The sequence below is a fragment of the Atractosteus spatula genome, chromosome 20, assembly GCF_055471065.1.
Source record: "Atractosteus spatula isolate fAtrSpa1 chromosome 20, fAtrSpa1.hap1, whole genome shotgun sequence".
Classification (NCBI taxonomy): domain Eukaryota; kingdom Metazoa; phylum Chordata; class Actinopteri; order Semionotiformes; family Lepisosteidae; genus Atractosteus; species Atractosteus spatula.
This window is the reverse complement of record NC_142725.1, coordinates 4,419,009-4,984,213: the sequence shown is the minus strand read 5'-3', so window position 1 is coordinate 4,984,213 and position 565,205 is coordinate 4,419,009. Positions and strand designations below refer to the sequence as shown.

The following is a 565,205-nucleotide window of genomic DNA, read 5'->3' as shown; positions in this document are numbered from 1 at the left end:
AATAATTTGAGGTCCTCCAGTTTTTTAAAATCATTTTAATAAAGCAACAGTGCACACATGAATTTTGATTATTAGATATATTTAAATAAATATGCATAAATACACATACAGTGCTGAAAAAAATCTTGCAAACCCCAAAGATAATGGAAATTTCAGTTTTTACCAGAATAGCCTTCTTGAAATAAAACCGTCTTAAAAAATATTGGATGTTAAAAAGTGAATCCATAGTTTCATCAGCTCAATTATGAGAATAATTAGAATCACCTGTTTAAAAAATGAGGTATACCATGGAGGCTATGGTGGGAAGACTCATCCTATATAAAGATCAGAGCCATTGTGAGTTTGGTCTTCATCAGATAGGGGTGTGGACGAAAGGGACAAACCTGTCCCATCCCTACTCCAGGACCCCTGGCACATTCAGGTGGGCTTACCCTTCCGCAGCCTGTTTTCCCTTCACTGGAAGATATGTGTTCCATGACTTTTGAGACTTACTGACATGCCTTACCCTTTAGCACCCAGTTTACAACTACTAGTACTAGTCTACTACTCCTAAGAGATTCCGGAGAATTGCAATAAATCCAGGAAAAGAGTACACACTAGAGAAACAAATGCTATTCTCTCTGTGCATCTCTTTTTTTACTAAATCCTGTGCCTAACAAAATCATTCCAAGCCTTCATTGTCTCAAGCCTAAAATCAGCTGGCTGCTGATGTTAAAGCACAGGAGTTGAATAAACACTCCTATGTCCTATCTAGACTTTAAATAATTCAAGAATCTATTAAAACGCACACCCTCGCTGAACAATAGGAGCTTAACTGCAGCTGCACTTGACTGCTGTTATACTGACTGCTGCTACTGCTGAGCAATGTCCAGTTAAAACACAGGGCCAATCAGCTGATCACTTTCCTGCCTGTGGAATTCCATTTCACAGGAGTTCAATCAGTCAATCAAGGCAGGTGTGCACTTTACTGCAGTGAAGGAAGAGGCTTTAACTAAGCCTTAACTTGCTCCATCACTTTACCGCCCTAACACCACATTTAATAATAATATTAATAATAATTGCTTACACTTATGTAGCGGTTTTCTGGACACTCCACTCAAAGCGCTTTACAGGTTATGGGGGCTCCCCTCCACCACCACCAATGTGCACATTTGAATAAAAGGGGAATGTAAATTGGACAGCAGGCTTGATATACCACCAGGGTATGAAAATATTTTTTGTATGAACCCATTAGTTTAAAAAAACACGTAGTTAACAAGATTAAACATTTTCGATTATTGTAACATTTTTGATTATTGTAAAACAAATATAGAGAGAGCAGGAACTGATACATCTATGCAATGCAAAATACATCAAAGTTGATTTTCTAAATAGACCTACATGGATCAGTAAAGAATAGATTCTATCTCTATTTCCTAAATGCAATAGGACTGTGGTCGAAGTGGGATCACACTACACTGTAGGGGTGTTGTAACATTCACATAGTATCACTGAAGATCAGCAACTGTAGCTTCTCTTTTCGATGAACACAAGCTTGGCGCTTCCTCATAAGCAAGATCTTTTGCAACAAACTATTCTGGTTGCAGAGTGGGTTAGGGTTAGGGTTAAGATTAGCTCACACCTGAAGAAGGCTCCACGGCCAAAACGTTGTGTTTTCTTTCTTCTTTTTTTCAGCATGGAATAAACCTATTACTTGTTCCTTTGCATACTGTTATATAATAAGTCAAATCAAGTTTGATGCCTTGGTTTAAATAGACTTATCATGTTCATCTATGTTTGTCTTGTGAATATTTAATGTTTTAAATGTATTCGTATAGATGTTAGCTGCAATTATCTGATTGGTGATGTCATTAGACGTTTGATGTTTTGAAATAGCAAAGGTTTTCTTAACTTTTTTTAATGGTAATTTATTTAACATTTTTAACAGCATCTAATGAAGACCTTAGGTTTACATGTTGTCATTGCCTCTTCATAAAATGCACATCTAAGGACATTCTTGAGTGCAGTTTTCTTTTTTCTGAAACATTTGAGTGAACCCATTTATAACACCTTATCATTTCAACACTAGACATTTCACAATTGTCATCCATATATATATATTACACTGTTAGAGTTTCCATAGCATTTTCTTCTTCATCTTCATCTCTCCTCTGTGAAACACAATTAAGCCTTTTACCAACAAACAAGAACAATTAAAATCAATGAGATGTACATTAAGAGCCACTCTATACCAACCCAACAAGTCCAAGCTGCAGCTGCTGTACTGTTGTGTAGACTGAGCGCTGTTCTTGGTGGAAGTCTGGTCTTTGTGATCCAATTCGGCCAACAAAGACGTCTTTCCCTTCAAAAAACAGAACTTCAAGAAATTAGGACTGAGCTGTTTTATAATGTCGCCACCTTTCTGATTTCAGAGCTGACCCAGTAAGCAGAAAGACTGTGGTCCTTTATTTAACAATAGACATCTTAATTTCTGCATCAAGCTCCGTTCTGTATCTCCCTGGCACTAATGCAGTACAGCTTGTTCCTCCTATTTATGTCTTCTGGTGACAAGCAGAGCAGGATCTTGCTCTTGTAGCACTTGATTTGGTTTCCTAAATAAGGCAGAGCTTCTTCTCGGTTTTTTAAGTGTGCTATATTTTTCAAAACATATATCTTCACTGTGGCTGAGGCAGTTCATTTTTCTTTCACTGAATTTCATCATATTGGCTGCACAGGATAAAAGGAGTAATTGTCTGGAAGTGGAAATGTTGTCTTGCACTGTGTCAATAATTACTGTTGATACATTTTAAGGTTACTTGATCCAAGTATTCAAAGTCCTCAAAATGCACTGACATAGTTTCCCAAATATAAGATAAGATCACTTTATTGGCCATATACAATGTTTTGTATTAGGAATTTGTCTTTTTACATGCCCCAGCTTGCTCTTCATGAGACACACAGATGGGGAAAGAGAAGCTTGGGGTCAGAGCACAGGGTCAGCCATTTATACAGCACCCCTGGAGCAGTTGGGGTTAAGGGCCTTGCTCAGGGGCCCAACAGAGTAGGATTCCTCTGCCAGCCACGGGATACAAACCAGCAACCTTCCAGCCCAGGCCCAGACCTTAGCCACCGAGCCACCACACCACTCCAATATATTAAAGTGCATTTAGAACTGAGATCAGGAAGCGTGTCTTTACACAGGGGTTATGGGAGTGTGGAAGAAGCTATGTTCTTGATACTGTAACTTTTTCAAGAAATGGTTGGATGAGATCCTTGGATCAATTAGTTACTAGCTAATAAATAGGCTAGATGGGCCAACTTGCCCTCTTTTGTTTGTAACTTTTTTATTTTCTTATTTATCAGATGTTATAATCCAAAGATAGTTATGTTTGTACTCATTTATAGAGTGTTTTACTGAAGCATCTGAATGAAGCACCTTGCTCAGACACGCAACATCGGTCTCTTTAAACACACAGCCTTGCACAAGACAGCACACTGTAGCGGCCTCTCCCCCTGCATGCATGCTATCACACACCAAGCAAACAAGCAGAACAAATACACCACACAGCAACATGCAAGCTATGTGCTGTATATGTACTGTACTGTGTAAGTGCTCTATATACAGTACTGTATATATGACAAGTTAATATGCATAGCCTGAAGCATATTGTGATTGCACTTTGACCACAGTCCTACTACATTTAGAACACTTCAACATAGATACAGGCCCAGTGTGACAGCACTATATTCTGAATAGTTTCTAAAATAAATCACATGTTTTTGTGGGTATAGAAGCTCTACTTGTGACTTGTGGCCATGCATATCATTAACTGATCAATTATATGTAGCTCTATTTAGAAAATCAACTCTGTTGTTGTTATGCTCTGTTGAACACGTGTGTAATTATATTTCAATCAATCAAAGTTTATCAAATGCATGACAACAAAGCGTGCAGCAGTAGTTGCTAGCAATGAAATGTGTTTTCTATGAGCTCACCGGGAGGGATAAAAATCACAAAATTAAAGTTACAAAATGAGGTTAGATAATAATAGATAATAGTGCAATAGAAATTGAATAAAATAAACTCAGACAAAACTCAATATAAATAGAGCTGCTATGTGTTTAGGGTGTATGCAATACGTTATGTAAATGTAGTGCAGTATGCCGAATACAATGAAAACTATGTCCATATAGCCATTACAGATGATTTGCTAAAGGAGCTGTAGGTTGGCTGTTTAGCAGTCTTATTGCCTGGAGGTAGAAGCTGTTCCGTTATCTATTGGACTTTGACCGAATGTTTTGGTACTGTTTACTGGATGGTAGGAGAGAAAACAGTTTGTGACTGGGATGACTGGGGTCCTTGAGAATGGACCTGGCCTTCTTAAGACATCTAGCTGAGTAGATATCCTGGATGTTTGGTAGCTCACAGCCGGTAATGAGCTGCACTGACTTTACCACCTTCTGCAGTACTTTGCGATCCCGGGAGGAGCAGTTCCCATACCAGGCAGGGATGTAACCAGTCAGAATACTCTCAATAGTGCACCTGTAGAACCTGGCCTGGATATGTGACAGCGCTGCTGTACTGTTTTGACCACAATGTTGGTATGGTGGGTCCAGGCTAATTCCTCTTTGATGTTAATTCCCAGGAACTTAAAACTGCTGACCCTCTCCACTGCAGTCCCATTGATATAAATATGTGATCTCCTCCCTGTTGTTTCCTATAATCCACAATTATCTCCTTAGTCTTACTGATGCTCAGAGAGAGGTTGTTCTCCTGGCACCATGCTGCCAGGGTTTCAACCTCCTGCCTGTATGCAGACTCTTCACCATCTGTGATCAGGCCGATGACTGTTGTATCATCCACAAACTTAATGATGGAGTTTGAGTTATGCCTGGCGACACAATCATGGGTAAATAAGGAGTAGAGGAAAGGGCTAAGCACACAGCCTTGGGGGGCTCCAGTGTTTAGAGTCAGGGTAGAGGATATGCCCACCCTTACCACCTGCAGATGTTCTGTCAAGAAGTCCAGGATCCAATTACAAAGGAAGGTGTTCAGTCCCAGGTGCTGGAGCTTGATGAAGAGCTTTGAGGGCTCTATGGTATTGAATGCTGAGCTGAGGGCAGTGGCATTAGCATCCTCTGTTGACCTGTTCTGGCAATAAGCAGATTGTAGTGGGTCTAGGATGTCAGGCAGTGAGGAGGTGATGTATGCTTTGACCAACCACTCAAAGCACTTCATGATAACTGATGTGAGTGCAACGGAGCGGTAGTCATTCAGGCAGCTGACTCTGGGTTTCTTAGGAACAGGGACAATGGTGTTTTTTTTTTTATGAATCAGTGGTGGCGGCGGCCATCTTCTACGCTGTGGTGTGCTGGGGCAGCAGCATCATGACAAAAGATGCAAATAGGCTCAATAAACTCATCAAGAAGGCTGGCACTGTGCTGGGGATGAGCCTTGACCCCATGGAGGTGGTGGCTGAGAGGAGAATGCTGACCAAGCTCACAGCCATCATGAACAACACCTCTCATCCGCTTCATGGGACTGTTACTGGGCAGCGGAGCACATTTAGCAATAGACTGCTCCAGCTACGGTGTTCAAGGGAAAGTTTCCGCAGGTCTTTCCTCCCAGCGGCTGTCAAGGTGTATAACGCTGCCCTAGGCTAGGACTTTTAGCCCTTCATTTGCTCCTCTATGGACAGCATGTTTACTCCATTGTACTTTTTGGACAATCAGTCTGTATAAACCTATGCACATTTTGCACATATTTTATTGTTTTTACAGTGACTATGATCAGCACATTTTGCACACACCTATGTATTTATTTATTTTTATTTATCTTGTTTGTCTTTTGTTTTATAACTATTCTGATGTCTGTTTTGCTTGTCTTGGGCTGGACTGCTGTAACACATCAATTTCCCTACGGGATTAATAAAGTATTATCTATCTATCTTTTCTTAAAGCAGGAAGGAACTATAGACTGAGCTAGAGAAAGATTGAATATGTCTGAGAAGACATCTGCCAGCTGGTCTGCACATGCCTTCAGAACACAGCCAGGGATAGCATCAGGACCAGGTGTGGATTAGTCTTTTTAAAAACTTTACATACATTCGCTCTGGATATGATCAGTGGGTATCCGTCTGGGATTTCTGGAATCCTCCTAGCTGGATCTGCGTTACCGACCTCAAACCAAGTATAGAATGAATTTAGCTCATCAGGAAGAGAGGGAGACTGTTGTGTGATATAGCTGGGTTGCATTTTGTAGTGTGTAATGGTGTGTATACCATTCCACATGTTCCGTGTGTTGGAGCCATGATAATATGACTATAATTTAACTCTATAGTTGTATTTAGCTATTTGGTGGCTTTCCTGAGGTCATATTTGGATTTTTGTATCTATCCATATCGTCAGAATTGAAAGCAGCTGTCCTAACTTTGGCACGTATCTTGCCATTTACCCATGGTTTTTGATTTGGGTATGTGCTGACAGTAATCCTAGGAACCACATCTTCAATGCAATTGTTGATGTAACCAGTAACATAGTCCGCATACAGATTGATATTATTTCTGGCAGCTTCGTGGAAGATTTGCCAGTCAGTGGTAGCAAAACAGTGACTTTATATAAAATCCAGCCAACGTTGAATGGTTCTTAACACTGGCCTGTTAATTATCGTGTTTGTTAAGGTAACCGTGTAATTCATCCAGTGCCCTTGTGAAATTTACCTGTGGGAAACACACCACTGTGAGAACTACCGATTTGAACTCCTTTGGCAGATAGAAAGGGCGACATTTTATTGTCAGATGTTTAAGATGTGTAGAGCATGATGTTGAAATAATCTCCACATCTGTGCACCAGGAATTGTTTACTATGAAGCATACCCTGCCGCCTTTGCTCTTACCCGAATCCATTGTTCTGTCCTGACGGTGAATCTAAAATCCTCCCGGGAGGATAGCAGAGTCCAGAACAGACAGGTCAAGCCAGGTTTCAGTAAGCGCCAGCACGTTGCAGTTCTTGATGTCCCATTGGAAAGCAAGCCTTGCTCTCATCTCATCCAGTTTATTGTCCAGTGACTGAACATTAGCAAGAAGTATACTCGGGAGTGAGGCACGATTGCTGCGCTGATTGCGGTGAACAAACCAATGGCACAATTGCAGCTGGTGGGGTCCAACTGAACAAAGTGACCCAGTTCAAGTACCTAGGCTCATGTGTCAACTCCGACTGCACTACCCTCCAAGACGCCAAGACGCGAGTCAGCGCTGCTTGGATGAAATGGCGGCAGGTCACTGGAGTACTGTGCGACAAGAAGATCCCATTGCTCCTAAAATCCAAAGTCTACCGCTCAGTGGTCAGACCAGTGGCCCTATACGGAACTGAAGGCTGGCCAACAACAAAGAAACATGAACAGGCACTCCATACATTGGAAATGAAGCAATGCAGGTACATAACTGGGAGAATATGAGCGGGATGCGAAGCCAGAGTCAACACAAAACATGGTTGAGAGCCCCCAAAAAAACACGGACTAAATTTGGGAACAAAGCAGTGGCTCAGAGCCGATCTCTACAATGGAGCATCTGCATATAGGCTGCTTCACTAGGAGACTGGGGATGATGTGATCACAGATGAAGGTGAAGCGAGCTTCCTGATAGCATTTCCATGACAAGGAGAAAGGGTGGGACTGGCTCCTGCAGCAGAAGTAGTCTATGAGCCAAGTGAGGGTAGGATGACAGTTATGTGTTACCACCAAGTGTAACTTGGCATACAGAGCTCTGAGCCAGGAATACAGCATGCAAATAGTTTGGAGATGCTAAATTAGGCTAGCCATCAGACAGAGCTAGAGAAAAATTCTGGATGCTTCCCTGTTATGGCACCTCAAGTTCTGTTTCTGCAGTAGCTTCTCTTTCAGATCAACATGTGTTTCCTCAATTTCCTCAATTCTGGTTGGAGACCTCTGAGGTGGCATGATGAAACTGAAGTAGTACAGTATTACTTGACACCGCTCTCAGACATGTTGCAGTGATCTGTGCTGACATAACAGAGACTGATTAAAAATCATGTACAGTAATATGCGCATCTCCATATATAATACAAAACAAATATTCGACCACTTAATTGGGTCACTCTCACACTTACTGTATTGATTGCTTATTATGCTTTTGGGATAAAAAGAGATCAGACTTCAACTAGATTATTCGAGTGTGAATCTCTCGTCTTAGACTCTGGTCTTAACTCCTTCCCATTCTAGAATTTTGGCTTTATTTGTAACTTATAATTAGAGGCAGCAGCACTGTCAAGATGTCAAGACTCTGTCAAGGTTCTGATGTTCATCTAATTGTTCTACTGTAAAGGTTCATCAGAAACCCTCAAATTCGTGGTAAGGGTTGTGACATTTCAGATCCTATCCTGGAAGCACCATGTGTAAGGCGGGACTAGACCCTGGATGGGACATCAGTCCGTGACAGAGCACACACTCAATTGAGAACCTGCCGTTAACTTCGTCAGCATGTCTGTAGGAAGTGGGAAACAGTAGTACCCAGAGAAAATCCATGTGTAAACTAGGAAATCATGTAACCCCGAGTCAGCACTTCATCAGATTAAGAGTGCACGATTCGGTGATCTGTTGCTGTTGGCTAGCTGAACCCCTCTGGGCTTCTAATTGGTCCCCTTTCTGAGAAGCCTTCTTAATCCCAAAAACCAGTCTTTCACAGAGGTATTAGTCCCTAAAAAGATCTCCAGTTCCTCTTTTCATGTGGAAGAACTCGCCAGCCCTCTATTCTACTGAGAGAGCTGGAACAGACAAACTCCAGAATTTTTCATTTCTCTTCCTTGCAGCTATTTTGCATATGTTTAGATAAACATTACTTTCCCTGCAACCCTTGGCACACTCAACCAGACTCTCCCATTCATAGACTGTCTTCCTTTCACTGGAAAGTACACGTTCGCCATCTCTCCTGAGACTCACTGGCACCCAATTTCAAACTATGAGCCTTAGTCTCCTACTCCTTAGAGATTCTGGAGAATTCCAATAAATCCAGGAATCAAGTACAAACTAGAGAAACAAATGCTACGCTCTCTGTTGACCTCTTTCTACGCCTAATCCTACGCCTAACAAAATCCTTGCAAGCCTTCATTTCTCTACCTTTTCAAGCCTAAAACTGGTTAGGACAGTCAGCTGGGGCTGCTGATGTTAAAGCACAGAAGTTGAATAAACACTGTTATACTAACTGCTGCTACAGCTGAGCAATGTCCAGTTAAAGCACAAGGCCAAACAGCTGATCACTTTCCTGCCGAGTTCAATCACTCAGTCAAGGCAGCTGTGTCCACTTTACTGCAGTGAAGGAAGAGGCCCTAACTAAGCCTCAGCTTGCTCCATCACATTATCCTCCCTTCTTAGTTTGCTCAAGCACCAACTTTGAGAGAAAGGGAAGTGTAAATTGGACAGCAGGCTTGACAGACCACTAGGGTACAAACAAGTTTTTTTTGTGTCAACCCATTAATTAAAAAAAACTGGCAATTAACAAGACTTAACATTTTTGATTATTGCAGAACAAATACATTGGAGAACAGAATACTAATGCAACTACTGTATGTAATTCATACATTTTCTAAATAGACACACATGGATCAGTTAAGGGTAGCTTCTATACGCTCAAAAACAAGTGGTTTATTTTGTAAGTTAATTAGAATATAATGTTATCACATTGGTTATGTTTGCAGTGTTGAGTTTCCTAAAAGCATTAGGAATATGGTCAAAGTGGGATCACACTACAGTGTAGGGCGGTTGTAACATTCAAGTACTATTAGCTGTAGCTTCTCTATCAGATGAATTGGTTTGGTTCTTCCTCATAAGCAAGATCTTTTGTAACAAACAACTTTGGTTGCAGACCTGTGAGTGGGCCTGATGAAACTGGAGTCATACAATATTATTTCACATTGGTCTCAGATGTGTTTCTATGATCTGTGCTGGTGTAACAGAAGCTACTAAAAATAATGCATTTTTAACATAACCAAACAAATATGAAACAAAAATGTGACATATTGGGTAAATCCCACACTTGTGTTGGATGCTTTTGGGATACAAATGATCAGACTACAACTGAAATAACTGAGTGTGACAAGTCTCCAAGTTTATAGGTGGATCGTGAGGGCTGAGCACATGAATGTCATGATGATTAATAAAATGTAGTGTACAAGCAGTCCTTTTTTGCCACATTTTCCTCATAGACCAACAAGACTTGTTCTAAAACACCCCAACACACAACTCCCTCTCATGGCTCCCCTTATGTTTTTGTCTCTAGTCCTCATGTGAAACTGTCACTTACCCTCCAATTAACCAATTAACTAATTATAGAAAGTCGATAAATACACAATGCACCTTATGTGATCCTATACATAGATACCCTCTAGTGGCAGGTCAGCTGTAATGGGATAAAAATGGTATTGTTGCCTTTATAGTGATTCTGTTTCTTCTTTAGTCATTTCATGAGCAACTGATTGTGATTTCTGTGTAGTAAAAGTAGGACATTCATGTATGCTGTGTTTTCAAAATGGTTGTGATCTTTAGAGGCATACATGGAGAAAAACTGCATTAACTGGATATTTTTTCATCCATCCGTCTTTCCATTGAGACATTCTGAAAATAAAAAATACAATAAAATATCCTGACAATAAAAATACAACAGAAACGACATCAACAAGTAACAGTACGGATTGATTATTATTACAGTCTGACATACTTTGCATTTCTTTTGGCAGAGAGTATAAAGTGTCCCTAGATGGGACAGGTAACCTGCCTATAGGAAGTGGGACAGTAGTATCCAGAGAAAATCCATGTGAACACTGAACTTGAATTTGAATTTTATTGCCATTATTGACAGCCTTTATTGACTGTTCTCTGTGATGGCCAGAGGGGTCCCTATAGAGCTGTTTAATCTCTGTGAGACCACAGCTCATGATCTTCTGGGCCACATTCACCATTCTCTGCAGTGCCTTTCTCTCTCTTTCGAGAAGAGGTGTTGCTGTACCACACAGCGATCTCGTTGGTGAGGACACTCTCAATGGTCCAGCGGTAGAAGTTCACCAACACAGGTACTGGCATCCCCCATCGCTTGAGGCACCTCAGGAAATAGAGGCGCTGCTGAGCCTTCTTCAAGATAATGTCCATGTTCACAGTCCAGGTTAGGTCATTAGAAATGTGAATTCCCAAAAACCTAAAGTTGATGACTGTTTCAGCTTCCGTTCCATCAATACTGAGTGGGCGGTGAGTGTGGCCTGTGTCTCCAAAAGTTCACTATTAGTTCTTTTTTTTTACTCACATTCAAATCACACATTCACATCACTGACTTGCCAAAACTTGGTTTGGGAAGCCCTTTGTATACCCCTTTTATTGTTGTGTAGCAGGGGTCCAAAATATTGACTCTTGTTGGTACAGTGACATGCAGAATATATTTTGCAGTACTTTCCTCAGAGTGCAGTGGTTGAAGTCCCCACTACAATTGAGATGGCTTCCGGGTGGTAGTTTTCGTGCTTGCTGAAAATGTCGTGGAGTTTGCTGTGTGCTGCTTCCATGCAGGCTTGAGGTTGAATGTAAACGGTATGAATGTAAATGTAATAATGGCGGCGGAAAACTCTCTCGGCAAATAAAAGGGTTGACATTTTATGGACAGGTGTTTTAGATTCGGTGAGCGGGATTTAGAGATGACCTTCACGTCGGTGCACCATTTGCTGTTGACCAGAAAGTAAACGCCTCCTCCTTTGAGTTTGCCGGTTACTTGGTGGTTTCTGTCCATGCGGTAAACGGTGAACCCCTTTGGCTGGATGGCGGTGTCCGGGACGCATGCATTCAGCCAGGTTTCAGTGGTTTCAGCTCTGCCTCGTCTCCCCTGGCATCTGTACACCTGTTGTTGATGTTCGCTGCATCTCTGTCCGGTCCGGCAGATGGGGTCTGGTATGTGAAAAAAGTTGTTTGATGACCCTAAGGCAGGGGTGCCCAACCTTTTTTGAACCCCTCTGGGCTCCTCAGTGGTCCCCTTTCTGAGGAGCCTTCTCAATCCCAAAAACCAGTCTTTCACAGAGGTGTTAGTCCCTGAAAGATCTACAGGTCCTTTTCTCATGTGGAAACAACTCCACTAGACAAGACAACTCTTAGAAAAGCAATTTCTTTTTTGTAGGTATGTATTTTGGAATGAAGCATGAAGGGAATGAGGAAATAATGTTTTTTTCTCAAGATAACACCAGTCATACAAGTCATACAAGAGAGAGACTGCACCTGCACACTCACCTGAGCAGAAGGATTCAGGAAGTGTCCACATTCCCTCTGGAACCCCTGGCACATTCAGCTGGGCTCACCCTTCCACAGCCAGTCTTCCCTTCACTGGGAAGATACATACAAGATACATGTTCCATGACTCTATTGAGACCTACTGGCGCACCTTACCCTCTGGTACCCAGTTTCCAGATATTAGCGCCAGTCTACTATCTAGAGACCTTGGAGAATTCCAATAAATCCAGTGTGGCACAGCAGAGGGTCTTTTTCTGTTGAACCAAATCTCCTCTGATCACCACTAGAGGCCATAATAGGACAACAAATTTGGCTCGGGTAGGGGTGCCCAACCTTTTTTAAAGTAAGATCTACTTTTTCATTTGCCAGTCCAGCGTGATCTTCCAGTGAGAATTTGAAGCTCTGATATAGGAAAAACTGACTGTGGGCATCACTGCTGACCACTGCTGATCATGTCGATGACATTTTTATTTTGTCCCTGCAGCTCGACATTCAGCTTATTCAGCAGTTCAGTCAAGTGTGTGAGGAATGCTAAATCCAGAAGCCACTGGTCATCCTCTAATTGGGCATATTCACCATGTTTAGATTACTTGAGAAACTCTTTGATTTCAGGCAACAGCTGTCTGAACCTCGCCAAAAATATTTGTTTTTGAAATCTCCAAACAGCAAGTCAGCAGCCTCAACAAATGCTTTTTTATTACTTCTTGATCCCTGAATGACTTTTTGTGTTTAGCCAGGACGTTGCTCACACAGAACAATGCGATGATTGCCTCTTTCCCTCTTGTGTTAGGCCTCGTGAAAACTGACTGCTGCTAGTTGAGACTTTTAGTTTTCCACTTTTGTTTTCCGTAAATCACTTTTAGCAGGAGAGTCCACATCATACGTTTTGTGTGAAGTTTTGAAATGTTCTATACTGTATTTCCCTTTTTCGCATAGATGATAGCATTGCACATTTGAATGTGAAAGGACAAAAAAATAATCATGCTCCCATTCCTTGTGGTAGCGGTAAGTTTTTGGTCTCTTTGCATTTTCGCTCAAACACTACAACTAACAAATAGGTAATCCAACTTATCAAACTGTTGTACTGTAAATTTGTCACGGCCAGTCAGTTTCGCTCCACTATGCGCTGTAGCGAATTTGGGGTTCATGTGGCAATAACCAAGAGAACATTCTTGGGTAGCACACACAACTCTATTTATTTACGGAGCTCCTGTAGCCTTTTTTTAGTGTCAGCCAGCACTCAGGGAAGAGACTTTTACAATCCATTCGACAAGAGTTAAACACACACAAGGGCAGTAAAATGTATGGCATTACATGCACAGATCTGAATGAATTTTTAGGCTATTGAAAAAAAGTGAATAGTCAAAAAGCCCATTAATTTTTACCCAAACATTCTTGCAATCGATCGACTGGCATGATCGCGATCGACTGGTTGGGCACCCCTGCCCTAAGGAGTTTGTTGTCTGGTTTAAAAGTGTTTGTCATAAGTAATGACAGCCATTGAGCATCCAACACAAAACAAGAACATTAACGTATAAATAATCATTAAAACAGTCACATAACGAGAGAGCTTTAAACCATCGCCATCTTGCCGGCTCTGGAAGCATCTGATGATGTGATCATGTAAACCAGAGTCAGCACTTCATCAGGTTATGAGTGTTATGGCACCCACTTCCCAACAACAGAGGATCTCTGGTTCTGTCAGCAGGGGAAGGCGTAGACCACCGGATTAGTCTACCTACCAGATCACTTAATCTCCATCACATCTCCACCTCCCAGCATCCTCGCTCAGTATTGTTTTTTCCTAAGTGAGCTACTCTTCCAGTCTGCACCTTATTCGTTTCACACACCTTTTTGGCTTTTGACTAGTTTCGCCTTTATACTATGGCTTTTGGATTACGGCTTGGTTTGCAAGTACTCTCCTTGGTTTTGGACGTCTGGCTTTCACTTTCGACTACATGCTCGGATTGCGATTTGAGGAACAAACTCAAATTATATTTTCCAGCTCCCGCATAGGGTCTATTTTTCTCTCTCTCTCGGCTTTAATAGCCGGATTCGTAACAAGGAGTGCGTGATTCAGTATCTGTCACTGTTTGCTAGTTGAACCCCTCTGGGCTCCTCAGTGGTCCCCTTTCTGAGGAGCCTTCTCAATCCCAAAAACCAGTCTTTCACAGAGGTGTTAGTCCCTGAAAGATCTACAGGTCCTCTTCTCATGTGGAAACAACTCTTCACTGAGGGAGCTGGAACAGATGAATTCCTGACAAAGTCTTTTCTTAGAAAAGCAATTTCTTTTTTGTAGGTATGTATTTTGGAATGAAACATGAAGGGAATGAGGAAATAATGTTTTTTCTCAAGATAACACCAGTCATACAAGTCATACAAGAGAGAGACTACGCCTGCACACTCACCTGAGCAGAAGGATTCAGGAAGTGTCCACATTCCTCTGGAACCCCTGGCACATTCTGCTGGGCTCACCCTTCCACAGCCAGTCTTCCCTTCACTGGGAAGATACATACAAGATACATGTTCCATGACTCTATTGAGACCTACTGGCACACCTTACCCTCCGGTACCCAGTTTCCAGGTATTAGCGCCAGTCTACTATCTAGAGACCCTGGAGAATTCCAATAAACCCAGTGTGGCACAGTAGAGGGTCTTTTTCTGTTGAACCAAAACTCCTCTGATCACCACTAGAGGCCATAATAGGACAACAAATTTGGCTCGTTTCTCAACTGACAGCCACGTGGAAATGCAATTACAAGATTGTGACTAACAGCTGCTCCCAGTGAAACAGGGCTGCTATATAAGATGCTCACACAGATGTCTAGGTAATCGCTTACAGAACCTTGCCTGTGGCTCCCAAGCCAAGATCTCACCTCTCCCTCCTATAGAGAAAACCCTAGTGTATCCTGGATGAATCTGAGTGATCACAGGCAAACTAGTGAGTACGACAAACTGTAAGAGGACAAAGTCAGCTGCTGGTTGCACTTGATCAAATAGCAACTCTCAAGTTTCCCCTGCACCTGATCCCAAAGCATCACTTCTTTGCTGAATTGCACTTCACATCACAGAAACCTCCTCCCAGAGATTTTAACAAAAACATCAGTTTAAAATGCAGCTGGAAAATCAGAGTTGATCACACCAGGAATACAGTACACACGGAAGAAGCAAATGCTACACTTTAGATATCTTCCTTTACTGCTGCAAGAATTGGGTAGAAATTAGATAAACAATCTTTGCAAAAAAATCTAATCCCAGAAGGATAGTAGCTTCCAGTCCTGGTGCAGCCTAGTACAGTATGTGACCTTTATTGTTCTGGCTACACTTTGGTTCATTTGTCATGCAAATAAAGCTTGTTGATTTTGAATTTATATACAGCATCTGCCTGGAGCCCTAATGGGGGTGGTGTGGTGCAGTGTGGTGCGGTGCAGTGGCTCTGTGGCTAAGGATCTGCACCTGTGGCTGGAAGGTTGCTGGTTCATATACTGTGGCTGGCAGTGGAATCGTCCTCCATGTTGCCCCTGAGCAAGGCCCTTAACCCCACCTGCTCCATGGGTGCTGTATAAATGGCTGACCCTGTGCTCTGACCCCAAGCTTCTCTCCCTGTCTGTGTGTCTCATGGAGAGCAAGCTGGGGTATAGAAAAGATTAATCCCTAATACAAGAATTGTATATGGCCAATAAAGTGATCTTATGATATACTGGGGTTCTCAGAAACAATAACAAGCATGAATTAACACAATCAAGTTTTATAAGATCATGATTGCAAAACTGCAACTTATCTGTGTGCTTGTCCCTCTACAAAAATATACTCCATTGGCAAATAGACTCCATGGGGTATGTGACAACTATGAATGGCTTTGCATCAGAAAAAATATAATTTCTTCTGTGGATAGTACTGTGAATTAATGGGATTCAATTCCAAGTTGTTTTTGGAAATGTGAACTTGTAATAATGTTTAAAGAAAATCTGGATATTTTCACAAAGATGAAAAATGGATCTCAGTTTATCAAGTCTTATCAACTCTTATCTTCAGTCTTAAGGAAATTCTAATCAGTCAGTCTGAAAGGGAGCTGTTTACTGGAATACCAAAGCAATCAATTAGTCCCACACATGACAACATCATGACCTGGGAACACCTGAATCATTTTAACTTTCCTACTTTTAAGATATATAAACTTCTACTACCTTTCATGTGATGAAAGATATAAGAGGTGAAGAAAGGGTTAACTGATTCCTTTCTGCACAAGGACTGGACTTCTTGTGACACAAGGCATTCCAGGAAAAGGGGATAACTGATATGGATTCCAGATGCCAGCTAGACCCCCCCCCCCCCAAGGAAGGAAACCTAAAACTGAGCATTAAGAGTGGTCAAAGCCTGGGGGACTGTCCGAACACCGTGACTTCTCCCCATTACCATGGTAACGAGCTACATCAGAAGTGGCTGAAAAGTGCTATATAAACAGGAAGTTTTGTACCGGTACTTTGAACAATACTTCGGTTTTATTGTTACTTGCTATAATTAGACTGCCCTGACCCCACCACTGTAGTGTGAGGATTGAGCCAGGGTTGTAGAGGGTTGGTGGGAGAACTACGAGAGAGATTAACAGTGGAAAATCCTGTGTATGAGACTTGTGTGTTCAGGGAAGGGAAAGTGTACGAGATTAGGATCTACTTTATTATAATCCCATACAATCTGAGTTTAACTGATAAACACCCTTCTTAGAAAAGCAATTTCTTTTCTGTAGGTGTGTATTTTGGAATTGGTAATCATGAATAATCATGAAAGGAATGAGGAAATAATGTTTTTTTCTCTCAAGATAACACCACAGTAAATAATCATTCAAGAGAGAGACTGCACCTGCACACTCACATGAGCAGAAGCATTCAGGGAGTGTCCACATTCAAGGATAATGCTGAGAATTCACATATTAAAGGTAAGCTTTTTAGTCAACTTTAAAAGAAAACATTACTATTAAGAAATCCTGTGTAATATAATGATTCAGTTTGAGGTAGGACTAGGGTCTTGGTTAGGGCTCTGCAATTGCAACTGTAGAGTTGTGAATTCGAATCCCATGTGAAACACAGCTATTTTAATTCACTGTTTTAATTGAACTAGGTAATTCACCTGAATTGTTCCAGTAAAATTCCCAGCTCTACAAATAGGAGCAAAGGAAGTTGCTTCGAATAAGAACATCAGCTGAGTAAATATAAAACTAAATATATGAAATACTTTCAACAGAAAATGAACCTAACATGGAATGAATTCAGAATGTTTGCTTTCACCTTTCCAAGACAGACATCTTGGAAGCTATAGATTATTGGATTATTAAACACCTGGACCTCAACAGAAGAGAAATATAAAGAAACATGCTACAAATTTTCTACATATATCCTCACGTAATAGCATTTATATATAACAATTTACACTTATTTCCAATCAGAACCTGAGGCAAAGGTAAACTTCTGCAAATTACATTTGGGAGAGAAGTTAAGGGCTACTCACACTTTAATATGAACACAAGTACAGTTGCAACTGAAGGGAGGATTTTTGTCCCATTTTGCTCATTTGGTAATTCGGCATTTTAAATTAATTTAAATTTTATATCTTCTTAAAGGATGTCAGAGTTTGGGCTTTAAACACTGAGACATTAAGAAACCTGTACCCTCATCTCTTTATGTGAAGGAGAGTTTTTTTTTCAGTACTAACTGAACCTCCTTTGATTTTCTTGTTGTGCCCACTCACTACAGAGCTTGAAATAGTTACTGCTGTCTGTACCCCTTGATATGTCACGTACGCTTTATTTGGATTTAATCTCTGCTTGATCTCATTTGTTTTAAAATGATTTAGCTGCTTTAACATACAGTATGTGTGATAATCTCTGCTCTTTTCTGTCAATTCCTGCTGGTGGTATTCAGGGGTGGGATATAAAGGCAGCAAAGAGGTGGAGAGCATCTCATTTTGAAAGACTGGATGGAGATGATTTTGGACAATCTGATGCTTATGTGAACGGGTCAGTGCAGAGCGTATCCATGCTGGTGTGATCTGAAGCCATGTAATGCAGTGGAAAAATACAGCACTTATTCCCCATCTAATACTTCCCCATTCCTAAGGACAAGAAGGATTACAACATAAAGACAAAAGAGGAAGCGCCAGTACGTATTTTCCAAAGCTTAGCAGTTGCATTCAGCTAATTTGATAATCTAGACAGTACATCCTGTTGTGAGAAACAACTGTCTTATGACAATCTGCACGTAGCACAGCAGTTACACCCTGGTTATATATTTTCAAAGACTCCTAACATTTTAAGAATCAATTTACCTATTATATTCCCATTTCAATTCCCTCCTTTTTATTCTTAAAATGTTTAAAAGTTAGATCCTTCATATGGATCCCCAGGAGGTTCCCATTCTTCGGATTCTTGTGTTCTTAACAGAATATACTGATGCGTAAACATATTACCATATTGCGAAGCATTGAAATAATACATGTCATACAGCAACATAATAACAGGAATACAAGTATCACAGCCACTATAACCGGTGTCAGCAACTTAAAGAAAAACATTCCCCATGGCCCAAACAGTGACTCTAACCAGGAGAAGAAAGCAGGGGTATCTTTAATTCCTCTTTCTCTGTTTACCTTGTCTTTAAGTGCTTTCAGGTGGTGGATAGCAAGAGTAAGGTTCCCATGATCATCATCATTAGCAGGAACATATGTACAACAGGAGTCTCCTATTTGCGCACAGACTTCTCCAGAGGCTGCATTTTGGAGGTCTAACACGAATCTATTCTGAAGCTCCATTAGTCGGACTCCCCTTAATTCTTGTTTGATTGCGTCTAAGCCTTCCAGCGTGATATTAATAAAAGAGTACATTTCATAGCGAGTGATTTGTAACCAGCGGGTATTAGCTATAGACTGAATACTAAGTCCTGAAGAAACTAAGTATTTCATTTCAGCTGCAGTAAATAGTCTATAGTCATTTGGTATATCAGACATATCTGGGCCATATCTGTCAGCCCAACTGAGAGCGCGTTTGACCCTTGGATTCCTCTAAAGGGGCTTCTCTGAATTTAGTAAGTGAGAGTTTACTGGGACCACGAGAATGGGGTGATGGAGAGTGACTAGAGCACACACTCCTCTCCACTGGGGAGGAAGGCTTTCATAAACGTTCGCACCACATTGCCAATACCAATCCATTAAAACCATAGTGCCGTCAGATAAAGTATGGTTCGTAACTGTGGTGTTACAGCCTCCTGTTCTTCCTAATGAGGGGCCACGGCCTTTGTTTTTGTAGCAATAAGGGTGAGAAATCATTGAGGGCAGGTGGACTACTATTTCAACGGGAGAATCAGTCCAGGTAATATGATTTTTTAGGTAATCCCATAAGGGAGGACATTCTAGTCAGTCGCCAGCAACATTGGAGTGAATAGCAAAATTCCCTGCTGAATCGCTGGGTGAGACGAATTCTAATGCTACTGTAGTAGACCTCTTTATCTTCTGGCCGTTTAAATAAGAACGCCCCTTGGAGTAATTTAAAGACATTATGGTGAAGGTGGGAAAATGTTTAGGGTTCGGCTTTGGAAATCCTGCCACTAGACTTATACATTCAGAGATGAGACTAACAACCGTTCGGGGAACAAGTCGCATGGGTAAGGCTGTAGAATGAGGCATTATGGTGCATATGTAACAAGATACATTCAATTTCTTTGACTTAACAGTATGATTCATATATTTATACCACAAATTATTCATATCCCCATCACTATCAGTCTCATTCAGCCAGTCTGCACTTGAAGGGACTTTACGTTTAGATTTTTCTTCTTTCGGAGTGGTGACAGGCTTCCACATAAAAAGAGCTGTGCACAGCAGTCCCAAACAGGTGAGTCCCATCCATCCTCGTGGAGACATCACTTCTGTGTTCCTCCTAGTTTGCTCGTGACCTTTTTACAGTGGGATGCGTGGATCCAAGGCACCCTCTCAGTGACCTTCACGGCGGTAGCAGTAGTTAGCAACACTTGATAAGGTCCCCTCCACCTGGGTGAACACCACTTCTTCCTTTTGTCTTTCACCAGAATCCAGTCTCCTGGCTGGAGGGGATGGCAGCAATCCTGGCCAGGTGCAGGCAGCGCAGCTTTAACCTGTTTATGAATATCACTTACAAGTTTAGACATTTTCCGGCAATATGCTACGAAACATTTGTCTAACTGGATGATGTCCGTGGCCTCTCCCTTCATTCCTGGGAGCCCTATTCTCATGTAACGTCCAGTAAGAACCTCATGTGGTGAGAGCCCCGTAGTGGAATGTGGCCTGGCCCTTAAATACATTAGCACCAATGGGAGGCACATCACCCAGTTCATTCCTGTTTTGGACATCATTTTGGTTAGTTTATTCTTTATGGTCCCATTTACTCGTTCCACCACTCCACCGCTTTGGGGGTGGTACGAGCAATGCTGTTTTAAATCAATGCCCAGGCCCAGGTAGCTTTCAACACACCGTTGGACAAAGACGCCTACGTCTTGCCAGAGAAATCCTGATGCTTTAGCAAGGGAAACATGAGGGTGCATTCCTGCTCAATAAACTGTTTTCTGCTTTTCTGTGAAGGCAATAGCTAGGGCTGCAAAGTCTGCCGAGATTAAATACCCATTGCCCGTTAACCTATCACTACACTGTCCGTCAGGGAACCACGCCGTCTCAAATTCTTCAGCTGGACCTCCAAAGCTAACCTCTGCAGTACAATGTAAATTACTCACATCCTGAAAATCACCAAGGCCTGACCACAGTATTTTAATATCCTGTAAAAGGAGTTGTGGTGTTTGTTCATCATCCTGCACTAGGTCCCAACTGTAGTAGTAGTCAGGGACTGTGGGTGAGTGTTGTACTAACATGGTGCTTCATTGTGGGTTAGCTCAAGCCCCTGTTCTGAACAGACGATGCTGAGGCCCATTTTGCAGAGTAAATCTCTGCCACACAAATTAACAGGGCACTCTTTAGCAAGGAGGAATGGGTGGTTACCAGGCCCAAACCCATGCTGCTGGCATTCCACTGTTAGGGGTGTAGTAAAATAAGACTTTGTGGGATGTCCCGTTACTCCTACTGTTAAAATGGACTTTGAGGAAGGTTTGAACCTCTGGATATTGTCCCTGAGTAACGAGTGTGTGGCTCCGGTATCTACTAAAAATTCATAAGGGTCTCTGGGACGGAGGGGAGAGGGCACGTAAGATAAAAGTCTCTGTGCCCTTAGGGCCTACCTCAGCTTGCGATGAAAGTCAGTCCTTTTGCTCCCTCTGCCAGGGTGAGCTCACGGTTACCCCGGCTGGAGGGGGTGGATCCCAGTTGTCGCCGTCGTTTCTTCCTTCTGCTGCATCTTGTTCGGGGCAGTCATGAGCCCAATGTCCCACTCGCCCACACTTGAAGCAAGCCTGGGAGTCCCCTCTCGGGCCTCTGCCTCTTCCTCTTCATCCTTCACGGCCGCGCAGCCCTCGCCCTTGGCCTCTACTGTGGTTACCCTGGTAAAACTGCAGCTGATCCATTTGCAGTTGGTAAAGTTGGTGACTGTCCTTTCGGGCTTTTCGCTCTCTTTTGTCTGTGAGCTGTTGTTCAGTGTGATAAGCATGACGACATACTTCTGTTAATCGGGCGGTGTCCCAGCCGATACAGGTAGTTTTTACCATGCCGCCTATTTCGGGAAGCAGTCTCTCTACAAAAAGGTTAGTGAGTTGGGTTTCATAAACTGACCCTTCCCCTCCTGCTAGGGGTTCAGGCAGGCCACTAAGATTACTGAAAAGAGGAGTCAGTCTCTCCAAAAAGTCATTGCAGGTTTCCCCAGGTTTCTGCTTAATTTACCTCAGCACCGCCCAATCCACTTTCCCCGGATATCTTGCCTCTATTCTGCGACATATGTCATTGAGCTGGGTCTGGTAGCCACTGTCAGCATCACCGCTGTATGGGTGATCGGGGCTAAAGGCATCTCGCACATCGCCTTAATCAAGCTTTAAAGTCTTTTGAAAAATAGTCTCTAGCTCTTCGCTCGTGGGTCTACACTGTGCTACCAGGGCTGTCGTATACTTGCGCCAATTGGTTTTGGGGTTTAGTAGTTCCCTAATGACTGCCGCCATCTAAGTCAGTTTCCATGGGCAGAAAATGAGGACGGTAAGTTCCTCATCATCACCAGTGCGGGGATTAGGACATTCAATCACTGGCATGTGAGGCACCCTCTCATCCTCATCCGAAGACGAGTGGGGAAGTGGAACGGTGGAGGGGTTGGTGGAGCGACCCCCACCATACTGTACCCCTCCTCTGGTGTGGGGTGGCGAGAGCACCCTGCCAGGATCACCCTTTCCCCCATTACGTTGCCTATTATCTCCCCCGTATGGTGGAGGTGGCGGGGGGTCAATCACAGGAGCAGTAGCTACTGCAGTACAATCCAATTCGGGGTATACTTTAGTAGTACTCAACATAATCTGTTCAGGCTTCTCACCCCATGGTGGTCTATGTCGTCTAGCACAGTCATCCCACACACTTACACATTTTCGCATATACTCATAATTCCACCCTGGATCTCCCTCTGGGTTAGGTGGATCTGTCATTTCGTGTATTAATTGTATGGCCCATGGCTGAAAACTACCATCACGGGGCCATCTTTCACTTGTCCATCCTGACATATCATCAGTAAAAGGTTGACAATATACTAACCCATATTCTCTCCCCACTATGTTCATAGGTGTTTCTGTCTTTTTTCCACTGTTGCCTAGTTTACTTTGTCTCTCTCTAACCTGCGCCTCAGTTTTCCACAGCTCAAAACCCTTCCAGTCAACTTTCTTGTTTCCCTTTTTCTCCTTTTCTTTTAACTGTTTTTCTAGTTGTTGTATCTGTCTGGTGCTAAAACTACCATTTTCTGGAAAACCTAACTTACTCCATAATGGAAGACACTTTATTCCTACTTCCCCAAACTTATTGTACATGTATTTCGCTGGACCACTCGGTCCCATTTTGTCTTTGCATTTTAATTTTCCATCTTCCCAATCGGTGCCTTACTTAAAACCTTATCACATTAACTACCCTGCAGGGCACTAACCACACGTCTGCGTTAAGATAAGTTCTTTTCATGAGTCCCGGATTCATCAAACTCGCATGAGAACACCTTTGTCTGCCTCCTATCCCTCTGCAACAAAACCGCAGGAAACACTCTCAACCATCTTTTTACTTTTTAACCACCCATTTACTCAAGCCCCAGGCTTACAATGAGATCACCTCTACGGTTTGGAAAAAAAGATTCGTTAAAAGGATCACTTACTGACCTCAGACAGCCGTGAATTCTCCAGACGCTTCTCTGGAAGGATAAGCAGTTTATCCCCCGAGATTCGTCCAATTTGCTAAAATTGTCCGGGTTCGGATGGAGTTTCAGCAGCCGTCCGCACTCAGGTTTGTGATCCCATCCTCATCGCCAAAATTGTCATGGAAAATATACCTATCAAGGAAGCCACGAGAGAGCTCTCACCTGAGTAAGGTCTTTATTTCAATATCGCAATATTGAAAGAAAGACCTTACTCAGGTGAAAGCTCTCCCGTGGCTTCCTTGATAGGTATATTTTCAATGACACTACAGTACTACAGGTGCTGCATTGGTCCACTGTTGTAAAGTGACAATTGAGATCTTGAGCAAATCCTTTAGTTTACATGGCAACCAGAATGAAGTTTCTCTTGTCACACTGTTGGGTTCATTCTGTGTGAAAGCAGTCAAACCTCATAAAAACAGTAAACCAGTCTGTGCAAGTGACATATGCTACAAATACTTCAGTAGGCTCTAATGAAAAGTCTTGCCATTTTTACTTTACATGTCTGCTTAAGCTTCATAAAAGCCTTACAATTTACCATTCTCTAGAAGTGATTGTTTTGGTAAATCAGAGGTTTCATGTCTGATTTAGGCTCCTTAGATTCTGATCTAAGCCTGATGTAGGTGCTGACATATTATAGGTAGAAAACCATTTAAATTAGCAGAGGAAAAACATAGGGGGAGTGTCAAGCACAGAATAGGTGGCAGGAAAATCATCGACCCACATGCTAAATGACCTTTAACATTAATAAGATAAATTCATACTGGTAGTGGAAACATACAATATAAATATTATAATGTCCACTGCTAAAGGTGGAACTCTGCTGGCGTCTGTGGGTCATAAGATGAACCTATTGTAAGAGCAGGCAATGGTAATCAGATAAAACACCATCCAGGTCATGGTCTAGCAAAGAGAACAGATCCAGGAAGACATGGTAGTGAAGCACAAGAAAAGTCCAAATCCAAGGTTGGCAGGATTGAAACTGTATAAACACAGAAGACTGTATCATGTGATTGGGAAACAAGGCCAAAACCATTAACAGAGTGATATGCACTGCCAGGTCAGACCCTAAATAGAATAGCCAGCATCACCAGGAGATGAGGATGATTACCCACAGGTGAAGCAAGCTCCCTGTCTAAGTGCATATCCACAGCAACTGGCCCTGAGTGACAGATGGAAGAGGTGTGGCCAGCAGTACTCCACAGCACTCCAGTGAGGGTGGAGGATGGGCATGACACATATCTCATGGGGATTGAGCTGGAAGCTACCAACAAAAGAGACTGGATTAACTACTGTATGTGGATTTTTCTATTTCCATTTCTATTTGTCAAGACAAAGTGTGGAAGTACTGGTAAGACCTCATCTAGAATATTGTGTTCAGTTTTGGTCATCACACTACAAGAAGGATGTTAGATTTCAAAGAACAAATATAATGATGGTTAAGGTCACTATATCTTTTATCGACAATCTTGATGTCTTTGCAGAGACTGATCATCGACAACATTAAGCTACTAGTGACTAAATGAGAAAGATAAGTTAAAAATGAGAAGAGATTATTTGACTTATGTTTTTCAGATAGACTTTTTCTCAGACTAAGACACTGAAGAAAGCACCAAAGTCACTGTTGCCAGCTGACGCCAAGGATTCTTCCAAATCTCTTCATCATGGCAGCTGCACACACCAAAGGTGAGAATTCTTGGAAATGAAGGTTTTGCTGTTGAAAGGTTGTCAGGTTATTCTTCCCATACACAACAGAAAAAAAACTTTGTAGACTCATCCATCCCTCTATCCATTTAATAACTGCTTTATCAGTACAGGGACACCAGAGTCTAGCCCAGAGGTTATGTGATAGATTTATGACCCTGTTGCAGCACACACACAGATAAACACACACTCATACCAGCCAATTAATGTATGCCTTTGACAGTGGGAGGAAACTGGAGCACTGGATGAAACCCACACAATCTTTGGAAGAACATAAAACTCCAAACAGATAGCACCCCAGGAATCGAATCATGCCAGCATGCTGAGCTGCCCACATTGTAGAGTGCCTTGCAAAAGAATTTACCCCCTTCCAAAGATGTCCCTTTGTCTTGAATGATAAAGGATGTATATACAATCTCTTTAAATTAATATTTGATTAAATCTCAAATAAATATGTTTGATCAAAATGTTAGCAAAAGCTGCAAAACACAAAAACTAATGTTTTTGATAAAAACTTAAATGAATATATTTGATCAAAATGTTATGCATACTTATGCAAATAACATTGAAGTTCTTTTATTTTTAACGCTGTTAATTTAAAATCTAATATTTAACATCTCACTCATAAAAGTGTTCAGTTTTAACTTCCAGGTTCCAATTAAAATATTCACTTAAACGCATCTAAGCATTATTCATAATTTATCAAAGAAGGGGTTGAGTAGGGGTTGAATACTTTTACAAGACTTTATATACAAAGACCTTTATTTAGGAATTTAGGAACAAGTAAAGGTTTATTTCATGCTGAAAAAAGAAGAAAGGAAACACAACGTTTCCAAGTGTGACACTTCTTCTGACACCTGAAGAAGGCTCCACAGCCAAAACGTTGTGTTTCCTTTCTTCTCTTTACAGAATGAAATAAACTTTTACTTGTTCCTTCGTAGCCTATGCATGCTGACACAGCTACCTACGACTATAAAATTTGTTGAGAAAGAGGTATTGAAATGTCTAAAATAACAGTTTTAAAAACAGTATAAACATATTTTCATATATGTTTTGGACACACACTAATGTGTTCACATATTTGAAACAGTTTCGCAAACTGTACATTTTTCTGCATTGAATGTTACTGTGGAAAATGATTACAAAAATATTTTTTCTATAGTATACTTTGCATCAAAAGAAATATATCACTCTATTGATGAAAGTATGCTTTATAAAAAATATATCATTATCATTTCATCAATATATCATTAGTCTGTTTTGTGATTGTTTTCACACTGCCAGTTCCACTCCATCAGAAACACAAGGTCCTGTAGTTCCTACATGACAACATCTGCAACCTGATGCAGAGAATGCACTGCAGCTTGTAACACTCCCATCAGGAACCACACATCCTGCTAGCGTGTGACTTTCACAGTAGAAGTCTTCTGATGAACTCTGTTGATGTCAAATAATAATCAGTATAATGCCTTCACTTAGGTCAAGTCTAAATAAAATAGAAATTATCATTCTAAAAGATTGTCATCCCCCTGATAACCATGAATTTGTAAGTGTTCTAAGTGATATGTGTGCTCTGTATCAGCTTCTTCTGTGGCTTCAGACTGAATTTAGTGACAGAGCAGTACTTTAGTACTGACATCTAATTTGTGAGGCATCTAATTTCTGAGGAACAAATATAAAATTTAGGCTAAAAAAGGTGCCTTAAAGGGGATCTTTAAAATAGGCATGGCCAGGAATACAAACAAACACATCTGTAAGGTAATAACAAACTTTGCTTTTTTATTTACACTGAAGGAATCATAATATAAAATAGAAACCAAAAGCCAAAATTAATTTTTTGAGGTACTGACCGACTTCCTCATTACCTCCCAAAAAACAACCAGGCAGCTAAGCTGTGTACTGGCTTCTTAAACTATTCTTAAACACAAGACTCTCTCTAGGACTATCATAAAACTCTTCCAAAGTTCCCACAACTTACAGACTCCAAAGTTTCAAGGTTTGTCACTTAATACACCCTCTCATGAATTTGCAAGCAGACAATCTACCCTTGGTACCCAGGCAGCAGATAGACCAACTCTGGAAGTATCTCCTTCCTGCTCTTTAAACTAAATCCTCACCAGCTGTCTTCCAGTAACGGATCAGGTGACTGCAGCTAATTCCTCTCAGTACTCCGGGAAATGTAGTTCAGACAAGGAAATCCATCTTGAACCTTACTGAGAGCTGAAAGACACATCTATAGTTTGTAGATAAGATAAGATCACTTTATTGGCCATATACAATTTCTTGTATTAGGCATTTTTGCATATTATTATATATTACTCTCCATGAGACACACAGACAGGGAGAGAAGCTTGGGGTCAGAGTGCAGGGTCAGCCATTTATATGGCACACCTGGAGCAGTTGGGGTTAAGGGTCTTGCTCAGGGGCTCAACAGAGTATGATTCCTCTGCCAGCTGCTGGACTTGAACCAGCAACCTTCCAGCCACAGAGCCACCGCACCACCGGTTAGTATACAGCTTAGCTGCCTGGTTGTTTTTTGGGAGGTAATGAGGAAGTTGGTCAGTAGCTCAAAAAAGTAAATTTCACTTTTCTTTTGGTTTCTATTTTATATTATGATTCCTGCAGTGTTAATAAAAAAAGCAAAGTTTGTTTTTACCTTACAGCTGGCCAGTATTCCTGGCCAAGCCTATTTTAAAGATCCCCTTTAAGGCACCCCACCCTCAAGTACTGTATACCTTGTACAGGTATATTAGTGTGTAGAGGAAACCCCGACCCAGGCAAATGTGGAAGAGGCCACAATAAAACTGGGTGAGTAAGAAAAGTAGGAATAATCGACCACAGCAGGTAATGGAACTAAACATAAAGACTTTTTAAGCCTAAATTTTAAATTTGTTCCTCAGAAATTAATTAAGGTTAATTCTACACTGAACAGTGGAAAGAAAGGACACAATGTGATCTTCTGCGCGTGTGCTGCACTGACACAGTTCCTCACTTGAACCTTTAGTAACATGTACGACTGTTTGGATGTATGATGACACAATAAAAGCATATAATATATATAGCATTTTTAGACAGCACACTTGATAAGCTCTGAGAATGTAAAAAAGCTTTTAAATGGCAAGCTGAAATTTAGAGAAATACAGTACAAATACTGTATAAAAGTCCCTTGCTGGAAAAGATGTGCAGTTAAAAAAACATTCCGTCCATCTGTTTAGAGTTTGCACTGGGTAACTTCAAATGGTATTTATAGTGTGAGACTTGGTGAATATGAATGTGGATTTATTATTCTCTTCTTCAAATTGTAGTGGATTGTCTGGAGGAACTGTTGTGCAAGTTGGGACTGGAACAACTCTATCCAGGCAAGCTGACTCTCAGTTCTATGTTGGAGATCAGTCAAGAAAGCATAACTGATGAACAAATGCCTTCACTCAGGACTCTGCCATGGCTCTTTCTGAAGAGGTTAATGATGATCAACGCAGATGCAAGATGTATTTCATTCAACAATGAGGAAGCAGACATACAGAAGATAGTGGAGAATTTGGAGAGCATGAAGAGCATTGTCAACCTCTACATTGAAGAGAGTGCTGATGAAAATCTTGTGAATCCTCTGGACGTCATCACAGCTGTATTCCTCTGTGCAGACAGCTTCCTCCGTCAGGAGATGATGCTGAAGATGTCCATGTGTCAGTTTGCTTTGCCTCTCCTGTTGCCTAAAGGTCATGGTAACCAGTGTACCTTAATGCTGTGGGCCCTACAGGATATCCTGAAGGAGTGGAGACCCCATTATTTGGCTGAAACTAGGGGGTTTGAAGAAGACAACATTGTCCATGCTGAGATGCCTCTCATCTCTTTCGTCAGGCTGAGAGACTGCAGTTTCTCCAAGTCGCAGGTTCTCAATCAAGTGTTCAGCAATCCTCAGCAGTTCCACAACTTCTTCATGCACAGGGGCATGGAGTGTGGGGACATTTCCAGGACAGTCTCCAGTGGCTTGGTGGAGATCTTCTGGTACCTCCCCTGTGGGAACAAAAACCTTGACATCTTCCCAGGTCCTGTGGCCATCACCAACTTGCGAGGTGATATCTGTAGCTTTCAAACACAGTTCACCTTTCTTATGCAAACATCATCAGCTGTTTTTGTTTTTTTGGACAGGATGCAGGAGGTGGAGTACAATTTCTTGGCATCTTTAAATAATATCTCATCTGAGCTGTTTCTGGTGATTAATTCTGAAGGAGTGAAGAAGAAGATGGATTCTGATGCAATAACAAATATAGTGAAAGCACTTAAATTAGAACCAAAAAATATGTTAATTAAAACACAAAGAGTGAATGAAGCCAAGTTTGCTAATATGCTAAGTGCAGCCATTAAAAGAGTCATGCAAAGTAACTGCAAAACATTTAATTTGCAAAGCATATCAGCTAAAGCACAGGACTTGGGCATCTCACTTGATGAAGTTCATGATAGTGTATCATGCAGCATTGCAAAAACAAGAGCTGAAGAAATCATCAAAGGGATTGGGGTGCGTGTTATAACAGAGTACAAGGCAAGATATTTGCCTCTTCAAGGTGAGCTATGGAGGAGACTGGCAAAACTGGAGAAAGAGGAGTGCAGGCTCAAGAACTCGGGAGACCAGAGATTGGAGGAGTATAAATCTCAGTTAAAGGATGAGAAACAGCGCATTAGAGAAGACCAGAGCAAGTACAAAGTGACAAGACCAATGTGGAGCTTCATTGATGCTGTGTCAGCCCCAGACAGAACAGAGAGAATCTTCTTTCTGAAGTGGCTGAGGATTAAGCTGGATATGACTTCGCGCAAACGCATTTCTCTCCTGCGCCACAGATACAATGAGCAGTGCAACAGTGCAGCCCAAGACAGGAAAGCCATTGCAGAGTTGGACCAACAACTCCTTGACAGCTCTCTGGGGATCGAGCATTACATGAGGGAGATGGGCCAGATCTATGAGGCTTCCCTTTGTGGCTCAGAAACTAAATCTCCACAAGTACTCCATCTCCCTAGTCTGGCTGCTGACCTCCTTCTAGATGGCTTCCCACTGGAGCTTGTGGATGGAGATGCATCCAACATCCCAGTGAGGTGGGTGAGTGATGTTCTGATGCAGCTCCACAAGAAGGTTGGTGAATGTAGCCGGCTTTTAGTGGTAGCTGTGCTTGGGGTCCAGAGTACGGGCAAATCCACGTTATTGAACACCATGTTTGGGGCCAACTTCTCTGTCAGCAGTGGCAGGTGCACCAGGGGTGCCTTTATGCTGTTCCTTAGAGTAAAAGAGGAGCTAAAAGAGGAGCTGGGTTGTGATTTCGTACTGTTGATCGACACCGAGGGCCTGAAGTCCCCAGAGCTGGCTCAGCTGGAAGATAGCCATGAGCACGACAATGAACTGGCCACACTGGTGACAGGCCTCAGTGATGTCACCATTATTAACATTGCCATGGAGAACTCTACTGAAATGAAGGACATCCTGCAGATTGTGGTACATGCCTTCCTCAGGATGTCAGAGGTAGGCAAAAAGCCCAAGTGCCAATTCGTGCACCAGAATGTGCCTGGAGTGTCAGCACACAAGAAGAACATCACAGAAAGGAAGCAACTCCTTGAACTGCTGAATGAGATGACACAGATAGCAGCTGTTATGGAGAAGCAGCCTACAGTAAAAAAATTCACTGATGTGTTGGATTATGATGCTGATAAGAATAACTGGTACATCCCAGGGCTCTGGCATGGCACCCCCCCAATGGCACCAGTCAACACAGGGTACAGTGAAGCTGTGTATGAGTTCAAACAGAACCTGTTTGGAGTTCTAAAAAGCTGCAAAGATGAGAAACCTCCCTCCCAGATACCAGAGTTCCTGCTGTGGATGAGTAGTTTGTGGAAAGCTGTGAAATTTGAGAATTTCATTTTCAGCTTCAGAAACACACTGGTGGCAGATGCTTATAACAACCTGTGTATTGAATTTTCAAACTGGGAATGGTCTTTTCGAAAGCATATGTACTCTTGGCTGGCCAATGCAGAGGATCACATTTCTAACTTTCAGATGGATGGAAGTTCTGATGAGACTAGCAGTTTAGAAGTATTGCTGAGACGTTTGAAAATGGAGGCATCTTCAGAACTGACATCTGAAGAAAAGATGATGATGGAGAAACTAAAGAAATATTACGGAAGAAAAGAAAGACACATCCCTCTGGTAGAGAAGTACAAGGCTGACTTTATAAACAGCATCAAATGTCTTCGAAAAGAAGTAGAGCATTCTTTGAATAACAAGTTGGAAGATGCTGTTGAGCTTTCAAAAGGAATGACAAAGGTGAAAGAGATTCATCATGAGCACACAGCCCTGGTTGAACAGAAGGTGCTACAGTTGTTGGAGCGTTGCAAGAACAGAAATATACCTCTGAGCAACCAGCAACTCAAAGAAGAGTTTGAAAAGATGTGGAATGACACAGTATCTAAGCTGAATTTTCGAGGTCTGGAACGAAAAGATATTCATTCAATTGTGCTTCACCAGCTGAGACACAATTTAGACAGACGTGGAAGTTCAGTTAATGAGGAACTGAACAAGATTGAAAATTTAGCAGAATATGGACACAAAAATTTTAAAGCTTGTAGCAGACATTTAAAAAAGAGGGAACAAATTCGGAAAGTGTTTCTTAAAAATGATAAAAAAGCACAAGTACAAAAAGTTGCAGACGCTATCTTTAAGGACTGCAAGCAATTTGTTTTAGAAAAAACACACAAACTGATGGATTTCAATGAGATATACATCCAAGAATTGTTACAAAATATTGATGAATTCTTTAAAAAAAACACACATCTTCCAACGAACTCCAAGTTTGAGGTAGACCTAAAACTCTGCATTTGTGGCTTTGCTGCCCAGGCCTTCCATCAGATGCACGAGAACTTCCTCAGAGAAAAAGATCCTCGCAGACACCTTGAGAAGTTCAAAGCTCAGTACTGTTCAGATTTCCAGGACATGTACAACAAGAAGGATCAGGATCAAAAGACAGCTCAAGACTTCACTGATCTGTGCCTCAGACCTGCGGTGGTAGAGTCCATCAGGAAGGCTCTGGGGATTGAACTTGTGGATGAGATCTTGGCCAGCAGCCAGTCTGTGCAGTACAGTTCACGGTACTTCTTTCAGTTCACCATTCTGAAAGAGCTGTTGGAGAAGAATAACTTTCATGATTATGTTTCTTATATTCTAACATATGAGACTTATGTCAAGGACTGGATATTTAATCACATCATGGAACATTTTTCAAAAGAAGCTGCTATTGTTGGTTTGAAAGTAAAATGCCTTGAGAACATAATGGCAAAGGTTGAAAGGGCTATAGAAATGGCAAGAAACCATCTTCCATCAAACTACAGTGAAAACCCTGCAGAATTCCTTCAGCGTGTGTGCAGGGCCCTGGGCACAGACATAGTAATTCCACTGGATGCCATAAGAAGATTACAGCTTCGCACCCCAACCAAGTGCGATCTCTTTGCACAGTGTCTCTTAGCTTCCATGAAGGAATTGAAGGCAAGGCTACGAGCAGAATTCTCTGAAATATCAGATATTGAAGAGACCCTGGTGAACCTCCCTGTGAGACCCCAGGATGAGCTGTTTAAAAGGGTGTTTGGCTGCGGGGAACAGTGCCCCTTCTGTAAGGTTCCCTGTGAGGCTGGGGGAAGAGATCACAGAGAACACTATGCCTTGGTACATCGACCTCAAGGCCTTGGCTACACTAATTATGTCTTTAATAACAAACTGGTGGAGACAATTTGCACATCTGAGGTATGCAGTGAACACACATTTGAGAACATTGACACACAAGAGAAACCTCACCCATTTAAAGATTACAAGGCTGTTTACCCAGACTGGAATATTCCCCCAGATATCAGCATAGAAGCCTCAGACTACTGGAAGTATGTGTTGGTGCAATACAATGAGTTATTTGCAGAGTGGTATAATGTGGTTCCAGCTGATTTCCCACAAGACTGGAGAAGTATAACCCAGCAAAAAGCCCTGGATAGTTTAAAGACATCTTTTAACATCAGATAACTGGACTAAAGTTCTTGTTCTGTGTGCCTTCTGTGAGCCACTGACGATCATCACTCTGCATCTACAGTATATAGGATTTCTGTTTTCAATTTCTTCTGGTAATGTCAATTTTTAAAATTCCACTTCTTCTCATGATGTTTAACAATTTTCATTTGCCATTAATGATAAGTAAATAAATATATAAGAATATCATTTCAGGGTTTTGGACACATCATTGGAAAGTCATAGTTTCACATCTTGGGTGGGTCTGATAATGGACCCTTGAAGTGCGGCGAGGAAGCAGGTTGCAACAACATCATGCCAGACTTTACAGGACACCTGGGGCCCCGAGCTTGTGTCTGGTTGACCCAGTTCTACACACCGGTGATGAACTAAAGCACCATCCCAAAGATATGACGGAGAGCTAGGGTCATTGCCACACCTAAACCTGTAAAAGACCCCAAATTTCCATTCAGCTACCACCTGATTTCCCTCATCTCAGTGCCCTCCTTAAGAGCCTCATCCTCCATCGCACAACACTAGAAGAAGTTCTCAGTGTGGACCATGCTGGTCCATGCTCTCACCACCTTCACTGAAAATGATGTTCAGAAAAACCTGAAGACAGGTGCTGTGTTCAATAACCTCCTGGCAGCCTATGACACACTCTGGAACTCTGTTAATTAATTCCTTATACTTATATAGCGCTTTTCTGGACACTCCATTCAAAGCGCTTTACAGGTAATGGGGATCCCCTCCACCACCACCAATGTGCAGCCCCAACTGGATGATGCAAAGGCAGCTGTAGTGCAACAGTAAGCTCACCACACATCAGCTACTGTATCAGTGGGGAGGAGAACAAAGTGATGAAGCCAGTTCATAAATTGGGATTATTAGGAGGCCATGATTGGTAAGGGCCAATGGGAAATTTGGCCAGGATGCTGGGGTTACACCCCTACTCTTTTCGAGAAACACCCTGGGATTTTTAATGACCACGGAGTGTCAGGATCTTGGTTTTACGTCTCATCCGAAGGACGGCACCTTTTTACAGTACAGTGTCCCCGTCACTATACTGGGACATTAGAACCCACACAGACTGCAGGGTGAGCGCCCCCTGCTGGCCCCACTAACACCTCTTTCAGCAGCAACCTTAGTTTCCTCTCCAGGTACTGGCCAGATGCACACCTGCAGAGCTTCAGTGGACTGCCAATGGTGTACTGCAGGGTGATACGGCTGCTGTTCTTCTACTGAAGCTGTTTTGGGAGCTTTCATCCGGGGCAACCCAATAAATTTAACACTGCTGAGCAACATGCAATTCAGGGTTCACCTGGGACAGGGAACAAATTCATGGAAGCAACAGACACACGGACTCCCCCAAGGATTGGTATCGGTTCCTACCCTGTTCAATCTGCACATAATTGACCTCCCAAAAACTAAATCCTGAAGCCCCCAGTTTTGATGCCTCGGACCAGATCCTAAATGAGGGCCTAACACAACTTGAACAGTACTGCAACACATGGCGACTCAAACCAAGCCCCACAAAAACAGAATCCAGTCTATTCCACCTCTGCAGTACACAAACTACAACAAAGCTTAACATTCAGATGAGCAATCTGAAACAGCAGCACCAGCCAAGGTGAAAACAAGGAACAATCTGATCTCTGAACTTGGTGCAATATGGGGCGCTGCCACTGCCACCCTCCAGACCTCCAGATATCCTGGGCACTGTCTTTCTTAGCAGCAGAACACTGCCCTCACTGTCTGGTCAAGATCATCAATAGGCATCCAGCTGAGTTCTATCATGAGCAATGTCACTGGAGCCCTACACTCCACCCCACTCCCCTGACTCCCACCACACATCTGATGACTTGCAATCACCCATGAAATGCTCAAAAAGTTCCAAAATGCTGCTCACTTGCCCCTACATGGGAACATATTTAATACAAAGTCCACCTGGGCTCAAGAATGGGAATCCCTGGACCTAACAGTCACAGGCCCTACCCAACATCCCCCTGACCTTCTCTTCCCAGGTCACTCTGAGTTGCTTCAGGACTGGCCAGGGTCTGTGTCCTGCCAGTCTCTACAGATGGGGAAAAGATGTCTGTCTTCTTGTGGGATTTAGCAAACTATGCAGCTCATCCTAGAAACCTGCCCACTCCACAGACTCAGTGGAGGTCTACTCACCCTCAACAGAGTGACCAGAATCTATCGCTGGGCTCAGGGACTTTGCATTCACTAAATAAATATAAAATGGTTCTGAATTTACAGTGACAGCTTTACTGACCACATTTAATACTGAATTAATACAAGTTTTAACTTATTTACAAAAAAAATGGTTGTTAATTGGAGCTGCTGATGGTGTATATATATATTCATCAATGTTTTTTTCAGAGCTGTACTTCACCTTGAATAACATCACACATTATTAGAATGATATAATGCACAAATCTAAGCTCACAAAGAATTCCAAGAATTTTATTTTTATCATTCATTGGGCAATTTTTGATGCAATTAATAACGATTAATGCTGATTTTTGTGTTGTTTCTAATCGTCAGTTCTAAGCCTTTTCAACCTATAGCTTGCCAAAATATGAATATAAGTATGTAGTAATAATTGTATAATTGAACTATATAAAAATCTTTAAATATTTAAAGATTGGCATGAATTAACTAATCATTATGCATATATTTTATTTTTTCTATAGATGCACTCAAGGTGAAAACAGCTGTGGTTAAATTAGTCTTATTCCTAAAACAGTGGTTTGTCTGCCAGTTCCAAATGGATTACTGCCCATGATTTGGATTGACTTGAGCCAATAAATGATTAAACACAACCATATTTGCACAAGCTGATCTTTATTTCTTTCTGTTCTTCCACATTTTATTTTATTGGAAATAACAAGAAGCAAGAAGAAAATGCATTTAGGAATTTTAATTGAGCCGTTTGGCATAGAAATCCACTTGATTGAGGACAGACAAATTGAGGAATTTGTAACTTTTTGGGAAGTGATGTCATGGATTATGAGCTAGAGTAGCAGGGGAGAAGGAGAACCCATTATCCGTTATCCCCTTCCTAACCTTTGTTTCAGACTCTGTTCAAAAAATTTGGCAGATATTATGAGGAAATCCCTGATGACAAAGATTGGATTATGAGATTATCTTTTTTGGGGGTAAAAAGTAGTCACTGATAAAAACATTTTCCCCAATAAACTAAAACTAAACTAAAACGGATAGACATAATTTCCTTTCAATTTAGAATTGCTTTTCAGAATTTTCTAGAATTGATTTTGTCCTGTTCATATTGGGGAAGTTTTTTTTCATCATAATGCACACAACAGCAGTGTATTGATCATCCCTTATAACACAGTATATTGTGAAAACATTCAACTTGTGGTCCTGACACCAGGGTGCCTAACACCTCCCTTTACGAGATGAAAACCCTTCTTCCTTTAGTCAGGAATGATCCTCAGTGTGGCCACATGCTTTTGTTTTGTTTCTGGCACATGTATCAAATACAGTTGAGATGAAACTGTCTGCCTTGGCATCATCAGCTGGGTCTGTCCTTCACAAGAAGTTTCGTCCCTGAACCCAGTACCCAGGATAGTGGGACAGCAGTGATGACTACATCAGGTCGCAAGTTTCTCTGGACTATGTCTGGAAACACAAGTCGACCTCCATTGACCAGTCTCTGCTGAAGTGTCTTCGAAGGATACCGGCAGGTCTAGCCCCAGCTAGTGCTGTGCACTTTTCTCCAGCCCTGATAAAGTTAGATCATGCTCTTTGAGGTTTTATACCTTTTCTAAATTTATCCAGGTTCATGGCTAGTGCCCTGAGTACCTTTTCATGATGCCACCGATACCTGTCTTGCCCTAGTGCCACACTGCAGGCTGATAACACATGTTCAAGGTTGCCTATTCTTCCACACAATGTGCAGCAGGGGCTTTCATATAGCCCCCATCTATGGAGATTACTTGAAGTGGGTAAGACATCATAGACTGAGTGTAATAGAAACTGAATCCGCAAAGGCTCAAGTTTCCAAATGTCACTCCATGCTAGCTTTGTATCTGTTGTTTCCCATCTAGTCCAAGCTCCCTGTTTTCCCAACTGTATAACTGTAGCTTTCGAACTACGAACCTCTACTTCCTTCTTTCTTATCACTTCTTGAATCAAGCTGCTCTCCTTGACTTTCTTTTTATACTTGTAAATCCTAGACCTTGACAACCGACAGTTGGCTCACCAATAATTTTTTTGTACTTCAGTTGGCTTTCTGCAGATTCCACTGCACTTGCTGCATTCCATTTCCTGCCTGACCTAGTCTGTATTCTTGCTTTTCTCATCCTTTCATCTTTCGAGTCACGTAAAGCTACTGCAAGTCTGACTTTTTGACTTTTGAACTCCTCGACCAAGGCCAAAACTGTAACTTTAAGGATCTGCTGTAAAAGCCAAGGCTAGCAAAGCTAGGTGGAACCCCTAGCCAGCAGTGGAGAAAGCTGTTTACCTTCTTCTCCAAAAATTCATAGTGGTGGTTGCAATTTCATAGAGCATTAATGGTCACAGAAGCCTTGGCAATAATTCATATTGATAAAGCCAAACCTTTAACTTGCTTAGTAAAACAGTCCTGTCGATCAACCTCAATCCCTCTTGTGTCTGTTTACATTTTAAAAGTAGTCTAATAAACAAGAGTCCAACTTAAAATATGTTTTTTTACAATTATAATAGCTAATTAAACACAACACACAAACTATAATCTACAAATTACTTATATAGACTGCAAGTTCAAGCCTTCTATAGTCCCCTGTTTGCCTGTCCAATTGTCTACTCAAACATGTATTTAGAACCAACCTTAATTAAAACTAATCAAGAACCAGCTGTTTAGTGAGATGATTCTATTTTCTAATAAAAATTATGTTTGGGAGAATTTTTTTCTAAACCAGATAAGGAATCCCAGGGAATAGATCATTCTGTCATATAAAAGTTACAGTCCTTTTCCCTACATTTACCAGCGGTCTCCTCAGTGCTCTAAATACCTGTTAGATTTCAGTTCTCTGTTCTCAAAGAGTAGCTCCAGATTGCTTGACTGCTTCATCTAGCAGGTAGTGGAGCTCATTCACATTATGGTTAAACTTTGATTAACTGAGCAAGACTTCTGGAGTGGCCAGTCTGTGATACCATTGCTATATTTGGGCATCTTATACACAGGGCTCAGCTTATGTGCTCTTCACACTTAAAGGGACAAAATTGTGACTAAACTGGATGATTATTTCCTATTTTCATCTCCAAGGCCCAGTGAAAGCTATCTTCTAATTGAACTGAATGCTGAACAGAAGATTCAGATTGATTTTATATTAATCAAGTTCTTCCTGAAACTGGACTTGTAGATTTCAGTACTATAAAGAAGATGTTACTGGTCTACCCCAAAACCAGAACAGAGAACCTCTATTGTCTGTTAAACTGTTTTACAGAAAGCAATCAGCACGCGGACAATTGAAGGTGAGTTTTCTAATAACATTGTGCAAAATGCCATACCTTATTTAGTTCTGTTTGTCTCAGGAGTGTCCCCAAGCCACCCCCTAGTGACCTAAACCAGTATTAACCCAAATCCAGCTTCTCTTTTACAATGAGAAGCACAATATTATGTAAAAATGCTTAAATCAGCCCTTTAAACCATGCTCCTAGGCTTGACCATAACATCCCACTTATCCCGTGTTGTTTTAATACAAAACTCGCCTCTCACAAAAATACAATTAAAGATTGAAAACCCCGTACAAATAAAATCACAATACTGAGAGTTAATAAATACATTCCCTGAAGGGTAACAAAGGGGACACAATAATCAATGTGATGATTACTTGTTCCAATCAGGAAAAGATAATAAATAAAGGATATAAATAGGAAAATATTGAGTGTCTTCCTTCTCTAATATAAAAGTCAATGTTCAGAATAGACTTTGAAGCTGTACAGATGATTGCATTGAAAGCAATGCAATTTAAAACCTTAATGAACTCTCTCCAATGAGATGTCATAAAATATTCTCCTGGAACTAATAACCTCAGTACTGTAGGTGTATTTATGATTAGGTATTATATGGCATTTTCAATATTTTGAACATTAATGTTAATGTAAAATGAGGAGATAACACTTACTGTAATATGTGCAGTATTAACGATTTCTCTATATTTCAGTCATTTGGCCTGGTTTCTTTCTTAAAAGAGATAATTCACAGTATATAAATAATTATAATCATTTGCCACCAGCAGTAAAATCTACAGTACTGCATTTGTTAGCAGTTATAACACCTAGAGTCTTATCACACTCTCATGGTATTGATAAGTGACAAAGAAGTGAATTAAGAGCATGATTCTTCACTATGTTCTCCCTATGTTATAGCTGTACTTTAACTTTTAAAGGAGCCTGTAACATTTCATATTCAGAAATTTCCTTGTGTTGTGTTGCATTGGCACACTTTCAGGGATAGTAGTTCAGTACTCTTCTCAGTATAGGAGCCTCACAAGATAGTCAAGTAAGAGACAGGACAGAGGGCTTGTAAGATTCTGTTGCAGTGAGTCAATGGGATGATTTGAGTTTATTGGGAGTAGTTAATACATAGGTGCATGATTCCAGATTCCTGAAGGTTTTCATTGAATGTGTCTCTAAATCATCTACAGTAAAGACTTATGGAAAATGTTAAACTGGTCCAAATAATTTATTAATTAGTTCAATAATGACATTAGAAGCAGATGTGGAATGGAAAACTGCAGACATGGTGGCCTTCCAGGATAAGAGTTGTGCATTATGGATCAATTCTTCATAATTTGCCGGGTAAAATATGATCTCGTGGAAATTCTCTGAAAAAAACAGGATAGGAACATGAATAACTGAAAAGGTATAAATTACTTTCTCCTGGATGTATGTAAAAGCAACTATTACATGTATGGGGAAAACAGATTGATTTTTGCAAAGGCATTCTATACTTTGTGATGTCGAAATACAAAAGTTATTAACTAATTAATAAGAATGGCTATAAACAAAATAAGGAAAATTGTACTATCTAGCTCATTTGATTGATAGCAGCTAATTGACCTGATAATCTCACCAGTCATAGCTGGAAAGAAACCTGAGTGCTAGATTTGACAACAACCTTATATGGGAAAGACAATGTCTGTATACTACAATGTTTGTCATTTCCAAACAGATGTGACTGGAAAGCCTTTCCTAAATTAACTAAATTCTTTCTATCTTGTATCTTCTGTTCTTCTAAAAAGAATCATCATACATGTCACAGGAGAATTGTCCAGTTATTCACAGTGTAAAAACAAGGCCACAATGAAAAATTAAATATCAAGCAAAGCTTTACAATCTGGTTTGTTTATGATTATGTATTGTCAACAATGCTTTGATTGTGCTGTGAGCAGAGTACAACCTGTATTCCTAATTGCTAATGGGTTATGAGTTTAAAAGAGGCTTTTATAAGACATCATTTTAAATAAAAACTTTTTAAAATAAAAAACAAACCAAAAAGCAGTCTAAATAGTTCACTTTTAACAGCCAAAACATTCATTCACAGTTTATCCCACATGGTGGCAGTGTAGATTTATCATACTCTTATTATTAGTACCCTCATTCTGTGCAAAGTCAGAACAAAAGACTACATACAGCAGATGTAGAAATACTCTCTAGATTATTTCTGTTGTTCTGTTTCTGTTATTTCTGTTGTCTTACATGCAGGTGGGCCATGGCAGTGAATAAATACACTGTACCTTGTGTTCTTTGTTTAATTGTTTGGTAATGAAAAGGACAAAGTTCATTGCTCATCTGAAGGTATAGATAGGTGAAAAGGTCAAAATAAAAATGAGTGTAGTACCTGCCTCAACAAAAGAGAGGATAATTGTGATGAGGAAGAACATAAAAATGGTCACAAACTGAGAGAAGGCCATTCATTCCATCCAGCCTGTTTACTAGTTCATATATCTGAGGATCTCATCAAACTGTTTTTTATAAATAAAAAGCCAAGTTTCTGGCTTTGGTAACATGTCTGGGTAACCACATTCACACTCCCACAAACCTTTATGTTAAAGAAGTGCTTCCTTTTGTCAGATTTAAATGCTCATCCATGTAGAGAACTCATGCAAACACAGAAAGAAACTCCACACAGACATCACTTCAGGAATTGAACCCAGGTCCCCACTGCTGTGAGGCAGGAATGCCAACCACTGTGCTGCTATTCAACCTGGTGTGTGGTTATTATTTAATTCTGTTTTTTCTACGTAGTGGGTGGAATATCCTCATAAAAAACGCCCCCAGTGTAGCTTGATTTGATTTGCCCTGCTGGGTATATTCATCCTACTTACTGCCCCCACAAGGAGAGATATTCATGCAACAGGCAAATTAGAAATGTAAATAATTTAGATAAACTATTTCAGTGATTTTGAATTGCAGAATAAAGTGATTGTTCATAGATACAGTCTTTGCATAATCTGGGAGTTTAAAGCATATATAAGTATATATTTGCATAAAATCTGTGTAATTTATATGAACATCATGTACATTGAAATGTAATGAAGTGGTTTAATTGATCTAAGTGATCCAGGAGGAACCAGCAACATTAGATATGAGCTTTTTTTAAAATAAGTTTTTCACAGGCTCCCAAGTGGCAAAGCTGCTTTGCTCACAAAGACAGTGGACAGTTGCCAGTTCTGGCAAAGTGTTGGCTGGTTTGCTATCTGACTGTGACAAAGATTTCAAGTCAGGTTGAGGTGAAGTTTACAACACTGAATGTTGGTTATGTAACGGGAACAAACAAATCCAAAAACAGTCCAATGGAGGAAATCCAGGGTGCAGTCCAAAATCCAAAACCAGGCAATCAATCGAACACAAGACGATTAAAAACAGGAACAGGGACAAGGAACTTAGAAAATAAAAACAGAGTGACGAGGCCAGGAGCTAGGTCAGGACGCCGTTAGGAAGCCCATGCCTTCAAGCCACAGACGTAGGGTGACGATGCTAGGCAGGCCTTCAGGCCTCAATCTTCCAATGCAGAGCCCCGAGCTTCCGGAGCACCGGTTTTAAATAATACCGTGAATCCAGGGACAGTTGTACGTGATAATGAAACAAACACAAAAGGGTCCGAGCACCCTCTAGAGGAGGGATGACGATCGTGGCAGGTTAGCCTTGACTGTGCAAGGCTGTGATTGGCATGCAGTGCAGGAACAACCTGTGAGCCTTCATGTGTGCCTGCAAGCTGGCACTGTTGCGACAATGCTTTGCACCTCCAGTGAATGCTAACCTTCCGGCAAGGCATGGTGTAAAGTATAGTGTATAAAACAACAAGTGTTTTGGAGGGGAGTGTGCATGGCCCTTATACCAGTACAAGGGCCAGGGACGTGATAAGAGTTTATTAAATTGGATGTTAATAGCCAAGAATAAATGTTTGAGAAAGAAACTTGTAGAACTGTTCATCCAGCAGTGGACTGATAAAAGGCCGTATATATACAGTAAATGGTAATCATGACTTTGGCTTTATCAAAGCATTGTGCTAGATGGCTTTACATATATTTAAAAATATTGTTCAAATAATAACAATACAATTGGTAAATTTTATTGCAAAATTGTAATTGCAAATCACAACACTCTCATTAAAGCTACTGTAAGTTTGGCTAAAGTGCTGGGAAATAATTATGTTTTTCTAGACTAAACATTGTTCTCGGTGTGTTACAATAGCCATTGAACATTCCGAAGAGATTTCAGTTTGTTCAAACACATTTGTGATTATGCAGTACTTGTAATTGTTGTTTCAAGTTTCAATTAAATTCTATGTAAATTTTTTTTCAAGGAATAGTGTTCCTTGTGTTTCTAAGAAAAAGAAGCTTCCTTTGTTTGTACTCCTACAGTTGCTGCTTAGAGTGGGAGTAATCAGCAATGACCAGAATGTCAAGACTAGCTGGAACAATGCTTAAATATTATAACGAGTGCAATGATAGTTGCTCTAATAACAAACACAAATGCTTCAGGCTTCAAGCTTTAAAAATTTAAAACTTTATCATTTTTAACTGTGATCAAAGATGTCATGTTTTCTGTTGGACCAAGAAACAAAGAAAAACCTATAATCATACAACAGTGGGAGAGTTCGGGTACATGTAAAAGGAGTTTAGTTTTAAAAGGTCATTGGGAAGTCTTACGTGTTCAAAGAATTACACAATAGAACATTACTAATGGACAAAAAAGATAAGTTTAACATTTCTGTTCTCTAGGGTTTACGTAAGGAATTTATAACCTGCATAAGTCCCATTAACTTTGAAATATTTACTGTGGTGTATTCAGCATTCTGTTCAAAAGGCATGGGTCACAAATCTCGAAAAGCTTTCTCAGTTAAAGCTTCTGACAACAGAGCCTGTGGAGAGCTATAGCCAAGGGACTGCAAACAGCTACATCTCCTGTAAATCTCTTGGAAGCCATGAATAGGACATCTGTTTTATCTGGCCTGCAGCCACATTTAATGACACCTTAAAGGAGTAACTCAGGGCATCTCCGTCTCCCTGTTATTACACTTTCTACATGTCACCTATCCAAGTGTTTGTTCAGCCTGATTCTCGGTTTTATTCTTTCTGGACTGTTATTACAGATCCTAACAAAATGTGTTGGACAAAAATCTGAAAACAGTTTTCTAAGCTCATTGGGGGATGAGTCGAGAGCAGCTGTAGAAAATACTTTCAACAGCACAAGCTATTTTCCTTATTAATGCTGCTGTGCTGCTCCACATCTTTTCCTCCCAGTTCAGCCAGGAAGTCTTTACCGATGCTATTTTTGCTGGACTATTTCTGTAACAGGTGACCCATAAAGTGGTCACAAATGTCACTCTGAATCTTTGACTAGAGATTGTTTTACGTTATGAATCTGGGGCTTATAAAATAGAGAGGTTTGTTAATCCATATAAAAATCAGGTCTTGACCAAATAAGAGTAAGAGAAAGTTCTCAAAGGCAAATAATAAAGACAAATAATTTCACCCCCTGAAGCCAGGACTTACTGAGTGTTACCTGGTGAGCTTGCTCTTTCTCACATAGCATGGTAACAGAATAATAATCAGACCCAAACTTGAACAGATAAAAAAAAAATTCTAAATAAACAACACAATATATGGAATGTCCTCAGAATCAGAATTCCCTCTCCATAATCTAAAAGCACAAAACATGTTAACAGGCCAAAGAGAGACAGCAGGTGTCCTAATAACTGCAAGAGATCCTCACCACTAAATCTCCCTCTCTACAAATGAACATAGATCATATTTTCCTATTTTACATAAAGACATCACGAAATAAAATAGATATTTAGCCTGCCGGTTGTATAAATAATAGTTTTCAATTCAGTAAGACAGCTAGCTATTTTTCATAATAAAGCTCAGAATCAGGTTCTCTCCCATTGTGCAGGTTAATCATTTAGAAAAATGGTTTAAAGAAACTGGTTTAAAGTCTGATTAGAAAGAGGCACTCTCTCATGACATAATGACTTTTGGAATCAGTTTATGATTATGATCTGATTATAACTGGCCTCATTTCTCCCTTTTCTTGCCTCTTCTGGTCTTTCATTTTGCTATTTTGTTGTGGTTCATTCCAATGGAGCCTAACTTAATGATCTCCCTAGGAATGGCACAGTCACTGTTCAATATCTACTGTATTCCCAAATATTGCAGTCTTAATGTTTAACAGTGAAGTTACTTACCTGAGCAAATTATTAGGACTGCTTTTGATTATCAGTGTCTCTTTACTTGTTAATTTTCCGCTGAGTAAGGCAATCAGACCGGGAAGTGTGGACAAGCCAATCACAGCAGAAACTCAGCTGTCTCCCCCTTCCATAACAAAATCAATTTTTTCAGATAGATCTTGGGCATGCAAAGAAATGGCTGAACTTTATTTCTTCACAGCTAAGAAATCTGGCAAATCACTCATTCGTCACCCAAAGAAGACACCACAGCCAAAATGTTGTGTTTCCTTTTTTTTTTTTAGCCCACAATAAACCTTACTACGTTCCTTTGCAGCCTATGTATCCTGACGGAGCTCCCTACTTGAACTAAATCACTCATTCCTCATGACAAAAGTGATCTTTAAGTTTAAGGCAAAATACTTGTATACAGTATGCTGTTATACTACATCTTATAAACAGTTAAAATCATTACTTACAGTGGGATTTTGCTGGGTTACCAATATGTTTTTTACATGATGTGCATGAGAGCAAAGAAGATGTTTAACACCACAGTTAATCTCGTATCCCCCCAAGTACTGTTCTTGTAGTGGGTGTATCTTTACAAAGAACAGCTAATTTTGGTAGATTTAAATGAAGATTTAACTCATTTCACTCCAGTTGGAATACCAGATGACCCTCTGGTCCTGGAGAACTGGTTTTGAAGAACACAATACCATAGATAAGAATGAATCTGGAGAATATCACTTTGTAAATTAATCATTTAGATAACATAAAACACTGGACTATTATAAGGCACTCAGCATAATCCACTGTCAAATAAACTACTTCTATTTGTCACTGTTTCACATCCCCTGCCAACCTGAGATTTTTGTAAAGCTCAGGAATCATTGATGAATATTGATGAATGTTTGTCAGCTAATGCAGGCCTTACAGTATAATTTAACCATCTAATAATGCAAAGGTACTTGAAAAAATAATGAATACGGGATAGGTTTAAGTCATAGCTGAACATAAAGAGAATGATACTGAATTAAATACACTGTGCGTGAATTTATAGTACACTGAGGGTATTGACCCTTATAACGTTTTTAACACCACTCAGAATATACTGTATATATGATAAAAATAGCACATTAAAGGGATACTAAATGTCAAAGTACACTTCAGATTCATTGTCAGTATAAATTATCCTCTGACAGGCAGCTTGTGTGTTGTCAAGTTAGGCCATCACTGCTTCTCCCAGTCTTCAGCAGTTTCATGAAACAGTGAAACTTACAGTACACCAGTTGTTTCAGTGCATTCTTTCTCAGGCCAGCTCTGAAGTTAATGCTCCCTTTAATGAGATACTAAAATAAAGCAGGTTCTGTAGGTACATGTTCCTGTTTAAATGCTAATTGCCCTTAAAAGCACACTCTTACAAGAGTGACAAAGTTCCTTTTTTTAATGATTCGGCACTGTTGATCATCAGTTTCTTTGTCCCGGACAATCCTTTGGGAGAAAAGCTCAACGCAAGCAGTGTGAATATTATTAATGCATGCACACTGTTAGGCCCCACACATGTGACCAAAACAAATGCTGTCTTGGTTAAAGCAAAGGACTCAAAACAGCAGACCATGTTGGCGCAAAGCCAGTTTTTATCATGTGCCTTTGAGGTACCAATGTCTCTTTTTGACTGGACAAAAAGTTAAAGTTTAATGTCGAAGTGCAATGAACGGGAACTATAAAAAGACCAAATACATGGTTTTGTCATGTTTTAAAACATGGGCTCTCTGTCAGCATTTCCCTAATGACACAGGAAAGAAAAAAGAAAATTTTAAGCTACCCCTTATCCCAGTTTTGAAAAAATGGTAAATCTCACAGCACTGAGCCTAAAAATGGTTTGGTCATTCTATTGCTTTTTTAAAGACCAGAACCAAAAACACGACTGCAAACTTGTTTGGGAGCTCAGTGAAAGAAAAAGACAGGGGAGTTGAAAATACTGCCAAATTAAACTACTGTTAAGCATTGCCTCATAGCTTGTGGGTTCTATTATTTAATTCCACTCTTAAGAATCCAATTTCTTATTACTGATTAATAATAATAACATCACTTTATTAACCCTTTACAATTTCTTGCATTAGGAATTATCTTTTCACATACCCCAGCTTGCTCTCCATGAGACACACAGGCACACAGATGGGGAGAGAGAAGCTTGGGGTCAGAGTGCAGGGTCTGCCATTGTACGGCACCCCTGGAGCAGTTGGGGTTAAGGGCCTTGCTCAGGGGCCAAATGGAGTAGGATTCCTCTGCCAGCTGCAGGATTTGAATCAGCTTCCTTCCAGCCACTGGTGCAGATCCTTAGCCACAGAGCCACCGCTCCACTCCAAAGTAAGCTGGTTGATGCGTTTATCCAAAACATCTTACATTTGCACTCATTTGTGCAGCTGGACATTTTATTAGAATTATTCTGGTGAAGTACCTTGCTCTAGAGTGTGATAGTGTGTCTCACAAGGATTTTAAGCCCCTAACCTTCCAGTTTCAGGTGCAAAAACCTGATCACTGTTCCACATTGCTGCAACTCCTTTGTCTGGGGAATACATATTGTTTCTTTTCATGGCTTTTCTCTGGGTGAAATGGCCTGCCTGCTTCCAAAGGCACGCTGGCTAGGTTTGATGGGCTGCTCTAAATTGACACAACACAATAAATCCATCCAGTCTGAGAGAGCTACCTATTCCTGGTAAGAGTCACAGCAAGTTCGTACCTATCCTGGTAGGACAGGGCACAAGGCAGGACTACTGCCTGGACAGGACACCAGTACATGGCAGGACACACTCACACAAGAACAATTTAGAGACACAAGTTAAACTAGCCAGCATGTCTTTGGAAGATGGGAAGGAACTAGAACACCGAAGAAAAGCTCATGCAGACATGGGAATATCATACAAACTCCCCTCAAACAGTGCCTCGGCAGAGCAACAGCAACACCATGTCACCATACAACCAACTGAAAAAGATTCTGACATGGAATTCACCTTTATTTGGTACATCCATCCATTCTCTAACTGCTTTATCCAATTCAGGGTCTCAGGGGAGCTAGAGTATCTCGACAAGCAATGGTCATAAGGCACTAGATGGAAAACCAGCCCATTGCTGGGCACACACAGACACACGCACACTCACACCAGGCCAGTTTTTCCAGGAGCCAATTAACCTACCAGCATGTCTTTGGACTGTAGGAGGAAACTGGAGCACCTGGAGGAAGCCCACACAAAAACGAGGAGAACATACAAACCACACACAGATAGAACCCCAGGAAGGGTCCCAGGGCTGTAAGACAGCACTGCTAAGTATGGCTTCAACACGCCGCCCTCTTTATTTTTTGTTATTTAATAATTTAATAATAATGAAAAAGTGATTCCTGTATAGACTCTGATTGCCTGCTTTGTGTTTCTGATTTCTGACCTTTATCATCACAATGAGAGAAAGTATTGTGGCTTTTGACACAAATGTAAACAGAACTCTATACAATAGCCCCTGTCCTGGACATCCTGTGGTTGACACAGGCGTTCATTGTTTTCTTGGTATCTTCTGAAAATCTTCTAGGGCTTGTTAACATATCGTCACTTCTTTTGACACTAAAGACCAGCACAACATAGAACCACAACATTTATGTCACCAGACATCTGCAGATGATTCTTCAATTTCTCAATGGCTCTCTGTTTTAGACCAACACTTCAAAAACAGTATTCTATATAATCTTAAAAAACATTCAAGGAAGCATTTGTATACCTCAAACCCATGTGCAGCGGATTGAAACATTTATTTATTTTTGTAATCTGTGGAGAATCCTACAGATCTCTTCAATTTTTTTTATTTACAATGTAAATTCTGAGAATGTCTACATGCTACCAAAATTGTCAAAATTGCTCCAGTAAAAGCCCTGCTGTATCAAAGGGGCTCTTGGTCATATTTTAAAAGTGAATTTATTCTTCATTGATTTGGTAAAAAAGGAATAAAAAGCTTGATTACTTACACAGTAGGTTTTTAAAAGCTTGTAATTAAAGTAGAAACAATTAGAAGAAGAAATTAGGATTTTTGACATTGCACTGCCAAATCTTCTCATTCAATTTATTGCTATTGTAGAACGTCTTTGTGCCCCATACTTGATACTAATCGTTAGGAAAATATTATGTATTGGCTGGAGACTGGTAACAACTAAGGACACTTCTTTGAAACCTTTTATGTTTAAAACTAACAGGCCACGACTCTATTAAATCTCACCTCTGAGGGCAGATTATGCTCATTTTCTTCACTCTGAGGAACTTTATGGATGAAAGCAACCATTACCAGTTACCAGGGTAACAGACCCAGCATGCACCTTCCCTGGCAGGATTAGGCCAGGCACAGCAGGCCCCAGCCTAGCTAGATTAGTTCCAACTCTTTCAGCGGGGAAGATGGTTGGAAAACTGAAACAACACATGGTAAAGACCTGAGATGTGAACCTTGGAAGGGCACCCTTGTATTAAATACAAATACAATATGTTTTTCAGTCTCACTCCTGTGTTGTTAAGCTGAAGTCCAAGATCTTTTTCACTTCCCAAAGAGACATTTCATAACACAGAGCTACTGTTGAACTTTTGGCAGACTGGGAGGCACATGCACAATTAGTTTCACATTGAGAGTGTTGTCAGATTATCAAGAGTTTAAGACTTGTCTCTCTGAAAACAAATTCTAAAAGACCAAAGGTTACTGACAGACAACAGTCTTCTGTCTACTTATTTTTCAAACTTCATAATTCACAAATATATGTCTACTTATTAAGTGCATAATAATAATGAAATCTTGTTAGATATACTGTATCTGTATTGTTATTATGTGTTGGATATCCATGTTTACATCCATTCATTAATATATAATATATTAAATTGCTGTAGGAAAAAACAGTGTTTAACTTGAAATCACAGTCAGATGCCTTGATAGACACCCACATGTATTTGATTAGAAAAGAACAGTGAGAGGAGTGTGCGATGTTCTCATAATTCACAAATATATTTTCCCTAAAATACTGTGTATAGGACATTTTTCACTAAAAACATTCTTCACACACAAATCTTGCTTTCCTTTCTTTATGTATTCTTTTACAAGATAATATTTTGGAACTGGCAATGATCTATAACCATTTTTTACTGCTTAGACCCTCGAACTAGCATGGAAGAAATGATGGACAGGAACTTGTTTTCCAAGGACCTCGTTGCGACCTGCTGTTGTTAAAATTGAAAGTACAACACAGCCTATGGAAGAGTAAGCATTTTATCAGGGACTGGATCAGCTCTCACCAACGCTACTGCCAGTTTGGAAATCCACTGGTGCTACTGTTAGGGGTAAATCCAGGATTTCCTGGCTGCCTTCTGCCTATGCAGCTTTGTGTCCTCTGGCCAATTGTGTGAACCAGGTCACAGTCAACTAATAACCTAATAACCCAATCAAGAATCATGCTGTCCAGACTAGAAAGTACTACAAAATTCTGACAAAGTTATTTCAAGTGCTAACATTATTATTATTATTATTATTATTATTATTTTTATTATAGAAATCTAAACCAATTTTACTCGAAGAAATGCCTTGCTTTCATATAATTCACTGAATGTTACAATTTATTTATTTATATCTATATGATAGGATTGTGAACTTTGAAAATGCCCCTGCGTTATAGTTCATTTGTGGTGGCGCTAGCTTGTGCTCTGTGCTTTACTTAGATTGTCTGGCTTACAAAGGTAAAGTCAAATCATTTTTCATGAAAACCGGGTGACTTTCCTTTTAAAAGGATGAATGTGCGGATGCTGACTCCAGCAGGCACTGGAATGAACTGTCTTGTTATTCTAGCGATGTACATAATTTTAGTGCCTGGCTGGGACAGGCTCCAGATGTCCAGTCACTGCGGTAGACTGTCTGATATCTCTGGGCGAGTCTCATTGGAGCAGGCAGTGCAAGGGGTACCAGGGTATGTGAAGGGAGCTGTTCACAGAGCTGCGTTCGGCAAAGGGATTAGAGATAAGTGGCTTTCCAAAGGATTCTTTATAACAGGAGAGTCCTTTCTACAGTGTACAGACCTGAATGGGATTAAAATGTAAAGAACTAATATTTGGAAAGCAATGGGGAGCACAAAACCATAAAGACTGGAGAATAGTGTAAAGCTACTTCAGTGCTACAGTTTCATGTGCATTTGACAGGTTATTTTAACTTAGCCTCACTAATGGCACCGATGCCTTAGCATTCTTAGCATATGAGATTTACAACTGTATCTATGCCTTTTGTGAATTTTGTTTCTGCAGACTTTTGTCGATGACCTTATTGTTGACTTACTTATGGAATTCTGTCAGTCAGTGTGAAGTTTGAAATTCCCCACTGGTGCTCAGCGAAACACTCATGTGAAGCCCTGCATTGTCCTGGGAGGGGCAGAGGAACAAAGCCCACATGCAGGCATCCTCTCACGGTCACATGCCCTCAAGCTGGGAGCTTCGTTTCAGCAGACACTATCACGCAAAAGAGTACTGCTGATTACCGGAGGAGCAAACAAAGTGGCAGTCCAGCAGTCACATAGCCAGTTGGCTGCTGTTGTGTGGTAATACTGTGGGGCTCTCATGCTTTTGTATCATCACAGTCAACTAGATTTACACAAGTTTTAGAACTAGTGAACCCAAAGCTCTAGTAAATATTGTACGTAGCAGCATTTTTTTGTAGTCCTTCCTTCACAAGACCTTGCTGAGTTTCAGAGAGTTTGGGCTGCTAGTCTGCATTACTGGATTGTGGCACTTGTTGATTGGAATCAGCCTATTCGAATTGTTTGACTCTGACATCAAACCCTTATTGTATTATGATTTGTCTGATCTCATGACAAAGTTGTGGTTTGATTAATTACTTAACTTGCCATAACTGTTCAGTTGAATCACCCAAAATCATATGATTTTATGTTTATTGAGTTTAAATGTTTTAGTACGTTTTTCAACAGGCCTTATGCAGACCAATACAAATTTCCTTTGGGGTAGGAACCCGATTAAATATGGACACTTTTAAAGGTCTACATCCTGCAGACCTTGGTGAGTGTTTGCCTGTCAGATAAAGATGTCATTATATGTTGTCATAGAGATGTCAGACAAAAACTTCAACAACAGATGGAAAGACAAGAGCACGCAAGGCTTTGTTGCTGAGCACATTGAAAAGTAAAAGAACGTGGTAACAGTTTAGAATAGGCTATAAACATGATTTATGAGTAGAATCATAAGCTCTCAGAGACGAACCTACTGTATATCATTGAGTGCATATTATTATTATTATTAGCATCATCATCATCTGCATATTTGTGTGTCTGGACTGGTGTCCTGTCCAGGCTGTACCCTGCCTTGTGTCTGTTTCTTGTCATGATAGGTTCCTGACCTTGAATTCGATGAAGCAATGTGAAATGGATTTATTATTATTAAATGTTAGAAATAATTGCATATTACGGGTGGAGGGAGTTGTAAAAGGTGAAAAAAATTGCAATTAATTTACAGTGAGATTAAACCAAATGAAAAACAAAATATAGGCTCTTTTGCAAGATATTACTGCACTACTTCTCCAATTGTCTATCTGTAGGTAGCTGGGAAGCTGATGTGAGTACGTGTTTCAAAACACAAGTCTTTGTCTGACACTGAAGCTTCTCTCTAAAACTCTTTTTCCAGAAATAGTCTTTCTGGTAAAACTGCAAAGTTGAAGTCTTTCCCTTCTGTTCCCTTCTTTCTGTGGGGCATAACACAGGCTCCCTGTCTCCTCAGAAGCATCTGCTTCCTGGTTTTAATCTTCCCCTGACTAATTGATGTTTTCCAATTAGTAAGGTCAATGGTGGTGTCAGACCCTCTGCTATTTGGAATCCTCCACACAGACGGTTTTGCCCCAACCAAGCACCAGCTGGAGGCAATCATTGCGAACGCTGCAGATCAGACCTGTTAACCAATCAGAACAGCTCACTGGTAACCCACCCTCCACTTCCAAACATATTTAAACCCTCTCCTATTCTCATCTTATCACTCGGTATTGGTAGCTCCTTAGGAACACCTTGCCTTGCATTTATTGATCTCTTATATTACTAGTGGCCTTGAATTCGGAACTTGTTCTTGACTTCGTTTCTCATCTAGCGATTTGGCTTTGGTAACACTGATAACTTTCACAGTTCACATCTTTTCTGACCAGCACCCAAAACTCCGCATAGGGTCCATTATACTGCATCAGCACTGCACGCCCTGACAGATGGTGGCTGGGCATTCCCAACATCTTCAGAAATGTGCATTTCAGAAATGTGTTTCCATCGAATTACAATGTTTTTAATGTGTGTAATTTACTTATTACACATTTATAAGGTGTAAAGTGCAACTTACTGAAGTGTTGAAGTGCAAATCTCTGATTGAAACAGGTTAAATAATCATAGAAAAATCATTTATTTACCACTTGGCAGTGTGTGTGATAGTGTTTTAGTGAAACTCTTAAGATTACAGCAGTGAGGGGATAGTCTTTCATTCATAAAATGCATTCACAAGCTGACTCTTCTTCCTAGAACTGACAGAACGCTTGTGTATTCTAGTACACAATGATCTGATTTTGCCCTGAAAATAAGACTCACAGACTGCATATTTATATAGATTATGTCCACACACATTATTATGATTCAATACTTGGTTTTGTACGGTATTGAACATTTATTGACCATGTGTTTGCATGTGAAGGGCTTTTTTAACTATCATATCCACATTTTTGCACTATAAGGTGTCTCCACAGTCAGTACCACAGAGGTACCATTGACTAATGTGATATTAATGTTAAATACACACTTAAGAAAGACTATGAAGAGATAAGCGTTTGATTACAGAATGTATAAATATAATCCAATAAACATTTATCTTTGTACATTTTACAGATTCACAAAATTTTTTCTATACATTTATTGCAGTAAATGTGTTTTAATTACAACATGCTTTAACTGTTATGCCATATCTCAACCACAAATGAGTAAATGTTAGGCTTTACTGGAATTTATTCTGATAATAAACACAACGTTTCGGCTGTGGAGCCATCTTCAGGTGTCACCTGAAGAAGGCTCCACGGCCGAAACGTTGTGTTCTCTTTCTTCTTTTTTTCAGCATGGAATAAACCTATTACTTGTTCCTTTGCAGCCTACGCATGCTGACGCAGCTACCCACCTGAACTACTATATTCTGATAATACCAGGAAAGGATTTTGTAAATATATTAAAAAGAAAAAACGCAGACAACCTGCCCTACTTCTCCGTGAGCTGTAAACAGTTTTAGAAACTCTTCAAAGGAAATTCCTTCATGTCCAGACGTTCATTAAGGAGACAGAAAAATACATCGTAGGAGTTTACATTTTTTTTTCAGCAAAAGCAAAACGAGCCAAGTGTGCAATGAATTTGAAACGGTACATTAGGCATTGTTTGCTGACTGACTTCAAGTGAGGGTTTTGTGTTTTCAATGACAGCCCTTTTCCCCCCTTCGTCCCTGAAGCTGAAAGACTTCAGCATAATGGAGGATTAGCCTGGCACATTCCATCTCTAATCTGCCCTTTTCCAGCTCCATTGCCCAGCTCAACTGCTCTCCCCTGGGGGATTGTCTTATGGTATGCAGTTGTTGCTCAAGCCCTTGTCCGTTATTTGCTGTAATTCCCTCGGACAGCCCAGTACCAGGTGGGGATACCTCTAAGAAATGGCCTCCAGGGATTTTTTGCTTTTCTTTGTGGCAGGTGCTTTCGAGGAATAGCACAAGTTCCACAATAGACCTGTCAGGGCTTGACATACTATACTTACACACTTAAGAGGGGTCTATTGTCTGATCTGAAGCCCTGAAATTATCAAGTGTACAGTAATGGCTTGGAATTGGACAAGACACTTGATACTCAGATTAGGCCAGGTGAAGGTCCCACCGCTGAGAAATGACTTGGTACAGTATGTCTTGGCCCTTACTGGTTTGTTGCAAGGGAAGGGTGAGTGAAAAAGAAGAGTAATTACAGAACTTTAATTGGATCCTACAATCACTTGTAATGAAAGCCCTTTCTTTCCCATGTCAAGGCAAGTAAAGGTTAGTCTAGGTCTATGGGAGGTCCTGGCCATCCAGTGGGAAATCTACAGTCTCATTAGCAGTAAATATGAGTTTTGTTCTTTGATCACGTCGTATGAGTTTTGAACTGAGCTTAGTGATGGGAGGGACCAGAAGGGCTTGAGAGATGGTCTATCAAAGGCTTTGAGAGTTTAATCAGAACACTTACATTTTTCTCCTTCTTGTTGTTCAGTGGCAGCAGGGAAAATGTGCAAAGCAAATTAGAAAAATGGGATAGGAACCATCTGTACCTGTACAGCAGCAATGAAGTGATGAGAAGTCAGGACAGTTCTGCCATAGCATCTGAAGTCTGCTATGCAATTATTTACAACCTGATTATTTCTAATCCTGAAATACAATGACACTGGTTTTTCAGTTGTCTGAATTAACTTGCTGTGTCTTTACGGAAGTGCAATTTATTTGTATTTTATGAGATAAGAGTGAATGTTAAATAATCAGTGAAGAATAATAGCAAAAATAATGTGTCTCAAAGTATATTTACTTTGTACAATAGGTATATTCATATTTTAATTTGTTTGCAATGGCTTAATTAGACTCATTTAAATTGTGACACAAATCTACAGTATGTGTGAGAATGATCAAAATACAGCGCATGTAAATGAATAGAGTAAGATGAAGAAGGTCATATAAAAATAAAAAACCTAAAAGAAATAACAAAAAATGTGACATATTGGTCAATGAACTAAAATCTCTTTATTCACTGGTTTCACCATCTTTACTAAGGTAACTCACCTGACCGAGGAGAGTCTGTAAAGGTGATCCAGAGACCTATTGCAAGGATGAAGATGGGGAAGAGTGACAGAAACCTATTAGTGCTTCACAAAGTTAGCAACCTATTCTTACTGGCCTGAGTATTCAGAGTCAGAGGCTGGCAATGAGTAGTTGACTTCAGGGACACAAGACTGACGTCTATAGCTGGTGAGGAATGGAAAAAAAACAGCTCTGTCGAATACATGGTGTGTATTGCCAATATTTTAGCAAACAGAAGAACAAAGTGACATAAGATACGTACTGTATTTCATCAATAATCCTTTATAAATATGTCTTGAAAAAAATGAAGTTGTAGGTCATTTAACTTCGTTGTTGTTGCTGCAACTCTGTGTTTATGTTTTGGTGTTTCCTTCCTCTTTGTATCAGAGCATACATGCAAATAAGCATTTCATTGCACTTGTGCATATGCCAAATAAACTGAACTGAACGAAATATGTACTATATGGCTTGCAGAGTACCTCTTTTATCTATGATGAGCACATGACTGACTTCATATCAGATAAAACCTCTTCAGTTTCTAGTAACTAACCTCTAACCTTCCAGAATTCACTAGGAATGACAACACCCAAGACAAAAGTGTCATGGAGCGAAATTGTGGCTTAACCCGCTTGGCTGAGGGCTTATCATTATGCTAAATGTTGCATTTTTCAAACGAACCAGTGGAGAGGTGAAAGTATGAGAACATGGGAAAAAATGTAGACTGAGGAGATCTTCCACAATACATTGAAGTTGTGCTTGGGCCAACAGTTTTTTGGTTCTCAAACAGCCTTGAACGGATGTAAATTTTCTATGAGAAAATACACAACCACAGTGGTTTGTGTAGTCAATTTGTTCTTCCCACTTGAATCTGATAGAACATCTGTGGGCCCAACTTGCTAATGCAACATACTGGAAACAAACTATAACCAACAAACCTGTGATAGCTTGTCCAAAGTATGATTAGGTTTATGCATCAGTACTGCCTGATGGGATAGGATTGAGGCATAACTAATTCTAGCTTGTAGTGCATTCATTGTTGATAGTGTGTCAAGTTTGATAATGAAAACTGTGATTCTTCCTTCTGCTTTCTTTGGTCTGTGTTCATGTTTTCTTTGAAATATGTGGAAGACTGCTGGGTTAAGCTCTGGTCCTCTCTAGACGGTAATTACAGAAAATAGATACACTTCACTCACTACAGCTGTGCTACACCCTGCTTAATCAACTCTCCATTCCATTTTCAGGAAACCATGACTCTTCAAATAGTCCCTGCCAGTCCTCCAGTGCCAGAAATCCTAGGAGCTCTGGAGTCTGAGCCTCTGTTTATTCATTTTTACAATTTGTTGTTTTACAATTAGTTTTTTTTCCTAAAGATTTTGGTCTATTAGGCAAAGCTGGAGGTTCTCTATTATTTTAAAATAATTTTCCTTTTCTTTTCCTTGTTTTCACATTGGTGGTACTGTATCATCCTTAAAAAAATATTTTGTTGATGTAACATCTTAAGTCTATTTTGTTTAGAAAACCCTTCTCAGCAGTTTTGTCTTTTAATTTGGCTCGGCAGGCTGTTATGCTTTTTTAAAATCCACTTGACCTGAGTACTGTTGCTTTTGTGGACCAGTATGCTTTAGTTAAGTGTCTCCATTAAAAGAAGAATTGTCCTTAATTTAGAAATAATCACCTGTATCTAAACAAAACTGCAGTGAAATAATTTAATCTTAGAAATAATGAAATTGTTGGTTCCAAACATTTGTCTACAAAATCCATTCAGTCATAATTTTTATTGACATGGCTTTAATTGTTTGGAAGTGTAAGTTCTTAATTGTAAGATAAAAAATTGTACCACTGAACTGATGGATTCGTTTTCTTCAACGATCACTCCCTGTTTTGTTTTAAAATTCAAAATCCTCCTTGGTCTAATCCTTACTTTACTTTTCTTTCATTTCTGAACCTAACCCTAGAATGATTAAAAGCTGATTAGTTTATAGTGAACTCTACTGTGAGTTCAAAGCACTTTTACAGGAACTGTGTTGGTCTGGGGCCCTACAATGCAAGATTGTAATCCACATAAATTACAGACTATCCCTGTGGCTCTTATCAACACATCGGATTCATATTAAAGAATCATTGAAGAATTACCGAACACTATAATTCAATAAAATAACATCCAATTGTTTCTTATTCTTAAAATATGTATTATTTTATGGACACTAAGAACAGGTATTTAAAACTGGAGTCCCTGAAGCAGTCCCTGAAGCACATGGCAATGTCACTCTCCTGCAGTTACTCTGAACCTGGGAAACAGTCCTTTGGGAGAAAATGTGGAACATTTATTGACGGGCTGCGTCTGATGTTTGTTTTAGAAGCTTGTATGTTATGATGTGCGTGAAAGTTCTATATGAATCTGGAGGGATAATTTGAAGTAGTTCTATTTTAATGTTTGCTAACCTGAAAAGAGTGCAAAATAAAATGAGAATGTATGCAATGTCAATGACTACTTTTGTTATACATAACCTGAAGGGCCATGTTTATTCATATAAATTCTATAATAAACTACCAGTCATTATATTTAATTTGTATTATGGAGTCAAATTTTGGCAGGCATGGGAGAGAAAAGTGTCCACAGACATGTTTTTCCCTTGATGTTTTAGACATACCCTAAGTGCTAATCTGTGGCCTTTTCTAATTACAGGATATATTAAACTGCTGGTTTGGGTGCATTTTTTTCCAAAGGAGAGAGTGAGGGAGATACAGACAATAGCAGATACAGATTGTTCTGACTAGCAAATTATGTCAAAAAGGAATAACCTTGATAGTAAATCTACAACAAATTTGAAAATATATGACATGAAAATGTACTGATGGTTACCTATTGCCTTTGCCAGTAAATTAAAATAACAATTTTATTCATTTTGGGGGCAATATATGTAATTGCACTCCAATCAGTAAAATAATGTATATCTAATAAAACTTTAACCTTGACTAAGGTGTTAATGGCTAATAGAACTGTGAGAATAATGCTATTAATTTAGAAACCTTGTTGTAGATTATAGCCTCCAGGTAAAGCTAAATAGTTTTTTCCCTACTATGTTAGTTAATGAACAAGCTGAATCTTTCCTTCTGAAGCCCTGTAAATCTCTTTGTTGTGATGAGAAACCCCATAACGTGTTTCCACAATTAGAAATAAGGATTCTATTTGCATTTAGTTTTCTATGCTCATTCAGGAATGACTCACTTGCTTATTCATTCCCTGAAGCCTGAATGGACCTGTAGATTATTCACAGAAGAACCTGTGTAGTTCAACATGCTCTCTTGTGATGTTTACAGTAGATATATACTGTATATTAGTTTCAGAGACTTTTCATTTTGCTTAGTTTTCTCAGCAACCCTTCCCAGTGCAGTTGTTTAAGCTTTAAAGTGTGCTAAACATCCCCATAACCTCTGGTTTAAACAACTTATGTTTTATACTGTATATAGTAGAAAAGTATATGTGTTTCTCAGGGAGGTGACACTCTGAATTAGGGATAACTAATACCGTTCATAAAAGTTTAATAAAAGAAGTATTCAAATACTGATAATAACCAGCTTCCACTGTAGATTGCTTTTATTTCAGTGACAAACCCTCTGCCCTGGGTAGAGGGTTTATGTAGATAATTTACTGTGGTAAGCTGCATTTTATAATAAATGTCACAACTGTGAATTTTAAGCCTTTGTACTTGTAAATACAAATGAAGCCTGTTCACTCAGAGTTGACTGTAGCAGATTCAAAAATCTCACTTCTGCTGAATTCAGAGATTCTAGAGAATCTGGAACCAACCTCCTGATGGAGGAATGAAAAGTTGTTTGTAACAAAGCCTTGATATGATAATTTCATTTTAAAGTCTAATGAGCAGCTGTTACCTTCTCAGCCACTTTTGTTCTACAAGAACAACCCAGTTAGAATACACTTGCATTTGCATAGAACTTCAATTTTCATTAGAAATACTAATCATAAAGTGGTATAACATGGCAATTGTCAATCAGGTAATCTTATGTTAATTCAAAAGGTTGTATTTGTACTGTAGGCACCTCACCTCACAAAATACAAATTTCTGTTTGATTGTTGTTTCTTTACTCAGACCTTGAGGGTTTTCCATCTTCTTTTTCTTCAGCTTCAGTGATTTCCAGTACACTGGGTATAAAATACTTTTTAGTACCATGGACCATTTCATAACTATAATTGGATCTTTGAAAACAGGAGAAGAATCACACTAGGAGCTTACATTTTTTATGTTTTTTAAGGGGAAAATCTTTTTTTTATCTCCAGACATTTATTCCAAAAATATTCTGTTTAACAGTGTCATCATGGTAAACTTTCATGCTCTTCTAAGAAGTTCAAAAGCAGGACATTAGCCCATTTCTACTCTCAGATCATATGTGTTGGAGGATTTGCTGTAGGTTCTAAGCTTATTGGATTTGCTATCTTTGTAGTAATGCTCAACTTACTACTTATAATGTTTTTTTCTATGTAGCCTTACATGCATTTGTAAATATTTTCATGGAAAATAAACTTTTGTACAGCGTTTTGTTTTCCAGTAGGGATCAATAGCTATTCAGCCGTTGATTTCATGTCAGTTCTGACTGCATGCAGTTCTTTGTGCTGGGGCACACAAGCATGGCCACATGGTGTTTTAATCCCTCCAAGAGTGAGTGGTGTTTGTGAGGGTTCATTGAAGGCACGTAGTCCACTGTACTGCAGCCCAGTGTAAATACTGGGAAGAGGCTCCGCTGGAGAGGTCATGGTTATCTAAATAATTAACCCCAGCAATGACTGCAAATCTAAAAGGCACTCTTAGCAGAGTTCCTTCCCTTTCAGTTTCACATGAAAAGGATTTAATCCTTTTCCGACATGGATCATGGAGACTGCGTCCTTTATAAAAACCCTGGAAACTTGGTTAAATCAGTGATCTCCACTTCCTCCTCCTCAGTAGAGAAAAGTACAAGGATTCATGGTTTATTACTGTCGAAGTGAACAAGTTGTGTTGAATCTCTGACAGAAACCTGTCAGCAGGAGCTAAACCCATGGTAGACGGCAAGTTTCAGAGTTCCAGTAAAAAAAATATTTAAAAGGTACCAGAGAAAAAATATCCTACACATTCATATACCTGTGATGAGCCTTTTAACTCTTATAGGACCTCCATGAAATTTAGGAGAAAGGTTGCTGTAAATCAGTACCTTCACATGCAGTGTGCTGGTGTCATACAGCTCAGGGGAAGAATATGTACTGAATAAAGCCTAAGGCTGTATCAACAATCCTACAGTCAGTAGTGCCTGCTACTGAAAAGTATGATAACATGACATTATTTATAAGGGATATTACAGTATATAGCTTTTAGTTATTACTTCAGAGATCTGTGAAATTGTATTAAGCAAACATAAGTCTAAAAGTTACAAAGGTCAGTAATACAGGAATTCCCCTATGGTTCTATTTTCAAATAATGTGGTACATATAGTATAATGTATTAACCAGAATAGATATTCTTTGCTTGCATGTAGTTAATACACTTAAAATAATTGCATAAGGTATCCCACTGTACTCTCCATTCTGAAGGAAAACATTTGTGGATCAAAGCACTTTCAATGTATGTGACATACTGTATACAAATCTGGAGTATTTTTAGTTTGCAAAAAAAGAAAAAAATGTTGTGAAAGTTTTGTGTGTTTTATTAATATGAGGGAGAGGTTAATGAGAATGAAAACATTGTGTATTAATATGTGTTAAGTGTGTTTTTAAAACAAAAAACAAGCCTGTTGTTTCCTTCTACCATTCACCTTATAAAAATCTTCAGCATTCATGGACTGACCTTTTCCACTCCTGACTTTAACTTTTCAATAAAAAAATGAAATACTGACACTTAAACTACAATTTTATTTTTTCCCATTCTACAAAAATAATGCAGTATGCATTCAATCAATCAATACAGTTCACACATGATTGTGACAGTTAAGTATGTCTCCATCGTTTCCTGTGTGGCTTTGGGCTCCTTGTGGATATCTCTGTACAGCAAAAAACTGTCAGAAAATGTATCACAATTTGATGCATTTTGTCAGGTTTGCATTGGGGAGGCCAGAAGGACTTAATCTCAAAGCAAGTTCATTGCAGGGATCTTTACAAAGCTTTTCTTCAACTATCATAATAATAATACAAATATTCATCATCATCATCAACTTCCTAGTACAACACCTCACTGTGTGACACAAGATCTTAAAATGGATTATCTCCTTATTTTAAAGTGGGCTACTAATTCTACTTTTAATACTCAGCATCTGGTCTCTTAATAATGCACTTAGTTGCTTGCTTGCTCTTGAATGCCTGATTCTCACAAAACATCATTTTCAAGGTTTCCATGATGATGTCAAGATTGTTGCTATCCAGAGCTGGCGTTCCACTTTAATTTGCACATGTTAAGCTGTGGGGTGGTTTCAGATGGTTTTATTTTAGTTATGTGCAGCTTTAAACTTTAATGAAAAAGGGAAAGAAACAAACTAGGAATTGCAAAAATACATATTCTTGTATCTTTTGATATTCTGCCAATAAGTTCTTAAGATTAAAACACACAGGTAGAAATATTTCAGTCACATCATAACTATCCTCCATGCCACCACAGCAAGTTAAAAGGGCAGTGTCTCATTGATTGCCAACATTTAAAGGAATAAAATAAAGAAACAAAGAAAATAAAGACATTTTTCATTAGAGTTAGTACTTTCATTTTACACCAAGGCCAGGTCAACAAAGATTTGCTGAACATGATTTTAAAAAACATCATGTGTTTAGTGTTATTTTTTATCATTGAACTCTTGAGGTGTCTGTTTTTCTGGTGATGATGTTCATGAATTAACTGTAAATGTGGATGAATTTGATTTGGACGCCTTATTAAGATCCATCCTTCACCACAAAAAGACAACAGTTAAAGGGATGTTTCATGATTGGTAGCAGATGCCAGGTGGCTAATATTAAATTAGCTAAATTAACATCAATAAGTGATATCATTATTATCTGCTAACAAACAAACAAGACAGATAGATAATACTTTATTAATCCCGTAGGGAAATTGATGTGTTACAGCAGTCCAGCCCAAGACAAGCAAAACAGACATCAGAATAGTTATAAAACAAAAGACAACAAAATAAATAAAAATAAATAAATACATAGGTGTGTGCAAAATGTGCTGATCATAGTCACTGTAAAGTGTATTTAGTTGAAACTCAATTGCCTGGCCCGTTAATAATCTACCTAATGTGAACAGATTGCAAAGTAAATGTACAATAACATGTGCTCTGCATAAACTGTAGGTACTTCCTAGCCTTTTCCAAAAAGTATTTGAATCTACCATACAGTTTCAGGGAGTTCAGAACTGAAACAGATTGTGTGTCAGTGGACTCCTCTGCTCTTGTCAAGGTTTTTCTTTGGTTGCAGTCTGCTTGTGGACTTCATGCAGATGGCTAGCATGGTATGTTTAGTAATTGCATTGCCGGGAATTTCTTATTCTTCCAGTGGGCGTCACTTAGCAGCTCTGCAGGCCAATCACCAGCCTCTCTGTCACCCCCCTATCCTTTTGCATTCTAAAGCTGTGCAGCCCATCAAGATCTTTCTTGCTCCCAGTTAAGTTTTTATTACTGTTCAGTCCCTCCAGCGCTTTCCAGACCCACTGGAGTGTGACAGGAAAACTATGCAGGCTCTAAACAGCCTTCTTTCCTGATCCTTTGGGCTGCTGCACACACTGAGAAAACCTACAGACTAGTCCACCAGCCGGCAAGCAGGGGGCTTCTTAAAGGGACACTGTCACCATCACCTCGAAGCTGGCTCCGGTCTGAATGCAGGGCAGCCCTCCCGTTCGCAGGCTTTTCGACCGCAGGGGAAGAAGAGGAACCTCCAAATGACAGAGTGTGCTGTGGCCACGAGTGGCACAAAGAGGGACTGGCAATTGACTAGAGAGGCAACAAAAAAAGATACTGCAGATTGATTCAGATCTGTTTTGTTGGCTGTGTGGTTTCAAATCCAAAAGTGACTGTAGTTTGGATTAGTGGGAGAAGAGCACAAACTGTGCCTGGTGCCACACTAGCTCAGTCTTCACAGAGAGGGGGGACATCTGTTCAAATCTTTTCTTTATGAAGGGCTGGCTCTGGGGAACAGTGCTGAGCTATCTTGAGGACTTTCAAGATTAAAACGTCACAGAAGAAGCAACAGAACCAGAAGAAAAAGAAAGGTTGCTTAACTCAAGAGCAAAATGGCTAATTCAGGTTTCCAGCTTCTTGGGTACTTCTTGGCACTGGGTGGGTGGATTGGCATCATCTCGACCACAGCGCTGCCCCAGTGGAAACAGTCTTCCTATGCTGGTGATGCCATCATCACTGCGGTGGGGCTTTATGAGGGGCTCTGGATGTCCTGTGCCTCACAAAGCACTGGGCAGGTGCAGTGCAAGGTCTTCGATTCTCTGCTGTCTTTGGATGGTAAGTATTGGTGAGAACTGTATTGCACTGGGTTGTTCATTAATCTTGTTTAAGCAGCACACACACAATCACATTAGTAAATATATGGGAACCTGTGATCAGACACATTCTTAAAACCCTTATCTCTGTTCTTTGAGTCACTGTACCATATTGGTGGAAGTAACAACATATCTTTTTAAAGGAGTTTCACTATTAAACTGCTAATAGTTTGCACACTAATGCACAGTTGTATATGACAGTTCTGAAGGCCAGCTCAAGTACCATGATGGAATTACAAGTGATATCAATATATAATATTAATAGTTATTAAAAACAATAATGATCTATAACCTTGATGGTGACTTCAGATCTTACTTACTGTATCTTGTAGAAAATATGTAGAAATTTAATCTAAGGTAGAAAATGTGGCAGATTTGGATGGACATCCTGGTTTCTTGTTTTGGAAGAGTACTCTGCTCTCATACATTTGCAGGAGAATTTACCAGATCCTTGGAATAATTGTGGCGAGGAGAGAGCTAAAGTTTGTTTTTGCAAATTAGTTGAATTAAATGAGGCCAAAAAACCCCAGAAATGCTTATTTTAACCCATTTTCGGGGTAAGTGTTTTTGGCTGCTAAGAAAAAAAATGTTGTTGGATGACATTCCCATTTAACTAAACTATTGAGAATTAAAATAAAATACATTTAAAAATTCTAAACGTTCAGCGTCATTTCTGGATATTAAAGTTGTAAAAGGAAACATGCTCACCATCTACATTAGCTAACATTCAATAAATGAAAATATTATTATTAGCTGATCATTTTTATTCAAAGCAGCTTACAGAGATTTCTACCACCTGTTGTTCACATAGCAATTTTGGGAACCAATGTATACAGCTGGGTTTGCTGGAATATGAGGTTTGACAATGGATTCGTGCATATTTTATGATTAACACTTGGCCCTCTTGCTAAATGTGTGATTTTATACAAGCAATTTGTAATCAGTCTTTTTTAGAAATCAGTCTTTTTTCAGTTATCAATGTATTAAATACTTCTTAAGTATGGCTGGTGAAGCTGGTGATTTCATCATTAAATACATAATAAATAATGCAAACTACAGTCATAAAACAGCAGCAAGGTATATTATGTACTGTACGACTTAACATATACACACAACATAAAGGGTGGCAAATAAATGAAACACAAAATTCTTATGTTAGCAAAATACTGTAGTTTAACTGTTTACATCAGCGAGGCACCTGTATTATACATCAAGGAAATTATGGTACTTTTTTAAAATTATTTTTCAGAAAACAGTTTTTACTTGTTCTTTCTGAATCTGCACTTTATGAGTGCTTTCTGTAAAAGGTTGCACATCTTTTGTTATTTGTCTGTTGTTGAGGAGTTTGGCAAAAATATTCTTGTAAAATTACCCATTGAATGTGTGGCCAATAATTAGAATCAGTGTGATAGCGGATGAATTTGCAATGGTTAGAATTTCCTGTGTATATTGTATAAATTGTCCTTAATTAAAGGAAAATAGCATCTGACTTATTTTGTTGGAGTTGCAGCTGTCAGAAACACTTTTCTTGCTAAATTCTTTATTACAAGGCTGAAACTTCATAATTTTCCCCCAAGAATATTATAGTTTCTAAAAATGAAACAACGCCATGATTTGATGACTTGAAAAACCTTGTTTGACTGTTCTCTTTCCAAGGAGCCAAAGGCTTCCACTCTGCCTTTGCCTGTCACTTTCATAAACACAGTTCTTTGTTTCTGGTGGTTAAAACAGTTGTTTTGAGAAGAAAAGCTCACTGTTAGGTGAAGAACTGCCACAGCTATTTTCAGAATGTAAATCCTATTTTCTCTGTCCAAACATTGTTTGCTATTTCTGTGACTACACTCTTCAGTCTACTGTAACTACTGGGAAGCAAACACCAAACAGTAATTAACTGTAGGTAAGCATTCCAGCCTAAATCAAGCCACTAAACCTTTAGCTTGCATTATTTGGAGTATTGTTCCATGGTATTTCAAATACACCAGGCAATACTGTGATAGGTTTCAGTTAAATGTTGAATTAATTGCTAAATCTCTAACTTTAAATCTTTAAAAGACTTCTCTGTTTGATAACTTCCAGACTAGCTTCCTTCCAACAATACACTGTTCCGAATTGCGTCAATTAATCACCTTTGCATACAGTATGAAAAATATAACTATGTTTCAGTATAAAGACACCTGCTTAACTATTCCCTTTAATATCTGCTACAGAAACAAATAAGGCAAGTCAATAGTCAAAATTAATACGTTAAAACTCAACCTCAGTGATCAAAAGATCATGAATAAGTGCTCCAGATATGCACACTGTTGATTATAGTCACACATCATGACAACGTGATCAGTGAAAAAAGTTTACAACCTTTGCAGAGCTCACACTCATGACAAACACTGTTTCCATTCACAGAAATTATCAATGAAGACATGAAATAAAAGTCAACAGAAACCTAGACCTACTGAAATAAAGTTTGGGGGCAACATTTTGTAACTTTGGAAAAGCTGCCAGACTTTTGGTGTAAAATGTTGTGATTAGTAGAAAGAATAATTAAACGATATGATGAAAATAGAAGTAAAATGAAATTGAACATAATTCCTGTAAGAATAGAACAGGAAGATTTACGTATAAATAATTACGTATATCAGTTAATATGTGTGTTAATGACACTCTTTTCCATTCATTGTATAGTATGGTTTATTCACAATACATTAAATATTCAGGAATCAAAAGGAAAGGTATTTATGTAATAACAGCACAGAGTAATTCTGTACAAGTCAAAGATTGTGGTTTGCATCTTCAAGTTACTGCATTAATTCACAATGATAACAGTGAAACTAAAGACAGAAGAGGTATACAATTAACAAAACACTGATTTACTTTTGTTAATTTGTTTTGTTAATTGCTTTCTCAATTCAGATAATTTAAGGTAAGGATTTAAGGTAAGTCAATGCTATCTCTTTCTAGGTTATAGGATCAGAATTTCTGTCACGTTAGTGAAGTTTAATTACACAATTGTTATGTTGATGTTTTGCTTGTAATCAACTAAAATATTTTTTTTTCATACACAAAATTGGAACTAAGTATGCCTTTGAAACTGGATCAATCAGTTAGGTATCAATTTAAATCAGCATGATCTCTGTTAAAGTGTTTGACAGCATACTGTATACTGGTTTTATTTAAATCAAAACATACTGTAGGTTCAATTCAATTTTAGCTTAATTTCTTTTTTTCTCTAAAAATGGTAGAGTATTCCTTAGTCAAAATGAAACAGAAAGAATAAAAATACTCTGGTAGTGAAAATAGTGACTTCATAGTCAAATCTCAAAGCTGTAAAATAACACAAGGAGCCAAAAGCAAATTTGACAAACCCTGAACAAGGCAACGCCATATACAGATACCACATTGGACTAATATATTTAAAATGTAATGATAGCTTGTGTTAATGTTCTAATTGGCAACACAATGTGCTTTTCTAATATGACTTTAAATGCATTCTTTGAAAAATCCATACAAGGTTGATGATTGTAACACTATATGAGGTCATTGGGATTGTATTTATGCTTGAGGTCCTGTTAATGGAATAGGTGCCTGTATAACCTCATTATTGATGGCTTCCTTCAGTTTTTCTCCAACCTGCAATGCAGTAGCCACACCATGTGTATTGTGACCTTTTTCATTGGAACTTTCTGAGCAACTGTGTAATCGTTCTCATACTGTTGTTGTAACGATGTGGGGAGGACAGTGATGGTTACTGCTGCCACCGTAGTGCTCCAAAGGTTCTGGGCTTGAATCCAGCCTTGGATATTTTCTGAGGAGCTAGAATGAAGTTCTTGGTGCACTGATTTCCTCCTGTTGGGTGTGTGGCTCTGTGGCTCTTGCTGGTTAGGTTTGTAAACTGTCGAATCCTGTCCAGGGGTAGAGAAGCTGTGTGCTCACAGCTCCCCTGTGCGTGTGCTCCTACTGTAAACTCTGGTTGCTTTTGGCTCTCCCCAGGATAAGCGGCTTACTGATAATGGAAGGAAGAAAAGATGTTGCACCTGCAGAATTATCGATTCTGTGGTGCTGAAAGAACAGTTCTCTTTGTAGAACCGAACTGTCCTTCATTGATGATTGCAACGGATGTTTTTGCAATCGACCCTTCTAAGCGCTATAAAAACTATGAGGATAGGAAATGTTTCTTCTGCTCTGATAGTTCCAGGTTCTCCTGCTTGATCTGCTTATGGCTCAGTTGTGCTGCCTCTGAAGCACATCTAATGCAGTTATTGCTGAATAAGGCTTATATAAGGGAAAGAGGACCTTTTGGAAAACTTTCAGTCCATATGTGTGTTTTGGTATGCAATAAATTATTTCTAAGAATATAAGTACATAAAAGCAGTTACAAATGAGAGGAGTCTTGCTCGTTTGGTCATTAGTAGTTTGTGGAACCAAGAATGTCATCCATCCATTTCTTGTAATGATGCCAGCATATCAGCTTTAACAACATAGCTGGGTAGCTTGATCCAGATTTCTGTAACACTTTGCATAGAGAATTGTCTCCTGTTATCAATTTTAACTCCAGTTCCAAGCAGTGTCCACTTTTGTCCTCTGGTTCACTTTTCACTGTTTATTTCAAAGACGTCCATTGGATATAGTACCCAATAATGCCCCTGGATATTCGTCGATGAACTGATTTCAGATATATATTATATATATTGGTAATATATTTTCTATAATGTGGTAAAATAGTACACAATATACAAACTATTGACTGTACATTATCTAATATTTGTATTTTCCTATCCATTACTTGGCTTCATTGTCTAGAAGATGTAAATGTCAACATAAACACCTACAGAAAGTGTTTTAGAAGCAGTGTGTTATAAGTACCCTCTTCCAGGTTAATGTTTCCCTTTCAGTATTTATGGTCTGTTTGCTGCATGCAAAACCTTGATAAGAATCTTGAGTGCTTCAAGTACCAAAAACATTTCTGCCTCTTTTATGTTGATACTGTACTATTTAATAAAGATCTTTGTACTTTTGCTGCCTGGGGCTTCTTCCTTAGTGAACACCTGAGTGAAATACTCATTTAGAACAGCAATTGTTTCCCTTTGATTGTCTGACAGCTTCCCATTGCTCTTCTGAACACATTCATGTTAGTGTTCAAAGAACACACCTCTGTCAAAAACTTGTTGATTGTTAAAACAGCTACGAAATGACAACAGTAAAATTGCTTTGAGCAATTTTTGTTGCTTTTTGCATTGCCTGAGGGAATCATCCTACATATGCGATGCATACAACAGCAATTTGGCATTCCTACACCAACATTCCAATAATATAGGAGTGATGCGTAATTCAGCTTCTCTGACTTTACTGTACTGACTTCCAAGTCAATGGAAAAAAGATTTTGGGATTTAGTTAAGATAAGAACACGACTGCTAACGGTGCTGGCAGCACAACACTATTCTATATGAAGTATGTATTAAGTTCTCAAAAAGACACAAAGAAGGTGTCATACTGTAACAGTTTGGTAAAAAAAAACTCCAATATTTTTACAATATTAATATACAGTATACGTATGATACTGCATTATATACTGTATAATATTTGATACAATATATACATGTGATATTTATGTTCACAGAAAATGTTCCGCCAAGGTGGATCAAAACAAGTCACTAAAGTTAGTCTTCTAACATTTTCTGAATTAAATAAATAGCTTCTGTACATCTTTATGCTGTCTAGCTGTTTGTGCCTGTTTCACTGAGGACTATACATAAAAAGATGTTGTGTGCTTTGATAAAGGCTCAAGAAATCTACTTTTTTATATTTTTATTTTGCTTTATTCTTTTATTAAGTTAATAATATCTCATTGGTTTTAGTATTGCTTCTTATTGTTGTTATTTTATTCTTATTTTGCACTGGAAGAGAGCTATTTAAATAAATAGCACTTTTGGAATGGGGAGCTATTTAAATAAAAATGTAACTTCAATGTCTGGACACAATTGAAAAAAAAATTAGGAGGTGCTATAAATCTTTCCAGTAACACTAAAATTGCACTCATGCCCATTATACTCCTGAATGAAACGTCTCCTACATAAGCTTTGGTACCGTCCCATAATGAAAGCTATCAAATTACACAGCACCATGTTTGACAGATAAATGATATTCACTGGGTGCTATTCCAAGTGGGAGTCTAATCCCATTCCCATCCCACAGTGGTAGAGGCAGAGAGGAGTTGTCTGTTGGACTGTTTGTAGAACAGTATCCTCCATGTTCTTCTTCATGTTACATACTAAGTGCTAAAATCCTGCAGTGTGTTCATTTCAAATAAATCTCTGATGTCTTTTTTTGAGTGATATATTGTTACAGTATGTGCATCACCAGCTAAAATCATCTGAAATATCTGTGATAAGCTAAGATCTTTGGTCTTTCATAGACCATAGCATAGCCAACTGTGCTCAAAGGAGAGTCTGTTTTGCAGTGCTGAACAATACTACACAGTTACAATGCACACTGCTCTGTGAAACTATAAAAGCAATTTGCTGTATTTTTCAGACCATTAACTACAGTAAACACATACAGTATGTAATTTTATGATTTTGAACATTTACTTAAATCATTTTTAAGGTCTTTTGGCTCCTTATCATCTTTTATTATTAATATCATCTTTTATTGATTAATATTAAAATTTAAACCTTGTCAGAAATAGTCAAATAGTCAATAAAAAAATGTAAGTGACTTAAATGGTTTGTGTAGAAACTGTTGATCTCTAGAAACTGTAGTAGTTTTTTTTCCTCAGTATTTCTTAGAGCATGCACTAACCACAATCAATTCTAAAAAAATCAATATACTGTATACTTTTATACTTTTAAATACAGTAGTGAGTATTTTCTATGTGCAGGGGACTATGACATAAAAACAGAGAAAACGTCACAGTGCCTTCTTAAAGCTTTTTTTTTTGTTTGAGAGGTTAATGAATTCACAGATATTTTTTTCCATTTTGAAAAGAATGCAATGGTTTTGCAGATATCAACTTCATGATTTGAACAGAAAAAAGTTGATAATTGTATGGTGTATACATCCTGCTGCATAATCTCAAAATCTAAGGCTGAAGATGAACTGGCTGTTTGACACTGGGACACTGGATCATAGCCATTGCAACATGGCTACAATAGTGGCATGATATCACAATAAACAATGTCAGCTGGAAAAAAAGAAAGTACAATGAACACCTTATTGGAACATGTTACTGACTGCATTAGCAAATGCTGTTGGGTCTCCTCTTGACTAGAGCCAGGCACTGCCAGGCTTGGCATTTTGTTTGAAGATGGTGGGAGGCTTGGCACTCAAGCTGCCTGTTTTGAGGAATGTGATTAATTGTTTTATATAATTAAAATATTTTAGTTCAGGGACTCCCATGAGACTCAATGTCAAATGGTTTGATACTGGTTTCACTTGCATCAGATAACATATTGTACAACAACAATAACAGTCTGTGCTTTGTAGTCAGCACTTTATGTTTCTATTTATGGTACTTGTTGTATCGAGGAAGTGAAACTTATTCATAGAGAGTGTGTAAACCTAAAAGTTACTTGTAAAATTCACTTTTAGTTCAATTAAAGTTTTCCTGGGACAGCATTCTCAAACAAACCCATTATGCCAAATGGCTAGCCACTAACATGCAGGAGTCCTGGGTAGTGATGGTGCTAAAAAAGAAAATTCAAAATTCAGAAATACTCAGTGGTTTTTTGAAACATAAATAGACAGTTTCATAACAAAACATGCACCTTCTGTCAGTCAGTTGAACATAAGACTGAAGAGTTTATGTTTTGTATGATTTCACTTATAAATGGAGTGTAGTCTGTGCATCTTTTATTATGGTGTTATTAATATGCCACCAGTCATACCAATAAAACTCTTTGCATTTGAATTTGAGTGGTAATGCATCAGTGTCCCATTAGAGTCCCATGATAATGTGATGTTTAGTGTTGCCACTTCTGAGTTTCAGGACTCTGTGTTCTGATTGTGGCCTCTGGAGTCTGTCTATAGGTATGTGGACTTTCCTCTCCTTATGATTGTGTGGGTTTTTGCTGTGGACTCTGATTCCTTTAACCTCCAAAAGACATGTTGGTGAGATTTCATTAACTATTCTACATTGTCCAATTCTTCATGACCCCTTGAATTATTGGCATCCTGTTCCAGTTGAGAACAGCTGTGTTTTCAGCCCTGCCTTGTGCCTCTCAGCTCTGCCATAGGCTCCAGCTTGCCTAATCCCTCATCAGAGTAAATGGAGTTTTGACAAAGAAGGCAAGAAAAGCATATTGCACATTGAAAATGATGTGGTCTGCACCCCTTGAAAAAAGAAAGCTGGGATAATTGGCACAAAGTGTGTTTTTCAAATGCACTGCAATTTGAATTTTGAACCATATGACACCAGTTTTAGCGATGAGTGCTTATGTGGATGTATAAGACATGTTCTAAGACACAAACATATTCACAGAAATAGCCATAAAGTTGATAGCAGACTCATAAATTCTGAGTTAAAGAGAAATGATGATTTTCCAGTATATGTTATTCACTGGTTGAACATTCTAAATGATCAGCAAAATGTAAAAACTGAAAATGCTTATTTTTCCAAAGAAACAATATTCTATGAAACAAGTTTAACTTTAATAATTGATTTGCATTTTACAGACAATGATTTACTGTAAAGTGGTGGGGATGAAATCCATCTGCATCAGAAGGCCTCTAATTCCTTATAAAGGTTGTGGCACACTGGAGCCCACACCAGAAACACAGTGTGCAGGCTGGCATCACACCATGAGCACTCACAGTAAATACACAAGCACACAGGGACAGTTTAAAAACACTAACTAACCAGGCCAGCATGTCTCTGGAAGGCAGAAGGCTGATCTAGAAACCAGGAGAACCTAGTGCTTTGGAGAACACTGTGGTTTTGCTTCTTCTCTAAGTGGATTATTTCAGCCATTTTGGTTTCACTTTAAAACCTCAGCTTGTGCTACAGTATGTATTGAACAGAAATGTTCCATAGTTGCTTTTTAGTGTTATTGTTGCTTCTTTGTAGCAGATTGCATACAGGAGAATGAATATTATCTTTTGTCCAGGAGCAGTTCATAAAAACTACATAACACTTTTAAGCGTTGGTGTTCTCATTTATTTAAAACCAATGGATTTTGTCATTCTGTTGCTCTTCTAATAATGTTTTTGTCCTCATCCCTATTTTAGCTGTTATTATCTTCAACTGCTTTGCTTGATATTAGATCACCACTGTCTCTCACAAAACCCTTCAGTTGACTGAAGGCACAAACATATTAAAATAATTATGTCTCACACGCAGGACAACAAAAATTATTTATATATCCTTCCAAACCAAATAACAACCTTGAATACTACCCTATTTCAAAATCCTAATCATACTGTATATCTTGATGAAAAATAGAGACTTTTTAAAGACTTCAATGTGGGAGGTATAAACTAGAATTGAAGCTTAAAACATTTTTTTCTTCAAATATTGAGCTATGAACCTTAAACAAAGGCTGTGGCACAAGCAAGAACAAATCCCCCTTTGTGAAAACTAATCCCGTCTGTATGAGACATGTAAATACATCACTCCTACGGAATTAGTGGACCTCTGAATTCTATGTGGGTTATTCATGGAATTCAAAGAAGCAGGGACAACATAACTATACAGTGACATAGAGAGCAGTGCCAAAAAATGGGATTTCCAGAAAATCTAACTAAACTTCTGCTCCCAATTTTCAAATTAAATTGACCCAGGAAAAAACAGGAAAAGTTCAATAGATGCATACGCAAAAGTTAGGGAACGACTTGTGATATATGTATATGTTATTTGAGTGGTACGTATATCTTTAAGAATCAAAGTTGTCTAACAGTTACTGTATACTAGTCTACATCCTGAAATGAAACCAGGGTGTCAGGACTTTGGGGCATGTGAACTATGGCAAGTACATCCAGCCATGCTGGGGTATAAGAAGTACTGTAAGTGGCAATGATCACAAGGAATAAGGCTTCACATGACAAGGGAGTCTGGTGCAGGAAGAAACGTAGAAGTAGGTCTACTCTCTGCTCTTCAAACAGATCTCACACTGCTCGTACTGCTCTTGGTGTACTGTATGTACAGTATAGACAGTGCCTTCAGAAAGTATTCAATACCCTTGGATTTATTCATAATTTGTTATGCTGCAAAAAAAACAAATTATGAATAAATAATTATATTTATATTATATAATTTATATTATATAATAATTTCATTTGGGATTTTTCTTTTACTGATCTACACAAATTACTCTATAATGTTAAGGAAGAACAAAGGTTCTGTTAAGGTTTTACATTTAATTTAAAAGAGAATACTGAAATGGTTAACTCAATTTGTTGACATGATCTCAGAAGAATACACTAAGGGCCCTCTGCTGAAAATGCTTGCTATCACAGTGTACATCACTGTGGGGACACAACACAGTATGTGGGGAGTATAAAAACATATCTAAGGTGTTGACAGATATTAGGTTCGGAATTAGGAAATGGAAAGAGAAAAACACCCAGACTCTGAGAGCAGGCCATCCTCCCAAACTGAGCAACTGAGTCAATCAGAGAAGTGACCAAAAACCCAATGACCACCCTTACACAACTACAGGGTTCCACAGCTAAGTTCATACAGTAGAAGCTATCCAAGGACAGCAGGCTCTGCGGTACAACACAGATCAATGCATCCTCTATGGGGGATAGGCTGGGTGGAAGGTAATACCACACAATGAAGTTTGTAAGAAGGCACATGGCAGACCCTGAGACTACTGGTCTGATGAAAGAAAGACTGAACTCTCTGGCTTGAACGCCTGGCACTAACCAAACAAAGCTCATCACCTGTGTATTATATCTGGATATAATAAAAGTAACGAGTGATATTCCATGAATACCTCGAGTGTAAACCTTGCAATATAAAAGCAAAAGATGGCACTTCACGAATTCCTAAATCCACTTAATCTAGCTAATAGATTAGCTATTATACAGTACTTGCTCATTCACTGTCTACAACTTTAATTTAATAGTGCTGTCTGTATTTTTTGGTTTATCTCCTAGAGCATATTCACGAAAGGTGCACTTTTTACTGTGCTGTGTAGTTCAGTCTGTAATTCGCTAATTTGCATGGTTTTCTCATTTGTGTTCCAGTTCATATCCAGACATGTCGGGCTCTGATGGTAGTGTCTGTGCTGATGGGATTCATTGCGATCATTGTCAGTGTGGTGGGGATGAAATGCACAAAAGTGGGAGATAACAATCCCATCACAAAGGGCCGAATCGCAGTCTCGGGAGGAGTCCTATTCCTCCTCGCAGGTGAGGTTCAGACATTTTTTGCCTCAAATCTCAACATTTAGAAATTGTAAAAACAGTGGAAAAGAAAAATCGAACATGTGCACTTTGACAATATAGTGCATGTTCGTCTTAGCCCATTTAGTTTGAGGACCTGTGGATCCTGGTTTATTAAATAGGCAGGAATCCTCTCCAACTGCATAAAGTGATTTTTTCTTCATTGTAATCTTATTTATTGCAGTCATTGATTACATGTCTGCATTTTTTACATTCAAACTGTTTACTTGTTTACTTGTACATTGTCTACAGTTTGTATATTGTCATGATGCACTGTCTGAACTTTGTGTTTTACACTTTTTTTAACAATCGAGAGACTTTCTATAAGTAAGAATTCCATTATACCAGTACCTGTACTGGTTACATATGGCAATAAAGTTCAAGTTCAAGTTTTAAAGTAATATGGTAAAGGATGGAGCAGGTGGAGGAATTCACAACATACTGTATAATGTGAAAGACATTGAGCTAAGCAGTGATTCCCTTTTCAAGAGTTTTGATTGACAAGCTGAGTGAACGGGTCGAAGGTCCTCTTGGATTTAGGTAAGATCAGAGGGGATTTCCACATTGAGCCCACAACAGTTATGATTTGCTACACCAGAAAACATCTGTTAATCTTACTGTAGTGAAATAGTGCACTCTGATTTTTCTCGTTATTATTGTGATGAGACATAATGGGCTTCAAATGTTGCCCTGGACATCTCCAGAAAGTATGAAACATTTTGATTTAGTTTAGGGCTAGAAACTGTTGTGTGAAATATTCCAGAATGTATGAAATTGCCTTGTCATTCTTACTTAAAAGCATACAGTTCTTCAATTGAAACAATTACACAACAGAATGCTATTCCATAACTGGGACAATTCCACAATTACTTTCAGTACTTCCTTTATTGTCCCAGATGGGAAATTTGCTAAAGACATAACACAATACAATAGGGTTATACATTTAACACAGCATGAACCTATTAAAAATAAGAAACATACATGTATAGCATACTGTACATGTTTAAGTAATCTTCACAATCAAAAAGACAAATAAAGAAATTGGGTCATCAGTGTGAGAGATACATGCATGGTGAAAAACTAAAGTAAATTGAACGCTATCCCACAACTGGAAGAATTCCACAGTTCCACACTTCATTGACCCAGATGTACCTGGACAAAGATCATGGAAAAGATTTACTGTTAATTGATAGGTTTATTGGTTTATTGTGACTGAGTACATGTACTGTACCTACATCTTTTAACAGAAAATATCAGGAAACTGAGAATGGGAGAGAAAACATTTACATTTTAATTAGTGAACTGGACTAGTGGTGATAAAAATAACCATTTTCTCATACTTTGTAAACATATGAGCACACTCTTATGATGTATTTCCTGTACATGTTTATGTTTTTTTTCCTGCAGGGCTGTGCACACTGGTGTCTGTGTCATGGTATGCCACACAAGTCTCCCATCAGTTCTTTAATCCAAACACACCTGTAAATGCCAGGTAAATCACAATTTATTCTGTTCCCAGGATGATTTGAGTGTTAATGTTACCTACTGCTCTACCCAGTGTTTATTTTACAGCTCTGTAATCCATTTGCCAAAGAAAAAATCAAACTACACAATTCTCTATACTGTATGTATTCTAGAATGTTTCGATTTAATCTTAATTTCCCCCTATTTTGATTTTAATTGATCTGAATGCCATGCCAGCAATAGAAAATTATTTGAAAAGTTCAAGACCACCAATGCTGTCCCTTCTAAACCAAATGTTGCAAGCGTAAAATCACATACTAATGAATGGCACGTACCTAACAAAATCTATATGCCTGATTGCAGATGTGGACTCTTTATCAATCTTGTTAGGAAAAATAAGGGTTAACAAATGTTTTAATTTTTATTATTTGGTCCAGGACTTGTAAATTCATTTTAGATTTGTATTTCATTAAAGAGCTGTATGACTACACATTGAATCCGATTACAGATAACTCTAAACTCCATGCATTTAAATGTTAGGCTCTCTTTTTTGTATACTAAACTCATCTACATAAGAACAAATATTTCTGTCACTATCTGTTAGAGAAAGCGATTGCTATCAGGGGTCATTTAGTCTGTCCAGCTAGTTTGTTCCCTAATAACTGGTCCCAGATCCTAAACTGAGAGTGATATGGGTGACACCCAGAAGCAAGTGAGTCTGAACAAAGTAATTCAAGAGCGGTTTTTCCTCCTGTCTCTCTGCTCCAGGTACGAGTTTGGCTCAGCTCTGTTTGTTGGCTGGGCTGCCGCCAGCTTGACTATGCTGGGGGGGTCCTTTCTCTGCTGCTCCTGCCCCAACGAGGAGAGGAGAGGGCAGCAGTACTACAGGCAATCGCAGCCTTCCACAGCCAGGGAGTACGTGTAAATAAATACTAGCACATACCCCAGAGAAACCACCACCCTGCAGAGAATAGAGACTGTAAAACAGTTGAGGCCGGAGTTCCTTAATCCCACCATGATTACACCCCTGTTTCCTGCTTCCATGCTGGACAAAAATTTGGAAGAAAAAAAACCATCAGGCCATAGGGTAAATTGTTTGGGTTCAGATCTAGAGGATTAAGTGGGAAGAATGCATTCATTTTTCTGTGTATTACTAGTGCAAAATGGGTTTTGCATATGAATGCAAAGCAAAATGAGCACTTAAAATGTGTGAAAATGACTTTCCTCTGCCATTAGGTGAATTACAATCTTTTATTTCTTGCACGTCGCTCTCACTTTTACTGTAAGTGATAATTACCTCAGTCAGACTCCCTCTAGTCTCCTCCCAGAAAACAGAACCCAAAGAGTGGGAATAATTTTATAATCTGTTAGAAGGTTCATTAAAACAGCAAAATGCCAAAAAGATTTCCATCGAGGTGCTTTATGAAAAGTAGTACCCTTTTTCACTTTAACAAAACACATCTTCTAGCTTACAACCAAATGTATAGTGGTAAACAATTCAACTGATGTAAAGTATAACAATTTTCACATGCTCACCGAACAAGCTTTATATTTTGGTGACAAAAGCTGCTTGTCATGTCATGAAGTAAAAATCATCCTCAGGAAAATGGGAAGACGGAGTTCTGTTAAGATATTCATGAATCTTCTTAAATTAAAATGGATCATTTTTTGACTGAACCAAGGACTAATTTTAGTGCAACAATTTTTACACTACTTACTCATTTAAAATGCTGTTCCTCACCACAGAAACATTGTTGGGATTAAAAGCCTACATCTCTGGGCTCCAGTATTCAATATTTCTGAATGAGACCCACCTCTACAATGAAACCCATTAGAGGACAAGAGGGTCATACCCAGTCCTCTGAGGACCACAGCATTATTTCAGGCTTTTGATCAAACCCAGCACTCAGTTAATGGCCTGAACTATTTAATACTGGAAAAACCTACTGCTTCTACTCAGGCTTGATCGTGTTTCTCACCCTTGATTTCAGATGTAGTACTTCAGTGGTGTGTTTCCTCCTAAAGTATATCTAAGGCACTTTGGCATCCTTCAATATTGTGTTGAGCCAATAATTACTGTAGGTTATCTGAGCTAAGAGACAAATTTGAAAGTAACCCCCCCCCCTTCTCACCAGGAACTAGGTTTGAAGCCCTGAGTGAGGATATTACCCTGTTTAATTCATAATTCTGCAAACAGTTTTTTGCCCAACTTTGTCCAGATATGGACCTCACAATTTCACTCATCATTAGACTGGATATAAATGGCCAACAGGGCCTGGCAAATTTAATTTCTTAATTGGTGCAGTTTAAAAGAACTTTTATAGTTATAAAAATCAGATCTTGTTTTATTAAGTTAATACATCTTAAAAATTAATGCATCAGACAAGAAGTCAATTACCAGCACTTTTTTAATGTTTGTTTATTTACATGAATGTTAAGATCTTTTTATCTTCAGTGCAGAATTAGGCAATAGAAGATTCTTAATCATATTAAAGAATTGAATATCAGGTGCTGTTAACACAAGGGAAAATATACTCTGCTCTGGGGCTATTGAGGAATGAAACTGGTATCACATTTGGCCTATCATTAATATTCTAACGTTGCAATGAATTAAAACAATGTCAGTCAAGTTTTATTTAATAACTGAGAGGAAAACACAACAGCTATGAACCTTCTTTCCCTAGGGAAAAAAAGGAACAAATATGGTTAATAATGGATTAATGTGTTGATTAATGTCACTTTTCAGCAAAATCAGCAAAATCAAATGATCGCATTGGTTTATTCCATCTACAGTGATTGATTTATGGGGCTGGGTTTGGAAAAAGATGTGTACAATTTACATAGAAACTCAAGGGGTGTTTGAGTGGGCACCCCAGAGGTTACTGTATAAAGAAACACTAAAGAAAATTAAGAGCAGAAGTCCCCAACAGGGAAGTAAACAGCGGTGTAATCACCATGGAGAAAAGCCGACAGCAGTCAGAGCTGCAGTTGAAAAACAAGAACAAAACAGGATGAAAAGCAATAGCCATCCCTTTCAGATGTTACTTTTATTGCCTGGCTTGCATTCAGCTTTGGAACTCTGGTTGACTGTTCCACATGACTTAACAGGAGAGCCAGGCTGCCTCTGCATTGAAGGTCTTGGAAATTAGGAGCTTTTTGCTCTCTGTGATGCAACTGAATTCTGTGGGACCATTCTCCGAAGGTAAAAGGAAACATAAATTATCACACTTCCTCAATGGGGGCTTTTTCACATGTTGATTAAGGTACACCGACCTTAATTAGGAATATCTATATTAGGTATGATGAAAACTTACAAAAAGGATAATAAAATAACAAAAGTTTGCGAATAAAAAGCTCCAGCAAAGTTGACACATTTTGTAATTCTTTGATTTTTGATAAAGAGGAACCAATTCTAGATCAATTTTTTGAGTCATGCTCAAACCTTTTTTCCTAACTTTATATGAAACATTTTTAATGAATCAGGAACAACTACAGTAATTTAAATTAATTTAAACATTTTCTTTTGCTGATATAATCCTATACACAGTCCCCATTTTATTTTTTTTGCCATAATGTACCATTTTCAAAATTTGGGTCAGAATACCTACCGTACACAGATACTGCTGTCAATGAATCAAATGTAAGGCTCCATTTCTCTCATCTCCCCAAACATCAGCTAGAGGAAGGCACAGATGCATGTGTATGGAGGTATGATTAAGTCTTGCACAAAACTAAAATTCTGATTTTAATTGTGAAGAGGTACAGTGCTTAATCAGAAATCAATTGCATCAGTGGAAAAGTGAAATCTCCTAAATGCAGTATTAATCTGATCCCATTTGTTTGTATATCTTAAAAAACAGTCACTATAAACTTGCTTTAATACCCATCACAAGCTGTGTCTTAATGATCTGTTAACTCCGGAGTTTAACATTGAGAGACAAACAAAGCATTCTGGAATACTTGCCATACTGCAAACCATGTATTGTAGAGATCTCACACTTCTGAGCTATTTCAGAATCTACTTTGGAAACAAAATGTCAAAATCTTGCAATATGATTTTCCAATTGTATAGCAAATAATGGGTACGGCAATCACAAATTGAGTTGAATGGCCCGAAGATGGGTTTCCCTTGGTCAAGATGTTATCTGTCTGTACTCTGACATGAGATAATGGTGTTAACACAGCTAAAGCTTATTCTCATTTTAGAACAAAAGGCACATTGTACTTTGCAAACTGAAACAAAAAACAGTAAACAAGCACCACAATTGTCAACAGTAGATGTACCGCAATCACAGCCCAATATTAGCAATACAGCAAGATAACATAATTTTTCCAGCCTTAAAGACCAATTAAGAAGGATTAAAAACTGTATACTATAATTACAGTATATGATAACTATAACATATGAATATTTTTACCTATATTCATCCCTACTCAAACGTCTTTGCTGAATATTAATCACCTACAGTACACTGCCAGGGCAGGACATCTTTTACAGCCTTTTCATCTATTGCAAGATTTGTTAAATTCAATTCCCTATATCGAATTTAAAGTCTTGATGCTTTGTTAAAAACTTGCTCATTTCTGTAATTGGAGCAAGTTTTATGAAGCTCGAAACAGTGCAAATGCAGTGTAGTTACAATGTAGTATATTTACAAGTATTTTCAGGTCTTTCTATATTTTTATAATTTTGGGCTGAAATCTTAAGAGGAAGTAGAAAAAAGAGGGAGAATGAACAAAATTCATCGTGCACTGTTATATGAATATGAAATGATTAACAATACATATGTAGTTATATTTAAAAATGTCTATAAATTTTTGTCACATTCTATAGGAAAACAATGCTGTAAGCCTCATGCAGCTCAGATGTTTATTTAATACGTTAATATATATTTTAAAAAAATATAACTGTGCCTCAAAGGTGATACATTTCCTTTTTATATAGTTTTTTGAAAATCATAATTGAAAATGCTGTATTATCCTTATGCTTCAGGTACAGATATGAAATTAGTAAATGGCAAGACAGTCACAATCCTCACTGAAATGGATTGCTCTCATGAATGAATTCATAGCTTGGACTAACTTGTTAAGTCTACGTTTTGTACCTCAGAATGTCTGGGGCTGTAATTATAAGTAGAAGCAACTACTGTACATGACTTTCAGGAAGTGAAAAATAGACCTTCTGTCTCAGCCAGTACAGTATTAAGATTTTAAAGTTCAAAGAACTGGAGATGCACATGTTATTTCCCAGGCACAGAATTTCCCATGTCTATCAGCTTTTCACATTTCAAAACAAAAACCCCCATCATTACACAATATGTTGGTTGAAATCAGATATTGGATATATTGTTTATCCTGAACTGAGGGAAAAACAAGCAAATGGTTTGTAGGTACAGCAGTAAATTTCAACCAGAACAAGAGTTTCCAGCCCTTGTAGTCTGTACCCTTGTGTCTTATGGATTTGAAACCCTTCATTTTCATTGAGGTCTTAATAAATGTGGAAGTTTGAGCCCTGGAACCTAACAATTTGTCACAATTCATCTTTCATAACGTTTTTTGGCTCTTACAATTAACAGCACTAGCTCTACTCAGAGCACACAGGTAGTAAGTCATAAAGTTATACAGTAGATTGACTGAATGACCTCAACACGTTTGTAACCTTTCCTATGCTCTTATTGTTGTGGGCCCCCACACATTTAAGTCTAATGCTTTCAGTGAAAGTGAATATGACTTTATTACAGTAGTGATAGAGTGTATTTCCCACCTATTCACAATTAGAGACAATTAAAGCCCGGGAGGGGAAATGTTTGTGAAAGACGTGGGGGACAGATTGACCCAAAGTTGTTTGTTAAATTCATTGGGGTCAAACAGGACATGGTATTTTAAAAACTGAGGGTTGAAGGCTAGGAGCTGTCGCATATGTTTGTTGAAAAAATAGTTGTAAATGCCAAACAAGGAGGTCAGTGGGACACTGACTGTAAGACCCAAGGGTACTAGAATCAGGGTTCAAGCCTTAGCTAACTGGCACACATGCAACCTACAAGAGATGTGCCAGTCAGCCTAACTGGAGGTTACAGTGGAACAGTGGTTAAAATTCAGCCATAGGACAGACAAATCACCCAATAAATACAGCCCTGTCATGCCTAAACAGAAGGCCTCCTCTTCTAGCTCTGGACTAGAAAGGTTTTTCCCCAAATAAACTGTGAAATCTGGACCTGAAGCACATCCTCAATATTCTGTATTTGACTTGTGCTTGAACATTCACGGCAGTAGATTGCTTTGTCGCTTGACTTTTTCACTAAAAGGATTTAATCAATGCAGCAGTGTTTCAGTTTTGTAAAACGTGGCATACGCAGAGACATGAAAGGAGAATGCTTTGTTTGTTGGTTTCATCTGTGGCTCATCCATCTTCCAGAACATTCTAAACTTCCCCCAGAGATTAACAGAAATTATTCAGAACCACCAGCTTTTAGGAGTTCCCTTCACCAACTTTCAGTACAAACAGTCTGAATCATTAAAACCATTTGTGTCTTTGGTTTTTTAACCTTTCACACAACACAACTTTGGCTTCTGCACAGCAGACAAAATATGTAGTCTTCTTCATCTGCTTTTACTAAACATTGAACAAATCAAAATGTGTCTTCCCTTCTCTTTTAATTCTGTTCTTTGACTTTCTCTTCTCTTTCTAATTCAGGGCTGAATTGTTGAGCGAAAGTAGTTTTCCTGACTGATCAACCCCCTGCCTTTTTTCTCGAAGATTGTCCAAGTTCCACTTACCTTTTCCGTTTCCTTGTTCCTTCCTAGATTCAAAATTTGGACCCTTATCTCCTCGCTATAGTATAAATTGTACTCTCTAAATAGATGTGTCTTTCAGCATCTGCTATTAAAAACTATCACCAAGGTTCCCTCTGTCTGCTCGTGATTGCCCTCACCTCCCAGTGAATGAGGACTGGTTTTGTAGGACTTGTGGGCAAAGACACTCTCAATGAAAATGTGGGTTTGATGCTGCATCCTGTGCACATGTGGCTAGTAACATGTTTGTACTGTATGTTGCTACTTTGATTATCTATGCTTTAATGCATACGTCATGATGTCTATAATTTTTAAAAGTCTGAATCTGTTTATTGTTTCTGTTGCTATTGGTTTTGTTTTCTTGCAAATACACCTGTATATTGACTTAAACATGTTTTTTTTTCTTTTCTCTTAAATTGCAGACCAAATGTAAAAAGTTCTCCACCCGACAAAGGGGAGCAGTACTTGTAGTTTGGGACAGTGAGCTACGCCCCCGTTGGTCACATGCTGTTTAGATTTTGCAAAAGACATGGCACTCCTTTCAGGCAAAATGTAAAGCCACATATGTTCTATATAAATGATAGAAATAAAAAAATAAAGACAATAAAAGTGCCTCCAGATGTGAACCACACCCAAATGGATCTAGTTCTTGAAATGAAGCTTGCTTACGGACAGCCATTTTAAAAACAATATATGTATGGAAATTAATAGAAAATTATAGCCCAGCTGGTGTGGTTGTATGCCAAAGTTAAGTGGCAGGTCAGGAGCCACTTACTCTCATCTGTTTTCTTTTAAAAGTCTTATGGCTACATTCTGAAGAGCAATACATGTTACCGGGACTTCTAGATATTGACATTTATTCCTGCCACAGCTGCTTCCCTGCATAGTACAGTACATGTCTGCTGTGCTGATGAAACACATCAATTAGTGGTGAAACTGACTTTAATACACCTCTTTTCATTCCGAAAGCAAAATTCAGTGCTGTTGGACTGTTTCAGTGACCCAGCAGGTACATTGCTGTGTAGAAGTTGCCCACAACTGGAATAGCATCCTAATGTTAATTTTAATGAGAATGTAATGAATCCTCCAGCCTCTTAGTGATTTTAATCTCTGTGTTATTGAATATAAGAATACTGTATATTTTATAAAACAAGTGGAATTAGCTCTGCCTTCCTTATGTGAATAAGAAACATAGCTTAATTGGTTATTACTAGCATATAAATGTGCTTCAATTGAAGAAATTTACTTTTAACATTTCCACTTAAAAAACATGCTAGAGACAAACATAGATCTCAAATGCCAGCAGTGATCATTATTACACATAGTATAATATCTACAGATTTTCATGCCCTTTTACAAAAATTCTGTGCCCTGGGACATACAGTACTAATTATAAATTCTTAAATATGCAAATTTATCCATCAAACTAAAAGTGATCAGTGATCATTAGGCAATGGGTACAAATTCCTGAGTTCATTCTGCTGTGGCCTATGAAGTACCCTGTAAGTTTCATTCTAGAGATGAGGCTAAGTCAGAAGCACAGGCACAATATTTTCCAAAAGCAAAGCAGACTATAATTTCCCTCACGCTGTCTAAGCACTAATATGGTTCCATAGGGTAGCCATAAGACCTTTAAAGTGAGCTGATTATACATTGAAGTTCATCAGCAAAAATTGTATTAATTTCTGTAATCTAAAGCAATGTGTCCTAAGTTAGTTGGTAGGGCTGCTCTGACACAAATTCTTAACGGTAATCATGACAATATCCTCACAAAATACAGAACAGATGTACTGCAAACATATGAACCTCCCACTTAAAGAATTCTTCCTATATATGATAACATGGTACTGTATGTATTGTGTGTTTTGAAGGGTATCTTGTTAGTAGACCAAGAATTGTAATGGAGACAATACACACAAAATGTAGTATAACTGGCTTTGAGGAGATTTAGGGGTTAGTTAGTGGTAGACAGTTGAACATACTGTATTCAGAGCATTCACTCTATTTTTCATTAAATGAAACCTAGTTGTATATACTGGGCACAGGAAATAGTAGGTACAGTTGGTTACAAAAAGCCAGACAAACACAAAAATGTCTGACAACAGCTCTAAAGAAAAAAATAACATAAAGGGCCATATATGCACCTGACATTTTGCCAGAAGGAATTGTTTTTCCCTCAGAACAAAAACAAATCCTTTATAAACTGTTAGACAAATCAAACAGGATGCTGAGATAACAATTTCAGTTTTTCATTTTAAGGATTTCAGCATCAGAATTGTATTTTTCCTTTATAAAAAAAGAAAATATAGATGGGAATAGTCCAAAATGAGACAAAAAGATACTGTATATTTCATCAAACAGCATGAAAACTAATTGAAGCACAATATTTTATCCCTAGTATTATCCTAGAGAAACAGACCCTCTCTCTTGCCTGTGTTTTCTGGATCACCTGTGGCAGATAAAAGTTTCCTGTGTAATTTCAGAAAACACGAAGAGTGGTTTATGATATCTGTTCCATTATTTCATTAAATTTCTTATGGCATTGGATAAAGAGTCCTCTGTGTGATATACAGTGATACACTGTGGCTGTTTTGTGCTGACACCCAAGAAAACAAACTGCATTAAAAGTTTAAAAGTATAGTTCCTATACTGTTAGCTGAAAAGGTAATATTGTTCAAAATTATGTTAAATACCTTCATTATTGCTGCTTTTGTCCATTATACATTGTTGTAATTAATCAAGATGAAATATATTAAAACTAGTAAACTTTATTTTTGTTGTATGATATCTTATATACTGTATGAGTATGAAAGGAAACGAAAGTACAGTGAACTCTCCAGTAAAAAGTATTACCTGCAACCTATCCTAAAACTGCAACTACAGCTGACTGTAAACGTATGCACTTCGTATACATTATTGTGTCTAGTGTGTTGTTAAGATAATCCCTCAAAAACTACAGCTTCTGTGAACTCACTGTGTTTTTTTACTGGCACAAGCTGTCATTTACGAAAACCTCTGTCTTCAAAACATACTTTTGAAAGTGCAAATGAAAGATTTTTTCATTTATGTAAAGTGCTCTATTCTTCAGAATAAGCTGCTTGAGATATAACATGGTATTTTTCACAGGATCTGGCGGTAACTGGAAGGACACAAGCAGTTATTTCACAAACCACCAGCCATTCATATTCCACACAGTCTGTAATTATCTGTGATCTGGCAAACCTTAACAATCACACAGTGGTTCAGAACTACAGGCTATCTCTCCAAATTCATTATATGCACCTTAAAAGAAATTCTATTTCTCTTCTTTTGATAAGTAAACATATTGGAGTATTGGACATCATGCTAAACTATGTTCCAACTCAAACCTCTGACATTATCCTCCAACACATTGCAGTGGCAATCTGTTATACTTCAGAACAACATTGTCATACCGAAAATCTAGGAGAAAGGGTGAAGGAGATTGTGAGTAGTTAAGATGGTCTCTTCATTTGATTTTTTATCACAGTCACTCAGACAGCCTCCTGGGTCTAATCTCTGATCAGACAATAAGGTGAGAGCAATCCAAAGAGAACACAGACACCTTGGCCCACCAAGACCTGCTGCTTCTTGTAATGTTATTAACAAAAATTCACTGGATGAACTTACAGGCCATTCAAAATCCCCAGTGTGCTCGACATTTCCCCCTATTCAAAACAAGTTGTTTTCTTCACAGGCAAATAGTTGCAAAAATCCATTTGCTGAATAGCTGAAAAATATAACGTAAAATGGACCATTCAAAAAATACATTTTTTAGTAAATTTACCTTAAATGACTTAACTAATTTCAGTTAATGTAGTCTTAATTTGCTCAAACCTGGGAGCTTTAATAATATTTCTTACAATCTAGGAATACTGAGTTTTTTAGTTGAAAAATATTTGAAACCTTAATTGACCTAAATGTCCTCTTTAATTATATTAATATTACAGTGAAGTGTCCAACAGTAGGCTTTTAAAATGATCATATTGCAGTAATAATTATATTTCTTGTTTATGCTGAACAAAATCAGCTTTATTATACTGTTCATTAGTTTTTCTATGCAGCAATTATGCAGCTGATTTAGTATAATTTCCCAAGTGGTTAAAACATGCCCAAATGTGCCTAGCTAGATAATCAAATCACTAACCAACAGGAACTCGATATCCATATACAGTATACAGTACTACAGTATATACTGTATGAATATCCAATTCACATATAAAACTAGAACTAAACCACTTCACTTGAATACCATGTTCTCATCCATTTTACTTAATTTAAATATGTTCCAGAATAATAAAGTTTTTTATCTTTGTAGTTAATAAAAAACTATATTACTATTGTTCTCTGAATGTCAATGAAGGTAATTTATTTATCCATTAAAATATATTACCCAGGGCAAACATCATTGTTCATCAGTTGTGTGCTTCTTCAGCACTTCTGTGCAGCCAATAGTGAATAATCAAAGACAGGCAGATGATACCTTACTAAGTGTCAGATTTCAAATTATACCTTATTTAGGATGATCCCAATTACAGTTGCAGTATTTTACAGAATCTGTCTCTTCATTTCTTATTGGTAAGAACGAGATGTTGAGCCAAAACGTATGTATATGAGTAAAAATTATTTTGATTGTTTACTGCCCCACTGGAAAACATTTCCTGATCTCAGGTTAATTTCCTGGTATAACATTGTTTAACCTCAATCTACCTTTTATTGAAAACAAAACTGATAATTGTTGTTGTGTTCTTGTTTGTTAAAACTTCAATAAAGCATCTCAAATAAAAATAAGTCCTTGCTGGCTAATCCACTTTAATGAAACTCCCATAGCAGTTGAGTGGAACAGAACGTTAATCTACAGTGGCTGCATGATATTGTGTTATAAGATGAGGTGGGATATTTTAAAGCATCAACTCTTGCTGCTGACGATAAAAATGGTGATTAATCATTCCTAGGAATAAGGTTCTGTGATGTCGCAGAGGAATTTGGAATGAATTCCTTTCATTTTCTGGACACTCCACTCAAAGCGCTTTACAGGTAATGGGGACTCCCCTCCACCACCACCAGTATGCAGCCCCGCCTGGATGATCCGACAACAGCCAGAGTGCACCAGTACACTCCCCACACACCAGCTCTCAGTGGGGAGGAGAACAGAGTGATGAAGCCAATTCAGAGATGGGGATTATTAGGAGGTCATGATTGGTAAAGGCCTAAGGGAAATTTATCCATAATGCTTGGCTTAACACTCCTACTCTTTTCAAGAAATGCCCTGGGATTTTTCAGGATCTCAGTTATACATCTCATCCTTAGGACAGTGCCTTTTTACAGTATAGAGTCCCCGTCACTATACTGGGGCATTAGGACCCACATAGCCTGCAGGGTGGGCACCCTCTGCTGGCCCCACTAACACCTCTTCCAGCAGCAACCTTAGTTTTAGTCTCTCATCCAGGTACTGACAAGGCTGGCACCTGCTTAGCTTCAGTGAGTTGTCAGTTTTGAGTTGCAGGGTAATATGGCTGCTGGCTGTCCAATTTACTTTAAACACCGGAGTCAACCACTACTCTTTCAAAACTGGGGATCTTTAAAGACCATGTGGAGAGGACATCTGTTTACTTTTTCATCCGAAGGACATCACCTCCTACAATCTATTTTTCCCTATTACCATATGGAGCATTTATTTTTAAATTCCGGCTCAGAAGGAATTTAGGTGGAGCTTATTTAGATTTTGAAAAAGGAGCAAAGATTTAATTGGATCAAATGTTACTTAAAAAGCAGTGGATCCAGTGTTTTTAGTCAAAATAACTTTATCAATACTAGGTTGTCATTTTATGAAGTAGAAGAAGTTTTAAATAAAAACTTGACAACAATTCGCAGTACTGTTAAGTAGATCAAATAAATAATGTGTCACCCTTTATTTATCTGTTTTTATCTTTATTTATTTGTGTCTGAGATACAAATAAACCAGTATACACACAAAGACAGAAAAGACATGGTTAGGGTTCTGGAAATTTATATTCTGACTGCTGTTGAATTCTTGAGCAAGGTACTTAGCCAGAGCTCCCTGGTCTACTGAGCAGGTGGAGATGGTGGAGTGTTTGGTTTTCCTCAAGCAGGTGGAAGAAAGATGGAGAGCAGGAAACAGCAAATGAAAACAAACGAAGCGCACAAGTGAGTCAGCAAGAAGTGGGATTCTTATCCCACATAGGTGGGCAGAATTTAGCAAGACTTGAGCTTGATCTCCCCCAGAACTTTAGTTCTAAACTTCATTTTGTGAGACTTTCAGAAAAACAATCTTTGAGTTAACCGAGTAAAACTTAAGACAACTTGAACATCTGTAATGAAATGATAAAATGTGTTTTAAAGGGCGTGTCAAAAATAATGCAACTCAGAGAAACATTCTGCTCATTCCTTTCCTGCATATTGTGATATGGCAGATAATATTCATCACAGTTGGAAAGAAATCGAATGGCTTCCTTCAGAATATTTTTCCATTTTCTATGCTGAGTAAAATCTGACGTTGGACTTGTTCTAAAGATTCTAATGTTCCAACCTTCCAACAGAAATATGGAGCATATTATAATACTCTTCAGGCTCAGTAAGGGTCAGATTAATCTGTTTTTTCGGCATTAGACAAACAAGCTTCTTGCTTCCCCTCAGTGTATTACAAATACATGTTTAAACCCCCACAAACAACACCTGTGTGTAAGACCAGTGCTCAAGCAATTGTATAGTCTAATGTTACTCTTATTAAATTCAAATCTGAGGTAGCATTAATGAAAAAATAAACGCTTTTTTTACTCTGAATCCTTAAAGGCTTCATAGCTGTTCAGTTATAAGGCAGTCAGGCATAACCTTTCAATATCAAGCACATCTCAATTAAGTGAGTTGCATAGACATCTTCATTTTCATTTTCCCTTTACTGTTTTGCACTTCACTGCTCCTAAAAGAGCACCTGCTTAATGGCATTTTAGAATTAGCAAATTTAGCAAACACACTGTACATTTTTTCTTTGTAGCTCACAGTAGCAAATAATGAAGTGGAACTTGTGCAAACATCTTGGTATACTGTACTTCATTGGCACAAGACTGGTCAAGACGTGCTGTAAGTCTCTCAGTATGGGTAAAGAAATCAGAGCTTGTTTCTAGTGACATGGAAAGTCAAATCCCATTTATTAGATGCTTAAAAACATTTTAATCTAAACATACAATGGTAGTTTATATGAAAATGAAAATGGACAATTAGCACATCTGACAGGGCCCCTCTTAAATGTTTGGGCCCTAGGAATATGCCTAGTTTGCTTTTGCCTTAATATGGCCTATGCCCCTTCTTATCCTTTTATTGCAATAATTTGTGTCACCAGCTTAGTTTGGTTCCACTTTGGACAATTACATGCAATTGAAGAATTTGGACTATTTTTAAAGACTGAATTCAATGGAGTTCTATAAACAGAGTTCAGTAATCTCTTTCAGTATTTTAAAAGGAAATATGATACTGCAATCCAACAGAAAAGTGGACCATACTTACTGTAGACACCATTCAGGGTCAGTTTAAAACATCTCTGGGCTCTGGACAAACCACCTTGTCCCTCACCCCCATGTAATAAAAAAATGCATTTTTATTACATCCCCACAAACATGTGAAACCAGAATTATTGAAGAGTTAATTCAATGGCCCTTGGTTCAATTCCTGGTCTGTTATCTGTGTGCAAGTGTTTATGTTTTCATGTTCTCCCTGTGCTTCCATGGGTTTCCTCTAGGTGCTTCAGTTTCTTCCCACAGTCCACAGTCACACTGGTTGGTTAATTGGGTTCTGGAAAAATTGGCAATGCTGTAAATGTGTATGTGTCTGTGTTAGTGTCTGCCCTCTAACGGACAGGTGTCCCATCTAGACTGAGATATTGCCTTGTGCCAATTGTTTACTCCCTTGCCAGCCTGAATTGGATAATGTGGTTAGGAAATTGGTGAATGAATGGATTAATTCAATTGGAGTTCTACTAATCGAGTTATAAATGAAAGCTTGGCAGGAAAATCAAACCCTGCCCTTGCCCCTTTCCGCTTACCTCAGTACCACCATTCTACAGCATCACTTCTCTTCCCTCCCTACACCCCATCATGGCCCTGCGGTACATGCCTGACTATGAAAAAACGGAAGGGGGTAGCGAGAGCCCCATGCCCATGGACTGGCTGTCATTCCCTCAGCCATGGGACTTCAACCAATAAATCATTCATAATCATTTTTTTTGTCTTAATTATTGTTTGGCTGAACTGCTGTAACTGTGATAGTGATTTTACAAAGGCCATTTTTGGACAACAAAATGAATGTGCTGTTTTATGTTTGGAATCATGTTTCTCCATTTAAACTATCAGTATATTTTGTGTTATTTTAAAAAAATATTTTTAGACATTTTAATTAAAATTCTTTTAAACAAAGACATGTGTTTTTACTTACACTTGATTTTGTGGGTGTTGTAGATCTTTTAGATTTTTTCAGATACAAAGAATATGAATGTTTCCAGAAGTGTCACTTAACAACAGTCACCTGATCCTTGACAAAAAATTATGTTTTTAAACAGAAAATGTAGGAGGAGGCCGAATTTCTGATCATGCCCAATTCTGCTCACCTGTGTCTAAATATTTAGATTTTCATAGCCACCCTGGAGCTCTGCAATAATCACAGACACTTCCTTTCCTACTCTCTTCAGTTTTGTTCTGCTTTTCACAATCTCTGCTCTCCCTCTTCTCTCTTTTTTCTGAGGTCTCCTGCCAACTTTACCATTGCCTCCAGCTTATCCTTGTTGTTTTGCCTTCTCTTTCCAATCCTCCTGCTGCCCTTGTAGGAGCCTTCCCAGTCATTGATGTTCACTCCACTCCGAAGGGCATCAGTTTGCATTGGGTCCAGGACTCATAACTCGTGTTGCTCCTGGTGTCAATGGCCAGGTGAGATAGCAATGGGTTCCCTCCCCTATTACCCCTCTCCTGCAGGCATTCATCCAAAGTGGTATCAGCTTCCCCTCTCTCCCCTTCAGGTTTCCACATGCAGGCCACATGGTCATCCCAGCTCTGGACCCATTTTTATGCCACTGACACCATCTCCACCCCATTAATGCAAGCATACAGCATCAGTCTACACTGGACCTAGAAACTTCACTCACAGCTCTAACCACGTTTCAGATGGTTTTAACATGTTCCCAACACCCCAAATTTGAAAACCCCCTTGAAACATACCAGACCTTCTGGAAACCCTTTGAAACATAATGGACTACTGTTTCCACTCAAGATTCATCATTTTAATTACTATTATTTTGGCTTCCTCCAGAATTCTCACCTATATAGTGCCAGCTCAATTCCGCCGCCATCCCTATGCATCTCAATTTTTATAAATTTCCACATCTCTTTCATTCTTCCTACCTACAGGCAAGCATCAGCAAATGGTTACTCCCTGCACCACTTCCTACACCACAGACACATACATGCACTAATGAGCAATCTTGAGTGCAGGTAGCCTTGTGTTACTTGTCGTGGGCCAGTGCAGTATCTTACTCTTGGTTTCCTCTTGCTGACCTGCCTCCCTGTTACAGCCAAACCTTTTGGCTTGCAACTATCCCAGCAGATGAATCTCCGTGAGCAGCTTTTTCCAAGCCACCCATATTGATACAACCTCATGTGCAAAACAGCCCATCTAGACGAAGGCAGTCTGCCAGAATGACACTAATACTGTAGCTGATGTATTGTACAATATGGATAACTTTGGATATTCATGGAATTCTTTAACATTTGTGGAACTTTGATTTGGACTTTAATGTGTGTGTGATTTTTTTGTTTAATCAATAATAACAAATTAAAATTTGTGTTTGTGTGCTATTTGTTGCTTGAGGTTACATTTACCTTCTATAGGACTTGGTGAGGACTAGGTGAAAGTCAGATATGTCTTAATATGTAAAACCATAGAATCTTAAAAGGGTGTACTTTCTTTTTCACATCACTGTATAATTAGATTGGAGTGATTGAAAGGCACATTAGTACATCTGTGTGAACCACTAGATAATAACCTCTGAAATTCAGGAAAATTAATTGTCACTTGTTGCTTTCCACTAGCTAATACCAAAGACCAAACGAGATACATCACAATTGATTAGTGGCTGCCCAGCTCACAGAAGCATTTCATACTTATTGTGGATCACCATTTGTATTGGGGACGTATAAGATATTAAACTGAGAAGATTATATTACATATCAGAATGTCCTGACATATGGTACAGCTCCAATATATATTTATTATACATTATGGCTTTAAAAACTTATTGTATTTAAAAGCTCTCATACCGAGGAGCCAGGAAGTGTCTCCTGATTATTTACAATACTTTTGGATTTTGTTGGTAGCATGTATTAATTTTACATTTCTAAAATTAAATTTATTTTTTTAGGGTCTATTTAAAATGAAACAAGAACTGCTTTTCCAGCATGTAGTTTTCAATTTAGTGCATGAGCCGAATACATGGACAAAAAACTACATTTCACGATATGCCACACATGTTAAAGAATTCTGTGAAGTAATATCCACAGATATCCATTCTGTACATCAACTATACTGCTGTATTAGCATCATTCTTACAGACTGTCTTAATCTAGATGTACAGTAGATGACTTTATTTACACCCGTTTTGCAAGCGATCATTAAAATTCTATTAACATATTTTGATCAGTGCATACTGTATCTCAGCAATATAACAGCAATTTGCAACATTAACACTTTTAGTTGTTTTGATTAGTTTATAGTCACTCCATGAAATTGATTGTTTTCTGAGAATTTCTCTGAAATCAGTTACTGTACATTAAATGAATGTGATCTAATCTACGGTAGGTTCCATTCATGGCGTGCAATCCTCTTTTCAGAAAAAAAAAGTATAGCCACTTTACATTTTAAAAGTTAGACTATGTACTTTAGATACTTACAGTATATAATATTATGTTAGCATGCCCAAAGGGGTTGGGCAACCAGTTGACCTTGGACCCCTAGAAGTTTTTTCTCTCCTTACTAAGGAGTTTTTGGTTCCTCTCCTCCATTGTCTTCTGGTCTTCTGTTCTGTATTGACAAAATGTATCATCAATTACATTGTTAAGCACCTTGGGGCAACCGTGCTGTGAGAGGTGCTATATAAAAATAAATTGAATTGAATTGAATATATAACACATACAATATGTTATATTTTCAAGAAAGCTGATTATTAAACTACGAAAAACATTAAATGAAGCTACCGTTTCAGTAATGCAATACGAGTGACACCTACAGTATGAATCTCGAGTTTGAGCAGTGAAGGGATGAATTTGGTAGGCTGAGTAGAACCATAGTTTACCACAGTGCACTTTCTGTTAAGGCGAATTTTGATGTACATTGTAGATGTGAGGAATTCCCAATGAAGAGATACTGTATGTGGATCCTGTGCAGACGCGGGAGTAGGTAGGTGTCGTGGCAGGTGAACAATCGGTTCGTCAGAAGAGTTCGTGGTCAAAAGAAGAAAGGTGGTTCGAAATCCAGGAAGTACAAATAGTTGCAAACAATCCAAAACGAGAGGCAAGGTCCAAAGTTGAAAGGCAAAAGGGAAGTCCAGAATCCAGAAGAGTGCGAGGTACAGAATAAACACCAGGTAGAGCTCTGAAAGAGTAGACTCAATACCGAGCAGCAAGAAGCGGGTTTGAATGGCTTAAATACTGCAGCCTGCCACACGGTAGGGCATCTGGTGCTGAGTTAACACGTGCGGCGGCGCTTGTAATTATCGCCCCGCTGCTGGCACTGGTTAGCTCTCTTGGGGGCTGGTCTGGGCAGGTTGGCGGTCGTGACAGTAGATGGCTGTGTCATTTCATGCCTCATCATAGATCTCTCTTCCTTGCATGATTTCCTAGTTCCCAGGATTAAAATTTATTCTCTAGTTCTACCTTTCCTCTGTGCAAAATAATATTCAATCTCTCTATACATGTTCAGAAAAAGAAAGACAAAATGCTTAGCTTCTGGCAATAATCATCACTGAACCCCTTAAATATATGCCTCTTATCAATGGAATTTCATATTACAACTGTTGAAAGAGCTTAGTGCTTTTGACACTTGCAGAATTTAATTCTAAGTTGGTGGTTTGTAGCTGTACTTGGTTCTTTTTGGGGATTCTTCATCTCATGGCAAGGAGGCTGTCTGTCACCCATATGGATTAAGCCAGATTTATTGTGACTAAAAAACTCAATAGACCTTTCAATGTGCTAAAATCTCGGGTGTTGTTCTTCATAGTGAACTTTAATTATTTTCCAGTTTCCAGTTAAATTATATCTACTGGTCTACATTCCAAACTTCTACAAGGTTCAAGAAATATACATCATCGGGAAATACAGTAAATAAGTGAGGTTATGATGACGCAAGAGAGGGAAGAGAAACACCAGACTGATCCTAACAACAGTTCCTTGTGCAGGTCCTTCCAGTCACTCAGCCCCATGGAAGGACCTGTTACAACAGGTAAGACTGTGGTCGTGAAGAAGTACACTGATATAATCACTCTGGATGATGTCATTACTTGGCAGAAAAGACACTGTATTGTTCAGTTTTAAAGGACGTCGTGAAGGAATAGGATGATGATGGGATATGAAATGGATAGACATGGAGGATGGATATTGCGTTACTCCCAGATCCAGAAAGGCATCCAGATAATGGGGATTTTTGGTATCTCCCCTTGAAGATAATTCTGGGATAAAATAGAGGATTGATATTCTTTCAAAATCAGGTGAAGTGGTGTAAGAGCTATGGTGCATTGGGGCATCTGGTAGCAGCAGTGTATGAAACAGGTACTGTATGTATGAAATGTCTGGAACTGGTTCATGACATGGAGAATAGCCTGAACAACAAAATGTGCAATCTATGTGGGGAAACAACTCATGTCATTAGTGGTTCCACTGACACCGCATATTGGAATTATGACTGAGGAACTTTCATCCTTGCTCAGTTCTCTAGATCTACTTGCCCTGATCATCTCAAACCCACTCTGGGATTTGAAACCACAACATTTGCTTAATCAAACTGCACAAGCTATTTAAATAAATCCTTGGTTTGTAACTGTCACGATTGTAATCCCTCCTCTTAAGGGCGCTTCCGGCTCTTTCACATTTTAGTTCATTTTGTCCACCTGCTTCCTATCCAGCCCCTGCTTATATAAACCAGATGCTCACACTATTCTGGGCTCTGCATTGGAAGACGGACACCCGGAGGCCCACCTACCACCAAGTCGCCCTACGGCCGCGGCTTGAGGGCATAGGCATCCTATCGGCATCCTGAACCTGCTGAGTCTGGGGTCCTGTTTTATTTCCCGTCCCTACACCGGATCCCGTTCCTGTTTTTAACCCTTGTCTCGTTTGGATAACCCGGCTCTGGAGTTTTGGACTTCACCCTGGATTTCCCTTTGGACTCCCTTGGACTTTTACACCTGGACCACGCCCCCCCCCCCCCAGCACCAGTGCACAGTCCCCCTGTTTGCCAACCTGCCCAGTTCCTCGTCGTCTCCTCCCCGTGTCCTTTTCACATGCTTCCGGATTATATTGTCTGCATAGGGTCCTGACCAACGCATCGTAAGAGTAACCAATGAACTTCTGGTTATAACTGATCCCCTGTCAGGACTGATAATGCTAATCTATAACATTAACCTGTTGCTTTGCCCTTGACCTGACTTTCCTCTTGTTTGCTGTTGCAACATATCTGTGAGCCCTTTGGTTTCCCTGAGAGCTGCTTCTTCTTTAGCCCATCAGACAGACTGGAACTCCTGCCCGTCAGAACCAGCTTATAGGGAGACCTAACCCTTGATCAGCCCCTTTCTTTCCCTTTACTCAGAGACTAATCTCTGAGTGATTGCTTAGTCCAGTCTTTCAGACCTTGCAACCAAGACAGCTTTTAACCTAACCATATAATGTGTAATGAGGCTCAATAAGCCTAGTTTCCACGACTTCTGGTATTGAAGTTCTGTGAGATCTCAAACTCCCTCCCTTGATTTGTAACAATAACCAAGGTCCACTTCCACAACCCTTTGCATAAAAAGGACTTCTTGTTCTCAGATTAAAATATATTTGAACTTTCCACGTGTGTTCTCTGGTCTGTGTAATGAAATTTGGTTGAAATGTGCTGTGTCACATCAACAGTCTTTTGCTTCAAATAGGTTAGGATACTGGGAGTATGCCTGAGAAATGTTAGTTTGATCGCAGCCTTGGACCAGTCACACACACCATATTAGTGCCATGATTCAGATCAATCAAAGGAATGTGGAGGAGGAATGCAGATTGGGAAATGAAAAGCATGAGCATGTTATAGTGACATACGCCTTTGGAGCTTGAAAGGTGTTGCAAACCTATTGGATCACACGGCCAGTCTTATAGCTGACTGGATTTGATCTCCATGGTTGCTTGTGTGCCATATTTCAGGGTGGTGGCAGATGCCAGAGAAGTGCCAGTTCAAGAACTGCAACATGTAAGAGACATTTAATTGTCAAAAGAAAACATTTCTTCCTCACAATGTGTAGCAACAGAGGTTCAAATTACTTTTCCATATTTAATTTTTGCAGTTTGATTTAACTCAGTTTTTCCTAACCTTTTTTTTAGGATTTCTTTCTTTTCTTATAAGTTTTTATAATGAAGAAGTTTGAGATGCCTTTAACATTGCCAAAATTAAAGTGTCTTTTTCTAATCTGTGAATATTTAAATGTCCCAGAGTTTCAGATTTCTTGATTTTCCAGACCCTGATTTCCTGCTAGAGAAATTATTCAGGATGAAAACAATAGTTGCTGAACTGTACATTGAGATCACTCTGTTCTAAACAAAAAGCTGTCTAGAGCTACTTCTTTTTTGTAAAACTCTTAGTGACCCTGCCATGGGATCTTTAATGACCTTGGATTGCCATCTCATCTGAATCATGGCACCTCCAATAGTACAGCATGTCCCTTCTTTGATAATTCAGATCTGGAAAGCAGAGCGCAACCTGCTTGTTCTCCAATCCCACTTACAGCACTATTTAGGATTTCCATTTACATTGCATAGACAAATATTGTCTTTTTTAAATATTTCTATCAGTCCTCTACCTCCTATTTCTGTTTCTTGTAGACCCTCTCATCTACTCAAGACAATTTAGCCCCTGCCTATAGTTTGTACTTTTGTTTCAGTTGCTGGATGGAGTACTATTTCTAGAGCCTGCAATTTATTCCAGTATTGCAATAACCTATACCTTGTTTTTTCTGTTTGTACCACGTGAAATGGTTAGATGTTAATGATTGTGTTAACAGATTTATTTTTGTTATACCACTTGACATTATGTTTTATGGGTCATAATTTTTTTTTTACAGGTGATTGATTGTTTTGAATCAAAATTGCCTTGGCTAAATTAATAGCAGAAATCTGGGAGGCTAATTAAAAATTTGCAAACAGCTGAAATGCACGTCATTCGAAAACGCAGGCAGTGCACCTGACATCTCTCTCCTCACTTCGCAAACTCTGAAATGTCAGAGAGAGGAAAATTATCATCAAACAGCAGTTGAGAGAACATGGATAATGCCTGCAGCCCTGGTAGCACACCTTCAGGATCGTGCTATCCAACTCTTTAACAATGTTCTTGCACATAAAAGGACCCCTTTGATAAAAATTCAAAGCACACCCAACATACATTGAACAACCTAAAAATAGCCACGGAAAACCAATGTTATTTATTTTTGGCTTTTGGAAGGAAGGTTTAATTAGTGCTTTGCATTATTCAGATCAGGCTCTCTGTCCATGTAGGCCCTTCTGGAAAAATCCAGTTTGGTCTCACTGGCATTCCAAATTTTTTCTCACCTAAAAAATTCCAGTATCACAACTCCCTTGCTACACGGAGGTCAAGATAGTTAGTTTTTCTACTGGCAAAGCTTCATGTAGAACCTTAACATGAGTCCTGCCTGCTCAAAGTGGAGGTAATCTGATTTTTTTTAACTATATACTTCTAATTCTTAAGAATAAATGAATATTTGAATCTAAGCTGAAGACGAATCTGAGATAGGTAATCTGTACAACAAATAGACACAATTAGAGTCTACTGGAAGGGTTAACAGAGTTTGTTTTGTAATGTTTACCTGTCTCATTTAACATTAATTTTAGCTTTGGGTGTGTTAAAGGATTTGATCTTTGTTTGGAAAACCTGAACAATATGATGTAGGTTTTGAGCATGTATGTTTAAGTTATTCGCAAGAAGAAGCTACAAATAACTTTTTTTTGCATACAGAAGTTTTGCTTGTGTTGTAGTAAAAGGGATAGCTCAATGGGACTGAAAACTTGACTGTTCATTGTTCAATTTGTTTGCCTGATTTTCTTGAATGTTAATGTGTATATGTTTGTTAAAATGGATCATAGTGTGATTGTCACATTTCATAGACCTCTTCTTTCTCTGCATTAAATATTAATTGCTGTCACACTAGTTTGTTTAAAATTTCAAATATTCCTACAGACTAAGGATTCATACATAAAAAACAAAACTCTGTGGTTAAAGATTATTTCATAACATGGTGTGCCTAGAAGAAAACTAAATACACTTTTAAAAAATAATTTGTGACTACCTTAAACATAAAGAAAACAGTACTTAGTTGTTCTTATTATAACGAAATGTTTATCTTTCAAAGATAATGATTTTTCCTTATATTAGCATTCAAAAAAATGCAAATATAATGAAAATAAATAATTGTTTTCCTAAAAATCCCTGTGTTTACTTGATTTATAGACATTTAGTGTAAATTAAAACACTTGTTTTTTTCTGTTTGAAGTAAAATAAATTTAAAACTCAGATTAAAATTCAGCACTACAATGCATCCAGTATATTTAAAAAACAAGGAGTTGAGTGACATGGATCCAACTATATACACATAAAGGTTATATATTTATATGAGGTTCTATATGTATGTTAATCGATTTTTGTCACTGTGTTTTATAACTCCATCCAGTTATAAAAACAGAGATAATAGCTTATACAGACTATCATCTTTATCTAGTGAGGGCAGGAGTCTAGACAGTTATGTTACAGGCCCAAAAGTTGCATTTAAGTATTTTTAGTATTTTTTTAGGAACATTAAAGTAAAGTTTTACTTCACTGTAATAGTAAATTGAATTTTCTTGTTATATTCACTTACATTAAAATACTTTTGCAACATTAAAATAAAAACTTATGGATTCATGCACAAACGGCAAACATAAGAAGTACAAATCATTTTCTTACTCCAAAATATGAATCTTAGCTTGGTGTACTCATAGAGGATATGTACTGTAGTACTGTATTTTATGGTTTCTAATTTATATATTAGAAATGTTTACATATTTAAATTATACATTAAATTATAAATAACCAGATGTTGAAAGTGGAAAACTATGTGGAAGTGATTTGAAACTGAGAACAGGAGACACATCTTTACTCCAAGGGTTGTACTTTACTCCAAGGGAGAGTCTGGAACAAGCTACCCAGCCTTGATGATAAAGCTGATACTCTGTTTGTTTGAGAAATGGCTGGATAAGATTGGCTACAATTACCTAATGTGTTAGGTGGGCTGAAAGGCCTGTTGCTTGTAACATTTCTTATTACGGATATTTTGATAGTTTTGACTTGCTTCCATTTTTCAGCACAGATTCCTGTAACCTGCTTCACAAGACTCATTAAAAACATTGTAGTTCTTTAAAATGTCCTCATGACTGTGTAATGAAAAGCTTTACTGTTGAGTAATTGAAATTGAGAGCTTTCAAAAAGGCTTCATCGTGACATTTAGGTTGGAGCTCAGTAAATTATATTTCTTATAGAATAAAACATATTTAGATAATAATATAATTAATATTCTTCAATATGAAAATGAAACAAATGCATGTTGAACTTCCTCAAACTGATTTAAAGAAGAACTAATTTCTTTTTGAATGCTTTTAAATACTAATATTGTAATGTTACTTTTATTTTATATATATCTAAAATGATCTTCTTTTTTTATAATGTTGGACTAATACAAAGAAAAACTAAGTAATTTATAAGAACGTAATTAATAAGGATTAAAAACATAAAAGCACTACTATTTCAAATTTGCAAATAACAAAAATGTTATTTGTAATTTGTATTTTTCACCTTGTTTACGTCAAATGGTGCAGTATTTCAGATAAGAAATCTAAGTCTAAAGCAAAAATGTGTATTTCATTGCTAATTTCCACAATGAATAAATATCTCAGTCACATTACAAAGTATCTCAATGTCTCCATCATAAAACTTAGCGTGCATCACACCTTTTGGCAGTGTTCATAACGATGACTGACAAAATTTGTTTATTTTAAGACTTGCAAGGCTTTATAAAGAGAATAGAAGGACCTAAAGGGGCAAGGAGTGATCTTGGTGTAATGTGTTTGGTAAAAAGTGTTTTATTTTTGGAGTCCTCCAGAGTTGAGAATGATCGTGGTGCTCCAGTTCATGGCATTTTGCCTGGCCCTGGTGTCCACTGTCTTCCTCATCGTAGCAACCTGGACCGACTGCTGGATGGTCAACGCTGATGACGACTTGGAGGTAAAATTAAAGGTTGCCAAGGATTAGGAATTAGACATGTATAAAAGAGAAAAAAAAAGATCAGAAGAGATCGTCCTACCAACAGCGATTAATATGAAAATGAAAACTTATTTAGTGCTGTTATGGCATTCAAATCTGTTATCATGTGCATGTGCTGTATATGTTTCGTAATCCTTTTCTGATTCTTGTGATGGAAAATACACTTATCACAAATGTTTCCATAAAGAAGTAACTCAGAGTCCCCCCACAAAACAAAAATAAAACAATAACCAAAACAAGAAAGTTAAAAGTTCCGAATAATTTTATGATGTTTTTTCTCTTCCTGATAAAATAATCTAAAGGAATCTATGAGCAGCTGTTTTCTATCAAAAGGAATGCACAGTATCTTGTGAAAGGCCACATCCTGTACTGTACAAGGATTTCACAAAAAAAGGGATATTGTCTGTAGAATCATTGCTTTATTATTGATAATAGGAAGGAAACAGACTAGGGGAAATACAGATTGTCTCTGTAAACAACACTAGCTTTTGTGAGGCCTCCCTCTGTAATATCTTTTTTTTCTTTGACTTTGTTGAGACAGGATCTTATTGAAATTCAGAGCCTGTTAACAGTCATTCTGTGTTTACCGGAATGCTGAAAAGAAAGAAAGGTTGCAAAAAGAACCATTTACATTAAATCGTTTTCTGTATAGCTAAATCCAGCATGAATATAATTTTCTCGATATGGGCATGTCCTGAAGAAGGACAACAAATCATGAATCTGAAGGAAACTGAAATGTAATAATTTCTGGAAACAGATGTAAGATGTCTAAAACTTTGGTCTTGGTGTTATATAATCATATGAAATAATAAAGAGAAAGAAATGGTTGAAATTATTAAATTTTCATGTAAACATGAAATAACATCATCCCTTTGATATGTTTTCAAACAAAGAAAAGGTACAGTAAATCTTCTGAATCAAGTAAACAATATCCTACAGAATTCTGATGACTTGCATGGATAGTTTGTTTCAATAATCCATTTCAAATCTTTGTATGAATAGGCATCATACATACTGTACATCCCTCTGTACATTGTTTTTTATTATTAAAAAGTGCTTAAAAGTGCTAATGTAAGAAAGGATAGTACACTACTATGACTGGTTACAGAACCAGGTCTCACAGTGTCGGGTAAATTGTTAAGGTGATGTCACCTTCGTGACTTTCGAACTCCCGTCCCTGGTAGGGGGTCAGACTTTTGGAAGCATGCGTCTCCCTGTGTGTCGTAGCACTCCGGTGTCTTGGACAGCAGCTTGAGTGTGGGTTTCAGCCACAGACCCTGTGCTCTTCTCTGTCAGTGGGTCCATTTCTTTCCACAGGTCAGCCAGAAGTGCAGAGGCCTGTGGTGGGAGTGTGTCACCAACACACAGGATGGCATTCGAACCTGCGACCAGTACGAGACTATCCTCGCTGAGCATCCGTGTAAGTCTGCCTCTCTGTCTCAGTGCACTACTGAATCGGTCATTTCAGGATCTAACATTGTGGGGTCTGGAACCTGCAGTATGGCGTTTGAAGCTGATCCTCTGGCTTCACTCATAAAAGAGCTGGTTGAGATCCTTGGATTAATTAGCTTCCAGTCAGCCGAGATAGTCCGATCTGTCTGTATTAGCTTGTAACCATTCTTATGTTCTTATGAACACTGTGGCCAGGAGTCAAAGTGCCTAAAATCCAAGCTTCTTGATGTGGGGTGCTTGTAAAAAAATGTGTACTGCTGTAAAATCAAGTATTTGTTTTGTTATTTTCCCAAATGTTATTGAAATGTAATAAATGGGTTTTCACTGGCTGGTCAGGTTTCCTCTCACATCACAGAAAGCATAAGCATGACTGGCTCTTCAGTATTGCCCAGTATTGCCCCTTCCTCCATGGTTTACAATGAGCTCCAGACCAATGCAAGGGCAGGGAAGCGGGACTCTGCCTGCTGCATCTCTCCTCAGGACACGCGTTTCTCTGATAATGGATGCAATTTTCATGTGTGCCACTGACTTTCAAGTTAAATCTTGATCACATAATTTATACATTTTTTCTAACTGGGACCTTGCCTTGTTAATGATAGCTTAGAACACAAACTGTTGCAGTAAAACAGGTCGAGGTTGATGAGTTTTAAACACCACTATCTGGCAGTGGCATAACTAGATTAAAAGGTTTAGTTTAACTGGAGACTCTGAGAAAGAGTCGTAGAGGCATGTCCCTCAGAGAACACACACAAGAAGATCTTGTCGGTCCCCATCAAAATTGAAGTGTTCATAGTAATTTGTAATTATAATGATTTGTAATGCATTAAAAGCAAGTTTAGACCAGGGTAGACATAATTAATCTCTGTCAGTTGTTAGCGCACAGGAAATGAGCTATACAATTGGCAGCATCTAGTTGTAGCGGCTTGTAGCACTTATCTAGAAAACAGTGTGTTTCTCCCCTGTTTTATTTTTTTATATTTATATCTGATGAACACGGTGAACCTTGATACAAAGTCATGAAATTGTCTTTCAGTGATAGTACATGTAGGATTTTACAAATGAATGGCTTGTGTGATGCACTGGTGAGTTTAGTTTCATTAGTAAAAGAAGCACTTGAAAAAAATGTTGTAGGTCATCCTTCCATCCATTGATAATAATTGATAGAACATTATATTTTCTATATCTGTGTACTGAACGTTTAGTAACACTAACTGCATTAAACTGTAGGAATTCTGTTCTTTGGTAGCATCCTCGCTTTCCTGAGCATATGATAATATTGAATTAAGAACACAAAAATGGTTACAAACAAGACAAGACCATTTGGCCCATCTAAGGTTGTCATCTAGTCTTTTCTTGAAAGAAGCCAAGGTATCAGCTCGAACAGAAGGGGTGTGCAGCTTGTTCCAGACTCCTACGAACCTTTGTGTAAAGGTTCCTCTGGTTCCAGTCTCATTCATGTGTGTAAACTGTCTATCTGTGATGCTTTACAGGTAAACACTGGAGAGGAGGTGCATCCTGCAGAATAAAAAAGACAAAAAATAATTGATATTAAATTAATGTTTTTATTTAGGTTTATTTTTCATTGTATTGCACTTCTTGTTTGCTGTGACCTTCACCAGGACAAATGGATAGAAAATGGATGGATGTATTTCCAATACAAAAAAGCACTGAAACACAGAGAAACAAACAGAAAACCGAGGAGAAAGAGTTAAATGCAGTCATTGCCAACTAGTCATTAGCTCTAAGGTTTTTGTGGAGAGGAAAGAAGATAAAGGTTACTGAAATGAATACTAAGCTTCAAACATCCCCCAGTCTTTAACAGGAAATTTCTGACATAAACATCCACTTATTACCACAGTGAAAATCTGTTAAAGAACTAGAGCACAAGACCTCATTTTTTTCATCCGATCAACCAAATTCTGATAATCTGACGTGTATTTGTTTTCTCAGACTTGCAGGAATTTCTTAAGTGTTTTCTTTTTCTTCTGAATGAATGACATGTAGGGCGAAGGTCTGTCAAATTAGTTGCTTGCTACCTGCAGTTCAGTAATTTATATTAAAAAATTAATAAAGCTGCCTGACCAAAGCAAATATGCAGATCTTAACAGTAACTAGGGCTCAACTCGTATAGGTCTTTCCATAATAATACAAAACAGCTCAGTTCTGGAGTAGAAATATAAACTTTTAAACTGGCTACAGGGAATTTTACATTGATACCTGAAGAGGTCTTTCTCTGATACATTATAAAGCTATTTGGTTGTTTCCCTGTTTATGAAAGAGGTATAAGTTAATTTGAGGACAAATCTTTTATGATGTGGCTTCTAGTGTTTATAGGGTCATCACCACACAAACACATGCTCAGCCGTGAGCTTTCTCTGCTACCTGTCCTGATTCCACTCCTCTTATCACTCAGCTTTCAGCTTCATTGCCTGACCTCTCAGTCTTTGATTTGAACTAAAAATGGTGAGACATTTAGCACGTGTAGATAGATATTAGTTCTTTTCCAGTTTCATACTTGCACAATATCACACATGCCATCTCATAGAATTGTTGAGCGAAACACACAGGATGAATAATTAGAAAAGATTATCCTCTGTTTTGTATTATTACTTCCTGAAGGTTAATGACCTCTCCCTGATGGGACATTGTGGTGCCAGTGTCCCGAGGGAATTAACCTGGGATGAGATTGAAAGGCCTCATTTTCTTTTTGCCAAAACAAGTATAAATAAGTAAAAATATAACTATCAACAGCTGCCAATTATGATGCTATTACATTGTAGAACACTTACTACAGATTGTACAGTACAAAAATACAAATGCTTGCAAAACTTAATAATTTAGACTTAATAATATGTTGCTGTCAGAAATAGGAATTTCTTTTCTTGATCCTAGGCTAAACTAGTATACATTGTTATTCTTTCTGCCTTATCACACTCCAGCTATTTCTGGCTATTTATTTGCTTATTTTCCCACATTCCGTTCATGCGGCACTGTCTGATAACACTATGGAGAAGAGCACTGCATCCTAGCCAAGCTAGACATGAAAAATACAGTACAAAAGCAATAAAAAATAATGGCAGTCAGAAATCTGAAGTCATCTCTAAATAAATGATGCTCAGATGCTGACAGCAGATATTGAAAGCACCCGGGTTTCTATTTTTTGTAGCAAAAAGAAATCAGGCTCTTGTTCAGATCATGTTTTTACTCAACATCTGCTGGAAGCAGTTAACATTATTCCAGCTAGCAAAAGAAATCATCCAGTTTATTAGACCCACTTATTGTTCCATCCTCCTGTTTCAGTCAGAGCAAAGACCAGCAGAGAACAGAAATTATGGAAGTGAATATATCTGTACACATTTTGTACTGATTAAGGGACCTGTTTAGTTCTGATCTTTTGAAGCAGAGATTTCAATTTTTAATGGCAAGAAATTGATTAGTACTGTATTAATTGTCCTAAAGTCACAGACATTTGATCACCTGTGCAATTTTCACTATCATCTCATGCAATATGAAAAAGTGTATTGGAGTTATAAAAATATATTTTGGTTACTAGATTGAGCTAAGCACAATATTTATCAAAAAGTGATACACATAGCTTTCCTTGTTTTTAAGTCAGTTGTAACAATTTGCTTCTGAAATAATTATATGGTCAGTTGCCAGGGTTACTAACAGTACTGACTGCTAAGCATTTAAAGAAAGCTTTTCGCACTGTAAAGAGAACTTGCAAATTTCTCAGAGGGATGAAAGGACTATCACAACACAGTAAGGTTATACACTGGCTCCCTCTGCTGGCCAGACTGTTGTATTTCATGCATGGCGTGCCTGACTGACATTTGGTTTCTATGTGTGGAAGCTTCTATTAGGTTTTAATGAATTCAAGATAGAAGCACTATTTCTCAGAAGGTGCAGAGCTACTGCTTGTGGTGTCTCTCTCTGGACCAGATTTTCCAAGACCATGATTTGTCCAGAGCCCAGGGGACTCTCTGCTGTAGGTGGTGATGTCTTTCAGGTGACATGCTAAACTACAGTTCTGGCTACACTCCACTCAAACCTTGTACAATCTGGCCTCCCGAAATTACCCCAGTCAATTCAAGTGAAGCAATTACTTACTGTACATCTCCACATGAGCTGAAGTGTAGAGAAGCTGCTCATGCATGAGATTGTAACTGCCCAATAGCTTCGGATCAGCTGAGGTTAGTGGCAGGAGTCTGAACTACAGATTTGGCTTCATCTCACTTGGCTGAGGAAATATGCATAGGGTAGCACTGTTGGAAACTCCACTCTAGGAGGTTTGAACCTACAGTACGTTCATTGCCATGTTCATGAGGGACATAGATGAATACCATCTACATTGTAGTAAATAAGGTAAAATCAGTAACATTCAATGTATTCTATATTCTATTTTGATTATACTGAATGAAAGACATTTTTTGCCTCAATATCGAAAGTGAATTGCAGAATGTATTTGCAGTTTTCTTCTTACTTATACCAGTGTTGATCTTCCCCATCTGTAGCAAATTGTGGACAGCTCCTTCACTCTGCTTGCTTCTCTTTGCAGTGAAAATTGTGCTAACACGTGCTCTGATGATTACGGCGGACATCCTAGCCAGCTTCGCACTCATCATCCTGGTGCTGGGACTGGACTTCATCAAGCTGTTCAAGGAAGAGCCCCACATAAAACTGAGGATATGTTACTTTGCAGGATACATATTTGGGTTAGGAGGTGCGATGGCTGTGTATTTTGTGGTTGATTTGGGAAGGGGTTTGTTTTAAAGATACTGCTCAGACATTAGAAAAGATGAGCTCTATTTTTCTCTCTACATCTAGTCTGATCATTGCAATCGTTCATAAAGAGTCACTGATACTCTTTACTTCTCTCTTATTTTATGTGTATCTGCTAAGTATTAAGAACAAGATAATTCTGCTGGGTGCATTTAAATTTGTCAGAGAAAAATAAAGTAACAGTATAATAAAAGAAAAAAAATATTAACATATATAATAGACTCATCAGAGTTTTGGTTTAACAAAGTATCAGTTCCTGCCACTGTAACCTTGCAGGGTTTCAAAGTAATTGAGTTCTAAAGAATTCAGGCTGCTTCCGGCAAAAAGCAGAACTGCAAAGCAGGAGAAAGAAACGTTTTTGGAACACCTGTAGCAACACTTTCACACCTAAGCAAGCTGCAGCATTGTTTAGAAAATGTTTCCATTTAAGTCAGATTGCATGTTTCCATTTAAGTCAGAAGACCTAATGGGAAACAGCTATTGTCTTCCCTAGTTACAACATGGAAATCACTAGACCTAATACATTAGAGCAATATCTGAAATCCTTGATGGGTTTGGGTTTCTTATAGAACTGAAGTAGCAGTGGAGTGGTGCAGTTAGGAGCCCTGGGCTCATAACTCTTTGTAATGAAGTGAGATGTGCTTTGGTTAAACATATCTGCCTAAATAATACTACTATCATAATCATGAGAAAAAAAAAGGATGCCATTTACAGTACGTAGCTTGTGTTTTTAGTAGCTAATTGATCCAAAGGTCTCAGCTGATTCTTGAAGTATACCATGGTGTTGGCAAGTTGGTTGTTTCAGAATCCCATAACAATCTACAAAGAAGTGCATCCTGTTCCCAATTATAAATGAGCTTGTATGTAGTTTCCATTTGTGTTCTCTTCCTGTGTTTCTGTCGAGTCTGAAGATGCCAATTGGGTGGTCTGTGGCTTTGAGGATTCTGAACTTGAATCAAGTCCCCTTGTTCAAGACTAAAAATGTACAATTATATTAATCTGGTAGGCACCTTTAAAAAAAAGCACTTTACAGTAGGTGTAAAAAAATATAACATCCCTAGATATAAATGATAAACCTTTAACAATATATCTATTTTAAGTATGATTCATATTGTTTGCCTTTCTTATTGCTTCCTCACATTGCCTGAAAAAGTAGAAACTTTTTCATGAGTTACCATTTGAGGTTTCGAATTAGATTTCCTATTTTTGAACCGTATTTTTGCGATGTGATGCATCTGGCAGTTTTGTCTCTGTTTCCTTTCCTGAATTTAGTTGAAATCAGCTTGAATTTGTTTAGCAACTTCTGCAATGTTTTCAGACCCTCATCACTTGAGATGATTTGTAAATTTGATTAATCTGGTGGCTACTTATATACTTGAAAGTTGAATAACTTTGAAATCAGTAAGAACAGCGGTCCTCATACAGATTCCTCTGGTAAGCCATTGTTCATCCAGAAGCCCTTATCTGCTATCCAGCCACTTATTCTAAAAGGTCCCTAAATGCAGCTTTGTAGGTTATTACCAAAAAGGGGAATGGGGCTAAAATGTTCAGCTGATGATATACTCTCCATAAGCGGAGTGCCACTTCAGGTTTCATTAGAGATGTTGAAATTCCTGAATATTTAAAAATCTTTTATTCTGTACACTACATCACCCGGGGATAGAGTGGCATCAAGTGCTGTATAGAAGAATAAAGGTGGAGCTGGATTATATTGTGTGATTGCAGGAATCCCAGGGATGATTGGCTCTGTGTGGTACGCAGTGGATGTCTATGTGGAGAGAGCCACTCTTGTGCTGAAGAATGTCTACCTTGGGATGCACTACGAATTCGGATGGTCTTGTTGGCTGGGCATGGCTGGGTCGACTGGATGCTTTCTAACCTCTATTGTACTAACCTGTTGTCTGTATATTTTTAGAGGTAAGTGCTGGATACTCCACTATGAAACACAGGATTTATATGAGCTTCAGACAATCTTAAGGTATTGTGATAAGAAGTACAACTGTATAGCCACACAGAGAGTTTTTTTTATCTTTTTAAAATATTCAGATGTTTAATTTGATCCTAGAACTATGACTGCAAGTATTTTGTTGCTCCTTAAATGGAATAATCTTCGAATGGATCTTTTTCTTTTAGTGTTTTTTTCTTTAATTCCTACATTTGTCCTTACTTTCTACCAGAAAGTTTAGATTTAGTCCCTGACAATGACTTGGAGATTAAGTGATTTCAGAGAGGTGTAAATTGGACAATGTTTTTTTTTAAACCTTTCATGTTTGTGAAGCTTCTTTGAGACACAATCGTCTACAGCAATTGAACATAATGATAATGCCTGTGCAAACAGTTCATTTTCTTTGAGCATTTATCAAGAACTTCAAAGTGCTGCTCCATATTACACAAACACTGCACAAGAGGTGCAAAAAGACAATGAAAAAAGTATAGCAAATGGACTAAATGACAAAAAATACAGCAGTAAAAACAGTTGAGAATTATAATACAGATAATATAAATATAATTCAAAAAAGAATGTACGTACATAAGCATGGAAAACGGTTAATGTTCTTACCTGCTTCCTGTCTGTCTGTCCAGATGCCAGATCTTCACAATATAACAGATCCATATACCAGTATGGAAGGACAGCAGCAGGAAAGAAATATGCTATGGACTCCAGAGTGTAACAGGAAGGACTGCAAACCTGTAACCCAGGCGACAACAGGGAGGCAGTGGAGGAGCATCGGTATTGTAAATGGGGATTCAGTGGTAAAGGAAGTGACTGCAAGTGTGAAAGAGGCAGCCAACCTGCCTCAGAGAGACCATTCCACCAGCGGCTTGGGCCTGTGAGCATCATTGTGTCATTGCATTTTATATCTGGGCATTCGAAACACACACCACTCTACTCACAGTTAAAGGTACCTTAGGACATGGGCTGTTGGCTCAGTAATTCTCTGGTAAATCTATGGATTCGTCTGCAGTAATGGATTTATGTTTTAGAAATGACAAATTTCAGACAACAAACATTTCCATTTGCATAAAAAAGCCAATACATATTCATATACCAGGTTATTATGAAGTCAGTTGTCATTCTACAATGACTAAAAACATACTATGAGTCTGTTTTTTTTACTGAAATTAGTGCCACCCTTCCTTGTTTTAACTTACTCAAGAGGAAATTCTGTGGGTACTTAGGTTAAGTTTGCAAAGCACCAAGAACCACTATAAGTAAGAAACATTGCTCAGTTGTAAATGTTCTTAAATACATATTAAATATAATTTAATACATGGAAAAACAATAAATCCCAGCTTCATAATCACCTGGTATATACTTCTGATTTTCAGCCACAATGTGAACATTTTAACTCCGGTTTCCTGCCATTTTATTAAGGGAAGAGATTCTATTCAGTCTATGAGATGACTATTCCATGATCAAGGCTTTATTGTGATGTTTCTTGTTAAAGTTTCCCATACTTTTTTTTCGTAACAGGACAATGCATCTCACACAGCAAAATTATATTTATTTAGGAGTTCTGAAACAGTACTTAACCTTTGCTTGAGGGAAGTAGTTGTTGTTAGTGCAAGGGCTCTTTTTTTGGATGTAACAAAGTGATTAACAATAGTTTAATGTCTGATTCTGAGTACAAAGACTGGTGACTTGTGTGAAAGCCGTCATTAAATTCAGCTATTGTACTTGTAGGCATCTTCTTTCCACATTAGTTTAATCATAAAAAGAGGACTGAGTGAACATGTCACTATCAGTGATTTTCAAAGCATTCATTTGTCTGTTGTACACAGAAGAAACAAGCCTGCAATACACAATGTCATCTACTGGTCAGTGTACCAGTCAGCAGCTCAAACCTGAGGTGGATCAGATAGGAGCTTTATCAGTTTCTTAGAGTTACTACAGTAGATTGTGGGCAATGGGGTTGGGAGTTGTTGACCATGAATCGTGTGCATAAGAAGCATAACATTTGCGAAACCAGGTTAAAGCAGTGAAAGTATAGAATACCGGGATTGAAGCTTCGCTATCTGGGAAACATTTTCTGATGACTATGAAAAGGCACTGTGAGTCATCAATGGAGAGATGTGGGGTAACAGTAACTTAGAATTGCATATGCCTTTCTAAACTAATAAAAAATAATTTACTTTGTCCTCCCAAGTGTGGCTGTGGTACAATAAAGCTTTGTAAGTCTTAAAAAAATAACTTTTAAAGGTGCTTTTTGAAATGGTGATGGGGTCACAATGTCCAGTTTAAAAGGTATAGTGAACTACATATCCTCCAATTTGCCAATTATTTACTAATTTGTCTGTTTTATCCCATTGTACTCCATCTTTACTATAATCTGAATTGAATGCTATAGTATATGTCTATGCAATATGCAATATAAGTAGAATTGAACAATATTTCATGTATAAGGTCATTTTTCTTTCACAACAAAACTTTATTGTCTTTAAAAAAGCTAGTAAAGATGTTTAAATCTTAATATTTAGCCTTTAATATTTCTTACATATTTAATTCCTAATGAAACAGCATGGAGAGGAAAATTTAACACTGCTAATAAACTCAGAGAAATAGATCAGTTGTCAAACATGATTTAAAGGATGTCTGCTGAACAACTCAGTGATATCGTAGTGTTTCTGAAAATACAATTGCTCTGATCAACCTTACAAATATATAACATAACATAAAAAAGTTACAAGAGGAAACCATTCGGCACATTTACTGTAGCTGTCTGGACTGCTGGGAGCCAATGTTATCCAGGAATGTTTTTGAAGTTTTCCCGCGTTCCCAGAATCAGTTTCACTTTGGGGTTGGTGTTTCCAGATATACACAAACCTTCGTGTGAAGAACAGCTTTTTTCATCTGAGCTTATTTTGCTTATCCTCTGGTTTGTATTTTGCTATTGAGAATTGGAGCAAATATTGCGTTTTTGTGTTACAATGACACATTTGACATAATTATCCCATGTAATCTGTTAAAAACAAGTAAAAATCATGCTGGGAATTATCACTGGCTGTGGAAACTTTGAAACATTTTTAGCTATAGCTGAAATTCCACCCTAATGGGTTTGGCTGCCCTATGTTTTGCAGGCCAGTTAAATTTGATTATATAATTCACGTAGCTTACTCTAAGTCATAATACTAAACACAACTGACCCACATTAAACCCACAACTGGGTTAATTTATAATCTATTCATTTTTAGACAGCCATCCTCATCTGTTTTTTGGGATCCTTTAAAAAAGGTCATCAGATGGATTAACTATTAGCTGCCAAACAATTCAGATAAAAAAAATCAATTTCCTTAGGCTATACTCAGACATACACATTATAAACATATTAGTTCCACTAATAACTTAATTCATTAACAGTGGATAAAATGGATAAAATAATTCAGACTTGAGTACAAAATTTGACTCCTGTGCCTTGTCAGCTTCCCTGGAAAGAGCAATGGTTTCTGAAATAAAGCATTCTAGATATAGAGATCTGTTTCTGTGTAATTTTGTAATATCAGAATTGAATATCTATCCACATCTGAAGCATAATGTAACATAACAACAATTGGCCTCTGGTGAGAAGTTAAGATTCTGTAAAAGGGGCTAAAATTAGCAATCTAACCTGGTGTTTTCTTACTTTTTTTACTTTACTTGAGTTTTTGGGAATGTCTAGAATTGTGGCCTCATCATCTGAGATTACTGGTTTTATCACCTCAGTTTTTGCTTTTTTTTTTACTCCTGGGTCCTTTCTGCTGAAAGCCTTATGCTTTTATGCTGTGCTCAGCAGTTCTTTTCATTGTTGTTTCATTTACAGGTGACTTTGTTAATTTGGCTTCAGAAGAAAATATATTTCTTAATAATGTTGATTTAGGGTTCATCCAAACCTAATACATTTTAGATAGGGACCATACCAAGTCATCACAATAAGTATCATACAGTGTCACTGGTTTTATATGTTACTAAATGGGGCTTTATGACAGGGCTGTGGCCTGCAATCAGCAAATGATAACAGCAGAGAAATCCAGGATTAGATACAGTATAGCACATCCTTGAAGTCATTCAATAAGAATGTTCTGTATACTAGTGACACAGGTTTAAAGTGTCAATGCCAGTCTGGAAAGGGGATTCTGGACCTGTGTCTCTCTTGTTTTCTGTACTATTACAAGGTATGTGCCTTTTGAAAAAAAAATGCTTCCTTTAAGAAATGCAGCACCAGTTGCAGTAAAATAGACAAAATGGCATTTTGGCAATAATTTCAATAAATTATTCTGCAGAAAAAGGCCTGAAATGAGCACCACAGAACCCTGTAGAAAAAATATAGAGTATAATATATTGGGTTTACTGGGCAAAAATTGCATACAATGTAGAAGCGCTGAAGTGTTATTGTTTTTCATTGTAAGAAATGTAGTATTTACCATAGTTAAAAATACAGAGAACTACTGTACAATAAGTACCATTGTAAATGATAATTACCATGGTTTACACCACAAAAGTCCTGTGATATTTGTTACATTTCTATTCTTGTTTTCCTATGGTAAATTTTCACCTTGGTAATTCCAGAATAATGTAATGTACCCGAAGTATCTCCACCATCTATACTGTTACATATTGCACGTCACTGCATCTCCGTTGTTTTCTTCTGTCCTGCAGAAGTATATATTGCTAGCTGTGATAGCACATTTAGGAGTTTATGGGGGCTACAGATAGGACAATAGATTTGGAAAATCTAGGCTTAATGAAAAAAAAGATCAAAATGTATAATGTTGTGACTTTAAATTAAAAGGGTCTGAATTCTTTTTAAACTGTGTAATTAAAGGAATTAAGTTGTTCCAAGTGTTTAGTTTCATGAGGGACAAAAACAGTGATTTAACTACAATAATATTGTACCTTGTTATTTAAGTGTATTTAAACTCAAAAGAAAGAGGTATTTTGCTTTAAATTATTTAACATTTTCACAATCATCCCACCATTAATTCCTTAATCTTATAAACTGGAGAAATATAAAATATGCAAATTTACTTATAGCCATAGAATCAGTTTAATTCATATACTTTCAGCTTTAATTTTATTTTTATTATTATCATTATTTATGTCTATCTCCACCCTCAACTAACACTCTTGAAAGAATGTGCTTATGTGCATTCTAAGGAATGAAGGAAAATTATTCTGCAATTACTCTTGAGAACAGGAAGTCTTCAATCAGCCAACATTGGAGGCACGGTTGTTAGCACTGCTGCCTCACAGCTTTTAGGCCCAGAACATGAATACTGCTTGGAGCACCTTTTGTCTGTAGTTTGCATGGTCTCTCTGGATCCACATGGGTTTTCTGCATGGACCCCTGTTTCCTCCACCCCCTAAAGACATACATGGTGGCTAGGTTAATTGGTGAATTGAAAGTGTACAGTATGCGAGTATGCACCCTACAATGGCCTGGCATACTGCTTTGCACCCTGGGCTTCTAGGATAGATTCTTGGGTGCTACAACCCTTATCAAGAATAAGTAGTTTTGTGATAACGAATGAATTCACTTTTTACAAAATAAAGAATATCTGTTCATAAACATAAGGAATAATCTTGTCTTTTTACCTGCGACACTGCATTGGTTAGAAAATGGATGGATGGATTTTCTTTTTATTTCCCACAAAGAGACTTAAACAATTGTTTGTTACTGTATCTAATGCTTTATATCTGAAAACTGCAAATTGTAAGACTGCATGTGTGTTCGATTGTATTGATGGCAGATTTTAGGTATTTATTTTCATGCTTTGTAAGATGCACTTTTTTTCTTCGCATTCTAGAGTCCTGGTGTGTGATAAATGTGGATCAAGCACTTTGTCCTGCTTGGCAGCAGTATGGAGTAGTGGTTAGGGCTCTGTGCTCCCAGTTGGAAGGGAGTGGATTAAATTCCTGGTGGAATACTGCAGTTGTGCTATTGAGCACTCTACTTCACTCAGATTGCGCCGATTGTATCTGGTTAAATAAAAGATAAAATAATAAAAAGAATTCCCGGCTCATATTGTGTAGCTCTCTGTCATTAAGATTTTGGAGCAGTATAAAGGCAAAATAAAGATGAAAATTGTGTGAGATGTTACCTTGTAATAATACAGCAAAATGTACTGGGCATTTCCATTTACAAATGAAATTCCGTACCAAAAAATGTTTAACTGCCATAAGTTAGACTGACCATTAATGTTAGGCTCTTGTTACATGAGTGGGTTCTGCATTGAAATGCTGTTGTGTTTTATAGATCACAGGAAGAGGTTATCCCATTCCAGAGGTTATAGCTTGCAAGTTCTATCCACTTACAGGAGTTTCTGTATATGCGACATGATGTACCAACAGAAATGAGGGTAGTAAATTCTGCCACTAAAGCTAAATAAGGGCTCTTTTTGTAAATAGGTTCACATGTGGTGCATTAATTGATTAATTAGGCAACTGGTGATGGTTTGAGAGACTCTTTCTCACATGGTGTTAATTTAGGCTAGTTAGATATATAAGGGAACCCATAGCTAAGAATACAGCGTTTATGGTTTTTGATCCCTTTGCTTGCAGTGAGTGTTTGGTAGAATTTAAACCATTAACTGACATTTCCTTGAAAATAACAGCCTAGTAGCTGTAGTGTTATGGCAGGATACTCATTGATGCTATCCAAAGCAGTAACTCATGTAACAAGGGCTTTCAGAAACAGGGATAGAGAAATGTAGTATTATCAACAGGATCCATAATATTAATAAGGGAGTGGTTTTACTATTAAAATTCTTCTTTCAGCTACAAGAGCTACTGTATGCTAATCTGTTGTAGATGTTTACAATAATTCAGTCTGTCATGTGGAGAAATTAACATGCTTTCTCACATTTACTTCCCCCCCCCCCCCAACACATCCAGTGCAGTAAAAAGGAAAACTGGTTTCAAGTTCCCCTTGTGTTTTAGCATCACAGCAAAAGAGGGAACATGACAGAAAAGCTAGCGGAGTACTGAGTGAGCATAGCTCCCATGTTAGTACTGTAACTGATTATTTCTATATTAACCAGACAGACTGATTTCCACATGACTTCCCCAAGGATTCAGAAACAAAATGAGAAGATGCTGAGTTCTCTAAAAACAAAAAGGTAAAGCTGACAAACCTGTACCTTTAGAATCTTCTCTTGTTTAGTTTTTCCATTATTTCTGGGGGAAACAATTCTTATGACACTGTTATTGTATTTTAATAATGACCAGCTTAAGACAGTGGGCAGTTTGGTACACTTTGATAGCATATATTTCAAGTTTCTTCTCATATGGTACTTATTCCATTGCCTACTGTAAAAAAATATGCATGCCAACTCCCTATATGTGGGTACCTACTGTAGCTCTCTATATGCAGTAACTTCCTTTTATCGCAAAGACTAGACTTGTTGATCTGACTGAGGGCTGGATGTTGCAGAGGTGATGTAAGAACAGAACTACATTTTCTGTCTGAAATCCAGCTGATATGGCTGATCCTGTTTGGCCTCGGATGGGTCTCTGTAACAGACACTGCCATGCCTGAGACCTCAGACAATTGCTTTTTCCCCACTGTCTTCATGTCTGCCTGGTTATCTGCATGTTGTGTATACTTAGAATTTTACAGATACACAGAAGTAGAAATAATTATAGAAGCACAGGACATGCATAATGTGTAGCTGCACAGACAACCTTTTTTTTACTTTAAAAGGATTTTCTCTAAGCTATGGCAGTACTACTACTACTACTAATAATAATTACTTACATTTATATAGCGCTTTTCTGGACACTCCACTCAAAGCGCTTTACAGGTAATGGGGACTCCCCTCCACCACCACCAATGTGCAGCATCCACCTGGATGGTGCGACGGCACCATAGTGCGCCAGAACGCATCACACATCAGCTATCAGTGGGGAGGAGAGCAGAGTAATGAAGCCAAGTCATAGATGGGGCTAATTAGGAGGCTATGATTGATAAGGGCCATTGGGAAATTTGGTCAGGACGCCGGGGTTACACCCCTACTAAGAATATAAACTCCAAATGGGAATTTTTTTAAAAAAGACAAAAAAACAAACAAAAGCATATTCCAAAAGCAGTATGCAGACATTACTTACAAGCAACCCACCTTGTAATTCACTTTACTCCCATGTCACTTACTAGAATTGACAGTGTCTTCAGAATGAAGAGTAGCCCACCAATGTCCCCTGTTATATGTATGTTTGACCATTTGCAGTTCTGTGTCCTGGGTATTTCAAATGACTCCAATGGCTTAGCGGCAGTTCCGTGGGTCCAGACCTGGAGTCTGCCTTCCTCTGAGCCATGCAGTGCTGTGTCAGAAGTGTTACTGCAGTAGTCACTATACAGGCCACTGCTCCTGCTGCCAGCCAGTAGGAAAAGCCCAGCTCATAAGTCACCCCAGGAATTCCAAATTTAACCTGTTAGACAAAGTCACTTTCAGGCAAAGCATTGACAAATAAAAAATAAATAATTCAGGGTTCTCTAACTTAGGACAGTTAAAGTGTATTCTGGTCTTGATTATAATTGATATTTTTTTCTGGTTATGCTGATAACCATTGATGGCCATTAAACATTAAGTACTGACCATTTTATAAATTAAAAAAGCATGCATTTCTTGTTCTAAAAGTTCAAATTTTAAAAGCTTATTGCATTTTCTGTTGTAGCCAGATATTATCACTTATTTTTAAAACACCATATTAAGAAAAATTCCCACAATCACCCTAATCTCTAGCTAACATTAAAGGCTCATTTTATATGTGAGTACACTAAAATCCAAAATAGTAACTGTTTTTGGTATTACACATCAAAATGCATATTTTGCATATTGAAAGGTCTGTAAATATGGTCTGTAATGCAAATTTATCTTGTACAACTGCTTACTTAGCACTGAATGTCATTCATCAGGCCTACCCATGATGATCATTGAAGTAAACTAGACTGATGATATACAGTACATACCTCTTGTCTGTATTTGATCAAGGTGTCAGCACCATACCAGAGAAGTCCAACGGCACCAGATACACCTACAACAAATTGTACGGTTTAGTGTTGTAAATGCACTCTTTTTGCATAGACTCTAAAGATTGTTCAGGGGATAGAGGCACTTAAATCTCTCCATTCTCTGTCAGGCCATGAAATGAACAGACCAGTGTTTTTTCATCCACAGCTGAAGTATCCCATGAACACAAGGAAGTAGATATAAACTCCATGCAGGTTCCCACTGTCTGTATTGACCCCAGGATTGTAGGCTGTGAGGTAGCGGTGCTAACCTAATTGCTGTCCTATTAATCAATTAAAGGGCCCTAAAGGAACAGAAAGCACTATGTCCTGCAAATCATTTCTCTACCTAAGATTTCTAATCTTGTATTTAATGGGGTTTTGCTGTCATATTTTTTAGACCTTTAATTTCCCTGCCAAATATACCAATGTTTCTACATGGAGCATCAATCATTACAAAACACAAAACTTCTTGTTCAAACATTTTGTCCTAGAAGTGGATTGAATAGAAGCCTGAAAACCACTGTTTTAAATAAATGCAAATGTGAATGGATGTTTGTATGATGTATGTTTGTATTATGTTGATAACATACTGTATGATCTCACACATCTTTTTTCTATAAGTGCCATTTGTGCAAAGATTAGTAGATATACACTGCTGAGAAAGTGTTAAACATCTAAGCCACAATTGGAAGTTAGTGAATGTGTGGTCTGAGCACTAACAATTTCTACAAAATGTCTGCTAGTGTTTGTTTATTGCAACTGTATTTAAACAGCTTAGTTCGAGTGAGATGAAACCAAGCTTGGTATTTAGCAGTCTTTGATTCATGTTTATCAGAATCTTCAAAACCTTGATTGCAACAAATCAAAGAACACATTAACTGCTCATGTATGGTTAAGATTAATGGTAGCTTATAAATTACATCTAGTGTACCACTCACATCTAATTGTCTCATTGTCAGGTGTGTTCCATCATTAACATAAATTGTTCCTCTCTGAGAAGGTAAACAATACTTTTTTATTGTCCCAAAATAAATATGTATTGAGATAAACTATTTACTTGAAATAAATAATTACATTCAGATGATAGCCCTGTAGTGTCTGCATAAAGAAGCATAATGCCGTAGGAGTTTGTACATCAGTGTAAATTTAGAGTAGAAGCAGTGCACTACAATATAATATTTTTTTAATAATACCCCCAGATATTCTTAAATTACATTTCAGATGATTACATTTTTGCCCCAAGGCTTATTTTTTGTTAGAAATGATATGTTATTAATTAAACCGTGCATTTACCTGTGTCCTAAAACAAATCGCGAAGGGCACAAATCCCAATGTGTTCTGAGCACAATGAGAATATTCTATTGTCAGTGCAATGCTACAATACTCACCTCCAAAGAGGAAGAGAATGCCGGAGCTCAGGATTAGTTTGACTTTCTGATTTTGGATGTCACTGATGAGCTTTGTACATTTCATTCCACAAATGAGTCCCGGGATAGCCAAGATACAGAGTGTACAGGTTATTACAACCACAGCCCTTGTTACAACCATTTCCACTGCAGAGAGAGGGAAATGATGTTCAAACAGACTGTCAGGACATTGAGGAAATAAAACTTCTTCAGTATGGGAGACTGGAGCACGGGCTGAGCTCTATAAGCCATACACTGTTAATGTGTCCTTAGGTGACTGTGGCCAGACGTCTCTGGGGTTTGGTGATGGGTAAGTAGCACATTGGTTGCATGGGCAGGAGCCAGCCAGATTTTCATTTCATGATGGAGATACTTTTGACTGGAGTCTGCAGGTTCTTGCCTGTGAGATCATATTTCTACCTACTCCCAGACAATTTAGGCTAGGATAATTGGCCTTTCTACATTGACCCTGTGTGCTCTGCTACACCCTCTGTGGGAATTCACAGTCCTCAACCTTCCATGCTGGTGATAAAGCTGTCTTGGTAAATCTGAGTTTATTTAACAATTCCAATTTAGAGCTACAATGCAAGAAAAAAGTGATTAAAAGTGGTTTAATTAAATATTCTCCAGATGTTGGTAATATCATATTATGATTATGTACAGAAAAAAATAACTTACAGCAATATCTATAGGGTGCCACCAGGTTGTAATGAGCATTATTAAAATACATGGACTGTTCAATTTTCATACACTGTGCTTAATTACCATCCTCCCATATGAGAAACCTGGGACAGGGCTCGGATGACTCCCAAGACAGGATATGCCCATAGTAAAACTGAATGTACTCTAAATCCATCTTCTAATCCAGCTCACTATGTACTGCATTTCACCTTAAGAAAATTAAAGTCATGGTCAAGTGAACAAAGTTTTTTATTAGCGATTAATGTAGATGCACAAACCTCTTGCAAAGATACGTTCATGGGGATCTGTACATATCTTATTCAGGAGATAAGGAACTACTGTATTTCAACTTCGGTGGATTCTGGCACTATTCACCTATTGAAAGTGTTGAAAGTCAGCAGTGCTGCTTTTGTAACTTTCTAAGCACCCAGATTCAGAATTGTCAGTTTCATATTTAGCTTCATGCCCTACCACCACTACTGTAAACATGGAGAATGGACCAGCATGCAGATATGCCTTTCTGACATGCCATTCTGTCAGGGCCATTCTTCATCTGAAGCAGCACAGTGGTTTAGAGGACACTAGGTCGTGCCCATTGTGAGACTGGCATGTCTCTCTTCATCACTACACACCTGCGGGCACCCAGCGGATTCCAGGAGCGACTTACTTCAAATGCTAAGGAAACCTTGGCCAACTAATCCCATCTAACTGGTCCAAATGTGTGCCATCACTTGGGGGATCCTGGTTACAATCAGATAATGTGGTTCACTTTCAAACCACCAATATTATGACAACAGGATTCAGCCTGTGCTGTTACACATCAGACCTTTTACAGCATATTGCATATTTACTTCTGCCACATTCAAAATGTAACCCATAACAAATCATATACTGTCAATCTTCTTTACTGTCTTATATTGCACCTAACTATAAACATCCTCCTTTTAGTAATACAACTGCCTTGCCTTCAAGCTGCCAGCTCATCTCTGGAGCTGACTCTGGGAATAATCCCAGGGTTAGCTCCAGACAAACAGCTCACCAGGCAGGTCTCCCAGGAACGAGAGGGGAGTGTCACAGGTCCACATGTTTGCTGTGTTATCGAAGACGCATTCACTCCACAGGCCCCGACACCTGACACTGAGGCCCACTGATGAGAACTGGTCCTTCGCGTCGTGCTGGAAACAAAAGAAGGACCAGACAGCAAGGAAAAGAATAATTCCTTACACTTATATAGCACTTTTCTGGACACTCCACTCCAAGCGCTGGAAATAAGCTGTTCTGCTCAGGTAGTGTTGTGTGGAGAACGCATATGATGATACCTTGTTTTTGAAGAATGTTTTACACTACAATATGCCCTGAAGTGTTTAAGCAATAAGAGGGGGACTTGCCTTACTGACTACTACATTTCAGCTCCTTCAGTAGTAGCAGACTACAGTGCTCACTGGCCAGCAGCTCAGTGAGGAAGCAGTGTGTTGCTTGAGAGCACGATGAATTTGAAAGGTCAGACTGAACTGGAATTGTACCAAGACACTGGGTTAGTATCCCCACTCTTTCAAATATGAGGGAACCTCAGAGATAACACCCTGCTAAAAACTGAATACTGAAGGGTGGATGTTAACAACTTGCATAACAAGTGAACAATGGAAAGAAAAAGTATGTAAATGGTACCAGAATAAGCCATTCAGTTAATTTACTAATTTATTATAACAACCTGATTAAATCAGTATTCAATGACACAGTATCTGGGAAGCTTGTGCAGACACACACCACCCTCTGTGTAAAGAATTGGTTTGTATTGTACTGTAGATCCTTGACTCTTAATTTACATGTGCTCTTGGATCTTTCTTTTCTTGTGGATCCTGAACTAATGTATAGAATCATTAATGTTTTTTTCAACACCTTTCAAGAGTTGAAAGTATCGGGTGTTTTCTTAGCCTCGTCTGCTCAAGACTGAAAAAGGTTAAGCTTTTTTAACCTGTGTTCAACTTTCCTGTTAGACCATGAATAAAGCTAGTCTCTTTTCTTTGGACTGTTTCCAGAGCACTGATGGAATTTTCATAATATGCTGACCAGAGTTGTACACAGTATTTAAAAGAGGTCTGCAAGGTACACTAATAAATGTATTGTAACGCTTACGGCCGACAGGTACTGTGTAAGAGCCGGCTTACCAGAGCAGGTGACGTCACCGCCCTTCCCTGTGATAGCAGGACTACAGCTACTGGGCTTTAGAGAGATCTCTCTTTGGCTCACCGGGCTGGGTCCCTGCTGAGTGACATGGGAGTCCCGGGTTCGAGCCCCTGATGGTGGGGGGCCGACCTAATGCGGCAAGGGCGCCTGCCTGAGCCCCTGTTGCGTTACAGTATCATTACTTCCCTTGATTTGAAATGCTGCTTGTTAAATAATATCCTAGTTTTTCATTGATTTCCTACATTGTGCAGAAGGAGAGAAATGATTAGTGAGAATAAATATCTGAATGCAATTCATAGGGACTAAAAAGTAAGACAAAAAAATGAAAGAAAAAAGAAAGAACCCTGGTACAAATAATACGGGAGATCTGCTGTTACAGCACTATTTTCAGAAACAAAACATTGAAGCAGTCAAAGAAAGTGACAGAAAAATCTCAAACTTACCAACCCAGGTCAGAAATCATAAAGTATTTTAATAGTCATGCTCTATTGTCACTGATCTCAGAAACTACCTGTAACAGTGTAGGAGTGGGCAGAGCCACGCCGAGCACCGGTAAAAAGTCAACATCCCTAACTGAGGGACGGTATCACCGGTGTGAGATTAGCAGGGACTGAAAATAACACACGAAGGGGTGAAAATTAAACAAAAAGCCAAAAAGAAAGGTGTACAGCTGTGCATCGCGACCTCCAGGCTGGGTTTACCCTATTTAACGGGTTCCAGCATGGGAAAAAAATATAACTGCTAGCACAACGACCAGACTGGACTTACCCTATTTAGCGGGGTCCAGTCTGGTACAGCAGGGTGCGCAAGGCAAAAACAAAACAAGAAAAAGGAGTGCCTGCCCCGGTGAGGATACGTTTCGGCAAAACGAAAAAGAAAAGAAAAAGAACGCGTTGCGCATGTGACTGTTGCGGTTCTGTGCGGACTCGTGCCCTCGGAGCTCCACCTGGCCGGTTTGTCCCGCAACACTTGGGCACAAACCCGAGTCTCCGGTGTAACGCAACAGGAAACATGCCGAATGAGCAAAAGGAGTCCTCCCTCAACCCACGTGGTTGAGGTCCCTGCTATGCGACGGTAGGGCGATGACGTCACCGTGCGCAAACTAACTCCTCTACATGCAGCTACAATCCCCTCCGGAACCGCCGGTGAAAAGATACTCCCCTTCCGGAGCTATCCAGTATACCTTTGTAGAACCTGCACAGCTGTGCTTAATCTTCTAGGAACCGGGACAGCTGTTACTACAAAGGCCAGGCATCACCCTTCCTCCAGGGCACCGACTCCACACTGGCCACAGCCCCACATAAGGTCACATACTATATCCCAGAACATCATGTGCGGTACCCCAGGAAAGAAATTGGCAGCTCGCCATAGTAGTTTTGCTGATGATTTTGCAAGTGCCTTCACCCAGCAAGGCAGGACACAACTTTTGTCAAGGCAGGGGAGGGGCAGAACAGCATCAGCGTCAGTACAGGACTCCTGGCCGCAGCGTGAGACAGGCAGTTGATGGTTGACATTTCCAGTCACCATCACAGAGACATCCCTGTGGTCTGAAACATCCGAACAAACCATCCTGCTGGAGCTTCCAGTTGCACGGGACGAGCGCTTGGAGGTGGCTAAAGAGCAGTGCCAATCAAGGGGCTGGAGGGCAAGGTGCATATCTATTGAACTGGGCTGCAGGGGCTTTGCAGTGAAATCCCTGAAGAGGGCGACAGTGTGCTGGGCGTCACAGATGGTCAGAGGAGGAAGGCAACTAGAGCTGCCACTGAGGCAGCAGAAAGAGCTCCGAGATGGCTTTGTATCAGGATATGTGATCCATGGGCTCAGGGTAGTGCAACTCAGACACCGGCTGGGGTCCAATCAACCTCGACTGGGTTGCTTGGCAAGGGTGTTTGATGTTGAAAGACCCAAAACACCCCATGACCTCAGGATACATCACTGATGATGCATCTAAGTGCATCACAGTACACATGAAAGTGCATACAACTGTTCTGTTATAGGTTAAAAAGGTTTACTTTAGATATCTGTAGTTACTGTATGGACAACATGACTGAAATGTACATTTTTTGCTATAGTTCTTACTATTGTTTGCTGTACAGATAACATAATTTAAAGAGTTTACAGGTTAGTATTTTTTTTTGCAATAATTTGGATCAATACAAAACATCAAATAGCAGGTTAATATACATTTTTAAGCCTAATGCCTTAATATATATTTTTGTGGAAATACAGTATATTTTTCCTGGGAAAATAATTCCCAGAGGAGCAAATGAGGTATTGTATTTTCTGGAAACAATCTCCCATCTTACAAATCACTAATTTGTAGATTATTTGGCAAGGAAGAAGTTCTCTTTGGCCATAAACAATCCCTTGATCTGCCCAGGGCTCATGAACTTACAGGATCTGCCCTTTCCGTGTGTAAAGAGAGTGCTAGCCAGCCCTACTCTTTAGAGTACGGAGAGCTCTAATGCAGCTAGACAGCTCAGAGAGGTACGGGCTTGACATTTTGGTGCTTAGCTTTGATCTTTTACTTAATGTGCGTGCAGGACCACAGGAGCCTGCCTGCTGTGTCAGAACAGCAGCTCTGTTTCACATCCTTAGGCAAAGGAAACATGACAGTGCTGTTTTTTTTTTCAGAATCATTTGTGTTCCCTTCCTTGAGAAAGATGACATACAGTACTCAATTATTGAAAATATCCACTTAGGAAACAAAAGAACTGTACTAGTTATTAAAACACCCATTTATGAATCAACCGTCCTCCCAGCTAACAATAACTTTGTTGTGTAATAATTCAACAGCCACATGCACAATATATCACACATAAATAAAGGCCACCAGTTCAGAGGCTGAAACAAGCTGTCCTACAAGAGTGCACAACACAGCACTGTCTACCAGTGTACTCTTCATCAAAAACTATCATCATTCTGGGAGGTTTATTAGAGGATTTAACATGCTTCCTATAAAAGAGGATCTTGTAACAAACTGTCCATTGAGACTATGTGAGTGAAGCTTTACTGAACCTGTGTTCCATGTGAAAGTTGAACCTGCAACCTTCCTGCTACAGTTTGTAATTTTTCTTGTTTCTTGTTCTATAGACACAGATGCTCTCCTGGGACTGAATCATCAAAATATGTCAAGACAAACACAAACCCTTCAATCTTTTTAAATATTATGATTTTAAAATTAAATAAAAAGTGTGTCTCTACCTTTACATATAGGGTCTGGTGAAGAAAATGGTTGTCTCTCAGATAATCCGTGATGTGTCTCAGGGTTCTCCATGCAGGTAGTAAAAATAAACACTACACATACAAATTGGGAAATGCTGAGCTAGAAGCGGCTGCTTGTTAAAAAAGACCTAGGTATTTATGTTGACTCATCTCTTGCATTTCCCAATGTGGGCAAGCAATAAAAAAGGCAAACAAAATGTTAGACTATATTGCTAAAAGCATAGAATTCAATTGAAATCAATGGGTGTATAATGTATTAGTAAGGCCTCATTTAGAATACTGTGTATAATTTTGGTCATCATGTTACAAAAAATATATTTCTGCTCTGGAATCAGTCCAGACAGTCATAAAAAAGAACCTTCTTAGCACCAGAAAGAGAAGACTACCAGGGCACCTGATTCAAGTATTTACAATTCTCAGTCATTGACAAAGGCAGTCTGTCAGATTTCATCTGAATGAACAGTAGAACAAACATCAGAAGACAAAAGGGGAAACTATGTGGAAGTCCATTTCAAAGTGAAAACAGGAGGCTCTGCTTTATCCAAAGGCTTGTGAGAGTGTGGAACAAGCTGCCTACCCATGTGGTAGAAGCTGACACTTAAGCTTCATTCACTAAATGGTTTAGATGGGCTGAGTCTCCTCTACTTTACAACCTTTCTTACTGTATGTTCTTAAATACCAAATTCAAAGTTATTACAAAAACATTGTTGATTTATGTACTTTTATATTAAAAAAAATAGATAGAAATAGATCTTTTTCAAGGCCAGTTTCGAAATATTTTACAGTAATGTAAACACAACTTGTGAGATGGTATTGTAGAAGACATGCAATACAGTGAAGTAAGAGGCCTGTTTGTGCTGATGTACTCAAACATAAAGCAGAGCTCGGAAGGATGTCTGGTTTGACCTAGAAACTGGGTCTCTTACCCTCCAGCAGTCTATTTCATTCGCCAGGATTAAAAGAAAGATGCCAGCCAGCCCTAAAACAAGAGCCAGAATTTCCACTGCAGCATTGTCCATTGTCTGTCAGTCTTCAGCTTGGTCTGTTTTCAGCTCCTTAAAGCAGAAACTCCTTTTCAATATTTGACAGAGAGCAGCCTCCTAGGTGGCATCATTCTAAATGACATGAATGAAAAAATGTCTGTTGCTCAGGAACAAAGTACATTTTTGAGTGTTTCAAGATTCAAGTACCATAAAATGGAAATAAAACCATAGAGGATATCCACAGAGGAAGGCAGTTTGTCATTGCTTTTAATTGCTAATTGTTCTTGAGCTAATTGAGTTAATTGTGAATTGCAATTGACCCTCAAGCCATTAGGAATTCAGCTAATACCTTCATTCAAATTCATTGTCATTCAGAACAATTACTAAACTGTACAAAGACACAATAGTGTATAAAGTACATGATATAAAGTCAAAAGACTTTCACATCCATGAACTCCATCCCTGAATCAATACAAGGATGAAAGACAAGACAAGGATGAATTGTACCATCCAAAGCCCGAACAATGAGGGCTCTGAAGGTGCCCCAGAAGCTGCCTCAAAGTTAAAGAGAATTATTCAGTTGTAGAATTCAGTCAGACATAATACCTCCATGTTTCAAAGCCTGCCACTCTGTCTGACACAGGAGGCTGCTGGCTGTGTACAAGGTGTAAAACCTCTCAGACTCGCCTGGGTTTTCGAGCCGAGAGAACGACAGCCTTTCAGTGACTCTGTGCTGTCTGGACACTACACTGAACTGTGCTGTGACTTCTTGCATCCCTACGAAGTGAAGTTGGAAGTAGTTAAAGAAATAGTTTAGAAGGTTAGGACATTAAGAATTGACACCTGGTAATAGAAAAAATGTTGTTCATTAATTTATTACAAATAGCATGTTTTTATAGCGGACGGCACAGTAGGGTAGTGGTTAGCATTGTTGCTTCACATTGCTGGGACCCATGGGTCAATTCCCAGAGTGCTGTCTGTGTGGAGTATGTATGTTCTCCCTGTTTGCACATGGGTTTTCTCCAGGTGCTTTGGTTTGCTCCCCCAGTCCAAAGACATACTGGTAGGTTAATTAATTGGCTTCTGGGAAAGTTGGCTCTGGTGTGAGAGTGTGTCTGTTTATGTCCTGTGATGGACTGGAGTTGTATCAGTAGGCTTCCTGGAAAAGGCTCTGGCGATGTCCCCCATGACAAAGTATCCAATATTAGATACTTTTATTCAGTATTTGATAAAGGGGTTAGAAAATGAATGGATGGTCAGTGTTTACTTAATTGTCAATAGCACATTTTCTGTGCTGTGTAACCGAACAATCATTTAAGCAGATGGTGGTGAACATTTTTCAGAGAATTATCTGATTTAAGGTATAGGATGCCAATCCACATGTCAGCTAAACTAAAGAAAAATATCAGTGGTACATGTTCCCATTAATGACAAAACAGTCATCACTTCAGATCTTTAAAGAAATTACATGATTAAACATTTTTGGTCATGCAGAAGTCAGTCTGAAGGACAATTGCTTTCCAGTTAAATACACATGATTTAGAATGGCAGGTGGTCATCTGGCACATCTAGAATCAGTTGTGGAGTCTTCCAGTTCTCATCAGAAAGGAATCACTTTGTATTTTGAATAAATTGAATATCCTACAATAAACCTGGATCCTATTACATTTTTGTAAGACAGAAAAGAATAATTAAGAATTTTATCTCTGCTTATCTTTTTGTATAACCTCTGCTGTAAATATTTTTTTTCACATGCTTTCTTTAAGCTTGCCAGTCATTGAAAATAGGCATTTGTATATTTGTAAAAATCAGCAATGCCAATTAAAAATTATTACAGATAAGGAAGCAGGTAAACACATATGATGATGTAAAATGTTTACCATGATATAGTATCTGAACCGGGTACTGTACATTGCATTGGAGAAATTGATATAAGATAAAGAAGCACATTGTGTACATTAAATAGTTGTTTTGTTAAATGCTTTAGCAATTTTATCCTATTTGTAATAGGATAACATACTTAGGTAAACTACTGTGCATAAGTCTTAGAACTCTTAGACAAACAGAATTTAAAATATATGGATCAACATCAACAATCCTCTCAAACTAATACCACTAGTGCTACAGTATCTAGTACTTAATGAGCTTTGACTGTTACTAATACAACTTAATGTGGGTAAAGTCTCAGGAGAAGACCACCCAGCTTTATGTTTTGGGATAAAGATGGAAAGACATCTGAGTGACAAAAATAGAATAAGGCAAAGACTGTGTCAAAAATGTATCAAAGACTTGCACAGCAGTGATCTGCTGTTATTAAAATCAGAAAACAATGAAACTTTAACTACAGTTCTGCAGACCCGAGAAAACATGTTAAGGCTTACCTTGTCATGTGTAAATGCAGTACCTTAAATCTTAATTTAAGAACCTTCCGCCCCAAACCAATAGACTGTCTGCAAGGGACATCTGGGATATTTTGCCGTCTTCTGTTTGCTTTACACCTGGCAAGCAAATACAAGCAGAAAATAAATTATTTTTGAGAAGCGTATACCAGTTGAGCAATTTGCAGTGGAACTGGAAAATGGAGGAGGAGTCTGACACTCTGCCAGCAGTTCGGTGGGGTGCAGGAGTTTTAAAGAGTAAATTGCAGATCCAAAGACATTGACCTTCCACATATTTTCCAGTTCTCTGATTAGAAGTGTTGTTTGCAAACCAGGTCCCTGGAATAATCTGCCAGGCATTCTGAATTCACAAAGATATTTCATCTAATGTTCTATAAGTAAACTGTGGATGCAGTTTTGATTGCATTTTTGTTACTTTGTTCACCCATCTAATTTTCAGACTCCATTGATTCCATTTTGGACTGTTAATCCAATGATTCTAGACCTTGAAAAAGACAGATAGCTGTCTGGATGTAAGATACAGCAGTAGAGACAAGAGAGGAACAGGGAGAATGAGTGATGCCTTGTACACGAACCAGGAACCTTTCAGGTTTTGAACACTAAATCCATGTTGGTTACCTCTTTAATGCCATTGATAGAATGGATAGCCAACCTGCAGCTCATTTAGCAAATCATCTGTAATGGCTACATGGACACACAATTTTCACTGTATTCAGCATTACTGCACTACATGTATATATTGCATACACCATGGACACATAACAGTTCTACTCACAGTGAGTTTTATTCAATTTAAAAAAATGTAACCTCAATTTTGTGATTTTTGTGTTTTTGTGAATTTTGTGATTCTTGTGATTTTTGTGAGCTCGCAAAAAAAGACATTTCATTGCCAGCAACTACTGCTGCACGCCATATTGTTGTGCATTTGATAAATACACTTTGATTTGATTTGATAGAGAGACCACTTTATTGGCCATATACAATTTCTTGTATTAGGAATTTGTCTTTTTGCATACCCCAACATCCAGGAGACACACAGACAGGTAGAGAAGCTTGGGGTCAGAGCACAGGGTCAGCCATTTATACGGTGCCCCTTGAGCAGGTGGGGTTAAGGGCCTTGCTCAGGGGCCCGACAGAGCAGAATTCTGCTGCTGGCCACAGGATATGAACCGGCAACCTTCTGGCCACAGGTGCAGATCCTTAGCCACAGAGCCACTACACCACCCTGGTCAATTAATACTGATTGATTTTCAGTATTCAGTATTTTACAGTATATCTAACAATCACTTACCAGTCCCAGATGCAAGACTGATTTTTCTATAGTTATTCGGTTCCATTTCTTGAACTGGTATTGAATTTGCAAATTTCCAGTCTTAAGGTAGGGGTGTTCTCCTCAGTGAGAGTTGAAATATCCTCGCTGAAGGACTTTGAATAACATGTTCAAGTGGGTAGCTGTGTCAGCATGTGTAGGCTGCAAAGGAACTTCTTTACACCTGAAGAAGGCTCCACAGCCAAAATGTTGTGTTTCTTTTCTTCTCTTTTCAGCAGGAATAAACCTTTACTTGTTCTTTTGAATAACATATCTTATTTCATTAGGTTTTGACAGAGAAATCCAATCAGACACTGGTGACTTATTAGCTTTAAGCCACACTAATGTAGCTCCAGTACAACCTTGGTGTAGTAATACTAAATTTACCAAATAGTGATAATAGTGATAGACCTCCTTCTATAACATTGTCCAAGTATTTGACGTCTTCTGATGTACAGTAATACACATTACATTTTCATTTAGCAAGATCACTATATCTTATGTACAGTATTATTATTTCTATTATCCTATTTTGAAAACTACTTACTTCTAATTTTATATTTACATTTTTTCCTGTTATAACACTGAAATAAATATTTTGCCTTATGTTTTTGCACCTCTATCGCAATGGGTTTTTTCCAGTCTCTATCTAATTCTCCAGTTCTAAAGGATTTTTTCAGCTGTACCTATAACTCAGAACATTCTTTTTCTGTTCTCTTTTCTGCTTTCTTGAAAACTTTCTGTAAGCACAGGTCATCTTTTTTTTTGTCAATACAAATAAAAAAAACAGTAATACACTTCATCTTCCCATGCAATACTATAGGGTGAACACTAGGGGCCTCCAAAGACTTACTAAGAAAGACGTGGACAATAGTTTTCTTGTCTTCTATAACTGAATGTAAATGAAAAAAAAATGTATTTTGGGTTTTGGGTTCTCTTTTGTCATTTGGGTTAGAAAACAGACAACTACTGTATATAAGTTATGCCTGCCTCTCCCTATATGTCAGCATTGTCTGTAAATTGTCTGAGTGTAGGTGGTATTAAGTGGCAGTCACCTCCATACGTATTAAGTCAGAGTAGTATTTTTTTACTAGACTGTTTCTATGAGTACTTTAAGCACTCAGTGAGCTGGGGCTTAATTTGCGTTTGGTCAGTTTGCATTTGAACCCAGACGTATTGTCGAAGAAGTGACTAGGGTTCTGTACTTATACATTAAACTGAATGGTTGAAAGTTCGAATCCTGGGTGGGCACCACTGCTGCACCCATGATCAAGGCACTTTACTTGGGTTTCTGCAGTAAAATACCCTGGTTTATAAATTAGCACAACTGTGCATTGCTTTAGATAAAAGCATCATCTATATACAGTATACTGTAAGTAAAGAATGAATTCAGGAATTTTCCAGAATCCTGTGTGATATTGAATTGTTCAATACTGACCATTTATATAAAAAGGAGATAGTCAATAATAATCACTTACTGTATATGATTGTCACAAAACATTTATTAATTTTTATATATATTGTATTGACTTTTTTCAAAAATTTCCGATGTATCATTCTTACAAATGTGTATTTCAGTAAGTTGGTCAATGTATATATTGTATAGAAAAAAGAGCAGTTACCATGTTTACAAGGTCTTGACATGGTAAAAGATCATATCAAGAACATATCAAATTTAAATATGAATGCACTTAGATAAACTTTCCAACATCATTTAATAATAAGTAGTTATGTAACATCATCAATACATTCAAACATTAAATATAATAATACAGCATTTTAAAATATATACAGGGTTTAAAAACATAAAGTAATTAAGTAAGTAAGATAAACTATGTGAATTGAATTAATTAATTGTCTTATTTTCAATCATATTGATGTTATGATTGGTTAGTTACCATTATTTAGTTACCATTGCCCCCCATATTTTTTTTTATTTGATAAGTTGTCCCTTTACTTTATGCATAACTTCTTCCAGTGGCAAATATGACAGAAGCTCATTACAGAATTGTCTTACAGAGGGCCAAGCATGCACTTCCCAGTATTTCAATATACGTATCTAGCTGCAGTCAGTGCTAAAAGCATAATCGTTTAAATTTAATTTTCAAAATTCTACAATATAAATATATTACCAGAAACTGATAAACATGAAACAACTATTCCATTTTTCAGTACTATTGATAATAATTCAAAGATACATTTTCTATTTTTTTTTATTTTTCACATTTCTAAAACATACTATATTCATCATATCAGCCTTTTAAGCCACATTGCAATGTGGACACTCAGATGATAAAAACTGTAGTGCATTAAATTGCATCAATCTATGTTTAGTGCAATTTGTTTAGTAAATCCCATAAACATTTCTGCCACTCTTTCACTGAATACTCACATTGCAACATTTGTCATTTTATTTTTTTGTATAAAATCATTTTTCAACTCAGAACATGATATAACTTAGAAACATAATTAAAAATAAAAACAAAATGTTAATTATTACTAGAAATCCAGAGCCATCATGTTTAATATTATTGCTTTTTTACTTTTAATGTTTGCACTATTCCTTTAAGAATAATGATTTACTGTCAATGGCAGCAGATTGCTGAAGTGGAGCACGGTAGGAACAGTAAATATTAATATAGACGGGATACAGTTGCCATTTTTTCAGACTTTTGCTGTCTAAATGGAACTATTTGTGTCTTAATGTAGTCTTAATAGAATTTTACAGTGTTTTAAATTTTTTAAACCCCCAAGAAACATCTTGAAGAATTTTAAATAAAGGTAACACTTCATTTAATGTAATTAATGGTAAAGGTAAATATAAATAGTTCATTTTAACCAAGCACAATTACTTCTTTGGGTGGAAAATACGAAGGTCTTATGGTTGCCTAGGAACAAAATATTAAATACTAGAGCCTAAATATCAGACTCTTATTTTTATGTATTTTCTAGCTTTGCTCTCTGTAACAACTTTCAAGGCCTTTTTTTTTCCCCACCAAAAGGCATCATCAATGCGAAGCCATTGCAGAAACGAAACAGAATTTTATCAGCAGAAAACACAAAGGAAATGAATCATCATAAGCTGAGGAGATAACAAGAGGGCTTGATAGAAGAAGTAAAATACAGAAAGTTATTTAGTGAAGTGAATAGTTAATCAAATAGTTTACATCATGATCAGCATTTTAACATGAAATAGAGGACACCACTGGAGCTTAAGAGTGCATTTAAGACATAAGAACACAAGGTATTTCTTTAAACAGATTCAATCATGGGTACTCTGATTCGGCACAAACTTGTGGTCCATAATAAAATGGAATACGCTTCTTCTTGACTGCACACTAGAATTTCCAACTCTATGCTTTGAGATTATTTGGGGTGAAAAGTTCAGAGACTTTCATTTAAATGCATGTATAAGTGCTTGGATTTACTGTTTTTATTATTAGAAATCCATTTTCTTTAAGTGATTCCTCATTGATACTACTGTATGCAAAGCTTGTCCATTCTTGTATGTACACTCTGTGCATCAGGCTCTATAGAAAGTTTTTGGATGTTTTTGGTGTATCAGGATGTGGCATATTTTCTTCTTTTACTTTTCACTATTGAAGACAGTTTCTTCCTCACACTGTGAGGTCACAGGGCTGACCATCACATTAAGAGTGTGATCCAAGTGGCTTCATGATGACCGACATGCCAGTCACAGACTGTTGGGAAAACTTCTCTGAGAGTGGTGCTCTGAAATGCCTCCCCGTTGGAGTAACTAGGACACAAGGTATACTTTACTGCTTTCTCACACTTACTCCATCCAAGCTTGTCCATTCTTAAAGGATCTCTGAACCCTGGGCTCACAGACTCTCAGGCTCAGACTCCCACAGCAATGACACATCATCCTCAGTATCATCAATATCTCACTCTCACCTTGGTTCTTGGTTCACACCTCTAATTCTATCTTTTTATTTTGCTAATTTCTTTTGGAGAGTTGCAAGCCTTTGTCATCCCCATTTGGTCCAGAACCACTCTACCTCTTTCTTTACCATACCGGCAAGCCAACACAGCAACGACCAAGGCTGCTAGGCATCATGAGTGTTCCCTGCAACTTGATGAGTCTTTGCCTCTAGGAGCCTTTCTGCTCCTAGACACCTGTCACGTAGTCCAGTCCTTCTGTTCTGGAGCCTCCACCATACAGCTGATCTCTCTACTGCCCAGACCCAGACTTCAGGCTTCAGACTTCAGACATCCCTGCTCTCTTTCCATCCTGAGCAGGGTTTCTCTTTATTTAATAAAAATCAAATCCCCCATCTGTTCCCGAATGGCTTTTGTTAAATGGTCCATTCCCAGGGTACACATACACTATGAATACAAGTGGTCAACTTAAGAGTCACATTATTTCCCAATTCTCTCTGGAATTATTGTTGTTAGTTGGCACCTTTCCAGGGTATACACAAAGACACAAACAATTAGCCTCAAGAAGTAATTCCTAATAGTTTGTCATAACACACACTAAAGTAAAGATGAATCTGGCTGGCTGGCCTCACTGTGTCTAGAATGCTGCTGACACTTCAGTGGGAATCTCCACATTCCCCTTCCTCTCTCTTGGCATCAGTAGATCCTGGTTCATACCGTATGGAACTTTCTACTGCTCAGCCCATGCTGCCGGAAGAAAGCATGGATTGCAGCTTCTACTGACATGGTCAGTCATGCACTGCTGCTAAAGCTAATTGAGGGTGAGTCAATTTTTGGAATCCTTAGATGCCTAGCGGTTTTGTTTTTGAACTGTTACACTTTGGGAAATTTAAAATTGCTCCATCCCAAAGAAGAGTTATGAGAGTCTGGATCACACTTCCCGAATATGATATTGAAGATTTTCTGGGATCACTGATGGAAAAGCTGAATGATGACCTTGGTAAGCTACTAATGTAAATGCTAGTGAGTGGAATGACGTCCTGCTTACTGACCTGCTAAAGACTAATACTTTGTTGAGAAAATATATGAATCATTTACCTCAATCAGCCTTTTTTGGAAAGCAATTTTGATTACTGATGACACAATTCATACAAATTCAGAACAGCTCGTGGAAAAACAGAAAACCAAAGGCCATTTCCTACTTATATATAATGTCAAATTAAACTGTTTTTACAATGCCTCAAGGAAATTCTCAGTAGTCTCTGGGACACCTCTGGCTTGAGTTAATTGATTTTCACCACAGGTGGCAGCTGCATGATTCTAAAGAGACAGGAAATGAAACACATTTTTACTTGAATCCTCATGTCTTTAACCTCTCATGAAATTAACTCTAAAAATGTCATTCTTACCCCCTACCCAGACACACACACAAATTGTTTTCCATTGCTGTTGTATGTATGAATTCCTCACATGGGATAATTAAAATGTATTTTTTGAGTCAGTAAATTGTTTCCTTGTTTGGAAGCTCTAGCCAGTGGTTCTATTTGATTAACCCTTTAGATAAGATGAGATGTATTGAGGAGATTTCATTAAGGTTCTAAGAATTTTATTGCGAAGAAAGAAATTTGATCACAGTAAAGATCTCAAGTCCAGACAACAGAACACGAGACATAACTAGAAATGTGTTAAAAGATTTAACACCAATATTAAAAGAACTTTCCTTTTCTATTTTTTATAGAGAGATACCAGTAGAGAAGGTGGCATAGTGGTCAGTTTTGCTGTCTTGCAGCGCTGCAGCCCTGGGTTCAATTCCTGAGGTGCTGTCTGTGCAGAGTTCGTATGTTCTCCCTGTGTTTCCTCCTACAGTCCAAAGACTAACTGGTAGGTTAACTGGCTAGAAAGACTGGCCCTGGTGTGAGTGTGTTTGTGTCTGTATGTGCTCGCAATGGACGTGAATCCCATCGAGGGTGTATTCCGCCTTGTGCCTGTTGCTTACTGGAATGGGCTCTGACTGCCCCACACCACTGAACTGGGTAAAATGGCTAAAACATGGAGAAATGGATGTCAGTACATGGAGTGGTGGAGTAGAAGACACTGGAGACTGTCAGGTGATGGATTGATGCTCCTCTAGAATCCCAGGATAGTATCACAGGATAAACATTGGAAGGTTAAATGGCCTTTGATTTTGCTAGCTTTTTTTTCTATTATGAAAATAGAGCATTGTTCAGAAAATGGGCTTTCCCACTTGTTGCTTTGTGCTTTGAATATGTTAATAAATCTGCCTTTATTTTTCTTTCCAGAGTTATTGACCTGACAATATTTTATATGGTCAAAGAATGTAGTTATTTCCCTTTTCCTTCATGTTCTGTCTTGGAGCTGTTTTTCATATTTGAGAAAATGTGCACTTATTGAGCCTTCCCCCCAAAAAAGTCTTTTAGTTTCCTTGAAAATCACGATCTGCACTTACTCTGTCAGCACACAAGGGTGATGAGTCATAATAATTAACCAAAGCTCTTAGAGTGTTTAATTGTCCTTCTGGGACAGGGGTCAAAATGCACAACATCACAAGAGGAGTACATTTTTTAGACACATTATTCATGAATAACACTTTTAAAGCAAGGCAATAGACTTTAAAGTTACTTTAAAGCAAGCCAGGATGTTTACAGCAGGAAGAGAAAGAGTGTTATTAAAACAGTCCTTTCTCTCTCCTCGTCCTGTTGCCTTCTCTCCCACCTGAGAATTCAATTAATAATGGAACACTTAACAGACCTTAAAATACAGTATGTATTGTAACGCATAAGGCCGACAGGCACTTTGTTACCAGAGCGGTGACGTCACCGCCCTTCCCTGTAATAGCAGGACCACTGCCGCCGGGCTGTGGAGGGATCTCTCCTTAGCTCAACAAGCTGGGTCCCTGTTGAGTGATGCCGGAGGCCTGGGTTTGTGTGGGGCCGACCCGTGTAGACAGAAGGCAAGGGTGCCCACCTGAACCCTGTTGTGTTACAGTATGAACTATTATATTGTTTTCAGTTCATCAATATACGTACTGTAACTGTAGTGTTTCACAGATAAAATAAGATCTCCAGTCTTAAGTTACATCTCCAGTTTCAACCAAGCAATTTGCTGGTTCAATTAAAGATTAATTTATGTGAAGAGCTCAGCTGCAGTGCAAACCCGCAGGTGAGTGAGTCTTCAGGACCAGAACTGGGAACCCCTGACTTAAGCAGCTATGGGAGTAATATACAATACCAGATTTGCAATTCTACAGTGTAAAGAGCACTAATCACATTCCACAGGGAAATTCTCTCTGAAAGAATATTTCCTCTATGACCAATATTTTTATTTAATTCAAAATCATTTATTTTATTCAGCACTCACATGCAACAAAATGGATTAAGAGACTCGTGATCTGTAATATACACATTTTTAAGCTGCTTTTTAGGTTGACATACTGATAAACAGCTGAAACCTTCAGCAATAGAGTGATAAAACATCACCAGCCCTGGAGTTAATTTCCCTGGGTAAATTATAATATTATATATTATAGAAGTTCTTTTATACACTATACACACTGTCAGAGACAAAAGAATTTTCATCACACATCTTAGCAAGTGGACTACTAACTGGTTGTTTCTCAGATGAACATACCTTGCATGTTAGAGCCATGCCACACTGTAGAGAAATTGCAAAATCTGTGTAATTTTAATAAAATATCTAGTAGCCTTGTAAAGAAATAAGTATTGGTTATTGAGGATACCTACAGTATACTTACAGTACAACTGAAACTGTGTGCACATACTGCATAAAACTGTTTAAAACATTGGTAACAGTCTGTACAGTTTGTGCCCAATTTTGACTTAGAAGGCTACTCACAACACACAAACACTCTCAAGCTCTGCAGCTTTCCTGGTAACTGTCAAACATACTCAACTGCCAGCACACTCAGACAAAGTCTGTAGTATGTTATAAAACAGGGAAGGGGTAACTGGTTTAGGATGAAAGGACTTTGCTTTTCTTTCAGCTTCATGACCTGGCCTTCCCATTCCAGTCTTGACCATGCCTGCCATGGAGCCATTCTGCAGGCAGACTGCACCACACCACAGCTGGAGGCAGAGTCCTTCTGGAGTAGCTGCTGGGCACTGGCCATACAACAAAACACCTGGTGTTACTGATGTACGCTGTGAGAACAAAACTCCGGAAAAGTCCAGAACATCTGCCGCCTTGCATCCCCAGCGGGATTCATTTGCTCCACACCTTTCCTCAAGACACCTGGGATAGCTTGGCCACTGTCAGGCGTAAAACAAAGACGGTACCGAGAGCCTGTTCTGGGCCACCATCCATTACAGTTCAACAGGACAGGAAGACTTCCATTCCTCCACGCAGTGGAATCATCTTCCTGTGGGTCATCAGGACCACACGACCTGGATGGGCTACCTGTGGAACTTTTTACTAAAAAAATGGTAGATTTGTTTAAAAATGTAAGAAGAAAGGTATTTTGCCAGAAGTTTGGGGTAGTACTCTTTCATCCTCAGCCAGCTAGGCTGCCATTCACTCAGATAGATGAGTCTGGTCAGATACTATCTACACATTTCATCCCTCTCTTTCCATAGGAACTAACTACTGAATCCCAACAAAGCTTCCATACACAAACTACAAAACCTCAACTGAACACAAGCCACTTAAAAATAAACCAATTTACACCACTGTACCTGTTTTGAAAAGGCTGAATTCAGATTTACTCAGAAACTGTCACCAACGTTTTTTCCCCTCCAACTCAAAACCCTGAAGGCAAAGTGAAACAGATTTAAAAGATGTTCAGAGCTCCACTCTGAGTGCCTAATTACACAACAACAAGCCCCTAACAACAGAAGACACCTGTCAGGCATTTATTCAAATATTTTCACACCTTCAAAATTAAGAGATTCATCATTATCCATCCATTTTATAACAGCTTCATACAATTCAGGATCTCAGGGGACCCAGAGTCTATCTCGGCATGTAATGGATACAAGGCTGAATGCACCCTGGACGGGACACCTGTCCATCGCAGGACACACATAGACACAAACACACACCCAGAGCAGGGACAGTATCCCCAGAAGCCAATTAACCTACCAGTATGTCTCTGGACTGTGGGAGGCTATCAGAGCACCCAGAGGAAATCCATGCCAATAGGGGGAGAACATACAGACTCCACACAGAGAGCACTTTAGATCCAGAATTTAATCCATGGCCCCAGCGCTATGAGGTAGCAGTGCCAACCACTGTGTCACTGTGATGCCCACTAATCATTATCCTATTTTTTTTAATTATGCAACAGAGTGCACCTGAATTTTCTTTATTAAAAACAAAATACTTAATAGTTGTACTTATCAGTCATGTATTTTAGGTAATTGTTTTATTATTGTTAGCTCATTGTGAACATCCCAGTTTAAACTCCATTGTCCTAATATTTTTGGAGGACACTGTAAAAGTCTGTGTCAGACTGAATTGAAGTAGAAGGGAGTAAAAATACTTTTTGTATTTGCCATGTACTGTAGATTTAATTTCTTTTGCCAGTGAAAAGGTATGTGATTTCTAGACAATACTCTTTAAGGGATATAAGCTTTCTCTTCGGACCTCAGGGAACTTTTACCACTTACAACAGTAATAAAAAATTAAAAAAAAACAACCCATACTCGCAAATTTTGTCTCATTGTCCTGAGAAAACCACACAAGCAGGGTGAAAGTAAACACATCAATTTTTTGTGCAGTGCACCACCAACTGCAGAAAATCAACATCAACTTCCAGCTTAATGGAAGCTTTACAGACCTCCCTGCTGAGTTCAACAATGACTTTGCTCCAAAGAGAAATAATACAGCCATGACCCTGGCATACAGCAGAATACAGGAACAGTTAACTATGACAGCTGTTGTGGAGATTCCAGTCTTAGCTCATTAGACATGTCCTTAGAATGCCATGACTTTTTTTTTCTTAATAATGTTTCCCACATGATCCTTGTTTTTGCTTTTTTGCTCATGTGGCTGTACCCTTTACTTTTAAAATAGTGAACTTCAACATATATTGTGAAATATCAATCAGAAATCACAAGTGGAAACTATATGTATTTAAATCTCTGGCATTTAAAACAGGAGGCACTTTTGGTACCCAAAGAGTTGCAGGAATATTAGGAATACTACCCAGGCGTGTTGCTGGAGTCAGGACTCTTTTGTTTATTTCAAGAAGTGGATCAATTGGTCCGATTCTCATTTTAATCTACAGTACTAACTACCAAACTATCTAGATGTGTCAAGTGGCCTCCTCTCCTATAACCTTATGTTCTTGCTTTTAAGGCATGCAATCCTGAGTAATATACTGTCACGGGAGCCGGTACTGACTCCCGCGTAGTGAGTAATTAGGACCCTATGCAGACGGTAAAATCCGGAAGAGACTGGAGAGGACATAGGGAAAACACGGAGTGAAATGGATGGGAGGACTGACAGGGGGTGATCCAGGTGCGAGGGGGAGCGCAGGCGAACAAGTCCAGTGGGAGTCCAAAAGGGAAAAACAGAGTGCAATCCAAAGTCCAGGTAGCCGGGAGCTCAATCCAAGACGAACAGTTAAAAACAGGAACCAGGTCGGAACCGGAACTGGAACTGGGAAGCTAAAAACACGAAGACGAGGCCAGGAGCTCCAAGCCCCGGACCCAGATGGTCAGGACGCCGGGGAATAGGCAAGCCTTGTGGTGTCCATCTTCCAATACTGAGCGCAGAGGAGGCACATAACTTATATAGTGACGGGTTTAAAAGGAGGCAGGTGCATGTTATAATGAAACTAATAATGAAAGGTCTGAGTTCCCTCTAGAGGAGGGTTGACGATTGTGATATATACATGTGGAAGTGAAAGGGAGTTTTGATTTCCATAGTGTGAAACATGGATTATACAGTTATTTTCCTATGCTTCTCTTTCTGATTTCCTGCTTGGAGACGGTGTGCATTTGCTGTTTTTTAATAACAATGTTAAATACTGTATTGTAGACTGTAGTTTAAGTGTCAGCATCCTGCACCTTCCATGCATTTCCAGATTTCAGCTTTTCACTCCTGGGGCTCATATCTAAGATTTCCATTTGTCTTTCCATCTCTTTTTCAGTATGGAATTATTAAGCTCTACTTGTTCCCTGACCAAGGTTGGATACTCTCCAAGATATAGTGATAGATATAGCGAAGATATAGTACAGTATATACTCAGAGGAAGCTTTTAATAGATATTGAACAGTACAGTATATCGTCTCAATAAGATATTATTTTAAGAAAATAACAAAACCACTAAATAACATTTGAAAATATCAGCAAGTATGGCAAAAGTGTATGGTTTTTTAATACGTCTGGAACTACACCTGAGGAATTCCATTAATGCCAGCTGGCCCCTTCTTTAATCTTGTCTGTCAGATATCATTGCACGTAGTTACCAGCAGATGGCTTCTAAGCCCTGTTTTTACCATAAAGCCTTCAGTCTTCAACCTACTTGTCCTTGATTTCCATTTAAATTTGAGATTTGGGGCAGCATATAATGTGTGTACCATCTCTGCAAAATGGGTCCTTTATGAGGACATCAAAAGAACTGAAATGAGACCCTTATTCCTGTCCCATTTTTTAAAGAAATGTTCAGAAGCAGGGAGGATTTAAGGTAATGTTTCTGTTTAAACTTGCTTTGGTGAAAGGCACAACCTTTAATGAACTATTGACAGTACTGTTTACAATTAGGAGTGCCTAGAACTATAGTACATGTATGAATGACATCAGGGGATGATTTCCTATTCATGGGCAATTTCCAAAACAGATCACAGACATGGGCTCTTTGAGTGTGTGAAAATATGCTTAAGAATCTATAGAGGGCAAAAGAATCATACTACCTGTATCCTCAAGGATGTGTCCCAGTTTTTTGTATTCAAACCTTGCCCTGGTCTCTGACCCTAACAGATGCAGTGGGCTCCCAGGAAAATAAAAATCTAGTGAGTTACCATGGTATTGTTCACAAGTTTAGTATACACAGTCCTTAGACCTTTGGTAATATCACAATAAAAAATGAAGTATAAATGTTAGTGGTAACTGTGGTTTATCAGGGCTAAGGTGAACAGTTTAGTCAAGCACCGAAAGTTGATCTTGCTTCTGTTTTTACTGTAGGTGCTGCAATATAAATATATGTATGTATATATGTATACCTAGAAATACACAGTTTACTACTTAAGATGAAGCTCCTGTATTTATAGGTAACACTTTACTGAGTCATTTCAGTGTGATAAAGTTGTTTTGTGAAAATTTCTTTCATATACTGTGTACTCTATAGTGGCATATTATGCTCTCAAATTTATGGTAATTTCAGTAACATAACTAGGAAAAAGAAATATGGTCATAGTTGTAATGGAGCTTTGTTAGTATTTATAGCCTAATTAATAATTAATAATAAGTCAATTACAATTATTTTTATTGTATAAAGTACTAACAATAATTCATCTAAAACATCTCTTTAGAATACTGTGCCATTTCACTGCTGTTCTCTGTGTTAGATGTTCACCTGATTAGCTTCCTTGATAGCGCTTTGAGCTACTAACTCAGGATTATAGGCTGCACTCCCTGCTGACTCCTGATCCTCACCCTTTCTGACCAACATAGTGAGCCATCTTCTCCCTGAGGAGACACTCATCCTCCAGTGGGACTATCTCTGGGTGGCCCCTTCATTTATTTTATTTACTGTCGTACCTCAGTGCATGAAATCTAATGTCCTGTATGGCATTGTTTTCCGGGCCTGCATAAAGAATAGAGTTCAGCCATCTGTTCTTAAGGTGTTGAGGGTACAAACAGATGCAGGTGCTGTCATTTTACTTGCAATGAGATGACAGTTGTGTCTGACGGCCAAGTTTTCCTTCTAATCCCCAAAATCCACCTCCTCCCATAACGCCTGTGGCCATTTCCATCTCTCGCTGTGACACCTTCTCTTCACTCTCGGTCACCACATCACAGCAGCTTTATTCTCTCCCTTTCTGTTGTTCAGACACACCTCGCCTTCCACACCCACTCTGTGCCTTCTGCTGTACTTTGTGTCAATCCTGTAACATTTATTTTTGTTCTAACACTCTAGTTTGTGTTGTACTGTGTATCTTAATGACATTATGTTTTTAGCTGTGCATTTGTAATGATCCATTATTTATAATGCAATTATATTTTTATAATTGAGAAATATACAGTATTTATTTGATCTGACAGCCAGATTAATAAATGAATATTAGCTTCAGGTCAATAATGTTCTGGTGGTTGTGCTGAGACTGTAGGCACATTATGTAAGTTATTATTGAGATGTTTCATTTATAACATAAGAAAGTAAGCCAATTTACAAACCCATTCAAAGTAATATAATGTATTATACAGTATTACGATTTGAAATCAGAAGGAACAAGTGTGGTAAGTAAAGTTGAGTAATTCCCATGCAGTACTGGATAATCTGTCAGGAGTGTAGCAGTTACATTATAGGTTTAAAAGGGAAAAATAGGGAAATAAATTCCAATTATTCTTTGTTCTAGAATCTTGGGGTTTCCAAACTACCGTGTTCTTTAATCGGTGAACGACCAATGTGTATTCGACAGAAAATACACAGCAAATAAACAAAGGTTTATGTTTAGTGGTCATATGAGTATCTTTCAACTAATATCAATATACCTTACAAGGATTTCAAGTAGGTAGTTGGGTCAGCATGTGTAGGCTGCAAAGAAACAGGTAAAGATTTATTCCATGCTGAAAGGAAAAGAAAAGAGATGCGTTTTTGCTGTTTAGCCTTCTTCAGGTGTGAGGGAGAGAGGGAAACCAGCAACTCATAAGGCTGCTGGCAGTAAGTTCGCCCTGGGAATGAAAACACAACTTAGAAATGTGTCTGCTTGCATGTCTGCAATAGCTCTTCCTGAAAATGGCTACTCTGTGTCTTCTGTGTTCTTGTTTCTCTCATTTACGAGCTCCCATCTTCTCAATTCCCCTAGCCCAGCAGTAGCCATTGGCACAGATTGGTTGTCTATGTGCTTGTCCATTTCCACACACCCAGGGCAGATGTGTTGGGTATGAAGACGGAAATGTGATTAGTACAGAAACCGAAGTCTTTGAGCATTGTTTGTCTGGGTGCCCATCAGTTTACATAGTCAGGACTTGACAAGTCTGGGATGTGGTCCAGACCTGGAAGACAAAAAGCCCAGCACAAATACTGGTCAATCATCATACAATACTAGCCCCTTGAGTTACATTATGATCTGCATACAGTCATAGCCATAGGTCTATCAGGAATACAGGGCCAAAAAGGAAAGGAAGACAAACAGCACATCCTGACACTCATCAGTTATCGTACAATGTTGGCCTTAGAGCTGATATCTATTACAGGAGGTTACACAGTGTAGAAAATAATATACTGAGTGCAGTGAAATGAGTCAGCAGCAGTACAATAGTCAGAAAGTAATTCCCTGTAGCAAATTAAATTCATAAACAGACAAGCAAAAGAGAATCAATTTAATCTTTTTAGTCATGAGCAGAGGAGACTGCAAGGCAATTTTATAGAAATATTTAAAATATTGGCAAAATGAGCCCAGTGGCCTATTTTGGTTTCAAAAAATTTTAAAAAGACCATACTGTAGAAAGAACCACAAGGAGTTAAAAACAAGTGCTCTTAGCACTGAAATTCAGAGTTATAGTATAGTATTATGCAAGGCCATGGATATCTGTAAGATTAGCTTCTACCAACCACATACATAAAAGGATGAATGGTCTCCTCTCATTCTTAACCTTTCTCATGTTCTCAACAACATAAACAGTGGGTTGACATCTACTCATCCCACATTTTTCTTGCTCTTAATTACCAGGCAAATCTATCAATATTTTTCTTCTCATGCTAATGAGCAATAGCCTTTTGGCCTTTGGGAGCATGGGAAAAGCAAGTTACGTTTTAAAAGAAAAACAAATATCCTGATGGACATTAAAAAGGATACAAAGTGCAGACAAAAAAGAGAGAAGTTAGATACTGTACCTATTTCCAAGATATATATGATTTTTTTCTTTATCTTGGTTTTACAACTGCACCTCAAAAACACAAAAAAATCCTTTTACACAAAAACATCCTAGCATATAGCCTGTTGTTCCTGAGATTTAACCAAAGAACAATACAGGAAATGTAAAAAAACAATAGACGAAAGTAGTTACAAGCTAATTATGCCTCAAATATCTCAGTTTGTACATATTAACAGGTAGACAAGACATCATACTGTGAAAACAAGGCTCAATAACAGTAAAATGCTGCCATGAGCTTTCTATGTTAAGACATTTGGAGCTGCACTGGGGCAATTTGTCTGAATGCAGCTATTTTAACGAACTTTAGCAATAACACAGGCTATTATTGTGAAACAATGTCTTAACTTAAGGCATCACTTGTGTTTCAGTATCCTAAAAAACAGCTTGGATATTGAGCCTTTCCTAAGTTGCTTTTTGGAGTAGCTTCAGAAATGCTTCCTTTTAAATCTCTCTTAGAATTTATACTCTGACAAGGGACACCTTCCCCGAAACAATTTCCAACTGAACTGTGAACAGCTTCTAAATATAAGAACAAATGTTCTGTTTCTATCCAGTCTTGCTGAAAGCTGCTGTTTTTTTTTAAACATTTTGTTCACCTTCAAACTAGCAAATCATTCTCCCATGTGCAACACAAACTGTTATACTGTATTTTCCTTTGCTGTTATTTGCTGGAATTCACACAAAAGGCTATATCCAAAGGATTCATTTTTTGGCATGGTTATCTGTAGACCACTTCTTTATAAATGGGAAAAATATGTATTATAAAAAACAGTTGAAATTCAATAACGACCCTGCAACACCTTCAAACTGGTTAAGCAATTTCACAAACATCTGGATTATGGTTCCTGTGGTCATACTAGGGAAATGTGTATGTTATTTTAAGATGACCTCCTTTTCCCTCAGATGTTACCTGAGACCACATCTCTTTTAATCTGATATCTCCTTCTATACTATTGCCTTTTTCTCAGTGGTAGAGACAGAGCTTTTTCTCCATCTGGTGGTAGTTTCTAGCAATTTTGACAGGGGTGAGGGGTTCGAATATTACCCAACCACTGTTGCTTTCCAAGTAAAGATATACAGTACATGGTAAAAAGTTGACTGTACTGTATCTGGAGGCAAATATTCACATCACAGACAAGAAGGACAATTGAAGAAGAGATGCCGTGGTAGTCAGTACACTATGCATGAGTGCACTGAAAACTTCAGGGATACACAAAGAGTTCTTGATAGTTGCTCAAATTTATTGTTAAATCCCCAAATGTTATTTTTGATCAATGTTTTGGCAAATTACATCTATCAATCTATCAATTTATATCAATCATAAACTGATTTTCATATTATCAAAATATAGAAGCTTTTTAAAATAAAGATTTGTTGAGGTACAGTACATTACCTATTAAAACAATTTCTGTGCTGCAGAACATTCACTGGTGTTTTCTTCTTTTTCTAGCATCACACATACATCACACATAAATCATCTTTAAAACATTTTCTGTATGGAAAAAAGACATTGTCACACTGATAATTAGTAACAGTGGAGGGCACAAGTTTTGCAAGTGGTAATATGAGATTAACAATAGGGAGTAGGTTCCAATACACAACATTCCCAGAGGACATCACCACTGAGCTCCGACTATATTTAGGGTGGCATGGGCTTGATCTGATCTTGATTGTACGTTGAGTCTGAAGCATTGTACTAAATGAATAACTACTCACTGAGCTGTTTTAGTTAGTGGATATACACTCCCCCTTTTCCAAGGAGTTACCTGAGCCTAGTACCTGCTGTAGCAGAAATAAGGTTTGGCCTTTCCAGAAAGGAAAAAAATATTTACAATGAAGCCATTACCCATTAGCCAACCCAACAAGAATTATAAACATATAAAAAACTTAGAAGCCTGAGTCTAGACAGAGATCATCTGCCTTTTAGTTTGGATTAAAAAAAAAGTATAACCTCTTCTCAAAACAAATACTTCATACAACTGTATTAGTATGTTAGATTTTCTTTCAAATAATTTTGTAAAAACATTGCAATTTATGAACAAATAGGTATGGGCAAATTCATGGACAATTTCCTCCAGTTCACAAGAGGGCGATGTGGCTACTTTCTGTCCAGTTTATGTTTGGCCCTGGCTCTGAATGTGGTTTGGCCTTGAATACAGGTGAGTGAGACTTGCTGCACTTAACAAAAAACTAACAAACACAAATTTCCCTTTTTCTTTGCTTTCCCTTCTTGGCCAGTTGCTACCACGGACAACACAGACCTTCTAACTGGTCAGTGCACAGTGTCTTTATTCAATAGCCCTGCAACAAATATCAGCAGGCTATGGGAAGACACTCCCTCACAAGCTCAGTAGTAGGTTTCTGGACTCATAACCGTTCGAGGCAGAAGTCTGTGCTGCAGATGTTGCTGTTGTACCTTGAGTAATGGGCATTGCTGGGGGTAATTGCTTTGATACACTGGTGTCCTGTCCAAGGGGGGAGTCTTGTCCTCTCTCTTCCAATGAACCATTGTGAGTGGCTGAAATGGAAATACCTTCTGAAATGGAAATACCCCTGGAGCGGTGGCTCTGTGGGTAAGAATCTGTGCCTGTGACTGGGAGGTTGCTGGTTCAAATCCTGTGCCTGGCAGAGGAATCCTACTCTGTTGGGCCCCTGAACAAGGCCCTTAACCCCAACTGCTCCAGGGGTGTTGTACAATGGCTGACCCTGTGCTCTGACCCCAAGCTTCTCTCCCTGTCTGTGTCTCATGGAGAAAAAGCTGAGGTATGCAAAAAGATGAATTCCTAATGCAAGAAATTGTATAGGGCTAATAAAGAAACATTATCAAACATTACATTATTTCAAGGCTACAGCAAAATTAACTTAAGTTCATTAATTTAAAATTTAGTCTTCTGATTGAACTGCACCTCTTACCTCAGCAATGTGAGGAACACACATTGCAGGCAGGCAGTTGAGGCCCAAATCCTAGACTCTTTAAAGATAGAGGTGAATAGATTATATATTCAGTCATTTATAAAACTACCAAATGAACAAGTTGGACTGTACAGTACATACTGTAGGTATTTATGAAGGCTCACAATTTAATATATGGATGGCAGTTCACTGTTCACATTAACCTGTTTTAGGACACAAAAGACTAGTTTTTCACATACTCAAACCTTTGCACAGAAACATACAGGTTTAAATATAGAAGTGATTCTGTTTGATGGTAATGGTAATCACCAAATAAAGTGCAATTTCTGTTGTTCTTGTCAACATCTTGATAGGCTTAGGTTATTAATTACATTGTTAGTAAAAGACAGCAATCAAACTTGATTCATCTGGTGCCCATAATGTGTATGCTGTTACTGAAAATTTCACCCGTCATTTAAATTATTAAAATACATTGTGCCGGGAAGTTTGTGTTTTTATGGGATGTTCAGATGGCACTATTAACAGGAAAAAATGTTTTCTCATAAGAAAGTGAGACAGATGGTGCGTCATGTTTCTTTTATTGATTCAGCAGTTACAGTATTTTCCTACAGTATGTGAATTGCTGCAAGCCTAGAATGGCTTTCATGTCTGTCAGCCATCACTGTTGTCTGCTTGTCTACACAATTATACTAATTCCAAAATCTCATAAAAGAGAGGAGGCTCATTTACACCCCCTAATCCACTCTTCCTTCCCCAAAATCTTATATAAAGCAAAGTAGTACACTGAAATACTATATATCAAGTGCCTTGAGCACTTTTTTGTGGCTCATTTTTAAACAATTTACAAATGTTTCCCTATGCTCAGTTGAAAGGCTTAAGTTAGTCACGATTCAGGAAGTCTGTTATCTTTACGTGCATTGCTCAAGTTTTGTTCCAAAATCTATTTTTATCAGAAATTATACTTTAGAGTCAAACACACATAGAAGCCAGAGGATAAAAGTAATTGATACAATATCACAAAACACCAAAGCATAAAATGATTGCACATGCTTCAATGTAAATTTATCTCAAAACACCCACAAAATAATGGTTGATATCAATATTTATTTGAAGGATTACATACAGCATTGAGAATATCTAACTAATCAGTGAATGCATGAGATGTAGAAAATTTATGAGTATTTCCCATTCTGTTTGTCTCTGAGTGCACAGAGAGTGTCCCTCACTTTACATTCTCATCTAATGAAAACATCAACTACATTTGTCATCCCACAAAAAGCTCAAAAGATAAATAAGAGCAATAAAAACAGATTCTTTCAAACTGATTGTTAAATACGATATCCATTGAAACTGGGTCTTTTTGCAGTCAAGTACATTTTAAGAAGTTTCTAAAAAAAGTTCAGTTCACAATCTTTAAATCACTTTGAGATTCTTTTAACCTGATACAGCATTATGACGGAAACCTGTTGGAAACCTGGATCCTTTAAGCACGACATAAAAGACAGCTGAAATGAAGAATCATACCAAGGGGTAGAAAACACTTTTTGACATAAATAACAGTAGCGGGTTTTAACCCAGGGGAGTGTGGGTTAGGATATGGTCATGGTCTTGTGAGAAAAGACATGTTCTATAGGATTCACCAGCTTAAGATCTTGCCTGACAAACAACATCTCTTGCAGCACAGTGATACAACATTGTCACTGGTTGTTTGCAACAGTACCACCTTTCAAGTGACCAATAGAATTTGCAGGGTTCTCCTTTATTAGACAGGTAAGGGTTATTACAATTTAACATCAACAATAGATGACAGTCTGCTCCTATTAATACATAACTAGAATTTCACACTTGCTGCAGTACTGTATGTGACAAAACCTCAGCTTTCAATGAAAAATAGTTTCCTGTTTAAAACCATGCTGTATATTTTCTTATCAGCATGTTGTTATTTAACAGAAGTTCGAGAGGAGGTGAAATTCTCATCTGGTACGTCCACCCTCCATACTGTACATCTGAATGCTCGCTGGCAGCCCACAAATCTGTGTGGATCTTTTCTAGCACATTTCGTGTTCACGTCTTACAAGCCAGGATAGGAGTTGCTTTCTCAGTCAACTCTTTTCCCTCCCAAAATATTGCAACTCTCTCCCTCCCACTAAATACTGTGAAGAAATATTCCCACAGCTGTTATTTCTTCTTTTGGAGGTTCTGCTTGGAATCTGTCAGTTCTAGTAAATTTCAGCAACCTTCTCTTTCTTCTTGTTCTTTCCTACGTCTGCTGCTCTGCTACATTTTCTCCTTGGATCTTGGATTCCATCACCTGCATCTCCTAGGCTTTTCATTTACTTTATTGTCTAACAGTAGTGTTTCTCCAAAACATTGCATATCCAAATCTACTTAAACAAAGCTCAAAGCTACATTATTCATGCTTCCTTCCACTTATTCCACGCTATGTGACCATTCTCCTCAATTTCTGTGAAACCTTGAAGCCAAACCAACTTGCTCTGAGTTCTGAGTTTAATCAATTTCTGATAGTAGAAATGTTTAGCATCTTTTAATGGTATAAAAATAATTGTTGTTCTTCTTCTTCTTCTTACACCCAAAGAAGGCTCCATAGCCGAAACTTTGTGTTTCCTTTCTTCTCTTTTCGACATGGAATAAACCTTTACTTGTTCCTAAAAAATAATTGTGGTGTTCCTTAGAAATACCCATTACCAAGCATACTGAAAGGCAACATATCAAAGAGCATCAATGAAAAAAATTATTAGGAGGTCAAGGTTTAAAATTAAAAGAATAAAATGTATGTGCTTAGTGCTGCTTCAGCTGTTTAACGTCACAGGCAGAAGAGGAAGTTTTTATTTTCCCCAGAATTTCAGTTTATATTTATACTTTGGAGTCACTGACTTGTACCTCACTCTACCCAAATTTTGAAATACCTGTACCTTATTATTATTGTCCAGGTTAGTGGTATAACGCTAACAGTGAACATTGCCAGTCCCAGAGTGCCCATCATTGATTTAAGGAGCAGTGCAACCTTCACTTAGAGCACAAATACCTCACAGATATTTGGCAAGGCTGAAGATGACTAGCTGACTGAACCCACTCATTCCCATTTAAATTTAGCTGATGCCTGACAGAATGAAACTTGAAAACTGGAAATGAAAATGCATTTAAAATGCCATCTTTTCAACTCCACCAGCAGTTGTTGACAAGAACTGAATGTACAGCAAAAGTGGAATTTTTAAAAGGCAAAATTAAGCAAGATAGGAAAAATACTACTGGTGGACTTCAACCACATAACAGTCTGATGCATTTCAGAATTTACAAGCTGCAGCCTTGTATTCAGCACCTGGTGCTGGCTTCTTTTGAATAAATTTACATAGCAGTTATATGGAGTTAAAAATCATTCTAATTAAATTGTTTTTCTTCCTCATCAGTACGGTTTATACAAGAACCAGCCACTTGTCAAACCCCAATTGGTCAAACTTCCACCTACTGGGATTCTCATTTTTTGCCTGAATCAAGAAATGAAAGAAGATAATTCAAAGCATTTTGTTTCAAAAGCTGTTAAAACATTCATTTTTGTTCCTCATATTACTCATTTTATATTGGAAATACATACATGTTCACATAAATGAAAACTGCGTGGAGAATACTTTTCCAATATACGGCATACAAATCCACTGTTAAAGCAATTGATACAGCGGTCAGAATGCTAATGCACTGTAGGTCAGTCATTCACTTACTAAAATCTTTTGCACCAATGTAGTTCTTTTGAGAGCTTTTAGATTTAAACCAAACTACCTAGCATGCTCATTTTACAGAATCTAACTGTGTTATGTCTAATTTCTAGACTAAATTAAAATTGAAATTGTACCTTTTGTCTTTTCACAAATTTCAAATTGTATTATTCTGTGGGAGGAGAAGGGACCTTAGCACAGATGAGATTATGCTGAAGGCTGCCTAATAGGAAATATGATGAAGGCATTATTGCGCATTGCACCACTAAGGTGTTTATGATGTAACTGGATGTAACATTTGCAACAGATATACAGGAGCTTATTCAGCACATCAGTCAACTAATTAAATTGCTACCACAAATGCAGGCAGCTCCTTCAGACTAGTTCCCAGTTTGATTTTCTGCAGCTGGAGCCAAGGCTTACAGCTGACAGGTGGACTGTTAAGGACAACAGCCAGGCAAGTACCGTGCAGCTTGCCTGAGCTCCATCTAATTCTGTTGTGTAACTCGTAACAGGCTCCACTGACTGTGGAACACTCACCACATGATCAATAGAGAACAGCTCCCACTTGCATTGCATAGAGAGATTAGTACGACAAATATGAATCAATACTTAATATGATCTGAAGGGGAGGTGTATGGTAAGCTTCTATAATTGGTTTTGCAACAGTCATCCCACCACATGTTTCCATAGATGCATTGTAAATACCACAATGATGTCTTTTCAGGTCACCCCCAACAAACAAAATTGTAATTAGAAGAGGACTTTGGAGAAGCATGTTGTCCTTTCCTTCAATCATCTCTGATGGTATTTATATACTAAGTATTGTCACATATTTTCCTATTCTGGTAACTGATCTATATGCTTCATATAGATACATGTGCCAGAAGTAATTGAGTTCTTTCCAGCAGCACACACATTTTTTGTTAATAACCTTCAAACTGGGCTTGACACTATTGGAGCTCATTACTGGCAAAGCATCAGTAACATTCCCCATTTAATTTAATCAGCTTTTTCTATTATAATAATACAGAGCTTTAATTGGCTCTGTCAGCCTCACAAACCTGTTCCCAAATAGCTTTCCCAGCACCACCTTTACATTTCTAATTAAGTCCAATCAGTGAGAGTGATATTTATCGATTCAGCTATCTGCCTTTGAAGGAGACCGCATTCTTCTGTATAAGCCAGGAATAACATTTGCCTGGTGTCCACCTCTAATTTTAGAATCTGTAAAATAATTATGATTGATGTGGGTGTCTCTTTGTTCTTCCCAAGCATTAAATTGATAAAACAAAAAGAGGCTGAGAAACTAATTAATCTGCTCGAATATGGAGGGAAGGAACTTATCAAGCTTAAATCAGCTTGTGTCTGAGTATTGCATATGTGCCTAATTTGCCAACTTTAGGCTTAAATATTACATTACTTTTATTAAAAGTTAATTTTGGTAGACACTGCAGGGATAAACGTCCCCTGTTTTCAACAGGAACTGGCTACAGGACAAAAACTTTCCTCTCTTTCTGTGTTAATTCTACCATTCTTCTCTTACTCTTTGTGAGATATTTTGGAGCCCTGCACAAATCTTTTTTGGACTGTTTAGCTGTCCCAGAAGGGGACCCCTGTTTATCTGGATGTTTCTTGTTGACTATCTGGACCCCCACAAGAACCAGAACGTCAACCCAAATAATCAGAAATTCTGGACCCAGTACTATGTGCGTTGTTTGTAGAGTGGAGAAGCCACTAACCTACTATATGTGATTTACAAATATTGTGTGGGCCATTATGAGTATATAGTTTAATTTATATACGTATATTATAATTTATATTAATTTTTAATAGATCAAAAGTTGTTGAAGACTGCTGCAGCTATAAGTGGAATAAAATATAGCTCTCATGCTATGTACTTCATTGTTCTTCCATATTGACATTATTGTTCAGAGCACTCCTTGTCAGGAGTAACAATTAATTCATTCGCAATTAAAGTACCAAAGATTTGTAAACAAAACAAATCGATAAAAAAGTTCTTCCAATGCTGTAAAAAAATAAAATGTATGTTATTTTAATAGTATTTAAAAGGATAAATATTTCTATGCTTTTTCAAAACACAATAAAAAAACACAGATGGACCTAAATTTATACCAGGCTGATTTATCATGTGCAAAATAAAATAATAAACTATTTATACACACACCAGTAATTAAAATAAATTGATTAAATCATGTAGACAGGTTACAATTCTAGGCAATCCTAGTACAATAAAAATGATTTTTTTTCTGTTTAAACACATAAACAACTCATATACTAAACATTGATTGGTGCTGATACTGTACATGGTGTTATTTCAACTGTATAGAACTTTTAATCTGGTCTTTCATCAGTAGACAATTTAAAGTAAGTGGTTTTATCAGTCTGATTTTCCAGGGATCTGCAATATTCCATTGAAGGAATAGAGCATTTTCTCCCTGAGACTGATATTCTCCATGTTCTCTATATAGTCCATCCAAAAAAAAAACAAATATCAAATATATCCTCTAGAAAAGTGCAATTCGAACATGTAGAGTGAAATTAGCAAATTAGCATCTCACACCATGCCCTGCAGGAATACGTTATGCAAACGGGTGTTGCAAGTGTGGTTGTTTAAACAGCCTTCAAAATAGTTTTTTAATGGGAAGGAAAATTGGGTGAAAAAAGGAGACTTATCACTGGCAGTAAAGCAAGAATTAAGATGTGGCACGTAGCGTTGTCTTCACGTTTCAGGCGCTGGCAGAGCGGTTGTGAGGAGGAAGCAGGACATTAACTCAGACATCACAGGGTTTCGGAAGCCAGACCTGAGGGCCAGGATGCAGAGGTCCTGACTGTGGCTGTGCACTGGTGCAAGCAGGCGTGCTCAAAAAGGGAGAGTCAACATATCCAGTGACCTCAGACTGATCCAGATGTAAGGAGACTAAAAGAATTCCTGATCCCGAGGACACTAAATATTGAGCCATAAATTCTGCTAGGAATGGGATAGGGGATAGGTTTGCTGTTCATTCAGCTACATCCCCCTTTATGAAAATTGGCATATGCTGTCAATGTCATGTAGTCATAGGCAGATAATTGGCTCAGATTTTGAAGGTTAAAGAAAACACTTTAGTCTTAGATGATATTCCGATTCACACAAGGTATAGTCTTTGTTGCATTCTAAAATGCAATCTGGTTTTAGTAGCTAATTGAATATCCAGATGATTCATTAATAAAATGTGTTGACCTCTCCTACAACCTCTTTGTACTGTATGAGAACATTTGTTTATAATTCTGTGAAAAAACATTGACTTCCATACAGGACTCTTCTGGTGTATTTTTCAGATTCCAAATAAAACATTCTAAAAATGTAGATCATGTAAGTAATGTATGAAATCTCTGGAAGATACCTGATATTCATTTTCTATGGCCAGTAGCCATATTACTCTGCAACTCACAACTGACAACCCCCTCAAGCTAAGCAGGTGTGAGCCTGGTCTGGAGGATGGATGGGAGACCTCCTGGGAAAAACAAAGGTTGCTGCTGGAAGAGGTGTTAGTGGGGCCAGCAGGGGGTGCTCACCCTGCAGTCCATGTGGGTCTTAATGCCCCAGTATAGTGACGGGGACACTATAGTGTAAACAGGCACAGTCCTTTGGATGAGACGTAAAACAGAGGTCCTGACTCTGTGGTCAATAAAAGTCCCAGTGAAGTGTAGGGGTGTAACCCTGGTGTCCTGGCCAAGTATCCCATTGGCCCTTACCAATCATGGCCTCCTAATAATCCCTATCGATGAATTGGCTTCATTACTCTGTTCTCCTCCCCACTGAGAGTGGGTGTGTGGTGAAAGTTCTGGTGCACTATGGCTGCCGTCGCATCATCCAGATGGATGCTGCACATTGGTGGTGGTGGAGGGGATCCCCATTACCTGTAAAGCACTTTGAGTGGAGTGTCCAGAAAAGTGCTATATAAGTATAAGCAATTATTATTATTATTACTGTAAGACTAAGAACCTTAGAGAAAAACGAAACACAATCTAAACGGACACACTGGTAAAACCAAACCAAAGGGTTTAAAAACTGCCAGTTAATTTTAAGGTATTCATTATTTTTGTGCTTCTAAGCCCATTTTTGTTTATTTAAAGTAAAAAAAGTTTTTCGTTTACATTGTGTCCTATTAACTCTCAGTACCTCACTCCAGTCCTGATTGAGCCTGAAAACGCCTTTGCAGCAATATCATGCTATTTCCACAAATTCTAGTAACTCAAGTCTGCAAGTGTAGTTTAACAATTCATATGAGTGCAATGACATATTTTATTTTGGTATACATTTTGTTCTACAGTATTTACCAGATAACCCAAACTTTTGAAGCATTTCCAGAAACAGACTGACAGAAGCAGCTGTACTAGGGACTATGATTCTGTGCCAAAGTGGGTTTCTTTTTTCACTCATATGGTTGAGTGTGGCATTAAAGTATAATGCAGGTAATCCAGTGTTTATTTAAATAATTAGAAAATGTGATACAGGAGGTTTCAGGTCTGTACTGCATACTGACCCTATCCACACTTTCTGAGTGCCTGTGGGAGGTACAGTAGGTGCCCTTAAGATAAGTTGTAGTGCTGCTCTCTTCCTCTCTTCTTAATGGAAAATGACTTTGCTTTTCCAGCATCCTCCTGCTTTACTGGCAGAAACCTATACGGAGCCTGGCACTCTGCTGCTGTCAGACCTCCCACAGAGATGATTACTGTTTGGATTGCTACTTCAGCTGTCTGAAATTGCCTGGGCAGGTTGTGCACTTTTCAGACCAGCAGACAGATCTTGAGTGCCCTGTCAAAGAGAGAAAAAAGGCCTTTCAGCCTATTAGTGTAACATTAAATAGCAACATGCTCATGTGGAGATATCAGGGTAATTACACACAAGCTTTTTCTCTGCTCTTGCTGGAAGAATAGTGCTGCTTGCTTGCCTCTTGTTTATCAAGTGAAGCACTAGTTGAACAGTGGTTCAGGTCAGTGTATTACCATGTCCTGGGTGGCATTTTATTATGTAGTAGATGAGATTGATCATGTCAATTTACTTAAATTAGATGGTGTAGTTTTTTTACATACACAGTACAATTTGTTTTTCCTCTCAGTGCTTTCAGTTGGCAGACTGAATAGTTTCTATTTATCATCGCCTGTGCCTCTTATCAACAGGCAAATGCTGTCAAATAGGTGTTCACATTATTGAATGCATTTGTTTTCTGTTGGTAGTGTCCTAGATGTTTACTGCATTTCACAAACAGGGAAGTACATCAACCATCTATTTTCTAACTGTTTTATCCAATTTAGGGTCACAGGAGAACCCAAAGACTATTCTGGCAAGCAACGGGTGCAAGGCAGAATACATCCTGGATGGGACACCAGCAAACACACAGACTCTCACATATATGACCAATTTTCCCAGAAGCCAATTAACCCACTGGTATGTCTTTTAACTGTGGGAGGAAACAGGAGCACCTAGTGAAAAATCCCAGAAGGCTACAGGCACAAAATGGGATGCCAGACCATCACAGGGCACACACAGACAGACTCACTCGCATCATAGCCAATCTTCCCAGAAACCAATTAAGCTACCAGTATGTCTTTGGACTGTGGAAGGAAACAGAAACACCCAGAGGAGACCTAAATATGTACAGTATGGGAGGAACATTCAAACTCCACACATATAGACCCTTAGACCCTTAGAACCCATGGCACTGTGCCACCATATTAGAACTGGCATGTCCAGTGAAAATTAAATACATTTTACAATGATAAAGAATCATACTTATATGTTTATGTCCTTCACAAAGTACATAAATGTATAACACAGAATATTTTTTGTTGTCTTACAGATTGTGTTTGAGGGACCATGGAGTTTTAGTAATCCACTCGCTTTAAAAATTATTATTATTATCTTTATACAAAAAAGTGTAAAGAAGGGATATTTTATAATGCTTCTCTCAAGACTGTACAGGATACTGTATGTCTTACAGCCTAGAGCCTACTAATTCAAATCTGGATAATACCACTTTCCCAGGAGCTCACACCAAAGGCCTTGTATGATTGGGGTGAGGTGTTGTTTCCTGGAATATCTTGGTTGCACCTATAATTTCTGTCACTGATGGGACTAATTGTTCTTAGTAATTTTTGCTTATGGTTTTCATGCCATCTCCTATTCTTCAAAAGGGTAACTTAATACCCTCTCTAATTTTCATCTGGGATGTGTTTTATGTTAATTATGTGTACTATCAGCAGTTTTGCTACACTGTTTCTGCTTAGGTCATCAGCAGTCATTAGCAATTCTTAACATCTAGTACAGCAAAAGGATCATATACTATAAAAGTAAGCTATCTCAGGACTGAAGTAAGGAAGGTGAAAAAAAGAAAATAAAAAGGGTATGTGACAATAACGTGTTGGTGTACAAAGCAACCAGTCACAAAGAGCAACTGGGAAGTCTTAAAAAAACTATTTTCTTGAATTAGCAAAGCTATGACTTTGGTAGTTGCCCACTTTTTTATCCATTGATTGAGTTATAATACTGCATGAAACAAGATTTTAATAAGTCTGTTATGAAGCTGAGTCTGAGCAGTGCAAGGGTCACAATAACTTCAGTTTAGGGAGCATGGTGGTCTATTCAATTTTTAGGGTTTATTCCAGGCTGAAAAGAAAAGAGACACAATGTTTTTGCTTTGGAGCCTCCTTTGCAGCCTACTTGAACTTGTTCAGTTTTAAGTGAAGGCAAGAACACTTTCAACAGGTACACTGCCAGAAAGACAGTAGGGGCATGAACCTTGGCACAGAGTCCATTAGAATAAATGATCCGGACAAAGTAAGTACAGATGTCAGTCTTTCATGGACTGAAATGAGGCTCACAGTTTCTCTTTGGTTTTTTTAAAGGGCTTGCTCCTCTCACACAGTGCACACCACTTCCTTAAAGCCACCAACTGAGTAATCATTTCTACACAGCATGTACATCTTCAATAAGCATATTGAATATACATAACTGACATAACCATCATGCCTCATAGAGGCATTAGTAGATGAGAAATGAGAACATTTCTCAAATGCATGTAAGCAGACGTTCATGCTCCTGCTGTTCCTCTGGCAGTGTACCTGGTGTGCCTGCCTTAACAAGGTCTTTGCCTTGACCCACACCAGCAGTTCCCTATACCCCCTGTGAGACAACAGAGTCGTGGACAGATTTACATCGCAAATAAGACAGTCACACGGAAACATATTCACCTGAATTCGCTGCCATGTGACTCATTACCGCTGTGTGTGAGCAAAAATGACACGCACACATTTCAAATGATTGAATTGTGAACATTATAATTAGATCTGTTATGTAAGCAGTGCAGCTGGGGCCCTGGGTTGAATTTCTGGGGTGCTGTCTGTGTGGAGTTTGTATGTTCTTCCCTTGATCGTGTGGGTTTTCTCAAGGTGTTCCAGTTTCATCTCACAGTCCAGAGACATACTGGTAGGTAGTTTCTGGGAGAATCGGCCTTGGTGTGAGTGTCCAGAAATGGACTTAGATTTATTCTGCCTTGCTTGGAGCATCTCCAATCACTCTATACTGGAGAAGGCAATTAGAAAGTAGATGGATACATGAAATCACAGCCCATGAAGAGACGGTACAGGACTCTTTATTAAATAAAGGGAACTGACAGGTACTGTATCCCTTTAGCCTTCCTAAACAATTTATACTAGAACACAATAAATGTTATAACATTTTCGGAGTTGGAAAGCATTTTAGAAATGGAATATAAACTAATTTAAATATAAATATTTAATAAACCATTAATAGAGTAAGTATTTTGTACATTAATTGCTTGCTAAATACAAAACCAATAGCCTGAGTCACCCCTTAACCTTTTACAGTGGTCATTAAAGATCTCCGGGCATTTCTCGATAAGAGTAGGGAGTTATCCCGGTGTTCGGGCCCAATTCCCCACCTCGGCCTTTACCATGGCCTCCAAATTGTCCCCATTTATGATTGGCTTGTACTTGCCCTGCGATGGTCTGGTGCCCCGTCCAGGGTGTACCCTGCCTTGCATTTGTTGCTTGCCGGGTAGGCTCCGGCTTCCCGCGACACCATATGGTATAAAGCAGTTTGATACAGTAAATGACATGACATGACCCCTTAACCCTAAGCACAGGATTATCTGGGTGTTTTATCCATCTATAATTTTTCATCCATAAAACTAATCATATTAATATTTGTAAAATGTAATTTTTCAACGTAAAATATTTATTCTGTGTTAGGTGTTTACTATAAAATATATTTGTCAGCTTTATTGCTATTTTAGGCATCTTTATTACAGCTTTACACTGTAACCTTTGTTACCACCTTTCCTCCTGGCGCTCATGCAAAAGCTTAAAAGCTTTTAAAGGCTTTTATCAAGAACTAGTATCACAATTTTAATCCTTTGTGTAATATATAAAAATAAGGTTCTTGCATAATACAGAATGTTTAAAAGGCACATCTTTTTTTTAAAATGTAATTTAAAGATATGGTGCACTGCTTTGTTCTCAGTGGAAAGTAATCATATGTTTCCAACACCAATAATTTATTGAGATTTTGTTGTAATTGTTTTCTTGGCCTTCCACCAGTAATTTTGAGCATAAGAATGTAACAATGCATGTATCATAAGTAATCGGCATTAGTTCTTGAATTTTTAGAACTAAGCAGATCATTTTTTAATGATTCATCAGAAATCTCTTGCCATTTCACGTATAACCAAAGCAGGCACAGGAAACATCTTGAAAGCAATCAGAGTGCAGTAATTATGGTTTGTGGGAGCTGTGCTACAGCAATCGGGAATTGTTTTACTATAAAAACTGTACATTTATGTAGTTAAACAAATAGGAAATTTAATTTGCCAAGTGTATAATCGGGGTATATGGAGCAGTAGAGTACAGTATGACAGTTATTTAGTTGTGACAAAACCTATAGTTTATTACAGAATGCACTGTTTAGATGTGCCACCATACTTGAAATAAATTGCATTGATAAAAAGTATGGTCATTCTAAGTTTAGTGCACTTGTCTGTATGTAAAGGAATGGTTTAAGTGTTTAATAAAACTGCAATTTCTATAATTTTAGCATTGGAGTTAACTATGCTATGTTATCATGCTATCAATATGGAATCTGTTTTGAAACCAAATATCGTTAGTACCTGATCTTAAGCTAATTATTTGCACCTGTATCACTGTTGTGTCAGTTCAAAATACACAAGCAACCACTTAACCATCCGTCCCTACTGTAACCACTTTATCCAATACAGTATCTCAGGGAAGCCAAAGTCTATCCTGGCAAATACTGGGCACAAAGCAGGGTACACCCTCGACGGGACTTTAATCCACAGCAGGACACACACACACACACACACACCAATATCCCCAGAAGCCAATTAACCTGCTTTGGATAAGTCTTCGGATTGTGGTAGGAAAAAGCACCTGGAAAAAATGCCACACAAACACAGGGATGAGATACAAACTCCGCGCAGACAGCACCCTAGGAACTGAACCCAGGGCCCCAGCAATGCCACCGCTGCAACACCAACGCTGCCCCCAGCAGCTTAATCCATTAACAAAAGCTGCTAATACTGTATTTACATTTTTTACAATAGGTTTTCGAGATACAAAATGGAAAACAAAATTTTAAAAATCGCTATCACACATAGAGTAGATTCTGGAGGATGTGTTAGGTCTTCTGGCTTGTTGACTGATACCCTCATTTTCTGCCTTTTTTTATCAATTAACATGGAATCCTCCTTGGTACCACTGGTTTCACATCCGTAATTGTGAAGTTAAAATGACAGTCTTTGTTTATATTGCACCAATAATAATATACCTTTTTCTTCCCCGATATTTACTGGTTAATTCAAAAGTAAACTGGGACAATTTATGTTGCACTAGGACTCTGACTTTGAAAACATTAAATTGGTACGTCTGTACAAAACTAATTTTGTCTTGTGCAAATAAGACTCTGTACAGAGTTTGTGGAGTTATTTATCATAGTATTAAAAAAAAGTGATTCTCTTTAAATGTACTTTGGTGTTGTCTCAGGCACGTTGCAAAAAAAGGATTGCCTTTTCATTGAAGTCTTATCCCTCACTTTTGAGAAAATTTGCCATGTGTCTGTGTGACCAGTAGGGGTTGTCCTTTCCATATGATTCAGTTTCTAAAAGATGCAGCATCTGTTTTAGCAATCGTTAAAATACAGCAAATTAAGATTAGTTCTGAAGCTATCAAATATGAAACAAATACCTTTCTTACTACGTTCTTACTACAACTCCACTTATACAGGAAGGGCAAATGTGCGATTCAAGAAAAGAATTTTAACACAAGGTGTCCAGATTTAAGATATGCTTTTGAAAGAGAAACAAGATGTTCATCTACTCTACAGAAAGAGTCTCAATCCATGGTGAAGCCATAGTGCTCATCGGGTCAGTGTTTAACCTACTTTCTGTAGCGTTAAGTGGACTACTGAGCACATGTCCCCTGCCTGGATAGGACACCAGGTTACTGTAAATGTGATCCATTATTTCATAAATCTGTTTTCAAATATTTAAAACATAATTATAAAATAATTTATCACACACTGTATTAAAAACATCACCACACAGCTTTAGTAATACATTAATGGAGTTTATAAGAGTTTATGGAGCTTGAGCGGCACATTGGTACAGTGGGTTTGGTGGAATTGGCCTTTACCAGTCGTGGCCTCCTAATGATCCCCATCTATGAACTGGCTTCATCAGTCCGTTCTCCTCCCCACTGATAGCTGGTGTGTGGGAAGCTTAGTCCCATCATCCAGGTGGGGCAACACAGTGGTGGTGGTGGAGAATCCCCATTACCTGTAAAGTGCTTTGAGTGGAGTGTCCAGAAAAGTGCTTTATAAGTGTAAGGAATTATTATTATTGTTATTATTATTATAAGAGAAGTCTAGGAAGAAGGTTCAATCCTAATCTTCACATGCTTCCCCTTGCCTATGTATATAAATCTCATACCCAGGTCTTGTCTTTGTGTACAGTATCTCTCTCGCATTCCTCCCGTCACCCCATTGACACCCTTGCAGCAGTTCCCTAGCTCATTCCTCACAATAGTAGGGGCAAAGAATCCCTCGATAGACTGCCATTCCCTCAGCTAGACAAGTCCTGCCAAAAACTTTTTAGATACTGTATTCATCTCTCTATCGCACTCACTTGGATCTAACCAAATGTCTGAACTGTTCACTTGGGTCTTCGAACCTAATCTTTTCACAGAGTGTATATGTGTATTTTTTCATTTCAAAAGCTTGTTTTTTAATTCCTGAATAGCCAATGAATCTTTTTTTCTACCCACCTTGTCGGTTGTTTTTAAGCCTCATCTCACACCTACAAACTCCATGACCTCACAGAGTGGAAAATGAGAACTTGCCCAACCTGTCCCTCTTCAAGAGGCTTCTAGGCCTCACAGCTCCATGTCCCTCATCCACAGCACTGAATGCCTGCGAGTGCCCAGGGGCCATTGTGTCCTGAGAGTACAGACAGCCCTGACCAGCTAACCCCTTCCTCCCCTCAACAGTGCTCGGCTATTGGGAATCCCTTTTACAGTTGTCCAGTGATTCAGGCCTGAACTCATGACACCTGGATCACAGAGCTCCAACAGCGCCCTGCTGAGCTTCTTTATTGGTTTGAGCAATCAGGATTCCTTGCTCCCTAGTACTTTAAAGGCATCCAATCAGTGAAGTGGAAACCAGTGAATTAATGTTAAAACCCATTGTGCTTTCTTTTAAATCAGGTTTAGTGTGTCTATATGTACTGTACTGTAGAGTGTAATTATCATGCTGGAAAACAAATCTTTAACCTAGTCTGAAATGATTTGAATAAAGGACTGATATTGTCCTTTTACTTTTACTGGATCAATAACACACCATCAATAACACACCATCAACCATACAATTGGTGTGGGCAGAGTAGAGTCCTCTTCTTATATTCTTCTGTTTTTTTTCAATTAGGTGTTTTGGCATTATTTTATACCTCTTAAAAGCATTGCCCTCAATAACTTTATTTTAATTAAATACAGTTATTGTAAACAATTGATGCTTCACTATCTCATGCTGCAAAAAAAATTAAAATTAGACTCATGTTTTCTATATGTTTATGATACAAATAAGCATAATGGATGGACAGAGATTTTTGGAAGGGGGTGTTGCTGCAATGTGCCAAAGAAATGATAATGCATTTGCTGGGCTTTGTTTGTGATCTCTGAATTCCTGCTCACATGAGGCTTGGATACCAGATGGGATGGAGTTAATTGTTTCTTTGTCAAGAACTGGCAGCTGTATAATAATTTACTTTGAATCTGTTATATTTCAATCAATATTAATCAGTTTCCCTGCACTCCCCTATATGTGTTGTTTTAATGGAACAGATTACTTCTAATTGTTAGCATACTGCCATGGTCAGCTGCAAGTTGCATAAAAAAATAATGTTTGACGTTAAAGGTTGGGAACAGGGCATGCCTGCTCTAATGATAAGCCAGCACAAGGGAATGAAGTTACCCAGTTCTTTCTTTCTGAGGTTTAACTCAAATTTATTTTCTTACTCTCCTAGGAAATGACCTTTCTTTACATTTTTATAGAAACTGTGTGGGTTTTCTCTGGGTAGTTGAAGCATTCACTTATTGTAGGCTTGAATCAAAAACTTCAAAAAATTTTGGATGATTTTTATTAGTTTTAATTTGACAGTACTGTATATGGAAATTATATTTCCATTTAATCAGACCAAACCATGGCAGTTTTAGACTACATTGTTGCTGCAAAGGCATTTCATTTCAAAGGAAACTCATTCACAAGTCCAGAACTAAAATCTATACTTGGAAACCACAGACCGTTTTACCCCATGGGATCCTTTTAGACTACAATATTTCCTGTTTGCATGTCAGTACTCAATGCTATCTCTAAAGTACAGCTGGCCGTATAGCAGCCCAGAAACATATATATCTCCATAACACAAATGTACCTCATCAAAGTTCAATAGATGCAGTGATGCTCTTTATAATGGAATTAACCCCTACTTGTTCCATCTATTATGATGTTTTATAAAGTCAAATAAATAATTTTGTCATTTAAAAAAAAACTCAGTCATGTAGAATTCCACTCAGTCATGTTACATTATAATATCTATAATTGTTCTGATTTTTTAATTCTGCTCTTTCTTTAAACAAATATCTAAGACTAATGCATAAGAACATAAAAGTTCTAAATAGGTAGCTAGCTTTGTTGAGTTTCATTCCATCAGTGTGTATTTAGTACTGAGACATGTCTTTGCTAGCATTGCCTCTCCGATATCACTCAAAGAAATCCTTTCTGTGGGCCTTGTGTGATGTAAACTTTGGTGTTTCTTGAGCTGGGAAGAGACAGACCTACAGCACCCCTGTACCAAATGCAATTAGACATTTTAAAAATGGTGGACTAAAACTGTCTAAAAACCTTTCAGAATGCATACAATTAAAAAAAATAAAGACAGAGATGTTAATTTAAACAGCTTTACAAACATAACCACGCACCATACTATCAGAACAAAACATTTGGAAACATCTAATGCTGATAAAGAGGCTGATAAAGAAAAAAACAAAACAAACGAAAAAGAGCCGTGTCAGTAACCAAGGATCTGCCAATTAGAGAAATTCTGTGTCAATTCTTAGTTAATAAAATTTAATTAAGGTAACAAACTAACTTCATGAATCTTCATGAATGAAAACTTGACAGTTTCAAGTCAGCACTGAAGAAGAGATCAGGTAAGTCCAAAGAACATAATTCCACTTTACAATCTTTAGAATTTCACAAAGTCTTAGTGGCACTTGTCAATTCTCAGAAAGATTAATTGGTTTTGCTTTTATAAATCACAAATAAAAGCCTGTGAAGAAATCCTTCTCCACGAGTAAGGAGTCATGCCTGCCAATCTTATGTTCTTTGGTTCTGTTCATTGCAGTGGCTGCAGCTCTTGTCCTTTATCAGCTCACTGCATTCAGAGAGTCAGACCATCCTTCTCTCCTGTCATTCAGCATTGTGGTGCTTTGAGTGTTAAGACATACAAAATATTAAAACTTAATGACACAAAATTATTAGATTCCCTTTAAGCTTTTAAGTCACAAATTCTAAAGATTAGCAGTTCCATTTTGTCAGCCAGATTTTTCCATTTTTAATACAAAACATGGAGGATCATGAGGTAAATGGTGGGGTGATTTGGTTTTGATAATTTGACAATTGAGAGTACTCTCCTGCATGCTGTACTTTGTGGTGATCAAACACTTTTTGTAAATTTCAAAGTAAATACTGTACCTTTGTCATTTTATTTGTTTCAACCTCCCTGAAGGCATGTTTACAGTACATGTAATCTGGTGAATGCAGTGTGACATGTAGTGAAGGACAGTACATTTATGACAGAACATGATAAGGTGAGATGAAAATCATGGTAAACACAACAAATGAACAAACTGCCAGTTACTATGGAAAGTTACATTTTTAAAACATTACCATAAAGGACATACTGTATGTTTAAGTCCCAGTACTTATCAGTATTATCAGGTACTGAACATCTGTAGGTTCTTAATACAAAACGAGTTATTTTCCATAATTCTGGTTCTTTCATCTTTAGAACAGTCAATGTTACCAAATTGCAAACCATATCCTAATTAAAAAGGAAAATAACTGTTTCTGAATTTAAAATGTAATGTATAGATTTGTAAAGGTTTTTTTAGGGAAGGTATTGTATAGTGTTGTGCTTTCTGTATGCATTTGATGAGAACTCAATCTCTTCTGTTTGCTGGTGGTTCTTTGATAATGTTACTGTGTGTGAGCTTCTATTTCCATAAGCTTTAAAAACTGTCAATGTGTAATTCATTCATTTGCATGCTTTATGTATTCATGGCAAAACTTCAAAGGAGCACAGCTAGTCCAGACAGGGATTGTGCTATGCACGTTAATTTTTATCATTTCAATTATTATTCCCGTAGAAATTCCATCTGCCTTTATGCATATTTTAGTCTTCTGGGGAATCTTTTCTTCAATATTTTTTTTCTTGTTCAACTGAGAAAAAAAGAAGTGTTAAGTTAAAGTTTTAAGATGCATTTTTGGTATTTTAAATGTAGCATAAAATTTCACAAACCGTAAATAAACCTTCATAATCCACATTGTTCTAATAATCAATTAATTGAATTATGTTTTTATGATGCAGAAGGATGCTACTACTGTCTCTGTATTTTGAGTTTTTTATGTTCTTTAATTGTTAAGACAGAAATTGAAAATGAAAACAAAAAACAGGCTTTTACCTTTTCTCACATGACTGCTGTACATACACTAGTATATAGAGTTTGCAGTTGACATGAAGCATGGAACACATTCCTAAATCAATGGTTTAAGTCTAAGTGTACCTTTAACATGATACAAATTTACAACATCCACTGATCAACATCCATTTTAAACATTTAAACTGTCTCCAATGACTCTTAAATCAGCAACCTAAAACAATTTTGTTACTTTTCTAATGAAGTCTAGCAGAAAAGTGTTTTCATGGATTTTATTCATTGAAAGACTTCTTAGATACAAAGTCTCTTGAAGTAAGCTATTGTCTCTCCACAGTTCAATCATGGTTGTGCTATTTCTGTCTGAAGTGTTTGTACAACAGTCTGATGTAGTAGTCCTATGCCCAAAAAAAAAACAATTAACACTTTATCCTGAGTGTTATCTCCATACTAATCAACTACTGTTTTATGATAGATCTTTAATTGTAACAGTAATAATGAAAAAGAATTATCACTAATTATACAGTACATTTGGAAATCACGAGGAATGGTAAATAATAATGACTAATACTGACAATCAAAGTTATGTTGTACCAGAAAAAAATCATATAAGAGCTATATTTTAATAACCTACTGTAGTTGTATATGCTTTAAGAGCGTTTGCTTGATTATAATGTAGTCATGTTTCACAAGATAGGGCTCCCTCTGAAATCCTGTACGTGTTAACCTGCATAACTGCGGTACATTGTTAGAAACAGTGATTTGGTCTGTGCCAGCTGTGGCCTCCACGAGAGATGAGCAAATATTATAACTTGAGATGGACACCAGGAGTGACATTAATAACAACTTAGGATCCTGTACTATTTCTGCGGAGCTCATGCAAGGGCGAGCAGCAGGAAGGTTAGCCTACTTACACATCCTTAGCCCATGGTTGCCATGGCGCCTGCGTTGCTCCCATCTGGCATGTTCTGGCTTGGATTTTAAGGTAACAGGAAGGATAGAACAAAAAGTGCATTTTTCAATCTCTTCTTGACCACGCTGACAGGTCCGTCAAATTTCACTTAAACACAGCCAAGCAAAGCTTTGAGGTGGGTTGTGTCGGGAATAGCTCCCATAGTCCGGCTGACCACATCGGTCCTACAGTACCTGCCAAATGTAAAAGCCAAAATGCAGAAATTGTTTATGTTCAGGTATAGAAACAGAATCCTAGAAAGGCAGAAATGCTGAACAAAAAAATACCAAAATAAAAACAAAAATCCTTTTAGGCAACTTTCTGCCTCTTCTGTATCTAGAAGTTTTAAAAAAAAAATCAATAGAAAAAGTTTTCAAACTGGGTTACAAACAAGAGGAGGCTATTTATGCAGTTTATGTTGTTTGGTTGCTAGTAGTTAATACATCTAAGGATCTTGGCCAGACATTTGTTGAAAGAGGCTGAAACTGCCCAGAGATATTGTGTCTCTATATGGTGTTATATAACAAAAGTTCAGGAGGAGGTCAAAATCTAATCTCACTTCCATTTTTCTATGTACAGTAATTGCTTGCTGCGCACAGCTCTGTGTGCTTATCTTCTAGCATGCTGCATTTTGGTGTTGTTGGAGAATGTCTCTTACACTGTGTGTTACTGTATAAAGACATTATCTTTAGTATGTCTCTTATAAGCCTTGATCAGAGCCAGTTTCTCACCTGTTTCAATCAAATAGTTATTCAACCTCAAATTCTCCATGGACAGCAACTGGCTCTGCTCCTGCCGGCAGTCTGCTCTTTTCTTTTAGCTCTCCTGATGTCGCCAACCCTCCCTGGAACTGTGACCCATGATGGCCGATTCCTCTTTCCAAGCCCCCTTCTCCTCCCCTCTCTCCATAAGAAAGGTAAGGAAGTTTTTATCTTCAAATAAGATTTTAAAAATTAAAGACTTCTTGAAAGAATAAGGGAGCCCTTTATCCGGGCTGTAGTCCCCTTTGGTTTTCTAAAGGCCCCCTTGTTTGGTTTAATGAAGTAATTTCTCTACCTGAACTGTTATATATCAATTTTGTTTTCTAAGTAAGTAACTTAAAATCTTAAGAGTTTGAAAGCAATAAAAAAACTGGAAAAACACTGGTTTCATCCATTCATGTTCTAACCACTTTATCCAATACAGGGTAGCAAGAGGCGTAAGGCTGGACACTAGTCCATCACAGGCAAAAGTTTCAATCAAGAAAATTGTTGATTCGATTCAGGATTCAACTGAGTAAAATCATGGCTGGAAATGACTACCTCCAGGTACTGTCTGTGGGTTCAAAAGAGCAGCTTTGAGCACTCCTGTGTTCTGGATTGCCCCTGCTGGAGTGGATCCAGAAATGCTACAGTACCAATGACAATTAAAAACCTGTAGTTCACTTCATGTACAATAAGGAGCATATTGACAATATAGTTGTTAATTGTGTGAAATGCAGGATTTTCACGTGGGGTTAGTTAGTTGCTGCAGCAGTGCTGAGGTCCTAGGTTCAATTCCTAGGGTATTTTCTACAGCACATGGGGTTTCATCCTCTGTTCACAGGATTTCCTCTCGCAGTCAGATGTGTCAGATTCCAGAGTGTACCTTGCCTAGTGCCCAGTGCTTCCCAGGATAGGCACCAGGCCACTGTGACCGTGAATTGCATTAGCAGTTATTGAATGTAATGCAATGGCTGAAAGCATTTATATAGATTAGTACCACCGCAAAGTTACAAGTATACAATATGTACTTTGATAGGAAAAAGCTTGAAAAGCCTTACTTGGAGCCTTGCCACATTAAAATATCAGAGACAAAACCTGACTTTAGTGAGAGCACTTTCTGGCCTGATCTTGTTAGACGTTACTTTTAACTCATTGATTTTTTATATGTATGGCATCAACTTTAATTTCTATTTGTTTTCATAAACCTGACTTTAATTAAGTACTGTCTTTTCAATCTGCTTAGGTAAAATTTTAAAATGTACAGAACCTTTTATATCTGAATAATGACAAGACTGAAGGTGGATTGTTACTCCTAGCACTGCTAACACTGTTAACAGATGCTTGTTCTTCCATTGCTCCAAGAAGGATCTTCAAGCATGTTCATATCTTGTTACAGCTCACATTTACACAGTGCATTCATTTTTAACTCTGTTGAAGTGACTGTATTAATTTGTGTACACCTGTCTCATGTTTGCTTTATTGTGCAGCACCTCATGACCATGCAAAATAAAATAAACATCATTATTAAAAAGAGGTGGTTCATACCAGGGAAGAGGTAAGAATGTGGTAAGAGATATAAGACAGAGCTCAATCACTTCCTGTACCCTTGTGAGGAAATGAAGCAGGAAATGTAGGAGGTATACCGAGGCTCTGTTCCCTCAGGTGGAGGAAGAGAGTTAGAGTGTCACACTCCTGACTGGCCTGCTGATGTTAATTTAATAAATGTTCTGGCTTAGGTGTGGCATTAGAAAAAAAGGGAGCAATTGTACTGGCAGATTTGGTGCTTTGGTATTTATATAAACTGATGAGACAGTTTCAAATAGATATAACTACATTTAGTAATCCATGTCCTTGCAAGCACCTGGCTACAGAATTTAATGGTCCAACAGCATAAAATTAGATTACAACCACAGTGCACTGCAGAAACAGAGTATAGTCCAGTATAGTGGCAAAAAGCTCAAAATAAATTAAGGAAAGAATCTTGAATTAACACAGCAGTGTTGAGTTGCAGCATATACAGTAGTAATTATTTTTCTTGGTTTCGAGAAACTGGTAGAGTAAGTGGGATAGGAGACATTGTGTCTTTCTCCTCGTGTTCCATTAAAACATTTCTAAACTGTACAGTACATTATGATATATTGTCTACTCCTATGTTACTTCAAATCTCAAAGTTTTTAATGCCCTTAAAATGATAATAGCCACAAAGTCTGAATTATTTGTTAACCTTTAGGAGAGAAAGTTAGATAACGTTTCTTCTAATGATAATTAGAGTTGGAACAGTTGAAAAGAAAGCACTTCTGAGAGTAATATGATATAGGAGGTTGTCTTTGTACTTTGCTCTTGAAATAGAGAGTTTATCTAAAAATGTCTGGGTATTAGAAATGGGGTGGGGATACAGTAGGTGTCTTCTGTTTTGTAAATGTATAAATAAACTCCCACTTACAAGGCCAGCTCATTATAAATCTGACCAATGCAAATCTGAGCTGTGGGATCAGATCGGGCCAGTCTCTATTGATCCCTGTCAGCACTGATTGCTATTAAATTACCTTCATTACATCGTGGACCTTGTTATTCCCAGGAAACTACAGGGGCCCTTAGGAGCAGAGCCGTAATGAAGACAGGATGCAGTGTGTCTTGAAAGATAAGGGGCAGCCGTGTGAAATAATAAAGCAAGCAATTAAATCCGAAAGAAGATGTCTCTTGCAGGTTGTTTTTCCAGCAACAGTTTTGAGTTGGTGCCAAGGCATTTGAGGAAGCAGTCTTATTAATTTTTGCTTCGTTACCTCTAGCACATTAGTTGTGTCCAGTGAACAAGAAAGAGGACAGCTCTTATTACAGGCAACAATTATTAAAACCACACACGCATAAAGAGAGAGGAGGCAGAGAATCTCAGTAACACGTACAGACTTTTATACAGTACGTGTACAATTAGAGAGAAGAAATAATGGCAAGTCTATCAAACATTAACATTATGCAAAAATAAATATAATTAGAGAAATGTATTTTTTATTCATAGGGGAAGACTTTATTAAGATATTTTCCACAAAAATAAAAATGACACATCAGAAAATACATGCAGGTGTTGAAAACATAGTAGGTGAGAAAAATATACTGTAGCTTGCATGGAAATATTTGCATGTATGTTTCAGAGTGAGTTTGGCTGTTGCAAGCATTAAAACCCCTCACTAGAGAAAATATTGTTGGGGTGATGAGGTGATTTATCATGTTGAATATCAAGTCTAGTGGACATTTTAAAAAGAGAAACCACAAAAAGAAACCAATACGCCCTGCCTTTGTGAGAAGATACTTTTTTGCCCCTGGCATGTTAAAGTAGCACTTTAGGTGTTTATTTTAGTGATGGAACTTTTGTTTTGACCATCATGACTGATGCAAGTGTGATGGTCTGGTCAGGTGAACCCTGGACCTTGAGTGCCTGGCTGCTTTTGGAGGTACCGTTCAATTAGTACCTGATTAAGACCAGGAACACAACTGATTTGAATTCCTATTCACTTCATTGCTTCAATCAACACATTAAAGGCAGAGCAAGAATGATGCTCCAGGATCAGGATTTCCTACTCCTGGTCTAGCAGTTATAGAACACCACTTGTAGGGAAACTGATTGCATGAAGCTGCATTGATCAGGCTCTGGGACCTCCTTTGCTACCCTTCCTCCAGGATCATCCTAACCTTTTTACATTCCTACATTCCAGAATGACAATCCGTAATATTATCAGGGCTCCAACACACGGACCACATGGAGTGGTATACGCACCATTACAGACTACAAAACGCAACTCAGCTATGTCGCACAACAGTCTGCCTCTCTTCCTGATGAGATAAATTCATTCTATGCTCGGTTTGAGGTCAGTAACGCAGATACAGTCAGGAAGATTTCAGAAATCCAAGACGGAAACCCACTGATCATATCCAGAGCGGATGTGTGTAAAGTTTTTAAAAAGACCAATCCACACAGGGCTCCTGGCCCTGATGCCATCCCTGGCCGCGTTCTGAAGGCATGTGCAGACCAGCTGGCAAATGTCTTCTTGGACATATTCAATCTCTCTCTAGCTCAGTGTATAGTTCCTTCCTGCTTTAAGAAAACCACCATTGTCCCTGTTCCTAAGAAACCCAGAGTCAGCTGCCTAAATGACTACTGCCCTTTTGCACTCACATCAGTTATCATGAAGTGCTTTGAGCGGTTGGTGAAAGCATACATCACCTCCTCACTGCCTGACACCCTAGACCCACTGCAATTTGCGTATCGCCAGAACAGGTCAACAGAAGATGCTATTGCCACTGCCGTCCATACTGCCCTCTCACACCTGGATAAGAAAGGAACATATGTGAGAATGCTGTTTATTGATTACAGTTCAGCATTCAATACCATAGTGCCCTCAAAGCTTGTCATCAAGCTCCAGGACCTGGGACTGAACACCTCCCTCTGTAACTGGATCCTGGGCTTCATGACAGAACGTCCGCAGGTGGTGAGGGTGGGCACCAACATGTCCTCTACCCTGACTCTAAATACTGGAGCCCCCCAAGGCTGTGTGTTTAGCCCTGTTCTCTACTCCTTATTTACTCAAACTCCATCATTAAGTTTGCGGACAATACAACAGTCATCGGCCTGATCACAGATGGTGAAGAGTCTGCGTACAGGGAGGAGGTTGAAACCCTGGCAGCATGGTGCTAGGAGAACAACCTCTCTCTGAACATCAGTAAGACTAAGGAGATGATTGTGGACTATAGAAAACACCAGGGAGGAGGTCACACACCTATCTACATCAATGGGACTGCAGTGGAGAGGGTCAGCAGTTTTAAGTTCCTGGGAGTTAATGTCTCAGAGGACTTAACCTGCACCCACCACACCAACACCGTGGTCAAAACAGCACTATTCTTTCTCCGTAGGCTAAAGAGGTTTGGCATGCCATCACATATCCAGGCCAACATTTACAGGCTCACTATTGAGAGCATCCTGACTGGTTGCATCACTGCCTGGTATGGGAACTGCTCCGCCCGGGATCGCAGAGTACTACAGGGTGGTGAAGTCAGCGCAGCTCATTACCGGCTGTGAGCTACCAAACATCCAGGATATCTACTCAGTTAGACGTCTGAAGAAGGCTAGGTCCAATCTCAAGGACCCCAGTCATCCCAGTCACAAACTGTTTTCCCTCCTACTGTCTGGCAAATGGTACCGAAGCATTCGGTCCAAGTCCAACAGACTACGGAACAGCTTCTACCTCCAGGCAATAAGCCTGCTAAATAGCCAACCTGCAGCTCCTTTAGCAAATCACCTGTAATGGCTACATGGACACATAGTCTTCACTGTATTCAGCATAACTGCACTACTTGTATATATTGCATACACCATGGACACATAGCAGCTCTACTCATATTGAGTTTAATTCAATTTCTATTACATCTATTATTAGGTAACCTTATTTTCATAACCTCAATTTTGTGATTCTTGTGATTTTTGTGAGCTTGCGGAATAAACATTTCATTGCCAGCAACTACTGCTGCACACTGTATTGTTGTGCATTTGATAAATAAACTTTGATTTGATTTTATTTTTGATTTTGACAATGCATGTCCTTGTGCTACTTTTGTAACAACAGCTTTCATGAGGGATGAAAGCTGCATATGCTATATGTACAGTATATGGTACAGTATAATGTGAGTTATGTCTTGGATGCAAGTAGCACATCCTTCTAACTTGATAGTGTGCATGTAAATAAACCCCTAATTCTATATGGGAAAGTGAGTTTATCAGCTGAGGCTGAACCAACCCTGATGTTTCAAGCCTTCCCTTCTTGGTTTGATCCCAACCTATTAGTCATTCCACTTCCCTTTCTCTGTTGGCCTTAGCTAGCTGGATGATTCTATTTGGACAGGGATATATGTCCAGCATGAGATATTTCTGTCCCTGACATAGCAACAGCCAGTAAGAAGAATTCCTCTTCTAAACTTCAACATAATATTTAGTTGCACTTTAGAAGCGAATGGTTTAGAACATGGTTCGACACTTTCCCGGTCTTGTCCTGTTCTCAGATTTGGCAATCTTCCCTGTCAGCTAACCTCTTCTTAATGCAAAATCAGCTCACTGAGAGCTGTCTGGTATCCTGAAAAGACTAGATATGAATTCTAGTCTTTTCCTCTCTCTCAGACTTTGTAGTGTTTCTATGCCATTAAATTGTCAAAACCCAAATTTACACACCAGATCGTTCTGCTCTGTTACAATGTCCCTACTAACCAGAGAACTAATGTCAGAGAAAGAAAATAACATGGAAATATATGTACTGTATATATCAAAGGAGATAAGAATGACTTGATTGTTTTTTATAATGTTGCACTTTAAACCAATAAGAAAGTATAGCTATCGTACTCATCAGATTTGCATGTAATGGTTTCATAATTCCACTTTGATATAATCAGAGTATCGCTAATAGACATTCAATGCCAGCATTCTGCATACCTCCATTAAAGTATAGATTATTTTTGCCAAATATTGCCTCTAAGAGAAATGCAACCAAACAATAACTTTTACATTCTGAAATTTACTTGAAGTGAATATGTCCCAATATTCAGTCACTAGAAATCAATAGTTTGACTCCAAGGTGTGTTTTGTTCTAAATCAGCAAATGTAAATGTGCAATTATACATGTACTGAAATACAATTTATGATATAGTCGATTTCACTTTCATATTCATCACATGATCACAAATACAATTTGCTTGATCTTGAAGCAAACATATAATTTTTTACTTGCTATTCTGATACTTTTGAAGGGAACAGTATTTAATTTCACATATCCTTTTATTCTTAACTTTAGATCATGTGCCTCTCTGGCTATTAAAAAACATTAACTAGTAGATTGAGAGACAATAGTCAGTAATGCAGCCAGAAGATTAATGTTTTCTTCTGTAAATTTTTGACTCACACTGCAGCTGCTGATGGGGTGCACACACTACTTTGCACAATACAATTACATTTAAACCAGCTGTAAAAAGAAGTATTTTTAGTTTTTAACAACTTCAACAAATAGTCTATTTTGTTGTTGCATGCATACTCACATTATGTATTCCATTTTGTCAGAAAAATTGTTGTTTAAACAAACTTTTGGGTTAAAAGTATGTATTACTATTCTGAGGCAAAGAAAGTGTTCTTTTATCCTTATTTAAAGGTAAAGTGCACAACTATTATTTCTTACTTACTGTGCATACTCTTCTTCTTTCAGCTCCTTATCGCCATATCTTCTTCCTCTCTTTACGATTTCCTTATTCAATTGTTTATACAAAATGATGAGCTCATGCAATAACCTGAAGTTATGAAAAATGAGAGCCATATAAGTCCTGTTTGTGTTATTCTGCCGTACAGCTGTAGTGATAGACTAACACAACATTACACGATAACACATACAGTAGGTGCTTACTTCCTACAGATCTAGAAAATCCATAATTCTAGTCTGTCACTTACACCTTAACAGGCCAGAAAGTTATGAACCTGTGCCCTAATAAATTAATTGTAAACTAAATCTCCCTTCTGGCAACATGGATGCCAAAAAGCGAATGAGTACCAACTTCTCTTTCAAAATACATCACCAACATAGGAATGAATGTGTTTAGTCTAAGAATTCTACAACACAGGAAATCAGAATTTATTAAAATAAATAAGATCCATAATCTGGTCTCTTGATCAGAACAAGGTCCTCTTGCGTGGCTAAAGCTTTGAGGAAGAGAAGGGTGATGGTGCTGCTCCTTCTTCTCTCTATTTCTCTTCTTGGGGCTCTTCTTGTTTTTTTCTCTCTTTCTTCCTACAGTATCTTCTGTATTTATACTGTGCTCTATGCCTGTTGGATGTTTTTGGATCTAATGGTTTACAATGAACTCAATTAGAGTACATAATCAGAAAAACTATTTGACCATGTGCGTTTACCTGCCTCTTAGCCCCCCTAAGGCTAAGCAAACACCTCATTTGATACCCATTGTTTGAGGTTTCCTGAATGAGGTCTCAAATAACACAAACAAGTAATGAACTGTGAACGTTAGACTTTGCCACACACCACCTGGATGTTAACAATATTCTTTCTGTCACTTCTCTCAATGACCAGTGTCCAAGGCTCTTCCTCCCATGTCACTCACTTCTTAACTCTCCTCTCTCTTCCAGTCTTTCACTCTGGGTCTTAAAAACAAAAGATAGAATAATGAAAAATAGGGACAGTGCAGAACAGAAGATATAAGGTACAAGTCAATTATTTGATGGCCAATGCATAAACTAAGGCTGCTGGGTGGGAACTCTGTGTAGCAACAGACCTCATAAGTAAGTGTCACAATATGGTTACCGGTCAAACAAGAATTATTCCTGCCTTGTACTCGACTACATCACCTAAGCATTATAACTGCAATTTCCCTCACGGGATCAATAAAGTATCTATCTATCTAAAGGGTGCTAGGCCCCTTACGTCCTTGCCACAGGTTCTTTTAATCTCCCAGAAACACCAGTGCATCCACAGACCAGACAAGACAGTTATCAAATGTGATATCCCATTTACAGAAAGCAGTCATCCCTTCAGATAAAAGCATTCTCTTCCTATAACACTAACACAATACACAGATCAAATGTCACGGCTGGCACATAGAATAGTCCAAGCCCAATTTACCAGAAAAAGCATGTTTCACAGGTATGCAGTCCAACAGTTCTAACCTCTGCAGCCTCAGTGTCCTCAACATGTGTTGCTCGTCTGTCCCCCACCTCTCTACCCTGTTTGTCTCAGGGTCCAGTTGTGAGTTGAGGGGAGGGAGTTGGGCGATGCTAGTGTTTACACTATGCTTCCTCCAAAGGGTTTTTTCAGTTGTGTCCTGTTTGTGGCTTTTGTAAACCTTCTTAAAAAAATCCTCTTGTCTCTTCCCCCATGGGAAGTTTATCCCACTGCTCAGGGTTGGTGTGATGATGCATTGTTCTCTTCCATCTTGTTATAAACCACCCTCTCAATCACAGGTCCACTCACATTACTGTGGTGTGGTAATTGCCCAGTATCTTGGTTAACAGGGCCTTTGATCAGGGGAGGAAAAACAGAGGTCTATCAATGCAATTAACTTCCATAAAATCTGGTGTATTCCTCATCCTTTTTACTCTGTGACACAAACAGACTCTAGATCTGAGTCCAGCTTGCTTTAAAATGGACTTTCGACATGGTCATTATTGAAAAAACCATTCAACCTGCCTTGCTTATTGGGTCACTCGTACCCTTTCAGTCTTGTTGGTTTTAAAGTCATTTGTTGACTTATCTCAGGAGGCTGGTCTAATCCAGTTTTTTTAATCAACTAATATCACAAAGTTCCTCTTTAATAATCAGCCCTGCACAGTCCCTCATTAATAAAACTCTTTTTAACCTCTGTATTTATCTCGATAAAGCAATCAGAGTTGACCTGCAGCAGTTTGAAAAGTCTGAAAAGTTATTTGAAAAAAAAAGCTAATCAACCTTCTCAATTCTCCTTCAGGTTAAAGACAAAGATCAATGAGTAACATACGTTATGAAGTAGAAAAGGGCACCTTGAAAATTTCTTATTTATTTGTTTGAAACGGTTTTTTTCCTTTTTCTTTTTTGTGGGCCATCATGTTTCCATTAGGGATTTCCCATTGATTTTTTACTTCAAAAGTGTGACCTCTGACCCCCACAATACCCAATACAGGATACAGTGTTTCTTTCATTTTCGCTCTCAGACGGGCTTTGGGAGAACACGTGCGGTCTGAATTAATCCCAGTCATGGTGCCCCAGCCTGTGTTGCATTTCGTTCTGATGGCCTGTTTTGTGTTTTCTGTATTGAGCTTCCTGTTTGTTTTATGTCAGTCTGATGACTGTATTTGAATACTTCCATATGGGAAAATGGCTTAAAGCTGTGTTTCTGCATTTAATATTATTCTTCTTTTACACTTTTCCTTCTGTCTTTTTTACTAAACACAATGCATTTCATAAAAGACAGAAAGGTCTGACACGAAACATGGTGTTAGAAGTTTGCACAAAAAGCAATAAACTAATTATTTTTTCTTTGGTAGTTATTCAGGCCACAAACACAAGGACTTTGAAAGTCTGGTTCTTCTTAAGCATTTTTTCTGTATTTTCACTTTTTTACAATTCTTTTATTTTTCTGCAGAAATTCCAAAAGTTTTATTTCTGCAGGCATTGTATCCAGAGGTTATTTTTCATATATGTATGTTGTGGCAGTGTACAATTTGCATGTATAATCACATTTTAATAGCTCTTGGTGCCCAATGGTACACATAACTTTATAATTTAAGTAATATTTTTCCTTCCCATTGTGCCTCCCAGATGGACTGTTTTTACCACTATAGCAGCAAGGCCTATTATTACCATTAGAATTAATTGTTATTAAAGATTTCTAATAATCTTCATCTTGCATCCACCAAACAGCTTGGTGCCTTTCAAAGCCAGTAGCTGTACCCTGCAACTTACAACTGGCAGCCTACTGAAGCTCAGATGAGACATACAGTAAAACCAAGGTTCTGACTCTCTGTGGTGATTAAAACTTCCAGGTCTTTTCTTGAATAGAGTAAGGGTGTGACCCCAGCATCCTAGCCAAATTTCCTGTTGGCCTTCACCACTTATGGCTTTCTAATAATCCCTATCCGTGAATTGGCTTAATCACTGTTCTTCTCCCCACAGTTAGCTGGTGTGTGGTACTGGTGTACTATGGGGGGCTGCACATTGGTGGTGGTGGAGGGAATCCCCATTACCTGTAAAGAGCTTTGAGTGGAGTGAATTGCTATATTTGGGATCACAGTTAAAATGATGATCTGCTCAGTAAATGATAATCTGCTCAGTACTCACACAAGAATATGGAAGGTGGTGGGGGTAGTATAGAATAAGGAACTTCCCCTCTAAAAGCTGAAGCATTTTTGCTTTTAAGACACAAAGATTTCAGTGGTTTCTTCTAAGTAATGTGACACAATGACAAAATAAATAGGGATAGCATATTTAAAAATCCTAATATTTGGTCTTACCTCACATAGCTGAGGAAATAAGAGCTTGGTCGGATGTCTGTTCATGTTTATTTATAAGGATTTTGTATATAACATTTTAATAATCTGAATTACTTTGTCTGGCTGATAAAATGGCAGTCTTGCCGAAAAGGGCCAGAAGACAAAAACCAAAATCCCCCAGAAAGGATTGATGGAACCCCATACCAGCAATTCGATGTTCTTCAATGACACAGTTAGTGGTGCTCAGGTTTTGTTGATGGAGGTGTTTTGGATACGCAAGGTTTTGGAAGAACTGATCACATGCTGACACTTGTCAGTGAGCAGACAAAAGGTTCACTGAGAAAAAGTGCACAAAGTAACAGAATAGAGACTCATAGAGTTAATAGCTAAATAAAGCTTGAATTGCTGAATGAATAAAATCGCTCCATTTTCTGTAATTGAATGAAGACAGATTCCAGGTGGATCCTACAAAACAAAAAGAAAAATAGCACATAAAGTGATGATCTTAAAACAATGATCCTGAAGCAGATAAGAGTCTTGTGTGCTTCAGATGCTGTTCAGCTTGTCGCTGTAACAGCCTGAGCAGTTGCTGACATGAACAATAGGGGACACCGAGGGTTGTGAATGAGGATTCCTTGAACCATTGCAGACAGGAGGCTGGGGCAGAAGGTGGGATGGGTTGCACATCTGATCTGATCAGAAACACAATGCCTTATACAGTAGTAAGGCTTAGCACCTACTGGAAGAGCTGCATACTCCTTAGTAACATCTTTTTTAGCCTGCAGGTGTCTGGGGTGTCTCAGAAGGCAATGTTTCACTGAAAGCTTTTGGCAGGTTTTTTCAGCCCTCACCCCAGTAGCACTCCAACTGTCACTGGGTCATTGAGCTCAATTTCCCTCAAAGTGGACTAGTGATATTATTGGGACTGTAACCTGTAATGTCTACTCATAGAGCTCAATCTGCACTTAGGGGGAGTGACTGGTACAGGCGCACAGGAGCTCCAGATCAGCCATTTTCAACATACAGAGCCATGCAAAAGCATTTAGACCCTTCTTTTCCTATTTTGTTGCTTTAAAGTTTTATAATACTTTGGAACTAACAACTGATATTTGTTACATACACAACCTACTCCTCACATTTAAGAAAAAAAATATTAATTGTATTAGTATTGAAAGCCTTTCATGAGACAAACCTACATTAATTAAAAATATTATCTTTATTTTATTTTGTTTTCAAACAAGGAAAAATAAGAACTTGAGAACCAATGCAGGTTGGAGGGGGAACAAGAGACTATCCAGGCAAGCCACCAGTGCAAGACAAGATACACCCTGGACTAAAGACATTGACATTGATGCAGATGTTTATGAAGAAAGTAGAATATGTAGTACTACGGCTAAAAATATATTATTTTTAGATCCTTAAATTAATATTGTTATTAATCTTTTAGTTACGTGATTCCATATTAATATTCCCAATTAAACTGATTCTAAAAAGTACAAATTTGTTACCACAATAATGACACAGAAAAGATTAAAACATTATAGCTTTTTATGAAGTATACAAGCTTAATATACTCAGAATGAGCACGTCAAAATAACCACAGTAAGTGACCAAGTTAAAGACTTTATTACCACTACCAGACATATACAGTACTGTATATTACACATATACTCCTAAATTAATATCAGTTTATGATGTTCCGAATCATTATGCTATTGTTATTTTTATACTCAGCTACCAAAATTTCCCTTTAGTTATAAAATTCCATTTTAATATTCCATATTAAGTGGATTTAAACATGCACAATAGAGAGATTAAATTAAGCAATATTTTCACTAACATCTAACGCACCACAAGTGCCACCTATCAATCATAAATAAATGTAATAATAATTGCTTACACTTACTGTATATAGTGCTTTTCTGGACATTCTACTCAAAGCTCACTTAACAGGTAATGGGGATCCCCTCCACCACCACCAATGTGCAGCCCCGCCTGGATAATGCAATGGCAGCCATAGTGTGCCAGAACACTCACCACACATCAGGTATTAGTGGGGAGGAGAACAGAGTGATGAAGCCAATTCATAGATGGGGATTATTAGGAGGCCATGATTGGTAAAGGCCAATGGGAAATTTGGCCAGGACACCAGGGTTACACCCCTACTCTTTTCGAGAAACACCCTGGGATTTTTAATGGCCACAGAGGGTCCGGACCTTGGTTTTACGTCTCACCCGAAGGATGGCACCTTTCTACAGTATAGAGTCCCCGTCACTATACTGGGGCATTAGGACCCACACAGACCGCTGGGTGACCGTCCCTTGCTGGTCCCATTAACAATTCTTCCAGTAGCAACCTTAGTTTTTCCCAGGAGGTCTTCCATCCAGGTACTGACCACGTTCACACTAGTGGGGCACCAGTTGTGAGTTGCAGGATGATGTTGCTCTTGGCTGTAGGTTTAGGTATAAAATTTAGGTATAAAGATAAAGTTGAGTGAGAGTCAGTTTGCTTATAGGGAAAGTAGGCGTGCAGAAGATCTTACAGTCTTAAGCTTGTTAAGAAGTACTCCATCATCTTGATGAATATAAGACTGATGCTAGGTTGCTATTTGTAGATTCTCCTTCAGCATTTAATTGTATTCAGCTGTATTTTCTGGCAACTAAGGTATTGTCTAATTTTGGTCTTGATCCTAATCTTGTCAGCTGGGTTACTGATTTCCTTACAGACAGAACTCTGGAGGGTTAGAGTCAATAACGCTTTGTCTAACAAGCTAAACTCTTTCACTGGCTCCCCCCAAGGAACTATATTGTCTCCCTTACTCTTTGTTCTGTATACAAATGATTGTAAGACTTATCAGCACTCAAGACACATAATTAAATATGCAGACGACTCTGTTATTGTTCATTTGTTGCAAGCAGATGAGTGGGGCCACGGGCCAGTTGTAGATGAGTTTTCCACTTGGTGTGGATAACATTTTTGAATTTGAATGTCAAAAACCAAATAATAAATCAATACTGTTTCACTGGGACAAAAATTCACTCTTCAGCAGGACACTGATCCAAAGATGGAGGCCAAAATAGCATTGTAGTTATTTTGTAGTCACTGAGAGAGTGAATGTCCCAATCAAAGTCCAGACTTGAATCTTATTGATAATCTGTGTACTTAAACACTGCTGTCCATAATCCATTCCCAATCAACATGAGACAACATGAGAAAAGCTGTCAAAAATAATGCACAACAATTGCACCAAACCAGTATGCAAAGATGGCAAAGACTCACCCAAAACGGGTTTGAATACTTTTGCAGCCTATAGAAGTCTTCAATTTGAGCATTTAGGTTTTGAATAAAATACCTGTTAGATAATTAGTATTATAAATGGTATTATTAAATATATATATAATATAACATTATTTTTTAATTTCACTAAATGGGACACCATTGAAGGGTCTAATTACTTTTGTGAGGTACTGAATGAAATCTTAGTTTGATCTTTTGCTGAAAGTTCTGAAAGTGCGGAATAAAATGAGTTTTGCAGTGCAGTGTTTCTGTTCTTCAATGGGTATTTGTTACATTCAAAACTATTATTTTACTAAAACACATCGATTTGGGAAACTGTAAATTTCACTCACGCTTTAACTTTACAGCTTTAACATCAGCTATTTTTCACGATTGTAGTCCCTCCCCCTTAAGGGTCCTCCGGCTCTTTCACTTCTGACTTGATTTTGTGCACCTGCCTCCTATCCAGCCCACCTTAATGCTCACTCTATTCCGGGCTCTGCATTGGTTCCTGTACCAGGCGAGTCTGGGACCCGTAGCGCCTGGTCCCGTTCCCTCCCGACCCTCCACCGGATCCCGCATCGGTTTTTAATCCCGTTTGTCTTCGTCTCTGATGGACTGCCCAGCTCTGGACATTTGCCTCGTCTTGGATTTCCCTTTGGACTCCCTTTTGAACAGTTTGCCTTGGATTCACCCCCCAGAACACCTGTGCACCTTGGACATGCCCCCTGTTTTCATTCCTGACTCCTACACTATTGGTGATCATATTGTCATGATCGCAAACCCCTCCTCTTAAGGGCGCTCCAGTCCTTCCTTGTTTGTTATTCATCCCCCGCACCTGCTCCCTGTTCCAGCCCCTTTTCAGTTCCCCCTTAAAAGCCAGACGCTGTTGCTAATCCAGGCTCTGCATTGGTTCCCGCATCATGCGAGCCCAGGACCTGGATGCGCCTGGCTCCGTTATGGTTTTAAGTTTTTGTTCCTGTTCCCGTTCCCGTTTCCCCTGCCAGTCCTGACCTGGTTCTGGTTTTTAATTGTCTGTCTCAGATGATCGCCTGGCCTTGGACTTTTGCCCTGTATTTGGATTTCTCTTTGGACTCATCCCTGGATTGTTTGCCTCGGTCACACCTCCCCCGACCACCAGCACTCCTTGGACACGCCCCCCTGTTTTAATCCCGTATCCTGCATACCTTTTTTCCCAGTGTTTCCTCACTCAACCCCGGATCGTGTCGTCTGCATAGGGTCCGGAAAGAACTCTCCATGACATATCCGTGATATATCACACATACAGTACCACTACTTCATCAACCATATGATCACAAAATCAATGATAGAGAAATGTAAACTGCTAAAGTAATGCTATTCCTTGTGTTTGTAATATAATCTGTGTGAAATACCTGACAAATGCAACTGGATGCTTAGTGGTTGACCTTAACGTAGACAGTCGATTTGTTTTAGGGTATAGTACTGGCTGAGCCCAAACTGAAGCTTGGACACAGAACAGTTTTTACTGTATATTATTTCTAAATTGAAATTCCTTTTGTGCATGGATCATTGATCTTTAAAAAATCACTTTAAATACATTAAATAAAAACACAGCTTTGAACATTTTTGTCTGATTTTATGTCCCAAATTTAGAACTTTTCTCCTTCTATTAATGTATCCAGGATAATTTCTTCAGCCATAACCATCAGCTGTTTATTTGGTCAGTTAGGTAGGAGGAATGTTTAGCAGCTGGTGTTCACAAAAGGTGAAGCAGAAGCCAAATTTACTGTCTGAACATATTCAATAATATTATCATATTTAATGGACCCTTTGTTGACGATGCAGGCTGAAAAGCATTTTTTAAACATTTCCTGGATTACAGGGTACAGCTGATGATGAAAACAATTCAAAATAAGTAGAATGTCCTGTCTCAAAGGAATTAAGCAAAAGCATCTCCTTTTAGCAAAGACAATGCTAGTTTTGAGCATTACTTTATTCCTGCAGTTGAGACCCCATCCTGTGTTCAGTTATTGTTGAGCCAGTAGGCAATCCATATCTGTGCTTCCCTGAAGCCCCACCATACAAAACTTGTAAATATCTGTTGGAGTGTTTCAGTATGCTGCATTTCAGTGATTTAACAGGTGCACCACTCTAATGACAAAATATTGATGGGGAACCAGCAGGGAGCTTAAAATCATCATCTGTGTTCCCAAGAGTTTGGCTAGGACAGTCTGTGCTTGGTGTACCTGCAGGCATCAGTCCAAGACACCTGGTGCTTTACTCCTTTTTTTCTGGACTAAACAGTTCTGCAGAATCTGGTGGTGGAATGCGCCAGGCCCAGCAGTAACATCAAAGGACATTTTCAATCTTCTTATTTCAAGTTTGGCTGGAAGTGAACACTCCAGACTGTTAGGTAAGTATGGCTATTGTATCCAAAGCCAGCTCACCCTCAACCAATTAAATTGAGTTTTTTTTGTGATCCTGGTTCATTAGAGTGTACCAGGCATCCTTTTTTGAAACTTACAAAAAAGTAAGGACCTTACGTACCTGTGTGTTCAGAATATTTTATAGGTGACTGGGCTATTGTTTTAGTAAACTTGCAAAATGATCATTTCTGAATTATTAAAATGTATAAATACTTCACACAAACCTTAATGTTATCAGATCTTGCAAGGTACTGTAAGCAAACAAGTAAAACTCCCATTTCTTCGCATTTGGATCCAGGTTTCAGGTTTAGTTTCTGGACAGTCTCCACACAATATTGAAGGGAGTTTAAGGTAACCATCATTAGAAACTGAATTTTACAGTGTAAACCTGAAATGTATCAGCCATACGATGGTATTTTCTATACCTTGTAATGTGACATCTCAATGGTAACGAAAAATAGCTTATTTTAGTTTTCTTTCTGCCTTCTCTGATAATAAGGTTACACAAATACTGTACATTTCTAAAAAAGTCAACATCATTAACTCTAGAGATAAGATCCCTGCCATGCAAGCTGAATATGCCCTGTAAGAGTTTCAGACATTTTTATATCACTCCTGAATGTCATAAATCAAAGACACATCTTAGAATATTAATATTAATAACAAGTGTTTAAAGTTAATCAAGTTGTATGGCCTTTTAACAGACTTCTCACAATTTAAGTGATATATGACACATAGAAAGTGTCCCTATAGACATAATTATAGTTCCAGACATAAACTTTGTTACTGATTTGCAAATAAGTTAATTCACTTTAACGTCTCAACTGAAACTTCCCAGGATGAAAGAATGTTTGAAAACCCTAGGGAACTGCGTGGAGTAGTGGATGTACAATTTTGGACATTGTGTTACAAAATGTTATTCCTTCTCTGGAGACAGTCAAGAGAAGATCAACCAGATGCTTAACTTCAAGGACTTAAAGGAGATCTGCAACATTATTTTTACATTTCAGGCTTAAAATAAATTGGAAATGATGAGTGCATTTCAAACCACAAGGAAACTATCAAATACATGGTAATGTGTACAACTTCCTAGTTACATTACAGAAGAGATGAAGTTTCAATGTATGCACGGCACCATATTGCTGTCATTGTCTGCAATTCAGAACAAGGAAACAAAACTTCCAGTGAAACGAAAGTGCCCCTATTGCACTGTAACCATTCTTTAGACCAAGCAAATTTTGCTAATATATTCATTTTACAAGTAATAGATTTATTCCATGCTGAAAAGAGAAGAAAGAAAACACAATGTTTTGGCCGTGGAGCCTTCTTCAGGTATGAGAAAGACAGGGCTGTAAGCAAAGGTAATATGGCATAAGAGAACAAAAGCTGGGAGAGAGGAGGGATGGGAGGCAGGAGCAGGGGACAGACAGAGTGGCCAGTCAGGTAGTGTGAAGTCAGGATAGGTGAAGAGAGGTATGAATTGAAACCAACAATGAATAGAGAGAATTTAGAAGAAAATACGTCTGTCATTGAGAGAAGGGGAAAGATGTGATCAAAGCTGCAGGATAATTTTAGTTTCTGTAGTCTTTCTGATGTGGGAGTTAGGAACCTGCCATGTTTCTTAGACACTTTAAGTATCGCAAAAGAATGCAACCTGCTTACCAAACAAAATACAATCATTTTTAAGTTTAGCAAAAGTTCTCTATTTATATATGATAATATATTTTGGGAGGACCTGTTGCACTACAGCCGATGCCATTGCCTGAACTGCTGATTCAAAGATTCAAATGGGTGCAATTAAATTGAACTCAACCTATCGAAAAGGTTCTGCCAACACCTTTCTACTTGTTAACTCAGCATGCAGTATGGGGTGAAATGCCTGCTGCACAACCTGTACTTATTCAATTCTATATCATGCTGAATCTCATCAAGAAACTTGTCGATGGAACCAACATTAGTATGCATGTACAGTATATTACCCATCTCTTGGTTGGTTATACTGTATATCCAGTTTGACTTTCTGCTGATCCTATCCCTTGTTTTGTGTGGTATTACTATGTTGTGAACAGCCAGTCGACAGTGAGATATCGTTTAAAATATATTTGTTCAAAAAGACAAAAAGCAATTAACATTTTTTGGAGATCATGTTTCTCATTTGCTTACAGCGGCTAGTGAGCAGTAAGGGCTGCTTTCTCATCACAATTCGGGCAAACCCTTGCTCTCGCCCATGGTGAGACCAGCAAAACCTTATCTACCTGCGACAACATGACAATCATACAGTACACTTTCACTGTCTGCCCTTAATTCAAAATTTTACAAAATTTACAAAAACTGTCGATTACTTTATTTTGTTACTGAGATTTAATAACTGGTCAGAGAAATTGGAACTGTAGCTCCCCTTTAAAACAAATATCTTACACTGATATTTTATAGAACAGAACATTTTAGTCTTGAAGTAGTAAGATTGATGGAACCTGATAAAAGTATCCAAAATTCTCAAAGGCATAAAAAAATCAATCCAGTGGTCAGTTAGTAACAGTTAGTTACTAACTATCAAACTAGGTAGATGTTGAATTGAATTATTCCTTTATTGCCCCTAAAGAAATTTGTCTTACACATCAAGGGCTCATAAACATACAGTATAATGTATACCACAATAACACGATAAAAGAACAGTACAATACCATCATATGAAACAACATTTAACAACATTGTTGAATCAGAACTCTCCTGGTACAATAACATAAAAGAACAGACAACTGGCTTATAAAGAGCCTAAAAACAACAAGAATGATAGGATACCTACCTGCAAACAATTGAATGCTTTCAGGTAAAAATGAAGTAAATGCTTTCTTAGCTTTTATACAGGGGATCTGGTAGCTCCTCCCAGAGGATAGGAGAGTAAATTATATATAGAATAGGTGAGAGATGTCATGCAAGATTTTTATGTAAATGAATAATAGCATGAAGAGTAGAGGAGTTTCTTGCCATATGAACAGTACATGTACATTGGAATTCTTATTCCCACTGATCTCTCGGGAAATACACATTACAACAAACAACACAGCATGGATTGGGCTTTTTTGCAACAGTGGATGGTGTGAATCTCACTGATTGATGGTAAATTACATCCTATAATGCTCTGTGCCATTGCCAGTTGTAATAATGTAATGTTGTAAAAGTTGTAATGTCGCTCCATTAGACATTTTATTTAGTCCAAGGATGTGCCAGTTATCTTGCCACCAGTCCTGATTGCTTTTTACAACGTATCCAGATATGAATATAAAAGTTTAGAATCTCTTATAGAAATTGTCAACGTTGTGTTTTCTACATTAAAACTCATATACTTCCTTAATAATACAATCTCTGTTGCACATTCAAATACCGTGGCTCTGTATGGGCGGTCCAAGTAAATTTACAATCGATAATACTGCCAAGGTATTTATATTAATTTACTGCTTCAATAAGAATTCCATTAACAGCTACAAGGATCATAGCAATAGAACATTTCTTTCTAAAATCAATTATCATTTCCTTTGTTTTGTTTGTGTTTAAAAACAGCAAATTTTACTGAAACCAATTATAGAAATGATTTGTCTTCCATCTGTAATTGTTTTTGCCATCATTCAAAAGTCCAATCAAGGCAACATTGTCGGCAAACTTAATAATCAAACAATTGTCATACTGGCTTATACTGTCATGAGTGACCAATGTGAACAGCAATGGGGGCAGCACACAGCCCTGGGGTACCCCTCTGCTTGTGCTGATGGTGAGACACTTCCCAAATTCACTTGCACATGCTGTTGCCAATCAGTAAGAAAATTGTGTATTTGTTTCTAAAATGTCTATATGCTCAATTTCACAAAATCACAGTGACTGTACATCAGGACTGTACATCCAGACAAGCTTCTTTAACGTAAATGTCATTGTGGACTTAAATTCTGTTTTTCGACACTGATATTGAATACTTGAGTAAGTTAACCTAAATTATTGCAGTAAATTAAATTAATTTGAGAAAAAAGTATTCTTGACTTTACCTAGTGTAAAAGATGGAAAAACTAATAGAGATAGCACTGACCAATAGCTAAAAATCTTCAAATAGTACAACAATAATTTAATTAGTGAATAATCGTATTTGAGGTATAGGGTACATTGTGCAACAACAACAACAACAACAACAACAACAACAATAATAATAATAATTTAACATAATGTGCTAGAAAAAAATTCCATGCCTAAAAGCTGTAGAAGCTTAGAAATTGCTGTAAGTAAGAGTGCATTTGAATCTGTAGACCTGAATGGTAAATACATATTCTCCATTTACAGTATGTCTGCTGACTACCTGGTTGAAAAATCAACCTCCAGGACCTCTTAGGAAATGATAGCGCTCATCTCTTATGAATCTCCTGCTGCAGCATTTTGAGATAAATGCCTGAGAAGAAAATGCAATAGGCTCATTTACTAGTCTTAGATTGCTGTGGCTTGCTGGATTTGCTTCAAATTGCCTTGTTCTGCAACCCATGCCCTTGTTTTCGTTTCCTTTTTGCCTTCTTCTTCACTGGCTTCATTCAGATTATTATTATTCCTCCTTTTAATCACAGGTCCCCTCAAGGTTATGTGCAGATTCTGCCCTCCTTTCAAATGACGGAGTTACTCCTCAGCAATTTGCAAACCTCTGCCTATATTTCCCTGAAGAAGCAGAAAGCACTAATCTAGAGAGGATAGGATACCTTTGATACCATTCCTGAGAGGTCCCTGTTTGAATTATACCCTGCCCTGTTCTGTGCCTCTCTGCAACATGCAATTGCATGCAGGGATTTGATACTCACAGTCAATTTTATTCCCCAATTGCATCTTCTTCCCCTTTGCTTGTATTCTGAAGTCTTTCCTGCGATCTTCTTTAGTGTGAGATGATATGTTTTCAGCACCTTGGACAGTACCTGTGAATTCTGAAACACCAGTCTGATGAGACACGTGCGCTCAAAGTGTTTGAAAGGCTAATGTCTGCAAAGTGCTGGGAGATTAAAATATAAGGTGCCCATAGCATTTTCTTTTCAAGTGGTCTGTTCCTACTATAGTCTTACTTAAAGTAACTGTTGTAATTTTGATTTTCAACATAAGAATAATATTTTAAAATTAACTTTTTTTTTATAGAATATTCAAGTTGAAAGAATAGTTTAGGAAGTTTGAAAAACTTTACTCCAACAATAGGTAAGGGCATGAAAAGACAATAAAGGAGGAGCCCATCCTGCTCATTTTGTTGTTAAATGAATGATGTCGATGGGCCTCATCACTACTAAAATAATTATATTGAAACAAACATGGTTTACAGTATTTGAAATACCCACAACTGTGCAGTAAAGATATTCTCCCAGTTTTATTTCCCTAAACCACTTCCACTTTCATATGACCTACCTTTTGTGGTTCTGGTTTACTATGGGATAAATCCTTCAGAGTGTAAATATGAGCCCAAACATTTTGAGTGAAGCAGTTATTCAATTAAAACCAGACAATTCTTCTTCTTGCTTTGCAAATGCTCTATATGAGAATCTGTATGTACTGTATTTCAGTCCTATAAATTTCAAAAACCCTTCTGGAGCCCAGCCACTTTAGGTGCTACCAGTGTATAATGAAGACTGTAGTCTTATACACATTAAAAGCCTTGGTTGAAAGCTAGTGTAAGAAAACACATTTTAGGTTATTCATGTTTTTTGTTTGTGATATTACTTTTTTTGTTTATTATACTATTAAGAAGAGGGGTCTGAAATTCTGTGTAACACAAACAGTATTCTCCCAACTAGTGTGCACCTAATTTTCCTGATAAAATTCACCCTTGTACTGTACTCAGTCTAAAACGTTTGAAGCAAATTGCTTCTTGATTTATATACATAGTAGCATAAAATATATACTATACTGTATGTATATCACCCTGCTAAAGCTTTCGGAATCTGAACTTAATTGTTTTCTGAGAATTCAGTCAGATGTTTCACTGAAGTTGCACTTTAGCCACAAGTTACACTGAACTCCTGTTAAACCCGAGGACAATCACCCCCAAGCAAGTACAAAACTTTAAGAGGAATATTTATTTTATGTTAATTGAGTGACAATAAAATTTGTAAGAATTCTGTTTGTAATACAACTACAAAGAGAAAGGTGATGGCCTCATAGAATTTCTACAGCTGTATTTGCCAGCTGCCGTAGGTGTTGCGGTAATAGAAAGAATTTGACTATTCCTTGGGAATAAATAATCAGGCTCCTAACAATCAGTTATTTCCAGGGCCGCACTTAATTAAATAGTTCACTGCTTACATTTACTGCAAAAAGCCCATGTCCAGTGCAAAATGAATATAAATGTCTTGCCTCCATCTGTTTTCTTTTGTTGGTTGAATAGTTAAATTGAAATAACTTCTTTTTGTACTGCAAAACAAAATATAGACTCTTTTTCATATTTAAAAGCTGTTTACTGCTTTATTGTATATGTTTCTTCAGTAACATAGTGGAATCTTAAAACCACACATAGTGCATACAGTATGAACAGCAGGTAAATATACACACATATATACAGTATACTGTATATCATAAAAAATAGACAAATTGTCTATAAGCAGGTGTAACATTGAAAATATTTTCAGCATATTACACAATGCTGCTTATGACATAGGTATAATTTTCAATGTGTAGATAATTTTTTAAATGCACAGTGGAGAGCTCATGTTTTCCTGTGCTAAAACTTTAGAAGTGATGGGTCAATTGCAATAAACATGCTGGTTTAGTATGGAGCTGCGTATTAAGTTGAGAACTAGCTGGTACAGTACTATCTCAGGATCATTCCCAGCTCAATTGCAATGAAATAATCTGTGGAATAACACTGAAGACCAGCTGATCCCATTCTTGGGATTTTCTGGCACTTGCAGCCATATCACCCTGCAACTCACAACTGGTAACCCACTGAAGCTAATCACCCTGCAGTCTGTGGGTCCTACGGCACCAGTATAGTGACGGAGACATCCTTCGGATGAGACGTAAAACTGAGGTCCTGACTCTCTGTGTAACCCCGGTGTCCTGGCCAAATTTCCCATTGACCCTTACCAATCATGGCCTCCTAATAATTCCCATCTATAAACTGGCTTCATCACTCTGTTCTCCTCCCCACTGAGAGCTGGTGTGTGTGGAGCGTTCTGGCGCACTATGGCTGCTGTCGCATCATCCAGGTGGGGCTGCACATAGGTGGTGGTGGAGGGGATCCCCATTATCTGTAAAGTGCTTTGAGTGGAGTGTCCAGAAAAGCACTATATAAGTATAATTATTAATTATTATTACTTAGGACTAAGCTGTTCTACTAAGCAGAAACTGAAGGTGGTTCTAATTCAAATATGTTGTGTACCGAGTATTGTAATTTAATTATTCATACAAGTAAGCAAATTCGTGGGTTGACATTATTGTATACTGTATATAGATTACTTTGTCATATATATATAGCTGAATACTCATAATATTTTAATGTTAGTTTTTAATTAATAAATGTATGAATGTATGCTAGAATACTGTACTTCAGATGAAGGCATGTAAGAAGCCATTCTATAAATTTCAATGTGCCATGAAATGAGTGCAGCTGCTGTTGGATGCTGTTTGACTTTGATTATGTGGCATATCACAGTAGTTTTAATTTTCATTGATAAATGATAGAAAGACATAGTATTACGTCCCAGTGTGTGGTCTGTGTGTGTTTTTTTATGTTCCACACTGCTGACCCTTGATTGTTCTCCCTTCCCCATTGGCCCACCATTACACCACACTTTCTGTATGACATCGTGATCAATTAGCTTATCAGCCAATCAGAGTGCATCTTATTCAGGATATAACACGGAGGTTTTCTGAAGGAAAGAGCCTTTTGTTTGACTTCGGTCCTACTTGGTTTTGGTTATTGCTTCGCTTCGCTTTGCTTTTGGTTATTGCTTTGGCTTTGTTGGTTTGTTGTTTTGCTTTGTGTGTGTGTATTTTTGTATAGCTTCAGCTTTGTTGTTTTGTTGGTTTCTGTTAGTTTCTTTGTACTCTTGTTTGTTTGTGTGTTCATCCTTGTTTTGCCATTACCTTGCCCTAACGTGTTATATGTTCAACTTTTGTGTTCTTTGTACCCTGTTCCTGTTGATTACTCTCGTTTTCCCTTATATGTATTCCTAGTTCACTTGTGTTTTTGTGTGAACTTGTGTATAAGGTTAGTTTAGGTTGTTGGGTACATTCTACACACTTAGTTGATTTTGTGTTAGTAACACTAGTTTAGCACGGGTGAGTGCCATTTGTCTTGTATGGTTTTGGGTAGTCAGTGGAGTTTAGCTGGGGTGTTGAAGATGCCGAAGACCGTGTGTTTCGAGTTTTCTTTTGTAGTCAGTTTAGCTTTCCCTCACCTTCCTAGCCAGCTCCATTTTGTTTGTTATTTTCTTTTCTTTGGCACCACTCCATTTCCTTACCCCTGTTATCACGCTTCCTAGTCCCTCACCAGAACCCACCTGCTTCCAAAAGAATTATCCTAAATGTTACACCCCTTTACCCCTAGACACTTAGGGTCGTAATACATACTAAGACATACTTTAGACACTTAAGAGAACACATTGGTAATTAATTTTTCTGATAGGCTTTGGCTACATTTATATGTAGATTTATGTATAGATGTAAAACTTATACATTTTCATGTGCAACATTTGTTGCGCTTCATCTTAGAGTATTTTCTAATTTGTGTCTGTGGATCTGTGGACCGTTCAGAGTAGCTGAGTCTCTACAGTTCTGATAATAACACTGATTCTCAGAAGATCTAACTACTGGGGCCTCGACCAAGAGATCTTTCCTGTATAACCGGACATTTAACTACAATAAATAACACATAGTAGTCACAGTACAACTGTTCTTCAATATCCTCACTGCCCTATAAGGACCAGCAGTGTGGAGTTCCTTCACAAGAGATAGCAGAACAAATACTCAAGTGACACCCAGATGTGAGTCACATCCCGTTTAGTTATGTGCTCTTCAGTTTACCTCCCTCCCTAGAATATGAATCACATTGTGTATGTCAGAACTCTCTAACGGCTCTATATTTATTGTTAGGTGTAATACTGATGACACTTGCATTTTTATGATTAGATCATGAGATGTAGGCCTGCTGTATTGTGGATGGAGTACAATTTTAGTTTGAATGTTACAATAAATTTCACAGTGACAGATGTTTAAAATCATCACATATTAACAATATTTCAGTAATTAACTGAAATAATATTCAGAACATTCAAAACTGCCCCTTGCAATCCAGTATTTCATGCAATTGACAGCATTTTTAGTACAGAGCTGGGGACTAATTTTAGCAACCAAGTTTGATGCAATTGGTATTAACCTAATTTACAGAGTTTCGTACTAATGATGGGATCATCCCCAAGTGCTAGGCTGCTTTTCATTCATTAGAATCGACCAGATGTGTTTGTTTTGTTTTTGTGGGAGGGAACTGACTAATATGGCTGAGTGAGATAGAGTGAAATGCACCATTGAACTAAAAGTACTGCTAATCTTACAGTTGAAGAAACATCACTTTATCCCATGCTTATCAGGTGAGGTCAATAAAATATCCAAATCCAATCACAAAACTAATCAAAAACAATAACAAGAGTAACAATATTCATGTACGTCTCAAGGAGCCCCTACATACAGTATTTTGTGTCAAATTATGTGCAGCAGTCTACATGTTTTTGGTGGATCATCAAGTTCGACATTAAATAAGAATTAATTAAGCTGTATCATTCAGTGCAGGAGACCTGTGTGGGAAGACAGTGTCTTGTAATATATGAAGTGTAGTTATATAGGACATACTGTAGTCAGCAGCTACTGTAGCTACATTTGTTGTTGTATGTAACAGGAGCTCTGATGTCCAGAAACTATTACTGGAGATTTACCCCTCATGACTTGGAAGCATCTCTGTGCTCTGATATTCCACTTCGAGTCTGAAGCACATCTTTCAAAGCGATGGATAACCTATGTTGTTATTGAGAAAGTAACCTAGATTTATTAGTTTTAAGAACACTGTCAAAGCGCAAGGGGAATTCTTATTTGTGTAGTGATAATAATTTGGCACTTTTTAATCCTATGAATTGTTCTAAAGCACAAATGAATCATTCATTATATTTATAGCTACGGAATGTTTGATAAAATGTGCCAAAAAATAATTCCAAAACAAGAAAATGTTATCAAAACATGCCTGACTAATGTAATCATATAAATATTTAAAATACTTTATTGGAAACACTGAATGTTTCAATAACAGATAACCAAATAGAATTACATTTGGACATTTTCTCTTTATTCTGCAAATTAAAAAAAATCTTGGGCTCAATGCTTTGTACAGTATCTGTCTCATCAGTCATTGCTAACAATCACTGGTATCATTAATTGCTAAAAGTCACATTTTAATTTGCCTACATTAGTATGACTGCTGTAAACTTCACTCAGGATGCTCAAGAAATAAATTGGTGAAATAGAAATTATTGGTGTACAGTAGGGTATTGTCAAGGGCAAGACTGACCTCATGGACAGAAAAAAAATCAGTTATAGGGTATTAAGAGCAGCTGCTTCAAAATTGTTGTGACTTTCAATTTCAGTGAAATGTAATAAAACCTCAAGTATTGGTAAACTGTGTTTTCAATCGAGATATTCTGGTCGTCAATGATGGCCACAATCGTTTAATATTACTGACATTCTGAAGGCAAGAGTCGTTATCATGTCCAAAAGATGGGATGACAGGAATAGTAAAAAGGCCTGTTACTCTCCTGGAAAAGTGATCCTCATGTACATGTGTGTACATGTATACAGTATATGTGCAAATAAAGTATATCAAATAGGAGAGAGGAAATAATATATTTTCTCCAAAATAAGACATAGAAATATCACACTTCTAAAAGTGCAAATCTGTAAACTGAAATCAATCTTATCAGGAGACTTTTTAAAGGATCTGTAACCTTGGTTGTCATTATACCTAGTTAATGAAAGATGTCCACTGGTTAAAAGGCAAACAGTGGATGAATCAGAAATTTGAGGCACAGATCCATGAATGTATTTTGCAATATCTGCAGTTTTGTGAGGTTCTGAACTTGTGTGATGCCCCAGATTTTGAATGGTCCACGTGATGAGACTGGATGCAGTAATAAAAACTCCCCTACATTTCATTGGTCTAGTGGAAAGAAGTTTAAGACAAATTACACTTCAAGTTACAAATGCATAATAAGATAACAGCAGTCCTAGAAGCAGTATATGAAACTGCATTGTACCATCAAATTATTTGACATGTTTAAGGACAACAGATACAATGGTTTTGAAAATTATTGTGGCTTCAAACAGAGATGTATTATCTTGTGCTTTTTGGTGGTGGAAGGAATGAAAATTAAAAAATCTATACAATAACAAAATATGTCAAAACATCCCGGATTGGTACTCGTACTTGGTAAATCTACTTCTGTACATTGGTTTCTTCATGTACCAGGGGCATATAGTGTTAGATTGGCTGTTCAAACAGTTGTGTCAAGAAAGCTGTTGCCACAGAAGACACACTTGTTAAGCAATGGCAGGACACACCAGAGAGTGCTGCATTTGTACTGGCAACTTTATACCTAAGGAAAGCACAGTGTGCCCCCTGCTGAACATCTGTGATGTTTGCTCTGCCTGATCACCATCCATGAGAACACAACACCTGTGGCACTAAGTTCCATTCTAAGAAGTAGTAAAGTACTTATTTTCTCTTCACTAAAAAATGCAGTACTTGTTTCTGTATAAATGGGTTATAAGCTATCCAGTAGAAGATTTTTAGTAATTAGCTGATGAGTAGATAATAGGGGTTTCGAAAAAAATTAAAGTACACAACATCATAAGCAGTTTGAACATTTTACATAACTTCACTGTATTTGTATAACATTTTGAACTTAAATAATATACTGTATAGGCACAAAATCCATATGACATCCTAGTTTTGACTGTGACACCAACAGTGGTTACCACCACAGCAGGCAAAGAATGTAAGAAACAGTTACCCAAATGTGAAGTCTGAAACATGCTTTAGGACGGTAACTGACTTTTGTCCGAGGCTACCATTCAGACTGATGAGTCAATCACATCAGTCTGGTGTATATGCCAGAGTTGCACAATATAAAAAGCAAGATGTGAATGTGCCAACTAATTGACAAGATTCCGAAGTCAAATAAGACCAAATTATGAGCCCAGATGAAACACTAAAATATGTTTTTGGATAGGCTCACTAATGGTTAGTACAAAAAATGCAAATCTCACATTGAAAGAGAATGTTGTTCCTTTTCTAAAGCTTTAAAATGGATCTGTTATGCTGTTTTGACAAAAGCAGATCACAAGTACTTGCTTCAACAACATGACTGGGTAGCTTGTTCCATACTCCCAAAATCCTTTGCTTAAGAGATATTATTTTTATAAAATGGGTACTGAAAGACGTGATTCTTTAGTTTTTTATTTATTTGTACAAAAAGTACTAAATGCACACCATCATTTTCATGCCAAATCAACATTTAGTTACACTTCCTCAAGGGTATGAGTGTATTTGGAACTTACTGTATTTTTAATTTATTTTTTAAAAATGCTCTTAAAATGGACCATGATCTTAAACACATTTGATAATAGCATACATGCTGTTCTATAATCTATCAAATGAAATAAAAATGTTTTTATGACCTACCTGATCATGTTGTGTACTCTTGCCCCTAATAATACTTGTAACAGGTCTCTCACGGCATTTTATATATCACAACTAAAACAAGTTATTTTCTCATCAAAGTGTTGGACAAGGCTCTCTGGGGTTTTGCAGAAACTGCACTCAGGCAAAACACTCTTGCCAAAATGTCAGCATGTTTTTCAGAATTTGTGGTAATTACATACAGCACCATCGTTAAGTTCCTGCATATCAGCTCCTGCTGGATAAACAATTCTTTCCAACGGTACCTGCAAAGCATTGCATTAACTGGACCATGTAGCACAGATGTGGCAGATGTCCACATTGGGTAGTAATGTCCAGACAGAGGTACAGTAGCTATTTAAGGCACTGCCAAGAATGTTTTCTCTTATTGTTTTCAGCACTGGAAATGTAAACATCCCCAATGTGAAATTCTGCCCCTCACTCAGAGTTTTTCTCATGTTTATATCAATCATTTATTTCATTTTGACAGTTTGCCATGGCTTCTATCATACTTGACTCTAACTTCACTTTGCTGCACTCTTCAGAATTGTGTGCATTTTTTTTCCTTGCTCTATTCCTGTGAGTTTTCTTTTCTTTAAAAGTATTAGAAACAGGCCTTTGCAGAAGATGTATAACTAAATCAAAGTATCTTAATCAATTCCATTCTGGAGGTTAAGAGCAGAAAGGCTATTATGTGTAGTATTTTAGAGAGCACCATATTGAATTTACAGGAGGTACTATATCAAAATGCTTGATTCCAGGAGGTCTAGTATCTTTTGTTCCAATTTGAACAGTCAATTAAATAATTTATTGTCTTACAGACATAAAACTTTTTTTCTTAATGTCTTTCACAGTAGAATATTCAAAACTTTCACTTTATTAAAGTCACAGTTACTTATAGACCACTGAGGCTGATTAGAAGTATTATAATTATATGGAAATTAAATAATTAGGCCCACTGTGTAACAGAGTGCCTGGGTAGGCACAGAAGACAGTAAGCCCTCCAGGAACTGAGCTTGAGACCCATGCATTATATGGTAATAATTACTAGCCATACTACTGTGTTCTAGAAATACTTCCTAATGCAAAATTAGCACCTAACATACTGTATTAGTAATAACTTGTCTAGTTAATCAAACTTCCATGAACTTTTATAAAGCATTTATGAATGACACCATGATAATAATAAATAATAATATTCTCATGCTAAGTCTCCACCATGAAATGAAATCTTTTAAAAATTTTACCCCCTCAATGTCTTGATACGAACAACATTAAAGAAATTTGGTAACATACTGTAACAATCAAGAGTTATGAATCACAAAAACGTCCTGCACAATTCCTCTAGGAGATGTACAAATTTTATAGAGGATATGCAGGCATACTGTATATAGATTTCCTATGTAGGAGTGATAATCAAATCCAGCAGGATTAATGCATGAACAGTTCAAGTCACTCTGATTGCCTGCAGGAATTCTCCAGGTGTTTTTGATAGAGAAAGGGGTCCTACAGGATTTCTGTCACAATGCTTATCAGTATGCAGAAATACAGTTGGATTTGTTTACAGAAAAGTTAGTGGGAAAGCTATGAAGGGGTAAAATCATTACAAATAAGAGTTATGTGCCATTAAGCAATACAAGTTAGTAAAGTAATTCATGAACGTTTATGCAGGCTCCAACTCCCCTGTGACCTTGTATTGGATAAAGCAGTTAGAAAATGGCTGGATGGATAGATGAATGTTTATTTTTTTCAAAGTTTCATAATGCAAGAGGATACACAAATGTTCAGATTGATGAAAAGGCTTTCATACACTCAGAATCACTGATTCAATTTACAATAACAAAATAATTAATATTTCCAAAACACCGGGAGAAGAACATATACAGTACAATGCCCATGTGCAAACTCAAAACAGCACTACTCTCTGACTCTGCACTCTCCCCCTTTACATACTTTCTCCTCACTCCTTGAGCAATTACCATGTCTATGTAAAATTCAAATACTAAAAAAAACATACAATATGCAATTAAAAAATAACTGGGATCCTTGCCTGGAGAAGCAGACTGACAGTGGATGGATGAATGGATGGATTAGCAAACACTGTTATTCCTTTAGGACATTTCTGTAAAGGAAGAGTCATCCTCTGCCAAGTATTAACTCAGAGCAAAAACAAAACATCTCCACATTTAAATAACCTGCAATGCAAAATCACATTGATCTGCTGCCTTTCTAAATTGCCAATAGTTTGGGTTCCACATGACACTGAAGATCATGTTACTAGTATTAACACCTGTAAGTAGTCCGATTGACTGTGCCTGATTTGCAAAACATTTAATAGTTGTTCAGAGTCAGTGATTTCATAATGATATACTGTATTGTGTATACCATGTTATTTAAGACTGAAGAAGATGCCTAGTCATATACTTATTTAACTCAGAATGCACAATTTACTGTGTCTCAGTGTTGTTTTAACCAGTTTTAAGTTTAGTGTCCACAGCTGGGCATGAAATTTAAACATATGCTCATAAAAATGCAATCTGGAGGCTCATTGCCCTACGGAATCTTTGATCAAATTCTCTGGCCACTACGCAGCATTTAATGAGGTTTTTTCTTCATGGGGCTGGGGACTGTAGATTGCCGTTTAAACTATTAATTTTTATTTACTTGTATGACACACTGCACTTAACAGACCAGAGCTCTTGAGGCAAATCTATTGCATTTTTATTCATTCCACTCATCAGCAATAAAAAATACTTTAGGAATATATTAAAATACTAAAATATTTTTATATACAGTACTGTATATACACCAATGTTAATACTAAAATATTTGTATATACACCAGTACTTTTTTTAAATGGAAAAGGCAATGTAGAACAATCTGTATTAATGTGACAAGTATATAATATACAGTGTAACAAGTTACTGCACCTGTTTTTTGAATAAAAAATGTAATTAGAAAAGGTGCAAATTTAAGTCATCATGTCTGTTTGGTGGCTATTAGCACGTTGAATCTGTAAAAACCAGAATTGTCAGCTGCTTGTTCAAGGCTGTCAGAGAATCAATTTTGGCATCTTTAAAACCTATTTAACACCTTTAATTACTGCACTTGATTTGCTCTGGTGAACCTGAGTCCTCCAGTGGTGGCTGCTACAGCTCATTGGGCTGGTTTTTGCGTACTGTCTAAGATTTAAAATGTCTTACAAAAATCTTAACAAAATACATTCTCATTCTGCTCTGTCCTGGACTAAAGAGACTTTAACCTATTTTTGTTTGTGAGACTGTTCTGTTCATTTTAAAATACTCCAAAGCCAGCATGATACTTTTATTTGCCTAGTGGCCAAAACCAAACACAATACTCAAGTGAGAAATTAGAAGTACAGTGTACTTTGATTTAAATTCCATCCATTATACAGTATATCCAGGAACTCAGATGGTGTTCTGTATATTTCTTTTGTCTAGATGTGGGTCACAATAAATCAGTATTGACAACAAATGTCTTTTTTATTGGCTGCTACTTTCAAGGGCAAAACCATCCTTCTGATATTAACAATATATATAACTGTATATTCCTGCTAGTTTCACTTTTCACTTCTCACATACAGTATTGAAGTCTATCTGTATGTTGTCTGCCTAGTCCTGTAAGGCTTAGATCTAATCAAGATTTCAATCCACAATTACAAACCCAATTCTTGATGGTGGGTTTCCACTGAAAGGTGTGAGAGTTAAATGTCCTCTTAATATCCCCTTAAACAATTGTTGTGTTTAAGAATATTTCCTAAATTAATTTAATGCTAATTTAAGCCAATGGTATCTTTTAGGGGAAAAGTTCACATACAGTACAGTTTTATGCAAACAGAGTGTGGTCTTTTGTGTTTGCTATTGACAATTATTTTGACCTCTGAGGATCCATGCTCATTGATGTGCTGTGTGTTTATCTACTGAGGTTGTTCACTGTCAGGCCACTTCCGCCCCAGTCTTTCCAAGTGCACTCTCCCATCTGTGAATCTGACCGACAGACCAGTGTTCCTAACCCTGGAGGCAGAGAAAGAAAGTTTTGTCTTTTCTCCATGAAATTGAAATTGATTTCCTTTCAATGAAGTCATAATTCTTTATTGCCCAAAGGGGGTGGGGTCGTGAAGATATTCTCTGAACAAGTTTAAAGTTAGTTTTAGGAGTGCAGAATTTCAAGGCAAGGACTAAAAGTCTAGTTTGCAGGACAATATAGTTCAGGAATTTTGTGTGCAGTTCAGACCCGGAGACAGAAAAAGACTTGGTGTTTTATGTCATTGCTAAATAAGGAACAAATGAGCTTTAGAAGGTGTGACCACATAGATTGCTTAGTTTTCACAGAATAAGGTACAAGTAATCTGATTTTGAAAAATAAAGCTCTGTTTATATAGAGCTTTAGAACAAATTCTAAAACCTTTGGTCCTGAAAATTACATCCCTGTACTCATATACAGTAATCAAACAGGTTTATTTCCTAAAACAATAATTTTGTATTTAGATACCTTTTCATTCATATGTGTAAACAATTCTCTCTGTCATGAAAATTCTGAATAAATGTTGTTTAACAACAAGGGTTTGCCTTAGAATTTTTTATGTCATCCTACAGCAAACTATCTTAAAAACCATAGTTATGTTGCATTTAGGCTATGGGCTATCCAATGGAGTGGTTAGCTTTGCTGTCTTTGCTGGAGCCCTAGGTTCAAATTCTGGGGGGCTATATGTGTGGAGTTTATATTTTCTTCCAATGATTGCGTGGGTTTCCTCAAGGTGCTCCAGATTCCTACCACAATCCAGAGACATACTGGTAGCTTCATTACCGTCTGTAAAAATTTGTTCTGGTGTGTGTGTTTATCTTTGTACCTGTGTGTGGCCTGCGATGGACTGGAGCTTTCTACCCAAATGGATAAGCGGTTATTGGAAGTGATATGATTCTTTGATTTTAGGTTGCTTATAAGGGTAATTTTTCATTACTATTTTTCTTACCTCAATTCAATTAAATTCAATTTATTTTTATATAGAACAACTATTCACAACAAGGTTGCCCCAAGGCACTTAACAAAGCTGTGTGACAGTACGTGACATTACAATACAGAAAGAGAAAAGGCCAGAATACAATGGAGGACAGGAAACAAAAACTCCTCTGTAAGGAGAATAAAAACCTCTAAGGGTCTAAGGTCAATTGGGCTACCCAACCCCTCTGGGCATGCTAACATTATACAATTCTAAAAGAAGTACTAAATGTGGAGTATTAAGTCTTCCATCATGTCCTTCTGTGTGCCAGTTCTCTGTAGACCAGCAAATCCTCCTAAATGATAGCTGTATTCGTGGTGTCCCTCTTGGATCCATGGCAGTTCAGCTTTGGCACCATCCAGACATGTGGGGTGGAGAATAGGATAGTTAGGTCAGAACAGATGTATCTACCTGGTGGGCCAGCACAGAGACACAATGGCATGTACAGCAGCACCAACAGCTATAGTTGCAACGAGCTATGATGTAAGGTGTGAGTAGTCTAGGCTGAAGTAATAGGTCTTCAGTCTGGATTTAAATCCTGAGATTGACTCGGCATTCCATATGTAGGCTGGCAGACTATTCCATAAACTAGGGGCCCTGTAGCTTAAGCCTTTACTCCCTTATTAATACTACGTATATGTGGAATAAGAAGAAGACCTGCGCTCTGTGATCTAATTGGATTGTATACATTAATAGGTTCCATTAGACTGGACAGAAGCCTGGCTTCTAAGAGCCTTATAAGTAGAAGGATTTTGAAGTCTGCCCTGTACCTAACAGGAAGGCAATGGAGATGTGGTCGTACTTTCTACTCCTTGTTACAATTCTAGCTGCCGCATTTTGAATTTGCTGTAAGATGTTGAAAGTGAGATAGGTGCTCCCTGATAGTAGGGCATTACAGTAATCTAATCTGCTGTATACAAAACCATGTATTAGCTTCTGTGTGTCTTGAGAGGAGAGAAAATACCTTAGTTTTGCAATATTTCTTAACTTTAGGAAGCATGTCTTCGATAATGCATTACCTGTACAAACCAGTACCAGATTGATATCAGGCTAGAAACTGTACAGATTTTACCACTGAAAATGCATGCAATAACTGGCTTGTTTTCACCTGACCCATTTGTGATGGGAGGGTAACAACCCAACTGGTATTATTCTTTTAACATTTTATATGAAATTCTGCTGTTTACTGTACTGTATAGTCCTGAATAGTCCTGCCAGCCTATTTCCCCACTTGTCTCTTAACATTCAGTTCTGCAATAAGTGCACCACTGAGAGATGTGGGTGTCCAGAAGGAATATAGGCATGTTGGTAAAACTTTCCTTTGCAGGAACATTTTAGATGGGTTGCGTGTGTAACAGGGCTCATCTGGAGCCTGTTATGGTGTCATAACCCCCACGACACCCAATAACATTCCCATTTCCCATGGATAAAGCACAGGCATGTTGGAAGGCTGGCATTTCAACACACAGGCGGTCAAATCCCAATCGAATGAGCTGCAGCACGTATGGCCTCCATTTACTGTATTTATGACTCTTCTTATTCTCCTATGCGCACAACAATACAGAGGCCCATTCTGTGATTTTTTGTAAATTTTTATCTGCTTGTTAAAAGGCATGCTAAACAGATAAAGGATATTTTGGTCTGTCTGGAAAACTTGATAGGAATTTGTTTAGGGTGAATAGGATAATAATAGCTACACGTTTTAAACTAGGCTCAGGTACATAAAGGGATTTGCCTTCCTTGTTAACCCATGTGCCTTAGTACTGAGGTGTACTATTCAGAAGGGAAGTGATTACGGTAGAGTAACAGTTTGCAGGAACAATGCTACAGTATAAATCAAGTTCAATTTCAAGTTTATTGTCATTATACTCATATACAGGTATATGGTATGATGAAATGCTATTTAGCTAGCTCTCAGACGATACGTAGTACAAAAAAAACAACAATACAATTGTTTAATAAAAGAAAGACAGAGACAAGAAACAACAACAGGCAATGTGCAAAACAACAACAGGCAATGTGCAAAACAACAAAAAGGAAACAGGTAATGTGCAAAAACAACATCAGATGTGAAAAAACATGCATCAACAGAATGAAATAAAAGGATAGAAATTATGGTGGGGGGGCTTTTTGACATGTAAGGTAGAGGTAGATTTCAGTGTGTGAGTTTTTGGTAAGAAAGAAGGCACTGTGCGGGGGTATGATGCTTAGAGCTTTCCTCAAGCACCGTCTGTTATAAATACTTATAAATAAATCTTCCAAAGGTGGTAACAAAAGTCTTGTAACATTTAGTGTTTAGGGGTGTACAGTGCTCTTCAGATTTTTTAAAACACCCAATAAAATAGGAACAAAAATCAAGGTCAAGTTCAAGTTTATTGTCATTATACTCACACACAGGTACATGTACAGTATATGGTATAATGAAATGCTATTTAGCTAGCTCTCAGATGGTAAGTAGTACAAAAAAAAGAACAACAATACAATTGTATAAGAAAAGAAAGACAGAGACAACAGGCAATCTGCAAAACAAACAGGTAATGTGCAAAACAACATCAGTTGTGCAAAACCTTACATCAACAGAATGAAATAAAGGATAGAAAATTATGGGGAGTGAACTTCTTGACATGTGAGGTAGAGGTAGATTTCAATGTGTGTTTGAGTTTTGATAAAGAGAGAAGGCACTGTAAGGGGTTCAGATCTTGGGTGAGAGAGGCTGGGAGTTTAATTGTTTGATATTGCCGGGGTAAAAACTGTCTCCGAGTCTGGTAGTCCGGTAGTCCGGGCCGATGTATTCCGGTACCATTTTCCAGATGGTAGAGGGTCAAACAGTCTGTAGCTGGGGTGTATGGGGTCTTTGATGATGCTTAGAGCTTTGCTCAAGCACCATCTGTCATAAATGTCCTGGATGGATGGGAGAGCAATCCCAGTGATGGACTGGGCAGTTCTCACCACCCGCTGTTGGGCTTTGCGGTTCACAATACTGCAGTTGCCATACTGTACCACACTGTGATGCAACCTGTCAGTATGTTTGCTGTAGTGCATCTGTAAAAGTTAGTGAGGATCCGGGGACATATCTTAGCCTTCTTGTCTTAAGAAGTACAGGTGCTGTTGCGCTTTCTTAATCAGACAAGTGGCATTGAGAGATCATGGTTTCTCATGATCATGAGGTCCTCGGTGAGATGGATGCCAAGGAATTTGAAGTTACTGACCCTTTCCACTTCAGTCCCATTGATGTGGATAGGGGCATGACCATTTTGCAGTTTTCTGAAATCAATGATCAGCTCCTTGGTTTTGCTGACATTGAGGGTGAGGTTGTTGTCTTCACACCACGTTGACACCTTCACACCAAGGAGAGTGACCTCCTCCCTGTAGGTCCTCTCATCATTGTCTGTGATCAGACCTACAACTGTGGTGTCATCAGCAAACTTGATGATGGAGTTGGTGTTATGTTTGGCCTTACAGTCGTGGGTGTAGAGAGAGTAAAGCAATAGACTAAGCACACACCTCTGGGGGACCCCAGTGTTCAGAGTTAATGTGCCGGAGGTGTGGTTTCCAAGATTGATAGCCTGAGATCTGCCTGTCAGAAAGTTCCGAATCCAGTTGTAGAGGGTGTTGTCAAGGCCCAGTGCACTGAGTTTCTTGACTAGTTTCTTTGGAATGATGGTGTTAAAAGCTGAGCTCAAGTCCAGCTGAAATCATATAACAAAATATGGTAAGGACTGGATAATGCCAAAAAATCTAAAATAAAATATTTTAATATAAAAAGCATTGCATAAAATAGTCATATTTGCCATATATAATTATATAAATTACAGAAAACACAAGGGTCACATTTATTCACACCTCTAAGTATTCTTCTAATAAATGCAAAAAAACAAAACAATAACATCCGATAAAAACAAATTAAATTAAAACAAATCTGCAATGCCTTTCTGCTCTTTTTAAGTGTAAATGAAGCATCTAAAACTATGTAGAAGCTGCAGAATATTTTCTGTTTCCCTGTGGTATCAGAGGAGAAAAAGCATGAAAACACATTTTGTTGCAGCAGCATCACAGTTATGGTCAAAGACCTGTCTGAAGACTGCAGGCGATTGGTCATTGGCTGCCACGCGTTAATGGATGTCTATAGAAGAGTCTACAAAAAGCTGAATCTACCACTTTCCGCTGCAGGCACCAATCACCTGGTTCCATTCAGACTTCATAGCAATGACAAGACACTCAAATACCTGGCAGAGAGGGAAAATCCATTACTCACTACAGGGGTGTGAATTAATGTGACGAAAGTTCTTTCTTAAATTTTTTTACTTATGGAAACTATGACTTTGCTGTTAATGCTAGAAATATGACTGAACATTGAACATTTTTAGATTTTTTTAACAAGAAACATTAGACAAAAAGTAAATATTTCTGTTCTATGTTATTTCATCAGGGGTATGAATACTATATTATAGCACATGGTACTGTATATAATACAACCAAATATCATTTTAAGGAAGAAATCATCCTTAAACAACATGTAAATACTCAAAATATCTAACAGCAATAAAAGGAACTAATGATTATGTGGCAGTTCTATTAATTAAATTAAACAAGACAGTTACAGTTTAATTATTGAAGTGATAATAAAACTCACTGTCTGTTTTAAATGTCATTGTGAAAATAATGCACTCTGGAGTGGTGAAATTCAGTTCATTTATAAAGGGGCCCAGAGGCCACACAGTCCCGTCTACAATAACAGTGGTTACCAGAGGGCAATAACATCACCAACCTCCACCAGGGGTTTCCGTTGTGTTCCTGAGGCACAACATCAGGTGGACACATGTGCCATTCGTGCCATCTGGTCTGTAAACATTCCCTACAGTCCTATTTAGAGGAATTTCTTAATTCCCAGTTTTTATAACAGTTGTTTGAACAGGTAAGTTAAAGTTATAAACCCTATATTTATAAGAAATCATCAAACTAAAACTTTTGAATTCTGCCTCATATATTTTGTAAAGGCAAACAAATAACAAAATTCATTTCCATATTTCCTGTGTTTTATACATGCGCACTCTAAATGATGTTTCTCATCATGACAATAATCTCCAGGCAAGCCACAGCTACAGTATATGACACCGAAGAGCTCTAATAAGAGTGAAACAGATGTCTGTGCTTGCTTGCCTCAACAAAATATACACAAGACAGATCTGAAAGTCATTTTAAATGTTCCATCTCTAACATTGTAAAAAGAGGTAATTTAATTTGCATAACTTTCAATACATTTCTGAAAGAATGAAGTGGTAGCCCCAGTGTTCTGGCTAAATTCCACTTTGAGCTTGAGCAATCTGCCCTCACTAACATCCATCCTTAATTTAATATGATGAAGTAATTTATTTCACTTTTCTACCTGGTGTGCTGTGAGATGGAGTTGCTGGCTTATAACAGTGGAAGTGAAGGGAGATGTGGGTATTTTGAGATCCTTTGGAATGAAATGCGCTATATAATTGCAAAGTATACATGCAATGTTCATAAACACCCTAACTCTAAGTGCACATACTAAGTTTATTCCAGCTTGGAATCCAATGCCCTGTCTTCACACCCCCTTTTCACTGACTTGTTACCACCTGGAAATGTTAAACCTAACTATTACAAGATCAAACAAAATATTGTGGGTAGCATTTCTTAGCTTAGTAAACCAAATAAACAATGGTAATGAAGAAACACAAAAGAAATCTCTGAGATCTTTTCCTATGTTTGGTTTGAATGCTAACATCAGAATAGCTGCAGTAGAGTGCTCTGTATAGGCAAGCCTGTTATCAGATTCTGCCCTAGTGAGAGAGTCTTACTATGTTTTAAATCTGTGATATTCTTTTTCTGTATGTGTGATAAACACAAAAGGAAGCAATGCTCCTTTTAGCTAGGATATTTTCTCGCCCTTCTCAGCTACATGCTTGTTTATCCTGCGCCACTGTGTGCAACTTCAGATTGAGGGAAAGATATTGCGTGTCAAGTGCTCTCCTGGGCTCTACTATCATTTCAAACCGTTATCACACAATCCTGACTCCCTGGGGCTTCCTGCCAATCTCTTGCCTTGTAAGAACTTCAGACATTAAAGTCACAGTGCTCCATTTAACCTTCATCCTTCGCATCCTCCGCATACACATCCTCGCATTAAGCTATGGAGATCAGCCCCAGAAGGGATCTAGCTTTGAGTTTACAGAAGAATGGATGGTTACGTGTGAGTTTCTACTGTCACGAGAGCTTCAGCGTGAAGTTTTTTTGACACGGAAAGGCTTTCTTGCACCACAGACAGTAGATAATCCTTCATTTTAAAATGCACGACAAACAGGAAAAAAAACAAAGTAAAAGTGGGTTCTGTAATAACACTGAGAGCTCCAGTAAAAGGTTATAACCTTGTCCAACCTCAATTCCATCTGTGGGTGTAGTAATGACAGGGTTTTCAGAGTTGCTTTGCAAGTACAGATGGAGAACTCGCTGAGTGAGGAAATGAATGACCTTGGAAAGTAATAAAAAAGGCATGCTAGACATAAAGCACCAAATGATGAAGTCTTATAAGGCTGGCACGCAGGCAGTGCTTCACTCTCTTTACACTGAGGTGACAGTCTTTTCCAGGGTTCTGAAATTAGGATGAAGCAGGACAGCTTACTTTTCCTCTCATTCATTTCAAGTCTATTTCAATGCAATGTAAAATACACATTGGAATTCTGGATGCTGTACAATAATTTGGTTAGAAAATAATGCAAAAGGTTTTAGGGATTAAAGTGTTTTTGTAGGCTGTGTAGGTTCTTTCTGTCAGAGTGTGTAACTGCAACTGCAGTGTCAACACATTACGAGTGTTTGCAGATGTATGTAGATATTAACATAATTATCATTTGAATTACTGGGCTTAATTTATTTTGTAATGCAATCACAGAAACCACAATAATAATGTTCATGTTTTAGAGCTTTTATGAGGAATGGTTGTTTATTTTAACCTATCTGGAAAACAATGTGGAATATCTCATCTTTGATGTGTCACATTATTAAATACATGTATTAAATACAAATTAATCAAATAGTTAATTCATATACAGTACTGTATGCATGATTAGAAAGCTCATAGGAATAACAGCAACACAAAGCCTATCCTGGATGAGACCTGTCCATCACATGGCACACACACAGGCAATTAGAGGCACCAATTAACAAGACTGCGTGTCTTTGGAAGGTGTACTGTAAGTGTGAGGAAACTGTTGTACCCGTAGGAAACAAGGAGCATATAATAAAATCCTCAGAGTAAGTACCTCAGTCAGGAATCAAAACTAGGACCCAAAATGTAAAAAGCAGCAACTCTAGCCGTCATGTCACTAAGAAGCATTAAAAAATGCCTTCCTTTTAGCTTCATTAGTGGCTCCATTTGTTGCTCACCTCCTGTACTATTACATTCCAAACATACTGTATTATGAAGTGCTACGGTTTCAGATAAAGGAAAATAAAATATACAGATTGATATGTATAGCAAGCAGCACATTTGATATCACAAACATATTGTTCATCATGTTGTTATGCTAAATTCTTCAGATGTCTGTAGAGTTCATATATATTCAAGCTTTCTGTTTTCTCATGAATGTAGTACAGAGTCACCAGTTATTCAGAGGTAAATAACACCCCTGCTACCTTTTTTCAGTAAACATTTGAACAGTCATCACAGTATATTTCATGTACCTCTGGACACAGGAAAAATAACTTTGCCAGACTGTAAACCTTTTTAGCTTAAACATGAACATATTCAGGGACTGAAGTAAATATTACTGAATTTGTTAATGTACACAGCAAATTGTGTCTAAGACAGGACTGAAGATGTTTTGTCTATTTGTATCATAAATGTACAGTATTTCATTTTATCACTTTATAATTTCAGTATCTCAAACATAGCAATCTTATAACTGATGTTTTGTGTTTTACTAAGCTGACAGATATAAACTTTTTAGCATTACTGTTAGTATAGTATTATACAATGTATACTTTGTATATACTATACAATATATTCTATTGTATGTATATATTACAGTATATACAATAGTAGTATTATTTTTCAAGAGCTTGCAAATAGTGATTCTAATTGGACTGTATGTAAGTAAGAAGCACAATGTATTCTGTAATTGTCCTTTTATAATCCGTGCTCTTGTATATTAAACTATAAAACAACAACTATTAATTATATTAGAGTATAAAACAGTCTTTAACCAGCACTGCAGTAGATGTTTTCACTTCTGGCAAAACAAAAGTTTGAAAAAATAGGAGAGGAAAATAAAAAAAATCCATTTCATCACTAATATGATACCAGAATATTATCATTTTGCAAATTAGAAGTCAAATTATTTCCATATAAAATGTAAAACAAAAAAAGTAAACTGAATAGCTGAACTACTAAAGTCTATTTGTATTTAGACTCATATCACAGTAAGATAGTCTACTGTATGTATCAGATAATGGAATTGTTTTATAGGGCTACCTGTAGGTTTTATCAAATTAAGTGTGTAATGTAGCATTGTATCAAATTTGTATCAAATGTGTGAAGGTTTTGTTTCTATTTTACATTTGCTCATATTTTAAGGAAGACATTCAGATCTCTATTTCAACTCAAATGAGTGTTGAGTGACTCGAACAGAGGGAGGAAAGTTACTTTGATCAGTCCTCAGCTTTTGCTCATGGAGTGATGGAAACAAGCCAGCTGTCTCAAGGTTAGCCATGGTTCTTCCTACTGGGCTGCAAAGAGCAGGCTTGAGCAGAAAGTGTTAGCTGTTTGATTCAATAGCTCATGCTTCAGTGGCTACGTGTACAGCCTGTAGCACAATCCCACCAAGTACCACGCAGTGCAGAGCATTATATTACAAGCCATATGCAGTGCTCTTTTCAAAAGCACACACAAATCTGTAAAACAAGCTCTTTTGGTAGCTGTGCAAACTTTGTATAAGTACAAATACTGTAATAGAAATATTATATGGTAAAATAATTAATGATTAGGAAACAAAATAAAGTTTTATTTTAATATTTTGACAGATTCTTTTTTTGCTCCATACTGTACATAGCTGTACAGTATATTTACATTTGTTTGCAATAACTGTGACCTTCCTATTACAGTATTTATAATTTGCCATCATATTTCATTAAAATGTGAGATAAACCGGTCATTATGTAATTACAGTATACACATTTATTCTAAAAGAGCACTGTTCTGTGAGAACAGAAAGATTAATGTTACAGCATCTTCTGTTCTTTACTGAAAATTAAACTTCTGAGAAATTTTGTCCCCCCAAAAATATGGAAATGGTAAAATCATCTTCTGGCAATTGTATTATTACCTGTATGTTTCACTGAAAAAAAGCATCAGCCATATTATATTAATAACTGTAATTCTGTTAATAGTACACCAATATTTATTAAAAATATCAAATGAATCCTGATGATATGAAAGACTTAATGTGAGGAACAAATATAAAATTCTAACACAATGTAGACAAAAGTTTAAATTAAGAGTGGTAAAAATAAAACAAAATGTACATTCATCTACTGTGATTCTATATTAATGTTTAACAGGCTTGGCCAATGAGCCACAGAATACTCAGTGCTCTTGAAAGTGAGTAACACAGTGAGCCCATGACTGGAATTCCTGATGTTAAAAATGGATCTGTAAAGTTGGAGGAAATAAAAGCTTTTGATTTGCACACTGGGTTATGGGCTGAGATGATATCCTGATATTTTGTGATATTGGTATGATATCAAGTGTGATCACTGGCAGGATGAGGACAATTATTCTGAGATGAACATTGAACTTACCATTCTTCCCACTTCCAAAAGCCTGGAGCTCAGATATTTTGGTCACACTGTGCTTGAGTTAGTGTTACTGTAGCTTTAAATGCAATTTTCAGTTCACGTTTTTCACATACTTGGGTGTAAGGCAAATAGAGAGTGTCCTAGGCATGATAAAAGCATGCATACAAGCTAAGACAATACATATTGTACCGACAATTAATGAGAATCAGTGAAGAGAGGCTAGAGAGCTAAACACAACATATGGCACTTCAGATATTAAAATATATGATAAGGAACTGCTTACATAGGCCTACAGTACATTGATAATCACACACAGTTAGCTTGCAGTACCTTTTGCAATCTCCCTTAAGGGATCAATAAAGTATCTATGTTGGAACTCAAAGGACCTACACAATATTATGTGAAGGCATTCCAAATCCTTACGGGAGAAAACCCAAAACACCATTTCACCAAAACTTGCACCACGACACACAGAAATAGAAATCAGGGGTCAGAAAATATCACCAGGAAAAGCATCTTTCTAATGGAGAAAATACAGAAATATTTGGGGGTAGGGTAATGGCTACTGTAGCTGCATTGTAGTAGGTGATGCACACATATATTTCAGGAAATTGCTTTGTGAGGCTTTTGTGTCAATAAGATGCAAGCGACCAAATTGTGAAGTGAATGCCATTTTGCATTCAGCAAACACTGTATAATCATTACAAGAAGTATATTTGCTACTTGTAAATGTATAGGTTTTGTATAAATGCTTGGGCTTTATTATACTATGAGCTCTCCATGGTTTGTTAGCTTCATGTAATAATTATTGGGCAGCCCAGCAATATAAATTTGACTGATGCTGTACCATAATATGATGGAAGTGATTAACTTTAGATTGTGCTCCAGTATGTGACATAAGCTAATAGGCAGTTTCAGAAGAGCTCTTCCTACACATGCCTGCATAAGGAAAATATGCTTTTCTATGCAAAGCATTAAGCAGCTGTAAAGTAATGCATATCTAAACACCTTCCCCTTCTTTTACATTTGCTCTGCTTTTCCAAGGGTAAGTTTAATTTCAGTTCTGATTTCCTTATCCACAGCTCCGGTGGACCATGGAGTGTTTCCATCTATGACTGTGCCATCATGCACAAGTGTCATGAGTTCCACTTGATGTATTTTTGCTTTTTCACATTTGGAAACATATTAGAAATCAATCTGCACCTGTCACATGATAATGTTAAATTTTGATACCAGCACTGTTTACCAGTGGCAAACATACATTTCCATCTATTTTCCCCAAATTCCTGGTTAAGGTCACAACATCCCAGAGCCTACCTGAGTGGGACTGGGTACAAGATTTGGATTTTAAAGGTGGAAAGAAGCCAGAGCAACTGGAGAAAGTGGGAAAGAACAGGCAAACTCCCCATAGAAGCCACCCACTGTAGAACTAAACTCATGACCAAATGAGGAAGCAGTACTAAGCAAATAGCCACTGTCTAACTGTAGAAAATGAGATGTAAAAATAATTTAACCTCACAAAGCTCATTTTGGGCGGTAAAGGAAAATAAATAGTCCTGGAAAACCTATTTGTGTCACTGGAGCCATTTCTGACTCCCGTGGAGTGCGTTATAAGACAATGGAGGAAGGTACAATGGGGTTAGGATGGGTGGACAAGACAGGGGGCGGTGACTGTAGTGAGCAGGTGCACGGGGGAAATGCGGTAGCACCCAAGTCCAAGGAAATCCAAAAGGGAAGTCGGGGCGCAGTACGTAATCCAAGGGCCGATAGATCCATCCAAGACAAATAGCTAAAAACGGGAACCGGGTCAGAAACTGGCACAGGAACGGGAGCTAAAAACATAACGGGAACAGGCACTCTGGATCCCGGACCCAGGCGGTCAGAACACTGGGGAAAAGGCCTGCCTTCGGAGAACCCGGAAAACAGGCAAGCCTTCTAACGTCCATCTTCCAATACTGAGCCCGCAACTGCACCGACTCTAGGCTTTTAACCAAAAACCAGACGAGATGCACCAGGAAATAATAGAAACTAATCATAACAGAAAGGAGTAGGGGCGCCCTCTAGAGGAGGGATGTGGAACATAACAGTCCCCCCCCCTCCCCCTTTTCGAGGGCAGCTACAGAGGCCCTACTGAGGGAGAAAAAAATCCCACAAAAAAAACTGTCAAAGAAAGGATGATGAACAGAAGGGTACCCACTCTGTAGAAAAAAGGCACACAAAGAAAACCAGAAAGTCCATGAAAAACACAAGGCACAGTCCGTAGGGAATCCCCAAAAAAAGAGAGAGGGTACCTTTGGGGATGAGACAGAGGGAGTCTTTGGATAGATGCGGTCCCTTTTTTCTGGATTACCATTTACGGAAATCTTTTAAGTCTTGTAACAGTTTGTCTATAGTTCATATTACCCTCAGACATTCCATTTTTGTAATTAATTAAAATGTTGAAAAATGTAAGAGATCTATGCCCATTGATGGTTCAAAAAACAAGACTTGACATTATGTGTACTGGAATACATTTGGACTGTAGTTTCCAAGGTTTGGGTGATTGCCATTAATACTGTTACTAAAAACATTTGGAAACATCAGAAAACATTAAGAGCTACTATTTCTTCGTGGTAAATAACTTTACGTTGTTTGTTTTAAGGACTTCTCAGAGTGAGAAAACACAAAACAACCCCCAACTCAAGATGAACAGGATTTTGAACCCCAAACCAAACATTAGATTCCCATGTCATTCCTCCAGATCACAGGCATCTTCAAAGTCTGGGTCCCTGTGAAAACCTGATCAATCTGAGTACTTTTTAAATCAGAATCTTCAATTGCCTTTTCATGCCTCCAATTTGAAATGGTTTAAGGAGGACTCAGATCATTGTGATGAATAAACTATAAGGACTATGCATATGTTCCTTCATGTACTGTATCTACATTTAGCAGTACTAGACCCACAGTGGCCACACTAAAGTTAACACCAAGTAGAAGAGCAATATGCCCATTACTAGCTTTACTGCAAACTCATTGCTGATCGCTGTGTCACTGGTAGAGGGACACCAGTGGACACACAGGCTGAGTCAAGCCCTCCTAACCCCACTGTTGTTCAGCCAATTGTGCTCTGTCTCGTGGAGAGTCCTGTAGGTGTGATATAATTTTAATATTCATTTTTTAAAAAATACAAATGCTTTTTTAGGAATGTTTTTCCTCATGGCTGCATGCATGAGTAAATGTTATATATTATTATATCATCTTACAGAATATGCTTACTCTTTTCTACTTACACTGTGATCTACATAGCCTGCCTACTGTACATACACTCCAAAGCAAGTTGTAGAGGAGCACATTTCTGACAATCTTTGTTGCTCTATTTATATCTTATTTCGTGACTGTGTCCTGCCTTGCACTTTGGGAAAGGTTTTTTTTTCTCATGAATGAAACATCAAGGTAAATGAAATGAAAAGTAACAATCCATGCACGCCACATGCACAAGATTCCCATCCATTTTTAATAGCGTAGTCAGTCAAGTTTCTTCCTCCATATCAAGGGGCAAGGGCGGAGAAATACGAGAGAAGACACAGTGCTGATTTCTCTTCTGTGCGAAAGAGGCTTAGCTGTGAATGTGCATGCATTTTCAGAGCTATGGGCTGTAACAGCCCGCGAGGCTAACATGCTGTGTTTCAATCTTTGTGACTCAGCAAAAGGACTTCTGTTTCTATTGCTGCCAAATGCCAGCATTTCTGGTACATTAAACCGGTGTAGCCATGGATACTGAGGGTAACCAGCAATGTGCATTCCCTTAGGATCACCCAGGGCTGTAGTAAGGAGAGTGTTCTGTATCGTTTTTTTGTCAGGTGCCATTTCACACTGTTTGAAACTGAAGAGTTTACTCGAGCGAAAGAACTGTGGTCAGAGAACACAATTTGAAACAAATTACAGGACTTAAGAACATAATGAACACCTACAAAAGGCCATTAAATTTGTCCAGCTATTTTTGTAGTTAGTAGCTAATTGATCAAAGGATCTCATTCAGCTGTTTCTTGAAGGAAGCCATGATTTTGACTTCAACAACATTTCTGGGTAACTTGTTTCATACTCCCACAACCCTTTAGGTAAAGAAATGCTTCCTGATCCATGTAGTGTTCTCTTGTGACCTCGGTTTCTTGTTAACCTGTTTACTCTGAGGAGGTCCATCGTGTTGATTTGGTCATTTCCACCCATCTATTTTCTAACTAGTATAGCATCACTGGGGAGCCAGAGCCTATCAACAAGCACAAGGTACAGTAGGATAAAGCCTGGATGGGATGCCAGTCCATCACAGGGAACACACAAAAACAAATACAGAAATCACAGAATGGGTCTCTGTATTGCTTGCAATAGACAGAGCTTGTAATAGGAGAATAAGAAAAGTCATAAATACAGTAAATGGAGGCCATATGTGCTGCAGCTCATTTAACTGGGATTTGACCGCCTGTGTGTTGAAATGCCAGCCTTCCAACATGCCTGTGCTGCATCCATGGGAAATGGGAATGTTATTGGGTGTCGTGGGGGTTATGACACCATAACAGGCTCCAGAATGAGCCCTGTTACACACGCAACCCATCTAAAATGTTCCTGCAAAGGAAAGTTTTACCAACATGCCTATATTCCTTCTGGACACCCACATCTCTCAGTGGTGCACTTATTGTAGAACTGAATGTTAAGAGCAACTCTCACTTACTAGACAAGTGGAGAAATAGGCTGGCAGGACTATTCAGGGCTATACAGTACAGTACACAGCAGAATTGCATGTCAAATACTAAAGGACCAATACCAATGGCTTGCTACCATCCAATCACAAATATGTCAGGTGAAAACAAGCCAGTTACTGCAGGCATCTTGTACAGATTTTATCACTTTAATTCTGTACAGTTTCCAGCCTGATGCCAATCTGATACTGATTTGTACAGGTAAGAAAATTAGTAATGAAGAATGACCCTTACAGCAGCTTAAAATCACAACATCATATCACTTTCAATAACCACTTATCCAATTTAGGGTCAATCGGGAAGAAAGCTCCAGTCCATGTAGGCCACACACAGACACAAATATACTGAGACACGAGAGCCAGAAACTTACCACTATGTCTTTGGACCATGTGAGTAAACCAAAGCACCCAGAGGAAACCCTTGTGAGCATGCAAAGAATATACAAACTCCACACATATAGAACCCCAGGAATTTAACCCGGGGACCCACTACACTGTACCACCATGCCATACAGATGACACTCATTAGTGGTCTCTTTAAATATGGTCAAGATGGAGACTTAACAAGAGAGGTAACACATGGGAAGAGCAAGAACAATCACACAGAGTGGCCATTAATTTACACTACTCATAAGAGCCCGGATACTTCAGTTCCATCTGGTACCCTTGGTTAGCAAGTGAAAATCTGTTTCCCAGTTGCAGTAGTCTAGATGGGTGAGGTATAGACACCATGAGAAGATCATTCTCCATGCAGTCAGGTGGGCTCTGTTGAAAGCAAAGACCGAAAGAGGGGGAGTAAGAGTATCTCTTTTCATGGGTTAACACCAATAGGCTAGGAGCTCCAGTCTTGCCCAGAGGTTAATGGAGAAGCAGCTCCTGGCTAGAAGGTATATTGGTTACCTGCTAGGTAAAACCATAGAAAGAAACCCAGTCGCAGGTCAACAAATCTCTCCAAAATAAACTGGGTAGCTGTGAAGCTGCACATCATGGGATGCATATGACAAAAAAAAGGATTGTCATTGTCCTGTACCTACAGAGTGATAAAGGGATGTCCTCTTAACAGGATTAACAATATGAATTTGTTGTGCACTATTTGACATATATAAACAGGATTGTATTTGAGTGTTTGAAAAGTTTGATTTCAAAAGAAATGCATGTCATTTCTATTTTTTCTAACTTCGTGTTATTGTATACCTTTGGTTGTACAGTATATGACCAGAATGCTTCTCATGCACACCTATATTATATTTGTGCAAAAACGCTTCTTGAAACTGTGCTGCTCATTCACTTTACTTTTCCTGGGGCCAGCTGGAAAAGTTGCTACTGCTACAGCTTCCTCCAAACATTGATGCAGTGACAGCTCATGTGGACAGCTCAGTGAGTCTCATGCACACATAGACAGCCATCTGGAGGACACACCTCAGCAGAAATGCAAACCTACATCTGGAAAACAATGCGAGTTCAGAAAATGTGTCAGGATGTTACAACAAGTTACTTTAACTCACACAGTACCAAGCAACTATTTATTAAACCTGCCATATGTTTCATGTTGGTGGTAAAAGCTGTTACTATCTTGTACTTTTTTTCTGATTTACAAACCTAATTTACTAGACAAAGCTGCATTACTGAGATGAAAGGCCAAATTACCCTCTTCCCCAATTTACAAACATTGAAAGGGATTCATAAATAAAATGATGATGATAAGTAGTTTTTATCAGTGTGTAATATACAATGTATTCAGCTGCTGACAGTAATGGTATATGCTTTTGAATGGGAAAAGATTAGTGTTTTTTTTCTTGTTCACTGAAATTAATGTGTGAATGTCAGATATAATTTTGAATTAATTGAATATCTACTGTATGTCTACAGTATGTATTGTCAATAATGCGTTGCAGAGAAAAATGAGAGTGAAGGTAAAGGTATGCACAAATCAATTTGACTTAGATGGATCAAATCTTTCATTCGATTTTGTTGTCCCATATCTTTAAAAAGAGACATTCCCATTTCCAGAGAGCAAGCACTCTCACCAAACAGTCTCAGGGGGATTTTCATAATTAAAGGGTTAAGATCAACTTATTTACTCTGTACTTTTCCCCTTCTGCTGAGTGTACTGCTCTCGACCTCAAGACTCAGCTGAATTTTTGTAATGAAACAACAATGTGAATGTGCTGTGCTTCACCTTGGTTCACACAGGCCCCAAGGAGAAGAGGGGATAATTTAAGAATGTGTATCTGTTGAGGTACATCTCCAGTGCGAATTGTAGTTCCTCCAGAATCATACTGCTGGTTCCGTGGGATCTGCCACAGGGACAAACTGGACTGAGAGGGCCTTGGGAGACACTTGAAATTCATACTGGACCTTTGCCTAGTGTGAATAGGGTGAGGCTACTGCTTAGTGTTATTAGAGAAACTTTGAAAATGGATAGAAATTATTCCTACATGGAATTACACTGCTCAAAAAATTGCATGGATTTTGTCAAACCAGACAGTGGTGTTGTTGGGGCATTCCAGAGAAACTGAATCAGTCCAAAGGAACACATTTCACAAGAAAAATTAAGAAGGACATTTGTAAAATGCTTGGCATACAACAAAGTTTGAATGTGGCAGAGAGGATAGTAAAGAGAATTTCACCAAACATTCAGAAGTACAGTATATTGATTAAGATTGGGATTCATATAAATCCATCAAAATCTGCTGGTGTTAGTCCTTGTGAGTTGATGGTGATGGCATGAAGAGTCATGTGACTACCTATTGACCTACTTATGAAAACAGATCTAGGGCAATTAGTGGTTACTATGCAACAAACTGTGCATTTGCAAGAAAAGTTAAAATGTTCTTAAAGTACAAGTGGAGAGCTGTATTAGTATGTATTAACTGCAAAGGAACAAGTAAAGGTTAATTCCATGCTGAAAAATAGAACTGAGAAAAAGAAGGTTTTAACTGTAGCCTTCTTCAGGAGTGAAGGTGTCTCTCATACCTGGAGAAGGTTCTACAAGCTACATTACTACAGTACAACTGGATAGGATAAATAGAGCAGTTAAATCTGACTTAGCCAAAGCTACATTCATGGAAGGGGGAATAATTCTGGTATGCATATTTGTTAAAGAAAATGCTTTCTCTCCTTGATGGCAGAGCATGGCCCCTTAATAGTTGTTCATGGGTTATACTGTAGGTGGGAAGAAGCTAAAATAGCACCACATATCAAAATGTAAACCATGTAAGGCAAAACAATCAATTTGAGTCAACCTTGTGGACAAGAGAAAGAGGGAAATTATTTTGTAGGTATATTTCAAAAGAATTAGTCTGTCTTTCAGACACTCAGATACTGTCTCAACCTCAGTCCTTGGGGCCACATGCCAACAAATTGACCCTCAAATCTGTGGGTGTCAAAACAGGGCATTAAAAATAAAATAAATTAGCACTAACACATTAATTATTCTCTTTAATAAACTTACCAAATACATGGAACATAACTGGAACATGAACTCATTAAACAAATTCAATGTAAACTTACTATTAAGCTTCTCAAGCTTCATTCTGGAATGAAAGAACAATTATTCATCAACAAGTATCAAAATGACAGAGAATCAGAATGTGTCTTGGTTAGTTTCACAGGTAAATACACTTTCAAAACATGGACTTATTTCATCCCGTCTCATTCATGAGCAGACATATTCTATGATCAAGGCACTCAAACGTTAACAGCATCCATTGAGCTAATGAAAAGAATACTATAGGGCATAGAGACTTATCTGACATGTACGTTCAAGTATTTGTTGATATGGTAAACTTCTGCAGTGCTGGCGTGTTCATCAGATTAATATGCCTGCTTACACATGGTTTGAATGGTTTGATCTCTGGGTTGTGTCATTATGAGCTCATTGATTCTGATCTTTGCTCAATGCTGCCATTTGAAAAACTTTATTGCTTCACTCATGGGGAAGAACAAAGCAAGAGGCTCACATACAGTATGCATTGCAAAAGAATAAACTGATACCATCATAGTGTCAAAGAGGGGAATTTTAGGGGGAGTTTCTAGGGAATTAAAGGGTTAAGATCAACTTATTTACTCTGCACTTTTCCCCTTCTGCTGAGTGTACTGCTCTGGACTTCAAGACTCAGCAGGATTTTTGTAATGAAACAAGGATGTGAATGTGCTGTGCTTCACTTTGGTTCACACAACCCCCAAGGAGAAGAGGGGATAATTTAGAATGTGTATCTGTTGAGGTAAATCTCCAGTGCGAACAATGTAAAGATATGTACTTGGTAGAAGGTATAGGGGAGTAACTTGTCTTGTTGGTCTGCATAGCAACACTGATTAAATTTTGAACAGCCTGGTTCTGATGTTACGTGTCCAAAGTCCTTGGTCAGAATGGAATATAAAAAGCATACAGTATATGAGAATCTCCTGATACCATAGTCTGTATGCAATTGCTTAAATAATTGATTGCTGTTAGCTGTATTCCATATTATTCTTTGCACAATAAATTACTTCTGCTCAAATTTACTCCATCTTTCAGACAGTTGTGTTTCCTTTTGCAGCAGATTGGAGAAAAAAATGAGAAATTGCTTCACCAGTTGAATTAAGAGAGGACATTTGCAAGGCCAGATTGTGCAAGACCAGAGTGGAATTTAGCTAGAGCACAATGATTAACAACACTACTCTTATAAACTGTGTCATAGGAACATTTACTGATCAAATAGTGAGGACCTTAGCTTAACATTTCACCCTGAGACCAGCAGCTTCTTAGCTAGATTGATATGGTATTGATAAGGGTGCCAACAACTCATCCACTGATGACTTACAATAGCAACCTGACTGTCCTTAAAGGTCTTCCAGCCCAGTAGTGTCAAAGTCCAAGCAGGATATACATGCCCTGCAACCCCTGGGCAGATCAAACAGGAATCCATAAATTGACATAAAGGACATTGATATCAGAAGGAGGATCCTACTCTCCATGGTGAATGCCAGCTGTTCTCTTGTTCCAATGACAACATACAGTATATAGCACCACTGCATGAAAAGGACTCCACCTCCTGCTGCAGTATCAACTGAAGAGGAACCTTCTGGCAGCAGATGGTGGGTGACTTTTGTAAAACTGGAAGTGGTCAATTCCCAACATAGTTCAGTATAACAAATCATTGATTAGGAATAACGGCTGTGTAGTATAGCAAGGGCACGATTACATACATAAAACACCTTGGGATTTGTGATACCAAAGAGCCAAACACAGACAGAAGCACATAAAAAACATTACAAATATGAGGAGGCCATTCAGCCTATCTAGCCTGTTTGCTCTCAAGGAGTAATGCCATCCAAGAATAAGATGCTTTACAAATATTTATTGACTCCTTAAGTATAATAAGTTTTGGTTTACCCTGGTTGAATAAGAGGTAGGCTTACCTACCTCTTATTAGTAGGTAGAATATTGATATAAATTAAGAAGAGCAGCAGCCTACAGATCCCTGTGATACTCCACTTATTACATCACCCCAATCTGAGTACTCACCCCTTTCCTGTAACCTCTGTTTTCTATAATAGCCTAATTCTAATAATTAATTCTAATAACCAATTTGCAATGCAGGCATACCTATTTTCCTGAATTCTTACCACCTGTAATTTGTAAATATTTTTTTTAGGAGAAACTTCATGAAAAGCCTTATGAATATCTAAATACACCATATGTTCTGTGTGTGGATTAGTGTTGTTACTTATTCAAAAATCTCTAACAAGATGAGACCTACCTTTTCTAAATCCATGTTGACTAGGGTACTATTTCCATGTGAGTGTGTGAGAGGCCATTAGTCAGTGCTTATTTGGGGTGGTGCAGCTGCAAGGAGTGGGTACATTAATTTGCTGGGAGTTTGCCTCTTTAAATGGCCTATCTAGTCTCTTAGAAGTCAACATTAGTTATTGGACACATGGATGGAGAGTAAAGCCAGGTCATTGTTAAAGGCAGATAGAGTGAAGCCTCCGGGAGAGAAAAACTTCTCTGATCACAGACAGTAGCCCAAGGTGTGGGTTGGTTGGAATTTTGTGTTTGTCAAAGCAGGGGCTGGGCAAGGACCATGGCAGGTGAGTTAAACACAGGCTGGCCGAGTGCGAGAGTGGAGCAAGCATCTCGTGTGCTGTTTGAATGTTTGTGTTTGCTGTTGAAGTGGCGGGGCTGGGTAGCTGAGTGCTGTCAGCTGCAGGGCCACCAAATGTTGGTGACTGAGGTCATCAAGGAGGTCTGTTTCTATTTGTGTTCCAGAATTCCCCAGGTGCGAACTAGGAGTCGAATGAGTTTCAATGAAAGAGGGAGAAAAACTGTGGTGAGGGGATATGTTGGTAAGGTCTGGTGTACATTGTATAGTAAGGCTGGCAGTGCAGAGAGTGTTCCATGGTGAGCTGTCAGACTGCAAAAGGGCTATTCCACAGTTTGTTATAACTGAAGGGGAAGGGATTGTGTAAAGTGTGGGTTTATGTTGTGGTTATGTTATGTTGTTATTGTGGTTACGTATGAGTACAGGTGTTACTCAGCTGGAACGGCTGTCTAATAGAGACAAGAGACTGCTGATATTCTCCTAACTTTGTGGAGGAAAAGAGAGAGGGGCACTTTGTTCAACTTCTGTCTCTGCTCTGGTAAGAGTAAAAAAAAAACTGTAGAGCAGGAGATTTGGCCTGTATTCTCTCCGCTCAGTGGGAGAAGAGGAGGAGGGGCTGATTGTCCAGTTCCTAGCTTCCTGCTGCTGAACAAGGCCTGGCAAGGACCTTGGTAGAGGTGAGTATACTTAAGACTGTTAGGGTTATGTGGGAATTAAAGAATTAAGAATTCATAAGAAAGGATTAAGATGTGAAAGAAGAGAAAGAGAACTGTACTGTGTTAACAGAGTTTGGAGGCTGTGTGGCTTGATGAGAGTAAGGAAAGGAAAATAGTAAGAAAAAATACTTTCTACAGTTGAATGTAGAAAAGTGTAATGTGAGAAAACCATGTGTAAATGGGGTTGTAACAAGCTCATCTAGTGGAGCTTTTCTCTTACAAGGTAATCCTCTAGTTTAGTTCCCATAATTGTCTCCATTACCTTACAGTACATGTAATACAAGTCAGACTTATAGGTCTATAATTACATGGTTCAGGTTCTTCACCTATTTTATTTGTATTTATTCTCTACTGCCTGAGTACAACCGCGGTCCTGATAACTGTTGGAAGAATTGTGTCAATGGCTTCTGAATAACATCTCTGAATAACATTTCCTTGAGTACAACTGGAACTGTAAGTTATCATCGGGCCCTGGGCATTTATTAAACTTGAGTGTTTCTCATAATCCTTGTAATCTTGTAAAAAAACACTTCTCCCTCACCTGTGCTAATACTATCAAATACAGATATGTTCATTCCACTGCCTCAGGCATGTTGCAGCCGTCTTCCTTAGTGAATACCTGAGTTAGCCATTTCTATTTCCTTGTCTAGAAATTTCCCATTTATGTCCTGGATATATTTTACTTCATCTTTTATGATAGTTTTGCTGTTGCACAATTGAAATAACTTTTATTTATTTTAGCCTCCAAAATTCTTTTCAATTTCTCTCTTAACAATTTTTAACCTGTGGTTGTAATAATTAGTATTTTTTTCTATAAGCTAGATCCTGTTTTTTTAATACTTTTATAAAGCATACTATTTTCCCTAATATTGTTCCTAATCTGTCTGTTGAATCCTTTGGGATATTGTCTTTTTTAGCTTTTGTTTTAACTACTTTTGAGATAAATTTATTCTGTGCTTCAAATAGAATCTATTTAAACTGTTGCCATTTCCCTGTACATATTTCATACCTGTCCTATCTCATGTTACTTCTCTTAAACTCTTTCCTTCAAAATCTGTTTCCTAAAAATTGTAAAATTTGCTTTGGACTCAGCCAGTTTCAAAATATAGTTCAAAACACACTGTATCATGATCACAGTTAATTAATAGTTCACCTAGCTCTGTCTCACACTTTATAAAGACAAGCTACTGTATATGCAAACTTTTGCAGGTCCTCTAACACACTGGTGAGAAAGCTGTCTTTACCTCTAGATACTATTTCAGTTTTTTGCTGCTGATATTCCTATACTGTAAGTCTTTCCCAGTCTATGTTGGGAAAGGTGAAGTCTCCCACAAAAATGCTTTCTATGCAAATAATCTTAATTTCATTATACAGTATTGAATTATAATCAAGATCTATACAGAATACTTCTTAACCTATATCTTTGGAATGTTTTTAATTAGTTTTCCCCACCTAAATAAAAAGATTCTTGATTCCTCTATCTTAAGTTCCTGAAAATTTCTTCAGCAGAATGGTGTCTCCAGCAACTACATCATGTCTTTATGAATTTTTAACAATGAAGGTGTTTAGTCCTTGAGCTCTATCATCTTATTCCAAGTCCTGGTGTGGGGTGAATGCTATTGGCAACGTGATGTTGGGTGGTATTGTTTGAATACGTTGGTGAAATGTATTTCCTTTCACCTCCAGGAACCAGATTCTCTTAATCTTTTTGTCCACAATGTTTCTCTAACAATCCAGAGTGGTTATATTGTTGAATATTGTCTTTGCGAGGCATTATCATCACTTTGAGTGCCTTTAGTTCTTACACTCTTGTCCTTTAACCTGAGGTATAAAAAAACCTGGAAGACATTATTGACCCTGTAAGTCCTGGAGCAATTGAAGGCCAGAATAATCAAATCTGTCCTAATCATCATATCATTATTGGTCCTTCAGAACAAAAACATCTTGGTTCCACCAAGGAGAATAAACAAAGGAAAGTGTTGTGTACTTGGAAAAACATGTTAAATTTGTTGCAAACCTACAAAAAGATGGTAGCAATTACTTTCGTATCCTTTGGAAAAGGAAAGTCTGTTGCTTCTTGTACATCTTGTAAAACATAACAATGCACTATACAGTAGCATTCGCTATGAGTGTTCAGCACACTCAAGTACCTGGACTAAATCCCATCTTAACTGCTCTGAGCTGAAAGACCCAATAATAAAGCTGAAAATTTGATAATTAAAAAAGACAGGCTTCTCTGAGATACTGAAGAGTAAGTTATCAGATTTTGGTATTTTTGCCCTCCCAAACTAAATTAGAATATAGAGTGTTAAGATTCACAATGAATTTGGGAGTAAGTGACAGAGGTGACATGTCACTATCATAGTACTGCACAGTAGAGTATCTGTAAAATCTATTCAAAGTTTCCATTTCGAATGTTTCAAAATATTATACATTTTAATACCTAAGGATTTGAAGGAATTAGCAGTGGTAACAATAGAAGACACTGAATTAAAGGTTGCATCTATATGAGATTACTTCAAAAACATCAAAACTTAGTCTTGTAATCAGAGAAAAAAAACAAGTGCTGTCAGAAAGAGAGGTAGAAACATTGGAAAAATAGAAGAAAACCTCATCCGCATACAGGGTGATGTAATATTAAGAGTCCTGAATATAATGGTTTGCCTAAATGCTTGTGCAAAAGACTTCAATTACAGGAAAACAATTAAGGGGCTGAGAGGACGAGAGGACATTGTCTTAGGCTCCTTCACCAGAGTCAAACAATGGATATTCATACATTTTCCAAAACGTACTCAGAAACTGAGTATCAAAACTAAAACCAACACGGCCCATATACATATCCACACTTATATCTTTTATAAGTCTTCTCGGCTTCCAACGAGAGCACATGCACACCAGGAGGTAAACTGTCAGATAAAATATCTATAATGTGCAGCAGTTGACACAGATTGTCACATGCAAGTTTTCCTTTTATGAAGCCTGTCTGATTACAAGGAAAGCAGAAATCAAGACACTAAGCCAAATATTTCTCAAAAATCTTTGTCAGAATTTAAATGGATAGTGAACAAATGGATTTTCAAAAATCCTTTCTTTAGTTGTTGCACAAACACTGCATCTCTGAAAAAAGAATTATTAAAACTCCATCCCTTTTATTATCTGGAATAAAACTGAAACTAAGTTTCAGGGACATGATCAAAAATATATAAGATAAATAAGAAATGCATCTATTCTACTGTGTGATACATGCTGTGCTGAAAAAAGTATAATCACATGCAGAAGAATTTTGTATTTACCAAAGATCACAAATAAATTAATCTTAAAAAAAACTGTTTAAACAACTGAATATTCTTCTGAGAACATAAGGTTGAACAAGGAAGAGATGTGTCTAAAGTTAAATGAAATATATAATTGTAGTACCCAGAAATTCTAGCAGAAATATCAACCAGTTAGAACAATCTATTTTGTATGCACTAAAAAAATGAAAATCATTTGTTACTTATACAACTGCCAGACAAAACACCAGGTTATTCATCAAATACCTTCCCAAAAGCTTCCTTCAGAATGTTTTTCCATAAAAAGACCATTACTATTACGTTCCACATCCATCCTCTAGAGGGCGCTCCCCTCCCCTTTCTATTATGATTAGTCTCTATTATTTCCTGGTGCATCTCGTCTAGTTTCTGGTTAAACTAGCATCTCTGAAGTTCCGGGCTCAGTATTGGAAGATGAATGCCACAAGGCTTGCCTATATTCCGGGTTGTCTGAAGGCAGGCCTTTTCCCGGTGTCCTGACTGCCTGGGTCCGGGATTCAGAGCGCCTGGTCCCATTATGTTTTTAGCTCCTGTTCCTGTGCCGGTTCCGACCCAGTTCCCATTTTTAACTGTTTGTCTTGGATGGATCTCCCGGCTCTTGTATTACGTACTGCACCCCGACTTCCCTTTTGGATTTCCTTGGACTTGGCTGCTTCCGCATTTCCCCAGTGCACCTGCTCACTACAGTCACCGCCCCCTGTCTTGTCAACCCATCCTAACCCCGTTATACCTTCTTCAGCTGTCCTTTCCAGATTTTACTGTCCGCATAGGGTCTTTAATAACGCACTCCACGGGAGTTGGAACCGACTTCTGTGACAATTACAAGTAGATGTTGTTAATGAGAATAGTAACTTCAGTTGTTTACTTTAGTAGTTCAGTTATAATAATAATAATAATAATAATAATAATAAACTTTATTTTATATTGCACCTTTAAAGGTGGCTTCTCAAAGCGCTTCACAGGATGACAATAACAATAAATAAGAAGAATACAACAATAAATAAGAAGAATACACAAGATAAGATATAATTACAATTACAACAATACAACAATAACAATAGAGGAGACCGTGGAAGGTGGTACTAAGAAGAGCAGAGGGGTGAAGAATAGGACCAGTTAAGAAAAGGCTTTTCTGAAGAAGAAGGTTTTGAGTCTGGATTTGAAGGAGTTTAGAGAAGGTGACTCTCTGATATCCTAAGTAATCTAGAGAGACAAGATATATACAGTATATTTGGATTAAGACAGTTGGCTGAGAGAATTTGGCAGCCTCACCTTAAGGTCAAATCCCCCCAAAACACAGATGTAGAATTTGAAGCACTGAAACAAGAGCAAGACAGTCTGGCTGCTCTCTTGCCAGAACTTAGTGGAGTTTTAGCCAAAATACATGCGTATAACAAACCACAGAACATGTATGACTCAGGCTTATGGTTGCATGAGTGAATCGGTTTGGAAGTGGTACACGTTTGCTACAGGTAACAGCACAAGAATTGGTGAACAGTGGCAGCAGAATCAGGACCAGCTAGCTTGGTGAGCATGGTGAACAAACAGCTGGGAGATGTAGTTTCCTGTGGCCTCTGAATTGCATTACAGAAACATACCTGTGCACAAGTAGATGCCACAGAAGTGGAAAAGGAACCACTGGCTGATGCCTGTAGGTGGGCAGGATGTTGTTTTCTGGGTCCTCTGGTTTCCAGCTGTGCCGAATGCATGAGTTACCATAGTGTGGCCATTGTGTTTGTACCAGTTGCCATGGTGACTCGCCAAGCTTGGAGGGAGGCAGGAAGAGAGCAGCTGGTTAGCAGGTAGTTGATCTAACTAGTTAAGACTGGAATTACGTGGCTGAGGAAGGTGCTGGTGACTGGAAGAATTGTTGTCCTGGAAGAGTAGCCTGATGCAAAAGCAGGAAGAGAGCCGTCACTTCCTAAATTTAGCTAGAAAGGAACAAATTTCAAGCTGAACCCCGAGAAGGAATATTAGCTACGCATGTGGCTATGGGTGTTGGGGGGGAAAGAGTCAAACACCAGCACCTATCAGTTGGATGCACGCCAAAACGGGGTGTTAAATGAGGGCCAGCGTGAGGGTGAATGAGTGTTACACCCAGTACACCTAGAGGGCGCTCTACTTCTGTCCTGTTCCTAGTTCCCTGTGATTATTCATGTTGTAACGCATACGGCCACCGGTGAGTGTGTAAGAGCCGGCTTACCAGAGCGGTGACGTCACCGCCCTTCCCTGTAATAGCAGGACCACAGCCGCTGGGCTGAGAGGAGATCTCTCTTTAGCTCACCAGGCTGGGTCCCTGTTGAGTGATGCCAGAGGCCCGGGTTCATATCCCCAATGGTGTTGGGCCGACCTGTGTAGGCGAGGGCTCCCACCTGAACCCCGTAGTGGTACAATGTCTTTCCGATGTATAGCCTATTGTGTAGCCTATTTACTTCCTGTTTCGGCTCTGCTCCTTGCTCAGCATTGAGGTTCGGATGTCCTGAGACCCACCTAGCACCAGGTTGCTCCTGTCCATGGCCTGAGGGCATAGGTTTCTATACAGCATTTCCTAAACAGTTGAGCCTGGGCTAACCCCCGTCTCACTACTACGCATAGGGTCTTTTACGCTCTCCTGCCATTCCACGGTTCGTCCCTTCCAACATCCTTGACAATGAGGAAGCCCATATCCTTGCACTCTCATCTTTGAGTGACCAGGGGTTCCTGTGAGGGACAGCAAAAAGCAAGAAAACAAAACAAGATATACAGGCTGGGGTTGTAGCGGTGGTGGGTTGGCTGTTTGACCAGAAATAGAGAAATAGAGGGGAGGGAGGAGAATGGAGTGGGAGGGAGTATGAAGAGAAAGAGGAGAGGAATAACTGTTGTGGGGACAGCTTCTGGAAAATTCTGGAGACTTGCTTACATAAGAAGACTATAAAGAATAATGCATACAGGCGCATTGTGTGTAGCATCGAGGCTGAAAAGAAGAAAGCATCTCCAGTCCTGCATGAATGTGAAAAAGATAAGGTCTTGACAATGCAAAATATGAGACACATCTGTCAGTGTGGGAGAGAGTGTCTTTATTATCCCCAAGGGGCAACTTGTTTTAAGGCAGCAGATGAAATAAAGAAAACATGCAAAAAAATACACGAGAGAATCATCTGTTCAGCAGCCATAGGTAAAAATGAGAACTTAAACCTGTTCGTTTGTAAACTGGGAAATCTGTATCAGCGTTATGATACAGTACATGGAATTCATGAAACAGAGGGTTTGACGGGTCCTCTAGGATAGAATCTGTTTTACGCAAGACTGATAACTGATAAACATGAGGTAGGCCTGAAAGATCAGCACCAATGACTTTCTGACGTTGTTTGACAAGACTCCCCAGTTTGTTCTTTTTCCTCAGATTCAGATTCCCAAAACCAGCAGATCAAGGCAAGTTAAAGCAGATTTCAATAAAATACTAATAAAATGACAAATGGGGATCAGGGTTCTTCCTAAGATCAATTACCTGAGAGACATTCAACTTTGAGATGCAGAGTGGATTTGTATCGAACAAGAGAGCTGAGCTACGGGAAGTCCCGGTTGCAAGACTTAAGTGCGCAGTTGAGCAGAAGTGTGAGTATTAGGATCTATCCTTCCTCCAGAATTTGACTAAAATTGCAACTTTGCTGTAATTCCATCTGGAGAAGAGCAGAATGTAACAGTCTTATACTGTTTGCTTTGGGAAGTCACAATGTCTTATATAAGGAATGAGTATCTTAAAAAAGCTACATCAACTTTTTTAAAATTATTATTGTTGTTAAAAAAATATAATACCTGTATATATAGTTACTAATGAAGGCTATAAAAATGGTGGAAATCAGGTATTGACTGAGCAGTTCAGTCAATAAGTAAAATAATTCTTCATAACCCCCAAACTGTACGTGATTTCTCCAGAATATACCCAAAACGGCTGGTATAATTAGAGGCTTGTCAGGCAATTAGAGGCAAAACAATTGTTTCACATTCCCCCTGAATACTGAACCTTTCAAATCCCTTATCATGTCTTTACATGCGAAAAAAGCCTTTACTAGGAGGTTCACTGTGCACCAAACACCTCACTATTCACCAAACACCAACACAACAACTTTATACAGATTAAAAATCAGCGTCACCAAAAAATGACCATCCATTCTCTTTGCCACAAAAGAAAAAGAGAAAAAGATGAGAAAACATAATGAAATGTAATAATTGACCGTAATCCAAAGGGGTTAAGTTAGATGACAGAAACTGCTGAATTAATATTGATCTAATAATATGAAGTTCCAATGTCCTAAAACAAGTTATGGAATTCCCTTAACCAAAACTTTGTAAAAAAGTACTGAACTTCTTTTTAAACCAGTAATTGTTTGGCAGTACAACAGATGAGCATAGTTAGTAATTTTCACACTTCTACATAATACCAACTCATCTTGCAGGTATGTTGTCACCCTACTGGTCCAGTCATGTCCTGCTGGTCCGCTCCTAGTACCTAAAAATACAGGGTCCTGTGTGACAGAGTGTTGGGCGAAATAAGACATGGCGTCTTCTGGAGTGCTGAAAGAAAGGTGCTCCCTGACATCACACAAATAGCTGGCTAAACCAAAAGATCTTCCAATCCCTTAGAGCACATGTTGCTTCTGATTTCTTGAGCATTTACTCTTCTTGGCAGTGTCATGGGAGTAATCAGCATACAGTATTTCTCTGAACCACAGCCAGGTTGGGCTTTCATACATTTTAGACTTACCTTGTATTGGTTTCTGTGATGGTTTCTGTACCAGAATCATTAAAAGATCAATGTGTGGGGTTTATTTAATATTTGTGACTCTCAATCACAAATCAAAGTGCTTTATTCAGCTCCAAAAAGGATTTCTTATTAGCAGGCTCAAGTTCTGGAAGCTAGCAAGGAATTTCTCAAAAACCATATACAGTAGGATCATCTCTTTCCACCTCTTCTGGAAGCTCAACCATCCTAGTATTGCAGCAGAGGTCCCTATCTTCCAGGTCAACTGCCACATTAATGCAATAAAATAAGCAGGCTTTGTACTGATTAGATTCTGTTTTCCTGCGATGTTAACCAGCTGTAATATGATTTTGCTTGGTAAGAATATTTGCTGTTTCAATAACAATCTAAATCACTGGAGGCAGTGCTAAATTATTCACCTCCCATATGTATAGACCAGCAAGAATCTACCACTTCAGCCAGACTAATACCCCAGTCCTAAGAGGCCTTAAATATTTTCTGGTGCTTAACCTTTGCTTTACCTCTGGCATTGTTTGAAGCAGAATGTCCTTTGAGTGCATATACCATTTCAAAATAATAAAAACACATTTCACTTTAAATTTGAGCTGTTTTTTTCTCAAACATCAAAGTAGAACAAAATAAAATGAGTCGGTGGTGGATCTCTTCAGTCAGGTGCCATCTCTATAGTGTGGTCTCAACCTCTTTAGCCTTTTCAACATCTGGAAACATGCCTTGACTCAGCCAAAAGAAGTGTCTGGCTGCCACAGGGGACACAAAGCTGCACCTGGCAGTTTGTCTTGTGAACTGGACAGGTTGCAGCTAGTGAGTAATGATGGACTCATCTGATGGGTTGGAGACCCTGAGCTCCACTGTTGGTGAAGTAGCTAAAAGTGTCTCAGGATTAAGGAGGACCACCAAGGCCCCTGTTCTGCTTTAGTATTTACTGAATAAGGCATGACGCAGAGGTTGAGGCTTTGATGTACCAGGAGGCAAAGACCTCATCCAAGAAGTGCAGGATTGAGGCATACAGTTCATGAACAGAGTAAGAGGTAAAGGTTTATTCCATGCTGAAAGGAAAAGAAGAGAGATACAACCTTTTAGGTGTGGAGCTTTCTGCAGGTGTGAGGGAGACAGGGAAACCAGTAGTTAATGAAGCACAGGAGAACAAAAAGACAGGGTAGTTAAGAGGAAACTGGGAGCAGGGGAGAAGGAGTATTGACACTCAGGGAGAACTAGAAGAGAGGTGTGAAGTCAAAACCTGCAAATCAATAGAAAGGATTAGAAGGAGTCGAGTCTGTCATTGAGAGAAGGGGAAAGGTGTGATCCTAGTTTCGGGATAATTTTGGTTTCAAAAACCTCACACTTGAAGAAGGCTCCACAGCTGAAATGTTGTGTCTTTTTTCTTTTCCTTTCAACATGGAGTGAACCTTTACCCATTCCTTTGTAGCCTATGCATGCTGACACAGTACCTATTTGAACTTCATGGAACAGAGTGATGCTAGACCAGCAAACATAATAGCAATCTTTGTAGGGTCTTAGGCCAAATCAAACTGGCAATGTAGATTGGAATTTGCTTGCTCCAGCATCTCACAGAAGTTGATTAGTGGTGGTATCTGGACGACTATTACCAGAAAAGATTAAATAGACACATCCTGAAAGTCTGCACAGGATGCTACCATAGATGTGTAGCTGAACAAACAGTGATGTGTAGCTCGTAGTAAAAGACCCTATGCATGACGGTATAATCTGGAAGGGTCTGGAGAAGGACATCAGGGAAGATACAGCAGGGTCAGGACAGGCTGACAGACAGGGGGAAGGCAACCAAGTCCAAAGGGGTCCAAAAAGGGGTTATCAGGGTGCAGTCCGTTGTCCAAAGGCTGGGAGATCCATCCGGGACGAAGACAGTTAAATCCCTGGGAAGGGGAACCAAGACCGGGAACACAGAACTAAAACCTTAACGGCACTAGGGGCTCAGAGCCCCGGATTTAGAAGGTCAGGAAGCCATGGAGAAGCCTATGCCGTCAGGTCACTTCCGGGTGTCCGTCTTCCAATGCTGAGCCAGGAACTACGGAGATGCTAGGCTTTTAACCAAAATACAAACATGACATACCAGGAAATAATAGAACCTAATCATAACAGAAAAGGCCAGGAGCGCCCTCTAGAGGAGGGATGTGGAACGTAACAGAACATGGGTGTGCTATTTAAACAACATAAAAACACAGGATGAAGTTATCTACACTGTTTCATAAAATATATATTCTCTCTGAGGATTCTTTCTTTCTTTAATGGAATTAAAATTAAAGCATAAAACAAATTAAGAAAGAATTAGGAAGATCATTTACTTACTTATATCTACTTGCACAAAATAAAAGTTTATTTAACAGCCATTTGGGGATACAGAGCAATGGTATTGTTATCAGTCTCTGTGAGTTATTCACTGCAGCAGAAAATGGAAAAAGATTTTTAAGTCAAGGGAAAATAAACAACTGGGCATGTATCATAACAAAAGTAATTGTTTTGCATTTAATTATTAAAGAACACGTCTTAGCAAATATTCATTTAAAGACAGGTAGATTTGTCAGTAATAATAACCATAAATGAACAACTTTCATTACAGGTTTTCAGATTTTCTGAGTGCAGTGCAGAGAGAGATGCAGAGAAGAAAGAATTAAGTAAACAATCTTGAACAGTAAAAAACTGAATGATTGTTTTTATTTTACAGAATGTTTGCCCAATTTCAGAAAAAGAAGTGTGAACCATGAAAAAGCGAAATTGCAGTGAAGAAACAAAATGTAGATTAGTATTTCCAGAGACTGCAGGTGTCTTCCAGAAATGGATTAAGGAGAACTGGTGTGGTGCAGTGCAGATTTTATCACTGAGTCTATGTTGTCTTCTGTCTGTACAGAAATTAAGACTTTTTCAGTTATATTACCACCTACTTTAAAAGCACTATAAAGAAAAAAAACAATTTAGAAGATAAAACAGCATGACAATGTTGTTTCTAGACCAAAACGTCCCTGTTTTCTGAAAGCCATTGTAAACTTTTAACATAAAATATGTAACTGATAACAGAGGTTTGTAAAGGGAAACCTTTATTATTGTCCTCTGAAATATAATTTTTCTCATTTTAGCTGAACTATACCTGAAAATAGAAATTTTGAAAGTAATTTTGCAAATCACAACCCGAACAACAGGCAGTTTTACGTCATTTTAATATTAGGGATGAAGTCAACGTCAGTTAAATTTGAAACTATCTCAAAGCTTTATCTTTATGTTTAGTTTCACATCAATAGACTATTTTTAAGCTTTTTATCAGTGACTTTTGTCTTGGTGATGCAAATTAGAAGTGAAATCCTAATCCATGAGACCAACTTCACAGAACTCAGAATAGTTTAGACCTTTTTATCTCACTCTGCAGCTTTCATGTCATTGCTTTTTTGTTGGAGGCGATCAGCAGATGCAGAATTTAGCCGCGAGAGTTGGAGTTTTGCGCTATGGGGAAGAGGCCAGTTTGCCTGTGGGCTTTTCGTCTGGAGGCTTGGATTGAAAAGTGGAGGTTCAGCCAGCGAACACACCTGCCTTGAAGGCTGATAGGAAGAAGCGAGGAAAAGGCGCGAAATTGAATAGCTGTGTGATTTCTTGGCATAAGTATAAGTGGTTCACAATTGAACATTTCTTACGTGTATTGGGTATGTGCATGCTTAAAGCACATAACAAGTGGTGTTCTGCAAAGTAGAGAGTGTAGGGATGCATGTACATAACTTCAAAGGGAAGCAGAAAGCTCTGAGGAATTACAGGATTCATTCAACCCTGGTGAACAGCAGGCTTTAGCACTGGGTATGCTAATGGTCACGCATAAAATGCATACATTTTAAGCATTTAAGTTTAAATATAAGCAATGCAGATTAAGTGCAAAACAAAATATTCATAAAAGACTCAGCTTAAAGTAATACAAAGGTAGTTAATGTTACACACACATTATAATCACCACATGCAACTTCAGAGCAATCTGGTGGCAGTTAAAGTACGCATGATCAACAGCTCTCTGAGAATAATAATAACAATAATAATTGCTTACACTTATATAGCACTTTTTTGGACACTCCACTCAAAGTGCTTTACAGGTAATGGGGATCCCCTCCACCACCACCAGTGTACAGCCCCACCTGAATGATGCGACGGCAGCCATACTGCACGAGTACACTCACCACACATCGGTTATTAGTGGGGAGGAGAATGGATGGATGGTTCATAATTTCAGGTTTATGAGGTTTGGACAATTCCAATAATTATTTTGCTTGCTTGGATATTGTTTCAAATTCTTTTTGTGGATTTTACTAAAAAATTTAGTTGCCAAAGACCATCTTTATGTTTAAATTAAACTTGGTATTAATATTTCTCAGTTGAATATGTACTGTACATGTATCAAACAGACATCACTTGAAAGAAGGAAAGTCACAGAAAGACCTTCAGACACTGTTTATACTTGTTGGAATTCAAAGTTTTTCCAGCCACACTCCAGACACCAGAGAGAGATGGATGGGGTGTTTGATGTTGTTGTTCAATCGGTAAGAAACAAGCACAAAAAATAAATGTGTGAAACAAATAAGAAACTATGTTGTAACATTTTAAACACACCAAGGTAAAAATGACTTTTGAAAGAGAACAAAAGCATTACAATTTTCAAACTTTATTCCACCATAATTGTATAGGACAGTCTAGGATTTTGGTTGTAACCTAGGTGCTTTCATATTTTGTAAAAATGTTAAAGCTTTATAATCATTCTGTGATCCTCATAGAAGCAACTAAGAGCTGAAAATATTAGCAGAACATTTTGCAGACATCACAATACAGGACACCAGACAAAAAGAGACTGTTGAACTTCAGATCTTCTTGATTAAACTTAAAGCGCGTGGGATACAATAGACAAAAAGAGGAAACACACAAGAGTGTAATGCAAACTAAAATGGTGAAAACAAATGTATTCCTATCAGCCAATAATTAAACATTTTTTTACCATGTTAAAAATACTAAAATGAAAGCAGGCAAGTCTCAGCTTTGAATGAAAGCTTTTTACATAACTAACTGTAGCAAAAATACTTTACATGCCATAAGATACTTTCTTAAGGTTGTGTAGAATTAAAAGGACTGAACGATTCTCTCATTGTGCTTCAGCAGGGTGTTTGGAAACTGGATAAGGATTCATTAATCCTCAATATAAACAAGATTTCTATCTCTAATTTAAAGGGTTTTTTATGTCATTCACCTATCTTTGAACATTTATGTGGTGTTTTGTCCTGGGACCTTTATTTTTTAATATTCACATAAATAAGCATTGCTGCTTCTTGGTCAAATTATTCACCACCAAGGACTTGGGTATCACTGCTGTTCTAATGACACTCACATTTACTTTCAGGCACACCCACATACTGCAGTTTCTGCACTTTACAGGCTTTTGTCTGACATATTCTAAGGTACTAGACTAGCTTCACTGTGTCCAGAATCCTGCAAATTGTGTGCTCACTAAAACTTCTCTGCATCAGCACATAACTGTCTTTATAACTGTCTCAATCTGAACACTGCTGATTCAGTCCTTCCTACTCAGACAAAGACAAGGCACCAAACAACAGGCAACAGATTCTTTTCATGTGCAGCACAGAATCTGTGGAACATACTACTTTAAAGTGAAAATTGTAATTTTTGGATCAGTTTTACTTTTAATTTCGCAAATGCCCTTTGTCTCTCACTTTGTTCTTCTTTTGTGTAAGACATGTTTTATCACTTTCTTGTTTCCTGCAAGGTTTAGACGATTATTATTATATATATTAATTATTACTATATTTTAATTGTGGTAACTTTCATTAAGCATGGTTTAATAAACTTCAACACTCTTTACTGTAATTTAAAGTACAGTTAAGAACCACTTCGCAAATGGCAGTAGAGTCTCCTTGCTCTAACAAGAAAAAGGTGGACAACCAACAGATCCGGTTCCGAGGTCTAACAACCTTTGACCTTGAGGTCACAATAACCTACAACAACTACAACAATAATAATGTTATAGCATTTTTTGTTGTTGAAGAATGAGTAGTTAGCTGCTTTAGCTTGGGCAGGCTGCGAAGGAACGGGTAAAGGTTTATTACATGCTGAATGGAAAAGAAAAGAGACCTGTTCCCTTGTGTTTATGTCGTTTTTGTTAAATTGTCAGTTGTATTCCTACCTTATAGATGACTGAGGAATGAAGTTCCACAAGCAATGTAAAACTAGTAATTAATTCATATTTACTCAGAATATCTCATTCACACATAATAGTACATACTGTACATGCACAAACAGAATGGGATTAGTGTTCCAGAGCGACTCAGGTGGTAAAAGTTCTCAGAGCACAAGCTGGGTTCTTGGATCATAGCCCGAGTCATGTTGCTAGACAACTGTGGTTGGGGTTTTCCAGGGGGAAGGTGAATCTAGTCAGTCAGGGGTCTCTCTGCTCTCAGCAATCTCTGTAGGCACCTGGATCCCTTGCAGGTGCCTGCAGGCAGGTGGTGCTGGCACTGACAGACAGCTCTGAGTTATAGCTAACAAGCTTATAGATTGGTAAGATACTGGTAATCAAAATCAAAAGGGCTAGATGGCTTGCTATATTTTGTATCCTTTCCTACCTCTTTAATCAAATTGAATATTTTTTTATTTTTGTTTCTGTGTATAAATTCAGGTTTCTCTTTTGCCCTCTTTCACTTCAATGTACAGTTAATTACTCCAGATGGTTCTGTGGTATACTATTCATGTCAGCGGGGGCTTATTTTAAGCTACTGCATGTGAGGATAGTGATATCCCTGCTAAAACTATGCCACCATGGGCAGAGATTCTTATGTATTCTTACCATATCTGTAATGGACAGCCTGGAAAAAGGAATAGATTTTCAAGGAGATTTTTCTTTTACAAACTGTTTGTCAAATCTTCTCCTCCACCCTAAGGTAGTTAAAACAGGAGCACCAGAAAAAGTGAGATCTGTATTTCTTGCTTCCAAACCACCCTCCTTTTCCCAGGATGCTCCAATGATTCTTCATGACTCCCTTAAGCTCCCACATTGCTGATTACAATGGGTGACTTTTTGCCTCTGCACATACTTTATTCCTTTTAGATGTTCTTTATCTTAAGACAGACAACATGTTTCTATTTCCTTCACTTTTTCATTTGGACATTCATTGTGCCAGAGCCTCTTTTTTGCTCTTTGAAAATTTCATAAACCATTTTCACCCTAAAACTAGCAGGCTGCGACCATAATTAAAGCTGTTAAACCACAGAAAACATGGTATCTTTGCTGCTGACTGACATTTCCAGTATATGCTACAAGAAGATTAAAGATCTTTCCTTAAGAGGATTAGGTGGAATGCTGAACTGCCGTGTGGAATCAGATTTCATTCTAGTGTTTTTGTACTGAGGTTTTGCCAATTTCAGCTTGAGAAATTGGGTGCTTTCAAGCAGCTAACCAGAAAACTTCAGTCATTACAGTATGTAACATGAGGACTGTATCCAGGAGGTTACTGGTTCAAATTCCAATAAGTCCACTAGTCAAATGCATTGAACATCTCCTAGGGGCAATACAAAATGTATCTGAAGAATCTATGCTTTTCCACATTCTATACCATTAACCTACAGTATACTGTCAGACTAGCTATTATGAAGATATCATTATTATTTAGGACTCCCATGAGGGGTTAGGCCTCTGGCACAACAGGTTTAACCCTGAACTGGACTTTGCAGATCAGCTTCTGGAAACAGCAATTTGAATTCAGGGTCTAACTGAAAGTGTTACATTGGTGTTGTAACTCAGATTGATGCCTGTCATCAATCTGAACTTCAACCCAAAGTTAAACATCAAATGTTGCTCTTTGAGTTCTTTGTCAGTCAATATTAGCTATCCAGTTATTCCAATAAAGACGCAAAGTGAAAAGAACTAACTTAATTAACAACAGTTTTGCTGTTGCAATTTCTTGTCAGACAATGCAGTTTCTTTCTTTTCTTATAAATTGATTGGCAATGGCTGCAAATTCTTTCAGTTGATCTTACAGGTGTGAATGTCCTCATCATGACAACGTGAGATCTGCTGTCTATTCTCCACTATCCTGTCTCCTGTCTTAAGGGTTCTGATGGTTAAAAAAACCCTGAAACAATAAGCACGTAGTGTGTAGTTCTGAAAATTTAGCATGAGGCACGAACATATCAGCACTGGAGAATGTTCTGAAATGAAGAGCACTGACCTCAATTAAAAAACAAAGAGCTGTGTTAGTGAATCCACATTTTCCTGCTCATTTCCTCCACCTAACAGTTTGACACTGTTCTGGTCTACTAGCTAAATGGATATATATATTTGCATTAATTTAAGAAGATGAATGTTCCCTTTTTTCTGCCCATACACCCATTTCAATGCCCACTAAAAAGATTCAACCCAATGAAAATCTATTATTCTTTATTTTCATTCCTCAGAAAGCACAAACATACATGATGGGAAAGATGAAAATGAATGCTATAAGCTAATAAATAGCTTATTGGAAACAGCTAAATCTAACAATGCACTTGAACAACTGCAAAAGCTTCATTCTGAAATAAAGTGTTGCTTTTTGCTTTTTATTGCCAACAGTTTTCTGCAACAAGTAGCAAGCTGATATTTGAAAAGAGTCATTATGCTGTGTTTGACCTGAATAAGGTAGACTCATGGAAAGCTCAATGCAGTCCAGAACCTGAAGGCTGAGGTCTCAGTAAAAATGTGAAAATACAGGTTTTTAGTATAAAAATGATTAAACTAGAGCTTTTCTAAGGCAGTTAAAAAGCCATAATAGTGATAAAGTTGGTGTAGGAATTGTACTGGCTAAATAATAATTGCCTGTTCATTTTTGTTATGGATACAAGAGAAGTCATTTATATCACATCATCATTTTATCTCTTCCAATAACCTGGTATCCAATTCAGGGTCATGGTGGCCCTGTGCCTATCCTGTGAAGCACTGGGCACAAGGCAGGATACACCCTGGATGGGATGCTAGTCCATCGCAGGGCACACACAGACACAAACATGTACACACTCACATCAGGGCCAGTTTTCCCAAAAGCCAATTAACTTACCAGTATGTCTTGGGACTGTGGGAGGAGGCTGGAACACCCAGGGGAAACCCTTACAAACAAAGGAATAACATACAAACTCCACACACACAGCACCCCAGGAACTGAACTCTGTGATACAGTGCTGGGATGCAAGTGATATCATAATCACCACAAAGTTCAACAATTAAGCCAAAGATGTGAGGTTATCCAGCCCACAACTGACCTCTTGCTTGTCATCAGTTTCCTTCCTGTTATGTTTTACAGAGGCCCCATTTCATTGACTTCTGAGTGACACAGCTGCTCAAAGGATTCTATTGATTTCAAATCTTAAAATCCTCAGTCAAGTATCTGATTTTATAACAGTATCGAAGGCTGGATATGCACAAAAATAAGTCCTAACATTCTCCAGCTCAGGAGATTTCTAGACATTGCAAGAGCAAGAGCTTTTATCAAAGCAGAGATAGAAAATGAAACTTACTTCCATTTAGAACTTTCAATCACACCAATAACTGTAACTGTAAACTTGATTCACTATTGGAATTCTGAGGTCTGTGAGGAAGTGTAGTGATTTCGAATCTGAAATATTTTCAGTATACATCCATACAACAGATAACTAGAACTTTTGTCAACCAACCACATTGATTATTTTATGATTTACACCAGGAGCCCAAAATATAGCAACACAGCAAACCTAAAACACTGATCACTGTAGGAAACAGCACAAAGAAAATAATTTAAGTTAATTACAGAACTGTACACTGAAGCACTGTCGAAAATTTAGGTCTACGCTTTTGCTGGAGAGGCTGCACAGACAGTACTAGGAAAACTGTAATTAGTCTCAAGTGAGATTCTCTTTCAAAGTAAGCCCCCATGAAGTTGAAACAGCGGTCAGGCCCTCTTTGAATATTCTGTTGGATTCCTTTGGAAACATGTCTCTTATTTCCCCAGAATCAGCACCACATCATCCTATTTCACAGTACAGAAATATCTCAAACAGGACAAGCTCCAGTTTTTCAGCCTGATACCTTCAGGGTTTAATAATTATGTTAATAAGAGTGGGCTGCACAGAGTACATGCAAATGGAGTTCATCAGCAATAGACTTTGCTTAATAACTTCAAAGGGAAAAATGTCCTAACTAGATGGGTAGTTAGAGTGCATGGTGAGGACAAGGCAAGAGGTTACGTCTCAAAATGATGACACCATTCATTTGCATAAATGAAAATAGAGACTTATTATTTGTGAAAGTACAGTTTTAATACTAACGATGAAACCACAATTAGCAGCATTATCCCTTGAGGATAAGACTCCTTTAACTAATGGATCACAAACCTTAGGAAATTTAAACAGACATAAATTTATTTCATCTGCATTTTTGACTTTGCCAACTTGGGAGTACGTCATGGTTGGCATAATGTTTTTTATTGATGTGAATAATGAACCTTTAGTTTGAAATGATTTAATTTCACAGTATTTAACATTTACCTACTTTAACTGCTCCTAGTCCTTAGGAACTTTAGGGCTTTCTGTTCTATTCTAATTCTTTTGAAACGAATACTTTAATGCCTGCAATGTTACCATTGTAGCCTGATCACTTTAGCTCTAATAATAAGTGAGGCCTAGCCTGTATTGACATATAGACCTCTATGGTTAACAAGATGCTAACTGCTGCAAGAGGGTTTTATGAAGAAATATGTGGTCTATTTCCCTCTAATCCAGAATTTCCAAGACCCAGTATGGTGATCAAGGACATTGTAGAGCTTCCATCCTTTGGATCAGATGATAAAAGGAAGTCCTGTCTTTGGTCATTGAAGATCCCATTGAACTTCTTGAAAGCGTAGATGTGTTAACCTGAGTTTATTGGTTAAGTTCCACTCTGGACTTGCAAAATCTAAAGCCTAAAGCCCACCCTTTATTGAATTGATTAACTAATTCCTTCACTTTTGTGTACTGCTGCTGCTGGAGCATAGTCGCTGCTGTGCATAACTCATATGGGTGATTAAATTATTTTGAAGTTCTTCACACTATTTTACTTATTAACATAAAATTAAATCGCTGTACAAGACAACCAGACAGAAAGACCAGACAAGAAAAGCAGATAGGTTAATCTAAAAAGAAAAATGCTGATGATAATTATTGAAATATACTGTATATGAAAGAAACATACTGTATCACTAATATGATTTGAGTCTTACTTGTATGCACAGTCCAGATGAATCCTATGCATCTTATAAAACTGACATAGAGCACATGAATCAAAAAATGCCTGTGGACAAAAGGCCTGCATGGATTCTTGACATAGAGTGCCTTGCAAAAGTATTTACCTCCCTTGGACCTTTTCACATTTCATTGTGTTACAGCATGGAACCATAGTGTATTTAACTGAGAATTTTTGCCACTCATCAACACAAAGTACTCTATAATGTCAAAATGGACATTCCAGACATTTTACTAAATTAATTAAAATAAAAAACAGAAAGTAATTGAATGCATACTGTAAGTATTCACCTCCTTGCTTTTACACACCTAAATTACCTCTAAAGTAACCAACTCTCTTCTGCAAGTCACATAATTACTTGACTGGGTCACCTGTGTGCAGTTGAGGTGTTTCATATGATTTTACAATCAATACACGTGTGTCTGGGAGCTTTCCCACTTAGTGCATTTCCAAAGAAACACTACACCATGAAGACCAAGGAACATTCCAAGCAGATCTGAGACAAGATTCTTGAAAAATACCAGTCAGGGCAAGGATATAAGAAACTTTTCAAGGCATTGGCTATATCTCGAAGCACAGTGAAGTCCATCATTAAAAAGGTGAGAAAATATGGAACAACTGTGAATCTGCCCAGAACTGGCTGTTCTCCAAAACTGAGTGTCCGGGTAAGAAGAGCCGTAGTAAGGGAGGCTACCAAGAGGCCTACAGCAACTCTAAAGGAGTTACAGTCCTCCATGACAGAGATGGAAGAAACTGTGCATGAGACAACAACAGCACGCACACTTCATAAATCTGGCTTATATGGAAGGGTGGCAAGAAGAAAGCCTTTGTTGAAAACAAATCATATTATATCTCGGCTGGAATTTGCCCAAAGGCATATGAGGGACTCAACAATTTGGAAGAAGATTCTATGGTCTGATGAGACCAAAATTGAACTTTATGTTTAGAGCAAACCTAACACAGCACATCACACTGAGAACACCATCCCTACAGTGAAGCACTGTGGTGGCAGCATCATGCTTTGTGGATGCTTCAGTGCAGCAGGGACTTAAAAACTCATAAAGATAGAAGGAAAAATGGATGAAGCTAAGTAAAGAAAGATCCTGGAGGAAAATGTGCTGCAATTTGCAAGAGCACTTGGACTTGGAAGACGATTCATCTTCCAACAGGACAACAACCTGAAACATATAGCAAAAGCCACACTGCAGTGGCTTAAAACCAAAAAGGTTAATGTCCTGGAGTGGCCAAGTCAAAGCCGAGACCTCAATCAAATTGAGCATCTATGGAATGACTTAAAAATTGCTGTTAACAAATGGTCCACATCCAACTTAAAGGAGCTTGAGCAATTGTGCCAAGAATGGGCAAAAATACTTTTGCAAGGCACTGTAACTAACCCAAAAGGCATTTCTGATTGTTTTCAGCAACTTGTTTGTTTTGTTTGTTTCTCTTTAAGCTTTATTTCCAAGGACTTTCTTTTGTCTTCACCCCCAAGGTATATTACTAACAGCAATAACTTACATCGAGATATCATTAATGTATGATATACCAGGTATAAAGCACTACTTCTAGACACCTGAGTGGGTAGAATCAACAGGACTTCTGGAGTTGTGCAACAGAAGTATTGAAAAAATGAAGTAAAATGTAAATATATTTTAAAATAATGTATTTGGTGCTCTCTGAATTTAAGGAGTTTAGGACTAAAAACTCTTACCATAGAAGGACTGATAGAATGTGATTCCCTCTGCACAAACCCAGTTAGTGGAACCCAGTTAATGATTATTTTGACAGCTATAGGAGAGATAGATAGATACTTTATTAATCCCGTGAGGGAAATTGCAGTGCAACAGCAGCTTTACACAGACAACACAGCAACAGTGTAACGAATGATACAATAATAATAATACAATACATATAATACAATCAGTACAGTGAGAAGTGCACTAAGAAGAGTTACTCACAGTCCAGAACACACAAAGAACAAACCAGAACAGAAGAGTACACAGAAAAGTCGTATTGCACAATATAAATATAAATGTATTGCACAGGTCCCTGGCATATATTGCCCAAAAACGGTTGTAAATGGGGAAAAAAAAAGAACAGATGTATCAGTTTACTGTTCAGTCCAGAAACAGGTCACTGTCAGTGTTGCCTCTGCCCAGACGCAAGGTGGATGTGTTGTACAGTCAAAGGCAAGAATGACCTCCTGTAGCGCTCCCTGTCGCACTGTGGATGGATCAGTCTATTACTGAACATGCTCTTCATTTCTACAAGCCTGTCATAGAGGGGATGGGAGACGTTGTCCATGATGGCCTCTAGTTTGGATACCATTCTCCTCTCAGCCACTACCTCCAGGTGGTCCAGGCCAGACTCAATGACGGAGCTTGCTCTTCTGACGAGCTTGTTCAGCCTGTTAGAATCCACTGCTCTAATCCCAGAGCCCCAGCATACCACCGCGTAGAAAATGGCGCTCGCCACCACCGACTGATAGAACATATGTAGCATCTTACTACATGCATTGAAGGACCTGGGCCTCCTCAAGAAGTAAAGTCAGCTCTGACCCTTCTTGTAAATGGCCTCGATGTTCTTAGACCATTCCAATCTATCGTCGATGTGCACTCCCAGGTACTTGTACGAGTCCACCATCTCCACGCCACTCCCCTGGATGTAGACAGGAGTAGGTTTGACCCTTTTCCTCCTGAAATCTACCACCAGTTCCTTCATCTTTGTTACATTCAATTGCAGGTGGTTCTCTCTGCACCACTCCACGAAGCTGCTGACCAGTCCTCTGTACTCTTCCTCCTGCCCACCCTTGACACATCCCACAATTGCAGAGTCATCTGAGAACTTCTGCAGGTGGCATGACTTTGAGCTGTATTTAAAGTCCGAAGTATAGAGGGTGAAGAGGAACGGAGAAAGAACCGTCCCCTAAGGAGCCCCTGTGTTACTTACTACCTGTTCAGACACACAGTTTTGAAGTCTCACAGACTGTGGTCTGCCTATCAGATAGTCAGTGATCAATGAGATCATGGAGGCACTGACTTGCATCTCCTCCAGCTTCCTCCTTAGAAGTAAGGGCTGGATAGTATTGGAGGCACTGGAAAGTTGAAAAACATAATCCTTACAGTGTTGCCAGCCTTGTCCAGGTGTGAGTAGGACTTTGCAGCATGTAGATGATTGCATCCTCCACACCAACACTGGGCTGGTAGGCGAACTGTAGGGTGTCCAGTGTTGAACTAACCAGGGGCCTCAGGTGGGATAAGACCAGCCTCTCCAGTGTCTTCATGACGTGACAAGTCAGCGCAACTGGTCTGTAGTCATTGAGGGCAGAGGGAGCAACAGTTAATTAAATTTGAGGTCAGAATGCAGGGAACTGTTTGTTTCCTAAATGTCTCTGAAAATATACTGTACATATGCTGTAAAATAGCAAGATTAAACAGCAGTCACAAGGGTGCTCAGTCCACAAGCTCTTCAGCCACTTCCATTACTGCAAAGTAAATGTTGCTGATAAGGCTGTGCTGTTTTTGGTTATGTATAATTCCTGTGGCAAGATTAATCTAAACTTGGCATTCCTGAAATGCAAGGAAAAGGTGGTTGGGAAAAACTACATCTGAAAATATCCCATTAATAATAAGATCAGATAGAATTGTGAGAGACTTTTCTTTTTGAAGTTCTCATTTTTTATTCTTGCACATCTGCGATGAGCCTGTGCTCTCGGATTGAACTCACTTAGGGATTGAAAAGTAAATTAACGCAAAAATTAAAGAGCTCTCTCACTCATGTCAGCTGGAAGCTGAAAACCAAATTAATCACAGATTAGAAACATATTCATATACATGATAAATATGTATTGCACACTGGAAAAAAATGACATTTTTAGCCTATTTTCCAAACTCTAAGACAAACAGAATAATTAGCCTTTAATTTAAAGTAAATATTTGTTTATACCACCTTAGAATAATTCCAAAAACAACAACAAAAAATAACTTAGATTTTAAATCTTTCAGAAAGGTGAAATTATTCACATTAGCTCAGATGCTAACACATTAATCTATTTATCATGCTTTATGTTAAAATTTAACTCGCATAACTTCACGTATACATTAACAAAAAATTTTGAGTGGAGTCTGCCATCTGCAACTCAATATCTTCATATAATCAGATGAGCATGCATGATGCAGACTTACTTTCTTATTAAACAGCTGAAATATATGATAAATACGTTTCATCGAAGAAAACCCTTGTATTGATTACTACAATTCCACAAAGGTGATATTAAGAGTGTACAATGAGGAATACTGTCATGTCTATGAAAAGTTTTTTTGTTACTTGTTTTGCAAATAACATTAATTAGCTGTACATGATAGGGCTACATGTAATAATTGCTTTGTCACTGCCACAATAAAATTTCATTAGAAAATCACAAGGTTTAATTTGAATGTTTGTTAAACAAATTTGCCGTGGTTGTTGGGGACACCACAAGACTATCTAATAAATGAGATCTCCTAAGGACGTACGCACAGGACTAATTAAAAAATAAGCATTCACCATATTACCCATCTTTTCAAAAGCAATTAAGAAAGGCTTAGTGAAAAACAGGAAGATTTCTCCATCTTATTTGCTCCATTTGTAGAAACCCATTAGCATTATAATAGTTCACAATGCACAGCATTTAGAATGCAATATACTGGTGATTAACTGCAATTGTAAAACGAATATGGCAGTGGATTTATAAACTGAGGAAGTCTGAATAAATTAAGCAGTCAGCCTTTTTGTCAAATCTTTTAACTCTTCCTTCCCATATCCTCCAAGGGATAGACACTATGAACCATCTTCTTCTCTTTGTCTATTGAATCCAGGACACACACAGGATGGATTTTATGACAGGCAGAGAAATGACTGAAATCTACAGGCTCTAATCTTTGATAAGATTCACTGGTGTACCGGTAGACCAAACAGAATGGGTGATACACCAATCAATCCATTTTCAATTACTGCTTAGTACAGGGTTGCAGGTACCGCTTAGTACAGGAAGCTGAAGCTTAAACCAAGCAGACAATAGGCACAAGACAAGATATACCCTTAAGCTAGTCTATTATATGCTACACATACTCACACTCATTCATAGGGAGGACAATTTAGAGACAACGATTAATGGCTTTGGACTCTGGGAAACCAAAACACCTTGAGCAAAGCCATTTACCATGGAGAATCATACAGTCTCCACACAGAAGGTAAGATAGGTCAAAATGGAACTCACACAATGTTAGGCAGCAGCACCATGCCACTGTAAAGATATATAATGTACATAGTATCATTATATACCGGCAACTTTTCCATCCTACAGGATGATCCCTCTATTGGCAGCGGAGCACTTTTAGTAACAGACTGCTCCACCTACGGTGTTCAAGGGAACGTTTCCGTAGGTCCTTCCTCCCGGCGGCTGTCAGGTTGTTTAACACTGCCTTAGGCGAGGACTGCTAGCCCTTCATCTGCTCATCTATGGATAGCATGTTGCACTATTGTAATTTTAGCACACTCAATCTGTATATACCTATGCACATTTTGCACATATTTTATTATTATTATTATTTTTTTACAGTGACTAGGAGCATATTTTGCACACACCTAACTATGTATTTATTTTATATTTATTTTGTATTTCTGTACGTATTTTAATTTTTCGTCTATTATGATGTCTGTTTTTGCTCGTCTTGGGCTGGGCTGCTGTTACACCTCAATTTCCCTTTGGGATCAATAAAGTCTTATCTAATCGAATCTTTTCTGACCGCCCCATCATCTCATATCGCAGACCACCTAATCTGTGTAACCTTCTTGTTCACAGCTCCCTTGACCGCCCTCAGCAACCATCCATACCAGGCACTTTCACATGCAACAGAGCTCGCAGTATCACCTGCAAGTACATATCTAACATCACACTCATTCAAGGCCCCTCGGGACAATTTCAGATCACCCAGATAGCAGGTTGTACCTCCAGCAACCTTATTTACTGTATCTCTTGCAGTAAATGCCCAGCCATCTACATTGGAGAAACAGGAAGGAGACTCGGAGACCACTTCAGAGAACATGTTAGGGCTGTGAAGATTAAAGATCTCTCCAAGCCCATTGTTTCTCATTTCACCTCTGATGGCCATGATTATACTGTACTAATCTCTCGGTCTGTGTTCTCAAAGACGGTTTTCCAAACTCATACAGTACATCAGAAAGACTACAGAAACTAAAATTATCCTGCAGCTAGGATCACACCTTCCCCCTTCTCTTAACAACAGACTACTTTTCTTCTAAATTCTCTCTACTCATTGTAGGTTTCATTTCACACCTCTCTTCACACTTCCTGATTGGCCTCTCTTTCTGTCCCCTGCTCCAGCACCTTGCTCCTCCTCTCTCCCAGCTTTTGTTCTCCCACTACATTACCTTTGCTTATTGCCCTGTCTTTCTCATACCTGAAGAAGGCTCCATGGCCGAAACGTTGTGTTTTCTTTTTTCTCTTTTCAGCATGGAATAAACCTATTACTTACTGTATATAGTATGACAATCATGTTTAAAAATAAAATGCAGGTTCATAATATGTGTAATGTATTGTAAGATACTTTGTTAAGAACTCTAGTTATTAATATTTTTAAAGTTTGAAATTAGTGTTTTTGCTCCCCTCTCCATATTCAGAAGCATAATATGGAAAGGACAACAACCAAATTTCAAAACAAGAGAGTGATGAGAATTCTGAGTTCATGGACACCCAGCACATTGCTGAGGCTTCTGTGGTATGTAAATTTACTAAATTTATTTTTAATAAACAAATTTAAAAATTTATTGTAAAAAAAACACTTGAGGGCTTTTAGGAAATTTATTCTGGTGCATCAATTTAGCAGCACACTATGGACTAGACGTTCATTAAGTGAGTGAAATCATTCTAAATGCAGCACTATCTCCACACAAATTGGGCTACATTACTATATCAGACATTTCAATGACAGATACATTATTGGCATCTCCTCTGACCTTCACAACCTCTCACAGATTCTGATTAATACATTTAAATTATACAAAGAACAAAAATTGAAATAAAAATACAAACAACAACTAAGTAACATTAAAATAAATCTAGACTCTGCTTCTCCCTTTAATATTTCATTTTTCTTAATAAGCAGGTTGGCATTTCAAAGTGAGCCACAAGTAACAGTCTTACCTTTCCAAAATGTAAGCAATTTAAGAAAAATGAAAAAATATAAGTATAAGTAAAGTATAAAAGTCTGTTTCCATGTCTGGAATAACTTCCTGCTTTCACAAGTAACAGAATGTAGTGTAGTAATCCAGTTAAGTTCAAGAGGGAAGGCCACATTTTCCCCAATTACAAAGTTTCACTCAGCTAAAACAGAATACAGCTAATGGGCTATGTGTTTTATGGGCTATGAGTTTGTGTCTTCCCTTGCATAAAGCAAGTTGCTTTACCAAACCTGGACTGAAGGCTTAAGGCCCTAGTGAACAAAGTTCTCCCCCTTTTAAAATAATGGTTTATTTGTCTCTGTGACAGAGTGCTTGTTATTTTTTCTTTCTTTCTAAATGTGAAATACTCCAATACTTCCCCTACCCTTCTGGTATGTTTGAGAGAGTGTATGTGATATGAATGAAGTGTGAATGATACTTACCCTTTTTGTTGTTCCCCTAAAAGCACTGCAGTGTTTCCCCAGTGGAGTATTGTATTGTATTGTTTTGTGTTGATCAAGATAGCCACCAGTCACCTTTCCTGTTTGTAGTATCACACAAATGATCTTAAAGGGAAAGGTTGCTGGTGAGCCATCTATAAATAACCGATGTACTGTAAGGTTAGTTGTTTTTGTTTAAGTGAATATATCACAGTTGCATGACTCTGTTAAAATGTATAAGTTATTTTGGGATAGCTAAATACTTTATTTTGATCAATCTGCCCATCTCTGTTAACACAAATGTGAGCGAGTCCCTTTAAGAGGATGGTCCTTAGAATAGGAGGGGCTATAAAAGGGACTGGAGAGCTCAGTATGGAGGAGGGTGCCTTGGAGGAAAGATGTGGAGAGTATGCCTGTGAGGGTTTTTTTTTGGTTATCCTTATTTTTGGGCAATAAATTCAGTTTTGTTTGCATTTGAAGACTGCTGTGTGGAAGTTTCTTTTCTTTTGAGCCAAACCTGGTCACTTGGCCGGTGACAGTCTCTTAAATAATCTGCACAGAATCAAAGGTTAACTAAAGGTTGTGACGTATAAACCAAGAGTTTTATTATACAGTTATAACTAGAGGTGAACAGACTACCTGGCCAGGCTTATACTGCAGATGTGCAATTAAACAAAGCTGACAGCAAGTTCATTGTGTCATTGTGTTGCTTTGACTATTATCTAACTACAACTACGAAATCGATTTTTGCAGGCTGAGTAGGAATTGGGCCAGCTCTGTCTCATACATGGTTGCATTAATGTAACTATTGTAAACGTGAAAAAACTGTGTGAGCATCGACAGAGACATATTAATCATTCTTAAAATCTATTTTGTGTCATGATAGTCTCTTTTTGTGTTTTGTTTAGTATAAATTCCTGCACCTGTGTCTTGTTCAGCCTTTCCCTTGTTTAACTCTGGCATCTCCGTAGCTCTTGGCTCAGGATCTGGAAGCCCGTCTACCCGTGGGTCCAGGAGTGACCCAACGGCATAGGCTTTAGAACAGCATCCTGACCAGCTGAGTCCGAGGCTTGGAGCACCTGGCCTCGTTACCCTTCTTTTAACATCCATGTTCCTGGTTCCATGTCTTCTTTGATGGATCTCCTGGTTTTGGATTATGGACTGCACCCTGGCTGCCCCTTTTGGACTTTGTTGGTCTACACCTGCGCCACGCCCCCTGATCACCGGATCACAGCCGTCACGCCACCCTGTCTGTTATCCAGGACTGATCCTGCCATGTTACCCCTGAAGTCTTACTTCAGTCACTTCTGGATTATACCCTCTGTGTAGGGTCCTAAACAACACATTCGGGAGTCCGAACTGGCTCTCGTAAAAATTTGTCCTGTTCCCTTACTTGTGTTAGTGTTTATATGCTTTTTTTATATGTCTTTTATGTTCATAAACTCATTTGTGCTGGGCTACTGTATACTTGTATTTGATGCTTTTTCTTTAAAATTGATTCCTGGGCTTTTCCACAAAGTTTTACCCTCAATGTCTTAATAAATTATTATTTTTAATTATTTTTAAGACTCAGTACTTTTTAATTGATTTAGCATGCTCAGTTAAATTTCAATAGGTCATATCTGGGCCAGGAATACTGTAAGGTGCTCATATTCATCTTCTCAATCCAAATCATCTTCAAAGTATTTAAAACATATTATCTGTCTAATTGGTCAAAATGTAATTAGCTTGCCTCTTCAAAAAATATGAAATAATGTCCACCTATAACACCTTCTGCATAGTGAGAATGAATAATGTCTTAATTTGGCAATTAAATAAAGGAGGAGTTAAAGCTATTATTCCTTCACTTGTTTTTAGATTAAAGGTCTTAGGAGTTCAGCGGCTCCGAGGTTGCTCATCTGATAAAGCCTCTGAGTGCAGGATGAAAAAAGGCATTCAGCTGAAAAATTGAATTGATTTAAATAAGAATTAAAATTATTTTTTACAAAATGCATCAGTTACATTTTATGTACCCCTCCAATATGGAATTGCTAATTGTTTCCTGCATTGCACACAAAGAACAAGAATAGGTGGACAGGCTCCTTCATTTCAGCCTTCAAGCCTTCCAGCCTCCAAGCTGTTCATCTATTAAGCTCCAATTAAATCACTCCTGTCCTGCAGCTGCCTGGGAAGTTGCAGGGGTCACTAATCCTCACTGTGTACCCTGATCCCCTCTGGCAGTGCCGAGTCTGTTGCATTGACTGGGGAATCAATATGACTCTGTCTCGAACCTGTGACTCTGGGAACCTCCATAGGTTGAGTTGTTTGGGAAACCTCCAGAACTGTGTTGTACATTAGTGCCATGCAATTGGCAATTTTTAATTTTCTTTTCTCCTTCTTGAAGGGTAGGCACTTGAGCTACAGTAGACTGAGACCTGTACCCCAGTCTTGCTGGTTTAAATCTAGGCTAAGTCATTAGATAGATAGATAAGACTTTATTGATCCCGAACGGAAATTGAGGTGTTACAACAGCCCAGCCCAAGACAAGCAAAAACAGATATCATAATAGACTAAAAATTAAAATAAGTACAGGAATACAAAATAAAATAAATAGAGTTATGTGTGTGCAAAATATGCTGATAGTCACTGTAATACAATAAAATATATGCAAAATGCACATAGGTATATACAGATTGAAAATACCACAGTATAAACAGTATATTAATGCAGTGTCCAAAAAGTACATTAGCGCAACATGCTGTCCATAGATGAGTAGATGAAGGGCTAGCAGTCCAAGCCTAGGGCAGTGTTATACACCCTGGCAGCCATCGGGAGGAAGGACCTGCGGAAACGTTCCCTTGAACAGCGTAGCTGGAGCAGTCTGTTACTAAAAGTGGTCTGCAGTCTAATAACAGTCCCATGTAGTGGATGAAAGGCGTCCACTGAGGAGAACAGCCAATTCCCTTAATATTCAAGCAGCACTGCCTGGGACACCCCAAACAGACTGGTTTGAGCACCAAAAACTGCTGAGGTCCAGCTGATGGTATGGTAGCATGGCCTAGGCACAGAAATGATTCAGCAGTATAATGCTCAGAAAATAGAAGGAACCAAAAACTTTTAATCGTACTCCTGTTGCCACAGTCCTATATAAGGGAAGACATAAACCCAGGTTACAGTATGACTCATATTGATATACAGTATGTGCGGCCAACACCAATGTTTTCTTGTATAGCCCAGATACAGTTCCTTTCTTGTTAATCAGATTTCTGATCATGCAAGTTGATGAGGAGTTTGGCTGATGGAAAAAATCACTCAAGAAAATCAAACCTTCGAAAAGTCTGTCATCTCATAACATAGGTGGCACTTGCACTTGCATTTCCATTCACTATGACAGAACCTTTGCAAAAAATTTGTTTGAGCTTGAGAAGTATTTACATTTTAATTGCTCTTCTTTTTTTTACAATGCTGGATTAAAGCTGATTTGTTATTTTAATTGAGACTCAATGGAACTGATGGAACAAAATTGTATTTAGGATTAAATTGCCAACTTTATTTCACACAACTGGCAGTAGCCCACGTGAAATAACATCTAGGCTGGAAGACTTCTGACTTCTGCTTTTGTTTGGAATGAGCAGCTGCCTTCAGCTCATTTACATATATAGAAGCATCTGAAAGAAGAACATTTGTGTGTTCCAATACACTCAAAAATCAAATACAAACTCTGTATAGTATTTATGGAGCACACTGTGAAGCACATTCAAAGCAAGGACTACTGCCACAAAAATAATGAGCTGTGAATACAACAGCATACAATTCTACGTTATTTTCTCACTGCCAGTGTGAAAACAAAAATGTTTCAATGTTTTTTGCTTTTAAACCAAAATAGTCACTCTTACAAAGAAAAACACATCACAACTCAACCCATTAGACATATACTGTAGCTTAAATGACACCCTTGTGACCATTCAGCAAAAGGAAACAACTGAATTACAATAACAGAAAAAAAATCTAGGAGTCAGAATGTCGGAGTCTCAGTCAGATAAGAACAGGATCATTACACAATCACAGTGTGACGAAGGCAGCACATGCCTTTGGCCCATGTCCTCTCTTGAGGTTGTCATTTGCTGTTGTCCTCTTTTGTTTTACCTAGGTGAATCTACAGTCTGTCCTAGTTTGTTATGCCTCCATTTTATGACAAGTTAGAGCTGAGATCTCCCTTCGCTTAAATGGAGGTTGCTTGTCAATCAGGAGGAGCTGGAGGTGGAGCTTAGGGTATTTAAACCTGGCACTGAGAGTGGGGAGGAAACATAGCAAGAGCCCGGTTGAGGTCTTAAATTGAAGCTAACGCCCTTGGCTTTGAGTGTGAACAGTCAAATTTCTTATATTTCTTAATGTGTCCACTCAGCAGACAAACATATGAAAAAAAACCCCAAAAAACAGCAGGCGAAAATGTTTTTTTGGTCTTCAGAGGTCAGATTTTTCAACTATATGCATGTCAAAGGCCTGGGAATGATTTGAAAACCTTGTTCTAGGTGACTACTAGCTTGGATAAAAATATGGGACAAATCGATCAATTAGAAAAAAATCTACATCTTGTTTTGTGAAGACTGGACCTGGAATGAAATTTCACACCTATAATAAAAAATCATAAAAATATTGAAAATAATAAGAATAAAAACCATTGCAATTGCTATAAAAACCTTTAGACACTGTTAGAGAGCCTTTATCTGCTGTTATGCAATGAAAACAAACCCCAGAGTTGGCTTCTGGTGTAAAAAAAAGGAGCACTGATAAAAAACTGATTGATTACCCCTTCTTAGTCAATGATTGACAGCTAAAAGGCAGGCGGAATGCAGCTTGAGGCTTACCCCCTAAGGGCTCTGAATGACTGAAAATACAATGAATGACAGTGCTTTTTACCAATCAGATCGCCTTATTTCTGGCGGTCGTTCTTCAAACATTTACTACAAAGTCAATAACGTTCAATAGCCTCCAGGTCTGGAGATAAGCTAGTCTGGGTTATTTTGGATATATATTATGCTTCAGAATAAGGTAAAAACATGGGACATACAGTATATATATTTTTTGCTGGTTTTTGCTTTTGCGGTTTTGTTGGTAAAAATGAATGATATTGACATGCTGTGCTGGCCGGGTGGCCAGGTGTTTTTATTGGGATTCTCTTTGTTCATTAATTTATTGGTTTATTGCATAATAGTGTCATATCTGTGGAAACAAACTTTATGGTTTTGTTGTGATGATATTGGAGAAAACGTGCATGTGAAAACTTTTGTGGAGCAGTTTGAAAAAAACGTTGTTTATCTTGCGTTTATCTTAAAAAAAAAAGTGGCATCTGGGGAGACAGGCGTGGTCACCGGTGACCACGATCCGGGCTAACAGGTTGTGTTCAGGGCACTTTTTTTGTTAAATATTTTTCCCTGACAGTACTGGTACATGCTTGCAAGGTGCTTGACTTCACACACACCGTGAAGAGCAGTCACAGGTAAGGCATAGACAGATATACATATATATATATAGATGTTATATGTTATTGTGGCAAAAAAGACTTAAAATAAACTTTTTGTGCACTGCACCGTAAATGCTCTATGGTCTGAAAAGAACAGGCAAGAATTGCCACCATGGCAATCTGTTGGCAGTGTGAAGGATTAGCTGCTGGTCTATATAGTAAAGCTTTGCAAGGGTAATGATTATGCTTTTTGAGGATTTGTAGATAACTACTAACCTGTAACAGGTTACAAATGAATAACATGTATTATATTATTCTAGATATACTACATATTATAAATTATATATTTCATATATATAATATACTCAAGGACTTAGAAAGTACTGTACCTTTCTTCTGTTACCATCTCAGTAACTGCACAACATTCTGTATTGCACTGAAGTTTGAAAGTTAACAATTTCACTGACTGAGCACAAAATAATTATATGTAATATTATATTAATCACAAATCTTATATTAATCAGATTATTTTATCAACAAAAAATCACCCCAAAGCAAATTATAAAGCTGAAACCCCTGAGTGATTCAATCAGCACAGATGCTTAATATGAATGCAAGTTTAGCAATATTGTAAGTTTCAGTCTGGGTCACACTGCTAGTTGTTACTGAAATTCCCCTAGCAGCAGTATACAGTTTCTGAAGCCTGAAGATTAATATTGCAATTTTGTAATTTTACTACAATAGCCTTATTGAATCAAAACCAGTTTTAAATATAAATATGGTTTATAGTAACTCATTCCATATCTGTCTCTTGAAACAAAATGATGTATGAATTAAACAATGAGTAATTAAAGTACAGGTGATGTACTTTGGGCCTGAGTTGGGAGGGTGCAACTTTATATAAAGATCAAAAAGTGAGTTTGTGAGTTTGGTCTTCACCAAATAGCCATGTGGAAACAAGTCATGCCACAATGCAAGGAAATCTATGACTTCAGAAAAAGAAGTACAGTACATCAGTTCAGAATGATTTATAAAACCGTTTCTTAGGTACTCCACCAATCAACGAAAGACAGACTACAAATAGAAAAAGTTCAAGAATCTACCCATTATGATTGCGTTCCTGTAGCATCTCTTAGCTAGCATTTGCCCAGGGAAACTGCCACATTCTGGGCAGCCCCAGACCTCCACCCCATATTCCCTGGACTCCCTTACCCTGCAGTTCCAACCTGCTTCCAGGAGGCAGCTTCCCCAGGGCTTTCCCCATGCAGCCCTGCACCTCAGTTCCAGTTCCCAACTGTATGGAGGCTCCCAGACCTCTGCCCTGGTTTTCCTGGACTCTTTCTCTGCTGGACTCTCTTCCCCTGTAGTTGCAAAGCAGCTTCTGTCATCCTGGAGCTCAGGGCTCCATTAGAGCAGCCCCCTTTACTCCTTACCCACAGCTTAGTTCAGTGCCAATAGTTAAGTTGTGTCCAATGCCCCTCACTCTTTTTTCTGCCCCCTTTCCAGCTGCCCTTCTGGCTTCTTTCGGGACAGTTTCTTCTCTTGATTCAGGGCTTTTTTTTGTTCTTCACTTCTGACTCTTGGGCTGTCTAGGTACTTTTCTCTTCTCTCTCCTTTTTCCCCAATCTCCTTCCAGCCTCCCAGCAGAGCCATCTGTTCCATCATGGAGAGCCAAGCATCCTGTGTCCGATCTGTCTGGAGAGCATCACTCCATTAGCCTGGCCTCCCTAAGAATTCTTGTTCCTTGGCTCTGACTGGGACTGCACCTTGTATCTGTGCTGACCCAGGGCTCTGAGAGCTAAGAGGGAATTATGGACAGGTCATCTGCCTCCCGTCCTTCACAGATATCTCCCCAGTTGGTCCAGAGGACACCTTGATATCCGATTCTGTTCGCACCCAGGAGCCTCAGTCAGAGAGTGAAACCTCGTCTCGTAGTAGACTCCCCATAAGGTGTGCACCTTGCATCACTGGCTCCTGGGCTGTCTGACTGGAACTGTGTGGGAGTTTCCTGCTTCAACAAATTACAATGAGACCCCTCTTCCATGAGGAGATTGCTTTTTCTTTTCCTGTCCAAAGCATTGGCCTACGGGCTTGCTGGCCTCCAGCCCTGGTTACTTGGAACACTGCCTCCCAGATCCATGTGGCCACCTTTCCTTCTGGATTCTCGGCAGCCAATTCAATCCCGGAGCAGAGGATCCCAGATTCCGGACAGCAGGTTGGGGTGAGAGTCTAACGTGGGGCTGGCGCCTAGCTGTGCTAGCCACCATCTCCCGGACCGTTGCGCCTCACATGATTTCTTTTTCTTGCCGGCCCATGGGCTGTCTTTGCTCCAATGGCCAGTTCTGATTTTGCTTTTTTAGTTCTCCCTCTCATTACTGTGTAGCCTAGCTGATTTAAACCCTGCCAGCCACCAATCACCTATTCTATTACCACCTTTCTGTTTCCATTCCCTTTCACTTTCTCCTGGAGCAGCATCTGAGCCTCCAATCAGTTGGGTCTCCTCAGGTCTCTTGCTCTTGGGTTCTAACACATCACCACCCTCGTGGTTGTGGCCAGCTGCGGCATTACACTACCCAGTAGTGGTCTACCAAAATCTCTCTGGGGAACCATCAGGAAGTTACAAAAATCCCAGAGTAACATTCAAGGAAATGCAGGGCACCCTTGCATTGGCTAATATGACTGTTCATGCTATTTTCCAAAAGGAACATTGCTGCCCCACTGAAATTTAGAGAACATAGCTGACCCAGAAGGCTACTGAAACAATGTTCTCTGGATAGAAACGTCAGAGATAGGACTTCTTGGCCTCAAAGATAAATATTTTAAAAAAAAACAACTGCTTTAAAATATGATTCTTATCCCAATCATTAACCATGGTGATGGGAGTGTAATTATTTGAGGCTCCTTTGCTCCCTTAGGTCCTGGACAGCTTGCCATCATGACCTGAAGCTGAATCAAATGTGAGTCTCGCAACAAGACAAGACAATGACCCTAAACATACAAGCAGATTTACAAACGAATGGCTGCAAAAGAACAAATTCTGTATTTTACTATGGCCCATTTAGTTTGGACCTAAACCCTTTGAAATGTTGATAGGACCATGCAAGGCAGCCCTCAAATGTCACAGAGTTGAAGGTGTTGTATAGCGAAATGGACCACAATTCCTCAAAACCAATTTGAGAGTTGATCAAAGGTTGGGCTAGGCGATAATTCGATAACTATAATTATCGCAATATAATGTTCCTCGATATAATTTTAACAAAAGTTAGATAAATGTTCGATATATATGTTTATGCTTTGCGCATGATATGCGCATGCTCACAAAATACTGCGCGAGTGCGCGTGCGTGTTGCAGACCGGGCAGCTAACGTGGTGTTGTTTACCCACACAGTGGTGGCTGAGAAGATTGTAGTTAGAGTGGAGAAATGAGCGACACTGAAGCAAATGTAGTGCTGCCAACGACCAGCTCGAAGGACGATGACATCGTCGACAGAAAAGGTCATTCAACTTCGGTAATTTGGAGATATTTTGGCTTTTTACGATCAGACATAAAACAGAGCACTTTAAACTTTGCAGTCTGTCTGAGCCATCTTCTATGTGTGTTTTATCACACTGCAGTATTTAATTTTTCTGTTAAGATATTTATTTAGTAAATTTTACTCATGCATATTTTGACATAAAAAAGACTTGAATACTCTCTACCTCAGATTCGTTTAATGTTTCTGCTGTTTGGCAAGTGCTTGTTGTGTTCTTAAAATAAAGAGTTGTTTAATTTACCAATTAGCTGTCTGGTTTCTTCAACTTTCACTCAGGAGAAAAAATCTGCCTTTAAACTTGAAAGAAATAATGATTTGACATTTATCGTGATAATTATCAATATCGACTGATATGAAAATTTTTATTGTGATAATGTTTTTGGCCATATCGCCCAGCTCTAATCAAAGGTGACAAAAAACTTTTATTTGCAGTCATTGCTGACATTGTCATTGGGATTGACTTTTCAGCAAACAGCAACTCCTGTAACTTCATGGTGACATGGGGGTACAAGAGAAAGATGCACCTCCAAATGCTTCAATGAGTGGGTGCATAAGGGATACCCTAAGCTAATAAAGCCTAAAAAGGTTCAAGCTTTTCTTCCATTGAAAATCTCCTAGTTTGTAGTTCCCAAGGGTGCTCACTGTCACGATCCTAATCCGTCCTCTTAAGGGTGCTTCGGCTCTTTCTTATTTTGCTGATTATGTGCACCTGCCCCCAATCCTGCCCCAACTTATTTAAGTCTCGCGCTCTCGCTATTCTGGGCTCAGCATTGGGAGATGGAAGCCCCCAAGCCCCCAAGCCCCCAAGCCCCCAAGCCCCCAAGCCCGCAAGCCCGCCTACCAGTGGGTCCAGGAGTGACCCGACTGCATAGGCTTCATCACGGTGTCTTGACCATCTGAGTCCGGGGCTCGGAGCGCCTGGCTTCGTCATCCTGTTTTTATTCCCCATCCCTGTACTGGATCCCATTCTGGTTTTTAACCGTGTCTTGTTTTCGTCTCAGATGGAACACCCGGTTTTGGACCTTGGACTTGGATTTCCTCCCCGGACACCTTGGACTTGTCTGCCTTGGCCACGCCTCCCAAGCACCAGTTCACTGTCGTCATGCACCCTTGTTCGTCAACCTTCCCTGATCCTCGTCATCTCCTTCCCGTTGTCCCACTCCACTTACTTCCTGATTATACCGTCTGCATAGGGTCCTGAACTACGCTTCATGGGAGCCTGGATTGGCTCCCGTTACACCCACCACCAGGACTATAGTGTAAGTGCAGCTCAAATTAAAAGCTAAAGATATATTTCAGAGTATTGTGAGACAATGTTTAAACCTTGCTGTGTGTAACATGGAGTGGCAAGGTTAATGGAATGCACAAAAATAATTACTTGTAAAATACAAATGACAGATGGGGAAATTCATAAAAAAGAAAATTATTGCTGTATTCAGTTAGCAATGGTGTATGAACTTATTAGCTATGTTATTTCAAACAAGGGTAATTATTCTTTGTTAATTAGCATGCTTGAAAAAGGAAGTACTACAATGAATATGTAATTACTAACCCTGAGACTATAAATTGTCTCTTTTATATTTTATATCTGTAGCTTTTGACGGACAATATCTTAATGAAACATGCTGATTAGAGTAATTAAAGACAGCCAACAACAGATCTTTTCCTGTTAATTACATTTAAAGCAAGCAGGACAGGATGATATGTGATCTTATTACAGCTCAGTCTGCCTTTATTATCCATAACTTCAAACGCTCCAGTATGAATTGTTCACTTAGTAGTCAGAGTCAAGCAAAAAATATTCCTTAGATGTTCTCAACACTGATTTAATAATCTATTGTGATTAACCAAGTAATAACTAGGACTGCAATTCTGAAATATCTGAGTGTTTCTGCATCTTACCTACAAAGGATACACAAGAAATGAAAACTCTACTTGTCCACTGTCATCCTTTTTGTTTTGATAATATAGTATATTGCACACTTTCACTGCAGTGTTGAAATTCATCCAATATGTACAACATGGCAGTGTTCTGCTGATTTGCACTATGAAAACTGAACATGGTTTTTCAAGGTTCCACAGATAAATCTTACTTTTCACACTTTGCTGTAAAAAATAAATATATTCTTTAAAACTCGAAGTGTACCACTTTCCTAAGTACTTAAAATGTATTAAATATTTCTAGAACGTATTAAACATTTCTTTGTAATAAGTATTAGAAAACCAGTAATGGTATCCCATACTTTTTAAAATTTTAAGTAAATCATTTCATGTTTTGTGCAAAGACAATGTGTTCATTGCGAATTTAAGATTTAATGCAAGTGTGCAAGGGTTTCTGTTTCTTTTCACTGAACACTGGCTGAACAGAAATTTTATTTCTTCAGGAAACATTTATAAAAATATTACATGTTGTTACAAGTAATCAAAGCTTCTCTTCCTCTTCATGTCTCAGATAAGAGGTAAAGGATGACCACATTTCCTGTTCGAACACTTTAAGTATCACGAGAGGACATCTGTTTTCAGGCAGACATCTGTCTAGCTTTCTAGTACTGCCTTTTCTTACATGTGTCTCTCAGCATGCCTTGTGTGTCACGAACAGTTCTTTCCGGGCCCTATGCAGATGATACGAACCGGAAGGGAGTGAGGAAACGCTAGGAAAAAGTCATGCAGGAGAGGGTATGGAGACAGGGGGCGTGTCCAAGGGGTGAAGGTGTCCAGGGAGAGTGAATCCGGGGCGAACAATCCATGAGAAAATCCAAACGGGTAATCCAAGACAGAAGATAGAGTCCAAGGCCAGGGGATCCATCCAGGGAATAAAACCATGAACCGGGTCGGGACCGGCGGGGCGGGGAATCAGGAACAGAAGGTTAAAACCATAACGGAGCCAGATGCAGCAGTACCCCGGCCTCTCATGAAGCGGGATTCAATGAGGAACCAGGAGTGACGTCTGCGTCTGGCTTTTAAGGTGGAATGGAAATAAGAAACCGGTGCAGGTAATGGTGCAGAACAAGGAAGGGCTGGAGCGCCCTTAAGAGGAAGAGTAGCGATCGTGACATTGTGTACAACAGCAGTGTGAACAATATTTCTGAGATATTTTGTTTGAACACATACAAGGCTAAATTATTGTGATTTAAGATGGTCAGCCCTACCTCATAGTTCACAGTACGTTCTGCAAAGTTCTATGATGCTCTTTGTGTAATTAAGAATCATGTTTAACCACTTATCTGTCCTTTACGTGAACGATCAGGACTCAAACAGAGTGATGGTTCAAGCACAAAACCAATTTTTTCCTGACACTATGGAATATAAAGGCAAACCCAAGTCCCTTCACTTCCCCTATGGTATGTCATCACTCCACTAAAAGCACTCATTCATTAATTAAGAAACAAACATATTCAATGAAAAGTTAGGGTAATATTTTTAAACCTACACTGAGCCTTCACATGGCATGTCGTTCTTTCTCTTTGATTTCTGCTTTCTTATGTTACTTTCTTTTTAAACTTTTAAGTTTTTAAGTTTAAGAAAGTTATGTTAATGTCCTGCGAGCTCAGGTATACATAAAATCAAAGTATTTAGTATTACAACAGCAAAAGTACAGTAAAGTTTGAAGTGTCTTAGAGGTGAAAATGGGAAACTTTTAGATGATTAAATGGCAAAACACAGAAGTGTTTACAGGCAGGGAAAGAGCAATGTTCTCTTTTATGTAATATTAACATAGAAGAGGTATGTGTTTTGCAGTTATAAGAAGTGTGTAAGATAAACCCCTTGGTTTAACCACCAGAAGAGGAGAGTGATGTCATTGATCATGAGAAAGTGGAGGACTGGCCATTGTACCTTGGCAGGAATCTAAAGACAGGCTGCCAAATCAATGGCATGCAAAAGGCTAAAGGCTGGCCAGCAAGAGGTGCTTAGAGTTAGATTTACATCATATCCACATGGACTCTCCTGACTGAAGGAGTTATTCACGTGTGAAACACAGAGCACTTATGTCTAGGTTGCTATGGAAGCATGCCTAAACAAAAATTCAAGGACTTATTTAAGACTTCACAGTTAATTTCAATTACTATTGCATCATAAGTATAATTTTAAATAAAGAATAGTGCCTTTCCATCTTGAATGGAAAAAAGTAACTACCAGTACAATAGCAGATACCAAAATAATGCTGCCTTAGTGTGTTAATTCTGGGTTGAAATATCAGAATAATAAGACTCACATGGATAATGCTAGTGTAACCAGGTGATTTGTGCAGGCTGGGTTAGATCTCCGCTACAAGCTCCAGTACTCCTGTCCTGTGAATACTTCTGGAAATGCTCCCATTTCTTTCTAATATTTTTAGAAAATAAACCTTTAAATAAGAGATCCATGGGAATTCCTTCTCCATGTGTCTGTGACTACAGACCCCCAACAGAGAAGCTATCGGCACTGAGATGGACCTGCAGGTCATTACTATAGTCAGGCTGCTTAGGGACTCACGGCATAGACACCATCAAGGAGTCTCCCAGTGGCTTCATGGGAATTATTGTTCCTAAGCTAAGCAGCATTTTTGAGCTATCACAGTCAGTTTCTGTACCTGGCGCCCCATGATTGATGTTAACCAGTGCATACTGGCAGTGGCTACTGGTTGCTATGGGAAGTATTAAGACAGGGTTACACTAACAACAGCTACTGTAACAGAATGTTAGAACCAAAATGAAATGTTATTTTTAACTTGCTATTATAGGGACAAGGCATATTATTTTACATATAATTAAATATTATTAAAGATTTTTAATAATCTTTGTGTGTCAGAACACACAAATCTTTGACCAAACAGCCTGGTGATGTCTGTGCAATGGAATAGCAATGTGGCTAAGAGGCCCCTCTGATAAGGGACAGCGTAAAGCTGTATCAATACTGTACATTTAAAAATATATATAGTGCAGATAGGCTCCAGCGAGTCTCCAGGCTGGTATCTTCCCAAAACCACAGGTCAAACGTCACTGTCTGTAGGGTGGGTACCAGAGGTATACCTGATAGCATCTCAAGCTACTGGTGATGTTATACCTTAAAATCAAGAATCCAACATATTTTTCTCTGGGTGACCTCTGGCTTCTAATCTCTCTCCATCTAAACTGACAAAATAACTTTTACAACCACATGGTTGCAAGCAGGTTGCAAGGAGCTACTTTGGCACAGCGGCCTGAGGCCAACACAAGCTGCTAGGCAATGCCGAGCAAAAGCCCTTTCTCTCTCTCGTCTGTTTGTACCGGGGCCCTCCCAGCACAGAGAAGCTGCCACAGACAAATCTACCCAGCTCTAGATTACCAGATACCAGTACGAATTTTAAACTCATCAAGGAATACGAATCTTTTGAGTATAAAACTTCATTATTTACATTATAATTCTTGAGAGTTGAACTGTCATCCTAAACAGAAGTTTGATGTTTAGTTCATGATAGTAAATGCATATTTACTTGTGTCTGAGAACATACAGTAAATGTGATTTAGTTATATGATATGATACCAGATATTACTGATAGAACTTACAGGCTAGACTTTAACACATTACAGATTATGCGTATTTTAACTCTGGAGTTCTTAACGCTGATCTTTGTAATCCCTGAGTTAAAGATCAGCTTTTGTATTACAACAGATTGTTATTCTATTATGTTTGTTGCTAGTTATGCATGTTTTGGTTATATCAATAAATTGTACAGTATATGGTATATTTTGAATCAATGTGTGAGACTATAAATTGTTGTTTGATTGGTTCCTAAAAGTCATCAAGTAATCTCACAATTTTCTGTTAAGATTTCTAATTGTTACAACAAATTAAAAGCCACATCTCCTACTCTATGCAAATCACATTGTTGGTCTTGCAATGTTTTTGTAGAAATAGAATTTATAGTAATTGGTCTCTATTCTCCAATTGGTTACTAACTGACCACTTTCTGAATAGTGTAGCGGCAATGCTTGTTAATAAGACAGAATTAAGTGTTGCTGTGCTTTCCTAATTGAGGCCCCATCTCTCTTCCTCATCTCTGTGGTGCTGGCCCCAGAAAGGCATTCATGTTGGAATGTTTCTTTATTGATAATGTCACGCCCGACATCCCTCCCTAGAGGGCGCTCCACTGCTCTCATTATTGTCCGTGTGATTAAGCTCTCCAGGTGTACCCTTTTAATGTTATTATTTAAAGACCAGCTCCTCCAGTCCTCGGGGCTCATCATTAGGGTAAGATGTCGCGAGGCCCGCCTAGCACCAGGAAACCCTACGTCCGTCTCCTGAGGGCATAGGCCTCATCCCCGACACCTTCCGCTTCCTGAGCCCGGGGTCTGGAGGATCTCGCCCCGTCACCCTTGGACCTCCATGTTTTGTTTGTCCGTGTGCTCCCCCCTCCTGGGGATTTTAACTTTGTCGCGTCCCAGGATGGATTTCCAGTTGATGGACTCTCGGACTGTGTTTTGACCTGCCCTTGGACCCGTTTGGATTTGGATGCCGTTTTGTCTTCCCTGTACACTGTCTCACGGATTGTCACTATTTTTTTGTGCACTATTAAACCCCTGTGTGTTCCCTTTTACCACGCCTCCTGTTTTCTCCAGCTCTTACCGCATCGCATAGGGTCTTCTATAAGATCTGACACGGATTCCAGTCCGTGTTCGTTACAGATAATGAGCAGCTCCCAACTGGGGATGCCTGGCTATCATGATCAATTCAAGGCTGTAGTCCTAGATGTCAGAGGTCATTGTTACTCATCCCTAGAAATGACCAACCAATCAGGAACCTCCAGGGGAGGTTCTGATTGGACAGAATTTGCAACAGAGCCTGCCAGCTGGTCTTTGGTGCCATGCCTGGAAATACGAATCCATATCTGGATAAGTAAACCTCTCGAGAAACTGCATCTCGAGAATTCAATTTTTACCTCAACACAAGTTGATATCAATTTAATTCATATGGGTAATGTGTTTACTTTTTGAGAATCTAATGTAGAAGTTGAATTAATGAGACTGATCAACGATAGTATAGCCGAATGGTATACTGAAGTATATTCTTTGTTTTGTATCTCTTTGTGATTATATATCTTGTATTTTGATAACCCTCACAGTAAGATCTGCCATCTATATCCAGGCAGACTGTTATATGTTTTATATGCACAATTTATGTATTAATAAATGTATCTGGTGTATTGAATCCATGTGTGTGCATCGCTGATTGATTTATTTTCTAATAGCCATACAATAATCACCTCGTGGTTAGTGCTACAATTAATAAATTGTCCCAGTAAATTCATAAAACTCCTACAACAGTTTACTGGAGATTCTATATGTACTGTATGTTAAGTAGATGATTGCATATTTCATTAAAAATATGTATGTATACATACAATTCATGGATAATATACATTATATGTTATATCACTATTTCTTTTTGGGTGTTAAATTGTAATATTGTTATATTATATTGTTATATTGTACAATATTATAGTGTTATATTGTTATGTATTCATTTTGAAAAAAATATCTAAAATTTCTTTGCAGTGTATGCAGAAGAGCATAGACTTTTTGATTTAACTGTAAAGCTGTGATTGATGGTAACTAGAAAGATTTTTTATCGATCTGTATCTGTAGAATGAGTGGCACCAGAAGATTAAAAAAATGCATTATCAATCTCAATGCACATCAAGATTTTTTATTATGATCTAAAGCTGCATTTACCAATTCCGATCAATAAAAAGGCTACTTTTCAGAGCTGTTTATAGGCAAAGGATGAAAAGCCCATTTTTCTTTCTCATAAAAAAATCTTAGGATTTATCCGACTAGTTCTTGTTGACACATTTCACTATTAGGGTCTACAGATATCAACAATGGACAAAATTAACTCCATTTGTGATGGGGATTGACAGGGAAGAAAGTTAATTGTTAACAATCAATACATTTTTAATTTTATCATGTACCATACTTCATCATCCTAAGCATATTTTCAAAGTGGTTTGTAAATAGTTATGTTGCAAGAATATATAGTAAAGCACAAAACTACTTTAATTTTAAACACATGACATTAGACTGCAAACCTCATGACACTTCTTTACAGATTCATAAGACATTTTTTTAGAAATTTACAGTGCAAAATCAGAGAAACACCATTGGATCAGAGTCCATTTTTAAATGCAAATGTAAGGAAATTACAAATAAAAGGCTGTTGGAAACCTATCTTACTTGGACTGGAAAGCTTTCATAACCTGAGCTACAGTACATCAGGAAATGTAGCAGTATTGGCACTATGCAGATACCGTAGCTGACTGCACCACATAGCAATTTCATATCTGCTGGGACACTTCTCCTTGCACAGGCTATCTGATTCCTCAGAGCACCCACTGCACTCACAGATCAGCATAAGGCAGAGATTCAATCATTGTGATTTTTAATCTATATGCTGCTCTCAATTACAAAAAAGGTAAGAGTAACCCCTGTTTCTCAGGTTTGTCGTAACAGAAAGAATAAGGTTTTGGATCCCGAGATGAAGTTAAACAGATGAGTTTATTGCATGCAAGGAACAATAAAGCTGAAGTCTTGTTTCCCGCAAGAAACAACAAAACCGAAGTATTGTTCAAAGTGCTGGTACAAACTTCTAGTTTATATAATATTTTCTTGCCGCTTCTGACATCACTCGGCACTATGGTAAAAGGGGGGGGGTCATGGTGTTTGACCAGTTAACAGACCCTGGCCAAATGGTCAGTTAAGATTACGTCCCCAGGGGGTTCCTAGCTCGCATCTGGAATCCTTATCAGTTAACCCCCTTTCCTGCCATAAACTCCAGCTTGTTGCTTAGAAGTCTAATCTTCATGCAGAAAGGACTTAAAATTAACCCCGTCTTAACATCTTACTTCATTCCCCCCTTATAAAATATGGCATACGTCAGTACTGCCTATTTTTTTACACATACAATGTCAGGGCAGATCTTTCCTTTCTAGGTGAACAGGCATGCATTGCCATGACATTGTGCGTTCCACGGTTATAGCAAGATGTGATAAATGTTTTTTGTGCACGTGATGGTTACAATCATACATATGAACAATACTATTCCTACAAATAAATACTGTAATATAGTTCCACCCCAGGCCCCAAACACAGACTTTAACCAAGACCCAATTCCCCAATTTTCAGTGTAATAGTCCTGATATTTCTGTCCCTCATTGTAAATGTGTTGGGCCAGATCTGAGATGTGCTCAGAATTATCAGGAATATATGTGCAGCATTCAGTGCCAATTACTGCACAAGTTCCTCCTTGGGCAGCCAGTACATAATCTAAGGCTAGTCGGTTCTGCATGGCCACTGTTCTGAGGGCTACCATCTCATCATTAACAGCCTTCAGACTAGATAAGGTAGAATTAGCTAATTCTTCTAAAGTCGAAGCAATTTGAATTAATTCTCGACCTAGAAATTTCATGCCGGCCTGTGGAAATATTATACCTAAATAATACTCCCAATCAGCCAGTTTCCTTTGTGGTCTGTGGTTAGGTCCGAAGGGGCTGTGGGTTTGAACACGGATATGAGGAACCACATATCCTAAATAACATGAGCCAGACCACTGGGCTGGCAACCATGGGTAGGCTCGTTTTCCACAAATGAAGTATGTTCCAAATGTTCAAAATAGTATGTTCAAATAAGAAGCTTATACCGAACTGTGGGGTGTGCTGATCCCATCCTGGAATTTGAAAGGTAGAGGTTGATATATCTACAATGATGGTAAGGTTGCAACGACTCTATCCCACCAAGTGCAGGCCATTAGTGTGCTGAAAACATATGTTTCCCTCACGTTCCTTATTTAGAGTCAGGTATGGTGGTGTATGGCTTCTGTTATATTTAGGAGCGTAAGAGCCTGTGAAACTCGTGGGCTCTAAGCCTCGCTCCTGTAGATATTGCAATGTTGTGCAGGTTAAAGTTGTGTTATGGCAACCCCCATAGTTTGTCATATTAAAATCCCCTATTTCATTTCTCCAAATGATCATGCCTATGACCTCCTCGAGACGCCAAGGAATGGCCCCCATAGGAAGTTCTCCCTGTACATATTTGGGTAATGTGGCACACACCCAGCAGGCACTTTGGTTGGTTTTCTTGGCTGTCAGATATGAGAGGCCTAAAAAGGAATTAACTCCATGTTCTCCTTTGTGGGAATGATGTTCATTAATCCCTGTGAAACATAGTCCTACAGCAACCATTAACATCATCAACAGTAATGATTCCATCCTGTGTCTGAAGATGAGGCTTGTCGGCAGTGCGAAGCGTGGATCCAGCGATCTTTTCCTTTTACTCGAACTGCAGAATCGGTCGTCAACAGGATGTGGTAGGGTCTGTCCCACCTGGGCTGGAGAACCTGTGAGGGAAATTTCCTGATCCACACCCACTCTCCTGGGATGAGGTCGTGTCCTCCTTCAGGTGGCGGTCCCCACGCCTCCAGGACCTGCTCGCGGGCACCTTGGGTGGCTTCTGTCAGCAACTTGCAATACTGTAACAGAGAATCAGTTAGTATACTCAAGTCTACTCTGTCATGTCCTGGGGAGTCACTCAGTCTCATGGGGTGCCCCGTGATCACCTCAAATGGACTCAGCTGCACCGTTTGATTTGTCCCTGCACGGATGCTACACAGTACGGCGGGCATCCACCCAGGGGATTCCTCCCAGGTGGTACTTTGTCAATTTATCTTTCAAAGTTCGGTTCACCCATTCCACCATGCTGGAGGACTGCGGGTGATGAGGGCAATGCAGGTCCCATTTGATCCCCAGTAGGTCTACCACCAACTGACACACTTTTCCAGTAAAATGTGTGCCCTGGTCTGCGTCTATGCGACACTGGAGTCCCCATCGGGGAATTACTTCATACACAAGATATTTGGCAGTTGTCTGCGCAGTCTCTTGTTTGACAGGGACAGCCTCCACCCATCTAGAAAACTGGTCCACCATCACCAGGAGGCCTGTCTTCCCTTTACAGGGTGGCAGTGAACAATAATCTATTTGCCAGTGTCTCAAGGGTCTCTTGGGTGCAGGACATCGTAGATTAGGAGCCCGAACCGGCGGAGCTCCAGAGGCTTTTTGGCACTCTCCACAGCATTGTACCACATCAGCCGCGAAGGGTGCGAAGCCTGTCCCCACCCAGCTCTGAACAAAGCGTCGAGACATTTGGTTAATTCCTGGGTGCCCTGTGGAGTGTATTTGTTGTGCCAGGTAGGGCATTAGCTGCTTGGGGCAGGCTGGTCTCCCTGTTCATTTGCACCTCCAGGTCCCATCCTTCTGCAGCCCCACATTGCGTTCCATCCAAGTCCATTTCTCAGTCCTTGGGGCCTGGGCCTGGAGCTCGCTGAGCTGTTCCACACGGAATGCCTGGATATTCACTGTACAAACTGAAACAATCTGAAGAGGTCTTAAACCACTCCCTCCATTGCTCCAGGGCAGCTTGACGTGCTGTCCAGTCTGCCAGCTTATTGCCCCTGGCTTCGGGAGTATTCTCTCTGCTGTGGCCCTTACATTTGACCACAGCTACCTGCTTTGGGAGCAGGAGAGCCGCAAGCAGCTCAGACACCAAAATCAGCGTTCTTTACCAGAGGTCAAAAAATATCTATTACTCCATAACCTTCCAAAGTCATGGCATACTCCAAACACATATCGTGAGTCTGTGTATATCGTGGTGGTCTTGCCTTTTGCCAATTTACAGGCTTCCACCAAAGCTTTCAGTTCAGCTCGCTGAGCTGACGTGGGTACCTCAAATCTTCCTCCACATTGGATATCATGTTCTGTAGTCACAGCCCAACCCGCTTTTCTTTCCCCACTGGAATTTATAAATGAGGTTCCATCAGTGAAGAGGATGAGGTCTTCATTCCTGAGTGGTTGCTCGGCTATTTTGATGCCCTCATCTTCTCCCATTGCCCAAACATCACAGCTGTGTTCTAACAGATAGGCTTCTGGGGGTTCAGGTAACAATGTGGCTGGATTTAGAGCTCCTTCACATTCAATAGCAATATTTGGAGCCTCTAACAAGACCTGCCACTTGCTCCATCATATCGCATTAACCTGACTGACCCGATTCAGGGACATGAGGGTGTGTACTGCATGTGGGCATCGAACAATCAGTTGCTGATCTAGCACTATGTTATTTAACTGCCTGCACTGCTAGACAGACAGCCTGAACGGCATGTAGACATGGTCCCCAGCCCCTCACTACCTCGTCCAAGGATCCAGAGTAATACCCTACCGGGCGGTACCTACCCCCATGTTCCTATGTTAGTACAGCTGTACAAAATCCATTCTTTTCACTTATGTAGAGGTAGAACGGTTGATCCGTCTGAGGAAACCCCAATGCAGGAGCCTGTAACAGCTTGTTTTAAATCATTAAAAGCGTGTTCAGCTTCAGGGCTCCTAGCAATAGGATCAAGGGACCTCCCTCCCCCCTTTAATAGGTCTGTAAGTGGTTTGGCTCTTTCAGAAAAAGCATCAACCCAATTTCTATTGAAATTGCACAGACCCAGAAATGATCGGAGCTCTCTCACTGTGTTGGGACTAGGGTGTGTTCGGATTGACTGGGCCTGATCTTCTGTCAATTCCCTCTTTCCCTGACTAATCTTCTGTCCCAAGTAAATTACGGTATCTAGGCATAACTGTGCTTTGCCATAACTAGCTTTGTGCCCTTTTTTGACCAAATGGTTGAGAATAATTTGGAGGTCCTTCTTGTGGGTTTCCTCGTGGGGAGACGCGATTAAAATATCATCCACATATTGGATAACAACGGTGGCCACCGGAGGCAACTCCCGGAGATGCCTCCGAAGTGCCATGTGATACACGGTGGGGCTGTTATGAAATCCCTGTGGTAACCTGGTCCAAGTATATTGTTCTCCATCTACAACAAAAGCGAACCAATCTTGTACCTCTGGATGTAGAGGAACGGACCAGAACCCATTAGCCATGTCAATTACTGAAAACACCTGGTGCTCAGGTGTCAGCAGTTGAAAAATAGCAGAGGGATCTGCTACCAAGGGGGTGAGATGGTTGATGTGTTGATTAGCTTTTGAGTAATCAACTGTGAATCGACATGCTTCGCTGGCTTTCTTTACGGGCCATATTGGACTGTTGCTTGTACTATGTGTTTTTCGTACAATGCCTTGAACCAATAGTTTTTGTATTACTGGTCGAACCCCTTCCTCCGCCTCTTTGTTGATTTTATATGGTTTTGTGTATGGCAGGATTCCCAGTAAATGTGGCGGGTTCCATATCCTGAAGCCCGCATTCGTCCTTATCCATAGTCCAAATTGAATGACCTTTTAGTTTGTCTTTTTGGAGGGACCATATGTTTACCTCCATCCTCTCCTCATGTACAGTTAATGTAATTCCTTGTAGGTATTTCAGAGCATCCCACCCCAAAAGATCTGGGGTAGGTCCTACCGACATGATGGCGTTAAATGTTACCTCCCCATCACCTAGTCTAATCTCAAGGTTTTGAGTTTCTCTGAGTGTTATTCGATTGCCCCTTACACCAGTGGCCTCTGTGAATATGACACCACACCGTTTGGCTGACTTTTCAGATAAACAAGATAATTGAGCCCAAGTGTCCCATAAAAGTGACATTTGAGTCCCATTAATTGTACATTGTAATTTGAGTTCCTTCTCACCCAGCTCCTGAGATAGGCGTAGGAAGGCCACTAGGGGGGGTCCTAGTTTAAAAGCTCCCTGCTAGCGCGTTTGTCTGCTTCGCTCAAATCCTGTAATTGTGAAAACAGGTTTTTTTGTCCCTCTCGATTCGAGGGATTAAATGGGGGATCGCAATATTTTCTAACCCCGCATTCGCTGGCTAGTCGCTTTTTTGCAATTTTTTTGCAAATGTCCAAAACCCCTACAATAATCGCATCGGGCTGTAATAATTTCCCCTTTTGGAATAAGTTGGGTGTCAGAGCCGGGTATCCACCCTGTTTGTATTGCCCGCACCTTAGCATACATATTCCTTTCGATTTCCTTTCGTGCCATTTTAACTATTTCCTCAAACTGCTTGTTCGTATCTTGCCCTATTTCGGGCTCTTATAACTGAAGGGCTTTGGCTATATCAGGCTTAAGACCGCTCAAATAAATTTGTTTAATCACAGCAGAGGCATCGCTATTCACATCATCTGTGTCACTAAGTCCTGAGCATTCCAGCCAGACTGTGACGAAGCGATCAGTGAAGTCAGCCACATCCGGCAGTCAGGGGAGTGATACCATAAGTATCTTTTAATTCCTGAAGCGCACTCCAGGTTCGCTGCATTCCTAATTTCGGATGCGGTACTTCTCTAGCCCACCGGTCAATATCTTCTGGTTTTGGATTTGATCATATTGGAGGGTCAGGGAAGGTAGGTGCGAGAGGGGACCCCCTCGATGGGGTGCGAGACAGAGTTAGAGTAGCGCTGTCATCAGCAGCGCCAGCCCCTGCTACATCAAGTCCTTTCCCACTTTGGGTGAGAGTACAGATCTGCGGGCGCCTTCCCTCTAATAGGGGAGACCCTGATCCATCTTTATCACACTCATACCAAGTGTCATCCCAGTCAGACCCCCCATCTCCATATGGCCACTGTGGGAACTGATCCCAATTATTTTCATTTCCTGCCTGTCTGTTCCCCTGCAGGAGAGCAGGATATAATTTAGTCGCTGGCTGTAACACATTAACCAGTGCAGTGCGACCAGGAACTAATTCTTCCTTTAGTTTCTGATTCTCCTGCACTGCCTCTTTTAGTTTTTTTTCTAGTTCTTCTTTTGCTGTGAATAAATGATCTTTCCTTTCATTTAACGCTTTTATTTTTTCTGTGAACTCTTTTTCTTTTTTTATCCCATTCTGTTTTTTCTTTTATGCTAATCTGCCACCGCAGGTGTCGGCCAAGCACCAGGGCTGCAGCTAAATCTTTGTGTTTATACCAATGTTCATACGCTTTCTTACAGGCATCTTCGCCCCAAACTCCTTCTGACAAACTCAGCTTTTTCCTATAGTTTTCTTCCCTTTCTGTCAACTTACACTTTTCCGATATATAATCAGTTCACTTCCACCACCCTCTCAAACACCCAGTTAGCACACATGTTCGGTTTCTTTAAGAGTTACTTTGTCGTGTGTGAGGTAACAGCTCATGCGGGGGTGCTTTCACTTGGAAATCCTGTGCATTCCTGCACTTATTCAACTAAGGGCGTCTGTTACCTCCAGATCTAAATGCCTCTCAGAGTCTTTAGAGAGGACTTACACAGCACTGTTCACAGGCAAGAAACGAGACCTCGAGAACTCCCTTCCTTGATCAGTAATTCACCGGGGTGGACTTACACACTGAGCTCGATCAGGGCTATTCTCAGCTCTCAACTTCCTTTAAATCCTGCTACATAGTGCTTTGCTCTTTTGTTATGAGGTGTTTTTATGTTAGTGTTGTGTGTGTATATGTATTCACAAACAAGAAAAACACCAAAAACATACATTTATATCTTCTACTTCTCTCCTGTTCCCTTTAAAACAACAAAAAAACACCCTATTCCAATCCGTGCACAATCAAGGCATAGCTCATCTCAGGACTCCTGAGCGCAATTAAGGCAAAACCAGTCCTGGATTATACGTGCATTTAAAGCACCACTCCAGCTTCAGAACTCCTGGGCACATTTAAGACCCAACCCAGTCCTAAGCTTCAGAACTCCTGCGCGCATTTAAGGCCAAACCAGTTCTGGATTACGTGCCTACCTTAAGGCACAACTCAACTTCAGAACTCCTGTGCACATTTAAGGCCCAACCCAGTTCTGAACTCCGCAGTAAAGGTCCAAACCTGTTCAAAAACTCCACACGCAATTAAGGCATACACCAGTTTCGAACGCCTGTGCACAATACTGCGGATCACCGCCTGCCAGACCAAATTCTGGGCTTACAGCAAACCACCCATTACACATACACTGGTGTCTTCCCTGGGCCAGAGTATCCAGGAACTCACGTTTACTCCGTCATCGCGGGCGATTCTCACAGGGAGCAGAGACTTCCCAATCGGTCAGACAAGAGAGTCGGGACTTTTAAATAAAAGAGGAGTCCTTACCTCTTAGTAAATGTGCGCGCTGACCGTCTCTCCTGCCAATGGTAAGTTCTGCGCCTTCTGGAGCATCCCGCCGACTACGCCAAAATTGTTGTAACAGAAAGAATAAGGTTTTGGATCCCGAGATGAAGTTAAACAGATGAGTTTATTGCATGCAAGGAACAATAAAGCTGAAGTCTTGTTTCCCGCAAGAAACAACAAAACCGAAGTATTGTTCAAAGTGCTGGTACAAACTTCTAGTTTATATAATATTTTCTTGCCGCTTCTGACATCACTCGGCACTATGGTAAAAGGGGGGGGTCATGGTGTTTGACCAGTTAACAGGCCCTGGCCAAATGGTCAGTTAAGATTAAGTCCCCAGGGGGTTCCTAGCTCGCATCTGGAATCCTTATCAGTTAACCCCCTTTCCTGCCATAAACTCCAGCTTGTTGCTTAGAAGTCTAATCTTCATGCAGAAAGGACTTAAAATTAACCCCGTCTTAACATCTTACTTCAGGTTCAAACAAAAGTGAACAAGAAAAAAGGTTATTTGCAATGGATACACAAATAATAAATCAATAAGCAACAGTCCCCAACAACCAGAAGAGTCAAAATAATCCTAATAATCCAATAAAATTTGTACTTTAAATGTTTCACCGTCTAATTTTTGCTCTGTCATGTGCCAAGTAGCGAACAATAAAAAATCTTCCAGAAAGCACTATTTTCCATTATGCCACTTTCCATACCACTATTAAATCTAAAAGACAAAAACTTCTGCACCAGGACTATCTTCCATGCTGAACACAGTCTGGCACACACAGTACCACCACTCTGGAAAGTGAGGACCATTACAAAGCCTAAATTAGTCACAGCAACATCCATGTTTGCAACCGGCACTGATTCTGTTGCAGCAGTAGTAAATCTCTCATGCTTAGCTGCTGTCTTAGTCTGCTTTACATAATTGTTTTCAAAAGGACATTGATGCCCTTTATTGGGACTTCTGGGGAAATTCAGGCTCTGAAGATTTGTTCTCTGCTTCTATCTGCAAATGAGATCGGGGTCATCATTTTGATTTCACACTGTCTAGTGGCCATAGTGAAGTTACTATGTTTTTTTAATGCATGTGTTTTTAAGCCATCTGTTGTGAATTCATTAAACAAATAAATACAAAGTCAGTTAGAATCATTTACACTGCTGATACTGTAGGTATTGTTGTAGCTAAATTATCCAAATTAATAATATATAATAAATAATTCCTTACATATATATAACACTTTTCTGGAATAGCTTGCTGTCCAAATAAATCTGTAGTCTCTATGCTTTTGAGTTTTAGAAAAATCAACGTAAATCTCCCTAGGAGGTGTTGTGTCTCATTCTCAGTTTGCAAAGGGAACCCCTGTTGATAATTTATTGATCTGTAAATGTATTTAACATACTGTATCATTTCATTTGAAACTGCAGTTTTAACACACTTTTTTAACAAGCTTAATTAATGGAGACTGGTTATTATTTACCAAAAATATTAGAAGCAATTTGCTTCTATTAGCTCAATATGTAAATAAAAGGCAAAAATTCCAGATATTACTTGCTTCTGTAAAGGGTGAATGTCTTGAAGAAGCCTGCATAGTCCTTGATAGTCCAACACATGCTCCTACCCCATGCAGAACAGGCAGACTGTTCAGAGTCTAGATGCTCCCCCGCCTTATTTGAGTGACACGTCACTTTGACCACTCTGATTTGCATTTCTAATTCAGGGCAATGCCAGATTCAAAAGGGCAGACAGGTCCTAACAGCATCTCCCCTTGAAGCCAGCACAATATGAACCCTCCCACATTCTGTCAGACACAGTGTAACTCATACATAATATATGCAACTTCTGTGTGACTGTGCAGCTAATGCAAGAATGTAAAATTTATGAGAATGTGTATGCATGATACTACATAGTAAATATATTTTACAATACAAGAAGAAACCGGATTTATAGGTATTTCATGCATTAAAATTACATAAAAGGAAAGGGCCACTAGATCTGCAGAAAAAATATGAATGGGCAACTTATGTCCTAGTGTAAATTTTGTTTTGTTTTTATTCACTGTGATGATTAATTTGGAATCTTAGAGCAATATCTGTAACAAATGGACCTCAAACTACTGTATGTACTACCCTACCTGTTGTAGCAGCAATGCTTGTTAATAAGACAGAATTAAGCGTTGGTATGCTGTCCTAAAGGAGGCCCCATCTCACCCTCCATCTCTGTGGTGCAGCCACAGAGAAAGAATTCATGCAAGCTGATTTAAGATGTTTTTCTTTTGATAAGAAGCAAGCTCCCAGACGGGGATGCAATTAGCTAAGCCTGGCTATCATGATCAATGGTCATCCACTGGCGCCTATCAGTCTAGGGAGTGCCGAATGGACATCTGGACTGCATTCCTAAGTGTCAAGAGTAAGTGACTCATATCTCACCTTGATCAACCAATCAGGGACTGGTAGGGCTGAGTAACCCACGTGGGACTCTGATGCCCATGGAACTTTCAGCCAATCAACAAGCTGAAGTTCCTTCAGGTAAAAACAGGCAACACAGGCCTGGAGATTCAGAAGAGATTCAGTGAGACTTCTGTGGACTTTTCTAAAGGGAATTCAAAGGAGAATTCCAGGGCAGGACAGCCCAGGAGCAGAAGGCTCCCAAGGGCAGGACATTCTCACAGCGCGCCTCCTGACCATCCTGAGACTCAGCCCGGACAACCACGGAACGGCCAGTGTGTCTGAGTGCCAGAACTTTCCTTTGTTCTAAGAGTCTAGAGCGGAGGTTGCCAGAGAATAACCAGAGGATCCACCCGAGGTTAGCACCAGCAGCAAGCCTCGTGAACAGGTCGGAACTGTGGACAGCTGAATCACTATTCAGAACTAGCTCTTCACCAGGAACGAACCGGTCCTCTTCCTGACTTGCTGGGATCCACAGTCATCTTTTCTCCTGTGCACAAACTTTGCTAGTTAAAGCCAACACTAACTAGCCGGTCAGTGAGCATCAGCAGCGCACCATCGCAAGCCGCACAGCACAGCCTGGCATGGAGCCAGAGAGCGCGGATTGGACAGCAACAGCCTGCAACTGTTTCTTTGTGCCCGCAGGAGATCTGAATCCCCAAAGATTGGATGAGTATTCAACTTCAATGCATTACAGCTCGAGAATTCAATTGTTATCCCAACCAGTTGATATCAATTTAATTCCTAAGAGTTATGTACTTGTTTTGAGTATCTAATGTAGAAGTTATAACCAAGTTCATTTACGAAACGGTCTAAATGAATGATATACTGAACGTATGTCCTCTTGATATATGTAACTCTTTGTAACTGATTGAATATATACCTTTTGTATTCTGATAACCCTCTCGATAAGATCTGTTAGGTTTATATGCATATTCTATGTATTAATAAATGTATCCTCGTGTATTAGTACCTGTGTGTGCGCGTTGTTTGAGTTATGCCGCATGGTTGGATTCTAAAGCCATCAAAAGAATCAACTTTGTGATTTACTGCTACAATTAATAATTGTCTCAGTAAATGCCCAAACCCTACAGAACTGGTGCCTTCAGAGAGCCACTACATTTACATTTTGGCTATGGCTACGTTACATATTTGGCGTCCCTGAACGGCTATGAAACATTACACTGTTTAGAAAACTGAGGCAACTGTGTTGCATAAATATTTATCTTTAAAATAAGGTGTTGAATCTTAATAATAGAGGTGGGATTTCATTTTATGTGCAGGAAGGATTACTTCTAATTTTTCAGAGCATCTAGAATTCCAACATATTGGGGAACATGGTGAAAAAATACTGCTATCCTTCCATCCTAAAGCAAATGTGGAAAAGGCAGCTGAAAATATTTGAAAAAAAACTTGATTTTACCCAGAAAAAGGATGTTACATCCCCAGACACAACTATGTTTAAGGAGATTTTAATACTTACACACTAAAAACTAGACTTTGCACTTGTTATCAATACTGTATATGACCTGCTCCTGCTCCTTATTAAATACTACTTTTCAGCCCGATCTATCAGCCACTGTTCAAGAAGAAAAAATGGAGACAAGAACAGTAAGGTCTGGGACAAACAAGCACTGCACAGCTACAGGGTTGTTTTGAGTACATGCAATGGAAAACGTTTAAAGACATTCATAAACTTGCTATCGTATTATATTTCTTTCTGTGTAGACTCAATCATTCCTATCAAAACGAAACCTTTATTTTTTTTTCCTAATAACAAACACCAGGTAACCAAGAGTCTCAAAAACATACTCCCTAAAAAGAAACTTGCTTTTTCACAAAGGGTACACAGATCTCAGGAGGGCAGTGCAGAAAGAGGTGAAATGGGAGATCAGTTAAGCTCGGAATCAGTATAAGGAGAAAAATAGCGAATACCGTGGCAATGGGTGATACCAGAATGGTATGGCAGGACATTAAATCCATGACCAATGTCTCTCAAGAAGGTAATGGTAACACTGTCCCTGTACTAAATGGCATGGATAGGCAACAGCTGGCAAATGATTTAAATGTGTGTTACATCCAATTTGAATTAAAACCCACAAACACTTCTGTTAACAGTGCTGATTTCCCAGTATCCAGAAACTTTATTACATTTTTATTAAAATTGACACAGCAGAGGTGCATATGCAGTTTAGGAGAATTAAATGTAAGAAAAAAGCAGATTTGCATAATGTGTGTGGAAGAGTTCTGCAATCTTGTGCAGATGAGCAATGTGATATTTTTAGTCTTCTTTTTGAAATGTCCTCAAATTTACAAATCATCCCCTCTCTGGGGAAGAGTCTATTATTATTCCCATTTCAAAAACTGCCAAACCGAGTGAGCTTAACAGCTACAGGCCAGTTGCTTTCAAATCTCTCCCACTGAAAGGTCTAGAGAGAATAGTGAAGCAACACACTATAAAGAGCACACAGGACATTACCGGCGCCCTGCAGTCTGCACACAGAGAAAGAAGGGAGTAGATGACGCAGTACTCATGTTGTAAAATCTGGTCTATTGGCATCTTAACCAAGCAAAGACATTTGTAAGAATTTTATTTTTGATTTTTCTCTGCCTTCAATCCAATACAGTCAATGTTGCTAGAACAGAAACTCTCAAAGAATTCCAGTTTAAAGAGTAACTTGATAAAAATGTATTCTAGACTTCTTAACAAACAGGTCAAGCAGGGGAATTGGATATCTGATATTCGCTACACTGACACTTATGGTCAGACTGTTAAAATTGTCAATGTCTACCAATACTTGGGACTGGTCATAGACATAAATATGAGATGGGATAAATGTTGTGATGTCATCTATAAGAAAAAAGCTAACAGAAACTTTTTTTTCTTAGGAAGGTCAGCTGTTTCAAGATAATAGAGTAGAACTATTTTAACACTTTTATACAAGTCATTTATTGAAAGTGTCAAAACATACTGTCTTAGTTTGGCAACATCAGTGCCATTTATTGCAATTGGATGGGAAAATTGTGAAAATAAACAGCAAAATAATTGAGCCAAATCAAATCAGTTTAAATACAGAGAAGAGCATTATGAAGTGTGTGACTCACCTCCTCCACTGTGAATTAACATTAATTCCATCTGGGAGATACCTCTGTGTCCCCAGTTGTAAAAGTAACTCAGAAGACCACAGACAGGCATCTCATTACGTTTGCTGATGACACAGCTCTGGTCATCTTATTAAAGGACCCCAAAAAACATCGCGCCATATTCTAACCTTATTTGTAACAAAAGTCTCTGTTGCTTTCCTTTGCTTTAAGGAATTTGTCATTAAGAAAGTATAAATGTGTCTAAAGCTATAATAGCCAATAAACCTTTGTATATGTGTCCATCTATCCAAGATCAGTGTCACACTTAAACCTGATGTTCAACTTAGAGTCTATTCTTTTCGTAATGGGGTGTAGGGCAAGACTGTGCCCTGGATAGGATGCTAGTCCATCACAAGGCATGCACACAAGGACAATTTAAAGACACCAAAAGTGGAGCAAATGAGAAATATCTGTGTATTTGTGAATTTGAAAAGAGACAGATGACATGCAAGCTCTACATAGAAAGAGTGCCAGCTCAAAATCCAACCCAATAAATAATATGTCCAGTTTCGACTTATGCAATGGCAGCTTACATTAGAATATTATACCTGCAGTTTATGCAGGTAGCAAAAGCATAGAATAGGAAGCACTGAACTAGTAAATGCCACTTATTAAAAATACTTTTTTGTTGACACATCATTTACAACTTGTAGACAATTTAGGAAAGCAATAAAAAAGCCAGACAAAATGTTAGGATAAGTAATTAAAACTGTTAGAATTTAAATCAAAGGGATATTATGTTGTGCTCTTTCCAGCACATTGTACCATATTGTCAGGGGATATCATGTTAAAATTGTATAATGTACTTTTAAGACTGCTGTCCACTGTTAAATAAGATTACTGGGACTGTAGAACTGTCAATCCCTCTTAGCTTCTGCTGCTTTAGTTGGAACTACTTTAGTTCCCTTAAGTACTCCTTAATTCCACTGGTACTAAATGTGTTAGATGTGTTCAACACAATCCTTTAAAATCTTATGAAAGGTACAGTATACCTATGTTTTAACTGGTTTCCATTCTCATTTTAAACTCTATTGTACTATTCAGGGCCCTCTTTTTCTATTCTTTTCATTCCTTTTTAATTGCTTTATTTTGTATTCTAGATTTCAATCTACCACATGGCTGAGAAGACACCAGCTTGTGGGCTAAGCACCACAGCTGAGCTGGTCAATGAGGGTCTTTGCTCACATATACTGGTTCAGATAGTGCCAAGGTCGCTCTGGATTGGGACACCACTCTGCATTAATCAGTGTACACTGACAGAACACTAATTCTCAATTTTTACATTGTATATTAATTAGCCCTTGGATTAGCCTTTTGCCTGTCACTTGCCAGATTCAGGTTACTGATTGTTCGCAGGTCATTTGTGCTTTAAAAACATCTACATGCAAGACAATATTACCCTAATAAAAAAATGGATGATAGAAGATAAAATTGGACAGTACAGTATCTTTGGATGTGTTAAAAAAATAACTTAAAAACATGACAAAAACATAGGGAAGACAACTAGGTTTCTGTTTTAGTTTCTGCCAAGAATATTTTTCTACATTTCTTTCCTAACCTCCTACAGTTTGTATTGAATGCAAACATTTCTAGAGAGGTAACACATCACAGATGACAATGCTGGGCATTTTCTGTAGTTATAAACTGTGCATATTTGAAACAATGCTTGTCTAGATCACCTTCTTTCTGCAGTGTTTTGGAAATTAAAATCTAAAACCTTCAGACTCTTAAGATCACCTTGAAATAAAAAAAATATTGCAGTTGTCTTGTCTTTCTCACACGCTTGTTCTTCTCACACCTGAAAAAGGCTCCACGGCCGAAACGTTGTGTTTTCTTTCTTCTTTTTTTCAGCATGGAATAAACGTATTACTTGTTCCTTTGCAGCCTACGCATGCTAACGCAGCTACCCACCTAAAATATTGCAGTGTCAATCAAAGAGGCTTTATTACTGCAGTACAGTACATTAACCATTTTTTGTAGTATTCATTATGCTTTTAGTAAAATCACTGAAAGTTCAGTGGATCATTTGTGAATGATATTCTTTTTCATATCAAGAAAAATCTTTGACTGCTATTTAAATTGTATAAATGCTTCCAGAAAGAAGTAAAAAAGTGTAAATTACACACATTGCTGAAGTTGAATTTTGAAGAATTGATCATTTACTTATATCACCCTAGCAGCAGGAAGTGTGCCCCCAGAGAGAGACTGAAGCCTGAGGGCTCAATGGACATCTTACTATCTTAAAGTAGCATACCTGTTCACATAAGTTTATTAATTATTCATAACAGCTTCAGAACAAAAGTGTGCATGGAATCACATTTTATGAAAATGAGCAAACCTAACAAAGACAAACATTTTTATGTCTATACAATATTCTCACATAAGCCTTTCACGCACATTAGCCTTTATGTTTTATGTTTTTAAATGGCAATTTATTCATTCTGGTTTACTGCCAAGGCTGGAAAGTGAACCGAAAGACATATCTAAGCATTCCTATTTCTCTGCCAACTTTAGTGGAGCTTAAAAGACACTAAAAGTGAGAGCTGAAATGTTGATTCTGCATTTCCAAGAAGTTATTCTGTTTGGTTTTGACTGGTGAACGATGTGGAGGAAATGTGTTGTACATGTGTAACATGGCACACTAGATACAGAACCTGTTACAGAATATGACATCACACCCTTGGAATCTGAGCTGTCCCACGGACATACTGTAGAACAGCATAGAAGAGTTTTCCACCTCCTGTGGAGAGGAGCTGTGCAACATAAGGAACATGTGCAACCTCACGCATGAAGTCTGAGGTGAGATGGAAACACAATATGTTGTTCAAATCCTGGCAAAGAACAGGCTGCGGTTATTCGAATGCTGTTAATAAAGGCATATTTTTTTTTACTTACAGACTGTTTGAATTAAAATCTTTTTTATATCTTTACAGTTTGGAAAACTGGCTTTTGACAGATTACGTTTTTCCCTCAAATCTTTGTGTGATGTCCAAAACGTTTAATTGCTGCTAAGTAATGTCCAAAAATTAGGTTACAGAGTATAGTTTCAGAAACCACCACTGGCAACGAACAATAAGAAAGAATAGTTACTGCATTTGAAATATTAATGAATCAAAATGTGTGGTGGACTCAAATATTCCAATTTCATTAAAACATCAACTGGAATGATGCATAAAAAGAAAAAGAAACTTAAATAAAACTAAGAAACAGGGAGAAATATATCATAGAAGTTCACGTAGGGAGCTGCGTCAGCATGCATGGGCTGCAAAGAACAAGTACAGGTTTATTCTGTGCTGAAAAGAAAAGAAACACACCTGAAGAAGCTCCACAGCTGAAACACTGTGTTTGGTTTCTTTTCCTTTCAGCATGGAATAAACCACTACCTGTTCTGAAATATCTCACAGATGTGTAGCTACAGCTCATAAATATTTATATCTGATCCCTGTTACAGTTGCCCCACTGCATCACGCCTCCACTCTGCACTGATTGCTGAGGAGACAGGATATGCAGAGGCTTTAGTGAAACATCACACACTACTAAGTGCTCTGGGGTCTTTAAACTATGTTTAACCTCTCCTTGACGATCTGGTATTGATGCTGAGACCTTCACTTTACTTCCTGATCTACCTTACAGCTTCCCAGTGGAGTTCCCTATGTTCCTGGTTCTAGTTTCCTTGCCTGGCCTGGGCTTTGACTGGGAGCTCTGTAGCTCTGCCCGTGACTGTGCTGTCCAGTGGATCCCTGGTGCCGATCTGGACCTCAGCAGATGACTCCCACAGCCGGGTCACTGACATGCCTCCCCAGTCCACCCTGACAGTGTGCACTGACTGCCCCCATCAAAGAGCATGTGCCTCGTTCAACCTGCCAGCCCACCTTCCTTATGAGCCTCATCCCCCCCCCCCCACCCTTTGAGTATCCTACCCTGGCTCAAAGGTAGGACCCCTCTGTTTTGTGCGTTGCTCTGGACAAAGCACAGCTCCAGACCCTGCTAGCTCTTTCTGCCCTTCTGCCCTTTTGACAGTCTCGCCTGAGGTGCAGCGAGCTGGCTGCTCCATATCTTGCTCTTGGATCTGTAATAACCCCAAGTCTGCCCCCATTCCCTGGTTATAACAATCCCACAATATTAGGTTGTTTGTGATTTTGTAGGTCTGCTTATCATGGGATTACATCATGCTCCCCCATTAGACTATAAACAAGATTCAGCATAGACTTTGCAAGATTGTTTGATGCTTTTTCCCCAATGTGACTTACAATTGTATCCATTTATACAGCTGAGCATTTTACTAACCAGCAGTTAGTTATTAGTCTCAGGATCATGAACTATAAGATATTTAGAATTTACTCTGTGATGTCTGTGATGACTCATAAATCCCAAGTATGTCTGTGCTAATGGTTAGATGTTTGTATTTAATATAGGTCAAGTCATGAAAGATATTTTATTCACATCTCAATGTAAATCTGTACAGTGAATGTATCACATAACCATCAAGCACTTAGAGGGACCTCACAACCTCACAACCCTTAACACTCAATCAGCCAGATAAATATTTTCCTAATGGACTGCTGCCAGTCAGTCAATCTGTGCCTCCCTGTAACTTGCTGTAGCAATGAAAATGATTAAACATGCAATGGGAAATCTGAGTTTGTATCATCAGTTTAACACAGTCCTAATCCTCTACAATATAATTAATAGGTTGGGAAGACTTGCTTATATAACCATTATATACTGTACAGTATATACTGTATAAGATACTTGCTCATCTAACCATTTCATTTCTGTACAATTGAGCTCACCTGGGGAAGCAGAAGCAGATACACAAGCAAGAATGTGTTGAAATTGAATCAGTACTGTAGAGGACTCTTCTACACAACAAACTGAATTAGAAAAGGATAGTTATAAGGGTGAAAAACAAAATAATTTGACTGATCACAACATTATTACTTTAGTTAAAATAAGACTAGAGGAAGTCTCAGTTTACAAATATCTACAGATAGGCATCTGGTTGGATAGTCCTTTAACTTTCAAAACTACTATCAGTAAGTTACTATCAGTAAATTAAGGCTGAACTCAAATTTAGACTTGGTTTACTTAAGCAATTCTAATTATGCACATAGTGCATTCCTGTAGAGATCTACCATTTTAAATCCCTATACTTTTCATGTTGAATTGTAATGATGTTGTTTACAGAACAGCCTCCAAAGCTGTTCCTGTGAAATTTGATGTTTTACTGTATACAGAATTCTTCTACGTTCTATTTTATTTGTTGTTGTGATCCTTATTCCTTGATTGATTTTGCCCTTTCTGCATACTAGACATATGTTTCAAAGGTTTAAGTCATTTCACACATCTTTAATTGGAAAAAAGCTTTCTTTTGTTTATAATTTATTACAGTTCCCTGAGCCAGTGACTGGAATAATCTGCAGAGTAAACTGAAACTATCCACCTTGGTCTCTGAGGGAATTTCACTTCTGTGATTACATATTTTCTGACATTTGCAGTTGTTAACACTGCCATGTGCTGCTGTGTCTTACAGTTTGTCCTGTTATGGTACATATTGATTGTTCTTATCTTTCTGTACAGTTCTGTTGTCCATGCAACAATGGGGTGAGCTCCTTGGTCAGGTTGTCAAGATAAAGGAGAATTTTGTTCTGGACTGACTTACTATATCTGGTTTAAAGAAACAATTGTTATTCAGACGTCTTTCTTTCTACCTCTTTTCTCTCATGCCATGCCTTCAGTTCCTCCATTGGTTTCGTGTAGCAGCACCTGTGTTTCCAATCAATCGCCCCTCCTGACCTCTTCTCAGTTAATAATATACAGTAGATGCCAGATTACTGCAGTAAAGTCGTAATCAGATCTCAGATGATGCAGTGAAGCTGGGCATGCTCTGTACTGAAATGGAATGCCTTTAAGGAAACCCCAGTTGCTGCTCAGTGGTGCTCTTGCATCTAGTGAGGACACTGTGCTGTAGAAGGAGCTGTTTAATGTATAAATTGTTAAGGTATTGACTCCTACATCATTAAAGTTATGATAATAGTAGGGCTAATGTGTCCACTTATTTCAATTGACTATGTAATTTCTCACTTCTCTACCTGAACTGCTGTGTAGTTGGGTTACTGGTGCATAATAACCCATGTTGCAGCAGATGCTGTGGGATCCTTTGAGATAAAAACTCAATAGAAATACAAGGCATTGTAAATCTTATTAATTATTGCATTTAATTTTCGTGCTGCACTGCACTGTATATGTCCAGTGAGGCACACTGGTGCGATGAGTGATCTCATTGACTGATTTTTGTTAAGTTAGTACTATTTGTGAGGAACACAAAAAAACAAATTGAACAGATTGGATTTAAAAGTTCTTGGACAACAACTCCAGACAGAACGTTACTGTATTAACAGCTTTGGGAGCCACTTTGTGTCACAAGTGATGTTTAGGAGTACCAGGTTGGACCCTATGCAGCGCTGAAACTGTAGGCAGCTAGTGTTTGGCGTCCAAATCCCAGGGGCGAAAGGCAGAAGTCATGGTTGAGGTTGGAAGGCTAGGTCGGGTATCAGAAGAGTCAGTTCGAGAGTATCCAAATCCAAAACGCAAGACGAAGACGAAGTCAAAACCAGAAAAAAACCAAGGTTGGGTGGGCAGAAATCATGGTCGAGAGTATTAAACGCGCACAAGAGAAAGCCAAAGGTTACTCTCAATAATGAGAGGGACTGAGTGGAGTAAGATGGTATAAATAGGGAAGAGCTTGAGAAGTGACAATTGATTAATTAGTGCACGGGTGTTGGCGGCGAAAGGTGCACGTAGGAATGCGGTTTGTGACACTTTGTTGAGAATACATTCACAACAATAAAAAAGGCAATAAAACACAGTGATATCCTCTAGTAATAAATCTCCAGATTACTTTTATTGTGAATCTGAATTAAAAGTAAATGCTTCAGACTTTTTTTTTTGTTCTGTGGAAAAAAAATGAATGTTGTTTTTGAACTGGCAACAAGTATGTAACATAAATGAGCACTACTCAGATGCAGTGACTGATGATTGCAGAGAGGAACCAGGCATTTTGGATGTTCAAAACTAGAATGTCAGAGTAGACGGCCTCACTCTGTCTTAGTGACAACCTTCAGTGAACAAATCTAGATAACATTGCTCATTCACAGCCATGCCACAGAACACCAGTATACTACTACTACTACTGTTAATAAGAATAATAGTAAACAGCAGGCAAGGAGGAGGTGTAGTGTTGCACAGTTGGGATGTACTGTAAATTCATATGAATATTCAGTTGTAAGCATCACAATTTTTGTCTGTTTTTGTGGTTGCTGGCTAGATACAAGACCATTAAGTGAACATAAGAGCCCCTTTTCCATGATTCAAAAGTTAATGATGGATTCTGTAGAATCAGCTTCAGAAATGTTCCTGGTCAGTGTATTTTAAAAAACCCAATGCCTTGTATAAAGAAATTCCTCAATTTATGTTTTTAATTTTTATTGCTGAACTTTGTTAGTTTAGAATGTTAAATGTTTGCATCAACACCCCCCCCCCCCAAAAAAAAATAAAATCAACTCTTCATAAAGGAGACACTGCAGAATCAGTTGGACCTCATGCTTGCAGATGCCCTACACAGCAGACAGCTTTAATAGTCAAGAGACCACAGAGAGATGTATTGCTAAGAACAGAACAGCAGCGATAACAAATTAAAAGACCTAAGCACATTGAAGTCTCGGGGAGGTTAGAGTGCCTGTAATTAGAAGTGGGAATCCAGAGCCACAGGAATCCAGTCCTACTGTGTTGAGTAAAAGGATAAGAGTGCCCTATTGACCATCCCATTGTTCCTGGGGGCAGGATTATCTTTAAATCTCTCTGCCTACAGTTAGTAAATGCAAATTATTCAAGAAGACAGATGTGCTCTCTTCAAAACATTTTCTACTAGAACAACATTAAAATGTTAAAGTAAAGGATTTGTTTTCTAATCATGGCATCGTTACTGAGAGAAGTGTATCTTTTATTTCCGCATTTGCCATTTTTACAGCTGGTAATTTCGCTAATGCTGAGGGGAAGGTGACAAAGAGACCTGATATAGCCTGACGGACCTCACTGACTATCAATTTCTGGTACAGTTTACAATGTTAAACTCTGCAAGTTATGTGGAGAAGACCTGCACACCTAAGGTTACTGAGCACTTTGAGACAGCACAGGTCTCAATGATGGCCTTTAACTGAAAGACATTAATATGTACAGTAAATTGAGTACTTAACCTTTGCTGATTTGACATGCTGGTCTTTTACAAATTCAAATTTTGTTTTATTTGATTCAGAAATGACTGAACTATCTGATGGTCAAGATATCTGGTTTTAGGCTCACAGTATTAGAGAAAGGCCTGTGAACCTCTAGATAACACCAACTCTTATAGGAAATAGCTCTCTAATTGCTTTCAATATGGATGGTGTTTTCAAAATAAAGTGTCTGAAATTAGTTAAAATTAAAGTAGCATAGCTACTGTACATCTCTACAAATATTGGAATACCTGAAGAAGTAAATAATGGTGTGACAATTGTACATTTGAAGAAGTTCTTGCCACTTTTGCATGAATAATTAAAATTTTCTTCAGTTAAACATCTGTCTTTATAGTTAACTTGATAGAACTACATTTCCCCCCACTACATAGCATTGTAGACCATATGGAAGTCACCTGAAAACAACTGTAACATTATGTATCTCCATTTGTGAGCATTTTGCCTCTAGTTCTATACAAAATATTGAAAAACCTCTCTGAACAGCGTACTGAGTATCTTCTAAATGTTTTATCACCAACATATGTAATGAGACTGAAAATTTGCAGAAAAGACAACTTCTCCACCTTCAAAACATCTAGTCAAGTGTTCCTGAATGTGCTCAAAAGTCTATGTGTTGTGTATAGAAATGAACCAAAATCACCTCAAGCATTGAAATTGAATAATAATAATAAACCTTTTTAAAATAGTGCCTTTGAAGGTGGGTTCTCAAAGTGCTTTACAGAATGAAAGCACTTAAGATTTTATTATTAATTAATCTTGGCAGAGATCCAAAGTGACTTACATTTATGCCCATGTATACAGCAATGCATCTTACTGGAGTTATCTAAGTGCCTTGCACAGTGGTGGCCCACTTGGGATCTGAACCCCCTACAATTACAAGTCCAGAGTGCTAACCACACTGCTACATGCAAAACTATTGACCCATGTAAAGTCATACGGTGGATATCACTAATACAGTATGCCCAGTATGTGTTTAGAGGAAATCCAGCTAATTCAGTTACACACATTTATTATTACATTGTTTATTAATTCATTCAGTGATTTAGTTTTGTCACTTATGCTTTGTTTGATCAATTTACTTACTGTATTTAATTTGTTGATGGTTTTGTCAACTTTACATCTTATTTGTAGGCAGTTAAAGGCTTTTACCAGTTGATGCAGGCCAGTGAAGAAAAGACATTTCTCCAAATCTGAAAGGGGTTATTACCTGCTCTTGCACCTCAACATAACGGAACATCTGTGCAACTTTTGCTAAACCGATCTTTTCACAGAAAACACCTCAGCATTTCTGTCTAAATTTTGTACGCTCTTCACATTATTTACAAAATTGCATGCTCCTCAAAAAACATCAGAAAAAGCAAATATCTAAATAAATAATGTAATATCCAGATATTTTCATTGATAGCAAATTGATAGTTGTTCAACTTTCAATACACTCTAGCGACACACCACTCTGGGATATTAAAGACAAAGAAGGTCTCTTCAATTTTTTCTGTGGTATTTTTTGTTCTTATCACTATACATTTAAATTAACCGTAATTTCTGGCACAACAAAATAACCACCAAGCTCATCATTAAGCATTTGCATACTTTTAAAACATTTTTCCCAGATAGTTTTGGCTATAGGGGCTTGAGACAATGATTTGATTTCAACTATTAGTTATAGAAGCAATGTACTAATGAAACTGCACACCACTGCACTGTCTCAGACAGTCCAATGTATACAGTATGTTTATGTGGTGAAGTATGTGCTTAAGTTGCTTATTTCTATATAAGAGAATAAGATTATATACATACAAAAAGGTATTTTTAGTAATTAGCCTTGTTTCATGAACAGCAACAAGTAGGTAGGTTAAGTCCCCTTTTTAGGCCATTTCCATGGGGGAATGAGCCACAATTTTTCTCAACCTTCTGACACTGGAGGTGGAGGTGATGTGGTCAGTATCACATTCCAGCTGGCCTATTACCCCCAGGAGGACTAACCCCCAGCACTCATTTGAAAAGCAGGCTAAGTGGACGTGGGATCCATCTGGAAGGAACTACATCACTTGCCCCTACCTGGGCTTGAACCCAGGACCTTCCACTGAGGTGCTACAGTAGATGCCCTTGCTATCTGAGCTACCACGGCTCCCTGTGAACAGTAACAGAATAATCCAAATCCATTGAGTATCACAAGACTTCTGTCAGGTTGATCAGCAGTAACTATGTAATTATATTAATAATTATATTAACAATTACTATAAGACAGTGACAAAGACAGTTTACATTATAAAAAAACATTATTGGAGCTCAGCAAAAGGCTTAAATAAGGTGCTTTGGTCCATGATATAAATGTTTCATTTGTTACTTGTCTCGGTAAAACTTACCTATAAATAGCTTAAATTATTTGTGTAATTGTGGGGAGCACGTAGTGAGGTTCTAAAAAAATAGAGTGTCATGTATCAAGATATGTGATGCCACTGTGTATCTGTAATTTTTTTATTACTGTATATTATGAAGTGTAGATGAAGTTTCAAACTTAACTCTGAGATTTGTAATGCCAACTTGCATTCATGATTGCATGTGTGCCTTCTACTTATCATTCAAAGGCTCTTCGATGAAATGAAAGCACCTGTAGTTGCTGTCACTGTGGCGCTGCTTCTGTAGCTGCTGCTAGAGGTGTCAGGTATTCTCAAGGACACACTCCTGCACAAATGCAAGCTGACACTTTGAAAGTGAGTGTGGTCGTCATATACTATACTGTACAAAACTGCCAACTTGTCTGGATGACAAGTATGAAAAGATAAATTATAAGCACATTACTATTTGTAGGAGCAGAGAGTGAAGTATGTTATTCCTTACTTGCTCTTGAATCAGTTGAATGCTTTAAGAGTCTTAATATTATGTCATTAACATTTAAAGGTGGCTTGACAAATTATAAGATGAAAAGAACGACTCTTTGTCCTATAAGAAAATAAATATGATAGTACATAAAAAGTTAAGGTACAATTCACAAGTCACTTGCAAAAAATATTTATAGAAGCAATTTTATTTCCTCTGTTTAATATTTTTTTTTCAAACAAAATAACTCCTTGATTTCTAAGAAGATTCTGGCAAGACCTTTGAACCATTTACTTAATAATTTCCAAAGACTGCAAGTGTCCCATACAAAATTCAATTCACTGTTTTACTTTAAAAGAAACAAAAAGTCAGTTAGACATGAAAAAATTGACTTCGATGTTGAACTGATTTTGATTTATTTAAAATCTGCAATCTGATTGCTGTTGTGGCAGTGTTAAGTCTTCGTAAGCACTATACAGTGCACTGTTGGTCAAGGTATTGCTGTTTTCATTTTGTTTATACACTAAGGTTCTGAAACTATTATTAAGTAATCTTGTCAAATACACATCTAGATTTTTCTATAAACTACTGGTTTTACCCTTTAATTAAAAAAATCATACTCCTACGCTCTCATCTTTTCAATTTGCCTGCAAGTATATATATATATTTTTGTCAGGCAATAAAAGGGAGAAACAAAAGGAAAGAAACATTAATCACCCCATGTTTTTTTTTACATGGTGGGCTCAAAATGTAAAAACCAAGTGTATCGGCAAACACATTCATTTTCATTTGCACATGGAAGCAAGGGACTTTAGAACATCTAGTCTTTAAGATTTTTTTTTCTAAGAAAACAAAATACTTCACAACATTGTTTCCCTTCTTAGCTCTACAGAGGCAAAACAGTGACACATCACAGCAAGTCAAAGGTTTTTAAAAGTTCTTGTGCGCTAAGTAGCTTCCAAATAGAGGTCAAAAAATGCAGCAACTAGTCTTGGTCTCTTAGTCCACTGAGAGCAGCACAGTTCTTCCCTCCCTCTTGTTGCCTGCATTGCTGGTACAATCATATCAGTCACTCTTTTACAAGACAAAATAATGCAATTTGCACGTGTGGGTTTTGTCCCTCTGGTCTTTGACAACACATTGAAATTAGTTTCTCTTATTATACAACAGCTGTCCTTTCTGAATTGAGGATTCCGGTAGTATTTAATGTTCCTGCATGGAGGCTTTGTTGGTGAAAAGTTCTCCAGGAGCCATTAGGTGTGGCAGGTTCTTCTGATTCTGTTTGCTCACTCACCTTGTTTTCTGTTCACTACTGAATACACTTCATGTTCTGTTCCACAGATCTTCTTCATGTACAAAAAAAGAACCAGTTTCCAGGAGATAGTTAAGGCAGTGTTCCACGGATATAAACAGGATGATAAGTTTGATTTATTGTAAAAAATAACAATGACGCAAAAGAAGCCAGGAGTCTCCATTGTCTGTTGTAAAGGAAACTCCAGCCATGTATCATTGAATTCTGTCCTCTTGTAACTAAGAATACTTATTTAATTTCAGAAGTTCATGTTGTTCAGTTAGTTTCACAAATACAAATGGAAGTTTCGAGTTGTGGCTGACCTCGGGAGCCGAGCCTACAATTATACGTGCACTGAGGGCACACTCCTGTTGAGCACTTGAGCTCTCATTAGTTGAACACTGGTCATAATCTTCTTTTGATGACCCATCAAGGTTACTCCAAGCTTCTGTATATCTCTGTTGTCAGAGAGGAGAACAGAAAGTGAAGTTACTAAGCAATGAATTAATAATGTTACAGTACATAAGTATAGGTATATAACTATATTATGTGTTACCGTTTTCAATTCATTGAAGTTATCTTAATGGGATATTTTAACTAAAAAACAGAAAGACTGCAACATTGAAGGAAATAGGGACACCTGTACTTGTACCTGTATTGCATGTGAATTACACTTGAAGGCCTGAGAGCCTTTGTGCTTGTGGTTTTGGGTACTGTAAGGAAATACACTGTATTAGGTCAGTAGACATTAATGCTTCATCACTGGAATTTCCTCAAAGGTCTTTCTTATTTTAGACTATTCAATAACGTCACATTGCATGTCTCCAGTAAACCTTTTCTTAGCTATATCTCTTTTCTTACTGAACATAAGAGAAAAGGATATTTTTTTCCTTGTAATTCTAATAATGTTAATGTACTACCATTTAAATATGAATGGTAATCTGAATGACAATCTGATCACAAACAGATTTTCCTTTCTAGATTATGCAATTCAAGGACTATTGTGAAAAGTTATAGTAACTGACAGTAAGGCTTGGTCTGCTGTTATCTCATCATTCATTTCCTTTGTAATGGAGAGTTTCTTTTCATATAACCACTGATACAGGAAATGAATGCTGTTTACTTAACCTTCATCATTTATTACTCAAATATATATATAGAATATAATTTTCTATCACTTGAAGTTTTTAAAACTGAAACCATATTTATTTAACTTAATTGGATCTTCTTAGCTAGTGAAAAATGGCTTCAGTTCTTTAGTCTGAAAGTACAATATACAGTAGCTCAAACAATATTAAATTGCCTTTTGGAAATTAGAGGCTTATGACTTTATAGAGAAACACATATTTTGCATTGACTGAAGTGTTCATATCTTCACATGTACAGTATTAATATATGCTCATCAAAACTTCATATACTTTTACTAGTTCCAGAGATTTTTTGTATCACAGCATAGATTGTCTGTGGTATGTAAAATATGTTTCTTTCTGTCTATAAAAATAATTTATAGAAGCAGTACAGTTGTAAAAGCCAGAAACTATCACTGGACATCAGCAAGTACTACAGGGATAAACCACTAGGCAGTTCTCTTTGCCATGGGTACCTGCAAAATGGCACAAAAGTTGATTTATCACTGATGCAAGAAAAAAAAAAACATGGGAATTTATCAGGATCCTCTGCCATAACAATGTTAAGTATTACCCTTGGGAAGATTACTACCACTGGAGATGTTACTGTGCTGTGAAGAGCCTGTACCACACTGTGCCAAGGCTTTGTTCTGCTGCAGAGCTACCATATGTACTGGTATGCAGTCAGCACAAACCCACTCAGACTGCAACAGTACACAGCTTGTACTATTGCAGTGGCTGAGAGAAGGTGACAAACTACAGGTCAGTTTCTTACACCTGCCTAATTGGAGACTAATGCCTGTAGATCTTCCCAGTGACATTTTAAGCTCTTCTCTATGGCAGTACATTGCAAAGGCTTTGATGGATTATGGCCAACCTGGCAAGGCTACTTACTGAAGATTCATTCCCATGATGTGACCCATTGTCATATATCCACCAGCGGCAAAGTGGTCTTTGTAGCGGCCCATTTTAATGGTGTCTAACCACTCATCCACTGTCCTGCAGCTGCTGAAATCAGGGATGCTTCTGTTCATCAAAGGGCTGCTTAGCCTAAAATGAGAGTGAAAAGAGGCTTTACACTGAAGGCAGAAAATCAATAGGAGTTAAAATGATAGAGAAAGGGAGGCAGGCCTGATTGCTGTGTTCGCGGGAGAGTAGATTAATGCAAGGAGAAATCCCTGCCACCCAAGGCTTGAGTTATGCATCAGCGACTTTTGCAGTGCTAGTCTCTGAACGGAGCAATTTATACAAGTCCAATTAGAAAAGCTGCAGCTTACTTTTAATTCTTTGCAGATCAATGTCAATATGATACAAAGCCCTTTTATTTAACAGAGAACACCAATGTATTATGGAGGCTTATTGGAAAATGCATAGTTTTGTCTTAACCCATTGAAAGCCATCTCTCTTTTATCTGTACGCAAATTTTGGGGAACTTTGCTATGTCGTTCCAGCACTATCAATTTAATCTTGCCCTTGAGACTATATGACAATTCAATGTCTTTCTAACCTCCTGCTGAAGCCCCAGTGGTTTGTACAGAAATGTGCATGTGATTATTTTCTTATAGACTGATCCAGATAAACACAGGACTGTGAGTCTTATCCATTGCAATGAGACTTCAGGCCATGTCTGTGAAGCACTTTCTTCCATTCCTTAATTTGCAGTTGTGACTTGCAGCATTTTTCAATGAGGAGAAATAGACTCCTATTGTTATGATATCAAAAACAAATGGCAAGAGTCCTTGTCACATGAGTCCTTTCATTTGGCATCAAGAAAGCTTTGTGTGAAACTTTATAACTTGTGTTGTTTGTGTATAAAGACAAAAAAAACAGAAGTGTTCACTATTTAATAAACACTTATTAAAGTATAATATTAACATTTATTAATGTATAATGTTTACATTTATTTACTGTATTCTCCCTCCTGCATATAAGCAGCTCCTTATTTACTGTTTAGAATGACAAAAAATGGATGAGAAGCATTAAAGAAGTCTGTTTTCAGAGGTGAGACAGATGAGACTCAGAACAGTGTGTCTGTTCAGATTTTTATAAGAGGCTGTAGAAATACTGTACAAAGCACTACTGTCAAAGGGACCACAGAAGGTTAGAATCCCATTCCCATTGGATATGTCTGTGTTCTAATGTAAAACAGTATCATTCTATTGTAAGTTGCTTCTAAAAATCATATACCAGTATGACATAAAATATTGACAGAGTATAGTAGTCTGGAAGATATTAGATGAAATGTATAATTTTAAAAAATGTTCACTATACATGGTAATAAAGATTTGCTATTGCTGATGTCCTTTGTTGCCGAGAGTTGATATTTTGAGTGGTGAAGGAATCATGGGTTAGAATACAATTGGAGATTTGACACAGCTATCTTTTTCAACAATTATTATAGAACAGAGATGCCACATTTACATCTACTATAGCAGAGAAACTTTCCATTAAAATAAAGGAGAGCAATAAGTGAAAGGGCAAATGTATCTATGGGTTTACCTGCACAAAGTGTCTAGTGATTTGAGGTTTTCTGGATTTCTAATCAGCTTGTCCAGAACGCCGACAATTTGGCAGAACTTGGGTCTTTCATTGCGGTCTTTCTGCCAGCAGTCCAGCATGAGTGTGTGCAGAGCCCCAGGGCAACCCATTGGGGCAGGCAGCCGGTAGCCTTCTTCCACTGACTTTATCACCTGAAAGGATGGTGTATTAGCAGAAACCCAAAAGCAACAAACCAAACAAGCAAACAGAAAAACATTAAGAACTACTAGACTCCCTTTGCTGACAACTGTGAGCCATCTTAGGTTTTCTGCTGAACATATATAATTAGTACAAGATTCTGCAGCTCCTAAAAGCTGAAGATTGAAGGAAAGACCCTTCTTTTGATGTGCTTAGCAAACAGAAAACCTACAGCTCTTTTCCACGATTCTTTATGACTGTAATTCAAGTTGATATGCACAATGAATCAGCAGAATTTTGATGCATAAGGTATTCCCATGCTTTTCTTCTGTTCTGACATCTCTGGCTGCCTTTGTGACTTAGCTACACAGTATTTAATCAGAATATCATACTGGTGAAATTCAGACCAGTACTGTATATAAAATGTAGGAAACCTGCAGAGAAGCAGGGCAGGTACAGTAGTCTGGTGCAGTAGTCTTAGAGTTGAAAGTTACATCAGATGGAGACAGAATATTTGAAATAGTTATTTTTCCCTGGAAATGATGAACACTTTGAGGAGATTTCATTGATGCATTCTTAATTCTAAAACATACTGAAAAAGCTCAATGCAAAGCATGGATACAGCCAAGAAAAAGCAAGAAGCCATGATCAGAGCTGAAAAATGTGATGTGCAGCACCAGAATAGGCAGAGGACCAACAATACGCACATCTCTGTTGGTCAGGTTCCAGTACGGCCTCTCGCCATAGGACATGACCTCCCACATGACTACTCCATAGCTCCAGACGTCGCTGGCGGAGGAGAATTTCCGGTAGGCTATGGCCTCTGGGGCAGTCCAACGAATTGGGATCTTGCCCCCCTGGAAGGACAAATTTATATTTCTATTTACAGTCATCCTATTATTATTGTTATTCATATTATTAATAATAATAATAATAATAATAATACTTTTTCTAACTGCTTCTTCCAATACAGGTCCACAGGAAGAGTCAGACCATAATCATTGCTAACCACTTCACCATCATGCCGCCAAAGTATTCTTAGTCTTAGCATTGCAGTTGTTTAAATAAATCTCACTATCAATACATGGGTTATAAAATCAGTGTCAGTTTTTTTATTATACCACTGAATTACAAGACCAACAAGAACTCGGAAATCTGAACAATACAGTACGTCTCCTTTCACTTCACATTAAACGTGTTATTGCTGCCCCACCCCTCCAAAAAAGCAATATCAGTATTTCTGTATTAATCCATTTTTAGATTGGGTTGCATTTGTAAAATATTGCTTCGGGGTTAGAAAATGAAAGATCTGTGCACTTTTGAATGATGACAGAGATACATTCATCATTTATCCATAAGGCCATAAGGTTTACATTTCAGCATTGCTGCTGAGAGATTTTAGTATTATCTTTAGTGTCATTTCTATTCCTGCCTTTGTTTTCTAAGTGCAAATTACAATATTTTGCAAAAGGGACATAAGATATGAATGTAAAATAAAAAAAGGAAGCAAAGAATAGTTTTTCTTATATTTATTAATAACAGTTATAATGACTCGTTTCATTTTTTTTCCTTAAGTAACACATTCTGGAGCAGAACACAAAGGCACAGCCTCATACTGGAGGAGTAAGACGTTTAATCAGTGTTCCTGTAACTCAGGTCTTAAAGCCAGTCCTTGGCTATGCTCAATTGCTCAGAAGTGTGTAATTGGTCATTCTATAGTCTAACCTAATTTTTATTAAATCTCTTACATCTAACATTTGTAGGTAAATTATGGGACTTTAATGTTTCTTATGAAATGCAATTAAAAATACATAAATGGAAATCCAAAAAGATGTTGACAGTCCTGACACTCTGGGGTGTCCTGTGTCCTGAGGATTTGAATTGGGCTTGCCTGCAGTACAAGCTGATGGAGTTGTAAAAGCCGAGTGGACAAGAAGATAAACTCACACTGGTGGTGTAGGCAGCCTCGGGGTCATCCTCCAAGACCCTTGACAGGCCAAAGTCAGAGACCTTACAGACCAGGTTGCTGTTGACCAGGATGTTACGGGCAGCCAAGTCTCTGTGAATGTAGCCCAGGTCAGAAAGGTACTTCATGCCAGCCGCGATGCCACGCAGGATGCCAACGAGCTGGATAATGGTGAATTGACCATCGTGTCTCTGTGGGGAACATAAGGCCACAGTTTAAAAATGGTGGGATGAAAATCATTGCTGAGGTACTGTGCTGTACAGTAACTCAAAAAATAACATTGAGACAAAGTAGAAAATACACGATCACATATAGACATTTATAAATTAAAGTAAAATAAAAAACAAATGCATGTGTAGAGGGAAAATACTGTAGTTTTCTTTCTAAAATATTCATATGTCTGAACAAAGATCTGGAAATGTAAATAAATGCATATTTGGAAAACCGAATGGCTAAAATGCATGTTAATGTATCCTCAAATGTAGTTCTATACTTAATCATTTTCAGTGATTGGCAGAAGCATTCACTCTGCCATGTTTTCACATTTTGTTGTCACCTCAGACTACTATACAACATTTTTGAATTAGACATATATGTATATATACATACAGTATAAGGACTGTCTTATAAATTACACTATAATTATATTCATACAAAAATTACAAACACACAGAATATAAATCATCTGAACATAATATTAGGCATTATGAAAACAAATATTCTCAGTTTCATAAGTATTTGACCCTTTGCTACTATAGCCTTAAATCGTCTCAAGTGTAAATTAATGATTGAAAAGACACAAAATTAATAAAAAGGTTTTCACCTGTGTGTAATTAATGTGATTTAACTTGTAGATAATTTCAGGTTCATAAAGACATTCAAAGTTTTAACTTTCCGTCTTGATTCCAGAAATCCAACATGGAAACCCACTGATCATATCCAGAGCAGATGTAAATAAAGTTTTTAAAAAGACCAATCCACGCTAGGCCCCTGGCCCAGATGCTATCCCTGGCCGTGTTCTGAAGGCATGTGCAGACCAGCTGGCAGACGTCTTCTCGGACATATTCAATCTTTCTCTAGCTCAGGCTATAGTTCCTTCCTGCTTTAAGAAAACCACCATTGTCCCTGTTCCTAAGAAACCCAGAGTCAGCTGCCTGAATGACTACCGCCCCGTTGCACTCACATCAATCATGAAGTGCTTTGAGCAGTTGGTCAAAGCATACATCACATCCTCACTGCCTGACATCCTAGACCCACGGCAATTTGCGTATCGCCAGAACAGGTCAACAGAGGATGCTATAGCCACTGCCCTCCATACTGCCCTTCACACCTGGATAAGAAAGGAACATATGTGGGAATGCTTTTTGTTGATTACAGCACAGCATTCAATACCATAGTGCCCTCAAAGCTTGTCATCAAGCTCCAGGACCTGGGACTGAACACCTCCATTTGTAACTGGATCCTGGACTTCTTGACGGAACGTCCGGGGGTGAGGGTGGGCATATCCTCTACCCTGACTCTAAACACTGGAGCCCCCCAAGGCTATGTGCTTAGCCCTGTCCTCTACTCATTATTTACCCATGATTGTGTCGCCAGGCATAACTCAATTTCCATCATTAAGTTTGTGGACGATACAATAGTCATCGGCCTGATCACAGATGGTGAAGAGTCTGTATACAGGGAGGAGGTTGAAACCCTGGCAGCAGGCACGCCATCACATACCCAGGCCAGCTTCTACAGGTGCACTGTTGAGAGTATCCTGACTGGTATGGGAACTGCTCCGCCTGGGATCACAAAGTACTGCAGAGGGTGGTGAAGTCAGCGCAGCTCATTAGCGGCTGTGAGCTACAGTACCAAACATCCAGAATATCTACTCAGCTAGATGTCTTAAGAAGTCCAGGTCCATTCTCAAGGATCCCAGTCATCCCAGGCACAAACTGTTTTCTCTCCTACCGTCCGGTGAATGGTACAGTAGCATTCGGTCAAAGTCCAACAGATTACAGAACAGCTTCTACCTCCAGGCAATAAGACAGCTAAATAGCCAACCTGCAGATCCTTCAGCAAATCACCTGTAATGGCTACATGGACCTACAGTTTTAATTGTATTCGGCATACTGCACTACTTGGACATAATACAGTATACTGCATACAACCTGGACACATACAGTAGCAGCTTTATTTATATTGAGTTTTGTCTGAATTTATTTTATTCAATTTCTATTGCATTATTTTCTATTATTATGTAACCTTATTTTGAAACCTTAATTAAATGTAACACCCCCGGTGAGCTAGTAAAAAAGACATTTAATTGCCAGCAACTACTGCTGCATGCTGTATTGTTGTGCATTTGATAAATAAACTTTGATTGATTGATAATGGTCCAAAAAAGCAGCTATGAATTTTGAAACAACTTAGGGCTAAAATAGGAGAGAGGCAGATACTACAAATTTTAAAGACACAGTGATGTCCATCGTTGAGAAGCGGAAGATGCATTATACTATCCAGACACTAACCAGATCAGGTTTTCCACAAAAAAACAAGTGGCCAGGCAGGTTTGGGGTATCACACGTATACCAAAAATGTCTACGAAAGATTCACAATGTTCTGTATTTGAGATGGGATTCAGTTTTCATGCACTGAACAATATCCAACTTGGTCTGCATGAGTAAGTGACAAGAAAGAGGCCATTACTGGAAATGACTTATCTTAAATCTGTTATGAGATACACTGCAGACTCCTAGCTGAGTGTTTTATAGTCAGGTGAAACAAAGACTGAATTTTGATCTAAATGCAAAGTGTTACATCTGCATTCCAACACAGCACAGAGCCCAGTCAGCACCATTCCAATTCTCAAGCATGCCATGGAGATATTTCTCTTTAGCAGGGACTGGAAAGTTTAAGTCCTGACTTAAATCCAATCGAAAATGTAATGCAAGACTTGAAGATTATAGTCCTTATTAAACCTGGAGCAATTTCCTCATGAAGAATAAGCAAAAAAGGTAGACGTTCAGAACATCAACAGCAAATCACAACAGCAGATAATGCAAAAAGTTTCTATCAAGGACTATGCATCCTATAAACTTACGTATCCTTTATATTTTACTTTGTTATATTTATATTTTTTATTCGTACACATATATAATATAAATATATATATATTATATATATTTTTGATATTTTACTTCCTATATATTTACTTTCTTTCTGTATTCAGACTGCCTAAAAACCTCACAATATTTTTAAATAAAATATGTGCCACAGGTGAAATGTTTGGCTTTTTGGCACATTTAATGAGAGATCTTTCAAATTAAGACTTCAGAAAAATAAGTCAAAATCTTACCTCCCAGTTTTAATATTTAGTACTTTCTCCCTGTCTCTAAAGAATGAAGGTTAAATTAAGCTTTAAAAACTAATAAACTGATCTTGCACGGTATTGCAGTCCTGCTTTTTTGGGTTCTGCTGATTACTTATGCTCCTAATTTGCTCTTGGTATCATCCAAATGTTGTTCTCTTAACACTTCAATTAAAATCAGATGGCCTTGCATTTCTTTGCTCCCTGTTGTTTGTTTTTCATCCTAATTCCAACTTTTCAAGTACAACTAAAACATTCTCATTGTGTTGCTTGTTTGTGTTATAATGAACTACTGGATAGTTTCTACTTTGTTTTAAAGAGAATCGTGTCATCTTTTCATTAAAGAACAGGAGCTGGTAATTTGTTCTTTATTGGAAAAATATGAAGATCTTAAAAGATGAATAACAGACCTGAGGCTGGTTTGAGGTTAATTACAAAAAAATAAAAAATAATAAAGCTTCCCTCTATTATGTTATGAGAATACTGTTACGTGTCTCTCCTTCTCATTATAAACACATTTTAAAGATTATTATTTTTTCATCACTAACTTTGAAAAACTCCTGGGCACTATTCTCAAAAATTCAAAGTCACATTTATAAAGAATTATTAGGGTATCAATTATTCTTGTTTTTGTGTAACATAAATTTCCATATAGGTATATTCCATTTCAGCTCTTATATTTTTTTCCCTAAATCCAAATATTAAATTAGTTGAATGTGTTCAGGGAATAGTTAGCATCTACTACTCTTCAGAGCAGTAGGATTCAGGATCACAAATGTCATTCTGTGATGCAAATTCTTACTACTACAGTTAAACTAACATGCTTCTTGAGTTTACAATAACTATTGTGAATTGTGTTTTAATTAGTTAAATAAATAAGTTTTGAAAATGTATGATAGCAACAGAAAAGTTACAATTCTCTCTTGCTCCTTGAGTTGCTTGTATAATATTCATCCAGATATTATCCATTTATTGTGTAAAGGGTCTGAAGGAATCTTTGAAAGAATCCAATGAATCTTTGTTCTCCAGAAAAAGTGCCTCCTAATTTGACATTTCCACTCGAATAATACTTGATGCTTGTATAGAGTGCTCCTTTAGAGTCCTTTGCGTAAAGCTTAGGAAAAAAGTTCTATATATGACATTTCTTTAAGGTCAAGGATTAACCTTACACAACTGCTGCTACATGCTACTGCTAATTTGTGTTTGTATAGGGTGACATGGTGGTGTAGTGGTTAGCGGTTAGCGGTGCTGCTCTGTAGTGCTGAGGCCCTGGTTTCAGTTCCATGCCTTGGTGCTATCCACCAGTACGTGGAAAGAGATGCTGGTAGGTTACTTGGTAAAACTGAAAAAATGGTAAAGTTTTACTTGGTACAGTATAATTGGTCCTGGTGTGTGTCTGTGTGTGCTCTGCCAAGGACTGGCATCGCATCCAGAATGCCCTCAGCCTTTTGCTTGCCAAGATAGGGTTAAGCTCTCATGTGACCCAGAATTGGATGAAGCAGTTAGAAAATGGGAAGATATATTTACATAGTGTTTTTCATCCAAAGAATCTTTACATACAAGAAAGAATCCACTTCATCCATCACTGAAGTGCAGAATCTCCCTCTTCTTCAACATTTACCATTCTACACCAGAAGCCACGTTATACTTTGTCGAGTGAAGTAAGGGAGGAATTAGGTAAGGCCTGAATGAGCAAGCCTGGTGTGGAATTTGACCAGAACACCAGGTTCCTTAACACTGCAAACAGTGTCATGGTATCTATGATGATCTATGAGTTAGATCCTCAGTCTAACGTTATGCTCTGTCACCATACTGGAACACACTGAGGGTTTGGGAAATCTTGACCAGAGGTAAGAGTGTTGGACTGGTATAGTGACATCACTTAGAATAGCAATCTGGTTGTCCTTAGTGTTCTCTCATATCTGTAGTGACCAGGCCCATCCTTGCTTAGCTTTTAAAATCTGACTTGATCAGACAACAAGGCTGTAATATTACTGTTCCCTTTCTTTGATTTGATCACAGCACAGCAGTGTCCTTTTTTAATATAGCAACCAAAATTGTTCACAACATTCAAAAAGAGGTCTAACCGATGCTTTGTGTACTTCTAAAATAACTTTCCTTTATTTTAATTCCAGTATTTTCAGTATATCCCATACTTCATGTTGACCTTTTTATGCTCTCCTCACATTTATAATCAGGAGTGTTTGATGAAACATAAGTTCCTTCTACACATCTTGTGTTTATTATGAAAGTTCTTGCTAAATGTATATAACATTCTGCATGTATGATAAATGTCATTTGACGTTGTAACAAGATTTAACTTGTTAAATGCAATTAAATTTCCAAATAAAAAGATCACCCTACATTAGTGAAGGGGTACTGTATGTCTTTGACATTTGTGATTCTCTGACATCTCTTGCAGATGATGGAGAAACCCATCTCCCCATTGCTTTAGAAGCCTGTATCTGGTGATGTCAAACAGTCTGCAATGTAAACTGGCATCTTTAAAATGAGTGCAGGAAACTGCATAAATAAAGAGAATGAATAAACAGTGAATAATAAAAGAGAAACTAAAGAAACATATCAGCAATATATAATTTATAAAGCTATATTCTTCAAAGCCTTGCTTGCTACATACTCTTTAAAAAAGCTCTGACTAGTGCTATTCTTTGTTATCCTGCCCCCAAATGTGCAAAAAGGCACCTAGGGCCTTTTTTGATTGGCTAACAAACCAAAACTTACATTAGTGCAACCATTCATTACTTCCCTGCCTCTCTTCCTTCCTTTTTGACATCCTTCCAAATGCTTGGAGGGGTAGCTTACACTTCATATGAGAATATACAAAATGTAATAGTAAATAAAAAGTTATAAATGATAAATTTACAGTTACAAATTATTTTTAAATGATTTATTTAATGACACAAGATAAACCATGCTTTTCCTTGCTCCTTTGTTCGCTAGTAATTCTAACCAGATTAATTGCAGGGGTAGTAATGGAAAGTCGTACTCATAAGGTTGGAGGAATGCAGACTTGTGTTACAGGATATAGAGAAGCTGAAACTGAGTGCCTCTCAAAATTTGAACAGAGAAAGGGCAAGCCAGGGCCAGCCATGGTTTCTGTCACACAAGGAAAGTAATTTTAACAGCTTCTGCTGGCGGCGTTATATCTTATTACCTTGGTGTGTCATCTTAGAACAGCACTTTATTAATAAAACATTAGGAGTCATTCAAGGCAATGTAAAACAAGTGTGTAAGAGTGCCATTTCCAAATGCACAGCAGAATTTTGATGTACAAGCTGTGGCTTGAAGCTGCTGATTTTACTGCCACTGCAGAAGTACAGAATCCAAAACTGCCTACACAACCTCATCAGGCTATGCTTCAAATAGACTGCTACTATATAGTGGTGGCACTTTCAGTACTGAGTCAAATTAATCTCCATTGTTGCAAAAAAAAAAACTCTCCAGGATTTTAATAAAGAAAGTGATAATTTAACATAAACCTCACTATAGCTATTAATGTAACATACGTATAAGTTTAACATGCCTTTGTATGTACACTGGGCTTTCTAGTCCACTCTCTGACTTGTTTACAAAAAGCAGGAGAAAAACTCATTGAAGTCTTCACTAACAGTACAGGGAGGGAAGCAATAACAAGTAAGAACATACAGTAAGAAAGTCTGCAATCAAGCCATTAACAATCAATTCAGTAATTAGTTAGTCATGGGATTAATGAAGCAAGCACGTAGACAAGTGACAACTCTAATTGCCATAAGGTTTACTTTCAGTGTCATTTCTGAGCTTTTTTTTACATAGAGAATAAAGCCTTTGGAAAAAAGCTTTTAACACATTTAAATACATTTGTGTGTGAATGGAAACAGAAGCAGATTTTACCTTGCAATTAACAAACAAGATTTATGAAATGTTTTAAAGAGAAAGAGGTGACCAGATCACTGTTGCTTTGAGCCCTGGGTAGGATTGGCCAACTATCAGACATTGAGTCTTATAACTAACTGATTGTTGATTTAATTCTTAATTGTGTAACTGACCCAGGTGATATGGATAACTTCCATAATTAAGTATCAGCTAGAACAAACACATGCAACAGTTTAGAATTTGTATTGTTGCACAGCCCTGTCCTAGACTGATGGATTTGAAAGTGATAAGCAACATACTTTTAAAGATAACTTTTTATTCCTATTACTTAATCGGAAGATTTCTGATAAGTGACATTGAAGATTTTGTTTAGAAGTGGAATGGAGCCAACAGTGAAACCCTCACCTAGCCTTGCATCCTCCTGATGTTTGCTTCCTGACATTTGCTTACAAAGATGCTTTTACAGTACTGATAACAGTGTTTTAAAAACAACTGCAGGCACTTCAAGTGTTCTGTGTGAATACTGTGAAACACCAATTTTATTGTAAGCAAAGTGCTCTGTAATGATCACCTGGAGGCATTTCTCCTGACCCCTTTTTGTCTTACAATGCTGAATATGAGAGGATAGTTGCACCTACCCTAAGGAATGAATCCAGAGAGCCGTTCTCCATGTACTCCGTTATGATCATGACTGGTTTGCCTGTGGGAGACAGCACATTAGATCTCACAATGTAATCAGGTCCCTGCTGGTGGACACAGCAGATACATAATTTTCTGAGAGGTTTTCCTTTGACCTTGTTATTCGCTATAGACAAGACTGAGCACATTCAAGTTCAAAATTATCAAGTCAGGAGGAAAAAATAAATAAAAATCCGCTATGCATGGTTAAACTTCAGGGTTGGGTTGTCATGTAGAGAGCACATTCGACTCCTTTCCTACAGGCTCATTAAAGGCTTATAGAAGAATGGAGTATATTTTCCTATGCCTCTCAAGATCAGTTAGCATAAAAACTGGTGCTTCTGATTCATGGCTAGTGGGCCCTGGACTACCTTAAAAGTCTTAATAATGAGACAAACTAAATCTTAATATAATAATAAACATATTAACATAATCCAAAACAGTTTATTATGTTTAATAATAGTAGTAATTACACTGTTCTGTATTCTCAAGAACTCCCAAGTATTTTACATTTAGGAGGGAAAATACTTCACCCACTTTTAACATTTAGCACCGAGCTGTCAGCATAGGGCACTTTAGAAAGACCAGACTGTAGAGGCCCAAAGCTATTTAGCCAGGACTCCAGGGTTAATTCCTCTTCTCTCATGAACTTTGCCAGGGGTTCTTTTATGACTAAAGAGTCAGGACGTCCATTTTATGTTTCATTGAGGACAGAACCTCACACAGCACAGTTAACACAGTCAACACACTGGGACCTGCTGGTCCACCAGAATTACAGTAGTTACAGTGTTTTACTACTCGACATACTTAAAGTCTCATGTCCCAGTATTGACCAGAGCTAGCCTTGTTGAGCTTCTGAGATCAGCAGATCTGTAGCAATGCTACAGAATGATTGTGTATTAGAAGGGCCTGCCATCATGGTTCTGAGGAAACATCGCAGTTCTGAGTCTTAAATTTAACTCCAGTTATTTGCTCATTTAGAACATGATTTAATGAAATGTACATTCTGACCATATTAAAATTCGATGTATAACCTTCAGGATACACACTATTTGCTGTTGAAACCCCTGCTTTGGACAGTTGCCTTTCTGTACTGTCATTTCTGTTTCTTACTTTATTTTTCAGTCTGACCTCAGTGCTGCACTTGACTGTTCAGGGTTACTAAACAGCTTGGCTTTTAATGCTTTCCAAACAATGTAAATCTTTTGTTAAGGTTTTTTTTTAAGGTTTTTTTTTAATCTTCAACAAGCAGAAGATTTAAGGTAAATCTTCTGCTTGTTGCTGGATATTTCTCATCTGCAGGCATATTCTATCAATGAAACAAACCACTTCTTGTCAATATGTATTTATTCAGGAGCCACTCCATGAAACTCCTGCAAAGTGTTAAGTAATATTTTTACCTATTAAAAGAAACTTCCCTTAAAAGAAAAGTAGTACCTCTTTAGTCATTAGAAATTGTAATGTGCTTTAAAATGTAACGCTTTACATTTAATGTAATGTTGAGATTATTAAGGTTTCAAATCTCGTGCCCATAACAGAAACTGGAGAGAGTATTGGTTGCCATGAAAAGTTCTATAATCACTTTCAGGACAAATCCAACTAAAATGCAGAAGAGCAGAGTTTTGGCTGTGCTCTGATGCTTTTGTTTGCATGTACAAGGACTTTGTAAATATGTGCGCATTTGATTTCATGTTCAGGGCTACACTATGGCAATGATAAATGTGCACAGCGTTGCACTTGCTGAAACACTGTGGCAACCTGCAGTGCATCAGATGCACTGACTCTGGAAGGGGTACAGCTCCTGAATCCCGCAAACAGCAGAAGAGCTCTGCTTCTGAATGAACCTACTCAGCACAGTCACTGATGAACAGAGCATTTATTTTTGCTGATCCATTTCTACAGTTGGCCACCTGTATAGATGTTTTTATAATTATTGTATATTCTGTAAACAAGGTTCATGGATCATGCTGTATAAGGCCACATTGCTTAAAATAGTCTTTTTGTCTTTACTTACTGTTTTTAATTACTCAGAGAAGGTTAAGATGTTTATTGTACACACACAGTGTGAGACAATGTGTTCTTCAGTTTCTCCAAATGGAAATAAACATGTAAGACTCATATGTATTTGCTACTTACAGTAGATATTGTTGCTCAATTCTCACTAAACTAAAAGTTATGAATATTCTGTATTTACATTCTTATTGCATTATTTAGTTGTACTCATCTGTATTGTGAACTAGATTTTGTCCTCTGCTAGTTAAAACACTTCACTAACCATTTACAAGATGTAAGCACATTTATTCAGCTTTTAGACCTTTTGATCAGCCCAAACAATTATTGACAAAATCAGAATAAATCTAATGATGTAACTCTTTTAGTAATACACACTATTTCACACTTAGGAGCATCATTTCTTAAAAATATGTATTTTCTCTGATATTATGCTAATTATAACCCCAGTAAATACTGGATATTTTAGTATTCCAAATATTCACGTTTAAATATACAGTATGTGTCATATTTATGAGGAATTTACAGCAGTTTCTGAATCCTGGTCTAAGGCACATTCTGTGACTTCTGACTTTCATTCTAGCTGATCTTTCAATGACTTGCAATATTACATTTTATATGAATTATTTGCATTTCTAAAACATATTTTGATCATATTTTGAAAATAGACGAAAACCAACAAAATATGAACAAAACAAACAAAGCACTGAGGATATAAAACAGAAGAAAGCAATGTTAGTGGACATTAACACAAGCCAGACATCATTGACCAGATATACAGCTGTGGGATGTTTTGAGATCATTTTGAAACTTTTATATCTTTGTGCCCACCTGAACACTGAACACTTGAACTAAGTCTTGGGTCTCAATATATACTTCCGGGTTCAATGTGTACTTGTGCTCCCCCTAGATACTTTAGATAGCATTTTGGTCCCCTAAAAGTGTGTTTAATTACAACACAGTGCTCATTAGAAATCCCAGAACTCTATAATCATAACCCCCTATGCAATTCATCTTTCTCTTTTGCTTATTAAAGAAACAGAGGGTTTCCCATTCTAACCAATATTTCTAATGAGAATGGTCACCCAAGGACTTGCAGTCTCAATAGGGATGCCCTGGCTCGTCTTTCTTTTTTAATTACATCTCCACTGCAATACAGTACATGCTGGAGAAGATCTCAAGCTCTGGGTATTGTGGCTGAGGGACTTACCCACATGAAACATTCCTAATGGCTCTGAATAACCCTGTGGTGCCACTGATCTATCTTTCAGGCCTTTTAAAGGAATCTGTTTATATCCATTTTTTTCTTTTCCTAGAGTTCAGGGCATAAGTACACTCACTACAGAACCCTTTCTATTTCCCTTTCAGATGGGTCTTGCATTCAGGTGCTCTCTCCTCATTTTTCTCTTGCTCAGTGTGTTGGAGAGGCACTGAGATGTATACTCTCCACTTCTGTGTTTGCTCACTCTTCCATTTCCTACCCCTAATAGCTAATTATCATAGGACCCACTATCCTGTGACTGTAAAGGTTAGGTACAGTCTTATGGTGTTTCATACACTATATATATATTAACATTTTAAATAGATTTGATGCCATATTAGGTCTGTAGAGTTATTACATATTGCAATCAGGACTATCGTCCAGCTTCTCTATCAGAAGTTCTCTATCCCATATACTGTATATGGTGTAAAGAGAAAGACTAGTCCTCTTAAAAAAGACCACCAAAAGAATAAAAGTAGACAGTAAGACCTTTCTTTGCAATGCTTTCTTTCTCAAAAAGCTGAACAGTATGTGAAATTATGACACAGGTTAAAAAACACCTTTCACCCAAACTCAATCAATCCTTGCACAAAATCATTAGAAAATGAGTTATAATTTGCTTTTTGTGGGTAGTTGTGATCTCTTACATATCCAACATTCAACAATGTGTTTCAGAGCATTTTACATTTAGGTATGTTAGCTGTTCTATTGTCTGTGTCTGGAGTTACAGTTTCCTCACCTTTCTTAGGGAAATATTTTTTTCTGGGGAAATATGGTCTTTCTATTTGGTTCAGATTAACTATTTCACAGCTTGTGGACATATTGAGAATAATTCATTTTTCCCACTCTTCTTTCTGCAGTACAGAGAGCAGGAATGGAGTACAAAAACACATTTAAAAAGATCCAATTAGGATATCCAAAAATCATTGGATTCTCAGAAAAAACATCAGTGTGGACATCAGTTTTCTTGATATCTTCAGCAGCAGGTGAGACAGAAATGGTTTGTCTAGAAATCATTAGAATGCACAGTCTGCAGTGATGGAATATTGATACACAAAGTCAGCCTGATATACCACTGGTATTAATATACTGTGATGTATTAAATTTACAACAAATGCTATTGGTTCCAATACACACTTGTTGTGGGTTTAACGCCTCTCAGTATATTGTGCTTCAGATGACCAAAAACCTTCTAAAACCTCTTGTAATTTAATACAAAATGTCTTACTTCTGGTAACTACTCCTTCTAAGCGGATGATATTGGGATGATCGAACTGCGCCATGATGCTGGCCTCGCTTAGAAAATCACGGCGCTGCTTCTCCGTGTATCCTGACTTTAGTGTCTTGAGAGCCACTGGGATCTCCCTCTTTCCTGGAAGCTTCATGCGGCCATAGCAAACCTCTCCAAACTCCCCTGGGAAACACACAAAAAACAGGATTCGGTGACAAGCCTGAACCTTACCGAATTTCTCAAGTCTGAAATTTGTAATTCAGCTCTGCTCATCATAATGCAAGTTGTTGTTACTCACTATTTTACAGGAGACTGAGCCAATGCAACCTCCATTTTGAAAATTTGATTTATTTTTATACTTACTAATTATTAATTAACTTGGCTCACTTCTACAACTTTCATGCAGTAGCAGACATTTCAGTGTCACTAACCCTAGTGCTGCAAAGATCCAATCCAGCAGCTTTTGTTGGTCACCATTAAATCACTAATTTTTAGAGACATGGAATAGTTTCATTGTGATTAATTAAACACGTCAATTGTTAAAATGGGTCATTTAGAGATTGGACCAAAATGTACAAAATTACACTTCAGCCCACAAAGATCTGTTATCTTAAGTGAACAGATTACTTGTTTAATTGATTTATAACTCAAATCTTCCCAATCATTAAACACAGGTAACCAGTAGAACTATCTGGATTTGGGCATTCCCAGATCAGGGTTGGAGATCTCTTGTTTAATTGAACCTCTTGGATGATTAGGCATAGCTTCAAGTTTGCTATTGAGATGAAATTGATCAAATCCAACTACAGTATATGCTGTACATTCTTCCCACAACTTGCCTAAGAAGTGGATTTTGCCTTATTTCTGTCTAAACAACTCAGTGTAGGTGACCAATTTAAGATGAACAGAGATGGAAATGGCACTGTGCTACAGTATTGTGACTTTGCCAATGAACACACCAAAGAATGTACATTCCACACACTTAAATGAAGGTAGGCATGAAACTCTGCTTAAGAAATTGTTTCAGAGTTAATACTACTTACTATCTCTATGCAAGTTCGTAATGCAGCCATATCACCCTGCAACTCACAACTGGCAACCCACTGAAGCTAAGCAGGTGTGAGCCTGGTCAGTACCTCGATGGGAGACCTCCTGGGAAAAACTAAGATTGCTGCTGAAAGAGGTGTTAGTGGGGCCAGCAGGGGGCGCTCACCCTGCGGTCCATGTGGGTCCTAATGCCCCAGTATAGTGACGGGGACACTATACTGTAAACAGGTGCCGTCCTTCGGATGAGACGTAAAACCGAGGTCCTGACTCTCTGTGGTCATTAAAAATCTCAGGGCATTTCTCGAAAAGAGTAGGGGTGTAACCCCTGTGTCCTGCCCAAATTTCCCATTGGCCCTTACCAATCATGGCCTCCTAATAATCCCCATCTATGAATTGGCTTCATTACTCTGCTCTCCTCCCCACTGATAGCTGGTGTGTGGTGAGCGTTCTGGTGCACTATGGCTGCCGTCGCATCATCCATGTGGATGCTGCACATTGGTGGTGGTGGAGGGGATCCCCATTACCTGTAAAGCACTTTGAGTGGAGTGTCCAGAAAAGTGCTATGTAAGTGTAAGCAATTATTATTATTATTGATGTCTGGTAAAACATTTTATCATCTGGAGTTCTGTTAGATTAATTGATTATGAGATGATAGAGGGTAAACACACGAAATGGCTAAAATCCAGTGGTCTGCAGCATGTACAATACCATGTACATTACATCTTACAGTATATTCACAAGGCAAACCAACAGTGTAGTGAGTACAGCTAACATACAGTATATGGTCGGCGGCATGGTGCAGTTGGTCAGTAATAACAATAAATCCCATAGGTGCTCAGAAAAGCACAGGTCATTTATATGTATCATAAAGAGGACACTGTTGCCATTTTAAAACCCTACTGTGACCCAGCAGTGCTTAGCAAAACTATATGACTGAAAATTCCTGCTCACAGTCAATGAGTGACTTAGCCCATATTTGAATGAGTGATCTTTGGGTTATAGCAGACAACCTCCATTCCAAGCACGGGCCCTCAGTTGCTTAGCCTCTTCCTACTAATACAATGCTTGCAAATTCTGCTTCATAACCTTTAAAACAATAGACTATGCCTATTATTTATCTCCCGTGAACTTCATTCTTCTTCCACCCAAATCAATTCAATAAATTGGTCAAATTTTAAAAACAATTAAACAAGCTGACAAATATGATGCAATAGCATACTTAATATTTTAACTAGTCTGATTGAGGAAATGACAGTGCTGGACAAAACTCAGGGCTCTCGAAAAGCTCCTTTAAATCATGAGGAATGAACCAGGGAGGCAGCTGCACAGGTGAAGTTGGGTTGAAGGGAGGGGTGCAAAAAAAGATGCCCACAGAGTTGTAGGTTGCCAGCCAGTATTTATATGTAGAAGAGAGGGAGTGCAAGATTAAAATTTCACTTCCTCACAAACTTCTGTGAAATCAAAGGGTTTTCCTAAATAAAATTGTGATCCACACACACAGTGAAATTGATGGAACCTGACTGCCTTTTTTGCAGGACATTCATGACAGTTTGTATAAAACAGCTGTGTTGTTGAAGTGATCTGCTCTGTTGCAAAAGGAAACACTACAGTTGTCTCAGATCTTCATGCTGCTTATCAGGAGGGTTGATGTAGAATGTACTGCTATTTTCCACAAGACTTACCTGAGCCAATAATTTTTTCAATTTTTATTCTAGATGCTTCGATTTCCCTGGCAAACTCATGGACAGCTTGACAGGGGTCTTCATAAGTGTGGGGATCAATATAGAACCTGGGTTCTGGGAAGGTAACTGTTGAATGGGAAAACAAAAACAGTCACTTGACATAGACTTTGAAAGATAAGCTCATGCTAGTGCTTTAAATATGTGAAGCAACATAGCTTAGTTAGATACAGTATAGCAATACAGGTGGCTGCAGTGAGCAGTAATAAGAAGTACTCTAAACATTTTCACTAAGCTGTAAGCTTAGCCAGAACAGTGTTGACTGTAATTGTTAAAACTTCTCATATACAGTAGGTATTGATTACATTGCATCTACTACAGAGTCTTAATTACAAGCATTGTAGTTTTTGTACTAAAAACCTTATATCTAAAACTACAGTTTCTACAAAAATACTGTGGTTATATGCTCCTATATTATTTTTTCCATTGGACAGTTATGATCCGATATAAAGAAGAAAAATGTCCCTTTCCCAGTGAAAAGCTTAAGTAAAGAGACTCAAAGGGTTGTTTATCTGCAAGAATATCTTTGAAATTTATGGGTCAGTGTTGTCAAGGGAGATGAAATTGAAAGTGGTAACGAACAGTGAAATACCCACTGTGCCCATTCTGGTAATGCATCTTTTCCTCATCGGGCTCCTGGAATGCTTTACTATAGCCACAGTGCCTGGAATATACATGATAAAAAGCAGAAAGCTTCAGAAAAACATATAATTTTGCTCATTCTCCTTACTGTGGAATATGAGTACTTTGAATATGACACTTTTTCTTAACTTGCATAATACAGTATGTGAAGAACATACAGTACATCTTCTTAAGACAGCACAAAGCCTTTAGTTTCAGTTTCTCTTATTGCTTTGGGCATTCCAGTTACTTAAACCTGAAAGTCATCTTGATAATTTTATGTATCACAAAAAACCACTCCTTCAAGGATCCTGTAGTAGAATGAAAAAAATCTCGGATGCTGGCAGTATTCAGCAATCTGTCATCTAACTTTGTTGCAAGAATCCTTAGAGAATCCAGTAAATTTTGTGAAAGATCCCTTCAGGAATCCCACACAAAAGGCAGCAGAAAAAATGAAAAAAAAAAACTTCTCTAGATCAGGTGTATGATTTCTGTAGGGAAAAGGCTGATAATTATGATTTGTAACAAACATTCAGAAGCAAGACATACCCCAGCTGCTGCCAATCACTAGCTTTGCTATGGCATAAATGCATAGTCTAAAATCTGTAGTTAAGGAAGAGTTAATATATTCAAAATCTCCATTGAGGGCTTGTCTACATGTTCCAAGGATGTCCCCAGGTAAACTGAAAAAAAATTGAAGGAGAATAAAAAAGTAATGGTGTTCTGGTCCCTGATAAAGGTGATTTATTTTATAATATATGTTTTTTTTTGTTTTATTGCTAACATTCTAAATTTGAAGTTTCAGTTTGGTTGTATACTATGTTGGCCATATGAATTTGGGAACTCCAAAAATACATGATATAACAGGAGTACTGCAAAGGAAGAGGAGCAGATATTTGCTATGGGGCAACACTTTACACCCCATTATTTTTATAACTTAGAGACTGTAAAGTATATAAATATACAGAAGTAGCTTGAGTTTTTAAGTAATTCACCAAAAAGTTAAAAATAATCTGCAATTGTTAATAGTTAAAAAGTAAATACCTACCTACAGTACCTAAATATCTTGCTATACAGTATATAATGAATAATTGCCTTTTGTTTTGAAAGGAATAAGTGAATTATGGAAATAATCATTTTACAAACATCAAATCAATAAAGAGGTGTTTTATATAGTTTATTGGTAAAATAAAAAAAATAATTTTTTTTTAGATTGGTAGTGTATTAAAACTTGATAAATAAGTTGATAACTGCAATAATAATAGCATAAATAGTATAATCTAAGAATAAGTTTGTACAAGTATTTCAAGATTTAAACAACATCTAAGAAATAGTTCCTATCGTTGTTACCTTCTATGTTGTTTGTGATTTGTGTCATACAGTAGATGTTGTTTGCTTATATTTTCTGCCAAGCCAATTACTTCCAGAAATATAAGTTCAACAAAGGCCACTTGACAATGAGGTGGAAATCCACTAAAAAAGTACTATGTGAGGAACAGGGGTTTAAAAATGTGCTTGTGACTGACGTATTATTGCAGGGTCTATCTGGCTGCTACACATTTGTACACAATGGATAGTGAGCCACAGCATATGAAGAGTCACGCAACACAATAAGTTGACAATACAACACATAGTAAGAATGACTGGTGATACAATTTACTAATCTTGCCTTTTCTTGCAGATCAGAATGGCTAGGAACATCACCAATCCTGTGACGAGTGCGATGCAGATCCAGATTATGGTCATTGTGTCATATCGAAGAGGAACTGCAAAAATATAAAGATTGAGACAGACCATATCCATAAATCACTACCAGACTAAAAACATTTTTCCCTTCTTTTAGGACTGAAAAAAAAATCATCACACAAGTCCTTTATGGTGCAGCTGTACTTTAAGAGACCCAGCAGAGATTTCAAATACAGTCATAAAAATAATAGCCTTCTTTATATGAAACAATACTAATCAATAATGTAATCGGTTTAATATTAAACTAAAATACTGTTATTATATCTACTTTAACTTCTATTTCTACTACTTTTATTGGTTTTTAGTCTTCAATTTGAAATTTTCAATGATTTTGCATCACCAAGTTTGAAATTACTTTGAAGCTAATTCCCTTGCAATGCACAGGGAACATAAGAACCTATATACAGTATGTGCTTCTCTAATGTGTTACACAGTGCCTTATAAGAGAGTTAGAATGGATTGGAGGAGCAGCACTCCTCTCCCTGATCGCACTACTTTAGCTTTAGGTACCCAGGAGGTCCCAGGTCTGACCAGTCTGAATCCTACACACTCTGATGTGGTATTTGGGTAATGGTGCATCACATATTAGGGAATTCTATCTCCAGCCAGCTAATGACATAGCTTCTGAGTGAGTGCCTTATTGATTAATCCACATTCCACTTTTTTAATGTTCACTGTTACTAAGCACTACACTTTCTACTGCTATTTCTGGTAAAATCTATATTTTATTAAATATAAAGTATTTTTTATCATTATTACCTTTGACATATTTTCTTGAAAAGTTAGAAAAGACTTTGAATTTGATCTTTGAGCAGCAAAATTTTAAAAAATGTTTATCACCTATGACGTTACAGCTTTTAATATAATGCGCCTGTATTTTTCTTTTCGTTTTTGGCATGCTGACATCTATGCACACTTATGCACATCTAGTACAATCAATAGATGTGAGCTCCAATCCAGCACGTCACTGGCTACTGTCTGTTTAAAGCTCTTCACAGCTGCAGCTGGAGAAATACTGACTGAATGTGTAATCATTTCTTACACATCAGGTGTTGAAGAAAGGCTTTTTCCCGCCAGCTGCATCTTATGTCACTGAAACGGCAGCCCTCGAGAGCACACCCCTGCTGCTCTGAATGGACAATCACATCTTGAATGTGTCAGGATGTGAACAATGAAAGAAAAGAAAACTTCAAGACAAGTCTACTTAAACAGTTGGAATGAAAATTCTTCAAAACCCCACCAAATGCTTTTCAAAAGACTTCAATTACCCTAAGTCAGTAGCTGAATGTCTTTATGAAAACTTGCCTTGCTATGCCATACTATCACCAAGGTTTGAACATGGTTATTCGATAGGTTCTTCTCTGGTTTAAACACTCCTTCAATGGACCTTACCACAATGAACCATGGCAGTACTATAGACCAGGAGCACCATTCCTGCCCAGACACACACTTGCTGATTGCTCCAGTCAAGCTCTCAGTTACACAACTGAAAACCCCTCAGGAACCCCCTGTAGAATTATTATAGGATTCATTTGTAATAATTGGCTTTTTTCAGCTATTTAAAAATGTCAGTGGTCACCTTTTAATCACTGCATTTCATGAGTAAAATAAGCTTTTGAAAGATTATTTTACTTATTAAATGCATTGGTCAAAATGTTTTGTTCATGTAGAGAAAATTAACTTGCAACTATTGAAATCAATCAACATGGTAGCTCAATGAAGGCTCCGAATAGGTCATTATGCTGAGCTGGAATGAAAACGAGAAGGTGTGTGGTCCTCCAGGACCAAGATTGTAAACTCATGGTACAGACTACTGATAGAATATATGCCTTATCACCATGTGTTGAAACCATATGAAACCAGACACAAACTGGTAAAACCCAATATAAAAAGTGTATAGTAAATAGTCTTAGCCCAGTAGGGATATTAATAATGGCCTGACCTTTTGTTGTTTTTTTTGTCATTTGAACCTATCAGAAGCATCACGTGTCTTTTTAGCAGGTTAGCAAAAATACCCCATGGAAATATGTCTGAGTCTTCTCACTGTTGACCGCTCTGCCAAACAAGGCAACCCATCAGACTAAACAGAAAAAAAGCAACAGTCAGAAAGGGAGCCTGGCGTCTGGCATAAATTGCAGGAAAGGCAGCCTTAAAGACATAATCGCTCCCACTGCAGTCATCCCACTGAAAGCCTTTCTCAGGATAATAAACCAATAGCATAAATCCACTTCTGGTGATCAGGCATTAGAGGTAACAAAAAAAAAACAACTACTGTATTTCCAAAACAAAAAAGTATATTTCTTAAAGGAGATGAGAGAAATAAATCTGTACTGTGTCTCAGATTACATAATTAGATTATTGTTCAGTACTTTTGAGAGCGTAAATTCATTGTTTTCCTAATTCTGAAATGCTTAAAAGGAACGAAAATCAGACTTCTGTGATGCAGGAATCTGACATCTACAACTTTGTAGCACATTAACAGTTTTAGGTTTTCTAATTAGTGCATCTCATGCTATTATGAAGCTCTTGCTGTCTTTTCAAAAGGCAAGGCCAATTACGCCAATGCATAATAAGATATATTACATTTGAAAACAGCATCCTACCATTCTTTGCTGGATTTTAAAACCGAATAATGTACAACACCCCCCACCGACTAACAAGAAATGAAATTGCATGCTGTGAAATCGAGGTGGCATCAACCTCTTGGCATTTCGAGTACCTCGTAGCTCCAGGGTGTCTGCTTGTGAGGAGGTGCCCTGCTCTCAGGTTTTCTCCTACTGTACCTCAGGATGATATGAAGGTTAAACTTGATTGGCTTCTCTAAATTGTCCCATTTTGGGGGTGAGGAAATTATTCCCAGTATGAGCAGCACTGATTGTGTGACTAAATAAGCTTGTCTTTCACTAAAATGGAACAAAAAGATCAGATTTCTGCAGTAATCTCTCTGCCACACTTTTTTCACACATTCTCAGCTAATAAGCATTTCACTAGCGACAACAACATCCAAGAATTGAATGCATTGTGACTTTATAGAGTATTTGGTGAGAACCGGTTTGGCTTAACCCGCTTGGTTAATGGATGGCATCTTGGCCATAGACCAAGGAGGCTCAAACGCCATTCAGATGGAGTGACTCCGGGGGCAGCTTCAAGGTGGAGATAGGATGGAGAAGGGATGATTAGATGGATGTGAAGGGAGGCGTTTGATGTTCAGTTTATGTAGCTGGTTTCATAATGGTGGTGATTAGGTATTGTACACCTGTTGTTACTGTACAGCCTCTAGTTGTTTGGGGACACTGATCAGTGTTTTCATAACCATTACCAGCTGCCTCCTTGCTGCTTGCTATAACCCACCTGCTTTACCAGTCTGGATCTCCACAGTCTGGCTGAAACGCCCACAGCCAGCGGAGGTCCTTGCTCGGACCTGGAACACGTACTTTGTTCCCGGTTTCAATCCGGACACCTTTGCACTCGTGCCTTTGGACTTCAGTGTGGAGTAACTCTGCTGCTCCATATCCTAGAGAGGAGGATGAGGACAAGAGCCCGGATCAGTGAGCTCTTCGGCTCTTCCTTCAAATGGAAGGTCTTTCAGGCTCTGAATATACTACTGTCATTTCCAGACTACTAAAATGAATTAGAACGTTTATTTTTACTTCTGAATCATCAGAGAACAAACAAAAAATGATGGGATTGTTAATATCTCCCATTCTTATTACTTAATATCCATTAGAACCAGTTAATACAATAAAATAAAAAATACAATAAAATACAAATTAAAACAACAAGAACAATAATTATATCAATAATAAACAATAATAATACCTGTAGTTTTATATATAGTGTAGTGAAGTAACATGAAAGAGTTACATAAATAGAGTTAACACTACAGGACAACTTGATACAAAAAAAAATCCTTCAAGATATGATTCTTTATTTAAACCGGGCAGGTCAATAGAGTTCTGTTGTATCAATAGTGAAATAGACTAGACAAATTAGGGAAAGAAGATGAAGTGCATTTAAGGTTGAGGAGGCTCTTCTTTACACAAAGGGTTGTGGGAGTCTGCAAGAAGATACCCTGCCAGGTTGTTGAAGCTTTTCATTGAGTCCCTTCAAGAAACACGAGATGTGTGCAGTAAGGCACACGAAATTAAAAGAGCCTGAAGAAGTCAGTGGTCTCTCCTCCTTTCTAGCATTTATTACACATGTATGGACAAATTGGAAGGCAAATAAAAGGCATGCAATACAAAGTACTGTTACTTCTTAGTCACTATGCTGTTTTAAAAAATAACCTGAAATCTGGGAAAAGAAATTGGTTGCTTCAGTTTCTGTTACAGAAAACAATTTATTTCAAACTGACAGTCATATGCGCCTTTTTACCTTTTTACATAAAATGTCAGTTTTTAGAAAATCTAAAACCGTTTATGACACAAGTTTAATACATTAGCACTTATGTTGTGTGATTTTCTTTATAACAATGAATAATGAAGAGTGGATAGAATAAATAAAACTCCTATAATACAATTCAATGAGCAGCGGTGAGGTGGCAATGTGGCTAAGGATCTGTGTCTGTGGCTGGAAGGTTGCTGGTTTGTATCCTGCAACCGGCAGAGGAATCCTACTCTGTTGGGCTCCTGAGCAATGCCCTTAAATCCAACTGCTCCAGCAGTGCCCTGTAAATGGCTGACCCTGTGCTCTGACCTCCAGCTTCTCCTCCTGTCTGTGTGTCTCATGGAGAGCAAGTTGGGGTATGTGAATAGACAAATTCCTAATACAAGAAATTGTATATGGCCAATAAAGTGATCTTAAAACAAATCCTACTTTGGGCTGCCTCACTGCTGCCATGGTTAACATCTTTTACTAATGTCAGTACCTTGGGGGGAGGGATTGAGACATGAATGTATAAGTCACAGCATTGGCAGGTCCAGTCAGGTTTCTTTCAGCTCTATCTCTAACACCACCAAAGTGCAGAGAACAGAAAATAGGACTGCCGTAGAGCAAGTGAAGCTGCTATTTAATAACAAATTCATTCTTATATCTGCCCCTAGAGACCTTGACAATGAAAAGAGCCTTGACAAATGGAAATTAAACCTTATTTACATTGCAGTCTTGTTGAACATCTACTGTTAGCTAATTCTCAAGCACAGTTTAGCTCTCTTGTAGCCATTAGCAGGACAAGGGTTTAGAGAAAATGTATGTCACTAAGCCATAATTATTTTTTTCTTGGTACTGCCATGACAAGGCAAATGGCTGCAAAATGTTTTCATAGTACAATCTGTTATTGATTCTTTAAAGTAAAAGGGGCAACAAAACTGAATCATTAGTACTGTAGTTACAGACTGATTATAGATGAGGTTTGCCCATTTAGTTTTTTTGGTTGCGTCTAAGGATTTGCAAAGCCATTTTTTGACAAACGCCATAGTTTTAGCTTTAACAACATTCATGAGTAGCGATTGAGAGTCAGTGATTGAGTGAAAAAGAATGTTAGCAAAACTTTAGAAGGCTGCTCAGTCAGTCTTCCCAGTTTTGTTACTAGTTGCTGATTAATTACAGTTATACAGTACAGTGGCGCTTTTATTCTATAACATCCACCTTCCACAATATAGTTACTTTTTTTCCAAATGCACACTACTATAAGTGTAAAGGTATGAGTCCTACAGTATATCCTAGTCTATCCTACGCTACAGTATACCGTACTCCTTACCGTATATCCTTAGCAATGTTATACACAACTTCCCTTAATGTTTTATTATTGTAATTTTTTGGTCAAGCTTTAAGTAGTGTTTTTGGTCAATCTAGTCAGCTATTGTTTAAAGCAGTGAAATTAGATAATTGACAGATAATTTATTTTTTGTAGTTATGGTTTATTCTTGAAACTAAAACTGCCTTGTATCATTATTCAACATAAGGGAGAGAAGCATATTTATTGTTTTATTGAATAACACTAAAAAGGTGGTGATTATTAAATTGAATGCTGTTCTTTCCTAAACACCTAATCTTTACGTGCTACAGAGAAAAGCTGTTCATGGAACTGAAGAGCTGAGATTTGTTAAAGAAGCAATTCAACTTTAAAGCTTTGCGTTTCTCCAGGTATTTATAGGATCTTAAAATGACAGTTGATTCGGATAAATGATAAATGAATGGGTCTTTCCCTAACCTCTCTTCACTACAACTGGCAGGTTGTCAGTTACCTTCTCATAGTATTTGATCTCGTACTCCAGAATGACGCCGTTGGGCTGGTCAGGCTCATGCCACAGCAGAGTGACGCTGTTCTGGCTGGCGTTTTCCTGTCGGATCGCGATGACCTGAGAAGGAGCTGCAGAACAGAGCGGGACATGACTTACTGTCAGTCCTCCAGGGACTCCTTTGCACAGTCCAACAAGACCAACAGCATTAATGACAAGAAGACAACCCACAGTCTAAAGCCCAATGAGCATTCTGACAGTAAAAGAAAGAAAATCTCTCCAAGTCCATAGTTTCTCATTTCACCTCTAACGACCATGTGTTACGGTCGTCATCCATCCTCTAGAGGGTGCTCCGACCTTTTTTTATTTTAGTTTCATTATTATGTGCATGTGTCTCCTATTTTCCTGTCCCTACTTAATTTTGGCATTTCTGGGCTTCAGGGCACAGTATTGGAGGGTGGACGCCACAAGGCTTGCCAATCCCCCGGGCTCGGAGCACCCGGCTCTGTTATGATTTTACTTCTGTGTTCCTGATTCCTTGTCCCCGTTCCTGTGTCTGTTTGGATGGATCTCCCAGCAATAGACTTTGGACTGCTACCTGGTTTCCCCTTCAGGATTGTTTTGGAGTTGTTTGTCTGTGCCACGCCCTCCGAGCATTGGAACACTGCCCCCCTGTCAGTCATCCCATCCGTATCCTGTCGTGTTTCCCTGTTGCCCTTCTCCAGTCTCCTTCGGATTTTACCGTCTGCATAGGGTCCTAAATACGCACTACGCGGGAGTCTGAACCGGTTCCCGTTACACCATGACCATACTGATCTCCCCGTCTGTGTTCTCAAAGAGGGGTTTCAGAATTCCTTTTGCAGAAATCACACCTTCCCCCTTGTCTCAATGGCAGACTCGTTTCCTTCTATTCCTTTCTATTCATTTGCAGGGTTTGACTTCACAACCCTCTTCACCTCTCTCGACTTTGCACCACCTGAGTGCCCACTCTGCTTCTCTCCTGCTCTCGCCTCCTCTACACTCTGGGTTTTTGCTCTCCCACACTTTATCAGCTGCTGGTTTTCTTCTCTCTCTCACACCTGAAGAAGGCACCACAGCCAAAACGTTGTATTTCTTTTCTTCTCTTTTCAGCATGGAATAAACCTTTACTTGTTCCTTTAATATGCAATGTTGCTTGCTTTATCATGTGTTGGAACTTGAAATTGTAATGATTTAAGAAATAACTGAAGGGTATTTGCACCTGGAGAGGGCGCAACAAACTAACTGTATCTATGAAAGGGATTTTAAAAAATGACACTACATGTCAGTGAAAGAATAAATGACATAACGTGGTCTCATATTCATATGGGATTAAGTAAAACAAATTAAACATACAACACAATCATTTTATTGCATCATTATTAGATATAGTTACGAAAGACTAACTCTGCTCAGAAAGACTAGCTTTGCTTGGTAGACCTGTAGTTGATTTTAGTCAATGGGCCATGTACCTCTTTTCTGGGGTCAAATGTCAAACATGTTTATTAAAAGAAAGAAATGCGGGATTACCCTTGCATGTCTGTCTGGCGTAGTATCCCCTACCTGCCTGGTTTGTGGTGACGTTGACAGAGGCACGCTGCTTTGGATCCAGGCTGAGATGGGAGACGCCATTGTAGGCCTCGATGTAGAAAGTGTAGTTCATGTGAGCGCCCAGGTTCAGCACTGTTACCCAGGGCTCGTTTAGACCCGCCTGCTGGGGCACAAAACGAATAGGGGGGATGACCCCTCCTCCACCTCCCCCTCCTGCCCCTGTGCTGCAGTCCTCGCACTGCCCCCAGTCCCCAGCACACTTCCAGCACCCCACATTGTAGCGGATGTCGCTTCTCCCGCCCGTGTCCAGTGGCCGGCCCCACTCCAGGCTAACAGAGGTCCCATTGACAGATGAAATCACATTGACTGGAGTAGAGGGAGGCCCTGTTTGGGAATAAAGAAGAAGTGACTGCACTTTCCAACACTGAGTTTCAACAAAGGAATAGTTAAATGCACACAAAGTAAATGCTTTTGACTGTCCTTTTCAATCTCCAGGCCTCAATCCAACTGAACAATTGTGATTCTAACTCAGGATGGCAGCTGATTAATGGAAGCCAAAGAATCTGAAGGACATCCAAAAGGCAATTTTGGTTGGAGGATTGTCCTTAAATGTCCACTGTAGTGTGCAGTAATGCATACTACAGAGTAATCCCTGCCAGAGGAAGATTTACAAAACACTAACTACAGGGGTGTGTCCTTTGTGTTTTCTGGACATAAATTATTTAGATTACTGCATAACATTTTTATATGTATTAAAGGAAGGAACATTACCCTTTCTATATTGTATATCTTTCTGTTATTTGATGTTTATTTCAGCAGGGGTATTAATAAATCTGGAGGCCATGGTATTTTCTTCAATGTAACTATAGATTCACCAAGTTTCCAGCACAAAAGGTATAAAATTGATTTTTTTTGAGCAAGCACAGTATCAGTAATCTTCTATCCATGAAACCAGGAAAGTGCTGAAATCTACACTGGTGACAGGCTCTGTCTCTGGGTGTTCAGGGAATGCTGCACTGTCTGTGAGTCCTGCTCTGTGGCTCTGAAGGTGAAGATGCCAGTAAGCTGGTCTGTGTTGAAATCCTAATGGGGTACAGCTGTTTTTGACACAGGCACTTTAACTGGACCTGCGTAATGGAGAGGCAATTATCCAATTATTCTAACATTATTGAGTAATCACATACTAAAGTTGTTTGTTGCTTTCAAGAGCATATATATATATATATTTCCTAATCCTTGCTGAGGTTATGTCCACTGTACTTTGCACTTCACTCTTTTGCTGCACTTTTGCCTTTTTGATTAAATGTCATGAAAGAATACTAAAGAATGGCTCAGCACACATCGTGGGGTATGCAAGTTTAGTTTTTCTCTTCATTTTTGCTTTTGCAAAGAAAACCTGTAGCTTTCCAATCTAGCACTTCATTTCATAGTAAAATGAGCAATACTTCACAAAAATGAGACTTTTAACTGCTGTCTATTTGCTTACTGGAAATGGAATTGTTTCCAAGTGACTCATTAAGCTTCTTGATATATTTTTTTTAAATCTGAGTACAGAAGCATTTACTTGTAGTCGGTGGCTAAAAGCTACGGTAGTATTTCCTTTTGTGCCTCAACCTAACATCATTTGGCTCAAGTACTGTTTTTTAGGCTTTTCCAGTTTCATAACAAACAGATTGAAAAGACTGGAATCCCCTCCAAATACATGACAATTTGCTGCAAAAAATCTTTCGCACCATTTTAGAAACAACTGAAAAAAAATAGGACTTATCATTTTTATAATGATACAGACAGAGACAGAAATAAAACCTTTTCCATCTTGTTTCAGGGTCCTAAAAATGTCTTTTTTCAGAACAGTATCTCTTAATCATCTCATAATGTGGCATTATCCTCTGCTACTAAAATAAAATACTACATTTGTGAACATGTTATGTGTGTAACTGAGTTGAAGAGCAAAATTATCAATTCTTTTTTTATGTGAGGATGGGTCAATCAACTTACAGTACAGCTTTTCATTGCTATATACTGAAATACTTCAACATACCAGCATATACATTTTTATGCATTGATTAATTCATCACTAGCAATAATGTTTGGATGTACAGTAGTAGAGCAGATTTGAAAAAAACACAGGTTTGGTAGTACAATTCTAAGTCTTGAGGGCTTCCACATGGTCATCTCTGAATGAAGTTCAATTCTCTTTTTGTAAAATAGTTTTAACATTTGCAAAACAAAGAAATATGAGGAATCTTACATTAAATGTATAAACATACGGTAAATTTGACACAATCTAAGCATATGCTGCAATATTCCAAGTCACCACAATGTACTGAAATCCAGGAAATACATTTTTGTTTTCAAACATACTTTTGCCATAATTCACTATGTCTTGCAATGTTTTCAAGTACATTGGACAATTAAAAAAATCCCCCAGATTGTGAACATCTTTTATTTTCACTGTCTGTGACAACTAAAACTAAATTGACTGTGATATGAAAATTTGAGATATACAGTAACTAGAGTAAAGAGACTTAATACACAGAACATGGCATGGAAGACTTCTAAAAGTATAAAAACAAGTCACAAATAGAAAAATGACCAAGAGATATCTACCAAGTACATTTTTGTGTGATGCTGCTAAAGAGGATAGTCGTAAAAACAAATGGTGAGCCTGAATTGGTTGGTCATGGGATATACAGTACCATGTACAATAAAGAAAATAATCCTTTCCAAGAAGTGATTTTGTTATTGTAGAATAAGGTGCCTGAGTGAGTGTCTGTTCGATGGCGTTGTGTACTGCTGTTCCTTCTACCATCAACAGTACGTGACTGAATCCCCTCCCAGCCTGGTATGAGTACTCACTTGTGCAAGGGGCAGCTGGCGAATCTGAAGGAGCACGGTAGTAGCTGGAGTCGCAGGGGCAAAAGAGGGCCGCCCTCATTTCAGAGTGGCTGTGAAGGGGGCACTTTCCACAGATTTGGTCCCCAGCTGTGGGCTTGTAAAACCCCACTTCACAAGCTAGTGGGAGAAAAGTTCATTACAGCAACATTAGAAAAGTCACCAAAAGCATGTCACATGACTACAGGGCTGTGTTTAAAATGCAGAGGCTAACACCTCAAAAATGCTTTGAACACAGATTGTAGAGATTAAGTAAACACTGGCAAGGTTTTTATACTGCTTAAAAGTAGATGAAGAAGTCATCCACTGTCAAAGACAATCGGTGATTCCTGTGAAATCAACAGACCCACTGAATGGACAGCTAAAAGTGAACTAAAATTGAATTGAGTGCAAGGATACATATGAAAAAATGCCTAATCCTGAAAGAAAAATCAACATAAAAATATCAGTAGATTATCATCTACTTGTCACCACCTATCTTTATTTGTGCAACAGATTCCAGCCCTTTCTAAACAGCAAAAAGAGGAATTTGCGAATATATTATTTTAATATATAATTTCTGATAGTTGTATTTTGTATGCATAAATGCTATAGAAAATGATAAAGAAAAAATTACAAAGTTCTCCCCATCTGTTTTTTGTACTTTAATGCTCCTCTTACACATTGTAAGCAATTTTCTTTCTAAAAACAGGAGCTTTTAAAGGGGCGGGTATCCCTTCACAAGCATTTAAATTTCTTGAGACAGACAGCTCATTACCTGCATTGAAGCAATCTCAATTATAGCAATACCACTTACATTTTTTGAGAAATAGGATGTACGCTTCAAAATCTAATATGGCTGTAATAGAAAACATATCTCAGGATGTAGCTCCATTGTTGCCTTCCCACGGTGCTAATGTGGTCTTCTCAATTACTGTTTAATTGTACTTCTTTTCTAGGCATGCTGCACCATTATCATTTAAACTTACAAAAGGGGATTTTTTCTCCTTGTATTGTTCTGCATACTGCGTAATGTCTTAAACATTACTGAATTCTAAACTGCTGTATCGCTATACAGCATGTAGCATTTGTATTGTGCTTTTAAGGCCCCGTAATTGTTGTTTGAAAAGGTTGACTTGGATAACTGTATTAGTTAATAGAACTGTGACAAAAAAAGTTCATTTTGAATCCAAGAGCAGAAGAGAAATATTTTTAAAGCTTGATGAATTAGCCTGTCCGGCCTCTTAGTATCTTTTTCTAAGTTAAAACCCTGAGCTATGTTTAAAAGAAAAATAAATAGAAACCTGCAAAGTGTTTCCTCAGTCCTCTGCCTACTATTTATACATTATACTCTTGCGTTAGGCCCAGCTTTTCACAGGTGCACATACATTGTTTGGGTTGTCAGAGTCCTGTCTGCATGCTGCTCTCATTTCACTGGAATTTGCATTACAGTGAATTTTAATGAATATTTGCAGTCATCTTATGCTGACCTTGATTTCATTTTCAGTATAAACGGATAAATAAAAAAGAGAAGTAAACAGATATGGAAAGCAAATTATTTGCACATGAATGTGGCAAGAATATGAAAAAAAATGTATATAAGCAGATTAATTGATTTTGAAGGCAAGCTGTGACCTAGGTTGTCTTTAAAAGGTCATTTTCCAGCTTTAAAATATCAGTCAGATTTAGTCTATTGTGGTATTTTGCAAATGTACTCCTCTTGTTTTTAGCAGAGCTCATTTTCATTCATTCAGTTTCAACAATGCCGAGCTGAACATTAATTTTGTTCATGAAAACAGACATGATCTTCAGATCATTCTACCCTACAGGAAAATTAGCTCACAATTTTCAGAAATTGGCTGTAAAATGTTAAGGAAAACACAAAGAGACAATTAATAAGAAGGATAAATTCATTTTTTTACACAGTGTTATGGATTTAGTGGACAAAATTGCACTGGAACAAACAGATTTGAAAGATCCTGACCAAGTATTCACGTACAGTATGTGGCTGAGATCTCCAAATAATGCATGCGGCATTTCTAAATAATGGTAACAGAACAACACTTTAACACCTATTTTGTTCTACTTTCGTTTTAATTTGCCTTTCACCCTATTTTAACTGCTTTTACTGCTTGTCTTAATGAGCTGTGCACCACGTTAAAATAATACTCAGAAACGTATTACTAGAATTTCTATAGTAAGAGAAACCTATGAGAAAGAAGAAAATTATTATGGGCAGTAGATTAATATGGCACTCCTGTGTTTCCAGGACATGATGCCTCACTTTGTAAAAGTAAAAGTAGAGTCCTCCTCGATTTCCCACCTGGTGGGACAGACGCTGAAAGTGCTATAAGAAGAGGTGGTGTTATTAAGAGGGTGGTGTGCAGAGGCGAAAATATGCAGAATTGTGTGAAACTCCTCAGAAGGAACTTGGTGATATGTAGGAGTGGCAATTTGAAGGTGGATTGATGTACAGTATATTCAGTTCTCATCTCATTTATTTTTTAACTAATTCTTTCTTCCTCTAGCTGAATCAACCAAGAAAATTAAGTACAAACATTTAATATGACAACATGGACAGTACTCATTTGTACAGTAGATTACAGTATTTATTATAACAAATTGAGTGTCATGCTAAGGGGCACAGAAGTAGCAGCTCATGTGGGATTTGAGCTGGAATGTGGAGCCTCTAACTACTACTGCTCAATGCTGCCCCATGGGAGATTTTTTTTCTTTTCAGAAAAAATAGAGAATCTAGCCTAGTGGAAAATTATTACTGAAAACTACACAAGACATTTCAAAAGACATCCAAAAACACTGCTAAAAGTGGATTTTCTGATTTTCATAAAAGCTAATCACTGGGATTGTGCAGAGCCGGGCGTCTGAAATCTAAAGTATGTCTTGATAGGATGCTAGTCAAGGGGGAGGTAGAGAAAGAGTTGCTGAAGTAAAAACCAAAAGATTTCTCATTCCAGATGATCAGTTTGAAATCAATGTCATCTAAAAGGACAACTAGTTTACTCCTAATCTGCATTTACTTCATTTTTCTCTGTCTGGACAAAGACCACTTACAATGCCCAACCCGTGTTAAAGTGAAAAAAGCAACTTCATTTTAATTCAATTTTAAAAATTTGTCCTTTTTTATTTCAAATTGTAATGACATTTTAATTTTCATCACCTATAATATATTATATTATACCTCAGTTCAAAAACTCATCCTTTTATTATTACATTCAGCAAATCAGAAAAAAATTCCTCTCAAGAAAAGTTTTATAAATACCCATTAGGAAATAATCCTATGTGGTCAGGGAAGATTACTGGAAACTGAAAGTGATTCATACCTACTTCCTTTTGAGTTTCAAAACCTACGAACATTTAATAAATTACTGGCTACCAGAAGCCAAGCACTACAAACTGTTTCAGGTTGCATGATTGTAAAATAAAAAAGTAACCAAGTCATAATATTATATAGTTTAGTACTTAACAAAGGGAGTAGTAAATCTTTTAGTTTGACTTTCAAGTGCCAAACATTATTGGCAGTTCTGTCATCAATTCACACAATGACAGACTCCTGAGGTACTGCAAATCTAGAGTAAGGCCTAGTCAGAAGACCATCTGTATTGTCATTCATTCATCTTTGGCCCATACCAAACCCCTTCCCCCCCCCATCCCTCCACCCAAAAACACACACACTCCCCCTGTGGAGACCAAACAACATCTGTTAATGAGCAGCAAGGACTGCAGCAGTGATGGATGATTCTGTCAAGAAAATCATAACTGGAAATGGGCCACTCGATCACAGTCCTGAGCACACACATCCCATCCAAATCGCTTCGGCGCTGCGCTGTCTGCTACGGGGTCATCAGATCGGTCACATGCGGTCCCGCAGTTATGATTGGAGAGCTTTCCTTTTCCATTACTTTCTTAAATTCTTCTTCTGCTTCGTTTCTTTTCAGATATACATGTTTCATACAGAGGTACCGCTTATTTCTGAACTGGAGTTTTATTCAGAAATGCTTCTGTTGCCTGCTGTGTTTCTGCAAGACGAAAATTATTTTAGTGTTCTGGCTGCATCCAGGCAAATTACTGTGCATTCATTAAGTAGGTACTACATGCAAATTTGCATTGATTATCCAGCCACTTGAAAATTTGTAATACTATTTTAACCCTGAAATGATGAGGGTTTGATCAGAGCATGGTTACGCTAAGAACAGAGACAAGCAGGTTTGTGCTGTTGAAGTGCTGATTGTTTTTTTATGAAGAAGTTACTGACAAAGACAAACCACCTTGTTTGCTTTCTATTTCCTTCATATATAAATTGGCCAATAAATGGTATTAAAAATGTATTTGAGCGACATCAAGATCTTAAAATGTCTTTCGGGTTTACGTGGCTCCAGATATAATTCCCTAGTCACAAGCTAAGAGTGATAAAGTTGTCACACTTCAGTATGCAAAGTTCCCTACCATGGAAAAGGCAAATGACAGGGATGACATTATTAGAGGTTTGTGACATTTCCAACCTGTCACTCAGTCCCTTACACATACCAAGAAATAATGATATTGGCTCAAATGAGATTGGATGCTTCCAGCCATAAACTTTAGGTACACTTCATTGTTAACACACAGATAAGGCATTTCTGTTAGGAAGCCATAATAATAGTAATACCTTAAAACAAAGATTGCAAAATGTAGTGTAAAGGCAAATACACTGGAAAAGAATATTGTCCCTTTTGGTACAATTAGTTAAATATAAAATGTTAATGAACACAGTATAAATTCTTATAAAGTCATAAACAAATTAAATGTAAAACACTTTGCATTGTTATCATCTAATTTACCCTGAGGTTTCAAGTGTTGAATCAAAGTCTAGCTACAGTAGTTTTCTTTGTGTTTCCAAACTCATTTAGGCAATTATAGAGACTAGGAATCTAGGACCAAGAACCTAAGCCCTAGCTAAACAACAGGGTTTTCAAAAGATGAAAACTTTTAACAGACAAACTTTCATTTCTTTTCAGGTTCATAACTTCTTACATTTTCTTTTCTGTGTTTTTGTCTCTTATGTATTTTTCATTCTCTGCTGTATAAAAACTAGGACAGGATAAAAGTCAGTTCTACACACCTACCTTTGTAGTGGGCACATACAGTAAATGCTAAAGAAAAATTTGTCATTTAATAGACAATGTTATCCAAAAAAAGTTCCTCAGTTGATGCATTAGCTACCATTACAAATGTATGTGTATGTAACTGTAAAGAGATGTATGGTAACTTATTTTGGGCAACCTGGTTAGCCAGTGGTATTGACTGAGGAACCTCCTTGTTATTAGCTTTAGCTGATAGCTACAGTACTGTATATCTCTTAGCAGCCAAAAAGAAATTTACAATCCACAAATGATACCTGTGCTCTGAACAAAAATTTGTACCTTTTGTCCTAACAAAAAAAACATCGTATTCAGCCTTATTTTGTCTAAAATTTTGTCTTTTGTTAAGACCTAAAAGCATTTCTTAAACACCATTAAATAGGTCCATTAAAACATCAATAAAAGTACACAAAACATAAATACAATTTGTGAATTATGAAGGTAAAATGCTTCCTTTATAAACTGGCAAATTACCATTAATACTACAGTAAATTACCACCATACAGCACAAGGGAATAACTTTATTTAAACTTACTAAATTCCTTTATATAAAACATTTATTTTATTATTGTATTTAAATAAAGAAACATAATGAGCTACTGTACAGTGGCTACATTTTCCACCTGCAATTGCAGCTTTTTCAGTCTTGGCCCTGTGGGGAGACACCCTAATTTATAAATAGTCCTTCACGTTTTTAGTATTAATATTGTTAAATTTCTTGCTTGAGTTCCATGTGTGTTTGGGCCATTTGTTTGTGTATCAGACCCTCCCCTCCCCCCAAAAAAAAGATTTCTGTGCCAAGAACCGGAATCACCTCTTATTTCTGTCAGTGTCTCTATTATTTCTCTCAGATCTCTAGAACAGCCTATCAGGCTATACTGTCAAAGCCAACACTATTGTCCCCTTTAATAAACTACTGTATAACATCCTCAGATTAATTAGCTTCTAAAAACTAGACTGACTGAGTTTTGCTTGCAAACTTTCTTATGTTTTTAAAGTATATTCCAAAGATCACTGAAACCACATCTGGTGTTTAAATGCCTTCACTATACTTTTTAGAACTTACACTGGAATATTATTCTTGAAGCACAGAATGAAAATCCCATGCTTTTCTTTTTCACCATGTCTTGTATTCTGCCATAGAGACATTCTGGAGCAATGGAGCAAATAAGACAAGAAATGAAAATCTCATAGCTAGAAGTCTGTGGGTTCAAATCATTTGATCGCTTTTGCTGGTGTACCCTTGAGTAAGGTGCCTCAGGTTGCTCTCCTTCAATTCCCAGCTGTACAACTACATACAAATTTTGCTTTGCATAAAAGTGTCAAAATAATGTTTAAATGCATTCTTTGTAGATTCTCCAGGCAGGGAGTCTGTGAAAAACACTAATTACTAACCTAATGCACTGAAGAAGAACTGTTTTAGCAATAACCTCTTACAGTGTGTTAAATGTTTAAAAGTATTTTAGGGACATTAAAAAAAGTGTTCTGTTCCTTAGTGACATATTCTTCCGAAGAGAACAAGTACCCTAACTGTAAAAAGGATTGCATTCCAGATGAATTCAAGGGCTATTAGTCAACAAATTATAAGCGAGTTCAACAGACCCTGAAATAAATTGCTTGTTGAATGAAATTAACCTAATGGGTCTGTTTGTTTTTCAAAAAGCACACATTGCTTGTTGGAAATTCTGAATCTTTACAAAGATTAGTGGTTGAGGCTCTAACTTGATACCTGGAGGGTTATGAGCAAAAATCCCCTAGGTGGGGCGGTGCTGTTATACCCTTCAGCGAGGAACTCAGATTGCTCAGATTGCTCCAGTAAAATGCCCATCTGTATAAACGGGTATTCTCCAGGTCATCACGTTTAATGAGAATTGTTCTCCATGGACATGTCTAGTTAAATAAAGATTTGCTTTCCTGTTGCCTTAGCTCTTACATTACTACAGATTAGGAAGGGAATTTTGACATGGCTGTTGTACTATATTACTTCCACACCAAGAAAAAAAAAAGCTTTCTGATATTCCTAGACCTGCACAACCCATTGCTGTCATATAGCAATTTGGCATAATCTCTATACACAGCTCAATTACTTTGGAAGATACAAGGTGCACCACAGAAATTGTAACTGGAGATGCATGTTTGACTGACAAGACTGACACCATCATATGTGATCCTGCAGGATCAAGAACACCAGAAATCAAACGTTATGCACAGGCATGGTGCAAAATATTTGTAAGTATGGAATCAATGTCAGAAAAACAATTCCTTAAATTTAATGAAGTGCTATGGAAAAAAATGAAGAAATGTAGTTGTAAATTATATTGAGCACATATAGATACATACAAGAAAGTTTAGTCCAACAATCGGAAAATAAATATCAGTGTGCTAAGCAATGTCTTGTAATATAGAGGGTAAAGAGATATCTATGTGTTTTATATATATATATGGCACTCAATTCCTCAGCTCTCAGTGGAGTTTGGTGTAGAGTTTATAACAGATATTCTGGAGGAAGGTTACGCACAGACATCTCACACACGTCTGCTTGCCTATGTATAGTATATACTTTAGCTTTTGCTTACACCTCACCATAGTGAGGGGGTTCTGGGTAGCTTTGCCCTCTCAGCTAGAAGAGTCTCACCAAATACACTCTACAAACCTCTTCTCTCTATTGCATTCATTGAAATATAACGGAACAACTGAAAGATCAACTAAACACAATAACATGTTGCTATAACAATTGAAGCAATGTGCCTACAGCTGTTTTCCAATGTTCACATCCATGTTTTGCATCTTAGATAAATTCACAGCACTCACTTTTGAAGATGTGAGCTTGTATTCTATGCTATTCTATTTCTGTATTAGAAAAACAGTAGCTTAAGGTACTCTTGAGCAATACATTACAATTTTTTTAATGTTTATAGAAACTGCTCAATGTATTAATACCAATTCCCTGTATGTAATGATAACCTGACCAAAAACTGACCGAACCTCCCCTCACTTTTGTGAGGAATGAGCCAGGAAGCAGCTGCAAGGGTGCGAATGGATGCCGACAGGGGTGCAGGACAGAGATGTGGAAAGGAAAGTTCATGAAGCAAGGCATATATATATGTATGTAGGAGAATAGAAGTAGGCAGGATTAAGATTCCAACCTTCCTCCAGAATATCTGTCAAAATATATCCTTTATTGAAATAGGCCAGGGCATGAGCTTAATAAAATAGCCTGTCCAGCTTGTTCTGTGGTTTTACAACTGTGAATACTGTATGCCACCTGTTCTCAGTTTTAAATGTTCTTCCCATTAGTTTACACTTGAGTCTCTTTGCTGTTGATTCTGAAGAAGCCATTGAGTGTATCAATGTCTTTGAGCATTTGCCTTGTAAGTTTGACAAATAGGCTTCAGTAGTCCCTAAAGATCTTAACTGTCTTACCTAGAAAATGTTTCCTTGTTTCCATGTTTCGTTTGCTTTGAGCTGCAAGTTGGCTTAATTTGACTTTTCCGACATGTGAAATTGGTTTGGTAGTTTTAAAAGATGCACTAAAATCATTGAGATGAGATGGTGGAAAATAATCCTCTTTAAGAATCTTACAGGAAAAAAAAGTCCTCACAGCATCTGTATGAAAATTTAGCCCAGCGCTATTCAGTTCAGTCAAGTTCTAATGATGAAATTCTAATGATGACCGGCTAGCTTGAGACTGGAACTCTGTGGTGGGCAGCAGAAGATGCTGCAGAAACCTGGAAGAGTAGCCTGACACATAAGAACGAAGAGAGCCATTGCCAGGTGGAATGGATAATTCCAATATATTCCTAGTAGAACTGCCAAAAGTAGAAGGAATATCAGGTATGTAGCTGGAACCTTAGGGAGTGGGAAAACTCAAAGGCAAAAACTGCATCAGTTGGACACCATCTGTAGGAGGTGGTAAATGGGGGAACTCATTGCTGTAGTAGCTTAAGTCACAGGAGCTACAGATAGTGTGAGCTGTGAATAAGCCCAAGTTCCAATTTAGACTGACACATGTGTGGTCACATCCCTGGGGCGGTGTGGGAGTTAGTGACCGTTGACTCCTGTAGGAGCAGCGAAAAGAAGGCTTGGAGAAAGGGGATAGATAAACAGATATAGGCGGGGGGGTGGGAGGGGTGTGTTGGCATTTCAACCAGAAATGCGGGGAAAGGCGGAAAGGAGAGAAAGAGGAGTGAGGGGGATTAGGAAGAGGGAAGGGAAGGCAAAAGGGGAGACAAAACTGTGGAAGATATTCAAGGTTTCTAGAAGCCTTGACATCATCGAGAAAACTGAGAGAAACACTGGAGTGTTATGGTTGAAGAGGTAATAAAGTGGCTCTGGTCCTGGCTTGTACGAGATGAACACAGTGAAGGTAAGATTCCAGCAACACTTGAGCACCAAATACATCTGTCTCTTACAAAACGAAACACCAAATGCTAGAAAAGACACGCACAAAGCTATATCCATCCAGTTGTGAATTTAGACATTGACTTTCTCACAAATTTTTGTTTTTAATAAACACCAGGGGTTAATAATAACGGGGGGTTTAAAACACATACTGTAGGCGCTTCATTGCATTACACCGGGTTTGGGGATGTGCCACACCTTATTGTAAGTTTTCTGTACCATTTAAAAAAAGTAAAAGAGTAACAGATGTGGGAAGTCTTAAGATACAGACATAATTACAATGTCCTGAAATGCTAAGTAGGTAACAATGGAAAGAAAAAGATTTCATTCTTCTAGTGAGGAAATAAAAGTACAGTCTTCTGGTGATCAATGGGGTCCTCATGAAAGGGGAGAGAGCAGCATCTTTGCTGACTTTAGCTCTTTGTCATTCTGTCACAGTGACAAATTAAGGCAGATGATTCCATGTCTGCAGACCCCAAACTCACCTCTTCACTCCTCAAGTCCCTTTATACAGTGCATTTTAGACCTACCTGTCTTGTACAGAATGACTGTTCTGCTCTGGGACATCTGTCTAAGGGCATTCTATCTGAATGGCATTCAGGAAGCCTTTATCCAATACTGTATTTCACAAAAGTGCATTATCCCATTCTCTTAAACATGTGTTTTTATTTATTGTTGGAACAAATACATAAATATGGAAACATGCCATATGGAGTGTGCAAAGAGAATTTGGGAGGCCAAGGATTGTCTAATAAAGGAAATGCTTTATTTATTAAACAAGAAGGAACACACTGATGTTTTTTTTCACACTGCTTATGCTGACTTGTTTTGAGTTGTACAGTATTTTATTTAACTACAGTATGTTGTTGTTGCTGCTGCTGTTCTGTGTTTATGTTTTGGTGTTTCCTTAATGTGTTTGTATCGGAGCATACAGACAAATAAGAATTTCACTGCACTTGTGGGTATGACAAATAAACCGAACTGAAATTAAGGTAGGCTACATTGAGTGAGTGTGTCTACTCAAGTGAATGCATCTCTAATGAGCTCAAGTATTCAGCACCTAAATTCAACATACTGTAGATAACATTCAATATAGATAAGATAAAATATCTTATCTACAGTATATTTTATCTATTTATTATCTATGAGATAGCTTCTTTAAGAAAGACAAGTATCCCCTTCTGATACACCAACTACACACCCATGTGCATCACAATTGTATTTGGATGTCTACCATTCAAGTACTGACTGCATGTCTGAGAAGATCAGACAAGGTTGGGTTTTTAGATGGCATACTGTATAAGCTGGCATGGCATACATGTCTTTCTTTTAATTCATTTGCTAACTATAATGCACCGCATGTTTACATCAAACATCATATCAAACATCATATTCCTTAAATAAAATAATTCCTATCATTTCTGTTTCTTTGGTGTTCTGAACCAATGAAACCACTCGATGAAGATCCTCAATTTCAATACAAAATCTTATTGAAGACTGTAGTTATCATTTGAGATTAATTAGAAATGTCTGTGAAGAGATCCAACATTGACATTTTTAAGTATGATTCCACACTGTCAATTTCGAAAAAGCACACTGGATTGATGTGACCAATACCTTTCAGGACTTTGAAGGCTTTTTATCACAAAACTCCACGTATGAAAGACGATTTTAAATATTTCTGAACTTGATAGGGAAATTGTCAAGAGTCTCAGAAGTCCCTCAGCAATCCCTAGGAGCTATGCTGACAGTCTCTGCTGCTGCATTTCATTTCAGTGTTTGTTTTCTTTGCTGGAGACCAAACAAGTAAAATTAAACTAGCTATCCTTGAACACATTATTTATGGAACAAAAAATACTTTAATCCTAGAAATCAAATATCCCCCTGAGAGATAAAGCAGTCAGGACTTCAACTCAGACATGTCTTGCTTAGCTATGGAGAAGATTATGCAGGTCTCTGGGTTTTCTGGGGTTGAGTTCAAATATTTAGCGTTTCAAGATGTTGGTAATTGATGGGAAAAAAATCCAGTTAATAAAAATTAATTAAGTCTACAAATGAGAAAAGGTCTTGCTCTGTCCGGTATTTCTTGCTGAGTTTGGTTGCATATCTTCAGCGGCATGACTGCATAGTTTGTTCCCATCATTCATGACTTGTGTTTCAAGAAGTGTTTAAATTTGCAGTTGAATAAAAAATGCAGAAAATCCATGAGCTAGCCCTCCAGTTCCACCCTTTGCTTTCCTCACCACTTCAACTCTGCAGGCTTCCAAAGGGCACGGACCCTTTATCTGTTCACAAAGCCGGACTCTTGCACTGCAGCCAAGTGCATCAGAGCTGAAGCAGCTTGTCTCCAAGCAAATCCTGGCAGGCCTGCTGATAAAGTGCTCCCTGCACTAAATAAGGGTGTTGCCTTAATCCCAATTCTTGTTGTTGTTGCCTCCTCTAATCTCTAAAGGTTAGATTTTGCCAGCAAAGTTTAAATATAACTGAATGTGTGTTCATTGCATGTTTGTAGCTTTTAAGTGCATACTACTTGAAATGATAAAAGAACCATGACCAAAAACTTGTCCAAATAAGAGAAAGAAAGCAAAAAATATAACCAATTATGTAGTAAAAGATTTATTAAGATACAGTATGTCAGGAAGTTAGGCTCTAGGTAGCATAGTGTCATGTGTTGGCCATCATTTCTTCTCTCTCTTCTACAGAGGAGATATACATACACTAAAACATTATTGGTCACAATATTGTGAGTTTCTGTTTTGTAGAAATTACATATTTTAGAAAGTGATGCTTTGACTAGACAGAGGTCAAAGGGAATTGAAGCTATTTCTCTTGTTTCACACAAAAACACATTAGAGAGTGCTGCTGCTGCATTTTGTAAGGATCAATGCCAGAGTGCATCCTTGGAAAAGGTCAAAATGACAGTATTTTTAAGAATATTGAAATTATAAATAATGCTAAATATATGGGACATCCTATTTTGTTCTGCATATTATATTCAAATTAATCCCTTTCAGTGTCCTCGTAAAATATTACTTTCAACATGCTAAGCTCTTAGAGTCACAACATTACTTAAATTATAGTAGCTTTTAATTTGGCCCAATCTTAATTCCATCTAAAACCACAAGATTTGTCATTTGTCATTTCCTTTAGAGTAAAATATTACCAAAAATGCAAATTTATTTTGCAGTTATGTAAATACTGAAAGATATAGTGTAATAATAATATGTAAAAATAGAAAAAAAATCAATTAATAATCAAGTATTTTTGGCTAATTATTTTTGTACACGAAACTATGTGTTAAAAAAAAGTATAGCTCTGAATTTGTCAGTAGCCTGCATATAACACTACAGTTGTTATGTTAGTACTGCCCTACTTTTACTGATACCACAGCTCAGTAATGTGAAATTTCACTGTAATTTCAAGTAGGTACAAAAAGTAACAACATAGTAACAAAAAACAGATGACTTTCTGGAAAACTGTAAATGCTGTTTCCATAATTTTAATAAAACAACCTGATAATATTTAGTTTTTATTTCATATTAAACTATATTTGCATCAGTAATATCAGTAATATCAGACATACAGTACAGCAGCTACCCAGGCATATCAGTACTGCACCATCTCAAGATCCTATGATTTTTCTTTACATGTCATACAGTATATAAAATATTCCCATTACAGCATTTGCTCCTTAAGGAAGATGTCTAGAACCTTTCAGCTGATGTCTTGCTTTAATGTTAAGACAGTATTATCTTCATAGTGCTATACTGTAGATACTGTATCTTGCATTTTTTACTGTATGATGTATAATGCATTGCATTATGCTAAACTCTTAAGTTTTTTATACTGTCTCTCTCTACCCTATGTAACATATCTATGATAATAATAACAACAATGCAGTCACACTTTCAAACTGTGAAAGGAAGGAAAAACTTTCTCAAGCTCACTCAGTGTTGTTTTCTTTCTGTGAAGAACTAGGCAAGATTCTAGGCAAGTAACTAGCTTCCTTTATAATATTTTGAAGGATTTAGGTGCAACTTTTTTTCTACTGCTGTGGCACAAAAGTAAAAAAAGATAAGTACCAAGACATTTGTATCGGTTCGTTCAAGAACAAGGTGAAAAGACCTTGAAAATCCAATTGCCTGGCTTTAAAGCGAATGAGAGAAGTGAAAAGGCTTCAATGTGGTTTAGCTTTCTAATGACAGATATAATGATAATATAATGATATAATGTAGGGTCTTTGTATTGTATCCACAATTTGTTTTCACTTCTTTTCTACTGTTTACGGTAAAGATGTCCCTCTAAAAGACAGCGATATGCCAATTTTCAGGCTTTACTGCCAGGGTCCCTGTGTGTAGCACCACTCCGATCGTGTTCAATAAACCATGACTGTTACAACTTTCCTCCACTGGCCCTCAGCACGCATGCCGTGTCTTTCACTCTTTCCTGGCACACAAACCTCCAGCTGCTGACAGTAATGTTTCCACAGAAATGTCAGGGACCCGGGGGAGAATAAGAGGATCATCTTTCCTCCTGGTCTGGGCATCTGAGAGCTGTTGTATGTGGTGCATTTTTGTTGTCTGTATTGCCTTTTCTGCTTAAATAAAGCAGCAAACCCAGTGCCTATTGAAGTATGTTAATTTGCTAGGGGCTCTGTAGCTCATGTGAATAACCAGTTTCATTACAACTTTTCGATATATAGCACTGTCTGAAAGTTGGGTTTATTTTTTATTTGTGAATATAAGCTGAATTGTTTCAACAATGATAAATACAGGCTTCTAAGGTAAGTGAAACAGGTCTGGCAAAGGGGCTTGATTAAGGTCATTTGGAATTATCTGAGATAGAAATATCTGTCCATCTCAGAGAAAGGAATCCATTCTCTGATCTGGAATGTTTTCCAAGACATCCATATGCAATATGTCTGCAACTGAAAACCATGTACAATTATGACATATAATGAATGTAGAAATACAGAACTGCAGAATGTAGAAATAAAAAAATATACATATTGAGGCTTTAATGTGCAATAGTTATGCAATTGTTAAATCTTTCTGTTAAAACTTTTGTTTTGACTGTTTAATAAAAACCTAATGTGATGCAAAAGTAATAAATCAGACAATGACATTTTGTATTTCATTGACATAATCCAAGGTTTTGCACAGTAGTCTAACCGTATGTATTTTAATGTTTTATATACTGTTTAATATTCTAAATATTGATAATTATATTAGAATCTTATATATTGTATATGTTTCTCTCCCAGATTGACCAGTGATTTTGTTAAGGATAAAACAGGTTGGGCATAATTTGGGCACCACATTCTACAGCACAGATTCACTTGTCCTGAAGTGACAAGCATCGTATATCCAGTCAGAAGTCCAGTATCTGTCCAAAAAGCTTTGTGTTGCAATTCTTTCACTCTCTTCTAATAATGAATGAGTATAACCTGTCATTCTGTATTTTTTATATTCAATTATTTTTTTTATAATCACTCTATCATTTCAGGCTACTGTATATTAACAAAAACCTGCTGCCTTGGTAATGAGCCTCTAAAATATGCATCGCTAGGCAAAGAAAAAGTGACATGGCCTCATGAACTGAAGAGCTCCTGGGGTCTGGCTTCTGGAGCTGGTGTTCCATTTCTCTCCTCCTCACGCACCAGGGCAGAAACACACGGGACACACACACGCAAACTCGTGCCAACATGGGTGAGCACGCATGCTGACTTTCCTAGAAGTGAATCGCCTGCCCAAGCCTTTTCTTCTGCCTGAACAAGAGTGGCAGATGAGGGTTATTATGTCAGATATGATACCTGTGACTTGACACGTAACAGCAGTTTTCATTAGTGCTTATTTCTGGTACAGTGTTAAGTAACATGAGGGATAAAATGTATAAATCCAACATTTCCTTGTCTATGTGTACAGATTGCCTAAGATGCAGTGAATTTCCTGCAATATGTATTTATTTTGAATACTAAATTAAAGTGTGTTTTTTCATAGAAATTGTGCTACTAGGCTAACTGAATCACATTACTGGAACTTAAAGTAATTTAGCACTCTACTCTGTCTTCAAATACTGTACCCCTTACTGAACCTCACAGGCCTGACCTTTAGCTGCTTTAGGTTCTCATCTAACTTTTATTCAGTACTTTATACAACCCCAATTAAAATGGAATAATTTTAATAATTAAATTTAAATTAGGCTTACCTGCTTGGCTTAGTGATTAACAGCTTGGCTTTACAGACCAGGTCATTAGGACCCACCCACAATGTGAATTGAGACAAGAAGCCGTTGGAAAGGAGATGATGGGGGAGAGAGGGATACAATGTGAGGAACACTGAAGCAGCTGTGTTAAGAATCTGATGTTTATGCTTAGGTGAGCAAAAGTGCATGAGATTGTGGCTGTGTTCCCTTTTGAACTTGTGTTAATGTTATGTTAAACTACTGTATTCTATTCAGTAGTTTGGTGAAATTCTTATACTGATGAAACAAGCTGACAAATATTTGAAGAGTACAAAATACTTTAGGGCTAATACTCCTGGCTGAAGGAATGACAGTTCTGGCTGCAGATCACCGTTGTCACAACCCTCTCAAGTAATGAACCAAGGAGGCAGCTGCAAGCATAAAGTTGGGGTGGAAGGAGGAGTGCTAGAAAAGATGCAAGCTGATTTGTGTGCAGCAAGCATTTACAGTACATGTAGGAGATAGGATGTGCAAGATTACAATTTGACCTCCTTCTGAACACCTGTTAAACGATGCAACTTAATAAAGTTACAATCTGCTGTTCAAATACAAAATGGTGAAAACAACAATGTTACAGTTTTCAATAAAACAATAAAAAAATCAAAAGGCCTCAAAAGAAATAATGCAGTCTTAAGAACTTAATGCACATGAAGCCTCAAGGCCTGTTTCCACACTACTGACAATTGATTGAAGCCTTTAAGTTCTGGGAATCTCCCAAGAGTCCAAGATAATGAGTTATGTCAGGTCACAATAAAAAGTCTGTGCAAAAGTGCAGATAGAGCTTCTAGACATTATTCATGCAAAAAAGCTGTGGACTGCATAACTCAAAGTGATTTAGGTCACATGTCCTTAATTAACTTTGAATGTCAGTGTAAAGACATGCCTGTGAAAATATTGTAGCAACCATTTTGTCTATTATTTCAATCAAGGGTCATAATATACAGTATCAGAACTGCATTTTAAGTTCAGGTCAGAATTAGTACTCAAGGTAATGCAAAAGATATCTGGATAGAATTGATGGGAAGTGAAAATAAGAGTATTCCTATTTTTAACAAAAAAAATATCAAAATGTATGAGTATGAAGTGCTTTCATCTTCCTGAAGTATTGGTCTCTAAATGAAGTTCTACAAAGTCCCAGTACTACAGTTTTCTAAGCACCTTTAGCCCATGATGAGTGGTCACATTCATCTTAATCATAAACCAATCCCTGAAGGAAGCCCTTGAAACTTACCAAGAGATTGTTCAAGAACCAGATGGGTAGGATCCTTGAATCAATAAGCTGCTAGCACTGAAAATGAGTGTGATGGGTCAGATGGCTTTCTTTTGTTTCTATTTTCTATTAAATGCTAGGCACTCTCAGACACAAACACAAACACATACACTCATACCAGGGACAGTTTAACAGAAGCCAATTAACCTATCATCATGTCTTTGGACTGTGGGAGGAAACCCATTTGAACACAGGAAGAACATACAGTATAAGCTCCACACATACTGTAGCACTTCACGAACTGAACCCAGGGCCTCAGCTCTGTAAATCAGCAACACTAACCACTGCATTAGGATGTCCTACTAATCAGAATCCTCAACTCAAAAGAAGCCAAAGAAGCACCTATACCCTGTAAAATACAAAAGACTCCTGCTATGTTGGAAGTTGTCAAAGTGAGGTTCAATGGTGTGTATCTTCAAGGCCAAAAAGACCCTTTCGATTTTTTACCATAAAAATTAAAAGATGGTCTAGCAACGTGACTTTAAATTCATATTGTGGGGATTGAGAAATTTCAAATCTTTACATTTTTGTACCGCTGTCATCCTTGGCAGCAGTATTTTTTAGCTATAAATACAGCACCTGTGACTTTTATTTTTTTTTAATTTATTTGAGTAGGTGCCTTAAAGCCTAACAGTTTCATCTACCATAAGTGCTAAAGCAGAAGTGTCTAAATAAAAAAGTAAAGGGCAGCTAATGAATCCCTGCTTTGGAAACACCAACAGAGGCAACCAAAAGCCTCTACAAATTTAGTGTCTCAAATTTAGATGATTTCCAAGTTACAAGCACTGAATATGGTAAATACCTGCCAATGTAAGCAAAATGGAAAGAAGAATGTGGGAAGGTTAATACAGAGAGCATAAACAAAATAAAATCTATCTAGTTATTAGACAAATAGATGTTACAATTAGTTTGCATGGATGAAGAGCATGCTGGTGATATCGGCCGAGATTCTTCTTGTTTCTGCACAGCATGAGTGGTTTATCTGAGGAAGAAGAAGCTTAAGCACTGAAACCCAGAGGTTTCTAAGCATGGCATAGTCTATTCATGATGTCAAAGATCGAAAAGTTAACCTTTTATAGAGTACAAACACAGTGAAAAAGTTTTAATGGAATGAGTGCAGGCAGCTTATCTGTCTGAATTAGTAACTTTTACTTATGAAAATTCTAGAATCTGAAAACAAGGCTGCACTCTGTTACATTATTACAAATGACAGATTATCATTAAAGCTAATGATGGCATTTTCTGAATATGTTTCATTTGAAATTATTAATCCATTGTGGTTGTCGTATTAGCATTCAGCGTTTGGAAAACAAATTCTAAATTAGTAAGTGCTCAGATGCATGGGTAATTAACAAATTAAAATGAATAGCCCAAGAAAAAAAATAGATTAAAAGGGTGCTGTATTACTACTGTATGTTCTTTATTAAGTATTTGAAATATAATTGTTGAAAATAAGCAAGATGACATTGTATTGGTTACTGTATTGTGCTAGTTTCTTGAAGACTGAATTGTTGGTACAGTACTCAAATGTCTAAATTGCAGTGATCTAGCTGTTAATTGTGAGATGTTTCTGACCTCTGTTATTAGGCATGGAGTTGTATAATGTCCAGTGACTAATCTACTGTAGTAGGATCTGGTCATCTTAAAGTAATTCCCAGTCTGCCTTCTCATCCCTTCTCATTTCTCAAGTTAAAAATTGACTTTTATTTGTTCAAGTAGGTAGCTGCGTCAGCATGCGTAGGCTTTACAGCCGAAATGTTCTGTTTTTATTTGTACACTTTGACTGCATTTGTCAAGTGCATATTGATTGCTGGATAGTACTAACGGGATCCAGCACAAAGGTGTAATCACTTCTTTCTTCAAACCTTCATTGTATGAACGCATCTTGAACAACATTCCAGACATCATTCATTGCCAAGCCAGTATCTGAATTGACTTTGCTTTTCTGTGATGTCGTGTGTCCCAGCTTTTATAGTGTAAGGATAAAGAACAATATTTTACAATAATGAAAGATGATTGTAAAATTAATAAAATGCATGAATGTGTTCATATTCAGGCTTAAATGTTAAGACATTTTCAAATGTATCATTCTGAATACTGTATAAGATACATATAGAATGTGTAATGATTTGTTTCCAAATATAATCTATGATTATATGTTTTGTCCTAACTAAATTTCTATTCTGGGCATCAATAACCCGGCCTTCCTAAATTCATCTAATGAAGTAATTTCTCTCCTGTTTAGTGGGAATACTGGGCTGTCAGCTTGGTGGGGGCTTGTACTTCAGTGGGGGATGAAATGGATTCCTTCCTTTAGGTAAAGCAGCCCTGAAATCCCTGGGATGAATGTTTCTACTGTACTGTATATAAATGCAATATGTTATCATTCTATGTATTCTGTAAGCATTTCCTTATTTTTTTTCCATTTCTTTATATTTTGTTCCATTTGCACTTACTGTTTTCATTGATTTGTCATCTAAAACACATCTTCTGATCTGTCACTGCAGCCCTTACAGAAGTGAAGAAAAAAAAAACAGAACACAGGGATTTGCCTTTTATCTGTTTCTCTGCACAGGCAATTCGCCCTCTCGGTACAGTTTAAGTACAGAGATTTGTAAAAGCACAGGTCTGCAGACTGATCGTTGCCCCCTGGCAGCTTCTAATTTTGGCCTCACAAGTGCAAATGAATAACATAAATAAAACAGTCAAACTGAAGCACCCTGAGTGCTTGAAATACGAGTCCAAATGTGTTTTCTTTCAAGTATCTTGTAATTGTAAATCAAATGAGACAAATGCATCTCAGTTAATGAGCATTAAATGGCAGTTAATTATACGATTGAATTGCTGTCACCTACCTAAGCATGTCTAATTGATCCGAAAAAGAAAAAAAACAGCTCCATTTAGATGACACACACAGAAGCAGCAGTAAAGGAGAGCAGTTACTGAGGAAATATGTCTCGCAATTTTCGTAAAGGTAATGGGGTGAGAAGGTACCTCCTTTCTTCCTTCAGCTTGATTTTGATCACCTGTAATGCATAAATAGCTCCTTTCAAAAAAAATGAAGACAACTAATTTGTATTTAAAATTTATATTCACCATGGAATTACAACAGTATGTCATTTATTGTAACACCAAAGTGTTAATATTAAACATGTATACACAATAGAAAGGACATGCCTCTCACAAAGTAATGTGGTTTCAAATTCCATTAAGAATGAGACTTGATGTTTACAGTTGCAATAATCTTGAATAGTCTGTGTATAACATGACGTTAAAAAGATTTTGCAAGTGCACTGCAGATTATAATAATGTGTATGTCGATATTTTGGAATGTAGAGACAGAGAAAATTCAGTCTTTAAGGGTCTGAGTACTGCAGGTTTTACAAGTGGTTAATATGAGATTAATTAAGCCCTAAGAAGTAGTTGATTTGACTTCTTACCCAAACACTTAGTTCAGTCAAATAAAAAGTCATCTTCCAGATCTAAAGATTGTAATTGAGGAGAGACAGTGGCACAGTGGGTAGGACTGCTGTCTCCTAGCACAGGGGTCCTGGGTTCAATTCTGGACCTCGGTGCTGTGACAATGAAGTTTGTATGTTTTCCCCTTGTTCACATAAGTTTCCTACCACTGTCTAAAGACATGCTAGTAGGTTAATTGGCTTCTGAAAAAAGTATCTGTTGTTTGTGTCTGTTTGTTAGCCCTGCTATGGACTGGTGTCCCATCTGGAATATATCCCACCTTGAACCTGTTGCTTGACAGGACAGGCTCAGGCTTCTCCCTGCCTCTGAATTGGATCAGGCTGTTAGAAAATGGATGCATGTAAGAGAGATGGAATTAATTCAGTGGTCCTGTAGCCTTCAAGAATGGGAGCTGCCCATCACTTTTTACACAACTGTCTTTTTTTTAATACCTGAGATGGTAAAGTATATTAAAATATTGTTCACTTGATCATTCATAATAATATACTGTAGTTTCAGCAAAAGCAGCAGCTGGAGTCTCTAGTCCAACAGAAACCCATTTCCTTTTTAATAAAACTAGAAAATAAATAAGTCTGCCATTCTCTCTTTTTGTACACAAACTCAATGTCAAGGTCCAAAAGGATAGATATGTTTTCTGAAATTAAATAATCACCTTAAAGTTGCATGGAATTCAACATGGAAATCGAGTGGAAAATTAGCAATTGTTCTAAAAACAAGCATAGCCAGCAGCCCATCTTTACCAGCAATGACAGAGACACAAACACACAAACTTTTCAGGCATCCATCTTCTTTCTACAATCTTTAATTTCACACTGATGAATGCATCACATCGTTGCAGCGCTTTTGCAATAATACACAGTAATCAAAAATAGAATGACTAAATTTATGACAAGCTCAAAGCCCCATCTGCCTCTTTCTGTTTAAACTGAGTATTTCGCTGCACCTGGTGAAAAGATATGTGTGACCAATAGAAGGGAACTGACTGACAAGGCGTGATCCCTTTCTGGATGAGATACAATTCATCCCTTTTGTAATATCCTTCTTTCTCTGCCTCCCCTGCAAGCTTTGAGATTAAAATGGGTTTTGTCATAGTAGCCTAGTGATGCAAAAGACTTTAATAATCTCTAACAGAGCCTTCTGCTCCTGTTTAATTCTGATGTAAACCTATGACCCAAAAATTAACCCTCCCTAGAATTCATTCAGGAGCAAAGACACAAAAAAAGCTAATTACTTTTTTGTCCATAGATTGAATATTTTGTTTTTACTTGTGATTGCTACTGTAGTTATTTACAACATCTATAAATAAACAACTGTGAATTCTTCGTTTTTCTGCCTTCGGGGGAATTGCTGGGAAGTAATGTAGGCTTATACAGTACCGTACATGCTTATGCTTGATTATATCAACAAACATAAGGCCAGGCTTCAAGTTTTTTTTTCTGTATTTTCTTTAAAATGTATGCTTCATTCCAAAACTGAAGTTCTCTAAAAGTAATTGAAGAAGTGGGAAAAAGAAGAACTGTGGGGTTGGAAACATTCACAGTGCTATTTCTTACATTTGTGTAGCTTTTTTAGCTCAAAGGATCACAAAGCACTTTACTTACAGTATATTAAGGAATCCACTTCGTCCACCACTGAAGCCACAACTGAGTGACATGTGGCAGCGATTATGAACCAGCAATATAATACACAGAGCATCTCGTGGATAAGAGCTAAATTACTTCATCTGGTGAATTAAAGGAGGCTTTTAGGAGGCTACAATATCAATGCCCTGACTGAAATTTAATCATGACACCAGGGTAATACCCCTTCCCATACAAATAGTACCAAGGGATTTGTAATAACTAAGTAGTCAGGATTTCAATTTCAATTTTACTGGGTTATTAGTATAGACCACCTACTGGTCCGGGACCTTGCTGCAGGAAGTAGATTTTCTCCTACGCATGCTGACGCAGCTACCCACCTGAACCACTACAGTCTACACCTGCTGCGACCCACTATGCCTTCCTCCAAATCTTTTTCTAGATCACTTCGTCATTACTTTTCTTCCTCCCTGGGCCACTTGCCCGCTTCTCTCACTAAACCAGCATTCCGTCTCTTCACAGCTATCTGTTCCAAGACCAGGCTTTCTAACCACATTCTATTCCTTTACAGATGTCGTCAACATAATATCATCCCTAAGGGATTTCGCCTGAAATTTAATACCTTTTCTTTTGACTCTGATACCACCCAGAGTAACACTCAGAGACTTCTAAAACAATTTTCTAGGAAACTAATGCTCTCTACCATTTTCTCCCTCAAAAAACAGATTATCCTTTCCGACAACAACATCAAAGAGGCGAAGGAATTTCTACAGCTGACAGCTCCACATCATCTTCCCACACACCTGAAGAAGGCTCCACGGCCGAAACTTTGTGTTTTCTTTCTTCTTTTTTTCAGCATGGAATAAACCTATTACTTGTTCCTTTTCTCCTATACTAGAACTAACCAGACCCATACTGGCTTCAAAGATCTGAGACGATCAGGTTACAGTGTGGTTAACAGGTCACAGGAGCCAGTTCTGACTCCCGTGAAGTGCGTTGTTAAAGACCCTATGTGGGATGGTATAATCTAGAAGTGACTGGAGAAGGACATCAGGGAAGACATGGAGAGGAATGGACGGGATGACAGACAGAGGGTGATGAAGACAGTGGGGGGAGCGCAGGCGAACGAGTCCAAAAGGAGGTCCAAAGGGGGAAATCAGGGCGCAGTCCAAGGTCCAGGTGCCAGGAGGCACCCAGGGAACAGGAAACTAGGGATATGAAAGGTTAAAACCATAACAGGACAAGGCGCTCCAAGCCCTGGACTCAATAGGTCAGGACGTCTGGAGAAAAGGCCTTGCCCTTGGACTGCTCCTGAGCCCGGCGAATAGGTGGGCCTTCAGACGTCCTTCTTCCAAAGCTGAGCCCAGAACTATGGAGATGCCGGGCTTAAATAGGGAAATGGGGATAGGAAACAGCTGAGACAAATAAGGCTGGGGAACACAATGAAAAAGGTAGGAGTGTTCTCTAGAGAAGGGATGATGATCGTGACAGTAAGGAGAGTGCTGCAATGAGGGTCTCATTTCCAGGTCACAGTTAACTGTCATTTTCATATTTTCCAAAGTAACACAACTGAAGTACCGTTTTCTGTGATCTGTGCTGAAGACATCAGATACTCATATAAGGCACCGTGGCAGCGTAGCCCATAATGGCATGTCACTGTGAAAGCTAGTTATGGAACAGAAACTGAAACAATAAATGAATAGTCTACAGTTTGTCTGAGATTTACAGTATATGTATCATTGCAGCACAGATAAAATAAAGAGAATAGGTTACATATTGCCTATTAGGTTCGCTATATAAAACTACATTGTGTTTATCAGACAACAGTGACAAACTCACATTCCATTCTTTTCCTTCTTTATCAGTGATGTGATCAAAAGATCAAAAGATCTTTATAACACTGCCTGTGCTAATGCCTTGGTAAGAGCTGAAACAAAAGCAACAATAAGTCTAAATTTTAATTTATTTTACATTTTTTATATGGTACCATGTTAAACTACAATCTGCTCGATGTCAGGTCACTCAAATGGTGTACATTGGACTTGAATGTACTCTACTGTATGTATACACTGTGACTGTAGAAAGGTTGCTGTGCTTTAACAGTCACCTGGCAACCTGACTGAGCCTTAATAGTTCTGTGAGGAGAAATGGGCAATAATCATCTGTCTAGGCTTGGTAGAAACCTATCCGAACAGAATTATAATTGTAATTCAAGCAAAAGGTGATTTCACTAAGTGCTAACTCATTATTTCTAATTCAATGTATTTTGTTTTCAGCTTGTTAGGCCCCAAAATGTGATATGTACTTTGGAAAGGGTGTGTAGACTTTCCATTGGTACCGTATCTCTAGTACAGTGTACAGTACTTCCTTTAGTGCCCTAACATGACAAGCTAATTGTCATAATCAGTCCTATAATTTGTAGCAGTTACATGCTCCTACAACACACCTTAAAACTGAAAGGTATGTCTTGTTATGAGATGCAGTGCCTTGCAAAGTATTCAGAACCATGAACAGTTTTCACATTTTAAAGCTTCATAAAGTATGTTGTCACCATACTTTGAAATAGCCATTACTATTTGTTATACTGTATATGCCACCTACTCCACACATTCAAAGTAAAAAGAAAGAAGTGAAAAGATATGAAAGAAAAACGTCAAGAGTGAATACGTATATACGTACGTATTTAAATCCCTTGTTGTGGCTAACCTGAAATACTTTTTGTGCACAAAATCACCTTAGCGAAGCACACAATTTCTTAACTACAGTAGTATCTGTCTGTGTGGAATACTAATGGGTCTCATGATTTCAAAATAAAAGACAGCAGCCATATCACCCTGCAACTCACAACTGGCAGCCCACTGAAGTTAACCAGGTGTGAGCCTGGTCAGTACCTGGATGGGAGACCTTCTGGGAAAAACTAAGGTTGCTACTGGAAGAGGTGTTAGCGGGGACAGCAGGGGGTGCTCACCCTGCGGTCCTAATGCCCCAGTATAGTGATGGGGACACTATACTGTAAACAGGCGCTGTCCTTTGGATGAGACATAAAACCGAGGTCCTGACTCTCTGTGGTCATTAAAAATCCCAGGGCGTTTCTCAAAAAGAGTAGGGGTGTAACCCCAGTGTCCTGGCCAAATTTCCCATTGGCCCTTACCAATCATGGCCTCCTAATAATCCCCATCTATGAAATGGCTTCATTACTCTGCTCTCTTCCTCACTGATAGCTGATGTGTGGTGAGTGTTCTGGCGCACTATGGCTGCCGTTGCATCATCCAGGTGGATGCTGCACATTGGTGGTGGAGAAGGGGAGTCCCCATTACCTGTAAAGCGCTTTGAGTGGAGTGTCCAGAAAAGTACTATATACACTGTAAGTGTAAGCAATTATTATTATTATAATAAAAGCACCTGTTCTTGTCTTCATTGGCCAGATAGTGAATTTCAAGCAAAGACTTACCCATTAAGACGAGTTTTCAAAACAAGTCAGAGATTGGGTAATTGTAAAGTATAGATGAGGGGAACTGTACAAAAAATGCTGAAGTGTCTGAATATCCCTCTGTGTATTCATTTACTAAAAAAGGATGGTCCTTTACATCATCTACCCACAGCCTAGATCAGGCTGTCCTTCCAACTAGAGTAGCAGGAAACTGATGATGGATGCCACTATGAGGCCATTGATGATGTTGGAAGAACTACAGAGTTCAATGGTGTAGATGGGAGAAAATATCTATAAGCCAACAATATCCCCTTTCATAAAACTGGTCTGTATGATAGAGTAGGGAACCCATGTCAAATTATACATCTAGTTTGTGACAAAGCATTTAAGTTCCACTTCAAACATGTGGCAAATTTTTTTGTGGTCAGATTAAACAAAATCAGAACTTTTTGGTGCATTTCAAAAGTGTTATATCAGTTATCAAAGGAAAAATACAGTATGAGTAGAAAACTTGATTCAGCCTGGTAAAGACTTAAAACAGGGGAGAAAAAGTACATCTCAGCAGGAAAATTATCTAACTCGCAAGGCTACACTGGATTGGCTTAAGAAAAAGAAAGTGAATGTTCTTGAAGTGGCCCAGTCAAAGTCCTTACTTGAATCTTATTGAGAATCTGTGATGACTTAAAAAACTGCAGTAGATAAGCAATGCCCAAGATCTTCAGAGAGCTTGAGAAAATCTGTCAAGACCAATATGGAAACCCCAGTTTACAGAGCTGGTATAGTCTTATAATAAAAGACTTGTGGCTGTAAGTGCTGTAAAAAACAGCTGTAGTGTGGCTGTAAAAAAAGTGTTTCCACCTAATTTTGAGTTCATTGGTCTGAATATTTATGCAATCCACATATATATTTTTTTCTCTTAAGTATTTGCTGAGATTTACAGTAACATACTGTACAGTATTGTACCTTTAAAAGGCTTCTTTTTAAGAATTCAGGCTTTAAATTAAAAAAAAAAATATTTTAAAAACATGCACAGTGTACTTTATTTGGTGACTTCACAAAACGGGACACCAGAAGAATTGTCTGATTACTTTTGCAGGGCAATATATATAAAAATATATTTATACAGAATATGTCATTATATGTGACCTTTATAACATTTAAAGTCCCATCTTACTCTTATAGAGAAATTTGACTAATAGGAAGAGTGACAGAAATGAATATGATATAAGTGGATATTTTCCATAAAGACTAAAGACAGATGAGACAGAAGATGGTAATGTGTCATACTGAATATAGAGAAAGAACTGCAGGCACAATAAATCACATTAGAAGAAAAAAAATGTATGTGGGTTGGCCTACATTAACATAATTTTAATAAAACAGTTGAAGAAAGGGAGTATGCTATACTGTATGCTTTCTAGTGCTGCCACAGATATTAATGCTTTATAATCAATTGTTGTGCAGAGTGCATATACAGGAGTCCAGATGTTCTTCAGGGAGCTTCAATTTACCTTATGACTGGGAGGATTGATGCTGAAAATCAAATGATAGAAATGGGTAACGATTGGTTTCTTATTCAGTTTGTTTTTGGTTCTGACAAGGGAACAGCCTTTGCAAATCACTAGGATAGAGCTATTAAGATCCAGGTAAGCAGAACATTTAGAAAGAATAATCACAATGTGGTTTAGTTTGAAAAGAACTTTGAAACCTAAATTGTGCAGTTATAAGTAAATTGTAGTGTCAAGAAAACAGAGCTTAAGGGAAGCAGAATGGGACAAAATAGAGATGGAAACTGAAGAGGATGAGTTGTCATATTTCAAAAGGTTTCCTCTTGAGACACAAACAAATGCATAACAAAGGTCAGTAAATCAAAGACTAGAAAACAGTGTCAGAAATAGTTTAACAGTTCAAACAAGAAAAACACCAAGATAAAGTGAGCACTCCACAGAGCATTGAAAAGGGCTAAAGATAAAGAAAAAGAATACACTAAACTGCAAAGTTAAGTCAAGTTAAAGGAATCATTAGGAAGGCTAATGAAGAAGTAGAAAGGAATATTGTTATGGAAGTCAGAACTGATGCAAACTTTTTCTTATTGTTATGACAGCATAAAAGCATTGAAGGATGAGGTAAAGACCTTAAGAGACAACAAAGTCTAAAAGGAAATAACAATTATTTTGAATGACTAGGTTCCAAAGATTCTGACTAAAGAAGATACTAATAACATGCCTCAGGATGAGACAAGAAAGGTTGCAGTTTTGAGTAATCTCAGTATAACAGAAATGTAAATATCAAATGGGAGACCTGAGGGAATTAGAAGCAGCAACCTATGAGATAAACAATGGGGTTTACTGTATGTTGTCACACTCAGTCTTCCAAAAAGAAGAGAAACAATTCATAAAGCCAATGCTTTATTAAAGCCAATGCTTTATCAATGCTAGAGAATTAGTGAAGAGTGTAGAATTTAATTTAAAGAAAGTGCTCAGGTTACACACTGCATTAGTTATACCTCACTAAGAATACTCTATACAAATATGGTTGCTGCATGATCAAAGGAACATTGCTTGCTTAGAAAGAAGAGCAAGCAGAATAATTTGAGATTCAAAGAAAATGCTTTAAATATATAAACACATATACAGATCCAAACACAGGCTCAGTCTCTTTATGTGCTATTGACACAGACTGTACTAGGAATATACCTTAATATTGGTTTATCAACTTGGGTAGTATTGACTATCTATAATTCAATTATAGACTCAATGTCTATAATTACAGTATAAATACAGTATATAAAAGGTGATACAGTAATTCTAATCAACAACACTAGACTTTGTCTTGCTAAAACACTACTCACTATACCATATAAAAGGAGATGGGGAAATCCCAGTTTATGATGTTGGATTTTATGATTTTGTATAGGTGCTTTCTGTGTGGAGTTTGTATGTTTTAACTGTGGTCACTTTTCGCAGGGTGGTCTGAATTCCTTCCCTTGGTCATAGACATACTAATAATTTAACTGGCTTCTGGAAAAACTGGACCTAGTATGAGTGTGTGCATGTCTGTGTGTGCCCTATGATGGACTTGCATCCCATCCAGGGTGTTCCCTGCCTTGTGCCCGTTGCTTGCCAGGATAAACTCTGGGTGCCCGAAGACCTGAGCTGGAAGAAGCGGTTAGAAAATGGATGAAAGCATCATTTATCATTGCCATTCCACATAAGATTGTTAAAGGCAATCATGCCAAGAAACTTGTATAAATCAACTCTCTCTCCTTTGACTCTTAAAACCGTGGAGCTATAGGGGTCCCCTTTGTTCTGTTAATTAATAATTTATTTTGTGTTTTCAAACAATTTTTATGAACACCAATTTCCCAGATTGTCAACATCAGCACTGTACTTACGTTTGATCATATTCTAAGGAATGTGAAGAATGTGAGAATATTCTCATATTCTCTACAAGTGTGATAGTATGTAATACTGTATGTTTAAGCAAATTAGAGGTACTGTATATGGAGGACAGTAAAGAAAGCAGATGAGTGGGTGCAGGCAATAGAGAAAAGCAGCATTTTCAGGAAATACAAAGCTTGGTGATAGCAACACAGGGTCCTATCAAGAATACTGTAGCCCCTGTTGGTTTATGACAGCCCAATAACAACAGCTAAGGTGATGGAAAGAAATATCAGCACAGTAGATATCTGAGAAGATGGCTAGGGCTACCAAAGAGGTGATTCAGTGGTGCGAAGCTGTACTGCACAGGTGTCAAAGAGAGGAAGATCATGTGGACCGATATTTGGTCCATTGGGACCCGCAGAATATAATTCCTGCTCTGCAGTGTGTATGATGTCCTTCCAAGTTCCACAAACCTTGTTACCTGGGGGCTAAAGGAAGATTCAAGCTGCACACACTGCAGGAAACCGGCAAACATAGAACATATCCTGTCAACCTGTAGGAAGGCATTAGCAGAGGGAAGATACCACTGGAGAAATTACGAAATCCTAACATCAGTGGACCATCTGGAGGAAGCTATATGAAAATGCACAAAGATCCAGAAAGGATCCGACCTTCATCCGGTTTGTCAAAAGTGGGAAGAAGACTTCTAACATCAATGAGATTGGCTTGCTAGGGATGGATACGTACTAGGAAGTAAATGCAGGCATCAGACATTGGCTCACAATCCTGTTAATTTAGTCAAGTTCTACATAGACTATCATCATGTTGGAGCTGGCAATCCCAAGGGAAGTGTGCAGAGAAGGCATACAAGAGGAAACTCTGCAAGTACCAGGACAGTCGCTGTGGAGGGCGCTGAAGATACTGACCATATGAGATCAGCACTGAAAAAGAATTTGCAAGGTAGTGGATTATGCAGCACTGTATTTTGCTAAAGTTTTTTTATTTGGTGGCACAACAGCAGTGCCCTACCTGGGATTAGAACCCACAGACTTCCAGGTACAAGTCCTGCACATGATGGCAAAAACAAATGTGAGATGTTAAACTTACTATTACACTTAAAATTAATGTAATTTTCACAATCCTTGTATTTCAGTCCCCACGGGTTTTCCTCATTATATTGTTGTACTTAAATGTAGCTTAAACATATGGTGGCATGTATTTAATTATTTTCTAATTTAGCAGGTCCAATATAAAAATAGTCACAGATGGCAATGTAGGCTTTGCCATCTCTAACAATTTTATTGACTACTTTTTTCAGTGGAATGAATATTGTGTCACTATTGCATGTTAATCTAACAATGATGTGCCTTCTTAATTGAACACTCATTCACATAAGCAAGAGGAGTTCCTGTCAAATGGCTAATTCATGATACAGGATCAGGATGCGAATGTTTATTGCAGCCACTATACAGCTGTTGTTCAGCTGAGAGTCCCCTACCATTGAAACACATGGCCCTGAAGGGTTTAATCTGGCTACCTGGTCCACATTGTAGCATCCCAGTGTCCACTAGGACTCGATCCAGAAAGCATTGTGTTCTATTCTTTTTCTTTCATTTTTTACTTTATTTAAAAAATAAGAGACACCACAGTCAGACACCACATGGAATTTTCTCTTCCTGGATGCTGGATATTCTTCCTGCTAGGATGGGACCAGTCCCCTTGGTCCATGTCTAACTCTGATTCAGCTCCTAAATTCACTTACCAAATATACTATTTTTTACTTATTTTTATCCACCTTTGTTTGTTAAGTCATCAACGTCCTTCTTGTCGTGACAATATGCCAATTTAAACTGTTTCCCCTCTACCTGGTTCCCAGCTGCACAATATTACTTTTATTGTTCAACTACTTAGCCGAACCCCCATGTGACAATTTGCTTTCATTACAATCCAAGTCAAAGTGATCATTTTGATCATCATTGGCACCAGCAGCCATATCACCCTACAACTGACAACCCACTGAAGCTAAGCAGGTGTGAGCCTGGTCAGTACCTGGATGGGAGACCTCCTGGGAAAAACTAAGGTTGCTGCTGGAAGAGGTGTTAGTGGGGCCAGCAGGGGGCGCTCACCCTGCGGTCCATGTGGGTCCTAATACCCCAGTGAAGTGATGGGGACGCTATACTGTAAACAGGTGCCGTCTTTCAGGTGAGAGTAGGGGTGTAACCAAGTTTCCCATTGGCCCTTATCAATCATGGTCTCCTAGTAATCCCCATCTCTGAATTGGCTTCATTACTCTGCTCTCCTCCCCACTGAGAGCTGGTGTGGGGTGAGCGTTCTGGTGCACTATGGCTGCTGTCGCATCATCCAGGTGGTGGAGGGGAGTCCCCATTACCTGTAAAGCACTTTGAGTGGAGTGTCCAGGAAAAGCGCTATATAATTGTAAGCAATTATTATTATTATCATTTGCTTCACTAAAGAAACAGCTGAACACTCTTCCCTAGTGACCTCTAGCAGCCATTCTGTGCAACTGCGCCCCATTCAATGAGCATGATCACCTGAGCCAATCTGCTGCAGAGCTTGCAAATTTCCAGCATTCGTTTTCTTTTCCTAGTGTTTCTGCAAACTGAGCCTTAGATTGTTTCATTTATGTTACTATCATTGTGCTTCAAATTGGGTTTTCATTTGAAAAATAGTTTTCAAGTAGCCTCTGCATTTTGTATCAGGACACCAATAGCTGTTTTACTTGGTGAAGCTGATCTTGTTCTATTTCAATATATAGTTCCACAGTGTGGACATGTTATATTTGGATATGTTATATGTTATATATATCTCCTCCTTCCCCCTTATATTCCCTTGACACCTGAGTTCCAACCTCCTCCCCAGGCCAACTGGATAACTGAGAGTTGCCATTCAATTCTAACTTGCACGGGTTTGGGTTTTGGCAAGAAAAGCCATGCAGGCCCAGGGAGAACTCCACACAGCAGGAGCTTCAAGCTGGAGTGGAAGTAAAGCAAGCATACAGGAGCTGTGAGGCAGAATATTGAAGAGACATGGCTGGGAAGCAAGGACTGAGACCCACCTAAAACAATATTTTACAATGAATAATTAAGAAATACAAGAAGAGTAAAAAGAGAAAATGAGCCTTTTGTCTGGCTTTCTTTTCTTCTAATACAACATGAGTAGTGCAGCCTCACATACCACTTTGTTCAAGGAGGCTGACACAGGTTAGCATGAGTGTACTGCTAAGGCACGTAGAGCCGTGCTTGAGGTCATGATCTCGCAGTTCTTGCCTGCACGATTACTGCCCCTGCAGAAGGAAAATGGCCACAGCATGAGCTCTGGAAAGTGATAAATATTAAACTAGTTCAAAACATTTTTATTGTTTTTTTTAAACAAATATAACACCATCTGGATTCACAGTAATTCCAGGTGTTTTCTGTGAGAATGTGATTTCTCACAGTTTGATATATCTGCTTACAACAGAAACATAAAAGTATGTATTAAAATAAAGTTTTTTTATGTTACAGAACATTCTAGTAAATGCAGAATATAAATATTATCACTGCTGCAGTATATTCTATGAGTAATTTATTGGCAAGTGGGTTTCAGAGCACAGTGTGACTCTAATTTACAGTACTTCCACTTCACACTTCTTAGCAACAGTTGTACAGTTTTTTCAAAGGCTTTGTGAGGTGCTATAGCAGCAACATTGGCAAAGCATGTTAAATGTCACAGAATGAGTAGAGAAAGAAAAAGAAATTACATTAGTAGGTCAATCAGGAATTTATTTTGAAAAGAAAAACAGCTTAAGTTAAAAGAAAAGTGAATTCTTCACCATCCAAAATAAATACCATAAACAAAAGAATCTTACTGCAGTTTAATTGCGATAACTCAAATCACGGGTTCTTACGAGACTATCTCAGCTCACAGAAGCAGAGCTATCGCATTAAATCAGCATTTCACAGGGCCTGGGATGTAATCCTACCTAATTCCATTATCCGCAGGTATTTAAATCTTTTCGAACTTCAAAGCTCCGACAGCTTAATCTGGGAGCAAAACGTTACTCTGAAAGCAGTCTCACCCGCCCCCCAGCACTCTGCTCAGCTCCAGTGCAGCGAGGAGCCATGGTGGTAAAGTCGCTTTGTAAAAGCAGCCAGCATGCCACACCAGAAAGGATTGGCCGTGCCTGACAAGGCTGACTTAACAGGGAGACGGCTAACCCTTCCTGCAAGAGTTCAAGAGCTCACACTTCGCTCAGTTCAGCTGCAAGGATGTTTAAAATGAAAAGAACACTTTGAAATCGGGTTCAGTTCTCACTGGATTACTTTTATTAATCTACATTATATTTATATATGGTCAATGTGATATTAATCTTTGATCTGTGACTTTTTAATAATGAGAACTTCTGTAGGCTCTACTCTGTATTCCTGGCATGGTCTTGTTATATCACCGTGTACAATATTTTAGGCATTGTATAAATCGTATTTAGATGTTTTTGATGTTTGCTTTTTTCTGCAATTGTGTTATTGTAAACTAGTAACCTCAAAAATTCAAAAAAGTTCAGTCCAATTCAATATCAATAATAGCTTCATCCTACAGAGCAGTGCTATTCAATTGTTGTCCCAGTTGGCTACAGTCCACCCAGTCCACCCAGTTTTATAGTAACTTCTAGTCCTCAGTGAATAGTATTGGAAACTGTGGTAATTTAGGCCAAGTAAATGAACAATTGATTCAAACAGAGCTAAGAGTGCTAAGGTTTGGATTCCTGAAGAACTCACAGCTGTATCCTTAGTTGACCGAAAGATTTAATTTGTTTGATTTTTTAAATTGCTTTCAGTTCCTAGACATGTTGGAGGTTGCCTTTGAACTTTGAATATTTAAATAAGAAATTACAAAGGGTTGCTTCCAGCACCTTCAGAAGAGCTCAGCTCAAGAAAAAGCCAGCAGGTGTGGGGGTTCCCAGGACCTCTATACTGTAGAAGTTTGCAATCAGCCAGATTCAAATTCGGCAGATACTAAAGCAGAGCAGGACAACTGGTTCTGTTTCTTTATAGTTCCATAGCCAGTACTTGTTATATTGGGAGAACACTTCCTTCCCCCATATATTCCCTTGACACCTGAGGCCTGACCTCCTCCCCAGGTCAACTGGATATCTTAGAGTTGCCATTCAATTCTAACTTGCACATATTTGGGTTTTGGAAAGAAAATGGAGAACCCAGCGAAAAGCCATGCAGGCCCAAGGAGAACTCCACACAGATACTGTAGTGTGGTGAACCTTTAGATACCTCACAGAATACACAGAGCAGGACTACACCTTGGATGGGACACTAGTCTGTTGAAATGCAGACACATGGACAGAATTTATAAACACCAATTAACTTACTTAGGATATATCTGCAGAGGAACTAGAGCACCTAGAGAACAACCACATGAACTTGGAGAGATCTTGCGATCCCCACACAGGAATGTCCTACACCAGACTAATTGCTTTAATTAAAACATACAGACTAGGAAAATATAATAAGAACATTAGAAAACTAAAACTTATTAAACAAAATTTGCAAGAAATAACTATCCTGGTAAAATGATATTAATGTTTCCCAGTGTTATTCAGAATGTTACAAGAAAAAAGACTTGCATTTAATCTACAGAACATTTTTGGAATGTCAATAAAACTGAACATTTGTCTTTTGCAAACTTTCAACATAGGACATTTTCTGATTGTTGTGCCAACATCTTGAAACAAAGTTATTTTTGTAACAAAGTTTTAATTTAAGCTTGCTTACTTGCAGCATTTATTCAACTAGATTTTGCTGCACATTTTGTTCTAAATGTTTTTTTAATGTTCTTTTAAACCTGTAAACTGTCCCAACCATATCAGAGCTAAACAAGTGTGTTCTTCACCTTTCAAGACTAACAGTACAGGTGAGATGCATTAAGTGTAATATATTCAGAAAATATGAGCGTTTGATTTAACTATTCTTTTAGATTACAACCATCTAATATTTTAAAAATGATGATTGATATGCTTACTACAGCACTATACTTGTCGCAAGAATATAAATGTTGAAAGTAAGCATGGCTAGTTATAAACATTATACATTATACAATGCATACTGTACAGCATACATCATAAGCACTTAATTTAATGATTGTGACATATTAAATAAAATATATTCAATTGCACTGTTTAATTTTCATTTTAAGTCTTTTAATGAATGAATTCCAAACTTGTGCCACCAGGGATGTGCCAGCATTGAATTCATATCCTAACCGTAAAGGGTGTTTTAGGGTGTTTTTCATGCAGATACCTTCTAACCTTTAAAAATACTTCCCTTGCAACACCTAGCCTCGTTGAGAGTAATGCTCTGAAAGCACCTCAGAGATGGGTTCAGTCATCAGTCAATCAGACAGGATGAGTCACACTTGCACACTGAATAAGATTTGAGAGAAAGAGCATTGTTTTAGAAAACAAATTGAACAATGCGTTACTGTACTATTTATTCTCTGACCTTTGGAGCAGTTTCAATACAAGGTTATAGTGTAAGAATGTTGAAGAATGTCCGATTCAAATGTGTTGCTTCAGTTGAACCTCTGAGCTTAGGAATCTGTAGGAAGGTGTCTAGATGATATTGTCAGTATATATTTCCCACCCTCACTTTACAAACATTGACATTTCCTCATACCTACCTCAAACCTTTTTAAAACTGAACATATCATTTAAAGCCTTTAAACCCAGGAAATGTGCAAAACATTTGTCAATCTCATACCTATAGTAACTCTGAAAAGATGACCTTTGTGTCTGAAAAGAAAAGAGCACTGCCTACACTATATGCCTTTGATCATTAAAGCTGTTGCTAACAGTCAGTAAATAATACTAAAATAAAAAAATTAGGTATCACACACACCATTTTTGTTGACACTATGTATTATTTTGAACAATTTTACATGTTGCAGTGTGATTTTTTATTAAGTAGTTCTAGAAGTATTGATTGGAATTAGGCTGTTACATCTAAAAATCCTAACCAATGTGTCCCACATTGCCAAAGAGGTTTGCCCCAAGCCAGAACCTGAAATCAGATGTGAAGGCTCAAGGTCTGTGTACGTCCATTGCTCATTAGTAATGCCAGATACTGATGACATCTACTGTTGACATTACTAAGAATCTAAAAGACAATGTGGTACTTATTGTAAACTCTATTCTCCAGGTCATGGAGATCAAGGATCATGAGAGACAATATCAATTTGCAGCCTCCCTGGAGTTCAGGTGACTGATTTTGTCCAAAGAGTCTACTGTCTCCATTCTCCATTCCATTAAACACAAACCATTCTAAATATATACAGTAGAGTTATAGGTATGATGTAGATCACCAAATGCAAATGTTGATTATAGTCCAACACTGCACAATTAAATTAAGAATTTTTATGGGAGCCTTCACCTTTCCAACATAGACTGTTATTGCAACACTAATTGTAATAGTATTCATGGATAATTACTGCTTTCTTACCCACTTCCTTTGGAATATCTACAAGAGGAAGTGCTTGCACCACTCATATCTTTTCAAACAATCAAAACACAGAGGCAAATGGAGGCAAGACTAAAACATTAGGTAATTGTGATTGTAATTTGGTGTGCTTTGAAGTATATTTTGAAACTATGTAAATTGAGTAAAAATCAAAAGCTTACAAGTTCAGGAAAGCAAACCTTGAAGGAATGAGACAGAGGTTAAGAGAAATTGAGTGAGACAGAGTAGATATGAAATGCAGGTTAACAGTTAAAAAATATATTGCTTTAAGCACAGAACATGTTTACTCCAAGAGTTAGCAAATTAAAAGCTGAAAAACAGTATCCCAAATGGTTCCACAAAATCAATTAGGAAAAAAATTAGGTAAAAGAAAGAGCTTTATAAATGAATGACCTAAAGAAAAGGACAACAATGAACAGCAATCACAAGTAAAAAAATGCATTAGAAAGGCCAAGAGAGAGAAAGGAAAACTGAAATAGGAGCTAAGACAAACAATAAAAACATTTTTCAATACTACAACAGCAAAAGAAGCATTAAGGATTAAATGTATTCGATACAATGATGGTAACTTCTAGATCATGAAAGGGCAGGAGGAAATAGACTACTCTAAATGAGTATTTCACTCAGGTGTTTACAAAGGAAGTCGACAACATGCCCTCAGGCAGCAGAAATATCTTTACTAAACAGTATTAGCATAGAAGAAGCAAGTGTTTCAGAAGTGTTTCAGGGACTAGAAGGACTCAAACTAAATAAATCACAAGGACCCTTATCAATTCCCATCAATTCTACTCAAGGAAAAACTCTTACAAGGCACCTCTTACAACAGTACCCATGGACTAGAGAATAGGTGATGTACTGTATAGCCCAACAACAAGAAGGGTGACAAAACTGACCTACTGTATATACAGTAATTATGGGTTCACAACTGTAAATTTTATTTCATGTGAAGTTATGGAAACAGTTATTAGAACTGAACTACAGGATCACCTGTATGGAAATAACATCCAAAGGAATAGTCAACATGGATTTAGAAAAGGTACAGTACTGCAGGTCTTACCTAACCAACTGTAAGAGCAACAACAGTAATGCACACACAGAACATGGTGTATTTAGATTTTGATCTATTTAAGGCTATTGATACTGTTTCCTATTAAAGATTAATTCAAAAATCACAGGTGCTTGGCATTCAGGGAAATATGTGCATTTGGATTGAGAACTGGTTAATAAATAGCATACAGAGAGTACAGTTAATAGGTAAATGTACAAATTGGGATAATGTAATTAGCAGAACAATACAGGGATCTGTGCTAGGGACACTGCTCTTCCTATTTTAAATCAACGATCTACATTCTGGCACTGTATAGTTACTAAATTAATCAAGTTTGAAAATGATACCTAATCAGAAGGATTAGCTAACACTGTTGAAGCAGCACATGTAAATGCAAAAAGATTTAGATAAAATTCAAGACTGGGCAAACACCTGGCAGATGACATTTAATGTAGACAAGTGCAGGGTTTTGCAGGTAGTCAAAACATTATATGTATAAAATGAGAAACACTGAGCTAGAAGAGCCTGGTTATTAAAAGGACTTGGGTGTTTATACTGACACTTCACTTACATCTTCTAGACAATATGCAGAAGCAACAAAAAAGGCAAACAAAATCGTTAGGTGACACACATTAGGCAAAACTGTAGAATTCAAATCGTGGGATGTTATGTTAAAATTGCACAATGCACTAGTTAGACGTCATTTAGAATATTGTATACGATTTTTATCACCTGCTGCTCTGAGTCAGTCCATAAAAAAAACAATCAGATGCATTTTGGGACTTTAAGTAATATCCTACAGATACAGGCAGAAAGAACTGAATGTTTTCAGTTAAACAGACAGGAGAGGTCCTATGAGAGGACTGCTACAAGTATTCAAAATCCTCAAAGGCTTTGACAAGGTCACCCAGGGGGGTTTCTCCAGAATGAACAGTGAGACATGAAACAGAGGACACAAGTGGAAACTACATGGAAGTGCATTTAAAACTAAGAACGGGAAGGCACATCTTTACCCAAAGGGTTGTGGGACAATGGAACAAATTACCCAGTCATGTGGCTGAAGCCAAACATTGATTTCCTTCAAGAAACCACTGGATGAGATCCTTGGATCAATGAAATAACAACTACCAAATGGGTCAGATGGACGGAATGGCCTCCTCTAGTTTCCAATTTCTAATGGCCTTAACCATCAACTACTTCATTTTGAACTAGTTAAACTATACCATAGAGCCCACTGGACACCTTGCAAGAGATATTGTTTGGCAACCGCCCCAGGCTCTCTAATAGGGTTCAATTATACTAATAGGGTTCATTCAATGAGGCAGTTATGGGATTGGCTTTACTCCACTCTGAAATTTTAAACTCTTCTGCAGCAGAAGCTCTGGTCTCGTTGCTTAGAAAAGACTGACATGGACTGAATTCCAACAGGGGACAGGAGAGCTTTACTTGTCATGCAAACTCTGCTCTCTACACACCACTATGCCCTTGTTTTGTGACTGTATGGAGGTTTTGGGGTCATCTGATTTCAATCTCGTCTAGGAAGTTTGGAGGAAGCATAGCACTGGATCCCAGTGTGCTACTGCCTAATGAGGACAATTTCAGCTGAAGTAGTGTCAGTGGAAAATTTGGCTTGTGGTTTGACTAAAGCAAAGAAATTGATAGTGCAGCTCTGTCTCCCTCCTTATAGCCTACTGCAGCGGTTGTCAAATTTCAGGTATATAGTGATGCTAGCTCTATCTCCACTTTGGAGATCTGGAGGGAAGTTTTGACTAGAATAAATGAAAGACTGATACAGGTCTCATTATCGTGGGGTCTGGGTATTGATGGAGAGACTGCTGTGAAGGAGGGGTATAGTAAGCGTGTTTCAATGTCCTTGGTAAATATTTCATTTTTTCACTGAAACCAAAATAAAATCTTGATCTTAAAAAAGTAAATGCACAAGTCCACCTGTCCCAACAACTTCAACACAAAATTGCAGGTTATTGTTCTTCTGACATCATGTGAAACAGTTTAAGATTCAGGTTCTAGATGATTGTAAGACCTTTGAGTTTGTGTACCATGTTTGTTAGGTTAGAATTTATTTTTAAAAAGTGTTGCCTATAACAATCATTTTAATTGTTAAAAAATCTTCCAGTCGTGTCTGAACACACTTGTTTTTTTATTTGAAATCCTGAACATACCCACCATACCTGATCTTGGCAATTGTTTTTAGACCACTTTAGAAACTTTCTTTGTTACAATTCTATCCTGCATAGAGAAAACCTTTGCAGACCTGTCAGAATCACTCACCTTCTCTGCAAGTTCCACAGTGTCTTACAGAGGAGTTAGCGCTGATTGGTGGATAGGAGTGTCCTGATAATTTCTACCCTGGCCCCGTGGTGATTTGACACTCATGTGCCACTGCTTTGGGGAATCCTGATCACAGTCCACTTCACCCAGCAGCACCTGGTTTATACAGTACAGCTGAATCTACTCCCCACTCAGTCTTACTGCATTTTCAGCTCTGACTACCTTCCTCTTTATACAGACCCAAAGTCCAGACATCAAAGGACTGACCCCTGGCCACATCGCTGGCCAGCTGTGACCAGTATCCCTCAAGCATCATTGGGATTGCAATGCCTTGGGTACCTTTGGCTTGCAGTAGATCATGGACCTCTGGGACCTGTTGTTGGTACCTGTGAGTTTATAGAATTTCCAACAAGAAAAGCTTTTGTCCTCCTAACATCTTGCTCTGTGTAGCTTACAGTATACTAAAGGGCAAAAGACAAAAGGCTTGGACAAAAGGGTGTGCCAGAAGCAGGCATGCTAAGTTTTTCATTCTCTCCACGTGGTATAAGGACTGCAGTGAGAGCTAAGTTGTTTTCCAAGCCACCAGGCTATAAAAATAGAAAAATAATTAGCTATTGCAAATATACTTAAACAAAATAAAGAATATATATATTTTTTAAATGAAATCAATTTGTGTGTGCAGTGTAGACCTGTGAAAAGCATGGCAGGAGTCAAAGCCACGTCATTGAAAGCAATCTGTTTTCTCCTGCTGAAAAAGCTTCCAGAGCTTGCACTCTGCAACACTGTAACCTTCGATCTGTTTATCATTGCAGCAACTAACTGAATCCCCTGTAGCCACCCTGCTTTTCCTCCAGTAAAAAAAAGGCAAATTTAGAAATGGTAACAGTGAGACTATGGGGAACCTGGGAACTTAACCTGGGAAGCTGAGTCATTGACCTGTTTCATCTGGGAAAAACATTTTGTCAGTCCTCATTTTTCACTTGAAGCCCCTGAAATAACAAAGGATGCCAAAAATAATGTAAACCTAATGAGCACTTAGGGCAGAATTTCACATTAAATGTATATGCAGAAATTTGCATACGGTAGTTATATTATTGCAGTATTTACAGTATATTGCAGCATCTTCATAATATCCTAAATTTACAATTATTTGTTGCAAAGCTGTTTTCTTAACCTTGCTTTATTGCATCCTGTTGATTTTTTTATCCTTCTTATAGGACCCAAGTCGTAGAGATCCTTTGCCTAGCAGCTTTAAAAGATGAGCTAAAAGATGTCTGAAGCTGCAATTTCCGTAAACTGAAAGTGCAGTTTACTGCAGACATTTTTACAGCAACGATACTGCAGGCGTTTTTACCTTTTGATGGTTCCAGCACACACTTGTCTCTAAAATGTGACCTGATGCTCACTCAGGTCCAAGTTGTCAGAAAACAAGTAAGCAGGCATTTACAGTTTTTGAGGTCAGCTGTTTTTCTGGAAGAAAAACAAATAACCAAAACATGGATGAGTGAAATGTAGGTATACTCTACTTTGGTCAACAACTGTCAAAATGCATTGACCTGTTGATATATTTCTAATGGAAGTACCATCGATTTTAATATTTCTATTACAATTTAATTCCATTGGTGTATTCCAGTGTAATAATAATTTACTGTAATTTTGACTTGCATAGTAAACATCAACAGTGAAAGGAATTAGGAAACCCATTGGTCAATTAGAATTTAGTGAATGACAAAACTTTGTGAAAAAAATATATTCTTTGCTTTAAAAGAATAAAAGGATAGAAGACTGCATTTTAATCCTGCTCAGTGAAATTCCATTCTATTTCTATACAAGAGCATGTACAGTACAGTATATGGTGGCCATGAGACTGGGTTTGCTGAGCTGTCAGGGTAGAAGTGCAGTAACATCACTTGATAAATCAGTACAGTTGTGTTTGCAGATTATGTGTAAAAACACTGACCTTCTAAAGAATCATGAAGTACTGTACATTTATCAAAATAGTCTTATTCAAATGCACTTTAGATAAACTCTCACATTGTGTGATTGATCAAGTTCATTTGTACCTCCTTATAATTATGCATTTTTATGTAACTAAATATTAAGATTGGCTAATAGTTAACGGGGTCAACAAATATTAAATTATAATCCTTGGTTACTGACACAAGAGACATGTTACAGAATTTGATAACTATCAAAACTTTCTACTTATTAAAACCTTACTGTGGGGTTTTGAATAATCAAAATTATGAATAATTAAATAATGTATTGAATAGTGAAAACATAAAGAAAAAATATTGTTATATAAAAGGATGTGTAAGATGATACAATGATATAATGTCAAAAAACTTTCAAAGTTTGAAACAAAGATTGTGTATGAATAGACGTAGTACCTCTGAATTTAACTAAGTGACTATAAGTGAAGTGTTGAAGAGCATCTCTTCTGTCACCAAGGAAACTTGAGAGTCCTCCTGCACACTTTCTCACATATTGTACAGTGTCACCGTTCACAGTTTATGGATGGGTATAACCAAAAATAAAAAAACCCAACAGGGAGGAAAAAATCTCTGTTTACACATTGAAATAAATACTGCTCTGTACCCAAATATATATATACTGTAGAAGCTGCCTGAGTGTGTGTTTGCTTTTGGTAAAACTGTAATACTTTTCCTGCATGTAATTTAAAGGATAGTAGGTTCAATGGAGCAGAATGCTAGTCTTGCTTACTGTATCTCTGTCAATTTGGACATGAAATGCAGTAACAAGTTATCTCTAAATCACAGGCTGTATCAGCTTGCAAGTACAAATCATAGCGAATGTTGACCTTTTTAATGAAGGAATCATGAAAATTAAAAACTGTACAGCAACCTCCCCAGCCCTGAAAGGAGTATAAGCAAATAACACATTTTATTTTTTGTTCTTGATCATTTTGAAGGGTCTCATTTCCTTAAGGCTGTTTGAGAGAATAATTGCTTTTATTCTGTGCTTTAATCAAAGCTTTGAACCCCCTTCCTCAAGGCATCTCATCTTATTTTACAAACACTCTGGTAATGTTCCTGCTGTTTTCTAATTTAGCCTCCCACTTAACCGATCATTCAGGTTTTTGTTTTACATTTGATTTTCTGAGCACAGACATTGTGTGTAGGAATTTCTTTTCTGTGAAGCTCATGATCTTCTGTACATCTTGAGTACAGCTATAATCAATTATAATTTGTGTTTATGCATATATACTGTAACTTATAGCCTTAAAAAATAGTACGGAAGGATTGGGCTGATAAGTGCCTTTACGAGGGGGTGGACAATGTGAGATGAATTGCCTCTTTTAATTTCTCTTTTTTATGTTATCAAAAACAAAAAAAGTATGGTGTAGAAGTTTTGCCACTTCACATTTTGAAATAACATATGATTTAGAATTCATCGCATGAAAAGAACATTGTTTTTCTCCCTGTCTGGATTCACAACTGCCTGGCAATGTGAATTTTTATGCTATCGTCTTGTTCAGAAAAACAGCCATCATAGCATCTAATGAGATCATCGATATCATTTATTCAGAAGTACAAAACCTCCACTTCTTCTCCTATTTAATCTAAATTATGATTTTTAAAATGTTTATGTTTCTTTGTCTCATAGCTAAGATTTTTTACTTTAAATCATTTCATCATTATAATTATGATTAATAGCTACTAATTATAATTATTTATTATTATTCATTATTACCTAATTCATTAGTCAGCAGCCATATCATCCTGCAGCTCTGAGCTCTCTACCCACTGAAGCTCAGCAGGGTTGAGCCTGGTCAGTACCTGGATTGGAGACCTCCTGGGAAGCTATGGTTCCTGCTGGAAGTGGTGTTAGTGGGACCAGCAGGGAAAGCTCACCCTGCGGTCTGTGTGGGTCCTAATGCACTGGTATAGTGGCTGGGACACTATACTGTAGTGGGCGCTGTCTTTCGGATGAGACATTAAACCAAGGTCCTGACTCAGTTGTCATTAAAGATCACCGGGCATTTCTCGAGAAGAGTAGGGAGTTATCCTGGTGTCTGGGCCAGCTTTGCCCCTCGGCCTTTACCATGGCCTCCAAATTGTCCCCAGGTATGATTGGCTTGCACTTGCCCTGCGATGGACTGGCGCCCTGTCCAGGGTGTACCCTGCCTTGTGCTCATTGCTTGCTGGGTAGGCTCCGGCTTCCCATGACACCCGTATGGTATAAAGCGGTTTGGCAAATGACATGACCTAATTCATGTCATTCCTAATCCAATTAATTAGTTTTGGATAGAGTGCTAAACATAGAGGCAGCTACAGTATAAGATAGTCAAAGTTATTTGTGAATTACACAGAATTTGTGGTGTGGCCAAAACATCCTTCAGGTAGTGAAACCCCAGTTTTGTTGGAGTGTGATCGAAATACAATAATCACCCTGTTGAAAAGAGCTAGTAACTGGGATCCTGCATGCTAAAACAGATCAAGGATTGACAAGAAGATCCATTTGGAAAATACAAACAATATTTTGGAAAATGCGAAAGTATTGTTAGATAAACTCAAAAGAAGAAGGTTAAGGAAAAGCAGCTTCAATAATAAGGAATCTATGGACTTGGACAGCATGGAGGTACAGGGACAAAATGAAAAGTTGAAAAACTTAGTACACAGCAAGAAATGCAGACTTAGAGAAGAAAGTTCAGGCTCTTTGTTCTGCAGTTTCTGTTGTCTTAGCGGTGACCTTTTATTCTCAAAAACATAGATCAGACAATGAGAGTCTGAGAGTTTAGACATTTGAGTCAAGGCAGAAGTTATCTGACGCAAACACTGACTTAAGACATGGCCCATGCACCTTCTCCTGCTCAGACAACCATAGCAAATGTAAACATGTAGCAGAGACCTTGAAGTCTAAATTAAGAAATAGGACATGATATCACCCATGATGAAAATCCTGAATTTAACTAGGATGAACTCGGCAATCTGAGAGAGAGAAAGAAGCTTTTCAATCTGTTTCCCATCTTCCCATCTGTATGGTTACAATCAGGAGTGCTTTGAAATGGATTATTATGAGACTGACAACCAAAATCTGAAACTTTCATTGAGTAGTCAGAATGACAGAAAATGATATTAGAGTTTAAGAGATTAGAACATCCAGGGGTAACCTAGGTCTTATAAATTTTGACACTGACCTCTGACCTCTGCTTTCAGCTCAAATTTAAAGTGAAATCTATAATGTTAGAACTTGTTAACACACACTTAGAACATTATTAGAAACTACTGTAATAAGCAGGGCTGCTGACTGGACTGATATTTGAGAACTTATAAGGCTGCATTAGGCTTGTCTAGAAAAGACCTGGGAAGTAAATTCTACACTAGTTTCCATATATTGAACATGTACACAAACAAGAACAATATCAACTAGCTGAACTAGCTGAACAGGAAGGAGAACAGCATGATAATGAAGAAATGCTTAAGAAGATCTTGCATCCAGATCTTAAGATATAATTGCTTAAGAATGGCATATAGAAATCTGTCAAAAATGGTTGTAGATGGAAAACAGAGAGAAATGAGAGACACATTGTTTTTGGTTAAAGGGCCCTTTGGTGTTCCAGACTAATTTCTGGAATATTGGCAGGATCATCCATACTGTGCAATCTACAATAGAGAAAAGATAGTAGAGTTCAATTGTAGGTGTTGTGGCTGTGGCCAGGGTGGCTGCAAAGCAACCACCTCCATAATAAAACATGTACATTATAGAGATGCGTGGCCTCCCTGCATGTGGAAACAAGTCTACATTGGGACAAATAGAACAGACCTGTTGTTAAAGCTGCTGTTGAAGCAATTTATGCTTTAGATACAGGAGCTTCTGTTTCTATCCTTCAAACTCAGTCTTAATTTACTGTTAACTGTTAATCCAGCCAATATATTAATTATTGGTTAATATATTGTATTCCAAGACAAGAAGGTGTTAGGATTGATAATGCCAACAGACTGATTGGATTGTGCAAGCCATAGACATGGTGCACATTGCTAGTGATTCACAATCACTTTGTACTGTTAAGTCTCCAGACAAGTTACTGCCACATGTTGTACCCAAAGTACAAGAGCATTTACAGAAATATGCTAATGTGTTATCATTACATTAAACAATGAAAGCCTTGAAGAAGATATCAGTGGTCTACTTCATGGTTTTGAAAAACTATTTGATATTTCACTTGAATGTAATGATTTAATTTCTGTGACAATAGACTCTCACAGCAAGGAGTTATCAGGCAATGCACTTCAACACCATAGTCCCTGTTTTGGCCAGTGAGAACATTCTTATGGCTTCTGAAGCTTCATCACGGACTATAAATGCCTCAATGCAGTCCCACTTTACTGTTATAGATTCATGCAATTGGAAAGTCTTTTTTGTTTCATACATTTGGTCCTAAGTTTCGGTACAATTTTGCTTTTACAGGGTTTCCAGACTTCACCAACTATTTTTCATAAATGGATAGTTCAGCCACTGAATTGTCTGAAATTTATCAACAAACTTAAGGTGAAGGTTGTGAATTCAAGAAAGTGGCAACTTTTACCATGCTTTGTGACTTTATGGAGTGTGACTTTCTGGACTCCAGAAGGAAACCAGATGCAGGTCATTACTTATCTCAGAAAGACATTCTTCTTTTCTTGGCTTCCTAGGTCATCAAAGAGACTTTATTCAGGAATTTGTTGAACATAGAAAACCACTTCATTAAATGTTAATGCAAAAAGTTCCAGAAGAACTCTACAGTTCGTCTGTATGGAAAGACAAACATACTGCAGCGGCTCAACATCTTAAACAAGTGCTAGTGAAAGCTACAGTACTGATGCAGTCTAACCCTGTGTTATCTTTTCACCTGAATCTTCTACAGAAAATCTCTGAAGAGTTACAATGGCACACAGAAACATAATGCGTATGCTTTATGTTATCTTCAGGTTGCCAAAACCGGGCATTTGCTAGCACCTTTTTGGGCTCTGACTGACATCACTGAACTGAGAAAGTTTATGTCACATTGTACATTACTCATAAAGCTCCTTTAAATCTTCTGCTAATGCCCATGGATACTATGGTGTCTTCAAAGAGACATTGACGTTGAACTTTCTTTTTTACAAACATGATATTGGACATATCACATGCATACTGTACTACATTGTTGCCTTTGATGGTACTTGACCTTGTAAAGTATATGAGAGTCTGCTTCCAGGTACTGACCGACACATACTGTATCGTATGTTTCTAAGGTATACATTGATGGGTTAGCTTACAGAATATACAGTATGAAAGGACACAATTACACTCTTTTAGGCTTTGCTGTACATCTAATTGCTTGTGCTGTTTGACCTAGTGAATTTAGCAGCATTGCTAGAAACTATCAGGGTGACTGTTGAGATCTTTAAAGATAAGGGTTTCTTCTATGCTGTAAGATTATAATCTTAAGGGATGCACTCTTCATCTGTATGCTAATAATACTTTCAGATCTTCAGACAATTGACCATTCAAATATGCAATTACACAACACATTTACTGTAAGTGAATACACTCCAAGTCTGGTGAGATTTCCCATCTCAAAGTTATAGCTTGTGTGAGGATGGATTGCAGAAATGAGCATAATTTTAATAAGTATGATACAAATATATAAATTATGTTGCAAAACATAATGTTGCATACTCCAAAACACACACCTATAATGCTGTAAGCATTAAAGTTAACAAAGTGGGTACAGACTTTTCCTTGCAGACATGGTAATGCAAGAATTCTGGGGCAAATTCTCATCCAACATGTTTTCGCAATGGGCAGCTCCAAAAGTGACTGACAGAAAATTCACATTTTACATTGCCCCCAGTCTTCACGGGTAGTGGAGTGTGGGATTTGTATGTGAAGAACTGTGCTGAAAAAGTCTCGTCAAGAAAAAAATGAAAAGACATTGCCTTTATGCCTGATGGCTATGCAATCAACACCACATTCCATTACTGGTAAAACGCCACATCAGGCAATGACAGGATTCCTTATGTGGAGACCAACTATACATCACTTCTCCTTCGAGCAGCTAATTCTTCTTAGAAATGCAAGAACGCCTGTAGACTATGTTGTTCAAGTGCATTGCTCTAAGCCAGAAAAACAGAGCAGATGCAAATGTATTTTGATACTAATGGTAGGGAAAAGGAACTGGAAGATAAGGATAGTTGTATGTATGGCAGGATGGTCTATGAAAGATCTGTAATAACAGTAAACCTGTCACTGGAAGCTGTTCAAGACCTTTATTACTTGTAAGTACTTTTATCCATCCATCCATTTTCTAACTGCTTTATCCAGTACAAGGTTGTGGGGAAGCTGGAGCCAATCCCAGCAGGCAATGGGTGTAAGGCAGGACACATCCTGCATGGCAGACACAGACACAAAAACACACCGCACCAGGGCAATTTTCCGAGAAGTCAATTAGCCTATAGTATCAGCATGTTTTTGGACTGTGGGAGGAAAACAGAGCACCCAGAGGAAACCCACGCAAACACAGGGAGAAGATACGGTACAAACAGATAGATAGCACCCTAGGAATTGAACCTAGGGTCCAAGGGTACCAGTACCCATACATAGTTTTACCTGTTGTAGTTATGCGTTTATTCCATGCTGAAAAGAGAAGAAAGGAAACACAATGTTTTGGTGAGCAAGTCCTCACACCCGAAGAAGGCTCCACAGCCGAAATGTTGTGTTTACTTTCTTCTCTTCTCAGCCTTGAATAAACCTTTAACTGATGCAGCTACCTACTTGTTGTAGTTATTACATTATTGGTTAGGGGTATAATATACTGTACATTCTTATATTTGTGTTCATTTGTGATGTATGGCTTTAAAAATGTACTTTCACACTGTTATTAGTGGCTGGATTTTAGGATGCCATCTGGAAAGACTTTTAAGAGTCTACTAGTAAGAGAACAGGGGCTTCTCTTAGTCTTCTGAGTATGAGCTACTATTATCTCTACAATTGAGCTTCCTTAACCATACCGTATCACCCTCATGAGTTTTCATGTGCTCTGAGCCCTGGAGCCACCTTGTCTAAAAGTGGGGTTTGTAATAGAGTTTGATGAGTAATTACAAACAGAGAAAATACTGTACCTTACAAGCAAGATCTTAGTTCAGTGTTTCTTATTTTGTATCTGTAGTTTATAATTTTGCTGTCTGTATATAATATTCTATATACAGTAGTATATAAAATTGTCTACTTTATTTGTAATCTCACTGGTGTTTGCCCAATTTACATTTCTATCACCACCTTTACCGAATTTCTTTTGCAGCTTCAACCATGTTTGCACCTCTCTCTATTGTGATATTTTCTGTAAACTGTACTAGTTTACTAGCGATACCAAAATATAAGTAATTGATATCAATTATGTAGCAGTAGTCTGGATACTGTATAGATCCTTGTACTCCACTAATTACATTATCAGAGTTGGAGCATTTCTCATCCCAAAAAATTCAATTTTCTATTAATTTAATAGTTCCCAGAACAAATAACCAAATTAAATTGAATATTTGCTTTGTAATATTTTATAAGAGAGTTATCAAAAGTTTATTGAAAACCTAAATATGTAATTCAGGTGGGTAGCTGCATCAGTATACTGTACATAGGCTGCAAAGGAACAAGTAATAGGTTTATTCCATGCTGAAAAGAGAAAAAAGAAAACACAACTTTTTGGCTGTGGAGCCTTCTTCAGGTAGGCTAAATGTCATGCCCCACACTCTACCTCGCAAATGCCATTCCATTCCTGTCACACCCCACACTCTCCCTCGCAAACGACATTTTATTCCCAGAACCACTGTTTCACAATCTCATTCCTGATTGAACCCTTCACATTCTCACATGTACCAGATTCCACAAATTCTCACTCCCTAACCAATTATCCAACCACATCCCTTTCCTTTCAGTATTTAAACTCCCCTCACACATTCTATGCTCACTATTGAGAATCCTCTTGTAGTATTCTCCAGTGTGTGTTTCTAAGCCTTTTAACTGATCTCCTGTTACTAATCTTTTGCTCCTGCCTTTTGAACTTGCCTTCTGGATTTTGTCTTTTGGATTGTTTTTCGATATATCTTGTTACCGGGCCCTTTGCCTCCCTAATTGACCAAGCCTTTGGATTTCGTCTTTTGGATTGTCCCTTTGCTACTCTGCATTCTTTGGGATTCACGGTCATGCATAAGGATCCTCCAATTCTACCTATAGGTTCCTTGACACTAAATATGTAATATTACAAAAGAGAAAGTATTTGTGATCATTGCTATTATTGCTTCTTAAAATAAGGTTACCTTATAATATTTATTGTATCAGAGTGCCCATAGTGTGCTCTTTTTTATTTACTACTTCATATTAAGTAATTCAAAAATGATTTCTCCGCCCTGGAAGAAATTTACTTCAGCTGGAGTGTTGCCTACTACACTGTGTGCTTCTGTTGCCAATAGTGGCGAAAAGCAGTGTTAGAATGTAAGAGAATAGTTTATAGGAACTCAATAAATCACTTCACATCTAGTGAATGAATCCTGGTCTTGAAACATACAGGAGGCAAATTTGCAGCAACATTATTAATATATTGGTCATGGGAGTGTACAATATTTTTTGCAAACAAGCAGCTTTGGGATGAAGTCATAATTCTGTAGTAAGTTTTTCTGTTTCATAGCAAATAACTCTGAACAAACAGCTCTGAGGATCATCTTAATGTTTTAAACTATAACTGTTTGCAATCAGCATTACAGTTTTCTTATTTGTTCTCAGAGCAAAGGATACTTTCTCACATTTAGAGCTGAATTTATAGAGATGTATTAACATGAAAAATGTCTGCATCTGCACGTTGTGCCTTAATAGAACTGATTCTGGGAGCAGGAGGACATCACCTAGGCTTCCGTCTTTCTGCAGCAGCCCAGCACAGAGCTCCTTGGAAACAATTGCCTAACCTCCTGCCCTTCATAATTGCTCTCACAGGAAGGCATTATGCTTGAATAGTTTTGAAAGTGTATTTAATTTACAGCCATCATAGGAAATTAGGAACAATTTTGAGGACCAGCACTCGAATGATAAATGAAGTCCTTGAGTGAAAGATGAATTTTGAGCACTCAAGCTCAGAGTGCAGTATTGTTAAAGGAAAATAACACTTGAGTAAACGAGAATAGGCTTTTATTTTTTGTCTTCACCATGAAAGGAGATTACCTGTACTTTATTTCTTCCCCTTGGTTCATCTATTGCAGTACCCAGTTCTGCATCACCCTGGTAAACCACTGAATCACCCCTCCACGTCTATTCTTCCCCATCTTATGATATTTATGCTTCTTTTAGCTGCTAAAAGTTTATTTCAAGTTCCAGACTTATGGGCCTGTCAGACAGCCCTGACTGACATCCATCGACTCCGTTTGTGATGTGAACGATAGTGTCAGGATTTGATGGCCCAGTTCGAGTCTGAAAGGCAGCCTCCAGGGCAAGTTGCCTTTGTGCTAATGTCTGGTGTCAATGCAGAGAGCTCCTCTTTATTAACCAATGCTCTGACAGATGGTAATCACATAATATTAGAGTGACAGAGGGAATCTCTTTGAAACACCCTCTCATGAATCTGCCACCGTTCTTTCTCTAATTGATAGGTACTTGATAATCTGAGAGGGTCAAAAATATTGAAATACTCTTTTATCTAACTTATAATTACAAAGATGTAAAAATATTTTACTGGCCTTAATGTTATGAATAGGTTGAGTTCAGGGCACAGTTTCTATTGCTTACAGAAATGGCATATTTCAAACTCAAGTGATGTGCTCTACATTATACCAAATCTGTGTTAAACTGTCGTAGTAATTAATCTTTATTTATCAGGTATTCAAAGGCAAGAGTGAGAAGCGAAGAGGAAATGACAACTCAAACAACTATGTTTGTTCATCCTTCTTTAAAGATACTTGAGAATATTTTAGCAAAGAGAGACCGTTAAATTAGTCAACAGCTCCAACACAATACTGTCCATAAGCAAAGAAGAACTAACGACTGACCTCCCGAGGCTAAATCAAACATTGTTTGATATTCTAATAATCTACTTTCATATACCTACAATATGAGCAGCTCACACTGGCTGTGATACCTAGACAGTGCCCACTACAGACTGGCAGATCACAAACATCTTATATTGAAGCCTCTGTTTCACACAACACTTTTACAGCCTACGCTCCCACCTCTTCTTCTCCCCACCACCACTGTGGTAGGACTATATCTACAAGTGCATCACCAAACAGGCTGCTTTGTAGAGCATGCCATCAGCCAACAAGTTCAGGCTGTTGTTATACTGTAGGTCTTGTGATTCTTCCTATGTCTCGTGTTGTTTCTTGCTGTATACTGTAACTTCTTCCATCCATTTATCAATTTTCTAACTGTTTTATCCACTTCAAGGGAATGGGGGAGCTGGAGCCTGTCCTAGCAAGCAACAGGCACAAGCCTGGACTAGACATCAAACCATCGCAGGGCACACACAGACACAAACTCTCACACCGGGGCAAATTCACCCTGAAGGCAAGTAAGCTAGCAGCATGTCTTTGGACTGTGGGAGTGTTATGACCCCAAGGGGTAAAGGGGTGTAACATTTAAGATAATTCTTTTGGAAGTAGGTGGGTTCTGGTGTGGGACTAGGAAGCGTGATAACAAAGGTGGGTGCAAAAGTGATTATTTTAAATTGAATAAGTGACTGGTAAGACACGATAACACACAGGGGTAAGGAACTAGAGTGGTGCCAAAGAAAAGAAAATAAACAAAATGGAGCTGGCTAGGAAAGTGTGGGAAAGCTAATCTGACTACAAAAGAAAACCCAAAACACACGGTCTTCGGCGTCTTCAACACCCTAGCTAACCTCCTCTGACTACCCAAAATCATACAAGACAAACGGCACTCACCCATACTAAACTAGTGTTACTAATACAAAATCAACTAAATGTATAGAATGTACCCAACAACCTAAACTAACCTTATACACAAAAGTTCACACAAAACACAAGTGAACTAGGAATACAAATAAGGGAAAACGAGAGTAATCAACAGGAACAGGGTACAAAAGAACACAAAATTTGAACATATAACACGTTAGGGCAAGGGAATGGCAAAACAAGGATAAACACAAACAAACGAAAGTACAAAGAAACAAACAGAAAACAACAAAGCAACAAAGCCTAAGCTATACAAAAATACACACACAAAGCAAAACAACAAACCAACAAAGCCGAAGCAATAGCGAAATGAAGCAAAGCAAAACCAAACAGGACTGAAATCAAACGAAAGGCCTCTCCCTTCAGAAAACCATAACCATGTTACTGTATATGCTGAATAAGATACACTCTGATTGGGTGAGAAGATAATTGATCATGATGTCATATGGAACAGTGGTGTAATGGTGGGCCAATGGGGAAGGGAGAACAACCAAAGGTCAGCAGTGTGGAACATAACAACAAAAACACACACAGATCACACACTGGGACGTAACAGGGAGGAAACCCACATAAACATGGTGGGAATAAACAAACACAAATAGGACCCCAGAAATTGAACCCAGGGCCTTAATGTTCAATGCTAGCCACCACTGTGTCATCCTGTACAAAGTCTTGTATTCTAAAATAGTTTCATTATACCACTCCTATGTGTTTACTGGACTATGTACATTGTTACACTTTAGTAAACACTGTAAATGGAAGTTGGTTTGGATAAAGACAAAAGGGAAATTCTACTAATTATAATAGTACTGCTGGCTTGGTGTTCAAGCATATGTTATTACCATATCTTTGCACACATTTCTTTGTTTGTCACACTTTGTTAAAACATACAATTGTTTATGTAACTTTCTTAGAGACCTGAAGTTTGTCATGTTCTGTTCCATTATATACAACGTAATTTGTATAACAAACCCTTAGTCACCTTGAATGAAGGCATCATCTAAATGAGAAAATAATAGGTGTGGGAAATGTTAATTACTTATGGATTAGCAAGATAGGAGACACTTTTCAGAGCTCTGTGCAGTGTTTGCAACGTTCTGTCAAGATTGGAATTAGAGTGAATGTTGTACAGATAAAAGACACTAAAAACCTGTTTAATTGGCAACCAATTAAAACATGTCCATCATCACTGATTCTTTTATATACTTTAATATACCTGGTATTTCTGCTTTTTGCAAGCCAAAGTAAATTCTGAAACAGGGGAGCTCTGACAGACAGACATGAATCCTTAGCCAGCACTGATCATCGTGTTTGAATTGCTAAATTATTTTACACTTTAGCAGGTGTTTAAAGGCCAACTCTTGAGCTGCAGCGGAACAAAAACAGAGGGAAGAAAGACGGCAGTGGCAGATGAAGGCAAGTCATTTTTGTTTTGATCGTCTCTTGAAAGCAATGCGAGGCTGTCGTCCAACAAACTCAAACACATCCCGAGCTTACAAAATCAAGACATACTGTATTTTCTTGACAGCTTGCAACTTTCTGTGTCTGTTCTGAAATGTCAAGCTGCAGTTTAGGATCATTTTTGTTTTCTGGTAGAAACTTCTAAAACTGTACACTCCTTTAATTTGTAAGATTCATGCCTTAGACAATAACTCTAATATAAACAGTTCTGTGTTACTTAGCAAAGGGTTTCATCCATTTAACGAAATCAGCAGGTAGACACTGTTGGGTGGGGGTGGATTAAATTCAACAGTTGCATCTGCAGAATTACAAACAACAGGTTTCCGTTCTGTATCTGATTTAAAGGAAAAGGACTAGAGGAAAAGGAGATTAGGTCACTTCTCTATAACACAAAATTGGTTGTCAAGTTGGGGCTTGCATCAGAAATCTTTCAGTAGCAAGCCACTGTCCCTAGTCACCAGACCAATTAACATACAGTAGGGGGTCATGCTTGTGAAGTTGCCTGGTAGCCCACCAGGATTTTTATTGCCAAGGACTGATTTTTGAACCAGTTTAACCTAGAGGAGGCTGAAGTAGAGTATACAGAGAAAACCTGAAATGGAGTTTATTCTGAGCACCATGGATAGCCCAATTATGAATAAAGACTTGGGATCTCTGATGGCCAGTAGTACTAGGGAACTCTGAGTCATAAATCAGGCCAACAAAATCGGTTGCCAACTTGGGGCTTGCATTAGAAACCTTTCTGTAGCAAGCCACTGTCCCTAGTCACCGGACCAATTAACATACAGTAGGGGTCACAATCCTGTTCTTACAGCACAAGGCTGTGTCTACAGGTTTTCTATATACCTGGGCCCTTAAAACATATTATTGACTTGATTAGACCGTTTTAATTGTTTTTCAGATTCTGGTGCTTTAAAATGGCTTAGAAAACCCACAGAGACATCAGTAACCAGGGAATAGGGGAATCCTAATTTAACATTATAAGGGATATCAACAGCTGTTTAGTGATAGTAAACACGTAATACTGATCCACTGTGCACTATTCAATTTATGCTATTATTAATAGCACTATTGTATTAACCCTAAGTTTAGGATTAGGGCTGTGATTAGTATTAAGGCTGTTTTAGTAATATAAAATTATTTGTGCAATGCGGATTTTTTTTTCTCACAGACATCTACAGTGAAAAGTGAAAGTGTTGGTACAGTAAAGTGAAATAGTCATTTACTCTATGCTGTATACTAATGACATTTTGTATTTCAGATCATAATTAATATGAGGCAAAAGTATAGACTTTTAGCTTTTGTGTATAGGCATTATATTATTTTGCATACATGTTTAACCATGTTAGAACAATGTCATTTGTTGTGCTCAGTTCCCCCATTTCACATGAGCTGACAAGTGTCTCTAATTGCTCAGTTATTCCATGTTGCTTTAATTGCATAAAACATAAAAGAGCTGTGAATGTACAGCCTTGGTTTCAGCTTCTGGGGTTCACTTTTTGGGTCTTCATCTTGAGTTAAATGGCATAAATCATAAGAATGTAAACTAGAGAGTTGTGTATTATGGAAAAGCAAACAATTGTGAAGATGAGAGCAAAAAAATCTATTTAGAACCATTCCAGAGAGATTGGGCATCTCCAGTTCAGCAATATGGAATATCTTGAAAAAGAAAGAAACTACTGGAGGAGTAAATGATTGGGCAGGACCAGGTCAGCCAAGGAAGATGACTAGAAGTTGATTACAGAAAAATCATTAGAGTTGTGAAGAAGAACCCTAAAGTTACACCCCAAAAGACTGCAAACACTCCCCAGAGTTTAGGGGCAAAAGTACTGACATAGAAGACTTCAACTGGAGAATTACAAGGGCTACTCTATAAGATCCAGAACTCACATCCACACTAAAAACAGAAAGAAATAGATTAGAACTAATCTATTAGTACAAAGATCAGCCACAACAGTTCTGGCACAAAGATAAACATTTATCAATGTGACAGAAAAGCACAACAATGGAGAGAAAGAGAGGAACTGCAAATGATCCCTATTATACCACTTCCTGTGTCAAGCATGTCATGGCTTAATCTTGCATGGCCACCTTTGTAACCGGGTATCTGGTGTTTATTGGTGAAGTAAATTATCTTTTCTGCCCAAGTCCAAACTTATTGGAAGGAAAGTTACTCTACAGCAAGACAATGACCCAATATACACTGAACACACAAGGCAGTCACTATAAATAAGAGGTGGAAACTTTTGAACTATCCAAGTTCATGTTCTAATTTAAACCATATTGAGCATGTACTGTATTACTTGTTGAAGAGGAAAGTATGTCGGAAAATCCCACAAACAGGCAACAACTGCAAGGAAAAAGGAACATATAAAGTCATTGCATATAAGTGCATATGGCCAAATACTAACTTAATAGTAGTTTAATTTAATTTAAGTTAATTTGGCCAAAACATTTTATTATAATATTTTTATTATTACATGCTTATAATTTTAAATGTATCATTCCTATATTAAATATAACATTTAATAACACATTGAGAAATAAAAGCTGATATTTTGTACTTTCACTGGTACTTTCACACAGTACTTTGTACTGGTCTGATACACAGATTTCAAGAGTATGCAGTAAAAATGACAGGTTTTGTTTTACTCTCCCATTAGGCTTTTCACTGTATATGGTATATGTATACAGTATATAGACTTCAAAGATATATATAACAATATAAAGATTGATATTATATATACATACTTTCTATACAGTATGTATAGCATTTATTTACAGAAGAATTATTATTTCCCTGCAACATATCAAAGTTGTGATGCTTAAATTATTAGTGTAATTCTGTTCATTAACTTTTAAAAAATCCAAAAAGTCTCAAAGCATCAAAGAAAATGGAGTCCTTTGGTCATCCTAACTCTAAATCATGTCAGTTTGATTCAAGCGATGAAGTAAGGATAGGACCCAGGGCAATTCTTTCTGATAAAGGATAGATAGACAGGGGACTCAACTCATGCATAAACACAGCTCTGTGAGATGTGCTGGCCTCTGACCATTCCCTTTCCCTCATTTCTTTACAATTCATGCATGAAGAATGTTTATCTTTGTCCCTGTCCAACTCACAACCTGCCCAGTGTGACCTTAGGAGGCACATAGACAGGTTTGTGTTCCAGGAAAAGTGTCACCGGGAAGAGAAAAGCAATATTTTTTAACTATGGTTTCTATGGTAAGGTGACAGTCTAGTAAGGGTATGTACTCATTTTCCTTGTAGCCAGCAGCCATATCACCCTGCAGCTCACAACTGGCAGCCCACTGAAGCTAAGCAGGTGTGAGCCCAGCCAGTACCTGGACCCCCTGGGAAAATTTAAGGTTGCTGATGAAAGAGCTGTTAGCGGGACCAGCAGGAGGTGCTTATCCTATGGTCTATGGGGGTCCTAATGCCCCAGTATAGCGATGGGGACACTATACTAGTCCTTTGGATGAGATGTAAAACTGAGGTCCTGACACTCAGTGGTCGTTAAAAATCCAGGGCATTTCTCAAAAAGAGCAGAGTAGGGGTGCAAATTTTCTATTGGTCCTTACCAATCATGGCCTCCTAATAATCCATCTATCTATCTAAGAACTGGCTTCATTACTCTGCTCTCCTCCCCGCTAACAGCTGATGTGTGGTGAGTGTTCTGTGGCTGCCGTTGCATCATCCAGGTGGGGCTGCAATTGGTGGTGGTGGAGGAGAGTCTCCATATCTGTTTTATTATAGCATTATGATTAATCTAAAAATTAAGTTGTTCCTAAGCAGAAAAATGCTAATGTGGAAGTGACACAATGACACATTCTTTTCTTTAATTCATATCATAACAGCTACAGTATAACACATATTGGAAGTACAGCAACAGACTCTTACTGTTTGTAAGTGCAGGGATAGTTATACTACAGCTGAGCTGACAATTGTTAATTGTCTCACTATAGCTGGTGCTACTGTTCATAGCTTGCATTAATCTTGATTGTGGTGGTACTTTGTAATAATGTTTTCTTTGGTAACTGAAATTGTGTACACGATAGAACCATGACTAGCTTCTGCAGTATCTTTTTTTCCATCTGTCCTTTCTGTTTGCTTATTAAAATCAATATTGTTGTACTCAGTCCAAATGAGGTTTGGACAGTTTACTAGAAAAATTGACTCATTTGATTTTCTGCTTCAGTCCACTCTTTGAAACAAACAGATACCTGGACATACACGGTAATTAAAACAGGTGGGTTTTGGACCAAGAAGACGTGTAAAGTATGTACAGAATAAAGATGAAAATGTTGTTGTAGTTTCAAACGTTGATTCATTAGGGTCTATCAAGAAAACAATTGTGAAGTTTTGTCATGTAATTACAATGCCCCTTGTTTTCATGTTTCTCTCCAGGGGATTTAATTATATTTTTTATTCTCTGTGATTAGGTTAGATAAAAAGTGCTTTCATTAAATCTATGCAACACTATCCTTATAAATAAAAAAACAACAACATGAGAAATGCTGTTTTAAGTGCTTAAGGAAAGCAAAGGAAATATGGCCAAATTATCTATCTACACAAAATTTTGCTTCAGGATCAACAGTAAAATGCAGAAGCATTTAAAAGAACACTGTTGCTCATCACAGTGGGGCGTGTGGCACTCACAGTGATTTCTGGCACCACCTCCACTCTTCCTGATCACCATGGAGACAGGATATGTTGACCACCTGGGTGTAGTGAGAATTCTCACGATAGCAGGTCCTCAGGGGTATGTAAACCCTGTTCAGTCACTCATCAATGAGCCGGCATTGCTGTGTATGTCGCTTGACTCCTAAACCACCTTACCAGCTTCCCAGTGAAGCACTGGCTTACAGTCTCCATGCTCCGCCTGGGCTCTGGAGAGGATTCAGGGTGCTAAGATTAGGTCAGATGACAGGACTTCACTTGGGACCCAGACCTCAGCAGATGATTCCCTCCCAAAGATGCCTGATCTTTGGTGCACCTCCACTGTCAGCCCTGACACTGGCCTGGTCTCAGCAGGAGACCCACCATAGAGAATGAGTTCCTTTCAGCCTAACATTCAGTGTGCCTTTTGGATGACTGACCCAACTTCTACCTGACCTTGAAGGTGAAACCCCTCTGTACTGCGTTACGCTCTGGATGAAGCACACCTCTGGCTTCAGGTGGCTCTCCCCATCCCCCCTCTGCCTTCCCTACACTCTTTCCCTGCGTGCAGTTCCAGCCTGCCTGCATCCAAAGCTATCCCAGGCTGTCCTTTATCCCCAGCCATCAGCAATCTGCACAGTCCAGCTCTGCAGGACTGTGACACTCTAACTCCTGTGTCTGTAATACCTTCATATCTGCCCCTGTACTCTGGGGGTGGAGTGGTTGTAACAGACACAAGTGGAAACTTAAGGGAGTGAGTTTAGGAGTCAAAACAATATTTTGTACAGAAGATAATATATTTCTGGCACAAGTTATTCAACCACTATCCTGAAAGTAATTCACTAGGATGAAGAAATAGCTGGAAGAGATTTCTGGATCAATTAATCATTAGCAAACAAACTAGATGGTTACAATTCTTTTTTTTGTCTTTCTGCTCATTAGTATGTGGAGAAATCTGGCATCTATGACTTTAGTATTTTGTATCTCACCCTGAGAGAAGTGATCAGGCTCTGAGACTCTGCTCAGCACACTACATATCCTGACAGCAAATGTTGACAACAGTGGCTTTGCCAAGATTTTTGAGAGTTTAATTAAAAAAAGACTCATAGTAGCACAGTGGATTATGCTGGATAACATAAAATTCCTAACACTACATAGGGAATCATTTTAAATCCAGAGTATTAAAAAAAAGCTTCTTATCAAGGATGGAAGTAGAACTGGCAAAATAACCCTAATCCTGAACTGCACGTTTTCTGTGGAGAAGAGGGTTATTTGGATGTTTGGGTGTAATAATTATGCCATTCTGATGCAATGCTTACTTAGTAACTTGTTGTAAGGCACCTACAATGCAGGGAATAATAATTTAGAGAAAATTAATTCCAGGTCAATTCTGTTACCAGAAAATATTTAATCTCAAATTCATGGTACATATTTTGCAGCTGATGTTGTTTTATTATTTTCTGAAATCCTACATGACCGGTGAGGGGCACTTACCATGATATATGCACACAGAAAATACAGTACAGTATCTATACAGCAATTCTATACAGTATCTTTGAATAATGGCAGAAAAAAGAAAGTTGTGGCTTGTTCAATAACCTGAAATAGATCCCAAATCCACAGTGAGACAAAATTGTTCCAAAAGATGACTGTGAAAGTGAGAAATCCAATGAACTCTAGCAGATGATTATGGAATACCCAAAGCATATTCCAACTCACATGACCTCCAATACACTTTCTTTGATAACATTTGCTTCTTTTATGCATTTTTTATGTCATCTGCACTCCAAATGAAAAGGTTAAACTTCTACATTTTGGGGGGATTTAGGCAAAATTGTGCTTGCAAATATCTTAATTTTCTAATGCCCTATAAGTAAGTGCAATAAATACACATATATTTTCTTTAAAGCTATTTGCAGCTCATTCATAATTTATCAATGAGTTTAATCTCCAAGATCCAGCTATTGTAAATACAGGTTATAAATGCAGTATATATACAGTATACAAAATACAAAAACTCTGCACAAGCCTTTTGATGCTGTAAATCAGAACTAAATATCTAATAAAGCCCTAGTTAGGTCTTTTATCAGCAAACCTTACCTATACAGGAGTCCCGATACTCCTCGAATCCCGCGCTGCAAACACACCGCCCAATGGGTACCAGCCACTCGCCCTCGGCACTGCAGTACATTTTAGGAGTGTCACGCTCCTCTGCATGCTCCACGCACTGCCCCCGCACCTCCACCAGCGAAGAGGAGTCTGCGCCCGTCACCACTTCGGTGAAAATGGCCAGGTTGCGTGCCATGGCCTGGCACTTTTTATAGTAGACCCTGACTGACACGATGGCAATGCAGGCCCCGATGTCCTGGAATGCAAGATAGAAGCCCCTCTTGATCAGGGGTCCCACCCCACGGACCTCAGTATTGAGCTTCAGCCGTCTCACCCCCAGATCCACTCCGGTGAAGCTCTCGTCTGCTGCAATGGTGTCAATCTTGACAAACTGGCTCTCCCAGATGTTGGTGCCCACATCCCGGTCTGTCTCATAGTAGTAGAGGTTGAAGGTCTCTTTGCAGGTGCCCAGCACCCCGGGCATGCTGTTGCAGTCACGCAGGGTGAACTTGATCTCGATGTAGATGCGGTGGGCGCCATCGCGCTGGATCCAGTTGGTGCGCAGCCAGTTGTTCTGGTTGGGGCTCATGACATTGCAGACCTGGTACGTATGGATGGGGCTGAAGTATTCGTCCATTTCATTGATGGCATCCCACTAAGGTTATGGAGAAAAAAAATAACAGCAATGTCACTGTAATTGTTGAATGATTGTTTATGGATTTTGCTGCTTTTTTCAAGGAGGTCTTAAACAAATCTCATCACATTTTTAAACCAGAGCAAAACAAAAAAATTACTATGAAAGCTTTTATATAAAAGAAACTGATACACTAATTAATACATGACAGTATACAAATATACCATTTGTCCACAGCTGTTATAGCTGTGTATAATTAAATCAATCCATTTGAGATGAACATTCCACTTATATTGTGCTTTTAATTTTAAAGAGAATCCTGACTTAAAATGTGATATTTTCAAGCCATTCAGCAAAAGGTGCATGAGGAGATGATATGTTCTGTATTATACCACATGATTATATTGCATCTATTAAGCCTAACACATAGCTGATATAGTAATTCCAAAGCACTCAAGCCTTTATAGTAGACATTCACAAAGTAGGAGTTGATGCAGTGTGAGATTCAGTAGAAATATTTCCCTGTAACAATCAGATCTGGAGCTGCTTTCACTTGAAAATAAGGAGAACAGAGGGCATGAAACTGAAGCCTGATTCATGACTCAGAGTTCCCGAGTACTTTTGGCCATCAGAGTTCCCAAGGCTTTATTCATAATTGGGCTATCCATGGTGCTCAGAATAAACTCAATTTCAGGCTTTCTCTGTATACTCTACTTCAGCCTCCTCTAGGTTAACTGGCTCAGAAATTGAGTCAGTCCTTTGCAAAAAAAATCCCAGTGGGCTACCAGGAAGCTGCACAAGCAAAAACATTCGTTCAGAATGCAAGTTGAGTTCTACGATCCTAGGAGTCACTAGTTGAAACGTGAGTCATGCCTCAAGCTAGCTCTGTCTGGGACTCCCTGAAGCAGAAGTGGCTGGGCACCTAACAGGATAACAAGTATTTGGACAGGGCTCACTCGACTGTCTGGCAAGCAGCAGCTCCTGGGACTTTGCAGGTACCTGAATCTTACTTTGACATCAGTGAGAGACATACTATGCTTCCAGTTAATCCTTCTGTTAATGAACTTGTAAAGTGTCAAATGACAAATGGTTTTGCATCCAGGCACGTTGGTGGAGCATCACTGCATGAGTCATTCTCTCCCAAGCAGTGGAATTTGCTCCTGCAGGGCTTTAGAGTCTTAAAACAGTGAGTCCATATTAGGTATATAAAGCACTACAAGAATAATTACTGATTCTAAATGTATATATACTGTATTTTCTAAGAGGATTCTACGTAGATCCTACTTTGTAAATCCCTTCTTATCTGTAAAAACTTTGGCATTCTTTAAAAAAACAAGGACTAAGTAAAGGTATTCATATGATTCTGTATTTCTCTATCCCTATATGTACCATGCACAGATACACCCTGCTTATCTGTATCTTCGAGCAGTGCAGGCACATCTGTATATGACAAACTGACACAAGTAGCAGTCAGACTTCCTACACTAGGAACACTAGCTATCACATCTATTTTTCCCCTTCTTTGAGCTTAGCAATATGCAGCACACACAGCTTATTACATTTCAAGGAGAACACATGGCACATTGCATGACTGGCCTGATTTGCATCCCCCCAGCTGAGGGCTGAGCCAAATACAAAAGGTATAAGAGCAGGTCCACATGCAAGTAGACAGGCATTGCAGAAAGATTTCTAAAGTAAAAGCTATACATTTTAGCAGTGGGACACAATGAGAGCTCCTGTTATTGGTGAAGATCTAACACAGGCAGTTGCTAAGCAGTCTCAGCTAAAGGCAATTAACTCATCTACCTCACATTCGCTCTTCAATTAATAAAATAAAACCAAAAAATGAAAAAAAAACTTGTTGGAGGAGAGATGCACTTTGAAAGACCTCGCTCTGCCGCAGTCAGCGATCCCCCTGAGAGTGGGTCTCACCGGAGCAACCCAGCAGCCTGCCTTTCATCTCTGTGAGCTGGGAGTCAGACTGACACAGACTGCAGACTGATTAAAACACTACAAAAGGGAAATGGAAAGGCAGAGGGAGAGAGAGAGTCAAGGCTAAACACAGCAAGCCTCAGAAGGATTTTTTTGGTGGGGTGGTACTTTATGACTTAATTAAATAGGAGAAAGCAGAAAAAAGGCCCACTGGGTAATAGAGATGTCTCACTTTCCCTGGCAGCAAGAAAAAAAAATGCCAAAAATTGATGGTGGCAAAGCACAGGGAGGGCGATGATGAACTGACAGCTCCCCCTGTAGTGACACACCAGCGTACATAATCATTACAGTGCACCTGTTACACTGTCACCAAATTACCCTGCTTCTGTTGCTCCATATATCTTAAGCACCCTGTCTCTTTATCCTCAGAAACAGACTTTATGAATAGGCCTTCACACAGATTTATCACCTCGCTCCAGTCAACAGTTGTTGCATTCTCCATTCAAGGGACTAAGTTAAGTGTTTAACCTTCCTCACTGTTCCATTAATTCCAAACAGTGTGCCATCACAAGGCAATGAAATGATTGCTTTGGGCAGGTGCATTTTGATATAAATTTGAAAACACCGTCTAAAAATGTCCTTATAAAGTTCTAATAAACCATCCTTTATTTATTTAAAAAGGAAAAGACAAAATGCATTTTTCAGATGTTTTCACTTATTTTAAGTATAATAGTAAAGTGCTGAAATCTCAAATAGGAGTCTGTTGCCTATTTTATAGGTGGCTTTTGTAGATTTTATTTGGGGTAAGGGCATTTCCTTAATTCTTACAGCTAGTAAAATTGCACAATGTTAGTCTGAGTCCTTATGTACTTCAGGATCCACACCTGGACTCATAATGCCCAATAGTTTCATTTACTGTATTTCCGTATTTGACAGGTGCAGGCTTTTACAGTATATGATTGGGGACAAGATATTGAGTATCTTATTATTCTGTTAGTATCAGAAAATTTACTGAGACAAGTAGAATTAGTCTTAATTTTTAGATTTTATTTTTTCTGTTTCCAAAGAATGCCATTTAACTGACCTCTAAAACTAAATATTTTTAAAACTATGTACAGGTATTTATTCTAAGCACATAAAGGTAACATTTTTATTAATCTATCAACTTTGTATCATACTTTATTTTAAAACATTATTTTGTGTAGAAAACATAAAATCATAGTGTAAGAGACTGGATAGGTGATTATTTATTATGACCTGTCTTTAAACCTCAATCTGTTTTTTTGGTGACATGGCAGATATCCAAATTATTTGACTCATTGATGTTCTAAAGTGTTTTGTAAGAAGATCACACATTTTATTTTAAAAAGTCTCATAACAATTAATTAACATAATTAACCTAACTAGTGAATGGTCATGTTGAATGTACTTTACACTGAAAAAACAATTATATTAATAATTGCTTACACTTATATAGCACCTTTCTGGACACTCCACTCAAAGTGCCTTACAGGTAATGGGGATCACCTCCACCACCAACAATGTGCAGCCCCTCCTGGATGATGAGACGGCAGCCATAGTGCACCAGAACACTCACCACTCATCAGTTATCAGTGGGGAGAACAGAGTAATGAAGCCAGTTAATAGATAGGTAAGGGCCAATGGGAAATTTGGTCAGGACACCGGAGTTACACCCTAACTCTATTCAAGAAACACTCTGGGATTTTTAATGACCACAGAGAATCAGGACCTTGGTGTTACATCTCACCACATTTTACAGTATAGTATCCCTGTCACTATACTGGGGAATTAGGACCCACATAGACCACAGTGTGAGTGCTCCCTGCTGGCCCCAATAACACCTCTTCAAGCAGCAACCTTAGTTTACCCAGGAGGTCTCCCATCCAGGTAGTGACCAGGCCCACACCTGCTTAGCTTCAGTGGGATGCCAGTTGGGAGTTGCAGGGTGATATTGCTGCTGGTGCTAGCATATTCACATGTTCTTCTTTTTAATTGTGTTGTTTCTTATGCAGCTGATAAACTCAGAGATGGATCAAAATCTTTGACAACAGGAGTGCTAAAGTATTTCTACCCCTGGTCAAACTGACACATCCTGCAGGAATGAGAGTGTTTGTTTTGGTGAAGGAAATACTGTACATACAGTAAGTACCCAGAGGCTTCAGGACTGAGGTCTGAGATTTGGTCTAAATTCATTACCTTCTATCAGATCGCTTTTGTTCCAGTTACTGTAGGCAACATGTCTTGATCGATCCTACTGTATAGTCGATTCATGTTGTAAATCTTTTTGTACCTTGTTTTGTTTATTTCATTAACAGATTTATTTTTGTTCATACCAATACATTAAGTATTCTTGCAATGTGAGTTCTTTATTGTTTATTGGTTGTTTTTTAATGTAGGTCGTCTTGCAAGCTATTCCTGCTGGTATATCTGAGTATATTGGAACACCATGCATATTTGTTATGGAGAAACTAAGCCATTTCTTCCAGCTGTGTGGTGCTGCTGTTGGTTACAGAAGGTGAAATTGTGGATCAGAGTGTATGCCTATTGGTCCTCACTTTGAGGGCATGCCCAGCATATTCAGATAACCACATTTAAGGAAAAGAGACACTGCCCTAAAAAGGTGATTCAGTTTCTACAAGTCTAGAAATTTTTGTCAGATTCTATCATGTTCAGCAAAATAATACATTATTATACTACATGAAATGTGTATAGTGCTGCTTAGAGAGACCCAAATCAATTAACACTGTACAGTATTTATTAAGGAACACAACTGAAAAGACAAAGGTCTTTAGTGTATAATGTGTTCAGGGAAACTGTTCTGGTGACAGTCTAAATGGTTTTAAGGCAGCAAAGTAGTCACGTTAAAGTGCTTCTCTGGATATATGGTAGGGAAGCAGCTCATCCCATTTTCTTTACTGTTAAGCTTCTCTCTGAATGGGTGTTAAAAGGATCAAAAGATCGTTAAGGGACTTTTTTCCAGTCTCCAAACACCTAAGCCAGGTGATTACAATACAAAAAAGATCAGGAAGACAACCTCAAAGCCATGGAGATCATTCTGTGGCAAACTGTGTACAACATCCAGAGTATTATTACCTTTGAAACAGGATACATCTGGGCCTTAAAAATGTTATTTGTACATGTCAACTCTTAATTCTAGAAACATATACAGTACATGCCTCAATCACAGTGACGCAGTGCAGCACAGGTGTTCTTGAATAGCAACTGTACTACTCAAACACTGTAAGCATAATTAAGTTAAGAAAGTGAAATATTAGAAACAGAATGAAGCATGGAGATATAAGGAGGTTCTTAATTAATAAAAAACTGTGGGGAACCATGATAAATCAAACTGAATAAATACAGGGGAAAAGGTTGCAAAAGTCAAACTGGCAGAGCTGAGGGGATAGAAATGCTGAAATGCTCCTGAGCCAGATGAACACATTTATCTGATGACTATATCCTGCCACAGAAGCAGTCACTCTATTATAATGGGTGGCATATGTAATTTTTTTTTTCTGCTCAATGCTCTCTCCATCTTCAGTACCTTACCTGCGTAATCTATGTCTGTAGCTGATGAGAGAAACAGCAAGGTGACAACAGCTTAGTTTCTACATTTTCTGTTTTTACTCAATACATCTAGCTCAAGCCAAATAAATAATCGCCCTGTGAGCTGGCAGGTAGACGGTGTTCTTTTTTCATGGCTCAGTGCATATAAAGGAAGAAGCAGGAGTGTTTGTTTTAATTAGTCATGGTTAAGGACAAAAAAAAATTCTCTTTGAAAAATGTTGTTTTAAAAGTGTGAATCTTAACAGCTTTGTAACTGGTAGAGGAAGTTGCTCAGAGCAGAGGCTAAGCCCTAAGGTCCAGACAGTGTTAGTTCAAGCTTGGGCAATGATGTTAGCTGACAGAGACCAGGATTCTCTCAATAACAACAGGCAAGTCTTCCCTCAGCTTTGGTATAACAGCACCTTAAACCTTTTGAGCACCTACAAGGTCATGGTAATGTAATTTAGAGATTTTTACTGCTCCTCCAATTGGAAGTGGTAACTGTCTTTGAAGCCCGGACCTCACAAGACTCCTAAACTCCTCCTTTAAATCCTCCTTACCCTATTTATACCCCTCTGTTTTTGCACTAAACTCAAAATACAATGCCATTGCTGAATTTTGCACACAGCTGCTATCTAAACACTGGTTAGAATTACAGTATACTGTAGCTGCTACCCTGTTCCTGTCTCCAAGAATTGTGATGTCTTTTGTCATTTTCTATGTTCATGCTACAGTACGTCATCTGTTTTTTTGTCACTGAGGAAACCATGCAAGTAAGCATTTCATTATACTGAAGTACATATGACAATAAACCTGAAATTGAACTTAGTATGTACAGTACAGTGGAGCACACAGCATGTCAAATGGCAAAAAGCTCTGACAGCTGAATATACCAGAGGAATGTATTCCAAGGTCTTCATGCCCTGTGCCCCTTTTAATTTTATTGTTAATAATTATAATTGTGGTGGTGATGTTTTCTATAAATAATATACCAATAAAACTTTTTTATCCTTATCATCATACTAATACAAGTATGAATAATATTAACACATTTACACAAAGAATCTATCCATTGCATGAGTTTCAGACCACCACAGCAACCCAGCAGAGATCCAGCCAACATATCCTGTATAGGAAACTGTTTGTTTTCCCCCCTCCTACCTGCCAACCCCTCAAGTAAAGCCCTTGCTGTGGATCTGTGAATCTTTCACACAGTGTACCGGGCAGAGAGCCTCAGAATTCATTTGCCACATGCTGCCTGTGTAAAGTTCATCTTCCACCTGCCTGCTGCTTTCTGGTTCAACAAGGCCTCGTTTCTCTCAGCAAATATCAGGGACAAAGCTGTCACATGAAACAGATTACATCACAACAGGATGCCCAGGAACGTGGTAAAGAGGTGCCTAACTGCAAAGAGCGAAAAGATGGCATTTCAGTATACCTGCTTCTCTCCTGCAGTAAAACACTACAGTACCTAACGGTCAGAAATCAGAGTACAAAAAACATTTCCTTAAGATGCCATTTGCCATTTATTGCATATATTTAATTTGATCTGAAAAGATAAGATCACTTTATTGGCGATATACAATTTCTTGCATTGTCTTTTCACATATCCCTGCTTGCTCTCCATGAGACACATAGACAGAGATGGAAGCAGTCAGAGTCAGAGCGCAGGGTCAGCCATTTATATGGCATCCTTGGAGCAGTTGGGATTAAGGGCCTTGCTCAGGGACCCAACTGTGTAGGAGTCTTCTGCCAGCTGCGGGATACGAAACAGCAACCTTCCAACCACAGGTGCAGATCCTTAGGAACCGAACCACCACACCGCCCAGTCTTAAAAAGACATCACTCTTCTCTCTAACTGCATCACCTACTGGAGCCCCTCATACCCTTTTCAAAATTACCTCCTAGCAAGTAAGATCAGATAATTTAATGCTTCTTTGTTAGTTGGAGGCTCCTAAAAAGCAAATAAAGAGAATAAAGATAAGAGAATACACCCATTTATACACCCAAAGTACAAAAATGTGAGGAGATTATCTCACAGACCAAGTCCCAGAATTTTATTTCCTAAACATAGTGTACCACATGTACCACAGAGTTAAAGTGGGCTTTACATTCCTGACAGATAAGAGAAATATTACTGTTTATAGTCTGTGTATGACAGTATGTACAATAACTGCCATGAAGTACTGTATGTTGAACTGCTGTCCAGTTCTCTATGTTTATTACGAACTGAGATTTTGTATGGAGTAGCTGCCGCATTCTATCAGATATCTTCATTCTCTCATGATTTAGAGAATTAGTCAATGTTTCTTTTAATGCAAAACATAAACTAGAAGCCTGTTGTTTGGCATGATCTCTTAAGGACAAAAAACAGAGTTCCATTCTAGTTATACAGTATATAGAAATGTCTTACTTGCAAATTAAACAAAAACAAATAGGCTGCTGATTCACCAAATAGTTAGTCTGTTCAAGAATTTTGAAGGTATAATAATGAAATAAATATATCCTACTTATTCAAGCTGCCTCCCAAATTCTATAGTATTTAGACTTTCTTAATGAAGTTGTGTTTACAGTAATGAAAGCCATCTTGAACACATACTGTGTAAAAATGAAAGCTTCATATTAGTACTTCCCTCAGAAGAATCACAACTAAGTGTTCCCCTTGTTACAAGAACCTGTTTCATTTCTAAACAGACCTGCTACTGTACTGTACCTTCTCAAAACTCCCATGAAAATAGTTTGAGAAGCCTTCAATACAAGCATGGTGGTGACATTGCGAGATTGCTCCTCTTATATTCTTTATAACCCGAGTACTGATTACAACACCTTTGTGTTTCTTGAGCACTGCCCTGACTACCGATGTGTTTAAAATTAAGAGAGTTTCTTTTCTCCGCAAAGGAATATATGCTGCATTGCAAGTTAAAAGATTAACCAGGGGGATTAGACTGCTCGTTTCAGATTCAACACACAGCGAGTCTGAATGGTCTTAGTGAACCCAATCAAAAAGTTTGCTCGCCTATACAGCCCACATATAGAAATTGGGAGACCAGATCATCGATCTATTCTCCCCTGGAGGCACAGTAATAAAGGTATAATGTTAGCCATATACAATTGAGGCACAAAGACGGTCAAACAGTCAAAAGAACAAACGTAGGATAGCAAAAGAGGGTCAGTATAATTCACTGTTGATATAATCTTTGTCTTGCTACCATTAATTTTATATTCCGAGATACTATCAAATTCATTAAGAGTTGAGAGGACATTGATTGAGCAGAATTAGTTATCATTACTATGATACAGTACCATCAGCACAGAACATTACTTTTTGATGATTTTTGCGCCCTATACTGGAAAGGGGACACCGGACATCCTTGAGAGCACCTCTGCTCAACCTGAATGGCTGTGATGATGACATTAGTTAAGACTGAAACTTTAGGTAATGTTACATTAGCTTAACCTATTTGATAAAATGGGTTAAACTAGCTAATTTAAAACAAATACTTAAAGTATTTTAAATATACTGTATACAGTATTCCCATTCCAAACAATCAAATGCTTTTTCTGCACCCATTTAACTGAGTAGTACATTATATTAAAAAGTCAAAATGTGTTTTGAAAGCAGTTATACCCATGATAAAGCCTATTTGATCGTGATCAATGATGTATATTAAGAAAGAGTTTCCAGTAACATTTAGTTAGAATTTTTAAGATTAGCAATAGACATGCTAAGCCAGTTTCAGAGTATTATCTATTTATATTTAGGTCAGTTTCCAAAAGGTAATGTGAATTCTAGGATGTAGAGCACTTCATCAAGCACTTGGAGGAGGAAATACTGAAGCGTGGTCACATACTGTATCATAATCCTTCCAGTTGAGGAGATTTTGGTTTAAATTAGGTGAGAAAATGAAACAAAAATAATCAACTTTATCCTGAAACAAATGTGAAACAGGGACAAATCTGAAGCTATTTTCTGTTTAATGAAAAATCTACCATCTGCTTCCAGACTTTAATCTAAGCAAATATTCTGGAGTAGTAAGATACCATTCTCACACAGGGGGTTATTAACATGGGACATTTGAGCAATTTTAGGGTTCAAAGCAAAAGTTAACTTTTGACGAATTAATGAAATTAATAAAAATTAATTTGTTCCATTTCCCCAGAACTGTATTTAATAATATGATATCTGACTCCACTGGTGCATAAAAAAAATATGTTTTATAAGTGCTTAAGCAAAGATGTTAATAGTGAAAAATTCAGTCATAAACCTCTCTACCATTATACTCATCTTGGGTATTCAGAATTCAATACATTATTCTGTGACAATTAATAGTGAATAACTTCCTCCTCAAACTCCGTTACCATTCCATAAAGCTCCAACTGAGCCGGCTTCAGAAGCAAATGTTTTCTGGCTAATTCTTCAAGCTACTCTTCTTTACTGCTTATCAAGGAATTACAATTGCCATGTTTAATCATTGCAAACCTTTGCTCAGAAGGTAGGGGTGTTTCATCAGATCCGAACCCAGTCTACAATACTTTACTAACGCCCACCATGTTCCACAATTGAGGATTCTGCTTCCATGCTCTGGGGCTTTCCATTTCTTCCCCTGCCATGCACTCACTCACTTCTCTGGAGCCGTTCGTTCTAAACCTCTTCATTCCTTGGTCAATTTGAAAATGCTGCTAAAGCTTCTATCAAATGACCCATGAAGCCTCAGCTCTTCTTGCCTGCAAATTCACTACTGCTTGCCTTACCCTTTTCCCTCACCTTCGTTCCTGTTTCTCAGACCTGCCTATTAGCTCTCAAGAAACAATCATGTACAGTACCACCTCAAAAGAAGCAAGACAAATCTATCAGGTCAAGGCATTTATATTCACTAGTTCAAGCTCGATTCCATTATTGGAGTTTTCAAGTTTCTTTATTCTTACTACTCCCTACATTCATCCCAGTCAGCCATGTTATCCCACCCCCTTGTGTATCCACGAACCAGCAAGCTGTTACTGAACACTGGGGCTGCAGTATGCTAACTAAAGCCAGCTTCAGTGTTGATCACATTTGCCCTCTTTTTTAGGATCAGAGTGGTATCTTCTGCAACCAATCACAAAATACCCAATATCTACAACATCAAGCTCTAAGTGGGTGGTCTACCAAAGCTTAACTCACATATGGTATATTTGAATCAAGCCAGCCAAAGTTTGTGAATATCAAACCCTGTCATTAAGAATCCTGCATCATTTTTATGGGGCTCCTTTTGGGGGATCCTTTATCCTAATCCTGACAGTTAGAAAGCTTTTTTTTCAGCTTGGTGAGTTACATCAAAAAAACTCTAATACATGTCATATCCAGAATCTAACCAAACTGCTGAAATAAGAGTAGGAGGAGAATTGAATATGGGGAAATGTACTGTACATGCCTAACCTGCTCAAAATTCAAAGCCCTAGTGACTGCCGTAATTCAGGATATGTTTTACGCTTACTCAGTTTCTACCAAAAGCAGGAGTATTTATGACAGTAATGGGCTGGTTTCTAGGGTTTGAATATGCCAGGTGTATGTGGAAGATTTTATAGCATGGCTGGGTAAATATATGTGCAGCACCATAAAGGCTCTTGAATGTGGTTGCATTCAGGTAATTGAACTGCATGGTACTGTACATCCAACAAGGCAAGAAAACAGATAAAGATTGACAAGAGAAAGGTTTCTGTACCGTATGTACAAGGTGACACAGTTTTTGAAAAACCTAATGATTAATGAGTTGGCAATAGCCGAATGGCTTACATACTGTACATTATGTATCATACTGTATCTAGAAAAGTAGTTTGATTTCAACAATCCCTTGTTTTACAAGTGTGCACAACTAAATCTGGAGACACCTGTGTGCTTTGACTCAATCTAGAGTATAAGTAGATAAAGATAAACTATGACAGAATTCTGTGGTGTGCCCTGAATAGTGTCCTAAAATCCCTAAAGAGTTTTACACTGTTTTGATAGATAAATGATTCTACACCGACACTGCCAGCTGCAACAGGTGTACCAATGTTTTTTAACTTTGAATAACATTTTTCAAGTGTAGATGCCACTCAGCTACAGTTTTGTGAAATCCATTAGTTATGAAGAACTATGGACTGATGAAAGGAATTGGATTCAGTTGTACATGGTAAAAACTATATTTGCATTTCACTTCCTACAATGACACGTCAAGTCTGCAAGATTTTTGAAGGCATAATCTCCTCAACAGCTTGTGGCAGCAACAATAATAGGACAGAATTATAACATTAAGAAGTAGTGAGAAAATGAAATTTTCAGGACGATTTTCAGCATTATAGTTAATAATAATAATACTATGTTTTTTATGATATGTAGCGACATCCAGGGAGAAGTACAGGATTATTTAATTGTTAAGTTACAACATCACATGTATATTACATATTATTTAAAAAAATATAATAGAACAGACAAGAATGTGCAATTAATAAATAATACAAAATAAGTACATGTATATGAAATACAGTACCTTGTGTTGAAATCCTTAACTGTCTATTTCAATCCTTTATTTGGCATACAGTACAAAAACATTCAGACTTTGGTGAGGGGAATTTGTGATGTACAGTAATTATAGAGTGTTTTGCATAGTGTGTTCTATGATTTAATATATGCTTTTTGTAACCTTGAGTGAGACTGCATGTCTGTGGATCATGTTACCATTGGCTGGTTTCACAAACTGTGGAGTCTCATGAGATTCAATTTGCATGTCAGCTGTAGCTAAGAGGCTACATGTAGGTTTAACAGTTTTTTTACTACATCAACGTCACCTCTTTTCATGCTATGACCTCATGTTAAAATGTTTTTAGGTTAAAGTCGTAGAAAAAATACAGTCTATATGTACAGTATGTTGATGGAGTCTGTCTTCCTGACTGGAAGGGAAGCCATTGATGTCCCTGTGACGTTTCAAGAAGGAGCAGGATTGCTGGTTCAAACAACAATTTGGTAGTGACTAAAAATAACTTTTGAGAGCCAACCAGTGAAAGAACCTTTGCTGGAAAAGAGGCAGGTTCACAGTACAGGTAACAGTTATTGTTTGCCTATACACTTCCTTAATGGTTTGAAGTTTTAGTGAGTTCTATCTATTATAAGGAGAAACCTCACATGAAAAAAAAGCATGTAAAACATGAAGCAGACAAAGACTATCTGACACATATACTGAAAAACTCTGCTTCTTTGTGTGCTAAATTATAAAATAAACTGTTATTGTCCTCTTTCCACCCTCTTGCTTTTCTGATTCAAGAGTATCATAATAACATCTGTACTGCTAATTGTTTATTTGTTATACAAGGATAGATAAAACATATACTGTATAGTTCCTGTGTTATGCAAACCTTTTGACCACAGATACAGAGTCTGATTTTGAGAACCTGGAAAGTTGTCAATTCCTAAAACTTTCATAAGCACTAATCTAGAACAATTCCTGTTTATTTACCTTGGTTGCACATCCTTTCAATTATAACCAGGCCTGCTTTCATCTCAAATTTCAGCTCGTTTGCCCTTCACAAATTCCATTGGGTTTCAATTCTCCTCACTTCAGGGAAACCCAGCAGTTCTCACATTTGATTTTCAGCTTCCTCCAATGAGTCCTATAATGTTTCTACAGCATTTTACAGAATTTAGATTATCTTCTGTCAAAATACTGTATTAATAATCTTTTGTTAAGTCCCCAATTATATTTTAGTCAAAGTCTGTTCATTTTGGCCTTGATGTTGGCTGGTATTTTCTTGAATATTTGTGTTACTTTGTCTTTAGTTATTGGGTGTTTTGAACAGTTGCAATGCTGCTTATTAATAAATAAATAGTGAATGTTATGAGGTGATCTTTCAATTCCAGCACTGGAGGGCAGTTATAGTTGTAGGTTTTACTTTTTAGAACAGTTCTTAATGACTCAGTTGAACTCATTATTAGCTTTAATTTAACAACCCTTTCCAGTATTAAAATTGCTCCTGACATGGTCATTTCATCCTCAAGCTCTTGCACTGTTTATTAAATCTTGGTAACAAAATTAATTAATTGACATTATAGAAAAATTTCACAAATTTCAAAATAAGCATAAAATCATGAATTTTGTGAAAGAACTGTAAGTTACCATATTGTCGCAAACTCACGTTCACGTTTCCACAAGTTGTGATGTTTTGCAGCCCTTCGTGCTCACTAGCCACTGTAATGACTGATATAATGTGATGTACAAACGAATAAGTACAGGTTTTGCAGTAGACATTTCACCGCAGAAATGCTCCAACATGATCTGCAGGCAGAGATAACAATTAAATTGTATTTTTAGGCGGAACCTGCTTGAAATCGAGAGCAATATTTATGTTGGATTGAAAGAGATGTATACAGAAGCCTGCTTCTTTACAATGTACAGTTACAAGGCTACATCACGTCACCGAAGTTTTGTTGCCTTGAGCTGAATTGCAGAATGATCTATTTTGTGATGTAAATTGGAGGTTACTGTGTACAATTTATGTTTATTCTGGCTTGAAATGCACTAATCAAAGCTGATTCTTTCTAACCCCGAACCCCAAACTATAACCCCGAACTATAAAAATAGCATTGCAGTTCCCCTTTAAAGAAACATATTGAACAAGAAACCCCCAGGACTAGAATTGAGCAGCCTGGCTTCAGAAGTTCAGTAGTTCCAATTTTCTGGAGCATAATTTTCTGTGTATAGATCTATTTCTATTTATACAGTAGTTCTAGTTCTATTATAAATCCTCAAACTGCACTTTACTGCAATAGAACCTTATCTATATTGGGATGTGAGCTAGATTAAACATGTCCATGCAGCTTTTCAGTATCACATGACTTTCATCATCACTTTTTAACAAATAACAGCTATTGAATGTTTAATACCGATCTAGGCTGCAAGGTTGGTAAATCCATTACTTCAAGTTTGCTCCACAAAATCCACAGAGGCACATCCCTATGCCTTGTCCCTGTGGCTCCAATGTCTTCTGGCTTTTGTTCAACATTTGTTGTCGAATACGTACTGTACAGTAAGTGAACCCCAAAGATATTTCAAATATGCAAAAGCATTTTTAATAGCAATTATTCAAGGGCAAAAAAACAACTCAAAACATGTAATTGATCACACAATTTTTAATTGAAATAATGACTCAGTTTAGGAATTGAAAGTCAAGTTGAAGCAAAATCAGTGGATATCTGGGGTGAGAAGTACAAGGTTTGGAAAGCTCTTGCACTTCAATAAAACACTGTAAATGAAAACACACCAGTCTCTGATACCACAGAAGCTTTGTTTGAGCAATTTTTGGTAAATGTTGGATCATATCACAAACACAATTCACAAGGTGCAAGTACCTTGTATACCGATGAATAGAATATTCCCGGTGAAATTTGGTATTTCTTTACACTGGAAGAGCAGTCTGGTCATATAGTCTGGGGTGGCTCTGTGGCTAAGGATCTGTGCCTGTGACTGGAAGGTTGCTGGTTCAAATCCTGCAGCTGGCAGAAGAATCCTGCTCTGTTGGGCCCCTGTGCAAGGCCCTTAACCCCAACTGCTCCAGGGGTGCTGTACAATGGCTGACCCTGTGCTTTGACCCCAAGCTTCTCTCCCTGTCTATGTGTCAGCAAGCTGGGGTATGTAAAAAGATGAATTCCTAATGCAAGAAATTGTACAGGGCTAATAAAGCAATATTATCATTTAATGTAAAGTTCAAGTGAATCTCAAAGATTGCTACTTGGAACTGCAACAACAAATATACTGTACCTTTTAACTTAATGAAAGCAAGGAGAAATAGGGTGTTTTTTACAACAGCATCAAATAATGCAATTGTTCTCAGAATGGGGTCCAGAAATAATAAATAAAGTCCTTACAAAAATGAGCCATTTTCAGAAAGGCAGACCCAGGTCCTGCATAAATATGGGACCTTCTGAACTTTGTATTATGAAACAGATTAAACCCTAATAAATGTAGAGACTCAGTTATTCATCCCCAATTGACTAGTTCAAGACTAGTTCAGAAATGCATGTTAAACCTTAGCTTCAACATTCAATCCATCTGTTCACAGCATTTTCTAAAATCGTTACTTCCTGCTGATTTCATCTTTGCATTCAACTACCATGCTGTCATTTTAAACTACTGTAGGACACCAAGTGTCAACAATGAAACTTATAGAACATTTAATGCAATCCACTCATACATCAGTTTGTCTAGAGTTTTACCTAGCTTTGTGTTTCATCAGCAACAACCAACTTAACACATTTTCTTTCTTTTTTTCTTGTCACCTGCCTTTAATGACTTAATTAAAACCTGCATTTGACTGGGTCTTTGTAAAGACCATTCTCAATGTACTGAAATGCCTGCACTGAATTCATTATTTTAAAGCTGGTCTAATTGAAAGGCAAAATGCTGACCTTGGAAGAACCTCTACCTGCACAGCATTGACCCTGGTCTCCTATCAGCTCTCAGGCTTCCAGTGACCCAGAGTGCTCTGGGGAAACCCTGAAAAGCCAGTGCAGTAATTAGGATCCCGTTAGCCATAACCCCTACTGGAAATCCTTATCCAGCAAATTTAATATGTCCTTGAACAATGTAAGGCCGCTAACAGGGGCAAGGTGGGTGGTTGCTTAATATAGCATACTTAGCATATTTTAATCTTCATTTTCACAAGTTATTAAATGCTCAGTTTGTCTTTTTTTCTGGCACCACTCTACCATGTTAAAGACTGGTCATTTTTATTTCTCATTTTATTTCTATGTATATTAAATATATGAAATATAACATTCAAATGCATCAGACAATCAGGTCCATATTCAATGCTTTAAGTTGTCTATTTATTAGCACATCATTTTGTTAAACCATAACTTTTTATTTTATTTACACATTTAAATGGCTAGCTACACTATGTACTGTAAATCCAGAAAGAAAAGAAAAGTTAGACGTATAAACCATTGCATGACATACATTAATACTGTTGCTGTAACATGACATTACAATTTTTATTTTGAAGAACCCTACAAGCTGTTTTTTTAAAAGATCTTAATCTCTTCTGACAGGAACAAAGTAGAATTTGTGAACATTTAATATACTGTAGGAACCAAAATGTACTAAAATCACCTAAACGGCTACTGTACAAGCTTGACAAGAAAACGACAACAAGATAAAAGATAGATATTTAAGTGGGAAGCTGCATCAGTGTGCATTGGCTGCAAAGGAACTAGTGAAGGTTAACATGAAGCTGAAAAATAGAAGAAACACAGTCTTTCAGCTGTAGGGTCTTGTCCAGGCATGTGTGAGAGTTAGTAAAGAAGCAAGAATTAAAACAAGTGCTTCATATTCACACCAAAATGCCATGTTTCACTTTTCTATTTTTCAGCGTGAAATGTATTTTAACATAAAAGAAAGTTCCGCATAACAATACTTAGACAAGGCAATGAAAGGTATTGTACTTCTTTAGGCTGAAAGTAATATGTGTTTTGCAAAAAGTATTTATCTTTTGTTAAAGCTGCACTTTTATTTGAGCTGGTGACTCTCAATCACTTTAGGTCATTTCAAGGCATAACAGAGAAAAAAACATTGAAATACAGAAGACAAAGAACTTTTAACTTTTTGTGTAAGCTCTTTCCATTGCATATTGCCCTCACCATGAAAGGTAGTATAAGGTTTGCTATTATAATTGTAATCATAATCATCCAACCTAACCTTGATCTGGTAGAAATCATGGGAAATTTCATGGAAAACTGGAATAGTTTTGAAAGTTTTTTACTCACAGGGTACGGCAGAGAGCAAGATGCTACTCAGCTAAGAAAGCTAATACCCTGGCTTCTTTCAAGAAATAAAAAATGGCAATCTCAGATCAATTGGCTACTAACAACTAAACAAGATACACAGGCCAAATGGTATCCACTAACCTGTGACCTTTCTTATGTTATTATCTGCACTGTTCTGGGTTCAGTAAGAGCTAAGTGAGATTTCATTTTAAGAAATTAAAATTCAAAACCTCAGAAGAGTAACAAAACCTCAGTAGAGTAACAATATAGTAAAAACACAACTGAAGTCAAAAGAAAAACAAAAACATATTGAGGTGTTTGAAGGGTTAAAGCCATTTGCAAAATTAATTGGCCACAAAATTACACATCTGTTTCCTGTCTGTTTACTGGCAAAATCCCCAAAGAAATTAATCATGTCTGGCAGGCTGAAATGGCGTGCAAAAAAAGTCCTTTCTTCTGCAGATGTGAAAAAAACTGGGATGCCAGCACTTTCCACCCTTCTTTGGAATGGTGTGGGAATGAACTGAACTCTTGTTCAAATGAAAGCTCTCAAAATGCTTTCAAATGCATTGGTTATTTGCCTGTTTTATACACTACTTTCCCTTTTCTGCACGAGTCTCTATTTTGCAGCTCTCTTTCTTTTTATGCTCAGGTCTGAACACAATCGTCACTGTATACAGGCCATCAGTACTGCACTGCCAAAGCTGGAAAAACAGAAGGTAAACCACATTCTCAACAAAAAAGTAAATTACTCTGCTTGTCTACAGTAGGATACAATACTAAAGCACCTCACCTGCTTTGCAAATTTCCAGAAATTAAGTTTCAAACTAAACTGCTACTGATCACTACATGTTTATCCCCATTTCCACCCATTTTCTAACTGCTTCATCCAATTCAGAGCTTGAGCCTATCCCAGTAAGCAATGGGTGTAAGATGGGATACACCCAGAATTGGACAGATCTTTGCACTTTGGGCGGAACCTGGAGCATCCAGATGAAACCCAAATACAAGGAGAACATACAAAATCCACATAGACAGAACCACAGTTCTAGAATTGAACCCAGGGCCTCAGCTCTGTGGGGCAGCAATACTAACCACTGTGTCATCCCTGGTAAAGATCATGAAAAAATACTTGAAGCATTCTCCCATATTTGTAGCATTTTTTAAAAGTTTCTCATCGTACCATTGAATTCCTCCCTCTGTGAATATAATTAGTTTTACTTTGCAGAATTTTCTAACTTAATTTTTTTTCAACAAAATAATCTAACTTTCTACATTGGTTCTTTAATAGAATAATTTTTATAGACTCCAAGAAATAAATGGGGAAAACTTAGGAAATACTAAAGCTGTGATCACTGGCATGGTGGGAGGGTGGTTAACATGATTGCTTCACAGCTTCAAGGTCCTGGGCTTGATTCCATCTCGGGGCCCTTGTGATGATTGGTCAACTGCAACATTTTATTATTTTGTTTTATTTATTTTATTATTTAGTTATTGCCTGGATCTGATGGAGACACACATACAGTATCTAGATCACTGAGAACCCAGCAGAAGTGATCACAAACTCATCATCTTTTTTTTAGGGGGGAGGGGGCACTGGGGCCTACAGAGATTTATTTATTTTCTGCTACTAGGAGGATTTATTTTCCTTTCCTATACCACACAGTCTGCTGTAGCTGTGAAATATTACCCATGATATAATGTATATAATAATATAATGTATAATGCTGTGAAGTTCTCTGCAAGAAACTTCAGAAGGGCTCTATAGCGAACAGCGCATAAAGACTGATGGACAGATGGACTGATTGATTTGAGTTTGCAGTCTCTCCCCATGTGCACATGGATTTTTGTTGGGTGCCCTGAATGACGTGTTACAGGTTAGGTTTGATTTGTTAGTAAGTTGCTCCTTATTAGGGTTACCTAGATCTGTGGCTCTTCATCTGACATTTCAAGGGGTGTTATACAGTAGTGGCTGTGGAACTGCAGAGAAATAAACTAAAAGTGCATGATGGTTTCCTCCAGTTTTGACCTTTCTGATGTCCTGATTAAAAATCTTATTTGGACCCAAACATTGGTGCTTTAAAATACTGGTGCAGCACAGAAATTCATATTAATAAGACAATGCTAATAATGAGATAGTTACTTCACAGCAGGGAATTAAATGATCTTGATCTGCTTTATTGGTCTTCCATGATGTTTTTTCTTTGCTATTTTCCAGCTATTGTTCTTTTGTATTTAATTTCTTGTCCTTTGTTGCTGGCATTGACTACATTATAATGGACATAATAAAGAAATGGCTGTATTTCCTTTGTAAGGCTGATAGGAAGAAAAATGACAGATACATTTCAAATGAATACTCTTTATAAATTCCTCATAAAAAGGACTTAAAATGAGATCAAATGTTTTGCAAGTCCTTGTAATCTTATCTCCAGAGAGACCCACTAGGCTGAGAAAAAACAAATGAGCACTGAATTCCAGTTAATGTGCTGTTAACCCTTGATTAGGTTGTTCTTTTACAAAGTTGATTTTGTAAAGTTATTTGACCATCTGAAACCTACCATTACCATTAACATGCATTTATTGTATTAGCCAGGCATGGAAAAGTGGAAAATGGTATATACATACTATATAGGAACAAGTAATAGGTTTATTCCATGCTGAAAAAAAGAAGAAAGAGAACACAACGTTTCGGCTGTGGAGCCTTCTTCAGGTGTCCACGCATGCTGACGCAGCTACCCACCTATACATACTATATAAATGTTTTGGATATATGAAATTGGAGAACAAAGGAAAAAAATGATTAAGTAAATTATGATTTTCAAACTAAAAATGAACTATAATTACTTTTATTATAAATCTGTAATGTTAACTAATACATTACAGTCTTGACAGTTTTACAGTATCATTGTTTGTGAGACTGCCCAAGAGGAAGTATCACACTGCCTCAAGACAGACATACTGTAAGTATAGGGCTTTAATATTGCAAATTCCTCAGCTCCTGGGAAGGACATACAGTATATCATGAAAAGAGCAGAGAAATTAGTTTTAGCTAATGAAGACTACTCTTCACATTTCACTATACAGTATATACACTTTTGAGGGGGTTTGTGAAACTGGTACGATTGACAACAGAAGAGGTTGAGTAAGAACATATTGCAAAGCTGATGGGAAGCTCCTTAGCAAATTCTGCATGTGGTGATGATCCAGTTGAGATTTTGAGAAAACTTCTTAAGAGGTTGTTGGTTGAATTTTCTTTAAGGACAGCAAGTTACACATTAACACAAAACAGTCTCAAAGGCTGCATAAATGCACAGAAATGGTTACTCAATATACTTTTTTTTCTTTTTGTTTTATTGAGCAGTTATACGCCCATCAGACATTACGTTTATACTGATGTGTCTGTTTTTTTCTCCATTGACTTTTCAAGCCCATCCTCATGTAACCTCCATTGATACTACAGCAGTCAAATAAAGCATTTTTTACATAATATATCATATTTATATCAATATTTAAATATCAGATATCTTCTGTGACTTAATATACATTTATCTGTATAAACTGTTCAAATGTTTCATTCCCAAATTAAACAGAACAGCATAAATAATTTTATTATACCTGGAAGAACTTTATTCCTGCTATTCTGATGATGTTTTGTGATTTAAGTTCTTTAAGTTCTGTAAGTATATAAATATTGTATGACAAAGAAAACCAAAATGGGTGACATGGAAAAATCTTATCTTTACAGGAAAGAAAAAGATTCAATTTTAGATTAATGTGAATGAAAAAGACTATATCTTCACATCCTAAATATGTAACAATGAATGACAACGATATGATGTTGGCTAATCCACCTGGTTTTTACTGTTACAATAGAAACATGCCTTTACATCACTTTTACAGCAAAGAAATGGTACAATATCACCTGCAATGTTCTTCAGCTACATGCAATTATAATATGAATAGTATCCTAACCTGCCTTGTTAAAATTTCAGTTTTGACAGCTATAACCTTTTAGGATCTGACAGTTAATTTCACTAGTCCAGTCATAGTTTATGCTGTGCCAGCAATGAAATTCAGAGGTAGCATAATAAGCTATTCAGCAGTAATTATGAGTATTCAATGCTTTTGGTGAATTCAAAGTTCCCCAGGTCTAGTTTCTCTTCCAGTATTATGGGTCTAAAACACCAGTACAAAGTATTGTCAGACTGCAGAGAGTTACTCTATATTAATTGTATAACACTAGACATTGTATACAGTATGTATTTGTAACGGTTGCTAAAATTAACTCCAAAAGCTTTATGGTACTGTACTCTACCATTAGAAGAACTACTGGAGAAATAAGCGTAAGAGTCCACAAGAGAACAAATAGCAGCAATAAAAATACTTAGTAAATAATTTATATAAGCATTTGTTTTAAAATTAAATTGGCAAATTACAGGAAACAAGACCACTTATAAACATTTCACTGATTTATTTTTAATAGTTTTCCTGCACTTTAAAAATAATGATGTAGTATTATCATACCAACTGTGAAAATTAAATTAAGAAACATTGGAAAGAGATGTGATATGGTAATTAGAAAGATATGGCATTTTTCAGATTCTCATCTGCAGTATATCTATTTGTGGATAATGAAATCTGGACACACTGTGGGTGACATTTCATGTTTTTCTTGCATACGCTCTTCCAGCATGCCCGATTGTAAGAGCCTTTGTCATCTGATGTGTTGTGAGCTCCCTTAGCTCTTTACAGGAGCAGTTATCTTCAACTGGAGGAGTGAAGCATCTTTAACTGTGATTACTGAAAACCTACTAGCGCCCAGGTTCTCCCCGAGTGTTCAGTTTTATGGCAAGTCAAGGACACCTTGCCTGACTCACACTTTCCCTTCCGTGGCAGCACTTGAAAAATCCATATCAACTACCAGCATAGCACAGTATTCCAAAGGGTTGGTGCACACTCTCCTCACATGGGCTCTGCTGAGGTCTGTCAGAAACGTTTAGTTCACTTAACAGTCATTTTTAATTTATTTAACAGACTTAAATAAATTAATCTCTGCATTAGTTGTTTCATGTTTGTCCTACCTATTGTGGATCCACACTCTTGTCCTTATCTGTTTGCTCCCCCATGTTGTGTCAGAATTATAGGGCCAGTCTCATTCCTGGATTTTATAGAGGCCTCCAGTCAATCATGATGAACCAGTGGTGGAGCTTTGATTATACAACCTGGCACTCATGGTGCAGCAAGTTAGCCAGTGTTTTATCTTTTCTACAGTGGGGTTTCTGTGGTACTCCTGTTGCTAATTTATTTGGAACTGCTAGTCTTGAAAGACTGCAGTTAACTCCTTTTGTAAAATATTCTGTTTTTGTTCTTTTCTTTTTGTAGATTTTTGTTCAACCAGGTAAAAGAGAAATCTAGTGTAAAGCAATTACAGCATCTGGTTCAAATGTTACCTGTAGTAACAGAATCATAATAAATGGATGGTGTTTAGAAAATGGTCCTTCTGAAGTACTTCTAAAGAACCTGTTGATTTGATCTGCAAATCTTTGAAACTGCAGCATGTTTAATGTACAAGCAAGGCACAGATATATACTGTAGATATATTCTGATTTCAAGAAAGCTTTTGGATGAATTGGTAATTCAAGTGTATGCATATGAGTTAAGAATTTCTGGTTTACAAGTTCTCTACACACAAGAGCAGTATCATTTGTGAGGGGTAAGAAATTAGTAATGTATCAACAAGAATAAGTGTTCTGATCTGTACTGACATCTGTTCTCCTTAATTCATATTAATGACCTAGACTAAGTAATGATGAACAAACTTGTCAAATTTTGGGATGACATTAAATTAATGGGGGGTAGCTCTGAAAGCAGTAAAGGACATTTGAAACGACTATCAAAAGACTCCTTCAAAAACTAGGGAGATAAATTAATGATGGGACTGATTTCAATACATTTGCACCAGTGTAATTTCTCCTTTGTTCTCTCAAATATAGTCCATGATTCCCAAAATTACATGTAAGTGCAAATATTATTTTATTTTTGTTATTGACACCTATTTTTATTTCAGCCTGACTAGCCTTTTCATACTTACTACAACTCAGAAGATTTCTATAAGATAAGGGTTCAGGTAAGTCAAAGAGAAAGCCAAAGTGTCTTGAAAAGCTGAAGGCTTAATGCTCAGTTTGGGGAAATCCTACTTCAGACACAACGTTCACAGGTGAGTAATTACAATAATCACAGGACTTTGAGGACAAGCTACTGCTGAATTTAAAACCCCACTGTCACGGATGTTGGAAGGGACAAACCATGGAGAGGCAGGAGAGCGGAAAAAGACCCATATGCATAGCGGCTGAATGGGGAAAAAACCCGGGCTCAGCAGTTCAGGAGTCGAATAGAAACCAATGCCCTCAGGCAGCGGACATTGGGCGGCCTGGATGCTAGGCGGGTTTCAGGACATCCGAAAGAACAATGCTGAGCGAAGCAGAATAAGTGACCCGGAAATATATAGTCCCAGAGAGAGAGACACTGGAAGGAGAGCAAAGGACAGGAAACTAGGGACAGGACAGAGTAGGAGTGCCCTCTGGCTGCAGAGGGCGTGACAACCACAAGGAAATGAATAGGTCAACTCCAATCATGATTTAAAACTCAACACGGAAATGATTTATATGTGAGGTTATGACACAGATCATAACGGTAATGAATTATTGACCCATTATGGAAACAAATGGAATGCACTTCTTTAAATTAATAGCTGTGGGTAAATTAAATGTAGTGGAAGTTGAATTTTCAGATCTTTCAATACAAAGCTCAAGAACCAGTCAATTACTAGCAACAAAAAGAACACATATGGGTTAAATGTCCAGCGTTAACTTTATAGGATCTTTGCAAATAAGGAAAGCTTGAATAAATGATAGCTTTATGTTTTCCATAATGTCAAGTGGAACACATTTTTAATTCTTTCCATTAATGAAACCCAGATGGGACATCCAAAGTAAATCTAAGTCATTCCATTCCTTCTCCATTTTAACAAAGAATGTGTGTCCACATTCAAATGAATAAGATCACTGGAGTAGGAGGGCATCTGCACTTATGGATTTGGGAACTGATGTTAGCTGGTTTGAGCACAGCTATAAAGATGCTGACACTTTGTAGGGACTGTCTACATCACCCCCTGTCACTATGGCATCACTGGCCTATCCTTGAACATTTATATTTGTATAGTAGTTTCTTAGCCAGGTGGTTGAGGCCCAAACCGCAGGCTCTTTCAAGTAGTTGCTGGGTGAAATGTTGCATTTATTCAGTTTGTAAGATATCAAGCAGTCAAGATGGGCCAAATAGCCTCCTCTCATTTGTGGACATTCTTATAGTGTTGTACTGTACATTATACAGAAAGAAATTAGTAAGAAGACTATAAATGTCACAGCTACTGCAACTGCAGACACTGTGTCTTAACTGCAAACAATAGATCTATTTCCAGAAATTCTGTTGGTCTTTACAGTTTAAACCATAATGTGACAGATGTCTGCCAGCTGCATGCAAGAAGTGTCTTGCTGGAGAGAAAATGCTGAGTGATTTTATGATGAAGGGACTCCAAAAGCATAAAATCACACCTAGACACTGGATTCCGACAGTAACAAAAGAGAAGACAGAAAAGAAAATGCAATGTACAGTAGTTTAAATGGACACATTCAAGAAATGTGAAGAACACAGAGAAACCTGACATGATAAAACCTACAAATCTTACAGCAAATGCAGGAAATGCAAGTACTGTTAAGCACTGTGCTGTAGAACAGTTGTATACCTTGCAATTTCATATGGTTAAGAATAAAGGAAAAAACAGTTCCTTGTTTTATAAGATTGTCTACATCTTTCAGGTAACTTTAGTTATAGAAAAGCTCCTGACTGACAGAAGCTATGACTCTCACATACAGTATAACACCGGGCCAACATAGAGTATTCTGATCTATTCAATGACACTTGCCAAGCTCAGATTCACTTACTCATTTAAAGTAGACCCAGATGTGATGCCTATTGTGAGATGACCAAACAAAATCAAAATTGTAATGTAACATAAAGTAAAAACAGAAATGGGCATGATGGCACTCAAAATGAGGTCTCAAAATGTCTGTATCTGAGCCTACATGATAGGAATGATCAGTTGGCAACTCACAAGACATCAAAACTGTACTTTCATAGACTCACAGGTTCATAAAGAATTAATGCACCAGATGCATCCTATGAGCATTGTTTATGAAGTAGCTGCATACATTTCAAAGTCAACAACATTTTATGTATTAGACAGAAAGAGCTTTTTCTGGCAAATAACCTGACTGCACTGAAGACGATGTTCATCACTCTTTTCAGAACATATAGATTCCTCAGGGTGCCTCTTGGAAATCAATTCAGTATCTGAAGTTTTTCAGCATGCCATTGAACAGATCTTCACAGGTTATCTCTGTGAAATTATTGATGGCAACATCATTGTGGGTAGGGTGGGGGTGAAAAAAAATAATGCAGTGAAACTCATAAGAAGTGACTTGCAAAGTTGATCTAAACCCTCTTAAGTGCAAATTCATTCTGAAGCATGTTGGCTGTTGGACACTTTTAGATAAAAATCTAAAAGCAGAGCCTGTGAAGACCAAAGCAATCATCAAGATGCCTGCTTCAGAGAACATTATACAGTAACTGTTGAGCATTTTTTGAGAATGTGAAACTAAGAAAATGAATTGCAGATTCCAGGGAAATTGCAGCTACACTACATCAATTCACAAAACGATGCTGAATGATGTAGTCTGAAACTCTGACCTGATATGTTATGATCTACAGTAGATGCAGCTGTCAGGATTGCAAACCCCTCCTCTTAAGGGCGCTCCAGCCCTTCCTGGTTTGCCTCATTACCCGCACCTGTTCCTTGTTCCTACCCCATTTCAGTTCACCTTTAAAACCCAGGCGTTCACTTCAATCGTGGCTCTGCACTGGATTTCCACATCGTGCGAGCCCGGGACCTGGTTGCGTCTGGCTCCGTTATGTTTTTAGCTTCCTGCTCCTGTTCCTGTTTCCCCCGCCGGTCCCGACCCAGCACCTGTTTTTAATCCCTTGTTTTGAATGGATTACCTGGCCATGGACTTTTGCTTAGTTTTGCTTTCTCCGTTGGACTTATTCTTTGGATTGTTTGCCTTGGCCACACCTCCCCGGATCACCAGCACTGCATGGACACGCCCCCCTGTTTTCATTCCCATATTCCTGCATGACTTTTTCCCTAGTGTTTCCTCACAATTCTGGATTGTGTCGTCCGCATAGGGTTCGGAAAGAACTGTTCGTTATAGCAGCTTGTCTGCAGGAAGAAAAATCCAACCCCTGTGCTTCTTGCACTCTTTTGCAGACTGAGGCTTGTAATGCTCAAACAGAACAACAACAAATGGCAGTAGGTTTTGCATGTTTTAAGTGCCGTTAATATATTTATCAAAACCTGTCATGAGCGCGCTCCTGTGGCATCTCTCGGCTAGCAGTTGTATATTCTCATAAGTGCTCACAGTTTTCCAGGGCTTGCTGCACCAACCGGATCTCCTTCTGGTGATCCGCCTTGCTTAACAATTACCCATTTCATTATTTAATTTCCAATTCTCTATTTAATGCCAAAGCTCCACTTAAATGGCATCCCCTCATTATTTGCTCTGTTATGTTTGCATCACTGCCTCCTGATCTCCTGTTCCCTGGGCAGATGCCTCAGCAGCTTTTCCAGGTGGTCATCTCACCCCGCAATGCTAAGCCTGTTTGCACCCCTTTCCTCGGTTATCGATAGCATAATTCCTCTCCAAACTCACATATCTGTTCTCCTTCTGGGCTCAGCAACAGGATTCCACTCCAAGACCGAGATACCCGAGCATCCTCCTTTTTTTTCTGGGAGCTCGGCACAAGATTCCTATCGACGGTCTGATTGAGATCTCCCCGCTTACACCAGTCCAGTCACCCTGCACAACAGGTCTCTGTTCCAGTCTGCCCTGTCTTCAGCCTAGGACCTCACTCTGCACGGCAGCTCTGTGCCTGATTGCCCTGACTCCTTTCCGCTTGCCTGCTTCTCCTGCGGTTCCATCCTGCTTCCAGGGGGCAGCTTCCTTTGTCCAGGACCCCAGGGCTCTCCCTGTGCTGCCTTTCCCCTTTTCCCAGCAGCCCCATTCTAGTTCTGTAGAGTCCTGCCCATTCACTCGATTTCTTCTCTTACTCTTTTCTGCCATCATTCTGGCTTCTCTTGAGTTTCCCAGTCTCCTTGCAGTGCCCCGGCAGAGCCTCTGTTCCTTCCTAAGGAGTCAGACATCCTGATTCTGTTACGATGCCTGGAGAGCATCGTAGTAATGACAATTATTCTATCATCACCTTTTCTGTTTCTGGTTCACTTTCACTTCCCTCCATCCCGGAGTCCGGTCTCTTGCTCTTGGGTTCTGACAATGGCTATAGCATTACAAAACCATGACAGGACAGGAAAATAATTACCATTGCCAAACCCAGTCACTTGTTACAGATACAGTAACTAAAATATATTTTTATAACTGATTTGATTGGAATACATATTTAATACCTAAAGTTGTCTTTTTTAATGTGTGTTTTTCGGGAAGCAGACTTTTTAACATAATGTGTGCCTTTACAATCAATGTATGTACAGATGTATGCAATCAATAACCAGGAAACCCAGATTTGTGATGCCCATTTTGAGTCAACTCTAGCAGTTCTTGAAATTGAAAAACAAATTATCTTTCTAGTTTCACTAAAGCCCCTGATAACCTTACAGAATTGTTGAAACCCATTGTGGCAAGCAAGCAGCAGAATCTACCACTAGGTAAAGTCAGAGCAAGGAAGAGAGAGGGGGAGATGAATTATGTCAGGTTTTGTTGTGGGTTGTGGCAGCTGAGTTTAATTTGTCCAGCTGTCCTCATTACTCCCAGACTTTCGCTAGAGTGCCATTAATTTCAATAGAGATATGGGTTAGGAAATCACATATCTGAGAAAAAACATGATTTTTGAGTGTGTACATTTTTACTGCAAAAGAAAAATCAAATAGAGTATTGGTCTGACATGTTCTATCTACTAATTAATATACAGGCATAATATGTGACATTTGTTAAAAAAATTGCAGTTCATTATCAATTCCACCATGCCCTGTGTGGCTACGAAATATCAATATGTATGTAAGTTATAAAGGTACATCTGACTGAGTTATGAAAATAAAATAACTACCAGAGCAACAAGTCCTTCAGGACTCCAAGCAAGCCTTTTCACAATAATATAATTGCCAACTGAAATTAGGGAGATCATCTCTGCTGGCACATACTGTATTTGCCTTCACTCAATCATACAGTACAAACAGTGTTGTATCAATTTTAAAGACAAGTGGCAACATAGGGAAAAAAATGTAACACATTTTTAAAACTAAGAGTAAGCAGGGACACTGTGCCAATAATCATGTTATTAAGCCCAACAAAGGCCAGGAACCCAGCACAACAGGGGGCTGTGTTTGCATTAGTCCAGTTCAAATATTATTAGGCTTTATGTTTACAACTGTACAACATTAAAGGAAATAATAATATGCTAGGAATGGCCATGGAATAATACCACATAAACATTAAACTGAAACTATGCAAGGTACAGAAATGATTGTACTTGTGTGAATACAATCTACATGTACTGAAAAGTTTATACATTTGGATTTTTATGTAACCCCAAATCTGAATTCACTATTCTTCATGAAGTCTGACAAACTAATGGAAAGTTAATTCATAGCTTTCCTGTGCATCCACCTGTAAAAGCAACTGAGATATCTTCTTCTTATGTAGGTTTATTTTGGAATCCGTCATCTTCCAATCAGTTCCAGCAAACTTCAGCACATCATAATTCCTGATACTGCTGTACAGTACAACCCGCTGGATTCACTCTATACAGAATGGACCCCACAGCCTATTCTACCAGCAAGGAGAAAGGTGGTGATGTGTGTTTTGTGATTAATAACCTTTGGTGCTCTATAGATCTTGCTCACCTAATACCTTACTATCAAATGTCGCCCATTTTACCCACACACCAAGGCTGCAGCAGCACTTGGCAAACTGTACAGCGTCATCAGAAAATATGAAAACACTCATCCGGAAGCTGTTTCTATCGAGGCAGGGGACTTTAATTACTGTAAGTACTACCAAAGTACTTTCAACACTTCTCCAATCCCACTACAGGCAACACCACACTGGACCATTGTCACAACACTAACATTAAAGGAACATCCCCCTCCATCTTCCGTCCACATTTCGGGAAGTCTAACTACGCCACCACTTCCCGATTGGTGTGTATCCTTCCACTGATTTTTAACAGTGTACAGACGTGGTCATATCCTAAATCGATTACTGTGTAGACAGATGTATTCCTACCAGGAGCAACCAGATATCAACCTCAATCATGATTTATGTGTAACAAATACACCCCTGCGTATAACAGGGATCTCAGCCGCCCGGGCTGGGGGAGGTCACCTTTAGATCAGCTGGCAAGATCTCTGTTGTGTGACGCCGGAGACCCGGGTTCACGGCCAGGCAGTGAGGGACCAACTGGCAGAGCAGGAGTGGCAAGAGCGGAAACCTTTACATATGGATGAACATAAATATTCACAGTAAACTTAAATCGCAGTTTGCTGCCTTTCAATCAGGAAACAGAAAACTACAAAACAAACAAGTTATGATCTGGAGAAACCTATCAAACTGGCTTAACGGAACTACAAAGAAAAAATAGAAAAACAGCTTGGTGGCACCGACTCAAGGCGCATGCGGCGAGGCCTGCAAGCTATTACAAACTATAAAGGCAATACCAGCAGTATTTTTCCCTCTAATGCATCTCTACCAGATGAGCTAAACACCTACTGTATATCTCTAGCAGTACATACTGCCCCTGGAACATTTAGACAGACAGTGACACCTGCAATGTTACGATGTGATTTATAGATTACAGCTCAGCCTTCAACACAATTGTTCCCACCCCAACCTGGTCCCGAAGCTCAAGAATCTGGGCTTATGCAATTCCATCTGCAACTGGATACTGAGTTTTCTGATGGGAAAACCCCAACTGGTGAACATTGGCAACAATGCAGTATCTCCTTTACAGTGATCATAAGTACTGGAGCTCCTCAAGGCTGCTGTCTCAGTCCTAGGCTGTACTCTTTGTTCACCTATGGCTGTATAGCCATTTAAAGCAGCAACCACATAATTAAGTTCTGGACTCAAGGAGACCCAGAGGTAGTCACATCTCAATCAGTATTGAGGGCACAACAGTGAAAACAGTCAGCTGATTCAGATTTCTTGGACTGCAGATCTCTGCCGACTTGGACTGGTCTGACAACACAGAAGCCAGTTTAAAAACAACATATCAGCACCTCCTTTTTTTGTGATCTCTGAACAAATGCAGCATTGGGAAGCAGCTACTCATGAACATTTACTTTACACCAAAGAAATTGTCCTAACCCGTGTTATCACTGTATGGTACGGCAATACATCCAAACAAGACAAAGTTACTCTACAAAGGCTTGTGCCAATGGCACAGATAATTATAGGATCTGACTGAACATCAGTTACCACACCTTCCGCCGTTACAATAAAGCCTGATCCATTATTCAGGATGCCAACCATCTTGGCCACAAGAACTACCGCACTGAACCATTAGAGCACAGACCATTAGATGTAAGAATAGCTTCTACCCTTAGGCAGCGCCCATTATTAATAGCTAACTGTGCAATGCCGCAAAATTCAATCCACCTCTGCAATCTGCATGTTTTACTTGGGATCCATGTATTTATTTTCCTACAGTATGTGTTTATTGTTGTGTACTGCCTGCTATATGTTAGAGTGCTATGTGGTACTGTCATTATTTATTATTGGTTTATTTCATGCTAACAAGAGAAGAAAGAAAATACAACGCTTCAGCCGTGGAGCCTTCTTCAGGTGTGTTGACACCTGACACCCTCTTTTCAGAATGGAATAAACCTATTACTTGTTCCTTTGCAGACTAAGCATGCTGACGCAGCTACCCACCTGAATTATTTATTATTTACTGTTTTGTAATGTACTGCGCACATTGTGTGAAAGTGTTGTCTGTCTACAGTATGTCTTGAGAGAACAGAGAGAATACAAATCCTAATGTCATGTACATGTGGCAAATAAAGTCCTCTCTGCCAATTCCCATCTTACTTCCATGTCAGCCCGGTTCTCCTTAGGCTACTTTTTCCTGCACAATTCTTTGCTGATCACCAGAGTTACAATCCGAAGTGAGATAGGATTTGATGGCTGGACTTCCACTTGTTCTCTGATTTAAGTTCTGTTGTCTGCATTATATTTTATTCAATTCATTCTCCATTATTGTTCTTCTGAAATATTGCATATCGGACTCTACTCAGTCAAACAAAATTCACACCTGCACCATACATGCTTCTTATTCACTCCAAGCTTGACCCACAATTTCTGATCAGTTTCTGCAGATCTTTGCAGCCATACTTATTTGTTTCAATAGCTCCCTGTTTGAAGAAATCTAGATCATGTTTTTGGGATATTCTTTTAGGTTTTGAGACAGCTCTTACCTTTGTTTCATGGCTCTTATTACCTTATCCAGGTGAGTTAAATCTTAAGTACACCCTATCTTTTCAAATTCATCAACTGTTTTCATTGTTATGAAAACCTTGTAATGAAATGAAACAATCAATTGAAATAGTTTTGTTAAACATAAGTTCAGGAGGAGGTCAAATTCCTATCTTTCAATCTGCTCTCCTACATATAAATATTAATTGCATCCCAAAACTCTGCATGTATCTTTTCTAGCACTCCTCCTCCACCCCAGCTACACCCTCTCTGGATTATTCCTCATAAGTGAAGGGAGTTATGACTACACCAATTCAGCTTCTGCAGGTAAGTTATTACTAAAGTATTAAGTACACTACACTTAATATAGGTGAGTCAGCATACATAGAATGCAAAGGAACAAGTAATAGATTTTTTCCATGCTGAACAGAGAAGAAAGAAAACACAACGTTTCGGCCATGGAGCCTTCTTCAGGTGTGAGAAAGATAGGGCAGTAAGCAAAAGTAATGTAGCAGGGGAACAAAAGTTGGGAAAGAGGAGGAGTGAGAGGCAGGAGCAGGGAACAGACAGAGTGGCCAATCAGGTGGTGTGAAGTCAGGATAGGTGAAGAGAGGAGTGAAATGAAACCGACAATGAACAGAGAGAATTTAAAAGAAAAGTAGTCTGTCGTTGAAAGAAGGGGGAAGGTGCGATCCTAGCTGCAGGATAATTTTAGTTTCTGTAGTCTTTCTGATGTACGAGTTAGGAAAACCTTTGAGAACACAGACAGAGAGATTAGTGTGATCATGGCCATCAGAGGTGAAATGAGAAACAATGGGCTTAGAGAAATCTTTAATCTTCACAGCCTTAATATGTTCTCTGAAGTGGTCTCCAAGTCGCTTTCCTGTTTCTCCAATGTAGATGGCTGGGCATTTACTGCAAGAGATACAGTAAATGAGGCTGCTGGAGGTAGAGATGTCATTCGAGTGATCCAGAACTTCTGCTTACCTCCCTCTCCAACAGGACCCTACCGCTTTGTTCTCCTGCTACATTACTTTTGCTTACTGCCCTATCTTTCTCACACCCGAAGAAGGCTCCACGGCTGAAACGTTGTGTTTCTTTCTTCTCTTTTCAGCATGGAATAAACCTATAACTTGTTCCTATCACTTAGTATGTTTAGTCATAATTTGAACAAACTATTGAACAGATACGTATTGAAATATTCAGCTTGCATGAATATTGTTTTGAGTCCATACATTATCCTGACGACAACTTTAAAAAAATGTACATAAGCTCCCAAATCCCTCTAGTGCACAACATCCTGCAGCTCAGGGTAACCCATATGTATCAACCCATATGAATCAACAAGATGGCGCTGTGTTAGTGGCAGCCTGCTACAGCAGCTCTGTGTCTTTTTGTTTCTTTCAGTTAGTTAATGCTAGTGTGTTAGTGTTTTTTCTTCATACCTTTGCCGGCAACTAGATTTGCGATCACAACATGATGGATACTAGGAAGCTGAGAAACTTTTTCTTGTTTTTTCTGATACTTGGACCTCTGTGGCTATCGAGTTGCAATGCCGATAGCCACAGAAGCATTGTCTACACGCGGGACCAGCTGATCGCGCTAGCGCGTCCGGCTCTATTCACTGGAGAGAAGCCAACGGTGCCGGAGGAGCTGAGGAGGAGAAGCCGAGCCTGTAGGGCTGGTGCGACGCGAAAGGCGAAGAGAAGGAGATTTAAACCCTACCTTCCTTCGATCATCATGGGAAATGTGAGGTCCTTAGTGAACAAGATGGACGAACTGGGAGCATTGGTGAGAAGCCAGAGGGAGTATCGTGAATGCAGTATCATGTGTTTCACCGAGACGTGGCTGCAGGAACTTATTCCGGACTCGAACGTTACCATCGGCGGCTTTCAGACGGTGCGGGCGGACAGAAACACCGAGAGTGGTAAGAGGAAAGGAGGGGGGCTCGCGGTGCTTGTAAACAACAGATGGTGTAATCCTGGACATACTCATGTTAAGGAGCGCGTCTGCAACCCGGACATCGAACTGGTAGCCGTAGGACTGCGTCCGTACTATCTGCCGCGGGAGTTTACATGCGCCATCTTTGTTGTTGTTTACATTCCACCTACGGCAAATGCAGCGGTAGCGTGTGACGTCATAAACACAGTCACAGCCAGGCTACAAACAAAGCACCCAAGCGCTTTTATAGCTATTTCAGGGGACTTTAACCACGTATCTATTTCCACCACTCTGCCTACTTTCCACCAGTTTGTTAAGTGCCCGACCAGAGAAAACAAAACACTGGACTTATTATATGCCAATGCTAAGGATGCATATAGTTCCACAGCCCTTCCCCCCCTTGGCAGATCAGATCACAACCTTGTCTTGCTTACACCACTGTACACGCCTATTGTCCAGCGCCAACCTGTGACCATGAGGACTGTGAGGAGGTGGTCTCAGGAGGCTATGGAGGATCTACGTGGTGCTTTGGAGGCCACCGACTGGGATGTGCTGTGCGAACCACATGGGGACGACATAGACAGCATGGTGGACTGTGTCACTGACTATATTAACTTCTGCGTAGATAACACCATCCCCACCAAAGACGTACACTGCTTTTCCAATAACAAACCCTGGATCACCAGCGACCTGAAGGCTCTTCTGAATGACAAGAAGAGAGCCTTTAGGAGGGGAGATAAGGAAGAGGTCAAGCGTGTACAGAGGGAGCTAAAGCAGAAGCTAAGAGAGAGCAAGGACGCATACAGAAAGAAGATAGAGGACAAGCTGCAAAGGAATAGGGTGAGAGATGTATGGAGCAGCATGAGAGAGATCACTGGCTTCAAACAGGCTGGGGGTGCAACAGAAGGGAACCTGGAGATGGCCAACGAGTTGAACCAGTTCTTTAACAGGTTTTATTCTGGGTCCTCTGTGGCGCAACACCCATCCCCCCACAGCCACACGCTCCCTAACCCTTCACAGCTGCGACTGCCCAATACCTCCTCCATCCCCCCACAAACATGGCCGCCTACAGCCACAACCCCCGACGGCTACTCACCCACCCATCCCCCACAGCTGCCACTCTCCAACACCTCCGCCATTAACACCTGCAGCACTGAAAGCACTATGAGCACCATCCCCCAGGCCAGGCTGACCATCACAGCTGACCAGGTGAAGAAGGAGCTGAAGAGGCTGCATGAGGGTAAGGCCACAGGACCAGATAACATCTGCCCCAGAGTTCTGAGGGCCTGTGCTGATCAGCTGAGCGGAGTGCTCCAGCGACTGTTCAACCTGAGCCTGCGCTTGGAAAGAGTCCCGGTGCTCTGGAAGACATCATGCCTGGTCCCGGTACCAAAGAAAGGGTGCCCCTCTGTCCTCAACGACTACAGACCAGTTGCACTGACTTCTCACATCATGAAGACACTGGAGAGGCTGGTCTTATCCCACCTGAGACCCCTGGTCAGCTCATCACTGGACACCCTACAGTTTGCCTACCAGCCCAGTGTTGGTGTGGAGGATGCGATCATCTACATGCTGCAAAGGGCCTACTCACACCTGGACAGGGCTGGCAACACTGTAAGGATCATGTTTTTCGACTTCTCCAGTGCCTTCAATACCATCCAGCCCTTACTTCTAAGGAGGAAGCTGGAGGAGATGCAAGTCGATGCCTCCACGACCTCGTGGATCACTGACTACCTGACAGGCAGACCACAGTCTGTGAGACTTCAGAACTGTGTGTCTGAACAGGTAGTGAGTAACACAGGGGCACCTCAAGGGACAGTTCTTTCTCCATTCCTCTTCACCCTCTATACTTCGGACTTTAAGTACAACTCAAAGTCATGCCACCTGCAGAAGTTCTCAGATGACTCTGCAATTGTGGGATGTATCAAGGGTGAACAGGAGGAGGAGTACAGAGGACTGGTCAGCAGCTTTGTGGAGTGGTGTGGGGTGAACCACTTGGAACTGAATGTTACAAAGACAAAGGAACTGGTGGTAGATTTCAGGAGGAAAAAGGTCAAACCTACTCCTGTCTACATCCATGGGAGTGGCGTGGAGATGGTGGACTCGTACAAGTACCTGGGAGTGCACATCGACGATAGACTGGAATGGTCTAAGAACATCGAGGCCATCTATAAGAAGGGACAGAGCCGACTCTACTTCTTGAGGAGGCTCAGGTCCTTCAATGTGTGTAGTAAGATGCTACACATGTTCTATCAGTCGGTGGTAGCGAGTGCCATTTTCTACGCAGTGGTGTGCTGGGGCTCTGGGATTAGAGCAGTAGATTCCAAAAGGCTGAACAAGCTCATCAGGAGAGCAAGCTCTGTCATTGGGTTTGACCTGGACTCCTTGGAGGTAGTGGCTGAGAGAAGAATGATGTCCAAACTAGAGGCCATCATGGACAACTTCTCCCATCCCCTCTATGACAGGCTTGCAGGAATGAAGAGCACGTTCAGCAATAGACTGATTCATCCACGGTGCGACAGGGAGTGCTACAGAAGGTCATTCTTGCCGTCTGCCATAAGACTGTACAATGCATCCACCTTGCGTCTTGGCAGAGGCAACATCGACAGTGACCTGTTTCTGGACTAAACGCATCTACACATCTACTGCTACATCTGTTCTCTTTCTTTTTCTTTTTCTTTTTCCCGTTTACAACCACTTTTTGTGCAATATATGCCAGGGACCTGTGCAATACATTTATATTTATATTTATATCTATAGTTACTCTGTGTTCTGTGTACTGTTCTGTTCTAGTTTGTTCTTGTGCATCCGGACTGTGAGTAACTCTTGTATTGTATTGTATGTATTGTACCATTATTATATAATTCGTTACACTGTGGCTGTGTTGTGTGTGTTAAGCTGCTGTTGCACTGCAATTTCCCTCACGGGATCAATAAAGTATCTATCTATCTATGTATGTCTTATGTTTAAGTGTCAGTTTCTACTTCCTTCATGAACTACTTTGCACTAACTGATCAATGTTAAATGTTTTGTCAATGTTCTCCCTATTTATGGTTTTGTCAACATTTTTTCTGTAACTTGCTGTTGCATTTTTGCCACCCTCATTTTTATATCATCTGTAAATTCAACTATTTTAGAACTAAATAGTTATCTAAATAATTCATATAGATGAGGAAAAGCAATGGTTCTAAGCAGATTCCTGCAGCACACAAGTACATACTGTATATATCTGCCCAGTTTGAGGCTATATCCCATAAGATAACTCACTGCTATCTATTTGTTACTTAGTTTCCAATCTATGTGCATACATTACTTTGGAATCCTGTGGTTTCATTTAATCATTTATGAGGAACCTTATCAAAAGGTTTGTGGTAACTCAAATATATGCTGAAGATTAAAATAAAGTACTCACCAATTGTGATGTACTTTTTTTAGAATATAAAATATGTAGATTTAAGATACAGATTAAATGTATTTTCCATCATTTGGATTAATTGATCTTCATTTGTGATTCACTTGAGTGACTTTAATATTGTACACAGTATGCACTAAATCACCTCATTGGTGAGAAAGCTGATTGGGCAAAAGTTATTAAATGATGTGATTTGTTGTCAACCCTGGTGAAAATTAAGACATACTGTAAACAGCAAAATAACTTATACGTACCACTTATCAAGAGAACAGCACTTTCATGTCATCAGTTTCTTCAAAACCATCATCAGTCCTCTTTAGTAATGAATCAATGCTTTGTGTTGACCACCCTGATGAATATTAGTGAGTGTTGTGCTGACATGGAGAACAATACATTGGGACAATCGATACAATATGAATTAGAAACCAAAAGCCAGAAATGTAGATAATTCTTCAATTATGTTTTTTTCCAGAAATGAAAAAATATACATTATGAAAAGTGAAAATTAACATAAAATGTTCTTTCTCTTATGATCAATGCTGTTGTCTTATCCCTTGATTATTAGATTATTAATTTTCATGCCCATTGAGACCAAAAAGGTCAAACATTAAAAGTTCTTACCACCACACACTATGTCACGATACGATCATGGTGTGATCACTAACTTTAAATGCATAAACAGTGTGTGGAAAAAATCTAACCTGAAGCAATGAATTGCTTTGTTGTTTTCAACAAGACCACAATTCAAAAGTTGGTGACACAACTGACTGTACAGTATATTGTTTTTATGCGTTATAGGTTATAGGTTAATTGTATACAGTACATCCATGTCGGAACTATATGTTTGGAAGACATCTCACTTAATTATATTACTCCTTACGGAATCTATTTCCATTAGGACATTTTGCTATAAGTTATATTATTTAGGAATATAATGTGGACTAATGCTTTGCATTAACCCTATTATTATAGGGTTAATTACAAGTGAAACACAATCAAATTTATGGTTTCTAAACTAACTCTCTCTCTTTAATTCTTATGGAAAAAGACCATCTTTTGCTGAGCTGCTGGGCAAAGTTTATGCTCTTATGGTCCCGAACTCTGCACATTTACATGGTTCTGGTGGGGGGAATTCCAATGCATCACGACTTTCTGGTCTTTAACCCTGAGATATAATGGGAACCAACCGCCTGTACATGAAATGTAGATGCACAGCCACGCTTGTTGATTATTATTATTATGATTATTATTCATTTTAATCAGCGTAATAAATTTACAGCAGCTATCAAAAGTATTCACACCCCATGGACGTTTTTACATTTTATTGTGTTTCAGTATGGAATCATAATGTATTTAACTGGACGTTTTCTTCTCAGAAAACACTTTTTATGAATCACAGTAAAAACAAAATTCTATAGATCCTCCTAAATTAATTAGAAATTTAAAGTGAAATATAACTAGTTGCCTAAGTATTCAGGCCCTTTAAGTCAATATTTGTAGAGGAACATTTAGCAGAAATTACAGTCATGAGTCTTCTTGGATGAGTTTCTATTAGCTTTGCACATTTGGACGCTGTCATTTTTGCCCATTCTTCTTTGTAAAATTGCTCAAACGCCCTAAGGTTGCATAGGAAAAGTTAGTGAACTGCAATTTTCATCTCCTGCCACACATTCTTAAGGTTAAGTTTTGGGCTTTGACTGGGCCACTCCAGAACATTTACATTTTGAACACTGACACTCCAGTGTAGCTTTGGCTGTATGTTCTGGGTCATTGTCCTACTACAAGATTAATCTTCAACCAAGTCCCATGTCGCTTGCAGACTGCAGCAGGTTTTCCTCCAGGATTTCTCTGTAATTTACTGTATCCATTTTCTTTTTATCTCCACAAGTCTTCCAGGCTCTGATGCAGCGCAGCTTCCCCATAGCATGATACAGCCACCACCATGCTTCACAGTAGGGATGTCAGTTCTCAGGATTATGTTCACTGTTACCCTTTTGCCAAACATAATGCTTACCATTGAAGCCAAAAAGGTCAATTTAGGTATCGTCAGACTATAGAATCTGCTTTAGGTTGGTCTCAGAGTCTCCCACATACCTTTTGAGATTTGATGTGACTTTTTAATCATTTTACCATGAAGCCCAAATTTGTGAAGCACCTACGCCTGTGGTTTTCAAACTGTGGTACGAATACCTATTCTGGTATGTAGAGCGCCCCCATGTTGGAACACCAGATGACCCTGGAAATTTGTTGTGTTCACTGAAAAATTGGGACGGGTTTTCATGTTTTCTATTTTAATAAAATTAGTTTATGTGTCAAATACGCAGCCTATGTACTCTGATACAGCACGTGCTAATACTTGAGTGGACACAAGAGCTACTATGTAATTCTACACCATTGTATAGGAATGCATTCCATGAACGTAAGTGACCAGTTTCATTTTAAAAATCTTCAAATAGGGAGGTAGGAGAATGTGCATGGTTTTGGAGCACTGGCAATCTTGTGAGCACAGGAAAGCATGATAGATAACAGAAAATATTTAAAGACTGTTAATGTTAATTTGAGAAATATACACCGAGCATCTTTGTGTTTTGCTCCCATGCGCATGAAATAAAAACTTCTTTTAACTTCTGAGATGGACTCCTGAAACTGAAACGGGGAAAAATGCAGGCTTGCGTAAGCCCGATACTATTTGCTAAGAACTTTGTTTACCGTTGGCAAAAGAGCTGATACGTATTATGTGTGGAGAAAAAGTTGCTAAACAGCTCGACATGCTGCCCCTTTCGAATGACATAGTCACTCATAGAATTATTGACAGGGCAGATGATGTCAGAAGTATGCTGATAGAACGTGTCAAGATGAGCAGATCCTTTCCACTGCAATTAGATGAGTCTGTAGATGCCGTTGATTTGGCCAATTTGCTCATTTACGTTAGATCTGAGTTTGAGGGCATATCCCATGAGGACTTTCTGTTATGTAAGCCGCTAACAACAGGAACTACAGGCGAGCACATTTTTCAGCTTCTGAATGCTGAAAATGCTGAATGCTGAAAGCTGAGCCTATTGAAGAGAATGGCATCGACTAGAAAAAATGCGTCGGAGTTTGTACAGATGGTGCTAGAGCGATGACAAGCCGACACAGTGGTGTAGTTGTAAGAATTAGAGAGGTTGCTTGAGATATGAAGTGGACGCACTGAAGCATCTACCGCGAGGCCTTGGCAGTCAAGAAAATACCTGAGAATTTAAAATCTGTTAGACTTTGTTGTCAAAGTTGTTAATCGTATCAATGCTCGACCAATGAATGTTTAGTCTGCTTTGCTCGACTAAACAAGCTCACCCCTCTCACTGAAATGGTAAGTGCTTTTTTAGGACAGCTGAAGAAGGCTTCACAGCCAAAACATTGTTTTCTCTCTCCTCTTTTCTGTATGGAATAAACCTATTACTTGTTTCTTTGCAGTGCATTTTTATTGTTTATTTTTAATTGTTGTTGTTCCTGTTGTCATTCTGTAAAACACTTTGAGAAGCCACCTTTAAAGGTGATATATAAAAGTTTTAAAGCTTATTATTATTATTATATTTATGGACATTCAGCCTCAGAGCACTTCCTGAGCATCCTCAGACTCAGCCCGGACCACCACGTAACTGCCAGTGTGTCCGAGTGCCAGAACTTTCCTTTGTTCTAAGAGTCGAGAGCGGAGGTTGCCAGCGCGTAACCAAAGGATCCACCTGAGGTTAGCACCAGCAGCAAGCCTCATGGACAGGTCGGAACTGTGGACAGCTGAATCAGTATTCAGAACCAGAGCTTCATCAGGAACGAACCTGTCTTCTTCCTGACCTGCTGGGACCCACAGTCACTTTTCTCCTGAGCACAAACTCTTGCTAGTTTCAGCCAACACTAACTAACTGGTTTTCAGAGAGCATCAGCAGCGCTGCAGGAATCTCCACCCCATCGCAAGTCGCACCGAGCACTGCCTGGCACCGAGCCAGAGAGTGCCGATTGGACAGCAACAAAGCTGCCTTTGCTTCTTTGTGACTGCAGGAGATCTGAATCCCCAGAGATTGGATGAGTATTCAACATTCTGCATTACTGCTCATGAATTCAATTGTTATCTCAACCAGTTGATATCAATTTAATTCCTAAGAGTTATGTACTTGTTTTGAGTATCTAGTGTAGAAGTTGTAACCAAGTTCATTTACGAAACGGTCTAAATGAATGATATACTGAATGTATGTCCTCTTGGTATGTGTAGTTCTTCGTGATTGAATATATACCTTTTGTATTCTGCTTACCCTCTCGATAAGATCTGTTATGTTTATATGAACATTTTATGTATTAATAAATGTATTTAGTGTATTACTACCTGTGTGTGTGCGCTGTTTGAGTTATTCCGCAAGGTTGGATTCTAATACCATCAAAAGAATCATTTTGTGACTTACTGCTACAATTAAGAATTGGCCCAGTAAATGCACAACCCCTACGTTACTGGTGCCTCGTGAGAGGATACTACAAGATCCTCCTTAAATGTCTCCTAAAATCATGTTTAGCTGTATGCATTGTTTTCAGATATGTACCAGTAACAGAAGGTGGTCCATAGCTTCTATTTTCTATTTCTTAAAGTAATTTATAACTTCTTCCCCTGATCTGTTGTGTATAATAACAAAACACTGATCACAATACAGTACAATGCTATGAAATACAGTGTATGACCATAGCACTGTTTCTCTAGGGCAGGGATTCCCAATCCTGCTCTTGAAGCACCAAATACAGTAGCTACTGTTTTTTGTTCCCTTAAGTGACTTCATAATGGGATTAAATTGAACTCTTTGATTGTTTTCAGGTTTTAAATATTTTAAAAGTTTCAATTTAAAAACTTTTTCAGAAAAAAAGTGTAAACTTTTGAGTAGGAAAATACTTTCTAATCTCACAATTTCCTAATTCAATCAAGAGTTTAATTAAGTAAATAGCATGGTGAAAATGAAAGCCAGCAGGTACTGCAAATGGGCTTCCAGGACCAGAATTAGGAGCCCCTGCTCCTTACAGTAGGTGCAACACGAGACTGTTGCATTTGCGGTCTGTGAAGAAGACAGGAAAGAATCACACAAGCTTCCCTGTGCTGACTAGTGTTCCGTTTAATTGCTGCTGTACTGGGAGCCAGTTTTGTTGTGCTGGCAAACAACTTAGTGATCTGAAGCCAGGTTATGTCATCAGCTTGTCAGAACAGTTTTCAGCATGATCTCTCCACAATCTCTATCAATCAAGGCAGCGTGAAGGGGCGCCAGCAGTGACTGAGCACCTGCGCAACTTGCAAGGCTGTTCACTTGCTTTTCATTTCGGCGGGCTTTTTTGGATGAGGGGGGTGGTAAACCATTCAATGCAATCATCCATTCAGCAGACACATTTGTCTCCCCTTCTACCTGTTTTTGTTAGCTTTATTGATCTAGTCTTTGGAATGATGCCATCATTACTAAAATAAGAGGTTAAAAAAAAGAAGTGTCAGAAAAGGGGCTGTTGGGTTATGTCAATGTTTTGAGCTGCAGGTCATTCGAATCTCTTATGAATGAGAAAGGCTGCATGTGGCCACCCAGTTTCACGACACAATCGGTTCTTTTCAATCTATACCCCAGAGGGAAACAGTCTGTCACTTCCTCACCTCCAAGATAGCTGTAAATAAACCAAGAAAAAATCTGTGGGATCACAGGAGACTTGTGTCCTCAGCTTTCTTTCAAGAAATATTCTGTTTGTATATAAAGGTATCTTTTTGTGTGAAGCAGACTGCTTCTATTTGGACTTTTACCTGCATACTGTATATCATGGTCAAAATGGGAAAACGTTTAAATATTTATTATTAAATATTAATATAAGCTTTCATGCAGGGCCTTTATAGTCTTAATTTTATTTCTGAAATATTCAACCTTAAGTAGTAGTTTAGAAGGACTCTAAACATACAAATCAATTTATTTTAAAACAGACACTCAAACATCCAGCTTCTGTGAGCGTCTAATGCCTTGCAGGCCTAGTCTGCTCAGTGAGTGAGTGCCCATGCCAGACCTCTGCAACCACACACAATAGAAATGAGAACAAAGAAGTTATGCTTCACATCTTGAAGCAGGTATTATTATAAATCAAACAAAACCACCCTGCAGATAACGAATAAACATGGAACAAAAACTCATACAAGAACACTTACAGTATGTGTAAGTGTATGTGCTTATACTTAAATTGTTTCTTTTATAGGGTAGCTATGGTAGCAGTTTGACCTTTAAACAGCTCTGTACTTCCTTTTAAATATATATAACAGGACTCATGGGGAGGTGGGGGCAATTACAAATGTGATGTCCCCCTCCTCTGAAATCTAGACAGAGGACCTGGCAGAGTTATCCACTGTCTAGAAGGTGACACTGTGTACGCTCGGAGCATGTGAGTGACAAGGATCAAATCCCGGCAGTGGTGGGGAGAGCTGCATGTACTGTATATGTATCTTCACTCCATGTAGAAGCCTTTCATGGGTTGAGTGATCTTGAAAACATGTGCTGTTGTGGTTTGCCCACATGCTGAGACAAGATGCAATCAGAAATAGCCCAATAAAAGAAAGCCACGGGGAACAGAGGAGTCCAGCATTGATTGAAATGTAGGCATATTTTTACAATCTTATTAATATACTGTAGGGGTCAGACAAGCAAATCACCTGAGTCACAAGAGCTACGTTAGATCTTGGCACAATATGGCTGTGACTGATCTACTTCAGGAGGCTCGTGAGGCCTGAACACCACAGTGGGAACCAGAGACACTGTGGAAGGATATTTTATTCAGGAAAAATTCTTCAAGATACAACCAACCAGCTCTAAGCAACCACCAACTATCATCCTTTTATATACAGTACAAAATGTATCTAAATTAAACTCATACGAGAATGTCAGCACTACTGTAATTTATCAACTAATTCAATACATTTCAACCTATTTCCACCTAATGGAGGCCTGAATGACCTCTAGCGACTGGTGAGCTGAAAATAATAGGTTAATTATAGCTGGCCTGCCCAAATGGCTTATCATGGTGTCCAAAGAAGCAACCCATCAACAAGTCTGTCCATAATGAAATGATGTCTGTTTGATATACAATTATTCCTGTTGTCTAACAGAGCTCAAGAGAAATGTCATGTACCTAGGATTGCAAGTTAAGACAGACCCACCTTAAAAGAAGTGCCCAAACAGAGTCATTTATAAATGGTAAAAAGAAGAAGAAAACTTCTGACATGTGTTAAATATTCATCCCAGCAAAAATGTAGGAAGCAGGTCTTTTGCGTACTGTAAGAAGGAAACTGCCTCATTTTTTTTCTTGGTTTTGAACCTTCCTGAAGAAAGCAAGGCCAGAATGCAGTCGGTCTTTCAAGATAAGAGAGTCCCCAGTGACAGAAAGCATGAACACATCATAATTAGCGTCTGGATAAATTTAGATTGGATCTGAATCCTGGCAAGTGCTGTCATTGCAAAAGGAGAATATATACACACATATAGCATAGAACAAATATATGACTCAATAATGGAATTCTGCTGTCTTGCAGAGGAAAAAGTGCAAACTGAAATTGTAAAAGAAAAAACAAAAGAAAAACTTTACAGTGTCACTTCACATTCAGTTTACTTTCTGCACTGGAAGACAAGAAAACAAGGTTGGTTGGGAACATTCCATGTCAACACTGAGGTGTCAAACAAGACAGTGTCCACATTTTAATTGTGCATAAAACATGATTGAGCTCAATTTAAATCTAAAAACAACCAACTGAATTTTCAAAAGGTATAATTGAAGAACTAAACCACCCCTCTATACAGTAAGTCAAAATTCACAAAGTATATTTTTTTATTGAACTATTTTTATATGTGAAGTAATGTGATGTTCTTGTCAAATGGTGGAAGAGCGGAAAAAAACCCTATCCGAATTGGCGGAACGGGGGATTAGCCCAGGCTCAGCAGTTCAGGAGTCGTATAGAAACCAATGCCCTCAGGCAGCGGACGTGGGGCGACCTGGTGCTAGGCGGGTCTCAGGACATCCGAACGTCAATGCTGAGCCAAGGGGAATGAGAGACCCGGAAATATATAGCCCCAGCGAGAGAGACACCGGAAGGACAGCAAAGCACAGGAAACTAGGGACAGGACAGAGTAGGAGTGCCCTCTGGCTGCAGAGGGCGTGACAGTTCTCTCCAAAAAAATGTTCACATTAATTATATGAATGAAATATAATCTTTATTGAAAGAGAAGAACAGTATCTGTTATTTCATATACATTATATTCACACGAGGGCATACAAAGTAAACAAAATCACAAGAAATCTTCTGCCAAAAATTATTTTGAGAAAACATTTCCAAAGGCCTGAGTTTGGGAAAAGTAGTCTCATAAACAAATGGTGTATAGTTGTTGTATAGCTGCTGCAAGAATGAAGACAGGGTGGGGCTGGAGTGTGTGAATGTTGCACAAAGCAAAGTTCAGGAGGGGAGATAACATACTGTATACTCTACATGCAGGACCAATAGACAATTTACACCCCATTCCAAAATTTTCACATTTTCTTGCCCACTAGCCAGAAAATAAAATGCAGTTTTTTTACATCCTATCCCACAACTTACAAGTGAAATAATATTCTAGAATATTTTAGAAAATTAAGTAAAAACAAAACCTGAAGTAGCTTGGTTAGTCCACCTCCTTGTAATAGTAATCCTATATTAACTCAAGTGTAACTAAACTCCAAGTTAATTGGCCTCTACATGTGTTAAATTGTAGTGATTCATATGATGTCAGGACAAATCAAACAGTGCCTGCAGGTTCTCTATGCTAGCTAATGCTTTACATGTATATAAAGACTTAACCATTAGGACCAAGCAGCTTTCGAAAGTTATGCAAAGGCACAATTCAGGGTTGGATGTAAAGCAGGGGTGCCCAACTTTTGAGTCCTGCGAGCTCCCATTCATCCTTGTTTATTTCTTTATTTTTTGTTGTTTTTCGTACTGCTAACTGCACATACTGTTTGCTCTGTGATTAGATATGACCGAAAAAAACTCATAGACATAAGATCGAATATTGGCACAGTTAAATCTACACCAATAATTACTGCCGACTATCTGGACTGTGGTGTCTCACCTGTACCTGTACTGGGAAGAAGACGGCGTCATAGGAAGAGGGGTAAACGGGCAGGCGTTCTGGTAAGATTGAGGCAGAGCAGCAATCGTGCCCCACTCCTGAGTATACTTCTTGCTAATGTTCAGTCACTGGACAATAAACTGGATGAGCTGAGAGCAAGGCTTGCTTTCCAACGGGACATCAAAAACTGCAACGTGCTGGCGCTTATTGAAACCTGGCTTGACCCGTCTTTTCCGGACTCTGCTATCCTCCCGGGAGGATTTTATATTCACCGTCAGGACAGAACAACGGATTCGGGTAAGAGCAAAGACGGCGGGGTATGCTTCATGGTAAACAATTCCTGGTGCACAGACGTGGAGATTATTTCAACATCATGCTCTACACATCTTGAACATTTGACAATAAAATGTCGCCCTTTCTATCTGCCGAGGGAGTTCACATCGGTAGTTCTCACAGTGGTGTATATTCTGCCGCAGGCAAATTCCACAAAGGCACTGGATGAACTACACTGTCACCTTAACAGACACGAGAATACACATCCTGAGGGGGCATTCATCGTAGCGGGTGATTTCAACAGTGCAAACTTGAAGAAAACAATGCCTAATCTACATCAACACATCGACTGCCCGACGCGTGGAACAAACATGTTGGACAATGTTTACACTCCCTTCCGGGATGGTCACAAAACCCTCCCCCGACCTCCTTTCGGCAAATCCTATCATGCCTTCATTCTGCTACTTCCCGTTTACAAGCAGAAGCTTAAACAGGAGAGGCCAGCGTTAATAACCATTCAAAGTTGGTCGGATGAATCGGATTTTATATTAAATCACTGTTTTGCTACCGCTGACTGGCAGATCTTCCGCGAAGCTGCCGGAAATAATATCAATCTGTATATGGACTATGTTACTGGCTACATCAGTAAATGCACTGAAGACATGGTTCCTAGGATTAATGTTCGCACATATCCAAATCAGAAACCGTGGGTAAAGGGCGAGATACGTGCCAAACATAAAGCTAGGACAGCTGCTTTCAATTCTGGCGATAGGGATAAATACAAAAAATCCAGATATGACCTCAGGAAAGCTATCAAAATAGCTAAATATAACTACAGAGTAAAATTTGTCATATTATCATGGCTGCAACACATGGAACATGTGGAGTGGTATGCGCACCATTACAGACTGCAAAACGCAACCCAGCTATATCGCACAACAGTCTGCCTCTCTTCCTGATGAGCTAAATTCATTCTATGCTCGGTTTGAGGTCAGTAACACAGATCCAGTCAGGAAGATTCCAGAAATCCAAGATGGAAACCCACTGATCATATCCAGAGCGGATGTGTGTAAAGTTTTTAAAAAGACCCATCCACGCAAGGCTCCTGGCCCTGATGCTATCCCTGGCCGCGTTCTGAAGGCATGTGCAGACCAGCTGGCAAATGTCTTCTTGGACATATTCAATCTCTCTCTAGCTCAGTGTATAGTTCCTTCCTGCTTTAAGAAAACCACCATTGTCCCTGTTCCTAAGAAACCCAGAGTCAGCTGCCTAAATGACTACTGCCCTTTTGCACTCACATCAGTTATCATGAAGTGCTTTGAGCGGTTGGTGAAAGCATACATCACCTCCTCACTGCCTGACACCCTAGACCCACTGCAATTTGCGTATCGCCAGAACAGGTCAACAGAAGATGCTATTGCCACTGCCGTCCATACTGCCCTCTCACACCTGGATAAGAAAGGAACATATGTGAGAATGCTGTTTATTGATTACAGTTCAGCATTCAATACCATAGTGCCCTCAAAGCTTGTCATCAAGCTCCAGGACCTGGGACTGAACACCTCCCTCTGTAACTGGATCCTGGGTTTCATGACAGAACGTCCGCAGGTGGTTTAGGGTGGGCACCAACATGTCCTCTACCCTGACTCTAAATACTGGAGCCCCCCAAGGCTGTGTGTTTAGCCCTGTTCTCTACTCCTTATTTACTCAAACTCCATCATTAAGTTTGCGGACAATACAACAGTCATCGGCCTGATCACAGATGGTGAAGAGTCTGCGTACAGGGAGGAGGTTGAAACCCTGGCAGCATGGTGCCAGGAGAACAACCTCTGTCTGAACATCAGTAAGACTAAGGAGATGATTGTGGACTATAGGAAACACCGGGGAGGAGATCACACACCTATCTATATCAATGGGACTGCAGTGGAGAGGGTCAACAGTTTTAAGTTCCTGGGACTTAACATCTCAGAGGATGTTAACCTGGACCCACCACACCAACACCATGGTCAAAACAGCACAGCAGTGCCTATTCTTTCTCCATAGGCTAAAGACGTTTGAAATGCCGTCACATATCCAGGCCAACTTCTACAGGTGCACTATTGAGAGCATCCTGACTGGTTGCATTACTGCCTGGTATGGGAGCTGCTCCCAAAGTACTGCAGAGGGTGGTGAAATCAGCGCAGCTCATTACCGGCTGTGAGCTACCAAACATCCAGGATATCTACTCAGATAGATGTCTTAAGAAGGCCAGGTCCATTCTCAAGGACCCCAGTCATCCCAGTCCCTAACTGTTTACTCTCCTACCATCTAGTAATGGTACCGAAGCATTCGGTCAAAGTCTAACAGATTATGGAACAGCTTCTACCTCCAGGCAATAAGACTGCTAAACAGCCAACCTGAAGCTCCTTTACCAAATCATCCGTAATGGCTACATGGACATACAGTTTTCATTGTATTCAGCATACTGCACTACTTGGACATAATATATTGCATACACCATGGACACATACTGTAGCAGCTCTATTCATATTGGGTTTTATTCAGTTTCTATTACATTATTATCTATTATCATGTAACCTTATTTTCATAACCTTAATTTTGTGATTTTAGTGATTCTTGTGATATTTGCGAGCTCGCAGAAAAGACATTTCATTGCTAGCAACTACTGCTGCATGCTGTATTTAAGAAAAAAGAATATCCTACCTAAAGAAGCCTTCACAGATGAAACTACGCATGCTGACGCAGCTATCCACCTGAACTACTCCTACCTTAATGTGAGCATTGGCACTGAGAAGCTTACTTGAGAACACTTGTAATTTTTTTTTAACTTGTTGACACTGCTGATCATGTCAATGACATTTTTATTTTGTCCGTGAAGCTCGACATTCAGCTCATTCAGCAGTTCAGTCAAGTGTGTGAGGAATGCTAAATCCAGAAGCCACTGGTCATCCTCTAATTGGGCATATTCACCATGTTAAGACAACTTGAGAAACTCTTTGATTTCAGGCATCAGCTGTCTGAACCTCGCCAAAAATGAATGACTTTTTGTGTTGAGCTAGAACTTGGCTCACATGGAACGATGCGATGATTGCCTCTTTCCTTCTTGTATTAGGGCTTGTGAAAACCAACTGCTTCTAGTAGAGATCTTAATTTTTCCACTTTTCTTTTCCATAACTCACTGTTTGCGGGAAAGTCCACATCATACGTTTTGTGTGCAGTTCTGAAATGTTCTATACTGTATTTCCCTTTTTCGCATAGACACTAGCATTGCACATTTGAATGCGAAAGGACAAAAAAATAATCATGCTCCCATTCCTTGTGGTAGCGGTAGGTTTTTGATCTCTTTGCATTTTCGCTCAAACACTACAACTAACAAATAGGCAATCAAACTTATCAAACTGTTGGCGAATTTGTCACAGACAATCTTTTTTGCTTCACTATGCACTGTAGCGAATGTGGGGTTTGTGCGGCAATAACCCAGAGAATGTTCTTGGTAGCTTTTTTTTCAGTGTCAGCCAGCACTCAGGGAAGAGACTTTTACAACCCATTCGACAAGCATTAAACACACACAAGGGCAGCAAAATGTATGACATTACATGTACAGATCTAAATAAATTTTTAGGCTATCGAAAAAAGTAAATAGTCAAATAGCCCATTTATTTTTTGCCAAATATTCTTGCGATCGACTGGCCAACACTCCGTGATCGACTAGTTGAGCACCCCTGATGTAAAGCAATTCAAAGGCCTTGATTGTGTCTTTGAGCAAGGACAAGATGAATAAGAAGTGGAATTAAGTGTATAGCACCACCAAGAGACCGCCAAGTTAAAGTTGTCCTTTCAAAATAGGACAAAAAGAAGGTTGATCAGAAACTAGAAAGAAGACAATGGCAACTTTGAAAAAGCTACAGTCTTTTATGGAAGACTGGTCACAGCGTATATGTGACTACAGTATCCTAAGTACTTACAGATCTGGCCTGTATAGTAGGGAGGCAAGTAGAAAGTCAATACTGCAAAACAACCGCAACAAAGATTTTAATTGATGCTGCACATATATGGCATTGTTTTGAGGTCTGACAAAACTAACTTTCCTAATTCAAAGCAGTGTTTTTGGTGCAAATCCAACACAGCACATACTATACACCTGTATACAAAAAAAAACATTACTGCTGTGGAACATGTCGGTGTTGGTATTACTGTTATAGGGATGTTTCCCATCGGCAACCACAGAAAAGTCCTTGACAATAACCTGCTGTCCTCTGCTAGAAAACTAAAACTGGGACAGACGTTCATCTTTCAACATGACGATTAGAAGTACACAGCCAGAGCTTCATTGGATGGCTAAAGATGTCCTTGAGCCCCACCCACTCATCGTCCTTGACCTAATACAATCTGTCCATCAACACACCCTAACAAATTTGACAGAACTTGAATGGTTTTGTACAATTAATGCAAAATGGTCATATTTAGCCAAATCTACTGTAGGTGTGCAAAGCTGGTAGAGACCTATCCCAACAGACTCAGAGTTAGAATTGCTGCCAAAGGAGCTGCGACCAAAAATTAACTCAGGGTGGTGAAAACCTGTCCAATATTTTAGTTTTGTATTTTTAATACATTATTTTTACCCAAGAAGAACATTTTCCTCCTTAAATGTGTTTGGTATGTTGTGCAGATAAAAGGAAAAAAATGTATGTAACTCTGAGGAACTGACATGTTACAAGGTGAAAAAGTTCATGTGACTGTAAACGTTGTATAGGCCTTGTATTTATGCAGCAGGAGAGTGGAAGTGTGCAAAATTAGAATTGGACATTCCTTCAGAATTGCTCTTAAAAATATTTTCCATACTGTATTTTGGCTTTGACTCCAGCTGAGCTCTCAGTTATTTTATTAAAATATTACTGAGGGTAGCTGTATCTATACTGTATATACTGTAACTGTCAGCTAAAAACAGATACAAAGTGCTAATTAAAAAAAAACTAGCTGTTCCTTATTTAAGTAATCAGTCTTGCAGCTGGAATTAACTGGGCAGCATGGAAACATGCACATATGCACACAAAACCAATCAATAAAAATCAATTATAATTAGCACTGCTACTACTGCAATATTATCACTAACATGCAGTGATAATATAGCAGTAATTTGATATGCAAAAATATCAAAGTAAATTACTCATTGAAAGTTATATGTAAGTATTTAAGGCCAGTATAAAATGATAGAACTGTAAAATGCAAAGATTTAAGGATTTCCTTCAGTGTTTTTCTCAACTCACTTTGTCCAGGATTATACTATGCCATTACTCTTAAGCAGTTTGAGAAACCACATTTAAAGGTGCTATATAAAGTAAAATTATTATTATTATTATTACTACTACTGTATGGCTTTATTCTAATCTAAGTTTTGGGGTCTGACAACATCACTTCCCAATTTTAATGGTGATCTATAAAAACAGCTTTTTAAAAAATGTTAAAATATGCAAGTAATAATTGTCATCGTACAGAGATGGGGTCTTTATAATGACAATCAGACTCAATAAACAAGATAAACAAGTGGTCATCTTTTGCACAGAGGGAAAAAGGCATCTCAGGTCACAGTTCTCCTAGACCTCCCAGGATGCTCTGAGCAGATACTGTACAAATATAAACAATTTTCTGGCACCTTTCTCCTGGCAGAACCAAAGCTTTTAACTCCTACCACCAAATCAGTCTAACTTCTATCACATGTGCTCAACCACCTCATTAGTGATTACATAGTGTGACAAAGTATGTGTCTGCTTTATAGAGTGTGTCTATTACAGACCAAGAGTGTGATGAAGGCTGCACCCTTTGTAAGATTAGTAATCAAGGCTGTGTGAGAAAAAAGTGGACAATCAAATATGTGCCTGGGTTCATAAGGTACAGTTGTATCCAATTAAAACCTGTGTTCTCTATAGAATAAGAGCATGGCAAACTTGTACTCTGTTTCTTTGAGACAGTGAGAAGGTCTCCATGTTAAAAAGAACTTTGATTCTCTCCATTGTTTTGTTTTGAGGATTTTAACTTTAGTGTTCCTTCCACCCTTGTACTGTAAATAAGAATATTTTAACAATGCTTTTCCTCAGTCCATTGCTAACTTTCTGCACTGGACTTATAAATAACACAAAATAAATATTTTCAACCTCTTCCATTTCTTCATTTACTTGTATATAACATAATAATATTTATATAGTATGAAAGTATAATATTGTAATAAGTATTAATATAAGCATCTATTAATATAAACATTTATGGCCTTCAGTGACAAATACAGTACAATAATTATGTACCTCAGAGGTGGGCCACAGTCACATACAACTGAAAATATATAGCAAAGTAAAAATATCCACATAGTTTTACTTTTTTCTATTGTTGCTCTAAAACACAGCTGCTGTTGAAATATCAGCTTTTTCCTGTGTCTCTACAATAATGTGAGAGTTTTACAGCTTACAATATGATGGTGACAATTGCATACAGGTAATCCTACAGATGGACAAACAAGCTTTCCTCCAGTAGAGGAATCTTATTCTGCTGGGCTCCTGAGCAAGGCCCTTAACCCCAACTGCTCCAGGGGTGCCATATAAATGGCTGACGCAGTGCTCTGACCTTAAGCTTCTCTCCCTGTCTGTGTCTCATGGAGAGCAAGTTGGGGTATGCAAAAAGACAAATTCCTAATACAAGAAATTGTATAAGGCCAATAAATTGATCTTATCTTATCAGATCAAATAAAATAGATGTAATAAATGGCTAAAAAACACTTAGTATTTAGAATCCCTGTTTCCATGCATATGCATTACTCTACCTGAATATACTGTAGTAGTTTACAATTATTAAAAAATAAAACTTCAGAGACAAATGCAGAGCTTTTGTTATCATGCATAGCAGTGCTATCGTGGTGATGTTTTCCCTTAGGTTTTCTTGAGACGTGACCAGAAGGACTTGAAGTTTCTGAGTGGGAGACCATGACTCAGTCCTCTTTTAGTGAAGGCTGACACCTGTTTTCTTACAAGCTGTAAGATATTAACATAGTCTGGCAGCCCACTTAGTTTAGCTATTTATAATATTTCTTACTAAGCATCAAACACCTCATTAGATTCCTGTTGCTCATTTTCATGCACCACCAGGAACAAGATAAAGATAGTCTGAATTTTCCCTAATTCTTACCTTAAAAAAATTGTGAGGGGGTTCAAACAGTCAGAAAATGCTCAAAGCTCCTCATTTTCTGACCATTACTGTATCCATTTGTAGTGTTTCATAGCCGTTCAGGGACGCCAAATATGTAATCATAGTGGCTCTCTGAAGGCACCAGTTCTGTAGGGTTTGGGCATTTACTGAGACAATTTTCAATTGTAGCAGTAAATCACAAAATTGATTCTTTTGATGGCTTTAGAATCCAACCATGCGACATAACTCAAACAACGCACACACACAGGTACTAATACACGAGGATACATTCATTAATACATAGAATATGCATGTAAACCTAACAGATCTTATCGAGAAGGTTATCAGAATACAAAAGATATATATTCAATCAGTTACGAAGTGTTACACATCAAGAGGACATACGTTCAGTATATCATTCATTAAGACCGTTTCGTAAAGTGAACTTGGTTACAACTTCTACAGTACATTAGATACTCAAAACAAGTACATAACTCTTAGGAATTAAATTGATATCAACTGGTTGGGATAACAATTGAGTTCTCGAGCTGTAATGCAGTGAAGTTGAATACTCATCCAATCTCTGGGGATTCAGATCTCCTGCGGGCACAAAGAAACAGTTGCAGGCTGTTGCTGTCCAATCCGCACTCTCTGGCTCCGTGCCAGGCTGTGCTGTGCGGCTTGCGACGGTGCGCTGCTGATGCTCACTGTCCGGCTAGTTAGTGTTGGCTTTAACTAGCAAAGTTTGTGCACAGGAGAAAAGATGACTGTGAGTCCCAGCAGGTTAGGAAGAGGACCGGGTCGTTCCTGATGAAGAGCTAGTTCTGAATAGTGATTCAGCTTTCCACAGTTCCGACCTGTTCACGAGGCCTGCTGCTGGTTACTCTCTGGCAACCTCCACTCTAGACTCTTAGAACAAAGGAAAGTTCTGGCACTCGGACACACTGGCCGTTCCGTGGTTGTCCGGTTGAGTCTCAGGATGGTCAGGAGGCGCGCTGCGAGAATGTCCTGCCCTTGGGAGCCTTCTGCTCCTGGATCTTACTTGAATCTCACTGGCTCTCATTGAATCTTATTGAATCTGAATCTGAATCTCCAGGCCTGTGTTGCCTGTTTTTACCTGGAGGAACTTCAGCTTGTTGATTGGCTGAAAGTTCCATGGGCATCAGAGTCCCACGTGGGTTACTCAGCCCTACCAGTCCCTGATTGGTTGATCAAGGTGAGATATGAGTCACTTAGTCCTGACACTTAGGAATGCAGTCCAGATGTCCAACTGGCACTCCCTAGACTGATAGGCGCCAATGGATGACCATTGATCATGATAGCCAGACTTAGCTAAGTGCATCCCCCTTTGGGAGCTGTCCTAGGAAACCTTAAATCACCCTGCACTAATGGTCTCTCTGTGGCTGCACCACAGAGATGAACAGAGAAATGGGGCCTCATTTGGGAAGCTCAGAAACACTTAATTCTGCCTTATTATTAAGCCTCGCCGCTACACATTTTAAAGGTCACCATTGTGTTTTGTTGCAGTGTACATGTTGCTACATAGATTCTAACTCCAAATAAAATCCAAGACAAATTCCTAATTTAAAAATGTGATTTGCAAGATTTAAAAAATAATTTTGGAAAATCGTGAACAAATGATGCTCTGCAGACATATCCAAACTTTTTTGTGGGACTAATCTGGTGTAGCAACTGTAAAGATGGAAAAAGGAACCAGGCTCTTTATTACATACAGTAGGTCACTTAAAGTGAATATTATGTACAGTACAGTTGTGTAATGTTACAGAAATGTTACTACTGGACTAGAAAGAGCTCAAAGAATAACAGTCAATCTAAAACACATATAGACAAGACATTGACTTTCTTCAGCCTTAGACAGCAGAGATTATGAGGTCATTATAATCTTTTAGTTTAAACTTTTCTGGTAGGTAGTATTTTAACTTTAAACTGCCTTTATAACACAGGCATCAGCCTATGGACTAATGCATATGCATTACTTCCCTCATGTCTATAGAACCTTCCATTAGTTTGTGAAGCAATACCCTATTATATGCTTTCAGTCATCACTTCAGAAACACATAACAGCACTCACATTGCCTGGTCTCGACTAAAACTGCTAAATAGAGATCAGTCATGAAATTATCTATTATAATGTAATCAAAATCTGATTTCTGTATGATTGTGATTAAGCAAATGTATCTGTATCTTATCATGTCCATTCGCACCTAGTATCTCCAGCCACACTGAAAACTCAATTGACAGACCTGTCAGTCAGGCAGTTCCCATAACAACGAGGCATGGATGGACATCAATCCAATCTGACCATGCTTAATTCATGGGATTTAAGACCTGCCCTGGCGATACTATGATAACTTACTTAGTGCGCTTGCCACCTGGTCTTGGCATATTACTGTGAGCTTCCTCATTTTTGGACTGAGTCTTTTTTTGGACTTTCACTTTTGAATTACCCTCTGGTTTATTTTTGTGCTTGCTCTGGCTTTCAAACTTTTCTTTCTACTCGATTCTCTGTTTTTTGGCTTCTCCTTCGGCACCCTTGCCTGTTTCCTTCAGCCTTGGGCTGTGTTTCTCTGCTTGTTCACTTGGTTCTCCAGCTCTTCATCTGCTGTTGGATACGATCTTCTTTTTCACTTCTTGTAAGTATAGCTCATTACATATCTGTTCTGTTTTTACTCTCTCCACTGTAGTTGCTAATCTCTGTAATGAAGTATAAAGTGCTCTCCTTGCAGTTTCCATTATAATATATCAAGTACAGTGCTCAGAAGCATTGTGTGTGAAACCAAAAACTATTTATTTAATCATGCCATGTATCCAGATTTGAATATAGGAATATACAGTATTCATGTATATACAGTATATAGTTATTTACAGATGAGATGAGGTTAAATTTTGTCTCCTACAATTTTATCTGGCCTTTCCTTGAACTGTATAAAAGTGTTCAACAGTTTGGCTGGCCCTTTTCCACCAGACCTTCATGACTCTGTGTAAAGAAAAACCTCCTATCTTTACTTTTCTATACAGCTCCTTTTAACTTCCACTCTTTATCTCATGTCCTCATTTCATGGCTGAGCTGGAAGTAATCGCTTGGGTTAACAATTGCTTTCAGAACACTGAAAACATGAGTCAAATCCCCCATAGTGACCTCCATTACATATGTTCTGTATAAGGCCAAACAGAGAATTGAACGTTTTACTGTATATTTCTGAGTGAAGTTTAATAAAATGAATTAAAAAAACATCATGGGTTAATTTTAATAAGAAAACTATTTAATTTCTTGTTGAACTTTAATATTTTCTAATTACTGTGCAAAATTTGAACAGATCACACACCAATAAACACAGTAGAGCAAAACCATGTGTCTCTCAACAATACACAAAGACAGGTAGTTACTGACAAGAGGCCATACAGTAAGAAACTGTAACAATCTAGATAAAAAATGTAAAGGTGCAGATGATAGTAGGTTTATTGAAAGAGGTTATAATATCAGCAAAAGGGTCAGATTACCCTGGAAAAACAATGCTCTGGTCAGAAAGAATTGTGAAGAAAATGGAAAATATTAATTTTGTAAGTGTATTGAAAGTCTATTGAATCACAGATTAGAGGGTTTTTCTTAATTTTGCCCTGGGGTATTCAGACAGTGTGAGTGCATGTGTGATACTGTACTAGCATCATTGTAGCAAACTGTCTTCAAAAACAATTTAGAAGTAGAAACATAAGAGTGACACTCACTATGCATTGACAGTCTTTGTAAATTAATGCATTCTAATAATTACTGAGATTAATTAATGTCATGCATGTTTTCCCAATTGATTGAGTGGCTTTTCTCTAATCACTCTGAATATCTTCGAAGTTTTAATCTTGTGTAATTAAATACCGCTATTACTAGGTGGTGTTGGTTAGGGGAGGGACCAAGACTGTCCATTGTCACCTCTTCTTGACCTTTCATTTTTAACTAACAATTAAACATATTACATGACAAATGTTGCTAATTCATTTCAAATTAAAACTTTTAGCTTGCTGGAGTAGCCCAGTAAAGTTCCTTATTGGCATCTTACTAGAATCTGTGCAAAATCTTGAAAACTTTAAGTGATTCTCAAGAAACTTGAGAGTTTGAGCAATTCTGTCAAGAAAAAAAAAAGACATAAATCTGGTTTGCACAGTTGGTAGAGACTCACCCAAATAGAGTTGTGACTATCTTTGCTGCCAACGATGCTTTTATGGAGTTCACAGGTCTAGACTTGAGCATTTGCTGAGCAATCAATGTATCTCAGTTTTTTTCTCTTTATTTATACAGGACTTTACTGTAACACATCTTAGAAGTCTCAGTTTGAGCATTCATGTTTTCAGTAACAAAATGAGTTTTGAAAAATGTGTATTATTTTGTAATTTCATAAGATGGGACACCATAGGTAGGGTCAATATACATTTGTGAGGCACTGTATATACAAATTATGTAATGTATGATAAAAAAGTATTTACACCCAAAGTTTCCTTGTGAAACAAAGATAAAACACACGGACCGTATAATTGTATTCTCATTGTATTCCTCATTATCAGCACTGAACAATAAATTGCAAAAAGGTTAAGAGAACTGCAGTGAATTGCAAGACCCTGAGGCTCTGACAGCAGCTCAATAGCCAGTGTACAAAAAGGAATTTTGAAAAGTTTTTGTCATTTATCTTTCTCCTTAAGAGGTCATGCGTGAAAGGAGAATACTGTGCATCTCTTACTTTTTGGTTTCATACTGAATTATAGAAGCTCTGTTCTCTATAACTCTCTGTATCTTCTTAGACTGATGTTTGCTGTGCTATAACAGTACTCTAGAAAATATATTTCTTTGAAATAAGTTTCTCCTGGCTCCTATACAATAGGGAATCAAGCTAGCCTTGCTCAAAGTTCTGATGTATCAGTGAAGGTCCTTGGCTTTGATGCCAATATCCTTGGCCACCTCAACCCCATACTATACATTTATATTTAAAGAATTGTTTCAGAAGCAATAGTTCTTCCAATAGTTATTTAAAATAGTACAGTACATATAATTCTAAGCAAAAGCAGAAATGATTTGTATTTGTGGAGCACAGAATAAACAATAAAGCATAAAATAAAAAAATGAACAGAAAAACTCAGTGACATCATCTATCTCATTAGCGACCCCAAGGCTCCCTTGAAATATGAATTACTTATGAATATGCAGACTCTAGTTGTGTCAATCTAATCATTTTGATATCTATCAATTGCTCTGAAGAGTTACTTTCCCTCTTTCCTATGAAACCCACTGGACATTTTTCACAAGGAAATGGCTTCATTAGCACAGATACTGTATATAACCTTGGTGGAACCAGCAATGAGTAACGTACCTCCTGTGCAGCTCTTCACCGTCTTGTGTTAGTAGACAGTACATTGACTCATCATCATATTTCCATTATCCCACTGGTTTGCTAGAACAATGCAATCTCACCAAGACCATCTCTATATATATTGCCTTTTGTCAGATCATACAAGGGCCAAAAGTCATTCAATGGTGAATAAAATACTCCACCACTCTCTCCAATGAATTCTTAGATGTCTTAAAATACTGAGCCATTTAAAATGAACCCCACAGATCAAACTATGATTCATTCCATCCTCAACCAGCTCTCCCACACCTTCATACAGCTCCATGCTTCCATTCAACAGCTCACAGATCATATGGCTAGACTTCCTGCAGCATCCTCGACTCCCCAAAGCATCCCCCTGCCCTGTGCTGCAGCTTCACTTACTGTCACGACTGTAGTCCTTCCCCCCTTAAGGGCGCTCCGGCTCTTTCACTTTGGACTTTTGTGCACCTGTCTCCTGTTCCCAGTCCACCTTAAAAGCCAGGCGCTTACGTTAACCCCAGCTCTGCATCTGATCTCCGTATCGTGCGAGTCCAGGACCTGGAAGCACCTGGTCCCGTTAAGGTTTTAATCTCTGTTCCCGTTCCCATTCCGCCGGTTCCGACCCGGTTCTAGTTTTTATATTGTCTGGTTTTGGATGGACCTCCCGGTTTTGGACTTCTCCTTTCGTGTTTGGATTTCCCATTTGGATTATTACTGGACTGTTTGCCCCGTACTCACCCCCCTGAACACCAGAGCACCAAGGACACGCCCCCCTGTTTTGATCCCTGTTTCCTGCATGGCTTTTTCCCCAGTGTTTCTTCACTATTCCGAATTGTGTTGTCCACATAGGGTCCGGAAAGAACTGTTCGTTACACTTACACTGCTCTCCACAGCTCACCGCCCCTCCCCACAATGGATTAATTCAATGGAGATCCTACTAAATGTCAGAACTTTCTAGCACAGTGCTGGTTAGCCTTTCAGTTGTACCCGAAACATTTTCCCACCTCTCATGAGCGAATTACTTTTGTCATTTACTTGCTGGAAGGGCTCTGGACTGGGCAGCTACCCTGCTAGCTAAAGGAGGACCTGAAATAGCAGATTTTAATTTAATCCTCCGGAAGTTCAAGGCGGTTTTTGCTTTGGCTAACTCTTAACACCATTTTTTTTTATCACAGTTATCTACTCTCCGACAGGGTGACAGACATGTCCAGGATTATGTCATTGAGTTCTAGACTGATTCATTCCTGGACGGATGAAGCCCTGGTGTTTCAATTCTGCCAAGGGCTCTCGGAGGAGCTGAAGGACCACTTGGTGTCAGTGCCACTTTCCTATCAATCTCTGGAGGGGGCTATTTCCCAGGTGCTGGAACTGGAACACCTCACCTGGGAAAGCAGAAAACAAATGTCCCCAAGCACCACCCCCCCAGCCACTACCCACTCCATCTCCATCTCCTGAGAAAACAGTAAAGATCTCCCATACCTGACTTACCCCAGATGAAAGAGAAAGACGCCACCACGAGAGACACTGTTTATATTGCAGAGAACTCCACGTAGTGTACCCGACTAGACCCCCTAGACCAAACTACTTCCAGGAACACATCAAAGTTTGGTATACCCCCTTCTTCTACCCATACCTCCAGACCCTCTCTTCCTGCTACACTTTCTTGGGGTAAATGTAATCTTTCTTTTCCTGCCTTCTTTGATTCAGGTGCGGCAGGAAATGTCTTAGAATACAAACCCACCGAAGCATGGAACATTCCTCTCGTGCCTGTGAACCCCCTGATCCACATTCAAGCCTTTGACAGGACACCCCTGGTTTCTGGTCATATCCGCTGGCAAACCACTCCTCTCATCTGTCAAATCAGTGCCACTTATCAAGGGGAAATCCAGCTTCTCCTTATAGATTCTCCATCACATCCCCTTTTTTTAGGGCACCCCTGGTTGCAAGAGCACGATCGCCATTTCTCCTGGTCCCAGAACAACATCCTAGCGTGGGGTCCTCACTGCCACTTCAGATGCTGTCGTCTGCCTATTAGAGTATTGGCAGCTACCACATCATAAGACCATGAGCCCTGCATCCCTCCATGCAAACCTGGAGCAGGCTTTCAACAAACAAGAGGCCCTTTCACTTCCTTTACACCGCCCCTATGACTGCGCCATTGACCTCCTACCGGAACAATGCCCCCCAGAGGCCGGGTTTCGAGAACAGAGTTGCAGGCACTAGAGACTTACATTCAAGAGTCTCTAAAGCCCAGTTTCATCCACCCCTCTACATCACCTGCTTGTGCTGGATTATTTTTCATTGGAAAGAAGGATGGCTCACTGAGACCCTGCATCAACTACCGAGGCTACCAACTACAATTTTCACTAAACTTGACCTCCGAGGAGCATACAGCATAATCTAATCCGTATCAGGAAAGGTGATGAATAGAAAATTGCATTTTTGACCACTCACGGCCATATGAGTACCTGGTTATGTCTCGCGGTATTGCAGGCCTTCATGAACGATATCTTTAGTGACATCATCCACAAGTACATCTTCGTAGATCTTCATGACATCCTAATTTCCTCCAACAATCCCCAAGACCGTGTCCAACATGTCCAAGATGTACTCTCAAGTCTCATCCACAATAAGCTCTATGCTAAATTACAGAAATGCCTTTTTCATGTCTCCAAAATGCATTTCCTTGGTTACATCATTTCTCCCCACAGTGTCGAAAAGGACTCCATAGTACAAGCCATCAGGGACTTAAAACAAATTCAGCGTTTTCTTGGATTCGCAAATTTTTACAGATGTTTTATTTGCAACTTTAGTTCCACGTTGGCTCCCATCACAGCCCTCACAAGAAATCGTTCTAACCAGGGCAGATGGAATCCCAAAGCGAATAAGGCATTCCTCCCTCTGAAACATCTGTTCATGACGGTCCAGCTTCTCTTTCATTCTGACCCCTCCTTGCCCTTCATGGTCAAGGTTGATGACTCGGCTCATGGTGCAGGGGCAGTTCTCTCACAGCACCACGGGTAAAAAGGCATACTCCACCCCTGTGCCTTCTTTTCGAGAACACTTTCCCCTGCAGAAATGAACTATTACGTGGGTAACTGGAAACTTTTAGCTATCAAACTCGCCCTTGAGGAGTGGAGACTTTGGCTGGAGGAAGCACAACACATCGTAACCGACCACAAAAACCTATCCATCCAATCGGCCAAATGGCTTAACCCCCGCCAGACCTGTCACGACCACTATCCTGCCCAGACCAGCCCCCAAGAGGACTAATCCGTTCCAGCAGCAGGGTGATAATTACAAACACCGCCACACGTGTTAATTTCTCATCAGACGCCATCCATGTGCCTTCTTCTCCAAGAAGCTCTCTCCTGCCGAGGTGAATTATGACACGGGTAATCGCGAGCTCCTTGCAATCAAGCTGGCCCTTGAGGAATGGAGGCATTGGCTGGAGGGGGCTCAACATCCCTTTGTTATAATCACGGACCACAAGAACTTGGCCTACATCTAATCGGCTAAACGCCTCAATTCACGTCAAGCTCGCTGGTCTCTGTGCTTCAACTTCGTGATCACCTATACCCCTGGATCTAAGAATGGCAGGGCGGACGCACTTTCCCGACTTCACGACTCCCCAGATCTGGATTATGCAACCGGACCGATAATTTCGACTAACCGTGTCGTGGCAGCAGTTCGTTGCTCGATTGAAGATCAAGTCAGGCGGGCCCTGGACAAGACTACCATTCCACTCCGTTGTCCCGTGGATAAATTATTTGTGGTGGATAATTTACGTTCGGTGGTTTTACAGTGGAGTCATGACTCACAGTTCGCAGGCCACCCTGGGATCAAACATACTTTGGATCTCCTGAGTAGGGATTTCTGGTGGCCTACCATGAGAGCGGATGTAGCAGACTATATTCGAGCATGTCCTACCTGTGCCAGAACCAAGACCCCGCGTGCCAAAAAAATGGGTCTCCTTCACCCCCTACCGCCCTTCGTCTCACATAGCGGTGGATTTCATCACGGATCTCCCCAGCAGTCAAGGCAACACGGTTATCATGTTGGTCTCCGATTGATTTTCCAAGTCAGCCCACTTTGTTCCGCTACCAGCCTTACCCACAGCCCAGGAGATGGCAATGCTATTCATCCAGCAGATATTTCGCCTACATGGTTTGCCCAGGGATGTGGTCTCGGACAGAGGTCCCCAGTTTGTCTCAGCCTTTTGGAAAGCATTTTGTCAAGCCCTGGGCACTCATGTGTCCTTAACTTCAGGATATCACCCTGAAGCCAACGGGCAGGTGGAGAGAACTAATCAAACACTCCTTGCACAACACATCGTAACCGACCACAAAAACCTATCCATCCAATCGGCTAAATGGCTTAACCCCCGCCAGACCTGTCACGACCACTAACCTGCCCAGACCAGCCCCCAAGAGGACTAATCAGTTCCAGCAGCAGGGTGATAATTACAAACGCCGCCGCACGTGTTAATTTCTCATCAGACGCCTTACCGTGCGGCAGGCTGCATTATTTAAGCCTCCCTTACCCACATATCTCTGCTCGGTATTGAGTTCACTTCTTGTTGCTCTACCTAGCGTTTCTTTACCTTTTGCCTTTCTGGAATTCTGACTACGCCTTTTGCCTTTGGACTTTGGATCTCGTCTCGCCCCTTGGATTGTTTGCTACCTGTGACTATTTTCGGATTTGACCCTGCCGCTCTTGTTTCGACCACGAATCTGTCTTACGTCCTGGATTGTTCACCACCAGTGAACAACCGGATTTCGACCTACCTTACGCCTTCAGACTACGACTCAGCTCCTGGTTTTGCTCTGTTCACTTACTCACCTCCCAAGGACTCCTGCATCTGCATCGGATCCTTTTCACCTCTACCAAGCCGCATTACAAGACCAGATGGTCCTTGTTTTTCTCTAGATTTCGTTTTGTCATTACACTCTGTCCCTGTTCTAAAAACTTGAAGGCCGACGTTCTTTCCTGTTTTTTTGATCCTCCAGAACCCATCATTCCCCCTGGTAAGATCCTCGCAACCATCAGATGGGACACGCATAGGGATCATCATTTTTTTCTCTCCCGACGTTACAATAAGCTGTTTAAGTGAACTTCTATTATCATTGTGCTTCAGTGCCTGTGGTGTGCAAATCTGTCAGTTCTTACTCAGTAATTTACTAGACCCAAACAGATGAAATCTGGATAGTTTAAAGAAAGGAATTTTAGCAACTACTCTTCTAAAGAAGTTTGGGAAAGAAGCTGACAAATCAGGGTTACTGATAGGGATTACTTCACAGGGATCATAAAGGGGCAACTCATAAATACATCCTCTGGGGTTCCAGTCCCAGTGATCAGTGGGAGAGTTGTGATGCCCTGCATGGCTAGTGAAAGCTAAGACAATATCTTCCACAAAACAATCTTCAATTTAGATGAAGAACAGCTTTGCAATTACTGGAGTAGTTTGCAGGACATTGATGTATCAGGTAGAAGAAATAGTTCCTTCTCAGACCATCCAGCATATCCCTTACAAAACACTCTTCATATTTGTATTTCTAATATAAATAGATTTTCTTTCCAAACTTTGACATTGGTGACGTGTGACCTCTCCATGCTTGAATTCTTTATTGGCTTCTGGATATTTTTACAACACTCTCTCCGCTGGATGATACAAAAAAAATACTGTGTGACAGCAAACTATTTCATGCCGTGAAACAACACTGTACCTTCAAGTCTGATGGCACTCAGACTGCTAATTAATGACAGTTCACCACTCCATGTATTTCATGTGCTGTTGATTCAGGAACCCATAACTTTTTTTTTCCATTACAACATGTGATTACTTAAACCCCTGCAGAAATCTACATTTTTGGTTCTGAATTCTATAGATAGCAGATACACATTGTGCAACGGTTCCCCTGCTACATTTTCCATGCACTAATTTCCACAAAAAACAAAGTGTTATCTGGAAACCTCTGACCCTACATGAATGGCGATGGGTTTTTATACATTATGATTGACAATGAGACATGGGACACTTGACTAACTAGACTAGCCTAGAAAATGTTAAAGCACTGCCATTGTGGGTGAAAAACAGGAATTGTTAAATCAGGGCAGTAGATATAGAACTAGAAGTTGTGAGTTCAAATCTTGGTTAAAGTGTTGCTTTTGTATCTTTGAGCAATTTACTTCATGCATATTTCTTCAGTAAAATACCCAGTTCTACAAATGTAAGTTGTACTGGATATAAGCATTAGTAAAATAGTAATTCCCATTTTAGACATCAGATATTTAGACATTTTAGACTCTGTTTTTCACTTTCATCCATTTTCTTATTGCTTCATCGTATACAGGGTCTCAGGGGAGCCAGAGCCTATCCCGGCAGGCAATGGGCGCAAGGCAGGATATGGGACACGAGTCACGAGTGGGACACCAGTCCATCACAGGGCAGATACAAGCACACACATTCACACAGACACCAGAACCAATTTTCCCAAAGCCAATTAACCTACTGGCATATTTGTGCACTGTGAGAGGAAACTGGAACCCCTGGCAGAAACCTACGCGAACACAGAGAGAACATACATACTCCATGAAGATAGCACTCCAGGGAACCAGCACTGTGAGGCAGCAATGCTAAACATTGTACCACTGTGTCACCCCTGTTTTTAACATTTATTTCTTAATTATAGTTAGGAAGGACTACTTGCTCAGCTGAGATCTTGCTACAGTCAAAACAATCATAGTTTATAAGATTTGTCTTAGTAATCATAGACCTACTGTATATACTGTAACAAGATACAAATCTATTATCAAGAATTGTTTATAGATCAAATAAATGTACATGCATTAAAAATATGCTTGGGCACCAATTCACGTTTTTCCTTTATATATTTGATACATTAATTTTCAAGAAAGAATGTCCTACCAAGCTCCACCCAAAATGTTTTGGGCACAATGAGACATTATTTGAAAAGCAAACCTCATTCCTTCTGCTATATATTCTGCTGCAGCCTCTGTTACAGTTCGCATGCCATCAAGTGAAAAACTACCTAGCTTTCCTACTGTACCTACAGTTATCATGAAAGCCCATTAAAAGATAATGGTTTCTATAAACAAAATATCCTTTTGTGAATGTCCTCACATTGTGTCCCACTCTTCCCTACCAATCCACCAATAAACTGTACAGTAACTAATACAATATACTGTAAGTAATAACTTCTTCTGTAGAGCACTTTCAGAAATGGCTTAAATGTCTGCTTTGGATCAGTCTCATATAAGCCATAATTCAAATCAACCCCAACATCCCAGAACCATCACTTTTTCAAGGCATACAGTTCAGCAAGAGTGAAACTGAGGTTGTGACTGTGGCCGCTAAAATACTTCATACATTGTCAGAACAATAATACTTGTAAAAACCTGAAAAAAGGCAAGACTGAATGCACTTCCTTTAGGCTTTGTGCTTTAGTTCAATAATTTGTTAACATGCAAAATTTATAATTTTGCATTACTAAGCAGCAATTGTTTTCCCTGCTCAATATCCAGAACAAAGATTTTTCTAGTAAAAGGTCAATTTTAAAGGCATGGTGCTTCATTATTGATAGGACATAAAATTCTCCAATACTACGCCTTTCACATTACTACCAGAACAATGATCAATTCATTATTTGATTTTAAGAAGTCAAATGATCGGAGTCGTTATTATTCCCCCCATTGGTTACACAGGAGCTACCCAACACATCATAATGAGCAAAGCACTTTGCTTTGCAAATTCATTTTCAGAAGGGGGTGAAAAGGCAACCAGAAGGGAACGATTTGGAAAAATTGAGGTACAATGTTGTTTATTCAGAATCCCACAATGTTCTCTCTTAATAGTCTAAAAACACAATGTGATCATATAGTTCCGGACATGATTTAAGTATCTTCTATAATTGAATGCTTTAGTAAAGGCTTAAATTTTTTGTTTCTTTTCTGATTATTTTTTTTTCTGCTTAATCATTGGAATGCACCTTTTAACACGTATTGTGATTGCAACCTTAAAATAAAGTTCATGCTATTCTCTTCATACATATAATTGGTTTTCTGGCTGCACAAAACAAACTTATCACCAAGTATGTATGTTCTGAAGTCATACCTATACAAGTTAAAATCAATTAATCTATCAAAGTTTTTACTTAACCAGATGTTGAGAGCATGCTGACCAAGAACTCTGGAAAATGGAAAATCTGTTCTCCACAGGCAAAAACAATGAATAAATGTATACCCAATTGCGCAAACACAGAGGGAGAACTTACCCCATGTGAAGGATATGTCAGCCAACCCCAGTCTCCTGAGACTGAAGATGTGTCAAGGAGATTCACTGCAAAAAAAAGGCATTTGTGAGCTATAGCAGTCTTACATATTCTGAAATATTCTTTATTACAAATATACTGTATTTAGCCATTTATGTGAAAGCATCAGTGGTAAAGTAGATAGGGAAAAGAATTATGACTATTAGATACCTCGGTCCACCAGACTTGTTCAAAGCTACATCATCAGACAGTTTGAAGTCATCTCTCATTCTCGGGGGCAGTCTAAAACATGACTTAAAGTAGGCTTGTCTCTTTTAAGAGTAGATGCCATCCCAGAGAGTGTTTCATCCACATCTTTCACTACTACCACACTCACGCCAGCAGGGAAGAGATCCAGGGTGGTTAAACATTCCTTCTGCAATATGTGCAATCATTATCCCAGTCTTTTTTCACATTACAGACCTAAAACACCAGACCTTGGGCTGAGGGATTAAACAGTTATCGCAGGCTGTTATGTCTGTGCTCACTTACAGAGCTTTAAACCTAGAAAATCTTTCAAATCCTAACACAAACAGAACCTAATGTTCATCAATAAGAATTTGATGGAGCACCTCACTAAAAAAAAAGTCATCAAATAATCTAAAGGTAAGTCAATGATATGCATGTTTCCTAAGAGCCAAATTATTTCAAATATTTATCTGTATTATCCCTATTTCAGTTTATGGAAGTGGATCTACCCTGTGCAGTTTGTTTTCCACACTATAGTTCAAATGACAGATGTTTGGTGTGTAATGGATTTGTAATTTGGATGTACAGTACACAATTGCTTTGTCATCTTATCTAAAAAATGCCTGGGCACTATGCGAAAGTAATAGCTTTGTACTTTGGCTATATGAAGCTAATAAATCATTAATGCTGAATCTTTGAGGTCTGTAGCCACCCAACATGTAACCACATTCAATTCTTTAGTAGCTATTAGATATTTACAGTGAGTATTCTGTTCAATCTTTTACAGAACCAGGAATCAGATATCTGGTTTTATGAAAAATATCATAAAGGAAAAGGGCAAAACGTTTCTTATAAAACACCTCATGCAAGGCTAAATCACTCCCTTATTAGATGCTAAACAAATATAATGGAATCTTTTTGCTCTACACTAAAAAAACATAGCAATAAATCCAAGAGTTTTTTGTGGCCTACTGGATATAAAAACAAAAATAAATCTTCCCAGTACTATGAGGCAGTCTTGTTCCAAAGTCCTAAGATTGGGCTCATCCATACAGTACTTAAATTACTTGTAAGTGTTCTGTAGTCTGCAAAGGATGAAGCTTCGTTTTTTTATCTATTATACCTCTATGCTATCCTTTGAATAGTGTGTGGAGTCTAATTTATCTGCATTTAGGCAATTACTTTTTCTAGTCATTATAGGTGCCTTATATAAAATAAAAGTAAAACTAAAGTAAAAGACAGTTAAGAAGCTCCTGTGAGCATGGCCAGCATTCCAAACAGCAATTTCATAAGGTCACATGTTTTGTATATTTAAATATAAATTATACAACACAGAGTCGTTAATTTGTTTCAGTATGATACTTTCAGACACCTGGAAGACGTGTTAGAACTAAAATATGGTCCTGACCCTTGATCTCATAAACCAATTTGTATCAATCAGCCTTCTTATGAGCATCTACAGTGAGCAGCTTGTACTGTACTCCTCAAAGACCACGTACTTGTACTTTTCCCTCTAGACAACGAATTCTAAATCAATGCCACAGAGCAGTAGAAAGTGCTTTAACCTGGACATGACCTTGGTTTAACTTGCCATTAAAGATCCCATGTCATATTATGAAAGAATACAGATTCATTGATAAATTCCACCTTGGGTTTGTACAGTATGGCCTAACTAAATTCCTTCCTTAATTCATTTGGTGAGTGATTACTTACATCACCTGATATTCTATGTAGTATGGATTTTGGAGAATAATGCCTGCCACATATCAAACAGGTGGGTGCTACACTTCAGTGGTGGATTAAGTGGGTCCTCTCCTATGTTTAAAGTTCTTTAGGATTCATTGGGGGTTTTGGTGGGTTTCTTTAATGCAAGTAATTGTTATACAGTAACCCTAGCATTTAATGGAAATACCCTTACAGTAAGTAACACATTTCAACATCACCAAGATGCACAGCTACAAAGACAGGTGTCATTTGATTCATCCCAGGTGATTGTCACATTTGCCAATGTTAGAACATGGTTATACAGAATAAATCAAAAGGATTGCTTCATTTTCTACAGGTGACCAGTGTTTGTGTTTGTCAGTGTACTGTACATAAAACAGTATTTAACTTTCTCCATATTTTATTACTTTTAGCATACCCTATAAATTATTACACTTTTTTGTTTACAATTCTATATTATAAGTTATCTGTAATGCTGTCCAATTCTGCATTTAAACAGAAAAGAATATTAAATTATTCATGATTATACTGCAAATATTTTGGGATTGGACCAGACAAACTCATGAAATATGCAACAGAGGGTTTTTAAGCAAAGAAACACAAAACCAAAAAAGTAACCAAAGCATCCCTCTTTTTTGGTAAATGTGAAGTATTTCCTTATTGCAAGTTACAGTATAGGACAGCTGATCAAAAGTTACAACACAAAGAAGCAGTCCTTTCTTTCCAATATCAGTAGCAGAAATCAAACAAATCCAATGTGTTTCCTGTTTTCCAGAATAATAGAAGGTACCAATCCTTCAAAAAAAAAATCTGTGGAGGATGATCAATTAAATATAGTTTCTCTTCTTTAGAGCAAAGCTGGTAACCCTACTAATCCTGTTTGAGGGCCCCAGTGAACAAATGATTCATACTTTTAGAGGAGTGGCCTGGATGATTTGTAAAAGGGTGGTTCTGAATTAAACATACAATGTACAGAAGGATATGAATTCATGAGATTACAGCTGTGTAATTAAGCTAATTGTTTTGATGATACAGTAAGTAGTGATTGTCATACAATATTTACCCATTTTCTAATCCAGGTATCCAGTATAGGGTGTGCGGGGAGCCAGAGCCTAACCTGACAAGTAACAGGTGCAAGTATACACCCGGTCCATCTCACAGCACACAAACACAAACATACACTCACACCAGGGACAATTTTTACAAAAGCCACTTAACCTACCAGTATGTCTTTGTACTGTGGGAGGAAACCTGAGCTCCTGGAGGAAACCCAAATAACACAGATAGAACATACAAACTCCATGCAGGTGGCACTTCAGGAATCAAACCTGACCACTGCATCATTGTGCTGCCCTGTGATTTGTCACATGTGTATGCTAAATATATAGCAATATCTAGAAAAGTATACAGTACGTTTTGTGATGCCACTAGGGGAGCTGCACTGAATGGGAGGTACTTTAGGAAGAGAGTCATAGATTTCTCCAAGAGTTTTGACCATATTCAGATGGTAGAATGGAGATAATGTGACCTAGAACGTCACAAAGACATCAGAAAGGTTACAAGTTATGGGTGTGTTCCCACCTTCTGGCCTATAAAATGATCCCAGTGATGACAGCGAGAGTGTGGTTCATTGCTTATTGAAGTCAAGCTGCACACAATCTACAGTGCCCTCCAGAATTGAGATGAGCAAAAAAATGTCTTTGTTGTTTATCAGCTTGATCTTACACTGAAAATATGAGAGAAATCTAACCTTTCAGTGAGGTTAAATTATTCAAAGAGCACTGCGTCTTCTTTTATAATGCTGGATGAGGTGGGAGAATACATATAGGGACCTGAAACCATTTCTCCATACAGAATCTCTCCAGATCCTTCAGAATCCTTGGTCCTCGCTTGTGGACTCTCCTCTTTGGCTCACCCCACAGGTATTCAATGGAGTTTAGGTCAGGGGACTGGAATGGCCACTGCAAAAGCTTGATTCTGTGATTAGTATACCATTTCTATATGGATTTGGAGGTATGCTTTGGATCATTGTCCTGCTGGAAGATCCAACCACGACCCAGTCTTAGCTTCCTGGCAGAGACTGGCAGCCAGGTTTTGATCTAAAATCTCCTGGTATTTGATGGAGTCCATGATGCCATGTATCCTTACAAGATTCCTAGGGCCTTTGGAAGAAAAACAGCCCCACAACATCACAGATCCACCACCATACTTCACAGTGGGGATTAGATTCTTTTATGCTTAACCTTGACTCTTTTTATGCTAAAACCACCTCTGGTGTTTGTTGGTAAAAAGCTCTATTTCTGTCTCATCTGACCATAGAACCCGGTTCCAATCAAAGTTCCAGTGATGTTTAGCGAACTCCAGGCGCTTACGTTTGTGGTTTGACGACAGCAGTGGCTTTCTTCTGGAAAGCCTTCCAAATAGTCTGTTGGCATGGAGGTGGCATCTTATTGTAGTTTTGGAGACTTGGTGACCCCAGGGTGCAACCCACTCCTGCAATTGTCCAACTGTGATCGTTGGAGAAATTTTTGCTTCTCGGACCATCTTCCTCACTGTGCGTGGGGCAAAATACACTTGCGTCCTCTTCCAGGCAGTTTCATCACAGCTCCAGTTGTTTGAAACTTCTTAATTATTGCCCTAATAGTGGAGATGAGTATTTTGAGTTGTGAAGCTATTTTTAATAGCCATTGGCTGATTTATGAAGGTCAACAACCTACAGTATTGTCTGCGTTCCTAAAGACTCAGGTGTGCTTAAAAAAGGTAAAATATGAATGGGAATATATGTCAATTAGATTTTGTTATAAGGAATTTCTACAGGTGCCAATAATTGTGTCACCTGTGTTTTTGAGAAAAATGTTTACAATTTTTTTTTCTTTGAATAATTTAACTTCACTGAAAGGTTAGGTTTCTCTCATATTTTCAGTGTAAGACCAAGCTGATAAACAACAATGACATTTTTTCATAGCCTTTTTTGCTCCTCTTTACCAAGGGTGTCAATAATTCTGGAGGGCACTGTATGTCTGTAGGTATATGGCCAGTACATGTTTGGAACATAAAGAGAGCAGACAAGAAGAAAAACGACTTTGTATTGAACTAAACTACAGAAGCACTAGAAGCCCTAAACTGAAGAAGGGCAAAGAACTAACAAAGTAAGAGAATCACCAATATCACTCTGTAAAAGAGACTGAAAGAGGACAGGAGAAGCAGAAAGATAAAATAGGTTTAGCAAGTGCCCATAGTTTTTTTTCTTTCTTTTTCCTTTCCTTTGGAGTTCAGGGCAGAAAATACAGTATAAACGTAGATGAAGAAAAGGAATAAAAGGATAATTCAATACTGAGGCCATTTTCTTTTGTTTAGAAGGCAGTCTGGAATTGTTTGGAGAAAGAAAATTTATTTTTCGACCCTTGAGAAGAGATGTACCTGTATATATATATATTATTTTTGATTCAATTAAATTATTGTTCTACTGTGTTGATTAAAAGAATTTATTTTTGATCTAAGGACTATTTTTCTGTCCCAGTCAGAGTGCCATGGATCATTCTCTTCCAGTTATTTCTTTTTATAGAAAAATACATTTTTCTAATCTTTTTTTCTTATAATTATAATTTGTCAAATGTGTGCTCTTATCTCAAGTCTCACCTACTTTTGACCTGAGAGGTGACCGCACACCCTATGACATTACAATATATTTGCTGTATAAGCAAGCCATTCACATCGTACGAGACCAGCAGACTGAGACATAGGGCATGACCTCTTGTCACCTGATTAAACGGGGAAGACAACTGGTCAGGTAACAGTCAATAACCAGGAATCAGAGGCTTCCAGTGGCTATCAATCTCTGTCCTGTAGGAAGAGGCAGAGCTTGTGATAAGCACTGCACTGAAGTGAGAAGGGAAGCAACTAACTGATTGATGAGCCCAATCAGTAGAAAGAAAGTGCAAAGAAAAGGAAAGTTTATTTTGCTTATCTACCTGGTTATTGGTAGAGAGGATATACAGAGGGGGTATAGGTGGATCTCAGACAAAGCTAAGGTTGCACTTAGCTTTTTTTCTCTCCCTGTATAAATGAAAAGATAGTTTTATCTTATGGCTGTGTTTGTGTCTGTTTTCCTGAATCCCACCTGTTAAAAGATAACCACTATCACATCACACCCCTGTTGCTCTCATTATGTATATTATAAGTATTAGTGCCATCTAATCCTGGAAATATATTCCAAAATGGTTGGATTTTGGTGAATAGAAGACTAATTCACATATTTGATCACTATTAAAAGGCTTGGAATTTCTTGACTGGAAGATCAATAAGTCAATCAGCTTCCAGCAAATAAATAACATTATAAGATACTGCTATTCAAGATATTCAAACTCTATGTAAACGTCTACAATGATGTATAATGCAGAGTTCTATCTCTTCTAATCAGTACCTTAAAGCTGAATAGTTCCTGTTCGAGATTTGTTGCAAAAAACACAAAACAAATCTCTTCTCTTTGAGTGAAATACTTTTTTTGCCTTGTCCTACAAGGCGAGACTGTCTTAGCTTCTTCAAGTATATTAAAAGACAAAAGGGGGAAACCATAACCAAATCTATTGATGAAGAGCTGTTTTTTTTCTGGTAAAGGTCACAGCATTTGTACATATTCACTCATTATCCAAATGTTTAGTAAATCCCAGTCAACATAATGGATTATTTTAGTGTGAGGCAATGAGTGATTGGCTTTAGGAATATGGGCCAGACATCTGTTCCTTTCCCTGGCCAGAATAATTTTCAGATCTCAAACAATATTGAAAACTGGTAGAACCGGTAGAATGTGCATTTCAGTTGCACACACCATTAACCTCATCACAAACTCACTTAAGGCAACAGAAGAAGGGAATGGGTTTGGGCTGCAAAATATTTTGAGATTTTGTGAAAAGCATGTCACATTCTGCTCAAGCTGTTCTGGTTGCTCACAGGAACCAAATGCATAACTCAGTAGGGGTGCCTAATTTTTTGGCCTGGGATTTTACATTGTCACAAACCTGCCTTGTAAGCAACTGCAGAGGAGAAGGAGAGAAAGCTTTAAAAGCGACATGTTAGCTAAAAGGAAACAGCTGCATCTGGTTCTTTTTAAACACTGTCCTTTCAAGGACAAGGCTGCCCACCTTTGTTGACATGCAAATGTTACATCCATGCACGTACAGGCAGCAGGATGAGTACACATACTGTAACACAACACACTTTCGCACAATTGCTTTCAGTAAAACCTGTTCTCTAATCAATAACACAGTAAAGGTCTGCCTGTCAGTTAAAGATAAGTCCAGTGTGTGTAACCCACAGCTGTAGGTACAGACAAAAGAGTCATGCAGTGCTGCCATAATAACTTCATTACAGTTTATAGATAGCCACTTTTACCATTTTATTTCTGCCCGATTTCCAATATACTGGATCTCAGCTATCTCTCAGCACTATTGCTATATGGTGTAATGTGTTTTATGACCGTTGGGAGCCCTTCGATCTCCCTGCCAATCCACATCCTTGAGGAAAGATGTGTCAGTATTATGCAGAGAGGCATATTAACCTGACCCAGTTTTTAAGCCCAGGGACTGAGAGGGCTATTTTACATTCGCTACAGCTTGCTGTCTCAAAAATGGGCAAATGAAGATTGTTGGAACCCCTGTAATCAATGTCCAGGAAACTAGACTGACCACACTTCTGCAGTATCTACCAGAATGTTTCAACTCTATGTCTGGAAAGAGCAACAACAAGGTGTTTTTCATACACCATTACACCTTGCAGTTCCAATAGCATTTAAGTTTTTAAGGGTGCACCAAGGAGAAACCCTATGATATTCAAAACAACAGAGGCATACAGATTATACAAGTTCACTAACTTGCTGCTATCTTTTTCTGTCATTCCTTCTATAAAACAGAGGTTTGTTGTGTCTTCTTTTAAGAGAAGGTACAATAGATGAAACAAGGAAAATGACAAAAGTAGCCACAATATTGATACAAAGTTAACCAATGAACAATGATGCTATAAATGAGTAATTATTGTGTTAAATATGTTGATAATGTAGGGAGACAACTTTTTTGTTGTTGTTTTTGTTTGTTTGAGGTGAAAAACAATGTTTTATTTTTAGTTTCTAAAATAAAAATTAATTTTATTTATGATGTTTTAAGAAATAAAGTATATATTTTCACAACATACAGTATTATAGCTCCTATCAGCTTTGAAGTTTTATTATTTGAATATGCAGGTGACATGTACTGTACATAGTAATGAATTTCAGACTAAACAGAACCGCTTTTGTGATGTAGTGTAATAGCAAGGAAAATGTGTCTTCTTCCAAAGGAAGCAAACACAAACAGCATTCTTGTATTTTGCAATTTTCGATACTGTATGTAAGTTTCTGAAGTCAACAGTAACTGCAAATGAGGCACACAGTGTAATTATTAACACTGGAATCAAACCTCTGTATACTGTATACAGTACATATGATTACTTTTGAGGTTATAGCTAAAAGCATGGTTACATAGATAGGACTGGAATGCTGCAATATATTCAAATTAAACTACCTCACCGATATTCCAGCAATGATCCTTTGAGTATACACAGGTTGGACTGAACAGTAAATAGGATGTTTTGCAAACTGCATAGTACACCTTAATATGTCATGCAGTGAAACAATAAAGATAAAGATTAATAGCAAGATACATAATGAGCAACTGTAGTGATTAGGTGCTGGGTGCAATACAACATTCTTGACCAGTAAGTCTACAACAGAATAGTGAGAAGAGAGTAGAATAAAAAGTAGATGTGATCGGTCTGATGCAACAGGCTGTGTAGTGCAATGCTGGTGAAAATGTTTCATGGTCAGAAGAACAGACAAAGGTACGCTTTGTAGTTAGTACCATACGTTACGCAATTATAATGCCCTCTGCTGTTACAGTTTATATTACATCTTTTTTTCCGAAACACAAAGGAATGTAGAGAATGGAAAACACTGACTGTCAACAGTTGTAATTTTGCAATTCAATTTACCGCAAAAGTTATTTGAAAAGATTCCTTATTTCAAAAAATGCACTCTTAGTTAGGATCCTTATACAGTGTACTGCTAAGGACATCTTAACTGAGAAACACAAATGCACAAACATTCAAACATGACACGGTTACATGACTTTCTAAAGAACACACATCAAATAACAAAATTTCAGATGTCCTGCACTTTCTAAGAAAATGTGTTTTAATTATACAGATTCAAACACTAACCACATTTGTAGTCCTTTGTGCTGTGCTAATATACTCGTGCTGGTAAGGGGCAGTAGGTCAGAATGAGCAACAGATGGCAAGCGATTGGCCCCCTCCCACTCTCTCTGGGTATCATTCCCCACTGCGCTGGAACGATACGGCAGAGCCAATAGAACAAGGTCACAAAGACGTGTCATAGTCGTGCTTTTTGCAGTTTAGCACTTTTCTTATTTTCCTTCTTTGTCCCTCAGAAACACTGGTTCCACACAGTGAGTTCTTTCTTAAATATATTTCAGGCTTCAGGCTTAGGGGAAAGGTTGTGTTTGTTCTTCAAGCAAATATGCAGAATAGATTTGATGGAGTAGCTGCAATTCTCATATCTGTATTAAAGCAACAGACATCTGTGATATGCTAAATGCAACCACTACTACCACTAACAGGAATGAAAGTGAGAGTGAGAAAGAATAAGAATACAGTAAGTGAGCAACAAACAGCCTCACCTGAACATAGCGTACAGGGTAGAGATTGTAAACATGAAGGTGTTCAGAGATGTACTGTTTGAGGACTCAGACTATTCAGAGCCTTATAAGCCAGTAACAAGTTTCAATTATATTGAACCCTTAACTTTATAGGCACCCAGTGTAGAAATTTAAGTGTAGGACTGATGTGCTGCCAGGGGCTGGAACGAGTTAGAAATTGAACTGCAGAGCTCTGGAGAAGTTAGGGAACCCATAGAGTTGCAGAAACCAAGCCTTATGAATGCAGTGCTGAATGAATCAAGCAATCAGCATTGGATGCTGGTAGAATGCTTGGTAGAAATTGTTTAATACGAGCAATGTTTCTAAGGTGAAAAAAGAGGCCTTAATAAAAAAGCCAAAAAGAAGATGATCAAATGTGACTCCTAGATTCCTATTAGAGTGTAGCTCCCCAACCTTTCCAGCTAACATTTGCTGCCCAACAGTAAAATTCTGTTTTGTCACTTTTTAACTTCAAGAAATTTGATGTCAACCAGTGCTTGATGTCACATATGTACGTAAATATGTGATACATAAAGACAACACAAGGTTTTGCAAGACTTGGGGAAATGATCTTATATCAAGTATAAAAAATAGATCTATTTAATGAATTGGAAACCATGCTGACAGAAAATGGTAATGTTTATAAAATAAAAGAAGCGAGAATTAAAGTTTTTTCTTTTACCAGACTTTGGTAATAGAGAAAATGGGGGGTTAACAAATTAAAGAAAAAATAGTAGTGAGGACTCCTATCACACATGCAAAATATATTCCACTTCACAAAGAAATAACAATATTATGCTCAGTAAATTCGTTGCACGCCAAATAACACCCCCATTTTTACGGATCACTCAGTTATAACGGGCTCTAATTTGGTGCAAATTTATTGCAATATCTGTATTGTGTGCTTAATATGCAGGGAGAGGCTCCATTTTATCTTAATGCAGTGCGAAGTGAGGGAACCATGGAGAAGTGTCCTTCTCCAACAAGATTCAATTGCTGATTGGACTCAGAAGGACCCCACAGCTCTCAATCAGCTCATGAGAACACATACTGTATAGTCAACAGCACCAACACTAATCTGAGTTCATACATGGCATGAACGATAAACCACTTCATTTATAAAACAATATGTAAATCATAGTACAATATTCATAACATCGGTCTCTGACCCACTGAATGATAAAGCAGGATTCAGGTAAATCTTTAATCAGATGGGGAAGCAAACTGTTGTCCTAGGAAGATTGCCTTCAATATAGTGGTCTGTGCACAAAAGGTTACCAGTACAAGTGCATCCAAGTACACAGTGTTTTGGTTTTTGAATTTCACTATAAGCCAGTTTGAATAACTTGCAAAAAAAACCAAATAGATAAACAATGTGGATCAAAGCATACCTTACAGATTAAACATATAGTACTCACACCTGTTTTTGTGTTAAACAAACTCACATCTATTATTATGATAAAAAAATCCTACAGTTCACCCTTTACAAAACAAGATAGAGGTATGGCCACACTGATGCAGAACCACCAATTGTGAAGGTGTGTGATTACCATCACTAATACACAGCGTCACCTAATAACACCCTACACTACACTACTGTCACGATTATAGTCCCCCCTCCTTAAGGGTGCTCCAGCCCTTTCACTAAGACTTTATTCTCTGCACCTGTTCCCTATTCCCAGCCCACCTTAAAAGCCAGGCGCTGACGCTCATCCGGGCTCTGCATCTGATTTCCATATCGTGCGAGTCCGGGACCTGGAAGCGCCTGGTCCCGTTAAGGTTTTAACCTCTGTTCCCGTTCCTGTTCCCCGTCCGCCGGTTCCGACCCGGCCTTCGTGGTTTTTAATTCCTTCCTCTGATGGATCTCCTGGTTTTGGACTTACCTTCATGTTTTGGATACTCTATGGATTACTCTTTGGGATTGTTCGCCTCGGCCACGCCACGTCTCCCCCGTGCACCAGCGCACCTTGGACACGCCCCCTTGTCTTCAGCCCCGTTTTCCTGCATGACTTTTCCCTAGTGTTCCCCCACTCCGTCGGACTGTGTCGTCCGCATAGGGTCCGGAAAGAACTGTTCGTTACAGAATGCAGAGCCAACACCTGGACCCCGCGGACGGCACCCTGGCAGCCTGGATTCCATCAGTTTTTTTTTTTTTTTCTCCCCTTTTTTTTCTTAGGGCTTCGGAGCCGCCCTGAAAAGGAGGGGCGTACTGTCACGATTATAGTCCCCCCTCCTTAAGGGTGCTCCAGCCCTTTCACTAAGACTTTATTCTCTGCACCTGTTCCCTATTCCCAGCCCACCTTAAAAGCCAGGCGCTGACGCTCATCCGGGCTCTGCATCTGATTTCCATATCGTGCGAGTCCGGGACCTGGAAGCGCCTGGTCCCGTTAAGGTTTTAACCTCTGTTCCCGTTCCTGTTCCCCGTCCGCCGGTTCCGACCCGGCCTTCGTGGTTTTTAATTCCTTCCTCTGATGGATCTCCTGGTTTTGGACTTACCTTCATGTTTTGGATACTCTATGGATTACTCTTTGGGATTGTTCGCCTCGGCCACGCCACGCCTCCCCCGTGCACCAGCGCACCTTGGACACGCCCCCTTGTCTTCAGCCCCGTTTTCCTGCATGACTTTTCCCTAGTGTTCCCCCACTCCGTCGGACTGTGTCGTCCGCATAGGGTCCGGAAAGAACTGTTCGTTACAACTACTATGTACGTCACCCTACACTACTATAAATACTGTACATAACTTAAGGGTTTGTGAGAGCTGACCATTCTGCCCATCTTGGTTAATTTGGTTGCTGATAGTGGCTCCAGAATTTCATCCAAACATTTAATTTGCTAGCTTATGAATTGAGAGTTTGTTCCAGAAAACCACTACACCTTGCTGAAATAAAACCTGTATATTTTTAATCCAAAAAGTGTTTGTGCTCAACATTCACTTATGTCCATTAATATCTTTTGATTCTGACAATATTGTTCAATATTTTCAATACCTGAATCGGACTAAACTGAATGCATTCTTTTAACTCGTCCATGTATGATAGTACTTTGAGGTCATGGTTCTTCTTAATTTTTTGCAGCTCTTTTTATTTTTTTTTATAGCACACTGATAAAACAGAACACAATTGCAGATGAAGTCTTACCACTCCTTTGCATAGGTTAAACATGACTTTCCTAAATTTTTATTCATATCTTCAGCTGCATATCCAATTTTTTTTGTAAACTTTTCCTCATTGTTTTATTTCCCTCAGTTTTCTTTACTATTGTTAAAGACATGAGATTTAAAACCACATCTCAAAACCCATTCTAAAGGGTACGTTGGAATTTTATGTACTGTAGTTGTTACGTTGTTTTTATCTAGTATTATCAGCATTTTCATGGATTTTGTATGCTTCTGTTTGTAGCTTGTATCCGTGTTGGCTATCAGTTTTTCCATGGACCATCTCCAAAAGGAAAGTTGGAGCTTTTTATTATGTATCAGCACAATGTCTTACAGTAGAGTGAGAATTCTATACATGGATGTCTCTTGAGTGTAGGTTATACTGTCTTTCTGACTTGCCTTCTGGCTCCAAATCTCCTGACTGAATTTCTCCTGTGGAATTTCATCCTGGCCACTAACATTTAATATTGTTACAGTGTAAATACATGTTTTTCTTCAATGGGATTGTTAAAATGCAAATAGTATTTTAGCTATTTTCACTCTTTTTATAGACCTAGAGCTTACAGTTCTAGAAGACACACACACCAGTTTGAACTATAGATTCGATGGCATTGCAGTTGCTTTACAGTTTACTGCTATGCATTTTGAATGAATGCATGGATATCATGATCCTTGAGTATGCTTTTGTCTACTATTTCCCTTTGCTGATGATGTGTTTCCCTGGGATTTCTATGCTGACATTAACTAAGACACAGTTGCTCATAAAATATCAGCAAGCTACAGTATCTTGGTTACTGAAGCTCCTGTCAAATATGCCCCAACAATCACCTCTCATTAAAAGTCTGAGGTTTCCTTATTCAGCCATGAGAGCTATAATTATAAGCACCCAGGCCTGTTCAGAATTTTTATATATGACCTTAAGCATGCCGGAATGTTATTTCCTTAAGTAACTCTTGAGCCACACCTGTGTGGAAGTCCTTGATTTCAGTATACTTGGTGTTTACCTTTGTGTTTTCTGTTTTGTGTCCACTGGGGCAACATTAACTGTACAGAAAAAACAGCATGTTTTTAATTTTCTGTGGAATACAATGTGAGAACACTGCTAATAAAATGTTATAAAGCATGGAAATTCAATTAAATCAATCTTATTTGACAAAAAGCACTCTAATCATTGTTATTTGTAAAAATCAATGTATGAAAACTGCACAGTGTTGTCATAACTGTACACAAGGCAGAGTTGCACTTCACTTATCTGATCTCTTTTAGGCAAGCCAAATTCTTCTGCCCAGATGTAGTTTGGGGGCAAAATTAGCCCAGTTTGACCTAGTTTTCTTCTACTGTACAGCACTATCAAGCATTGTCATTACAAATTATACCCTCTTAAGTTGTCAGTGTGTGAAGTTGGAAATTTCAACCAGTTGGAAATTAACCAGTGAGGCATTTAAGACTTCTGTAAGCTAAATACCTACAATTCTAGCAAAGGTCCTACCAGTTCATTTCTACATTTAACTCTTTTTAGTGCATCCTCCCTTCCTGCAATTCACAGCAGCTGGTTTATACATACTGTAAGTTGTTTCCTGAATTTAAATGAATTAAAACACTAGTTTAGCAACTGCCTGCCATAGAATAAATCCACAGTTATTTTCCCGTTCAAAAATGTACAGTGCAACAGTAGAGATGTGTAATTCTTTGAGAACAGCAGAGGAAAAACTTATAGTTTTCAAACGCTGCTACTTTGTCAAGTTGTTTCATGTGCAAGCTCAGGTGTATTTATCTTTGTGACAAGCAACTCCAGGAGGTCATCAGGTGACAGGCTTGCTGGTGTCCATTAATAAAATTTCAAGGAAAAGAAAATCAAAATGCAGGCAGGTTGAGAATAGAGAGGCTGTTGTATGGAAGGGGAAATCAAACTGATTTCCCAGGACATCCCCCCCTCTCTGCTTTACCTTGTGTTGTCCAAAATGTATTTGCTGTTTCTGCCCACTCAGACTATCCACAGAGGTACCGATGTATCCAATCATGACTTGACCAGGGACAAGTACAGTCCTGAGGAGCTCAGCAAGTGCAATATTAGAGCCAGTTGGCAGAGGCGAAGCGTTATTTCTCTGGTGGCTGTGATAAAATATCATCCATTGACACTGGAGTGAGGAAAAAAAGTGCACTGCCTCTAGCCTTGGAAAGAGTAACAGAATGCATCAACAAACTCTTGACTGACACTTGAACTGAAAAAAGTCTTCGTAAAGCTGAAAACACTCTCCTCTACCAACATCCATGGCTTTCTAAAAGTATATCCCATGCTTGAAAGGAATTGTGGAAATCTCTTTAAAATCATCTCATTTACTTAATAATTTTGTCCCTGAATGGAAATGAAGTTCACTGTTGAAAGGTGTCCCTTGTGGCAAGCTCTGTGTCACATCTGTTCAATCATTGCAATTTCAGGATTTGGTGAACTTAAATGATACTTGTTCATCCATTTTATTTCATTACAATTTGAATCAAAGTCATGCTGCCTGGAGGATATACTGTATGTCTCTCACTCTCTCTGTCAGTCATAATTAAGGGGTCACCTGGACAATCATCAAAATACAGCAAAGAATTGAAGAAGGAGCAAAACTATTCACTCAGGAAATACTGTAATATGTTAACCTTATCCTAACTAAGCACTGAAAGGGATATTTTGTAGACTTTTTTCATTGTAAACTTCTGGAAAGTGTGCCTGTGTTGTTGGCATGGAATTCTTAGCAGGATCAATGGACTCAACTAAGCAGCCATGGCTTAGACATGACTTAGCCATTAAGAACATGGTGATGTGGTGATTTGAAGATTAATGAGGAGACTGAGAAAAAATTGTAGAGCAATGGATGAGCAAAGTATAAAAATAATTAGATGTATAAATAAAACCGGTAAATGATCAGCATTATGTTCAGAAGAAAATCCTTTAACCAGCTTCTTAAGGTTAACACTTATCAGAGTCTAAAACAAACTTGACTCTAAGATAAAGGAGTCCCTCTTTTATAACCCAAGTATGCTATGACACAGTGCTGACCAGAATGGTGTAGCAGTTGTAGGAAACGAGAGAGTGAATTGACACACTGGGCTCTGGGAAGTCAGAAAGCAGACTGGCAAAAGTGAAACAGAAACAGTGAAACGCACTGAAAGAGGAAGAAAGGTGAAAGTCAGTCTGTGACAAAGGCCAAATCTAGGAGACATAGCCAAAATAGCAAGCAGGGTTGGAAGTAAATGTGCCAAGAAAAATCTGGGTGCAGGGTTGCGAGCACAAGCAAGGCTCTGTGTACAATGAAGCAAAGCTAAGAATAAGTGAGAGACTCAAAAGGAAGAAACTTGATGACTGAGCACAGGACGGGCTGAGGCAGGACTAAAATGCCTGATGTTAACAAGATACAGTACGTACCCATTAATTAGGAGCAGGTGGAACTGATAAATGTCTGTATCTTTTTCTTATGGCACTAGTAGATGTTTTAGCCCATGTGGAGATGCGGTTGGCTGCCATAGCATCATGAGTGTAAACCTGCATTTAAATGGGTATTATAAAGAAAGGCTGACCTCTCCCAATAAGAGTATAGCACACAGAAAAAAACTAAAGCATTTACATATACAGCCATTCAAAATGCATGTATAACCCCGTACCACATGCAATTACCCACTGTTCACTGCGTTGTACCGTGGAACGTGATTTGGCTGGCCAAAATGACCGACAGTCACAACGTTTCAGCAGTGGGGCCTTCTTCAAGTGTGAGCAACCTGAAGAAGGCCCCACGGCCGAAACATTGTGTTTTCTTTCTTCTCTTTTCAGCATGGAATAAACCTATTACTTCTTCTAAAAAGTATGCTTGTGTTTATTGCGATAATGAGCGTATTTGCAGAAAAGGTTAAAACATTATAACTTTTTACAAAGTATATAAACTTAATATAGTCAGAAGGAGCACGTAAAAACTACAATACCAGCCAAATACAGTTTACATAATATGTTTATGTTCCTAAATTAATATCGTTTATGAGCATGTGAAAGACATGGTGAATCGGAGATTCTCAAAACCTACTTTGTATGATTGGAAACGATTACGTGATTGGATCAACGAAATGTTGTGGTGTTACTTTTTGTCAATGAAAAAATAAACTATTTTCATGTTGCAACAGTTAAACTGATGCAGACGGTTACAAAGAATACGGTAATACTTTGTGGTTACAGCCTGTCCATTCATTATTAATACTATTAGTAATATCTTTCGTAAAGACTTCGATGCATAAAATATTTCTGCATAATTAAAATATTTATGATGAAGGTGAAAGGTTGTATACTTTTGTCCAACTGAGCAATCTTGCCTTTATGAAATAAACCGACTTTTTAATGTTTAATGATTAACATGATGTAATACACAGTTTAAAATTATTAAAAGTCTAAAGAGTATTCAACTTAAATTCTTAATTGGAAAAGATTGTCCCTCAGCAGTGATTCCTCACTGGAATTCAAAACCAGGCGACAATGCTGTACATGAGACGTTAAGCTTTATTAGCTCCACCTGGCGGTTTTACAAGGTCTTACAAGGTGCTTCAGGACTCTATTATCATAATCTAATTTACATGCAGTATAATGCGCCACGTCCGCGCATTTTACCACAGCATACCTCGCTCATTTTTAATGGCTGCACGTGTACATGTTTACTCCTAGTGATGGTAAAACAGATTAACAGCAAAGTAAATAACAAATTTATTAATAAAATTTTATTAATAAATTAACCATGGAAGATATGACAGTTAAAGTGACAATGTACATTTTTTTTACATTCTATATAACAGCTTTCACATAAAAGGCAGGAACCCTTGCAGTTTGTTTTTACAGAATGGGGTTGCTTTCCCATTGTCAGCAATCAATCAGTTGCTTATCATTCAAAATGATCTAAAATACATTTATACTGTTCTGTTTGAACTCCTCCCTTTCACTGTCCTGTCAGTCTTATCCCACAACATTTCAAAATAATTTGGTTGTAGTCTGGCTGTTGTTTAATGTTGAAGAACAGAAAGATCCTCAATAATATACTTTTTGGTTGTTCTTTATGACATTACAGTAAGAGTGGAAGGGCATTGTGCTTCTCAATATCAGAAATATATAGTTTCAACTCTTAAAAAGAGATTAACCTATTTATTATGAAAGAAATATGATGTACACACAAATAAAAGGTAAGAAGTCTATATTATCAGATTTCCTACAGTTTACAATTTCTTCCAAGTTTGGGTAGGCCTAAACCACAATGCAGAGACAGCAAAAAAGCAGCTTCCCTCAGCACTGAATGTTCAAAGGGGTTAGATGAACACAGAGTTGAGCTGTGTGGCATAAAGAATGTTCACTGCAGCACAAAACACAAGAGTGAAAAAGAAAAATAAACAAAGATGGCCTAGATTTTTATTTACCTCTCAATAACCTCTTTTGAATTCTACTTTTAAAAAGTTGCCACACGGAAACAACAAAAAAAATCAAGCACCAGAATAATGTAACATATATTTAGGACCTTTCATTTTCTATTTATTTCCTGCTAGTCTATAGGCCCTAAAAGTATTTTATGATGTACAGAATAGTATAATTGTATTTTTTCCCATCTGTTTTCAAATCCCCATTTTCTGTTATAATTCCTCTTGAATGTTCTTTTTTTTATTTGAAAAAAATCACAAATCGGAAAATGTTTTCAGTTATTTGTGACTCAGCAGTATGAATACACCAGCAGATCACATGCTCTTCTGCCAATTCCATCTGTCAGAGTTGTTCAGCATCTAATGTACTGTGAGATCTATGGTGTCTTGGAGCTAGAATCAACGGGAGGACCAGAACATTGCTTACTGACTTTACAGCAAGCCTGCAGGTGTCCAGCAAGTCCCAGGAGTCACTGTTGCACAATTAAAGGCCTGGCTGAGAAAGGACCACCCACCACACCAGTGTGCTTGGAAAATTCCAGTCACAGTCAGTTAATGACTTGGCCCAAACTGAAACGGGCAATGTCAAGACCGTTGAGCATGGACTGTACTCCATTAAGAATTACTTATAGTACATGTTGTTTGCCAGTGTTCTCATAATTCAGAAGTAGGAGATTTTACTACCACAGTCACTACTAACACTCATTAGGCTGGGCAGGAAATGGCAAATTAAAAAAATAGAAGGAGCTGCAACTTAGCATCACATGTACAAAGAGCTCAGTAACTATTTGTTTACTCTTTACTTGCCTCAAAACCCCAAAACCTCATTTATGACATAAAGCAAAAACAATTGAATCTAACCATGCTTAAAGAATTCTCTTACATTTTAAATAAAGTAGAAAACATCTCAGACATCTAAAAATTAAAAATTATAATTAAATGGTATTACTTATCTTTTTGTTTTCTACTCATATACTGTACTGTAGCTAAATTTGATTCTTATAGCACCTTCCCATGTTCTAGAAAATGCTAAGACTTTTTAAAATCATTAATACAGCAACTAATTGCCAAAATGGCACTTGCTCAAATGTTTTTCTTTAAAATTATTTTTTTTACAAAAAGAAGCATATTTTCAGGTACCCCCAAGGGAAGAAGAAGACAAAAAATAATTTCCCTGGGTATACATGAGGGAATAGTTTTGAGTTCTGCAAATTCTAAAAAAAGGATTAACAGCTTGCAAAATAAAAAAAAAAAACACTGAACCCACACAACTGAGCAATGATCAGAATTGTTTTTCACAAATTGTTATTGAAATGAAACATACAATGTATAAAAAATAGAATGGTTGCCTCACTGTAGGGGAAAGGGGGCTAATTAATTAAATTCTGAAGACAAGAAAAGCATTCTGTCAAGTGTTTTGCACTAGCAGAATATTCCATAGTTTACCTGTAATTACTTAAATGAAACCCATTTGTGAAAATGAATGCAATGAAGTGTGATTTCAGAATATCTCACTCTTTACACACCGTCAGAAAATATTTTTTATTGCAGTTAAACATGAGAAGAGATGCTGTTATACCTGAATATTGATGGTACACTGGTAATCACCACCTGTTAGGATATGTCAAGATCTCGGCATCATAGACACTAGTCACATCTGAAAACATTCATCACATACACTGAAAGTATTCTATCACAGAACAGTCCCAAACACCACTGGTGCAAATACTGTATGACAGAGTAAATAAGGACCAATTTTTATTGGAAACCACCAGTGTGACATTCTATGTCTAAGGTACAGTAAGCGCTAGATGATTAGAGGAATAGAACGTTTTGTCCCAGACTGCATCTTAATTAAGAACAGCCATGCAAACGTAACTAATAAAGGATTCATTCTAGAAGAAAAAGGGAAGTCATAGACAAAGTTGCTACACTTTTGGGTAGCTGTTGAAAGAACTAATGAACAGGCAGCTAAATTGGCAGTGCACAAATGGGGCTGAATGTCCAGAAAGCAACATTAAGGCCCTCAAAAAATAGGAATTCAAGGATTTGTTTTCACTTGTACACTGTTTATGGAGAACATGTAGGCACTGTTCTCCATAAAAAGACATTCAGAGTAGACAGGAGTTGCCTACTTAGACCCTTATAAGATTCTTAGACAGTGAGACCTTAAATCTCAGGGTGAGGTTGGTGGTAAAAAAGAGGAAAATATTCTGTTTTGGACAAAAGCTAAAAAATATACTTTAATTTAGCAGCAGACTTGTTTCCATGTGAGCACGCCAGTAAAAAGACTGACCTAAACGGAATCAACTGTGTTGAGTTTTAATAATAATATTAATTCCTTATACTTATATAGTGCTTTTCTGGACACTCCACTCAAAGCGTTTTACAGGTAATGGGGACTCCCCTCCACCATCACCAATGTGTAGCCCCACCTGGATGATGAGACCCTAGCCATAATGCACCAGTACGCTCACCACACGCCAGATATCACTGAGGAGGATAACAGAGTAATGAATTCAATTCAATAATGGGGATTATTAGAACCCATGATTGGTAAAGGCCAATGGGAAATTTGGCCAGGACGCTGGGATTACACCCCTTGTCTTTTAGAGAAACACTCTTGGATTTTTAATGATCATTGAGAGTCAGGACCTCGGTTTTACGTTTAATCCAAGGGCAGCACCATTTTCCAGTGTAGTGTTCCCATCACTATACTGGGTCATTAGGACCCACACAGACTGCAGGGTGAGTGCCCTCTACTGGCCAAACTAACACCTCTTCCAGCAGCAACCTTAGTTTTTCCCGGGAGGTCTCATATCCAGGTACTGACCAGGCTCACACCTGCTTAGCTTCAGTGGGCTGTCAGTTGTGAGTTGCAGGGTGATATGGCTGCTGGCTATATACAGTATATGGTTTTCCAGTTCTGAGTGTTTCGGGTGAAGAGGGAGTCTGGTGTGCATTTATTCGGACAAGTATAGGGAGGGGAGGAATAATTACATCATGGATATTCCATCCACCACCTAAACTCCCTTATATAGGGACAGGTTTATGTGCAGGTTCCCTGCTATGCTACCAATTAAGGGGGATATGCTACTTCTGGTGGCAGTGGTAATGTGACAAAACAACATTCAAAACTAGAATACATTTCTTGTCTGGTTAAAATCATAGAGGTGGCTATTACATCACTGATTCAGCCTGTTTCTATATATCAAGAAACAAATATAATCCAACAGGAAACAAAATACGACAAGAAGCAATTGCAGTTCAACAGGAAATGATAGCAACTCAGCAGGAGCATACAAGAGTGTGGTATAAAAGATCTGCTTATTTAGTTCCGAATATGGGAGTGAAATAAGGTGGAAGAAAAATTAGTACACCACATCCTGCATTTCTTACAAAAAATTACAATGCAGAGGCATTCAGTATGTCATGGTGTTTGACCAAACTGCAGAGAGACAGGGCTGGAAAAAGGATTAATGGGCCAATATTATTGCTCTGTTTCTAATTGGAGAAGCACAATTGGCTTATTTTGATCTTGAAGCTTCTCATGTCTCCTAGTATGATCTTTCAGAATGCAAGATTTTAGCTAGAATGGGCATTTCCAGCCAAGTAACAGCACAGTGTTTTTGTGCCTGGAAGTTTGGAGTGTCACCTTGATCTCAAATGTTTGATCATTTTGTTGAAAATAATCATTGATGATCGCAAAGGTCGTTGAAATGCTGGTGTTGCAATCCAAAGTTTACCACCAGATTTAAGGCTCAAGGAGCCCCCCAAAATGTGAATATATTAATGTCCTTATTAGAAAGACATATTGTGGCATAGGAACTTTCTAGGGAAATACAGTAGGAACTGGTATGAATAGTATGGGATGGAGATAGGAAGGGCATAAGTCTATCAGTTCTCCCTCAAGAAATACTCTGCTAAATTTAATATCAGGCTCCAAATATAGCAGCACTAAATCAAAGTCCAGCATGTAAATTAAAATCAGGAATGTGAATTAAATCCTTTGAGGATTTATCCTTCAGTATTTACAAGAGGTTCCTCTCAAGAAAGAGAATATCAGTGTTATACATGCGGAGAGTGGGGTCACAAATTTGCAACTTCCCTTGAAACTTCTGTACATGTATGGACTACGGTGTCCCTCAGATTCGGGCTTTCATAGCACACATCAAGTGTGTTGTACACAGTAACCTGACAACAGGGTTGTTTGAAATTACAGCGAGTGTTAATGGAAAGATGGTTCAAGCCTTCATCAACTCAAGCAGAGCCGTATACTTAATTGCTTCTGTTGTGATAAATCAAAAATAAATCCATCCAGAAACTAGGAGTCAACTGTGTACATGGAGATGTGAAGTCCTATGCTCTTGTGACCACAATGGTGCAAATTAATCATCACCCTTGCACTGTGTGATCTGCTGTAGTACCTAAACTACCACACTCTATGATTATCACAAGGGATTTTCTAAGTTTTTGTGATCTTTTAGAAGGACAAGAACTGGAGCAAAAAGGAAAATCATTGTAAAAATAGATTTAGTCTGTAGCCCTTTGCAGGTGAAATATTTAACTCTCCTTGCCAAAAAAGTAAAGTAACCCAAAGACCCTAGTACCACAGACCCTATTTTACAGGAAGAGGAACCTTCTCTTAGTCTTCTGAGAGAATGGGAATCGGAAAGTCTTTTGGCGGGTTATAGGTGAGAACACACTAATGATCGTACTTTGAAAACACTAGGGAAGCAGTAGCTAAAATTAAAGATGGATATATCTCTATATCTAACTGGATTGGGTAGTTGAAGAAAATGACCAGGATTACTCCTCAAAAGTTCCATTTGACAGTCATGCTGGGGGTGCACTCACTTGTTCAGTGGTCATTTGGAAAAAATTATAAGCCAGGATTTTAAATGCTGCAGGTATTATTGGCCTGGGATCTACAGGGAAATGGAACAGTTCTGTCAATCCTGCCGGGAATATCAGGAAACTAGTCCCAAACCTCGCTTTCATGCTCCCTTAATTCCTCCTCTTATAATTGACAATGCCTTTCTGGCACCTCACTATGGACTTGGTTGGTCAAGAAAAGTCTACCAGGGGACATAAGTATATTCTACTCATAGTGGTCTATGCTTCTTGCTATCCAGACATGTTTCCCTTGAAAAATACAGCTAGTAAAACCCTAGCAAAGGAACTGACTGATCAGGGTACCTCTTTCATGTCAAGGTTAATGAAGAAAGTCACCTCAGTGATGCGCTTTAAGCTCTTGCACACCTCGGTGTATCATCTGGATATGGATGGATTTGTAGAGCCTTATTTATTCCAATATAAGGCTAAGGTCCAACATGGCTCCTCCCATTCTGGTACACATGAAGGTGAACTTCTTTATTGGGTTCTATCACCTGGGTTCTATCGCCTGAAGAATGACCAACCAAAAATGAACCTGCACCACAAGAAAAAATATAAAAAACTAACAATCACCAATTGTGATGTCCCGATTTAAAAGGTACGGCAGAGTTCATTTTCTTGCTCACTTCACTCCTCTTTCCATCAAGCTGACAACAGTAAAAACCATGTGATTGTGACAAGAGCTGTGGCAGGATTTTAACTTCAATTCAAGACCAGAGACCAAGAGATTTCATACGTAAAAAGAATTTTGCCCAAGATTCTCTCTCTCTGCACACACATCAAACCAGCTAAAAAATAATGGACCTCAGAGATTAACCTATCCTAGCCCTGTCTTCAGTAGAGGAATTTATAAACTCTTCAAGAAATATTTGACCAGTGAATGTTGGTTTGAGTAAACATTCACATTATAATCTTGAGAGTTAAGCTATTATTCCAAACAAATGATTAATTAAGTTTAGTTCAGTAGTAAATTAATATTTTCTTGTGTTTGATAATTTGAACATGATTACTTTATACTGATGCCTCTTTAATGTATCTTAAATTTGATGTTTTTAATTCTTATTAATCCCCTAAATGATTCAGCCATTTGTATTGTGGCTAATATATTAATCTGTATATTAATACTCCTGTTCATTTTTATGCATGTCTTCATGTTTCATTAATAAGATAGATAGATACTTTATTGATCCCGTGAGGGAAATTGCAGAATTTACAATACAATATTGTATTGTATTGTATTGTATTGTAAACAATATTGTTTACAATAATAAATTGTATTTTGTATGTTTACAGTAGAATCCATGTGTGTTGAATCCTTGTTATTGTTTTTGATTGATTCCTAACAGCTTGGAAAGCACTTAACAAGTTTTAGTTGCTTCAGTTAATTAAAAACCCTTAAATCACTGTAGTATTATAATAATAATTAAATAAAGGTATTTTTTGTATAATTAAAATAAAGGTAAGTTATATTAAATTTGCATCATGCACTAATAAGGCCTCATTTAGAATGTTGTGTACAATTTGGTCATTGCATTAGAAAAAAGACTATTTCTTATTTGGAATCAGTACAGAGAAGAGAGACTAAATATTGTATTGAATTAAAATAAATTGTCTTGAACTAAAATTGACTGGTATTTTTAAGTCTTCAAGATTACAATGCAATCTGATTCATACTTTTAAAATCCTCAAAGGCACTTAAAAACGTCTGTCCAATGAACATATTGTATACTGAGCTAACAGTGTAACACAAACCAGAGGACACAAGAGGAAACTACAGGGAATTGCTTTTAAATCTAAAAACATGAGGCACATTTTTACATAAGGATTTGTATTTTCAGCCATCTGTTGAAAATAACCAATGTGAGATCCTTTAACAATTATATACTGGCAACCTAACAAGCTAGATGGGAAAAATGGATTCCATGTATTTGTCATTCATTGTCATTTAAAATCAAGCACAGCTACTGTAGGTTTCCAAAATCTAAGATCACTGTAATGCTGTCATCTGGGATGACTTTCTGCATTTGAGGAGTCAGAATTGTATGATATCAGGGGACATACAGATGCAGCCATTCAAAGTGCGCGTCACAGACACGTACCGCAGGTGACGTCGCTCAGTATGACGCAAGATGACGCGTGGCACCGCAGTACGTGATTGGTTGACCGACAGGGGCACTCGTGGTCCGTTGGTCTGTCGTAGAAAGACTTACAGTAAAAACGTCTTTGCTGTGCCCGTTGTAGATATTGAATTTTACCACTGAAGGGAAATCTTAGTAGCTGAGCATAAAAAGAATAGGAGCATACTGTAACGCGTGTGAAGGCCATAAACGATATTAATTTTGGAACATAAACATACAGTATATACTGTAGCTGGTCTTGGTACTTTAAAGAAAAAAATACACACCAGTATTCCATTTCTCCCTAAACATTTTAAGCTTTGAAGTCTTTAACTAACATGATACCGGAGTCAACAAGCATACTTTTAGAATTTGATTAAAAGGGAATATAATATGGAATCGCGTATCTAAAGAATTTAATAACGGTATTCGTGTGCTGCGACAGGGCTGTGTAGGGCTTTTTCGCCTCCCTGTTCATGCGAGCTGTCTTCTAGCCGACTGGTCTAGGTGCGTGACTAGCAACTGGGAGGTTGTGTGATCGAATCCAGCTGGTGCCGGACTTTTCTTTTAACAAACATTTCTTCGAAAAAATAGAATAGCGATATTATGGACAATAAATTGACTTTTATATTTCAAAATATCGCAACATGAACGATATTTGCGATATTTTGAACATATCTTCCCTTCTGACAGCGGTTCCTCCTTCTATTGTGTGTGTGTGTGCAACAGAGTAATTTTTTATAGAGAAATGGAGGCTGGACAGTATGCGTTACAATATAAACATTTATATTGATTTAAATCGTGTTCTGATTTAAATCGCAAACGCGTGTTTAATTATGTGTTTTTTAATCATAATCAGGCTAATGCATTTCTACATTTTCTGTATGAACCAGCTTAGAGGTTCATACAGAAAGACAGCTTGTGTTTAAATTGAGTGTAAGGTAATTTATGCTTCTAAAGTCATGGTCAGCATTTATTATTGTACTGTGCTGTAAACTTTTTCTGTGCCTAGTCACATTATTTTATAGCGTTTTTATTGCGTTATTAAATCCGGTGGCGCTGTGTGTTAGAGTAGTTTCCTGACTCCCTTGTCACATGGTCTGTGATTGAATCCCATAGAACTATGACTTTATTTTTTAACAAACATTTCTTTGAAAAAATGAAACGTTTCCCTTGGTCAGAGATTAAATAAAACCTCACTCGCACCAAACAAATTTATATTTCTAAATATCACAAAATACGTTCATTGTCTTCCAATCGAGTCGAGTTGACATTGGAAGCCTGCCACACCCGGACTGTTAAACCAACGCATTAGCACGTCAAAGCCCATCGAGGGTATTGAGCCAGTATTGCCTTTAGTATTCCCCCCTCTCCCCTCAATTCAATTCAATTCAAGGTGTTTTATTTGCATGACAGATGGGTACAAGCAGTGTTGGGTATGTATATTGTAACGCTTACGGCAGACAGGCACTGTGTAAGAGCCGGCGCACCAGAGCAGCGCACCGAGGGAGCGTCTGCATTTCTAACTTAGTTTTTAAAATTAGTCAAGCAATATGAAGCATCTCCTTTTACTTAGTGCCTGAGCATAAAAAGAATAGGAGCATACTGCAACGCGTGTGAAGTCCATAAACGATATTAATTTTGGAACTTAAACATACAGTATATGGCTGGTCTCGGTACTTTAAAGAAAACATACACACCAGTATTCCATTTCTCCTAAACATTTTAAGCATCGAAGTCTTTAACTAACGCGATACCGGAGTCAACAAGCATACTTTTAGAATTTGATTAAAAGGGAATATAATATGGAATCGCGTATCTCAAGAAATTAATAACGATATAATTATATTCATGTTGCAAAAGAACTGCAACGGACATAAAAACTCCCTTGCTTTTAACAGAGCGTTCCATAATTTCTAACTACGAAAATGCCAGGTGAAAGGATTTGTAAACATATTTTGTTAAAGCAAGTCAGAACCCATTCAGAGCCTACATTACATTTTAGCGTTTCATTCTGAGCAGAAGACCCTCACACCTGAAGAAGGGGGAGGTGTTTTTCGCTGGAAATCTCGCCTGCTTCTACTTTACAACCGGAGTGCTGGCTGTGACGAATTAAACCGGTATTACAGGTTACAATCACAGACCATGTGACATGGGAGTCAGGAAACTAACACAGCGCCACCAGATTTGATAACGCTATGAAAACGCTATAAAATAATGTGACTAGGCACAGAACAAGTTTACAGCACAGTACAAAAATGCTGACCATGACTTTAGAAGCATAAATTGCCTTACACTCAATTTAAACACAAGCTGTCTTTAGCCCTCTAAGGTGGTTCATACAGAAATGTAGAGATCCAGGCTCAGAACACACAGCTTCATTAGCGAATACATATGCAGGACAACTAGAGAAGACGTTTTACAGAGGATGGATTTTTAGAAACATCCCATCAGTGACATCACTGAAGTCAACTCCTAGGTACTGTAACTGTCGTGTGGATAGTTTCACAAGAATCAGACAAAGGTTTAAGCATCGCTTGTTCTAGATAAAACTGCAAAAAAAAACAACAACCCATAATGTACTTCTTTGCGGCTCTGTTTGCCCAAATCATATATTCACAACGTGAAATCTAGAAAATAATATTACGTAACCAAAATCCGCAATATGGAAACAGAACCTGTGTAATTGTTGATAGATGATGTACTCGTAACATTTTTTCAAGACGAACTACAACATTTAAAAAATGACTTGTATGTACTTGATATCTCTAATCAATCCACGGGTCCCAGCACGAAACGAAAGTAAAACGCATACCGTTTCGCGCTTCTTATTAGTTGCTCAAAAGTAATTTGACCGTATGAAATGCATAATATAAACCTAGAAACATATACGTGAGTAGTACTTAAGCACTGTAGTATCGGTGTTAAGACATACCTCTCAAATACTGTAAATCAAGTTAAAAATATCTCAAGATTCTGGTCATAATGAAACCATGTTTCGTGTATGTTTTCTTTAAAGTACCGAGACCAGCCATATACTGTATGTTTATGTTCCAAAATTAATATCGTTTATGGCCTTCACACGCGTTGCAGTATGCTCCTATTGTTTTTATGCTCAGCTACTAAGATTTCCCTTCAGTGGTAAAATTAGATATGAATATTCAATACTTAAACGGGCACAGTTAAGACATTAAATATACATATACATACTGTATACAGTACAGTTTGCATACGGTAATATGTTTATGTCCCTAAATCAATCTCTTTTATGAGCATGTGAAAGGCATGGTGAATCACTGTACTTTGCATGATTGGAAAAAAATGCGTGATTGCGAAATGCTGTGGCGTTACTTTTACAAAGACGGTCAATGAAAAAAAGAATGTGGACCAGGGCAATACTTTGAGTTTACAGCTTGTCCAAGGTCATTTATTATTAATACTATTATTAATATCTTCGTTAAAGACTTTGATGGCTACAGCTCAAACATGAGAGGTTGAGCTTTATTAGCTCCACCTTGCGGAAATTCCGGATACTATTATTTTGCTAGCGGTATTTACCGGTAACTCGCGGTATTTACCGGTAGCTTGCGGTAGACTGCGTACAGCGTACCGGAAAATAATGCGGTATCGCCCGCGCATTTTGAATGGCTGCATCTGTAGGGTTGCATCATGTTCATTTTCCACTAGCAGGGGAAGGAAACCCCTGCCTCACTTTGAAAAAAGTATGTTATAGTTTTACACACAAAGTAGTGTATGGCCAAGGGACAGGGCAGATCCTGTACCTACAGTAGCATTGAAAAAATAGGGAATAATCCACAAGTTAGATATTGCTTCACTACTGCTGTGCTGCTGTGAAACAAATCTTTTTTCTTCATGTGCCTTGCAAACACTTAGGACCTGCCTCCATGAATGATCTCTAGTTCAGCTGATCTGGCATTCCAAACTAACGAAGGGAGTTCTGCACAAGAATAAAACACAACACTAGATTTTCTGGCTGTCTAAAGAATAAGTTGCTTATCAGTATATCAAGTTTAAAGAAGTAGGAACAGACCTTGTGCCTACATGTACTGTACTGTAATTGCTATGAATCCTACAGTATGTATACTTTTGTCATCAGTGAGCAGAGTGATAGAAAGTGTATCATTTTTTGTAATGTTAGTAGGGACATGCTCCTTGGCACCCTCCAGTAGGTAAACAACACTAAATTTAAATAATTAGATTAAGTTTGACAGGATTTAAGCAGGGTTATCTCCTCCTCCAACGTACTGAAGGTCCTGACACTACACAGCCTACAGAACATACTCTGCACAACGTACTTTCATCAACAGATCAAAGAGCAGTTGCAATACTCTACGCCAAGCGCTTTACAGGCTTCATGGGCTGATGAGAATCAACTAGATGATTCCCAGTTTGACATAGGTAGCTTTAACAGAAGCAGAAACTGTTTTCAGAGAGTCTCTGAGGAAGTACACCAAATCTTTCAGCAACTAGAGCCTTGTGTCAGAGAGCTAAGGTAGTTCTCATAGTGGAACCACACATACAATTGTAAAGTCTATAGTTTCAGTGCTTCAACTTTTGTTTTTACCCTTACAGTAGGTTTTGAGGAATGGGATGATCATCTCCATTGTTAATGACTCATAGTTCCCCAAGGCTTGTATAATGGGGCATGGCCATAAAAAATTTCCTAAACTGAAATGTAAATTTATTTTATTAAAAAAAACAGCTAATGAATGCAAGTATCCTACTGCAGTTGGGAACTGCTGAAGGTGTTGTATTTGGCATCTTAAATGTACATTCACTAAAAGTATTGTGGTCAATATTAACTACAGAAGCTTATTTCTATTATGCATTTTTGCTTTATTTTATCATTGAAATCCGTGGCATAATTAGGTGTAGTTGCTCCCATTGTGGTTAGTAACTCTTACAGACTGGAATTTATTATATTAGGTTATGCTGTACCCTGTAGCTTGTTAGTCCACTGTACTGATATACAGTATCTCAATTCATATTGCTTTACTTAAGGCTCAAATTTTAAGATCAAAAGAAAAAGTAAAGAAAAATAACACTGCGCCTGCAGTATGTTACCTGCTGCATGAATTTTCTGTTTCTACCACAAAATAAAATCAGAAAAGAAATGATACATAGCCAGCTATAGCAATACAGTGGAATAAATTCCACTATGTAAGAAGCACTGTAAGTAACCACAGAAAATGAAGCCAAGCAAGAAAATCAAACAAAAACTTAACAATGGTTAGAAAAACGTCCTCTATCTTTGTGTGGGAAAGTACACTATTTGAAGGCTTTGTGCACAGTGCATTTTTATTTTTGTTCTGCTTGTATAGTCTAATCTGCATTTTTATCATACCATCTTCTACAATAAAAATGATGAAGATATAATGCATGCAAACTTATTTTAAAATGTTAGTTGATTAGTTAGTTGAATAGTGATGCAATCTCCATTGCCATACACACTGCCCTATCCCATCTGGACAAAAAGAACACATATGCAAGACTACTATTCATCGTCTTTATGTCACGACCACTAGGCTGTCAAGACCTACTCGTAAGCGAGCTAATCAGTCCCAGCAGCGGGTGATTATTAACAAACGCCGCCGCACGAGTTAAACCACCTGCTCACATTCCACCATGCGGTGCGCAGTGCTACTTATACCATCTTCACCTGCTTCCCGCTGCTCGGTATTGAGTCTTCTCCTTGAGAGCTCTACCTGGCGTTTTCCCCGTACCTCGTTTTTTCTGGTTATTGGACTCCCCTTCTGCCTTTTCAACTTTGCACCTCGCCTCTCGCCTCGGACTGTTTGCTACCGGAGATCTCCTTGGATTACGATTTGCCTTTCGCCTTTTGACCACGACCTTGCCTCTCGTTTTTGGATTGTTCGCCTGCCTCATCTATTACCCGTGCCTGCGTCTGCACAGGATCCTTGTATCTTCCCACCAGGGTTTCCTAACAGAATACCGAGCCAAAGATGGATCCCGCGGACGCACAAGCCTTTCGCTCACTTTTCAATCGCCATTCCCAAGCTCTCACCCAGCTTCAATCTTTGCTCCACATTCTCTCCAACCACGTCGCTAGCCTTCCGCCCTCCCCTGTCCCTTCGCCTCCAGCACAGACCACTGCTCCGATCCCTGTGACCCCGCCCACCACTCCCGTAACCTCACCGTTTGTTCTCCCGGAAAGATATGACGGCAACACCGCGGGCTGTAGGGGTTTTATTGCGCAATGCTCCTTGGCTTTCCAGTTGCATCCTGAGCATTTTTTTTCTCCCCGGGAGCAGATTGGTTTCGCCCTTTCCTTGCTCACTGGCAAGGCTCTGGACTGGGCAGCTTGCTTGCTAGGGGAGATTTTCAGTTTGCTGATTTCCAGCTTTTTGCTGACCGGCTCCAGGCACGTTTTTCTCCAGTCAACCCGGACCTGACTCATCTCCGGCTCGCCTCGCTTTGTCAGGGTGATGGATCTCTGAATGATTATGTGACTGAATTCCAAGCCCTAGCCACGGAGTCTGACTGGAACCCTGAAGCCCTGATTTGCCTTTTTTCTAAGGGTCTCTCTGAAGATCTAAAGGACCACCTGGTGCTCTCGCCACTTCACAACCGCTCTCTCGAATCGGCAATCGCTCAGGTGGTTGAACTGGACACCCGCATTCGGCTGCGGAGAGCAGAGACTCATGATGGAAGCAGTCCTGGCCGTCCTGAAGGTACTACCCCCACGGTGCCCACTCTGCATCATGCACCCCTTTCCTCAGAGGAAAAGGAAAGGCGCCGTCAGGAGGGACTGTGTCTCTATTGCTGTGCACCTGATCACCTTCTCTCTGCTTGTCCCTTGAGACCCCCGTATTCCTCTCGAACCCTTCCGCAGCCTACTGTTAGAGTCAGTAGTACCGTTTTTTCTCAAACCTCGTCTGGCCCTTTATTCCCAGCTGAAATTTCTTGGACTGACTTACACCTTCCCCTTTTGGTTTTTGTTGACTCGGGGGCAGTGGGGAACTTTATAGACGCCACTTTTGCTAAGAGTGGGATATTCCCCTGGCGCTGGTCTCGCCCCTGATCTGTATTCAAGCTCTGGATGGATCCCCGATTGCATCTGGACGGATTACCTGGAAGACCGTCCCTCTCTCTCTAACAGTTGGTGCTACTCATGTTGAGGAAATTTCACTCCTTCTCCTGGACTCGCCTGCATACCCGGTAATCCTGGGTCTTCCCTGGCTCAAGAAGCACGATCCCCACATCTCCTGGGACAAGAACGAGCTCATTACCTGGAGCCGCTCCTGTCATGTCAACTGTTGTCGTCAGCCGGTTAAGGTTGCTGCTGCAGTAACCTCTATGGAGGAGCACTCTACCATCCCGCCCCAATACAGGCATCTGAAACAAGCCTTTGATAAGCAGAAGGTTCTTTCGCTTCCACCTCACCGTACCTGTGACTGTGCTATAGAGTTGCTCCCTGGAACCCTTCAACCCAAAGGATGGGTCTACCCTCTCACTCAGGCAGAGAATCAGGCTTTGCAAGATTATATTAAGGAGGCTCTGGAGTCAGGATTCATTCGTCCCTCCTCTTCTCCAGCCTGTGTGGGTTTTTTCTTTATTGGGAAGAAGGACGGCTCCGTGCGGCCATGTATTGATTACAGAGGACTGAACTCCATTACGGTCAAACATCGTTACCCCCTGCCTTTAATTCCAGCCGCTTTGGAGTCCGTACGGGGAGCCTCCATCTTCTCGAAGTTAGATCTACGGGGGGCTTACAACCTAATCAGGATACGTGAAGGGGATGAGTGGAAGACGGCCTTTATGACCACCCATGGACATTATGAATATCAGGTGATGCCTTTTGGTCTGGTTAATGCCCCGGCGGTCTTCCAGTCATTCATGAATGACATTTTTAGGGACATTATTGGGAATTTTGTTTTGGTTTACCTGGATGATATCCTCATCTTTTCTGCCAACCCTAGGGATCATGTCCACCACGTCCAGGAGGTCCTGACTAGACTCATTAACAAAAAACTCTACGCCAAGCTTGAGAAGTGCGTTTTTCACGCCTCTAAAATTCACTTTCTGGGTTACATCATTTCCCCCCTTGGTGTAGAGATGGACTCTGCTAAGGTGGCGGCCATCAATGACTGGCCAGCCCCTCGTAACTTAAAGCAAAGTCAACGTTTTCTAGGTTGTGCCAATTTCTATAGACATTTCATCCGTAACTTTAGCTCCGTCATGGCGCCTATCACAGCACTATCGCAATCGACCAGGTTTGGGTAAATGGAACCCGGAGGCTAACCAGGCTTTTTTACGCTTAAAACAACTATTCAGTTCGGCACCACTTCTACGACACCCGGATCCCTCTCAGCCACTCATTGTGGAGGTTGACGCCTCAGCCTATGGGGTTGGGGCAGTCCTCTCCCAGCGCCACGGGGATAAGCACATTCCACATCCCTGTGCCTTCTTTTCGAGGAAGCTCTCCCCTGCTGAGGTTAATTATGATGTCGGTAATCGTGAACTCCTAGCTATCAAGCTGGCCCTGGAGGAATGGAGACACTGGTTGGAGGGGGCTCATCACCCCTTTGTCATTATCACGGACCATAAGAACCTGGCCTACATTCAGTCGGCCAAACGCCTCAATTCCCGTCGGGCCCGTTGGTCTCTTTTCTCTTCTCGCTTTAATTTTGTTATCACCTATACGCCTGGCTCTAAGAATGGGAGGGCTGATGCTCCCTCTCGGCTCCACGATCCCCCGGATCTGGACTACACACCGGAACCAATCATTTCATCTAACAGAATCCTCGGGGCGATCCACTGCTCTATTGAGGATCAGATCAGACGTGCCCTCAAAGGAGCTATAGTTCCTTTGTGCTGCCCCCCGGATAAGCTTTTTGTACCGGACAACTTGCGTTCTGCTGTCCTGCAATGGGGGCATGACTCCTGGTTTGCAGGCCATCCCGGGTGCAGATGCACACTGGACCTACTCACCAGAGATTTCTGGTGGCCTTCCATGCGATCAGATGCTGCAGAGTACGTCCGAGCTTGCCCGGTCTGTGCCAGGATCAAGACTCCGCGTGCCAAGAAGACCGGTCTCCTTCACCCTCTCCCGATCCCACACCGCCCTTGGTCCCACATAGCTGTGGACTTCATTACGGACCTTCCTAACAGTCAAGGTCATACAGTAATCTTGGTGATCTCTGATTGTTTTTCCAAGGCAGCCCATTTCGTCCCCCTCCCAGCATTGCCCACAGCCCAGGAAATGGTGTCACTGTTTGTGCAACAGGTATTTAGGATACATGGGTTGCCCGACGATGTGGTCTCAGACAGGGGACCTCAATTTGTCTCGGCCTTTTGGAAGGCAATCTGCCAAGCTTTAGGGACCCATGTATCTCTGACTTCGGGTTATCATCCTGAGGCCAATGGTCAGGTGGAACGGACCAACCAAAGCCTCCTTACCTTTTTGAGAGCCTTCTCCTCCAACTCACAGGATGACTGGTCATCGCTACTTCCCTGGGCAGAGTATGCCCATAATTCTCTTACCTCCTCCTCCACAGGTCTCTCTCCCTTCCTCTGTTCTCTAGGTTATCAACCCACTCTCATTCCTGTCACCCCTCCGGACACGGCTGTGCCGTCGGTGCGTCAATATATGTCCAAGCTGCGGAGGACCTGGAGAATGGCGAGGACAGCTCTCACCAAGTCAACCCAGCGCCAGGCCAAATTTGCAAACCGACACCGCAGACCAGCCCCCCGTTTTCGCAGAGGACAGTTTGTGTGGCTATCAACAAGGAACCTACCTCTACACCTGCCTTCCAAGAAGCTCGGGCCTAGGTATATCGGCCCCTTTAGGATACTCTCCCAGATCACCCCAGTTACCTTCTGTCTTGCACTTCCCCCAACCCTTAAAATCCACCCGTCTTTCCACGTTTCCCTCCTGAAACCCTTCTATCGCTCACCTCTTGCGGCTCCCCAACGTCGCCCGCCACCCCCGCGTCGCATTCTGGGGCACCAGGCATATACAGTCCAGAAGATCCTCGACTCTAGATGGAACTGCGGTACCCTTCAGTATTTGGTTGACTGGGAGGGTTATGGCCCTGAAGAAAGATCTTGGGTTCCGGAGAAGGATATTTTGGACCCTACGCTAATCGGAGACTTCCACAGGGACTATCCCGATCAGCCGTCTCGGCACGGGGGGAGCCGCCCGTGAAGGGGGGTGTACTGTCACGACCACCAGGCTGTCAAGACCTACTCGTAAGCGAGCTAATCGGTCCCAGCAGCGGGTGATTATTAACAAACGCTGCCGCACGAGTTAAACCACCTGCTCACATTCCACCATGCGGTGCGCAGTGCTACTTATACCATCTTCACCTGCTTCCCGCTGCTCGGTATTGAGTCTTCTCCTTGAGAGCTCTACCTGGCGTTTTCCCCGTACCTCGTTTTTTCTGGTTATTGAACTCCCCTTCTGCCTTTTCAACTTTGCACCTCGCCTCTCGCCTCGGACTGTTTGCTACCGGAGATCTCCTTGGATTACGATTTGCCTTTCGCCTTTTGACCACGACCTTGCCTCTCGTTTTTGGATTGTTCGCCTGCCTCATCTATTACCCGTCTGCACAGGATCCTTGTATCTTCCCACCAGGGTTTCCTAACACTTTAGCTCAGCTTTTAACACTATCATTCCAGAGAAACTAGTCAAGAAACTCAGTGCACTGGGTCTCAACACGACCCTCTACAACTGGATTCGGGACTTTCTGACAGGCAGACTTCAGACTGTCAGGCTTGGAAACCACACCTCTGGCACACTAACTCTGAACACTGGGGTCCCCCAGGGGTGTGTGCTTAGTCCATAACTCTACTCCCTCTACACCCACGACTGTAAGGCCAAACACAACACCAACCCCATCATCAAGTTTGCCAAAGACACCACAGTTGTACTGTAGGTCTGATCACAGACAATGATGAGAAGGCCTACAGAGAGGAGGTCAATCTCCTTACAACGTGGTGTGAAGACAATAACCTCACCCTCAACGTCAACAAAACCAAGGAGCTGATCATTGATTTCAGGAAACTGCAAAACGGACATGCCCCTATCCACATCAATGGGACTGAAGTGGAAAGGGTCAGTAACTTCAAATTCCTTGGCGTCCATATCACCGAGGACCTCACATGGTCTCTCAACGCCACCTGTCTGATCAAGAAAGAGCAACAGCGCCTGTACTTCCTAAGACGGTTGAAGAAGGCTAAGATATGTCCCCAGATCCTCACTAACTTTTACAGATGCACTACAGAAAGCACACTGACAGGTTGCATTACAGTGTGGTATGGAAACTGCAGTATTGCTGACCACAAAGCCCTACAGCGGGTGGTGAAAACTGCCCAGTCCATCACTGGGGTTGCCCTCCTATCTATACAGGACATTTATGACAGACGGTGCTTGAGGAAAGCTCTAAGCATCATCAAAGACCCCACAAACCCCAGCTACAGACTGTATGACCCTCTACCATCTGGAAAATGGTACCGGGGCATTCGGGCTCAGACTACCAGACTCAGAGACAGTTTTTACCCATGTACTATCAAACTATTAAACTTCCAGCCTCTCTCACTCTCACCTCACCTCTCACCTATGATCTGAACCTCACAGTGCCTTCTTTCTTACCAAAAACTCACACATTGAAATCTACCTCTACCTTACATGTCAAAAAGCTCACTCCCCATAATTTCTATCCTTTTATTTCATTCTGGTGATGCATGTTTTTGCACATCTGATGTTGTTTTGCACATTACCTGTTACCTTTTTGTTGTTTTGCACAATGCCTGTTGTTGTTTTTGCACACTGCCTGTTGTCTCTGTCTTTCTTTTATTATACAATTGTATTGTTGTTTTTTTGTACTACTTATTGTCTGAGAGCTAGCTAAATAGCATTTCGTTATACCATATACCTGTATATGAGTATAATGACAAAAAACTTGAACTTGAACTTGATTGTTTTCATTTTTCCACATATTAAATCTCTTAGCATTGGCAGGATGAGAGACATCCATTGGAGGACTCATTTTAGTTCTTGCTGCAACTACAGGAACTCAGTGGTATTCTGGGCAACTCAAACCACCCCATGCTGGTGGTCCTCAGTCAGTCCTGCACTAGATGTAGAAACCAATGAAAAAGACTAATAATGTTTAAAAATACACTTTTAACAGTATATCAAGGATTATTATAATGATAAAATAATACATTATTAAGCTTCACTAACAACATTATGTTGAGTGTAGTCCCTACATTAGATAAAAATAGTGAAAGAATCTTTTATTTCTTGAAATGTTACATATGGACAGTTTAAACGAAGAACAATAAATCTTTGCCATTGAACAGAAGAGACTGTAGAAAAATGTGATAAAAAACTTTGTAAGGCATTAATTACGTCAACTAACAAACTCAGGAATGAAAAAGATCAAGTTGAAAATAAAGCACAGGTGCATTTATGGGTTAAAATAGGATGTCATTTTTTTCCCCAAAAAAAGTTGCTGGTGTGTAGAACAATCTGTGCAGACATACAGTATGTAAGTGATGTATTCTGCACGATCTTTCAATACTTTTTACTAGCAATCAAACGAGTTAAACAGCCCTCTGCAAACTTTTCTTTCAGGTTCTTGTATTGGCATGAATAATACATATTTGCAGGTTTCTAGTGTGCCACAGGAGCCATTGTTCTGTGACAGAGGCAAGAAACTGAGTTCAACTGAAGTACTAATGACAATTAACAAGTGTTTGCAAGCATTGAGCAAGTTGCATAGCTTTCATGGTAGAAATCCATGGTAATTTGACCACTTGGCTGATTATGTAGAAACATCTTTTACAGCTTCTGGACAATGTAGGGAAACAATATGGAAGTAAACAAAATGTTAGGGTAGTGTAAGGACCAGTTTTCAGTAACCTGGCTTGGTACACCCATAAAACACCACAATGGTTGTTGTATTTAAAGTGTACAGATGCACAGATTGTATTTAAAAAACATTTTATCAAACTTTTACACAACCTAAATTAAATTTGAACTAAACTTCTTTCATATACTATATCCTTTCTCTGCCATAATCAGGTAGCTAAACTGTTATCATCATCAAAACCAAAGTCTGTCTCAAATCCAAGACTCTTTCCCCCCCAAAAAAAATCTCACATAATAAATCATGTCTACAGACCAGTTAGTTGCTCTCTTCTCCATTCAGCTTCAGGACATAGAAAACAGAGTCTCTGCTTTCGTCTTAGACAGCAGATGTCAACACTCTACAGCTGTGCATTTTGCTCTTTTAACAAATTATTTCAGCCATTTTTAACTCATTATTTAACTTAAAGACTTAAGCCTTTAAATTAGCCCAAGCAAGTTAACACAGGAAATTATATAGTTCCAGTCTCAGAACTCAGAGAATGAGTATAATATACAAACCAGAGACTATGGGATTATGGAACAGGCATCCCAGTTGTTGAAGCCAATACCCTGAATTATTTCAAGAAATGACAGGAGGAGCTTTTTGGATTAATTAACTATTAATTACCAAATGACTTCTTCTCTTTTGTAACCATTCTCATGTTCAAAAGAAAAAAAATCAATTCCACTGGAAAATAGTAAATATTAAACAATTCTACATTCTAAAACTCCCTCCCACACACATCACTCTTGTATTAATATAATGTTGTGTTGTTGTGCATAAAGAATGCATTTTGTTGGTCATGTCAAATAGCGGCACTTACTCAACTTCACAAAAATGAAAAAAGTTACATTAGAGTATAACAATAATAATAAAGCAAGATACACCCCATACAAGAGTCTATAATTGTTTCTGAGATTTAAAGTTACTAATTATGTATTCAGTTATTAATGTAATTATGCTGTAAAACAGCAAAATAAAATCTGGATTATTAGTTTTCCACTGTTAAAGATTTAAACCTTGAGTTGGTTTTGTTACAGTAGACTAATTTCTATATACTCTATAAATTAATATAATAATTAATAGATGAATAAACTATATTATAAAATAAAAATGATTAATATTAATTATTATATTTTTTTTGCAAATTTAAAGGGAACTGTACATGGTGAACAGACTACAGATGCAGCCATTCAAAATGCGCGGGCGATACCGCATTATTTTGCGGTGCGCTTTACGTGGTCTACAGTGAGTTACTGTAAATTCTCCTATAATACCGCAATTAAAATAATAGTATCCGGAATTTCCGCAAGGTGGAGCTAATAAAGCTCAACCTCTCATGTTTGAGCTGTCGCCATCAAAGTCTTTAACGAAGATATTACTAATAGTATTAATAATGAATGACCTTGGACAAGCTGTAAACTCAAAGTATTGCCCTGGTCCACATTCTTTTTTTCATTGACCGTCTTTGTAAAAGTAACACCACAGCATTTCGCAATCACGCATTTGTTTCCAATCATGCAAAGTACAGTAATTTTTGAGAATCGATTCACCATGCCTTTCACATGCTTTCACATGCTCATAAAAGAGATTGATTTAGGAACATAAACATATTACCGTATGCAAACTGTACTGTATACAGTATGTATATGTATATTTAATGTCTTAACTGTGCCCGTTTAAGTATTGAATATTTATATGGAATTTTACCACTGAAGGGAAATCTTAGTACCTGAGCATAAAAAGAATAGGAGCATACTGTAACGCGTGTGAAGGCCATAAATGATATTAATTTTGGAACTTAAATATAGAGTATATGGCTGGTCTCGGTACTTTAAAGAAAACATACACACCAGTATTCCATTTCTTCCTAAACATTTTAAACATCGAAGTCTTTAACTAATGTGATACTGGAGTTAACAAGCATACTTTTAGAATTTGATTAAAAGAGAATATAATATGGAGTTGCGTATCTAAAGAAATTAATAACGATATAATTATATTCATGTACCGCAACACAAGAATAGTACAGATGCAGCCATTCAAAGTGCGCGTTACAGACACGTACCGCAGGTGGCGTCGCTCAGTGTGACGCAAGATGACGCGTGGCACCGCAGTACGTGATTGGTTGACCAACAGGGGCACTCGTGGTCCGTTGGTCTGTCGTAGAAAGACTTACAGTAAACGTCTTTGCTGTGCCCGTTGTATATATTGAATTTTACCACTGAAGGGAAATCTTAGTAGCTGAGCATAAAAAGAATAGGAGCATACTGTAACGCGTGTGAAGTCCATAAACGATATTAATTTTGGAACTTAAAAATACAGTATATGGCTGGTCTCGGTACTTTAAAGAAAACCGACACACCAGTATTCCATTTCTCCCTAAACATTTTAAGCATCGAAGTCTTTAACTAACGCGATACCGGAGTCAACAAGCATACTTTTAGAATTTGATTAAAAGGGAATATAATATGGAATCGCGTATCTCAAGAAATTAATAACGATATAATTATATTCATGTTGCAAAAGAACTGCAACGGACATAAAAACTCCCTTGCTTTTAACAGAGCGTTCCATAATTTCTAACTACGAAAATGCCAGGTGAAAGGATTTGTAAACATATTTTGTTAAAGCGAGTCAGTTTTTTCCGCAACACATAAAAGACATTTTTCCAAGAAAGTTTAGCCTTTGTCACTAATGAAACCACTAAATAAAGACATAAATATAGAAATCTTAAGATTTGTTTTATTTAATGTTGGTAGCAGGATGAACTGTCAGAGTGTATATTTTGTCGCAGAGTTGCTGCAAGATGTTAACAGTGAAAAAGGTATTTAGAAATGAGTTATTTCAAGATGAAAATTTTCAGAATAATTGCAAATCTAGCAGGATAGAGAAAGCACAGAAAACTGGCAGTTAGATTGATCAGATTAGTATGAAAAGTCATTTAGCAAAGGGAATGAGAAGAGTGACAAACTAGTATACTTTAGATGTTTTTTTCTGAACCAGGGAAAATCTGATCATGTTTCCCTATAACAATAATAAAAAACTTTATTTGATATATCACCATTAAAGGTGGCATCTCAAAGCAATACAGTAGATGTAAAAACAGATAAAAGGACCACAGATTACAAAGTAAATGCATATAAGAAAGACAAGCAGTTAGAGGTGCTACCAAAATTAGAAAATGAAGCAGATACAGACACTAAGTCTTCTGAAAAGAAAGGTTCTGAGGTTAGATTTAAACTGGCCCTGGTGTGTGTGTGTTTGTGTCTGTCTGTCCTGTGATGGACTGGCGCTATGTCCAGGGTGTATTCTGCCTTGTGTCCGTCGCTTACTGGGATAGGCTCCAAATCCTCTGTGCTGGATAAAGAGATTAGAAATGGATGGAAGTAAAGGCACTGTGTGGATGGAACTATACACAGTGTTAGAAACCCACTATGAAATGGCAGCATCTCACTGAGAAAACATTTTATAGTGCTGGCTTAAGGAAACAGCCTTTCCACCTCTCTTGCACATCAGTATCCATACCTAGTTATTTAAACAAATTGCCTCTAATTATAAACATCTTAATATGCTGGCTCTGTGGATCCGCATCAGCTATGTTTGCCCATTCCTTCAATTCATGTGCATCCAACACACAGTTCAACGCTAGCAACTACACAAAATCTAAAATATGAGCTCTACTTGCCACTTACAGTACCAACAGTACCAGCTAACTTTAGTAGTGACATTTTCATGGATCTTTTTAACAATAAAATTTACAACATCAGACTTCAGACACAATTAAACAGGCCTCAAAAAAGTCTGGTACAAACATTTTCAGCATGGAATAAACCTTTACTTTAATGGTATAAACCTTAAATGGATTCATATTCTCAATAAGATTTGGTGCTCAGTAACATGACTTAGAAAATGACAGAAGACATACGTATCATGCTTATCCTTCTATTTTTCATAATTGTAAACTCCTTAAGGCAGTTACATTTTCTCTGTTCTGACCTGGAGTTACAGAGAAATTTAAATTCTAATAAGAGATTTGTAATGAGGAAAGTCATACCAATCACTCATACCAGGATTTGCAATTACAATACAAATACTTTCTTTCTGTATGTGTTTATTTTGCAGTTTGAGTCTATGGCATTCCTTTGGGGGTCTATACTCCAAGGCATGACTTTTTTATGGGAACATGACATTTTTTTAAAGTCTTTTAATGCAAGCTTCATATAAACCCTTAGCAGTGGTTACTGTCTGGAGCAGGTACTTGAATGGCACAGATTCATTGAAATGATTCAATTTCTTTTGAAAATATTTGGGATAATACATATTCCAGAAATCACAGCCGTTGAATTATCCAGAAATTAATTTCTCTCAGGGTGTATTTAACCCCTCATGGATGGCATTGTATGAAATGAGTTTGTAGTTCCCCATTTGCCTCTATTATGAGATGCTGTGGACACTATTTTATACATTTTAGGAGTGTCCATAGGAAGGTATGTTCTAGAAAGAGTGAACTTCTGTTTTGCCATTATTTTTAATAGGGGCGTTACATGTTTACACTTGGTGCTCCTACTAGAGGAGAGGATATGATTAATCTAGGCTTATCACAGAAACTGAAACACATCTGGTTGGTGAGTCTACTGTGGGTAAAATGTTACTGGTACCGCATGTTGTAAAGCTCGGTATTTTCTCTCTTGGCCTGACTTTTTTTAATGTCTGAGTGTTAGAATCCATGTTGTTGCTGGTAAGGGAATGGTAGGTGCTGTGATTGACACAGTCAAAGCCTTGTACAGAGATACCATTGTAGCTGTTTGACAGTATTTTAGATGCCCTTAGTTAAAAGCATGGGAGGAAGTACTGCCAAGGGAAGGGGGGGAGCAAGGATTTTTTCTTTGAGTTTGTGAGGTTATTTTTTGTTATATTGTGTTTCAGAAAGCAAGAAAATAAGATTTACTGTATGATAAAAAGAGAAAGAGCTGGAGTAGATCCTCAGATCAGTTTGCTACCAGCAATCAAACAAAAAAATGGAAAGAATTGTCTCCTCCTGATTGGAACCTTTCTTACTGTCTTATTATAATTTATCAGGCTACCTTTTAATTTCCACTGAGAGAAGGAAGTCACTTGTCATGCAGCTATTTTATTCTTCATTGCACAATATGCTCTAAGTTAGCAAATGAAACATGAAATAAATCAAGAATACGATTAACATGAATGTATAAACATCCAAACTATACTTTATCACATTTAATTATTGGGTTAGCTTTTTATTGAGCCAAAATGTTATAAATGTGTGAACGTCTGTAAAATGGAAATATTTATATTTTTCTCTTTTCTGTTACCTGCCTGACAGCATTTTGTATCCCATTCTGTATATTACTGGAAAATATTAGACCCAACCTAAAGAATTCATGGGGGTAGTGGGACACAGTACTGCAAAGAGTCTCCTAAAGGGACAGAGCTATTAGTACTTATGTGTTTGAGTCTGGAGAATATAGTAAACTCTAAACATTAAGGGAATGCATGGAATCGGAAAATATAAATTGCATAGTACACAAGACTTAACTGGTTTTATTCTAGGAAAGCAGACAAGACTGAGTCATGGGACTCAGAGGATCCAAGGCTAGACTGAGTATAATAGGCTTCGGTCTTCTATTGTGACATCTACTGTAAATTACAGAAATGTTAAAAGTAAACAAAATAAAGTAACTAAAATGTGGTCTGAAATCACCCCTTTAGACACCCCTTTTACTTCACTGGTGTCAGATATGAAAGGCAATAGTCTCCCGTTCTGTCTGCTGTGTGTTGCAGCAGAGGGACTCCCTGCAGCTGAAAGGGGCAGAGTAACTTGCATGCCCTCTAGTACAGTTTACACATGCACGACTTTAAAAGCTAGCAAGACAGGTTTCGATTCACATTAGCTGGCGAGCCTTGTTAAAAAAACGAATGATAATGTTCATGAACAGTGGCATGTTACAAAGTTATACTGAGATTTCCTAAGATACGCGATTAAAAAATAAATAATTAAAATTTGAATCTCCTGCGGAACACATTCCATAAGAATCAGCGGTTTTACAGTATATATCGCCTTTAAAGGTGGCTTCTCAAAACGCTTTACGGGATAAAAACAACCAGAACAGCAGCAACAACAATATTGTATTTCGTTGCACTTTGAAAACCAAGTAATAACTTAACTATACAGTACGTGCAAACGTTTCGTATGTTGCTGTCGTGAATGCCTGCGTACCCATAAGTATCTTATTTGCCTTGAGTCTGTCTACAGTATCTCTGTCCCAGTACCTACCTCTCTCCCTCAATTCAATTCAAGGTGTTTTATTTGCATGACAGATGGGTACAATTCTTGTTGGGAATGTATACTTTGATATTTACACCCGAGGGAGCGTCTGCATTTATAACTTGGTTTTTAAAATTAGTCAAGCAATATGAAGCATCTCCTTTTACTTTTAAGTCCCTTAAATACATTGAGCACAGCTTTCTCACCATCCTTACACAAAGCAGAAACTGTCCGATGACTCACAGTACAAGTGGAAAGATTACAGATTTTAATCGTCTTTAATTTTGCCTGTGGAGTGTATCTTATTAAGCTATAAATTGTATTTTGAGCGCGGTTTTTGACTTTTTTTTAATTGCATTTTCGGCGCGGACAGCACATACAAGGGTTAATGAACTGCGCCAAGAAATTTAAAATAGTATTCTTTAGGTGTGAGGGTAGGAGTGGACCACAGCAGGCATAATCAGCAAACAAGGAAAACAAAGAACAGGACAGGTGAGATGTGTATCCAGAAAGCGAGTAATCAGAAAAAGGAAATGGAAAACGCAGAAAAAGGAAACGCTTTACAGGATAAAAACAATAACAACAGTAGTGGCTGGGCAAACGATTTTTTTTATCGAAATACAAATTGAGATACTGTACTGTATAATGATGTGCATGAACAAAGGTATACTGCAATTTTCCTTAGATACGCGATTAATGCTTCGTAGGAGGAGGCGGTCTTTTCCTCTTGTCTAACAGTCTGTCCACAAACAAAACATTCCTGTTAGACAAGAGGAATTGAAAAAAAACAATTTTGTCAATGAAAACCGGTGTGTGTGTCTCTCCCTGCTGGATGTCCCTCTCACAAACTGCTGAATGAATAAAATAATTTAATTGAAAACGCGTTTGCGATTGTCTGGTATTTAATTTGGTCCCTTTTAACTGTTTTTCGATCTACTGTATTGCTTTGAGATGCCACTTTTAAAGGCGATATGTAAAATAAAGTTTTTTATTATTGTTATAGAGAAACATGATCAGATTTTCCCTGGTTCAGAAAAAAGATCTAAAGTGCTACACATAACTTTCTTAATTCGATGTATTTAAAGCAGTGAACTACAGTAGGTGTCACATAACATTCAGAAATACAATCACGTATTTGACAAATAAAAACGATTATAATCTAATCCTTCCACGTTTGATCCCAAAATCCCAAGAAATATAAATCTTGACGGGTAGAAAGCTATGCTGAAAGTTTATTAAGATACTTAGAAGACAAAGATACTGTATCAATTTATGTTGCATTAGCCTGATTATGATTAAAAAACACACATAATTAAACACGCGTTTGCGATTTAAATCAGAACACGATTTAAATCAATATAAATGTTTATATTGTAACGCATACTGTCCAGCCTCCATTTCTCTATAAAAATTTACTCTGTTGCACACACACACACAATAGAAGCAGGAACCGCTGTCAGAAGGGAAGATATGTTCAAAATATCGCAAATATCGATCATGTTGCGATATTTTGAAATATAAAAGTCAATTGATTGTCCATAATATCGCTATTCTATTTTTTCGAAGAAATGTTTGTTAAAAGAAAAGTCTGGCACCAGCTGGATTCGAACACACAACCTGGTAGCTGGTAGTCACGCACCTAGACCAGTCGGCTACAAGACAGCTCGCATGAACAGGCAGGCGAAACAGCCCTACACAGCCCTGTCGCAGCACACGAATACCGTTATTAAATTCTTTAGATACGCGATTCCATATTATATTAGCAGAAAAGCTTAAAACTACCACTTTTTCACATGCTATTTCACATGCTAGTTAAATACTTCGATGCTTAAAATCGTTAGGGAGAAATGGAATACCGGTGTGTATTTTTCCTTTAAAGTGCCGATTCCTGGAATCTGACTGGCTGACACCCCTCTGAAGTGGTTCCATAAAATCTGGTATACGAAAAAGAAAGCGTTGATAAATACAAGTGTCTTTTAATACACTCTTTGCTGTGCTCTTGAGGATCCTTGTGATATTTTAAGCTCTAGTTGAATGATAGGTGTCGCATTTTAAATCATTTTCGTAGTTAGAAATTATGAAACGCCCTGTTAAAAGCAAGGAGTTTTTATGCCCGTTGAAGTAAAACAAAATGCCCGACAAAGTATGGCTTGGACAGATTCCAAGTGCTTGTACAAATGTGCTAAAGAAATTATACTTTGAGTATACAGCTTGTCCAAAGTCATCCATTATTAATACTATTAGTAATATCTTCAGTAAAGGCTTTGATGCATAAATATTTCTGATAAAGGTAGGTTGTGTACTTTTGTCCAACTGAGCAATCTTGCTTTCATAAAATATACCAACATTTTAATGACTGATGATTAACATGCTGTAATACACAGTTCAAAATTAAAGGCTCAAATGCTGTACATGAGAGGTTAAGCTCCCCCTGGCGGTTTTACAAGGCGACGCCGGATAGTTAACCACGTGACAACACGTTAACTGCGTCATACCGCGTGATACTGCAACACGCCCACCGGGGTATGCCGTGAAATACCTCACTCATTTTGAATGGCTGCATCTGTACATGCTGTACATTGTCTGTTGCAACATAAATTGCAAAAATGCACTTGGAATCTGTCCAAGCCCTACTTTGTCAGGCATTTTCTTTTACTTCAACGGGCATAAAAACTCCTTGCTTTTAACAGAGCGTTTCATAATTTCTAACTACGAAAATTATTTAAACTGCGACACTTATCATTCAACCAGAGCTCGAAATATCACAAGGATCCTCTAGAGCACAGCAAAGACTGTATTAAAAGAATCGCGTATCTAAAGAAATGAATAAGATATAATTATATTCGTGTACTGCGACAGGGCTGTGTAGGGCTGTTTCACCTCTCTCTTCATGTGACTCTATTCAAAAGCCATTTAGCAAAGAGGGGATGAGAAGAGTGACAAACTAGTATACTTTAGATCTTTTTTTCTGAACCGGGGAAAATCTGATCATGTTTCTCTATAACAATAATAAAAAACATTATTTTACATATCACCTTTAAAAGTGGCATCTCAAAGCAATACAGTAGATGGAAAAACAGTTAAAAGGACCAAAGTAAATACCAGACAAACGCAAACGTGTTTTTAATAAAATGTTTTTATTCATTCAGCAGAAAGTGAGAGGGACATCCAGCAGAGAGACACACACACACCGGTTTTCATTGACAAAAAGTAATTGTTTTTTTACATTCCTCTTGTCTAACAGGAATGTTTTGTTTGTGGACAGACTGTTAGACTAGAGGAAAAGAGCGCCTCCTTCTACGAAGCATTTCGTTGATCCGATCACGAATTCTTTTCCAGTCGCACGAAGTGAGGGTTGAGAATCTCCGATTCACCATGCTACTAATGGTTTCCCAGAGATTGCAAGGCAAGGCACTTTTGCCTCTGGACCCATCGAAATTTACAGACGTGGTCCACCCCCAGTAAATTTCAAAAGTCACAAGATTTCGAAACATGGGGGCGGCGTAGCGGTCGGCTCTTGCTTTCCCGTCCAATGAAAGGCAGGTTCCTTTTGCCGAAGTCGGGAGACATTAGAGGCTTGCCACACCCAGACTGTTAAACCAACGCATTAGCACGTCAAACCCCATTGAGGAGCCGGGCGCAATAATTGTTTTGTCCCTTGATTTACTGATCTGCATTAATTACAGAAATCGAGTTCCTGCTCTTTGCAGACGACCTGGTCCTGCTGTCGCCCACAGAACAGAGGCTGCGGCAGAACCTGGCACTGCTGGAGTAGCACTGTCAGACCTGGGCGCTGACAGTCAATCTGGACAAGACCAGAGTTATGGTTTTCCAGAAAAAAAGCCAGACCTCAGGGAAACAGGTACAAATTCACACTTAACAACAACACATTAACACCTAACAACGGGAGCAGGGCCAAATTAGGCCAGTACCCACTATTGTTAAACATACAGAAAAGAATATTAAAGTATTGGCTTTAGTTTATTAGCCATACAGAACATTAAAGTGCCCCTTTCCATTCAGTGGGTGTCTGAGCCGCTGTGTCCTATCTTCTGACAGTCGCTGTTGTGAATGTCTGTAGGGTCTATCTTATTTTTAGTACTATATTTTTATATTATATTCCCTATTAATCAAACTCTAAGAGCACTCTGTCAAAGTGCAATGAAATACAATATTGTTGTTGTTGCTGTTATTGTTGTTTTTATCCTGTAAAGTGTTTTGAGAAGCCACCTTTAAAGGCGATATATAAAAGCGCTGATTCTTATGGAATGTGTTCCGCCGGGGAACAAGTATAACCTTGTTCATGCACAAACAGTGGCATGTTACATTATTAATTTGGGTGTCTCCTCTTGCCAGAAAGTTCTAAATTGCATTTTGAGTGCGGTTTTTGACTTTTTTTAAATTGCAACCCGTAAATAAAGCTGATACTGTTTAGACTTATATTAGGATTTAGACTTATACTAGGATTATATACTTTGTGAAAAGTGATAGTCTTTTAACCTGTTCTGTGAATTCGCTTGTTCTCTAACAAATGCATACTTTTAGAATTTGATTAACAGGGAATATAATATGGAATTGCGTATCTAAACAAATTAATAACGATATAATTATATTCATGTACTGTCTGGCGGAATAAACTGAAGAGGTTAGTTAATGCGACACGGAATTACTTTCCACCCCCTCTACATTCTCAGAGTAGAACAGACTAGCCTTCTAATGAAAGACGGTCCACCCCCCACGGACAGGAAAAGTGCCCACAGGCACTTTAACTTAATATGGTCAGTAACAGTAAACAGTAACATAGTCAGAAGGAGCACGTACAAACGTTTCCGAAATAACCACATGTAAGACTCTGATGCTTAAAATGTTTAGGGAGAAAGTGGAATACTGGTGTGTATTTTTTCTTTGAACTACCAATACCAGCCATATACAGTCTGTAACGTAGGGATTTCTATATGTCTTTATTTAGTGGTTACATTAGTGACAAAGGCTAAACTTTTAGCTTCAGTAACGCGTACATATCTCCCCTTTTTATAAAATGACATGGTTGAAAACTGTTCCAGAGCCACTGTTGTTTCATCAGTGAAAAGTACATCATGAAATGCCTCTCCCTGTTCAATCCACTGGAAAAAAGAAAAGGAGCATAAAGCGTCTGATGGTCATAAACGATATTCATTTAGGAACAGCATCAGAGATATGTTTTTAACTGCACTGCATCGGAGAGAATACCATAGTGTGTTTTTTTTTTACTCCCTGGCGGAAACTGGCTTCCATAAGAATCAGTATGGTTTAGAGATTAAATAAAACTTCACTCGCACCAAACAAACATATTTCTAAATATCACAACATGATCGAATTTAAGTCATTTTAATAACAATGAATAGTCACCTAGGCGTTACAATATAAACATTTATATTGATTTAAGTCGCGTTTTGATTTAAATCTCAAAAGCGGGTTTAAATATATGTGTTTTTCGATTCACAATCAGACAAATGCAACATAAATTGATATCTTTGTCTTCTAAGTATCTCAATAAACTTTCAGCATAGCTTTCTCCCCGTTTAGATTTATTTTTCTTATGATCTTGGGATCAAACGTGGAAAGATTAGATTGTAATCGTTTTTATTTTTTAAATACATTTTAGAAAAGTGTAATCTGTACTAAAAAGCTGTACACCACCTGCTATAAAGATACATATTGTGATACTTTCGGGTTCGGATAGGACAGACACAAGAACTCAGACTTGCGTAGTTAAAGCAAGTTAAAGCCTTGATTTTATATATCACCTTTAAAAGTGGCATCTCAAAGCAAAGTAAATACCCAACACTGATTGTACCCATCCGTCATGCTAATAAAGCACCTTGAATTGAATTGAGAGAGAGAGAGAGATTTAAACTGCGACACTTATCATTCAACCAGACCTCGAAATATCACAAGGATCTCAAGAGCACAGCAAAGACTGTATTAAAAGTATACTAGTGACAAACTAGTATACTTTAGATCTTTTTTTTCTGAACCGGGGAAAATCTGATCATGTTTCTCTATAACAATAATAAAAAACATTATTTTACATATCACCTTTATGTGATATCACCTTAAGGACAGCACATACAAGGGTTAATTGCACAATGGACCGCGCAAAGAAATTTAAAATAGTCTTCTTTACGTGTGAGGGCAGGAGTGGATCGCAGAAGGCATAATCAGCAAATTAGGAAAACAAAGAACAGGACAGGCGAGACGTTTATCCAGAGAGCGAGTGATCAGAAAAAGGAACAGCTGTTACGCCCAGGTTTTACGCTCTCTCTCTGCTGAATGAATAAAAGCATTTTATTAAAAACGTGTTTGCGTTTGTCTGGGTATTTACTTTGTAATCTGTGGTTTACATCTACTGTATTGCTTTGAGATGCCACTTTTAAAGGTGATATGTAAAATAAAGTTTTTTATTATTGTTATAGAGAAACATGATCAGATTTTCCCTGGTTCAGAAAAAAGACGATTAAAATCTGTAATCTTTCCACTTGTATGTCATCGGAAAATACAAGAAGTTTCTGCTTTGTGTAAGGATGGTATCAAAAAGAAATCTAAGTGGTGAGAAAGCTGTGCTCCTCAAAGCGCTTTACAGGATAAAAACAATAACAACAATAGTGTTAGGCTGGGCAAACGATTTTTTAATAGAAATACAAAATGAGATATAATGATGTGTTCCGGCTTAAACATTAACGAGTACAACCCCCCTCTCTGCGGGAGTGCTGGCTGTGACGAATTAAACCGGTTTCACAGGTATTTTCAAAGTAGAAGGGGGCGAGATTTCCAGCGAAAGACACCTCCCCCATACAAAACCAAGGAAGTACAGTACTTACTAGTTACGAAAGCTAGGCTCCTCAATTAAATCACTTTAACATGCTAATGCGTTGGTGTAACAGTCCGAGCATGGCAAGCTTCTAATGTCAACTCGACTCGATTGGAAGACAATGAACATATTCTAACCCTAAATGAATTAATAGCAAACATGGTTTACATAAAAGACATTTTTCCAAGAAAGTTTATAATAATACGATCTATAGTTGAAATCTGAGCCTAAATAAAAAGAAAAAACATTTTCAGAGAGCAATTACGCTGTGTTTATGTAGAATAAGTGATTAGGTTTATGAGTAATCTAATTACTTATTCGTTTAAAACGCTATATAAAATAAAGTTTATTATTAATTTGCTGGACAGAGCGGTGAACATTATTATGCATAAGACAAAGATAACGATCCTGATCAGTTTAGAAATCTGTGTACGCTGTAAGGTTTTTACTTCTTAAACTTTTAAAATACACGTTTCGAATAGAAAGAAATCCTCTTCCTGATACAGTATGTAGGTATAGCAAACCAGCGCGTCTTTTTTCTCCAATCAGAGGGGTGTCAGATGGTGTCAGCCAATCACCATTCTGAATCCCTACCATAATCTCTGGTATGGGGAGACCCCAGAATTCTGTCCCATAGTTTAGACAGATGATAGATACTTTTATTGATCCCGTGAGGGAAATAAAGTAAATCATTTTCATTTAGGAAATTATTAAACGCTCGGTTAAAAGCAAAGGAGATTGTCCGTTATAGTGGACATAAAAACAAGATTTCGCTGGCATTATATCCTAGAAGACACAGACCGGCACCAGACCGGGAGAATGCCCGCAGCGTAAAAGAAAATGCCTGATGAACTAGGGATTGGACAGTTTCCAAGTGCTTGTACAATCGATGGAAATGTTCAAATAAATGTGCAAAAGAAATAAACAAAATAATCATTTATTTCTTTATCATATTGGCTAGCTAATGTCCTCTCTTTGCTAGTTAGTGGCTGTGTTTCTGCGTGGGGTAACAACGGGTGACTGTTCTCAGGCGGAAGATGTAAACAGCTTAATTTTCGTGTTAAATAATTTTTTAAAATTAAAATTCATTCTATACAGCAATCGCATATTTGGGTACCGTTTCATAAAACTTTCATGCTTAAAATGTTTAGGGAGAAATGGAAGACTGCTGTGTATTTTTTCTTTAAACTACCAAGACCAGCCATACACAGTACAGTTTACATACATACAGTAATGTTTATGTTCCTAAATTAATATCATTTATGACCTTCAGATGCGTTATGCTCCTCTTCTTTTTATGCTCAGCTACTAAAATTTCCCTTTAGTGGTAAAATTCCATATAAATATTCAAAACTAAGCGGATTAAAATGTGCACAGTAAAGACATTAAATGATTAAATCTTTTCACTACCAACCAATGCACCACGAGTGCCCCTGTCGGTCATTTTGGCGCGGTGGCTTGTGGGTAGTTTACCATACCGCGGGTTTGTACCGCGCATTTTGAATGGCTGCATCTGTAGGTTTATGTACTGTAAGATATTTGCTCAAAAAAAAGTTTAAAAACTGAATCTTGTTCTTTAAACTATATATCTCTCCATGTAGAAGTAAAACTACAAAGAGTATCAATTTTTTAATACATTTTACTTAATTACTGTATATTTTCACTGTGTTCACTGATAGAACAGCTCTATCAATTCACTTGCTCGAGCTCTGTTCAGCAGTTCTGTTGCGTTCACTGCCACAGACTTGATTCAGTGGTGCTGTGCCAAGTGACTTGGTGAATCAAATGAATGGAATTACCACATTTTTTTAATCAATTCACTAAAAAGATCTACAACATGTTACAACCACGGACTGAGATCCATGTCAGGTCTTGTAGTAGACCCTATGCGATGCGGTAAGAGCTGGAAGAGACAGGAGGTGTGGTAAAAGGAAACAGACAGGGGTTTAATAGTGCACAAAATAATAGTGACAGTCCGTGAGACAGTGAACGGGGGAGACAAAGAACCACATCCAAATCCAAACGGGTCCAAAGGCAGGTCAGGGCACAGGCTGGGAGTCTAGCGGCGAGTAATCCATCCTGGGATGTGACAAGGATAAAATCCCCGGGAAGGGGGGAAAACATGAACAGACAAAACATGGAGGTCCAAGGGTGACAGAGCGAGATCCTCCAGATCCCAGGCTCAGGAAGCGGGAGGTGTCAGGGATGAGCCCTATGCCCTCAGGAGACGGACGTAGGGTTTCCTGGTTCTAGGCGGGCCTTGCAACATCCTTACCCTAATGATTAGCCCCGAGGACTGGAGGAGCTAGTTTTTAAGTAATACACCTAAGAGGGTACACCTGGGGAGCTTAGCAACAATCACAGAAACAATAACGGGAGTAGTGGAGCGCCCTCTAGGGAGGGATGTGAGGCGAGACACAACATACTCTGAAAGTCTTTGCTTTCTGGTCACCTGACCAATTGTCCTTGTCTGAGCTAAACAGGGTGGCAGGTCATTTCACACTGCTTTCTGGGGAATGTTGTTCATATTGTACACAACCACCTTGTCTGAGCCTACTGTCCTTTTACAGACCTCCTCTCACTTCTCATTGTTTTCACATTCTTATTTAGGAGAAGAAGCATAAAATTGTGCTTTAAACCAGATTAAAAAGAAAACATGGGTCAACAATGAATTAATTAATTTTAGGAAGTGATTAAATGTGCAACTATCTAAAAGTATACACTTACAGCTGTACAATGATAGAATTTGCCTGGCACATCGTTTCGGGATTGTACAGTAAGTTATCATTTTCTTATTTTATTGAAGAAATAAATCAGTAATTTGACTGATTCCACACTTTCAGACTACAGGATGGTGGTTCTACAGAACTGATTTTGGCTATCCTTTCCCTAGCAAATTTTAAATTTCAGTTGACTTATATTTGAATGTATGAATATCGTTGCATTTTTAAAGACATTACCCAAATAATATAACTATAACAACTAGAAAATCAAATAAAAAATCCTACAGATGAGGAAAAAATCTAATGAAGCCTACCTCTGCAATTGCTTATTGTTTTGCAGTTATGCTAATTTATCAAGATTGACAAATTCTACCAATGTCCTCTGGAAAATATTTCCTGTTATTCATTTCTAAAAATGAAATAATTAACAAATGAGCCCATTTAAGAAAGTGGGAGAAAAAGCCATTGAATACCACTTACTCTAGCTTAATGATTGAGCCTCCAACACTAATGAGTAATTAGTTGTAAACAATCCTTTGACAGAGTTGCCACAGAATCCCTTTTTGAAAAGAAACATAAAAGCTACTTTCTCATGAGAAGAAGGAAATATACCATCTGTTAAAAAATCTAAAATGAGAACAGAAGAAAACAGGAGCCAGCAAATACTGCTATGTGGATTAACTTTAGACATTAGTCAAAAATCCATAAAAATATATTGACAACTCTTTCTACAATGATTTCTAAGTTAATTCTGAAATAATTAACAACAATGTCAAAGATAATAAAAATAATAATTACAAACAGACAAATGGCATAGGAATATGGAAAACACCAAAATAAACAATAATCTATTTTCTTTCCTCTCTCACCTAAAGATTTAAATACTGACTCTATTAGTAATAATTTGTATAGTCATTTTTTTAAACAAAATCTGTTTTACATAAAGGCTTCAGAAACATTTTTATGTTTTTAAGAACAGCAATACTATGATGGTGAGATATTTTTTTCGCAAGAAAGAAAAGTTTTTACATTGGATATAACCATTTTATAAATTAATCTAAGTTACTGTATATTGAATGTGACATATATATATACATAAAACTGTAGCATAACTGTAACTGTAGTATAAGCTATGAAACATGTTAGATATTTGTAATAAAGCTTATTTGTGAGCTAATGTGTAATATTCCACTCAATGTCTTTGCAACATCTTCATCTCCAGCAATGTTTCTGCTATTACTGGGGTTATTATCTGATCTGTTTCTCTTTACAGACATTCCTGATCAAGGTCATGGTACTGAAGTATAAAGATCAGGCAGCATTTTATTACTGTTTATTTGACAGTTTTTACTTTAACTATGACAGCACACACACTTTTTTTCTGTATTTAACCCATGAATGACTAAGCTTGAATGACTATCTTTGATCTTTGATACTGATACAGGACTGTGCCTGTCTGATCAACAGTGAAATATAGTTTTCTGACTGAGCACAAGGGAGGTCAGTTAAGTTTCTTTGCTAATTTAATTATTCAAACAGGTTTTTAGTGTTGTCCACATTCAGCAGTAGGAGACTGCTGTCTTAATAACCTTGATTATCCAAAGCACTATTAATTTGTGGGCTGCACACACCAGCTTTGTCGACACCACTTTTAAAGAGAAATTGTTAGAAATTAACAGGATTATCAACAACACATACTGTACAAATCAAGGCACAATTATCTGATATCACCCATTGGAAAGCAAAGAAAACCATCTTTATTTTGATTGACAATAATGCACTCTTCTTTGTTCATTGTTCAAAAGGCTATAAGAAGCCATAAGAGAGCTATAAGAGAACACGAGATGCGTCTGTCACTCCCAGTACACCTAGAGGTCGCTCTACTTCTGTCCTGTTCCTAGTTCCCTGTGATAATTCATGTCTTTCCAGTGTGTCTTGTTGTGTAGCCTATTTACTTCCTGTGTCTGCTCTGCTCCTCGCCCAGCATTGAGAGTACAGATGTCCTGAGACCCACCTAGCACCAGGTCGCTCCCATCCATGGCCTGAGAGCATAGGTTTTTTACCAACATCGTCTGACCCCCTAAACCTGGGCTAATCCCCGTGTTGTCCCTTTTACCACTATGCATAGGGTCTTTATTGCTCTCCTTCTCATTCCACGGCTTGCCCTTCTGACATCCCTGAGCATCTTTACCCAAAGGGTGGTGGGAGTATGGAACAAGTTACCCAGACATGTTAATGAAGCTGAATGAGATCCTCTCTAACTACAAAGCAAGGTACTGTAGATGGGTTAAATGGTCTCCTCTCATTAGTAACTGTTCTTATACAGTATTAAGAATGTTTTGGGGTTTTGGTGTTTAATTTTCCAAACTAAATTTTCCTACATTAAAGTATACTTTAATTTACATAATAGCTTTTAAACTGACTCTTCAATAATTCTTATTTAGAGATAAACAAATGAATTTGGTTATTTTTGTAATTATTACTATACATCTCCATTCTTTGAATAGAACATCAATAAAGTCTTGGGCATCTAAGATAGAATCAGAAGTTCCAATATGTTTGTTTGTGAGAATCTATTAGCATGGTCTGACTAATAGATTAGGAATATATCCCTTACACTGCACAGGGTCCTCTCTGTCTGATTCCATCCCAGGTTTCCAGTGTCAACTCAGAATAAGAAAGTTAAATACATCCAGCTGAATCAATATTTTGGTAAATTCATTAGGTTATTCATACTATGGACTAATGTCCCATACAAGGTGTACCCTGCCTTGTGCCCCTTGCTTGCCAGGATAGGCCTGCAACTCTGAACTGGAAGAAACAGTTAGAAAATGAATGGAATTTGATTCTACTTTCAGTGAGTTAGACTTGCTGTAATGTAACCCTACCTGTACATAATACCTTCAGAGAAGCTACTGTATATAACAAGTCATGAAAACATTCATAACTCTTTATGACTGTTCTTACAACAGACACAACAGTTACATTTCAAGTACATACTGTATGTATACAGTATACAATAACCCAAACCTTAATTCTTACTCTAATCCCAATGCCAGTTTTAGGCCTATCCTTAACCTTTGCACAAAACCTAAAACATTCTATAATGTGCACTTTGACACATGCTAAAACTGTTTAAAGTATGTATTTGTTGGGTCTTTTGGAACTATTGCATAGTCACAGAGGGTTGTGAATATTCTTATACCATCTTATGTAGCCGCTACGATGTTATAATACAGGCTGCATAAAGCTTTATTTAGTAGAACAAGTGTTACCACTAAATCAAACAAAAGCTCGATTTTGAATGATAACCCTATATTTGGTTAAAACGAACAGAAGAAGACTCAATAAGCTTGGAAATATAGTTGTTATATAGTTGCCTCATGAGCTTCGTGTCAAGTGATTGTCTATAATTGTTGAGTTGCATGACACATTTTGCACTTGCTATTTGGATTTGATTATGTCAGCCATCTCACAAAGGTTTCTGTCTGTATATTGACAGAACTGATGATTATTTCTATTTCAATTTTGAGCACATACTGCAGCTTTTGTTTACACAGTACAGGCTGGCAGAGAATGAGGACAGAGGACAGAAACCTATTCAAAAAAAGGAGCTTACAATTTTAAAATTAAGATTTCTTAGGAATTGCTGAGGGCAGGGCACTGCTTCTCCTGCTTCTTCTGATGGTTGTATGGGCATTATTATGTAGGACATATCCTTTTGCGTGGGTGTTTTTCTCATTTGGACCTCTGCAGTTGATAATTGAAAGACTCATTGTAATACCAAATTACTTCTTAGCTGTAGTATCTCAGTAACTCAGTTAATTCAGGATTTTTTTTGAGAGAGACTGATGAAGAATGGAAATTGCAATGGTATTAATTTGATTGATTTCAAATAAATCAGTGGTAAATTTTTCTTTCTCAGTTGGAGCTGTGGTTTATATTGTAAGTACGTTCAAATGTGCCTCTTTTCTATATCATTTATTTTACAGTGTGTAACTGTTTGTCATTCTTACTGTACATAAAGCAGTGTGTTGTTTAATAATTGCTGTTCACATTTTGAAAGCTTGGACCTAGATTAAAATTACTTTAGGCCACATGCAAATCACAAATTAAAACCCAGTGAAAGATGTCTGCTTTCTTTTGATTTGAAGCTTTTTGCTTCTGTCTGTCAGAAATCCAATGGGTGCTATAAGGGGTTTTTATAATTTGGTTGTTGAGTTAATGTTTTGATTAAACTCAGGCCTTAACAAAGACCTGACTGAGTCACAGTCAGTTCATTTCACTAATTAAATGCGTATGCATGGCTCTTCACTTGTCTCCCCCGAATAAGCTCAGGTTAATTTTGATCCCATCATATCCTTTGCTTGGAGCTGATTGATCAAAAAAATTCCTTGAACCATCCCAATAAATCGGCTTCCATAATCACCTCTGTAGTTTGGTCCATGCACCTGCAACCATCATATTAGCCAGCAGCCATATCACTCTGCAACTCACAACTGGCAATCCACTGAAGCTAAGCAGTGTGAGCCTGGTCAGTATCTGGTTAGGAGTGACTTATTATTGCATTGTCAGATTTACATTGTTTTGGCAAGAACCTTTCTGTAAATCACCTAATTAGTACTTCTAGTGGAAGCTATAGTATTTCCAATCTGAATGATGGGTAGAAGTAAGACCACAATATAGCATATTCACAGCAAGTGCCACATCCCTTGATGAGATTGTAGCTGTAGTTTTAAGCTCAGATCTGCATCTCTTACATAACACAGCACAGAACTGTTACAGGTGCTGTCAGTAAAAAGACAGTTAATTACGTCTATTATTTATTATGGTATTGTATGAACCTATAATTTAAGATTGGGTCAAAATCAAGAATATACTGTATGAACCTACTGTTGATACAAAGGAACAAGTAAAGGTTTATTCCATGCTGAGAAAAGAAGAAACACAACGTTTCGGCTGTGGAGCCTTTATTCTAAAAATAGAAAATGCAATGGATAACAATCTATAGTAATATGACAAGTACAGTATATAATATACAGTGTAACACGTTACTGCACCGGTTTTTGTAGAAAAAAATAAATAAATAGAAAGGGTGAAAACAAATTGTAGTTACCATAGAAGACTCACCCAGACTCTCTTTTCAGCATAGAATAAACTTTTACTTGTTCCTTTGCAGCCTATACATGCTGACACAGCTCCCTACTTGAACATGTACAAAGGTATAAGGAAATTATGTTTTTGCCACGAGTTTAAATTCCAAAGCAAACAAAATACAAAAAAACAACAGTGAAAGTTCTTGAAAATGTTTAAAATAGACACATCACTGATTAACACTAATACAGATGCAGCCATTCAAAGTGCGCGTCACAGACACGTACCGCAGGTGACGTCGCTCAGTATGACGCAAGATGACGCGTGGCACCGCAGTACGTGATTGGTTGACCGACAGGGGCACTCGTGGTCCGTTGGTCTGTCGTAGAAAGACTTACAGTAAAAACGTCTTTGCTGTGCCCGTTGTAGATATTGAATTTTACCACTGAAGGGAAATCTTAGTAGCTGAGCATAAAAAGAATAGGAGCATACTGTAACGCGTGTGAAGGCCATAAACGATATTAATTTTGGAACATAAACATACAGTATATACTGTAGCTGGTCTTGGTACTTTAAAGAAAAAAATACACACCAGTATTCCATTTCTCCCTAAACATTTTAAGCTTTGAAGTCTTTAACTAACATGATACCGGAGTCAACAAGCATACTTTTAGAATTTGATTAAAAGGGAATATAATATGGAATCGCGTATCTAAAGAATTTAATAACGGTATTCGTGTGCTGCGACAGGGCTGTGTAGGGCTTTTTCGCCTGCCTGTTCATGCGAGCTGTCTTCTAGCCGACTGGTCTAGGTGCGTGACTAGCAACTGGGAGGTTGTGTGATCGAATCCAGCTGGTGCCGGACTTTTCTTTTAACAAACATTTCTTCGAAAAAATAGAATAGCGATATTATGGACAATAAATTGACTTTTATATTTCAAAATATCGCAACATGAACGATATTTGCGATATTTTGAACATATCTTCCCTTCTGACAGCGGTTCCTCCTTCTATTGTGTGTGTGTGTGCAACAGAGTAAATTTTTATAGAGAAATGGAGGCTGGACAGTATGCGTTACAATATAAACATTTATATTGATTTAAATCGTGTTCTGATTTAAATCGCAAACGCGTGTTTAATTATGTGTTTTTTAATCATAATCAGGCTAATGCATTTCTACATTTTCTGTATGAACCAGCTTAGAGGTTCATACAGAAAGACAGCTTGTGTTTAAATTGAGTGTAAGGTAATTTATGCTTCTAAAGTCATGGTCAGCATTTATTATTGTACTGTGCTGTAAACTTTTTCTGTGCCTAGTCACATTATTTTATAGCGTTTTTATTGCGTTATTAAATCCGGTGGCGCTGTGTGTTACAGTAGTTTCCTGACTCCCATGTCACATGGTCTGTGATTGAATCCCATAGAACTATGACTTTATTTTTTAACAAACATTTCTTTGAAAAAATGAAACGTTTCCCTTGGTCAGAGATTAAATAAAACCTCACTCGCACCAAACAAATTTATATTTCTAAATATCACAAAATACGTTCATTGTCTTCCAATCGAGTCGAGTTGACATTGGAAGCCTGCCACACCCGGACTGTTAAACCAACGCATTAGCACGTCAAAGCCCATCGAGGGTATTGAGCCAGTATTGGCTTTAGTATTCCCCCCTCTCCCCTCAATTCAATTCAATTCAAGGTGTTTTATTTGCATGACAGATGGGTACAAGCAGTGTTGGGTATGTATATTGTAACGCTTACGGCAGACAGGCACTGTGTAAGAGCCGGCGCACCAGAGCAGCGCACCGAGGGAGCGTCTGCATTTCTAACTTAGTTTTTAAAATTAGTCAAGCAATATGAAGCATCTCCTTTTACTTAGTGCCTGAGCATAAAAAGAATAGGAGCATACTGCAACGCGTGTGAAGTCCATAAACGATATTAATTTTGGAACTTAAACATACAGTATATGGCTGGTCTCGGTACTTTAAAGAAAACATACACACCAGTATTCCATTTCTCCTAAACATTTTAAGCATCGAAGTCTTTAACTAACGCGATACCGGAGTCAACAAGCATACTTTTAGAATTTGATTAAAAGGGAATATAATATGGAATCGCGTATCTCAAGAAATTAATAACGATATAATTATATTCATGTTGCAAAAGAACTGCAACGGACATAAAAACTCCCTTGCTTTTAACAGAGCGTTCCATAATTTCTAACTACGAAAATGCCAGGTGAAAGGATTTGTAAACATATTTTGTTAAAGCAAGTCAGAACCCATTCAGAGCCTACATTACATTTTAGCGTTTCATTCTGAGCAGAAGACCCTCACACCTGAAGAAGGGGGAGGTGTTTTTCGCTGGAAATCTCGCCTGCTTCTACTTTACAACCGGAGTGCTGGCTGTGACGAATTAAACCGGTATTACAGGTTACAATCACAGACCATGTGACATGGGAGTCAGGAAACTAACACAGCGCCACCAGATTTGATAACGCTATGAAAACGCTATAAAATAATGTGACTAGGCACAGAACAAGTTTACAGCACAGTACAAAAATGCTGACCATGACTTTAGAAGCATAAATTGCCTTACACTCAATTTAAACACAAGCTGTCTTTAGCCCTCTAAGGTGGTTCATACAGAAATGTAGAGATCCAGGCTCAGAACACACAGCTTCATTAGCGAATACATATGCAGGACAACTAGAGAAGACGTTTTACAGAGGATGGATTTTTAGAAACATCCCATCAGTGACATCACTGAAGTCAACTCCTAGGTACTGTAACTGTCGTGTGGATAGTTTCACAAGAATCAGACAAAGGTTTAAGCATCGCTTGTTCTAGATAAAACTGCAAAAAAAAACAACAACCCATAATGTACTTCTTTGCGGTTCTGTTTGCCCAAATCATATATTCACAACGTGAAATCTAGAAAATAATATTACGTAACCAAAATCCGCAATATGGAAACAGAACCTGTGTAATTGTTGATAGATGATGTACTCGTAACATTTTTTCAAGACGAACTACAACATTTAAAAAATGACTTGTATGTACTTGATATCTCTAATCAATCCACGGGTCCCAGCACGAAACGAAAGTAAAACGCATACCGTTTCGCGCTTCTTATTAGTTGCTCAAAAGTAATTTGACCGTATGAAATGCATAATATAAACCTAGAAACATATACGTGAGTAGTACTTAAGCACTGTAGTATCGGTGTTAAGACATACCTCTCAAATACTGTAAATCAAGTTAAAAATATCTCAAGATTCTGGTCATAATGAAACCATGTTTCGTGTATGTTTTCTTTAAAGTACCGAGACCAGCCATATACTGTATGTTTATGTTCCAAAATTAATATCGTTTATGGCCTTCACACGCGTTGCAGTATGCTCCTATTGTTTTTATGCTCAGCTACTAAGATTTCCCTTCAGTGGTAAAATTAGATATGAATATTCAATACTTAAACGGGCACAGTTAAGACATTAAATATACATATACATACTGTATACAGTACAGTTTGCATACGGTAATATGTTTATGTCCCTAAATCAATCTCTTATGAGCATGTGAAAGGCATGGTGAATCACTGTACTTTGCATGATTGGAAAAAAATGCGTGATTGCGAAATGCTGTGGCGTTACTTTTACAAAGACGGTCAATGAAAAAAAGAATGTGGACCAGGGCAATACTTTGAGTTTACAGCTTGTCCAAGGTCATTTATTATTAATACTATTATTAATATCTTCGTTAAAGACTTTGATGGCTACAGCTCAAACATGAGAGGTTGAGCTTTATTAGCTCCACCTTGCGGAAATTCCGGATACTATTATTTTGCTAGCGGTATTTACCGGTAACTCGCGGTATTTACCGGTAGCTTGCGGTAGACTGCGTACAGCGTACCGGAAAATAATGCGGTATCGCCCGCGCATTTTGAATGGCTGCATCTGTAGCTTCCACCTGCAATTAATTTAAAGAGAAAATAACTAACCAGATAATCAGTAATGGTGAAATGCACAAAACACCATAATGTTACTCATCTTCATAAACTAAATTAGGGATTTGAGCAGCTATTCAATCAGAGAAGAAGGTGTTTGGGAGCAAACTCCTTTTCCAAGAACACAATGCCTCCGAACCTCACTTCCCCGAGAAATTAAACTTCAGATTTGAATTAGTCCAGACAAGTTTCCAAATAATTATTTCTCCTGTAAAATAATATATTTTCCTAAGTGCAAAGCTCAGTAAAAGACAGATCTTGAGCAATTTCCTCATGGCTGTAATTTCACAAGTTAAAAGGTACAGTACAGTATACAGTATATTAGTTTTTGCTAAATTAGATTACTTCAGTGTTCAGGCAGTGCATATTTCTTTGACTACCACAGTCTTTCTTTCCATTTCAGCTTCTTGCCAAAAAGAGAAGTCTCCTATAAGTTCTGTTCAGCTAGAGGGTGACCTTTATTTTATTTCATTTTTATCCACATCTAAGATTGCAACACACAGATATGAGGTACTGTACTGTATATAATCACAACAGATATAGACACAGTACGAGGCACTGGTGAGCCATAACCTCAACTCTACCTAATAATGCCTCTCATCTGTGAGCATGTTTTTGCTGCTAAACAAAGAGAGAAACCACAAATGTCAGTAGAAACATTGACTTCAAGCAGTTAAACCTTAAAAAAGACAAATCTTGAGAAATACATTTCCTCAAGACTGTAGTTTTACAAGTTAATGGGGTTCAAAAGCTGTCCATTGTGTTGGCAATGGGAAAGTTACAATTATATTAAAAAATCTGTGTTAGTCTTTTCACTTCTTGACAACACTTGTGAAAAAAGCCATCAGTATGGCTGAGTGTCACAAAATAAACAATCAGGGACTTTGACAAAAAGGACAAAAAAAATTCTAAGAGATGAGGCAAAGATGCTACTTAATCTTTATGCTAGAACACATTTATAGAAGAGATTCCCTTGTGGATTTTTTGGGGCCTGTGAAACACTAGCCAGCATCTGACTGTGATATCTGAGTGACTCTTCTTCTAAAATGTATTGTGGTTAGGTTCTAATACAATACAGTATGTTGATGCTGATTGAATGCATATTCACACTGCTGTATGTAACATGTTGTGAAAAAAGCTGCCATATGTCAGCTGCCATAACCTGAATAGCATTATTTTTCTAAAATATATGGTAATGTTTGGAAATATTTCTGGCAGTAATTTACTAATAGTGCTTACTGTAACTCATACATAATAAATAGATACTGTTCATTAAATAGGTTGCTAATACTACTCTACAAAGACAAGACCTAACAAAACATGTACTGTATGTTGAACGTATACACTCAACAGTGTTTGTGGTTAAGGTTCTGTAAACTTAGTATGCAGAGAATTATGTTGAAATTCAAAAGGAGACTAAATCTACGACTTGGTGAAACAGCACATATTTTGCCTAGAAGCAACAAACCAACAGTCTTCCCAAGAGGAAACAAGTGAATCTGGGCAGACTGCCTCCTAAACCCTCCCAAAGGAGCTTTTCACTGTTATGTGAGGGAGAGGCAAGGCCGGAGGAGCTATTAATAACTTGGGAAAAAAGAAACCAGTGGCGTCACAAGCGGGAATCTGATGACCCAACACTGCATGCCAACAGTGGGCTACTTTAGTATATTTGTGCCATCAGCAGAAAACAAGAGATGTCTCGTCTGTTAGAAATTAGGCGGCTCACAGGGATATCTCCTAAACTTCCGGAGCCTTTTGCAACTGGAACCATGGATTCAAACTTTGACTTAGTCAAACTCTAGTCCCAGAAGTCCACATACAATACTACTTCTTTGAAGAAAAACAAAGAAGTAAAAAATATATATATGCAAACAGGAGGCCAATAGAACCATCTTGCTAATTTGGCCACTAGGATCTCATAAAAACTGTAATCTAATACAATCATTTTTTGAAAGATTGCTGAGAATCAGATTCAGCTACAGTACCAGACTGGACAGACTGATCCAAACATCCATGACTACTTTGCAGAGCTAGAAAATTTGGGTCAGCTTTGTCAAAAACTTGGAGGACCTGAATCAACCCGTTTTGCAACAAGCTGTATTCAAAAGCAGAAAGAGCGACTTCCTTGTGTGTATGAAATTCCTTTGAGAGAAGGAATTAGCCTGGTCTTTCACATCTTTGAACTCAATAAACAATTCAATTCCCTTGAGTGGGAATTAAACAGCTGGTGTGAAATGCTCTGTAACCTTGCTTTAGACAAAGGAAAGTCATTTATGGTCAACACTGTAACATCCATTTCACTGTCTGGATGTGAACCCCCAGAATACACCATTACCATAATGAAATCAGTATTTAATTAACCTTTGGAAGGGCTTGATTTGACATTCACAATATACAGTACAGTACATTTACATGGGTCCCAAAGAAAAATACTGTACTAGAAATTAAATATTTTAATTACAAGCTGGAACCAATGTCTTTACTCCACTCTGAGACTTAACTTATGTAACTTAATACACATCAGTTTAACAATGGAGTTATGCTTCATTTACAATTCTTGTGGCACTCAGCAGCATTTTAGGATATGAATAGGTTCAATGTGTAATTAGAACCCACTGATCTCAACAGTCATTCAGAAATTAAAATGCTGAAACCTCAGGTTTAAATCACCGCCAACTAAGCTAAAACTATGTTATCTCTTAAATAGTTTATTAATAAATATTCAGTATTCAGTTTACACACAAAGTGTATTTTCTTTTCTAAAAATCCATATTCATACTGTAATGTAATGTATTGTAATATTGCAATTGGATCCACTCAGGCACTGCAGTTCAGTGGCCTTAGTCTTCGTTCTGAAGTTGCTCTGCTGTTTAGAAAGTTTAGCACTGTGTTCTTAAAAACATGGCCAATTCCTATCAAAAAGGAAAGCTACTGTAGGCTAGCAGTGCTCTCAACAAATGCTAAAACATTAATTGACCAATGTAAATCTTACACAACAAGGTCTATAATAATGAAACAAGGAGCAAAGCAAACCTTAAACAATGAAAGATTGTGTGTTTGCACTGAAGCACATGGAATAGACTTGTTAGAGGGTTTTCTATTTTTAATTTATATAGTTTTATTGTGTTTTCACTGTATATTACTGTGCTGGACTATGACATTACGAAATCTATTCCATAGTTATACCAGAGTTGTTCTATAAAGCTTTAACTAACATTTAAAATGGTAACATCATGTTGCTTTGATCACAGAAAAGCATAGAGAAGTGAGGTAAAATAGGGAAAAATCTAGAGGGAAACCACATTAAAACAGCAAAATTACAACAGTAACCTTTTGCGAGATAATTTGCTTTTTCCGTGTTAAGCTATACATACTTTTATTCTATGTTACTGTGATTTGGTTGTTTGTTTTTCCTTTGTGATGTAAAACACCTGCTAGTGTACTGAATAAATTATTGGATTTGCAGCGATAAGACCCTTGTGGCAGTAAAATGCCAAACATTGCCTTTAATCTGTATGAAGAATGGCATCAGTGTTTGACTTTCATTCACTGTAACTGCTGAACTGTATCAATGAACTTGGCTCTTAGTCTTCACTTGTATTTACCCAAGACAGCTACATGAATCTGAGGCATTGACATAGAATAAGTGATTGGTCCCGAAGGGATCCAATTAGTCAATGTGTTTGTCTTTGCCTGTGCTAAATCTAGCTAAGGGAGCCCAGTGCAAATGCGTATTGCCTGGTTAAACAAATGGCAGTACCCAAGACTGTGAAGCCAGGAGCTATGAAAATCATAGCATTAAGAGAAATTTTACAGAACCTAAATAAAGCTATATAAATTGCCTGATGTGTAAAGAAACCAGCTAGAATAGCTGTAATATCATTAAAATCACATTGTGTACATAGTCAATCACCAGTTTCAACTGCCAACTCGGAGACTGTCAAGTACCTGACCTCAATAGGCTGGACAAGTGTGCAGTGCTCTATTCTTAAAATTCCAGCCTCTCTACCATAAAGGGATGATTCTGCCATAAGTACTGTAGCTAATTTTAGATTATGAGCCTTGTGAGTGTGGCCTGTGAATTAATAACACCATTAATTAACACTATGTTGAAAATATTTTCTACACAAAATACACAGAGGGGTTTTTCTTTAATGCAATCTGTATAATGTTGTAAACACAACAGACAGGGTTCTTGCTATTCTCCAGGACAATGTGATCCCTCTGTTCGGTGAAGTTTCTGTTGTTGGGTTAGGTGTACAAAGAAGGTATATAGTGAATAATTTACTTTCAGCTCAGAGCAGGGGAAGATCACAACACTATAATTTCATTAATTAAAGTAATAAGAAAGTTTTCTCCTTTAAATCTAAACTGAAAAGTACATCCTGAATGTACTGTACAGTAGGTGCTTGAAATTTTGTAAAGCAGTTTTGTAATGAAGAGCTCTGTATTAAAACAACAATGTATTTTATTGTATCTATTATGCACCTCGTCTTTTCAAACTGTAAAATCACATCACCAAACAGAAGAAAGAGCTATAGAAATGGATGATTCTGATGATGAGGCTTTTGATCTCAATTAAAGAAGCACTTCCTCTCTTTGAAAAATTATCACACTTGTGAGTTTTACAGTGGTCTAATAAATACCAGCAGATGGACTCAGCTGGAAAATGACCTCTGATTAACAAATGAAAGAAAGACTGGAATTCGGTACAGTAAGCACCTCTCTGACGCGGAAACGAGTGAACACAATTGAATGGAATTTAGGTTAAAAGAAATATAGAATAATTTTTAATTTGCTGTCCAACCAGTATTAACTCATGCTGTCCAACAAAAAATATAGGTTTGAATCTGAGAACAGCTACACAGAGAAAACTCTATGACAGAACACATGAAAGATTCTGGACCACCAGAGACCATAAAAATGTTTTCTCTGGTATGTTCTTAGTGACCACTTCTCAACTTGTGAAGCAATATTTCTTTCAAAGAACTTTGATAATAAGAAACCTCACACAACATTATGTTAAAGAACTCATTTTTTGCCGTCCAGTGCAAATTTAAATATTATACATGGGACAATCAATGCTGTAATTAATTCTCTAGTCCTGATGACATTTAATCTCCAGCGCCCCAGATTAAAGTGATAAATGCAGAGATAAGAGCGTGGACACCTCTAGAAACTGGGTGGGTACAAATGCACATGACGACACTTTCATATCACTCAGGCAGTGCAACTGCCAGACCTCTTTCACATCCATGTAATTTGAGGCAACTGGATCGACTAGTCAGGGAATTTAAGAAATTAGTTTCTTAATTGGACAATCAATCAATTAGCTACCTAGGAAGCTACTGTTAGGTTCAGTATAAAAAGGCTGAAAAACATTTTTCTTTCTCCTTATAAAGGTTTATACAGATCCTTATTTACAGTTTGTGTGTGGTGGAAAATGGTTAGTTTTACTATGTTTTGATTTTTTATTATATTATTTGTGAAAAAAATAAATGAAATTGTTGTAAAAATATTAAAATCAAAACATAATTATATATGAATGTGCACCTTAAATGTATTCAATATATTTGAGCATTTTTATTTCTAAAAAAGTTATTATATTTCCCTTACCTTTTTAAAATACATACAGTACCTAAAATATATTTTCAATTTATGTTATTCAAGCATGAGGGCCAGGCTTCTAAATGCTCAATACTAAGTCATCACTAGGGTGTTAGCACTATATTTTATTTTTATTCTATACTACTGTATTATTTAAATGTGGTAAAAAGGTAGCTTCTTCTAAATTGCAGAAACACACCATCACATTCTTTTTAAAATATGTGTAAAGTGGAGAAATTGAAGTTTGATTTAATCCAGGCCATAGTTTTAAAAATTTGGTAATCTGGTGTTAGATGTTGAGAAACAGAATCGAACAGTTTCACGTTTATTCTCTCTGAACAGTTAGATCAAGGTGGATGAGGTGCTCCCAGAGATATAAGGGCAAAGTGCTGTGTTGAGGCACAATGATGACTGTAAACAATGAGTCTTTAATAAATTCTGAAATTTGCAGTTTCTTAAAAAAACCAGATCAATGGAAAAAAGTATTTTGCTATGCTTCCTAAATTTTTCCAAGCCTGAACAAAGTTTGTTAAACAGTTGAGCTAAACTGTGTCATGGCATTCTTTCCTTACCAAAGTAGATCACTTTGAAACTCAGAATAAGGCCTTCTGGATGAAGCATCAGAGGGAGTAATGACCTAGAGTTGGTTTTAATAAATAAGCTTATGGACGCAGGATTATGGTTTATTTTAAGAGCCCTGTAGACAGGGAGATGGGCCGATTCTACTTAACCCACATTGCCTGTGCTACAGCACATTTCCTCCCACCCTCATCTTCATTTCTTCATTTCATGGTAGGATTGTTTTTAATTTTTTAACATGGTTTGATTTGGGTTTTTTTTCTTTGCTGACACTGTAATGCTACTATTTCAAGAATATGATTGCACTGGATGATTTTTAAATAAATATATGATAAGTGGTCTTTTGTAGTTTTTTGTCCTCCTGCCAAAATCACATTTGTATCAACAAATTATTCCATCAATTCCTCTGCATATTCATGTTTGTTTTCCCTTTTGTAAGGAAAGGAAGATTAATGATTATAAATACAAAATGCTTTTAATTTTTTGAAAACTTTTTTTAACTTGTTATTAGTAGGTAAGCTAAACATCGCTTTAGTATTAACTACAGTTATGATTATTATGATCCCAATCTTAAACTTAAATGTAAAGTTTAAAATTTTAATACAGTTTAAATAAAGTTTGTTCAACTAAATTTGAAATAAAAACTTCTTTTAACTTCTGAGATGTCCTGAAACGAAAATGGGAAAAAATGCAAGCTTGCGGATTGCTAAAGCAGGTAAGCCCGACACTATTTGAGAAGAACTTTGTTTACCGTTGGCAAAAGAGCTGACACGTATTACAGTATGTGTGGAGAAAAAGCTGCTAAACAGCTCAACCTGCTGCCCCCTTCGAAATACACAGTCACTAGTAGACTTATTGATAGGGCAGATGATGTCAAAAGTACGCTGATAAAGTGCTTTAAGATGAGCAGATGCTTTTCACTGCAATTAGATGAGTCTGTAGATGTAGTTGATTTGGCCAATTTGCTCGTTTACGTTAGATATGAGTTTGTGGGCACGTCCCATGAGGAGTTTCTGTTCTATAATCTGCTACCAACAAGAACTACAGGAGAGCACATATTTCAGCTTCTGAGTGAATTTATTGAAGAGAATGGCATCGACTGGAAAAAATGCATAGGAGTTTGTACAGGCGGTGCAAGAGCGATAACAGGCAGACACAGCGGTAGTTGCACAAATTAGAGAAGTTGCTCCAGATATGAAGTGGACACACTGCAGCATCCACCGCGAGACCTTGGCAGTCAAGAAAATGCCCGAGAATTTAAAATCTGTTAGACTCTGTTCTGAATTGTATCAAGGCTCAACCAATGAATTCACATCTGCTTTGTTCGACTAAACAGGCTCACCCCTCTCACTGAAATGGTAAGTGCTTTTTTATTGTTTATTTTTAATTGTTGTTCCTGTTGTCATTCTGTAAAAAACTTTGAGAAGCCATCTTTAAAGGTGCTATATCAAATAAAGTATATTATATTATATTTATTATATGTGTGTGTGAGTGTGTACGCGTGTGTGCGCGTGCGCTCATGTTGGTCATTAAGATTTTCTGTGGTTCCTATGAGATGACTTGTAGGTGGTACTTAGATGCTTTGCTTTGATCAGGGGTGGTACTTGGTCCAAAAAGTTTGAGAACCACTGCCCTAGTTAATACTTTAACCCAAGACCCAATGCTTGATGAACTCTCTGTTACAGTACCAGCATCCAGCCACCAGAGGCCACCTATACCCCTTGGCCTACCTCATCTTCTCAGGGGAGGCGTAGATATACCAGACTTCATTAGCCAATCCCAGTACTCCTTCATCACCACGCCTCCCCTGCTCTCTGTTCCAACCCAGCTCAGTATTGTGTTTTATCTGGTGAGCTTCACTTCTGATCCTCCTTGCAAATTCTCCTTCGACTGCTTCTTGATTTGGATTGTCTTTTGACCCTGATTTCTGGATCTTCTCTTGGGTATCGTGTGATTTATCTCTCTTCTGGCTTTTGACCTTTTTTCTAGTTTTTAGGCCTCGAAATCAGATTTCATTGATCATCTGATTACTGATCAGCCTGTTAACGGCTTCCTAGTGATCTCGTCACCCACATAGGGTCCATCACTTTCCAACTAGCTGGTTTCCAGCGTAACACTCTCATTGGAAGTGCAGGCCAGACACCTTTGACAAACACAAAGCTACCAATAAGATATGATTAGCAGTTGTATTAGTGTTATTTCATTTTATTTCAATCAATATTTTTACAGATGCAGCCATTCAAAATGAGATACCGTATTATACCGCAGTTATGCTAATAGTATCCGGAATCACCTTGTAAAACCGCCAGGTGGAGCTAATAAAGCTTAACCTCTCATGTACAGCATTTGAGCTGTTGCCAGAAAACGCCTGGTTTCAAATCCTGGTCAGTGCTGGAGGCCAATCTTTTTCCAATTAAGAATTTAAGTTGTATACCCTTTAGACTTTTAATAATTTTAAACTGTGTATTACAGCATGTTAATCATTAAACATTAAAAAGTCGGTATGTTTATAAAAGCAAGATTGCTCAGTTGGACAAAAGTACACAACCTACCACCTTTATCATAAATATTTTAATTATGCAGAAATATTTTATGCATCAAAGTCTTAACGGAAGATATTACTAATAGTATTAATAGCGAATGAACTTGGACAGGCTGTAAGCTCAAAGTATTATCCTGGTCCACTTTCATTGTAACCATTGTCTTTGTAAATGAAAAGACCTCATTTTTACATTGACAAAAAGTAACACCACAGCATTTTGTTGATCCGATCACATATTCGTTTCCAATCATACAAAGTTTTGAGAATCTCTGATTAACTGTGCCTTTCACATGCTCAAAAACGATATTAATTTAGGAACAAAAACATTACGTAAACTGTATATGGCTGGTATTGGTATTTTAAAGAAAAAATACACACCAGTATTCCACTTTTGTCCTAAACATTTTAAGCATCAAAGTCTTACATGTGGTTCTTTTGGAAATGTTTTTACGTACTCCTTTTGACTATATTAAGTTTATATACTTTGTAAAAAGTTATGTTTTAACCTTTTTTGTGAATACTTTCGTTATCGCAGTAAACAAAAGCATACTTTTAGAATTTGATTAATAGGGAATATAATATGGAATCACGTAACTAAAGAAATCAATAACAACATAATTATATTCATGTACTGCAGCTCAAATTATCACAGTAGTACACTTTCTTTGGAACAAGTAATAAGTTTATTCCATGCTGAAAAAAAGAAGAAAGAAAACACAACGTTTCGGCCGTGGAGCCTTCTTTTTTTCAGCATGGAATAAACCTATTACTTGTTCCTTTGCAGCCTATGCATGCTGACGGAGCTGCACCACTTTCTTTGGATACGTCTGCTTCAGTTTCACTCCTTTCTACGTGATTATGTCTGTGGCGTGATGGCTTAAGTGTGTGTCTTATATGCCTGAGGTTGGAGGTAAGAGCCCAGCTCTTGAGCTTTATTTTAACAAATAAACATTTCTTTGAAAAACTAAAATAGCAAATATTATGGACACTATATTGACATTTTTATATTTCTAAATATCACAATATGTTCAAAGCTAAGTCATTTATTAATAACAACGAATAATTTCAAACTGCTACTACAGTTGTTATTACTGATAATAAATATTAGTAACACTATATTGAATTTGTTGGTATTTCTAAATCTCACAAAATGTTCAAAGTTAAGTGAGTTAAGTGATTACCATTTTCCATGAATACTTGTGCTCATTATTGCACTAAAAGAAATTCATACTTTTTAGAATTTAATTATTGGGGAATATATAATCACTTATCTAAAAAAAATTAATAACAATATTAATTTAAGGATCCAAATGTATGTATTTATAAAGCTTGTAGTATTACGGTATTCCACTTTCTTTGTAAACACGTTTTATTAACACCTGAATCGCATCGGGTGAAAAAGAGACAGAAAAAAGTGAATCCTGTTTTTTTATGGTCTGTAGCTCAAAACCTGCTCAACTAAAAATTAGACACAGGAAGAGTATTATTGGACAATGTTGTGAGGTTCTGGCAGAATTTCTCTGTAAACTGAAGAGTTATAGAGGAGATACGTTGTGTATCGCCTCTTTTTACACTTGTAAAAAAGAACACTCCAATGTTAATGCGACACAGAAGATATTATTAATAATGTAGCGATTTCAGGCTCATGTGGGCATGCGCCCTACCAGCTGGGGGATCGAACCAGCCCATCACCCAACAGGGATCCAGCTAGAATTATTAACCTTAATACCTGTAATGTCGGCCAAATGGCGTACGTGTTACTGAAACTAAAAGTTCATTTAAAGTTATACCGGGCAGTGGTGGACAGTGCACTATTTAGTTAGCAACCTGCTAATCTGCTTAACACCTTAGTACTCAATACTAAGCAGATTAAAACATGCACAGTAAAGAGATTAAATGATTAAATGTTTTCACTAATGACCAATGAACCACAAGTGCCCCCGTACAACACAGTGACCTGTGCGTAATTGCATGTGGTACCATGCATTTTGAATGGCTGCATCTGTATATGATGGAGTTTCCATTTTACTAAATTATGAAAGGCCTAGCTGAATGAGATAAATGAGATACTGATCTTTAAAAAAACATTTGTGGCAATGTTCTTAATGTAATAAATTAAATCCTAATTAAGGCAGCAAAGTCACATATCTGGATGGCCACATTTAGAACAATGTGTTTCCTTCAATCACCAGACCCCCCTCCATCCCCCCAAAAAGAATATCACTACAATGGAAAATATCTAAAGAAGAGTATCTAAAATCATTTCTGAATTGAGAAATAGTGTTTACCAAGAGTTTTAAAGGTCTCAGCAGTTTCCTTTTCACTTAATTTTCTTAGAAAGGAGAATACAATCTGTAATATGAACCTGCAAAGTTAATATAATGATAAACTACTTCAAGCTCAGGAAAGCAATTATGAGAGTTGGAAGGAATTTTCCAAATGAAAATAGGAGACACTTAACAAAGTTCTAACAAACCACTTAACCACTCTGCAGACATTCAGTTTACTTCAAAATGGATGAAACAAGTTACACAACCAAGATGGGCTGGAAGGCCTCCTCCCACTATGGTACTTTTTACAATCTTTTTGGGATAATGACTGATTTGAGCAGTAGAATTTATTACAGAATTCCAGCCTCCTTTTAGACTAGCCATTGATGCTGAGGTTATCCATCCACCCAATTTCTAACTGCTTCATCCAATATACTGTATGTTAAGGGGGAGCTAGAGTCTATCCTGGCAAGCAATGGGATCAAGGTGAGATACACCTTGGACAGGATACCAGTCAATAAAAGGCACACACAGAAACACCTTCACACCAGGGTCAGTTGTCCCAGAAGTCAGTTAACCTGCATATATGTCTTTGGACTAAGGGAGGAAACTGGAGCACCCGGAGGCAACCCATATGAACACTGGAGAACATACAAACTCCACGCTGTTAGCACCCCAGGAATTAAACCCAGGGCCCCAGAACTGCAAAGCAGCAATGCTATCCACTATGCCACAGTGCTGCTCCTTCACTGGTGTACCTTCTACAAAGGCCTGCAGGTCACAAACCCTGTCACGGCCTAAATTGCTATGTAATATGAGTTTTATGTATCTTCGTTAATGTAACGTTCTTCCAAACATCTGCACTTCCACCCAAAGAAAGAGACTTTCACTGACATTGAAGAAAAAGCACTTTACTCAAGTGCAAAGGTAAAGTGACAGGCTGTAAGCATTGCATTACAACATGTCATTTTGATACTGGGATCTTATAAAACATAAAATTGACCAAACTGCTATGCAACAGGAGCCTTTTCCATCTATTCTGTGATCAAGTATTTCACCAACATTTTGAGTTTATGATCTCAAAGCTTCCCTCACTGTGTGGTCATGCATTATAAATATGTTTTTATCTTAAAATATACAGTATATACTGCATGTGTTCCAGATATTAATATTTGCTATACATTATGAATGTGTTTATATCTCAAAACTTATAATGGTAGCAGAACATATTTACCACTTTAACCTGTTCATTATATTATATTTCTGTGATTTATGTGCGGTCCTGTGTGGTGTAAATGTATTAAATTCATAACAGAGCACACTAGGTGAGTTCACAAGTTGTAATATAAGTTCCCCCTGGGAGAATATTTCAGCATGCGTAGCTGAACAATTGATATTAATGTGCATGTGGGGAATAATTGATACCATCTTGGATTTGAAGGAATGTTTCTTGAAAGGCAGCATCTTAGGTAGTGTTTCTAAGCTACGGTTCTATAAAACACTGCATTTTCTAAGTGGTAATGAAAAGGGAGTTATTTACAATACTGGAATGTAAAATCAATCATGGCTGAAGAAGCAGCTTACAGTATATAATCTGCCATTTTTATCTGTTTACAGTTTCTTTAGTGTACATATTGTTTTATCATGATGAGAATAATAATGAAGAAAAGGCCTTAGTTCCCATCCATATATATATTGTATGGCCAAATCACTCTCATATCAGTACTGAAAAAAGCAGCATTATCAATCCCAAGTCTGTGAAAAGATCTTTGGTTTCCTTCCACCTCCCACAGACTTAATGGCAGGGTTAATTGGCCCTGCACGTACCCTGCAATGGACTAGTGTCACCTACAGGGTATAGTCACAGGTTGAAACCTGTGCTTCCAGGACAGGCTTAGCATTTCAGCACTCCTTTCCAGGTATAAGTGGTTTTCTTTCACTTGTGCAAGTGATCATATTACACCTATCCTGGAGTCCTTACACTGGCTTCAGGTTTTGTGTCGACTTCAAAATCCTTTGACTCAGAGCCTATAAGGCTCTGCATGGCTTGGCACCTCAATTCCTGTTCTATTTACTAGCATCCTGCTCCCCTCTTTCATCCTTCATTGGTCTAATTCTGTTCTCCTGTCTGTCATACTATCCTGTCATACTACAGTATGGGTGACAGAACCTTCTCCTGCTACTCCCCAAAGCTTTGGATATCAGAGTCACCTTTCTTGAGCTCTTTCAAATCCAGACTCAAAACCTTTTTCGTTTGAAGGGCTTCTATTTAACTGGTTTTGAATCTGCCCCTTTGCTTCACACTGTACATTATTCCAAACTCAGATTCCAATTGTGTAATTCTGCTTTCTCATCTGATTGTGTACTTTTTCTTACTGTAAAGGACCTTGAGAAACCACTTAACTTAATAATAATAAAATAATAATAAAACACAAATAATAAGTAGAAGATACACATTATACAGTACTTATAGGTACAGGTAAGTATAAATGTTTAGATACAATTTCTTGTTTTGAAGGTCCTATCATTTTATTTCTGAGGTACATGTTTGGTGATGGCAAACACTATTCTGATACACAGAATATACAGTAGAGTCTTCTGGTGGAGTTGTCATTTTGTTTACGGCTGCAAAAAATTGTAAACTGTAAACGTCCAACCACCGAGAATGCGTGATAGATTTGTGAGAGAGAATATATTGTTTATATATATATTGTTTTATTTTACTCCACAGTTCACAGCATTTAATAACAACTGTTAAATAATGAAGAAAAACAACAGAACTTTTCATTAGATTCAATCAAGCTTTTTTTAATGATTTTAAAATCTATATAGTTAAACATGCCCTTCAAATGGGGAATCGAACAGAATCTTTGGGATTATGAAGTTTGTTAAGTTACAGCAGATATATCCACTGACTTATTTCTTTGCAATCTCAATAAGGCTCACTCTCATCTGTGAGCACAAACTGCACTGCCTCTAATCAAATGAAGCTGATGTTGGCCAGTGCCTACCAATTATAAAAGTGTGATGATTCAAAAATAAAATAGAAAAATGTCATGGAATGACATTAATATGGTTTAAACTGTGTAAAATATTTACATGGCCCCATGTTGAAGTCAGTACTTGTTCAGAAAAAAGATTAGATCGCATGAAGGAATACTATACATGAGATAGTTACAGACTCCACAGCGAATACATTTTGCAACTGTTCAAAAGCAGGCAGTGATAGTGATTGTTCTTTACACACCTTCTGTTAAATTCTGTAAGATTGATTTTGATGCTTTATATTTGCCACATACTGTACAATACATCCAGCTTATATGAATGATAAGAACTACACTTACTATGATATGAGTGAAAGTCTGTGTGAAATATTTTTAAAGGTTCTTTAAAAAAGCACCTTTTGAAAATATCACAGTCTGTAGTCAGTGCTGCATCATCATTACACACATCACTTTTACATGGTCCTAAACAAAATGCTTATGTTTCTGCTCTGGAGACAATAGAGCCAAGTGTCTCAGAAGCAGAGCTTGAACTCAGCAATATTTAATTCAGGTGGGTAGCTGCGTCAGCATGTGTAGTCTGCAAAGGAGCAAGTGATAGGTTTATTCCATGCTGAAAAGAGAAGAGAGAAAACACAACGTTTCAGCCGTGGAGCCTTCTCCAGGTGTGCCATATTTAATTCAGATTGTTTGCTGCTATTCCTGCAAACCCAATGCAACTTATTCTGTAAAAGCTGAGAGTGAGGAAGGGTTAGAGGAACGTAAGATGTATACTGGTAATAGGGTAGTTTGGCACAGGGGCTCTCACTACAATGGGACTTTATATCTTGCTGTGAATGATCAGTCAGAACAATCTACAGACATTGAAAACAAAAGCATCCAAAGATCTTACATACAAATATATATCACAGTATATGGACAATATAAAGTGGACAATATAAAGGAAACACCAATGTAAAGCTATTTAATAGGACATTGAGCCATTGCTGATTTGAAAACACTTTCTCTGGCGTCATTCCAGAATATCCTGAATATGCTTAATGTAGTTCATATCTGCTGACTAAGATGGCCACAAGATATGAGTAACAGTTTCATGTTTTTTAAACTACTGGACGACAGACATGCTCTGTGAATGGGGTCACTGTTATCTAGAAAGACCTGTTCCAGCAGTAAAGAAGCACTGCAACATGGAGTGTAGATGATCATCTAGTAACATTAAGCAGCGATTAGCACTGACCTTTCCTTCCCAGGGAAATACAGTAAGTGCATGAATCCATGCTAGAAAAAGCGGACCCCATAATATTAAAGAATCACCAGAATCCTTCAGTATTGGAACCAAGCACTCACATCTGAGTTATGTTGGCACAACACATGCAATTGTCCATTTGTCAAGAACATGGTAAAGTATGATACAGTACATCTGACCATAGCTTGGTAGTCCATTGCCATTGTTGTTTGCACCACTGAACCCATTAACATGCAGTGTGAGATGTATTTACTTCAACAGTAATATGGTGGCTACCTGCTCTGTGGAGTTCTTGGTGGACTGTTTTTGATTAAACTGAATGTTTGAGCCCAAGGCTGAAACTTGATGTCAATTGATCTGTAGCTGACTGCTTATTTTGCCTTGCACTTTGAATTCAATGTGCTTCTGCCACTGTTGCTTTTTATTGTTGATGTCCTCACCTTGTATTTCTATCCTGACATCACCTTAGCCACTAATGCTCATGAAACATCTATAAGCTGGTCACTGAATACACCACAACAATCACCCCTCTTTTAAAGTGACAGAGGCCTTTTGCTGCCACAGTAGCCAATTACAGTACATACAGTACAAATGCACCTCTCCAGCATTTTCATACGTGACCCTAATGGGGATGTTACTTTCTTAGGCAAAGTTTGAGCCACACCTGTGTGGAAGCCCTTGCCCTGCCCTGGTGTTTCCATTTTTTTTGTTTACTACCTGTACAGTAGCTTGAAGGAAAGCACAATTCTTAGTAAACTAACCGTTATACTGTAGTCTCATAAAGTTGAATCTGAAATATCAGCAGTAATGATTTTCTTTTCATATTGATTTTCCCCCCAAATCCTTTACAAAGCATAACATGGGACTGCTTTATTCCCCACTGAAGTGAGGAACCCTCTGGGGTAGCATACTGCAGCCATTCTGGGCCAGCAGTCCAATTACACAGCAGAAAAGGTGAAGTGTGAAATTACTTAACTAGTTATACTAGAGAGGGAAAGCTTAACGGAGAAAAAGAGCCGTATTGAGAAGGGTTTGTGAGAAAGCACTCATGTAACTGGAATACAAATTTTCATTCGTGTTTATTTATATTTCAGAAAACAATGGATTAAAGTAGGACAAGGGGAATGTACAAGAAGACATCTAAGTGACAAGGTGTAATTTATTTCAACTAATTTTCAACACTGTTCTCTACTTATAAAATTGTTTTTTAAAAGTGCATGACCTACTGTTTTTAATTTACAACGAAACCACTAATTGTAAAAGTCTTTGATCTTTATGTGTTATTTTAAATTTATATACATAAAAACATATAAATTTGAAGATGTGAAGGACTCAGCGAAGAACAGTTTGACAGTTTCCTGCTGGGATGTGGGCGAGCAGCTGTCCACACATAATCAACACCAAGAATATTCACTGGGGATAGATTTCGAAAAGAGAAGAAGTGAAAGGATAATCATTACTCTCAGTATAAGTGACAGTGACTCGGTTTTGGACAATAATGAGGGAGGTCAGGTATGTGACTGTGACCCAGCCTTACAGCATGCCTCTCTTGGTAGTGATTACATCCAGTGAGATTTCTTTAATAATTTAATTTACCTACTATGTAAAAAATGCACTAGTTAAACATAGAAATAGGAATACATTTTTTGCTAGATAAAACGAATGTATATGCATTTTTACAGTGCATCACCTTTCCACTATGATCCACTTACTAACACAAAGTCAGCCAATATACACATAACATCCCAGACATGAGCTGTCAGACTATTCTCTTCTCATAAAACCTCTGAGACCCACACAAGAACCTCAGAGTAAAGGCGTCTCTCACTGACAACACTGCTAGTTCGCAGGGTTCTGATAAGCTTCAGAGGTCTCTGGGATGTGGCAAGTCACGGAAATTCGTGGCTCATTTGCCCTATTCTTGACGTTGGTGACACTTAGCCATTTCTGTGCCACCCTTTCAGGAATCTCAGAAACAGTCAGCAAACAACAGCTGGCAATTTCGGGGCTTTTGAGCATAACCTGGACATCAAGTAAAGGCGTTCAACTGTGGAGTCACCCAGGAGCCTCATGATGAAGTGCTTTGGGTTAATTTGATCCCACAAGATAAAAGCCAAAACAGACACCGTCCTGATTCCTATAAAGTATAATATTAAAAAAGCAAGCCATGAAAACTGGATTCTACCTCAAAGTACCTCATACTTTGTGGAGTACCTAAACAATGCTTTACTGTAAAGTGCCAAAAACTGACAACTCTGTTGTGAAAAAAAAAATTCACAGAGGAAATAATCAATGATAGATGTTTGATGCACTTAACGCAATGAAGAGAAAAAAGAAAAATATCTATAAATAATAACCACTCCACCATAAATATTGTTAAAAAGCCTAAAGCCTAAATACAACACGTTGGTGCAATGCTTGCTATTTAACCACGTTCTTTGAGTTATGGTAGAGATGGGCAATCACTTGAAACAACAAGTAGGCTTTGGAAAAATATTAAAAAAGTATTTACAAAGCATAACGTGGGACTACTTTATTCCCAACTGAAGTGAGGAACCCTCTGGGGGTAGCATACTGCAGTCATTCTGACCAGCAGCCCAATTACACAGCAGAAAAGGTGACGTGTGAAATTATTTAACAAGTCATACTAGAGGGGGAAAAAGAGCTATACTGAGATGGGTTTATGAGAAAGCAAATACAAATACAAGAAAGAAAGAGAGAAATACAAATTCGCATCCGTGTTTATTTATATTTTCAAAATACAAGGGAGTAAAGTAGGACAAAGGAATGAATAGGAAAAGATCTAAGTGACAAGATGTGATTTATGTCATTTTTTTAACACTTCTCTACTTATTAAATGGGTTTTAAAAAGTGCATAACCTACTGTTTTTCATTTACATCAAAACATCACTAATTGCAACTGAGTAGAATGCAAACAAGAAGTTTTGTGTTCATCTTTAATTCATTTGTTAAAAGTATTATTTAGTAAATAATCTAGTATAGAACCCATACACACTTAAAATACTACATTTGTTCTTCTATAATCCTTATATACAGATTTATTAGAGAAGCCAAAAAGTACAAGTAATCACACTCTTGTACCTGTGCAAAATACAAAATAATCTCATGTTTCAACATGAAATCTGTGGCAAACACTTACTAGAACTACTGCGAGCACTTTCCTATGTACTGTATACAATAGGTTCCATAATTAAAATAGATCCTTTTCATATTATTTATACCTTATGCAGGTATCACTGAAATTACAGTAGAACAGTAGCAGTCACTACTGTAAACATATCTGTTAACTCCAGCCTGTATAAGTACAGGTGGAGCTACTGTTTAAAAATGGTTGACCATCATTTTTGAATCTGAGATTACTTTTGTCACCTTATCAAGTCCATAGTGAAAGACTGAGAGAAAGATGGTAATTTTCTTACTTAATAGTTCTATCCATTAATGTGGCACTTCAATCTCCTTTCCCCTCCACAAGGCCTGTGACCACCAACAGTGCAATACTGTAGCTTGTTCTGGGGAGCTTGGGGGCTGGAGGTGGACAATAACAGTACCACATGGCCATGAGTCTTCGCTCGAACAAATTTGGGTAAAATTCACATCATGTCTGTAAAATCTTCACACCCGTTTTGGGGTTTGTCTGTCAATCCTTATTAAAATAAAATATACAGTAGTTCTGTCCTGCTCTCACCAGCTGCTGCTCTGCAGGGCGAGTTACAGTAGCTCTGTCATGCAGCCACTTAACTCATTGTCTACCTGTCTCCCTGAGCCAGCTGTCACAGATACTAACCACCTGGAGATGTGGAGCACGGGGGGCAGTTCACCATCACGACCATCACAGGTGTTCCTGAAGGTACTCGGACCTGACAGAGCATGAGGCTCTGCCATTGAGTTTTGACACTGAGCCCCTCAAGCTTTGTCTGTGTGTTTCCCTAGTAGCGCCACGTTCCGCACAATAACCTCTGCATGTTTGATAATTACCTCACCTCCTGGATCACCTCTCGGCTTTGACAGTGTACTCCTTGGCTCTGACCCTTGTCTGTCTCCCCAAACTTGTCTTTTACCTATGGCTTGTTACTTAGTGCCTTTCCGACTTTGGATTTGGACTCAAACGTGAGCACAGCTCTTGTATTTTCCCTCGCTGCAGACTGATCTCCCTGGTTCTCCAGCTAGCCAAGGCACCAATTCTGTCTGTGTGTGGTTGCTCAGCTTGCCTGTCGGCAAGCAGCCTGCTATTTGTCTCCAGGGCATGTGTTCCCTGCTCCCTCCAGTTCCAGTACCGCACAGCTCTGGGCTATTCCCTGTGTGCTGTTGGTGGGATCCCCAAGTCGCCTCTCGCCTAGCACATGGGTTCTCAGGCTACGAGTCCCACAACATTACAGGTACAGTGTGTTTCGGTAAAACCATTGATTCTGCAGGTATGAAGATAATCTGAAAGTTTTTTTTTTATTAAATCTTCTATCATTCTGTTGTTGGGTTATTGAATAAAATATACTTATTGTTCAGTTAAGTAACACACCTTCTGCCTTCAAGAAATTTCCCTCTATGGAGAGAAAACTAGCATTCACTATTAGCGCCTCAGTATGATGAGAAAATAAATAAAAGCATACTTTAAGCACATAAAAGAATTCATGAACCAGGACTTGTTTCATAAACTGCAATTTTAGGTGGGAAAAAACAATGGATATGGATAACAATATAGACAAAGAATGGATAAAAAGCAGGGAAATTTCACTATCATCATGATTGAGTGTCAAAGCACTGGGTTTTCTCCTATCCAAAAATGCAGTAAAATGAAGGTTCATTTTAAGTTCATGTCACACAATCATTTGATTTGGGAAAGTCCTACAAATCTTTGGCATTGAGCCGCAAAAGCTGTGGTTTGAAACAGTTACTAACTGTTGTACGAATTCTCTGCACGGGCTATCTTGGAAATACTTTTGGAAATTTTTCCATATGGCTCTCAAAGACTTAAAACACAGAGCTGTCTGCTCTTCTGAAGCAACCCAGGGGCCCCGGCCATCAGATTCTGTGCTCCTTAGTAAATTAGTACTACGTTGCAATGTAGTCTATGTTAGGGCAGATGTGCTAACTGCTGTATTCTTTAGTTGGGGAAGGATAACATTGCTGCTTCTTTTGTCTTGAAGTGAGTCATGATAATGATAAGTTTTCGTGGCTGAAATGTAGCAAGATTTGACATGAATATAGTTGCATCGCGTTACAATTTCTTACCAAAGTATAGACATTAGCCCATTTTTACTCCTGCAACGTGTCCCCTTGTTCAGTTTCAAATTTTTATAGATGTTTTTTGCGACCAAAAAAGAAAAGCTGCAAAAACTCATGGTCTGAATGTTAAAATTAAAAAATGGTGCAGAGCGAGTGGTTGAGCAAAGCATTTTGCAGGGGATTCTAATTTACAGAGCCTCGGTATCTCAGGGGATCTATTACGATGCAGAGAAAGGGAAAAACAAAACCAAACTAAAAAAAGAAGTTATGATTCTGGGAGAACCTGTGAAAGACACAATTAAGGGCAAAGCAATATCGCTGTCTGACAACTGTGGGAGAATAAAAAAGAAGAAAGCATTAGAATCATAATACTATTATGTGGAAATGAAAGAAGCCCTAGGCTTTAACTAAATTAATCTTACAAAAGCAACTAATAAAAACTCACGAGGAGATTTATTGTTCTTTTGAATGGAAGCTTCAGCTGCTTTAGGATTATTGTGGCTAAACAAGGAAGGCACAAGATTCAATTTAAACAAAAACTTTCAAATATTTCTATTTTCTTCAAGCGGAGTACTAGATACTTGAAACAAAACCTGCATTAAATTAATTAATTGTTAATTTTGCTTATCATTACTGTATGTAAGCTACACAATAACAGGAAATTGCTTGATCTGAGACATGACTGTGTTATATCAATCACAACAGACAATTATTAATAAGTAAAAACGTACAAAAGCTTGAGAATGACTGGACATTCAGTCCACCTTCATTTGCTACTTAGTAGGTAATAGAGCTGAGGACCTCATCCACCCACTTCTTGAAAGAAACAACTGTATCAGTTTCCACTTCTTGGCGGGGTAGTGTGCTCCCAACTTCCATACCCCTTTGTGTAAAAGATCCATTTGTTTTGTTTTAAAAGCACTTCCCATTATTTGTTCCATCTGTGTCCTCTGTGCTTCACTATCGATTTAGAAGACGTGCAGTGGGCTGACTTTGTCGATGCCTTTGGGGATTTTCAAGTGTTACTTCTGGTCATTGGAGGGAAAAATAGGAGACAAACACATGTTTTCTTTTTGAGATTAATTTCAAAAAGTAAATACTGCCATTTCCTAGTCCAAACTTAAGAAAGTGTTGTGTGTATCAAAACACATTAATATACTGTAAGAAAGTTATAGATTAAAAGTGGCCATGCGGTTGAAAGTAGTGAACTGATCCTAGAATCTCCTAGAAACTTTTTTTAGAAAGACTCCAGTAAATCTGCCTCAACCCTTTTACATGGGTCTGAGAATGACTGCCTGTCCATGTTGCTCTTGGGACTGATCACCTGTTCATTGTTGCTGTTGCAGGGACTAATGCAACTGAGCTTTGTAAAAAAATTAACAGATACAAAAAATAAAACTATGTCATGAACAGTAACTGAAGGACAAGAGGCCACTCAGTTTGCAATAGCAGCACAAAAACAGTATCCAAAAACAAACATTTTATCCTTTTCCACACGATAGCAATTCAACTTGAATGTTAAACAAAACATTCTTCAGTCCTGCATTAATATTGTAATGCCTTTGTATCTCAATGGCACTGCAAAATAAATTATTTTCTATAGCAGTTTGATTAAATTAATCAGGTTGCCTACCCTGATAATTCACAAAAATAACAAATTTGATTGTTTAAATAACTTTCCTTATATTCAGAAATGTTGAGATTCCCTAAAAATACTCAAAACTTATGAACGTTGTATTAGATGTAAAATAAATCAAGGACAATTTATTATACAGATGTCACAGTGGTGTGCTCACAATAAGAATTTCCCTGGTTCTATTGTTAATAAAACTGGTACTCTGACAGAAAACAGCAACATACATTCTAAGGGAGGTGGAGCACAGATAGATTTACAGTTTTGAGCTGCTATATTGCAGCTCCCAAGTTTTCAATCCCTTTAACCTCAAAGTGATGCCTTTGAAATGGTGAAACTATATCATTTTGCTAGTCTCCTTGATATATAGTTACACATGTACAAAGAGGTGTCAGATAGCAAGAAAGCGACCTTTTAAAAGAGGCGTTACTTGTTAAAGCTAATTAAAGCATTAGAACCTGAAAATCCATTCATGCCTACAGGGATTTGAATGTATTCCAGATAACTTTATCCAAAAAGGGCTTTATTTCTCAGTTTTCAAAAAGCTTCAATGAAATCATTCTCCTGAAGGGGAAATGCAATTTTAACCCTAAATTTTAGTCTGCAGGGTTATGTCAGAAACAGGGGGCATTTAAGGGGAGATCAATACAAAGAGTTTTTTTGCCAGCAGTGGTTTATGCAATAAGCAGCAGAGTTGTGGATGCCAGTTTCTGGGATTTTTTTAAACCTGTCTCCATAAGACATTAAGATAGATATGCTACTGCAGGGATTAAAACTAGACTCCCATTGTGGAGCACTCTGAACCATTTCTTGTTTTAACAGCTACAGGCCCTTCTATATAAGCCAACATCATGATAGGCATTTCATGCTTTTTATTTTTAATGGAACACATTTGGCATTGAATGCTTGTCAGCATATTTCCTTTTTATTGTAATAAGTACAAAAGCCAGAAAACCTGAAGTGTATCAAGCTGCTAGACAATGGGAATCTGATTTCTCATCCTTGCTACTGGGGTAATAAACCCGTCAATATAACAAATCAAAAGGCTTCTTCTTAAACATGATTTTTACAGCTTACAATAAAAAACAAATGAGGTATTTAATGGGTTTTTAGTGTAACAAAACTATTGCAGTGTGGGAATCAAAACAATTGTAACAAAGTAACAATTCCTCTGTAGTCATGATGGCAGTTAATTTAGTAAAGCTGCTGTCCAAGTTATGGTGTCCACAAATGTATCTTGAGTCTTGTGGTGCTGCTGAAACTATTTTTTTCCTTTCTGACCAGAATACCACACAGCAGGCAAGAAAGGTCTCTCATTGATGAGGTTAATACAATCCTTTCAACCAAAGAAAGAGAAAGTCCAGCAATCGTGATGCACAGCTCCTGTCTGCCATACCAAGACAGGTGAAGGGCCACTTGGGAGAATCCTACTTCTCTTGCCTCCCTCTCTTGGAGCCAACTACAACTGACAAGCAAGGTGAGAGCTGACTGCGCTGATTTATTACATCTTAATCAACAGGACTCCTTTGTCCACAAGGGCACTGACTCTCAGCAGCAGCTGACACAATGTAACCATAGCAAAACACCTGGACAGCAGGCACGTTATACTGTATATAAAATGCTGTAAGAGAGCTAGCCATTCTACACTGTTATAATGACTTCTGATTCTTGATCTACAGTATTTTAAACAATCAACCATAAATTACAGTTAAAACAGTCTGAACTACACAAGTAAAATGGATTTTGAAAAGAAACCTGTGGTGGCATTACAACTGCAATCCAGATATAATAATTACAGTTCATATAATATCAATTGGACAAGAATGCATAGTTATAGTGTGTTTATAAATTCTTCAGATATGAAATGTAAAACCTTTAATTTTTCACAACACCACATGAGTAACCACTGTAGCATAGACCTGTACTGGGATGTAATGACAGGAAGATCACCAGAAGTGGCCTCAGATACAACTTCAAAGAATGGATTGGTGTTTACTAGTTGTGTTGATTGAATAGAATAGAATGCAGGGATTAGAACATGGATAGATTTGAGTATAAGAGTGTTGGTACAAGTAGCTCGCTTTGAGTTGGTAGCTCATGGTTGGAAGGGTTGAGTTTTATAGCTGTAGGCTAGCAAAGTGGTGGTAGACATTCTCCAGGTCAGTCGTGAATATAATACGGTTAAGGCTAAGGTAAGTGACTATTGATGTGTCTTCAAGAATCTACAGTAGATACAATGGTTAACACCTGACTATTGTAAAATTGTAAACTTCAAACCAAGGAAAGAACTGTGGTGTTTGTTAAGTTGTACTGGGTGTGAGATACACTGCTCAAAGGAATGGTCTGGTTTACCTTGGTTAATTAAGTTCTGGGTAAATGATTAAGTGTCAATCAACAGTCCAGGAAAGAGGCAGGTAGAAAGAGAAAAGGAGGAGGACAAGGGGAAAAGGGAGAGACCAGAGAGAGGAGAGGAAAACAGAATGCGAAATATCTTTGTCCAGATCATCCATAAAGGCAAGACGCAAGTATTTAAACCTTGTTAAGAGAACTTGCCCTTCTGTTGGTTTTAGGAAACTCTAATTTGCTGTATGAAGAATCCCCCAATTTCGTTTTGCATCTACTAACAAGGTCTCTCCTCTTTGGACATACTTTGTAAAATATTTTGGACAGTGTCATCCAGAGGAACCCCATACAAACACAATGAGAACGTACAAAAGCCAAACAGACAGCACCCCAGGAATTGAACCCAGGGCCCCAACTCCTGGGCTAGTAATGCTGACCACTGCATCACCATGCTGCTCCCATTCTGTGAATATAAAATTAGGAAATACAAGTGTATAATTTGCAAGTCAAGTATTCAGGCTCCACCAAAGGATTACTCCACCATATCTACAGTATAGCTAAATGAAGCCGGGACAAAGAGTTCAAAGACCTGATCATGAATTGTTACCACTGGTTTCAGAACCTATGGTGTTTTTTACCAAGTTAATGTGCAATGCTAGTCTTAGTTCTTTTGAACATGTTTAGTATATTTTCTACATTTTCAACCTGAATTCTAAATGAAATCTAGTTCATTCTGAAATGAACAGAGCAGCAATCCAAATCATGGAAGTGATGTAGTTAAGCAAGTGCCAAAGAAATGTAGGGGTTTTGTGCATTTACTGCGACAATTATTAATTCTAACAGTAAGTCACAAAATGATTCTTTGATGGCTATTAGAAAACCGACCTCGCGGGATAACTCAGCAATTCACACACACGGATACTAATACACAACAATACATTTATTAATACATAAAATGTGCATATAAACATAACAGATCTTAAGAGTGCGGGTTAGCAGAATACAAAAGATATACTGTATATTCAATAACTAAGAGTTACAAACCAAGAGGGACATACATTCAGTATACCATTCACTTATACCGTTTCGTAAATGAACTTTGATTACAACTTCTACACTAGATACTCGCAAGCAAGTACGTCACTCATAGGAATTAAATTGATATCAACTCAGGTTGAGGTAACAATTGAATTCTCGAGCTGCAACGCAGAATGTCGAATACTCATCCAATCTTTGTGGATTCAGATCTCCCGTGGACACAAAGGAACAGCGGCAGGCTGTTGCTGAGTCTAATCGGTGTCTTCTGGCCCGGTGCCAGGCATTGCTGGTTCGGCGTGATGTGAGGGAGAGATTCCTGCTGCGACGCACTGGGCATGGAGCTCTCTGAAGACCGGCTAGTCAATCCTGGCTTAACTAGCAATGATTGTGCACATGGAAAGTGACTGCGGGTCCAAGCAAGTCACACTCTTTAGACTTGAAGAAGACTGGTTCGTTCCTGATGTAGCGCTAGTCCTGAATACTGATATTCAGCTGTTAACAGTTCCAATCGTAGTTCACTCGTTGATCAGGCGAGTGTTCGAGGTGGGGTATCGGCGGTTCACGAGGCTTGCTGCTGGGCTAACCTCAGGCGGATCCTTTGGTTACATGCGGGCGACCTCCATTCTCGACTCTTAGAACAAAGGAAAGTCCTGGCACTCAGACACACTGGCCGTTACGTGATTGTCCGAGATGAGTCTGAGAATGTCCTGGAGGAGCCCCTTTCTGGGCCCTGTGCTGCCTGTTTTATCTGGAGGAACTACAGTCATTCATTGGTTGAATGTTCCGTGGGCATTCGAGACCCACGTGGGGTTACCCTGCCCTACCAGTTCCTGATTGGCTGATCGAGGTGGAGGATGAGTAACCATGCTCTCAGATATTAGGGTTTTAAATAACCTGGGATGCGACTCTCCCAAGGACTCTCCCAGACAGTAAGGCACCAGAGATGACCATTTATTAGGGTAGCTGGTGAATCTCAGTCTTGGGAGCTGTTCCTTATCAGGAAACTCTATCAGCTAGAAAAACACCTTAAATGTGAACCAAATGGAATGGCCTCTTTGTATCCAGCACCACTGAGATGAGAGACAGAGGGACTGGCAAGGGAGCAGCAAACTTAATTCCTGTATTTTTAATAAGCCTTGCCGCTACAGAACTGTCTATACATTGTCACCTCCATGCAGTGTAAACCTTGTTAAAGAAACTGTAGTTACTGATCCCATAATACACCACATATTTATCATTGTAGTGTGTGTATGTGTTTTAGCATAGCAACAAAACTGTTAATATCATCTATCACAACAAGTGGTTATTAATAATTAGAACACATTGATTGAATGTACAATCTAAATCTTTCTCTTAATCACTTGGTATTCAGTACCAGCTATTCTCTGGTGGAAATCCAGCTAAGTTTGGCTTCATTTAAATCAGATGTTACTCATAAATGTCTTCCAAAGCAAGAAAGATATTGAGAAAACTATGTGATGCTCTATAGGCACCCTACATGTCCTGTGTAATTATTTTATTTAGGGACAAAATAAAGCAAAGGTACAGTACATGTAAATAATGAACAATGTACTTATTTACAATGATGGATAAATAATTAATTATACAGAATTCCGCTCAAGTAAATATCAAGAAAGTTAACCGCATTTGGAAAGCTCCACATGCAATGTCCTGCACATACTGTGCACATCTGTGTGCTGATCCCAGAAGACAATAACATAAAGTAGGCTTTCCAGTGTTCACTTAATGACTCAATGACATTCTATCTCCACTGTTCAATACCTGGTTTCTGCACGCAAAATCATGGACAACAGGCTTTGCACACTCATCTTCCCCCTGTGGATAGCTTCTTTAGAAAAATGTTGTTATACAATCGTGTTATTTTTCTGTATTAAGTGTACAGCATGTGAGCGCAGAGTAGAAACAGATGTAATGAGATTATATATTCCAAAAGTCTCTGTAAATTGCAGGACTGCTGCCACTACACCCCACCCTCCCTTATCTATAAATATGGAGGAGCTCTCCATTGCCTGGATGCATGGTGCTAAGGAAAGGATGGAGGAGGCATGGAGCACTTCTGATAGTGCACAGTGCCCTTAGCACAACTGTCTGGCTCGTGTTCAGGGGTATTTTGGGTAAAGCACCACTGATGGCAGGAAGGATGGGCTGGCGGGAGTGAGGAATGTCTTTCATAACATGATTGGTTGCTTTCTCTGATCTCCAGGACATATTTGACTAGCCCTCCCTTCCCCAGCCAGCTAAATGCACACAGTTTATTGTGACATTACCAGGCACAGCACCTTCCAACTCAATCAGCCTATTAACTTAACCTGCAGGAACTGCACCAGAAAAAGAAACTGCTGCATGTTGGATTTCAACCAAACTCCCAGGTGGAGCATATTCTTCCTTTAGGAATATAAGACCACCTGAGAGTGGTGGTGTCAGTCTGGTTCAAGCCATGCTAGAGAGAGGCTGGCTGTGTGCCTAAGAGTATCTCTAAAGAACTTCCCCTTTAGCAAAAGAAAGAAAGTCTTTGAAGTGTCTCTGTTAGGAGCAGCCTGTAGATTGGTGACTGATGTGAGCTCACGTCTGATTATCCTTTCAAGAAAAAAAACTACTGTTGCCATCCTATTTACCTACTGTATTTATTGATTTAAGTTCACAGGCCATCCACTAAGAATTAAATATACTTTACCTTTTTAACTTTAACTCTTCTGGTTAGCATAAGAAAAATCAGGGGTCTGGCTGCACTGTGGGTATCAGAGTTATTATGACGATTGTAATAACTGTACATTTCAGGTTATGCCACCCCAATGGCATAGGAGAAGATGATGAAACAAGCAACAATGCTGTCAAATTATTTTTGCTGAATAAAATGAATTTAAAATAAAAAAATACTTAAAATAAAACAGGTGTAAGGCTTAGGCAAAACAATGTAGATCAATGGTTTAATACAGTCAAATGATACTTTCAGTCCTCCCTTTTAAATAATATTTGGCTAACATTGTCAACAGAGGAGGAAGAAAAATCTATCTGATGTTAATTTATCTAGGTCACACATATAAGAATTCATTAAATTTTAAAATGGATGTTCCTCTTGAGTAAAATTGCAGTTCTGTGAGAGATATGTTGTAATACATTTTCCATCATTTTATTATTGTATATATTCTTTTTATTACTGGGCTTGTTGCATGACACTGGAATAGGGTAATCCTGTAATTAACCGTGGGTATTTTGGGGGATAATTATTCTGTAATTGTGAAGGCTGCTCCCTTGTTAAGGGTGATGATAAGTATGAGGACATTGATAGTAATATGCAATAGACCTAATAATTAAAATGTCTGGAAGAGAGATGGTAAAATGGGAACATGAAGGTATGTATTTACTGTACATTCAATGCTACTTGCTTGAAATTCTTTAAAAAATGCTTGATGTATAACAATACAAAAATTCTTGCTTATGTTCCTATAATTATTAATAATCAGTAAGAATCCTATTGGATAATTCCATAAAGTCTAGTTAATAAATCCACATATTAAATATCATACAATACATTTAAATATTTTATCCCCTTTGGCAAGAATACAATATAAATTGACATTATACAATCCAAACGTCTTCACACACACATTTAAAAGAGATTTAAAAAAGAAAATTAAGAAAGCATTTTTACAATTCAAAATAATAACCATTGTTTGCCTCATATGGAGTTTTCATCTCAAAGGGTCTTAGAACACAGATCAAACACCAATTCAGTTAAGGGGTAATTTTAAGTAGGCAAGTCCGATGTTAGGACACCAGAGATAACATTTACACTATTACAATGATCTTTATTGACTTCCCACAGTCCTTCATTATATGAGCTCTTTGCATCAATCATTAGTGGTGTTTATCGCTCTCACAGTAATGCAGAGCAAAGCAATGAGGTACATTTTGAACATGGTGTTCCAATATGGAGGTATAAACAAATTGGAAACAACTTCAGTAATGTTCAATTATTTTTAAAAAATCAAAATAATATTTATTTTGCTCTTTATTGATGTTCTCCTTGCTATAAATAACTGTAAAAACTCTCGATAGATAGCGATAATGAGGAAAAAAGTCCAGAATATAGAAAAGCAAAATCCACATACTGTAGCTGGGGTAGCCATCCCTGGTCTTGGAGAGCCAACGGGATTCATGAGTCTACCTCAAATCATCAGTTTCTAAAGATGTTTTTAAGTAGTTTACAGATTCTTGGAAATGAAAGTAGCAACACTCTGTATCTCTCAAGGACCACATCAGTCCATTGCTGACTTTCAACAAACTAACTTACAGAATTTATCACAAACTGACAGATGTGTTTTACAAATTTTAGACCTGCAAGGTTGTATCTGTTCAAGATCAGGGCTCCTCACTCCTGCCACACGGGATGATGTGGTGGGAAATGCACACATACTGTACCTCTTATAACAGCAGGGTTGCAGCCTGAGAAGTGGAGAAAAGGTCATTATAAGATGGTCCTAAAAACATGCTCCCAATAGCAGCTTTTTTTACTGTAACAGTATAAGAGCGCATCACTTGGTTATCAGTTATACTGTAGCTCCAATACAGTTGTAACATTTTATAAAGAAAAAAACAACTCCAAGCAATATTTCATGAAGAATGACAGCAGCCAAAGATTGTGTGACTATAATAGAGTTGTTTTCATAAATTATGAAAACTTTGTCTTAATCACTTGGCTGAGGGCCAACCTCCTGGCCATAAAATGGGGAGGCTAGAACACCCAAAAGAACCAGGTGGGACCCCAGCCACCACTGAAGAAAGCAAGGTGTGATCCTAAATTAATCCAATGAGGTATTTGGAGGTATTTAACTCAGAAGGAATTCCATGCATTCCCTGAAGCTTTGCTGTAGTCCAGCTGGTGATAACAGGAGAGGATCTGGATGAAAGATAAAAGGATACATGGATACTGCAGAGTTAATGTTTACATCTGAGGGCAGGGCTTCATGGAGAATTCGCCAGGAATTAAAGCGTGGGCTGGAGTTTTGAAGAGGAAGGGGTGGTAACAGCAGATCGTAATGTTCAGCGATAAGTAGAGGCCTGTGAGGTCCAACTGGGAGTGGAGCTGTGCTGAGATGAAAAAGCAGGTGGCAAGAGGTGGAAAGAGAAGCAGAAGGAATGGGCTGATCTTGGTGGGTGAGAGATTCTTGGATGCCACTGAAGAGTTTGTTGTCAGAACAAGAAATCTGGAGATCCATGGAGAAGCAAATCACAATAAGTTAATTGTGGTATGTGGCAGAGCACAGTCTTTATGAAAAGAAAATGAGCAAGGATGAGGAGTGGGAGATGTGTGGTATACTGTATATGGGAACTGAGATGATTTCCCCAGGATTAGTTGTTAGTTGCAGCAGCTGAGCTTAATTAGTTCATTAGTTCATTAGCCTTCATCCCTCCCGAACTTTCATTTGAACTCCATTAGGTCGACACACACACACCAGCCTGCACACTTCCTATAATCTGCATTTTAACAGCTATACTATACTAGCTTTACCTTTACACTTTTGCCAAATATAATTACAGTTCTCCTTCCAGATATTATGGGTCAAAAGTGATAAAAAACAAGTGAAAATAAAGCAGAAGAGAAGAATCGACAAGAATGTAAGAAAGTCATTTCACTGAGGGTTCTAGATTTTTCACCACATGGGTGGGTTGCTTTTGCCAGACACCCACATCCCATTGTGTAAAGACATACCCCCCAATCACACTTCTATGTGTATATCCTCAGAATTTGTATTTGTGCGTTAAGGGTTTAATTTCAAGTCTGGGTATGAAGCAATTGACTTGGTTCATTTTGTCAGTACTTTTCAGGATTTTGACCTTCCTCTGTGAGAAAAATGCTTTCTTTTGGTTTCAGATCAGAGAGAACTCGGCTTCATCTTGACGTTTTCTTGGCATTGAGGAATGAAGTTATCATTGTTGTACTTGATTGCCCTGTGATACTGGCTTGAGCAGATTGCCATTCACTGTGCTGAAGAGATGACAAATCAATATGTCCTTACCCATTTTTAAAGTTTATACAGCAGAACTGGACATCACATACAGTAGAGGTACAAGTTCATGCTGTGCTGACCATGAGGAGATTATCTTAATTCTCCAATAATGTCATGGAAGCTGTAACAATGAAAGCTACTAAAAGTTAGGGAAGGCAAAGAGCAGCAATTTGAAATCTTATTTTACGAGACATGCAGGATCAATTTGAAAGTAGAAAGACACAAATTATTTGTATTAGCTTTTCTGACATGCAATGTACCTCCAAAAAGGTGATTTTGACACCTTTGAGGTGATTAGCCCACTGGAAGACACAGTGTTGCTTCCTAATCTGTTGCAAGCAACTCAATGTAAAGGAGATCCAGCAGTCAGATAATGTTTTACCCTAAGCCAACATAAATAGCCTCTGCTGCAAATATTTCACTGATGACTGGTGTCTTCATTGCAAAATGCAACCAATTGCATGTTGCAGCCTTGGTATTATTAAGACTTATTGTTTTCTACTTTATTATTATTATTATTATTATTATTATTATTATTATTATTATTATTATTATTATTATTAAAAGCAAATTTCTGTCCTCTTATTACTTACTCCTGGTGGAATTCCCTAAGTCAGAGATAGGCCTGGTGGTTTAAATCACCACTAAATTGGGACAAATAAACAGTAATGATACTGTATATGAGCAAGGCCAATTACATTGCATACAACATAAAAGTAAAATAGTTGGTTTCTAAAAATATTTGTACCCACAAACTGAGCACATGTGGCTAGTTAATTCTTTTGAAAGGTTAACAAATGCTCTATATCTTCTTTAATTGGGGTCCCTGTTATAATTATGAACAATTGATTAACATGTTCTAAATAGTTGTAAGATATTGTTAGGCTTAGGGTTAGGATTGTGGCAAAGACTATAGTCAGAGTTCAGGTTTTGTTAAAGACACACAATTAATCTACAGCAGAGGTTTCTTATTATCTCATTTATATTACCCTATTAATACTTAATATATTCCATACATGAATTGTATTTTACCCTCTAAATCTAAAGTGTTAAAGGTCTCCTTGCCCCTGTATTAAATCTACAATCATGTTCATAAGATAAGCAAACCGATAAGAAGACTGACATTAAATCTGGTAGAAATGCTGACTGGCAGGGAAATAGTGCACTGTGGAATTTATGAATGAAGCATCTGAGTATCTTGTTGTCCAGCCTTAAAACCTACAGTATTTCTTCTCCCTGGCTTGATTTGCCTAATTAGTTGTGAAAATAAGATATTTGCTATTTTTTCTGTTTCATATTTTTATTTTGCATTACATGCTTTTTCATGAAAGGAGCAAGAAGACTTAAAGATCATCAAAATTCTCTATAGACACATACAGGCCATCCAAGGGTTCTCACCTTTTGTCAGGGTGAAGCAGAACAGCCGTGCCCATGTTTAAGAAATTTGCAAGCATGCACTTGAGCCTTTTAAATCTCTGCACTTGTCAATAAATTAAAAGAACAACAGACATCAGTATGAACTTATTCGGTAACTAGTGCCGCGGCTGTAAACAGAGCAGCACCCGCTATGGGACTCATAAAAAATCTCAATTTATTTTCATCCTCGGAAGTCTCTAATCAAATTCAAAAGAGATGAACTCGTTATGCATTTTCCATTCTCTGTGTGAGACTTTCAAAGCATTTCTTTCTACATCATGAAAAAAGGGGGAAATAACTACTTGATTCTCAGCAGAATGCCCTGCAGGCCAACGAAATATTAAAATACAAGCAGACTCCAGGTTTACACTGAGCAACTGGGCCGAGGAAATTGCTTCTAACCCTCCTTGAACTCTGGATGGTAGAGCCCAATTACAAAGCGAACTTGCCTGCTCTCTTTCGCGGCAGCGAAGGTTCCCGTGCAAACGGCAGGGATATTATGCAATTATGTACTTGAATTATTTTCTATCTCCCGGGGAAATAAGGCTTTGCTGAGATTTTTTCCCCTGTTCATTTTTGAGAAACAGAGAAAGGAGGGGGGGCTGTCAGGTTATGTCAAAATATTGGTATACAAACATAATAGATTTTCAAAGCCCTCGCATTACTATGACTGACTGCATGTTTGAGTAACACATGAAGCACAGATCTAGCTGCATATTAAAATGCTGACATTAAAATTAAAGCTTTACCTATGCTTTTTTTTTACTATGTCTGTTTGTTTAGATATCAGGATAAGAAAAACTAACAATAACCGCTCATTTGTGGTTATACTTAAACATATTCTTTCATGATAGAGGCAAATTAAGGAAAACTTTAAACTGCAGTCATTTTAATTTTTAACAAATAGCTGTTGTTTACTTCACAGAGACAGATAATCACACAAAATGATTTTGCAAGCACTTTATGTAATCCTGTTTCATTTAAAAGTTTGGTCTACATTATAAAGTAAGATTACCTTCTTTGTTGATACATAATGTATTTTTCATTTTCTCTTGTATAACATGCTACATGATATAAGTACTGTATATCATATACGCTACATGACTACCAACATTATTCTAATTAAACTTGTGGTTTTAAAAAAATCAGAATTCTTCTGTTGCACAGCAGTGAACTACAAAGTAAATACTACATTCACACTAATGACAACCATAGCAAATTTTGTTTAGGTACTGGAAGTAAAATTAAAGAACTTAGTCGACATTTTTACAGGAATGCAAAATAAATTTCCACAGTTAGCATAGATATTCAGGGTGATTAAGAGTGAAATATCAATGATATTAGATTTGACAACTGGTTTCAAAACCAGTTTGCTACAGCTCTAATTACATTAGTTCATGTCTTTTATGGGCTACAGAACACACTTGTTCTAGCAGGTCTTACAATTTGCTGGAAAATGATAAAAATAATAAAATGTCTTCTGAAAGCATCATTTTAGGCCATTAGCACTAAACATCTGATGCATTTTGTTCTATGATTGTGTTTATTTTGTTTTTAAAAAGTGGAAGAAGATATAAATAGAATTGTATTATGCCAGGTCTTACATGCAACAAGATACTGTACAGTATATGAGCTGTGTCTTAAAAATGTCAAAATATGTATTTTTTAAACATTTGATACTGCAGATTTTTTTTTTTGCTGTCTCAAAACACAATCCTTTTTTCAGTTACCTCCTGCTTAGAGTTTGATTCTTAAATACCTACACAAAGAAATTCCTCCTGTTTGAAGAAGCAGGTGTATTTCGTAAATAAATCTCTTATTATCCTTTTAAAAGTGAACATATAGATCACGTGGCAGGCTGTGCTGGTATCCGTATGTTATTACCACGATTCATACAAAAACTCTGTGTTGCTGCAATTGCATGTTACAGCTGGATTTAAAGATGAACAGCAATGAAAATCTAGTGAGATATCTGTTCTGTGCAGTTTTGTATGTATTATACAGAATCAGGATACAGCTTCTTATATTATTCAGTGCAAATGTGTATAGGAAGATATCAAAAATGCTACAATGTGGATTGTTATAGGAAGTCCATGCCTCAAAGTATATGACACACTCTCAGATGGTTCTTGACATCAAATTCCAAAATAGGGTTACCCCAGAAATTCTGGTACACTTTTATTTACCTGGACAGAGTCCTGCAATTGAGATAAATTACCTCAGCAATATGTGACTGGAATAAATTACTATATTAATTGAGAGTCTCATTGGTTTCTATGAAAACACTGAATTAGTGCTTTAAGAATTTGTTTACATTCTGTGCAGATACAGATTAAAACACTTTAGATCAGCGTTAGGAAATGTTACTTTTAGAAAATAATCCATTACTGTTCCATGTTACTTACAGTATGTAAGAGATTATTTTTCTGATTATTTCTGATAAATTGGAAAATAATGTTTTTTAGAGGTATTTTATTACTTTCTGTAGTAACTACACAAAAGATCATTTGAACTGCTAACTTCTTAAAAATAATTTCTCAAGATTAAAATTTGTTTAGAAGTTTCCTCAGAATATTAATTTGAAAAAGTAAGCCCTCATACAAGTTACTTGTGACTGTAAAGAATTATTTTTAAAAGAAACTTTCAACATTGCTTTAAGTTACTGTTTGCAAATTCCATTTAGATGTTCTTTATAACCCGTAGTAGAAATAAAGAGCAAAAAGTGTTGATAATCTAGAATTAACAAATCCCTACTAGCAATGCTTATTAACAAATTCACTTTCTTTTTATCGACAGTTTTATGTTAATAGATGGTTCTGTTACCAAAGATCATTCCAGACAAATTAGCAACAGTATAATTCCCCCTTGTACATGGATTTAAAAAGATTTATTTTTGGCTTTTCCGACCTGCACATTCTACCATATTACCTGTATAATAAGTGTTTATCATGGTATTTAAAGGAAATTACATGACGATTTATTACATCTTCTTGTTCTTTTACTAACATCAAGCAACCATGGACCTCAGAATAGGTGTAGATGATAAAAGGCTAGTATTTTAAGCATAAATGTGTGGTGAATTATAGTACAAGCAAAGTAATTATTGTCGCAATAATGATTTTGATCAACTGACATAAAATTAAGTGGAAAATTATCCCTTTTCCCCCTGCTTGTTCTGTTGCTGCTTTAAATTAGATGAAATACTCCTGTATTTGAAAGCATATCAGTTCGGAATGTTACCTCCTTTAAAATATTAAAAGATGGGAAAAATTAAGATGACTTAACACAGTATTATGGGACGATGGCAAAAGGTTGTCACAGTAGGAATTTTGCTTTCTGGTCATTTCTCGACATGCAAGGCTGTATGTGCTCAAACAGCCAACAGATCAATTAAAAATAAGGCAGCCTTTTGCAGCAAACATTTTAAAGAAATGTAATGGTTTGATTTTTAACTATGGGAATTTGGTTTAACTAGGAAATACAAGTTAAAATATAAAAATATAGAGGAAACTATACATATAAGGAGTATTACATTGTGATCATAGCAGCCGGAGGTGGGAGAGAACATGGGATACAGGACGAGCTGGAGACCAAAGCAAGGGTCAATAAGAACGATTGCCTCTTTATCTTGACTGACACTTTACATAGAGACATTTTCTGCTTACAGTATGTTTCACAAAGCAAAAAACACAAACAAGGAGACAGGTACTTCAAAAGAAATAAAACCCATGTTTTGTATGCATAATAACTAAAAATTACACACCTTGTGTGAAAAAATGGATAACGTTAAATAACTGTCCCCCAGGTAATGTTAGGTTTCATCAAAAACAGCAATAGAGGTGTACAGTATGTAATACAATTAATTTCAACAAGCTACAGGTACCCAGCTCTAGAAGGGACATACTGTATTTGATGTTTGAAAGACAAATGTACAATCTATTATCTTCCAAAATATAAACATGCAATATGAAAATACTTTTCTCAGACTCAGTCTTTGCATCATACAGTATTTCCTTGCCCGTGCCCGTGTGCATGTTTCCCTGGATAATGGTCACAGGTTACTTTACAAAATGCATTTGTTGAGGTTCTCACCTCTGCCGAGTATCATTGCGGGAGCACTATCAGGCACTGCTTCTCAATGTTGATTTGGCATCACGCTTATGAATGACCCATTCACTAGCTCAAAACATGTTCTGCCGCCACACAGAGATATTCAGATGATTAAAATAGCGGTGTATAATTGTCATCCAGTGAAGCATCTCAGCAGATGTTCCTAAACTACTGATTTTTGGTTGTATCACAACAGGCTGCCTGGTGCTTTTTGATGATGGATTCACAAATTATGCTATATTGTGATGAAGCCGATGATATTGACTTAAATGTTGCCTTGACAGTCTCTAGGCAGGGTAATTTTAGATGTACATATAAAGCTAGATAAATCAACTGATAATATATTTCCTCCTTTTTCCCTATATGCTTGGAAAAGCATTTATTAGTGTATAATAGATGCCATTACAGCCATACTGTACATTTACATAATCACGAAAGGGTAGAGCACAGCACACATGCATTCTCCTTCTTCAGTCAGTGGCATAGCCTGGATTTGAACTAGCAATGGAAGTGCTACTCAGGAATCTGGGGCCATTTTGTAATCCTTAATTCCATGGACAGGCTCTTAAATCCCTGATTTTAGGATTTGAGAATCAGTCCGTCATTGCCTGTCTTCCTCAGACTACAACTACAGCTGCATGACTCTTCGTATGCCAGGGAGTAAGACTCTTAGCTCACATTAAACTGCCTTTCCTATGAGCCTCAGACAGCTACTCAGCCCGTGACTTTTTTCTTTCTTTTTTGAAGCTTGCTGTTCTCTGTTTATCCGTGTCACCCTTGTAATTGCTTTCCAACCAAAGCAAGCATGAAAACGAATTCATTCCATACCATAAATTGAGTAGCTGCAGTTAAGACATTGCACAGGACCATTTACAAATAGTTTAGGAATTTAAATTCATTAGGAGACTATTTATAGGGAATTAATCGGTAATTACACTTGGCAATATCATTTGGCAGCATGCATAAACAGTCAAATGTATGCTTTGATACAGAAATAAATCCTTATTAACACATTTACCGGCATATATATGAATGTATACTGCATATACATCTTGTGACATCAATTACAGTAGTTTGTGCTGTTTTTGAGCAATTTTTCTTTATACTTACAGTATTAAAAAGCTATGTGCGTGTGAATCGTGGACAACATTTTAGTAAGAACAGGATAGTGCCAAATAAAATAAATAAAATAAAATGAGAAAAAAATAAATAATCTTTTATATCAGACAGTGATCTGCCGGGGGAGAAATATGCATCTTGAGGAACTGTAGATCTTTTCATCTTCAGAAAAAGGCGGACAGAGGGATTGACAGGTACACAAATACACAAGAGAGCAGACACAAGACAAGACTTATCTGGCCTTGTTCACAAAGAGTTCTAATGTGTTTAGACTTAGCAGTGGAAAAGTTGAACTGTATTACCTAGTAACCTTTTCTGAATTATGCCCATTGTCTTTGATTCTTTTTTCTTTGTGAAGTATAGAACAACATTTCATTTAGGATTTAAATTGAAAGTAGTCAGATTACACATTACAGTATGCTGATAAGCAGGTACTTATTTTACTCTTTTTATATTCATTTACTTTGGTTCTAAAGATCATACACTTGCAGCAAGCAATATACAGTATACAGTACAAAGCCTGAATTTGTTATGCCTCTAAAAATGGACAATCATTCTGCATTCAAGACAAATTGAAATTTATACCACTGCCAATACATAGAATTGAATGGTCACAATTGTAATACAGTGTGTTTTAATTGCCATTTTAGATGTACATTTCAACCTATTATTCTTCCTCTTCAATAATTTAGTACTGTACTGACCAGTGCCAGTTTCTTGTCTTTGCATCTCTTATTTTTAATAATACGAAAAATCAACTGATTTGTCAGTTATAAATGATTACAAAGAATTTTAGAATATCCTTAGAAAATTATTTTATTCTATTCCATGCCCAGATAATACCCAAATAATTGTGATCATAAAGCTCTTGATAGAAATAATTGGTAACTGTTAATAATGCTGCTGCTAGCAGTCATGTTTAAATTTTGTGTTCTGAAATGGAGGTTTTAATGAATGTTGGGAAGGGGGACAACAAGGGGTCTTGTCCACTTCAAGTACCCGGTTTCTAACGCACTGCCCCCGAGTTCCTCAATTTGCCTCCTTCCCTCCCCATTAGCACTGCAGCGGCTCCTTCTCTCATTCTCATTCCACCTGGTCGGGGGTTCAAATGACTTCATCCTTACGGCCAGGAGTCGCCCCCTCAGCCAAGTGGAGTAAGCCAATATTCAAACCTAATTTAATTACCTCTATCATTCCATCTTATATAAGGTTATCTACTACGGACATGTAAATAACCATTCAGACTTGACTGAAGTTGCTCATTGTTCTAATGTTTGTTTGCTGAATAGCATAAGAAGAGTAAATATAAAATACAAATGATTCCTTTGGAAACAGTGCTAGTATGTAGCCTTGAATTAAAGGTTATCTTGATAAAAAGACAAAAAATATCCTTAGTCTGCCTAAAAACTAATTATAAATGAAATTAGTTAGGTTTTGAATGCTGTAATTTATACAGTAGCATCTACATGTGGAATGTAAATTGTAGCACTGAAATATACCGCCAACTTGATACCTTTTTTCTTTAATTTCATTTCCTTTGTCATTTTTCTTTGCTTACATATTTTCTGCTGTGTAGAGTATATTGGGAATTCCTGGTACAGTTTTAAATTGGAATATTAAAATACCATAAGTCTTCAGCACTTAGAGTATTTGACACTTATCAGTTGTGGCAAAGTGGAATGGTATTTCTATTCTTGCAAAGTATTATAAACAGAACTTTTAATATACTAGGTTGCTCAGAGAAATGGCGGAGCCTGTATTAATTAAACAATTTAACATTTTCACTTATGCAGTTGTAGTTAACAATATTGTATGTGGTAAACTGCAGTGGTAAATTTCAAAATGAAAGCTGATGGATGTACTTGCTATATACACCATATCGCACACACTCCTGAGAACAGTATAACCGAAAGGCTGTGCCATTACTTTTTCTGGTCCTTGTAAAACTAAAACTCAAATGATCAAACTGAACCCATATATCTTGCCATGACAAACGGTCATAGGTGTAATAGACCGAGGAAAAAGCTCAGGAATAGTATATTATTTTTTACAGAACATTCATAGTCGCCAGAATTGGGAGGTCATTGTCGGCACCATTATAACACTCACCATTAATCTAATCCTACCCTAAAATTAAGAATGTGGACTGTTGTGCTGTACTGAGTTCTATCAATGACTCTATGACCTTTAGTAAACCATACAAAAGTCAAGCAAATAAAATACTAGAAAAAACAGAAGCCTCCAGTAAGAGTAAGAAATTAAAATATTGTGGCAGCTTATTGTGAAAAATAAAGTTGATCTAAGGATAAGGAGAAGACAATAGTTCACCTTCCTCTACAGCTGCCTGCTCTGGAGAGCTTACCTGTCTTCATAGCCTGGCTTTACACATCTTCACCCTCCACCTGCAGCACTGCAACACTCTAACTGACATGAGACAATGGTATCTGACAGGCATGCAAGTGGCCTTTCTCCAGCAGTATAAAACTATCTTGATCTGTAACAGGAGAGCATCCTTGGCAGAGTAATACAGAGTCCCCTCGTAGTACGAGACAGAAATCTTAAGCAGTTACCATGTACGTACAGGTAGCTAAAGACTCGGCTCAAACAAAGAAGATGTGGGAGAAAAATGAAAGATGTTCCAAAAGGAAGAAACAATTGAAACCAAATTGCTGTGAAAAATGTTGCGAACGTAGATTATGTAAGAATGTTACATAACATATAACTGACAAAAAATAGCAAAACTAATCTCTGCGCAGACATTGATACAGTGCAAATTGTATATGTACATGGTTCTAGCTAAAGTTCAGAATTAGGTCATTCGCATATCAACTAGATAATTTGGATTTGTGTTTCATGCTGTATTATTGATTGTGTGACGAATTCACAAAGAACTCTTTTGAAGCTCTAAACATACGATTTTTTAAACAGTTGTTCACTCAAACAATTATCAGGGGCATCATTGTGTACGTATATACCATTTGTATGAAAATACTGTACATGTAAGTAAAAATTTTAATTGTCCACTACTGATTTCCACTGCTGTTTCGATTTGATGTTTTGATCTCAGAGATGTAAAACTTTTGTGAAGGTTTTGTAAAGATGGTAAGAATTTGTCTGATGAGGTTAAAAGGTTGAACTAAGGACTGTATTCACCGTTTATGCTTCTTAAAACATGCTCTAGATTTTTACTTCTCCAGAACAAAAGTTCAAAGGAGCATAAACATAGTATCTGCTCCCATAACAATGGTAAGGGAAATTGTCTAAACAGAAAGAAATGGCTTGAAAATAAAGGGGATGAAGAATTTTTTGCACTGGATATACAGTAATAAGAATACAAAAAAGTGAATGTACACCACCGTCAGGAATGTCTAAACAGATTGAGACCAGAAGGAGATGCTCCAGCTGTCTTCTTTGGTGTTAAGTGGGTTACAGTACATACTGTATTATTCAGTCTAGGAAAGGTCAGTTTCTTGATTTGCAATTAGTGAGTTCAAACTCGCACCAAATGACAGACAGAGTACATGTCTCTTAATAAAAGCTCTCACTTGCTCTTCTATTCTGTTTCTCCCTGCTCTCACTCACAAGTCAGGCAACACATCTCAGTCTCCTAATACTACACTGCTACACTCACTGAACAGACTCCCTGACAGGCACTCAGCACCTGCTCACCACTCACAGATCATTGGTCTTCATCAGGCCCAGTCACCCCACAGTCTCAGGTGGAACTGACCCAAATATTTGTGCAGGGAACTTTGCCACTCTCACAGGGAGAAATACTCTCAGCTCCTGCTGCACATGCAAAAAGAACAGCCTGGTCCCTTTACCTGACTGGCTGGAAGTTTAGCCATTAGCCAGGAGCTAACTGCACATCATGGCCAGCAAGTGTTGGGTTTGCTTTTTTACATTCGCATTAATCCCCGCTGAAGGCAAAAGTGACAAACTATTCACGATCAATACATTAGAGCTTACCTTCATTGTTGGTGCTTCTGGTGCAGGATGCATGGAAGGAAATAGTCCACAGAATGAATGGCAGAAGCCCAGGGTCCAGTGCCATTGTGCAAATGTACACCCTGCACACAGGGTCTCTCTCTCTTTCTCTCTGTGTACAAACAGACCCTGCTCTATTAGGAACTCTGAGCACATTCGGTAGACTTTAAACTGCCTGCACTTAGACACATACACACAACCAGCCACAGCACAGGGGGAGTGGACAGCCTGCCTGTCACAATTTAACAACCAATTAGAACAAAGGCTTTGCACTTCCACAAACCAAAGACACTCTCTGTATGTATGTATATATTTTTTGCCAATAAAAAGACTCATCTTTTAACTCCTCTCATTCTG

At 38.3% G+C, this 565,205-nt stretch overlaps 5 protein-coding genes and 1 pseudogene across 6 annotated transcripts; 3 read left to right on the top strand and 3 right to left on the bottom strand.

Annotated features, from left to right (window-relative positions):
* The first annotated feature begins 17,097 nt into the window (after nt 1-17,097).
* On the top strand, nt 17,098-36,142 carry LOC148817395 (up-regulator of cell proliferation). Of its 2 annotated transcripts, none has more exons than XM_088938469.1 (3): nt 17,098-17,189; nt 25,164-25,274; nt 28,598-36,142. In XM_088938469.1, exons 2-3 carry the CDS (start codon nt 25,253-25,255, stop codon nt 33,334-33,336), a joined length of 4,761 nt encoding a protein of 1,586 aa, XP_088794595.1. In that variant the 5' UTR covers nt 17,098-17,189; nt 25,164-25,252; the 3' UTR covers nt 33,337-36,142. The 2 variants fall into 2 exon arrangements, with proteins under 2 accessions (XP_088794595.1, XP_088794597.1); XM_088938471.1 differs by having other exon boundaries at nt 17,100-17,189; nt 25,168-25,274.
* On the bottom strand, nt 21,467-23,244 carry LOC148817396 (uncharacterized; annotated as a pseudogene).
* Nucleotides 36,143-63,542: 27,400 nt separating the features above from the next.
* cldn19 (claudin 19) lies at nt 63,543-86,821 on the top strand. The gene is made up of 5 exons (XM_088938396.1): nt 63,543-64,380; nt 75,597-75,761; nt 77,202-77,286; nt 78,027-78,173; nt 84,473-86,821. Exons 1-5 carry the CDS (start codon nt 64,158-64,160, stop codon nt 84,519-84,521), a joined length of 669 nt encoding a protein of 222 aa, XP_088794522.1. The 5' UTR covers nt 63,543-64,157; the 3' UTR covers nt 84,522-86,821.
* Nucleotides 86,822-100,000: 13,179 nt separating this feature from the next.
* On the top strand, nt 100,001-111,577 carry LOC148817393 (claudin-16-like). Its single transcript, XM_088938438.1, has 6 exons — nt 100,001-100,026; nt 102,503-102,632; nt 103,989-104,091; nt 108,682-108,846; nt 110,631-110,822; nt 111,489-111,577. Exons 1-6 carry the CDS (start codon nt 100,001-100,003, stop codon nt 111,575-111,577), a joined length of 705 nt encoding a protein of 234 aa, XP_088794564.1.
* A 7,502-nt stretch (nt 111,578-119,079) lies between these two features.
* Nucleotides 119,080-123,062, bottom strand: LOC148817392 (claudin-16-like). The gene is made up of 4 exons (XM_088937934.1): nt 123,017-123,062; nt 121,279-121,443; nt 119,849-119,913; nt 119,080-119,307 (listed from the first exon to the last, which is right to left on the bottom strand). Exons 1-4 carry the CDS (start codon nt 123,060-123,062, stop codon nt 119,080-119,082), a joined length of 504 nt encoding a protein of 167 aa, XP_088794060.1.
* A 172,362-nt stretch (nt 123,063-295,424) lies between these two features.
* epha8 (eph receptor A8) lies at nt 295,425-564,915 on the bottom strand. The gene is made up of 17 exons (XM_088938005.1): nt 564,831-564,915; nt 459,533-459,597; nt 391,428-392,091; nt 330,472-330,627; nt 327,625-327,996; nt 326,050-326,174; nt 323,216-323,378; nt 319,788-319,884; nt 318,094-318,161; nt 317,441-317,566; nt 314,709-314,894; nt 310,170-310,231; nt 302,288-302,497; nt 301,048-301,197; nt 300,164-300,354; nt 298,559-298,714; nt 295,425-296,995 (listed from the first exon to the last, which is right to left on the bottom strand). The coding sequence occupies exons 1-17, from the start codon at nt 564,913-564,915 to the stop codon at nt 296,881-296,883; spliced, it is 2,991 nt and encodes a 996-aa protein (XP_088794131.1). The 3' UTR covers nt 295,425-296,880.
* Nucleotides 564,916-565,205: the final 290 nt, after the last annotated feature.

Excerpts from the sequence above, each read along its gene's own strand:
- LOC148817393 (XM_088938438.1), top strand. The coding sequence starts at position 100,001 with ATGAGTCCTGCCTGCTCAAAGTGGAG. Across the intron at positions 100,027-102,502 it reads CCTGCCTGCTCAAAGTGGAG|TCCTCCAGAGTTGAGAATGA; the intron begins GTAATCTGATTT and ends TTATTTTTGGAG. Across the intron at positions 110,823-111,488 it reads TTGTCTGTATATTTTTAGAG|ATGCCAGATCTTCACAATAT; the intron begins GTAAGTGCTGGA and ends CTGTCTGTCCAG.
- LOC148817392 (XM_088937934.1), bottom strand. The coding sequence starts at position 123,062 with ATGTGGACCTGTGACACTCCCCTCTCGTTCCTGGGAGACCTGCCTG. Across the intron at positions 121,444-123,016 it reads GTTCCTGGGAGACCTGCCTG|TGGAAATGGTTGTAACAAGG; the intron begins GTGAGCTGTTTG and ends CTCTCTCTGCAG. Across the intron at positions 119,914-121,278 it reads CATTCTCTTCCTCTTTGGAG|GTGTATCTGGTGCCGTTGGA; the intron begins GTGAGTATTGTA and ends AATTTGTTGTAG.
- epha8 (XM_088938005.1), bottom strand. The coding sequence starts at position 564,915 with ATGGCACTGGACCCTGGGCTTCTGCCATTCATTCTGTGGACTATTTCC. Across the intron at positions 330,628-391,427 it reads GTATCGGGACTCCTGTATAG|CTTGTGAAGTGGGGTTTTAC; the intron begins GTAAGGTTTGCT and ends TTCTCCCACTAG. Across the intron at positions 310,232-314,708 it reads AGAAGGAGTAGTTACCAGAA|GCAAACCAGTCATGATCATA; the intron begins GTAAGACATTTT and ends TGTCTCCCACAG.
- LOC148817395 (XM_088938469.1), top strand. The coding sequence starts at position 25,253 with ATGGCAGCTGCACACACCAAAG. Across the intron at positions 25,275-28,597 it reads GGCAGCTGCACACACCAAAG|TGGATTGTCTGGAGGAACTG; the intron begins GTGAGAATTCTT and ends TTCAAATTGTAG.
- cldn19 (XM_088938396.1), top strand. The coding sequence starts at position 64,158 with ATGGCTAATTCAGGTTTCCAGCTTCTTGGGTACTTCTTGGCACTGGGT. Across the intron at positions 64,381-75,596 it reads TTCTCTGCTGTCTTTGGATG|TTCATATCCAGACATGTCGG; the intron begins GTAAGTATTGGT and ends TTTGTGTTCCAG. Across the intron at positions 78,174-84,472 it reads CAGCCTTCCACAGCCAGGGA|ACCAAATGTAAAAAGTTCTC; the intron begins GTACGTGTAAAT and ends CTTAAATTGCAG.